The sequence below is a fragment of the Lathamus discolor genome, chromosome 4, assembly GCF_037157495.1.
Source record: "Lathamus discolor isolate bLatDis1 chromosome 4, bLatDis1.hap1, whole genome shotgun sequence".
Taxonomy (NCBI): domain Eukaryota; kingdom Metazoa; phylum Chordata; class Aves; order Psittaciformes; family Psittacidae; genus Lathamus; species Lathamus discolor.
In genome coordinates this window covers 29,715,555-30,292,270 of record NC_088887.1, presented here as the reverse complement: position 1 = coordinate 30,292,270, position 576,716 = coordinate 29,715,555, and the positions used below count along the sequence as shown (strand labels likewise).

The window sequence follows — 576,716 nt, the reverse complement described above, 5'->3', positions numbered from 1 at the left end:
ATTATTATTAAATCACCTAAGAAATACTCTCCCTTATAGACAGTAGGTTTCCTGCATGTTTAAAGCTGTCGAATTGTGGCTGAAGGGCAAAATCACTAAAGCATTGCATGGGTCATTAAAACTTGCAGGGTGTTCAGAAGCTCTTCAGAGGCCTGTGTTCCCTGAAGTGGAGATGCCATCTGCTTTTGTTTGCATTACCAGTACAGCCTTTAATAAGCGTGTCTCTCACCTGCTGCCTCTAAAATGCCATCCAGTCCTTGGGAGCTGTAGTTTTAGGGGAATCAGTCTGCCCATATAGGAACTGTGCTGGTTCACACACCAGCCAACCAAGGCCATGGCTCTGTTAGGGAATAGAATATTTCCCCCTTATTTTAGCAAGAAAAGAACTGAGTAATGTAAGAAAAACCATTTGTGCTTTTAAACCTCAGGATGCTATATTGTAAAAGTGATTTTCAGAGACCGAGGAGGGCATTTTCCTGTGGCGATGGAGAAGAACTTGTCTTTCGTTCCCCCATTTCTTCATCCATTTCCTATTTCTAAATGAAAAAGTTCCAAATCATACCTCACAAGGCACAGGATGAGAGTAGTGCCTATCTGCACTCTATTTTTTGATGGGTGGAAAGAACACGCAGAAAGAACTGAGGGCAGACTGGCTGCCACTGCCAGCTCCCTTCCTTCATGGTTTCAAAAAAGGAAAAGAAAGAAAAGAGCTTTGTGAGGGAGCTTTCATCCAAAACCATGCGCAACTCACGTTAGGGTTTGCACGGTGGTTCAAGAACTGTATGCAGACATGGTTTCTTCAGTGCTACTGGTTTGGTCTGTTTCTTTCCAGAGGGCTTGGTGGAGCCTCCATGTAGGAAGATAAGGGAAAACCCAGCCCTGTTCGTTGTCTCTTCTTGCAAGAGCTGTCTGGCAGAGAATATGGTGATGGAGAAGCACCTCTGGTTGACATGGGCGAGAGGCTGCTTTTCAGCTGTTCTGTGCCTTTCAGACTTCTATGCTGAGAATGGGAACTGAAAAGGTTGCAATGTGCAGAGATACTAAATGAGAGGAAAAGAAATCTTATCTGTATCTGTTGGTGTGCTAGGCTGTGTGTGTGCCTGGTCACAAGCACACTGCAGAATAACAATCTGCAAAGTGCCAACATATTCAAACATCTTATGTGAAACTTGAATAAAACTTACCTGAATTTCAACAGTGTTGAATAGTGCAGTGTAGTCATTTATTTTTCTCTGCTTTACTGTGTTTAGGTAACATGTGTCTTTGCTCACTTTAACCTAGGTGGGTAAGTCTTCCTTTCTATTCAGGCTCATTTCTATTTTCTTGTTTTGGTAACTTAGGTCAGTGCTGTTTGAGGTGTCAGCTCTGAAGCTCTCCTCCTGCTTCCATTGAAACTAGTGGGAATATTGCCAGTGGTGGCAGGGGAAGGAAGATCAAACACTAAGTCTTTTGCTGAAGTGAACTTTGAAAATGCTCACTAATTCAATCATTTCATGCACACTGTTTTCTAGCACAGCCGTAACTCCCTTCCTTCCTTCCTGGAGAAAAAAGAAATGAGAACAATCAGAGTTTCAATTAGATGTATTACAGATAAATTGGTATCTCACAGCAAAATAGTTGTTTGCTGTCTCCCTGCTTTGTGTAGTGAGAAATCTTGGAGAAGAAATATACTAGAGCAGAGGAGCCTGAGGAAATGTGCAAAGCTCACTGCCACGTGTCAGTCAGCAGGGAGATCACTGCAAGCTCTCTCTTCCTTGGGATCTTTTGTATATCACAGCCATCATGTTTTATCAGGCTGCTGGAATTTTTCCAAGCTGCAGGAAAGATGTCCTCCCTTGGATGTTTTCTTGGCAGAAGGGCTCACTTTCAAAACTTACAGCTTTCATTTGGATGCTCCCTGAGGTTAGGTCCCTATCAGGAGGGAACAAGAAGGCAATTTCCTTCAAGGCTGCCTGACATTTGTCTGCAGCAACCCCACTGCCTCCCTCTGGAAGTGTAACAAGCAAGGGGTGGTTGCTTCATGGGCAGCTCCCTCACCAAGCATTGGAGTGGTGCGCAGGAAAGCTGGTTGCACTGCCTCGTCACACAGCTTTGAATCTCCTACAAGCTGGCATTTGAATGTATTTCACATGCTCTGTGCCAGTCCTCATGTGTGATTCTTTTTTACTTATAGAGATGGGCTTGCCTGTCTGCCTGTTGATTTTTCTCTCTCTGCAGTAACTTTTAATGGGTATTTCAGCACAAGTTTCAGAAAGGGGTAAGAGTCTCCAAGGTAACTGAGGGCTATAAGCTTTGTGAAATTTAGCAGTGCAGTGAGGAAGCTATATACAGTGTGCTACTGAGAGAAAAGTGGGCGGAATTAAATCATTATGCATTCTGGACTCATACAGCCTTAGAGGAACTGCAGCACATGACAGCTTTCATCTGGTATGGGTGTGATGAGGGACGTAGAGCAGCTGGAGGGAGCTACTGCAGCGTCAGCAAAGAGTGTGGGGATCAGGGACATCACTCCATGAGAAATCCTGTACCCCTTATACTGTGTGTTTAGTTTTGTGGTGGGTGTCCTAATGTCTGACTACGCTGGCTGGATGTCCTCTCATTGTCTCGTGGATGGGGCATAATAAAAATCCACATTCTTGGCAGTTTGATTTAGATTCTGCCCAGCTTCTCCTTTCAGATGTCAGGGTATAGGGCATGTATGCAGCTTTCTGGCTCCAGGGCTGCTATTCAGACTCAGCAGTCTGATAGTAATACTTACATTTTGTCCCTTTGTCCTCCAGAGGTTTTCAACTGCATTGCAAAGGCAGGTGAAGGCATTCAAAGGCTGGGAACCAAAGATCTTGCTTGCACATGCCAGAGGGATGCTATAAGACGAGCATGTCTAAAGCAAAAGGGAAAAGCAGACTGATCCTCTGATTTCTCCTGCTAAAATCAAGGAAAACTTTGCAGTTTACTTTGATGGAGGCAGTACACAGTCGTTGACCCACCAACACCGAGACTGTGGCTTGGATGGGTGCAGCTGCGAGGCAGACTAGGCCAGGAGGCAGCTGTGCACTGCTTGCTGCCCCACCATCTCACCTTGAGTGCCAGCTACGGCAGTGAGTGGCCTTTGATTTCAGTAAGAGCAGGAGCAATGCAGTTCGATCTAGATGCGCAGATGTGTCAACAAATTCCTTCAAGAAAGAAACCACGTCACCTCCCTCTGAAAAAGCCAAACCCACAGGCATGGCTAGAAGCGAGGAAAGCTGGCTTTGTGCCTAGGGCACCACACAGGGAGCTGAGCTGAGGCCTATTTCCAGGTCCATTTCTGGGTTGCTGTGTTGGCTTGTCCAAATCACTCTTTGTTCCCCATTTGTGAAGCAGGGATAGGAGAAGACAGCTTTACGCTGTGAGAGGATGGGACCTGAGCTCCTGAGTGCTCACCAGGCACTCCAGTGATGAACCCTCTAGGAAGTCAGTGGGCAGGTAACTTCTTACAGTCACTGAGAGCAGTGTTCCCAATGCAGGCGCTGCTGCAAGACATTCCCCACTCTCCTCTGCTTGAGCCCAAAGGGTTTTGTCTAGTGCATCACATCCCTCACTGGTGTGGCACGGTAGTCTAAAGACTTCTATAAATCAAACTGATTTAGTGACTGTATTTTCTGATGCCATCTCAGTTTTCATACTAAAGGAAATAAGTAGTTTTGTGTTAAAAAAGAAAAGAAACAGCCACCCAAGCTCTAGAAATTTCCCTCAAGCAGAACTTGCTTTCATTTCCTCTTCAGGCTCATGGTTCTGTAGCTGCACAGCCTTGTGTAATGCAAGCTGGCCCTCTTCACAAAGAGCAGTTATACCCTCTTGAACGGGGGGTGGAAGGAAATGGTCACCAGTTTTAAAGCTTCATATCTGTCTTTCTGGAAAATGTGAGGTTCCTGCTAGCTGCAGCAGCTGGTGTGATCAATAAGCTAAATAAACAACATTCATCTGGAAAGAGTTAGCAGCCCCATCAAGCAGAGGTGAGTGAAGAGCAGTGCATTTAGTGCTGCTGTGTGAGCTAAAGTGTTCAGCAGAGACTTTAGGAGAACTTTCCTGACCCCATTTATCTGTCTTGATTGAATAGGAGCTCCTGTTGTTCATTTTCACTCATGCAGACTCCAGCTGCTTCAAGCACATAGTCTGCTTCTCCCTCCATTTTGCACGTACAAGCCTGTGAACGCTTGTGTGCAGACACCCTTGAATGCACAGCCATACATGTCCACAAGCATAAACACACTTACTCATGAGCCCACAGACACATGAGGGCACATTTTATCTCTTAGTATACATCCTATGCACCCACGCTCAGTGATTGCTCTTAGTTCTTGCTGGAAGCAGTCAGGTGAGCCTCAGCTGTGGACAACATACTATGGGTGGGATGGCTCTATATGTACCGTATCTTCCCTATTAACTGGCGAAAGGAACATCAAATAATGCCTATAAGAAGCAAGAATTGCATACCCTCATCTGGGATGAAGGTGGCAGGAAGAACCTGTCCTCAAAACCTTACCCAGGCAGAGAATCTGGGTACGAGGTCTGCCAGGTGTTACTAGTGCACAGTGATTTTTCTTTTACAAAGGCTGATAATGCATGTCTGCTCAGAAATGTCACAGTGCAAAAGTCTAATTTCCAGCTCAACCTGTGGCATGCTTGATTGACTCAACAGGCCCACTAGCACCATGTGTCTGCACCAGAAAAACACCTAGCTATCTACTTTACCTGTCCTTGAGTTTTAAATTAGGAAAGGAATGCAGCTCTAGATATGAAAGTGCCTGATTCTGTGTAGTGCTGCAAAAGGCATTTGTATCCCACCCCAATACAAGGAGCAGAGGTGGAGCAGGGGTAATGAGAAGTGACGCAGAGCAGAGGATGGCATGTCTAAGAGGAGGTAGTGCTGGGATCCACCTCTCCTGAGCATTGCAGGGAAGCCAAGTATGAGAGGCGAAGGGTCAGCCCAGCTCAGCCAAAGGGTTTCCCTTCCTTGTCTTGGCTTCCTTCTCCCCCTACTCCTCACCATGCCATCCTTCCTCTTCTTTGCACTCCCTCTGGCAGGTGAATGAGTCATTCAACTGGGTTATGAACTTGGGAAAAGAAAACCCCTTGCTTCTTTGCTGTCTTTTGCTGCAGTTTGAATCTGATGACTGCCTGACCAGCTCAGCTCAGCTGAGTGCCAGGGCTACCTGAAGCATATCAATCAGAGCAGATGGCCTGGGTCATGGAGGGAGTAGGAAAAGGGTAGAGAAGGGCTTGGACCTAGTCCTTTAGGGGGAAGGGAGCTGCTGAGGTTGTTCAGGCTGTGCAGCTCTGCTCAGGTCCTGCCATGTGCTCCCAGGCTGGGATGGTTTTATTGCTAAAAAATGGGAAGATAGAAAAGGGGAATCTTTTTCATCAGATGAAAGCCCTGAGAGGTATCAAAGAGGAACCCAGTCCTTCTGTTTTATTCTTCAAGAAACCAGCTAAAGTTATCCCCAGTGGTAGGAGGATGATGCTAATCTTGGCAAGACTGTCTCAAAGTAAAGCTAATGCACCTCAAATAGCTTTGATGGGGTTTCACTTTTGGCTAGCCCATATGGCCTCATTATATCGAAGTACACAGCACATCTTTTAGCAATGAAGAAACACTCTCATTAGCTTCAGCTGTCTCCTTTCTATGTCTCTTGGAAACATGCTGTTGTGTCCCATGACTGCTACTCCTTGTGACACGCACAAGGCTAATATCTTTAGTGTAAATTAAACAGAACTTTTTCTCTTTCTTTCATTCAATTAATGAGCTAAATTCACTTTTTTCATTCAATTAATGAATTAAAATTAAATCTAGTAACCCAAATTTATATTCTCTGGGAGAAAACAAACCTCTATTTATTGTACAAGAATCAGGGCTATTTCCCAAATGTTAAATAAAGCCTAAAAGGATTATCACAGAGCCTTTGCTGAGAATTACAGACCTCATACTAATGAAAGGTAAAAAAAGCCATCCCAGAGGAGAAAGGGGGAACAAAATGGGAGCAAAAGCCAAATAGTTTCATGGTTTTGCAACAAGCAAAGTAGCAATCTCAGGTCTGCAACACTTCCATTGTATAAGACATCCCTGGGAAGTCAGCAGGACTGGTCTTATAAGTAAAAACTTGCCCATTTGGAATGACAAGTGGCACATGAAGTTTCCCACACAGGCTATACTGGAATAACTGCTTTGGGTGGGGACTCCTACTGAATAGGAGTCTAGAATAGTGAATTCACTCTCGAAACGCACTCATGCTTTCACACCAGTATCCGCTCTGCCTTCACCGTTTTCATTAGTTTCCCTCCCCACGCAGCCAGGCCCAATTTTTGCTGTGTGAGGATTGGGGCTGCTGTTATAGGCTCAAGAGATTTTTACACTTGGTGCAGACAAAGGCATGGTTTCTACCATTATTTTTGGTATTGCTTTTACAACGATGGAGGCTTTTATTTATTTATTTATTTTTTGTCCATGACTGTTCAGTAGTCCTTCCTGAGCTGTTTTTTATTTTCTTCTCTTCTAAACATTGGTTGGAGATACTCCTTTCCTTTCAATTTTGCGATTATTACGTACGTAGATCTGCTTACATTTGCTGTCTGTGCAGTATCATTTTTGCAGATCTTGAAACAAGAGCTGAGGCCCCTCTGTTACCACAGAGTTCCACAATGTGAGGACCCTCTACTACCACTGCGGAGTACCTCCAGCTAGCAGAGGTTTCTTGGGCTCATCAGGTTGCCTCACACCACTTTGGGGTCCAGTGGATGATTGCAGGCTTCCTCATCAGCAGGTTCAGGCCTGGTTTTCAGTACCAGTCAAACTGAGTCTTGAAATGGCATGTGAACCAAGGTCCTGAGCCAAAAGCTTTGCAGAAGGAAATTCAACAATCAAATACAGTATAATTTCAGTGCCAATAAATATGCCACATGTGAATGGATGCAAATGTGAGTCAGGAAAACGGTCCAAACAGATGTCATCATTAGCTTCTGCTATCAGTAGAGGATTCTCTAAGCATTCAGGTGTAACGCAGAGTCCTCGAGAGCAAACCAGTAAGTCAAAAAAACCATACCATATAGTTGGATTGCTTATCTGGGTATACCTGCATTAACTTTGCCACATATTTATGCTAGCTGAACTTTTTTTCCATGTGGAGCAAATAAATTTATAGGAAAATAATAAGCACTTTGCAGACAAGCTCCCCAGAAGGTGGGTAAAGACCGTTTTCAATCTTAGCTAAAAATGAGTCAGAAAAATATTATGAACAGAAGCGTCATTGAGAGTCTGCACATTTGACAAACCTCTCTGCAGCAGGATTTGTTTTGTTTTCAGTTCATGCCCAGCGGCTGAAAATCAAACACGAATGTCAAAGGTTCACCTAGCTCTTCAGTCTGCTTCTTTGTTTTGGTTTGTTTTTCAAACGCTAAAACCCAAATAAATAAAAGAGACAGAGTTGTCAGAAAATGCTCTGTGAGCACACACAACCCTTTCCAGTCATAGATTTTTCTTTCAGACATCTGAAGCTTTTCTTCCTGGTAGGATGTCATTAGCATATAATTAAGGTGCCAGATCTGTGACATTTTCCTGCATGCTTAATGGGGTGAGTTCTTGAGGTTTCTTGGGAGGTTTTTTCCCCCAGACTGAGGTCAAACAGTTAACTAGTCATTCCTTTCCTCCTTCTATTTATACACTGCACAAGGAGCAGGATGTAGTAACGTTCTCTTGTGGCTCACCATAAGGAAAGTATTCCATTTCTCTTTAGAGACAATCCTCAGCAGGCCCCCACAGCAGTACTTCATTTATGGCTTTCTGGGGGAAACCACTCTGTGTGTCCTCCATACGGGCTCAGCAGCAGAGGAAACTGCTGTCTGCTGGTAAAAGCCTTCCTCGCCTTCTCTACTATCACACACCTCCCCTTCCTGTCACACTACATCAGAATTAATTGGAATGTGAAAGTTCTCCTTCAAAGCAAATGCTGTATTTTCTCCCAGAATACATGAGCTGACCCTAAGGACCGTGGTGGTGTGTGATGTTAGTCCAGGCCTGTAAACCAAGAGCTTACCCCTCTGCAGTGGTATATAAATGGGAATGACACTGGCTTTGCAAGGGTACCCGAATATTTTTCACGTTTCTGTTAGAGAGCTAGCAGGAGTTTGTCGGGGCCCTGGCCCTTCTCTAAGTGCCTCTGTGCCCAGGGCGTGTAAACAAAAAAGCCCTGAAGGACTCCATAAAGGCTCGTCGTTCACTGGCTGCCTGGGGGGAGCAGGGGATGCTGCGGAGCAACCCAGATGGAAAAGCAATTACGGCTGCCTTCCCCAGCAAAGGAGCTCAGAGCCTGAGCTCCAGCCCCTCTTCAGTTGGAGACAAAGAGGAGAGAACAGAGACTCTGTGAGTCCAAAATACCTTTTCATGGGTGAGGAGGAAACGTCCCGCGGGTTTTGTTTTTCTTTTCAGGCTGTCAGTGTCCAGTCCTTTTGAAACCTTTGTGCTGGGCTGGCTGGTCTCCACCTCCACTCAGCGCTGCACAGGGGGCTTTTCTCTGGAAGAACTGGGGGGAGGAAGAAGCAGAAAACATCACTGATCTTTAAAGAGAGACAGCTCCCCCCCGGGAACAGCGGGGTGCCTCTTGAGATCGCAGACTTCAGCCTACTCAGCACTTGAAGCTCTTCTGCTCTTTCCCTTCCACAATACTTCTTGAGCTCTGTGTCCCTTCCCCTTTGTCTAAAGCCCGAGGTGCTGCAAACAAGATCAGCACTAAGAGATGACGTCCTTCTGACTGGGGATCTATGGTGGCACCAGGGGCACAGGACAGAGCTTGCTGTGTCCAAAGAAGGAGCAATTTGCTCTTGTTGAATTCTTGCTGAATTTCTTGTGAATAATACTGCCTGCAGGTGCCTTGACCCTGTTCTGGGGAAGGCTTTTCTGAGTTGGAGAAGAGGTCTCTATGTTGTTGTGAGCACTTATGTCGCAGCAGATCAACTTAATTAATGGTCTCACTCTTTCGGTCGAATTCTTCCCTGTGTAGCTTTGAAGGTGTCTCAGGCAAGCCTGTCTGCTTCAGTCTCTGAAGTCCTTCCCACACAGGCTCTGCCCTTTAGCCTTGACCCTTATGGAGTCAGAGAAACCGTTTTGGCTAGATAGACCCCTCTGAAAATCACAGTGTTGTTATTTAGAAGCACAAACACTGTCTTACAAAATTCATGCTGTGCACCTAAGTTTTGTACCATTGGCTTCTTTGTACATAAAACATGGCAAATCCTGTATGGCACGAGAATGCTTTTCAGTGGCAACACAGCTGCTGTGAAAGGCTTAATCATGTCACACTTCTTGTAAGCAGCATGATGATAACATGTCCAGCAGGGGAGGGTCTGTCTGGCCATCATCAGTCACCCCCTCTGGAGGAGAATGTTTTATGAGCAAACACAGCATCTGAGGCAGATGGGCCAACATAGCAAAGAGTGCTCAGTGGCATCTGGCAGGTGATGTGAGCAGGGCATGACTGTGGTTTGCTCATTTAGAAGAAAATGAGCAAGCAGTCCAGGGAGGGAAGGACACAAGACAAGGATACATTTTTGCAGGTGATCTATTTCCCTCCTCAGGAATGACAAGGAAATGGATTGCAATTTCCAAGACAAGGGACAATTATAAACAATTATCTTCCTTGAAATGTCTCTAAAAGTATGAACATTTCAATTCAAACAATGCCAGGAGGGAACAGCATTGCGGTTCTCCTGTGTACACACAGACAATGGCGCTAATGGTTATATTATTTCTGCTTTCTGATACAGAATTGTAGATTTGAGCAGGCAAGGAGACAGCTAATTAAAGCATGGGCTCGAAGACATATAAATCTAACAGGCTGCCACTGCCCCTCCAGAGTGCAGGGAGTTCTTCGCGCCAGAGCACCTCAGAGCTTGCCAGGAGGGAATAGCGATTTCCCAGCTAAGGGCAACTGTCACCCTTTGGTGGGTGACTTGTCAGCATTGGTCCCAAGGTGCATTAGAAGGCATAGCCTGTACAAGGTTGTAACTATACATATAGGCTTAGCTTAAATGTTACTTGCTGCCCAGAAAGAGTCCTTGTACTGAAGGAAACTGGCATGACAGCCAGTGCTCCTTCCCAGCTTTGCACCAGCTGTAGACTCTAGTCTGGCCAATATCCACGTTACTTTAGGATTTTGTTTGGTTAAACTGCAGAGATCTGTCCTAATGATCCTCTATTAGGATCAATGTACCTGGTTTGGGGAGACGGTATCCTGTTCTGATGCAACAGCAAACACTCAAGCCATATCACCTTGTTGCTACACAGCAAGTAGCTTTTGTCCTTAATTACATAGTACTGAGCTTAAACCATCTAGACAGGCTGGAAATTTTACATTGTGTGATGAGAACAGCAGCTCAGGAGATGGGCTGGAGGAGGGGAAATGCAGCCCCTTGAAAAAGAAAAGTATCTTTACTTGAAAAAGCAGTAAATAGGAGTCTGCAGAGGGAGCAGCAATGGGGAAGGAGAGTTGCATCCTCTCTGAGGACTAATACTGGGAGTTTAACACTCTCTGGTCCAGAGCCTGCTTTCCCTAGTTGTGAAGAGCCTGAAGTTAAAAAGCATTAGCTGGTTATGCAGCAGTGCGCATTGCAGTGTCCTTGCCAGCTGTGTTCCTGCTGCACCTCCCAGAGGCAAGGTGTGATGTGCCGGGAGCAGGCATGGGTGGGCTCACACCTGCACCTCTCAGGCTTCACTGCATAGTCACCTTCACCCGCTGAACTTGTTCTGTTTAGCCACAGCCAAAACCCAGGCACCCAAGTCTTTTCCAAAATCTTGGTTTCAGATTTTCTGTCCTCGTAAGTTCAGATGTCCAGCTAATGACCTCTGTGCTGCAGGCTCATCATTCATGTGCTTGGCAGCCCTCATCAGTTCGTAGAAACTGACCGTGATGCTGATGGTTCACATTTTCCTGTGGCAGCAACCTGAAAATTGACATCCAAGTATCAGCCTTGCGACTGGTAAAGTTAAAGATATAATAGAACTGCCTTTCAGATCCATCAATTTAAAATAATTATGGGTTCATTTAGGAAATCATTCAGTTGAGCACTGTGGATTGACTGGAAGAGTCATACTGGCTTCAACTTGTTGACTTGACCTTTCAGTCAGACAACAAAGAGCTTGTGTTGAGGTAGCTAGTCATTGTGCTCATCAGGAAAAATGATATCTCCTTTACAAGTGCGTGTGTGTTTGTCTGTGTTGAGCTCAATGGAAAATGTAAAACAACTGCCTATTTGCAAGTTTGATGAGCACATTCATAAGGAAAATGGTGCACATAAAATATCCAAACTAGCCCCAAACAGCTACCGGTTATTCCAGTTGAAATGACTACAGAAATCCTGGCATCACAATATCCTTCTTGACAAAATTACCTTCTGAAAAGGAGTAAGAAGATTTAGAGCATTTGTGTGTGAATGTGCAAAATGTCAGGTTTTAATCAGCTCTAATTTCCAGCTGATGCAGTTGTAAAGAAAATCTTAAAATGTGGCTCAGAGAAATTGATAAAAAATAATCTGTCAATGAGGCTTGTCTGAATCTGCAAACAGTCCCATAATGAGTCTGAGTCCTGGGCCTAAATCTTGCCTTCTAATGTATGTGGCAGTTAATTCTGGAATCTAACAATGAAAATGCAAATATTGGCACTTTTCACTATTTACCTGCTTCTCATCTTAGTAGAAACATCCAGTATACAGGCTCATTCCAGATACATTCTTATGCTTTCATAGTAAAAAAAAACCTCAGTCTTCCTCTCCCAGGTAGGCTAAACATTCAGATCCCCTCTGCGTGGCTGTTTTCCATATAATATCCAGCAGCATGTTGAATACAAGGCATGATGTGGGAACATTCAATTAATGCGATTAAGTAAGACACACGATCATGTTTCGTGCTATTCATTTCCACAATCCAGCAAAAGCCTGCCCCATTTTTAATTTATCTGGAGCTGCCGCCGAGTTTCCAGTCTGCTGCACCAGAGCCATCCAAAATGTAGGTCAGGCTTGCCAAGTCCACTGCTGCATGAAACAAGCTGTGCTCTTCCCCGAGGGGTGGGTGCGCACAGCCTCACCACCTCTCCTTCTGACAGGGTAAAACCAGCCTCCAGTGGCGATTCCTGATGACCGTGGCTGCTTTGCTTTACTATAAGGCTGAGAGATGAGCTCCTTGATGCCTCAGGTGAGAAAACAAGTGGAAAGTTACATCCTCATGGTGTACTGGCTGGGTTTTGGTTGCATCAGGCCTGTGAGGGTGAGCACCTGTCTCCAAACCCAAGGCTGGTGGTACTGTGCATTGGAGGGGGGTCCTGGTGTCAGTGACTCCAGTGCTCCCAGTCTGGCACTGGGCACAGGTGACTTGTCCATGGTGGGAAAGGGGAGCAGCCATAGTAAGCAATCCTCCCAAGGGCTTGTTTACAGGTTAAAATGATAACACTGCATGGTCTGAAGTGGTTCCTGGGAGCAGCGCAAGTCATCACGGGAGTGAGGGCTCCTCCCCAGCCTCAGTACTGTTAGCAAGTGAAGACCAGGAGCTGTAGAGTAAAAGGCCAAGGGCAGGGAAGCTCCAGCACACCAGGGAGGCAGCTGTGTTTTGAACAGACTTGATGGGAGCAAGCCCAGAGGCTGGGGAAGCAGACAAGAAAGGAGGCTACAATACCCAAAGGCATTACGTATGGGGTGTGAGATTTGCCTTTCGTCACCGTGACAGGCAGCTTGAGCTTCTGTCAAGCTTTGGAGAAGGACAGGGAAATCCATGATTATGCCAAGTGGTCAGGAGATCCTGCGTTAATTCACCAGAACTAATACGTGGTTTGAGGTTTCGGTTGCTCCAGCAAGAGTGACCACACACCCCTTGGACAAGTTGCTCTTCAGATTGCTAGGCTGCATGCAACAAACCAGCTCAGGCAGTTTCACTGGTTCCAGGAATCATTTCCCAGGCTTGAAAAAGGGAGGCTCACTCACAATTTAATCCCTTTTCATGGAGTGAGGCATCTCCTATATCTGATGCAAACTGCAATGACTCCCTTGTGTATGACATCATGTCCAGAGACACCTGTTTCTCAAGATATGGTGTTATTAGGATGGATTTTCCTCACTGGTTGTGTAACACAAATTAAATCAGAGTGACATGATAAGAATGGGTGCCCCAAAACTGACGTCAGCTCTGAGGCTTCAGCCCTATGTCTTCCTAAAAGCTACCCTAATAAGCTGGAGGCTTCAAAATTGCATCCAGTACAGATATAATGTGGAGGAGTTGCAAAACCCAGTAAAACATTTAGCTATAAGGAATCACTGGAAATCTCTCTTGCATGGCTGAGAAACTTTACGAACCACCCTGAAATTCCTTAAGGTACCTTTAGAGGGGGGAAATCTTTCCTCTTCTGACCGTTTCCTTGTCTCTGACTTACAAAAGTATTTGAGAAATGAGGGCAGAAAAAAAAATCCATATGCAATTGTCAAATAACAAATACCTTAACACTAAATAAAGGGCCTCTATTGGTACTGCTAGTGCAGAAGCACACGTTAACTAGAGGCAGTAGCTCAACAGGCACCTGTGATTTCCCACCATGGACCAGCAAAGGGGAAGAGCAAACATTTTGTGAGGCTTCTTTCTGCTGTAGATAAATCCAGCATTAGACACATGTGCAACAGCCCAGTGTGTCCCCCAGACCATCTGCCAACATAGAGTCACTGAATCATAAAATCATAGAACCATAGAATCGTTAGGTTTGGAAAGGACCTTAAGATCATCTAGTTCCAACCCCCCTGCCATGAGCAGGGACACCTCACACTAAACCATCTCACCCAAGGCTCTGTGCAGCCTGGCCTTGAACACTGCCAGGGATGGAGCATTCACAGCTTCCTTGTGCAACCCATTCCAGTGCCTCACCACCCTTACAGTAACGAACTTCCTCCTTATATCCAATCTAAACTTCCCCTGTTTAAGTTTTAACCCGTTATGCCTTGTCCTGTCGCTACAGTCCCTAATGACGAGTCCCTTTCCAGCATCCTTGTAGGCCCCCTTCAGGTACTGGAAGGCTGCTATGAGGTCTCCACGCAGCCTTCTCTTCTCCAGGCTGAACAGCCCCAACTTCCTCAGCCTGTCTTCATACGGGAGGTGCTCCAGTCCCCTGCTCATCCTCGTGGCCCTCCTCTGGACTTGTTCCAGCAGTTCCATGTCCTTTTTATGTTGAGGACACCAGAACTGCACACAATACTCCAGGTGAGGTCTCACGAGAGCAGAGCAGAGGGGCAGGATCACCTCCTTTGACCTGATGGTCACCTCCTTTTGATGCAGCCCAGGATATGGTTGGCTTCCTTTTCTCATGGACTTCCATACATCAATGTCAAACTCCTCCTTAAGACTGCTCCAGGGCTCATACACTTCGCAAGACTATAGGCAGTTTGATAAGGTTTTGTAGGCTATGAATCCCTGCTCTGGAGGCTGCAGCTTTAGGTAGTTCAGAACTGAACATGAGCTGATTAACTGTGTAACAGTCAAGTCCAGTATCAATGAACTTCATATATTGTGTATGCAGTCAAGTACAGCATGGGGGGCATGATCCAATGATCTAAGGCTTGTATTAGATGCTCACAAGCTAACATTCAAATTGAAATCCTAAACCTGGCCCATTGTTGGTGCTTTTTGGTTGGTAGGTTATATTAATTGTAAAGAGGAAGTCTTTTCTAGTCCTAAGCAGCAAGTGTAATTACTATTTCTGGTCACCACAGATGCTTAGACTAGCTGGAAAGCAGGATGTCTGATCTGTGGATTTTTTTAAAGTTGGCTTTGACCCAACCCCAGAAAACATCAGAAATATTAACAGTTTTCCGCAATCTGTGGAATTGCAGGAAAGTTTAATTTCAGAACAACAGCCCCAAAGTCTGCTCGGCAGCTCACAGTCCTATGAGGTGGAATTCAGAACTTCAGGCACTGGGTTTTTTCAGAGAGCTCAGGAGAATCCCAGCTCAGCCTGACCCCCAGAGATACGAATGCCTCCGGCTGTGGTCCAGGTGGTGCTGAAGATGTTAGGATTTTCCTGTTAGTTGTCATGGATTTCCAGGCTGCAACCCCATGAGGACACCAGCTCCAGGGCAACGTGCCATGTATCTAGTTCAGGTTCTTCCCTGTGTCCTGTGCACTGAACTGGGTAATAAACTCACTGAAGCTGCTTCTTTCAGACAAAATGTTCCTTACTGAGTCAGTAACATCAGCCTGTTCCCAATTTGAGCTGGTGCTCTTTGAGCTGGATAACTGTGTGCATCTGCACAGGTTGGGAGAGGCCAATGTGACAGACAGCTGTGGAGATGGTGCAGAAGAGGAAAAGAATGAGCACAGAGGGGAAAGTCCCGAGTTAAACAACCAACTAATGTGACAGAATCCATGCAGTGGTTGACTTGCTACACTTGTCCCATGTAGCCTGATGTGACACTGGAAGAAACACTGAGCTTTCTCTTCTGCTAGTGCTCTTCTGGTCTATTCATCACTTCCAGCTTTTGGTCTGGAGTGCTCAGGTTTGTCGAAAGAGTAACTGTCCATATGCTGTCTCCTTTGCTGCCAAAGGCAGGATTCTGTGCAGCCTTGGAAATGCAGTAGCACTTCTGAGGCAGCAAGGTCAAGGGCCTCTGCTTCTAGACTTCCTTGCTGATGATTAAATGGGGATGAACCACACTGGGAGCAGTTTCCAAGAAAGAGCTGCTATTAATTAAAAATGTATTTTTCATATCATGTGCAGTGATTGTAGAGAAGGTTCAGAAAGTCTGAGACTCCCTGGACTTACTCCAGAAATGGATCAGAGCTGTAATGGTAACTAGGCTCATAACTGAAGGCAAGTTCTTATTTTTAAGCTCATTACAAGTTCTTTCAAAAGTTTCTGGAAAAGAAATTATCTCATCTCTTGGACAATCCAGACCAGGTGAATAAATGAGTGATGAGCCTTCTTTGCATCATTTCTAAGTATTGGAACATTGACTGTAGAGTTCTCCATCGATGGTCTGGACTGTCTAGAGGTTACAAATGCATCCTTAGGAGCTGCTTTTCATTAAATAACATGGCTTGTGGCAAATATCCATTTTTAGAGAATCAAAAAGGATGAAAAATGCCGTGGGTTATTACTGTCCCTGAATACCCTTCATTTATAGGACATCTGAGTCATTTCTGCAGCAGCAAGAGCAATGGTGAGTCTAGCATGAACATCAGAAGCAAAGCACACGCTGTAAACGTGGAAGTCGACCGCTTCTTTGCCAAAAGAGCCTTCTTGGAATTTTGTTGACATCACAACATTTTATACATGCATACATATATGTCCACATCTATATAGAAGTGTGTGCATGCGCATGTGCATGTATGCCTCTGGTGCTGCAATCCTATGCTAATAAATCACTGTGGCCCTATAAAATCCCAATTACTAATGTGTTTAAAATAAAATATGAATGTATATTTATAACGATGTGTAATATTTTATATAACACTCAAGAACAGATGTCCAGGGAGCAGCAAAATTTTAATTAAGGTTTTTCATTGCTTTTCCTAAGAAGTTAAATCAAAGTCCCACTGAAAGACAGGAATAAGGCATTAAAAAAACCCCACACAGTGACAAATGTTTACATCTATTTTATAACTTAGTCTGTAAAGGACATCTGTGGCCCATCTACTGTAAAGAAGCCAAGACTGTCTGGTATGAGGCTTTTTACAATGTATGTTTCTGTAATGATAACTCCACGAGTAGTGTAAAAAAACCTTCAGTGTCCCGAATTTCTCTTAGCGTATGTCACATAATTTATCAGCACTGTGTAAGGAGGTATTTTAGAATAGAGAAAGCTACCTCAGACAGCACCAGCAAGTTGTGTGCTGCTGAAGCCACCAGTGCTGGTGTTCCAGTAAGGGTAATGTTCCAGGGTAATGCCATCTGGAAAGACCAAGCCACTCTTCAGGCAGAGGTGCAACAACGGCCTACAAAGGCAGATCCAAATGAGCTTTAAAGCAGCAAGTGTGGGAGCTGGTCAGAGTGTGGCCATGACACCATGGAGCTTGGACAAGCCACGGCAGCAGGCAGGATTTGCAGTGGTGCTGTTTCTACGTTCTTGTGGAAGCTGGGATAGATGGTTTGAAGCAGACTGCAAAAGCATGGACATAACCGCAGAAATGCTTGATCTCTGGGTTATGGGTTAAAAAGACATTTTTAAGTGTGCTGTCAGCAGCTATAACTGTGATGGTTGAAGTCCTCACCAATTTTATTGAACTTAAACTGTCTTTGGACACAAGCAAGTCTCATGCCTGGTTTACAAAGAGGTACCCAAAGGAAGAAAGGATTCAGGTAGCTTCACAGTGTCTCAATGGATGTCCCTGAGTGCACTGGACACAGGCGAATGCCTTCACCACAGTGCCAGCCTCTCTCACCTGTGAGCTTACCAAGTCAGAGCAGAGGTGGGAGACAGTGGACTCCTCTTACGCATGAAAAAAGAGATTATCCTGAGTTCAAAGGAATTACCAAGATGTTCCTATTGGCTGGAATAAGGGTGCTGGAGTACATGCTCAGGGTCCTTTCTGTATAGAAGGACAATGTCCCTATCACTCTTTCTTGAAAATATGTGATGAGGAGGTTATCTCCAGAGCCCTTGGCATCTTCTTCAAAATGCTGTACTCAAGTGCATGGGAGCTCTCCTGGTTCCATGTGGCTGGGAAGCCTTGTGGGCTGACACTGGAGACAGGGCACAGCAAAAGATGAACAACCAGGCTGTTTCAGTGTCCCTTTCCCTTGGATACTGAAGCAGATCCAGACTGTCTCTGAGCCAGGCTCCCCAGCAGAGTCACCATCCTGGTCAGATGGAGTGGTATACTGCAGGAATCATTTGTTTATTGTCCTAGCATGATGACTACAGCGTGCTATCAGGAAACCATACACTAGGTAATGTAAGTGCCTTGCCGTGCAGGGTCTGTTTCTTCGCAGCCTGTCTCCCCTTGGGCTGAACAGCACTGAGGTGGGTCAGATGCCATTGAGCTGGACTGGGTCTGCAACTCCTCAGCCCTGATGGAAATGCATATATTAGATAACCTGGCAGGCATGTCCATCTAATCTGCCCTGGTGGAAAAAGGATAATATTTTTCACTATGCTGCGTTCACTTGAAGGCTCTTTTTATGTAAGCATGGATTTTGCCTGACTAATTAGAGCCTGTTTCTGAATAGGTTTAGAATTGCTGGTCATTCCAGGCTGCTCATAAAGCAGCCCTGTTAAAATATTCTGCTAGATTCATTTCATTTGGTATCTCAAAGGGAACTTCACAGAAAAAACGCTGTGAAATCAGTAGTAAGATGTTCACTCTTGATTCTAATTACTCTCCATAGTTATATTTAAGCATTATTAGATATGATTAAGTGCATGATCAGTAGACAAACCTGGTTTTATACTTTGCAGTTAATATTCAGAGAAGGCTGCTGTGATGCGTGCCTCACAATGTGAGTAATGTGATGGAAATCAATTAACAGGTAAAAAACCATGCTGGTACATGAAACACACTCTGAAAAGGGCACTCAATTCTTCCTTGGGATCTTACTCATTAAACAACAAAAGGAAACCCACACAGCTGAAGGCTGAACCATTCATTTGGAAGTTTTTAATTTCTTCCCTAAGGGAAGCTAAAACATATTTTTAAATTATATACTCTCTACAGTGAATAAATCCCTCTTTTTTTGGTCTAAACCAGTTGTTTCTCTAGTATATCTTAAATGTTAAATGCTCTGCAGATAGGTGCTTGCTAATGTGAAGGAAGCTAATCTCACAGAACTTGCTGAGAAGGGAAAGGTTGTTACTCCCATTTTACAGGTAGGAACTCTGTTGGACAAAGAAGTTGAAGACTTCACTCAAGTCCATGCTGAAAATCCATAGTGCAGGTGGAAGGAGAACACCACTTCCCAAAGCAGAGATCTAGCAAAGGTGGAACAGAGCACTGATTCCTAAAGTGGAGATTCAGTGGAAATATAAAGTGCAAACTGCATAGTTCAGAAGCGTGAGCCAGGAAAATACCAAGGTGTCTGAGGCACCGTAAGATTATGAAGATGTGCTGTGGGACATGCTCTCTAAGGCTTTGGCTGCCCCTGGCTTGTCTCAAGGTCCTTGGAAAACAGCAAACTGCCACCTTTAAGCACACCAGGGTGCCCTGAGGATATGGACAACATTCACTTCCAGCACAACCAGTGCTGCATCTGCAGTTTCCAGGATGGCCGCACCTCAGCGGCATCCTTGTGAGGCTCAGAGGGGGTATCCATGGTGTGTCCCTTTCCAGTGAGATGAGAAAACATGGGCCCAGAGAATAAAAGAAATGGGACAATACTGTCACCATACTGGAGCCAAGGTTTTGAATGAAGAGTTCCTCCTTTTCATAGTTTGGGCAAAGCAGTCTTTCCTGCAAACTATTTTGTGCAAATGGCTCCCTTTATAAACTCCTCTCCACTACTTTCCCTCCTTCCCAACCTGGCAAGCTAAGTTTCTGAGACCAGAGTGCCTCTAGCTCATCACACTGCAAGCGAGCCTTTTTCTTAACTACTAACAAGTTGACAAACACTTCCTGACATGCTACAGGTGTTGTCCCTTCCAGACCACTTTCCTCTTTTCATGATTTTCTTACTGCTCCTTCTTTCCTTTAGTACATGTTCTGCTCTGAGAGTTGCATGCATTCCTGGTTGGTGCTCTTCACGTACCTGGAAATCAGCTCTATGGCATGTTTCCAACCAGTCTGTCACTTCCAACAGGCAACTAATGCACTGTGCACACATTGTAGTTAATTCAAACATGAACTATGGCATTTTGTCTGGATTTCCCAGACAGTCGGCATCTTGGCAAGTTATCTGTGAAAACTGTTGTCCTTCGGGCAGAGTTATTAGATCTGACAACGTACCAAAAAATGAGTGACATCAGACATCATGAGACTGTGAAAGACACAGCAGCACCACATCCATGTTGGCCAACTGTGTCTGCAAGGAATACGTACGGCCTTGTCTGGTTATCGTCCCAGGCTTTGAAGAAATCGTTGGTGCTGACGTGTTTGATGTTTGTAGGGAGAGAGGCTCCTAATTTCTCTGGCAGAAACAGGCCACGTTCATTCAGTGGGAAAAAAAGTGTCATTTTCCCATGCCTAGAAATGTGAATGCTTGAAGAAAAGTGCATTCAACCGGACCTGCACACAAGCCAGCATCCATTGGCTGTCATTCTGTGGGGGACACAAGACGATCTATGGCAAAATCCCTGCTTTGCGACTCGGATGTTCTATCCACTTATTTCTGTGCCTTTTCCTCCGAGCCTTGTTGCTAGTTCCCCTCACAGTGCAAGCAATGACTCCAAGACATACATTCTGTATTTGCGTGGCTACAATTTTTCTAGTGCATGACACTTAACAAAGCAAAAATAATAATAAGATTAAAAAGATGATGGCAGATGGTCTAATAGGACAAAGCAGAATTTGAGGATTAACCAGACCATAATAAAAGCTGTCATTACAGGTTGTCATCATTGGTGAGTTATTTATTAGCTCTAAACAGTGTTCCCTTCAGATACCAAATGTCAAATGCTTTAATATGTAGAAACTAAGTCTTCCTCTTCCAGCTGCTCCTATTTCATCCTGCCAGCTGTACTGTCTCATCTTCTAAGACCTGCCAAAAAGCCTAACATTAACATACCTTATTATGCACATTATTTTGCCAAAGGAGGCCAGATGAGGCCAAATCATTCTGATAATAAGCCCTGCTGTCATTAAATACTATTATGCATGCTACTGTTGATCCTAAAACCTTTGTGGAATATTAATGAGGGCATCTTTGGCGTTTGTTGCAAGTATTCTGGGGTGAATGAGTTTGTCACTGTCCACAGTCCGAAGGGATTCGTTACTATAATGGTCACTTCTGTAACTCAGGGGAAAAAAAATATAAGGTGACTGGTACGTAAAGTATTTCTTTCTCCTTTAAAAAACATACAGTTAAAGGAATAATGGTTTGGGATTTGAGTCGGATCCTCAGTAGTAAAGAGGGACAAAGAAGGGAATTCCCTGAGGATGATCGATGTTTCATCCCATTTTTGAAAACCTTTTTTAAGGTCAATTTGAAATGAAAATATCATTGTGAAATGGCCAGCTGAAAATGCCATTAGGAAAATAGAAGCTGAAACATGTTATGGTCTCTGAATTTCCCACACACCCCCTTTTTGTTTTTCAGCTGAAACACAGTGTGATGCTCTGACCTGAAGTTGTGAAGAGCTTTGGTTAACCCACATTTTCTGTGATTTTATTGCTTGGAAAAGAATAGTCACCTGCTCTACGTATTCTAATTTTTGAGGGAGAATACTTAACATTTATCTCAGTGTTTTAATGTTCCTTGTACCCAAGGTTTCAGCTATTACTGGAATCTTCTGATTTCTTTACTTAAGTTATTAATACTCTAAGAATTAATTCATTTTTCTGGTCCATTTTCTGCAAGTCTTTTGACAGTTTTTATGCAGCATGATTTCAATGTGGCAGTAACACACAAAACCGGTGGGAAACTGTGCCATAAGCTCTCAGTTGTAATGTGACCATAAATTCAAGCCTTGTATCTGTTACAGGTGGCCCCTTCTCAGATTATCTGAAGGTTAAAACCTCAGTTGCTGTGATTAACTAGTCACAGTCTCAGCCAGCTGCACACCCTTTACCAGGGACCAGCAAAAGCAGAGGCAGAAAGTTATTGTGGTCATTTTTTTACTGTGCCATGGACTGGGAGTATAAAAGAACACCCAAAAGGGAAATATTTTTGGCTCATAATGTTTGGCTGGGAGGAGATTACATGCCTTTTGAAGAGACAGTTTCTGCCCCTAGACATGCAAACTCTTATTGTTTTGAGAATATAGTGTTTGCTTTCTCTCCCCACAAGAAAGTCTACCGAAACCATGTGGGAAATAAAGATAGGGGGTCTGTACACCTGGGTGCTCTGTCTTCCAGGCATCAGTAGGTTTTGGTACTCTGGCCCTGCAGTGACCTGGGAGCTGTGTTGCAGGCAGCAGGCTGCCCTTCCAGGCTGCAAGGAAGGTGGGATCTTTGCAGGGAAGCTTGCTGGGGCACAGCATTCACAGCATGTCCATGTACAGCTTGTCTATTGTGGAGCAGCCCACACATTCTAAAAGGTGGAGCTCTCCGATAGCACTGGGCAGGGACCTTGAAGGAAAGCATGGGTTGGGTGCCAATGGCTATGACCTAACAGACTGGAGTAAATTTCTGTGCCTCGTCCGGTGTGCAACCATTCAAAGTTCAGCTTAAATGCTGAGAACATGGACCCTGAGCAACATACCTATTCCTCTTACCTGCACTCTGTTATTAGGGGGCAGGTTTTGGGGGTATTTGGTTCAGACTTCTCAGCCTTCAGTACTTGAGCCGCCACTACTATGGAAACTAACTTATTTTCCCTGACACTGTTGTCAAGCTGTCACTTTCAGTGATTTGTTTCAGTTCATGCAGCAACTGCCCATCCTGTGCCTGGGGCTGTTTCTAGACTATGGTATTGACCTAATGTGCAGAATTAGACAAGTCAAGGTATACCTCTGCATTTTATCATCTCCTTTACATTTAAATGTAAATGTAAATGAATGGGTGAATGGGACAAAACTTGCGGGGATATACGATCAAGCCACAAAGGGGCTTTTAACAGTCTCAGTGACCATGCAACTCCCTGTTGGTATGATATTGGAGTACCAAATGGCCCTGAAAAACATCTGCTTGCCATTGCTCCGCTTTGGCAATGCTGAAGGTCTTAATCATACATTACTGCAAGTCTTTCCACATGTGTGCTTATATGCTTTGTATGAGTGTGGTTATTCATATATTTTTGTAGCAGAAAAAGTAAGATCTAGTGTTTTTCTTTTCTCACATAAACCCTTTCACAGTTTGGTCTCCATACAGAGCTCAGGGCCCATTTTGACAGGGGGTAGCTCTTTTTAATCAAGTTTTTACTGCATTTATTTCACCATTGCTTGCATCACCTGGGAGAGCTGTGGTGCTTCCCTGAAGCACAGGACCGCAGCAGTTGAAGGTGATGGGAGGGTGGAGGTGTGGTGAGGGAGTTTTATGAGCTGACATGTGGAAGGTCTGTGCTGCTGGGAGAAGGAGCTTTCCAAGCACAATACATGAGGGTGGCAATCAGAAAGGGGTTAGAGACCTCCTCTTCCCCCTCCAAAACCCTGTCTACTCCAAGGACATATGCCTGCACTGCACAGCAGGGTGGGTACAGCCTGTGGATGGGGCAAGCTGCTGGGCCACATGGGGCAGAGCTGGCACTGTAACTATCACCCCCCCCCAGGCATACCCCTAGATGCAGAGCTTAGCCCATGTGAGGCTCATCTGCTTTTTAGCACCTTCACGGCCCCTTGCTGCCACAGATGGGCTTCTCTACTATCCAGAGGAGCTTGGCTGCAGTAGCTCACATGGATACACATAGCTGTACAGCAGAATTGGTGCAGCTCTTGCTTTGGAAGAGCTGTAACCTCACAGGTGTTCTGCGGGGCAAGAAGTGGGGAAACCTCCAACTTGTGGTAGGTTCTGCCAAAGTCAGAGTAGGAGCTTATCATGCAGACCTTGCAAGGCTGAGGCTGCCCATACAGCTAAGGAGCTGTGACTAGGAGAGCAGCCTGCCATCCTGGTGTTCCCTGCCATTGTCCCAGGGTGTTCCAGCTTTTCCCCAGAGCCTCCAAGTTCATCCTATTGGTGCCCTTCTGGGCAGCCCAGAAAATCTGACCTGAGCCACTGTGTCTGCTCACTGCCTTGATAAGGAGATCCCTGGGAGGGATGCAACACCACTTTGCAGCTAGTCACTGACTCTAAGCTTCAAAGCGTGTTAATGACGCAGCATCTCTCTGTTTAGGGGTACTGCTGGTACCTGGGTGCATATATTCAGTAGGGTTCTCCCACACATGTGTAGCTTTGCAGACTATCCAAATGGAGATAAGCACATTTGTCAGAGAAGCATTTCTTCCCCAGCTGCTGGTGGGCCTGGAAAATGCTGAAAAAACAGCCATGGAGAAGAAAGTGGGAAAAGGGAAGTGGGAGGCAGATGCCGGGACTGCAGAGCTAACTCCAGAGGGAACTGTTTTGAAGGAGCTCCTTTATTAATGCAGTAGTGTCAAGGCTTTGGAAATGGACCTTAAAGATCAGAAGAGAAGAGTGTTGGTTGTCCAGGGAGACTGCAGCAGCCGGAGTGAGAAAGCTGCTTTCCTAGGGCTTTGGGGAGAGCACGCTCCCAAAAGGCAGCTACAGAGCACCCATAGGAGAATTCCCATTCCCTTGGAGAATCACTGAAGAAGCCTTAGGAAAATAATACGGCAGTATGTTAAGTGAAAATCCCCTGAAGATCAGTGTTTTGTAAGAGTGAGAATGAGCATCTCCATTTAAAACTGTAAGAGAAAATAATGTCATGCCTCTCCTATTCTTGTCATATCACTGTCTATTCACTAGTTGCTTTTTATTTTTCATTTTGCTTTAGCTGTGTTCTTCTTTCACAGCATTTTAGATTGCGATGTAGGTATTGCAGCTATACTGTGAGATGCTTAGCTTTATATGCACAAAAATGAGCCCTTGCTCATATAATATGCAAAATTTGATGGTTTGGTCTAGGTATTCAGTTTCAGTCAACAACTTCAGCTGAAAAGGTTGAAAATATAATCTTGTTTCCAATCAGCTACGAAGCTTATAGAAAAATTGAAAATGACACACCGTTTTGCTTGACATTTGAAGTTTTGGTTAAAAATACAGCATGTTCATGATCATGTTTAGGAAAATTACATTTTTTTATCACATTTCTTTAATATGTCAGTGTGACTGGCAGGGCATTTCTTTTTCAGTAGTCAATAAAACTGAAAAGAGTAATCAGCAACCTAGAAACTGTTATAAAAGAATCCTTTCTGCTTCTGTTTCTAATAATGACAGTCAGCCAACCTACCAAAAACTTTTCAGCTTCGCATCCTTTGGACTTTGTGATCTTCGATGTATTTTTATGATCTAAACTTCGAACCAAAGTCATCCAGAGGAAACTGGAGAATTCCTCTTCACTTATTTCAAAATTAGCCAGAAAGATCAGATCAAGAGCATCTCTCAGGGATGGCAGCGTTGCACATACACAGACATCAGTATGGTAGAAAGCGGTGTTCTTTCTGTTAATCCAGTCCTTCTGCTCAAAAACAAAATTGGGGTGAGACCACTTTTGGGTTGATTTTGCAGAAGCTAAGTTGATGGCATTAGAATTGTGTAACAAGATGGAAAAAATAAGGCTGAGAATTTCGCTTCAGCTAGCTTGCAGTCTAAAAAACTCCTGCCATAAACCAGGCACCGGCGTTTTTTCAACAGACAAATGGCTATAGATTATAACATACCTTACCAATGCACAGGACATGTGCTGTTCCCCAGCTGTCGTAAAATGTATGCCCCAGCCTTCAGAAAAGGATCTGTGGAAAGCCCATGTTAAAGTAAAACCAACAACTTCTTAAGTAACATTTTCTGTCACCAAAAAGAAATAAACACAGAGCACATGCCTAAATCAGAGTCAGAAGAAAGGGCCAAAGTATTTTTAGGTTGTCTGGGTTCCCAGCCTGAGTAAGGGAATGACTTTAATTAAATTTAGCCAAGCCTCAGCCATTCTTTCTGTGGTTGACTTCAGTTGTACATCTCAGATCTTTGAACAGCTCTTCTCAATTGCACACAGGCAGCTTTGTTTATAGCATGGGGAAGGATCAAATGGTTTCCACTGGGGGAAGGGAGAGCAAAGGAAGGCTTTTTCTTCTTAGTGATCCTTGCCTACAGAGGAAGCTTTATAACTTCACAAGAGAGGGTACAATATGCTCAGCATATGTCAGTCTTTCCTCCCAGTAAGAGAGATGAATCACCTGTTTTCTCTAGAAGGGAAATGTTTAAATCTTCTCTGTTCATTAGGAATAGGGAGCAGCTTTCTTATTATAATGCATACTAGTAATAATCTCAACAAGAATAGTAGCATATGCAGTTGATGCTTCAGACTGTTGTCTGATGCTGGCAGAAGGGATCTTGAGTATAATCCTGGTTTTCATGCATAATGCAAAGTATGGTGTTTGCAGTTCCAGTAATTCAAGGCCCAGGATAGGAAACCTGGTTCATTCTGCATGGGGTTACACTTCCTCCCCAAGGGCACTAAGCGTGTGGCTGGGAGTCCAATGCAGATGCCAGAAGAGGAAGTATGTCACCTCAGAGAAACAATCTGTCTCACAAACACATGAAATGAGGGCCTAGAGAGGAGTAAGACAGGCAACACATCTTCCAGGGAAGTGGGCTTTAAAAAACACCTACAGCAAAACACGAATGGGTGGACTTCAGTCCAACCCTGCTCAAGAAGGCATTTCAATAAAGTGTAATAGCAACAATTCATAGGCTTAAATCCTTGCTAGAAGCCAAGTTTCTGACAGAAACTCCCCAGAATAAGTGTGGTTTGCAAATCAGGCTGCAAAGTTAGGGAAAATATTGCTGCGTAACCTCAAGAAAGACTATGGAGGTTCCACTGTAAATCTGGTATTTGCAATTATTTCTGTGATGACAACTTCCACCAGTCTTAGCCGGGACCTATTTCTGCTGGGGATGCTGCAAACAGGGGGTAAGAAAATGCTCCTCACTACAGAGAATTTGTAAGATTAAAAACCAAACCAGTGAAGGGCGGATGGAGCCCAAGGAAACCATAATATTGCGTCAACCTAAAACAATATGTCTCGTGGATGGTTTGATTCTTTAGGCAATTTGTTGATTCTAGCAAACTGGAAATATTTCAGAACGCAACATACATCACTCTGTGATAGAGTCAGGAATTCCTCTAAGCTCATTTTACTGTTTGCTTTGAACCAACTTCTTTTAAAATTGTCACATAAAGGGGAACATAATTCTTCTCTTGCCTGGCAAGAGCAGAAAGAAGTACTACTTTGAAAAGGCCAAATGGTTTAGACCGTTTTCACAGTCAGCTTTTCTTGGTATCAGTGACATGGGGGCAAATGTCCTACTTGTGCAGTCATGCTTGCACTGAGGTGAAGGAGACACGTTACCCAGTGTGGGTCAGGCACCTCAGAGCAGAGGATTGTCATTCATTTTTGTGTGAACAAGAAATAAAAACTAGCCAAAAAGCACCCCTCTGTGCTAAATATCACAATTTGTTTCTGATTGTGGAGCAGGGCAAGAAGTGGGGAGTTGAGTGCAGAAGAGAAGTTGTTGCTCTAAACTCGGATTGAACTGAAATAGTTTGACAAATGAAAATTAATAAAATATCCTGGGAATTAAAGTATGGAAAGATTTGTCTGGAGAGCAAGTAGTTAGAGCAAACTTTGAAGAAAAAGCCTTGACTTCCCTAAATTTGTGATTTAAAGAGCCTCTTATTGTCTCTAACCCTCTGATCCCTGGAAGTAGTTAGGGTTTGCTGGGGAAGGAGTGCATTTTACCAACCCTATTCTGTATATGCTTTACCTGTGAACAGCCACTCCTGGCAAGGTGAACTAGCAGAAAGCCCATATGTATGGATATCCAGCTGCCCTTCTGCCCCATCCCAGAAACATGAATGTGGTGGGTGTTGGGACAGTCCTGATCACACTGCTTTTATACATTAGAAGTCTATATTTGCCCTGACAGCTTTTCTCTAGCTCATTTAGTGATTGTTTATTCAATGTCAATGTGTTGGTTAGACGTAAAGCCTTCCTTGACTCTCAAAGTATTTTATTGTGCTTAAAAAATAAGGAAGACAGACACCATTGGTTAATGAGCTCTTTAGAATCAAGCTCCAACTGATACGTTTATAACCATCTGTAGCACATAATGTTCATGTCAGCAACTTCTTCTAATATCTACTAATCATTGTAATCCTTTGTAAAATATGCAAGGGAGTATCATGTACCTTATGTATGACCTAGATTATTAAAGTGTTAGGAACCGTGTTTCAAAAGCTCTAAGATCTTAGGAAATCCATTGCCTACACGCAGAAGGAAATAAATCTTTCCCCTGACGAATTCCATCGTGTACCTCTGCCTGTCACTGAAACACTCCCCTTGCTGCCTTGGTCTGAATATTGTAGGTGGTAAATTTCTTGCAACACCTTGAATCCTGTTTAAAGTTCTGCAGCAGTATAGAAATATTCCTCACTGATTTATGCAAAGTAAACATTCAAGCTTGTGTCAGAATAATTCGAAGGATTAATCTCGATTTTAAAAACATTTCTTTTTGAAGTTGAAAAGTTTAATTGTAGCCCCAAGCACAGCAGTTGTGGAAAAGCCTGAGGCCGAAACTGTACTGCCTTTGGATCTTGGATAGCCTATTTTATATGCACGATGTTTCTTTTTCCCAAGCTGGAGAGTAAAGGTTGTGCAAGTCTGTTTTGGAATTAAATAAAACGTTTTGCTTTTACGGCCTGACAGTTTATGGGCATTTCTTTAAATGCATAGGCAGCACTTCAGATTAATACCTTTATTATCAGCCCAGATATTTTACCTTTGAAAAGTAATATGGCTGAAAGAGCTGGAAGAGTCTCTTTCCCTGAGGTCTCTCTGGTTGCTGACTAGACAATATTTAAGGAAGTTGTGGTAGGGACAGAATACCCTCTCCCCTCTGACCTGTATTTACTCCCTCTATAAAACAGACCCTAATGTTCAGGGCCCTTAACAGCGCTAAGCACATAATGACTGTTCTGTTTGCCTACAAAGTTACTGCCTTCTGTACTTCCAATTTGCACTTTACGAAGTGCCGCAGCACAGCAACTCATAAACCCCAGTGTTAGTGAAATTTGGGGTAGGAGTGGGGCAAACTAAGGCACCATGAAGCTATTGCACTTGGGCCATGCCATGGGGTTCATTGCAGGGAAGGTGCTTCATTGCAGAGGCAAGGATACCTGATGGACCCTGGGTGCTAAGGCCAGCAGCATGTGAGGCTGTGGTGGGAAGCCTGGGTATCTGGCTGGTCCTGCCTTCTGTTTTGAGGGGAATCAGACATCATCTGTAGTCAGTGGTTTCTCCACTGTGGTGCCTTCATAGAGAGGACATAGTATTTGGTCATTTGTGCTGCCACCTCTGTGCTGGCTGCTGCTGCAGCCCTCCCCTGTCATGGGAACTGAAGAAGCAACCTCATGGCTGCCTGCCCCCCCCGGAGTGGCGATAAGCTCATTTCTACCCACACAGGGGCACAAAACTCGCACAGTGACTTCAAAGGTACATGCTCAGTGAACCAGAGGCATCATTACGCACAGCGTTGTGTCAATGAAAGACCTAATAACAGCGACAGGCAACTACATAGCTTCCTTGGGGCCATTTGAAATGAAAATGTTGGGTTATGCTAGCTGGATTCATAATCGATTTATTGTTTCATTTAATGAAGCATTTGCATCTCCCCTGCCAGGGCTCTGCAGACTGGTCCAGAGCCACTCCCTATGTCAGGATCCTGCTCCCCAGAGAAGACCCTGCTCGGCTGCCTGCAGGGACACAGCGGCAGGCAGGCTGCCCCAGCACCATGCCATGCACAGCTGGCCTCGCTGGGCAGGCAGAAAAGGGCTGGGGGGTCAAGCAGGATGTGACAATTCTCAGAAATGCCTCCACTGAAGCTATTGCTGTTTTCCATGCACTGAGCTCATGGACAAAAGGCTGCGAGCAGATCACTGCTGTGCCTGTGCCACACTCAAAGGTGGCCTGTGTTTGACCTGCTACGAAAGCAAATCCAGAGCCAACCTGCCAGTCAACTGGCCTTTCCATTTCACAGGAAACACTGAAGTTTACAAATTAGCTTTCATTCCAGATCAACAGTCAACTTTGGGTTTCAAAACTGCCAGAAAATTCAGATTGCTTAAAGATCTTTTTCAAGATTAATTTTGAGGCCATCTATGTAGCACAGTCAACAGGATTTCTATCTGTCATCACCAGGAAGAATCTCAGATGTATTCATTTAATGCTGGTCACAGTTCAACTCTTTTAGACTTCTTAGACCATGTTTCCTCTTCATGCAAAATCCATGGCAAAATACTTTAAAACTCTGCGTTGTACCCAGGTGTGTGATTCTCTGTAAATGAGAGCTCATGCATTTCAATATATAGGTGGTATTTTTGTGTATGGAAAAATCAATTGAATTCCTTACAGAAAGTTTCCAGATTTAACATCTATACTTACTGTATGTGGAGATAATATGCCAGGAACAGAATATTTCTTTAATACATTACAGGAATGTGGTCTTAAGTCCTTACTCAGGCAGTACTGCTGCTGATTGCAGTCTGGCTCTAGGCAAGCAGAGGATATAATACACAGAAAACACATTCGCAAAAATGTGCAAGCAGTTCTCTGGGAATTATCAGGATTTACTACATGCATTTTCTCAAGCTGATAAAGGGCTACATTTTCAAACCTGACTTCAATGGTCAAAATCTTTTGTGTCTACTAATTCACTCTGCATGTACAACACCAACATTTTATAGTGTTGTAGTTTCTCCTGCCTGCTATAAATCTCCTTAGAAGGGATCAAGTTATACATGCTGAGAATACACAAAGCATATTGAAATCTTGGCCCTGCTAAAATGAGTGGGAGTCTTTGGCTTCTGTAAGTCCAAGATTTTACCCACAAAGTTTAAGGAACAAGAGGATTTCTCTAGGCTTAAAAGTGTTTTTCTTCTCCTTACTGGCATTTAGGGTTATACTCCACATTTTTTAAACATGATATTGCATTGCTTCAATAGAAAGAAAAGGCAGTGCTCTAATGTGAAAGAGAACAGAGTGCCTAGCTCACTAATGAACTGTAATTACCCTTTCATTCAATAGAAATTGCACTTACCCTGAGCCTAATGGGTTGCTGATTCTGAGAAGAGGCAAGTTCTGGACAGATTTTGTACATTAGTACATGCAAAGCGATATCAGTATGTACACAGAGAGTCACAAAAGACAACTTTCCAGTACCTATCAACTCATTCATCTGAGCTTTAAAGCAGCAGGACAAAACTAAAATAAAGTCATGTTAATTTAGCTTTCTCACAATTCCTTTCAGCTTCCTTGTTGTGTATCTCGGTCCATTTTCCCATGCAGACGACCAGACTTGAAAATACTTTACGATGTCAGTTGTCACGCTGGGAAGACTCAGTCACTAGATCAGACATCTTTGTCATGTGCGGACAGCTGAAAAACATGCAGGAAGATCACGCAAGATAATTTGTATGTTATGCTCATCCGGAATTCCTGTTACATGGCTAAATAATTGTATTTACTGTAGGAATACATCAACAGAACTGCAATTGAATTGTTACATACTTATGCTGTCTGGATACAAAAGCCTCTGAGTCAAGTTAGCCAGACTTGCAGATTGAATTAGCTGGCTTATCACAGATGAGAGGCTAAAACAAGGTCAGATCTACATTCTCTTGAGCTCAGGAATCCATTGGCTTCTCTGTGATTGTAGAGGCAAGCTCACAATATGCTATTTGGTCTCTGGTTCCCTTTCATAGGCCCCGTTTCCTTGACAGGCCTGAGGGAAATGCAACTTCTTCCCCAGTCACTAGGGAGCTAGCATAGAGCCATGCAGCTCAGTGTGGGATCTTGCGGCTGTGCTCCTGAGGTCTGGTAAGACCCAGCAGAGACTTGTATGTTCACATTGCTTTGGAGATACATAGCCACACATCAGCAGAAAGCATGGCCTCATTTTGGGGAGTACTTAACACAAAAGGAAGCCTTGGCCAGTGAAGACCTGTGCTGTATATGTCAGAGCTGAATCTGGCCTTTCCTGTTTCACATGTCCACATACCTTTAAAGCCCTCATTCTGTCAGTAAATCCCTTGCTGTCAATCCAGATAGGTGAACTGCAGTCACAGTCGTATTCCTTTTGTTGCTAGTCCACCTGTACCTATTGTACCAGACCAAAAAGGTTATTTCTAAGATCATAAAGTTGCCTCAGGGGTAATTTTTCTTAGAGACAGTAGCACTATTGGCTCCTTTCAGAGAGAACTCTATAGTCTTCATAAAAACGTCTGAAAACATTACCAGCAGGGATGATCTGGATGGATTTCGGATAAGGTTTTTATCTACTTCAGACCCTTTGTAAGAGCATCAGCAGAAGGGCTTTGCTGTGCCAGTGAAAATCAGTCCTTTTTCTTCCCTGTGGGAGAGTGCTTTCTGTAGCAGATAAGACACACATCACACATCAACAAAGTGGTGTGCTTTCTATTTTATTCCCTTTGTCCTCAAATTAACTCTCACAGAAAGACTGCAACTACTTTAAAGGGTAACCACTGCAGGACTGTATCTTCCCAAGGCCGTGCGCTCTAAAATGGAAGGAACTATTCATTTGCTTGTGATCAGCCCAGCCTAAATGGGAACTTGATTACTTATTGAGTTCTTAAAATAACTCTCTATTTGCATTCCCTTTGCCTGCAGAGATCATTTGGGCCCATATGCAGCACTGATTGGTTTTAAGTTTCCGTTCTGTTTTCAAGAACAAGAGGTCTCGCATGCCTAAAACGACCTCTTTCCTCTCCCTTCTTTCATTAAACCAACTGACAATTGACATGTTTAACTTTGCCAATTTCTAAAAAAATATCATAAAGTTCACAGCAGGTTTATGTGTGGAACGAAGCTCCTTTCCTCAGAGAGCCAGCTGGACCAAAGCCATGTCAAAAACTTCCTGTAAGGAAGACATAACTAGAAAGGAGAGAGGAATTTTTCAATGACTCCTTCTGCATTAAAAGCAGCTTCACAGCACTGCCGGCTCTGACAGCTTTGTGAGCGGGACTCTGCAGGGTCACAGTGGTAATGGGCTTGAAATTACTTCCATGGAGGCATTTCTATAGGTATACAGAGCTGGATGCAGCTGTTGTGTGGATGGAGAGCAGGGAACACTCAGGAGTTACATGGCTGCTACCACATCACATAATTGAGAACATACATGTGGTAGCAGACGTGGCTAATGGGATGGGACAGTCAGGCCCTCCTATTCAGTAAATCTGCCCCTGCTTGACTTTGTACACACACTTCCTCTCCTGTGAGCGTGCATAGCAATGATCCACTGAAATAAGGACATGCACCTGGATTTCATCCCTGCTCTGAATATTGTCAGAGCAGCAGAATATGTAAGTATTGTACATCTGTGTCCTACCATGAGGCAGTTACGCTGTGTGCAGGTTTGCTCCAGAGACCATCAGAGTCAATGGGAGACTTCCAGCAGTGACTGTTTTTAATCAGCCACAGGGCGAAAAGCAGAGCCGGTGACCTGGGGGTGCTGCCGGCAATGGCTACGTCAGCACAGGAAAACATGCCTCATTGCCTTACTCCATTGGGTAAATCACTGCGGAACAGCGAAAGAGGAGGACACAGCTTTGTGCAGGACATCTAAACAGGGTGCTCTGTGTGGTGGCTGGGTCTGAGAGTACAGCCGTGTCTGAAGCTTAACACTGGTTGCCAGCCTTCTAAGCAAAGAACAAAGCCCTTCCTCTGAATGACTTCCTCAGACTGGTATTTGAATCACTCTGGAAAAGCAGCGCCAGTTAAAATTTGCAGGGGAAAATGAACATAAAATTGTCATGTAATACATCTGCTGACTGGACTTATTCCTCCTTGAGCCTTGAGTTTTCACCACAGGAGTCGGCAGCACAGTGGAACACACAGCCTAGCAAGGCCTGGAGAATCTGTGTGCTGCACGTGCTATAGGAGCTGGCTTGGCAAAAGCAGTAGTACATGGAGACTGATTTTCTTGGCTGCCCTTCCACTGTATTCAGCTCAAGACTTGATTAGGGTTGTTCTACCTTTAGTGTGTTATTGTTTCACAATGCTCCCTGTCACAGCCTATTTTAGACCTCAATGTTTAGGCTCCATGTGTAGCATCTGTGCTCCTCCAGCAGAGAGCACATGCTTGATCTCCTCTGAGTCACTTTCCAAGCCTCATTGCTTGTGAGCAGCAAACGAGGTGGAATCACAGATTTCTTGGCCAGTTTAAATGGGTGGTGTCCTGCTAGGCAGCACAACCCTAGCAACTTTGGGATGAAGCAACATGAAGCAGGACACATGGTGTGCTTTTAGCTGTGGCACATGGGAAGAGCAGAAATGCTTTTCCCCAGGATGGGATTTAGTCACCCACACTGGGTACAAAGAACTCAGAGAAATCCACTGTAAACAACCACTGAGGCTCAAAGATAGTGGGGACATGGGGCTTCAGCCCTTGAATTAGGGTATGTCCTTGTCCCTCCCATGGTAAAAACAGGCAGGGCATGGAGTCAGCCAGCCAGCTTCCCCTCAAGGTAAAGGACTGTAGCAACCAAGGAGACCCAGAGGTGTTGAAGGCTTCGGTGACAGCTGCACAGCTCTTGCTGCCAGATGAAAAGGAGAGAGGGTCCTGCGATGACCAGGATCAGCGTGGTGCTAAAAGCTCTGATTTTAGGAAGGCCAGGGTCACCACAGGACTTAAAGGTCCCAGCTGTTTCAAATTCCATCAGGCTAGAATTTAGCAAACAAATATGACAGAACAAAACAGGCACATTTGCAAAGTATTAAGTGGTAACTTCAGTGCAGGACTTGGCTTCCTTTCACTTGCCGTTACAGCTTTGTTTTATAGGGCTCTGAAGCATGGGTGTGGGTTGCTTTTGTGGGTCCAGTTTCCTTAGTGTTCAAAATGTTAAAAATCTTTCACTCTGCAAGCAGCAGTCCTGTTCCTCCAGTTCAGGATGTGTTCCTTTCTTGTTCTCTGTCGTTGTGTAGCTATACATCTGGCTGAGCAGAGAGTAAATTTCTCCATCAAGACTACACAAAAGCCTGCAGAGATGACACGTGCACCATAGCTATCCTAGAAATGTCAGTGCAAATGCACAGGCACAGTACTGTGGACTGGGGGATTCCTTAAAGGACACAGAAAGATATATTCAGGGGTATAGAAGGCTGAGATGTTTGAACTCTGCATGAAAAAGAGCATGGGAAGAGCTAAAGACTGAGGGAAAAAGTCCGGTTACTATTACTGCTGATCACAGATGTTTGAGAGGAGTCTGGCTTCTGCAGAAGCACACTCAGATTCAGAGCGGAGGTTCATAAGCGAGAAGCAATGTGGGAGGTGCAACAGAGATTTCCCTTGAAGAGCTCTGGCTAGGGCCTGCTGAAGCTAATGCATGGTTATTTGCCCTGGCCTTTAGTGCCAGTTTCAGTTGCTGAGCTGTAGAAGCCACTGTAGTCTGGGTCAACCTCAAGTAGTTGCCTTTCAACTCACTGACGTTTTGTGGTGGTACCATTTCTTCTCCAGATCAGCTTCCAGGACTGTGCTGCTGTTGCTGCTGAAAACGTTATTCTCCCCAAAGCTAACAGCAGGGGTCAGAACGGATTTCTTGACGTCCAAATCAAAATCCTCAGTTAACTCAAGAAAACCGACTACTTTAAAAATCCCCAGTCAATCTCATCTTTTCATACACCAAAAGATGTCAAGCAAAGCTAGTTATTTTTGGTGTGAGCTTGTTCCTTCGTATTAGCTGGAGACAACATTGAGGCAATCTATTGGCTTTGATAGGTAGAAACTAAGTCAAAACTACCAAAAAGTGGTTCTCCCTCCATCTGGGAAAACCTGAATGAGAAATCTGTTTCGGCATCTGAACGGTGCGTCCCCAGCAATTTCTTTTTTCCAATGGGGGAACAATTCCAGTTCAGATTGGAAATTCCTTAGATGAAGAGGAAAGCACTTTACAGGCTTCTTTTGAAACCCACAGTTTGTCTGTATTTCCCACTTCAGCCTGTAACCAATTTACAACTGGAAGAGCTGAAAGCTAAAAGCCCAGTAATTCAGTAAGCAATTAAAAACAACTCAATTCCACGTGCTAAATGACTTGCAAAAGCAGGTTACTGTAGCTGCACTGAGTAGTGCATGTAGATTTTTATGCCCAGGGGAACATCACTGTGGTAATTGCCTTTCCATTTAGAATAAATATGTTTTATTCTTTGCTGCTTAACTTGGTGTTTTTAAATGAACCATCTCCATTAACTGAGAAAAGAGACACTGTTCTTCAGGCTAAAAAAGCCTGAAAGTACTTGTTAAACAGGAATAGAGCATCTGCCACTAACATTTACTGTTTTGTAGCTGACTTTTGGTGTGGTTTTTTTCCAGTTTAAACATATTTCACCTATGTGATTTCAAGACTTTGTGCACACTCCAGTATCTGCCAGTATTAGACTAAATACCTTATTTTTCATTCACCTAGCTCTGTTAAGCTCCTCTTCATTATTTTCCACCTAAATCATCATTCACAATCATGACTAACACTAAGTCATTTTTGTCGCCTGCATATGTTGCCATTTTACACTTTGTGGGGAGTTTTTAGTCATTCATAATATTGGTTTGATTTGAATTAAATCTTTCTGAATGTGCGTGTTTAAGTAGCCTCCTTCACTTCCAATTATTGAAAGAACAGATTGAAAGTAACACCTATACCAGCATCCTTCCCAAAATGGAAACATATATGCACAGGGATGGTGGGGTGGATGTAGGGAGGAAAATAGGAAGGTGAAGACTTGGGTGTCTCTAAAAGGGGAACAGCAGAAAGATGGAAAGAATTCAAAGAGAAGGCAGTAAAATAACACCAGATGCAGCTTGGCTTAGCACTGGGGATACACTAGCTAGAAACTCCTGTGGGGATATTTTTGATCAGAGAGTTGGCTGAAAGGAGCCTGAAAACTATAAGCAAAGAAGTTGGCTTCTGCTGTAGGATTTCTACTGGCTTCAGTGCAATAGAGTTTTGTCCGTCTTTTGCAAACAAATTTCTGTCACAGATCCCCAATTCCACCATCCGTTTCTCCTCCAAATAGAAACAGCCAAAGGGGCCCTGACTGCAGCTGATGGCTTGAATCAGAAGGCTTGATGATATACTGAGCAAATTTTCATCTTGCTGAGGGAAATTTTGTGGGCTCACTGAAGACAGGGTTGGAAGGGACATAAGGAGGTCAATCCCACAGCTTAAATGTAAGATCAGTTGTACTTAACCCCTCCTGACAGATGTTACTTCAGCTTGTTCTCAAAACTTTCCCTGCTGGAGCTTCCCCAGTTTCCCAGAGCAAGCTGGTCCAGAGCTTTGTCCAAAGCTCATCAGAAAGCTTTCCTCACAACTAACCTAAATCTTCCCTTGAGGCCATTAATTCTTCCTCTGTGCCCTGAGCACATGAAAGAGCAGTTTATTCTTTCCTCTGTGCAGCTACTTTTCTATATATAAGATTGCTGGCATCTTTCCCTTCATATTCCTTTTCTTCAGCCTAAACATTTCAATTTCTTTCAACATTTCCTTGCAGGTCTTGTTTCTTAGGCCTGGTTCTCATTGCTTTCCTTTGAAATATTCTCCAGCTCACACCCTTCTTGGAGAACTGTCCCTAAGACTAGATCAAGCAGACAACCAAACATCCCCACAGCTAGACCAAACAGAGCAAGTGGATTACTTTTGTTCATCTTGCGCATGGCATTCCTGTCTGCACCTCTTACCACTGGGTGCCTTCTTCTCAGCAGTTTGCCATTAGTGACCCAAGTTCATCCTGTCATCGCTGAACCACCCAACCTTTTTCTGCAAAACTGCTCCACAGCCAGAGTTCTGTCTTGTATTTGAGCGGATGGTCCCTATGGACACACAGAGCAGCGTGTTTGTCTCTGCTGGGTTGCAGATAATGTTTTTCTAGACTGGGTACCCAGCTGAAAAAGATTAATCTGAATTCCGTGGCAGTCCTCAGGATGGCTTACAGCCCTACACAGCTTCATAGTGTCTGCACAATTGTTAGGTGTCTTATCTAGCTCAGCAGCCATTAATACAATGAGTGAGTAGCGCTGGCTTCAGGATTGATCCTTGGGGAGCCCAGCTCAGTAAGGTCTCCCAGGCTGACAGGAAAGGACTGAGAAATATTATCTCACTATCTGCTCCTTCCTTCCCTTTTTAGAACTGTGGGCAGACGACAAGGCCGCTGGCTGAGCCCTGGCTAGAAGTTAAGCTAACTGACCAGGACGTGGGAAACTAGTGGTCAGGACATGAGAAACCGCCGGACCTGAAAGATAGCAATGACAGAAGCTGACAGAAGTTTCAGATAACACCTTAAGGGGTGGCTGGGTTTTGCAGGTGGTTAAGGAGGTGTTAAGTGAGCAGTGGACAAGAGTCACAGATAACAGGAGGGAAGCACTGGGGAATCTTTTGGGGAGTAGGACCTTACAAGGCCAACAGTGTGTAGTTTACCACATCCAGGAGCTCCATATAAAGAAAATACTGCCCAGGTACCAGTATCAGAAATACCCAGTTTGGTACAGATGTAGCAAAACTGGGACAAATGAAGGAAAAACAGTTAGGGGTGGGTTGTCTATTTGGAAGAAGTTTGGGGTGGAGAAAAGGCGAAACAAAGCACAGCAAAAAAGGAGGATTAATAGATGGGAAAAGGGAGAATAAGAGACATGAATTGTGCAATCAGGATTGCATGCCAGGTAGTCCTGAGCTTGATTACAGCTCATGCAGGGGAATGTACCAAACCTGTTGCCCTGATCATACAGCTTGCCTAGGGCTACAAAGGAGGGCTGATTTCCTTGGCGAATCCGGCAAACATCCAAAGACAGATCAAGTATTCTGGTGTCACCAGGTCCATGACTGTGCAATCACCATCTTTCCAACAGCGTCCTGAAACTTCCGTAGAGCTTTTGGTTTTAAAGTTGATTAATTATTTGAGCCTGTTTACAGCAGCGCTCCGCAAATAGTTGTGTCAGTGCAGTGAAGGCATGGTGTGCTGCTGCTCAGGGGTGGGAATAAGAGGCCAAGGCCAGGAAAGGCACTCATTTAAGGCAGTATTGTCACTAAAGCCTCTATTCCATTAAACCTTGGCCTGAGAACAAAAGAAAATTATTTTACACTATAGGCTTCTCCTAGCTAAGATTCAGACCCTTCTGAGTGAAGAGTTACATGTTCCTGCCTCTCATTTCCTCTCTCTCCTTTTATTCAGATATTTATTTATCATCCTGAAAAAGAAACTTGGGGATTAACTTATTCCTTACAGTGTTCTTTTTTCTTCCAAGGTTTTCTGTATGATTAGGAGAGAATATTTGTCCGCTGTTAATTTGTCCCCATTCTATTCATATTTGCATTCTTTCTTTCTGTGATAGCTCCTTCACTTCACCCTCTGACATTAGTCCAAAATGGGAAACTCTGGGTTCACTGACATCATGAGGAATTTCACTATTGATTTCAGTGAAAATGCAATTTCAAACAGTGACCCGACAGCCTGCAAAAGAGCTACACCCAGGCTCTCTACATGCAGGGGCTGTCACTCTCATCACACATCACTTTCATTTTCCTCTTATCCATCTCTAGATCCAGCTCAGAAATACTCATAAGAATCAGTAACAGACTGGAAAGATGTGAGCCTTGATATTAACTATCTGCTTATATAGTTTCTCTGATGTTGGCTTCAGTTACCCATAACTGGGGGTCATGCTTTGCTGCCAAGTCACTGAGCAACTTCCTCTGTTTAAATAGAATATATAAGCCTTACTCTTTTCCAGAGTTCATGACTCTTTTGTAAAGTGTTTTATGATACAGTTGTTATAGAATCCACCATCACAGTAACAGCTACAGACAAGGCTTCACTGTGGGCCTGGCTTCAAGCCCATTTAATTGAATGGAAGTTTTTCCATTGCTATCAGTGGATACATACATCAAACTGCACACACATCCCACAGCAATAACAATGCTGCAGTGTTTGGAGGGACATGTCTAATCACTGTTTTGCTAGGGAAAAATCAGAGTCCATGAGACTAACCCTGTGCAGAGGATCCACAAAAGGCTTGTGCACCTCTAAGGCCCTTAAAATATATGGTGAATGCATTTTCAGAGAGTTTTTGCAATGCTACTCAGCACAGGAACCACGTTTCATTACTGTGCATAAATTGACACAAAAGGCACAAACTTCTTTATTTTTCCCTTTCATCCATCATTTTCACAGACTGTTCGTGTGAGGTTTAATACTGACTGTTCAGTATTGAGAGGTGGAGCAACACATGGAGCATGGTACATCCTTTCACCATAGTGTTAGGTCAGCTCAGCTCATTAAGTCACAGCCTGCAGTAAGAGCTGGCCAAGGGACTCCAAAGGACTCAGAACTGCAGGCACTTCCGCACTTTGGGGTAGGCATGGAGACCTGTCCCCCAGCAAGTCTGTATCTTAAGAAATACCATATTTTTGCATGGCATTGTTTTGCATAAGTGCACCATTTCCTTTGAGATTATGTTGAGTAACATTTAATTCAACAAGTGAGGTACCTACTGTGTAAAAGCATTTGGAGATGGTGCCATCGGAACCAATGAAGGAAAAGTCTAAATCAACCTATTCTATTACATTTAATGGTGTTGCATTAAAATCACTGTACCTTGTAAGGGATGTTGGAATCCAGAGCAGCTTTTCGATGTCATATTTTGAAGTCTCCCAGATTACCTTTATTATTAGAGGAAAGCATAATCTTGGTCTTAGATGCTTGAGATGATTTAGCTGTTTGGTGAGTGAATGAATCCAAGTATGTTCATAGTGTTCTTGTCCACACAAGTTTAAGCTGAACACCTACGGGCATTCAGATGAAACTCTTACTGCACTGTAGAGACCGTTTTATAGAAACAGTGCTAATATATCCTCTTACAAGAAAACCCCATTTTCCCACTCCTTTAGGTTCAGAGTCATCCTTTGTAGCTTGACTCCAAGGAGTGGCCAATGTCAGATGCTGCAGAACAAGGACTGGGCAATTCTAGAGCATGCTAGATGGGAGGAAAGCTTTTTACCAATATTAGTTTGATGCGGTGGGGGGCAGAGAAAAGGAGCAAGGCTACACTTTCATAGTTCTCCTTAATGTAGATCTGAAATGATGATTTTTCTTTCTCATATGAATGCAGATTTTTCCCTCCTATTGAAAATGATAATGAAAAACGTTGTGGACTGAAGGTCATTAAAAGGACAGAAAAATTTCTCTGGTGACTGCTAGGGGAAACAGGACTGCAGCTAATGTTGAGTAATTAGTGCCCAGCTACCCTGGTCATCTGCTTTCCTCAAACTTCCCTGAGTGCTCCTCATATGGGAGTATCTGGCTTTTCAGTGGTAACCGTTATTGCCTGGGCCTGAGGGAGTTTGGCAAATTAATTCAATTGCTCTATTTTATTTGCTGTGTTTCTGTTTTTAAAGCAAAACAGCCTGCATTTCAAAATCCCTTTGTAATGGATGAAAAAGCAAAGAAAGTCCCTTTAAGTCCTTATTAACATGCCAATTCCATTACAGTGCAATTAGCCAGAACTGTTACTTGTTGAAATCCTGTCAACAAAAATAACTTGCCTTCCCCTTCAGATTACTCCAGCACCTCCATCTTCTTGACAAGGAGTTTGAAAAAGAGACCACTTTCCCCTCACCCCTTCCAGACTGAAGGCAGGGAATGAAACACAGATGTGTTGTTAACTATTAAAACCCAAAGAATGGTGGAAAACAGTGGGAAAAAGGAGAACAAAGCTGTCCTGACCAACTCACAGTTGCTCTTCCAGGCCAGGATGAGAGACCCTTGGGCAGGCCAGACCCTGCTCTTCCTGATATAACACTGCAGGCTGCTGCTGCCTTCTCCAATTTACACCAGCCCAGATAGAAGGAGGCCCACTCCTGGGAAGCTTTATCTGCAATTCATTTAGAAAAGAGGCAGGTCCTCTCCTCTGACCTAATTGAAAACAGGCGGCCTCCTCCTAATTGTGTGCTCTAACTGGTTTGTGTGCATTAACAGAGGAAATTGGAGAGGAACCGCGTTCTGAGTTTTCATTAATTTTCTGCACTTGAAGGTCCATGCACGGGGAACACCAGCTGTTTATATGCGCGCACACACACACACATACACATATATATATCACTCGCATTTTTCTGCTCCTTTATGTAAAAACTTGGTATCAAGTAAAATATAAGCATCAGGATTTCTTTTTCTGCTCTAATTCTAGGTGAGTATGTGGAAGGATGCCTTCTTCCAAAAGCTACTTCATAACTAATTTTGGTTTCTTTTTGTCTTTTTAATATTAAAAATCCTTATAACGCACAAAGATGACTGCGGAGCTCACATTGCTCATAATTTTGCTCCTTTTCCTCAAAAGACCCTTTCTGTGGTTGGTTCTGTCCACCTGCAAGAAAGTGGTCTTTGCTGAAATATTACAAAGCTGAAGCAGGAAGAGGCTGCTTGGGGTACCGCTTTCTGCTAGGCAGGGTGGCCAAGGGCACCTGGAGACCCAGCAAAGAGTTGTGAGAAAGCCCTCTGGACACGGCTGGTGTCTGCTGCAGCACAGTCTTGTGCTCTCAGTGGGGAGCAGAGTGTCTTGCAGAGCCTGGAGAACATCTGGCAAGTTACGGAAATCAGATGCTGGGAGCAGAAAGAGCCTTGTCCCACAAGCCACCACTCCTTGTCTGGAGAAGGCGTCGGGCACCAGTGACTGCCCCCAAACCCAGAGTGAACAGGGAGCTTTTGGTGTCTCACCGCGTCCCAGCAAGTAAATCTTTCAGTGGCGCGTCTGCCTTTGTATCTCTCAGGGACCACCCTGCTCACGTTTTCCGCCCACCACCAAGGGCCTCCTCAGGCAGGGGCTGTGCCAGCCCCGCACCAGCTGCTCCCGAAGAAGACACCCTGATGTTCCTGTTAGTGGTCCACTTAGAAAGACCTTTAAGCTGATGAAGGCATTGTGCTTGTGCTGTGAAAACATCATCACAACTTCTCTGCTTCTTCTCTCATTCTCTTTTTTGAAATATTTGCTATGCCGTTGCTACTCTCCTTCATTCAAACTTGGGACATTTGTACCCACTTGAATACATATGTAAAAAATGGTGCTCTTAATTTTGCTTATAGTTCCTTTAAAACCAACCTCTCTGAATTTAAGCCTGTAAGACACCTTAAACATTGCTCTGTTTGAACTTGAACTCTACAGCGTTGGATAACTGGCTCCATTCAACCCAAATCGATCAGAAATGTTAGGACTGAGATGGTCCTGGTACAGCCAGTCTGGATAGGCTCAGGAGGAGCTGAGACACAGCAGCTCCTGCGCACAGCCCCATGCCAGAGTCCAGGATATGTAGTCCATATGGGGTTTACAATTGTCTCTCCCAGCAGCCTGCCGGCCCCTATGCTGCATTTCTCGTGTTTCCACTGTGGAAGGCACCAGAGCTGGGTGCACCATATGGAGCAAGGCGGTGTTTGTTTATATACCTATGCAATAAAAACTGTGATTTGGAACCCAGCTGTGTCTTTATGATTTCCTCACACTACTAATGAGAAAGACTTCCTTAGCAGTGTGATATTAATTGTTATCAAGGCTGAACGAAAAATAAATTCACAGCTCGTAGATAGGTGTTACATGCACCTGATTTAGAGAGATGACGTGTCCTGTCCTTCAGACTTGAGCTCACAGCTGGATAAAGATACATGCCTTACCAAATTCCTCCTAGTCACTGCTAGTATGGAAAAGAAAGGTTTAAGAAGGAAAGGCTGGACTGACAGGGGAAGTTTTCTGTAGTAACTCTAGCATGAACTTGTATGTGATTATTTCTGTAAGTGTATATCAGGCAGAAAAGTTGTTTTTTTTTCCAAGGTTATTTTTAAATAACTTTGGTCCAGATCTGTTCTGTCTACAACTTGAAGCCTTCAACAAACAGCCAACAGGATGAGGATGAGAAATCCCCTCCTCAGTCAGCAGCTTCAGGAGGTTAGCATCCTACACTGACATATGTGCTCTGAATAGAGAGTTACATTAAAGTAGTACTAAAACAGCAATAAAACTTCTAGACAGCATTTTAAATCTGTGTTTGTATTTTCAGTGTTTCCATATTGAAACCGCCTGGACACGTTCCTGTGTAACCTGCTCTAGGTGGCCCTGCCTTAGCACGGGGGCTGGACTGGATGGGGTCCCTTCTAACCCTGATGATTCAGCAATTCTGTATCTGTACGGGTCTCAGTCCAGGGAACTCTGTCACAGTCAAGTAACTTAGTATTATTTGAAAGTCACCATGGGATTTGGAATCTTGATTGTATATATCTGGTTATGTATTCAATGTACTTAAACAGAAATAGAAAATGCTTTTAATTGCAATCAGGCGAGTGTACATACCAAAGTCACCGCAATATGCTAAGGAGTATGCTAATGTCCTCCAGTGTATGCTGATGCAGTGACACCAAGATGGAGAGAAAGAGATATATTTGAGTGGGAGGAAAGACTCAAAGGAAGACATTCCAAACTTCATTAAGGCAGCAGAAACTTGAGATCCAGCCTCTTGCCCAGTTCTCACTCTGCCCCATGACATAGCAGTTGGGTCCTCGGAGCTGTAGCCCCTCTGAAGCTTTCTCCTGCATCTCTGCTGTAAGTGATGTGTGTGAGGGCTCCCAGCTACATGAAAGCTTTGCTGCAGTGATGGAGGACATCTCACAGTTCCTCTCATAGGCTTTTTTGTAGTGTCTTTCGGATTTTATTCACCAAACAGAGCAGTTTTGCAATACACATACCAAGGTAGAGCCTTTTGGAAAATTGCTGCTTGTCAGGCGGCATTTCTGGAAGCCAGCATAACTGGGGGCCTCCTTTCAAAGTTGGCATGGGCCACTGAAACGGACGATGCTTGAATTATTACTTGTGCCCTCTCCAGGTCTGCTAACGCACGTGAAAATGGGAGCCTGCCTTTACTGTTATGGTTAACTGCAGTTATTGATGGGAATTTTAGAGCTATTATTCAGGTGAAGGTTTGGGGAACCAAAAGGGGCAAGAGATTTAAAGCGAGTCTGCTGAGCGGTGGCCAATCATGCAGACCAAGAACTGAAAGTGGGTGGTCTTGGAAAAGAGCCAGTTCAAACAAGGCCAGGAGATGGTGTCATCCTTGACTCCAACACATCCATATTTTGGCTTTCTAGCAAGGGTTATTTCTTCTCTTCATTCTGCAGTGCAGCACAAACATGTCTCTCATTTTCTACAATCCATGGGATGACGTGTTCCACCCACCAGGTGCAACACTGTTGACCAGACTACTTAGAATCACAGCAAACTACTAGAAATAATAGACCAAGAACAGGCCCCGGAGAAAGCGTCACACATGCTAAGGTGTCCAGTGAGGAGAAAACTTGGCATTAGATGCTTACAAAGGTGTGTAACCGAATCTTGAAACTGACAAAGCAGCTTGATGCCAGAGGGACCTGCGCACACACTGAACTTTGAAACCTACTTTAGAATGTTTGTGGGACTGGTGTAAGGTGGATGTGAGGTTTTGGTATCGTCCCCTTAGCTGCCACCAAAGTCTTAAGCAGACTTAAGCTTGAGATTTTCCTAGAAGTAGGAGTTTGGGTTGAACTTTTTTTGATTTAAAATTTTTATTTGTTATTCTTGTGTTCAGTAGGGGTTGGGTAAGTGCCTATTGGTTTTGTGGCACTTTTGAACTCCTGCCGAAACGTGATTCCGGCTGAGTTGAGTTGTGCCCTGCATCACCATATTGGTATTGCAGGGCACTTCCGAGGCCACAAAGTCCCAGGTGTGCCTTCCACTCCTCAGTTTTTCAGATTTTAAATTACAGAGCCAAGATAGGCAACACTGTGGTCCCCATAAGCATGGTCACTTGCTCTGCCTTGCCTGACTTCCTTGCAAATCAGTTTCCCACCTCTGGAACTGCAGCTATCTAACCAAAGGGGCAAGCATTTGGCTCTAACCTCACCTTTATTCCATAAATGGTTTAATTCTTAACATCTGTCACCTCGAAAGCCTCAGTGTTCCATTCTTGCTCAAGCATGGGGGAAATCTTTATTTGTACCTGTAACTGATGCCACTCCAGTTTCTTGTTACTTTAGTGCTGTCATGTGATGAGGATTTCAGGGAGGACACATAGGTGAATTGCAGTGGTGATTTGGACTCCGTATTGCCATTTGCAGGAAAACATTGTGCAGTATGTTGAATGTTATCTTTATGTTTTTCAGAGGGGTGCAGCTAACAGCTGTACCGGCTACAAATAGGCAGTGCCATCAAAGGCAGAGGATTTGCAATTAAAGTGTAAACACAACCGAAAGAGAAAGATGTTCCTTTTCTTTTTTACTTCTTCAAATTCACCATTAAATGGCAAGACTAGATACAGAGCACTTCAGAAGAGCTTACTGGGTGCTGCTTTGGGCTAAGAAAATAAAAGTGATTTTTCAGTACATCAGCCAAACAAAGCAAATCAGCTCAAAATCCCTCTGGAGTGAGCAAAGTTATGAAAGATTTCGAATTAATTTTTTTTTTTTTCTGTGAGGGAAAAAAAAAATCAAAACCAAAAGAAAGCATTCTTTTCTGCACAAAATAACCTCTTCAACCTCAACAAAATGCTGATTTCTGGACTTGTGGAAGAAAAGCAAACAGAAAAGGAAAGCTAGGGCATTAAGAACTCTCCCTTTTCCAACCATTTCAAGGCCGAAAAGACTCACTGGGATGTGGTAAATTTAGTTCTTTTCCTTCCTCTGCTTGAGGAGAGATGGCTCCCATCTCCCAACCTCCAGGCAGTTTTATGAGTTTCTTCCCCAAATAAATGTATTTCCAGCCCAGGCAGTTTGAAAGCCACTGATAATTCCAGAAAGACCAAAACCACATTTTTCAGCAAAGTTACCATTTGCCAATATATATACACGGCTCTGCCCCAGTCTAGTACAGTCTTCTAAATATCACTCATCCAGTGTGTTAAATGTCTATTTTTAAGTTGCTTTCCCATGCTCTAAACAGTGAAAGCAAGTAAGTACAACCAGACCAGCGTCTGTGAAGTTGATCTAAAATTTCTTTCTTTATCCACTGAAGGCTTTTAGTGGGACTGGAGTGTCCAGGTACAGATAGAGACCTGGCCACCTCAGGAGCTTATCTGAAAGGGACGAAAGGGGATCAAAATGCTCTGAGGCTACAAAGTGTTCAGGCTTCCTTACTGCAATGTGATGTGAAAGGGAAAAACTTTCCCATTTTCTTTATTTGCTTGAGGTTTTCATTACACTTCTATAGTATGGAGAGTGAAAGGAAAGGCATTTAGTAGTCACTCTGCTTTGAACACCAAAATGTTTCCCTGTGGCACTGATTTTCAGACAAAAACGTCTTGAAATCACAGCTGACAGGGTGAAGCAGTCACTGCCCAAGCCTGAGCCCAGCAGGCTGGTGCATCCATCCTGGTGGGGCTGGGGCTGAACAGCACCAAAGGCACTGGGATGGAACCAAACACACCCCGCAACAACCAGGGGGGATGACCTACCCAGAGAGGGTTGTTCCCCTTGGCTGTGCTCACTAGCAGTTCATCAAGGCAATGAATCCTAAATGTTTTGCAATCTTTAAAGCAATCTTTTCCATCCAGCAGTGGGTATTTTCCATGTCTGGCCATTTTTATACTGAGTGAAACTTTCACCTCAGTCAGACTTGTGGCATTGTGCATGTTAATGGAGAAGTACTTCTTTTTGCTAGCTTTAAAGCTGTGGGATCCTTGTCCAACGGCCTTTTGTTCTGTGACTGAGGACAGCACTGTCAAGTAGGTGTGTCTTCACCCAATGTGCCATGCCCTCATGTCATGTACAGTGCCACATGTCAGATAGAAGCAATGAGGGACCAAAGCCAGCTCTGCCATCAGTGGGGAGAATAGAGCCAAGCACATGTGGAGGAACATAGGCCGGATGAGGAAAATCTTCATCTGCCTTGGAGGACCTTTGAGGACCACCTTGGAAGAGCAACACGGAGCCTGGGCTATGTCTGCAAAACAAGGCATTCAGTCCCGTGTGGCACCCAGCAAATGCTAACTAGAGAAAGGACCCAAAATTTATGGGCTCCTAAATGCAAAAACCAGACATAAACAGAATCTCCTTTAGCAGAAGAGAAAGCAAAGGCCAGTCTGTGTGAAAAGATAGTTTAAGCTAACAGCAGCTAAATTGGTCTTTAGATGTTGAGGAGGTATTTATAGAGTTTCTGGAAAGGGATTTGAAAATATGCTATAATTAAGCATTTGAACTGGTATAATGTTATGATAAATGATCATATGGAGGTCCGAAACACCTTAAATAGTCACTCTGTGCTCCTAAAGCAGAAAGTTATTGGCTCTGATCTTGATTTAATGTCCTCAAAAGGGGCTTTAAAAACAAACACAGGACAGAGAAGTCAAGCATCAAGTTTTTATTTCAGAATTCAAAAGCCTAATGAGGTAAGGAAGCTACCAGGAGAACTATAAAAAGAAAGGCAAAAGGTTGAACAGTCTACAAACGTAAATAGGAGGCGGTTGCAGATGTGCATGGTATACAACACAGGGCAACTGCTAAACTTCTTATTTAAATGTTAATCAAATCCTTTCAAAATAGAAGCAAGAGAAAAATCTATCGTTCTTTCTGCTGTACTTCATCAGCTTGCAGTGGGAGATCCCGTGAGCTGTAAAGAGGCTGATGGCTGCGGGGTGCTTGCCTTCTGTTCTGGTAATAAGATTTTGATGAGGAGTATGCTTTTTGCCAAAAAGCTGTGGTCCCTAACACAGATGTAGCTGGACTGGCATAAAGGTACCTTTTACCACCTACTTCAGTCCTTAATAATGGTTATTCAGTAGCTGTAAAATACATTTCAGTCATACTAAAGAGACCATGCCAGTGTCCAGCCATCTAAGGCCTTAGCCATCTTAGCTAAACTGAAAGGGCTTTACTGCCACAGAGAATTGTTACAAAACCCAGCAAAGATCACTGTAAAAATGCAGGATGAGGACAATTTTATGGAAGCTTCTCCCAACTGCATATGGGTCAGATGTGAGAACAGCAGAAATTTCAGAACATGTAATACCCTTGTGGATATCAAAATCCAGAAACTAAAGGCAGCCACACTTTTACTGAAACATCAGTGGAAACCCGGAGTGCATCTTAAAACAGCCTCAAGTTCACATAGATTCTCCCAGACATGGTAGAAGCGATTTCTGCATTACATGACTGTACAAAAGAGTAGTGCTAACAAAAATACACCAGTCAGAAGTATGCTGAGCTATCGCTTGAGCCTTTGGCCTTTTAGGTAACCCTTTGTACTGTAGACATGTGTTATCTTTCAGAATGATGGGGTGAATTTTGGAAGAGCCAAGAATCCAAAATGCAAGTGGCAATGGACAGTTTAACATTTTGGCACATCCTCACTTGACACAATGGCTTGTCAATGCTGAATGAACTATAACAAATTATGTCTCCTAAGAGACTTCATAGACATTCCTTCTTTACCATACAACTACAAATAGCATGTTTTGCCTTAAACTTTTTAGAGGTGGGATAGCTGCAATAATGTTGAATGAAATGGTGACAATGAATGCCATGGTGAAAATGCCAGTGAACTTTCTATGAACAGCCTTTTCTCTCATCTTCTGCTGGCTTTTCTGATGATTCAGGAGACTACTTGTTGAAGTGACTGTCTAATTATGGTTTTTCTCTCTCCATAATGAAGGCTGGAGCTCAGGCAGATTTCTCTGTCCCCGAAATGGTCACTCAGAAAGAGCAAACAAATTGGAATATCTAAACAATTCCAACAGCAATGTATGAGCAATCTGTCTTCCCTCAATACATTCGCCAAACAAATACCCTGACATCATCCTCATTCACCACACAAAATCTATAGCAAGTGCAAACACCCTTTTCCTTCCTTTCAGTTCAGCCTTAATTATGCTGAAACTAACCCAAACTCACCATAGGAGAGATGGTCTGTGTATATTTTTCTCTTCCTGTCCTTCTATAAATAAGCTGAGATTTGCATCATTGTCTATTAAACCAACAGTGTTTTCCTTAATCTCTTTAACAGTCAAACTGGACGGGATGTAGTGTGTGATCATGGGGTGAGACTGTGGTACTGTTTACAGTAAGTCCCTAACTCTACATGCAAAGTGTTGTTGACTTCAGTGAGCTGAACCCTGGCATGAAGTCTTGGGCTGAGTAAATAAGAATAGAAGTGTGGATACTAGGTGCACCTATACCTTAAAAATATCAACAATGCTGTGAGAGTATTATTATACCTGAATTCTCCTGTCTTCTGTGTAAAGTCACTCTTTGGTTTAGCATTACATTCATGGCATTTTTATGCTGACATTCAGATGCATAAACCAAACATGCCAACACACACACAAATGTTAGGAGTATCTGAAGCTCCTCTAAGATTTTGTAAGCATAGGGGAAAAAGCTAAATGGCACAATTATTCTAGCATAGTATTATATACTGTAACATCCTGAATAATTCCAGATGTGTGGTGTCTCGAAGAAGTGAAATCAACCAGTCAAAAGCAATTGGTCCAGTGAAATTATGAATGCGTGTGAAAATAATAAGACATGAGTGCCTTTGTCCGCTTCTGTGACTTTGTAAGAGCTGCTGAAAGTTCTTTGTTTGGGTAGGTTGTTCAATTAGCGTCTTGGCTTTGCTTAAGCAGCCAGGAGACTTTCATATGTGAATTAATTCATCTTTTTGCAAGAAGCTGACATGGCACATTCTCTTTTCCCTTTGATATGTCTATGTATATATACATACATGTACGTATGTATATATGTATCTGTATCAAATAAATATATACATATCAAAACGAATTTTGCTGTAAAATGTCTTCTTGTTGTGATGAGGTTCCAGAGCCTCGCAGGGTCTTAATCCAATCTTCGGTACAGCAATGACAGCATATGCCCTGAGCTGTGTCTAAAAGCAGCTCCGCAGTTCTTCCTCCTGGTACTGAGGGACAAAATTAATGATGATGTGTTTCCTAATGGAATCAGTTCAAAGAGAGTGACATTCAGCTGAAGCCCTCACCTCACCTCAGCTCTCTGATGGGTAGAAAAACTTGGATGTGGCTTTGATATACCTGCTGCTTTGCTGTTTCTTCCCTTTTCTCTCCTCAAGGCGAAGCAGGGTCAATGTCCATTGGAGGGCTGCTCTTCTTTCCACCCCTGAAAAATGCTGCACAAGCGGTAGTTCACCCCAGCCCACCTGACTGTGTGTCATCTCCATGCAGCACCGATCCTCAGGGCACATGAATGCCTCCCTCCCTCCTCTGCCCTCACATCCCCTTGCATGGATGGAGCCTTTATCCCACTCCTTGATCTCTGCAAGGCACACTAGCGCATTCAGTGGTGCAGCCAAACACCAGCAGTTGTTCAGCTCTGCATCATCTCTATAGTGGCACTTTGTCCAGCGCCTGCCCCCAGGCAGAAGCTTACAGCCTTGACACTTGCTTTTTGAAGTAAGTTGCGTTTTTGTAGAGCTGGGCTCATACCCTGAGCCTGAACAGGAGAGTATCTGATGAGAGCTCAAGTCCAGATTCAAAATATATGTCTAGCGAAGGCAAGAGCATATTGCATCTGTGGATGAAAATTCATTCAGACTCCAGGGAAACTCAGGGTTGAGTCTTGCTGCTGGCCCCTCTTTCTCACTGTGAACTGAAGGGAAATCCACACACCCCATGGAGCAGCTCTGGGTCTGGGTCTGGATCTCACAGATGGTTGTATTTATAACACGCTTAGAAGTAACCAAATCCCAGTCTATGATGAACGTGTCGATAACAGGAACATGCTCCACTTTTCCTGAGCAGTCAGATTCATGGCTCTGTGTGTCGTGTAGCAGTTGCACAGGGGAAAATCCAATTTATGTGCTGTACCTTCATTGTCTACAAGGGTAAGACTTCATCAATAATTTTAATCACTCAAATCAACAGAACCATGAGTTTTCCTTTCTAGAGGGAGTAGCTACTTCTTCACATGCAATAAACACTCTCTTCGCAGTATGTCTTACTTAATTAGATAAAGGACACCCTCAGAGTGTCACCAGTGTTGGGAAACTCAGGTTTAACTGCCAAGTTCTTGATTTTATGGATACCTGTAATGTCAGCCATTAAAAATTAGCCACTGAATGAAAGCTTTAACCAAGACTGGCTATGAGCATAGTAAGGAAAGCTATATTAATGAGGCCCATGTTCAGCTTACTGCTGCTTTTGGTGGCTTCCCACCAGGCCTGTTTGATGTCCTTCCCTGCAGTAGGCATGGAGCAACTGAAGGGCAGTGGGCAGACCACTGAAGTCGGCAGGAGCTTTCCTCTGGCCTTCAGTAGAGCAAGACACTTGGGAATTCACCTGGGCTTTCCAAGAGAAAATCACGGAGCTACAGACAGGACCCTGGTTTAAAATGTTGAAGTGTGCTTTGGTAAACAAGGGAACATAAAGCCACATTGCAAGCTCATCAGGCTTGCTCTGTGTACTTTCAGGCTTTCTGAGGATGACACTGACATGATCTCTTTGAGGTCATGCAATAGCCATGGGCATATCCCAACTAACATCTTGCTGTAGGAAAGCTGGGAAAGCGCCCTCAATTCCCTGCTTCACATTGTGAGAGCCGCCTGGCCAAGCTGGCCAGCCCCATACAACATGCAGCGAGGCTCCAAGCTGTATCTTGTGCTGTATCTCAGGCTGCCAAAAGGCACTGGAAAGGGCCCAGCTGCCTTGCAAACCTTCTTCGCTGCAAATGACTGCAGTGCAAGGCCTGTGACGATGCAGCCAGGTGGACAGTATGTTGCTTCTCATTTTTGGAAGACGAGCAAAAGGCTTGACTGACTTCCAGCTAGCACTGCAGCACATAAATTATGTTGGTGTGTGGAGCATTTGGCAGGAGGAATCCCCCATAGCACGAGTACAAACGCACTGGCCTGAAGCCCCAGTATTTATCAGAACCAGAGGAGCCGTTCAGTGCACGCAGGAGTGCCTGCAAAGCCGTCCTTGCTGGAGGAAGCTCAACCTCCAGCCCCAGCAGAGGGGCAGCCCTGAGCGGGGCTGGGGAAAGGTGAATGCTGCCTTATGGTTTCTAGAAAGACTTGTGCAATTTCAGTCGCTTTTAGTCATGGGGGATTACGGTGGACAGGAACAGCATGAGAATGCTGCTTCAACTGCTTAATAAGGAAGGCGATTTTGCTGTGCTTATAAAACTAATCAGGGAGTGTTTTTCTCTAGTTTCTGTAACATTTGTGGGGGAGCTGGGCTCCCAGAAACAAGGATTTTGTGGAATTGTGCTCATATCAGCAGTGCTTGGGATGAAAAGTTAAGAGCCATCTCTCCCAACAAGATTTTCGATATCATACAAAGATATTCAGTATCGTACAAACCACGATAAAATGTGAAATCTTTCTCTTTATGTCCATCCAGGGAGCTCAGTCACTGAGTCAAGACTGGGAGAGCAAGTGACCTGCAAGGCAGCATGAGACGGGCCTCAAGGACTGCAGTGGGGCTCCCATGGGAAGGTGTGTGCATGTGTGTCTTGAGCGAGGCTGCTCAAAGCCGCGCGGGGCTGTGCACTCAGGTCCCTGATTATTGCTGAGTTGGCTTTTGTAGCAAGCAGAGTCAAAGGTGAGGTGACCTGGGAAGTCAGGCTGCATGTGTGCAAGGAGCCTCCCAAAGAAGGTCTGAGTCCTCAGGGAGGCTGAGCAGACTGGATGTAGGGATGGAGGTGGACAGCACATCCCACAGCTCAGGCACATGCTACAGGAGTCCAAAGGCAGAGATTTTTTTGTCTTTGCTTAGTCTCTGATTGCACTGAGCATCCTGCCATGAAGGCTTCAGCAGCTGCTTCTTCACCAACAGCTAGGGAAGCAGCAGGGGCAGCTTGTGGGGTCAATGGTTCGGCTGTGGTGGCCAGGGAAAGGAAGCCCACCTTTCCTTAAGGCAAGGTCTGCTTCCATTGACATACAGGGACTGACCTCTGTGGGCACACTCTGCAGCTGAATATTTTAATGTGTCTGTCACCATCGCCTGTCTTTCTGACCGGATTAAGTTTGTTTCAAGGCATTTTCAAAGCAGTAACCACAGGATATTTTTAACTGTCTTGTGCTTGCAGGAAAAATATAGTCGCTTTTATTTAAATACATCCTGAAATTACTCGATCCAAACTTGTAGGGCATGTAATGCCAACATGTCCTACAATCATCATGACATAGCTATATATGGTGGAACATCCATTTTATATAAAAACCCCTGTGCTAAGCATGAAGTGAATGGCTTTTCCTCACCTGATGCTTAGAGGGGGAACACCATAAAATCAGCTGCGAAAGAGCCTCCTGTCCGCTTTGTGGCCATACCACCCTGTCTAAAATAACATTCTTCCTCTGCATGCAGCCATTTAACATCTCCTTGTCAGGAAGGTGATGCCTTGCACAACCCAGAGACTCTTCTGCAAGGAGGCTTGGGGAAATAAATCTTTTCCAGCATTAACTATTGATAAACAGGGCTGCCTCCAGCCAGGCTCTGGTCATCTGCTGTGGGGCCATCCAAAAGTTTATTGCTCATGGTCTGGCTGCTGCTGGGAATTGTTGCCCCGTTGCGGGGGTAACTGAGAAGGTGATGTGCCATAGGGTCTGATGGCAACTCGCACCATTGGTGGGCAAGGAGTCGAACACCACCCAGCCCTAATCTTCTTCTTGGAGGGGTTTGGCAGGCAAAAAGGGCTGCAAGCTGGAGCAGTAAATTAACTCAGCCTGGCTCACAGGACCTCAGCCAGGTATGCCTCTGTTTCTGGATCCCCTCACAGCAATTCATTCCTTATGGTTGCTTGGGGAAACCCGCTCTCATGAACCAAATGGGAAGAGCAAGCACCTTGCAGACTGAGGGTTGTCCTAGGACCACCTGGCATTTGGGCCATGGTCCTACTTAATGCCAACCACACTGACTCTGCTGAGATGGTTTATATCAGTCTTAGGTCTGGCCCTCACTCTTTAAACAAGCCTCCCAGCGATTTTAACCAGATCATGGCACATAGCACGTGGCACGTTGCAGATTTCTCCATTGAGATTTCTCATTTATCCACTAATGCCAAATTAGGAAGGCTCTTTCCAGTTTTATCATGCCATTGGCACCGAGCTGCTCCACTGCCAAAACTGCAAATTAGTAGGAACTTGGCATCTAAAAGTAGGATGGTGCAGTATTAGAACCCCCATCTTCATTTATGATTAAAAAAACCCCAAAGCTAACAATGAATTATAATGAGCCATTGAAATTGCCATCCTTCCTCTCCCAAGGAAAAAGTCACCATCATGTATAAACAAAAAAAAAGAACCAACACGGACCAATAGTACATGTTCTTGTCAAGTGCAAAATTAACAGAAGGTTCTGTTATGTCTATATTATACCTATCAAACTCAGGAAAACATGAGGATATGAAACAAAAACAATAAACAAGTAGGAGAGCTGAGCCAGAGGCACATACAGACATGATGTACCATGGAGGGATTTTTCAGGCTTTGGTGACAGAAGACATTTGAATTCGAAGACATTTGCCGGGGGCCATCGCTTGCTGGGAAGACTGAGACCATAGTGCCCTTCAGTTCTCTTTCAAGGCAGCCTGGTGTGCTTGTGGCCATGCAAGGCTAACACAAGTTAGTGAAACAAGTGGCACTGAAATGGTTTTTCTAACATATCCTTTGTTGCTGTATTATTGCTGTGGAATCTTTCATGCTAGGGAGGATCTGGACCTACTGCACCATCATTTAGGAAGCCAAGCACATTCATCTGATCACAGGAATTGTTAGTGTCTGAATTCCTTTTTAATGAATGAACTTTGGTTAATAAAGCAAAAAAACAAGGAGGTGGGGAGGAAGAACGGCTCAGTCTTTCATCTGCTGTGAAGGTTATTGTGGGACAGCAGAGGAGCCATGGGTGCTGAGCTGTGTGACATGACAGCCTGCAGAGCCTCTGACAAATGGGGTTTGTCAAGAGCAACTGACAAAAGCAAGAACCAGTGCCTGAATTTTAAGGACTCTGCTTCCCCCCCCCCGCCCCTTGCTTTCAGGAAGGCTGCTGTCAGACAGCTGTTTGATGCAAAGCAGACTGATCTATTACACAGTCCCTGTGCAGATCTGAGGGACACCAACGTATGATCTAGCCCACTCTCTGGCCACCCAATTTCACATGTCACACACAAGGTGCCCAGCAGCCCTTACCCAGCCTCCTGCCTCTCTTCATTGCTGGTGGGTCATCTCCCTTCTCGGAGGGGCCGTGAGGAAAGCTACATGCATTGCATTAACAAACAGGCCCTGCCTGATTTCCCAATGGTACCTGAGGGGAAATTCCCTCTAAACATCTGTAAAACTAATTTAGGCTTTTCCTCCTACTACATAAATGCTCTTTTTTTTCAGGGCCTACAGAAAATAGACACAACTTCTGGATGTGGAGAAGACAGTTTATCACAGTAACCAGAATTAACTCCCTGTTACCCCGTCCTTCTCCATTTGCTGCAGGCTGCAGTATCCTTGGGAGAAGAACCATCTTCATTGTGGCTATTTGCACAGTACTTAGCATAAATTCCTTGCTGGACCTTGGTGAAGTCTTCCAGGCATTCCAGCTACCCACATAATATGTTAAACCAACAAGCAACAAATAGGTCTCTCACAGGACTTCAGCTGGGACAGGCATATATTGTTCATTCCTCTAAAATCCCATCCTCTTTGTTTCCTTCCAAAGATTCAAACAAACAGTATTTTCATTTCAGGCTCTTTAACTCTTTCCCACATCTTGTGAGATCTTTCCAAAGAAAAGTGCTAGGATTTCCAAATCCTGATGATCCTGGAGAGCAGATATGTACACGTGGAAGACACACACCCAGAGCTTCATCTGTGCCTCAGGAGCTTTATAAAATCCTACCTCTGTCTTTGTTTTCCCAGCAGATATTTATTCCCATCCCTGTTTTCACAGCAGATGCAAACAAGCTTGGAAGGGAATCAACACTTGTGGGCTATAGCCAGCTTCAGGGTTGCTTTACACACACAGAACTGCACTGAGTAAGTCCTATCCTTTCAATTCTGTGGTTTCACCTTAAAATAGAATTTATAGCTTTGCCTTGAAAAATGAGTAGCATAAAACTCCATAGCCAGCTGGAGACTGATGGTCATTTCAGGCAAAACACTGGGAATGCAGGATGGGAAGGGGCAGGCTGGACCAGGATGACCGGACCCTCAGTGAACAACCAAAGCCTTCCTGAGAATTCAGAAAGGCTGAGAGGTTAACCTTTATGTGTGACTGTGCTCAGCATCTGCAAAAAACAATGAACATCAGGAGCAGAAAGTCCCAAGCCCATCACTGCAGTGTGCCACAGGGAGAAAACAAGAGGGGACAGGGAGAAAAGCAAGTTTAGTAAAGCTGGAGAGACAAAGAAGGCCTGGACGTGCAATTGGTGAGGAAGGAAGTGAATTGAGGGCTGCAAAGAGAGCTTGGCTGTGCGGCATCTAGGCTGTCTGGAGGGCATTGCACAAAGCCTGTCCATCAATTAGCCTTAGAGTTAGGATAAGGTTTTGGGTTTAGAGGGGCTGACAGAAAAAGATGGGAGATACAATTAGCACATGGATGCAAAGGGAAGCATGGGTTGACAGGAGAGGTTGACTGTGAGATATTTTTCAACTTGGGAAAAGCCCCTGTCTTGAATTTGATTGTCAGTTAGAACTGTATTTGAGAGAAGAAGAAATCAAAGACTTTCAGTTGGAATTAGGATGGAAAAAAGCTGGCTGTGTATATTACAGGGTGGTCAGAGAGCTTGACTATGAGATATTTTTCCTTAAAGCAATATCTAGATGACCTTGTCTGATATTAAGTCATGTTACCATTAGGTTGGCCATTAACATTGTGATTGAAAGAGGGAGTGGGCCTGGACATTCAGCTTTCATGTGAATGGAGAAGTGCTGCCCAAGGGAACAGATGGCTACCAAGAGAGTTTGGTTTCAAGATTTTTTGTTTGGACTATGGGTGACCTGTCTGAAGGTTACAGGTAGGGCTAAGGTTGAGCAATGGAGGTAGCATGGAAATACAATCATTGTGTGTTACAGGAAAGGTGTCTGTGAGAAAGCTCGGCTATGAGATACTTTTTGTATGGGATATCTGGAGGGCCATGTTCAGAGGCTGTCCCTCAAGTAAGATTAGGGGTAGGGATAGGGTTGAGGAAGGAAGGCAGCCTGGAGTTGCAGTTGACTTGGGGATGGAAAGGGACTGCTCAGAGGAAGTGTGGTGCTAAGAGAGCTTGGCCGTGAGTTATTTTTCATTTTGGACAATGTCTATGGCATCTTGTCCAAATGTTGATCATCAGTTAGTGTTAGGTTTGGGTTAAGAAAGGGAGATAGCTGGGGTTATTGTTGTCTTGGGGTAGAGAATGCATCTGTTAAAGGGAAGTGTGGGCTGACAAGACAGGTTGGTAGTGTAGACAAGGTAGGTAGACAAGACAGTGCAAGATAGATTTTATAGGCAATGGCTGGGGCTCCTTGTCCATAAGTCATCAGTTAGCATTAGGGTTAGGGCTGAGAGGGAGAAATCATGGGGATACATTTGACATCAGAATGGAAAGGAAAGTGTGGGTTGCTGAGTGAGCTTGAAAGTGAGATATAGATTGCCTGGTTACCCTCTCCAAAGGTCAGCCATCCATTACTCTTCAGGTGAGGTTAAGATTCATCTTAGGATTCAGTGAGCCCAGAGCTGCTGTTGGAGAAGGACTTAAAGGGGACTGCCAAAGGTAAGGGTGGGCTGAGGGCAAAGCTTGGCTATGAAACAGATTTTCCTGCAGGACCTTGTCTAGCAATATGCCTCTCACCAGGGCTGTAGCTGAGAGAAACCGTGGTGCTGCTTTTGGAAAAGGGCCACCTGAGGAAAGTCTTGGATGCAAGCCAAAGGCAAATAGTTCAGATCCTCCTGTTCAGGTGCTCCTTACTTGCCTGCAGTATGGTCCAGACCCCACATTGAGCAGCTTGTGCAAACCTGGAGCAATTCTGACCCACTTTGGTTCAGCCGATTTTTGTCCATATGCAGAGAATAACAGAAAAGGGTAGTGTAAGCTTGAGGATGTTTTTTCTGCTTAACTTTCTCCAGGTGTCTCAAATATAAATTTGTTCCTGTGTGTTGCACAGAGCCCTTGTCTGGACTGCAGGGCTGGTTTGAAAACAACTATTGTTTCTCTCGGTCATGATTCGAGAGTAAAGTTGTAGGAGTTTTATTATCACAGATTGCCCCAACTGCCAAGTTCTAACCAATTCTAAGATCAGCTCGTTCTGCCTCCCCCATGCTACAGGCCATCCCTGCATCTAGCCCCTTTGCAGGGCTATTCGTCCCTATCCCCTCTGACAGCTCACAGGAGAGTTCAGGCCTGGCCTGTGGGAAATGGTCATAGACTCCCAGCATAGCACTGCTGCTGAGAACAAGCCTGGATGCTCAGGGAACCTTGCAAGAAGGTATTCTCCCAGCTGCAGCTTGAGAGATGACCTCTTCCCTGTCACACTTCCCAGGCCACATGGAGTGCTCTGGTGTGCAACAAAACTGGAAGCTCGAGTCAGGATAGCTGCTGGGAGAAGTGGCTCACCAGATTCATTGATCAGCATGCTACCTACTTAAGCCTTGCTGCTAGCATCCTCTCCATGGGGACAAGTCTCTGAAGCTTAGGGGAGAAAGACAGGATGCAGCTCCCCAAAGACACCACATCTGTTTGCAGCTGCTCTCTGTAGAACTTGGCTATCGCTTGTAGAGGAGCAGCACAGGGGAGTTTTCCAAGTGCTCTTTTTACCCATCCATCTGGCATCTCCACCTTTTGGAAAGAGTTATTCATGTGTAGAGCTTCCAGGCTGCCCTGCAAGCCGGGCTCAAGCATAACATGAAGTCTAAGAGCAGTTCTTACACTGTAAAGTGCTGTAAGGCTGCCAGTATGGTTTTTGTTAGCTGGCTTCACCCCACTCCACTGCTCCTGATAGCCTTAAATTTTACCTAAAATTTACCTTAAAAAGTGCCTGTTCACATTTTTGCATTCTTGGTCTTGGCTTTTTTCCCTCATAGAAAGGGAAAACAATGCCAATCCAATAAAGCACATGCTAGCCTTAAATTCATGTGTATAACATGTTTTGCTGGACTGGGGCTAGTGCAGACTTCTTAGCTCGTCAGTGGCAGCCTTACATCGGTTAGGAGGATGTAGCAGTCCAGCAGGATCTATTTTACAGGCATGGCCTAAATTGCCTTGGGTTTTTACATGGTTTAAATAAAAACCACAAAGCTGCTGTATGGCTCCTGTATTTCAGCTCTTTCAGGGCTGTGTCCTCCTGGGCTGAAATACGTGAGACTGAGGAAACCTGCCAAGACTGAGAAGTAGAAAAAACAGGAGAGAAGAGTCTTTAAAACTCTCAGCACCTACTGCGCATGAAAATTTGTGTCTGTTGCATTGTAGAAAGACTAGCTAAATTTTCACAATGACAGTCAGATACAAATGAGATGCGTCCCCATTTTACACATAAAGAAAAGGAAATCAAGACTGTAAAAGCCCAGGTTTCAAGCCTATGAGGGGCCCAGTACTCCTCTTAGAAACAGTGGGAGCTGCCAGGTTTGTGTCTTTGGAAGCACCGTAGGAAACACCTGGTTGGATACACATCCAGCCCAGACCCCCAGGGGGAATGATGACTCAGAGTAAAACCTCTCATGTAGGCATTCCCGCTGTGTTCCCACCCTGCTGTCCTTGCTAGACTACATCAGCTCATCAAGAACTTGCAGGCTGCTCCTCCTCATCAGGGAAACTGTTTTTCAAGTGGAAATCAGAAATGCTATTTTCCTACAAGCACTAGAATTTAGGATCGCTTGTGTTTCCCTCATGATCTCAAGCGGGAAACAATGACAGGAAAAATTATGCCTGACTCATGCCTCTACTGATTCATGCCTGAGGAGCCTCTGTATTGGGAAGAGCCACGCAGATTGTCAGGGAGAGCTGTTATTCAGCGGGTTGAGGAACATCTGCATTTCTCTTAATGCTGCCTCTTGGCATGTCATGGGCTGTGGTGCAAGTAGGTATCTAACATGGACTCATGGTAGGCAACTTAGAAGCCCTTTGCCATGAACACACACAGCTGCTGTCAGTGAGGAGCACCTTGGATTTTTCCTAGTCAGAGTACCAAAATTAGTACAATTTGTTGTCATAAGTCAGCAAGCAAGGCCCAGTAAGCTAGTACTATCTTTTTATAAGAGCAAGCAGTGATAGAACAAGGGGTAATGGCTTTAAACTGAAAGAGGGTAAAATTAGATTAGGTATAAGGAAGAACTTTACTCTGAGGGTTGTGAGGCACTGGAACAGGCTGCCCAGAGAAGTTGTGGCTGCCTCATCCCTGGCAGTGTTCAGGGCCAGGTTGGACGGGGCTTTGAGCAACCTGGTCAAAGCCCATTGTGGGAGGTGTCCCTGCCCATGGCAGGGGGTTGGAACTGGATGAGCTTCAAGGTCCCTTCCAACCCAAACCATTCTGTCGTTCTGTGATCTTACATGAAGCTTTCAGGCCTATCATGTTTCTGTTCCCAAGAGGACAGGAAAGTGCCAGGAGTATAGGACTCCTCACCCTATCCCAAGTGAAAGCAATCCTGCTCTTGGGGCAGCTCAAGAGCTTGGCAGATACCAGGCCTGCCACCAGCAGATACCAACACATTGCAAGGAGAGATGGTACCAGCCTAGCTGCTCAGGGAGCCTGTGCCCCAGGCTTCTGAGGAAGGAGCTGCAGTCCAAGATTACAGCTCATGCAGGGCCACCGTGATGCTCGTAGTGCAGTCCCATCCTATACTGCATACCTGCCACGCTGAAGCTGAGCTTCGTACTTTCTTCTTGCTCACACAATCCCAGAACAGCATAGCCTGGCCTGTGCATTTGCTCTGCCCTTCACAATCCCTGGTAAACTATGCTCTGAGGACAGAAAATCTTGTAATCTAAACAGGATGAGAAATACAAACAAGACAGGTTGATGTTCCCTCAGGATAGAGGGGCATCAGGGTGATTGATGAAGGGAGGGAGCAGGCATTGATTGTGAAGAAAGGTTTTATGGCAGTTCTTGGTCTAATAGAACTAAAACAGGACAATTTCTTATTCTGAAATCTGTCAGTGCTGCTTTGGGTGACCTTCGGCAAATCAATTCACCTTTGTCTGTGCCTCTGGTAAATGGGAATAATACAGCCTTGCTGTCTGGAGAACCCTTGGTAATTCTGAGATGAAAGATGTTTTATTGGTACCAGTATCATCCTTCATTGTCATTAGCATGATAACAGATCTATCACCTAGCAACAGAGCAGCAACTCTCCCTGCTCTGGTTGCCCATGTATTTTTATTGAATTTTGGTTCTCTAGTGGTCCGCTTTCATTTGGAGACACTTTACAGCTTGTTACTGCTCTTCTTCCCTTCATGTTGCCTGCTAAAGACAAGCACAGCTGCCATGTCCCAAGTCCCCCCCTGTCCACTTGCATTCTCCCTTTTACCTCTTCCCGGGCCCTACCGTACATGTAGGTGCTGAGAGAGTATCACCATCAGCTGACACAACAAGCAGTATTTCCTTATTTTAGCTAAGGCACACCAGCAGAAGTCTTGAACTTTAAAAGTGAAGCACAAACCTTAGGTAACCTTTAAAATACAGTTATTCATCAGCTTTGCAAAAATTACAGGGGGGAAAATGGAAATCAGGAGACTTTCTAAGATTTCGCAGAAGCAACCATTTTCACAGACATTCCACGCGTCAGGAAAAAGACACTCCTACGTAAATAACACCAGCCACTGAAGATCAGGAGGCCTGCCAAGCCGTATGATGGCTTTAGACATGTGATAGGAGCAGTTCTTCCACCCTTAGGTGGTACACAGACTAAACTGAACCACCAAAATCATTAGCACCAGCAACAAATTGGAGAGAGCATCAAAGGGAAAGACAAGGACAGAAAAAGCATTGTACTTCCTTATCTAAAAATAGATGTTCCTAATACTTATTATCTGTGTAAGCCAGTTTTTACAGCATTACTTAAGGGAAGCAGTTAAAAAAAAATCACAAAACAAACACAACCAAAATCTCCAGTGCTTGAGTCTGGATCAGAACTTGAATCCAAGACTGGATCTCTCCATTCATGACTATGGTGAGCCATAAGTTACCTTACCTCCACTGAGGTCAGTGAAGCATCACTAATTTCCTCCAGCTGGGGATTTGGGCTAAAATCCCTTTTAGTTATTTTTCTGCTTTCTCTCTCTCTTTTTTTACAGTGCCCATCTCTCTGATTTGAGGGAGGATGATTCTGTCGCCTAAGACTTGAAGGTTCACCAGCTCTGCTTGTACTACAAGATACTTCAAGGACTGGTATCCCACTGCCCTTTTGGGGTGAGATAGCTGGTAGATTTGGCTTCTCTCCTTGGGAATGACTGCTATAAAACAGCACTGTCCGCAGGTCATCAGTCTTACACTTCACGGGAGGATAATGTGCCAGCAGGATGTTTATTGCCCAGTAAACCCCATGCTGTGTTCCCTTTGGTTGTTGCTGTAAGGCAGAGTGGTTGCTGGCATTCAATGCATATGCAGCTCCTTTCTAAGGAAAGGGACAGGAGGGAGTCTGGATTTCAGATGTTTCTGGGCGCCAGTGCTGTGGGAGAAACCCACCCTTGCTGCCTCAGAAGATGCCTATCAGGAGGAGAACAGATGTTTGCTTATGGAGCTGATACATCCATCATCCTTATGTTTCCTTTTAGAGAAAACTCCATTAGGACCATTGTTTTTTTCCATAGGATTTGTCCTTTTGAATGAGTTTTTTGGTTTTGTTGTTTGTGGGGTTTTTTTAGTTTTTTTTTTCTTTGTGGGGATTTCTTTCTTAAAGGTACTTTGGTCTCATGTGTGAAAAGAAATTACGTTGTCAGGATCCATCTCCCCAACCTCAGCGTCTCTATACATTGCTGCTCATAGCAGCTCTTCTGAGCCCTGGCTGTCTTCTCCCCTTTCTCTGTTCCCAAAGAAGTGAGAAAAAAACCCCAAACTCAAACCAACAACAAAACACCAGCGACAAATAAATGTGGAATACATAAAAACTTATTCCCTCTGCCCCTTCCCATTGCCCTCTGTTTGAGAACAGCAGTTTTGAAAAGCTTCCTTGCTGGAAGATGGGCTATATTTTTACTGCTTATGCAGCAGCACATCGAGGAATAAAGCTGCAGGAGACGGGCCTGTTGAATAGGAGCCTGGGTGCACTTGACGCGACATTGCTAAAGAAGCAGATTTTACCAGAAGTGTGATACACATGGAGGTACTCGGCCGCCTTCCTCAGTCAGCAGAGTCAGGCTGGCTTGCTCCCAGGGCAAATGCAGATCATTCAGACATGCTCCTCCACTGCTGACTCAGAGCAGCAGCCTGCCTCTCTCCATTGACTGGGAAGGAAGCTTCACTGCCTAATTTAATGAGCTCAGTGCAGTGCAGGAGTGCCTCAGTGCAGGAGTTATGAATGCCTCCCGCGGACTGTGCTGGTCAGCATCAGCGCATGCATCTGGGCTACTGGCCTGGTGAGCAACAGAGAAGGCATTGGTTAGATTTGACCTTAGCTCCTTTTCCATGGCTGTCAGAAGCATGGCTTTCCCTCACTGGAAAAAACCACCTCCGTAGCACACATTTATAGCTTCACAGCTACTTGGTCCAAGGAATAGCTTGTACAATAAACGTAGACTAGGGAGAAGTGTGGAGAAGTTGTGCACAGGACTTTTAGAATCTGAATTAAAAAAAAAAAAAAAGAAAAGAAAAAAGAAAAAGCCTTGGTGGTTGCTGGGGATTTGAGAAGGATTGAGATGACAGACCTAATAGCCAGCTGAAAGTAGCTGCTTGCATTTTAAAGAGGGAGGGAGGGATGCAGGCATCACTGCATGACAAAAAGAGCAGTTGTATGAACAGAGGGATTAATTCAGCCAAGCCTCCCACTGGAAATCAGGCCCATGGCTGGGGTCTGTGGAGCCCGTAAAGGCTTTGACTGAAGCTTTCCATGACTGTAGTGGTCTCAGCAACTACATCCTTAACAGGTCCTCTGGCTTCCGTGTTTGTTGAGTGCAACCTGCAGCCCATCCTCCCTGGGGAGACAAGCAATGGCTCCCTCTTCTACTTCCTTGTGTATTTCCATGAAACTTCAAGGAACAGTGTGATTTATGCAACTGCTGCGTCGCTGTGAACTGCAGCTGAGCTTGGCCAACAATGCAGAAATGACCAGGGAACACAGACATACACACTGAGGGGGAAGAAAACAACTAATACCATTACAAGCCTGCCTGATCCCACTTACTTGCATGTAAATCAAGTAATAGACACCCACTTGAGAGTTACATTCAAGTACAATAATATTCATGTATAGTAAAAATGCATGACTGTAACCCCCAGTTTATATTACTAGCTCTTTAAAAATACCGCGTAGTCAGTAGCTCTATAAAACTCTGAAGGACAGCAGTCGCTCCAATGCATCAACTATTTTTCTTTCAAAGGTGAAAAAAGCTGCACACAGCTATATCATGTTTCCAGGTCAGTACCTGGGCTAAGCAGTGCTGTCACCATGGTGTTGCCTGGCACTTGAGACTGAGAATGACAAGAGTAATTGCCAGCAATTTGCCTTTCTTGTCCATAATCACCTAAGCACAAAATACAAACCACAATGGTTTTAGGAAACTGATTTTTCAGTTTTCATTTCACATGCCTGAAAGGATTTGAGGTAAGGATGCTCAGTGTAAAATGCTTGTAAAAATGGTTTCCAAGACACCAGCATCTCTTTAAATAGGCTGAGTCTGATTTTCTATAATTGCTATCTAATCCTAGCCTTCTAACATGGGATGCACAGGTAACTAACTGGTTTTGTAACCTGGCTGTGAGCTAGGGGTTTGGTGTCTTCATTCAAAGAGGATTGCAGGTAACTGAATAAAGATGAGACAGAACTCCCTGAAGAGGACACTGCCCATGCAAGCTGCTCTTTTGGCAACCACAATTTGAGAAGCAGAAAATATTCAAAGAAAAGGATGGGCTGGAAAGCAGATGAGTTCACGGAATACACAGATGCGAGGCTCTCCCAGAATGCATCTGCAAAGACAGAGAAAGTGGAGGACATTTGTTTTACGACATCCTTTCTTTCCCATGATGTTTGACCATCCTTAAATCATTCTCATAAGAAGTTCACTCAAATATCCTACAGAACAGGCAGTGAGTGGGCTCAGGTGGATGCCACATCCTGGATGGATCATTCAGCGCATGCATCAGCGAACACCACAAGGATTTTCATCCTCTGGAGATGTCAGCCTGTGCCATCTCATCACTTATGCATTTGAATCAGGTGTGGTAGGCAGGGAAGTCTCATATTGCGTGAAATCACTCATTTGGGTTACAGGGAGAATTCTCCATCTCTGCCTAAGTCCTGTGCTGCTGCCTCAGCACCTTCCACAGACCTGGAGAGGCTCAGGAGCAACAGCAGTAACACAGAGCAGCAGGTCTGCTGAATCAAATGTCTCTCCCCACTTTATTACAGGCAAGGAGGCTTTCTGCTTCAGCATCCGATTTCCCCTGCCAAGTCACGATGCCCTGTCTGTGAAGGTACAATTAATCACTATGGAGACAGTTGCACTCTCACCAGTTTGGGCTTAGTGTTTCAGCTGAGCAGTAACCAGCAGGTGCTGGGTGGCTCTGGGGAAAGAGCTTTGTTTTTTCCATGCTGGTGTGCAGTGCCTGAAGGTAGAGAGGTGTTTCTATCCCAGCTAGCAGGTAAGTGCACAGGCCAGTCCTTAGGTGGCATTTCCTGAAGCAGAAGAATCCATATGACATGGGTCAGGCCCCTGTCACTGGTGGAGGTGGTGGGCATGGGGGCTCATTCATCAGAGGAACGGTTAGATTCAGATTCTGTTTAATTTGAAGGGTCTCCCATGCTCCCTTTTCATGCTAATGGAGGGTTTTAACTTCATAGAAAACTCTGCACTACATATGTGAGCCTTGCAATGGCTCACTCCGGAAGTCATCTCAAAAGGAGATAAATCGATGGGAGCTGCAGGTAAGCAGGGTCCCAGCATAGGTCTATGGGGCTGTGTGCAGGCAGACCTCAAATTTCCATGTCAGGGCTCCCAGTTGTGCCTGAACCAGAGGCCAGACACCCATAACAGCCCAGGCACACAAAACCTGATGAGTGAAACTGTGCCTTTCAGAAGCTAGGGCATGCCTGGGTGTGCAGCCCCTAGGGAGCAGCATGTCTTCCCTGGTCCTGCCACACAGTCTGAAATGCAAGACCACAACCAAGTGAAAACCTGGGTTGGGGATGGAGAACAGAGCATTTTGCCATCATTTAGAGGTACAGTAAATGTGTTAAGTGCTCGAATCATAGCCCCATGGCATCTGCCAGCCCAGCTCCTCACTCAAAGACTGGAGCAGAAGCTTCTCTCATCACTCTACCTCTCGCTGAGTGGAGGAGCAGTGTGGTGGCCAGATGCCACTCTGCCAAGCCATGCAGAAACATGCCTTGAAGCTGAGGCTGGTATCTCATACCTTAGACACGTGAGTCCCTCTTTGGTGCCTATGCAAAAACAAACTAGGGGACTGCAGCTGTAGGTAGTTTAAAGCCTCCTTCTGGAGAGCAGACCTAAATATGTCAACCTTTCCATTTGGAAAAGAGAGCACAGCTCCGAGGACAAGAAAATTCAGAGCATCCATGGGATTTGCCAGATCAGAGAGAAACTGTGCTAAAGTGCTGGCAGCTCCGTGCTGAATTCACACAGGCAGCCCTGTCCCATCCCTGCCCCCTCACCAAGTCTGTGTGACACTGGACCCGCAGGAGACGGGGAATGACAACCGTGGGTAACAACTGCATGGATTTATTCATCAAACGCACTGAGCATTTCAGCAGCCTTGGAGGAGCTGAATCTACAACCTGACAGGCACTCTGTGAAACAGCAGTGATGAATAACTGCAACCAGAGGCACCCCAGGATAGCAAGGCAAGCATTTTTTAACAAGGTGCTGCTGATGCAAAACCATCAGTGCAGCTCCACATGAAACTCCCAGTGCAGCTGAAGGCTCCTATCCTCACCCAGTGTCAGGGAAAGACAGAGGGGCCACATCCAGATGTATCTGTGGATGAAACATTTAAATTAAATGCTGTGAAAGGCGCTCTTGGGATGTGGCAATACATTGTCCTCTCACTGCACAAGAGAACTGGCACTATTCTGGAGCTCTGCTTCACCCCAGTTCCATTACTGTAGATGTACAGTAAAACCAGCTGATATACACCCTGAATAGTTGCCCCCTTTCCCTTTGCCAGTGGTTTCTTGATGGGGCACTGAAATACCTGTCCACAGTGCCACAGTGCAGTTTTGGCTACAAGGTGTACTGAATACCTCCCAAACGAGATGCTGCGAAGTCTGCCTTCTCCTGCTTGCATCCAGAGGCACCTAAGCCCTTAGGGACAGATGTGTCTACAAGAGACTTAAAGCAGTTCTGCATTACTCTGCCTGAGCTAGGCCTGAGCCAGTCTGCAGGCAGCCCTACCTGGAAAACACCCTCTGTTTCAGCTGCCTGGCTGTCCTTCAGATGTTGCACCAGCCCCCGAACCTGCAGTGGAGATACCCAGCTGAACCGGGTGTTATGGAGCAAGTACTGAAAGGTATCCTGCTTTAGCAGAGAAACCCCAAACACAGCTGCTGGAAAGGATAAGGCATGCATTTACAAGCATCAGTTCCAGCTATTTTCCAGGCTCAAGACATGGAAAGGTTAGAACTAGTTTCAGTTTTGGGAAAAGCACCAGATGCATTCTCATTTCGTCTGAATCCTTGTTCTCAGACTATGGCCATATATCACTGGTGTTGTGGTAGTCCCAGAAGACCATGGGGCTTTGCCTTGTTAAATGTCCCATGAAAATGAAGTTATGCACTCATCAAAACCGGTCTAACAGAGGTCTGCGACAGTAAGAGCCACTGGTGAGACAGGAATTGTCTTTCTTCAATGCTGCACTCAGCGAACCCTCTGTGGTTTTCTCTATTTCTTTGCACTTTCTACTAATTTTTAAAACATTTCCTTTTTGAGGTTGAACTGCTTCATTATGAGGAAGAAGTAGTTAAGACCATAAATAGCCCTACTTCTGCACATGAAATTCTTTTAGCTACACAGCATCACTCAGGACACATTGTTTTGGCAGATTTATATTCCTAAACACTTTCACTGCCCAAGTGTCGATGTCTTTTCACCTGGGGCTTTGCTCCCAGCCACCTAGCCTAGCTGTAGCGTTGCCTCTGGCAGAGTCTGGAGGCTGCAAAAAGTTTAATGGCAGATTAAAACCATTCAGATTTGCTTGTGAGTGGTTCAGGCCGTAAGTGTCAGTGACCTGTCACAGTTCTCACCGCAGGCTGATGGAGCATGGCTCCATTCCTGGCAATTGCAATGACGCTTTTGCACAAGCTTGCCATGTCCTTCTTCTCCAATTCAGGAGAAACAGAGACTCTCCTGCCTCTGAGGCAATAGAGGTGAAAAACTGAGTAGGTTTTGCTACAAAGCCCGAGGCAGACCCATTGCTGAAGCCAGCACATGCAGATTGGTGCTCTTTCACATCTGAAATTTGCCTTCACGTTTGAATGAAGAAACAAGCCTTGATTCCTGCCTGCGAGCAGAGCACTGGAGGCTGCAGTTCTGCAGGACCCTGGACCGGTCACAGGAGCTGCCCTGACTGGGGGGGTGCCAGGCACCACCACCCTACCTCTGTGCTCCTGTCCCCTCTCCAATGCAAGAGCTGAAAACCACCCAGCAAGTAAGTGAACTATTTTTCAGCTGGGTCAGCTCCTGAAGTCGCTCTTTGTGAAGAGCTGGAAAACCAGCCCCAGGGTGGGAGAGGACAGAAACAGGTCAGCAGAGCTGGAGGAGGGCAGTGTGCTTGGGAAGAAAGGGATGGATGGTTCAGCCGCAGCCTTGGTTTTATGAAGTTCCAGCCGTGGGAGAGCTGCTCCTCATGTACTCCTTGTCTTCCCTCTGCCTGCCCTCTGCTTTCATTTGTCCGAGTTAATAATTAGTGTGTTGACTCCCATGGAAAGCAAAACATGTTCATCTTTGCTGAGATGGTTTCTGCCATGCTGTTGCTGCATATAACCATAAGCAGAAGCCATGTCCTCCTGCAGCAACTGCCTGCTGTGTGGCAGGATGGATGCTTGTTCTCTTTCCCATCCCTCCTCTTCAGAGGTGCTTGACAAAACAGCTGTGTGCATTAAAATGTTGGCTGCAATACCAGTTACACCATTGTTTTCATAAATAAAGGCCAATTTTGTAGCTTGCAATTTTGCCATGTGTCTAAGCAACTAAATAAGGTGGCTTGTATTGTCCCTGGCTGTTAAGAAGGTAGGCCTTAAACCCCTAAGTAAAAAGCCTGAAATTTTTATCTATAGCCCTGGAGTTCAAAGTAAAATCTAATTAATCCCTAAACTGTGACAAATCGGTAGCCTCTGCAGGGACCGGAAAGTTAAGCACTGATTTAAGACTTTTTCTGTTGAAATAGCAAACTTCTCCATTCAGAAGCCATGCTGTGAAAATGGGACTTTTTCACCCCTCTAAAATTGTGCTGCACTGTCATCTTACTCAACTGCTCTTTGGAAAGTGATAGTCAATGAACATGAGAGAGAAGCTTTTGCTGGGGAGTTACGGCAAGTACCCCGATTAAAACGTAAGGGCAGAAGATCCTCCCAGTTTTACAGACACCATCTCTGTGGTGGCTCTGCTCACATCACCTTTGAGAGTGGCTTCCCATTTCCCCACTCCCGAAGTGTGATGGTGGCCTTCTGTACAATATGCTCCAAGGCCTGTGGGTGCTGCCTGGGAGGGTTTCCCACCAATGCCACTGCGTGGTGATCCCACACAGCAAGATCACATCAGAAACTTGTCTCATTCTTCAAAACCTTCAACAGTTTCATATCCCACTTCCAGCTCTCACTTAATCATTGAGGGGGGGAGGCTTTGCGAGCTGCCCCCCAAAATCCCTTGCTCCTGCGGTGCCAGGGTCTTCAGGGCCGGCTCACTGGGGAATCGAGCTGCTAGAACAACCCAGCCTCCTCTCAAAAATCTGTCCACTGGCGTTTTCCAAGGACTTGTGGTCTGGTCCAATGTGGGTGGCTCTCACAGGGATGGACGGACCACTTCTGAGCACAAAGGCCACCCGCAGACCCTTTGAAGGCTTTCTGGGGAAGGGTTTGTACTCAGAGAGCTGCTTAAAGACAGAAGTGGCAAGAACTTGTGAACCTGGCAACTGCAAATCTGTATTCCCCTCCTCAAGCCCTGTGCTCAGAGGTGACAGAAACATTTTAGCTGCACTCAGACGCTGTTTTAATAGTGAGAACTGGAAACAGACACCAAACCCCCCTGTAATTTCCAATGGCTAATGTGCCAGCATAGTAGACTGAGCAATCTTAGTTTCAGGCCTGCTCAATAGCCTGGCACAAGGACAGGAGCTTTGCTGCACAAGTGCCCAAGTAATTCTGGGGGTAAACGCCCCACACATACCGGTATGTGTTGGATAGCCCTTGCAACAATACTCAGTTTGACATGGGGTGAAAAAGGTATTTCAGTCATGGATCCCAGATCTGTCCGTCCATCCATCCATCCATCCATCCATCCATCCATCCATCATCTCCTGAACAATGCCTGAACCCTCCTGGCTGCCTTCAACCAAAAGAGTCCCAGAAATCTTAACTTTTCACAGATTCTGATGAGGATTGGTGACCAGGTAGAGGAAACATCAGCTGAGTGGAGTGCACAGAAAACATGGGTCCAAGTCCGCATGAGGGCAAGTCAGAAACAAATTGCTTGGGGGCAAGTAGAGGTGGAAGGAAAAAACCCCATCTAACAGCCATCCCTATGCTGTAAGTACAGGACGGTATATCTGTTTCCTTCCGTGAAACAAAAAGAGGGAAGCTATTTTGAAATAAAGCCTATGGTGGCCTTTTGTTTTGCTTTGTTTTAGATTGAGTCTGTCTTTTCTGGTTTCAAAAGGTACAAGGAATTTGGGGGTTTTTACATTTACAAGAGTGCTATTCATACAAACATTAATGAATACGTTTGTGATCTGTATCTCAAAAATGCAGTAGTCCTGTTTTTAGATATCAACCAAAATTTTAAAACAAGTTTAGCACCTCACCCTTGATCAATAAACCTCTTCTTATTTCTTCTTTCTCGGGCTTTTCAGTGCCCTGGCATAAGCAGGCCAACAGCAGAGATGCTCAAGTGAACACCAAATCCGACTCCAGGCTCTATCCTGATGCTCTTTGTTTCTAACAACAGCTAATTGCCTGTACCTCAACAACAGAAAGCATTGTATTACAGTCTTCTTTTGATACCAAACACTGAAGAGACTCAGACTGATTTTGCCTTTCCTCCTCCTGCCCACATCTGCAAGCCATCTTTGTGAATGACAATTACAGGCAATGCAAACATGCCCCAGGAAACACATGCCAATGTACACAGCTTAGGAATCAGTGCTTAAGCAGCTCTCTTGACGAAAAGCCTCCTGCAAGTAAGACACTCGCTCACTTCTGAGGGAGCACGTTTCTTTCACTCAGAAGCGATGACATGAAGTTGAACCCTCTCCTGATATTTCCCCATGCTATTCCTGCTTGAGACTGCCTCTGATGCAAACAGGTCACACAACCAGGACACAGGCAGCTTGCTGAAAGGCTATAGGAGTCACACCTATTCATAAATCGGCCACACAGCTGGATTTCTGCATGCGAGTGATTTGTAGCTCTCAGTCCACAGAGCTATAACTTTTTAATAGGAAAAACAGGCCCCAGCGATGTACCCATCAGCTTTGTTATGCTCCAGGGAAGCTATTTGGAAGGGGAAACGAGAGCAAATCAACCATTTGTGACCACTGAGTATTTAAAAAACAGGGAAGAAGCAGGCAAAATACAAACTATTGTATGCAGACATAGTGTCCCTGACATTTTTGCTTAATTCTTGATAAGCAAAGCCCTTACGCACTTTGGGGTGTTTCAGACACTAATGTTTAAAGCCCTATTACAAGTGATCAAAAATAAAGGGAAAGTCTTGCACTGGAGGTTTTCCTCCCACCAACTGTGGAGGGGGTGTATCTGTGCCACCCTAAAACTCCCTTACCGCAAGCAGTAGCCCCAGACATAGCAACACTCCAAGAGCTTACCCACCAGCCTCCTGCTCTGCCATTGACATAGTCTGCCCAGCAGAAGGACAGCAAAGGTGTTGTGACCACCGAGTCTTTCTTCCCCCCCCTTCCCTCCTTACATACATTAGCCACATTGCTGGCCTGGGCAGATTTGTGGGGGCTGGCTCTGGGGGGTGGCTGACAAACCATCTTACTGGTGCCCCAGAGACTTAAGGGTCTCCCGCAAACCCGACGCAGCCTTTTTGCACCTCTGTGCTAATGGATTTTGTTGCAAAGATCAAGAGATGTCAAGCACAAAAGTATGAAAGTAGCTGTTACTTACTTTTAGGATTTGCACACCGCAGTACTTGGGGATTTTAATATTTATCAACCCATTTACAGGAGAAGCACAAAGACCAACACCTTCAGCAACAGATGCTGATTTGTGTTGTCTCGCTGAATAAATTTCACACCTGTTCTTCCAGGCAGAAGAGCCTGAACAAAATCACTCCTATCACTATGGAACCTGAATTGCTGTGCAGTGATCAGTTCGCAAAACCCTCTTTCAGTCCTTCACAGCTGCTCCATTGACTCCATTGGGTTCTGCACGTAAAGAGGAGCTCAAAAAGACCCCATAAAGCCACAGTGCTTCCATCTTGCATCCAAAGCTCAACAGTGCTCTTTTCCCCAGCGCACAATCTGAAGCATAAAGCATATTTTCAGATCTATCAAACAGGTTCATTACATGCTTAGTGCCAAGCCTACTGCAAACACCAGAAGACGAACTCAGCTGACTTTGGAAGTCTTTGGATCAGTTCTTCTAGGAAACAGATTTGTACAAAGGTAGGAGGAAGAAGAAATTGTACTTCAAAGAATTGTGGAATCAACAAGAGAAATACTCCATCTGACGCTGCAAGGCTGATCACCAGTTTGCATGGCTGTGCTAAGCATAGCAAAGGTAGGACAAGTCCCCATAACTTGAAGACATTAAATCCAGAGGTGCTGAAAGCTGATCAGCAAATGCTTTTGTTTATATTGGAGTGACTTCGTATGACTGTCTAAAAGCTGGGTTCTCATCTGAACTGACTGACCCTATTCCCTCCCTCGTACCTGGATACAGCTATGAGCTGCTGAAGAGCAATTCATTCCCATCATTTAGGACCTCTGTTTTAAGGTGCAAAGAACTGGAGATACCTATCAGCCTCCACTGGTGACAGATACTACAGATAATGACCAGAGACTACATGTACTAAGCAAGTGAAATCCCACCCTTGAGCCTTTTAGCTCACCCAGGATTTATAGGCCAGTCAGCAGCCAGATTCAAAGGGATGGTTTTTGATGGGTGAAGGTAAAGGTGCTGGTAATCCTCTTCTTACCTCACCATCTCACTGTTTGGTTTTGTACTTTGATTATCCTTGCTACATAGTGACCTGGCAAAAAAAGTCAGCAGTCCATGGCAATCTTGTTCAAAAAGTACATATATTTAATAATGATAACAAATACATTTTTTCCCCCTGGAATTTCCACTACTGTATTTCAGTAAATCCCTTCTATAGTCACTGCAGTTTGACTGTACATACCTACTGTCTAAACTGGATACACGGTTATGTTTTAGCAGTGTAGTACTCATATATTCTCTATAAATATAATAAAAAGATTCAACATTTCTGTTTTCAGTCTGATTCTTACACATATTTACTGGGTTTTCACAAAAAATACATGTCTCTTTTCTGCCTGCCCCAACCTTTTATTGGGTTCCAAATAAACCTGAGTTTGTAATTCAAGTCAGTATCTGCCATCTGTTCAGGTACACAAGTCCAACGCACACAAAAGACAGGATTCCAGTGGTCCCTGCTTGCTAGCTTTGCAGCACAAACATGATCTTAGCATGAAGAAAAAGAAAATGCTTTGATGTTTTTAAATGAAATGAAGAGCTAAAATGGACCCTTGGGATGCACAGTACTCTGGACAAAGAAAACATCACATTTTTCAATCTGAAAAGGAGTAAAATTATTTCAGGGCTGTCTTATCATATTGGGATTGTTATATATATTGTTTTACAGGGAGCTTAAGTACCCCAGAGGTGGGTGTCCTCACTACAATGAAGAGTACAGAACGCATATGGGCTTCCCTGTACTGAACTGATGGGTGCGCTTCGGTGCCGAGGTGAAGTGCCCCCCTGCAGACAGCCCAGAGAAGGGCTCTCTGGGCATTCTGCTCTGCTGGTTTTGCCAGCAAGCATTCCAAATACCGAACATCCCAGTTACCTGTTCCATCACTATTCAGATTCATGTCCAATTTCTTTATTGCAGATTTTGGTGTAAGGCCTGTGCTATGCTGAGAATGGGGAACACACACTCAACTATGGGCTCTGCTGGGGACCTTCTCCCTGACTCTGCTAGCCCTCCTCCCCCAGTCTCTGTGTTTCTCATTAAACTGGAAGGACAGCTTCTCAAACAGGGGTAACTCTCACATATGCACAGACACCAAACTGATGGGGCCACAAAATTGTTTGTAAAAATATTGATGAAAATAGGATTTGGATTCCTACCAATGGTCTCAACGCAAAATCCCCACCTTCCAGCTCCAGAAAGAAAACACCACTGCGGTGTGGGTTTTGAAATGATGCTAGGTGGGTGGGCATCAGTGGGGCATAAGCAGTCTAGAGCTGCCTGCTTGGGAACCAGATTGGAACAAGCTTTGTTGAGATGTTCTGTGCACACAAACACATACACAAGCACAGCACAGACGAAACAAAAGATAGTCTTTGGCTAAACCTTCTAGTTTATAGGAAATGCTTTTAAGACAAAAGCAGAACAAAAAAACTGTTGCCAACCTCTCAGATCCATCATTTACTTAGAAAAACAAGACCAGTATGCAAAGATGGTGTCTTTTAGAAAGTTAATCTTCAACGCTCATAACAATACTGAATTTTTGGTAACCACTGCATTACCAACACTGCAGTATAAAATGGTATTGGTACAGGTTCATGTGTCCTTTATCAGTCTTTTTAGTTTACTGCAGTCTCTCAGAAAAGCTTTCAAGTGTGTCCAATGCTGCCCTGTTGTAACAGGGGCTAATGCAGGCATAGGTGCACCATGGAACTAGTACAGATGCAAAAATTGGAGGTGACAGGATTGTTTAGACACAGCGTGTTGCAATCTGGATTGCTGTTTGAAGCATCCGCTTGCAGACCCATCATATGAAAGGCCTCTAGTGCGGTGAGTTTCCACGTGATGAAACTTAGTTTTAAGTAATCATGTTTCTTCTGAGTGACATCACCAAATCATCATTTTCTTTAGGATAAAAATGATTTCACTATTAGCTGCTTTAGGTAATTAACAATAAAATCTGCTTTGGCTTCCAATACTCCCACTTTTTCTGAATGTTTAGATCACTCGTGTCTTTACTCAAGCTTTACCAACTCTGTCTTCTTGGCAGGGCTTGTTAGCAAGTTGACTTTGGACATAGTACCTTGAGTTTTTCCACTTGTCTAGCCACGTGAACAATGCCTATAGTTGTACCATGTACTGTGTAGCACAGGCAAACGCAACATGGACAGTCTTACCACAGACCCTGGATGGGACTGGCATTCATGGCACCATGCAGATTACCTTCATGAATCAAACTGTTAATGCTTGCTGTTCTTCCAATCAACCTTACTGCAACACCAGCTGCATAGCTCTTTCAAGACATGTTTTACTGTAGAGTCAGATGCCAAATGCTAATATTGCTTACCAGCACAAGCAGAGCCCTTTTCTTCCATGTTTAATATGTAGGACAATGCCTTCCTCACAAGCAGAACTCTGATTTTCCACTCTGAACCACTATGGTGTATTACACAGTGACAGTAACATGCCTGTGGCTTTCCCTTCTTGTTAAAGGTAAAAAAGGTTAGGTCCCAGAGAGCAGCAGCGCAAATCCCAGTACATCAGACTAACACTGGCCACTGACAGCATCTGCTGCATTGAAGGAAATCTGCGTCGGGCTCATCTGCTGCAGCTGAGGCATCCTCGCTTCCAGTGGCTTGTCACTTGCCGACTGCATCGTCTGGTTCCTTTTCCGCAGCATCTGTCCGATCCCCATCATGGGGAACCTGCCTCTGCTTTTAACACAGTTCGGGCTGTTCAAGGGGTTGTTGGAAACCAGCTGAGTAGGGGACACTGTTTCTTCCTTCGCTGGATACGCTTTTTCTTCATACGTGAAAGAGACCTGGGTGGGGTGGACAGGGGATGTACTCCCTGGCTGAAAAAGTGGGGACAGTGTCCTTTCACTTGAGCTTTTATAAGGGAAATTCATTGGTGAGCCTAAAATCCTGTACTGATGAGAGGGGGAAACCTGATCTATTTGGTCCTCTCTGTCAACCGACTCGAAGGAGTGCACAATATTCAGGATGAGAGGGGAGTCCTTTGTCCGGCCCCCGATCCGGGACGGCTCCTGCTGCGGAGACTCCTGCCTCTTGAGGAGCCGAGGAGTTCTGGGGGGCGGCTGCTGGACTTCGAGGTACTCCAGGGAGCTGGAAGTGACACAGCCCGTCTTGGCTGCCAGGGGTTCATGGAAAGGGCTTAACCCACCGCTGGAGTCTGCAAAGCAATCAGAAAAGGAACCAGAAGAGCAGATTGCATTTAACAGCACTGCCTTCTCTGCCTTACGGCAGACAGCGTCCAACACCACCTTTAACAAATTTGAGGAGAGTGTGACAAATGCACTAGCTGAAACAAATGGTCTTAGGGATATACTCAGAACCTAATTCCCTGATTCTCATTTGATACTTACGTTGCTGTTTCATGGATAATTTATCTGTCACTTTCCTCAAAGGCAGGCACAGTGCTTAAACTGAGTAAGACAAGGACATGAAATGGAAAACCACAGATGTCTTCAGCTGTTTGTATTAATTATACCCTCTAAGGACAAGTCTGAGAAATCTCACGTTTCTCCTTTCTTAGCACAATTCTGCATGGTTTTTACTGGGCCTGCACACTGTATTCACTGACATACCTAGAGACACAGGGGACAATACTGAGTTAATCCCTAATGTCTCTCCTTCCATTTTGGAACAAAATCTGGTTTTGGTTTCACACATGTAAATATGGAGTAGCTGCACTGGCCAAATTCAGGCTGCTACAGTTGGAACAGATTTGCTGCATCTACTTTAGCAAGCATCTACCTCCAACAAGGACCAACTATAAATGGAACAATCTTTGCAGGATTCGGCCCAGTAAAACAAAACATCGCATGGAGAAGATCTGCTCCATTTCTACAGGATGCTGGCACTTGCTTATGCCAAGCTAATCTCAAGAACACACATTTTGCTGCCTTTATGGAAAGGTCTCCAAGGAGCCTGCTTTGCTAGGTTCCCCCTAATTGGAAGAATAGTGGACTGGCAGTTAATCACTGTCCACAAGTTCCCTCGGTCTCAAACCATCTAAAAGGGATATAAGATAGTTTAGGTCTGCCAGCCCTCAGGTCACAGCCACAAATCTCACATGTATTTCTTTTGAAAGGGATGGTCTCGGCAGGGATTGAGACCTGAATGAATGCATGGGATGAAATCACCCGCATTGAGAGTTGTCTGGGAAAAGCAGACCAGGTTTAATATGACTTGTTTCTTTCTAAAACTGGTCAAAATTATTTGACCATTCAATTTAAGAAGTATCAAAACACAGTTTCCATAAGCAGAGAAACGCTTTAGCTGATACTCGAATCACGTTCAGGTTTCAGTTCATAAAAGCAGGGAGACACCTAACTCGGCTTACTTCCCCCTGGGCCCTCCTCCCAAAAGGAACAACAGTCTCAACAAAATGAGCACTTTTAAAATGGTTTTTTTACATTTCTCACAAACAAGCATGTCCCATTTCTGACCAGCTCTCAGACTACTGCTACCGTGCAGCAGAGGTGCCCGTACTCCCAAACACCATTTTGATACTTTTTTCAGGTAGAAAGCATCAAATGATAACTTATCAAGTCATGAGAAGAAGCATGAAACTACAATAATCCGCCACTCTTAATAACCCACTGACATCGCAGTAAATGTTTTGTTCATTGCTTTTCCCCGTGCTGCTCTGTAGTGACCTCCCCTCATTTAGTTCTTTCATTTAACAGCTGGCTTCATCGCATTCCTGCTCCCCGGTGTGCACCACCGACACTCCATTTTCCCTGCTGACTCCCCTTTTCCTCCACTCCTCTCTTCCATCTCCTTTTGCGAGCAGCTCTCACCCATACCTCCCAGGCTGCCTCCTACCCTGCGTGATTAATGCTCTGCTCTCCTCTGGCTGCCTCGTCTTCTCCTTTCCCTGCTAATGCTTTCCCCGCTAATGCTTTCCCCCTTCCTTTTGCTGCCTGAAATCTGCTGGGGCTGGCGGTCCCACCTGCATTTCCTCTCAGCTGCCTTTTTACCCTTTCTCCACCACCAGCTGCTGCCTACTGCTTCTCCCAGGGATGCCACCGTTACTGGCACTCTCCTCAGGGGCAGCGACTTCTGCCCCTGCTGCCCCTTAGCTCCCTCTTTGTAAAACACATTCTCCAGTAGGAAGAAGCTTGTCTACCAGCTTTGGTTTGTCAGAGATCTGGGGTGGGTGTTGATGCTTTCGAGGCACTAGTGTGAAGTGGAGATGATTTTGTATAAATACGTATAAATAGGAAAAGAAAGCTTTTTTAAAACACTGTGGGAATTCTATCAAATAAAAAGAGAAGTAAAAGTGAGGATTCATGACTGCTGAACATTGTCATGGTTTCCTTACGATGTTTGACTGTATTATCCAGTCCTCTTTCACATACCACCTCCAAAGCAGACAGCTAATGCAAGCCCAAGACTATTTACTGACAAAAACAACACACAAGACACTCTCACTAATACTGCACATGCCCGCACATGCACATGCGCACAAGAACACACCACTGGTATTTCTCCCACTGACCTTTCTCTGGGCCTCCAGCCTTGGTGACTTTCCGGTCCTTCAGCAGAGCCTTGGTGTTCTGTATCTGTGAGATAAGACAGGAAGAAGGCTGTCTATATGAAACTGGACTTTTCTCAGTTTTCTTTGGGAGCTGACGGTGAAGAATCTCCCCTTTCTTTTCTTGTTCTTTGAGTTTTTTGTCCTTTAGGTTGTAAAACAAACAAGAACAATTTGGTTTACTTAAGGGAAGCTTAAATGACCCCCAGACTTCTAAGCACACCACTTACCAAAGCCGAATTAAAAAATGTACATTTACAAGGAACTTATCCTGGCTACTCAAAAAACCTCAATCTTCCAGTCTCATTTTCCTCTGATCTGTTTGACACGATTTCATGGCTCCCATCTGCTCTGACATTCATGCAGTGTGAAAGTTGGCTTTGGAAAATTAAAGGAAAAGGAAAGCTTTCTCTTCAGAGGCCATTAGTCCTAGAAGACCTCACTGGCTTAAGCAGATACGGGTTTGTGCTCCTCCATACCTGAAACTTGCCTCCCTATTTAAGCACTGAAAATAGGTCTTTCATTTCTCTTTATTGCACTTCCTGTGGCATTTGAAGAGGTGAGCTGAAAAGCTTTAAAGAAGTTGAGTCATTTATCTTCTGTCCAAACAAGATCGGGAGGAAAAAGCCCTTACTTTTACAGCATCTCTGCAACTGCAGAAGACATGCAGGGGAAGAAAATTGCTGACACAACCCTCCATTGAGCTCTAACTCCTCGTGATGGGTAAGGCAACTGAAGGGGGATTACAAGCACCTACATCCTGAAAGACAGGTTTGATCTCCAGCAGTGACAGAGTTAAGACAAAACCTGGGAGTGGGACTCTGAAGAGAAATGGAGTTTTCGAAGCACTGTTTTACAGTGAAGATTCATTGTACCTTCTTTCAGCACGAACTGATAGATTCTACAAGCTGTATAACACTCTTTACCTGCCACTGATTTCAGGGGGAGCCAAAAGTCTCGTTTCACAAAAAAGAATCAGGCATCAAATTTGTGGGTTTGTTGTGTTACACCTCAAAGGCCTCAAGGATCTCCCGTGTTTCTGTAACAAAGCTGCATGATCTGGTTTGAAATGCCAGCCTCAGAGAAGTGGGGCTTCTGGTCCAGTTACTTCAGGATTGTTTCTGCGGTTGTGATTCTCACTTCAGCAACATGTTTTGCTGTGTCTTATTAAAAAGTCAGTGTAAGTACAAGTCTTTTTTTAAACTCACAGGAAAGTTCCTTCACCCAGTTTTGTGCCTGTATTTTGTCTGATAATTATGCACTGCCAAAGGGCTGGCTCTCCTGATGATTTTCTTTTGAAAGTTCATCGACATGAAGTCTATGAAAACCCTCAGATGCAAAGTAATGTGCATATATGAGGCAGGAAAAAGAAAGAAAGAAGCAGAAGACAGCTTGGGTTCTCCTGGAACGTTTAGTGTTCTAAACACATTCTAGTGCTCAGCACATTCTAGTGCTCTGGAAACATATTAAGGCACCTAAAAGGAAAATAACTGGACTGCACTTGTTATGATCATTCCCAGCTCAGACAATTTCAGCTTCCTGCACAGATGGTGTCTGGGCACCGCTGGGCTCATTAATCTTTGATTTCTCAGAAGTTATGGAGTCAGGAGGAAGAGTTTCAGTGAATCACAAACTGGAGGTTTTAGTTTTATTACAGAAGTGGTTAGGTGACTTGGAAGAGCAAGAACCAGAGACCTTTTGTGAGGTCTTCACCTCAGTCTCCCTCTGTGCACACATTTTTTGTCCCCAGCCTTCTCTCCACCCACCCCGATCTCCTCCAGTTTCTTTCCCTTTAGCTAGCTAAAGCTGGCTAACCCTTTCATGGAAACAAACCAACACATTATGGAGCCATCATCACTTTGCTTATGTGATACCTCTTCTTCCACCTGGTGCTCTTCCCCTTGCCTTTAAGCGGCTGTAAACACCTTTGGCACAGAGCACTTCTTCCTTCCTGCCCATGCTGTGCTTGGAACGACTCAACATCTAATCAATCCCAGGCACTATCTTGGCAAGCACAGTCACGTACTGATGATGATGAAGTAATAACAACAACAGCAATAATAACAATAAATCTGTGTGAATAACAAGCTGCAACAATAGAGTCAGTGGGAGCTGTACAGTTAACTTTGAGCTCACCACACTATTTTTCCTCTCAAGGCTCTGAAACTCTGCTGCCAAGTTCAGCAGAGACTGGGCTCTACCAAGTATCTTTTTTTAAAGGTACTTGTGAGGATGAGATCAAGTGGTGACTATATTAAGCCTAAAGGAGCTGATCAAGATTGTTAGCGGCTTTCTGCTATTTTGGATAGGTGAGGAAAGAATTTGCATGTTGGCTGCTGCAGCATCTGTCAGAATGCAGGACAATTCAGTGCTGCAATATTTTTAGCCTAATGGTGCAAGAGTGAAGCTGCAGCTCCTCACCTGCCCAGTGCTCCTGACTTTGCCTTCACACTACTCTTACGTTCTCTATGCAGCAGTCACTCCATACAATTAAAGCACCCATGAAAAGAGAAAATTCACATATCTAGTGTAGGCAATTTATTAGTTTACCCTGGATGAATGCTGCAAATAGTCTTATAAGTACTTTTAAAACTTACCAACATTGTTTCTATTAGATGATGGTTGTGGGAGGGGAAACAACCAAAACCCTAAACTCTCAACATGCCACATACTATATTTTAGAAGGAAAGGAAGTTTTCCTTCAGGGGAGTTGTAAAAGTTCGCTCTTCGCTGTACCATGAACAGCCATGTAATGGCACGCTGTCACACAATGCAGGAGTTGTACCGGTATGTTATACTTGAATAGGTTTGGCATTACATCATCCTCTGCTATTTCCTGTCCTGACCTCGACCCTAAAACCTACTCTTAGTCCCAGCAACGGATCTGAAAGGAGGATAAAGGGTATTTGCCTTGGCCATGTATGAAATGGTGATAGCACAATGATACAAGTTCTCAAAAATCGCCCACTAGCTACCCCGTGGGAGGCAGGTACCCCCAGTGCTGGTCCCCTAGATTTAGTGTGGGGGGTGGCCACCCATCACCTAAGGCATCTCCAGCATAAACAAAGAGATGGGGAGAGAGAGAGACAGACTGCTGCCTTCCTCCCTCCTCCCTGTGCTGCCCGTCCACTCTGAGCACTAAAATGAAATCAGCCTGCAGCACAGCCTGACTCCTTAGCAGCAGCAGCAGTTCCCAGCACCCTCAGCCTTGGCATGCTGATCACACCACCCCAGGTTAGGAAACCTAATGGAGAAAAGGGGCCGGGCATGACTGCTGCCCATGTGCCCGCTGCCTGCCCCTGCAGGAGGTGGTGCTGCTGGCAGGCAGAGGCAGCCCCTGCCCAAGGCTAAGTCCTTATTTCACATCGCTGGAGTGAGGTGGAAGAAATTCAGTCAGCTGGCGAAGCTGAAGCTGACCGGCAAGCTCCCTGCTATTCCCATGGCAACGCACAGCTACACTCTGTGCAGTGTCTGCCCAGGGACCATTTCCCTGCTGGAAATGAGGGGTGATAAGGGGACTCTGAACTCCAGAACATGAATCTGTCTGAGCTTACAAAATCCCTGCCCCTGAGTCCTGATGGCACCCACCGAAGCCAGGGGCATGAGCTAGACACTACCAGGATGTGCTCCCATCCTCAGGAAGGCATTTTAGGAGAGATGCCTACCATAGCTACAAATGGCAGTAACACCAGGGTGTGTATTCACGTGTGCTGCTTCAACTGTCCTGTACAGTAAGCGTAACATAATCCCCTTGTGTAAATACACCTAAAATGATAATAAACATGTTTTATACTCAACTATGTCTATGCAAAGAGAATATACTGTATTATTATCACAGTGTCTGCACTGTGACTGCACCAAGGTAACTTTCAAGAAAGAAATAACACCCCCTCATCCTCTAAATAGCTACACTGGGACAAACTCTTGAGTGAAGGAGGTACACAGTAGCTGCAAGGTAATGCCTGGATGGCAGGCAGACTCATCCATGGCTCTCCATTGCTGCACAGAGCAGTGACACCAGCAGCTTGAGGAAGCTGGCCCAGAGAGCCCATGCATCATCTGCAGTGCTTGCCTTCAGATACTGGCCCATGTTTCCAGCGGAAGCTTTCCCTGCAACAGCTGGAAGTAAGCTGGCAAAGAGTGTTTTGAAATATTATATTCATTGAGTCTACCCACTGCTGATACAGTTAAGTAAGATAGTTTTTGATGCATGTAGGAAAAGAAGAAGGACTTTGCCCTGATATTGCCATCTGGCTTGCAGTTCAACTTGTCTCATAAGCAGCCTTTAAAATAAACAAACCCAGCCATGAGACAAATCTGTCCCTGCAATCACCTCATCAGTCCGGCACGGAAGAGCAGCTTTTGGAAAAGGTAGGCTCTTCAAGAGTACTGCTCTTTGTGTTGGTAGGTAAGACTTGCACAGCTCATATTACCCTTGTAATTTTAGTGCTTGGCAAAGAATCAGCCAGGGAATCAAAATTCAGCCATGAGAAGACTCCTGTTATCTGATATGTATTCTTTTCAAGCAAACTACCTTCTCTATTTGCAGATAAAAAGACTGGAGACCAACAGAGCAAAAGGTAACCTGGTTAAATCTTTTCTCTGGCCAAGGGAAGTCCCTCATGATGTGGTGGGCTAGCAGAAAATATCAACCTGGACAGAGTTTTGTTCTAACAGTTTGATCATTTCTGGTAGTCAAGCCAGCTTGTCGCAGGACACCAGGAAAGCCAGGTGACCTGGGAGGACCACTATGTGTGTCACTCAGCTCTCTGCCCTACGCTACCAAGGTCTTGAGATTCAATGCAACACAGCTATGGTCTTACAACACCAGCAACTTGTACTTGAAGTGAAACTACAGAGCCCTCCAAAGAAGTCTGCATTATTTCTTTGCTAAATAGGGCATTTAAAACTTCCATTTTCCTCATAAAAGTTGAAAAGCTGAAAGTCACCTTTACACTTCCATTCTAGGGAGTTGATATTTGTTCCTTTGAAAAGAAATTGAGGAATTATTTGTCCTGCACAAGCAAGGCCAGAGCCCTTTCTTTTTCTTCTCCAAAGGTGAAGAAACCCATTGCCTTATTTGCAATCGACACGGATCCTCGAACTCAGTCTGTTTTCAAAGTACCTTATCAAGCATTAATAAGCTTTACCTCATAGGAGTCTTTATTTGCCTTGTATTTTTCTATCTGGTACAGTTGGTTCCTGTGACAAATACTGTCCTGGCCTTCAGACTTCTGTGGAGAGAGAAGCATGGAAAAGTATGCAAGATAATTAGAGACAACTAACATTCGGTTACAGCTTAATGGACCACATCAACACTTGGCATTCAACATACAAAGATGGTGAATTTGGTCCATTACATTTTAAATATCATTGTTGGCATCAATGTCAGAACAAGCTTGCTAAAAGAGCTGATAAAAGCAAAAAACTAAGAAGCTGTTGTCAGATCGGAAAGCCATTGGGGGTTATTTCTCTGAGAAGCCAGCCCATTAAGAACAAAACTCCACACAACCCACTCTCCTGGCCATGCAGTCACACAGGAGACTATAGACCCTCAATTAGTTAATACTCCTTGCCAGAGCACAGGCAGCTGGGTGGAGAGGCCAAGGGAAGATAGCGTGCAGCTTGTCTTTGTGCACTCTGCTCCTCATGATGTACAAGGAAGGATGACATGTGGCAGCAGAGTCCTGCCCTAGAGAAAGCTGCTGCGCAAACCCATCGGCAGTGTTTCTAACCCTCAAGCCAGGAAAGTCAGCAGGAGATGATGAGACTTTATATTCATGCTAGTTCTCATGTAAAACTTTCAGCTCAGTTTTCACCTAAAAACTAAATAGAATCTTTATAGCTCTTAAGCTTCCTCTTGATTTCCTGAATCAAATTACATTGTGTTATTGGTGTTTCAAGTGGCAGAGTTGTCTCAGCATATGGACACATTACACCAGAAGTCACAAGTAAAGCTCTGCATTGCAAAATTTGCTCTCTATAGGGTAACAGCCTAACCAGAGGGGAACTCCTGTAGAAACAGGCACTTGTGAGGCATAAAGCCTATCAGCAATTATCTCTGTAACCTGGGGGATTCTTATCTGAAATAGTGTTATTGGGTTTTAAGGAATACTTCCCCTTCGTGGTTAATACTACAAAATCAGGGGGAAAAAAAAACAAGGCTAAGACAAAACCAGAACAACTTGGGTAAAGCCTTGAGATCTAATGGCAGCAAGCAGGGAAACTTTTAGCACTTCTTGTACCCTCCTCATCCATTTGTCCAAAGAATCAGCAGCAAGCAGTACTTACCCTAAGGCTTGCCAAGTAGCGCTCCAGCTTCTTATTAAGTAGAAAGTAGATGGCAAGTGTGTGACTTGCCCTGTTTGAGAGCACAGTGTTGATGACATCGCTGTTCTTGTAGCCGAGCTTCTCAGTCATATGGAGCAATACGCTTTGGCTGAGGTCCTCAAGGTGAATCCTGCACAGAGGGAGAGGCAGAGCATGCCATTCGTACCATCCTCCCACCGGCAGAGCCTTGCTAGCCATGGGGGACAGGGCAGAGTGTGGAGAAGAGGCCTGAAAGGCTCACTAACATGGGAGTGATTAGCTCTCTCCTCTTGAGATAGGCATGAAAAGGGTAGACTATTCAGGAACCACGGACACCATGGGAAGCTGTGACAGCTGAACTAACAGCACTCTCTTCATCATTTCCTACCCTGATGCAAAATGGCACCATGATGCCTGGGATGCCCTGTTAGTCATCCTACATTTGACCAGTAAAGACTATTAAGATCATCCATCTAGTTTTGAAGGAAAAGGGTAAAATCCTATTCAGGTATCTACTGCCGGCTTTCTGAAATGACCCTTTCCTTGTAATCAAACACCACTACGTTCAGCTTCGCCCTTACATGTTTACAATATTCATGCCTGAGAAAAGGGACGTACAGGAAGGGTTATTGCAGCGCCTCTCAAAATGGTAAAACTGCTGCTACACTCACCCCGGTGAAAAGCACAGGATGTGTTTATGTATGTGCTCTTCTATAAAGTCTATAACAGAGTCAGCCAAGGCAAGAAATGGAGTACAGCAGCGCTGTGGAGATGGCAAAGTGTCTTCTCAACCTAAGTTAAAAACAGATTTTCCAAAGAACTCTGCTCCTATTTAGACCTCTAAATGTGCTGGCCAGCTTCCCAGATGTACCCGCCAACTCCCATCAATCTCCAAAGAAATGCTGAGTTTCATTTGGTTTCTAAAGGATATCCTTTGCTCCTAACATCAAACTTAATGTCTGGCTAAGGCAACTTTGGGGAGTTTAGGGTGTGGGATTTTTATAACCTGCCTTCCCCCTTCAAAATGACCATTCTCCACCTTTCCCATCCTGCCCTGTGCACCTGTGATGCAACAGCGCTGACAGCAGCCTGGGTCAGATGCAGAAGACTTACACAAGATGTGAATCACAGTCTGGAAAAGCTCAAATAACTTTTTTCCTTTATTCGGCACGCTTATTAACATTCGTTCTGCAGCTAAAGAATGCTTGGGGTTGGGGGGTTTTAAGTTCAAAAGCAGAACTTATCTTGGCTGTTGCACGCTAAAGCATCTGGACAGCAAAAGAAATTCAAGCAATTTCTACTTCAAGTGCTCAGCAAAATGGGAATTTTTTGCTTGCCTTCAGGGAATTTATTTAATAAAAGCAAGCTTATAAAAAGCCTGAGAGAATATTCTCCTGAAAATGCAGTTTCTGCCGTTCGTCCACCTTATCTCCATGCTCTCCCCTTTCCTACCATGTTTCTGTCTTGGGAACAGGTATTACCCCCAGAATAGTGGAAGAGCACTGCAAGAACATAACACAGCCTCTCACCTGTGTCGATTAAGAAAGGAAGTGATTCTTTGCAAATTCAGGAGTGGACTTTTCAGAACTATTCCAACACATCTTAACTATACCTGCACACTAACAAAAACTTGGTGAAACTCTGTTGAAGCTGACTCTGGCAGTACTTTCTGAGGTAAGCTCAAAAGGAGTTGAGCCACATCTTTAAATATTTCAAGCTTCAAAGGATATTTTCCCTATAAGACTCCAGTACTACAAAGTCTACGTAGGTCATGTTTGGGGTATGAATTAATTAAACTAAAACAATATTTTCCCCCAAAAAATGAATTGAAAAGAAAGAATCTGTATGGCTTTTATCCTTTACAGCTCCACGTAAAATCTGGGTTCAGACAGAAGGAGCATCTTTCTACCTTTCTTTTGATTTCAGACCAAATTACGAGAAAAACAGTGAAATGAGAAAGAAATTAAAACTATTGTGGGATGGGTTTTTTCAATAGCAAAGCATAGCATTCCACACTGATGTTCCCTTTAAAGTGCTTATAATAGGAAAGGACTATCATCATCAGCATATACACATACATGCATGAGCAAACATGCGCTCTCTATAGTTCAGCAAAACATTTTCCTCTGTTCTTCCATTTTATTTGTTTGTCTTTAGAAGGAAATAATTAACGGGTATTCCATAAATAAAGAGCATTGCACAGCTATTCTAATAGAGGCTAGCCTCTTCTGTAACTCATCTAACTGCACCAATGAGCAAACTCTAGAAGGGACACTTCCACCACAACCTGACTAAAGCATGACAACTGCAAGCTAGGAATGACAGCATAGAGTCATGACAATGTACCCACAAATGCAAAAGAATTGCAAAAGCACATTCAAGCCACTATTTCTGTCTTCTTTCCTCTTTTCTGCAGATGAGGAAAACACAGCAAGTGAATCAAATTACCCATACAGCTCTCAGTTTCACTTAACAGATGCCACATTTGATAGACTGATTAGACTCATTATGACAGTGATTTCATTAGCTTAACGACTCGTTCAGTTTACATTTGTTTTCTCTCTCTTTACCATACAATGTTCACATGCACCATATTTCAGTATAGTCCAATGAACCATAGAAACTCAGATTTCCTTTTGTTGGACAGCATACTGCACAAATTAACTCAACTACTCTTAAATTTGGGGCAGTAATGTCGAGATAATGGGTCTGCCTGTTCTCACTCTTATTCCTTATGAAACAATTGTTTGTAGGCACCATATTTATATTCTGCCCACATAGGCCTGGGATTCCAGGCAGCTGGCTTCACATTTGCCCTCCCCATTTCAGTGCATGGCTAAAGTGACGCCTTCAGGCATTCAAGCTGCTCAGCATCTATCCAACCATATTTTGAAAGCAGAAGACCTATTACTATTCTCAGGTCAAAAACCGGCATAGTCACAGTGATTCTCCACAATGCCGTACTTGAAAGTTAAGACACTACCTCCAGAAAGGAAATGCTTGCTGCTAAATTAGGGCACCTCCCTTTCCCGTCCACGCAGAGGGAAGGGAGTTCAGGTAGGAGCCTGGACCATGCGGGCTGTGACCAACACGTCCTCAGTGCTACTCAGGATCTTGGCCTGCAAGCCAGTAACTCCTACAATGAATCTTCTGCAAGTACTGGATTGTGTATGAGACACAGCTGATGGGCTTTGACACAAGAAGAAGATTTTATCTGATCAAATATATACACATATTTCTAAGTGTCACTGGAAAGGAACTCGGATCTCCTGGGCACAAAGTCATCTTATTGCAGAATCAAAAATAAGTCACATTAATCATTATTAAAAAAGGGCCCTTATTTATCTCCAGCGACTGTAATGAGAGCCCAGGCTGGCTGGTCCAGGTGTCAGGTCTAAACTGCAGTTATTTAAAGCCAAGCAAGATTATTTATAACCAAAACAGACCACAGGTATCTTTCTTTTTCTTTTTGCCTAAATGGTTGGTTGACTGGCTGTGAGATTTGTTGGCTATCTGCATTTCATCATGCATTCAGCACTGTACAGGTGTTCAAGATCAACAGCCAAGAGAGCGAGATCATTTAACTCTGATCTTTCTCACTGTGGTTTGCAACCTCACATATTTATCACAAATAGGCACAGCTTCTACTGGAAAAGGAGCTTGGCTGTTACTGACAAACAACGAGAAGATCAAAACTACCTGTCACATGCACCCATTCCAAGCTCTGCATCCAATTAATCATATAATCTACACCCCGCACCACCCTGCAAATAATGTATCGTATGCCAGCTTCTAATTTGAGGTCTTGGTTTTGACTGTTTCAAGCAAAGCATATTCAATGGTCAATCCTAGCAACATGTAGGATGGAGTCACAAAAGCAATCCCAGGAAATGCACTCAGATGTTGTCACACTAATGGAACTGAAACAATGGAGTTGTCCGTGTTTTAATATATATAACGTACATACACCTGGCAGGCTTTCTCCAGTCTTTGACATGGTACCTGTTTGGATATGTGACATTAGGTGGTGCTCTTCCAGGGTAATTCTCATTAAGCCATCGATTTGCAAGTGCCTGCTGGATGTTTGGTCTCTTTGCAGGATCTGGTTCTAGTAGAGATCGTAGAAAGTTTATGGCCGCTGTAAAGAAATCAAGAAAAGCACCCCAATATGTCATCTGCTTTATGACTTAACACAATCACTAGGTTACTACAGGTATGTAGCCTGACCAAGAGTATACTGAAAAGGATCATTTTCCTTAAAGTATGTGCTAATGTTCTTGTGAAAAAAGGAAAAAAATTATAAGGGATCAATAAGTAAAATAAACAACTATGTATAATCACAATGATTTACAGAGTCATAAAGGAGAGGAGAAATAGCACCTTTTGTTTCAGAGCATGTTTGAAGTTTATGAGCAGGATAGCCAAAACTTAAAATTTTGTATGAGTTCAAGAGGGTGATGTCAGGTCAGAGGCAAACTGCTCAATCTGCGCTTAAAGTAGAAGAAGATGGATTTGGGGCGAGTGGAGGGGAGAGGAGGGATGCAGAGCTGGGAGGGAAGACAATGGAGGTTTGGGCTCCCTTTGACATTGTAAGGACAAATTCTTTCCCAGCTTCCATCCAACTTACAGTCACTTGCAGGAGGTTTCAGCTAAATTAAAAGAGTACAGTAAAATTAATGGGCGTCATTCTGTTTTCAGATACTGAACCTTTAATTTTCAGTGACATTCAACCATTCCCCAGGAGTTTCTTGCAAAAGCTCTCCAAAGCACTTTTCTGATATTTTTTAGTCATGTGCTTCTTATATTATTAAAAGCAATGAAATCAAGTGATCTGCTTAAAGACTCACATGAAGCGCCTATGTGAGCTGAAAATAAACCCTCTTTGAACTAGGACTGGTCTTTATTTCTCAAATTATCAAAGCTAGATTCACTTTATCAGCTTTTTTCCACCCTCTCCTGCAGCAGAGTTGCAGTTTCCCTCCTACGCTCTCCTGAGCATGCCGTGTCTACTCGTCTCCTTACTCGTGCAGGTGCCCTGGGCAGTGGCAGCCCAGTACCACTGTGGCACAGGACAGCGTCCTCTGGGATGTGTCTTCTGAATGCAGTACAGCCAATACAACTACTTCGGATCAGCGCGGGCAAACCAAACCCCTTAAAGGCTTGTGTTACAGATAGAACTGGAAGTGCTAATGCCTCAGTGCTAGAAAACTGCAGTATTATGAGCTGGTCTTCCCATTCAGCTTTACAGGTGTTTGGTCTCATTGCCACAGCATGCTCACACAGCACCACACCATTCCCTACTTCGAAGCAGTGAAGCCACAACGTGTCTTCTCCACCAGCAATACAGCAAAACCCTTCTGAATTCCTGTTCCTATGTGCAATTTAGGGAGAATAGTATGCCTGCTGGTGAGGCCACAATGTCCTCACCTGAAAAAGGCATAAACACTAACCTAGGCACAGCACCGCTGCCCTTCACAGGTTCTCTCTGAGAGACTGCTGCCCTCCTCTGTGTTTGCCCGGTTGTCCTCCTGAGCATTTTTATTTCCTCAAGCCCACCCACATCACCTCCCTCTCACAGTACAAGACAGGACAGCTGGGCTGATGCGCCAGGGCAGGGCAGCCCGTGCAGCGATACATACAATTATGCATTTACTGGTTCAGCTAGGCATCAGCTAGATTTTTTCTAAGCTCTCTCTTCGTAAATCGCTGATTTATGTGAGATATTTCACTTAAATCTTTCAAAAAAAATTTGTTATTTTCCTACAACAGCAAAATTGTGGAAGCAGCAGGAAAAGCCTATATCTAAGTTCATAAACCTGGAAGCTGATGCTACAGCTGCTCTCTGCATGCTCCAAGTACACCTCTTGGGTATGGAACCCCCGTTATAGCAAACAACAAACCCCCTGTTCTTCCATTTCATCTCCTCTCTCTCCAGCACTCCCCCCATCTCTGTGTTAGAAACCACACGCATCCCACAGGTTCAGAGGAAAATAAATAACCCCTCCCCAAACCCACACCTTACCTCTTCACCAGCACCACCCTCGCTCCTCAAATCAGCTAATGTCTCCTTAAAAGTCTTAATTCCTTTTCCCCCTTGGTGAAAGGCAGGATGATTAAGTGAAGAGTGTGAGGTACCGTGGAGATCAACAGATCCAGACTGAGAGAAACTAATCCTGGAGAGAAAACTCCCCCCAGGAGGCTCCCTGGCTGGCCAGACCCAGGAAACGTGGAGGAGACGAGTAACAGGGCCATGGCTGATTTGAGCTGTTAGATGGCAAGAGGAGAAGAGAAGCCTTCTCCAGTTAGCTGTGTGGCTGTGGGACAGCAAAATTGGTCTCCCAAGGAGCAAACATGCAGATGCCCAATCAATTTTTGGACCCACCGCATCTGAAGCCATTTTTGTCTGCTGCCTCAAGAAGGCTGGTGAACAAAGGGCGCTGTGAACTGCCCCACCAGGCCCTCACTATGTGAGGCCTCCTTTATGACAAGCTCGAGGACAGCGCTAATCTGATTAGCTGGTGACCTGCACTCAGTGGAATTCTGTTCCCATGGTGTAACTTTGAGCAAACTTTGCCCTTTTGACAAATGAGAGACCAGCATCATGGGAAACTACATTTCTCTCTTCACTTCCTTGAGTGTACTGAGCTCAGGGATGACCAGAAACAGGGCACACTTCAGGTGGGGATTACAGGACCTCTGCCATTTTCATTTTCCTTCTCATGACTGACACCAACTTAAGCGCCTTGTTCACTCTGCGAGGGTGTGCCTGGTTATAATCAGGTATACAGGTACTGCTTACAAAACTGGCTGGAGAAAATGCAGTGAGGTTATTTCACAAGCAATGAGTGAGCTCCACCTAATAAAATCCTTCCTCCAAACTACAGGGATGGATAGACTATAGCTTTTCTCCTTGCCTCCACTTTATTTCCCTGGTCCAGAAGGAAGGCCATGAGCACACACAAGCTGTAAACTGAGGGAAAAAATGAATGTGTGCAAGGTGAATACCAACTTCCTGAGTAACTGAACCTTGCTCACCTAAAATCAATAATCAGATAGCTAGGTTGTTTAAAAAGCTTCATGAAAAATGGTTTCCTAAATGGGAAAATCAAACACTAACTCCAAACTTTCCCTGTTGCTACACACTTGCTTTGGGTGCTCGTGGTTACCCAACATTTTAACTAACACAGATCAAATGCACTCTTGCTTAGTGATAAGACTGGCTACTTTTATGATGGGTCTCTGTGTTCAGTAATTGTCAAATTAAGTATTAAAGACAATGCAGTGAACAAGCAAAACAGACTCCTGCAAAAAATCTCTATATGTGAATTTATAGAAAAAGAAAATCCAATTCAAGAAAAAATCCGTAAGTCTAAGAAGTCAACAAACACAATGATTTGCAGAGCAGAAGAGTAGAGTTTCCACCTACTGACCTGTAGTCTAAACATGGCAAGAACAAATGTCATCTTAAATCACAGTTCGCCATGTCTGTGAAGGCAGAAGGCCACTGACTTAGATCAAGAACCGATGGATACCTTTGTTCACGGTGAGTAAAGGTTAACACGTTTAAATCTATTCCATTAACTGACATCACCTCTGAAAGTTCAAGCTGCTGTAGTTCTCACAGGGTAAACAAAATACTGTTTTCACTGAAGACCATAGTGTCAGTGAGCTACAAATGCTACAGACAGGCGTTTGTGAAAAAAACTGATCTCCATTATAAAACAGTAGGATGAATAAAATATTAAAATGAAACCTGCTAAAAATAATGGGGTTTTTTTGCTACCCTCAGTCTGGTTTTCTACAGACCTTTCATGGGTGATTCAGCCTTTAACACATGAGTTGTCCCAGTGAACTCAGTGAAATCTCCCACTTAAAGACAACTGAAAGAAAACAATGACTGGGGAAACAGTTCATTGGTTCAAAGACACTACACAGCCATCATATAACTGCTCCTTACTGCTAAAAGCATCACTCTGGGCGGTAAGTTCAGTGAGTTTTTTGTGGAACTTGGAAAATGTTTACTATGCCATGCAAGTCCCTCAGTCAAGAATAACTTTGCAGCTGATGCAGGTTTGGCATCTAGATCAGTCCAGCAAGAAGCAGTCAGTATAATCTTCCTTTTAATTTACTCACTGGGCCTCTAGAGCATGTGCTAGAACATTAAAATAGCCGTTTTGTGCAACTGAATCCTAACGGGAAGTCTCTAGAATGGAAATACCAAAAGTCTAATTGCGTCAAATAGACGGCAAGCCTTGCGGCATCCCAGCTCACTTGTAAACCGACCACTTTACAACATGCCAGCAATATGAACTGCTAGCAGGAAAACTGTACTTCATACAGATGCTGAGTGAACAAGGAACAACATACTCTGCTTGATCCATGAATAACCTGTGTGAGAAAATCCTTAATTACCTCCTTCTTCCATATGTAGGAAAATCTCTACCTGGAGAATTCATCTTGTGAGACAACTTCCAAGGGCTTTTGCTTGTACCCCGTAATGACAGTTGTCATCCTTAACGCACTGAGTAAAAATGTATGCTCCATTACCCTTCTTCTATTTGCAATCTTTTAATTTTATTGAATGCTCCTTGTAGACAGGCTGCCAGATAAGGAGAACAGAAGCTCTCCGTGAACAAGAAATTTAGCATACAGAAATAAAATGCAACCACAAAACAGAGTTTGTTCCAAATGCTGACAACGGTCTTGCTATAAGCTGAAAAATTATTCTGTTGCTTAGTGACACGGCTTTGAAGCAGGAATATTTCTAATGTTAATACATCAACAATTTTGCATTTTGTGAGGACACAAAGGTTATCACCGGCCACCGGCCACAAAATAACTTTCTGTGTGCATGTCACCATTCCATAATAAATGTGAGGTCACTTGAGGTAGCTTATCACTTAATCCTAGTCACAATAAAGCCCAGGAATCTGTTATTCCAAAATAACGTGTTCATGCGTCCATGCCCTACGCTAAAACCATCCGAACGTGCAAAACTGACCAACTACACTAGAAACGCAATTTCACAGAATTTCACAGGTTTGTTCTTCTCTCATATTCAGCACAACTCGGCACTTTCCCAGTTTACGTACAGAAGTCAAAGCGAAAGGATTTACAGTACAGCGACTCCCACAGATCTTTTGGAGGCTAACATGGAAAAAAAGAGTATTCTTCACAATTAACATGCCATGTTGGCAGCATGACTCACAATCCAGAATTCAACACAATAGTTCCGGCCAACTGGATCTGAACCGGAACCAGCACACCCCCCTGATTACCTGAAGAGAGCTGGGTGGGAAAAGGGTTCATTTCTTTGTCCACCATTTTCTGGTATAAAGCTCTCAAGCTGAATGGCTCAACAGTAAAAGGTAATGTTCCAGTCAACATTGCGTACATGTTCACCCCACTAAAAGAGAACACAGATTAAAAGAAATCAAATAAACAGGAACAAGGAAAAACTTAAGCTTCGGTTTTAGTGACTATACTTCATCTTTAATGTCTGACAGCTATTAAAAAAGACCAAGAAAGCGCACCCTCTTCTGTTGCACACAACAATTTGGGGAAGAATTCCCAGCAGTTTGCTCATGGAGGTCACACAATGTGTAGGACATAAGCTGGGAGCCACAGAACTGAGCCCAGCTCTTAGGCAACTCCTCAGCTAAATGCCACACCACAATTAAGTCTCTTCTCAGGCTGCATAAACATGCTGCTATTGGAGGCCTTGTCCTGATGGTGCCCTGGGTTAGGAATGATTGCCCACACCAAGGGAGACATGGCAGGTCCTGCTTCAGCGCCCAAAAATTACCTCCATGGCCTCTGATGCAGCCCAAAGATGAGGTGTGAAAAATTACACTTTTCAGAGCAGAGAACTCACTGCTTGTTTATGCCTAGCAAAGTCAGGGTTGAAAAGTGGGTTGGGCATTCTTGGTCTTTTTCCTCTTAAAGGGGCATTAAAGTCAGTTTGAGTGGAATTCCTCCCTTTTGGGAATTTGTCTGCTAAATACACATATGTGAACAGAGAGAAACTAAACCAGTGTGCTATCATGAGCTGTGATCACAGGCACCATTTGTCCAACTATGGGGAAGGATAGGAGTTAACCACATTTTCTTTATTTTTTTAGTTAAAAAAGCAGGACATTATTACTGGAGAAATGTAAACGGTTTACAAGAATGCCTGTGCTCTGTTTGCCTGCATTCCTCAGGGCTGGTACTGTCACCCTTTATGTGGATGGATGGCCCACTGCTGGAGTGAGAAATTCAGTAGCCATACCAACGATTTAGCTGTGGATCTCCTAGGACAGGCCACAAATTAGGCTTCAGCAGGGGAAATTCTAAAGAGCCTTGAAGTGCAATAGGGGACCCATTGGGTCAAATGGAGAGATTAATTTAACCGAGGTTCTGGTCTAATTTATAAACTCTCCGCCAATCTCTCTTAGCAGTAGTAGCACTTATACAGTGCTTCACATTCCCCAAGCATTCCAAACACTTCAACTTGGGAATTGCCATAATTCTGTTATTTCACTGAAATTTACACAAATGTTATTAACCCCACTTGGTGAGTGAAAGTCTACTGCTACTACAGCAAAAGCTAAAACTCGGCTGATTTCAGCTAATTCTTCGCCAGGACTGACAAGGATAGCCAACATCATGTCCATGGCGAACAGGAAGGTAGTAGGAATTGCAGTCTGTAACAGTACTGCAGGCAAATTCATTGATTCCAAAACATCTTTGTAGTTTCTTCTACTTCTGGCACTGGAGACTTCTGTCTGCTCTTTTGCCTCAACACTAACAAGCTCACAAAGGCTCACAAGTTTTCTGGCCATTTCTACTTCCCCTTTAACAACTGTGTTTTCAAAGTGATGACTTGACTTGATTATCACATTTCCTGTCAAGCTTGACTGTGGATAGTACACAGAGCCCACATGAATGCTTGAGGATCCCCTGGGGAAAACAAAAGAAGCTGTAGGCCCCCTCATGCCAGAGCCATGTCTTCTACTGTGTCTGAACATCACTGATCAGCAGTTGTGCTTTACTGCAGTCTCTCTACGCCTTATGTTCTAGCGATCTACATACAGGTACATAAAAGATGTATTTCAGAACAAAGTAACTGTGAAATTTAGTTCAGATGGTCATGCTGATTAAGCAGATTTTCTCGCTCAGAGTAGTCAAATACATGAATAACATTTTTATTTGAGCAATGGGTAATGGTAACAGTAATAAAAATTGCAAACTAGAGAAGTAACTCACATGGACCAAACGTCTATTTTGGGCCCATACTTTTTCCTTGCCAGAAGTTCAGGGGCTGCATATGCTGGGCTCCCACACTGGGTGCTGAATGGATCAGAATAACCCAAGATGCCTGCACAGTTGCTCAATCCAAAGTCTGTGAAAGGCACAGAGATAGAGTTAGTTATGAAAGAGACAGATACAGTAAAACCACTCTAGAACACAAGGCAAAAAGAAGCACATTTTTTTCCAAAAGCTAAGCAATGAACTGCCTAAGGTAAAAGTGTCACCCACATGCAAAAACTTGACATAATTTGTTTCTCTGAGGTGCTAAATAACCAGAGATTTCACAAACAATAAAAAAAAAAAGTCTTAGAATATGCACCATTATCAATTTCATATACAAAGCAACTGCATTTCACTGGGAACATGGATGGCAACAACCAGAGTTAACTGTCCCCGGCACTACGTGATGTGCATGGGACTGAAAACCACCTTGGGCTGTCTTAGATTCCATACTGCTGTGCTGCGTTGCGTTATGTTACGTAGAGGCTGGGTTTAAGCGGGACTTCTTCAAGATTTTCTTTTAAATTTTGCAAGTGAACCATGAGATGTAAGGTGGTGGTGGTGGGGTGTTTCTGGGACTACTGTGGCAATGCACAAATTAACAGGGTTGGAAAGTCAGCATTTCAGCTCTGAAATAGCACAGGGAAGTCTTGGAGCAAGAAGGGGAATATGTTCGTTTGGCTTCTCCCTGCCTGACTTCTGCCTTGCATTACTGTATCTCTGGCCCCTGGGTGTATCTGTCACTCTTTAGCTGGCACTAATAAAAAGGGACTGGCAAAGGCTGGCACCATGTGCTGCTGGAGACAAGAGGGAGCCTCTCTGCACCAAAGGAGGCTGCGGTTTCCCAAGTGCTCTCAGCCAATCCAAGACCAGGCTGACGACAAGAAGGGTGTTCCCAACATCCCCCATTTGCTCCAGTGCTGGTATGGATGCAGGCAGAGCTGGGTTTAGGGAAGGGTCTTAAAAATTAAACAGCTAGTGAAAGAAAGAAAGGCAGGCAATGTGCAGCCAGGGGAGTGCAAGCCCACCCTGTCTAGTGGTAGCTTGGCTTGGGAGAAAGCAATTATGGAACCACAGCTGACATGTAAGGCAAGCAGAGGTTGCAAAGGGTCTTGAAAGTGAAATCAAGCAATCTGACGTGATAAGGGGAAGAAGCAAGACAAGCTTGTATGAAGAAAGATGACATGGGCAAAGCTGACAGGCTGGGAGAACGGCCTTTGCTGCAGGGCAACATATCCAGCAGTAGCAGATCTAGGGAGGTCACAATCCAAGACGTTTGCATTTATTAATAGCTTGCTATTGATGACAGCTGCAACAACAGAAATACTCCTCTTAAGAACACTGATATCTGTTTTGTTTCTCTTTTTTTTTTTAATCCAGGCTTCTTAAGAATTCCCAGAATGCATGTGTGTTTAAAATTAAAACTGTCTTATGCATAGATGAGGCAGTCAGAAGAAGCAGACTGCTGAATCCTCTTCCTACAGGCTTGTGTCTTGCATCCACGTGTCTTGTAAAACAGCAGCTTTCTCGGTGTACTACCCACCTGCCTGGCTGGGCTAAAAGCATCACATTTTGCAGGCTGAATGTAGCTCATGCAATACTCCCTCTCCACAGAGTCATTAATTTGGGTCTCTCTCCCTTACCTGCCTGCTTATTGGCAGAAGACTTAAAGTAATGGCCTGTCCTTTAGCTTTTACCCCACGTTAAATTTGGCTGAAATCAGATAGGAGTTCCACAAGGTATTGGAGGCGCACTATCAGGGCACCCCCATTAACCTTGCTCCTTTACAAAACTAGGCAAAAAAAATTATAATGCCTACAAAAAAATGCAATTATAAAGATGACTGTGTGAGCCGGAGTGCCCGAATGACTGCTCAGTGCTTTCCACTCGACTGGTTGCATCTCTGAGAGCGAGACAAGCACAAGAGACAAGAATCACCACATTTAACATCCAAAGAAGCTCAAAGAGGTTTTGCTGGAGAACACTGTTAAAACAAGGGAGGATCAAGACAATTTCCTTGTCTCTGCTAGAAAACAACTGTCTCTGGACACTGCTTAACTATCTCTGCTAGATACGTATTATCCCTGGGTCTTATACAAATACTTCCAAGGATCCATTTATGTAATTAACTTAACTTACTTATTAGCTATGGACTGAGATGAGTTATGTCAACTGTAAAATTACTTTTAAAACTCCTAGAAACAGTATCTCCACACAGCACTATTCACGGCCTTTACCCTACTGTGTCAGACCCCTTCAAAATTACTTGACTGTAATATAACATTTTACAACTAAAGTACATAAGGGCTATATTCTGTGAGGGTGTAAATCAGCACCCCTTCCTCATTATCATTGGACATATACTCCAGTGGAGGTTTTCATTCTCTTACTTTTTCCAGCTCATTCATTTAATCTAGGCTGGTATACTCTTTTTTTTTCTTTTTCCTAGTGCCTATTGAGATGCAGAATGCACACAGACATGAATACTGGGGACAGGGATTTTATCGCAAAAGAAATGGCAATATTGTTATTAACACTGTGGCAGCACATAGCGATCGCAGTGTGATTTTTATGAAGGATGCACTGCTGATCTTGATAAAGATGGTATTACCACCAGCATTGATAATTTCACTGCCATTCCTGCCTCTGTCTGAGGCTTCCTTTCAATAAACTGAGCTAATTACAGAACCCAGATCAAAGGCCACATTTGGTTTTCCAAAGTAAATATTATGACATGGAAACTCCACCACCCCCACTGTTCGTGCTATCGAAGTATCGCAGTACACTACTCCTCCTTCACGCCTCCGGGAGATCAACATTAAACTATGGATATACACTTATCTCAGAAGTTGTGACAGTTGGAATAGGGAAAGAGCTATTAACGACAGAAGCCTTACAGCACCAAGCTTGTGGATGAGTTTGACCAGAAGCGCTCCACAGAGCTCAGCAGAGCTAGGTATTGGCAGGGTCCTTTTTGTGCCATAGGTCCTTGAGCAGGACACCAAGGACTCTGCATGGCCCATGAGTGACTTTCACAGCATCTTTTATCAGACACCTACCACCGTGGGCTGGTAAGATGAAGAGAAGTGAATTATTTCCACAGTTTCCAATCCTGATGTTCTTAGATTTGAGACTTGACAGACGGCTAAGAATAAATCCACTTAACACAGCAAAAGGAATTTTTCTAATAATGCTATCTAAGAACATACTATAAAACACCTTGTCATGTAGCTAAAAAAGAGTAACAAAAAGAAATTGCCATTAAGTAGCTTGGTGAAGAAAGGGCATCAAGTGATTCAGTTCTCACTGAAATGCACAAACAAGTAGGTACTTTCAATGTTACTTCCTGGTACAGTTTTAATCTTAATTTCACCTTTTCTTTTTCCTTTATGGTGGGTTTTCTTCATTCCACAGTTATTACAAAAGCAACATTATATTAGGTCCTACTAGTGTGCTTCCTGCTGCACAAGACACACAGACCAATCTCCCACCCTAAAGCAGTTAATGTAAGCTGGGTTTGTAGATGAAAGTCTCTACTACCAGGCAAAGAAAGCAGCACATAATTCCTAAAACCACGTTCTTCGCTGCTGAAGAACCTTCCTGCATAGAATATGTGATGACACAACTGATCCACCACATTTCTAGGAAGACAGACTACCTAAAATGTACTAAGTGCTGAATGAACTGAGTATGGGGACAGGCAGGGAGGTGGAAGAGGAGTAAATTATCTGGTCTATTCCACCAGCAACAGACTGGTGCTGGAAAATTCTTCTTGTCCTGGGAAACCCTGGTGGCAAAGGAAAGCTGTGCAGCAGCTCGACCACTACTGCTACCACCTCTAAACGAGGTGTTGGCGAGGAGAGTTGCCCAAGGACCTGAGGCTGGTTTCCACAGCCCCTGCCACAGCTTTCCCCACAAGCGCAGCAGATGGAGCATGAAGAACAGAAGAACTGCTTCTTCAGTGCGGACAACCAGAGATCACCAGCATTGCTAGCACGATACGACACGAGCTGACTATGATACTACGTCTGTTTTGACTTACAGCAGAATTATTACTAATAAAGCAACCTTTCTACTTTGTAACATACGCAGTTGGATGGTGGGATTTCATTGCTTTGCTTTATACATACTGTGTGCAATCTGCTTTGTTCAAAACATCAGGTTGCAGACCTGAGGACAACTTATTTGAACTCTAGCAAGGCTATGGAAGATCGAACTGTCTCTTTTCTCTATTCTTCCCACACCACCCACTGCGAGGAGACCTTTCTATGAAACTGAGGCAACTGCAGGAACAGTTTGGAAGTAATTTTTTGGCATGTGAGTTTTAATTGTACATGTATCATCTGATTAGGTCTGGATGTCAAGTTCACATACTGTTCTGTAATCAAACACCCAATAACAGGAAAGTAACAAAAATTCTTTAAATCTATCAGATGTCTATACAGCTCTGTTGCAAACCATCTGGTCTCACTTATATGCTAAATCAAGATAATGGGTGGTATCCATCATTACTGATGAATGATTCATGGTAACATATCAGTATCCTCTTGACCCATAGCTGAGGTAATGCAGAGTTCTCTTTTGCTGTTATTTTCCCAGAGTCAGTTGATTCGCTACAGACTAATGACTAAAAGTTGGGGTAATATTTCCAAAGACTGAAATCCCTAAGTTCATTTTGACTATTTCAGATTTCATTAACCATCCTCTTCTTGTTTGTTTGGAGATGCATGCGCTTGATACGTTAAGAGTGAGCATCCATATGACCTGAATGTTAAGTGGTTTTCATCACCTTTCAGATCATGAAACCTTTTGAAGAAAGAAAGTCAAGTCAAGTTTTCCAGTCTGCAACCATGGATCCCGCTGTTGGCAGAAGTGTAGGCATGGAGATAAATATAAACAGATGTTTGGGGGTTATTTTATGAAGGAAATATTTTCTTTTCAATGCCCATATTAACATTGATGCGCGTTAAGCAAAGGCAGTGAGACTGCACCCACCGATGACTAATTCAAATGTCTGCACAGCTTGAATGAATCGCGCGCTGTGTACAACTGATACCCAAATACAATCAAGAATCCATCATTGATCTTTTTTATTTTTTAACAGCCCTCTAAACCAATTTCATAGTGGGTGCTGGAAGCAAATTTAACGAATATAAATATAGGACCAAATTCTGCCAGCTGCTAAAAATGTGTGCAACTCCCACTGACTTCGGAGGAAGCATATGCATATGGGGGCAGAATCCAACCCTTAGTAAATATGAAATTATTATCAAGATAATAAAATATATTACTTCTGTGTTGTCAATTCGTTAATTCTTTACAAAGTTCCTGACTTGAATACGAAAGCTGTTCATTAAAAAATGTAGGATTATTCCCATACGCATTTAAAGCTGAATTATTTGGAACATTTTTTTCACAAGATGCTGTCAGGAACAGCTTGATTGCTATCTATACTCTCTCAGCTCCTCTCTGCAGCAACATTAGCAGTTGTCACATAGAGGATTAAAAAACCTCTCCTTATAAAACTACCAATTTAAAAAAAATAAAACTGGTTTCATACCAATAAGCTTGATATTGTTGTCTTCATCGAGCAACAGATTTTCTATCTTCAAGTCTCTGAAAGAAATAAAATGTTTGGAGTCAGTCTCCAAAATAATGAAGAAGCTTCCTATCACTGTTATCAGTGTATTTACAGGATTCATACATAATTATGTGTAGAATGAAAGCAGCACACACAGTTCCCCAATTCAGAGCAGAAAGCCCCATGCATTGCCTCCTCTCCAGAATTACCAGTGCTTTCACAGTTTCAGACCTATTCTTCAGGCACCAAATTACTTTATAAACATTTGTCAGTATATCCTGTAATTAATCAGGTTCTTCAAATTTCTCACATACTTAAAATTTTGCAGAAATCTTAACACATTGGAAACATCTCAAATACATGTTTTTGGACTTGGAGGTCACTTCCTCATTACTCTTCACGACCAAAGACTCTTCACTGGTCACAGCTGAAGAATAAACCTTCTTCTGCAGAGATATTCATTAGGGGCTGTAGCAATAGGACAAGGGGTAATGGGTTCAAACTTAAACAGGGGAAGTTTAGATTGGATATAAGGATATAAGTTCTTTACTGTGAGGGTGGTGAGGCACTGGAATGGGTTGCCCAGGGAGGTTGTGAATGCTCCATCCCTGGCAGTGTTCAAGGCCAGGTTGGACAGAGCCTTGGGTGACATGGTCTAGTGTGAGGTGTCCCTGCCCATGGTAAGGGGGTTGGAACTGGATGATCTTAAGGCCCTTTGCAACCGTACCTATTCTGATTCTATATGATGAGTCAAACATCTATCCTCTGCTATAGTCTACAAGGGAAACCAGAATCAAATTTCTCTGGGGATGAAGTATACAGACTCCTTAGAGAGGTGATCAGCACTGGTACTCCCATCTGCTAGAGGTGAAAACTGGGTCTGAGGGATTGAAACAACATCCAGAAGGCCACCAACAAAGCTGAGAGAAACAGCCACACAGGTTTTCTAAGTGCCATGTTAGTGCTTTCTCCACTGTGCCACCCTGCTTGACCTCACAGAGCCACTGCGCAGATCAGGGCCTGGACCAGTTTCATGAGACAGAGGATAAAATGAAAGTGGTCTCCTTCTACAGGATGATTGACCCTTTTTCCAAAATGTACTTCAGAACATTGTTCACTTTATATGTGAACATTCATCACTTAAGAACACAGTTGCACTTTCCTAATGTTAGATATACATGTTACCCAAGAAAAACACCCCAGAGATCACTCATACACACACAAAAACCCTACCCCAAACTGTACAAATGAAGTACTAAGTAGAATATGAAAAATCATTTAGGTTGCTACACTTCTCCATGACTTCTAGCAGTTGGCCATGTCTTTATCACAAGAATTCTTCCCCCACCCAGACATAAAATATTTCTGACAATGAACGTGCTGGAATATCAATAACTCAGGCTAGAAGCAGTGATGCTTCTCCCAGCGTGCTTTGGAAAAATCTGGATAATAAAGCCATCAGCTATAATTATGGGAAGTCAGTGACATCCATGGTATTTTGCCTTTGTAAGGCAAACAGAGTAATGAAGGATGCCCCTATTACAGATGAAGATATAAAACTTAATAAAATAAGACAAGTAAACCAACCAAACCAAACAGAGTACTTCCACAAGAAAAGATAGGGGAAAGAAAGAAACATAGCTGTGATCAACTCCAAGCCTTTTTTAAAGGTTCCTCTCTGTTCCATCTTATGCCCATGCATTTCAAATAAACCTGAGCCAGACGACTACTTGCAGGTAGGATGCCACTCACTTCATCACAACCACAAGGACTTCTCCAAACAGATGTTTCTACATGCCAGTGAACATTTCTTGCAGATTTTCCTTGCTTCTCATGGGGAAAGAAATAGGGGAAATACTCTGGAAATCTACCACAGGAGAATACTTTGCAAATTTCAGGTATTCAGGGGCAATATCCAGGCTTTCCTAGAGTGTTCACCTGAACATATCCTAAGGAGAGGAATGCCTTCTACACCAGTCCTCCAATTGGAGAGGCAATGTAACTCAAGACAATAAAGCCTCAGAGACAGGAGGAGGGGATCACGTTCCCTCCTCTGGCAATAACCCAGTGTGTTAACTTAAGGAAACCAGGCACATTAAAAGTGACAGCTAATTTTAAATACCATGGCAGAGATGCAACCACATGTGGCCATGTTTTTACCAACACACGTCTGACAAAGAGCCCACTCTCCAGCCCTGCTCCCCCAGCAGTGGTGAGCCCGGTTGGGATCCACGGTGTCCCCCTCCTCATCCACAGGAGACTCCATGAGCCCTGCATCCTCCAAAAGGAGCTTCCCTTGTAAGGCAACCACTGCTGCTGAGAAATGGCTTAACACAAGGAGGCCATGCCCTGCCAGATGGATCCAGACCAATCCACTTCTGCTTCCCTCTACTGCCAAAAAAGGGCTTATTTCTTCACGTCTCACGTCTTTATTGCTTGCAGGTGGAGGTTTTCACAGACAGTGCGATCAGCCTCTAGAAAGATATCAGGGCTGGGAATTTAACAGGAGAGACTGCCAAAACAAACAGTATAGGGAAGAAGGAAAAAACTCCAACCAACCAACAAAAAAACCCAAACATGAAACCCCTAAAAAACAAAACTAAACTGAAAACAACAGAAGCACATGGAGCTCTGGTTCAGGTCATACACTGCAAAACCCAATACAACATCTCAAAGTAAGGAGAAGGACCCTTTGGAAGCTCAGAGTAAACATTAGCTAAGAAGAGGTAAGACTTTAGAAATAAAGGCAAGGGAAGGGAAAGATGGTAACTGTAAGCTGAGGATAAAAGACCCGCAGGCAATTAGAATAATAAATGAGTGACAAGGGCTAAACATCAACACAAGACATTTAAAAGGATTCAAGGTTACGAAACCCTAAAGCTACAGGTAAAAATATTACAGGGCATTTTAAAGCTATCAGAGGGAAAGACTAAAATTTTAAATGTAGCACTACTATAGACTACAATCAGAGCTGGTTAATTGAAGATGTTTACCCATATGTCTGTTCTCATGAGATCTGCTGGTAAGTGGTAACTGATCTAATAGTCCATACGCATCATATTTTGTCAAACCATGTCAATGTGAAAGCACTTTTGAGTGTGACACTGGAGCAAGACAACAGGTTTTCACTCCTTGATACAAACTAACTAGAAGATTCCACTTGAACCAGCTTTAGAAACGTAAAGCGAAAGCATGAGAAACCAAACCAAAACCCCCCAGACTAAGCTATAGCTGGTGCACTGCTGCTGTGCAGATGTGGACGTGGGGACAGGCACTGGACAGGACACCCAGGCAGCCCAAGCCCCTGCAGCACGCAGAGATGGCAGGACAGCAGAAGTGCGAATAGAGCCTGTGTGTCTGGACAAGATCGGAGGCCTCAGCACAGAAGGGTTATTCAGTGAATACTTTAGGTGGCTTTAACAGTGCACCAGATTACCCACTATTTCTTTTTGACAGAAAGTGCAGCAGTACAATCCAATTACATACCTGCTTCAGGCTTACCCTGCAGACAGGACTGATTTCCCTGAACTTCCTGAATACTTTATTATGTCAATTTTGTCCAATTCAAACGTTAATTGTTTTTTACAAAGAGGCTTATCTCGGCTGCGGCTTTGTTTGAATGTTTACATTAATTCGTTGCAATGGAAAAAGTAGTGCACTGCACCCAAAAGTGCGAGGGAACCCTGAATTTCATGCACTATGCTATAAATCCTTTAACAACTCAAAGCAAATCTTATGTGTTTTAGTCAGTGGAGTTTTTTGAACATTTTTAATAGCTGTATACTGCAAGGAAGAATTACTGCAAGGGAGAGTTACCAGCTGCAGAAACACAGTTGCTGGAGACCTTCAGTTTTCCTCCTTGAAGTAAATCTGATCATTTTCCTTACTGTTGCAGCTCCTCAAAAACTAGGACTAAACGGGTTTTTCTTTCCCTTTAAGCAAATTTTCAGCATTCACTGCTGAAGAACTTCAAAATACCCTCAGTGATTAAATGCTACTACAAACACAAATTTTACCTTTTCTTGAGGAGTCAGTTTCACGATGCTGAGAGTGTCTAGCTGTGGTACAAGTTAGGCAAATCTGTGAATAATGAAATCACTCAAGAAAGACCAAGCTGCATGACTGCAATGTGGAGAATCAGCATATATTTATGCCTTGTCAGCTTGTGAAACTAGCAGCATACAGTCTACTTGAAAATAAGCCTTTTTCATCAGATGGCTTGTTTGGGAGTTTGTTCTGCTGTCGATGGAGCTGATCTGTCTCTGGCTTTGCTTGGAGAATCACAGACCACTTTGGAAACCCCAAGTGCACCAAGCAACACAAGCCTGCTCCACTGAGCGAGCCACCCCAGGCTTCAGCTGCAGGCTCAGCGTGCTTTTGAAAGCAGCTTATGGGGTGCCATTGCAGTCACCAGACCGCAAAATCGAAGTTTTTGCATTTTGCACTTCATTTCTTGTCTGGGGGAGGAGGGATGAGCAGGAAGGTTTCACCAGCAAGCAGCTGCAAAGCACCCGTTGTCAGCCGCTGTCTCCTGCATATTATTTTTAATCAGAACCGCACCACAAAAAAAATAAATAAATCACTAAATCACTCCTTAACTACCCAACCTGCAAGCCCACTTCCCAGCTGCATGCAAAAGCCGGGGGGGAGATGGAATGGTTGCAGAGATTTGGGTTCATCATCATGTCAATATACACTTCAAAGGCTTTGTTATCAAAATATTAGTTATTCAGCCTGGTTCTTCTATCAGTCACAATGTCACTGAATTCAATGTGATTGCCTCTATAAAAGAACAATTCGGTCTATTGTCTTCACTAAAATGATGTTTAGTTTGTTTACAGCAGAGTACTCCAAGAGAATGCCCAAAGGTAATTCTGAAATCTAACATAAAATAGAAAGGCAAACCAGCTCTGCACTTCAAAAAGAGACTTTTTTTCTGTAGTGCAGGATCTGTCATAAATATGGCATCAGCAGGCAGACTACTGGCACTTAAAATCGATAGGATGGAAGTTATCAAAGCCCACATGACAAAGTAGTGGGTACCAAAGCAGAACCCTGTAGGACCCGAGCAACTGGATTGCATGGCAGCACCTTCCTCTGTTAGGGAAAGAGATCATGGGGAAACACATTAACTCTGCTCAAAACCTGTGGGGTTTTTTGCGTCTTTCAAAAGAGCTGATCTGCTTTTAATTACAAAATGGCAGTGGAAGGTACAAATATGCTGCCATGAAGGCAGAAAAAGGGGGAATATAGAAAGCTATCTTTGCTACCAATTCATTATTAAATTCTTTTCTTTGACATCCTGACAGTAATTGCACTGAATGGGATTGAATTTTGTTAAAATTACTTTAAAAGGCTTGTTGAGAATTTCCTGTGGGATGCAGTGGCAAGCACCAAGGCTTTCACTTAATTTTCTCTGTTGTCCTTATACTCCCAAAGGGCTTATTGTTCATCCTGCTTTTTGACAGCATGAAGGCCTATGTAAACACCCTCTGAAAAGAGAAAGCTTCACCAGATACTGCCATTTGGGTTTGTTTTCCTCTGTCAGAGGGAAAGATAAATATTCCTACCTGATTCACAGCTGAGCTTGTTGCAAGTATATTTTTAGCAACCAAGCAGCTTTCCTGATACAAGGAATGAAACACAGATGATTACAAGAAATTATATATAGAACAGTTACTTCTTTTCTCAGTGAGCAGCCAAGGAGTTCTGAAGCCTGGAGACCCCTCACTGAAGATGTAGCTCATGCGCTCGGGAACTTGCAGTCTTCATCCATCGTAGCAGATAAAATATTTACAATTTAAAATACATCTATACAGTCAAACATGAGTTGGGGTTTTGTAACCTCTCTAAATAAAATGAGGTTTCTTGAAGGTTTGGTTTGTTGTTCGGGTATTTTTTTATTTTAGGCTGTTAACACATTAGTGCTTCTTAACAGAAGCATTTCCATTGAGTTCTGTGTCCCAGCTCTTCTCCAAATATCAGAGGGCTTTCCTACCATGCCAAGTCTTAACAGCACATCATGAAGCTCAGCAGGTTATGTTCGTCAAATAATGTAAGCCGATTTCATGTAACTTACTTCATCTGGCTTTTTTTTAACCTGAGTTGCAGAACAGGGTAAGTCATCTACATTATTCCCTGAATAATGCAGACAAAGCCAGTAATTTTTTGTAATAAAATAGTCAGTGAACACTTTTCAATGTTCTGCCTCATTTGATGTGAATGATGAAAGCATCTGGAGAGAGACAAACAGCAGACCACTTTCTGGCCTAGGATGCCATGTTTTGTTTCACACTCACTGAATGCAAACACCCACAGATCACCACACAGATGAAAGTGCTGTTATTTTTACCTGCTTTAAAAATAACAACATAAACGACAACAGAACATTGCCATTTCATCCAGGGTGAGAATGAATCAGACTTAAGCACTATTTTTTCTCCTTTTCAGTCTGTTTTTAGAGTTGCCACAGTCAAAAGCCTAGGATGCTGAAGGATAACTCCTGGGGTAACTATTATTTTCTTTCCTTCTTTTGCTCACTGAGAGCTAGGAGAATAAATCTGGATCACGCCACCAGTGATTTTCCTCCATCTCTACACTGCTCTACATACTTTGTTAGCAGAGTAAGTCAGGACATTCAAGGGTTAAACCAGAGAAAATACTTGCAGATATACTGCCTGTGAGCCTGTCAAATTTTATCAGTTTGAGCAGAATTGGACCTGCTCATTATCCAGACAGAAGACTCCCAAAAAGAAGCTCTGTGCCATGCTGTGATTTGAGAAATAGAGTAGATGGAGTACTCTGCCTTTGGGGTAAGGATTAATCCACTGCCATGGGGCTGGACAGACAGATCTCAGCTGCCAGATGCAGCAGAGCATGTCAGTATTTCCAGGGCTGCTTCCTCCCCCCGTTCACAAAGGTCCCTCACGCTTCAGTCTCTGCGAGCTATGCTGTTCACAGAGACAGCAGAGAGAAAGAAGGGTGAGGGCCAAAACGGCTGTGAGCTTGCAGCATCTGTATGGAAACTCAAGTTCCTCAGGCTCACGTTCTCTGTGGATCCCAGAGCCTTGCCTTCTTCCCACCACAGTCATCTGTTGATTCTATCTTGTACCTCGTGAACAAGCTATTTTTGTACAAAAGGTGGGTTTGAATCTTCTCTGAAAAGGAAGGGAATCAAAGCCTAGCCTACAAACCCCCCATAAGCACTGCGGCCACTACGCAGAAGGTATTTTTCAGGGAGAGGAACTGCTGCTGCTGAACTCAATATTGCTGTTAAAAGCTAAACATGTTCATCTGTTCCTGTCAGGTTTTTCTCTGCCCATCTCAGAAACTTTGACCTTTATACTTCCTCTCTCTCTGTACATACCGGATACCAATTGATCCCTTAAAGCAGTAAGTAGGCTTCTTCCTTTTCCATGCCCCGAACCGTGGGGTTAATAATTTAAAGAGGTCAGCAGGTCAGTTGTTAAAAGCGAACCTGCAGAATAGACCTGGCTGCTCAAATATTTATATTACAGTGGTATCAGAAATTTAGCTTGAGATAAGGCCTTGGTACACCTGATGTTGTATACCTATCCCTAACGGATCACAGGGAAGACGCAGATAGATTCAAGACAAAAAAAGCGGTTTTCAGAGCACATGGACTTCCACCAAGCCAGATAGAGCCAACTGTGTTGCACAGTGGTAGGTAGCTTAGCACACAGCTGGGCACAGCTGGAGGAGCTGGCTGTGGGCTGCCTTCAGGCAGTTTGCCAGCCGCCTGCACAGCAGCCCTGTGGAAGGGTATATACAACAGCTCCCGATCTTCCACAGAGTCAGTGGAGCCAAGAAAATTAAGACCCAGACTCTCAAAGTATTCACGTGTCTTAACTCCTATGACATGCCTACATAACCTAAGAGGATGGGAAGTACACAAATTGCTCAGCATCGTATGGGAAGTATGTGGAACTTAACCAGTTGGCCCAAATTTAGAAAGCAGAGACTCTTTCTTCGACAATACCCTACGAAGAGAAGAGGAGACACACTGGGACCAATGGTCCACCCAGCCCACGGTCCTCCTGTTTTCACAGCAGCCAAGAGCTCCTAAGACGAGAAAGGTACAGGGACAGGAAATCACATGTGATGCCTCCACCTTTGAGGTGAACTGAATGGTTGCATAGTCTGCTTTGTACTTCACAGTCTTCAAGCTTGCAAGGTCCTGTCAGGCAATATAACAAATGGAAAGAGAAGCAGAAGCAAGGGACTTCCATGGTCCCATTCAGGCCTCATCCCAGCTGTGTCACTACAAGGCTTTAGGCAAATCAGTTCACCTCACTACACCACTGTATTCAACCACTAAAACAACAGACACAACCACCTCCTCAAAGAAATAGTGAAATGATTCATCAGTCAATGTTGGTATAAAGCCTTGAAGAGGCAAAATAGTGCTTACAGGGAGAGATCTCTACTTCAGCAAAGTCCAGGCTTATTTTTAAGGACATGGAGCCAGCATGGCCCATCATGTGCTTGCCTGAAGCTATATGCTTACTGAAGTGCCTTCTGCGGATACTTTCTAACATCTAAATTATGGGCATCTAAACAATATCATGAAGACTTACCAAAAAAGCTGTCAGGAATATGCTTTTATAAGGAACCCTCCTTACCATAAAATAAAAGCCAAAACACCACTAGGAGGCTCCGAGATTTACCAGAGACAGTTTTTAAGGTTACCTGTGAACTACTCCTGCCCGGTGCAGATGTTCAACCGCCAGGATAAGCTGACGGATGTATTTGCGCGCTTCATGCTCCTCAAGTCTCTTTTTCTCATAGATCTTGTGCATCAGGTTGCCACCAGGACACAGCTCCATGACCAGGTAGTAGCTGTTTTCAGTTTCCAGTATATCCAGCAGCTGAGCAATATTGGGGTGGCGGATCATTTGCTGGATCTGCCCTTCCCGTCGCAGATTCTTGGTGACATAGGTGTCTTTTTTGGCTCTTTTCTTGTCAATTACTTTCACCGCCACCTAACGTAAAAACAGAGGAGAGGAGGTTCTTAGAGGTCACGCAGATGGTTTATTGCTTTAACCTCATATTTAAAAACAAAAGGATGTCAGTCTCAACTGACACACCATGGTTTCAGGCACAACCGCCCACGTCACAGAGAGAAATACCTGTTTTTCCAAACCCACTGACAGTTTCTTTCTTTATTCTCTTGTACAATGACAGACAAAAGTTATTGCAAGGAAATAGGTAACAAAGGACAGGAAACAATTTCATTATCCATACCCAAACTCTTAGCACACTTAATGCTGGGCATTTATTTAACCTGTTTTCCCAGAAAGTCTTCAGGCTGGTGTTTACAAGTTTTAAGTGTCATTTTTGGCACTTCCTGACTTTGGATATATGACTTCAGATGATACGCTTCCATGGCAAGTTTCTTAAACTACAGCCCAGCGTTAGTTTTGCATGATTAAACAGAATAAAAACATACTACGAAAGACAAGATCATTTCGGTACCACCCTCTTGGCACATCCCCCTCCCCCCCGCCTTTAAAATGTACATGAGAGATGATCCCCTTGTGACTTCTCGAGCTAAGCAACTTCGCAAAACTCTGTTTTTCTAATGCAAGTTCTCAGTGGCACACCTGCTCACAGCTGTCCAAGTCAACTGAAGCTTGTCACCAAAGTACGTAATATAACTACAGAGGCTCTGTACCACCGTCCACAACACAGCACATGCTAGTGCCTATCCAAGTGTTTTCCCTTTCATTGCTGGTGCAGAACGCCACACGAGAACAAAAGGTTGGGACCGGCTAGGATATTGCTCTGTTCTACGCCTAAAGGATGTGATTCCTTTCATTGTTTTAATGGATTCACTAAATAGCCGCAATAAAAGTATCTTCCTTTTTCTGCCCCAAATTTATAGACATTTATTTATTTATTGGGATCTCTTATTTAGATTGGGTGCTGCAGACTTCCAGGTCATCTGCACCAGACAAAGACTTAACAGCTTGTGCCAAGCTGATCAACAAAAGGCATCATGAAATCCTCTTCCCAGGCTCCTCATTTCCTCAGAGCTCTACAACAAAGGAAGTCCTTCACTGCATGCACTCAGACCCTGCAGCTCACCCATCATTACCCAAGTGACAGCTGCTTGCTTGTCAGGATGAGGGGGGGGGGGAAAACAGCGCCTGGTATTCCTGCATGACACTGAATTTTACATGATGTGGAACGATCTTGTTTGCATGGAACAGGTCCAACAAAACACACAGAAAATGCCGTATCTGCCCCCAGACTGAGGCACAAAGATGCTGTCTGTCTTGATTTGGCCTTGGAGGATCCCCCACATTACCTTACTACTACAGTGAGAAGGAATAACAAATGTGGGGAAAACCTCAAGAGTTTTATTTATGCTAGTCTTAACACCCAGACAACACAAGAGGCTTTCCTCCATCTCCAGCTTGTATAACATCCCTCCTCACTGCTGATGAAGTAACTACTCACAGCAAACTACATCACGACAGTCCATAGCACTGGGACTGGTGAGCTTTGGCAACAAGAAGACAAACTTATTCATGGCATCACAGAATGGGTGAGGCTGGAAGGGACCACAGGAGGACATCTAGTCCAACCTCCCTGCTTAAGCAGGGTCACCTAAAGCATGTCACTCAGGATTGTGTCCAGACAGCTCTTGAGTTATCTCCTAGGAAGGAGATCCCACAACCTTTCTGGGCACCCTATTCCAGTGCTCCTTCCCCCTCACAGTAAAGAAGTTCTTCCTCACATTCAGGTGGAACTGCCCATGTTTTAGTTTATGCCCACTGCCTCTCATCCTACCACCTGGCACCAATGAAAAGAGTCTGGTCCCATCCTCTTCACACCCTCACTTTGGATACTCATAAACATTGATCAAACCCCCTGAGCCTTCTCTTCTCTAGGCTGAGCAGATCCAGCTCCATCAGCCTTTCCTCATAGCAGAGATGCTTCAGACCCTTAATCATTCTAGTAGCCCTTCGCTGGACTTGCTCCAGGAGCTCCATGTCTCTCTTGCACATATCTGGCCGCCTTCCTAGCTTGAGAAAGTGCCAAGAACACATGAAACACGTGACAGCTCCCAGTCCAACTAGCCTTACCTTTATTTTTCATGCAAGCAAAAGAAAGGTTAAATTAGTGAGCATTTTGGTTTTCCTTTGGAGAACAAAAGCCACAAAAAATATGGTCTGGAAATATGACAACAAAAATAGATCCATACCCTTTGACACAAATGCCTTGAATCAAAGTCAAGTTTTATCAGTAGTGGAACTGAAGAATAAAACTAGAGGAGCTGGGCTCCACAGTCCCTCCCAAGAGCCAGAAGTCAGTATCGCTGAGCATGTTATTAGCTGGATAAATTTCTGCTGCTAACAGATCATTCTGATGAAATACCCTTGATAAAGAAATACGGCTGAACACCACACAGGAGACAGCTGCCTGGGTGAAGCCCAGAGCAGCATCAGGACCATAAACACCTGGAAGCTGCATTCCTGAATATTCATATTAAAGAAAGATCATTTAGTTGTAAGATAAGACAACAGGTAAATCAGAGCTTAACTTCACCATTTTTGAAAGCCTCAGGTGGTTCACCAAGGAAACAGTCTTAAATTAGTATGTTCTTCCATCTAATGAGATGGAACTGAGAAACAAAGGCGTGCATGGACTATTTAGACTGCAAATCACAGAAGTTATTCTGGTGATGTCAAACAAATTCATGGGTTACAGAAACATGAGATGCCAGATTGTTTGCTGGCAGCACAACACTATCTCTGCAAGAACTAAATAAAGATTATATATATATAAATATATTCATAAAAGCACTGATATTTTCCACAGCTGCACGATACAAAACATGGGCTATTAACAGTACGGAGCAGTAATGTGTTATCCGTATCGGTAAGTCATCCTCCCCAATTCATTGACTGAAAAAAAGCACATTAATACATGTGTCCACATCTGCTGCCTAGGCTGAGCACAGCTGTGAAGACAGAGGCAGCCACCTGAACACAGGAGACAGACTGAGCTATGTGACTACTTGATGACTTTTTCACTATCATGAAGAATTAGCTTTCCATGCCTTAAGAACAACTTTTCTCCTTGATTTTGACAGATACTTGGTCAGGCACCCTACCTACACCACCTGACAAGCAAAGCTGCTTTCAGACCCACCCTTCACTCCAAGCTACCTTTCCCCCTTCAAGGCCCTTTGTGTCCGGTCCAAGAGATCCACCAAGGCTGACAGAGCTGACAAAGCTAGAAACAGCAGTTTTGTTTCAGCAACGGTTTTTCACATGGGAAAGAGAAGAGTAAAACTATGGCGGATTTTCATCTCCCGCACACGGCAGGAAACTGTGGTGTGATACTTCTTGCTCCTAGGACAGATGTGCATGGGACCTTGTGTCCTCTCCTAGACCTGTGCTGCAGCACAGGGCACCTAGGAAATATCTTAAGACAGATGGCCTTCCCTCCCCATGTCAGGGACTACTCCAAAAGCCACTGTCTTTTATATCTAAAGATAAAACACTGTAGTAGACCCAAACACAGAAGCAGCCTATTAACTTTTATACAGATGTTCTCCATAATACCTTCTAGCTTTTGTTCCTCTCTGTGCCTCCCAGGTGTTCTTCCTGACTACTCCTTTCACTTATTCTCCTGTCTTCCTAGTAAATGCCCTTTCCTTTGCACTGCAGTTCTTCTTGCTCCTGTGGAATCACTTTGCTTTCCTAAATGAAATGCATCCCATGGTACAAGGGCCGTGGCAAAGGGGTAAGCACTCTCAGGCAGAACTCCTGTGGGGTTTTCTCACTGCTAGTTTGGGTTTCTTGGGTCTTCCTCTGATTTACAGTTTACTGAGGCATACAGAAGAAATCTAGGGATCAAGCTATACTCAATTACTCCAGGGTTGACTTAGCTAAATATCCTTGATTTTGAGTTTATCCAGAGTTAGACCAAGCTAAGTGAGAACTGCATGCGCCCAAATGCATTTAATATATACAACCTCCTGTGTGGTGTAAATGTGTGTGCATACACCTGGAAATTTCACTCATGCAGAAGGAAAGAAGCATTCAGTAGAGAAAATAGTGTAGATGTTAGATAACCATAAAATAAACACATTTGAGCTTTCATAGCCCACTCAAGACACACCAAGTATTCAGTTTTGCTCTCCAAAGTTCCAAGTAGGGACATCATGCCTATCTCCTGATCTGAATCTTGGGTCAATATTGGTGTAGAAATAAAAAAGAAATGCTTAAGCAAGTAATTACTCCGAATATGTAGCAAGAGTGGCACTTGACATTCAACACTGGCTAAAGCTTTGCTGTGTCAATAAACAAACGTTTGGGTTGCTCTGTGCTACGAGATAAAAAGATGAGTAATAGGCCATATTTTTGGTTCCCAAGTCCTAGAATTACACAGTTAGAATGAATTACTTTCCTTGAGTTTATGGTGTGACACATCATATGAGCAATTGCTGCTTCTCTTGATTGTTGCACTAAAATAGTTCAGGTTGGGCTAAAGAGTACTGAAGCGGAGGTGAGGCGGGAGTCTTCTCCACATAAGAGGAGATGGTGACACTGCTCACAGAATGAAGCAGCTAAAACATCATCAGCAAGTACAGGCACGTGTCATCACCCAAACAAAGGCACGTGTTTGACACACACAGGCGGGGGATTTTTGCCAGCTAGTGTTTTAGGAGGGTTTGTGAATCTGCAAGAGAAGGCGGGGGGGTGGAGCTGACTGGCACCAAACTGCACAAAAACATCACAGCGAGGCCCTGAGAAAAAGCAAGAAGAGACAGTTTAAAGGACCAGCCACTGCCTGGAGAAAGCTGAGGGTCAGGGTTTTGGTTGCTAGATCACTGCTACATCCAGAGAAAACACATTTTGCATCCTCTTTGTGAACAGTCAGGCCTCGACATGGGGAACTGCAGCAAAGCATGGAAGGTGGCTCACACAAAACCCGAGCATGCCTCAGCGTAGCATCCCTATGTCCATGAAATAGGCACATTTCAAGTGGGGCAGCTCCCTAGATTTGTGCCCCAACAGCATGCTGAGCCCCTGGAGCTGGCAACAGCTCTGCTGCACAGGCAGGAGGAACCTCCAGGTGGTTCCGCATAGTGGCCACAGGTCAAAGTCATCTTCTCCCCATCTCATTCTGCTGGCTATTTATAACCCTGTCAGTCACACTTGGAAAAATCACTGTTCAAGAAGTAGCAGTGCTTTTGTTAGTGAAGGGAAGATGTTTGCTTACCCAGCAGACATGCTCAGTCTCACTGAGAGATTATGTTTTTTCTTTGGACCAATCCTCCCCAAGCTGCAAGCTTGGATTATTCAAGCCATGGTTTTGCAGTAAAAGCATCTATCCCTCTAACTAACTTCCGCTGATGAATCTCAAGCTTTGACCAGCTAAGACACATCATGATTCACTTGAATAAAAAGGAAGTAACAACTGTATGACCAGCAGTGACTTCAGTCACACAGTACATCAGCACTTGGGGAACCCAGGTCCCAGTTCAGCCTCAGGTTTCTTACTTGCCAGATTGGTTGTCTTTGCACAGGCTGCCTCTTGGCAGAAGGATGCACCTCTGGCGGCAAGCCTTCCTGTTTGACAGAAAATGGGTTTTCTCAATGGTCTGTTTGCCATGTCAAAGTCAAGAGGTCTTGAACAACACTTACATTAAATGCTTGCACTAGAATAGTTTCACAGTAATAGCCCCAGCTTAGCAAATAATGTTATAATATGTTTAACTTTACAGAGAACAGAAGATGGCATGTGGTCTTGCAAAACCAGTATATGGTATTTTGAGGACTTTTAAGGAGTTTTCCCCACTTACCCAACCACTTGAATTGTTTCCCTCTGCAAAATCTCTCCTAAATTTAAATAAGAGGAAGGCAGCTCCTGCAGACCTCTGCCAAAACCAGCTTTAGCTGAATTGAGAGGAAACTGGTTTGAATAAGAATCCAGCAACCACTGTGTGATGTGGCCAGGAGACCAACACAGCAAAAGTGAAGCAACTTCAAGAAACACTTTTCAACTATTGGAGGGACAAACACCTCCCTCCTCCCCTCTTTTTTTTTTTTTTATTGTTGTTGTTTTGTCTTTTTTTTTTTTTTTTTTTTTACTTTTTTTTTTTTTTGGGGGCCAGAGTCCACTTCTGGCAGACCTGTTGGAGCTGATGCCAAGCCAGGCAGCAGTGCTGACTCTCAGCACCATCCTGGGCCACAGGCCACAGATGCCTGGTACACCCTGACCATTCAGATTTAAGTTCAGAGCCACCGGCTACACGGTGCAGCTGGGGGACAGACAATGGGCAGGCCTGAGACTTGGACTTCTGCACCTAAACCCACAAACCTTTGCTATCTAGTTTAAGCTTAGCCAGGAGAATGAGACAAAGAGCCAAATGATGTAGGTATTTTACAGCCATCATTAGTGCAAGCCCATCTCTGGCATGTTTATTATTTTTGAAGTGCCCAAGGCAGCTCATGCAATGAACCAATTTTCTTTTCTTCCTTCCATTCAGTGATAGCTGTCTGGCATCACTTGCTTTGTATTTACCACTGTTCTCACCACAAGAATCTGAGCTTAGTTTTCAAAACCAACTGGTAATTTTGGGTGGCCAATTCAAATTATATTAAACAGACCTAACTTTGAAGTCTGCACAATTGTCAGAAAAGTCCTGAAAGCAATCCCTCCATGGGTATCTGAGTTTGGGCAACTAACCAGCCAGGCATATAACAAACTGCTTTTCATGTCTAAATCCAAGGACTAGCAAATGCCAACTTCATTCACTGGGCAGCGTTTATTCTTACTTCAGCTGCTGCAGCTTAGCAAATTTTAGAGTACAACAAAGGAATATTTTTTTTATTATGGCAGGTTCCGATATCTTCAGAAATAAAGCACTGAAGAAAAGGATCATCCAAACAAATGCATGCCAGGAATCAATTAACTGCGCACCTTGAGAAAGGACCATACATGTTCCCCTCAGGACAGAGAGAAATCACGTCTCCCGTTTAGACTGTTGGACATGGATGAGTCACGACACCATCATAGAAACACAAACTTAACTTTCATCTTGGGTCTGCACACAATGAAACTGTAAGAACAGTAACATGCTTGATGTGAGGCACCTGCCACGTCACCATACCACCCCATTCAGAGAACCCATCTGAAGAGGCTCCACAGATGGCATTTTTGGAAGGACTCCCTTCGGCTACCTTGCTTGGCTTCCCAGCCCACTACCAAATGCTAGCATCCTATTCACCTTTCAAGAACTGCTTTCAAATAAGATCATAGAGCATTTCTGAAAGTATCACAAGAAAGTAACCTCTTGTTACTGCTTATAGCTTAGCTATTTACCCTAAGAAAGCCAGCAACCATTCAAACCCACAGCAATGTGTAAAGACAGACTCTTCCACAAGAATAAAGTCAGTCTTGTTTATCATGGAGAGAAAAGAACAACCATTCAGTGATGGCCAATCTGATACCTTCTGTATTTGTCTTGTATACTTGCTACAAAGGAAAAAGGGTGGACAGAGGTTGAGTTAAATGTGTGCATGCATGTGCACACACATGCGCTGTGAAAAGGCTGTTCGCCAGCTACACAATTAGAGATGCACTGAGTTTTTATGTTAAACAAACAGTATCATCTCTTTGCTTCACACTTGAACAGTGAGTGATGTTTGGTCTTTGGTATCTCGTATCTACTCTTTGTAAGACAGCTGAATATATAGCTTTTGTATTTGCTCTAACATTAATAAAATCAGGAATCAAAAACAGTAGAGAGGAGTCACCTCAATTAAAGTATTCTCTTTCCTTTTGAGTGTCTGACAGTACAAGCCAAGAGTTTTGGGCTTAGCAATACATAAGACCAGCTGCCATAGAGATGAGTCCAGGATAAATGTCTCAGTAGGCAGAAGGCCACTCTCTCCATTGGCAGACGAGACACAGTCAGGAAGGCTTGAAATCAGCCCCCATAGAAATATAAACTCTTCTAAATAAGAAAGTAGCTCTGAGTATGCCCACTCGTACACTTCAGATTCAAGGTAGCTTGAATGAATCAAATTGCCAGGGATAAAAAGAACATCTAACCATTACCTACAACCCAAAGCAATGCAGAAAAGAATGCAGGAGTACTTTAGATAAGCAAATGAACATAAGCCCTCTTGATGCCACAGCCAACTTAAACATAATCCTTAAAAGCATAAGCAGGATGTATTTGTTAATGTAAGAAAAGGTATTAATTACACCTGTCCAAGGCACTGGGGTCTATTATTAGATTACTCCATCCAATTCTGGTGCCAGTAATTACAAAATTATGTTAAAAGTTTGGAGACAGTTCTGAAAAGACCTTCAGGAACAGTCTGGGGTCCAAGAACTGCTCTTGTAGTAACGGACTGAAGCTCAAAATGTTTAACTGGGAGAATGTTAAGCACTGACTTGAGGATTTTCTGCAAGTACCTACACGAGGAAAAGATCTCTGATAACAGAAAGCTCTTTACCAAAATTAAAATGAACTTCCTGAAAGGTAAATTGGGCAAACACAGGCTATATGCACAATCTGGTTTTTTTAGGTACCGTGAAGTAATAGAAACACCTTACAGAAATGATGCAGATCTTAAATTCCTCTCCCCCTTTAAAGGTATGCAAATAGCTCAACAAAACATTGATACTGATACTCCTGACTAGAACACTGGGACTCGTATTCTATAGGAAATCAGGCTGGATGACCACTGTGAGCCCTTTGGGCTTCAGTGCCTGTAAATACATGAAGAGTCTCTGGTCCCTGCAGGGAGTGGTGGGTGACAAGGCATGACACAGGAAGATGGGGGTTGACCTAGGCAAGACACTCTGGAAGGTGCCAGCAGTCACATTGAGGGATGTACATTTTGCCAGCTCTCTCTGACATCTTTGCTGGAGCTCCTCAGTGCAGAAGGCATGAAGCGTCATAAGGAGTCACACAACTATTGATGCTGCTGCAGATAACCCAACTCACCCACAGCTCTGCTGCCAGCTGTATCGGCACAGTCAAATCAGCATTTCCACGGGGAAACACAAGTTTTCATGTGTTGAGGCACTGGTATTTGTAAGGACATACTACAGGGCTGCTCCCACTATGCCAAGAGCAATGGCAGACCACAGGAAGGTTTTAAGACTATCAGGGCTTCCTCACGCTCTGCCTTCCATACAGTAAAGTATTCCCCATAGTTCTGTAGTTCTTCCTCTCCTTTCCTCTTACTTCAGTCAGGAAGGAGGGAAACAGAGCAGGGATAGTTGCTGATTTATGACTAATGCCTTGTCCGATGTGATCCATTTCCATAGAACAGCTTAAGCGGAGGAGAGCTGCTCTCAGCCATATTGCTCTTCAACATGCTTTTTACTTCACATCGTATTTATGGGTAACTTCATACCATACTTCACAGGCAACTACTGATATCCCTTCCAGGACATACTTCTGCTCCATTGCTTCCATAAAGCCAGCTGCCCCCTTCCCCTCATCTGCTTCATTTCCTTATCAAACAGCTGAAAGACATATTCTTACCTGCTAGTGCCTCTTCCCCCTGAAATGGACAGACCTTTAGAGCACAGTGACCAGCAGAAGATGGTTTAGAGGCAAGGGGGGTGCCTCAATTCTGCCCCTACCCAGCCTTGCTGAAAAGAACACCCCCCCTCCCCATGGATCACATTTTTCCTCAGCGCTGTATATCCAAAGCAGCAGGATTTGTACAACTCAAGGATGCCACAGGGTCAGAGCACAGCCAGGGAGCCTGGGAAGCAGGAACCTACATGGCTACATCCATGGGAAGGAATGCATGGCTTGTCTTGAGCTGGCCATGAAGGGGATCTGTCTCGCCTTTGGTGGAAAGAAATAATTCCAGTGACCCTTCAGTGCTCTCTTGATCAGCTAATTAATAGGATAGCCATAACTGCATCCCTTGAGGGAGAGAAGCAGATTTTTACCTCCCTGGCCTCTAAAGATATCTACACAAGTCAAGAGAGATTATGCAGAGACTGATGGAAGTAGTGGTGGCAGAAAGCCAGACACAGAGATACATCAGGATGCACTAAAGAGGTTCCAAAAGAAATCCTTGTGAGCTTGTCAAAACCAGCCTCCAGGCTGGAGACATCTCCTGCAAGGAGAACGAGTGCCTCTGAATGCCTGGGACAGAAGGGTTTGTCCTGCCCCTGACATGTAAAATGCGCATCAAGTATCACTTTCCAAATATTAGCTGTTTTTCAGAAAAGGGCTTTTTGACCCCCATGCATAAGGTAAAGACTGACACGTTGAAGCACTGCCCAGCACTTAATGTGAACTCTTTGAACTCAAGGTATGACCAGCTAACAGGAAAGACATTTTTCAGCACCTGTCACCCACGCGCATGGGGACCCTGACATGCAGTCACTGCAGCAGATGATAAGCCTGTTCAGACCAGCAAGGTCCTTACTTTGCATGAAAAGGAATTGATGGCTACTCACAACTCCTCCTGGAGGAGGCCAGCATGACAAACAGAGGTCCTCTTGACCCAGATGTGGTCCTAATAGGGTCTTCTTGTCAGGACAAGAGGCAGTCACCAGAGCCAAGGCATGGCAAGGCACGGCACAGTTGATGTCCTGGTTGCAAGTGAACCGTATCCCATGCAGCTGTTTCTGATAAACCAGAACTTGCCTTGCTAATGGTGAAAACTTCTGTCACAGTGAGATGGATGAAGATCTCAGGTTACACATGAGGAAGCAAAAGCAGAGGAGTGAGATACCAAATGACATTCCTCCAACACCAAACCTTACAGGAGAAACCTGGCGGCTAATGCCGCTTCCCATTTTCCTGATCATGGCCTTGTAATGTGTACCATATTAAACAGTCCCCATATCTTGTTTTAGAGATCAAATGCATAACTCAGCTTAAAGAAGAAGTGTCCCTGATTTAAAGCACTTCAACACCAATACAGCTTTATGTCTTTAAGGAAGAAAAAAAGCCGAAACAAACAAAACCCCAAGAGCCACTCCTTTTGAGACCCAGGTAATATCCTCCTTTGTAGCTGTCCTGGGTTTACCAGGAGCCGTTTTGCTCCTTCTTAGTAACTGGTGCAAGCTCTGTGTTTTGACTTCCAGCCTGGGCAGAGAGCTGATAACACGGATTGGTTTTAATTGTTGTTAAGTAATGTTTATTCTGGCCAAGGACTTTGTGAGTCTCATGCTCTGCTGGGGATGAGGGGAGGCCCGGAGGAAGCAGAGACAGGACACCTGACCCAAACTAGCCAAAGAGGTATTCTATACCACAGCACGTCATGCCCAGGGAGGTAACTGGGAGTTACCCGGGAGGGCACGCTCTCTCTTTGGGGGGGTCAAACTCATTCAGCGGTGGCATCGTATTCTCTTGTTATTTTCTCTTATCAATATTATCATTGGTGGTAGCAGTAGTGATCTGTGTTATACCTTAGTTACTGGGCTGTTCTTATCTCAACCCGTGGGAGTTACATTCTCTTGATTCTCCTCCTCATTCCTCCGGGAGTGGGGAGGGTCGGGGGGGAGCGGTGGTGAGTGGACGACCTGTGTGGATCGGTTTAAACCATGACAGTAGCGATTTAAAACACAGCAGATAAAGCATTTACAACTGTTTGGAGCCAAGAAAAAGGTGTCTCCAATAAAGTTTTTATATGTAAATAATATGTTCTCTCCCTTAGCTCTATGGACACTTTTCAGAGAAAGTAAAATTATTCTGCAAAAAAAATGTTTCCATGACAATCTTCCACAACAGGCAGAGAGCAAAGGAACTTTATTATATATAACTTAGCTTTTTTTAGTTCTCTTTGTTGCAGTGATTTTTCTCATAGTGCCAGTAGCACTGTTCTTGCACTGCACATGAGAAGAGCCCTGCTGAGCCTAGTGTTAAAGGTGCTGGACCTACAGCTCCGCAGTGCAGTAATGGAGAAAAGCATTGACAGAAAAGGAGATTTTGGTAAGGGCAGCACCAGCTTTCTGTTAATTTTTTGCAGGTGGTCTCACTGCAGGACCATGGTAACTTCTTCCAGACCATTCTCATGAGGATGAGGTTTGATCCCTTTCCCTGCTAGCACCAACACCAAATGCAGATCGACACATGGGTTTTTCAGTGATTCACTGTTTCAGCTTAGAAAGAGGTACCTCTGTTCTAGCATGGGCCCCAGAGTCATGCTTGCGATGGTGGCTTCTCTCTTACTCCAGTAAAGCTTCTGGAAAAACCTACCTGGTTCTCTTCATCAGCACAACCTCCATCAGCCCACCAAAAACACTGGCACCATGAAGTTCTTACTTTCAAGGAGATCAGCCACCAGACAAACCACTGTGGAAGCACAGCAGAAATTGTTTTACAGAGCCAAAGAACAGAGGGGCTTGGGTTTTTTGCTCTTCAACTTACCTAAAAATAATAGCTAAGCCAATCTGGAGCTGAAGTAATGCAAAGTGCTGCTACAGTGCAAGCAGAAGAGTACTTGGGATGGTATGAATATAGGCAGTTTGTTTTGGTTCAGTTGTATCCCATGCTGCTATGTGAGCACCAACACTGCAGTCTTCTGGCTGGTTTCTAGCCAGTCATTGGCTCTGGACAGTTTTAGATGCTTCTCCATACTTTGAAGAGTCATGCAGTCAGCATGTAAACTCTCAGCTCAGTTTTACACTGTTGTTCAAACAACACAACAGCTTGGGTTTTAGGCAGACTGTTACAGTTCAGTCACCAAAAGGTCTGTCACACCATCTCGCAACTGCTTTCCTTCTGGGGTTATACCCTTGTGAAGTGTAAGAGCTGCTCATTAATAACCTCCATTTCCCAATGCAGGCCAACAAATAACTCATGAAAGCAGTGGTAAAGACACCTAATGTGTTACATCTGCTGAAATGCATGAAGCTACGGGAGCATTCTCCAGTTCACTGGTGTAAAAGGAGACATGGCAAACTACAAGATGTAGAAAGGAAGTCATGTGTTAATTACCAAGACATTTATAGGTAACACGTGCCTACAAAAGAAGGCTTTACATATCATTAAATATGTTAAAAATACAAAGCTTACAAGAACAAATACAAGAATCCAGATGTGAGCATGGCATGAGAACTACACCTGGTGTAAATTCAACCTAAACACTCAGCTTCCCTCAATCTTGCATATGCCACAAAAGTGATTACAGTCTGTAAGAAAAGCACCACATTGCTGACATGCACTGTTAGTGATGTCCTTAAAACTGCTGAATGTAAACTTGAAAGCAGATTATCTCAAGAGGATAAGGAACTGCCACATGTGCATCAATTCAGCTCATCGCAGAACAAGTTGCTAGCTACAGCTGAAAATATTTAAGCAATCTTCCTGGAAGACAGACTGCGCTGATGAACAGGGTCTCTTGCCTATTAAAGTCTATTACACCAAGGATGCAACACAGAAAAGGGTTGGAGGGAAGAGCATGGCTTTATAAGAAGGGCCTGATGCAACTGCTTATTCTCCAGATGAACAAACTATTAGCAGGTGAAACAAACTGAGTAGGTAGGTGTACATCAGCAGTTTGGATTTATTCGGCCTTATGCTCAAATCCTTGCATACCCATAACACGTATTGAGGTACGTTACGCTGACACAGCAATCTTCTGGTCCTCACTGATGGTACTGCAGCCATGACACTGTCCATCATTTTCTGAAGTATCATATGTTAGCAAAACCATATGTTTAGTAGCTTCAATGCGAATTTTGCATCTGCACACGCACACAAGCCTCTGTGAAAAGAATAGTGTCAAAGCTGTGAAAGCGAACACTTAGAAGCAAGGAAATGTCAAAATTCAGGCTACAGAAACACCCTCATTTTATTCCCTCAGTGCATATAATTAGAGTGGCACATCATCCAGGTGCAACAGTTGGCAGCTCTTAATAAACGTGAAAAAGCCACTGTGCAGATCTGCAGTAAGCACTTTCCAAAACAAGCTCTTCTGATTGGAAATAAAATGTAAAAATACATGGAGAAACAGGTAAGAAGAGAACTACTAATTAAATACCTAGAGCAAAAGAACAAACACATCTAGAAAACTGATGTACAAGTGTTACTGAGAAAGAACAAAAAATAACAGGTCAAATTTCAAATTAAAATCCTGTGGCTTTACCCTCTGAGACACTGAAAGCAATGAAGGCATTCCAAGTTTCACAGTTCTACCTGCAACCTCCCAACATCTGGGGGAGAAAAAAGGAAAGGGTTGAACTGAGACACCAGCGACCACCTTAGAAACTCAACTTTAGTTTGCAGTGAAACAATTTCCTGGCCCATTTGGTTGGCAAGATGGTTTGAAAGCAAAAATGACCTCACACACACTCATGGCCCCCAAAGCTTGGAAATCAGACAAAGGTAAAGAACTATATCTGAATATGAGGTTTTAAGCCAGTTCTACTACTTGAGCAACCCTAGGTCTTGAGATACATACAAGGTTGACAATGGCAAGTCCCAGCGCAGAAGCCTGCAGTGGGAAGCCCTCACCAGTGTTGGTTTTCCAAATGAAGAGCAGTGGTGTTACTAGGGGAGGCATGGTTACCAAGGGCATTAATGGGGCAAGATCTCACCTGCCAACACCAGAGGCCTTTGGCCACCACGTCTCCATTCCCTGCAGTCTGTGGTGGAAGACACAGGAAAACAGTGGATTTACTCAAGACAAAATTAACACCTGGACATGTGATGTGTATATGGCATTGTAACATCTGCTGTTGTCTACTGGCACTTCTGTCCATATTTCTCTGTGTCCACTTGCCTATATTCTCTTAAATGCTTGCTAAAAGACAGAAATAGTGCAAAACGAGTTGCCCCAGCCTTTGCTTTGGGTAACAGGTCCTGACAAGCTGAGGTGAGAGCTGCCCCCTCCATCCTAGCAGAAATAGAGGATGGAACGGTCTGCAGTGGTAAAAGCTCCTGGAAAAGTGCTTTTAAGAAGGTGAAGTCAAGGTACAAAGTCTGCACACAGAAACATGCCTGCTGTGCCAGTGCGTAATTTTGCATAATGCACACAGCGCAATATCCCACTCGCAGGCAAGAGCCGTGCAGGCACCCTTTGGGAACACCTCCTTCCTTCCAGGAGGGCCCATCGGGCACGAAAAAGGCATTGCCAGCTCTCTGCAGGGTGGCTGCTCTGCACATGTACCCACCCCAGCGCTTCCAGGGTGCCCAAACACACTTGTTTTTCTTCTTTTTCTAACCACTTTTATGCAGAAATGCATTCTGAACATGAACTCTGCTGTGAAAAGGCCACTTTTAATATTAATTGCTTTGCCTTCATAGAAGCAGCTGGTAAATTGTATTTTTAGCCGCTGCTTCCCACTGTTGCAGAAGCCACTTGACTAACTGTAACTATAAACGTACCTTTCCCAAGCTTAACAATAGCGCTAAATAAAACCACAAACAAGTTTTTTGGTGGATGAGAAACCAAATGATTCAACTTGACTCTTTCATCGCAGTGCTAAAGATTACACCTAAAAGTAGTTAAATGTAATATCAATTCAAGTGTGTTTATAACAACTTTGCTCAATGTATTGTTGATATATTGCCACTGCGCAACGCTACAAGGATTTACTTGGACATTTCATCGGGTTCCATAGCGGGTAACTCTATCTATTCAGTCTATGAACAGAGCTTCACACCACCCCCACCTCAGTGATGGCAGTGTGATCTCAGCTGTCTAAAAGTGCAAGAAATTATTATCTTGTGGTATCTGCCTTTGCCCGATTCCTGTTGTTTGGCAATTGACCCTTCTGAGCCCCACGCAGAAGGCTTGAAACAATCCTACAGCATATATACTGTGCACAGGCTCCCAAAGTTAGTTGAATACAGATAACTCAGCGGGGTTTCAGAGCCACAATTTAAAGCTAAATTGGCTTGCTCTTCATAGAGCAACTGTGTTTCCTTAGGATTAACTATACAGACTGCCTGAGCTGATCTGACAAATCAGCCTTCTACCCAAAAATGTCAGATTATAGGCTGCGATATTTATATTCAAAAGCAATGGAAAGAATAATCTGTTCAACATTCTCCTGCGCTCAGCTAAAATACATATAATTGCATCAGGCACTACCAAGCATTTTTCAAGCCCAGAAAATAATAACATGCCTGACATTATGGCCACATAAACCACACAAAGTACTGTAAAAGATCTGATTTAAGGTCCAATGCTAAGGACATTCATTGGGAAGGTTTAGAAACCTCACCTCAGCTCACCCTCTCGTGCTCAGGTGCTCGTAGGAGCTGCTGCTTCCCATCCCACACAGGTCACTCAAAATGCACTGTCCATCAAACTGCCCTCGAAGCAGCTGGTGAAGTAACTCGTGTTTGGCCCACAGCATATAACATTGCATGCTCTCTTGAAAACCTTTATAGCTTCTAGCAATTTCAGGGTGAGGTAATGGCAGATTTTTGGCACCCACCCTGCATTGCCTTGATTCTGTACAATGCATTGTGTCAGTGTGATGGATCCAAGCCTAGCTGGGGACTCATTAATCCACAGATTTCATTGCTAAACACACCATTTTCTGAAACAATAATGCGCATTAACTCCTCTGGAGTTGCTAAAGTCTTTGCAAATCAAAACCTGTTTGGGCCCCCTTTACTGAAGTTAGATATTTCAGCGACCGTAAGGGCCCAGGCTGCCAGACATTAGTCGTAAATCCTCTACTTTACACTATTATGGCAATTTTATTGAAATTTAGGCAATACCCTTGCTCAACTTGCCCTGACTTTACAAGACAAAAATCAGATCTCTTTTTTTCTTTTCTTGTTTGCTCTCAAAAATACATGCAGGCGCTAATCCTGGAATAATAGGCTCATAAAACATCAGCTTAGAAAAATGCAGCAACTACACCGATCCAGCAAGTTGTTCACACGGGAGATGGCTTTGTTTCCACGTTTTGCTCTGCTGAACTCCACTAGCGAGTGTGGAAGCATACACACCTGCAGATCAACTTTTCCTCTGCAAGTGAGCCGGCTGGAAGACTATACATGGCCAATTTCTGGCTCAGCCCATGGAATGAGATACAGCATTAGGCTCTTACAGAGAGTTGCTCCTCCAGCGAGACTCTGGAGAAACATGGTGTCACTGACACAAGAGAAGTTTACGGACAGAGATGGGTAGGGAGAGAAGGAAGCAGGTGATTGCCACATGCAGCTACTGATGCCGTGTCTCAGACAGCTCCGTTAAGTCCAGCCTGGCTTTGGTCACCTGATGTTTGGAGGAGAAGGTCTGCGCCGAGCATCAGTGTCCCCTGGGCTCAGATGCTGGCACTGCTGTACCTAACTCTCCAGCACGTGGTCTGCTATTCACCAAGATTCCTCAGAAGGCACAAATGTAGCTTAAGCAGCTGACCTGGCCCTTCATGTAATACAATGCTCTTATGGAAGTACTTTGCCATGGAGATAAACCACTTCTAACGTAAAATGTCCTCTTCCCACAGAACCTCCTCCCATGACCTCGGTCGGCCCCCACTCTCACACCACCTTGTGCTTTTGCTCCCAGTCCCATTCCTGCCCCTGCCAGCCTCAGCCTCCTCTCCGACAGAGGCTTGCAGTCTGAGGGAAAGGCGTCCGGGTAAGCAGATGTTTTTCTTCTGTTCCTCATATCGCAGGCAGAGCTCAGTCACCCATGGTGGGCTCCATGTAGGCAGAGCTGCTGGCAGCTGTGAAGCAGAGCCAGTTTGGGCACGTTTCAGCTGCCTTTGGCTGGAGGCCATGCGGAAGCTCGGCAGAGGAAGATGCCCAGAAGAGCTGAATGTCCATTAAGCTCTCTGCTTGGGGTGAAATGCTCGTGTGGGATCATGGTGGGATGGAAAGCATTCACCCCTCTGGCTAGAGGGAGGACCCTCACTGAGATAGGACCTCGCCTGAAGCAAATCAGTAATTCCCTGCCTCCTATACATGAACTCAAACCAGCACAAGATCAGGTCAGACAGAGCTCAGAGTCCATCATGCCTGTTCACAAAGATGGACACAGGGGCTCAGCAGGAAGGCAGTGTGATTCTCCTGGAGTTTCTGCTTGTCACCTTGCCACAGTGTGTGTTATTCAAGAGACTGGGAGAAAAAAAAAGCAAGCAGCAGGCCTGGGAGCTGAGACAGAGGGGCGTGTGGTCGGGCTTTATTTTTACCCCTCTTAACAGACTGAGATAAATGTAGCAATCCAAAAACGTGGAGGTGGGAAGGACGTGTGTGTGCATGTGCCTTTTATCAACTGGAGGATCATTGGATGTATCTGTTACCAAGGAGAAGCACACGCTTGGTAACAGCAGAGAGCAAAGATGCATTACTTTTTTTGCATTCCTATATGATAATAATCGCAGACCTTATCGCTTGTCTCATGATGAGATTCAGAGCCCTGTATTAAATTTCACTCCGTGACAAATTTACTGGAATGAAAAAAGAAAATATCCCAAGAGTGAGGGAACGCAAGCTGCCAAGATGCAATCTGAACAGCAGCACGCTTAGAGTGCTGCTGGAGCTGGAGGAAATTACACCGTACTTAGCCCCACTGGTCCAAGAAGCTTTCAGTAACAACAACGAAGTCCTGCTTCGGGTAGCGCCCCGTTAAGGATCTGACAAAACAGAGGCAGAAGTCAGTCAGCTCAAACAAGAGCAGCACAACTCTTAAGGGAGGTTGACCCTAGCCAGCTTGCCTTGCTCTGCTCACTGCTCAGCCAAGCCCCCACTACTCTTTATGAGGTTGTGACATACCCTGATTGATGGGTAAAAGCCTCCACCGAAGGGTTCTGGATAACAAACGAAAAGCAGAGACCCTCCGCGGACTTCTCTTCCCAGCACACTGGGGGAAAAAAACACTCATAGTGCATCTCCTATCTTTTACTGTGCAGTGGTATCAACAACTTCTGATGCCCGAGCTGTACCCCCTCCTGCAGACACATGCAGCAGCATTTCCCATCGCTCTCATGAGCAAGAAGTACCTGCGTACACACGCGACATATCGCGACTGGGCTGCGCACCGCGCCTGGTCCTCAACGATACAAGTCCCACCATTAAAAACACACTTCTGACCGAAAATAAAAGACAAACAAACAAGGAAGAAAAAGAAAAAAAGAACGAAAAAGGGAAGGCCAAGGCAGCCGAAGTGTTCCAAGAGGAAAGCAGAATTACAGCCACGGAAATCTCAGTAACCGAAGGGGAAGCGCCGTCTTCACGCCCGCAGCGTGCGCGGGGAAGTTGAGGGGAGCCCCGACTCCTCCGGGGGGCACAGACCCACACACTCATCCCGCACCACCATCCCTCCACCACCAACCCCCCGGGCTGCGGGCAGCCACACGAGGGGTACCCCGCCCGGCGCGGTACCTTCTCTCCGGTGAGCACATGCAGCCCCTCCCGGACCTTGGCGAAGGAGCCCTCTCCCAGCTTCCTGCCGATCAGGTAGTTGCCGACCCTCTTGGTGTGCTGGAAGTCCCGGAGCCGCTCCCGCGGCGCCGCCGCGCTCAGCCAGGCGGCCAGGAAACTGCCCTCCGCGCCCGCCGCCGCCTTCCGCGCCTCCCCGCCGCCGCCGCTGCCCGCCACCGCGGGCGGCTCGCTCAGGAGCCCGTCGCCCGCCGCCGCCGGCATGCCCGCTGCTGCCGCCGCCGCTGCTGCTGCTGCCGCTGCTGCTGCTGCTGCCGCTGCCGCCGCGCCGCCTGCCCCGCGGGGCGGTCACCGGGCGGGCAAGAAAGTTGCTCTGGGGAAAGCGCCGCTGGCCCGGCGGCGGCGGAGGGGCCGGGGGGCGGAGCGGGACTAGCGGGGGGCCGGGGCTGGGGCGAGCCGGCGGCGCGGTGCCCCGGGCTGCCGCCCCTCATTGGATCCAGCGCCTCCCCTCCTCCTTCTTCTGCTCCTCCTGCCGCCGCTCTGCCCCGCGCCGGCAGCGGTGGCAGGCGGGAGGCTGCCGCGCCGAGCGGGGAGGGAGGGCACCGAAGGAGGGAGGAAGGGAGGGGATGGCTGGCGGAGGGAGGGGGAAAGGGCTCATTCAGTTTGAATTTGCGGTAATTTAATCCGCTCTCACGCGGCGGGAGCAGATGCGATCCAAACCCGGCAACCTGGGTGTTTTCAAACCCGGCGGGCCCCTCCTTTCTCCTCTCCCCTGCGCCCCAAATCGGGCCGGCAATGCATCCCTCTCTGAAATTAAGCCAGGGCTCGCGGCTCCCGGGCAGCGCCGTGACTCGGTCTGCTCGGCGTGGTTCTGTTTAATGCTGCCCGAGAATATCTTTTGTGCTGCCTTTCCCCACCTTCCTTCCCGAGCGCGCCTGACTCCTTCTCACACCCGTGTCGGGAAACGTGCTACCGCGAAGAGATCGTGACCGCCTCTCCCGCTGCTCCGGTGGGATTCTCTCCCCCACCACCCGCTTCTCCAGCTTATCCCTCCCGGCATTCGGATCTCTTCAGCCACCGTCCTCCCCCTCCTGTTTCGCAGTGCGGGTGTCCTGCCAGAGCTTCTCCCTCCCTTACCCCCTGCAATCTGCATCGGCCGGGACCCGGTGCATCGGGAGAGGGGAGGCGACCTGCGCACCCATCCGCCGCAGGGGCATTTTTCCCCATCGATCTTCCCCACCACGGGGAGAGGGAGAAGAAAGGAGCAGATTGCCATTTTCACTGGCCAGCCCCCTTCGCGGAGGCTTCACTGGCAAAAAAGGAGGCGCTCAGGGAGGGAGAGCAGGGGTGGAAGGTGAGACAGAGCCGGGAGGGCCACCCCGCATCTAGTTGCCGATGGTCAGGGTTGCTCTACCCTGCTTCGAGTTTCCAATGACCAGCGATGGTAGCAACCTTAAGCTCATGCGCTGGAAGGTCTAATAGAACAGTTAATTCATTGAAACGCCTCATGGCTCATAAGGATTTTAATCTACAACCTATCTTTGGCGTGGCATCAGCAAGAAAGTAATCAAGGACCCCTATTCATTCATCTTCAAGCTTAAATCTGCATGGTTTTAGTCTGGTCCATGTAGGTGCATCAGGTAGTAGTTGGGGGGGGGGGGGGAGAAGGAGAAATCACGCGTACTTTAACAGATGAGAGCTATGTCAGCAAAACCTCCCCGCACGATGCGGTTGTACCTGATCAGAACCGGCTCGCAGCTTTGCTGCAATCACACTCCCGCCCCATGTGAAGCTGGTTTTCCCACTAGAGGGCTGGCGAGCACAGCTCTCGCCCTGCTCGCGCTGCCACCTCGCTGTAAACTCTTCTTTTACTCCTTAAAAATGTCAGATTAATTTTACACCACGCTGCTGTCCATTAGCCTTCGCTTCTGTCTTGGTGCCACTTCGGCCACTTTGCTGTAGGAAAGCTATATCCCGCTGGTCCTTCTGCTTGAATCGTCTTAACTGCATCACCAGTCAGATTTTGGCTGGCACAGGGGTTGATGAGCCGTGCGCTCCTTCCACACCACTCTTCCTTGACATCCTTGCTTTAGTAAAACTTCCTAATGTAAGCCAGAGCTGAGCAATGTTTCCATGATTTTACCATGCCTGTTGTAATGCATAACAACTTGTAGTCTCCCCAGTGTCAGTCCAGACTTCCCAAGCCCTAGTTAAGCAGGTTACAACATACCCAGGTTTGGCTTTAGGCTGCCCAGGAAGGCTGGCAGTGAGGAGCTTCAGGTGACCTGTGTGGGATGAGGCATTGCTGTTGGAGGTGCTGAGCCCTGCCACCTCCTGAGGCTGGGGCTGGTCAGAGCGCAGTTGGGCAATAAGCCCTGTCCACACAATCCAAATGCTCTTTGTCAGCTCTCTTGGCCCAGCCATGCCAGGAGGCATGCCGCTCTCCTCCCACACTCAGAAGCAGTCCTTATCCAGACCCCTTCTTAGGAGCAGTCCTTATCCAGACCCTTCTCTTTCTTTGCAACGGTATGAAAGCATTTAGTCTGCTGGGAGGAGGAAATGGAGGGACTGGGATGCATAGAGGTGGTGGCTGGTAGCTGTGTGGGACAAAGGCCCTTACTGCAAGGCAGAATGTGAGGAAGGAGAACTGGGGAAGCAGACTCACTCTGTGACTTTCTGGAGCTCAGCTGGCAACCTTCCACTAACTGACTTCAGGTTCCCTGACACTTTTAATGACCCCTCCAAAATCTATTCCCAATGGCTAAACACAGCGTGGTTCCATTGCTAAGAACCCTGGAACTGACTCTATCACCACACTCAATGAAATGTATGTTTTCAGCTGAAATTTCAAACAAAACAGAAATCCAGCACTGTCCCAATAGGCAGAAATTGAAGAAAGGAATGCTCCAAAGGCAATAAATAATATTTTGGTTTAAAAATATACACTCATCCCATGCTCTGGGTACATTTACAAATATCACAGTACACAGCCACCTAAAACAAAAGTCTGCATGTTCTGCGACCTGCCACTAGCCTGATACCATTTTGGTCCCCTGTGGGGAGGTGCAGGGACACAGGACCATGACGCACTGCCTGAACTGATGGCTGCTGTGCTGAAATTGTGCTCCTTGTAGCTGGGGGGCACTTTGACATGACAAACCCTAGTAGCAAAACTGGTTCCACCCCTGCTCTCCCCCATGATGCAATGCTGTGGCAGTGTGTTTGTGCAGTAAACAGGGTTGGTGAAGGGATTCAGGCTGTTTAAAAGCACCAGGAAGTTTAAGACAACTCCTCTACTGTCCTGGCCACCAGAGAAATTGAAGTGGAAGTGCATAGTGAGGCAGTGCAGGTAACCTTGTACCACACCGTGCCATGCCAATGTCATCCCTAGACAAATTACCTTTTTTATCAGACCTTTTTCACTGTCCTGAATCAACTGGGATTGATAAATCTGGCTCCCAGCAAATCTGAGAGAACTTTATTGAAGTTTTCTAAATCGAAGCTGGAAGTGTGAAGCTGCTAGGAGCATTCCTGCATTTGCAGGGAAGGCAACCCAATCCTCATATGGGTCAGAACACTGACAGTGGGGAAGGTGAGATAGTTTAGTGGTGCGCTTGAGTCCATGTCACAGACTTCCCTAGTCAGGTTGATACGTGTGAGGCTTTTAACAATATTGTTGTATGGGGAAAAAGATAAAAATATGTACTGCAGTTACATTACAAGAATAAAATGTTTGTACATATTGCTTTCCAGTTGCAGAGAGGCTATATTCCTATATTTTTTAAAGATATGACTATGCTAAGAGGGTTTGCAACTGTATTTGCTATATCGGTGTTCTTGTAGTAGACCAAATACATACTTCAGACAGATAATGAGAGAATTCCCAAGCGTCTCCTATGCAGGTAACTGGAACAAGGAAGTAGGAAACATGGCTGCCCAAGAAAATCCTGGAAGACCCGCCTGGATGCAGCTTCTGGCTAATCCATACATGCAGCGATGGAGCACAGAGAGCAAAGGAGTAGCCTTGTTTTGACAGCGACAGTGTGCCCTTGGGCCGGAAGAGCTGTAAGGTAAAGAATGCACTTGTTAGCAGCAGGAGACCAGCTCATCATTTAAATGGCAATATGTGCCACACAGCAAGAGATGCTCAGCGTGCACAGGCCTGCATCCGCCACTCCCTGCCCATAGAGCTTGCCTCAGCCACCCTGCGCCAGCCTCAGTGTCTCTAAGTACAGATGCCCAAAAAGGGATGCACATTAGCGTCAGTAAATCCTTTGTGGCATAGGAGAGGTGAGCTGAGACCGTGTGCCTTCATCAGGCCTTCATCATCTGCTTCCCTGCTGGTGCCATCTGGGGAAGGGAGGAACCTCACACACTGCAAAACAAAAAAGGACCCTTGCCCGAAGGAATATGCTTTCAGACAGACAGACAGACAGACAGAGGTATATGCCTTTGTTTAGGCTCCCACTCAGCTATCAGAAACATGTTTGTGGCCACTGTGATGATTAAACAGATGTTAATGGTATGTTTTTCAAATACCTGAAAATCAAGCTTTCAAAACTAAAACTGGCAAGAAATGGCCACTGCAGCAAACATTAGGAGAGCTCTGAAAGAACCCAGTGCATATTTTTTTAATTGACTCAACTTGAGGACTTAATGAGTTGACAGTATCCTTTTAAACAGGGAAGACTGCTGCCCTCTCACGATTTCTATCCTGTCCAGCTGTGCCCATCAGGGTGCAGTCTGGATCGAAGAGGGATCAAAGGCTGCATTCATTTCTGCAAATTTAACTCCAGTGTGCAGCAGAAAGAGCTGCAGTCTTTCTAGGTAATGACATCTTCTGATTAACTGTTGAAATTACTAAAGAATTAAAGGCAGTAGTCTGTCTTCAGGGTGCAAAAGCTGTAATAACAAGCTACTAAAAATAATGTAGAGGTTGACTTAAACCCATGAAAGCAAAGAAAATCAGAGTTACCCTGTCAGTATTGTCTTCTGCCATCTTCAGTGTTTTAAAATATTATAGTCAAATGTAATATCAGCTTGCAGTGTGAGTTTTGTAACCACAAGGAAGACTGAGGCCCCTGGGTGCAATCGCCAGTGTCAAGGTCTACTTGGTCTGACTCCTACAAGGGGTCAAGCACTACAGCTGAGTCCCCAGGCTGCAGTACCACATTCATGGCGGATGTGGCTGGGGACAGAACTGGAAAACACTGGTCCAGCAGCAGAACATGGCACTGCAGAGGAAACATTTGTGAGCCTGAGAGCCCGCTAGAGAAATGTTTTGCCTTACTGTGCTGCTGCCTCTTCTGGCACAGCTGGTGGTGGCAGCTTTCCAAGCACTTCTGGCGGAAGCTGTTGCATGGGATGCTCGAATTTTCCTTATGCCTCACCTGCATATGCAATTCATTTTAATTGCTCTCACTCATCCTGAACAGATCTGAGCTCCTTGAGTGAAGGAACAATTAAATCTCATCTCTTTTCAATGGTATGCTGGAACAGGTTGCCCAGAGAGGTGGTGGATGCACCATCCTTGGAGACATTCAAGGCCAGGCTGGATGTGGTTCTGGGCAACCTGGTCTAGTTGAAGATGTCCCTGCTCATGGCAGGGGGCTTGTAACTAGATGACCTCTGAAGGTCCCCTCCAACCCAAACTATTCTATGATTCAATGATGGTAAATGAAAAAGCAGGTAAACAGGTAATTATGTTGCATGAGATCAACCAGTAAATTCTGTACTGATAAAGTTGAAAGTGGGTAACTTATCATTTACCTGCCACATCACTGGGCCTTTTGAATTCAGTGGCTAACTGCTGACTTCAAGAAACCCTGACTTAGTAGATATCTTGGGTTAAAACCAGAAAAGTTACCCTGTTATTGTTTATGCTCTCTTTTGTGTTTAGTTCTGCTTTAAAATAACCGGGCTTTTCTCAGTTTGGGTTTTTTTGACAACTGTCTAGTTTTGTAATGTTGGGGTTTCAGGTATTACAGGGGTATTAATTTAAACCAGTTGGGTTTTTGTTTTTTGTTTGTTGGTTTTTGGTTTGGGTTTTTGATTTTTTTTTTTGTTTTATTTTTTTTTTAATGAGATTATATTTGTTCTTAAAGAATTTATAAGACATGGGGTTTTTATAGAGTTTAAATCCCTGTCTGAGTTCACACTGGCAAGAACCTAAGTTGCCTGGCACTTCCACAATAACAGATGATGTACCCTATACAGCAAGGGTGCCCTTTCTCCCCCATACTGCCACATGGATAAAAGTGGAAGGAGACAACTCTTCAGTGTGACAGTGATATCCAGTATCAACTGATAATGTTATCACGTGCCTACATGTGGGTACTGCAGATACTATTCAGCTGACAGTGGTATTTCTAAATCCAAGTAGCCTTTTAATCATATAGAAAGTATGTACTTTACGTTTCAATGGTTGTAAGAGGATGTCTACAGTTAAGATTAAAACTTGTATTTGAAAAACACTGAACAAATTTTGTCGTCAAAAATATTCAGAATATATAGATACACATATGAAGAAGTACCTACATAAGCATTGAAACTATTTGATGACTTTTACAGAAATATGTTGGCAATGGCATTCTCTGTCACTGTCTCTCCAAGCACTGAAAGCTTTGCTATTCCTGTACTCCCATCAAAATCTCCAGTTTGCTTTCTGCCCTGCAGCTTTTGTAACACAGTTCCCTGCAGCCAATATATAAATTGAGAGTGTGCGGTGACTTGGTGGTATCACAAACTAAATTGAATTTAATATCAAAGTAAATAGCAGGGGGTTGCTGTGGCTGTAGTGACGTTGTTATTCTTTTTCACATTTCATTAATTAAGCAGCTCAGCTTCTGAATTTAAATTAAGCTACTGTGAAACCCTTCTTGCAGTGCATGGTGTCATAAAATTTAGGACCTTAAGTTTCATTTAGATAAGAGATAACACAAGAGTATTATATAAGTACGTATATGTGAAATACTTTGTGTTTTCAAAAGCTTTTAGATATCAGTGATGTATGATATGTAAATAAAGATGAAATCAGATTTTTGTGAGTCTCTGGAATTAGTGTATCATGCAGAAGAAGGTGTGAGGTATTACGAGTGCTGACAAAGCTTCCCTCCAGTGAACTTCTTGGGTCACTCCATGGTGTCACACTGGCACACTGTTACTGTGCTCTAAGAGTGATTTAAAGACATAGCGAGAATGAAGATGCTTTATATTTGAGTAGGGGCTGATGCTAGTCCAAACAAGCCTGCCAATGTCATGCCAGATTACTTTCAAGCAAGTTAACCTGCCACAATGCAAATTCAGAATCAAGATGCTCTTGAGCTGTAAGATTGTTCCTCCTTACTCTTCTCCTTTTTCTTGGCAGTAAGTCAGAAAATACCCCAGTGCTATGGAGTATAATACAGAACTGTAGTCTTCCCACTCCTGATGCAGGCTGAGTACCATCAGCCTGTGTCTGCTACGTGCTTGCGATCTTTAAATTGAAGAAAGTCAGCTATTTAAATGCTTTCTTGCAAGAAATGTTCCAAGCACCTTGTTTACACCTGTGCTACAATGTGAACAAACCTGTGATTCACTCCTGAACTAAGAATTCTATGTTCTGTTTAAGCCTGAAAGAATTTTTGATGACTGAATGAATTGTTGGAAAGTGGAGTTTTACAGTGGTCAAAGTACACATTATCACAAAACTATTGCAGATGTATACTCTGTATATATGGGCTATGGGAGGGTGACTACTTAGGGACAGGATCCGAAGCGCTAAGGTCAAAACGCTCACTGTCTTTGCCAGCTCTGCTTTAGCCCTGCTGCAGGCTTTTCCTCTGTGCAGGTGTCTGCCCTTATCAGCCAGATGTGCACAGAGGCTAAGTCAGTTGTGTTCCTTCTGGCTCCTAGCTGACAACTTGTGCTCCTTCCTTTAAGGTATGTAAAGACTGCTGCACAGAGTTATACAGCAGGAACAGTCACATGGGGCACAGTCAGAGCATCCAGGTGTTGAACACCCACTTTTGGTTCAGCTTAGACTGGCTTTAGCTTAAGTTACCAAGATGTTATGTACAGTACATCCCAGTTCGGGACCAGGTCTCCTGAGTTCTCAATAGATGTAGACACAACTCCTCTCCACACTGTCAATAAACAGGTTCCCATAGGCTCATAATATACTAGATATGTCACCTGTTAACGTGGGGAACACTTCACATTATAAAAGGACTGATAAATCTTCCTGATTGCACAGTGCGGCAAGGAAAACCAATAAAAAAGTTCAGCCAGCCATCATTATGACTGTTGCACACAAATCCCATCATAAAACTGCTACAAATACAAATCTTGTTAGTTTATTTATTGTTAATTATAATTTGGGAATCCTTATTCATTTAATCAAATGAAAAATATTGAAATAAATGCAGTCTTGTACTAAACTACGAAAATTCATCTTGGTGCTTTGCAACTGACAACATTAATTTTGCAATTGTCTTCCTTTTTAAACGGTTAGGCTTGCTGCATGTTTATTGCAAATCTCATTCTCAAATCATGGCTAACTTGCTGCAGTCATGTCCCTGTAGGCAACTTTCCTAATTATTGAAACCACATCAAAAATTCATAGTTGGGAAATCCAATTATGAAGTGCACAGTGTTTTACAAGTGAATACTTTGGCATACATTCAGTTCCTCGCATAGTCTTGAAACGTTTCTAAAGTGATGTATACTTAATGATATATTAATTTAATTCTAAGATATGAATCCTGTTTGTGTAAACTTACCTAATTGTGACTCAGTATCTGAAATCTCTAACAATTCACAGTTAGCGTAAAAATCTAGATGGGACTATTCTCGCAAAAAGAAAGGCGTGCTCAGTCTCCTGCCAACATGAAAGTAAGTATGAGACCAATTCCCAGTTTCTTTCTTTATGAGATTCATGTTTTAATAGGACAGATCATGCCTGTAAAAAGTTAAAGATCTGGCTTTTGATCCTTGATTCCAGAGCTTTGCAAACATTGAAAGGCTGAAGCAGGTGTGAAGGATGCGTGGTGGAAGCAGAAACAACATCAGGAAGGATGTGATGCTGCTGCACAGGAAGCAGGCGGCCATTCTGAGCATAGGTGAATGGAGGGATGACTTGGAGGAACACATCTAATTTCAAGTGGAAACAGATGATTATGCAGAGTCAGAGTTTTTCAGTTGGAACATAGTATGATCTCTTTGTGATCTAGGGTACTTTCTAACAAGTTTTTGTCATTTCCCTGTGCCCACCATACTTTGCATCTACATCAAAAGCCTCTGAGTTAATTAGTATGTTTCCCACCTACCCTTTAGTCCACAGGTATTTCAATCAACAGGTGTATCAGCTTGATGCCAGGCTTGCACTTTTTTTCTTTGCGTGCCTAAAAGAAGGACTAACTGGACTGAACTTCAAGAGAAAAAATGTGGTTCTTTGTTACCTTGAAATTCTTTTAGTGTTAATAAGGTGTTTCTGTCACATGGGCATCTATTTTAATGGTTCAGTCTTAACTTAATCCTGAGCATATAACATGTACCAGCCTGTTGTCATGGAGGTGGTTGTGACACACTTTCTTTGCAGGATTAAGAATGGCCAGCCTGGGAGAGATCACTTTCTCACTCCAGCATGAAGAACCCTCATAGCACAGTTACCAAAATCTGAGGGGTTTTTTTATTTCAGTAAGTTTATTTATAGTAAAATGCCTGTAAGGCAAAATGATTTTGCTTCATTTCCCTGTACAAGTCTGGACACATATACGTTGTTTAAAAAGCCACATACCAGGCTGGCCACTGTTCATCTTGCACAGACTCCCTCAGGACAAGTTAACCATGAGCCTTCCTGCCAGACCCTCAGGCGAAGATCTGAGAAAGCAGATGGGCCTTACATTGTGCCCCGAAGGTCAGTGGATGTCGGCTCTGCTAGGCCACTGGGAGAAGTAAATTCCTGAGCTGAGGATGTTTCACAAAGAAAGCAGAGCTTACACTCTCCAGATGTTCAGATACAGGGTGTGTCAGCAAAAGCTCTCTGGCTGGCCTCCGCTAAGATAACGCTTAGAGAAGAAAAGGAAATTCCTCGGGCAGCCTCAGTCCAAGCTAGACTGTTTCATTAGTCTAAACCAGTGGTCTTGGATTCACAGCATCAGAATCCATGCAGGAACCAATGCCTGGAAAAAAGAAGTGCGTATTTTGCAGGGAACCTCTCTGTCAATAGTGCAGCTCATACACCATATACTTGTGTAATTATTTCATAAATTACCTGAAAGTTTCCTGCAGTAGGATTTTTTTGTTTGTTTTTTGTGGTGAACCATACTTGGTTTGGTATTCCTTCCAACACGCCCAAGCTTGGGGATGCACTGTGCAAGGCCTTCCTTCCAAAGCTTGTTTCCATTCCACCTGTGTTTTGTAGTCCACAACTGAATCTCTCAATGTTGCATGGTTCCCTTTCTGCACAGCTACACATCACCCTCAAAATCCGGGCTTCTGGCTTGGGCATCTGAGATGGCCATGCTGTGGCAGCAAGCAGCACCTCCTCCAGACGCTGCCCCCAGCTCCCTCCCAGGCACCTTGGCCAAAAGCAGCTTATCTGAACAATGCTCACTGCACACTCACAAAAGGGATGTATGCTCCCATTTATTTTCTGGTTTTCTCCGGGTTATTTTTTATTTCTTGCTTATTTTTCAGTCTTGGAAGCATTATCAACAAGCTCAAGTCCCCTGTGATGTTGGTTTAGACAAAGAACATAAAACAGTAGGAGCTCTGGGACTACTGATGGTTTAGACCGTTTGCCCATGTCTCCAACTTTCCCCCCTTAACAAAAAGATACGCTGGTGAAATAATCTTTTCCACAAGATTTTGTTTCCCCATTCTCTTGCTGGTGTCCTCAGTACAGAGATGGGTTTATTGCCCCCAGGTCCCACTTTGGCTGCTGCTGTGGCCACTAGGCTCTGGTCCCAGTGATGCTGGGGAGGATTTGCTTCACTTAAGGAGAGAGAGGATAGGAGTTGGGCGGTGTTAGCAGAAGGAAAGTTGCACAGACTGTTAAAGTGGCTGGCAAGCTACCAAGCTCAGCAGAAATGAGCAGTTTCTTCAAAAGTGGCCTGCCTGGCAGCCCTAACTGCAGCCGGTTCAGCAGGACACTAATGCTCAGCAGCCAGCACTGTGCAATGCTTCCCTGCTGCAGCTACAGGGTCTAGATAAAGTGCCCAAAATGCCCCGGATCTGGAACCACCACCAGATGCATCCTTTCGAACCCTTCCACAACAGGCAGCTGGCTTCACCACCAGACAGAGGGTGGGCACCCCTGCTACAATCCTGAACTTCTGAACCTCAGGTGTACGGAGACAAAACTCCTGAGCATCAAGTGTACTGAGGTTAACAGTTTTGGAGAGGGCTTTTTTTTTTTGGCTCCAGCTTTGTCTCCACATGAAGATCCTGAAGCACCACCTCTCCAGCACTGCCAGCAAGACTGACTTTTTCACTCCCATCCAACCCCTCAGCCAGCCCGCCTGCAGAGCGCTAAGGAGGCCTTCAAGTAATGCTAGTCTATGAATCTAAAAGTCATTAATCCCTCCTCCAAACATCATGAAGTTGGCTTGAAAATAAGTCTTAGCTGTTTTTGTCTTTCCCTTCTGGTTCATGTTTTGGGTGTTTTTTAGGTTACTGTTGTGCAGATAATTTAGTCTATCTCTGTGATTTCTCAGACATTTCTTTACATAGGTAATCCATGCCCAAATGAACGCTCCTGTTTAACAAAATCAGACTAGTCCTACTGAGAAAGTTTTACAAGGTAAGCCCTAAATATGTATGGAATGACCAAATCTATTTTGGGTGTGAAAAGTGCTGCTTATAAATTTTCTGCAGAGAGATTCCAGTCAACACATCCCTGTAAAACCTTCAGTGGAAAACTGGAAGCCAGCTCCTGCTAGGTCCAAATAAAGCTTTTACATTTTTTCTTACTGGTAAACTTTCTAGAGAAACAATGAAAAAAAAAAAAAACCAAAACCCAAACCAACCAAAAAAGAAAAAAACAAAAACAACCCACACCAGAAACAAAAATAGTTCTGGGTTTGTGTATTTACATGATTATAGAATCACTGAAAGCTGTGTTTGAATATGTCAGGATAACAGGTCGATTATTACAAAACCCAGTAGGTTATTCATTTCTGCACCTGTTTGTATTGCAAACACATACTTTCTCCCTTGAATCAGCACTGATTTATCCATCTGGCTGATGAACACTAAGTATCTTGAAGTATCTGGCAGGGAAGAGGAATTACTCATGAAAACTTTGGCTTTGGTATCACTTTCAGACCCTGCTACTCCCTGACTGCTTTTAAATGTCCAAAAGAGATAATGTGACTCAGGCACTGGATGGGTATTTCTGCCTGTCAAAAATAAGATTTTAGTCCATTTAAAATGTGGCACATAATGCATACACAAAGGAAAAACAAGGAGTAAATTAAAAACCTGCTAAATGATCAGAGTATTCTGCATTCCTGTAACCCCATCTGGGAAATTGCATGTGGTTCTGTTCTCCATAATTTGAGGAATAAGTTGGTAAACTGAAAAAGTTCAGGAAAGAGGTATAAGAGTGAAGAAAGACTGAAATAACACACTTAACAGTGGGAGAATTTGGTCCTTTTAAGCCTAGCAAAGGGAGGGGCCGATTGCTCATAGTCTGCATGTCTAAGTATGAACACAGGGTCACAGACAAAGTTATAATGAGATCCAGTGGCTGGGAGCTGAATCTAGACAAATTCAAGCTATAAAATAAGACACATATTTTTAACAGTGAGGGTAATTAACCCAGCAACCCAGCGAGGCATTATGGCAAAGTCTCCTTCTTTGGAATTCTGTAAATCAAAATCAGATGTTTTTCTAAAAGACACTGTACTTCAAACAGGAAGAAGCCTGATGCCTGATACTGTGTGTCAAACAGGAAAGTGGAGTAGAGCATTGTGGTAGCTCATCTGGCATTACAAACCATAAACTAAAATTATTCCTTTGTAATGAACCACATACCCTGGAGAACTGAGACAAAATTTTGTCATTGGAATTGGAGGTTACAGTGTTGGACAGGGAGAGTGGAAAGGTGAAGCAAAGTATCATTTACAGGGAAAGACATTATTTTTTATTCAATCAACTGATACAGTTTGCTCAGCTTTCACTAGCCTGACTAGAGTTTTTTCCAGCTATATGCATTCATCTAATAAGATGTTTTATCTCCTGACAACCCGGCTTCACTTATCGTGGAAGATGATTGAAGGACTAGTCACAAGCTTGTCATTAGAAATGCAAAGGGAGAGAGAAGCGGACTTAGAATGAAGATGAGACGAAGCTGCAAAACATGGAAAGGTGAAGGACAAATGGGACAAAGTTATGTTTATGTGATGAATCCAGAGACATATTTAAAAACCTAGTGATTAGGCACACAGTCAAAGTGCAGAAATTCTTGGTTTTCTCATTACAAAGGTACTGAGATCCTGAGTGTGCGCAGAACTTGGTATAAAGTATTAGAAAAGTGAAAGGCAGATTAAGCTATTGAGCCATTGCCAATTAGGGAGATCTACCTCATTTATGGAAAACAAGAGAACTAACCTCTGCTGATCTTATGCCTTCTTCTTTTTACTTACATCTATTTTGTATGGCATTGGGAGGGGCTTGCCAAATCAGCTGCTCACCCTCTCAGTCAAGTAGTGGAAATTTCACAAATCCTTAGATGCACTGACTCCTGTAAAACAAACCATCAGAGCATGGAAAGTGTTAGCTGAGTGGGCAGCAAAGAGATAAATGATTCACAAATAGAAAACTATGGATGGCTCCCATACAACATGAGGCACATATTATTCTTCTGAGGCAGACCTTTCCCATACCCACATTATATTGTATGAAATTCCTAACCCCTTCAGAACAGAGAACTGACAGCTTTAAACTGCTGCTCTGGTACAAGCAACTGCTAACAAGCCTGATTTTGCAGGAATGTTCAATTGCAGGACCCAGGGCACTTCCAGGTGCTTTGCTGACCCCTGAAGGAACAGAGATGGAGCAGGAAAAGCAAGTGTGATGAGTGTCTGGTCACAGTTCTCATCTTCAGCTTGCTTCTGACACCAATAACCCTGCAAGCCACTCACATAAATAGCAAAGTGTTTTACCATGCCAGTCAAAGTGGGTTGTGAAAACCAATCAACTGACTGACAGATAGGAAAGGTTATGTAGCAAGAAGATTATAATGAAATCAAGATCCTTCTGGCTTTTTGGGTTTTAAGCAGAAGGTGTCAGAAAAGTTACCACAGGGATAACTGGCTTGTGGCGCCAAGCGTTCATAGCGACATCGCTTTTTGATCCTTCGATGTCGGCTCTTCCTATCATTGTGAAGCAGAATTCACCAAGCATTGGACTGTTCACCCACTAATAGGGAACGTGAGCTGGGATTAGACCGTCGTGAGACAGGTTAGTTTTACCCTACTGATGATGTGCTGTTGCAATAGTAACCCTGCTCAGCACGAGAGGAACCGCAGGTTCAGAGCCCTGGTGCATGCGCTTGGCTGAGGAGCCACTGGCGCAAGGCTACCATCTGCGGGCTTATAACTGAATGCCTCTAAGTCAGAATCCTGCTTAGACACTTGATGTTGTGCTGTTGTGTCACTGGTCACTTGAGATTGACGCAGGAAATGACAGTCTTGTTCAGAATGTGTGGATTAACGCCCCTCCTGAATCTTCGTTAGCGAAGACAGGCCTTCCTCATAGGAGAAGGAAAACTCCTATCTTCAAACCCGGGCTGATGGAGCTCGTCTAGCCTTGTATGGTCTTCCATTGAAGAGAAGGACACTCTTACAAAACCTATGACCTGCAGACCTTGCTGTCACCGTCCCAGCTCACTAGGCCCTGGCAGACAAACCTCAGGTGTAAAAGGTGGGGCCAGTTCGCTCAAGCTGCATCTCACCTAAAAAATCCACTGCGCAGGCTGGAAGGGCTCACTGACACTTGTCTGTATGGATGGGAGAGGGTCGAAACGGCAGGTGACAGGGGGCATGGGAAGCTGCAGATCCCACCTTGCATGCGGGCAGACCAGTGCATGGGTAGCTCGAGATTGCTCAGGAGGTGACAGTCCTGGTCGGACACTCCCTGATTGCCCAAGTACCCTTTTTTCCAACCAGAGTTGCATATCCCACATGCCTTTGTTCATCATGCTTGTAGTAAGCGTGGTTAAAGCCTTTCCCAAATCTCCGCTCACGAAGCCAAGCCGTCGCTAATGAAATACTTCGTTATTAAGTACACTGCAGCATTCTGAATCACTTTACAGTTAGAAGTACTCCTTTAGTCTGTCCCCTAAAATACAGTAATATAGGATAAGAGATAAGACAGGTGAAAAAAAGAGATCTTTATCTTGAAACAAATACAATAAGTACTTTTTAGTGGAGCAAAGGCATACATAAATATACTTAAAGCAAAATATTAAGAATTAGATCATTCTTACAACAGTTTAAAAAGAAACCCCAGTGATATAACAGGGTGATTTTTATATATAAGAATTGCTACTTGAGGAGGGTAAGGGTTTGGACTCTTAATAGCCAAGGTTTAATTGAATCTATTAATCAATAATGACATATATAAATAGGTCATCCTTTGACCAGATAAAAGTCTAGTTTCCCCACAACACAAAAATATGTAAAAAGCCCCTCATAATTACATGAGCTTCATTTTCTTGGTATTTTAAATAAAATGCTAACAAACTCCGGGGTCATTCAAAGCATAATACACATATCTTCACAGTCCATGCCAAATGTATCCCATTTCCAGTTGGTTGATATCCAAATAGTATAATCTAAAAAATATAGAGCAGTTTGAAAAATCTTTCCAAAATGTCAGAAATAATTAATTGTGAAGTATGTCTCAATCACTACATTGGAACAACATATCTACATAAAAATCTTACTTAGAAGTACATGTATTCAACATGAATGTTTCCAACTATACCTGTATACTTATGACAAGATATTTTTCCTAGAATCCACTACAAATTTACCTATATTTTTATAACACATCTCATAATGGTGGATGTAGCTTAAGTATTGGAAAACAGAGAAAACAGAGTAATGAATACATTTGAAAACATCTTTGCAGTGTATGTTTCTCATCACACAAAAATCCCCATGCTTATAAACATTAGGAAAATTAAACACACACATACATGTGTGCAGGACAAGGATCACGCTAATGAAGGCACTGTAGCTGCAGCTAGCCTATCACTAAAGACTTTGCAAATATATTAAAATTAAAAGGCAAAGTTATGAATTTATTCTGGTTTAACTTTAGGATGACATGTTTTACATATTGTGCTTCTATATATATACCCACTTATGTGGTATGTCAACAGAAAACAATGCACTGATCCCAAATAAATAATTCACTTCACCTAATACATAAAGAATGTTCTTCATAGAAATGCCCTTGTCATACTCCAGAGTACAAATGTCACCTCTGGAAGTATAAAGGATATTGAATAAGGCCCGAAAAAAAAGATGCCACAAGCCACAGCCAACTTGGAAATGCCAGACAAAATGCTTTGCTCAAGGACGTATGTGGCAAGTAGTGGAAAGGGAAGGCAGCTGTCTCATGGGACACTCATCAGTGCTTGTCACTACAATGCCAACCAGTGCTTTCCAGCTGTTCTGGTTGGGAATTAAAAAAACCCAAACACAAACAAACAACAAAGAAACAAAAAAACTCAGGCTTCTGCTATGAAAGAAACTTCTCAAAGGCAGGTACAGCCATCAAGTACTTAATTGCCATTGACTGCCAACAGAAAGCAACTACCTTCAGAGGCAGAAGTACTACTTCTGGAAAGCCACCCCAATGACTGTGCTACCACTAGAGGGATGTCCAGAGAGACGTTTACCCAGAAAGGTTTCCTTATAAAAACACACTTAGATTTCACAAGTGTTTGAACTGCCCATCTACCATCCCAAAGATATTTTTATGTGACCTTCTAACTTTTGGTTGTGTATGAGTGCTCATCACACGAATCTCTGTTCATGCTCTTATTTTCCATCCTTAAGAGTTTTCATAGTTTCAGCAAGTGAAGATGACATCATGGTACTTACATTCTATTTCTGTCAATGGTCACTTTACATGATACCCAATACCAAGCAACATTCAATAATTCACTTCAAGCAGTATCAGAGGCAAGAGGCAGGCAAGGAGAAGGTTGGTTGCGAGTGGTCACATCAACTACAGCTGGCACTGATTTCTCCTGCATACTAATACCATCCAAAGAAAGGGTCAGGCAGATTGCTGTTGGTAGTTGGTCGCATAGCAACAGCAGAGCAAGCGCAGAAATCCAAATATTGCCAGAGTAGAGAGCCACCGCAAGCTCTCAGAAGGCAGGAGAGTACAAATACACAATGAGTCTGCAGAGGAACAGGATAACACAGAGAAACACTGCTCTTTTTAGCAGGAAATTAAAAACTAAAATCCTGAAAAAACAAAATGACTTCTCTGCTTCCCTAGGATATGGGAAGTTTTGGGTCTAAACACTGTGTACACCCACAACCATGGGACAAGTCAGGCTGCAACCAGTCAGGAGTCACAAATGAAGACTTGTGGACAGTCACAAGTTGTGTTTCACAGGGCTTAGTACTGAGGCCAGTTCTGCTTAATATCTTTTTCAATCTGGATAAGGGGATTAAATGCACCCTCAGTAAGTTTGCAGACAACACCAAGCTGGGTGGGAGTGTTGATCTGTCGAAGGATAAGAACGCTCTGCAGAGGTATCTGGACAGGCTGGATCTATGGGCCAGGGCCAATGGTATGAGGTTCAACAAGGCAAAGTGCTGGGTCCTGCACTTGGGCCACAACAACCTCATGCAATGCTCCAGGCTTGGGGAAGAGTGGCTGGGAAGCTGCTTGGTGAAAAAAGACCTGTGTGTGCTGACTGATGGAGCTGAACATGAGCAGCTTGTGCCCAGGCAGGCAAGGTGGCCAACAGCATCCTGGCCTGTATCAGCAATAGTGTGGCCAGCAGGGCCAGGGCAGCGATCCTCCCCCTGTACTGGGCACTGGTGAGGCCACACCTCAAATCCTGTGTTCAGTTCTGGGCCCCTCACTGCGAGAGAGACGCTGAGGTGCTGGAGCAGATCCAGAAAAGGGGAACAAAGCTGGTGAAGGGTCTGGAGAACAAAGACTGATGAGTAGCAGCTGAGGGAACTGGGGTTGTTTAGTCTGGAGAAGAGAAGGCTCAGGGGAGACCTTATCACTCTCTACAGCTTCTTGAAAGGAGGGTGGAGAGAGATGGGGGTCTCTTCTCCCAGTAACAAGCAATAGGACAAGAGGAAATGGCATGAAGTTGTGCCAGGGAAGGTTTAGACTGGGTATTAGGAAAAATTTCTTCACCGAAAGGATTGTCAAGCACTGGAACAGGCTGCTCAGGGAAGTAGTTGAGTCACCATTCTTGGAGGTAGATGAGGTGCTTGGGGACATGGCTTAGTGATGGACTTGGCAGTGCTAAGTTTTCAGTAGGACCAGATGATCTTAAAGGCCTTTTCAAATCTAAAGGATTCTAGGAGGGTGATGGAAGGACACTGCAGCTACTCTCTCACTTGCACATCAAGCTGTGGGTGACATTAGCAGGTGGGAGGCACTGGAATATCTGACAAGGTCGCTCCCCTGGATGCCCATCTTGCCTCCCCATACACAGACCTAGGCACAGATACTAGACATCATGTTCTTATCTAGTTCCTGTGGTCTTCTGTGGGATGCAATATTCTGGGTGCTACTGTGGCTTTGGGAAATGCTTTTGCATAAGTTTCTACTGCTTTTTGACAAGAGCTTTGAGAGTGCCCTTGAAATTGAAGCTCGCCATCCCTGTGAACAGCAAGCACAGCTGAAGGACATGCTCCAGAGCTTCTGGCACCCTGCAGGCATTATCATGCTTGAGATGTTAATGTGCTACTGCTCAGGCCTGGGATGGCTGCCTATAGTACCTCCACAAATTATCTAAGAACCACTCTACATTCACAGAATTTCAAGACTGCTTTTCAACTACTTTGGGAGCTTCAGCAACCAACAAACTACCCTCCTAACCAGAACCTTCTGGTTGTCTCAGCAAAGTACATGAGCTGAATTCCCCTCTCAGCCACAGCGACAGGACACCCAGGTGTGCTACATGACACACTAGAAGGAATTTACACTGAGACCAAATGGTCTATGCTTTTCTGCAGAAAACCACAAGGTTTTCAATTGTAGACTTCACTGATGAGCACTCTGTATGAATGAGCACTAACTTCACATGCACACAGATTTTTGTGTGTGTGTGCTTAAGTTAAAACAACCTACATATGTTTTGTAGGAGGCTATGCAATTAGCTGAAAATTTCACCTTAACAGTATATTGCTATTTTGATAGACTTCATTTCAGTTAATGGGTTCAGAACCTGCTTTTCTCTATCCAATGAAATGTAAATATAACTCATGAGATATTAAGCAAACTCAACTACAAACTAATATGCACTGATGTTCCATATCCTCTTGTTTCGCATTGGCCTACTTCAAGTCTTTTATTTGCCTCGTCCCAACTCTCCAGCCTGTCCAGGTCTCGCTGAATGGCAGCACAGTCCTCTGGTGTGTCAGCCACTCCTCCCAGTTTTGTGTCATCAGCAAACTTGCTGAGGGTGCACTCAGTTCCCTCATCCAGGTCATTGATGAAAATATTAAACAGCACCGGTCCCAGCACCGACCCCTGAGGGACTCCACTAGTCACAGACCTCCAGCTAGATTCTGCGCCATTGACCACAACTCTCTGCCTTCTTCCTTTCAACCAGTTCTCGATCCACCTCACTACTTGATCGTCAAGCCCACACTTCTTTAGCTTATCTATGAGGATGCTGTGGGAGACAGTATCAAATGCCTTACTGAAATCAAGAAAAACTACATCTACCGCTCTACCATCATCCCTCCACCTAGTCACTTCCTCATAGAAGGCTATAAGGTTGGTCATACATGACTTCCCCCTCATAAAACCATGTTGGCTGTTCTTAATGACCCCCTCATCCTTGATATGCCTAGTGATGGAGTCAAGAATAAGTTGTTCCATCATCTTTCCAGGGATGGAGGTAAGGCTGACCGGTCTATAATTACCCAGGTCCTCCTTCTTGCCCTTCTTATAGATTGGTGTGACCTTTGCCATCCGCCAATCCTCAGGCACCTCGCCCGTTTCCCATGACTTACCAAAGATGATGGAAAGTGGCCTAGCAATGACGGTGTCAGGATGATGGAGCTAGGCTTTTTTCAGTGATATCCAGTGATAGGACAAGGGGCAATGGGTGTAAACTGGAGCATAGGAAGTTCCACGTTAACATCAGGAAGAACTTCTTTACTGTAAGAGTGACAGAGCACTGGAACAGGTTGCCCAGGGGGGTTGTGGAGTCTCCTACACTGGAGATATTCAAGGCCCCCCTGGACAAGTTCCTGTGTGATGTACTGTAGGTTACCCTGCTCTTGCAGGGGGGTTGGACTAGATGATCTTTTGAAGTCCCTTCCAACCCTTGGGATTCTGTGATTCTGTGATTCTGTAAGCACCAACCACCACTCACTCAAAGTGAATAGTGACTTCTGAGAGGCACCGTCACCCACATCTTACAGAAGGGGTGCTGTGGCCAAGCAGCAACAAAAGGATGCTGTAAGGGCAGCTACAAAAAGAAGTCAGGTCTCCCAAAGTACCTTATGCCCAGATCTCAGTTATATGCAACACAGGCACTTAAAAAACCTCTCTTTGTAGTACTTGAGTATATTTTGGAGAAGCACATGAAACAACCTACCCATCATACATTTTGTTTTCTCTCTTTAAGTAGTGGCAAATTCACAAATGCCGGGTAACATTTATTTTGGCAGGGTCCAATTTGCTAATTATTTATATTTGAAATTACTGTATTTCTACTTTACAAAAACCCCCACAAACCACCAAAACAAATAAACAAAACCCAACAAAAACCAAAACCCCAAACAAACAAAACACAACAAAAACAAAACCCCAAACAATCCCTGGTTTGTAAATGAAGAGTTTTAACTGAGCTAACAGCTCATGGCCAAAGAAGGCAAGGCATTACATATGCATTTAGTAGCAGATACACTCCCATTGCCAAGAACTGCTTGAATCTTATGACCTGTGAGGTCAGACAGTGCAAAATAGCAGCAGAAGGCTTACATCTCACTGCCAAGAACCTACAGCTATCCAGTCAAAGAACTGCTGAGACCGGGTTTCCACACACACACAAATAAATAAATAAATGAAAGCATACAGTCTGGATAACAATTGTGCCTCATTCCAGCTAAAACCCTGTTCTGGACCATTAGTGAGCCAGGACTCCAGCACTTCTACTGCAGCTTCCCCATGGTCAGTTCCAATGCAGCCAGCCAGCCAGCACACCCCTAGTGCTCCTTGCAGTCCTTCCTTCTTTCACAGCTCATAGGCTTTTATCTCCTGCCAGTGGTCAAGTATTTGACATTTGCATACAATCGACAACAGAGGTATTTTCCAGCTGCTTTCCCTTCCAAGACTGTTAATTGCAGTCTTGAGACTTCATAAGCCCCAGCAGCCCTTTGGATTGTTTAAGGGCTTAGCACTTGGATGCAGATCTTCAAAGACTGAGCTGGTGTTTGATATGGCTTAATTTGGTCTTAAGTCACAAAAACAACCACCAGAGCCAGGGGATGAACCATCCTATGTAAGAATCCCTCTGCATGTAGAAAATCATCTGGTTGTTAGCAGCCATGGTGCAACATGCATGCATGTGGGTATGTGTGTATATATATATAATATATATATATACACACATATATAATTATATACATATATAATATCTATAATATATATACACATATATAACATATATATAATGTATATACACACACATATATATTTTTTATATATATGTATATATATAATGATCTTCTCACTATGAGGCACTGGATGAAAACACAAATGAAACAGGTTATCAAGTTGTTCTCACACTTCAGTTTTCTGACTGAAACAGGACTCATAGGATGAGGAAATCTGACTGCAAGCTAGCACTCTCCACTACAATGCTTACTGCTTTCGTAAAGAGCAAAGCAAAAGGTTTGGAAGTGAATCCTGAAAAATATATCAGTGATAAAAAACAGTAGTGGGAAGAAGGCTTTGGGCAATGGCAAGTGAGAGGGACAGAAAGTCGTAAGGGATCACTGACTGTGGCTGTTGGTGCCATGAACTGATATGTCAACGCCCTGGCAGGCCGTGATAAAAGGTTTATTTGAAAAGCAGGGCTAAAGGGAGGTTTGATCCTGACCCCATGAGAGTGCCACAGGCATGGGTCCAGGGATTTTAGAAAGCACTACCCCATGCGCAGCAGGCCAGCCATACCTGTTTAGTTTTTGCTCCAGTTTAGATGGGCTCCATGATCTGCAAAAAACCATGCTAACAGCCTTGGGAAACTGCCTAGACAAATTGCAGCCACTTTCTATCCTCCACCTGCAATTTGTTATATGAAGCTTCAGAGCTCCATCTCTTTGAACGTGGCTACACAGAAGAAATGTATTGTTTTAACAAGACTAGTTTAGAGCAATGTCCCTGATATTTGACAGTTATACTAGGATAAAAACGTTCATGATGGGATGGCTTATGACAAATGGGTATAGGCAGCTAGTTATGCTGGAGAACAGTCTCCATGAAGGACATAAATACCATAATGGGGGAGGAAGGACAAGTAGAAGTACAAAAAGTAAAAGCTATTTCAGTGAAAATCATCTTTAAACAAGGCCTGAACATGTAGCACAGCATTACTTGGCACAGAAAAAAAGTGCTTTTAGATTATTCTCCTAAAAAAAACCCCCAAACCAACAAACACACAGGATTTTTGTTTGATGGTTACCTTCTGAATTCAGGGCCGTATCAGATCCTTATTACTGAATAAGGAAACAGAGGGGTTTTTTTGCGTGGACTAACAAGTTCCTGGACTTTGTACTTGAATCTGTGTCCCTCATGTGCTATGAGATCAAAGTGAGATAAATTATAGTAGCCTCATTCACCCCTTCTTAGTGTGTACATAAGTGCCATCTTCTGGCCACAACAGGGACTGTAAGAGAACTGGCAAAAAAAAAAAAAAAAATGAAAAAAGCTTTTAAAATGCAGGAGTAAAGCCAGTGAATAATTACTTACTCTAGAGACAGGAGTAGCCCACACATTTAATAGGAAGAAATTTCATCTGGAAGGTGAAAGATTCTTCCTAAAGTTCAGAGATGTCACATTTGCAAACATCCCTCTAATGCTCATAGAGTGGGAAAGGACAGACACAGTGTCCCGGAAAGTCCTACTTATCCTGTGTTCCAAGATCAACATGCTGAAACCTGAAAAGCTAAACAGATGCCACAAACAAGGATTGTGCCACCGGTACTTCTCATTAATACTAAGGAAAAGTGTTCAAATACCTCATAGGACACTTGAGTTGAATTTCAGAGAATTTGACAATTGTCATCTCTGTACTGTGCTGGTCGGCTACAACAGCAACACAGAACCCTACTGAAAATGTGTACCTGAATAAAGTGAATCGTAGCAATCTGCCCACACATCTCCCAGGAAGACTGAGACACCTATTGCCATGTTTTATAAACTTTATAAACCAGTATCTAAGAATTGTTATCTCTTGCATAGAATATCTTTCTCCTCCCTCAAATATAATCTGACTAGAAATTTTTACCAGTATATTGCAAAACTAAAAAGGCTTAAAAGTTACATACGCCTTCTTAAATACTTTGTGGTTACACCCCAAAGTAAATCAAGTATCGCTGCCAGTACCCAGAATTTTATTGCACCCCATGACAATTAGCTGACTTAAAATCCCATCTTCTTAAGTAGTGACTGCATCATGACTACATGAACATCTTGACATATATATATCTCATATCATCTTGAGATTTTTGTAAATATATACATAAATCTAACTTTCTCATCAGTGTGAGGAAGAAACAACAAAAAAAGCCAACTTTCAGAAGCTGGAAAGCAAATAATTACAAATCACTGGCAACAGTTCTTGGTGATTTTTTTAGTCCCACTCACTACAGGGGAGGAAAAAAGGACTGAACAAGTTTTTTGAATGCCTGACATGGAAAATATGAGATAAAGCATTTCAGCACTGGTTACTGTAAACACGGACTATACAACATACTACAAAGTGATTATACACAAACAGAAATTACTTTAAAATTCAGAACCCCTTTTGTCCTAGATAATTTGGGAGGGAAAGAGAGAGACTAAAAGGAACAATAAGGAGCTATTTGTTCTTCCTCTGAAAGATGTTGAGACCCAAAGTGAGCTTGATGGGCTTTGTGATAATCACGAAGGACAAAGGCCCCTATGCTTCTGACCGACTGATGCCAGTAGGAGGTTAAGTACAGAGTAAAGGAACTGAGTACAAAGTACAGAGCAAAGGAACAGAAGCTTGCCAAAACTCACGGAAGCCTGTGGGGCCTTTATCTCAGTGAAATTCAGAAGCACAGAACTTAAATATTTAAGGACATCAGGGTTTGATTCTACTTAGAACTAGTTTTGCAAAATAGATATCAGTGTTAGAAGAGGTGAATATTCCCAGGCTTTACTCACAAGAAACAATAAGCTGAGGACAGCATTTTCTGTTTCTGTTTGCTGTCTAATCTGATTTTCTCCTAAATAAATAAGCAAACACAGAAAACAGGCAACATAATTCCTATCCAGTTAACATGAACAGTTTTTTGCTTCTTCTCACCTCACTTACAGAGAGGGTGGGGAAAAAAAACCCTGTTGAAATAAAATTTCATCAAATCCAAAATTAAACACTTTGTTTTGAAATACCTAACAAGAAAGGGGGTAAAGAACTATGAACTATGAAGTCATCAGAGACAGCGGTGAACTGTGTTGCTATTGGCTTACACACATGCTTAGGAATTGACTCACACTCAGAATGGTGGCTGCCTTAGAATTGCAGCTTTTTTTCTTTTTTTCAGATAAATGATTCACTAAAATGGCATTTGTGATTCCTAACTAAAAAAAACCAACCAACCAACCAACCAACCAACAAAAAACCCCAACCAAAAACCTGTTTCCTATTGTGCAGGTTTTCTAAAGCACTGAATAATAAATTTCAATGTGACAATGTGAGCACACTCATTAGTTGTTATAAACCCCATAATGTGCTAGACAGACTATGAACCATCACATATAATATGTATTTCTGTATCTGTTCCCTTGTTCTCTGTCCTAAATTCCTTATGTTCGCATCATCTCAAGCCATAGTTAAACACTGAATTTTTCAAAAGAATTAGTCTTTATTCAATGGCTGTTAGCTGTCAGCAGTCTCTGTGCCTCTAATGGACAGCTGAAACAGCAACACCACAGTATTGCCAGAGAAGGAAGTAATTTCTGACATACTCTGATCTTCAGCCTTACACCTACTACAAAATCTTGTCTAGCCTCATAATCTTCCTAGCCCCCACACCAGACCAGAAGAGGTTGGTGAGATTACTATGGATGAGCAAAGTGGGAGGTCTGTTCTCATGTGTCTACCAGCAAAAGCAAGTGTAGATTATACAGAAAACCTAAATGGTGTTTTGTCTTCTACTAAGTTAATATTCTATCCCATAAGTTTTCAAGTGCAAAGCCACCATTACTTAAGGAGTTGTGCGAGATCTTGCGAAGTGAGCTCCTTACTACTGCCCTGCTGTCTGATTTGGAATCTCTGGGGTACTATTCAAGATCCAACGGAGGCAGAGGGACATCCTATATCTATACTGTTATCCAAGATATTTTTTTTAAAGGCAGAGGCTTCCTCCTGTCTGAAAAATATTAAAATAAATGGTTAAACTAAGCATCAGAAGTAGACAACCCACAAGTACATCAACAGCAGTTTAGTAATATTATGGTAAAGCATAAAAATCTAAATGCTCACAACAAAAATTCACAAACTCCTCCCTACTTCCAAGTCCTCCAACTTCCCTTAGTAAGTAATTTAAAAGTAACCCCCATTGCCAGAAAGAAGTATTTTATACCAGGCTCAAATCTCGGTATTCATTAACAACACAAGAGAAATATCCACAGCTAGAATATCCTATGTGCAAACAGCAAATCCAGCTGCCTGCATCAGAAAGCTGCCTGCAGAATCATCTTGGTTTACTTTCTTCACTTATATCCAAATGCGACTTTGCACCCAGCAGCGCAAAGGAAGAGAGACAACCTCCACGGTGACCAGCTGTTAAACTATACAAGGCCTTCTAGGTTAGAACCCAGGACCTTAAACTATACTTGCATACTTATAGTGGAACTTAAAATTGAAAGTTCTGTTCAAAGCTTCTGCACACTGATTCACTCTACTTAAGCAGGCAGGCAAAACCACTTAGCCTTATAAAGTTTCCAATAGACTTTTAGAGCACAGTTCCACTACAGTCTCCCTGTCAGCAATAACTGAGTTTGCAAACACCAGGAGCAAAAATCAGCATCCAGAAGCACCAATTTAAGTCTCAAGTACAGAATCTCAGCACCAGGCAAACAAGTTTAACCCTTCCCCACAAAGAGTGAGGGTCTTCTCTCAAAGACCTACTGATTTCAGGGATCTGAGTTTAGCATGGCCTGTATTTGATGAACAATAAATAAATCCCTCCCCATGATGTGAGGTAGAACTAGTTTTTTTACTAGTTAAAAAGTTGACCCATAACTTAAATTACAACAGTAAATTACAGTGCAATAGTGTGCAAGTGATAACTAATCCTTACTGAATGAGTCAGAGAAACACTGATAGGCAGACACAGATAATCAAGGAACAGAGAATATGACATTTTTACAGATGATCATTGTCAATCATTGCCAATAATGATGCGCAATGCTAGTAATTTAGAAGACTGAACAAAATTTAGGATTCAAAGACTTAATATTACTGTAAAAAAAAGTTACAGACCTATCATTATATAAAACTCTAAATGCTTAAACTAACTGAAATTCAGTTAAACTTGTATTTCATTATGTATAAAATGACAAGGATTACACAGAATTAAAAAACATTTCAGATTTCAACAAGCTTGAGTAAGACTTGCACATGTATTTCATCAGCTGGTACAAAGACAAAAAGAATCATTACATCAAGTAACCAGAATTTGTTCTCAACAGCAATTTCCATACATTGATGTATCCATTTATTGCCCATCTGTCAGAAACAAAAGTAAGTAAGCTGAACAAACTAAACCCATGCACCAACACAAGTAAAAATTCTTATATGACACCTGGAATAATATTGAACGATATTTTAAAATGCATATTACATGAACAACAAGTATAATAATATATGCTCTATGAACCACATTGGATTGCATGGTCTTTGGGGCAAGGATTATTCTTTATATTGTACAAGTATATATAACGCAATCCTGGCCATCATACACCATATATTTATATAGTGTCTAATACTGTAAAAGCAACTTTAAATAATAAACCTGCTGCCAAGCTCAAGTACCTGTGAACTAAAAATTGACAAAAGTAATGAAGAGCATGTTCTTTTCATTATAAGAAGTTACACAATTATCTCCTCTATAGGCAGTCATAATACAACACAAGTGTCGTGGTTTAAACCGATCCACATAGGTCATCCACTCACACACCCGCCCCCCCCCCCGACTGGAAGTCAAAACACAGAGCTTGCACCAGTTACTAAGAAGGAGCAAAACAGCTCCTGGTAAACCCAGGACAGTATCCACCCCTTATTCCATACCATTCACATCATGCTCAGATCCCACATTTTCAATATACCATCTCTCTTACATATATATATATATATACATCTACACACGCACACAGACAAAGAAATAATTTCTTAGTGCATGGACCAATCCCAATAATGCTGTGGAGTCCATTCGGTCCATGATGTCAGGTTCCATCCCTTGTAACAGTCTTTCAGGGCAGGAAAGGCTGTGTGCAGTGTTGGATCGTTGCCTGCTGATGCTGATTGTTCCTTCAGTGCAGAACTTGTCTGGTTCTATCAGAATTCATTCTCTGTTGGGATGATGGTTGGAGGGAAGTCAGGCCCAGTGGCTGATGACCTGAAGACATCTAACTGATGGGCTATAAAAGTATTACACAGCAGGCAACAGCATACAATTAAGTTCATTGACTGTTTTCCCCTAAAATCAAATCCCCTTGAGGTATACATTGGACTTCCCCATCTTCCCGCATTACCCACCAAGTATATCCGGGTCCCTGAGCAAAAGCAATCCCACGAGTGGGTTTGCCTTTACCTGAAGCAGGAATAACCCAGACTGTCTTCCCCAGCAAATTCTTCATGTGCACCACAGGAACTTTGTCCCCCTCTACAATATGTAAAAATTCTGACTGGGCTGGGCCAGCTCTGTTGGCCGATCCTCTAGTGTTAACCAACCAGGTGGCCTTTGGTAAGTGTGTATCCCAATGCTTGAAAGTTCCCCCACCCATTGGTTTTTAACAGCCCATTGTACCGTTCCATTTTCCCAGAGGCTGGTGCATGGTATGGGATGTGAGATACCCACTCAATGCCATGCTCTTTGGCCCAAGTGTCCATAAGGTTATTCCGGAAATGAGACCCACTGTCTGACTCAGTTCTCTCTGGGGTGCCGTGTCGCCACAAAATCTGTTTCTCAAGGCCCAGGATAGTGTTCCGGGCAGTGGCGTGGGGCACAGCGTATGTTTCCAGCCATCCGGTGGTTGCTTCCACCATAGTAAGCACATGGCGCTTGCCTTGGCGGGTTCGTGGGAGTGTGATATAGTCAATCTGCCAGGCCTCCCCATATTTGTACTTCAGCCATCGTCCTCCATACCAGAGAGGCTTTAACCGTTTGGCTTGTTTAATTGCAGCACGTGTTTCACACTCATGAATAACCTGGGCAAGAGTGTCCATTGTTAAGTCCACCCCTCGGTCACGGGCCCATCTATACGTTGCATCTCTGCCCTGATGGCCTGAAGTGTCATGGGCCCACCGGGCCAAAAATAATTCACCCTTATGTTGCCAATCTAAGTCCATCTGAGCCACTTCAATCTTAGCAGCTTTATCCACTTGTTGGTTGTTCTGGTGTTCCTCAGTGGCCCGACTCTTGGGTACATGTGCATCTCCATGGCGTACCTTCACCACCAGGTTCTGCACCCGGGCAGCGATATCTTGCCACAGTGCAGCAGCCCAGATGGGTTTACCTCTGCGTTGCCAGTTGCTCTGCTTCCATTGCTGCAACCACCCCCACAGGGCATTTGCCACCATCCATGAGTCAGTGTAGAGATAAAGTACTGGCCACTTTCCTCGTTCAGCAGTGTCCAGGGCCAGCTGGATGGCTTTCACCTCAGCAAATTGACTTGATTCACCCTCTCCTTCAGCAGTTTCTGCAGTTTGTCGCCGAGGACTCCATATGGCTGCCTTCCATCTCCGATGCTTTCCCACAATACGGCAGGACCCATCAACAAGGCTTTTCACTTTCTGACAGTTTGTTATATGGTGGGGCCTCTTCAGCACGCATCACCTCCTCCTCTGGTGACATTCCAAAATCTTTGCCTTCTGGCCAGTCCATGATGACTTCTAGAATGCCTGGAGGACTGGGATTTCCTATTTGAGCTTATTGTGTAATTAGTGCAGCCCATTTACTCCATGTAGCATCAGTTGCATGGTGTGTAGAGGAGACCCTGCCTTTGAACATCCAGCCCAGTACAGGCAACCGGGGTGCCAGGAGGAGCTGTGCTTCAGTGCCAATCACTTCCGAAGCAGCTCAAACCCCTTCATAGGCTGCCAGTATCTCTTTCTCAGTTGGGGTATAGCTGGCCTCAGATCCTTTGTACCCCCAACTCCAAAAGCTGAGGGGTCGACCTCGAGTCTCCCCTGGAGCTTTATGCCAGAGGCTCCAGGTAGGACCATTTTCCCCAGCTGCGGTGTACAGTATATTTTTAACATCTGCCCCGGTCCAGACTGGTCTGAGGGCTACTGCATGAACTATCTCTTGTTTAATTTGCTCAAAGGCTTGTTGTTGCTCAGGACCCCATTTAAAATCATTCTTCTTCCGGGTCACATGATACAGAGGGCTTACAATCGAACTGTAATTTGGGATATGCATTCTCCAGAACCCCACAGCACCCAAGAAAGCTTGTGTTTCTTTCTTATTAGTTGGTGGAGATATTGCTGTTATCTTGTTGATCACATCTGTGGGGATCTGTCTACGTCCATCCTGCCACTTTATTCCCAAAAATTGAATCTCTTGTGCAGGTCCCTTGACCTTACTCCGTTTTATGGCAAAACCGGCTTTCAGCAGGATTGGGATTATTTTCCTCCCTTTCTCAAAGACTTCTTCTGCTGTATCGCCCCACACGATAATGTCATCAATGTATTGCAGGTGTTCTGGAGCTTGCCCCTGTTCCAGTGCAGTCTAACTACTGTTAGTCTCCACTCTCTGTTAGACTTTCGCACTGGCCATATGGGGCTATTAAAGGATGAGTGGGTCCTGCTGATCACTCCCTGACTCTCCAGTCTACAAATCAGCTGATGGATAGGAATCAGGGAGTCTCGGTTGGTGCGATATTGCCGCCGGTGCACTGTTGTGGTCGCGATTGGCACTTGTTGTTCTTCGACTTTCAACAGCCCCACAACAGAAGGATCCTCTGAGAGACCAGGCAAGGTGGACAGCTGCTCAATTTCCTCTGTCTCCAAAGCAGCAATACCAAAAGCCCATCGGTACCCTTTGGGTCTCTGAAGTACCCTCTCCTGAGGTAGTCTATGCCGAGGATGCATGGAGCCTCTGGACCAGTCACAATGGGGTGCTTTTGCCATTTCCTCCCAGTTAGGCTGATTTCAGCCTCCAGTACAGTCAACTCTTGGGATCCTCCTGTCACTCCAGAAATATAGATGGGTTCTACCCCTTGACAGCTTGACGGCATCAGGGTACACTGTGCACCGGTATCTACTAAAGCCTTATACTTCTGTGGCACTGATGTGCCAGGCCATTTGACCCACACAGTCCAGTAAATCTGATTATCCCCTACCTCCACCTGGCTGGAGGCAGGGCCCCTCTAATAGTTATCACAACTTTGAACACTTAAGTCATATTGAAAGGGATTATTCTTCGTTATCACAGGAGCTGGAGTAAAGTCAGCTCTTCCACTCCATCTGGGGGCCTGCTCACCAGAGACTGAAGCCGCAGCTCTCATGGGATGATGAGTCTTGGCCCTTGCTCCCCTCTTCAATTAGCCCACCCGTTCCTCCAAAGCTGAAGTAGGTTTTCCATCCCACTTCATCATGTCTTCTCCGTGATCCCGCAGATAAAACTATAGGGTGGCCCGTGGCGTATACCTCCTGTATCTTCTCTCTCGAAGAATAGGACGCCTTTTGTTAATAGCTGAGACGTGTGTTGGTACACGTGAGGAGCTGGATAAATCAGATAGATCGTCCCTCAATTGTTTGAGATCCTGGGACAGTTTTTCCACAGCTGAGATGATGGAAGGGGTGAGGTTGTCTTCGAACTCTTGGAGTTTATGAATCATTTCATCCACTGTCAGTGGTACTATATCATTCCAGGTTACTGTTGCCAATGAATGGGCATATGATGACGGTGCATTCCGGGTTAGTTTTCGCCACATGGGTCATGTACATTTGACTTCATCTGGGTCTATGGGTACATCCCCATTATTTGGCTTGATGTGATAGATCATCTCTATGATGGCTGATTCCCTCAGAGACTGGATGCCTTTGTCTAAAGTAGTCCACTTGGCCGAATGACTCGTAACATCGTCCTTCTATGGAAACCTTTCTTTTACAGCTGCCAAGAGCTGCCTCCAAAGACTGAGGGACTTTTTCTCTCTTGCAATTGCTTTGTCAATTCCCCCTTCTCTAGCAAGTGATCCCAGCTGCTTGGCTTCCCTACCTTCTAGTTCGTGACCATCGGCCCCATTGTCCCAGCATCGGAGCAACCAGGTGATGATGTGCTCCCTGGTTGACGGGTAAAATCTTTTTGCATATTCCGTAGCTCGGTTGAGGTCCAAGGTCGAGAAGTCACCTCTTCTTCTTCTTCGTCGTCATGTGATGATGACTCCTCCTCAGATACTGGACCAGGTGGTGAATACATTGTTTCTTCATCTTGCTTCACCCTTCTTGCCTCCTTTTTGCTTTTTCTCTTGCGTACAGGGGCAACCAATATTGGTACAAATTGGTCCTCTGGTTTAGCTGCACTGATTATCACTGTGGTTTGAGTAGCAACTGTACTTGTTGCTGGGGGTGGTGTAGCTGCTGTGCTTGGAGCTGGAGTAGCTGCGCTGACTGTTGCTTTGCGCTCAGATGCGTTTTTTTCCTTTTGAAGGTGCTGGATAGTGTTGAACAAGGCCCTGTAAGCATAGGCCAAGCCCCAGCACGTTGCCATGATTCGTCCGTCTCTGGTATGGCCAGACTGACCACACACCTCATTTAAGTGTTTTACTAATTCTTCCAGATTTTGCGCTTGTTCGGTGGTGAAATTCCAAAGTACTGGAGGAGCCCACTGACCTAGATACTTGCCCATACTATCCCACACACCCTGCCACTCATGGCTGTCCAGCCTCGGGGAAAATCTCTTGGTCCTCCTATATCATCGTTTAACCCCAGACAAGGCCCAAACCTGACTCTGCTTAACTCTTGAAATCAGACAAAATGGTTGTGGGCAAAACACACTCTGTATGCGTGCCAACATGGTGATCCCCATCACAATCAGCAAACAGGTCTCAACAATATTAAAAGGCCATTCAAGAACTTCAAAACTCTCAAATGATGCTGTAAATGGTCTGAGAGGGGGGCTAGGAGGGTAAAAGAATGTCTCCTTCACAGGTTGACCACCCGAGGAGGAGAAAAAAGATGTGAAATTGCTAAGCACCTTTATTATATACCTCCCAAAGTATAAAGCTGGTGACCACACTGGGAACATAAGACCGATCAGTTTCATGATCAATGATTCTATTGTATTACAAGTCATTATAATAAAGTACAATGAGACAAAAACCTTAGCCCAAGCCCCACACTTGAAAAACACCAACACTGCAAATACCGGCTGTATGTAATGTACAGAGTTCTGAACCTGTGAGATCAAGAGGAACAGCTTTGAGAGCCAATAAATCAGCATTGCGACGAGTGACTATTAATCCCGTCAGATCTGTTGTTATCTCAACCCTTCGAGCCCCACGGTGGGCGCCAAAAAGAACTGTTGTGGTTTAAACCAATCCACACAGCTTGTCCACTCACCACCCCCCACTGACCCTCCCCGCTCCCGGAGGGATGGGGAGGCGAATCAAGAGAATGTAACTCCTACGGGTTGAGATAAGAACAGCCCAGTAACTAAGGTATAACACAAATCACTACTGCTACCACCAATGATAATAATGATAAGAGAAAATAACAAGAGAATACGATGCCACTGCCGAACGAGTCTGACTCCCTCCGAAGAGAGAGTGTGCCCTCCCGGGTAACTCCCAGTACCTCCCTAGGCATGACATGCTGTGGTATGGAATACCTCTTTGGCTGGTTTGGGTCAGGTGTCCTGCCTCTGCTTCCTCCCGGCCTCCCCTCCTCCCCAGCAGAGCATGAGACTCACAAAGTCCTTGGCCAGAATAAACATTACTTAACAACAATTAAAACCAATCGGTGTTATCAGCTCTCTGCCCAGGCTGGAAGTCAAAACACAGAGCTTGCACCAGTTACTAAGAAGGAGCAAAACGGCTCCTGGTAAACCCAGGACAACAAGCAATAGCAAATTTTCTTGAAAACTGATGAGCATTTACCTTGCTGAAGCAGCTCTGCTTTGAATAGCAAAGCCATAGTCTAGTAAAACCCAGACTTAAGTCTAAAGCTGCAGTAATTAACCTACTTCACCCTGTCCCACCCCCAAATCCTAACATTTAGCCCCTTGAGGAATCAGAATTTAATTCTCAATGAACAAAAATTGCCAGGGATAATACTACAGACTCTAAGGAACTGTCTATACTGCAGGGAGAACCAGGTCCGTATCATAGCACAGACACAACCACACCAGACTTTAGCTTGGTAGGTGAATACTAGGCAGTTTTGAAACACACTGGGATACATCCATGTTGTTCTAATTCCCGCCCAACGCCCCCCTACCCCCCCCCCAGTTATGTAAAATCTATTTATGCACAAAGTCTGACTATAAACATGCTATAAAAAACAATTTATTGTTTTTTAGAAAATTAGGATTCATAATACAACAATACCTAATACATAAATAACAATAAGGAAAACTGAAAGCATTTAACAGAAAGTTTTTAGGAGTCTCTAAAACTTGTAGTGACACCCTGTGACAGGCAAATATGTAATTTAGAATACTTAAAAAGTTTTAATAGCAAAAGAACTCCCTGTTTTAATGTGAATTTACATAACTACTGGCAGTCTTTCCTGTCCTTGGAAGCTTTCATTTTTCTGTACTCAGTATAAGCTGCTAACAGGGTGTTGAGGGAGCTGCATTTGTATTACTAAGTATAGACTGAAAGGAATATAATGTCAGGTACTCAGCATTATAGAAATAGTTGTCATCATTCAACACCTAGGATTCAAACCCAAAAATGAATCACCAATGCAGAAAGCCCATTCTCACTCATTCTCTCTCTGTAAGCCAAGAGCCCTCAAACCCACCATTCTTACTTCTCAGAAAGCTCTTTAGTTGATGGAAGAACTGGACAGAGATATTTTGCATTTTTTTTCAACCTCTCACCACATACTCCAGTTATACCTTTGCCTTTCATATTTTTCAGGTGGCAAAACAAGCTGCCTTTTGTAAACTGATGGACAGTGACATGGACACGAGTTACAACATGTAAATTAGTTCCTATGTAAAAACTGCATGGGAAGTAATTTACCATGTTAAAACAGGGGAAGAAAAAAAATAACCACCAAACACAAAGACACTGACACTAGATGAGCAATATTATCTTTTCCCCATCCTCACTCTTTTCTAGCTTGGCAGCTTTCTTTAAAGAAGGTGGGAGGGAAGAAGCTAGAAATACGACTTTTTCCAATTAAAGATCAACCTATAGGAATTCATGGCATCTGGAAAAGCTTTCCATTTGCCACTAGAACCTGTTTAGTTTAAAAAAATCCTCCATCAACCATACATCTGTACATAAACTCCTCATGCATTTTATAATTAGAGTAAGACAAGAGCTCTAATTAATATAAACATTAACTTCCAAAATACTCGCTTTTAAAAAGGACTAATTGCTTGACAGCCACATACTGAGGACAGAGGGAAGAGACTTTCGAGAGTAGTCTGCATTTGATTAACAACCCAAACACTTCCTACAGCTTAATAGTAAAACACAAAATAAAGCCAATTACACTTTTTGTGAGATTTCTGTAACATTCCGAGTCTCTTTCCAATTTATTCCCTTGCTGATGTACTGAATTAGCCTTTAATAATGAAACTGTAAGTTAAACACCTCAATTCACTACGATTTGACACTAACGCATTACTAACACACTTGACAGTGTACTTGACAAATGCTCTTCAATAAGCTGCCAATAGCCAGCTGACGTCCTTGAAACTACAATTTGCAGCATACGCGCCGTGTTCTCTTAAACATTAACTCCCATCCTCAGCGTGCATGCAGTCATTAACGATCTTCTTTACCGGTGCAAAGCATTTCACTGTGAGAACAGCCTTTCAGTTTTGGTTTGTCTTATATTTAAGCAAGCAGAAGTTTCTTTCACCGTGCCGGTACTGGCCATGCTAGGCATCAAAACGCACCCCAGCGCCGGTCCTTCTCTCCATTCGGAGCGGGTTCCCGGGGTGCTGTGCCACCTAGCAAATACCATTCCGCGAGACTGAAAGCAAAAGACCAATTTTTAAGTGCGGACAGGTGCCGCTTTCACCACAGCTCCGCAGCAGCACGGCCCAAGCATTCACCCCGTCTCACACCACCTCCCTCAGGGAACCGGGCCGGGCCACGCCAACACTGCTACCGAAGCTGCAGCCTTGCCTAAAGAAACAAGGCACGAAGCCTCCTGGCTCTGCCCACCCAGCAGCAGAGACGCTGCCATACCGGAGCACCACCAACGGCACCACCGGAGAAACTCCCAGCTGCTTGATGAGCGCCATTTCCCCTCCCCGGGGCGGGGCCAGCGCTGACATGGCGGAGCTCGGGGAGTAACCCCTCCCCGGGTCACGTGGCGTCCTCGCCGCGCCGAGCGCGCTCCCTCCCTCCCTCCCTATTCTCTACTCCCCCTTTCCCTTCTGTCGCCTGTGGGTGGCGCGGGGCCGGGAGGCCTGCGCGATCCCAGGGTGCTGTGCGCGGCGTGGGCTCCGCCATCCCGCTGGGTGAGACGGTTTGTGCCGGGGCCCTGCCAGCGAGACGCCGCACCGAGCGAGCCGCCGAGGGCGTGAGGGGAGAGCGGAGAGCGCGAGCCCCGCCGCCGCCGGACGGCCATGTCCGCGCGCAGCCGCTGAGCGGGACCGAGCTGCCGCTCCTCCTCCTCCCGTCCCCTACCTTCCCTCCCCCGCGCGGGCGCCCGCCCGCATCAGCCGCCGCCGCCAACATGGAGGCCGTGAACGCCTTCAACCAGGAGGTGGGAGCCGGGGAATGGGAGTGAGGGGAAGGAAGTGTGAGCCGGGTGGCCGTTACGGGGTCGGTGGCGGGGGGGTCACGGGTGGTCGCCATCACTCCGCCTTCAACCCCCCGCTCGGCTTCCGGCTCTGGGCCGCGCGGGCCCGGTGCGGCGCCGCCAGAGGCCTGCTCTGGGGAGGGCCCGGGCAAGCGCAGGGCCTGGCTCGGCGCGGGGCCTCCCGCCGGTCTCAGGGGCGGGCGAGGGGAGATCTCGTCTCCTGAGTAAAATGGAGGCGAGCGTGGTGAGGCCCGCCGCGGCGGTTGCAACGGCCAGGAGCGTTCCCTGAGCGACGCCGCAGCTCGCGTTCCCGCGTGGGCCGGGGGCTGAGAGGGAGTATTTGGGCCCCCATTTCTGTCCCCTCGTTTTCTCAGTTCCCTCCTCGCCCTGCTGGAGAGCGTTCGAGCTGGGATCTCTGTTACAAGGCGTTCCCGCTGCGTGCGTGTTGTTAAGGAGGGGGAAGCCGCGTTTCAGCGCGCGAGGCACTTTTATTTCCTCGCAGTGGTTTGGCGAGAGACGTGCCATGTGAACGGGCGGCAGTTAGGGTAGGCTGGAGGTTAAACAGGGAGAGGGAGAGCTGCGAGGGGGGCTATCTTGTTATAGAGACGAAGCGTGGGGATGGGACTAAGAGATCGACCCAAGCGCTAGAGACATGCAAGAAGCTGGAAAGAGTAGGGAGTTCGCTGTCCTTTCCTAGTACACAGAAGGTGTCTTACTCTGATTTTTTGCTGGTTCCTTAGTCAGCTAATCAGAACTGGAAACAAAATGGACTGTGGTTGCTTTTTACGTAGTATATAATAAAGTACTCTGGTCTCTATAAAGTTTTTGACACATGACTTAAAACGATTCTTAGATAAGATGACCATCCTGCCTCAGCTCAATGATTTGACTTTTGCGGATGCTGTATGGGCTATAGAACATGCATGTTCTTGTTGCAGATAATGGAAGTGAAGCTAGAACCTATTCCAGAATATTTAGTATGTTTTGAGGGTTAGGTTGCTGTGTGCATGCTTGCTGAACAGAAACAAGAAAAATGGCAGACTACCCTCATGTGATGAGGTCATGCTGTGTAAAGTTCACTCTCTGCAACTGCTTGTCATACTCACACCCCCCCCCACTAAAAATCTACTCATCTTTAGCGAAATTATAGAAGTACAAAGTGAAAAGTAGGTAGCGTGCACCTCCTGTTAACAGTTTTATTTTTGTTTATGTGCCCATGCTAGGGGCATATTGTGATATTTTGAAGGAGTGGTATGGAAGAGTACAAAGCAAGCTTCCCAAAGATGTTAACAGAACGGCATGCATGTGGCATTTTCAGTTGTCGTGTAAACATAGAAATTTTCTTACCTGTCTAAATATAAACAGAAGTTCTAGCAGATGACTGCTTCCACTTCATTTATTTGAACATGTTGCTACCTGATAAAACTTTATTGTACAGACAGGGCTTAGTGTTTCTCAAAGAATAAACCCCACTCCTTTTGCTGATCTGATGGTGAAAGTATGTGTGACTTTAGAGTGAGAGTAGTGTTTCTTGGTATTCTGTGACTAATCTCCATTTTAGAAATGGGCATGTTTTATTTCATACATCTTCCTCTCAGATGTAGTAAAAGTGTGGTACTTGTGTTTGATGCAGTCATAAATATTGAGTGAAATTCTGATGGCTGGCTGCTGAAAGGATTTCATTTAAACATCATTTATAGAGAAGGAAAATATAAAATGCCTGTTCTACAATCATTTGTATGTGTCACTAGTTCCGTAGGACTACTTAGGCATAAAGCTAGCATGTTAATAAATTCAGGGTTTGTGTAATTACTACATGTTCTCAGAAGGTGTGTTTACGATATTAGCTAAGAATATAAAAGTCCAGTTCTTAAACTGTCCTCTTAACTTTGCAGCATATGTTGCCTGAAGCTGTGAATGCAAAACAATGCATGCTAAAATAAAGTGTAAAGCACCACAAACTTTTTTTTAGGAGGGTAAGATTTGCAGGCAGATATTGTTCCATTTCTGGGCTTTCTCAGTGAAAGCGGACAAAGTGAAAGAGCTGTTTTACAAAAGGCCTCAACGTTATTCACATGATGGTGGGAATAGTGCAGGCCAGTGAGTGTGTGAGAACCCACTTTGTCTGTAAGACTGGCTTATAATGCACAGACATGAGGACTACAGAGGTACCAGTCTCTGTTCCCTGAATAGTTAATTATTTTATTGAGAGTGGAATAGTTTCAACAGTGAAGATGAGGGTATCTACACAATACTCTGTAGGTCAAGAATTCCTGAACTTGCTGGCTAGTTTGCTACAATACTATGGTAGACAGAATTATGGGTTTATAATGGCAACTTTAACTGCAGCCATGACTTTTGTGCTAGACTTCCAATGCATACTAGAGGCGATGTGCTTCTGGCTTTACTGTCTTTTCTCCTGTGGCTCGTTCCCAATCTTTCTGTGAAAGTGAAGGGAGAGATGCCACTTCTTAAGGTGATAAGATCATTTGGAATTTTTGGAGGTGGGTTCAGTAATAACAGCAGTTTCTTGAATGTGTGGAGGTCCCAAGTTCAAATCATGGCTGTAAATTAAGTATCCTCTAAGCTATTAGGTTGGTATCCTCTCCTCAGACAACAGCTTAGGAAAGTACCAGCAACACTTCTATTTATGCAATTTGAGCCATTTTGTTTTGGCTGAAGCTGCTCACCCATTCCAGTAGAAGCCATTAGTAGTTTTGGCTGACTTAGGTTCCAGTTCTACATGGAAGTCAGAAGCCCTTTGAGTTAATAGGCTTCTGGTGGTATGTACGATTATGTTGCAGTGAAGTAACAAGTTTGTGCCTGTCAGCTAACTGTGATAAGTATGTGATCTTAACTGCCCATCTGAATTGTAAGGTAAAACTTAAATATAAAGGTTAGAGCTAGGATGTTGCAGTTGGCAATTGTGGCAGGCTAGGAAGGAACACTTAGAGTCAACTAGTTTGACACTGGCAATGGGTGGTAACTTACATGGGGTTTGGTTGTGTTGTCCATTCCCTTAGTCTGTTCTTTAGACAAAGAATGTGTTAAATTAATAGTACAGTGTAAGTAAATCACAAAATGTAACTTGATAATGGTGCAAAACTTTGTTACATTTTTAAGAAAATGAAAAAACTTTTTTTTCTAACCCCTCAAAAAAAAAAACAAATGAAACAACAACAAACCACAAACAACCCACATACCCAGACTAACAACAGCAAAAAAACCCCAAAACCAAACCCAAAAAAACTCAACCCCAACAACAGCAACCCAATGTCACTCCCAAAAACCCATCAAGAAACCAACCCCTTCTCTCCCCAACCAAAACAACAAAAAAAAAAACAACCCAAACCCACACATCTACCATGGTTTCTAAAGGTTTTAATCCTTGTCATGTTTTAATTTAGGGGATATATGTTTCCTTTAATCTGAAAAACTTGAAGGATACTGGTTAGAAAAGTTTACTGGTTATAAAAAATTAGAAATGGAAATTTCACAGTCTTGCTGCTGGAAGTAAAGTCAATTTCCTATTTTGCAATCTTGTATTTGTATTGAGTAATGCAGTGTATTCACTTAATTGTGTGTCAGGTTAGTAACAGTTAATCTGTATCACTGAAACAATTGATATCCCACTTAAGCATGCCTAGATCACAGACAGGATAGATATTTTGTAGGCTGTTCCTTTCAAGTTAGTGCTACGTCTTTCTTCTTTACTGTTAGTCTGTATTCAGTGAACTGGACAGTGGTGGTTATCATCCGGTGTAGCTATCTTGCGCCAATGGTAAGACTTCATTTTGCATGTTCTCCTACAATCTGTTGCTCCTTGTTCTTCCCCTCCCCATGTCCTATAAATAGAGGCTAGCAGGATATCCTTCACAGTGCTTCTTCAGCAGTTACTGGAACTCACAAACCCCAGTTAGATTCCCTCTGCTGTATGGCAAAGCAGCAAGGACACAACTACTAATATCTGTGGTTGGAGGGAAGATTAATATAGTCTTTCGTGCATTTTGTCCCTTTAAGAAAATGGTGAAAGCTGCTACCTGTTGTTGCTGCCTGATATGATTCCTATACTCCACTAGGTGCAATAAGCTGTATTTTTAAGTCCGTGCTTCCTCCTGCATGTCCTGAGGGTGTGCTTATGCAGCAGTTCAAATGCTATTTGGACGGTGTAGAGGGATATCAGAGAATGCTACTAGTCCCTTTTTTAAACTGTGAGCCCTAGACATAAATTATTACAGAAGTAGTGTGTGGCTCTTCTGGGATGGAAGTTGCTTTGTTGCTTTTTTACTGTATCATGGTAATTGAAGGCTCATTATCGCTGTGATCCAGAAATTGCTTTGTCTGTTGCTTATGGACTGAGCTGTTTCTAGGAGTATTGAAAGCTGTAGTAGAAATTCTTGGTAAGAGAAGAAATGAGATGGAACAGTTTTTCAGGAGACATGCTGGACTTATGAGCACAGCATTGATACTGAGAGGCAAAATAAGTTTCAAAAACATTTGTGTAGGAAACAAAATTCTGTTCCATGTACTTCGATGATGTAATTCTCATATGAGTATCTTTTGTAAAGGTGTTCCTCCTTAGTGATTGAGAATTTGTGAATGGTCTTTCCAGGCCACAGAAATAGCTTATTTGGTGATGTACTATTTAGCTTCATTGCCTGGGGTTCATATGTGGTCAAATTTAAATCTCACTGTATTTTCCAGAGGATGTAGCCTGACAGCCATGAATCTTACGGTCATCTCTTACCTTTGGCAGCCCTTAATACTTGGTGTGCTTCACAGCTGGCGGTCAAGAATTTAAAACTGAGACATAACTTAGCAACAGAAGTTTAGTAGACATTACTATCTTTTTCATTTTCTTAGTAGCTTAAGGAAGAACAGGGACCTGAAGAGGAAAGGAAGCAATGAGTTTTATAGATGAGGGAAAATGTATGTGGTTAACAGATTTTCTTTGGACCTATGTGTATTTTTTAAAACGTATGACCTTTTAAAAATCTGTAAAAAATCTAAAAATAGTAGTGGCGTTTTGTGAACAGAATAGTATGGTATCTGTGCTTGTTAGTTGCATCTTGAATCCTTTTTTACTACAGGCACATGGACAGATACGTAAAGTTATACATCTGTATAATAATAAACTTCTAGTTTGTCTCTATTGAGTGGTTTCTAAATGTGTAAATAAAATACATTCAAAAAAATAATGAATGAATGTACAGAGTACTGGCACTGTCGTGTGTGTGTGGAGCCTGCTGAGAGAAATGTTCTTGGACACTTAAGACTTGGTGAAATTACTGAGGGCATGTTAGGCTACTCTGAAAATTGGAAAAGGGAAGAATGAGAGTATTGTAACAGTGTCCTGAGTACTTGATATCCACTAATCACTAAATACTGTGTTTCTTTCAGTAGATAATGCTTCTATCTGTGTTGCTTCTTTTCTGTGGGTTTTATTAAGTCTATAAAACAGAACCATACACCTTTTTTTGTGAGTAAAGAGACCTTTCTATGGCAAAGAAACTTCAGTAAGAGAATGAAGCCAGGAAACTCTGTTCAAGTCTTAAAGGTATTTTTACCTTCCTGCAATGTTACCTCATGCTTAAAACAGATAAATAAACTTAGATCACCATCAAGCTTGAGACACACCAAAGGATATAAGCCTGATCTTTCTGTGCCAGTGGGATATGTCTCATTGGATGACACTGTCTCACTTCTTCCCTAGCATTTTCAGATATAGAGAGTGTGTAAACTGCCTTTTTTCCTCTGACCATGTCTTATGTTTTTCCCTTGGAACCCGTGTTCCTTCTCTACTGGCATGCACACATCACTGGTTTTGCTTTTCTTGTGATGAATTCAGTGTAGTATTCCTACATTTCAACTTGCTCTTATTCTGAAGACATGCTGTGACCAGACATGCTGTCTTTTTAGGATTCTAAGGTAAGACTGTGAGTAAATTTGGAAAAAGTTATTCTCCCTTTTGCTTCAAAAACCCATATTCTCAGGTTTCTGTGTAAAATAAACCCTCAAAGGTGATTAATTGTAGAATGGCAGAAATTAATAATTTGCTGCTTGAAAGACTGAAAAGTGCAGGCCATCATCCTGTTCCTTCTCCCATTACCCACCTCTCCTAGTACACCTCACCAAGGCTTAGGAACTCTGCAGTTTGAGTTGAAAGGCTTTCTTAGTTCACTCCTGCCACACGTTTCCTGTAGTATTTGGTACTTTACATTGATTTTTAATTTGGGATTGTTACTAGCTTGCTCTTTAAATAGCAGGCAGTATAGTTGGACTCCCTTTTACTATCTGCTGTGGTTTAATGAGTGGCTCATCTTTGTTAATTTAATTGCATTTATTAGCCTGAAAATGAGCAGGTGATTTTTCTGCCTTTGAGGTTCTTGGCTTTATAGATATTTTATCCTGCGCTTCAGTACTGTTGTGAAAAATACACAGAAATACTCCTGAATCAGTATTTTCTGGATTGAGTTTAGTAGGCTCTTTAATAACTCCACTTTTCTTGTAGTACAGGGGTTGATATGGAGCAACAAAGAAATTACTTCTTTTGAAAACATGGTTTTAAAAATGTGCCTCTGTAGCACAAATTTTCAAATACAATCAGGGAAGCTCCTTTCCTACATTTGAAGGAGAAATGTGTGGGGATTCAGAAGTTGAAATTGTATCCTAAGCTAGAGCTTGTGTAAAATGAAAGTGTGGGTTTTCTCATGCTACTTTCAACAGGTGTGGCAATTATAACCTAAATATGAAAGTTTTTCTTACAACTTTTGCCTTAATGATTTTGATAATGAAGATAGGTTGAGAAAGTTGAGGCTGTTCAGCCTGGAGAAGAGAAGGCTGCGTGGAGACCTCATAGCAGCCTTGCGGTATCTGAAGGGGGGCTATAAGGATGCTGGGGAGGGACTCCTCATCAGGGACTGTAGTGACAGGACAATGGGTAATGAGTTAAAACCTCAACAGGGGAAGTTTAGATTTGATATAAGGAGGAAATTCTTTACTGTAAGGGTGGTGAGGCACTGGAATCTGTTGTCCAGGGAAGTTGTGAATGCTCCATCCCTGGTGGTGTTGAAGGCCAGGTTGAACAGAGCCTTGGCTAGTGTGGTTTAGTGTGAGGTGTTCCTGCCCATGGCAGGGGGGTTGGAACTGGATGATCTTAAGGTCCTTTCAACCCTAACTATTCTATGATTCTGTGATAACATTTTGTGTTTAAGCCTTTCTACTAGTTTTTCTATTTTTTTCCTCTTAGTGTATGAAAGAATCCACATAGACAGGAGGAGACAATTCTTAAACTATTGAAATGATCAAAACTGAATGAAGATTCATGTTTTGAATAGTCCTTGGGTTAATTAGTTTCTGTGTAAAAATAAAGTTTCACTTAATTTCTTTTTCCCTGCTGTCTTTTGCTGAATGGTACCCTCCATCCTAGTGAACAGGGCACCCTGGGTGGTTTTCCTTCCCAAATCGATGTATTGGGTGTGGTGGACAGTAGAAATAGAGACAGAGCTAAAGTGCTTTTTTCTTTAGCCAGTGGTGTCACTGTATGGGGAAGGAAGGTAGAGAACAACTAGTAGCTGTGGCTTTTGTTTGTTTTTCTCCAAACATCCAGTTATGGGCCATAAAAGCAGGGAGTCATTTCTAGCAAGTGAAGCTTTGCAGGGCAGACCATTCCAGGCACAGGCTCCTGTTGTGAAGCAGTAAATTGGAAACACTCTGAAGCTGCAAAGTTTTGTTGGCATTGTTACATCCATTAAATTTATTTTTTAAATAAAGTGTAAGTTTTTGTGTCTAGGTTGTTTCTTGAGCTGATCATGGTGCCCTTTGAGGAATTACATGTATTATTTGAAGGACTGCCCTTAGAAAGCACTGGGGTTTTTTTTTCATACACTGTTTGGGAAATTTGTATAAAAGAAAATCCAAGTCTAATTGAATGTATGCAAATGTAAAAGTACATGGGTGCCTTACTGAACAGTTTCCCCTTCTAGCAGTGAACATCCATGAGGAACCAGTAAGGTTGTTAAATTTTAGATTTACCTGTCTTTAAAACATGATTTTGACACATTTAACTACAATAGTGAAAACTAAATAAAAATCAAATTCACAATAGTCATTTGGTATTCTAAAATATTACAAAAATTTAAAAAGGCAACAAAGTTTTGATGTGCTTTTCCAAGAGATAATGGTGGGTGTGTGTGTGAAAAGTGGGCAGAACACATGTATATTTATACACATACACATGTATGTGTGCATACGTATTTGTATCTAAAAATGTTTGTGGCTCAGTTTGATGCATGTTTCAGCTGTAGTTCATCCTGAGCTGGAAATATCTCTGTGTACTGACCTCATTGCTTTTACTGTGTTTTTGTTGCTTTTGCAGAGTGCTGTCTGTAACAGCAAAGGAAGAGTTTACTGTGCTCAATCCTGTTCTTCCAAAGCTCGTTTATTTCTGTGTTATTAGGCAAAGTTTCATCCTCTCATGTTCTTTAATGACTTCTCCAAGCTGCCATATTCTTTATTGCATCCTCTGTGGCTACTTCAGCGCATCCCACTGATTTACTTTTTCCTGCCCCAGCATTTTCTTCTCCTTGGATTTATTTTATTTTTTTCAATTGCCCCTCCCAACCCCCACTCCCTTTGTTTCCCCCTGTTGAAACGTTGTGCTTGGGATACTTTTTAGGACACTTTTATTTTTGCTGCCACTTATTTATTGCTGTCTTCTGCCTTGCTCTCAAAGTTTCGTGGTTCTCTCTAGCTATATTCCTGAAATATGAATGCTGAAATGCTGCTTTCATAGTGACTTATTTGTTCTCGTTATATGGGACTGGCTCCTTTTGCAGGAGGACCAGTTGCTTATTGGTGTGTAAAGGAAAGGATACGGAGTGCCTGTCCTAATGTTTTTTCCTCCTCCATCTCATTTTTTGAGCCTCCTGGTGGTTGGCTTGCGGGTGTTGAGTTTTGGATTTTTTTGTGTCTTTCGTTGCCTCTTAAAACAGATTTTCCTGAGTTTTAATAATAGCACTGACTTTGTTCACCCAGAGTCTTTGCACTTATTCTGAAGAAATATAATTCAAAACTGAAATTAAGCTTTTTTCTTTTTTTTTCTGCCCAAAAAACAACCAATCAAAAAACCCCAACCAGCCAAGTCAGCTCACAGGCACATCTCTCCTTCTATCTGTCAGTTTTTATTTGTCCGTGCTGTGATTTCTCAGCAAGCAGGGATGTTAGCTGAAATACCTTTTACAGCTTGAATGGCTTGAAAAAGCAAACATTCTGGCAATAGAACTTGCCATTTATGGTGCTTTGTAAGGGAAAGTCATGGTCTTAACTTGATGTTGTTGGAAAAGGTGTCTGGCTAGCACTGTCTTGAAGGACAGTTTCTTCTTTTGTATCTCTCACAAGAGGAACTGAATTAATAAAGTACCTTCTTCTCTATTTTATTGGTGCAAGGCTTTCATTTTGTATTGCTGGAAGTCTTGTTATCACTTTACTTGCCTTCAGGTATTTGGCAGAGTGTTTTTATCTTCTGCATTGTTTTTCTCTTTAACAGGGGCAGTAGATAAATCTATGTAATTTGGCCACTTCACAAGTTTCTTGGAATTTTAATAGAAAAATAAGAGATACATTTTTAAATGACATCTTACTTTGCATTACACTGTCAAATGAAGATACTTTTTATTCTCTTGTTTTGCTTTGTGGCAAATAATTGATTACATTTTTGGCTTGTATTCAGAGGCTCTTTTTTATTTATTGTGAAGAGCAAAATCAAATTAGGTAATGCAGAACCATTTTTTTTGTGATTTGTGGGGAATATTTCAAGGTAAAATGATTATGTGTGCATAGGAAATATTGAAGATCTGACTGTTTTTTTGCACTAGATAAATCACAACAGTATAATGATTCTATCTTTACTAAGTAAGCCACAGCTTAAATAATAAGTTTATGGAAAGAATAGAAAATAGTGTTTAATGAGGAAGAGCACCTAACCATGATCTGTGCTACAGAAGGTGGAATTCAAAAGTAATACTGGGATGTCCTAGTTCCTCTTTCTGCTTGGAAGATGGGAAGGAAGATTGGAGAAGAGAGAATGGTCCAGACAAGCCAGTGTTGATTATACTTCAATGTCTAATGACTAGTAGAAGAGAAGTGTGTATAGCATGCCACAAAAACATGGTGTAACATACAGTGTAGCTTTTGCAGCTGATAATTTTGCAATGTGCATTACAACAGCAGCTTATGGAATATATGGGATTCACTGTGGATCCAGAGTAGGCGGAGTGGTCTGTAAAGCGGCGAAATGTGCCTTGGATTTTGGTATTTTCTTGTGTGTGTGCAAGCATGCTTATGAGTGCCAGTTACTTAAAAACAAACCTCCGCAAATCCCTTATTTCCCTGTTTTCTTAAAATGCTCTACAGGAAGCGAAGTATAATACAATTGTCATGCTGTTCAGGTGGTGCTGGGGGCCTGAGGAAAATGTATCCCTCTTCCTTCAGCTTCCTGTGTTCAACCCTGTGTGGATATTTCATCAGCTCTGACAGTTCTGTGTGCAAGTTTCTCTCAGTTTCTGAAATGTGAAGCTGATACTTGTTTCCAGAGTTTATGGTCAATACTGGCAGACAGTGGTGTCTTTTCTGAATACTTAGGTTCAAGAATTTTTGAAAGTGTTTTGTAATAAATTTCCTCACACATGAGGTGTAAGTCATGGTGATGCTATCTGTGAAAATAAAGTTTGGGGTTTTTTTGCTCGGAGTCACACATTCAGATTTGAAGAGATGAACATGCTAACTGTATCCTCTGTGTTTTGAATATAGAATATGCTTTCTGTGAATTCAGACTTTAAAAAAAGCCCCAAAATGAGTATTTAATCTAGCACTGCAGAATCTCTTTTTGTGCTTAATAGTTCTGGTAGAATAGTACTGATCTTAACTTCTGATATGATTAAAACTCTCTAAAATAGTGTACTTGGACTATGGTTATAGAAATGAGATCAGATTTATTCTGTAAGCCAGGTTCACAAAGCCTAGAAAGGCTGCCTTTTGGCCCCTGAAGGGCCAACCAGCATTGTGGCGATACGCAATGTGGAATATTAGTAATCAGTCAGTTCTCGGAGATGTTATCTTTTTGGTTAATACATTTTAAATGCTTGTTTTCTCTGTTTAGCTCTTTTCACTGATGGAAATGAAACCTCCTATTTCCCGAGCAAAAATGATTCTCATCACGAAAGCTGCCATTAAAGCTATTAAGGTAAAGTTCAGTAGAACAAACATGAAACTGTAACAGTAGCAACGTTTAATTATTTTACTTCTAAGTAAAGACATCTCTGGATTTCCCACTCATAGCTTCATGGATGTTTTCTTCTAGTTGGCATTAAGAATGTTATCTAGAAATAAGTGGGTGGTGAATATCATCTCTTGGTTTTGGACTAGTAGCATAATGCTAGCTTGATTTTTTATTCATTTTTCTTTTTCTTTGAATCATTGCTCTTTAATGCGACACCCACTAGGATGCTGTGATTTCTATGTAATCAAATGTTAAATGTTGCAGGATGCAACTGCCCCTTAAGAGCGTATTAAAATGTAGCAGACTTGTGTAGAAAGTAAATGCAGAAAGCTCTCACTAATACTCTAGAAGCAGTGTGTCTTTTGTGTATGCACTGACACGCATCTGACAGAAAGGATGTCTTGTTTTGTCTGTTCCCTTCATGAAATAGTTTCCTCTCTGCTTGATAACATACTTCTTGTTGGAATGTAACTTAAAATACTTGGTAGTCTTTCCTAAAAGGTAATAAGCACAAAGTGCTAAAATACTTCTAAAATGATTTGGCACTGTTGCGTAGATAAATTAATTTGTATTTATTTTCCAGCTGTACAAGCATGTTGTCCAGATTGTGGAGAAGTTTATCAAAAAGGTAAAAAATAAAAAATAATCTACTGATAAAGATATTGTCTGCATCCACTACTAGATATTACTAATAATGCTAGTAAATGACAGAAAGGGCTTCTGTTATTTGGGGTTTGAGGGGGGGAAATTCTGTCTATATAATCTCCTTTAAGTTTTCTGTAGTACATTAAGAAGGGGAGAAAAAAATTTTGAAATTTCCCTTTCCTCCTCTACCCAGCAGCTGGGGAGGAAACTGAAGGTACTGAACTTCCAGTTAATCTTCACTGGCTAAGATAATACATATTTTCAGAAAATACAGTTTTCATGCTTGCCTAGGCATGTAGAGAGCAACAGGCTAGAGTGTAATACTTGCTAAAACCAAAGTATCATGCTGCCTAAATAAGTTCTTCTGAGTGAAGTGGGAAAAACATGCTTTTTCATTCAGAGGTCTTCAGAGAGCTCCAAGGAGAAGGACTTTCATTTAATTCTGGAGAATTGGTGGAAGTAGCTCAATGCATTGAGTGTGAGGTAGCTTGGCAGAAGAGTTGTGGCAGTCTGTACTGTAATGTGACTGCAAACACATCTACTACATGTTATTAAGCTAAAGGTACCTTAAAAGCAGTGATTGAGAAGATAAAGGCTGTTCCAAGCTATCCATGTACATTTGCTCTGTCCCAAATGTGAAAGCATGTTTTTCTCCTTTCTTTCCATTTCTATACACAAAACAAAAATAAAACACTACATAAAACAAATTAATACTTTTTATTTTTCCTCCCCAAGTATACTAAGTATTGATTTCATGTAAGGATCTGAGGTGAATGCCTGTTACCTTGTTAGTGTCACTGCATAATGGAAGGTTATTTTTGTTTTCAGTGCAAACCGGAATATAAAGTCCCTGGATTGTATGTTATTGACTCTATTGTTCGTCAGTCTCGTCACCAGTTTGGAACAGACAAAGATGTTTTTGGGCCAAGATTCTCTAAAAATATTACTGCCACATTCCAGTATTTGTATCTCTGTCCATCTGAAGACAAGGTACAGCTATAGTTTCTCAAGTGTCATGAATTGATGAGTGCTACCTTGGTGTTTCCACTTATGTGGAAATATAAGCTAACGTGGAAAGCTAATTTGGTGATTATCTGTGTCTGTGAATGTTATATGAAATAGTAAAACATGCTGAGAAAGATTATCAAAGGTGATAGTTCAGTGGAAGTTTGAAATAAAAGACTTTATTTCCCTAACTTCATCAGGTTTTTTTTGCCTATGTAGACACTTCAACCAACAGTGCTTTAATGAGTTTCTAGTACCTAAACAAAAAAACTGTATCTATAGATATACAACTGTGGCTGATATTCAAAGAGAATGATACTTAATATGTGACTAAAACTAAGAGTATTGAGTTTATGCATTTTTTGGGCTTCATGCAATTTTCAAATCTTCTGGAGGGATAGAATACCCAGAGCCAAAAAACTTGAAGTTAACTTTTTTCAGAAAAAAATCTTCATTAAAATACCCATTTCTGGTTTTTCTCTAATTGAGCTTATTGTAGAAAACACTTTGTGGAATTCCTTAATTGCTTAGCTTTTGAAAGTATAGGTGGATTTGCAAGGTTGTATATAACTATATAACTGAGTCACAGTAAGGTATTTTATTGTTGAAGCAAGAGGGAATAGAATCAATTCATTCTTAGCAGCTACAGTAAAAGTAAAAAGTACTTGAAACGTATGTGCAAGTCGGATGACTAAGTACACAATAAAGGACAGGTATGTCAATATAACATGTATTCTGTTACCTGCCTGCATGTTCCAGCTGAAGCTGCACCACCAGTTAGATATTATTGCTTAATACTGGGCTGAAGAAGGAAGGAATAATTTCCAGCTTGGTCCCTGAAAGCTTCATCGTTCTTAATGTTAAAAAAAGAAGTGAGCTTAAAATAACAGCTGACAATCAAAAGTTCTAATTTAATCGTTCTGCCGTGAGCAGTTAGAATGTTTTCCACTTGCTTTCCTGATCTTTTGAATAATGGAGATGGATTTTCTGGTGTCAACATAGAACTGTGTGGGTTAGAATTAAAAAATTCAAGCAAACAGTCTTCTGTCTAACTTCAAAGCCTTGTTCTAGTGTTTTATGGCCTAATTGCCCCTCTCTTCGTTAGGGTTTTCCAATTCATGTTCTCTGCCTTGTCCCATTTGTTTGTTTCACCCCTTTATGACCATTTGTGAAGAAATGGTGGGGCTGCTGTATATCAAACCTGGATTTTCTGGTTGGCCAGAACAATTTTAGGAAAATGGCACAAGTTGTGTTTTATTAAAGCAGAAAGTAAAATAAGTTGGCAGGTTTTATCTTTGCCATGTTAAGGGTCTTGCTGACCTATGTTGACAACATGGAGGTTGTTAAATAGGTATGCCTGATTATGTTGAATTCCTGTACTCTTCAAACCTTTCTTCTCAATTTGCGGCACATCAGTTTAGCGTTTGTGAGTTAGGAAACCTGTCTTTAGTGTTGATTCTTGCTTTTGTTTCAACAGAGTAAAATAGTCCGTGTCCTGAACCTTTGGCAGAAAAATGGAGTATTTAAAATTGAAATAATTCAGCCTCTTTTGGATATGGCAGCAGGAACTAGTGCCACAGCACCAATGACAGAAAATGCTACTAATAATGAAGGTATGAATGACATTATAGCTTATTCTTCTTTTAAAAGGGTGAACGATAATAGCTTGTTTGCTTCCACATTAAAGCGCCTACAATTAGTTTCAGCAGTAGCATATTAATAAACTCAACTTTGTGTTCAAAATTATGTGGAACAGCTGAACTCCTTCTAAATAAATGCTGATGCTGTACTTCAGAAGTTATCAGAATGTGAACTCTTTATTTGGAGTATATCTGTAATTTATATCATGTATGCATATGTACATACATACGTGCACGCTTTACTTACAGGTAATTTCAGTATTCCCTCTTAAAAATTGTTTATTTTTTTTTTCTTTTAGTCTCAAATATTGCTCTGTTTATCAGGTTTATAATTCTTATGTAAGAGCATGCTTTTCTTATCCAGATTCTAATTTTGAAAAATGACAAGTTAACAGCTTCATCTTTCTTTGAATTAACTTAGTATCTGAAAGGAACAGCTGCCAGTCTCTTTCAGTGTGTAGTCCTGGAACGTTTTAACTGGTGTTTCAAATCCACATTTTTGAACAGTAAATTTATGCCTGGAAGTAGGCTTTTATACAGGCTGCTGGTTGAAAACCACTGACCTAAAGAATAAAGTAATGACTGCCTTCCCACAGTATTTTCACTGGCCTATTTTATGCCACATAAAAAGCTGGCAGTGAGGTTACTGAATCGTGGATGAGAATATGCATACCACAATTCTCTCTTTTTCTGGAGGGCTTTCTTTTTGAGTTTGCGCTTTATATTTCAGACTTAGCTTTGGTTACCTCCTTACTGCGCTCATGTATGTTGGAGTAGGACTGGCAAAAAATGTAATGGAGTAAGGGAGGTGTAGCGTCAAAAAATAATGATGCACAGTAGCATAAGTGAAAGGTCTCCGGTGGTTTAGCATATCCTATTGCCATGTTTTATAAACATGGCATGGCAGGAGGAAGGGAAAGTCTTAGCTTCTGAGCTGGTGTGCAGACCGGTTACTATACAGTTTAATTCTGATATGACAGGTGAGTGGCACTGTTTTCCATCATAGTCTCATCACTGATAGCTAACAGGTTGGCTGTCTTCTGCATGTATTTTCATGTACAGAATTACCGAATTCAGTGAGATCATTCAGATGCACCAGAGGGGATAATTTGGCCCTGGCTAATGAATAATAATAAATATATTAATGCATTGTATGAAATAGAATCTGTTTAGCTCATAATGATACAAAGTCTGTTTAGCCAGAAAAAGAGGGAGAAATGCAAATTTTGTCCCTCGAGCAAGCACATAGCTTTCTGAACAGGTACAGGAAATAATGTGGAAGTTAATTTATATTTAAAAACAATCACATATCTTTTTGCAGTATTTTTATGTAGCATCTGACTTGTTGGGAAAATATTCAGTATGTTTGTCTGCTTGCTGCGTGTCAACACTGCAGTTATTTGAACTGCAAACAGATGAATAGATTTAAAGAATTGGTATTGTGAGGCAAACATTTGCTTAGTGTCTCAAACAAAAAATTTAATTTTTAAACTCTTTCCTTGTACAATTTTATTAGTAGTCCATTAAAATAATTTGCTACAGAACAGCTACTTGCTCACAGCATGTGGGAGTTGATGGTATTACTGCTAATTTGTACTGACAAAATGTACTTTTTTTTTAAAAGTATTGTAATATAAAGCAAAAAGAATTGGAAAGCTGCATGTGTAGAAGAAGCTAATAGCATGTCTTAGAATGTAATCTCAGTTTTTGTAAAGCTCAGTGAAAATGGGAGTCTTTTCCTGGAAGAATTAGTAAAAATTATTTTTATGTTTTGGCATGTGTCTGTGCCAGAGCAGCCTGTGAACAAACCCGAGCATAGAAAGAGAGTTGCTTGGGAAATAGTTTTTTCTTTTCTAAACCTTTAATTATTACCAGCCATTTAATCAAAAGTTCAGTTACTGCTCAAAAGAGGAAGGTACTAAGCAAAACTCAGTTGCTCTTCAGATCTAATGGTTCGTTTTAAGTATTCATCAAAAAAGATGAGTCCAATACTTTGTAACCAGAACTAATATTTGAAGTGTATTGGTATTCATTGCTTGTAATGTAATCACGAAGTAATAGTTTTTCTCTTAACTTTTCTAAAATTGTGTAATTACAAAAACAGAGTTGTGATCCCATGCTGGACTAGCTTTCAGACAGGGTGTTTTTCTTTGTTTGCTTTCTTACCATGCGCAGATGTGAACAGTGAATTGAGCAGTTAAAAAGGCAAAATGAATAAATATGCAATTGGGGTAGCTGAAGACTTTTGGGGTTAAGTACACTATTGTAGATCGACCCCTGAGGAAGTAGGTATATACACTGAAGAGTAAGGTGAATGTTTTGGAATAATGTAGCTGTTTCTCGATTCCTATGAAACTCTCAGGTTCACCACCCCCTCCAGCAAAGGTTGCTTCAGAGCCCCCTCAAGTTACTGCTAACTCAGTACCTACTGTGCCACAGTTACCCAGTTCTGATGCCTTTGCAGCTGTAGCTCAGTTGTTTCAAACAACGCAAGGACAACAGGTAACCCATTTGTATTTGATTCCCTTCTAACTGGGTTTTATGTTAAATGAGGGAGGGGAGAAAGAATGGAAGTAATAGCCTCGATTTGAAGCAGAACAAAAAGCTTTCTTAAGGTCTTCAGTGGAAGACTTGTAAGAGTTAACCTCAATGTTTGAATGGTTTGACCCTTACATCCAGTAATTAAAAGTATTTGAGGAAAATTCAGTAACGTATTTCTCAATAATTAGTTCTGAATTGATGCGGTTACAAAGTTCCAAGAACAACCAAACTGTATCAAACAAAACATTGAATTTTATTGCTAGTACACTTTGCTAGTACATTTGCAGTGTTGAAAGGCTTGAGTACTGAAATCGTGGGATCTGCTGAGTGTTGCCACTAGAGTGCTTAAAAAGTGACTTCTGGTTTTGCTGGAAGTCCTCCATAGTTCAGTCAGGTTGTTGGTGGTGTTCATCCTGTGTTGTTGTCTGATTTGATGTAAAATTTACATCCTACAACTCTTTCAGTACTATGTATTTAAATAAGAAAGTATACTTAATACTATGTATGTTTTTGTAGCTTCAGCAAATTCTCCAGACTTTTCAACAGCCTCAAAAACCCCAGTCACCTGTCATAGATAACACTGTGATGGCTCAGGTTCAAGCTATTACGGCTCAGCTGAAAACTACAGCAGCACAACAGCCAGAACAAAAAGCTGCTTTCCCACCACCTGAGCAAAAAACATCGTTTGACAAAGTAAGTCTTCATTTGTTCTTAGTGCTTAACTTTCTCAGTTCAGTAGAAGACTGACTGATGAATGCCTCAATGTCTTCCATTTTTTAAGAGAAATGCGATGCAAATTTAGTTTCTTCTGTTTGTGTTTGGAGGTCAGCTGCCTGCTTTTATAGCCTTTGCATTTTCTGTAGCTGAATAGAACTGGTTTTGGACAATTTCTGATTCTGTATTAGATTTTTATTTTCTGGTTCTACCCTTGTCTTTAATTTCAGAGCTGTTAGAGTAAGACTTCAATAATAAGGCTATTTTGGCTGCCAATTGTATAAGATACAGAAAAAATAGTTGGCTCAATGTAATTTCTTTCAGAAGCTGCTAGATCGGTTTGATTATGATGATGAACCAGAAGCAGTGGAGGATTCAAAGAAAGAAGATTCAGCTCCTTCTTCAGTTTCTCAGCCAACTTTGTGAGTTTGTGTCACCATACAATAGCAAATCTTTGTTCTAAGAAATCTTTAGCTTGGAAAACTGATTAAGAGTCCAGGTCACTTCAGTGCTTAACAGTTACAGTCCAAAGTTAAAACGTTGTTAACAATTTTTGGTGGGTTTTGGGTTTGTTTTTTTTCTTTTTGTCTTTGGTGATCTGGTGTAGGTTTGGCATGTTGCATCATTGATTGAGGAATGTGCTCTGTAGAGAAAAGCTCAGGCTTGGTTTCAGCATGAGTTTCATGTTTTTATTGCACAACTGAGTGTGTCAGGGCATTGTTAGTAATCAGCTGAATTGCTTTGCTGTCTGGGAAATAAATGCTATTCCAAACATTGTGAAAGTACTAAAAAATTTGGCTTTGCACCTTTACGTTCTCCAACACTGAATACTCACACAAACTCAAACTCCTGTTTCCTGTTTGATATGCATTATGATAAAGTCTTAAATTACATGATCACATACTAGTTTTTTCCACAGGACCTCTATCTCATTCAGTGCACAGGCTGGATGGTGCTCAATACCTGGGTTAGTCAATATTTCTTTTTTTCCCTGCTTCAGTATGTGGCCCTATGTCTTACTTTCTGTATATGCCATCCAAACCCTGCTTTCAAAAAAAGAATCGCTAACTTTGTCTTAGCTTTCTTGCTGTGTTTATCACCTTGAGCACTTTTATGTTCCACAAGTATTAGTTAATTGAAATGCTTTTTGAGTAAATTTGTAGTATTTTGCCTGTAACACACATGGAACTCTGGAGTACAGAAAGATGAGGTAGGTCAAATGTAAGCACTGCTTGTGTGTGCCCAACTGAAGATCACTGGGCTAGGCTTTTCAAAATGTTCTGTTGCTAACACTTCAAAGCCTCTGTCCTTACAGTTGTGTCAGATGCTTCTGAAGAATGGATTCCAGTACTCTCATTTTGGGCACACAAAATCAGTAATAATTCATATGAAAATCTGACCTGTCAAGAATCATCCAAGAATATGCCTTAAAGTACTACAAAGTTCCATTTCACATCACCATGAAATTCCTTTATCTTCTTGAAATCTGTTTCAGTTTCTAACACAAACTGCATCCTGTCAGCAGGTCCTATTAACTGTGCAGACCTCATTAATTCCCTGAGCACTGTCCATTCTGTGTGTTGAATTGGGAAGTGAATGGCATTACTGTCATCCTTGTGTGATACACATACCCCTTTCTCCTCTGCCCTAAATTCTTCCCAAACTAAAGGTGTTTTTTTTTTCCAGCAAAAGTATGGCAAATTTATTTTCCTTGAGGAAAAGGCTTACTTTTGTTCCCAAAAGAGGAACTGGAAAGGAAGGAAGTTAGCCTAAAGCAGACAACCTTCATGAAGAATTTCCGTAGACAGATCTTTAGCAAGATCATATAAGTACAGTATAAGTATGCTTAAACTTTCATGTAACCTTTCTCTAAGCGATAAAGGACTACTCTTAAGAGTAAAGATAAGGAAGCCACTCTTTTGTTTTCAGTTTTTTGAACCTAAGTGGGATTATAATATTTGTCTCTAAATATGAAGCAAGAATGTGTAAATATATATATAAAAATAAGTAAAATAAAGAAAAAATCTTAATACTGACTTATCTCACCAAAATATTACTGGTTTTAGTGGATTTCCAGCAGAAGGTATGCAACAGCCAGTATTTCCTCAGCTTCCCAATATGGATCCTTTCCAGCAGAGAATGATGGGAATGCAGCAGGATCCAATGCGCCACCAGGTAACTTCAGAGATTTCCCTTGTCCCTCTGTTGTTAGATTTTCTATCTTTTGTGGGTTTCTTTGGTGCAGAATTAAGGAAGTGGTGTTCTTGTTGAACAGCAAATATGGCTTAGCCCTCAAGCTTTCCCAAGAAACAGATATTTGTTCTCTCTTCTAGTCAAGCTTTGAACAGCAGACAATATGAAATAAAGATTTTTATTTTATACACCTGGATGCTCAACCTACTTAATCTTTCTTGGGCTTCTAGTCTTTAATTGTGTCTTTAGAGCAGAGATACAATATTACATTAGCAAACTGGGAAAGTGAATGTGTTTTTGTTTTTGTTTTGTTTTTGTTTTCCCCTAACTGGAAGTTTTTGTGTTTGTTTTTTTTTCTTCCCCAAAGGTTCCACTTCCTCCTAATGGGCAAATGCCAGGTTTCGGTCTCTTGCCTACGCCTCAGTACCCACCCATGGCTCAGCCTGTGATTCCACCAGCGGCACCTGCGCAGCAAAGTTTTCAGTCTCCTTTTCCAGTACAGAGTGAATCACACATGCAAAAACCACATCAACAGGTGAGAACCCTTTTCAGTAAACAAAATGTAATGTTCCAGTATGTCTCTTTCTCAAACATCTTAGTTTGTTCAGGAGGTGAAATTTCATGATAACTGTAGTCAGAGATGGCTATAAGACGTTGCTTATCTGAGGGAAAGTTAGAGAGCATCAGTGCTGTTCATGACAAGCCTGGTACTTTGGAAGTCTGGTAAAACCAGCTTATGTATGCTTTATGCCTCCTTTTGTCAAAGTTTTAGGATTTCATTCTCACTTTCTTTCATTTTCCCTTTCATGTCAGCATCATGCTTCAGGAATATTGTGTTCCATTGAGTTCTAAGAAAGCAATCTCATTCTGGAGAGAAATGATCTGGAAAAGTTAACTTTTATGGGCCTGGTAGATCATTAATGTAGTGGAAATGAACTTGGAGGTCTGTAAAAGTTTTAAAAAATTCAAGTGTATTCAAGCACCTCTCTCTTGTTCCTAAGAGTTTGGAGGATATTGTTGGTTTGGTAACTGGCTGTTTAGAAGAAATCAAAGAGCAAGTTTCTTTATGAGCCTGTAATTAACAAAACAAGCAAACAAAACCCACAACAACAAGAAATTGAATGTACTTGCCTCTTTTGTTCCAATCAAAGGAAATCCTAAAATGAGAAACGGAGGTGGTACCACGCTGTCTTTATGTGGTGACCTGTGATAGTGCAGATTCTAGAATTAAGTTCTTGCTTTACACTTGGAATAAAGGGACAATACTCAAAACTGTTTTTTTTTAATTATTTTTTTTAGTCTTGAATTATTTTGAATTAGTACATCCTAAAATATTGCTTGTTTGGATGTTCCCTCTCAGGGTGGCATCACGAAAACTATTTAGAGTTTAGGCAGGACACAGTATGTTCTATACTGGGAAGCTGTAGAGGATCTGGAGTAGGAAGGAAGAACTGTGTTGAACTTAATGGTTTGTGTTTGGGTTTTTTTTTTAAGTATGTTCTTATATTTGATGTGTTTTGATGACTTACTGCTTCATTCTTCAAATTTATTGTAATTTGCTTTTTTATATGGCTTAAAGTAGTTTTCTATACCATCTTGGAGAAAAGTGTTGTAGTAGACAGAGCAAGATCCACTGACTGCCTTCTAATGAGTATAATCATACTCTGTGGAAAAACAGTAATTGGCAAATTCAAAATGAGAATTTTGTGTTAATTATTATTATTATTATGTTTTGCAGTGGTTGTATGAAGTTCATGTAACACTGGACTGTCTCCCTGTTAGTGACTGCAAAGCAGTGGTGAAGCTTGCGAGGAGGGTTGCACTACATTTTAATGTCACATATGTGAATATGAAATATAATTTTAGTGCTGTTACATAATTGAGTCTAGGCAAAAAATGAAGTTAAAAGCTTGCGCTACTCACCAGTCAACTTCATCTTTTAGGATATGGAAGTGGAGCAGCCACCTACTCAAGAGGGAAAGCGTCATGTTTCTGACAACAGAAAGTCAAGATCCAGGTCTGCATCAAGGTAAATTAGTGAAAGTTCTTCTAGTGAGGGTATATATTATACCAAATACTGGATTTTAGTATAAGAACTTATGTGTGTCATGTCCAAAGACTAGAAAAGCTTTATGAATTCTCTACAAATGCTGAGGAGAGTTAATGCTGATTACCTGGAGCACAGAGAATCTGATGCTGTGCTGCCAAATCTACTGTGGGGGTGGTAACTTCTGAGATGACACTAAATAGGTGAGAGGTGAGCTAACTCCTTGAACTATTAGTGGAGCTTAGAACATAGTCCTGTTACCTGTATTTCGAGTCGGCTTCTTGTGGGGTGCCCTGCTCAGCATACTTCCTTAGAAGTAGTTTCTTGTAAGTGCACAATTGAGCTGTACAGGTTGGATTCTGTGACTAAATGCAAGAAGATATGTTTAGCAAAGTAGTCCATTTCAATTTAATCTAAGGATTAATTACAAGAAATTACTGTCTGTATGTTATTCTCTGTATGGACAGCACTAGTGAAATTTCTTAGTAACGTCAAAACTGTCAAGGCTTTATTTGAATTCCCCTTCAGAAAGAGAGAAAGAAACTAGACCCTTTCAGTTTCTTATCTCTGAGGAGAGTTGTGTATAAGTACAGCTAAGTGTTGTATGTGCTTCAGAAACAGTGCAGTACTGAAATAAGAAACATATTAGTGACTCTTAAGACTTGTGAACTTCTGAAAGTCATCTACCTTCTAAGGAAAATTTGATGTCTGTACAGCTGTCTTCTATTGGTAGAGTTACTTCCATACCTGTTAATACTGAGTAAATTTTAGGGAAGCAGAATATGATAGTTTAGTTTTGTCTGTGCTCTAAAGGCACACTTCTTACGAAGAAATCTGTGATCCGGTATACCATGGGACTTTGCCTGTCACAGAGGCAGTATATCGCATATCTCAGCTGGCCTAACAAATCTGGCTCCAGTATTAAAGCAAAGCTTCTCCTTTGCCAAGTTTCATATGATGTCTTTGAATTACTTTCTTACTCTGTCCTCCAGACCTTGAGTGGTTTAGAACTGGGACACGATGTAAAATACAATTTCAGTGACAGAATTTGTTTACTCTGGTTTTTAGACATTCTTCTCTAAAAGCAGTAAACATATTCCTCATTTAAGCAGATTTAATTTTTTTTTCTGTGTTAGTGTGGACATAATTTTGATAGTCAACTTCAGTACAAAATGAAAAGAAGAATTTGAAAAGTTAACAAACTGCTCAGCTGGAGTGCGTTAATAAAGCTGCTGTAAAAATCTATTCTAGTTTTAAATGCATGTGAATGAACTTGGATTTAGTTTTCTTAGTTGACTGAACACTTGCTTGATGATTTAAATAGATACCTGAAATACTTACCTATCTGTTAATGTCTGTGTCAGAAAAATTGAATGTACATGGCTGTTACTTAATCTAGGTCACCTAAAAGGAGACGTTCAAGATCTGGCTCTCGATCTCGAAGGTCACGCCATCGTCGATCTCGATCTCGGTCCAGGGATAGACGCCGACACTCTCCTAAGTCTCGGTCACAAGAAAGACGTGAACGTGAGCGGGAGAGAGAACGCAGGTCAAAAGGTCTTCCTCAGATCAAGTCAGAAACTGTTAGTGGTAAGTTTATTCTTTCTCTTTATTATTGATGCAACTCTGCAAATTCTTGTAATACCATTTTTTCAGATGCTCAACACCTTCTGGCTCATATATGGACTTTTTTTTTTGTCTGTGGCCACTATTTTCTATAATGAATTTTAGAGTTCTGTGAAGTTGAAGATGCTACAGTAGATACTATGCCTGCATGAAATGAAATACTAGGAAGACAAATGAGTATTTTTAGAAAAACTAATCTAACTGTATCTACCAGACTTTTAAAAAGAATTTGATGTTGATGAGTCCACTTATCTTCAATGTATGGTACCTGCTCAGGATATCCCAGAAGATACCTCTTGGTCTAGTGTGTGTTATTTTTCTTTTTTTTTTTTTTCTGGAGTTTAATGCTACTTGATGTGGGTTCTAAGACTCATCCAGACAGAGTTAAAGTGAATTCTGTTATCATTTATTTTCTGAACTGTTGTAAAGCTGGAAAGAATTAAATACACCACACATCCCTATACTTCCTTTACTCATTCATAGTAGATAGTTTGGCATCTGTGAAGTATCTCAAAGTCACAAATATTTTGGCTGTAAAATGAGGAAAGAAAAAGCTGAAACACCATGTTTTTCTTTTCCATCCTTTAACTAGAGGTTTCTTTCCAAACACTCCTAAAGATTAAAATATACGTATTAATTTTAGCTGGTTTTTATTTGTATAATTGATAATATTAAAATGAATATTTTGACATTCTGACTTGTGGAATGTGTATTTCCAAGTGCTCTTACAATCTATGTTAACTCTTTGATTGTAGTCTGTAGTACTACACTTTGGGTAGGACAACTTGACAAAAGGACAACTCAACAGGATGTTGGAAGTCTTTTGGAGGAGTTTGGCCCAATTGAGTCAATAAATGTAAGTATAGATGGTTCAGTGTAAGCTACACTTGCAACGTAGGCCTTGATTACTGAAAGTCTTTTCAGACTGTTTTAAGACAGCTCTGCTTTTGCTACATTCAAAAGATTCAAGAGCTCTCATTTCCTATATTGTTGTGTTTTCTAATGTGTAAATTCAATTCATTTGGCCGCTTTATATAAAGACAAGATGGCAATTGCTTTAGTTTCTTGCAGTTTAAAAATGCTCTTGGAGGCAATACAGAAGATTATCCCATATTCATTTAAAAAATCATACTCTGGAGAGAACTGAATGAGAAAGGGCTATTGAGGAGATGGGTACAGAATTACCTGCTCTGGTACTGAGTTCCTTGTCTGCTCCATTTTGTTTGATTATAGAAATGTAAACTCTCAGCTGGTGTTCTTTCTTTTGCTTGTTTCTCCTTTGTCATTTTAGTCATAAGCATGGAGAACTTGTTATGCTTTGCTGTACTTAAAGATATTTTTGTATATAAATGATAGCTGTTCTGGTAGCTATAAAATTTCATTTAAACAAACAAAAAGAAGCGACTGTAATTTTTTCCTATTCCCAAATTTTGTAAAATAACATCAAAGTTTTTTTTCAAATGCATTACAAATAACAAGAATTATTACAAAACCGCAGATAAAACTGAATGTGGAGGTGCAGCTGGCAGCTCGTGGTATCTGAAATGAAGCAGGGTATTAGAGTGTCTTGTTTCTTCCAACAAACTAACTAATTGCCAGACCACAGCATTTACATGAACACTGCTGCTTAACAATTTTGAAGGATTAAATAAATATCCAATGGTTGTCCATATTCTCTCACAGAACAGTTTAAAACTTTGCACATAACAAGTTGCTTTTAATTTACTAGAAATTTGTATTTCCAGAAGATACTGGGTATCTTAGTGTTTTAAGCTATTGTTTTCTTTCATACTTCTACAGTCCTTTTTGAAACACCTGCTGATGTTCCAGCTCACTGTAACTGACCACTTGTACGTTCTTCATTACTTTGCTTATGTGCTAGCAAACCTTAGCAAACCTTTTATTTTTATTTTTCCCTTAAAACACAGATGATACCGCCTAGAGGATGTGCCTATATTGTAATGGTTCACAGGCAGGATGCTTACCGTGCCCTACAAAAACTGAGCCGAGGAAACTTCAAAGTCAATCAGAAATCAATAAAGGTACATCTTGGAAAATGTCAAACTTTTCTCAAGTTACTGTAAATATGTAATCCTTTTTCATCTGTTCTATACTATTATGTATTCTGGATATGGTATTCTCTAAATTTATGTGAATGGGCCACTTCTTTTCTTGATAAGTATTCTTCCTGTGCTGTAATGTAACCAGTGGAACTTGTATCAGTTTCCTTGAAAGATTGCCAGTAATTGTCTGTTTAACCAACAAAAATGGTGCCCTTTTAGACACTGCAGTGAACTGTAACTATGTTTTTCTTCTTGCTGGTTATTTGTCTTATAACAGTTTAATTAAGTATGATAATCCTACAAGGACTACTAATAAAATAAGGAAGAAGGCATTCATTGGTGAAGTTCTTCCTTTTGTAGAATATCGTATTAGAGTGTGACACCATCCTCTGAAGGGAAACAGAATTAATGTTAGTGACTAGGGAATGTTTGAAGAAACTGTCTTTATACTCTTTTACAAATCATGTGCAAAAGTCAGGCCAAGAAATAAGAGCTAAGTCTGCTTTAAAACCCCTCTTATTTCAGAGTTATGTAACTAACCCTTTTTTCCTGCTGTTTCAATTAAGAGTATTCTTTTGCTTTTTAACCTCAAATGATTTTGCTGTTTTGTGAGAAATGCATATTAAATCCATTAACATGGAAGAAATTTACTGACTACATGTATTTCCCCCCCCCCCCCCCCCCCAAAGATTGCATGGGCTTTGAATAAAGGAATAAAGCCAGATTACAAGCAGTATTGGGACGTAGAATTGGGTGTTACTTACATACCATGGGACAAAGTGAAACCTGAAGATCTTGAAAGTTTCTGTGAAGGAGGAATGTTGGACAATGAAACTCTTAGTCCAGGTAAATCATTGTTACATCTTTAAATGCTTAAAAAAAAGAGAGATTGTCCTGTTGTGCTGGAGTTGGTGTGGCTGACCTCTGTGACTCTGAGGTGCATATGAAATTCCTGAAGTGGTCGAAAAGTGCAGCATGTGTAACCCATAGATTGGAGAGAGTTTGTAAGCAGTTCAGGACAGTTGTGCAGCTGTGCTAAAGATGCATGTGAATACCAAGTGATCTGTCAGCTGTGCAAGTATTTGCCCTTCATGGTAGTGAATGATGCAGATGTCTTGCGTTTGTTAGTCCTAGAGCCAGTTTGGTCCTGGCCCCTGTCCTGTTGTGTGTCTGTCTGTGTGCCTGTCATGTCTCCCCACAAACCCCAGGTGTATGTCAGGTGCTCCTAGCAAATGAGCCTGCCTTTGGGGTACTTGTGTAGCAACTGAGCTGACAGCAACTTTATAATTTCTAAAAAAAAAAAAAAAAAAAGTGCCTTTAGTTTTCACACTTGTGGCATTTTCAGTTTCTTTAGCAAGTCTTGTATTTATAGAGACCTAACAGAATTCTTGTTATTTTCTACGCAAGCAGTGAAAATCAGGCTTCTATGGTTGTATTAACCATACCACCTGGTATAATCAGTGCCTTCAAATCTGTTACAGGCTTTGAAAGAATACAGAGTTGCTGGTGTGCTGGCTGTTGTGATTTTTCAAGTAATACTAAATGAATGCAGTACTTAAGAATGGAAATTGCCCACAGTTCTTCAGATTGGTGCTCTAGACTACTGTCTTGTTTTTAACCATTGTGTGATGTGCTGGCTGGTTTCTTTAATCATTATTTCAGGGTTTTGTCATTCTGTCCAATTCGCATTAATGAGGTGGTGGTTATTCTAAGTAGCGTCATCTCTTCATGATAAATACACAAAAATAAGTTGAGTGTGTATTTAAAATGAAAGTAATGAAGGACAGACATAACCTCGGTGTCGTCTTGGTGCTATTCTCTTTCCCAGAATGCTTCTTCACTGATTCCTTTTTTCTGCTTAGCTGTCTTTTCCTGAGAAGTCCTGACAAACAACAAGAGCCATATTTTTTCTGTAAAATGAGTTTAATGCTATATTTGATGTTTCTCTTATTTCTTGTTTTGCTGCAGTTCTTTGTTTTATTCCCATTTTCCTTGGTCAAGACTTAAAAAATATTATTTCTTCAGAATTGACTTCTCAAATTAGTAAAGAAGCTGCTGCCTTCTTGCACAAGAGGAGTGGAATAAATCTGTTGAAAGCTTGTCCCAAAGCAGCCTTAGTGGTTTTGTTGCAGATAATGTGTTTCAGAGCCCTGGACATACATAAGTGCTGTCGAGTGCTAAGAATTGTAAAATGACTAATGAAACAAACAAATATACTTGCTATGGTTCAGTGATTTGTTGTACTGTGTTTAAAGTAATGTGTAATTTTTATTGTCAGAAATATGCTAAATGCGTCTTTGTGTTGTGCATCTCAGTGTCTGAATAATTTGGTTACTTAATTGTTTTAAACATCACAAACCATGGCAGTTTCACAAGGCAGTACTTGACTGCTTGTCTGTTTCTGTTGAGCTGATACTTTTTTCTTTTTTTTTTTGTTATTAATAGAGTGGAAGGGTATTACCAAGAAATCTGAAAATGAGGTAGCTCAAAATGGAGGTGCAGAAGCTGCACATAATGAACCTGTGTCACCTATACCTAAAGCTTTACCTGTTCCAATGCCTGTTCCCATGCCTGCACCGATAACAGTACCTCCTCCACAGGTGAGAGTTGCTTCTCATTTGCTCTGGATATCTAAGCAAAAACTTACTTTAAATAATAATTCAGTATGGCAATGTGTACATTAAAGAGAGGGAGGAAATACAATGAATAGTAACTAGCTGATTTTTGTGTGTGTGTGTGTGTGTGTGTGTGTGTGTGTGTGTGTGTGTTTGTCAGGTTGTTGTCCCCAGTTAAAAAAGCTCTTGTTAGCAGACTGGCCATGCTGTCGGTTTGTGAAGTTAACTTTCCTGTGCCGTAAATTCACTGTGACACAGGAAGTCCATTATTTGAGCTTCCTGATGTAAAAAAGCAATACAGTCTCATAGAAGAACATTCCTTTTCTGCTAAGTTGCAGTGGCAATGGAAGACTTGGAAAAAACCTTACCCATTAGGGTTTGGAGCATGTTTTGTGCCCAGCTGGAGCAAAGCGTCTGGTTTGATTTACCTGAAAAGGGATGTAGTTTGCATAGACCAGGATAGTCCAGGCAGCTGAGTCAGCACGTGGTTAGTGGGAACAGTGGACAGTTTGCTCCAAAACCTCATGGGTGCTCTAATGCTAATGTAGGCAGAGCCTATGTGTATCTGCCAGATCTTTATTTGAAGCATTGTAGGACTGCCCTTCTAATATCTGTTCTCAGTCCCAAATGCATTATTGCAGTAGATTCTTTTTATTAATGGGCTAAATTGCGTCCTCTCAATTCTATGAATGCATTTTTCTGTTTTCCTCATTAATTTTCCTCACTGGTTACTTAAATGTGCTATAGACCTTCTAAAATATGCACGTTGCTTTCATGTTTGTTCGTATTATGTATACTCTCTTTGAACAGCATTTGGGAATTACTTCATTGTTATAATGATTCTTTAGTCAAAGCTGATGTTATATGTTCATTCACTTAAAGAACACTTGGAAATTTACCATTAGTTTAAGTAGCGTGTAATAGCTGTTGCTCAGTAACACGTGTAATAATAGAACAGTAGTTATTGACAGACACGTTACAACTTCTATATTAAAAGCTTTCCTTGTAACTGTTAAAATAGTAGTATGCTTATCCTAAATGTCAAGAAGTGTGAAGAAAATTATATCTTGAGAAAATGTGATTTATGAACTACAATAATTGTAGACATTCAGAAGAGATCGATAATTGAAATTAATTAAAGACACACATAATTTAGCCAGTTATGTGATTTGAGGACATATGTGAATTTTCTAATTTCAGAGAGGTTTAATAGCTATTACTGTATTAAAAAGTAGTGATTTTTGTTTATTTTCCTTAAATCCATGCTGAAAAAGCAGAAAGAAGAAACCAGCCAGTTTGAGAATATATTGAGTAACTTAAACAGGGGAAGTTTAGATTGGATATAAAGAAGAAATTCTTTAGGGTGGTGAGGCACTGGAATGGGTTGCCCAGGGAAGTTGTGAATTCTCCATTCTTGGCGGTGTTCAAGGCCAAGTTGGACAGAGCCTTGGGTGGGATGGTTTAGTGTGAGGTGTCCCTGCCCATGGCAGGGGGGTTGGAACTGGATGATCTTAAGGTTCTTTCCAACCCTAACTATTTTATATTCTATAAATTCTGTAAAAACTATTCTATGATTCTGTTCTGATTGCTTGTCTCTGCCTCATCAGCTTCAGTTTTTACCATGACAAAGAAACTTGCATGTTCGCAAATTCAGGCCAGGATCAGAGAAGTGTATTGAATCTTCGTATTTTTTTCCCTATGAACTCTTTCTTGTGCTTGCACTTGACCAATTCGGTTGGTTTACCCGGCCCTAAAATTGCAATAGCGTAATAATTTTTAAACAGTTCTTATAACTTTCAAATGAAGTTCAGCTGTGATGACATTAATGGTGGTAGTAGCAGAAATAATGTGTTTGTAGTATGCAAGTGTGACCTAGTGCCTAAAGGAAAAAGCTCATTATATTCCACTTATTTTGTTTTAAATAACTTTGTGGAATACTGCTGCATTTTAATGAATTACCTGATGTGGTTTTATCCTCTGATGCAAGCAGAACTACTTTCATTTGTATTTGGCTTCGGTGTTTGGGACTCTTAAGAAGTGTGAAGGTTTTGTGAGTGCTGGGTAGCTACTGACGCTGCCCAGCCTGGAATGGGCACATACAGCAATACCAGGTTGATCAATCTGTCTGTGTTCCTGCTCCCCTGCTAGCAATGGAAAACACCCTGTCCAGCCTAGTCCCTCTGACTGGAGAAGCAGGATTGATGTGTGTGGTAATTCACAACAGGCTTTACGCATTGTCCTGGTGTAGGCTGCAGTGATCAAGTATAGGGCTGCCTGACAGATAACCCAAACAGCTTTGATAGCAGGATTCACATTAACTTTTTTTCTCACTTTTTGGCCTTCCTTTTTGTTGGGCTTTCTCCTGTCTTTCTCCATTCCAATCTTCACCCAAGTAAACAACTCTCCCCTAATTATTTTCTGTGATGTGGGTCCCAGTTTTGCTGCATCTGGGATCCAGATTTGATATTTATGATACCATTGCCATTAAGTAATATGTCCTTGTTACGGTATTCCTGGATATGGTTACTTATGCACTGTTGAGAATCAGTTTCAGTTAATAGCACTTGTGATGACTGCTTTTGTTGTGCAGCTGCTGATGACGCTTTGGGCAATTGGTGTTCCACTCTCCTCGCAGAGTTTGGTGTTACTCTACCAAAACTACCATTCTTTTACAGAGAACAGTGGCTCAGGCTTTGCCAGGGTTATACATTGAAGTCCAGGGGGTTTGCTTAGGTCTCCATTTCTGTAAATTTTCCAGTCCAACCCCAAGTCCCTTTTCTTCATTTAATGGATTTTCAGCCAGAAATCGGCATCCAAGTTTTGTATGTACCTCCCAAATTTCCTGATCTATTTTTCAGTCTCACATGCTCATTCTACCTAACTAGATGTAGGAGTTATGCTTTGGTCCAATATTCATCTCATACCCTTCCTAATGAAACTGGCAGACTCTTACTTTCCAGTCTTCCTGCTGGAAAATCCAGGCGTGCTAGTCTTGGAGCACTGATGCTCCAAGTAGCACAGTACACCTTGCTCCTTTAGTTCAGAGGGCCAGTGATTCTCCTGCAAGTCTCAATCTGGGTAGTAGGAAATAGTAGTTGTACTCAGACACAGGCCAGCCCCCAAGACGTGTTCACTGAGATGCACCTCGCAGTCTGCATTACAGTTACTGAGAGATTGGTTATTCCAGTTTCCAGTGTTGCCAGTAAAATACCAGGTTTTCCTGGTATTTATTTCCTCATTAATACAATGCCTCCCCAGTAGCATTTTTGTTACTTTGTTTTATCCAATTCATTAGCTGCTATTCTGAAACTGTTTACCTGTCCTTTGTGTTTGTTATCTGTCAATGTTGATTAACCACTGGTTCCATCTTTTTAAAAGACAGAGAAACTTTATACTTCAAATTCTATTTTGAATTAGACGTTGTGACATTTATGCATAGATTTTTACTACTTGCCTTTTTTCTTCCTGCATAAAGGCAAGGTTTGAGCATGCTGCCTACAATTACATATTAGAGGGTTAACTTTTTATTTAAAAATTAAGTACTGCAGTTAAACTCGGATAATTGGGTATGAATATCCTCTAATATGTATCTAAATCATCCTTCCTTTGATATTCTGTTCTGGTTCCATCATATTTTACTATTCTTTAGGCCTTCTCAAGCCTTGCTTGTACCCAAGCATACACATACTTCATCCAGAGTTGTCTCACCTCTTAACTACTTAAAGACTGACAGCAATTAGCAAGTTTCCTCTGTTTTTTTTAACCTTTATGCTTTCTTGGTACCCATCCTCAGTTCCTTCTGCTCTTTACACGTTCTGAGTGTTCTGTACATGAACATTTGCTTCATGGAACATTGCTACGACCAATGAATCCATTGCTGTTTCTATCTGATTTTTACCTTGTTCTTTGAAGGAATGCCCTGTAAAACAAACAAAAGGAACTACTGGGTTACTGTGGCTTTGGAACTTTTTCTAAAGCTTTTAACTGTGATCACTGGAAACATCTTTAGGGTTTCTCAAAGCTAATGTTCCTCTTGGCTTATATGGTACTCCTGGATAGGTTTACCTGCACAATGTTGGCCTTGCAAGGTCCTAGTCCCCAGAAGGTCCCCAGTGTTCCTTTCTGTTCCTCTCTGAAGTTTGGCTCTTGTTCACATAATATCTCTTTAACTACCTGCAGAATCCAGCTGTCCCTGAGGGGGGAACTTTTGCCAGCTTTGCACATTGTTACCTGTCAGGTCTGGCAATTCTTGTGCCACATCCAGTAGTTTCTTGTATCTTGCTCAGTTAGCTTAACTTCAGGCCTGGGCCTAATCAACGGGTTATTATAAACCAATAAATAACCCATTTAAAGATAAAAAGGGCTGGTCTGCACTAAAGCCTAATGAATTAAAGCCTATTGTGGTAATTGACTTTAAAATTCTAATAGTAGAAGTGTTAATGTGCCTCAACTCACTAACCTAGGCATTGGTAAAGAACCTGGAACAGAACTTTGAAGTGCTGTTGAGTGTTTGGCAGCTTTTGTGTCTTCTTCAGGCTTACAGAGTATTTTGCTTACATTGGTTTGATGCCACTGCTTTCAGTTCTGAGAATAAACCAGTACAGGCTTCTCCTTTAGAAATAAACAATGAGTTATGAAAGGTCTTGATGCGGTAGTTCTGAAATTTTGATGGCCGTGGAGGTGAGTCAGTTATGATCACTTGAGTACCAGCTAAAGTAGGAAGAGTATATTTAGATGAATTAGCAGCATGCATTAATATTGATTTAACACAGTGAATAATTTTTTCTTTAAGTACAAAGGTGAACAAGATCACTGTTGATATTTTAACTTGTGGGAGTTCTTTGACTGCTGATTAGGTCAGTTACGTAAGTCACCTTGTTGCAGAGTAATTTAAGGTAGCTTAAATTTCCTTGATGGATGGAGCACAGAAGGCAGCAGTCCACAGCTGAACAACAAATAATTCATTCAGCTTTGAGGTAACATATTTTTCCCCTTCTTTTTTTCTTAGGTTCCCCCACATCCATCAGGTCCTCCTGTGGTTGGTGCACTCCAACCACCTGCTTTCACAGCACCTTTAGGAATCCCACCTCCTGGATTTGCTCCTGGAGTGCCACCACCGCCACCTCCTCCATTTCTACGACCTGGTTTCAACCCAATGCATTTACCCCCAGGTATATTTATGTATTTTTAGGAATATTAAGTCCTTTTTTAACCATGCAGCAAATAAAAGCATCTGCCATATAAACCGTACAAGTATATTTTGGTAGAGTAATACGCAGTGTTAATATACACTTTTTTTTTATAGGCTTCCTTCCTCCTGGACCACCACCACCTATAACTCCTCCGGTATCTGTTCCTCACACTCCAGCAGTAAACATCCCAAATTGTAAGTTTCAGTCTTGGGCAGGCAGCAGTAGAAGGAAGGTATCGTGTGAGCAGAAAAGCTGACTTTTTAATACATCAATGCATTGTTTCTTAGCTACAGCAACTGGTGTGAATGAAGACACTACAAAAGATTCATCTATAGGAAATCCCATCCCAACAGTGGTTTCTGGATCCAGAGGGACTGCTGAAACTACTGAAAGTTCCAAAATATATGGAACTGTTCCACCTCCTACTAATGCACCTGCTCCAGTCACCCAAGCTATTCCGCATCTTGGTAAGTTTACTTTTGTGTATATTCTTCAGTTTATTGTTCTCCTGAATTTAAAACACAGTTTTGATTTTGCACTGACTTATAGTTCATGGGGAAGTAGAGTTTTCTGAACTTTTGAAATCTCTGCCCTTCTGTTGAGTCTTAAGTCATGTTTAGAGGCTTGATTTTGCACAAAGGAGCAGTAAATTTGCTTTCCTTATTGAAGATCTGTTTTTTGAAGAAACAAAAAGCCTGTAACTTTTAAGTTACAAATTCAAGACAGAACGAAATGCTGTCTACATTGAACAAAATGAGGTTTATACCATATAGAAAATAACTTGCACCAGAACATCCATATGACATATGAACTGTGGTTTAGACTCAACTGTTACATGTATAAAACTTACAAACAGTATTTTTTAATGTATTTTTTAAAATTGTGAAAATGCACTATACTTTTAATGTGTGGAATAAATAATTTTAATAAAATGGGGAAAGTGCTTTTATTCAGCCCTGCAGTATTACAGATTTTGAAACCTTTTTACCAATATGTCACCTCCTTTAAATATTACAAAGTGGTGTTTTGACCAGCAATACCAAGCTAACTTTGGATATCTTGCATAAATTACATTTCATGGTATGATATGAACTTAAAAGAGAGTGTATGCTGTTTAATGATACAGAGGTCTGCTAAGTGCATATATTTACGGCTCAGTGTCAAGCATATACTCAAGAGACTTGTTTCCTACAAATTTTAATGAGATTAGTACATTTGTGGGATTTCGGACCTCTAAATGAGAGCCTAACAAGTGAATGAAAAAGCTGGTTTTGTTTTAGTGTGTTTCTGCCCAAAACTTTGCAGGGTACACTGAGGGGAAAAAAAAGCCAGACCCAAAAGATTTACCTTAGAGCTCTGTTGGGTTATTTGATGGCTAAGTTGTCCAGCCACGACTAGTGATTCTTTGGATCCTTTGTGCTGGAAACTTAAAATAAGGGCATCATTCAGAAAGTGAAGAGCTGCTTCTCTCTGAAAATGAGTCTGCTTTTTAAAATCCATCAAAGCAGATGTGCAAACCCAGCAGCTTAATTGTTTTAGAGTGTCTTGGGACGCTTGGCAAAGAGAGAAGAACTTAAGAAGCTTTATGGTGACACCATGGATTGACAGAATATTGTAGCGGTACAGATTATCAGACTATACATTTGCGACATTCACATCCTAATGATCATATTACACTTTTTGTAATTGTAATATGCTTTACCAGATGTTTGAAGTTTCATGGTACTGTGTCTTGTACGGCACAGCTTGAACTTTTTATGCCAAGCCTTTAGAATGTATTAAGTTACTCTGCAGTCTGCTGTATCACCATACACATAAGAAAATGTGTACGTTTCTTACAAAGTGAAGATTGGAGTGAAGAACAATGCACCCACATGAGTTACTTGGACAGTAGCAATTTTTTTTATTTTTACAACTCCAAGGAAGCTGAATTTGATAAATCTGATCAAGAACTTGCCGATGGTTTTATTAAATTTGTGAGGCAGATGAAGTCACTCTGACCACATGGACAACTTCTCTCAACATTCATCAACAACTCATCAGCAAGGGGATAGAAGAGTTTTTCTGTTTAATCAGATAGCATGTGTGAGCTTCCAGAGTGGTCCTGAAGTAATAGCTTAGAGATCTGTGTGTTTACTTAAGTGATAGTGTCTTATTTCAAGAAGTAGTTATTTATAGTCAAGGGGTTACTTAAAATCCTTCCATCCTGACATTTCAGAGGTAAGGGGGGCTGTTCACAGTCTGATACAAGATAGAAGAAAATAGGAAGAAACAGATTATAATGTTTTACATTATTAAAGGTAAAAGTTTAATATCGGTTGTCTTTGCTTTTAAAACTTTCCAGTAAGTTAACACAATTAAAATGATCTTCTTAGAACCACTTTGATTCACTCATCGATTGAGCTTAGCTCTGTTTGTGAGAGTCCAGATCTAGTCTCTCCTTACCCTGGAAGAAAAACAGGAAGGAGGTGACATTTTCCACTACTGGTGCTAATCTAAATAGCAAAGAAGTGTCCCTTAAAGCCTTACCCTCCCTGTCCTCTGAGTTCAAGAGCTTACAAAGCTGCATCATCATACCTTCTCATTCTGTGTGTCAGATTTCACTCCCAGGGAAATCAAAGCATGGGAAATGGAGTGGGCCAGGGATTTAGCATGTGTGTGGACATGAGATGCAATCTGCATATGCATTGCAGTCCTGGAGCCCAGAAATACTTGGAGGCTTGACAATGTAGCCTTAGTGATGACATGCATTTTGCACAGGTCAGAGGCAGATGAACTCGACAAAGTAAGTGAGTAGGTACAGGATTACCCTCAATTATCCATGGGAAAGCACAGGCAAGTATTCAGACTGAAGGACCTCATGTTCACAAGGGTATGCTTTAGCAATCTGAATAAATGACTGTGGCATGAGTGATTTCTCAAGAGGTTCTCAAACTCTCATGAAACACTCCCATGATGTGGCTCTCCAAGCTAGGATAAGAAGGTGGAAGAAAGATATGCTTGACAGCATCATGAAGTATGTAATGAGGACTCTGCTTGGGGAAATAGGGATGAAGGGGCTTGAGTAGTGTAACATGAAGAATGAAGACATGTTCTTCAGCTATTTGGGGAGGATAGAAGAACTTACTTCAGCAGGCTGAATTCAAGGAGTGAAGATCGCTTTGAAGAGACTGTCATAGAAATCTAAGCCTTGCTTGAGAACACCTCATGTAATCTGTACAAACGCAGGAGCTCTTTTCTGATGTTTGTAACTTAAAAATGAAGCTTATCTATCTGTTCAGTTTTTATGTGGAAGATATGTTACAAAGCAACTCTATAAATTGGTGGTTGTATGATTTCGTATGCTTTCTTAGGAATGTAAGTTACGTTCTGTTCCATTTCTGCTAATTGCATTCATTTCCCCAATGTAATTCTTTCATCACCTCCAACAAAGACATGTTTGTGCTTCAGAGGAGTGATCCTTCATGGACATCTTGTCTGAATTTTTTGTGCTTACTTCTAAAAACCACCCTTGGGTTGTTTTGATTGTAGTTGTATCCTTGATCCTGTTTGCTGCTGTTATAGTTTCTTGTTCTTAATTTGAACAAGACTACCAGACTGTAACTGGTTTTGTGAGTATGTGCTCGTATGTAATTTTCTAAATGATCTGCAAAGCAGATATTTTTAGACTCGTTTTCCATGTGCATATTGCAGAAAGTGGCAGGCTTTTAAATCATTTTTGATTTGCCAACTTGTTAGTGTTGAGCAAATGCTGTAATTTGGACCAGTAATAAACTGCTGATGGAGGTGCTGTGTTTTGAATATGGAGATTCTGTGATCTATTATCTTGATTAAATACACCATGCTGCAGTTTGTAGGTTCTGGTCTACTGCTCTTTTTACCAAAATTCCTACACTGATAATTACATATTATCAATGATTAATTCTACTGTAGCTCTCATCGAACTTGGTATTCATTTCCTGTTAATGCGTGCTGAATTGCCATTCTTTTCTCCCTTGATGCTTTGCTCTTAAGACACTACATGGTCTTTTTGTAATCTGCATTGAATTATAAAAGACAGGCCGCAATATTCTCTGAGCTCACCCAAATATTACTACATTACAGAGTGGATGCTTCCTTCACAGGAAGGATGAGCGTTTTATTAACACAGGATATGAACAGTCATAAACCTAATATGTTTCTAAATTTCTGGTGATAGCCCATTTAAAAAGCATAACAAACACTGCATGTTTGCTAATGGTATATATGACTTGTTTTCATAAACTGACAGTTCAGAGGTAAGGGAACATGAACTCTCAAGCACCATTCATGAAATTCAGTTTTGTCTTGATGACTCCCTTGACCTGGATCGGTTTAGTATTTCGTGTTGTACAAAGCAGGAATTTTAGCAGTTTTAATACCAGTAACCAGCCCATAATGTAGTTTGATTCTTACATCCTTGTTTAAGTATCTTAAATTAACCTCCTCACTTCAGTGATCGACACTGACTATCCTGAAAAATGGTGGTATTTATGGCAAGTTGTTTAAGCTGCAAGTGAATATTTAGGCTTTCAGGTTGAGGCTCTTTCTTTACAGTCTTGTCCTGGTGTAAAGGTTAAACTCCAGAAAAAGACACGAGACTTACACCACTGTCCCTCTTTCAAGAATTTCCTGGTAGTATTTAATGTTCTAGTTTTAATATGCAGCATTCCGCACTGGAGAATCATAGGAAAACTAATATGACGTGCTAAACGCTGCAGAACATCAAACTCGGTGTGTAAACCTTTAGCCTGTCCTGCTGGAATCGTAAGCTTTTGACTTCTTGTTCTCGTATATATTGCCATCAGATTTGCGAAGGAGGTGTATGTGAAGCAGGATTGCGGTGTCAGACTCAGAGAGCAAAACTCCTCCGCTTGCTTTTTTGTAACAGCACAGCTGAGAAGTAATTTGGTGGATTATAAGAGACACTAATCACTTGCTGAGCAGAGTTCCATAAAGAATAAAAGTAATTAAAATAAGAAATCAGCTGTTACACTTTGCAGTTGCATTAGCATTTGCAATCCTGATAGTTATCACAAGGGAACGTGGGATTTTGTCCAGCCAGAAGAGAAGATAGTCAGAAGTGGGATTACAGTAATGCAGAAATCTGGTTGTTTACCTAATCTGTCAAACAGTAAGGATGACTCCTGTGACCTCCCTGGATAGAAGACACTTCAGGACAGCTCTAGCTTCTGGAGCTGTCTTACGAGTAAAGTGGAAATATCAAATTTTCAACACTGTGTGATTGTTCTTGCACATCCGCAACAACATTCATGGCTGGCTATGGGTTTTCCTTGGGCACTTGCATCTGCGCTCTGCAGAGTGAACACTTCACAAGCTCTGAGGACCTTTCACTGCATCACTGGTAAAAGTTACAAATGAAAATGAATTGTGTAAAACCAGACTGCTTTCACATCTGAACAGAGTAACATACTGGGTGTAAGGCCTAAGGATTATATCTCCAGCATTACATACAAGCAATGTCTTGTACTAAAAGCCGTGTGGTAGCCAAGTCATGAGGAGCAATGAGCTGGTGAAAGGGATGGTTGCGTTTCATACCCGTAAGCAAGAAGGCAAGCTTAGCTGCTGCAGCAGGGCTCACAGTTAGGAGCAGATGGATAACATACAGGCTGGGGCAGATAAAATTCCGTCACTTGTCTGCACAGGTATAGGATGGTCATTACATCACTGTTGTTCCTCTGGGAGCTCTGGTACTTCTTCCCAAGTTTGACAAACTATTTAAATTTTCCATCCTGTCTTTCCCTGTATAAGACAACAAAGGGCTTTCAGCTGTCCTAGACAGGCCATGTGCATTCTGTACCTCTGATTTGCATGAGCATCTCCAGTAAAGTTGGATGTGTTTCTGGACAGCTCTTTCAGAGTAAGTTTGTAATCGGTGCCAGATTTGTCAGCACAGCAAGGAAACTCCTGACAGTTCTTTCACCCATGTGGCTTCAGCCGCAGCATTTGAGTGAGCTGAAATAAAAACTGTTCTGCTGCTACCCTGCTGATACAGTCCAGAGTGAAAGAGAATGGGCTTTGGCTGCCATTATGCTGCTGCTTCTGTGCTGCATTTTGTGTAGAAATGAGACTGAGAAGTTAAATTACTTGTGCTGGTTAAATTGGGAAAAGCTTGTCACACTTGCCTCATGTTCATGCTGTTGTAACCCACCTCTACTCTGCTGCCATGGAGCAGGAGCATGTGCTTCTCCTTTGCAGCTTGTTAGATCTCAGTCTTCTCTTAATCTTCTTAATCTTCTGTGGAAGAAATAACTCATCAACAAAAATGATCCCCAAACCTCAGAATTCAGCAAAATAACACTCTTGGCAGATACCATTAGCCATGTGTCTGTCTCATACGAAGTCATGGGCGCAGTTTAAGCTCAGTGACTTACAGCCCTGATGTGGAACAGGAGGTGGTGGGGGGCTGTGCATCTGACAGGGGGAGGGTACACACCGAAAATGGGCTGTTATTGCTGGAATATTTCTTTCAAAGAGTGTAACCTGTCAAGCCGTGTCTTAAGAGGGACTGTTGGAGGGGAAGGTAAGGTGATGGATGCCACAGGTGGAAGAGTATTCACATCTTTGTGACCTGAGTTCTCCTGAACCACAAAATGTAATTTCTTATTAATCAGAGTATAAAGCACACTCAAATAAAACCAGTTTCTGTTAGAGATGTTCTTTAGCATAAGAAGTAGTGAGGTGAAAGATCTGTGTCCTTCAGAGGGCTCAGGCGTATTGGGGATAGAGACACTAAATCAATCAGCCAGCGGAAGAGGGAAGCTGCGACAGCCAAGTGAAAGGTTACTTAGGATGTCTGCTCCCCTGTGCTCGTTCAGCTGCAGTCTAAGTGCAATGTTCACTGGTGCCACTGCCAAGTATGTAATTCTGGTATTAATTCACATTCTAATTCTACCCAGAGCAGAGGTTACAAGATTCTACGTAACTGGCATTCTTAACTTTAATTTTTATTAATATACATAGAAATAAAGCATTAGCCATAGTCTAAACAAATGTATAAAGGAGCGCAAGGTGGATTAGGAGGGATTTGTGTTTGTTCTGCTGACAGCCGTTGATTCCTGTAAGTCTCACTTTGGGAGTTCAAAAACAACACATGCTTTCCCAGATAGGGAGCTTAGTTTCAGGTGAATAACTGCTAGTGAACAGAAAGGGCAGATAGGTGCAGCCTGAAGGCTGCAGGGAGCCTGAGACAACAGTGCTGCCAGTTCCAACAGAAGGAGGCACATGAGATAAGCTGGCACTCGCTTACTGGTACGAACTCCTCTGGAGCTCAGTAATCCTCGCTCGTCTTGGCTCCTTGTGTTGATGCCAACAAGCTCCGGGCTGAGCTTTCTGAAACGGTATTTTTTGTGTTAATTTTTCTTTCTTACGAAGACCGTGGTAAAAGGAGTCCAGGAACAGAAATGGAAAGCAGCTGGTGTTGGGTGTGTGCTGCAAAGGATGCAAAACTGATTGAAAAGAGGGAATAACTCCAGACATTACCTGTTGCGTTTCCTTTTAGCTTACGTTGCAGGGTTTATTCTACTAAATTGAGCTTTGTTGTATCCCGTTTCTGTGGAATGATACCTTGAGCTCTCCGTGGTTTCCCAATTGGACTCCAGCCCTGTTCTGACTTTGCCTCTCCCTCTGTTCCTTTTCCACCACGTGAGGAAGCCTGTTGGTGGCCAGGTCAAATCTCAGGCATTTTAGCAGCTACAATTCCACGGATGTTTGGAGTGGAGGAGGGATGTTTTGAAACTACCTGAAGGGAGTGAGGTGGCTTTAATGAGAAGCCTGACCTGTTAGGAAGGTGTTCCGTTGACAAAGCAAGACCCCGACCTGGAGATCAGGAAGATCTCTGACCTGCGCAGCAGCTTCTTCACAGAAGGAAGCCTTTGAATGAGCTCCTAGTTACTGCCATTGCACTATGAATTACTTGTAGCATGGCACAAGCTGCTGTTTGAAGATGATGTTCTTCTCTTAACAGTATGTAAGCCAGCCCAGGAAGCGTTGCAGGCTGCTCTCTTCCCCCCACGCCACCACTCGATTTTGGTGTTAGCCATTTTACAGGATAATTTCAGAATGCTTGGGTTTGAGATGATGAAAATGCCGTTTCTTTCGTCCTCTCCCCCCAGCCTGTGATTTCACTTGGCATGTCTGTGTTTGTCTGTTTCAGGCACTCAAGGAGTTGCGCCCCCGCCACCGGCCCCCGTTGTTGGGTTGCAGACTCCATCCACTGGCCTCTTGGGCGCCCGGCCGGGTTTGATACCGCTCCAGCGACCGCCCGGAATGCCACCCCCTCCTCTGCAGCGGTTTCCCCTGATGCCACCACGACACATGCCCCACCACATGATGCACAGAGGGCCCCCGCCAGGGCCAGGGGGCTTTGGGATGCCTCCCCCCCACGGAATGAAAACCCCCTTCCCACCACCCGGTCACTTTGTGAGACCGGGGGGGATGCCAGGAAGCGGGGCACCGGGTGGACCTGAGGAGAACAGAGATGGGCGGCAGTACAGGAATGACAGGCAGACGTTCACGCCCAACAGAGACCAGGAGAGGTTCGGAAGGAGGTCCTATGGAAATCGGGTAGAAAACGATCGTGACCGCTACGGTAACCGCAACGACGACCGAGATCACGAGCGGCTTGGTAGTCGTGACAGGCGAGAGTGGGGACGGAGGAGCCCTGAGCGTGACAGACACAGGGACTTGGAGGACAGGAACAGGCGTTCCGGCGGCCATCGAGACAGGGAGAGGGATTCCAGAGACAGGGAGTCTCGCAGAGACAAGGAGGAGACGCGCGGGAAGGAGAAACAGGAGATGACTGACAGGGCAGACAGCGACAAAAACCACGAATCTCATGGCAGCAAAATGGGAGACGCAGACATTGTTTCCAAACTCACTTCGGGAGACTCGGAACCCACGGGTGTAAAACCTGCGGAAGAGTTGACACCAGCGGCTACCTCATCCCTGGAACAGGCAGAAAAGGATCTGGGCTCAGTGTCGGAGGCTCCTCGCTAGGGACTGGAAGTTGTCGTGAGACGACAGTGACATTTGTTGGAGTGTAGAGCTTTAGGGTTGTACAGTCTGCTGTATTATATCTGCTTCTGCTGATCTCACAGCCCCTCGGTAGTTGGTGGGGAACTGTAAGCAATTTGATTGCTTCCCTTCTATTTAAAATAGCCACAGCGTAACACGAAATACTGAAGATATGATTAAAGTATTACCCATTTTTGCTGTAACTTTTTTAAAGTTTTGACTTTAAAAAGTTTACAAATCAGAAGTAGAAGTGCTTTCTATTTTTTTTTTAATTTAAGAAAAGGTAACGGTGAAAGCTCCTCAAAACCATAGGAATGTGTTTTTAATAAACTCTATTTTCGTAACAAACTTAACCGTGTGCTATTCTTCCTACACTGCACTGAAGTGGAAAAGGAGTGTTCAGCATCTTAAAGTTGGAACTGTTAATGCTGTACTGGAGTCTAAATTAGACTGTTCTGTTTATATTTGTTAAAAGAAATACATCTGTGTGTGTAGCTGTTCACAGAAGCAAATTCTTATTTGTAAGAAAGAGTCATCTTGGTTCTTAAGAGTGCTGCGTTTTAATGCTCTCCCTTGACCAGAGCGGGTAGAAGTTGGTGGGTTTAAGGTGAAGAGTTGGCTGTTGAGTGTTTGCAATGCGATCAGGGTTTTTTCATTTGTTTTATTTCCCTCCCCGCTCCCACCTGGTTCTGTGGTCAATGTTGCCCTGATTTGCCTTTTGTTTAAAAAGCAGATGCCTCTGCTATGTGGTTACATGTGGGCATGGTAGGCAGGGAGGCACCGGCCCGGTCAGCAGCTGGTGGACTTGGTCCTCGCTGGTGCTTCTGTGCTAGTGGGGTGAAAGGGAGATCAAAAGGGCACCAAACCCCACTGTAAAATGCTAAACATTGTTCTTCCAAGTGGGGCTGGTGTGCGTGAGGATGTAAAAATGCCACCTCTTCGTTCAGGCGGACGCGGGTTGTTGTCTGTGTGAGCACCGTCTGCCTCCTGTAGCCCCGCACGAGGTAGGTGTGAAACCTCTGCCCGCCTGGTGCTGCTGTACCCGCCGGGCTGATGGACGGATGAGGAGAGCGCTTTCCTGCCGGCATGGGGATTCACCATCGCCTCACGAGATCACCCCGGTCACGCTGTCAGGTTTGGAGAGGGTGAACGCTGGTTCTGGGTGGTCAGAGCCCTCACAGCACCCGGCCATCAGCTGCGCAGGCGGCACTGGCCCTGCGGTTGGAGCTTGGGTAACTCTGGAAGCGTAGTGCAAGAGGTGTATGAATCCTGTGCGTATTTAATTTGGGTTTGGTTTTCTTCCTCCTTGATACTGATAGAGCTGTGTTTGACTTCTAACGTTGGTGTTTTCCCCTAAGTGAAGGGCAGCTGCTTTCGTACATTTTTCAGAGCTGCTTTGCAGCAAAGGGAATTTTTCTGGGGGAGGGAGGCAGGAGGGAAGGAGAGCAAACGTGGAGCCATGGACTGGGGAAAGGACATCTATTTTTATGTTCTTGCAATAGCAGAATAAAGAGAGAAAAAACCTGTTTACACACTTGTACTGAACTCAACTGTCATGTGTTCAAACTCGTGTCCTGAATGTGTTCCGTGCTGGGCCAGCAGAACTATCTGCCTGCAAAGCCAGACATTCACATCTCAGACTTAACACCTGGTAAAAACCACCATAACTCTGTAAGGAGGTAGGAGTGTTTTAACTGAAAGACTTAAGAGTGAAAGAGACAAAGGCTTGTCTGTTCGCAGAAATACCACCTCAGTGTCTCCATTTCCTGTATTAGAAGAGTTTGAAAGCAAAGCCTAAGAAAACCTTGGGTGTACTTTGCAGAACAGTTTCTTACCACCTTCTGAAGCAGCAAGTATATAATAAACCTGCTCACAAGGGAGCATCACCAGTGGAACTACACCTTACGCTTCTACAGCTACCATATTTCTGGCTTTAAAATGAGCCATGCCAGAAGTTAGTACATGAAGATTAATCAGTTCAGTGCCAGCACCCCTTACTGATAGACCACACAGCATTGGCAATTAACAGAAGCCTACACCTGCTGGTTACACCAACTCGCACATAAACCAAGCATTAACTTGTACATCCTCCAATAGCACACTGACTTCAAGGCTAGCAGGCTGTCAGGCACAGCCTGCCAAGAGGAAACAGGTTTGAAAGCAGAGATTGGCACATACCAGGCTTTGAAAGCACCAAAGTTCAGTGCCAGAATGGCCAGGAGAGGAAAGGCAAACTGCAGAGCTGCCACCACCCTTCTGCCACCACAGCTCAGCCTACAGTTCCCAAGTACTCTGTTTTTAACCCTCAGGGAAAGGGGCAGGGGGGGCACTGTAACCATCCTCCAAGCTGTAACAAGGTGAGGGTGGTGTTTATGGGTGTTCCATGTGGGTACAGGTGGGTAAGTTAACAGAACCTGCAGCAAACCTAAGTAAGTTTAATGTGTTTTTACACTACTCTACTACCAAAAGCCATTTCACATGTAACATGCTACACTGGAATCTAGGCATCTAGAACTACAGCCAACTGCACTTACAGGTCTTCCTTAAAATTAGTAGCTTTCTCTAATAAAATACTTCGAACCACATTTAAGAGCTACATATAAGAAAATCACAAAAGCTGGCACCAATGTGCAGTAAATACACTGCTGCAGAGCTTTATGAAATTAAATACAGAATATGTGGCTATGTACACCCTTTTAAAGGGAATACCTGTTCCACACTAGGCACCTGCACTGCTTGGAGAATTGCTGGCTTCACCAACCCCTGCAGGCTTCCACTTCACACAGCCCACCACTACCCAGCACTTCCAGGGGCACGGACAACACACAAGGACACACACTGAAGCCAGATCATCTTATATGCTGCTCGCAGCTTCCCCACCACAGGGGTACACACACTTCGAAAGCAGAAATACTTTCTTGATGTGAAACGCACAGCAGCAGTTGTCCTCAGGTGCATAAAGCCCTGGGTTAACATTGGCTGCCAGCACCTCTCTGGGAGCTGCTGGTGTTCAGCAGGTAACTGGGCCTGCTTTTCCCTGTTAGCAAGTCAGTAGGTATGGCTGTGCTAGTTAGCTCTTTTTTTTTTTTTCCTTTACAGACAGCAAGACCAAGGTGTATTTGCCCAGAAAGTTTATTACACAAGTTTGAAACCTACAGATGCTGCAACTCTGCCAGGATGAAGTCCCAATGCATACACAGTGGCTCCTGCTCTTCAGTGAGTAGCCTTGCCAAAGCTCCTAGGGCTAATCCTCCAAATCACACAGTACAGCGGAGGTTCTGGTGTTCACAACATGCCCACTACCACACACTTCCCATTACGAAGAGCAGGGATTCCAGTGAGTCAAGCTGTACTTAATGGTTACATCAGATGCTTCAGTAGAAAACTACAGAGACATTCCATCAGGGTCACTTTAATTGCAATATACATCATACAAAATTAAGTCAGTCTTCACCAGTTTAAGTGATACTCAGAATGCAAAGTAGTAATGAGATTAAGTGATACATCTTTTGCATGAGAAAGGGCAAGTACAGCATTTGCAATGAAATACAGCCCATTCACCACTAACATCTGAAACATTTCAGGTACAACACTTAGCTCTTGGCTATTCCGATGACACCACAAGCTAAACGAGGTCCAGCATTTCCAGTCAATTTGCTCTCGTTATCTCCCCCTCTACCCAGATCATCACATTTTTCATGGACCTGGAAGAGAATTGAAGATACCTTAGTTCATGTTATTGCAGAACTAATCAACATTTTCCACTACTTGCACTAGTACTAGCAGTGATACGCAGTTTTGCCAGCTATCAGCAGGGTGTTACACAGGAGAAAGGGCCTATTGTAATTACTTATTCCTGAATGCCAAATTGATACTCATGCCAAAAGCCTAAGACTACACTTGCCTAAAAAGACAAGTTGCCTTCAGCTGAATTTGTTTCAGGTGGAAGTCACCAAACCCCTGTATTTCAAAGAGCTAGCAGCAGCCCAAAAGCAAACCTGGACTTGACATTCACCCTCACAACACAAGGCCACATCACATCAAGTACTGCACTACAGAACCATCCTGCCCCTCAGCCCTCACCTGCATGATGCAGAAGTGAGCACAGCAGCAACCTCAGCACACACTGGCATCCGAAGGGAAGCAAGACTGACAACACTGACAAGTAGCCAAGTGCACTCAGCCTCTACCAGCCTCCTTCCCAGGAAGGCCATGGCACAAGTTACACCAGCAGTCACCAGACCAGATTGTCCTGCTGGACCCTTGCCATGACTTTCAGTGACAGCACTCATGCCAGGGCCTCCATCAAGTCAGGCTGCTTTAGTCACAGCTGAAGAGGTGAAATTAAATGGGGAAGAACAACTCTGGAAGGCAGGCAGGAAGTTAAGATCTCACAGCAGTTAAGTGCCACACTAATTAATCCACAGAGGACTTTCAGGCAAGGTTTCGAATAACTCCCTGCCTTGGAAATCTTGCAGTGCAAGTTCTATAACATACACCAGGGAAAGGCCTCCAGCATCAGAAAGTCTCCATTTAATGTCAAGACTGCTCTACAGTTCCCAAAAGCAGTAGGCAAATGAGTACCCAAGCAGTAAGCAAGTAGTAATCCAAGTAGGCACCAAGACACTTACCACCATGGTACGTCCCACGATGCTATGTGGTCCACTAAGAGAAATGATGGAATCTTCTATTGCCACTTCTGCCACTCCTCCTTTAGCGGTCACATTGCCAAGGTCTCCCACGTGCCTACACAAAGATGCAGAGAGACTCACTGAAAACTTCACTGAATTCAAGGCTTTTCTACATGCTGGCCAGGACAATGCAATACCCATAGCTCTTACATTCAAATACTCCACCATCTTACCTTAAACAGCACTATGTCCTCATTTACCATCACCTGCCAATCTTTAACACTCCAAGGCTCAGGTTATACCTAGGACTAAATTTTAATTGTCCCTTGAAAATAAAGGAGTTTATAGCAGACAGTTCATCAACTTTGGGGAAAGGAATGCCATCACTCCTGCACATACAAGGCTTGGTGTAAGCACTGCCACTGCTCTTTAGAAATAAAGCTCTTAAGAGCCCTTAATGTCTATCATAAGTCAGCTATTCCACAAGCAGCTGCAGGCTTTAGGTTTAAACAGGACAGTAAAAGCAGTTGTCAAGTGACAGGTCAAAGTGGAGGCATCAAGCACTAGCAAAGTTCTAATGAAGAGCAGTGATGACTGGCTGAGTTTGCTTCACATTTTCCCCACACACTTGGCATTATGCTCTACCACAGCTTTTTTATCAGCACTGGATCTCCACTGAGAATGCCTTTAAGAATGAAGCCTGAAGCAGTTCAGTTTTCACTGAACTCCTGGACACTCCAGGGTCTTACTTCCTACAGACCTGTGCCAAGCAAAGCATTCACTCAAATGGCAAGTTGGTGATGTTCTGCGAGATTCTTCTACCCAGATGCAGAACACAGAATACCAGCTTGTTTCCAAAACTCCGCAGGCATGCAGGGCAACCAGCTCAGACAGCTGCATGCTGACTGCCAGATTCTTAAGACAGCATAGTGCCAATTTTGTATTGCAACCAAGAACTACAAAATCAGGCCAAGGGCAGTTTTCCCTTTAGTAATTTGCTTGCTTTAAGCTTCTGGGAAGCTTCAGTCCGATTGTTTCAACTCCACACCAGTAAAAAGCACGATCTAGTTCTCACACCATCCTAATGAGCTCCCCAGCCCACAGCTGCCTGAGCAGGCAGGTTACACCAGAAGCAGCATTTGACACCAGAAGCAGCAGAAGCCACAGTGTTCATGCGGTTTTGACCTTTAGCCCCAGGGCAGCGGGCTGCCACTGAAGTCCACGAACACACCATTTTATGCTGTTATCATCCACACAGCTGGCCACCAGCCAGCTTGCTTGGTCTGGCATGCAACTGATCACTCCAGTATGAGCTTACCAGTCACAGGAAGTACAGTTATGGACATAAATATGAGCATGTAAAGACCAACCACAATGCCACACTGGTCCCAGTGCTAGTCCAGACACCCCCTGTGCAAGACCAGCCTTTCACACTTGCTCCCAGCTCCACTCACTACCACATTGGTCTTTAGCAGCCCCCTTCCAGTCTCCAAACCCACTCAGCATACTGTTTAAACCAGACACCAGGTCTCAAACATGCGAGGGTTCCCTGAAGATAAATGGATTATGAAAACTGCCTCTAGGGGAAGAGCCTGGTCTCAGCTCCCACTGAGGTATGAGCATCAGACTCTGCACTGACAGGCTGCACAGCCTCAGGGGTACATACTGCAGGCAGTACAGCCCTAAGCTAACAGGCTAAGAACAGCCCAGCACACCCAATGAGTATCACCATGCCCAGGCACACACAGCTTTGTGTTCATCTTGCAGTTTCCCCTGCAGCCCCAGCACCTTCTACTGTTGAGCCTGATCTGTCACATGACAAGCCTGCATACAAGCTCAGCAACCGAGAGTTTAGTGCCCCCATTTCAGGGCCAGCTTTTGACAACAGAAGCAAATCACCATTGACTAAAGAAGGCTTTAACACAGGAATCCCCTGCACTAACATGCTGAGGAACTTGCACATTGCCTCTTCACCCCAAGCTATGACATAATCAAGAATACATCCCAAAGACTACACTTTACACATACTCTTGGAGACAAGGTATCTAACTAATCAGTGTAGATTTACCAGAGCCTTTGTCAAGTGACACTAGAAGTCCTGCAGGAACTACCAGTTTTCTTCTGGTATTGTCCTAGCATTGTTTATGAAGCGTCTTCCCAAGCACGAAGTAGCACTTAAATGGCTGCTGCAGGGAACAGCCCAGGCACATTAAACTCACCTTTCTGCATCACTTGGTCCACCATGCTGCTTGCCTTCAGGATTGAAGTGAGGACCTGCACTGGTACATCCTGAAACACAACACAGCCACCAAAATCAGCTTTTTTGCAGTATCCAGTTTAAATCTGTTGCTCATACACTACACTAATGTGTATAGCCAGAGGCCATGAAGTCACTAATGATGAAACACCTACTCTCCTGTTAGATGTTGTAAACCTCTAGAGGTGAGTAATCTACTACAGATTTACAAGTTCAATAAAGTAAGATTACTCATTCTAGAACACTCAGGGCTCAACTGAAAGCTTTCTTATTTCTTAACACTAGGTTATCAAAGCATTTAGGTTAGTGCTTGATGTGTGAGATCCTGAACACCAGCCTAAACACGTTCAAAGTATTAAATGGGAAGCAGTTCCTTAGGAAGTGTCCCTATTTCTTAACACAGATTTGCAGTCATGAGGCCCAAGTAGACTTCTACCAGCTGCTGCTGCAACACTAGAAGAAACTCTTTAAACCTGAGCTATCACGTAACAGGTGTGACTCAAAAGCTGGAATACACATCTTACCATTTGTATTGTCACCAAATTCATGGACATGGAAGCCATGGTCTCCATCAGCCAAGCCACTGATTTTTCCAGTGACCTTCACTGGTCCATTACCCTTTAATAGAAAGGATTTGTTATCAACAAACAGCTACAGCATTAAATAGCCTTGTATCAAACAAAGCTTCTAGTCAACGGAAAGCACTAGAGACTTCTCTACAAATTCAGCTACAAGGATACTAACAATTACTTTACATTAACTGATTCTATATGCCAATACAGTATCTCACAGAATGCCTGCATTTATTTAGCCACCTGAAGCATATTATGCAACAATAAGCGAAAGGAATGCCTTTTATCACACTGTTTGCTTTTAAGAATAATCATGTACTCCCACTTGCAAGCACAAGTAACCCTGCAGTCATTCCTCCTTCGCAGATACAGTACCGCCCATGTAAAACCCCAAGTTCTCTACTGAGTATAAACGAACGTTAAACGACAGTGTAAAGGAGCTCAGGCCATTTAGCAATTAGAGCTCCGTTAAGCCCTACTCTTAGCGTGACAAACAAGCTTTGCAGTAGGACCAAAGCCGGCTCCAGCACTTAGCCCAGCGGCACACCCCCGGGCAGGGCGGAAGACAGCCACCCCCCTTGAGCCCTCCGCGCCGCGGCTCGCGTCACGGTGCCCGGCTCGCCCGGCACCGGCAGGGCCCAGCACCCTGCGCACCCAGGGACTCAGCAGCACCGGTCCGTCCCGCCGCTGCAGCGGCGCGGGGCACAGCCGAGGAGAAGCCCGCCCAGCGCGGGTCCGCCGCGGGGAGGGAGATGGGGGCAGGAAGAACCGCGCTGCACCGTGACTCAGCAGTGCGGCCGCGATGAGCCCCCGGGGAGGTGCAGAGCGAGCGGGTCGCGCCCGCCGCCGCCAGCCCTTGCCTGCTGCTGGAAGTGGATGACGCCCTGCACGGGGCCGTCCCCCTTCATCACGCACACGGCCTTCAGCGTCGCCATTTTCCCGAAGCGGGCGGGACACAACGCAACCCCCTCAGCCCCGTGCCCAAGAACTACGGGCCCGCCCCCCCCGCGCGGCCCTTATATAGGACGGTCCGTCAGCGCCTCGGCCAATCGAGGCACGCTCCCTGGCCTCTTTGCGCAATGATTACAACGGGCTCGGCCAATTGAGAGGGAGGAGTCGTGACCGCGCGCAGGTGCGGGCCAATCGGCGGCACGCGCTTCTGAGCCAATGGCGGGTGAGCCCCCCCTCACTCGCCCGCCTCCGCGGCTGGGGGCGTTGTGTAACGGTGCCCGTGGTGGCGGTGGCGGAGCCGGGGCAGTGGGAGCCGCCGCCGAGGGGGCCCTGGCGAGGAGGGCTCTCCCTGGGCTGGGCAGGCTGGGCCCCCCGGGGGAGGAGGGGGGAGGCCCTGCGTTGTGGCTTGCTCCGCGTTTTCTCTCGAGCGCCTGAGGGAATCTGCTGCTGCGTGTCACCGCGGTGGCGCTTGGGCCCTGAGGAGACATTGTGCTTTAAGCAGCCTCACTTAAAAGCTGCTTCTCAAATCGCAAGCTTCAGTCCTCAGTCTTCTGATGTTACGAATCCCAGACATAAACCCTTTATCTTTGGGAATGCCCTGAACTGCTGAGGTGGGAGGAAGCAGCAAACGTTTTTCTTCAGTGTCTGCATGTTTTCCCTTCCCCTGCAGGCCGTTCTCTAGTATTCCTGTGACGAGGTGCGTCACATCATGAGCTCCTGAATCGCTTTGCATTTTAGAGCAGTTGCCCTGCCCGGGAGATGTTTTGGACAGAAACTATCAAAGTTAGGATCCGAAGCTGGCGTTTGTTGCTCAGCTGCTGAGTTTATTCTTAGAGGCACCTTCGCATGCAGGCTACCCACAGCAGCAGGCTGGGGATGTAGTATGCAGCTTGGAGCTATGCTTAACACGGAAAGTGTTTTGATGTAGCCATGGATTGCTCCTTTTCTGAGGGATGTGCAGGGGAGAGATGATGGAGTAGATTCTTTATGTGCTGATAATGCTGGCAAACCTTGGACTCTGGTTAACACCAGACTTGGGGAGCATACAGCTCTGCAGTTCTGTTCTAAGATCTGTGACCTTTGAATGTTTTAAGAATGAAAAAATGTATTTAATGAATTCCCTTTGCAAGCCCACATTGCTTGTTTTCCCGCTCTGTTATTGGTGGAGAAGTTAAATTAGAAGCACAAAATGATTTTACAGTACTTGGGACTTTATGTAACCTGTGTACATGTATGTCTGAGGTACAAACAACGTAAAGCACAGGTGATTTTAAGTAATGTTGTTAAGAATGCCGTAAGGTCAGGGAAGGAGGTACAGGGTTTGTTTCACACCCCAGACTCAGTCATCATACCATAGCTTGTGGGACAGGTCATGACATGACTGAAACGGGAATTTATTCGCTTGAATGGTGTATTTCTCTGCGCGAGAAACAAGGAGTTGGAAAAACACCCCCCATAAATACATGGAAACTGTTTGAAAGACAGATAAATATTTGTAGTTTAATCCCTGAAAGAAGCCAAGGGAGAAGGAAAGCTGGGCAGCTTCCTGTCTAGGAAGCATCTTGGCATTGTGAGTTAAACTCCCTAGAGCTTCATTCCTAATATGCCTGGAGTGAAGAGACTGTAAATTACTTATGAGCAAATACGTCTGTGCTTATGGCACAATATGCAGCAGCACCCTGAGTGCTTGCTAGATCAAGAGGAAAGATTCCAGTGCTCCCAAGGTGAACCTTATTTGATTTAAAATGGCTTGTAAACTTGGAAGGATAGTAGTGACTAATTTTGTTTTCAGTCATCTTTGGCTTCCCATATCGCTGTTTCTACTTGTCAGTGCCCTTTCGTAAAGAGGGACCTCTTGAGTCCTGTGTTACTGTGTTTTCTTTTATTTTTTTGTTTGTTTGTGTCAGGCAGGTTTATTCCTTCCTCCCTGGAAATAAGTTTGAGATCTGCCCTTTTTTCATGCCCCTACATGAATGCTGGACACACGAATGAATTAGAGCCAGATGCATCAGGCTTCTTAATATGTGAAGTGGAATAATACAAAGTAATGATTTTGGAGGTTTATCACATTAGGCTTCAGTGTCAGGTTACTTGTGAAGGTACCCTGAGGTGCCCAATGCCCAAGGTAGGCAGAATGCAGCTAACAAAGCTGATGTGGTATGAAACACCGGGGTGAAGAGGTCAGCTATAGGAGGCTAAAGGAGAGATGTGAATTTCAAGGACTAACATGCAAGAGTTTGCATGGTGCATGGAGAAGGAGATTAGTAATCTTATATGGGTCTTGGCTTCACCCTTTAGAGTGTTTTCTATTATCCTTTTCTTTCACAAGTATGACAGAAATACTAAAGGGTTAGTTTACAGGGGTACTATTTCACAAAAGTCTTGTACAAGAAGCCAGGGAAAGGCTTTTGTTCTGTTTTCTTCCACATACTTCCTTATAACTTATTTATTTTCTTGAATCTCACCAGTAGGGGAAAAAATCCACCCCAAGGAAGCTGAACGGGGTGGTTGGTAGCAATATCTTATTTTGTTATGTGGAGTGCCAGAGTCAAAGCAGAGAGGAAAACAGAAAAAGTGCAAGGTGGGATTACAGACTTCAATAGTAAGAACTACAGCAGAGAACCTGGCAGGTATGAGAAAGAATGGCACCTCCTACAACCCTGGCACCTCTCGTTCGACATCCCCCTTCACCCCATGTCCTGGTTATGCCATCCCAACTTGGAAGAAGCCTAGAGCTTGGGCCCTGCTGCAGTTTTATAGGTAAACTGATGAAGTGGGCTGATCTGGAGCCTAGAGGGTTGAAGCAAGTACAGGAGGGACAAACTTGAGGGTGGGTGGACGCACAGCATTGTCTTCCCTCCCTGTTCTATAGTTGCCTGCAAAGCACACACACCCCTTGTAGCGCAAGAGTGAAGCAGTTTTTAGTATAGATCAAAAGGGTTGCTCTTACTACATAAGGGTAGACACACAGGGGTCACTGAAGAACACAGGTTCAAAACAGTCTTGGCTATTTCCTAATTTGCCAACTTAAAAGGGGCAGATGAAATAATTACAGTGTGATGTAGGTCAACAAAAATCTAATCTGTGTAGACAGAAGCTAATAAACTTTTAAGCAAAATGCGCAGAAGTAACAAAATCCCAAACCCTTATGTACTGAAAAAATATGGCATATATCAAGCATAAAGGCCATGCAGTGCATTAACATGCTTTCTGGTTGAGGTTTTATATGGATTAAAAGAGAGGGAACGTTGAGGGTTGTGGTTCCCATAGCAACCATACCTCTGGCGCCTTGTGTAAATATATAGCATTTCCTACTTGTGGTGACTTATGGAAAAGTACACAGTGAAACTAAGGCTGCAGTGGTAAACATCACTCCAGATTGCCTGAGTTTGTGTGCATAGGTGCTCACTCATCAAGATCACTGTCCGCAGATCTGCATGAATGTAATTTTTATGTTTATTTTCTTACATTAAGAAAAGCAAATGGAAATAATACAAATTTTGAATAATAATCCTTCCTATAGGCCTGTTACAACCTTGGATGCACTTGTGTGGAGGGGAGGCTGCTGGTGAGGTAAGTACTGGTGTGCTCATCACAGCATGCAGGACAGCAAACAGCTGTCTCTCTTTTGCAAGCTTGTGTTCTTAGTGACTGAGAATCCCAGCAGGGCTGGGTCAGCAGTCCTTCCTCCTGCTCCTGGAGCACATCTTTGGCTATTCTTAACCCATTTTTCCAGCTCAGCAGCTGGGTATTCTACATGTACCTCCTTTTAAACTAGCATTGCTCCATCAGCCTCAATGCATACACTCCCGACCTCCAGCAGTTTATTTGTGCACTTGGGTGACAGGCAGAGGGGCACAGCTGCAACCACCAGCAACAGAACATGGCAAACCTGGTGTGCACCTCTCCTGCAGCAGCTCCCCGCAGCCCCCACCTCCTGCTGCTTCTGGGGAAGCTGGGCAGAAGGCTTGGGGCAAGCCCTGGTGCTGCCTGCTGCAGCTGGACTCACCGAAGCAAACATGAAGCCCAGAGGGTTTGGGTTTCTGCTCCCAGGGGAACTCAGGGCTGTCAGCATGGCCAGTGAAGGGCAGACCAAAGTCCCAATGAGTCCTCCACCCTGTTTCTGGTGTTCGAGTAGCTCCTGAGGCTGCGCCAGCAGAGCGCCCTGGCATGAGGCCAGGCTCTTGGCCAGCCCTATGCTAAGCGCAGGAGAAGCGCAGCAGGAGCAGCTCGAGCTCGGCATTGTGGCCAGCACTTATCGGGCATTGGTACTGCTAGGAAGAAAATGGGTGCGCATACGTTTAAAGGTACTCAGTGGTGCAGGGAACAGAGCCGGGGTGACAGAGCAAAGCACACTTTGGGTGACTGGTGATTGAAGTTGTTGTGAAAAAGGGAAAACATTACCTTTGAAACAGGTCAAAGACTGAGGTTTGTGCAAAGCTTATCTGAAAGATTTTTTCAGATTAAAGAATCTGAAAACATTTATGCCTTCAGGAGTGGGTTTGGTTTTGCCCACTGAAGGGCATCTAAATGAATGCAAGCAAAACATTGTGTGTGTTTATAAATATGTATTAGGAAAATATGTTTAAAATATCAACTAGGACAAAACTAAAGTTTAAAGAAAGCCTTTTCATATATATATATGTTCACATGTAAGGATTTAATTCACAACAGAGAAAAAGAAAAGCTTATTCTTAGATTTTTAGTAGATTTTCATTTGCTAAAGTCTTCATAGTTGTAACTAAACTCCTAATATCACGTGATAAGTTGCTTTGCAAATCCCAACCCTACATAAGCATATGCTAGAGGTAACTTCCCATGTGGTTTCATTTGGATATACTTTTCAGCATTCCCTGACACAAAGTGGTCTGCATTCTCTCTTGAATATTTACCACATTTACATTTTAGTAGTACAGCGGGTGTCAGGGCACCACCGGATGAGGTGGTTTGTTGGTTTGTTTTGTTTGGGTTTTTTTGCTTAGCTTAGCTGTGTTGGGTAAGACTGGAGATGGAATCGTTTGCTTCAGTACAAAACCACAGTGAAAATGCTAATTAATGTGCAATTAGAAAATACCTAAATGATGCAGCAGGGTAAATGAGCCCATTTCTGCAGTGGGAAATCCAGAGTGCCAAACAGAATACATGTGGGCAGGTCTTCAGTATAACAAAGTTGTGTTCTTATTTGGATTTTTAAACACATAATTTCTTCTCTGGGGACACTGGGTGGCTGGGGAGTGGACAAGTTGTTTCATGAGCAAGAAGCAGAACTGAGCTTGGGTTTGTACAACTGTCAGTGAAGCGGGGTGCTGTTTTAATGCAAGCAATTAATAAGTGGGAATGCAGCTGCAAAACGTATCGGCCATGTATTGTAATACAATTTCCACAACACCGTGTACTTAATATTTATTATTATTAACAGATTAACACTTGGTATCTGTTAGGAATTTTTTTCCATATGTCAGCAGACATCTCCAGCCTTGCCAAAAGGACAAAGGGCATCACAGGAAAAAGCCTGCAGGCTTTGCACCCATCATGCACGCTGGGAGCCATCATCCCTCTGGATTTGTGTGATCTGGAATGCTGCCTTAAAATGTGGCCAGAGCAGATATATAAGTCCCCAGTCACGACTCAGGCACTGAGACTGTTGGTTTTGGTGAACAGAAGAGAAAGGACCCTTCCACATTCACTTTTAAGCATTGAGAGACCTTTAAAAGCCTGCCTGTAGGTGTCTGCCAGGGCCAGGCTTTGTTGCTGTTCTGGAACAGGCCACAGCACCCACCGAAGCCTGCCTCTGCACTGAACTGTGTCCAGCCCTGCCAGCACGCTCCCAGCTTGTCAGCACCGAGGACTCTGAATGGGCACACAGGCCCGGCGGGACAGTCCCCATGCCTTTCTAGAACTGGAGTAATTTAAACCTCCTAACGATCCCTGGCAGGCAGCCACTGCATCACATGCCTGAGAACAGCTCGCTATACTGTGGAGAAAACGAGGTTACAGCACCCAGCTGCTGGAGAGCCTCACTGCTTCCTGACTTCATGGGTAGTTATTCCCTAATCCACTTCTGTCGCTATGATCCAAGCTAATTTACACACTCTTAATAGTAGGGATTTTCTAGCCAGAATCACTCTGACATAATGCTGTTAAGGAGCAGGTCCATGTGTAATTATGCTGGGAAGTCTGAGGGACAACAGCAACCTTTGCTCAGAGCAGACTGAAGGAGTGTCTTGGCATGGGTGGGTGCAATGCACTGTCGAGTGCCAGACACCTCTTCAGAGCTAGATCCTCACCATGACTGTTCATTGCAGCCTTAGTTGACACCCCTCTTGTGAACAACTGGGCCAGCCATCTTACACAAAGTACTTCTTGTGCCTTTTTTGCAGTGAGTCCCAGCTGCCATCAGTGAGTACCAGTTGTGGCATTGGGATCAGGGCACGCACCAGAGATGTATGTGCAGGAACAAGCCATCCTGCAGAGGTGTAATGATCAACAGCAACCCATTTACTTCAGGATGTGGAAGGCCATTTCCATGTCACTACCTCTGGATGTGCAGTTTTCATGCTCTCTGGGCCCCTCTCTCATTTCAGCAGTGAGTGGCAGCCTTGCCATCTGGTGGTGCCCAGTACCCACCAGCCAGGGTTACCACAGCTCAGAGCTGTCCTGCCACTGGGAGGTGTGCAGAGCCATCTGCTGCCTAGTTTCCCCTGGAGCAGTTGGCTTTTCGTGACATCCTGAGCATCGTGACTGTATTCCGGGGAAACAGTGATTGCAGCAGCTATTCCCAGGTCACTGCAGGGACACTTGTCTTCACCCTGCCATCTGCAGGAGGAACAATCACTGCCACTGTGGTTGGTTTGCTCCACTATGCTCAATTTGTGCATAACCATGCCAGCTACATCACCTATGTGCTCAATGCCCTCATGTTTCTGATCAACATCTCTGTTGTGATCTTATGACTGATGTGTGTGGTGGAGGCAGCACCTCTGCAGAGTTTCCAAGTCACGTATCCCAATTGTCCCTGTCTCTGAGTAGCTGAGGGCCTGTGGGTACCTCTGAGATAGTTTGTTGCCAGCACAGAAGGCATTATTTGAGTGCCCAGGACCTGCTGTACGCCTGGGGATAGTGGGGGAGCCATTAGCCTACCCATTCAGGTCCATCCATGTGTAGAGCATGGCCTCAGCCCACAGAAGCACCCATCACAGAGGGATCATCTCTGTGCTGGTCAGTGAGCCATGCACCTTATGGGAATCTCCGCACATACCATCCTTTCTTTGGTTTGACTGTGGGACCCTCATCTCCTCTCTCTTTTAAGCCACCAGCCTGCTTCTTTACTGAGTTTTCTCATTGCTTTCTCCTAGCAAACCCCTGCACACCAAACTCCTCTGTGCCAGGCAGCCCAGGCTAAGACACCTCACCCCTGGGGGGGCCAGGAAATAAAAATTAAATGTTTTCTGTCTGAAAGAACTCCGCATACTTGATCACCTTTCTCCCTTCTTCCCTTGCTCTGAAAGCAGGAGATGATGTCCTGTAGTGCTCTGCTAGCACCCTGCTGCGAGTCCCCCAAAACAAATGCTTGAACAGATGCACAAACATGTCCTGGCAATGTTTCATGATCCTGCGGCTCTGCCTCCTCTATCTCAGCAGACGTGGGAGAGGAGCAGACAAGAGCAGGATGCATATGACTGTGATTTGCCTGTGGTTAGCTAATTGGGCTTTTGGAGGATGTAGCAGTAGGTGCTAGGCTAATCTCGCTAATACAAGCCATTGCATCTATAGCTTTCTCCTTGCCTCCTGCCAGCCAACACTGAGCATTCCTGTTGCACCTAGCTGTGAGGGTGGTGAGACACTGGCACAGGTTGCCCAGAGGAGCGGTGGATGCCCTGTCCCTGGCAGTATTTTAAGGCCGGGTTGGACAGGTCTTTGAGCGACATGGTCTTCTGGAAGGCATCCCTGCCCATGGCAGGGGGTTGGAGCTAGATGATCTTTAAGGTCCCTTCCAGCCCAAACCACTGCATAATTCTATGGTACATGAACTATGTAGAAGCAACAGTGTGTGATGGTGTAACACACAATTGCAGAAACAAAGTTAGGTTTGCTGTGTACCCCAAATTCACTGTAATACATTTCCCCCATGGCTCTTGGTTGAAGATACTCAGTAAAAGTACTGTAAAAAGGCAGGACAGCTTACTGTACAGGACGGCTACTGGTAAACCCAGGACAATGTATCAGGTGCATGAAGAAAGATCAGATACAAACTCAGCAGCATGTACAACATTTATGGGAGTCACTTCACAGAGTTGAAGCTCTAGATGATGCTTTCTAAAGAGAACAGAGATGAGAAAAGAAAAATGAGCTTTAAGCAAGCTAGTTACAACATAGGTATGGTTTCTGACACTTTTTCAGTATAAGCCTAGGCTCTGATAGGACCAAGTGCAGAAAACAGCTATGTGAATGATTGTAAAGAGTGTGTAGGGGGAGAGTTTAGAGTCAATGTTTGTTCCAGTCAATTCAGGGTGTATTAGCGATGGAAAGTGTGTTAGTGTGTGCGAGCCACTGGATGGCATTAGTGGTCCAGGTTTCGTTTGTCAGACTCTACCTTCTGCAGTACTTCTACTCTGCTAAAATCCTGTAGTAGCTAGAAGTACAGTAACCAGACACATTGGTTATTTTATACATACACACGACTGCTCCTGCCCTCTGTCATGTAAATATTACCATTTTAATCCTTCTTTAGGAAACCCAGAGGTGGCAGAAGACATTCCTGCGGCACCTTATTAACCAGCAGGCTAACTACCAGCTTCCCTGAAATGGCCCTGATCTTCTGCAGCCCAGTTTTGGGCACTTGCTTTTTATCAGTGTTTGGTTCAGGCAGGCCCTGTGCATGTTGATGGTATCAGTCCCTGGAACACTAGCTCTTCAGAGAAAGTCCTCTGCAGAGAACATCTGCACCTATCTGCCAGGCATTCCGATCTAGGGACTGTGAGAAACCGAAGTCCAGCTGAGCCAGGCAAGGTTTTATAAGTCATGCTTGATTTCCTGTTGGTGCATAAATAAGACTGTTTTGATTAAAATAAGACCTAAAAAGAACATTCTGAGAAGATGGTCCTTGCTGCATTAAGCAAGAGCTGTGGTGGTAGGCTCCATATTGCCCTCCTCCAAGTATAACCCTTTAACCAGCCAACACGCTTCATGTCTAATCCTGTTTTATGTGGCTTCATACCATCCAGCAAAAGCAGGACTTGGCTAAGTCCTAATAGTCTTTTGGATATGCTTGATAACATGAAGATTTGTGGGTAAGGGGTCTGAGGAAGCACAGGGAAGAAATTATGTAGGCTTATCAGCTCAACAAAAATACATTTCCCCTTTTAAAATTAGGTTTGTAATTTGAAAACCTTGATTAATCTTTGGCTGTGTGACAATATAAACTGGAAAAAAAACCCACAGTGCCTGGGGAGGATAGCTGGTAGTTTTCTGGGAAAGAGAACCTGTCTCACACGGGTTGGAAGTAACTAGTCTGAAAAGAGATCAGAAAGCCTTCACATTTGTACAAATGATTGCTCTAATTCCTCTGGGGACACAGAGGAGATTTTTATACGGCATCTTACCTCAAACTGTAATAAAACCGAGAGCACTTGCTTGTGGGGTAAAAAAACCTCATCCACTGTGGAACATGGAATCGGTCTATCATGTTCACATGGTCTGTCTGCTGTAGAAGGATTTTAAAATGAATGGCTCAGAGATACTTTGTGAGTTTTCTAATACTGCAAAAATCATGTAATGTCAACAGCTTTGGTAAAAATCACAGGATGTGATCTCTTGCCCTTTGGCAACACACAGGACCTCACCAGGACAGAGAGAAGTGGGAAACATGGCAACCCCATGTAACGGAAGCCCCCCTTGTATGCATGAGATGGAAATACCAACGTAGGCAACACCTGACTCCTTTAACATACCATTTCCTGATTACACAGACCACTGCACAATTCACCCTGCTTCAGAAATGAAAGCAAAATGCAAATGAGCTAATCCCATAACAGGATTTAGTAAAGAAAGGGTGCAGGGGCAGCGCTGGCACCCACTTAGCACTGCTGGGGATTGCTCCATGAGGAGCCTCCGCGTTTTTCGCTTCCCCCTGTCCGCTTGCTCAGCCAAACCCTGGGAGAGCAGTGCTTATTGCTACTCTTGGCACAGAGCCATTGTATTCCCTCCACTTCCAGAACAGACACAGACTGTATTTTGTCCGTGTATGCAGAAGACAAGCACCCATCATGAAGAAGACATTTGCTGGAATTAGAGAGTAGAGTGACTTATTACCTGTGGGTTGAGGAGGAGGACAGCAAAAACACTTGTGTAAATAGAAATAAGGGAACTAATAAACACAAATCAATAGGCACATGCATTCAGCAACACCTAACAGCCTCTGGCAGCATGCGATGGCAAGATGGGTGCATATGCTCTCAACTCAGGAAATTCTGGACTTCTCAGCTGTCCAAGACTGCACCAGCAAATTGCCTACATCAGAGTATCTCAGAGGCTTAGGGTCCGAGCAAAAAACTCAAAACCAGAATTCACAAAAGTCCAAGGGTTGTTTAAAACTGTTCCATCTTGACATCATTCTGGAGAATGCATCTCCAGAGACGCTAACTCAGGATTCTGGTTTTACCTGCTTTCTGTTTCCCCCCTGCCAAGTCTGACAGAACATATTCTGGCTTGTGAGAGTTCTTGCAGGTGTCCTGGGTTCAGCAGTAGCAGTCATTTTTCTCCTTTTTAGTAGCTGGTGCAGCGCTATGTTTTTGACTTTCAGCCTGGGAACAATGCTGATAACACCGATGGTTTTAGTTGTTGCTAAGTAATGATTACTATGACCAAGGACTTTCTCAGTCTCATGGTCTACCAGGGAGGAGGGGAAGCCGGGAGGGAACAGAGATAGGACCCCTGACCCAAACTAGCCAAAGGGGTATTCCATACCACAGCACGTCATGCCCAGTATCTAAACTGGGGGCAGTTACCCAGAAGGGCTAGATCACTGCTCAGTCTGGCTAGATATCAGTCGGTGGGTGGTGAGCGGTTGTATTCTCTCACCTTGTTATTTACCTTATCATTATTATTATTGGTGGTAGCAACAGTGGTTTTGTGTTATACCTCAGTTACTGGACTGTTCTTATCTCAACCCATGGGAGTTACATTCTTTTGATTCTCCTCCCCTTACCTCTCGGAGCAGGGGAAGGAAGACGCAGGAGGAGTGAGCGAGCAGCTGCATGGTTCTGAGTTACTAGCTGGGCTTAAACCACGACAGCAGGGTAGCACTTTTGTCCCTAGCTGCTCAAGAAGACAGAATGTTTGTCTGCACTTGCTGCATAAGAGAAAACCAGAGAGTAAGTCCATTCCTGATTATCTGCACTGAGTAATTGTCAGGTCAATATTTTAGATCATTTCTTCAGCCCCTCCAGGGTATATCTGCTGATGTCTACCAACAGAGCACACTAGCCTCTAGCTATGCACAGGGAATGTGCTGTTTAGCTGTTAAACTCGGAACTGCTGCTTGCTTTTTTTTCATCCAGCAGCACAAGAATAGCCCAAGGTGACAGCGAAGACTTTGGGACCTTCTTCCCTTCCGGGGCCAGAGCCACCCATGCAGGATTTGTGGTGGGCTTTCCTGCCACTGAGACATGACATGAGTCAAAGCCTCTACTCCAGGGTCAGAGCAGCAGTTCTCTCCCAAGTCGCTATAAATGATAATCTCTTCCTTCCTTCTGCTAGCACATGTTCAAAGCTGAGTTATCTATGGAGAGCCAACCCAGTGCTTTCCCACAGTGGCCAAGGGTCACCAGTTTTGATGAGACATGTATGCAAGGAGTTATCTCTTCTGTCACCTCATCTTCCACTTTTCACCACATCTTAACTATATCTCACATCCCTTTCAAGACCATATTCTTCCAAAGGGACCATAGTGCACATGCCTGGGCCTACTTCTCAAAAGCATGTGGCATCTGATCTGTCCAACCACTTAACAACTCCACACCTACACACATGTGGGAGAAGATGGTCTGTAGCAACTCTGACCACTGTTTTTGCTTTCTGTACTGCAATCGCCAAAGGACTAGGACACTGGGAAGGCTTCCCTTTGCTTTCCTCCCCACAAGAAGGATGGCATGGGCAGGCCATGTTCTAACCTGCTGTTAAGTAGAAGTTCACTTCTGTCTGGCTTTAATATTTTAAATTAATTATTCAGAGAATCTGCAGGCACAATCACCTCTTCATAGGAGTAGGTAATTAGGAAAACATTAATATTTGAGGAAGAAAAGCTCCAGGCTAATGATTTAGACAGGAGGGGCAGGGGTATGCTCCCCTGTGCCTTTCATAAGCAGCTGTGTGTCTCTGTATGTCTCCTGGTCATCGTATCATAGAATTGTTTAGGTTGGAAAAGAACTTTAAGATCATTGAGTCCAATCATTAACCCAACATGGCCAAATCCACGACTAAACCATGTTCCCTAGCACCTCATCTACGTATCTTTTAAATATCTCCAGGGATGGTGACTCCACCTCTTCCTTGGGCAGCCTGTTCAATGCTTAACAACCCTTTCAGTGGAGAAATTTTTCCTAATATCCAACCTAAACCTCTCCTAGCACAACTTTAGGTTGATTCCTCTTTCTTTGAGGAGCCCGAAACTGAACACAGGATTCATGGTGCGGCCTCACCAGTGCATGTGATGTCAGCACAGCCCCTGGGTCACATCCTGGTCCCTGTGCCGCGCTGCTCCAAGGGAAGCTTCAAGCTGCGTCCTTTCTCCCCTAGGAGTTAGTGCCTGACTGAGGCACGCAGATGGGCAGTGTCTGACTGCATGGTTGATTGCTGCTTGCTTGCTCCTCACCATGCTCAGCTGCTGCTCCTCTCCTTGTGCTGGGGAGGATGGGTGAGATGCATTATCCTTCCACCACTCAGACTGTAAGGGGAAGTTCAGCCCTGTAGCATGAGCCAACATTCATTTAAGTTTTAAATGCCATGTATTTGTTCTCCAGGTAGTAATAGTGTGATGTATGGTCTCTACTGAGGACTGTGTGAAACTTGTGGGCTGTACATACAACTCTACAAAGGGGCTCAGTTGTATGTTGATCTCTGCTGAGCCCCTACCAAGAGGCAAGTTTCACACAATGAGAGTTGTGGGACCAGCAGTCTTTCAGACTCACCTGAACCAAATACTCCTCGAGTTTTTCTTGTGAATCCAGTCACTGCAGGAGTAATAATTTACTTAGATGTTGTGGTGGAGAGAAGAGGCAAGGAGATCGTGAGGCGCTGTAGTAATGGAGGATACAGAAATGAGAGGCGCTGGAGGGGTAATTTTTCCCTGCTGCGAGCACCAGATGATGCTGCAGAGCAAGCCATCACGAGCTCTGAAGGCTACGTCTGTAGAAGCCCGCTTACTTCCAAGCTGAGTAATACTGTTTTAAAGATAAAAAGATAAAACTACTGTTAAAAGTTCATTCTTGTTACTCATACAGGTATTTCTTAGACATCATCTCTGCCTAACATCAATGTCTCTCCTGAATTACTCAGCCAAGCTCTTCCCTAGGCCTTCCCGTAAGAGGGGATACTAGGCAGCACTGGATGCAAAACTTGCCATGGCTCATCTCCAACCACCAAAGCAGTCAGGGGCACTGCATGCACACGCAAATGGACCAGAAGGATGTCCACACTACTCAGTTCATGGCTGCTCTTGAAGAAATCACATGGGGAAAACAGGCCACCACTAGTCACCAGAATTAACTCCTTCAGATAGCCCCCAGAGAAAAATGTGTTGAATTGAATGGGGGAGAAAGGCATTTTGCATTAAACAGACACTCAGAGGAGCAAAACAGCTTCAAAAGGTAAATCTAAAATTAATGAACCTACTGGATAGAAGACAGCTCGGCTATAAAGAAGATAATAACTTTTAAGATCTGTTATAGATGCTCCCTTCTTACTAGCACCTCAGTATCCCACAAGAAGTATTACCTACTTGTCCTACCACCTTTCTCTTGTGACACTTCACAAGTACTAACTAAACTTGTACTCCAGTTGTCCCGCTGATTAACATAATTCAATTAAACCCAGAACAACTTATCTCAATCTCTTCTTAACATGAAGATTGCTGCTTGCATTTCAGAAGTGAGGAAGGGCTTGTGTGCCTGAAAGCTGCTGTTCCTCAACAATATCAATGGATCTAGTGGAAAAATCCCAAGAACCACCCAACACCAAACCAAACTGAGTGTTCCTGCAAACACCCGGTTTGTGGGCTTAGGCTATGCTTTCAAAGGCAATGGCACTGTGTCTTCTTTTATCCCACACTTCTGAGTTAGTGTGTTTGCAGAAGAAGGTTAGAAGAGAAAAATGCTGTAACAAAGTGTGCCATCCCTGTCCTCTCCTCTACTGACCTCTGTGGGTTCCTTGTGGTCTCTTTCACAAGAGCAAAAGCCAGACCAAAGCCTGCTGGGGTTTTAATGAGGTGGTCGCAAGGGCAAATGTTCCCTGTGGTATTTAGTTAAGGACAGTAAATTATTTTCATCTGTGACCTACATGAGGCCAGGTTTCCAGTAGTAAAAGAATAGTGCAATAACACAGATTTTCCTTAGGTTTGCATGTGTGGATTAACTAGTCCAACAAGAGACAAATATTTTCGATGCATTGATGATAACTTCCTTCTCCAAGTGGTAGAGAAGCCAATGTGGAGAGGGGCTGTGCTGGACTTTGTTCTCAACAACAAGGAGGGGCGGGTGGGGAATGGGAAGCTAAAGGGCAGCCTTGGCAGCAGTGACCATGAAATAGTGGAGTTCAAGATCTTAGGGCAGCAAAGAGGGTGCACAGCAAGCTCATTAGCCTAGGCTTCAGGAGGGCAGACTTTGGCCTCCTGAGGGATCTGCTTGGCAGAGTACCATGGGATAAAGTCCTGGAGGGAAGAGGGCCCAAGGAAATTGGTTGGTATTCCGGGATTATCTGCTCTAAGCTCAGGAGCATCCTGACGAAGAGGAACCCAGAGAATGAAGTATCACCTGCTGCAGGAGGAGATCAGGTTTCAGACTGTCTGAGGAACCTGAAGGAGCACAAGTCCATGGGACGTGATGAGATGCATCTGTGGGTCCTGAGGAAACTGGCAAATGAAGTGGCCAAGACACTATCCATCATGTTTGACAAGTTGTGGCAGTCTGGTTAAGTTCCCACTGACAGGAAAAAGGGAAACATGGCAATTTTTAAAAACAGTAAAAAAGGAAGATCAAGTCAGTCTCATCTCAGTGCCAGGCAAGATCCTGGAGCAGATTCTCATGGAAACTATGCTAAGGCACATGGACAAAAAAGGGGTGATTGGTGACAGCCAACATGGCTTCACTAAGGGCAGATTGTGCCTGACAAATTTGATGGCCTTCTCTGATAGGGTTACAGCGTTGGTAGAGATGGGAAAAACAACTGATGTCATCTGCCTGGACTTGTGACTTCCCCATGTGTCCTTATGACATGAACAGTCATGTCCCTGGGAAAGCTCAGACTTTGCTATTATCCAAAGCACTCTTACGTTACATATGACTTTACTCACAGCCAGCAGTGAACACAGATAACAGCATTTTTCAAAAGAGAGGCTAAGGTGGACAATAATTCATCAAATGCATCTCTTCTTTCATGTAATCCTAGATGTGCGAGGATGCAACCCTACTTGCTGCAGCAGGAAAACTATTCAGACAAATACCAGATGGAAAAAAGCAGGGAATCCATTATCATAATTTTTGAAGCATGCAGTGGACTAAGAGAAATTCTTCAAGAGACTGTAAAGGGAAATAGATGTTATGTACTCATGGAAGCAGACTGTCCCTACTAAAAGGGATGCTAAGCAAGGATAGTTACATTCTATGTATGGAGGTCAGGGTTTTGTAACCAGCCTGTTACTTTTACTTAAAAGCCAGAAAGAAACCTCCATTATTACATTGCTGTTGCTGTTCTCAAAGGCAAAAGAAGGCAACAACTTGTGGGTTGTAGTAAACATCTTTTTTAAGACACGGGCAAAACTGTCAGGAAAATGAGTAGAAGGCACGAAGTTTGCCAGTGCAGAGCAAGTCCTAAGTCAATCCAGTTTTGACAGCCTTGTTAGGACTTTGGTGGTAAGCAATCCTTCTTTCTGTTCACTGTGTGCAGGACATCATATGTTAGTTTACACACATGCAGCAGCACATCCTTGAAAGGATACACCGGTAACAGGCTACAACTATTTTTCAAAGAACAATTTCCCTGATTTTTTAATCCCTGTTTCAATATTTCAAATTGAAGTGTCCTCTGCCATTCCTGTCCTTCAGATACATGAGTGCAGTGCTCAAGAATAAGAACATTCCTTTGTGTAGAACAGAAATAACAACACATGCATTACAAAGAGAAAAATGCCATATTTACAGATAATTAACTTTACAAAATGTCTGGAGAGAGAACTTTGCTTCTGAGCTTTCCTCATCCATACACATTTTTCGATAAGCAAATGCTATTTCATGTTTTCAGTCACAGAATTACCACACTTGCAGTAAGTTATACTATGTCCCTTGTGAATTGCAAAGTTGTTTTTTCTGAATGAGCTACTCCCAGTGTACTCCTGTCAAAAATGCCTATGTTTTATGCAACTCATTCTTTCATAAACTCAGACAGAATCTTCATAGGAAGATGCTTTACTTCTGCCACATTACCGGAAAACAAGGTTGCTGATATTGGGCAAATGGCATTTTGCAAAGGGAGTTTTCTGCTCAGTCCTGCATTCTGCTTCCTATTAAAATTTTTTGGAGGAAACTGAACTTTTTATTCACACAATCACTTCTAGCCAAAAATAACAACTCTTAAATTAGCACTGAGTAGGTGGAGGGGTACAACTAGCGCACCATAACAGTCTGGATATATAAACGAAGAGATAGGATTTGACATGCAGAATAACTAGAACTGTCAGATGATTAATGTATTTCACTCGTTATATGCAGAGGCCCTGGAAAAGTAGTTAATAAAGTGGGATTACTTAAAATGTGCCTAAATTAATTGGCATAAGCCCCAGCTGGGGAGTCAGGTCTGCTGAGATGCTGCCGCATGCATCTGAGCACAGGAGCCATGGTTGGCATGTACAGGGCTGCAGCAGAGCAGCGGGGTGGCAGCACTGGGGAGAGGGCTGGAGGTCCTGAACTGCTGTTTAATGAGCACCTGAGCTTGCACCATGGAAAAGAAGGGCAGTCCCTGGAGGGGTTTCAGCCTCTGCACTGTTTTTACCCCCCTGGTGCTGCCTAGTGAGCATTTGTAGAGTGGAGTGGTGAACAGGAGACAGGAGCTGCTCTGCGTGAGGAGCAACCTCCTCTTCCCTCAGACACCTGGAGCTATCCACAGGGACAGAAATACTCCCCAGCTGTGTCTGATGGTAGATATCACCTCTAGGTCAATACCCTTGACCCTTCCAGTTTTGCCCTTTTCTGGGGCAGCTGCTGAAAACCACACCAGTGTTTAAGCAGGACCATAACAGTACCGTGCACTGTGGTGGCAGGAGGCAACAGCACCTCCCTGGAGCTGGACTCTTGTTCACCACTAGATGTGTCCTGCTACCATTATGCTTTACAAGCTGCTAGAAAATGTCCTGGCCTTTCTTCACTGCTAGCTCTTCCTTTCCATTCTTACGCATGTACCACAGAGGGCCTATAGGACTAGATGGGTGTGAGAGGAGCCTGGGGAGGCTGTACAGTACTCAAATGTATGGTGCTCTGCAGGAGCCATAGGCTGAGAAGTGGAGGATGCATGTGCAGCAGGACCTGCCGAGTGATTGCCTCGTTTGTTGCCTTGTGTTTCTCTCAAACAATACTGACAGCTGTGGGATTTCTCCTTTGGATATGTATGAAAGCCCCCACACCAGAGGGAGACTGGCAGACTGGAGTGTGTCCAATAGAACCTAGAACTAGGAGCAGGGCTCATGGTGTGCAAGACACACAGGCTGCCCAGGAGCTGTGAAACCTCCAGCCTTGAAGATCACAGAATCATAGAATCAGCTAGGTTGGAAAAGACCTTTAAGATCATCGAGTCCAGCTGTCAGTCCAGGACTGTCAAGTCCACCAGTAAACCATGTCACTAACTGCAGACTGATCTCCCCTCAAGATCACCCCTCATGGTTGCTCTCCGTGGCTGCCCCTCACGATCTCCAGTCACAGCCATCCCTCATCTGCCCCCTCATAGTGGTCCCACACGGTATAGCTGCTGCCCCTACCCCTCATCTCCCAGCAAGATCTCTCCTCATGGCCAACCGTCACAGCCCATGGCTGCCCCTGCTCTCACCTCATGATCTCCCCTCACAGCCGCCCCACCTCTCCCTTCATGATCTTCCCTTATGGCTACCCCTGCTCTCCCCTCACCCCTCATGGCCGCCCCTCATATCTGCTCAGGATCTCCCCTTACAACTGCCCCTCCTGTCCTCTCATGATCTCCCCTCATTGCTACCCCTGCTCTTCCCTCATGATCTCCCTCCATGGCCACCCCTTATTTCCCCTCAGGATCTCAGACCTTGGATGAGGCAAGTCCGTGTACAACCTCCCTGGCTGGAATTAGACTTACTTTAACAGGAGATTGGACCAGAGGCTTCCAGAGGTCCCTTCCAACTTTGCTTCCCTGTAATTTACAGTCCCACTGATGTCACTGTTGCTCCATGTAATAAGGATCTTTTGCACTGTATTGCCTTCTTCAGCCCTCTTTAAAAAACCTAAACTCCTCTCCACTATTCTCTCCTTTCCCTCTCACTCATTTCAATGAACCTTTCTCTGAATTGCTTTGCTTACCACGTGGGCTGGTAGCAGCTTGGTAGTCTCACCTGTAAGGCATGGACAATTCAGCATGCTCAGCTGAATCCAGTCCTTCTGGCTTTTCTTTGAGGAATCACATGAAGTGGAAGCGTTTGGCTCCTTGTCCTGATTGTGCTTTGTGAAGATGGCTCATCATCAAAACAGTCTGCTGCTGGATGGTATTGGTCAAACCTGGGATGTGATAACAACCTTCTCAACCATTGCTTGGGCAAAGCAGCCATGCTGCATGGAGGATCTTCCGCTGGTTTTGGTAACATCACCTTGCTTGAGGGTTAGAATTATGTTTCCCAACCTCTCCTCCCCCCCCGCCCATTATGTTTTACCATGCCTTTTCCCTTCCCTGTCACTAAAGTTTTCCAAAATGGCAAATCAGATTGGAGTTACAAATCTCATTAACCATACAACTAAGAGCCAGGCTGTGAGACCTTAAAGACTCACGAGTCATTGGTGGAAAGGACTGTGTGTATCAAGTATGCCCAAACATTGGCCAAGGTGGAGCCAAGCACAGCCTACTAGCCAAGAGCAAAGCCTTTCCCTGGGCTGGGTGGAGCTGCCTGCATCGTGGAAGACGTGGATTCTGGGCTGCAGGTTATACAGAAATTAAAGCAGTGCTGTGCCAGGCACACCAGGTGGGACAGCAGATCACATGACTGACAAAGCGGTACTAGGTTCTCTTGTCTGAGCCAATGACTCACACCCGCTCTGTGGCCAGGCTGCACTTGTGGCCAAAGGTGCTGGTGGTGCATATGAGGCACTCATCAGACATAGAGCCCAAAGTGGAGGAGGTGCACAGAACTGCAGGAGGAGTGGGATGCCATGGTACATAGGATTTGGCTGTTGAATCACAGAATAGTTGATGCTGGAAGGGAGCTCTGGAGGGCATCTGGTCCAATCCTGTGCTCAAGCAGGGCCACCTATAGATGGTTGCCCATATGGCTTTTGGATATATTCAAGGGGGGATACTCCAAAGTCTCTCTGAGCAATTTGTGCCAGTACTTGATCACCTTCACAGAGAAAAAGTGTTGCCTGATATTCAGAGGGAACCTTCTGTGTTTCAGTTTGTGCCCACTGCCTCTGGTCCTGCCACTGGGCACCACTAAAGAGAGCCTGGCTGCATCCTCTTTGCACCCTCCTTTCAGGTGTTTACAGACACTGATAATATCCCCCTGAGCCTGCTCTTCTCCAGGCAGAACAGTCCCAGCTCTCCCAGCCCTTCTTCTTCGGACAGATGATCCAGTTCCTTCATCATCTCCATGGCCCTTTGCTGGACTCTCTTGAGCACTTCCATGTCTCTCTTGTACTTTGGAGCCCAGAACTGGACACAGCACTCCACGTGTGGCATCCCCTGAATAAAGGGGAAGGATCGCTTCCCTTGACCTGCTGGCAATCCATTGTCTAATGCAGCCCAGGATACCATTTGCTGCTTGAAGGGTACAACGTCCTTTCTTGCCAAGCTGCTTTCCAGCTGGGTAGCCCTCAGCATATACCGGTGCATAGGGTTGTTCTTTGCCAGGTGCAGGAGTTTGCACTTCCCTTGCTGAATGAAGTTCTTGTCAGCCAGTTTCTCCAGCTTGTCTAGGTCCCTCTGGATGGCAGCACAGCTCTCTGTTTTGTGTCACTCTTCCCAGTTTCATGTCATCTGCAAACTTGCTAAGGGTACCCTCTGCCCCATCATCCAGATCATTGATGAAGATGTTGAATAGGACTGGACCTGGTATTGACCCCTGGACCACACTGCTAGTTACTGGACTCCAACTAGAATTTGTACCACTGATCACCACCCTCTGGGCCCAGCTATACAGCCAGTTTTCTCTCAAGCCTATACTTCGTCATCTTCTCTATGAGGATCGTATGGGAAACAGTGTCAAAAGCCACACCAAATCACAGTAGACAATACCTCTTGCTGTCTTACCACCTACCAAGCCAATCATTTCATTATAGATTATCAGGTTGATCAAGCACGACTTCCCTTTGTGGTCCTGGTTGTGACTGAAGGGCTGAGATGGCTGAGTGCCAGGGCTGTCCTCCTGGTCTGGGGCATTGTAGGAAGTGCAGCAGCCCTGCATGGGGCTAGGATGCCTCTTGCGTACATGGGGATTTTGATGTGCAGCCCACAATCTGATGTAATGTGCTTGTTTATAAGCTGATGGACCCCTTGAAGATAAGCTTTAAGTTATGCATCTGAATGTGACCTTTAAAACAAACTGCACACCTGTGCAAGAAACAAGGTGTTTCTCGTTGGGTTCATATGGTTATTCTGAGTCACCACTTGCCTAGCTGAACGTTCCTAATCTGGAGCCATAGCACACTGTAAAAGTTTAGTAAGACCTCCTGCCTGGATCAGTGGGGAATTTTACCTGAAAATCAATGTCAGGAAAGGACCTGCATTTTAATCTTGCCGATTAAATGTTTTGACTAAAGTGCTTAGTGTGGTAATGCCATTTAAAAACTGCCATTCATTAATAAATGGCTTGATGAAGAAAACTTATATTTAATATTTGGATTTGATTTGCAAGCAATATAGTGATTAATGAGTAGATAGTTGAAATTTTGTATTTGATTTTGAAATGCAGAACAAACACGTGGTATTTGAAAGTAAATATCCTTTATTCAATACAAATCCAAGCATTAACAGTAACGACTGATTTGGATTTCCCCATCTTGACTTTTAAAGCTGATGGGGAGGTGCTCCCACCTTTTTGTGTTTAAAAATCAAGCTGTGTAGTTTGGCAGCTGTAGTTTTCAGTTAGGATACAGCTCATGTTTATTTATTAATGCATTTTGAAATGTACTTATCCAGATTTGAGCTGAGTCATTACTTAAAAAACAAAACACCGCCACTTTGGCAGCCGCGGCACTGCTTGTGACAAGGTGCTCTCTGGCTTCCCTGCATCCCACCAAGCACAGCCTGTATGGGTGATGCACAGCTAAAGCAATGGCTTAAATTCGCTCAGAATCTTTAGCTGTAGAAGTAGCACAGGAGAAAAGCCCTTGCACCTTGTTTGCATCTCTGAGCCATGAAGATAGATTCTGGTGCTTGGGGGGAGGGTTGGGGTGTGGGGGGGGTGTCTCTGGTAAATGGCAGAGAAGGAAGGGGAGCGTGGTATGTGATTGGAAGCAAGAGTAGACAAGGCCCAAGACCCCCAAGCATGAGAACATGAGGAGGACGTGGACCTGCTTGAACAAGTCGACAGAAGGGTCATGAAGATGATGAGAGGATTGGAGCACTTCTGTGGAGACAAGCTGAGAGACCTGGGCTTGTTCAGCCTGGAGAAAAGGCGGCTCTGGGGAGGCCTTATAGCAATTCGCTTTCCAGTGCCTAAAGGGGGCGTACAAGGAATTTGGTGAGAGGCTTTTTACAAGGGCATGTAGCGACAAGGGGGAATGGCTTTAAGGTGAAAGAGGTGAGATTTAGATTAGATGTAAAGGAAGAAATTCTTTACTGCGAGGGCGGTGAGGCGCTGGCACAGGTTGCCCAGAAAAGCCGCGGCTGCCCCATCCCTGGCAGTGTTCAAAGCCAGGCTGGGCAGGGCTTTGAGCGACCTGGTCTAGTGGAAGGTGTCCGTGCCCCTGGCAGGGGTTTGGAATTAGGTGATCTTAAGGTCCCTTCCAACCCAAACCATTCTGGGATTTGAGAAGTCTGGTGCCGCCAGTGCTGGGCAATGGCTCCTTCCAAACGTCTGGTGGTGAACGTGAAGGAGATGGGAAAGCACATCAGCGCTCCAAGGGACTTCGAGGGGGTCAGAAGCGAGAGGAAGGTGCCTGACCGCACCTTCCACATGAGAGGCACCTTCCTCTCACTGCTCCCGACCCCCTCGAAGTCAAGCCGCCTTCCGCGGCAGTCAGGCAGGCACCCTCCTCACGGCTCCCGGTGCCCTCGCACCGCGGCCGGGGCGGTGACGTGGGGGCGTGCCGGGAGCCGCGGCGGGCCGGCCGGTTCCTCACCTCCCGCCCTCAGAGCCCCTTGAACGTCCAACCCAACCCCGCCCCGCTCACGGCCAATCGCGCTCGCCGCCGCCGCCGCCGCGCGCGCCAACTTCTCCCGTGCCCCCCCCACCCCGGATTGGCCGGGCTGCCGCGCGCGGCGGGCGCTCCGCACGCCCCCATTGGCCGTGTGTGTGTGTGTGTGTGTGTGTGTGTGTGTGTGTGTGTGTGTGTGTGTGTGTGTGTGTGTGTGTGTGTGTGTGTGTGTGTCTGTGTGTCTGTCTGTGTGTCTGTCTGTGTGTCTGTGTGTCTGTGTCTGTCTGTGTGTCTGTGTCTGTCTGTGTGTCTGTGTCTGTGTCTGTCTGTGTGTCTGTGTCTGTGTGTCTGTGTGTCTGTGTCTGTCTGTGTGTCTGTGTCTGTGTGTCTGTGTCTGTCTGTGTGTCTGTGGCTGTGTGTCTGTGTCTGTGTGTCTGTGTCTGTGTGTTGGGGGTGTTCCGGCCCCCGGGGAGCGGCCCCTCCCCTCGCGCCTGGGAGCCGCGTGGGCCATTGTCACACAACATTCCAACTCCGAACGCCCCGCTGCTGGCCGCCGCCGCCGCCCATTGGCTCGCCCAGTCCTGATTGACAAGCTTGGCGGCTAATGGCCGCCGGTTTCCAAGGAGGCCCGCGGCACCGCCCCTCGCAGCGCCGGCAGTAACAATATGGCAGCGGCGCCTATTGGTGGCGGTGCGCTCTGAGCGGCGGCGGCCGCAGGCGCCCGGCGGCGGCGACAGGGAGCAGCTCCCCGGGCGGACGGCGGCTCCCGGTGCCGAGCGCAGCCGCGGCAGGTGAGTGGCCGGCGGATCGCGCCCCAGTCCCCCTCCACGCGGCATCACCTCTCATGTCTGTGCACCTTGGCGGAGCGGTCCGCCCTGGGGCCGTAGCGCGGCGCCGCGGCCCGGCGGCGGGCAGCCCCTCCGCCGCCACCGCCGCCCGCACCGGGGGGCCCGGGCAGGGTGTTGGGGGGGGCGCGGCCGCGCCGCTCCGCTGCAGGCTGGTGTGTGGGCGCCCGGCCCGCTGGGGCCCGCTTTGTTGTTTGCTGTGTGGGCAGCGGGCAGCCCGCAGCCGGCGCTGATCCCCGCGCCGGTGCGGTGGTGGCCCCGCCGGGATGCCCGGGGCTTCGCCGGGGTCTCGTCTCCGGAGCCGTCCGCCGTGCTGTAGCCTGCCTCCCTCCTGCGGCTAAAATATCACCGCCGGCCCCGGGGGGCTGCGCGGGGTGCGTGCGGCCGCTGTGGTCGTCGCTTCCCCCCTATCCCCAGGGGAGACCCCCAGCCACCGGGTCCGTTCTCCGCCGGGTGCTGCTGCTGCTGCGGTGGGGGAGCCGTACGGGCCACGGCGGGGGCCGCAGCCGGAGTGTCATGAGGGACCACGTACTGAATGAGCGTGTAGCGGGTAAGGGGCTGTGCTTCGGGCCGAGGGTCGCTGAAGGCTTGGCACCGCCGGCCCGTGCTGCCCGTGCTGAAGTTGGGGACTCCCGAGCGGTTCACGCAGTCAGCTTGACGGGAACGCTGGCACAAATGCGGTCTTTATATAGAGTTGTAGGAACGGGTGCGTAATTCCAGCGTGTATCTCAATACTACCACGGTTGTTGGGAAGCACTGGGAGAAATTGACTTTACGTTCCTTGTTAGTCCTTCGTTCCCACTTCCCCCCTCCGCAGCAGCCGGGGGACTCTGGGCTAGTGAAAGCTGGCTGGAGCTGGGAAATAGGTAGCACTCATGGCTTGTTAATCGTTTTGCTATGTATGAAATTCTGATTAAAAAATATATTGGAATAAATTAGGGGAGGCTGAAGTCTATGGAGTGATTACTTGGGTGCCAAATCTGTGATTAGATCATCTTTTCCCCTTCCTGTATTATTAAAAAGCTTCTGTCAATTTCAATGACACTTAAATACAGTACTAAAAAATATTGAACAAGGACAAATGAGACATCCTTCCCTTTGGCTGTAAGGGCCAGATCCCACAGAAGGCAACTTCCACCCCTCCTCATTCGGCAGCTGTTGGAGCCCCTCTGCTGAATCCTTGCTTCTGTCCCTATTCAATCTCCAGCTGCCCTTCCCCTGGCAAAAGCTGCCTTCTTCAGGCAGAGTTTTGCTTACCTGGTTGCATGTAATGGTTGTCCTTGCTGTTTCCCAGTGAGCCCACATGGATGGGAGAGCCCCGTGGGATTGTGAAGGTGTGAGTGTCCTTGGAAAGCGTTGTGGTTTTCTCTCAGCTTTTGCCTTAATTGCCCTGGTGTGCCGTGAGCTTTCTGATTTGGGGACCCATGTATGTATGCAGAGGTCCTTGGAAGAGTCTGAAAACATGATCATCACCCCGTGGTAGTTACTGTGTATATTTGGTAGTAGCAATGAACATGCTACACCAGCACTTCCATACTAGTTGAGGTAAAACATGATTTGGGAGTGGGTGAAGAATGGGGCTGTTTCTTCCCTTCTAGACTCTGGAATGGTGGAGGTGGAAGAGGAATGTGACATACCCCTGGGGACTTGACTCACCTCTTCTTTGATTACAGGCAGATTAGTCCTCCTCCCACTTAGACTATGGGAACGCTTGCTGCCCCAGTATCATGCTTCCCATAGAGGAAAAAGCCGTCTCCTTCTTGAACAGCACAGCAACTCAAAAATGACACTGTTTTTTAGTGGGATTCTCCCAACAGGAGTTCAATCTGTAGCCTTGTGTTACTGTTATTCTTGTATTAATGATCCGGTTATGCTTTCCAGTATATAAAAGGCAATATTCTTGTGTACTTAAACACTTGTCATCTTTAATGATAACTGATTCTGAGATCTGGCCCTCAGTAATCTCATGCAATGCTGACTGTAATTTGCCTTAAGGGAAACAAGATAATACTGCTGTTTTAAATGGCCTTTTTGGTGTTTCTGGTTGCTCTTGACTGAAATAAAATTCAGTGAATCCTACCTGCTGTCTGTGCAGTGATTCGTCTGGTCTTGCTTGGAAGAGGAAAGACAGTGGTGGGGTGTTGTTTTGTTTTTTTTTGTGTCAGAGGTGATTATACCATGTAGTCATTCAGTGGCTGGGAACATCAGAAAAACCTTGTGAGGCATCATTTGAAAGGATCACTGTATGTAACAGGAGGAAAAACCGTGTTTGCCTGGTACCAGAGCTCTGTTTCTCAGACGAAGTTCTCGTACTGTAGTGAGGAGCATGGTATAAATAGCAATGCTGGGGTTTAGCCACTGAATTCAAAGTTATGGTTTCCACAGCAACCAGCACTCAGGCTGTCATTTATGTATGTAATATTTCCCTCTTTTTTAAATAAAAATATAAATATATCTGGCTTCTGGTGTTGTGCTGTGTCCAATCCTCCTCCACGAACACCCCACGCTCATTCCTTCTACTCAGGATCATCCCCCCCCGCTTTCCTTCTCCTAATGGCTGTCCTCTTGCTCTATTCCCAGCTCCAGCCTTCCTGCTGCCTTCTCCTGGGCCAACAGCTCAGAGCTCTGTGTACCAGATGCCATCCTGTCCACCATGTTAATTTGTCTAAGTCCTCCTTTTGGTTACCAGTGCTTGCTTTCAGCTGTGCCTGTGGTGTAACAGGCACCATGCAAACACAGAAGGAAACAGCCCTGGTTTGAATCAATGGCATATCCCTCAAATACCCACCTGTTTACCACATACATCTCTCTTATCTGCAGGGTCATTGTCTCAATGGTGTGTCCACATGCTCTCGGAGCTTTTGCTCACTCATTTCTCTTGAGGCTGAAAGGAAATACAGACAGAGAACTGTGCTGTGTGTGGAGGGTTGTGGGGTATGCCCTTCCTATATGAGGATCAGGATGCAGTGCTTGTTTTTAAAAATGTTTGTCACATGGATGTGCAGCGTTGCTAAAGTGTTTTCATTTATAGCCAGGGGCTTGATGTATCTACATGGCTGTGTCCAAGTTACAGTTTCCAGAGCAACTGAAGCTTTGTATCTTGGAAGACTATTAGCTAAAGCAGGGAATATCACATCAAATTTTCCTGTCTTAAATTGTGTAGTTTTAGCTACATGTTAAAATGTCCATGTTAAAAATGCAGCTGTGCTTATCTGAGAAGATGTTTCAAAACCTTAAATGACCAAGCAGATCATCTTTAGATACGTACCTCTGCAATGAGAACAACAATGGGAAATTTCAGCCTCCAAAGTAATTATCCTTAGAGTTACAGTTAAGGCACTTCTGTAGAAATAATGAAATGGAAGTGCCGTCTCATCTGTATCTCTAACCAGAACTAATGACAAAAGCGTGGTCTGGCAAAACTGAGTCAAAAGGCTAATGTCAGCCGAAAGCAAATGTCAAAAAAAGGATTCCCATGGCTGTGGAGTTGATCCTAAAAAGGAAGGGGTCTCAGCATTCCCTGTACCTGGGGGCGATGGGGCAGGCTGTGGTACTGGAGGCTGGTCTGATACTTTTATTTTTGTTTTCCTTCTTTTCCCCTCCCATTTGGCTGCTGCTCCTTATGGTCCCTCTTGCAGTGTTTCGCAGATGCTTTTTCTCTGAGCTGTAACATCAAGGACCTTTGGCATCAAAGCAGGTCACTTTCTCATCTTAGCTCCATTTGAGCCAATGTTACTTTCAAAAATGTTGATGTATCTGCGTTGTAAGGTTTCCCCTTGTGCTGTGAAGAATGTTGTCAATATTGGGCATGTCATTCTCTTATGAATTACTCTACTAGATACTCAGATTGGTTTGAGCAATGATGCTATAAAGTGGTTTGTAGGTTACCTGGGGAATCTCAGCCAGGAGGCTTTAAGTGTTGGCTTGCGTAAAAAGGAATTGCAAAGAGAATGTCTCGGGGGTTTTCCTTTCTATTTTTGTTAGTAACCTTCCAGCTCAATGTTTTTCTTTTTATATTTTTTATATAGATATATATGTATAATGTTCCATTGATGTTGCCGCCTATAATAGCATTATCAGCAGCCTATGGTTTTTGCTTAATAAGATAGAGGAATGATTCTTCTCCTACGAATGGTTTTTAAATGAAATGTAAACCCAAACCTTGTGATCTTTGGTGTGCTGCCCAGATTGTAGAAACAAAATGATTGAAACAGCAGCTGGCAATGGCTTGGAGTGAGTTGAAATACCGTGAACTTCTCCCTTGGTCTCAGAGCAAAGGTAGGGATTTTGTTTGCTCTGTAGTCAGCCCAATCTTTGCGATATGGTACAGATCAAGAAGGGATTTAGCTTGTTCACACAGGAGCAGGCTGTTGCTCACCCACCTCTATGGCAGGCAATGTATGTTGCATGCTGGGTGGTGAGGCAGAGAAAGCTGGTAACAAGCTGGGAGAAGAGCCAGATTCTTTGCTGGAGTAAGATCTGCCTGTTTATTTTCCTGAGTGCTCAGAAAGTGCCGCTATGTGCCATGCTATCAACTTAATTGGCTAAGTCTCTGTAAGTGAAGGTACGTATGTTGGAGTTCAACATTGTGTGAATGTGTCCGTCTTGGCAGCAGGATACCTAGTTTTATTTTTCTCCAGTGCACAGTATAAATACATCTCTTTCTTGACTTTCTCCATTAATTTCAGTGAATAAAGTGAGGGACAAGGCATTTGAAAGTTGCAATGAGATATCTAATCCATTACCATTAAAGCAGACTTACTTTAAGAATTTCTTCCCCCAAAGGAGCAGGCAGTGAGTAAGGGTGGTGAAAAGGTCTTGTGTTCTTAACCAGGTGTCCTGGTGCGTCACCACAGCCCTTCAATCCACCTGGGTGCCTACTGCTTTAGTGTTTGACCACCCATTTCTGTGGTAACCATTGGTGGGGAGCAATCTAAAAAAGGCTGCAGTGTACTGGAGTATTGCTCCCACTTTGTGTATATTCCATCCAGGAGGTCTTCCTTGCAGCTTGGGTAGACCCTTAGCTTTGAAATGCGAGATAGAGGAGGTTAAGATCAAAGAAGAAAGGCAAGCAGCTGTTTTCTATGCATAAGTGATAAGGATAGACAGTCCGGTGCAGAGCACTGGATGTCACACCTAACGTATGGAAGAATAGTTTATGAAGTACTCTGTTTCTATGCCAGACACTGATTTTGTTTTTGAAAAAACCCAACCAAACCAAATCTCCCCATTTTAAAAATTCTGCTTTTTTAAATTAGGGAAAGTACCAACTTTTAGCTTTGTGCTTGTTGGAAACAATAATTTTACCTTATGGTTAGGAAACATTTCTTCTAGTACCAGCAAGTCTCTGTATTTCAAGTTTTGCAGCCCAGGCTGCAATGAAATCACATAAATACTTGGAACACCCTTAGTCACAGTTATCTTGTGCATAAGAGAATTCTCTACTGCTTCACATTATTCAGCACGTCTTTATGTCTAATTGTTTTTCCCCTTCATGTGCTCTGTTCTAAGATTAGTACAGTTTCCCTCATGGATAAATAATTTAAACACCTGGACTGATTAAATGCATGCATCTGAGCTCAGAAGAATCACGATGTTTGAGCTGTATTTGATTCAAGGACTGACTTTTCTGAAGAAGATTCAAAGCAACTGAAAATAGCTTCATCTCAGCAACATCGAGCTTAAGTTGAAACATATTGCCATTACGTCATGGATTCTGGCAGTCTACATTTGCCTTCCCATTAGTGATGTCTCATTGAACAATCAAGGGTTTATTGACAACTCGTTTACTTTTCCTAACTGTGTGACTTACTGGAGGGCAGGACTGTCCTTCCCTTTGCGGGAGGATGGCAAAGATGTTGATGCAAAGTGGGTCTGTGTTACACAGTAACTTGGTTGCTCTGTTGGAAGATGTTCTGTGAAGACAGAGCTGACTGCAGAAGGTTTGAGGCAACTTCCAGTGTTGTCTTTGACCCTGTGTTACTTGCAATGTGCCCCATACCTGGCATGGCATGGGAAGATGCCAGGGTCCTTTGGGCCAAATGTGATGTCCCTGTGAAATAGCAGGTCTTATGGGATGGGTGGCTGCTCCAGAAGGCCTGGGCTTGGCTTGGTGGTGCCAGGAGTAGCTGCTCAGGGATGGCAACAGTCAGTGATGGTGTAAGGATGGCTGTTGGAGAGGTTTAGGAGTCAGGAGCTGTCAAGTTCCCCCTCTGCTGTTGCCGTTCCTGCTGCTCTGGGCTCATATGAGGGCTCATACAAACCCCTTGTGCTGGTGTAGGCAGATGTCAGGGAGAGTGAAGGGCTGCAGCAGTGCTTCTGTCTCTGGAAAAAATCCTCTCTACTAATTTGCTTCCAAAATGTCTTTTCAAAGAGCAACAGCTTTCCTGCTTTCCCCATGTAAAACCATACATGCTCCACAGCTGCCTGTGGAGAGCTGCAATCCAGACCAGTCACCTAAGGAAAGAAGTCTTTTTCCCTGATGTGAAAGCCATCTCATCCTGCATTGTGATCACTCCGCACTCTGCTGTTTCATCTCAGGTGGCTGACAATAACACTCTCAGATGACTGGAGTTTCCTCTCCCTTTGTTGTAACAAATACTCTTAGGAACTACCTTTATAGAGCAACTGCATATCTCTAGGCTAAAGTTAAACACAGCTGGAAAACATCTCTCATCTTTCACTCAAAACATCTTACATCTAGAGATTTAAAACCTCATGCCAGAAAGCTGTGGCCTAATACTTTGTCCATGATTTCCTGCTGTACTAGTGCTGTTCTATAAGAACCTGAATACCTTGGTTGCTTGGATCTTGTCTGTTGTATTTGCAGAAGAAAGTCCGAAGAAATCTAGTGATGTTATGAAAGTTACTCTTTGCATTTTCATTCCCCCTTTTCCACCTCTCTTTTTTTTTTTGTTCTTTTTTTGGGTACAGTAACCTCACTGATTTGTCATCACATTAGCCCTCTATCTGGCTTTCCACCCTCCTTGATAAGCAGTGCTCAGTCAGGCACCAGGCTTTCAGCAAGCCAGGACAATTCCTGCTAGGATCCAGTTACTGCTTGTCTGTTGGACCCATCCATTACCATACCAGCAGGTGGTTTTTGTTGTTTCAGATTATCTCTTCCCCTAGCCCATCGCAGTTAGTTCCCTTTGCTTCTTCTAAAGCAAATCCTGTGCCTGCTTTTATCTCTTGGCATAGTTTGGGGAGAGATGTAGGTTTCCTTATTAACCCTGGGCAGGCTTCCTGACTGCTTCCCATCCAATTTCAGCTCTTGGGCTTGTTTTAAGATCAGGATGGCTTCTCTCTCCCCTTTGCTACCTCCTCCTACAACAACACTGCTTTGATCTCCTGGGCTGTGGAAATCCTGTGAGCTTTGAAAGCTTATTGTCCTGCTGCCAGTCTTCCCTTCATGATCAGTGGCCTCATGAAGGGGCCCGGCTGTCTGTTCTGTGCCTCACTGCTTGGTCCCCTCACTCTCCTCTTTGCCCTCTCTGCCAGCACTTTCCCTGTAACTTGCTGCTGTTAGTCACCTCTTTTTGGCAAAAAGCATCTCCTTCCAGATCCCAGCCAGTGCTCTAGCAGGGCTTGGGTCAGTTGCATCAGCTCCTCAGGTTGCTTATCGAAAAGTATGTCTTAAAACTGCAGCAGTAGTGCTTCCCTAACCGCCTGATAAGTTCCTACAGACTTTCTGTGCTGCTGGGAATGCTTCTGAAAGCCTCAGTTTATGACCATTCTACACTTCTATCTGCAGCTGCACAACTTGCAGCAGGCCTCCATTTGTAACTTTTTCCTTTATCATGGACCTTCCCTAGAGTTTGGCCCATGCAACACAATTACAGAGGTACTTTTAAAACTGTTCTCCACTGGCTGTGTGACAGGTGATCTGGAGAGCCACAGTAGAAATGAAAATGCAGAGAGGGCTGCCTTCAGTTAATTTTTCCACTTACTATCATGTTCTTTTATCATCACACTTTTAGGAGATAGATGACAGTGGGTTTGATCCAGAGGGATTGATATATGCTGCGCCTGAAGACAAAGCTGTTATGGTGACGAAACAGCATGACAGCTAGTGATAGTCTACTTGTTCCAACTTGGGAGCGAAAAAAGATTGAGCATCTTCTCTTAAGAAACTTGGCTTCCCTGCAGTATAAGCCAAGACTGAGGGAGGGAGGAAGAATGCAAAACAGTGTAGGAAGCATGGATAATGGATGATATGAGAAACATTTTGAGTTGAGAGTGTTGCATCCCCACCTTGTAACTAGTTCCGCTTAAGTCACTTCTCTGCTGTCCAGATACAGCTGAAGCAAAAGAGCCCCCAACGGACCTCTGTCACTTACTGCCTCTGGAACCTGAGCTGTTTACTTCCAGATGAACCGAAGGTCTTCAGCTTGGTGCCCTTATGTTATGCATCCCCTATGCCTGTGGGAGCTGGAATAGGTAAGACATGAGCTAGCTGTAGTGATTTCAGAGGCCAGAATCATAGAATCAGCTAGGTTGGAAAAGAACTTGAAGATCATCAAGTACAACCATTACCCAAGGACTGCCAAGTGCACCACTAAATGATGTTACTAAGAGCCTTGTCTACACAGTGTTTGAACACTTCCAGGGACGCTGAGGAAGTGAAAGCCTGTTCCAATGCTTGACTACCCTTTTGGTGAAGAATTTTTTCCTAATATCTAATTTAAACCTCCCCTGGAGCAGCTTGAGGCTCTTACCTCTTTTCCTATCACTTGTTACTTGGGAGAAGAGACCAGCCGATTCCTCGATCCATCCTCTTTCAGGCAGTTGTAGAGACTGATGAGATCCCCCCTGAGCCTTCTCCAGACTAAACACCCCCAGTTCCCTCAGCTGCTCCTCATCACACTTGTTCTCCAGACCCTTCACCAGCTTTGTTCCCCTTCTCTGGACCTGCTCCAGCACCTCAGCATCTCTCTTGTAGTGAGGGGCCCAGAACCGAACACAGAATTTGAGGTGTGGCCTCACCAGTGCCCAGTACAAGGGGACGATCACTGCCCTGGCCCTGCTGGCCACACTATTGCTGATACAGGCCAGGATGCTGTTGGTCTTCTTGGCTGCCTGGGCACAAGCTGGCTCGTGTTCAGTGTCCGTCAAGCAACACCCCCAGGTCCTTCTCCAGCCACTCTCTCCAGGCTGGTAGTGCTGCAGGGGGCAGTTGAGGCCCAAGTGCAGGAAGAAGCCCCAGGAGTAGTTGAGGCTAGGCAGATGTTGCTTTCGTTGTTCAGCCCTTGGGAAGGCCTCTTCAGAGCCTGACTGATGCTGACACCCATTTGTCTCTGGGGCAAGTGGTGCTGGATGCTGTAGGGATGCACTAATTGATTGGGGCCACGCAGGTCCAAGTTACTTAGCATTCAGGAGAGCTGTTTTGGCAAGATTTTCTGCATAAAACTAACAAGAAGAAAGACTGTCAGCATTAAGTGACTTTTGGGTTTTTTTTTTAGCCATTTGTCTTGTTTTGCCTGTAGACATTAATGGACCTGTGTAAAAAAAATTTCAAGACCTGTTAATGGTGGGGTAGTGTTGAAGTATAGTGTGGTTAGATGGAGGGATGGAAGAGAAAACGTCTTTTGAAGACTCAGCATATGATGGTGAGAAAACCTGTTGCACTCCTACAGCAGAGGAGGACACATGTAGCTTCTATTTACTCCGTGCTATCTGTATTGCACGTGTTAAAAATGTACATGTTATGTTTAAGAAAAATTGAATGTAAATCCTGCCACATTTACTTGCTGCTAGTAAAATACACAGAACCATAGAATAGTTAGGGTTGGAAAGGGCCTTAACATCATCTAGTTCCAACCCCCTGTACATTTTCTCAGTTGGTCATCATTGTCCCATGGGAAAGTCACACCAGTTGTATTAACTTAATGGCAGTTCTTTTAATGAAGTCAGTGGGTTTGGGATTTCCCCCCATGACTTGGAAAACTTTGTTTATTCTGTTGCTGTAGGCTGGGGGGTTATAAAATGTGATTGCTTCATGCTGTCAGCTTGAAAAAGGGTAGTTGTGAGGAAGGAAAACTGAGCTGACAGAATTACCTGCCAAAATAATTAAGTGCATAGCTAAATGAATGCAGAAAGACAAGTAAATTGCTTTTGTACAAATAGCCTTTTTTCTTCTTTTTTTTTTTTTTGAGGCTTGTTGAAGTGCAAAGATCCCTCTGTGAAAATAAGGTGAGCAATTAGTATTAATTGATTTGGTTTCTCATATCAATTGGGATGAACTCGCTGAGGGTTAATGTGGAAATGTATGCCATTTCAGGAGAAAGTGTTTACGTTTCATCTCTCGCATGTGTGGCTTTCCCTGAAACTGCTAATGAAAGTTCAATAACTCATGAACAGTATGTTTCATTAAATGTGTGTTCAGCTCAGAACAGTTACCAAGTGTCTTTTGAGGATCCCTTTTCCTTGCTAGCCCTCTCCTTTGCTGGGTCTACAGCCTTGGATTTTACTCTTTGCTTTTTCAAGGATGTGAGCGGAGATAGTAAGACTTTCGTGTCCATTCCTATGTTCCTCTTTGGAGACTATTTTGCATGGAAAGGCTGGTGGTTTTTTGTGTGTTTTGCCTTTGGTAGCAATTACTGCTGCTTGCAGTTGTGGCTTCCAGTTCAGAACAAAGCTGTTTTGTGTGCTTAGCCAGTAATAATTGTTGACAGTTGATAGTGTTGGAGACCTCTCATTGTGGCTGGGATTTGAATTATACCGACTGCTACTGAACCCAAATTGTAGGTTTTTAATTTTAGCTTCAGGGCTCCCATGCTGGAATATTTTCCTTCCTCTGGCCATAAACGAACAAAAAAGTCAGTGTTAGAGGTCTTTCCTAAACCTACCAAGTGAGACACAGAGCTGAAGTGTTGCAAAATCTGCCTAAATTTCTGTTCTTACTCTTGTCTACTCAGACTCTCTTGGAAACACCTAGTTATTGGGGTGGTTAAACTCCTTCACTTCGTGTTTTATGTGATATGTATGTTAGGTAGAGCAAGAGGGGAATTGTGGGGGGACTCTGTGTGCCCAGTTACTGATGCAGCCCATGGACCATAAGCCACTTAAAACCCAGTTCAGACAACTGGAAATCAGCAAGCAAGGGTGGCTCAGTGATGATGAAACCCCAGTGTGGGGGAGCTCATGGTGCCTGCAGCAGCGATATTGAGTTGCTGTGGATGAGGCCTTGGCTGTAAATCTTTCTTGCTTGTGGCTCTGAATGAGGTAGCTGGTGTTGTCTGGTCATTTTCCAATTTATTTTCTTGGTTAAATTTTCATGAGCAGGACGGTATGAAAATGAATGTCATTATTAACAAATGTCCAGGAGTGCTTTATGCTCAGAAGTGATTAGGAGATTAAGTAATGGATTAATTGTAATTATTTCACCAGAAACCTCCTGCCGTGCGTAGACAACAAGGCATGTGTCCTCTCTGAAAGGGTTGTATCTGGGGTTTGCTCACGTGTGGCTGTGAGAGGGATATGTGCGTGTTGTTTTATGCTGGAGAATTATTTGTTGGCAATTCGTGTTTTCATCCTTGTTTCCCCAATGGAATCTGTTTAGCTTTCAACTTTGAATAGGTCTGAAGTTTTTACTTCTGTATGTGGAAATGTTTGTTGGCAAAATGTGATTTCAGGGAAACGTTATTTTTGAATCAGAGGAAGGAGCTTATGAGAATGATAAAACAGTTTCCCTTTCGTCCCCCATGAATGTCTGGAGGTGCCTGCTAGGCATAAGTTGAAGGTAAGCTCAAAACTGGATGAACGATGTAGTTCTTGGTGCAGCCTCCACTTCCTGTAGGGTCTTGTGAATACACTTTCACATGGTGTTTGATCTTTTTCTTCCATGGAATATATCTGTGGAAGGCTACTAAACAGTGCCAGATCCTTCTGTCTTAGGGATCAGTGTAAGGTCAAGGCAGCTGCAACTGCCTCTTCTCACATCCTTGTGAGTGTATTTTGGGGCAGCAGAGACTGGGTCCTCTAATTCAGAGATATACAAATGCTGATTCTCCTCTCATTTGATTTCTAATAGTCTTGCACCAGGTTTTGTGATGGTTGCATGCATTTCTTTCTGGATAATGTGAACTTGAAATTTGGCAGTGTCGTCATCGTATGTATCATCTCTCTTGGGTGTCTGTTATGTGTGAGGCTTGTGATGGGTCAAGGAAAGGCTTGGATGGTATTAACCAGCAGTCATCAGTTTAGTTCATGACCAAATTCATGGCGTAGGTGGTTTTGGTTTGGGGCTTTTTTTTGTGCCTCAGGTCAAGGATGAATTAATTTCTATGTTAAAAGCTCAGGCATAGCCCTGCATTCACAGCTTTGTGAAGACACTCGCTGAAGCATGTGACCGTGGAGGTACTTAGTGGTTCACTAATTACATTACTCACTTCAGCTTGCTTGGGCCATCTGTGGTTAACACACTGCTGGCTACTAAGGCTTGATGGCTGTGGATGTTGCTCACACAGTTCTCTCGTGCCAGTGCTCGGAAGAAGAGCTGGGCTTTAGCTGTCTGTGTGGCCCCTACAAAGAGCCAGCCTTTGATAGGGAGGTGTGGGACAAGCTCCAAGCTTGTAGGAAGAAGCTGGGTATGAAAAAAATTGACAAAATGCTCATGAAGTGTTAAGACTTCAGGCAAAGACTGGTGGTTTACTGAGGAAGCTCAATATTGAGGAAGCTCAGTATCTTTTCTGCAGTTGTTTGTCTACTGGCAGACAGTCACTCTGTCTTGTGTGCAAGTGTGCCTGGCCCCTGCCAGCTCTGGAAGAGTGGAGGGACATAAGGTGAGGGAACAAAATTCAGCAAAGAAACATGAGAAAGCTGCTATGGGAGACCTCTGGTAAAAATGGCCCTGAGCAAGTGCAGTGAGTGGCAGCTGGGGGGTGTGTGTCTTGGAAGCTGTGGATGTATATTATAGAAATAAGGTCTTCTGAAATTACAGAAACATCCCTGGCTGTATCTTGGTTTCTGTCTATGTTAACTTAGAAAACACAGTCTGGTTTTAACAAAGCAGACCTTGTTAAAACAAAAGCTACGAGTGGGAGTGTCCTTACATTAAACCAAGAAGAAAAGCATACCAGTTTGGTGTTCAGATGCAGATGTGAAGAAAACTGCTTGACTTAACTGAGGTATCCCACACATCATCCCTTTCCCTTGCCTTTTCTCCCCATTGCAGGTTGGGATCTGCCCTGATGTCCTCCAGCTATGGCCTTGTTCAAGGGATGAAACAGGCTAGGGGACAGTGAGGAGGCATCTGGAGAATGTGATGAACTGAGGATGGGGGGTTTCTCAATTGTGTTTGGTTGTTGTATTTGTATTTATTTATTTATTTATTTAAACTAAGAGTGCCTAAAGACACTCTTCCCTCCTTTCCCTTCCTGGAAAAGAAGAAAAAACAGCCTTCAGAAGGGACCCCCCAGGGTATGATATATAACCTGTCTGCATTTTGTGGCAGGGGGAGGTCTCCTTCCCTTAGCCTCTACCCCATGTAGGCCCTTATCTATTCCTTGTCTGAGCCCTAGTGATGCCTGGTTTTACCGATGTTTTAAAAAAGAACCAAACTGTTGGTCAAATCCCAAGAAGCCTCCTCAGCCAGATGGATGTGGCTGTGGCTGCTGGTGGTGGGGTCCCAAGATGCTGGAGGGCTTCTCTTGTCTCCCCTGGTTTTGTATGGCGTGTGTGTCAGGACATGTACAGGCTGCTGCTGGAAGGAAAAGCAGGTCCTCTGCAAGTGCTCTTCCTCCTGCTGGACACCTGAATACCAGGTAGGTGAGCTTGCACGCTGGCTTGCACGCTTGCTTACTTGTTGCTGAGCTTCTGTGGCTGTTTCTGGCCCCGGCTCCTCTAGTTCGTTGTCTTGCTTTGTCCTTATGTTGCTGTGGAGCTCAGACATAAGGGCTTGCCAAGGTAATATCGACTCTCTGTCTAGGATTGTTCCATTCAAGTGGAGTAGTCTTACAAGTTGAATGACTTTTTTTTTCCATCAGCGCTTTGCTGTTGACGCCTTTTGTCCTCCAGTGGGAGCCGGAGAGCAAAGGAGCAAAACCTTGTGCTTAAGAACAAACTTTCCGCTAGGTGCAGCTGTAGAAGCAAATGCATACTTTTTGCAGAGTAGCCAAGTAGTCTTGAAATATGGGAGGAGAGGAAGAGAAATTATGCTTCAGGTTGCTCGTTGTGCTGGAAGAATGGGAGAACATCCTTGGGCCTGGGTCTTGCCTGTTTGCTTCATCCTGGAATGTGGCAGGAAAAGGGTGTTGATGGAGCTCTGTACCAGAAACAGAAAAGACCATTTTTCTAGAACAATTTGATCTGTGCCCTGTTGGCATGCTGTAAGGGGCAGCAGCAGCAGTGAAAGCAGTTTTGCTGCCAATGGAGAGAGTCCTCAGGATCCATGCCAGCCAAAATCTTAACTGAGGTCTTTGGGGAGGTGGGGCACCCTAATGGGAATCATCATGTGGCAGAATTGGGAATGGCAGCACATGAAATGCCTTGGGAGATCTGGCTGCTGCAGATTCTCGAGGTCTCTGGAGTCAGTGAACAACTGAGTCTCGGTCCACTGGGAGGTAATTCATTCCTTCTTTTGATGGACAGGAGAGGGAGAAACTCATGTGTGATGCCTCCTGGCAAGAGGGAGTGAGCGGCACATTAATGCGAGCATCTTGGGCTGGGGATCTTGCTCAGCAACTTGCACAGCCCAAGGGTTGTGGTCTGTGACAACCAGCAAAAGCAGCAGCCCCGGGGGGAGCTCTGGAGGCTTCATTTTGATGCTGGGGAGCTGTGGCCAGCAATGTGAAGCAGATGTACCCAAGTGATGCCAAGCAGGATAACAGCACAGGTCCAGGTGGATCATCAGGCAAGGGGGAAGGAGGCCGCTTGAGGAAGCGTAAAGACCTGCTCTAGGGTGAGGTGTCCTGACCCTGCCAACCAGGCAGATAAGAAGGACTGACAGCAAACTGGATCTGCTGGTGCAGGCAGAGCTGGGTGAGGGGTGGGAGGTCAGAGGTCTCTGTGCCGTACAGCCTGTAAGCCAAGAGCAGGCTTCTTTATGTCAGCAGAATCCAACACATCTTCAGGGGCTTTCACTCATGACCTATAGTAGTACATGTTGCTCTCTTAGATCTGCCCAAATCCTTGTTGACAGAAGGAATGTGCGGATTTCTTGCCTCAAGCCTCCTCTGCTCTAGCACACCCTGCATGAATAGACCGAGGGGGACCCATTTATCCAGCCTTCCTCTGGACCACTGATAACCCTTTAGGTGTTGGGGCTGGGAAGCCTCCTGTTGGGTTTCAGTTCCTCTCTTGAATGGGAAAGGCTCATTTGAAGAAGTATTTTTAAGCCTCCAGCTGCCAACACATGGAGTCTCACAGTGTTGCTGCTGAGTGGGGATCTTCTGAAGACGTTTGTATTATGTGACCCTATTTGTACACAGACACGGTTTTCAGCTGCAAGGATGCCATCTGCTAAAGCCTCTGAGAGCACATCATGTGTTGGATCAAGGGGGGAAAATCATGGGAAAGATGAGTATTTAACATGATGTCTGTGATGGACAGCAGTTTCTCTTTAGCGCTGGTGAGTATCCTTCAAAAGAAGCTGGAAATTGCTTAATTTTTTGTACTTTTAAGGGGTTTTCACGAAAGCAAAAGTATCATCAAGCATTTTGAAACTTACCCAGGAGTGCTGGGCTGCCTGAAATCTGCATATGGCTTTTCAAGCACCAGTGTGCTTGGTAGCTGATGTGCTTAGCTAAGCATCTCTCCTCATGTCACTAAATTATTTCTCGGTCTCAGCTGTCGGTTGTACCTGAGTGGTGAAACTACTTCTTTAAAAGAGACTTGTGCCAAAAATTGCTTGGAGCTGAATCTGCAGTAAGAGAAGACTGGTACAGTCTGTAGGAATTAGTGAGAGAAGACTGATTAATCGTATAGTTATGGCAGGTGACAACAGGAGAAGAGTAAGATTGGAAACACAGAACTGCAGAAAGGAAATCAGCAGGTCCTAATATGGCAAATGTGTGTTTCTGAGATGGAGAGAAAAATCTGTGCTCAACTTGTTTGCTTTCAAGGCCTGCTTTGATCTTGGTGAAAAGGAGTAATTTAACCACCATTACCTCAGTGTTAGCTTTAAAGGTGTTGTTGGTGAGGTTTTCAGGTGTTAAGACACCTTTGTTTCTGATGCTCTTGGGAAGACAAGAAGCGTTCACCCAGCTTGGGTTGGCAACTCTGGATTTGTCCTCACTGTGGACATAAAGAACAAGTTGTCCCAGTGTGATGACCCGAGACTCAAGTTTTACAGATTATTTTTTAAATTATTTTTCTAGTATGTCTGTGCTTAATTTTCACTTCATGTTACCTAGACATTTAGGGAAGTGCAGTCTTAACCTAAGTAATATCCAAAGGGGATATTTCACTGTGTTTCTATATGTATGCCACCTTCCCCTTTCCCTCTTCTTTCCTCCTCCTCCTCCATTTGCCATGGGTATGGATCTGCCAGCATCAGAGCAGGGCATGTGTGAATCTGTAGAAGACCTTCTCTCTCCGAGAAGCTCTGGTGTTCTGGGTTGTCCTGTACTGCTCATATTGCATGCTGTGTTCCACGAGGCCTGTTGCCTGTTTTCACTCATGCATGGTAGTCGTCTCCTTCATAAATGTGGGTACTTGAAAGTGTTACACCATCAAAGTGTCTGATGCAAATGTACAGTCTTCTCTCAGCACATCCTTCCTTTCCTTGAGTACCTTAAAGCCTCCTTGAGATGGTGGGAGGAATTGTATGTGAAATGCTTTTTATCTTTCTAGCAGAAGGTGTCTGAACCTGTTTGTACTTCAGGGGCAGGTACTATACCTCCTTCTATCCATGTGAAAGACCTGCTTTTCTTCTTTTATTTGCAGGATGCTTTGGTCTTTCTCTTTGCTTGGTGGTGTCACATGCCACACAAAATAGGAAGATGTCAGAAACAGAGGAGAGACAAGTGTGTGTGTGTTGGTGTTTTCTTCTTCCCTGCAGTTGGTTGTGGCAACTAAATGAATCTCCAATCCATAGCAGTATCTGGCCACTAAATGCTTACCTGATGAATTTTAAGCGGTGTGAAACTGAAGATAATGTGTTGAGAAACATCACTGGCTTCTCACCCTGTGGGTTAAGGGTGGGGGATGCCCCTGTTTCCCCTGGAGCATGGGTGCAGCACCACACATGCTGGGCTTTGGCAGGGCCATGGGGTGCCCCATCCTGCTGCTTGTCAGTTGCACTGGCTGACACATCAACACATACAGGACAGGTTTTATTGAGAGGGGGGATGTTTTTCCTGTAATTAACCACCATGCTGTTGCCAGTCTCATCTTTGCAGGAGGTGCTCTCTTCCCTCCGCATGTACCCTGTCTGCTAATTGCTTTCCTTCCAGGGATTCTTGGTGCATGTTGCTTTCCCTTCCAATGTTTAGATACCCGTGGAAGAAAATTTATACTTTTCCTCTCTTTTTCCAAGTGCTGACAGCTAAATGCTGCTGTAACAGCCTCTTTTCTGAGGCATTAAAGGTGACTGGAAAAGGTAAAGGATTTAGGAAATGCCAGGTTCTATCTGTCTCCCAGATCAAGTGGAGCATATTTCTTGCATATGCTATTGCATATTTCAAGACTGGGATGATAATTGTTGCTGGTTTGACTTGGTGGCATATTGAGATGGAAGATTTGGCTGAGTCTGTAAACTTTAATGCTTCAGTGGGACACAGTGTTCCTAGCTAATGCAGACTCAAAACTGAGGTCACATTGTGCAGTGCCATAGAACAGTTCTGGCTTCTTGTAAGTGAGTAGGGCAGTTGATGTCGCTGGAGTTCCTCCAGTTTGCCGACAAAACTTAATCTAGCCTTAAATCTTGTCTTTCAAGTTAGATGTAGCAGTGTCACTTGTCAATAGATGCTTTCCTTTAAAATTGCTTCTGTAGCACTTGGTGGAAGAAGATAATTTCTACCTCTCTAAGCTTTTGAAGAGATTGAATAAATTTGTCGTATGTTAACCTGCCAATACTTTCTCTGTTTGAAATACTGTTTCTCCCAACTGAGATTAAAACGGTGAATTTCCCAGTCTCATTTAACTTAAAAATGCTCTAAATTCCAGGGGCTGAAAGTGTGCGGCATTGCCAGAGGAGACTGAAGTGCTTGTAGCATTTGTTGCAGAGAAAACATTCCAAAGCAATGGAGAGTCATTTTGTGTAACTTCTTTTTATAGAATAAGATAAAACTTGTAGAAATCCTCAAGAGAATTTAAGCACTGATACCTATCCATCCATCTATACAGCTAACGCTGCAGTGATGTCAAAGTGATTGTCAGAGCCTGGTTTCTTCCCTCAGATTCCTCAAAGGTTTGTTCTGATGTTTGGGTCTGTTTTAATCTCCCTGTCTCGTTATCAGAGTACTGCTGCCACTTACGCTCTCTTTGTACTTGGGTTGTAATACCTGCTTCCACTCCAGATACCTAAGTAAACCTGCTGCTGCTTCTGTTCAAGTAGTCTCCTGAGTTGGGTCTTTTTTTGGAGGTGAATATAATCTGGCGTACTCTCACTATTTATTTGTGTTAATGTGGCGTCAGGCTAGTGATCCAAAGGTCCATTGTGTTCAAGCATTTCATGTAAAATAGCCCCTGTCTCAAGAAGAAAACACTAATAAAGTGTCTAACCGTGAGGGTGTGAGGATGCTGCTGCCCCATGGTTCTGTTTCACTGCTTGCAGTACTAGGTAATAGCCCTGACAGAGGCTGCAAGATCACTGTTATACTGTATAATGAGTGTAAGGGTGTCAGCTGCTTAGACTGGGTACGTCTGTTATCTGCCTTGTTGAGTGAAACTTGTAGTGGTACCTGGAATGTGGCTGCTGCTCCAGGTATTGCAGCCAGCCCCAGCAAGGGCACAGGAGACTACAGGCAGCCTCTTGCCTCATCTGCAGCTGATGTGGGTTTGCATGGCCCCATGGATGTTGGGGGGGTTTGCACACCAGAATCCATGTAGCCCGTGGTCTCAGTGGAGCCTTTTCTACAGAAGGAAATGGATTTTGTTTGTTTGTTTTTTTTTCCCCCTGATGTCTGTTGAAAATGCAACTCGTGGTCTGTTCAGTTCTGGAAAGCTGGCCTTGGAAAGAGGCTAAACTTCCTTAAAATAGCTAATCAAAAATGAATTTAAGCTTGTCTGTGTGAAGAACCAGCCAGCCTAACTGTAATAGGATTGTTCCGTCTCGTTTTAATTGTGCTGATCTAACTTGTGTGAATGCTTTAGTACAGGGTAGCATTCGGGAGCAGACTTCTCTCAAACCTGCAGTCAAACCAACCCATTGTGACTGTTTGAGCCCTTCTGTGATGCCTGGTAGCTTTGAGACCAACCAGCAGTTGTGAGTGATCCAGGTAGCAAAGAACATTTCTGATGCTCATTCTTACTAGTCCTTGCTGCTTGTGCTGTGGATCTGAATGTCTTTGCACTGCGGATGACCCACATTGTGCGTAATGATAGTAGTCTTTTGTAAATATTTTAAGTCAGGAGTTACTCATGCATACCGTATTTATTTTTATTTATTAATTTTACTCAGTGTTAAGAGCAGAAAAGTCAAACACCCAGAAGTTCAGAGGAAACCCTGCTTGAAGACTGCTTAAATAAATAGCATGCAATTGTGTAGTGAGTTTATTTATTGATTTTTTTCCTCCTAGGACCTTCATTCAGGATGTTCTCTTTTAGCAAAGAATGAAAAGATTATTTTTTTAAAACGTCCCTAATGTAACCTCCAAAGAATACGTTAAGCAGCGGCATTGAAAGTATTTTGTGCAGAAGTAGCAGGACATGTCTTTGATGGGTTGTTGGTACCGTGTTTTGCCTTTCTTTTGTGGCCTTAAGGAATTACCATTGCTTTCCCTTCCTTGGCTGTGGGAATCCCCTTTAGAAATGATTTAGATGCTGGGGGAATTTGGGCTGTGCTTCATGTCAAATCTTTGTTTGGCTAGAGAGAAGGTTGTCCTTCTGCCTGTTAAATTCCTGCCCTATGAGCAAAGAGATCGGTACTAACCCCTAAGTCTTAAAGGAAGGAGGGCCCGTGTGAACATCTCACTGATGTGAAAAGCTTTCAGCTTCTTCCATGGGGAGCAGCCTGGCTCTGTGGCCAGGAATGCTGCCAGGAGAGCTTAAAGAGGGCCTCTATTGGTATTTTCACTTATGGGGTTCAGATCAAACTTTTGGTGTAACAGTGTCAGAAACTGGGGAGGAAAAATAAAAATATGGCAACCCCCCCCAAACGTTACTTCTGAACATTTGACTGCAAAAGTAATTGACTTTAAAGGTTTGTTTTAAGCCCTGGCTTCTGAGCCTCTTTCAAATCAGATGTATTGCTGAAACTTGTTTGCAATATTTATAGAGTTTTGCCACTGAATTGACTGTGTGTGAGAGGGAATCCCTTTTTCCCCTGTGAATAAATTGCTATTAGGTCGGTTCTCCTTTTTATGGAAGGTTTGCTTCAGAAGATTTAAAGTATAAATTCTCTATCTGATATTTGACTTGGATGGGTACACTGCTAAAAAAATAATGGAATGGAATAGCCTGGATGATGATTTCTCTTCTGATGTGAAGAAGTTTTATGTTCTTCTTTTCTTTCTAATTGCCTGGTGAGCTTTCTTCTTAATTATCCATGTATCTATCTCATTTTTTTTCCCCTTTGCATCCAGTTCCCTCAGATCCTGGTGCTTGTAGTGGGGTTAGCAACTTTACTCTGCCAGCACTGGCATTGCTTTTAAGAGATCCAACTGTGCCAGCTGCTGACGTGTTTAGTGCGGTTCTGTACGTTTGATGTCTGTGCTGATAACCTCGGGCAGTTCGGGATGCTTCAGCTCTACAGAAATGGAGCTGAAATAAAAGGTTTTCATACTTGAAGACGATTTTCTGCACTGGAGGTAGAGGATTTCCTGTCTTTTTTTGCCGTGGTGTTGGTGTGACCTTTGGTTGCCCGCTGCCACACCACAAGCAGCTATGTTGGCTTTGCTGCCTGTTACCGTGGGAATGGGCAGCAGACCCGCACTGGGTGTCTGAAAGGCATCCAAGGCAGCCCTGGGTAAGGGGTGATAGATGGCATTGCTGCTGCCGTCAGCCACCCCCCTGAAGATCCCATGAAGGGTGGCAGGCAGCACTCCCATGGGGAGCAGTGTGGCCCTTCATGAGTGCTCTTGGAGAGACGTGGTACTTGGCCCAGGAAAGGCAGAAGGGGCAGCATATCTTTCTGTTCACGTGCACAAGCAGATTTTTTTCCAGGGAATAATGAGGACAAGGCAGAGGTAGATTTTACTCTGGAACAGTTTTTGTATCACTTTGCGACAGCTTTATTTCCCGTGGGCAAAGCCAAATGGTAAATACCTTTTAAAGTGCAAAGAAACATTACTTACTGTAGCATAATCTTATCTTTGGCTTGGCTCTTGCCATTTTGAAAGCCTAGGTACAGCGTTTTTCATAGCTTGGGTTTGTGTGTGAAGTCAGCTATATAATTAAAACAAGCATGTTTTCCAGCGAAATGTATTCCCTTAAATAAGTACTGTCTATATGTGGGTAAAAATAAGTAGTGTCTTTGCTGATGTTATTTTTTTCCTTTGAAGCTTCTTTTTGAATATACCTAATTGGCAATTTCCAATATTATTCTTTGTAATTGTTTTGTGATCATTGTCTGCTCTGGTTTGGAAAGACTCATTAGGAAGAAAAGCACTTGACCCCCAGCTGAAGAGTGGTATTTATGGTGTGTTACGTGATGGTGAGAGTGGTTTGCAGAAGGTGTTTTTGCTGCTTTGGGTTCTGTTGCTAACAAAAGTGGTACTGATGAGGAAATTGCTTTTTTTCCTGTCTGCCGTGCTTGAGCAGTTTGTGTGTGTGGTGCTTGGAAATGGGGGCTGTCACGGGTTTTGGCTTTCTGACTTGTAAGGCAGGCGGCTCTGCTGCAGTCCCCTTCCTTCTAGAGGACCTGACCCAAAGCTCGGGGCAGCAATTAGAATGGCAGTGCTATTGCAGCATTCAGACTGAACAGGCAGCTCAGTGGGTTTCAGCAAATGGGTGTTCACGTGGTTGGGATTATCTGGTATTAAATGAGACAACAAACATGCAGACAAAATCTGGGTGTTCTGTGTGTCATTTAGTACTTGCACATCTCAAAAGCTTGCACGGTGCCGTAGCAGGTCGAAGGACTGTATGGCACATCCATGTGTAATACACACATAAAACGTCTGTGTAAGTAGTCCCATTAGGTTGTTAGGTTTGCTCGCTGGGAATGGGAGGTGAGAATGTGTTTTGCAGGAGTGGGGTCTGATTTAAACCAGGCTTCACAAAACAGTTTTGCAAAAAAAGAGCTGTGTTGGCAAGGGTGTGTGGAAACATCTTTATTCCCTGCTGCCTCCTGGAGTACCTGGGCAGGCATATACCCTAGCAGGCTGGCTGGTTTGGTGTCCTTGGCTGAAGAAGAGACTAAGGAAGAAGCTAAGGCAGTCCTTACAGGACTGCTTGGGAGGCATGCCCTGGCCCTGCTGCTGTGGGGATCTGCCTGTGTGGCTAGGGACAGGAGCAGCACTTTCCTATGGCGGCTCTCTGGAGGCAGGGACTGGGGTCTGTGTGCAATGTGGGCGCTTGGGACATATCTGCAACTCTTGGGGCCTTCAAGAGGAGGTACATCTACAAATAATAATAGACCTGCTTTTGGAGGTGCTTTTTGATTTCCTCAGTGTTGCAATGACATTTATATGCAGTACACCATTTGAGGTAAACCTCAGTTGTTCACTTTTCGCACTCCTTATTTTATAGCATCTTCATGCTGGCATCAATTTGAGCTGCATCTTCTATAAAATAACATAGTTCATTCCAGCTGAAAACCAAGACCTTCATTCAGCTTCACTGTGGTCACCAAGCTCACTGGAGCTGCATCATATTGGAGATACAGAGATAAGCTTCTTTGTGTATGGCACTGAAATACCAACTGCAGTCCTGCTGAAGATTTGGGCATCTGCTTAACTCGATGCACATGGTGTGTAAATACAGACCATGCATCAATGTGTAAAGCCAAGCACATGCCTTGGCTATGTGAGACTTAAACCATCAGATGCAATGTGGAATAACCTGAATTGAAATGGAAAAAGTAACTATGTTTTCATTATATCTACAGGATATGTTGCAAGAAACAAACTGTGGGTTTTAAAAGCTGACTGTTCCCCAATAGTTGCATTTCTTTTGGCACTCAGTTATATACCTCTGCATGTGTGTTTGTAGACGTTTTTGAAGCACTGGTCTCTGAACTGTGTTCATGGAGCAGCCACCCATCAGGAACTGACCTGGGGTCCCACAGAGCTAAAGGCATGAATTGCCACAGCCTGCGAGACATGGATCCTTAATTGAGGTTTCTCATCCTTTGTGCGTCAGCGGCAGAAGGGGAATTACCAGTTGGTTGGATTCATGAAGACAGCGGGTACACAGAGATGGGCACACAAGGAAGAGAGACCAGACGGAGCAGTTCTTCTTGTTCCTGCTATCCACATTCTCAATCTTTCCAGAGCCTGCTTTTTCAGCAGCAAACATGCCTGCGCTGTTACTTGGCTTCGTCGTTTTTGTCTTGCCAAGTGAAGAACCGATCCTGAAAGGCTCCTGTGGAGTACTGCAGGGAGCCTCCCCCTCTTCCTTCTGGAAGGAAATGTTGTGCATACTTTTAGCGCAGGTACACTCAGCCCCCACGGACTTCACTGAGACATGAGGGTGCTTGGAATCCAGGGGCAGTCTAGCCCTAATACTTCCCTCTAGTTTGTGCATTGTTGTTTTTGGCTGTGCAGAATCAGAAAGGTCACATACATTAACCTTATCTTCTTTGCTTCATTTCAACATGGCTATTACACTTTCTGCAACCTGGCTGCCTGGCCAAATATGCTCCTGCTTGGGACATGTCTGTTTCCTGGTCTCTTTGAGTAACCGTACAGACCATCTTCCTACCATCATCTCAGCCCAAATATCCCTTTGAAACTAGGCAAACCAGGCTGAATATAGGGGAAAAAGATCCTTTTACTCTTGCAATGGATTCTGATATTAACTGCATCAGTGGGCTATCAAACATGGGAGGAAGCTGCCTTTGATACAGTCATCATAATCCCCATCACCAATTCAGATGCTGTTTTGCCATTGAAACAAAAAATGAAAAACTTTCAAGAATCTTTCCTTTCTGAGCTAGTGCAAAAACGTTTGTGGCTGTAGTATGTGTTACAGTATGTACATCTGGGCTCTGCTGTAAATACAAGGCTGAATTCAGTGGTGGCGTTGATCCTCCCATCTTCCTGCCTGACTCTCAGCCCCTCCAGTGAATTATGCCTTGTGTTCAGTGCAGGGCCATCTGTTTCCCTGTATGTTCTCTTGCTGCAGCCTGATTTGAATGGAAAGGTGAGTCTAATACATATGACGAGGAGGGCTCTTTTGTGTTTCAAACAGATTGTTTTCCAGTGGAGGAGCTAAGCCATAAAAGAAACACTGGGTTCTTAGCTGTCCTGCACGTGTGCTCCTAGTGACAGAGTAGGGTTTTTTTTAGAGCAGAGTTGAGGGGCACCTGAGTTTGGGGATTAATTTGGTACTTCAGACATACACGTGTCTTGTGACCAGGCCTGAGCAGCTCTTCAAAGATGCGGAAATCTGTATTACAACCTAATACAGGTTTCACTGTACTATACAATATGACTGCCAGGTAGCCACCACCCCCACCCGTCATCCTGATTCATGCAGAGGAGAGAGATGTTGCTGCTATCTAGGTTTTTTTTGTGTTATCTCCTCTTACACTATAAATGTGAATTTAATTTCCACATTTAGAGACCTTAATTATGAATAAAATAATTTGTATGAATCTGAGCTGAAAGGTGATGGATTAATGGCTCTCTGGAAACATGAGGCTGCTTTACCAGAAGGGATCCAGCACACGAGTGGCTGTGCCAGCTCTGCACTGCGTGCATCCCTGTGACATGAGGTAGGAGAAAGAGGATTTCCATCCCCTGGCATCCTGGAGAGGCTGGCACAAGGGTGAGGACAAGGAAAATGCTAGCTACTGTGTGATGACATGATCAGGGAGCTAGTCTGCTGGAAGCCACTCTTGGTAGGGTTGATTTTCACCAAGGCTTCCCTGCCATCTGCATACCCTGAGTTGCATGGGTGCAAAAGCACCCTGCAGAACGCAGGGTCTGGCACATAGGGTGCAGATGGAAGGAGGAGTTATCATCTTTGGCAACGGCATTGGCTTTGGCCAGCCCATGACACCTGGAGTAGCATGTATACCCATCTCTTCTCTGCTATGGAAGAGGTCTTCCTCTGCCTCCTCTGCTGTCCTGAGCCCCTCACCAGACTCAACTGCCTCATGCTTGCTTGTGTTGAGCTGAGTAATTTCAGGCTCCACAGGATGGCTGGTTTTAATAGGTCTGATGAAGTAGTAATTTGGTTCCAAATACATATTGTCATATCTTATGAATGGCTGTATTTACTTCCTGTCCAGTGGAGTAGAACACTGTGCAGGTCATTGCTGATTGTCTCTTTTTTGCCTTTTTTTTTTCCTCCCCTTTCATTTCTTCTTTCATTATGGATCACAGAATTCAATGGAACTTTTAGGCTTGGTCCTCAGGTCTCCATTCAGGTAAAACATCCAGCCATCTCAGCAGTCACCTCTGCTTTGGTGCAAGGCTGGTTGCTTGATGCCTGCGGGATCAAACATTTAACAACTGAAACATTTATCAGGTGCTGCTCTTCCTCCAGGAACTGTTCTGTGTTATGGACCACTTTACAGTTCCTTTTTTCTTTTGTTAACCATTCTGCAGAGGCCAGTGGGCCTAAAGTGACTTCTGCCGTCCATCTCCTGGCTCCCCAAGCAGTAATGCCTGTTTGATGCCTGCGTGCACACACACGTTGAACTGGCCTTCTGCTCTTCCCGCCTGGTCCTTTCTATTTTCAGGGACAGCAGGGTATAGAGCTGAGCCCAGGTTTGGTACTCCAGGCACTTCTAGGACCAAAAGGTTTGTTTTCTTTTCCTAGAAGCTTTGCTTGCAAAAGTGAACAGTGAGCAATCCAGCTCCTAGCGGTTTTATTTGGCAGAGTTTCCCACCCTGGGTCGTCTCTAGCTCTTCCTCTGCAGAACCGGTGGAAATGTTATTGTTTAATCCCAGCAACCTTCCTGAAGTCCTGAAGTTTCTGGCTCATCACTTTCCCATGTGCTGTGAGTATTTATCTGCAGTTAGCAATCCTGCTGGGTGATGCCTTGGCTTTGGGTGCAGGGCGGGTGTTGCGCAAGGTCTGTCTGTCTGTCTGGAGGGCAGATTGCCATCAACAAGCTTCAATATTTTGTCATGAAACAATACTTAACTTCCAGGGGTCAGCTGGAGGTGATGGTATTGTGTTGCTTAGAGTGACTGACAAGGCAGTGACAAAGCTTTATGCTGCATAACTCGTTTTAGTATCACCAAGTGTGATAAACAAGAGCTCAGACCCCCAGAGCAGCAGTAAAGGCAAGCTGGGTTAAGGTTTTAAGCCCTTTATAACAAACTATCAAAAAACAGTCTAAACGGAAGTGGTCAAATTACTCACAGGGCCCCCTGGTTTTGTATGACATCCATGATTAATCATTTCTTTTCCAAGTGAATAATTTCATAACGTTTCTTTCACAAGGTTATAAACCAGACACTAAATGAAACAAATGCCAAGTTTTTGCGGAGTGTGGAGGTGAATGTGGTAGTGTAGGTTGATGTACTGCACGCATCCCTGCCTGTAGGCTTCAGCTGGTGCTCAGCGGGTGAAAATTCACCTGTGGTGAAGATGGGGCCAAGCCATAGGGCTTCGCTGTCGGTCTCTCCATTGCCCTGGCCCACCCAGCGGGAGAGGGAACACTGGTCAAGGAGAAGACTGAGCAATGTGGAACCCGATTTCTGTTCCCTTGCCCTGCAGTGTGCCTGGCCAGCTCCATTAGGTGGGTGCTCTGCTCAGGGTCTCTTCTCTGTTTTACGGTTGACCTCTTGATTCCTCTACCTCTCAGCTTTTTTGCATGTGCTGTCCCTGGCAGTCATCTGGTTGCCCAAATCTTTCTCTCCCTCTTTACAAAATAAAGCTTTCACTGCTGTTTAACCCATCTCTGTTACTTGTAAAACACTTGTAGCCCATGCTACTTCCAGTGAAAAGAAGATTGCTGATAGAGGCACAAGCTGAAAGCCTTTGCTGGTTTTGTGTGCATTTACCCCAGTACTTGTTGGGCTAAGCTGTTCTTAGAGTTTTCTTGATGGCTTGAAAGAAAAAAAGCAGGGGAAAAAGGCAGGTTTGCATAAGTGTATTAAACTGATAACACAGTCTGTTCTGAAAACAAGGCAACAAAGACAGGTTCAGCTACTTGAGTATCCACTCTGGCATATGGCTGCTGCTCTGTGAACCTGATCTTAAAGGTCTAATTTACATTAGTTACACTAGTGACTATAGTTACTACTATAACCTACACTGATAGGCTGTATTTTCATAAAACATAAGGTTAGAAAAAGCAGCACTTTGGAGCTTTCGTGTCTGCATGTTCCTTCCAAATCCTGCAATTTTTCCAGTTCCTTCTGGACAATTACTGTGATTGCTCAGTCTCGCTTCTATTTAGATCTGTAGCATTTTAACCACTGGTTTCTATAAGACAAAAATCAAGTTTCTATAACTAATAATGACAGACATTAGTGGTTGGTACATGAGTACAATACCAAGATGAGAAGGGCACGCTTCTCTGCAGTGACATAACACAGTAAGTGTTGCTCCTCTTTTTCAGGGTATGTTTTCAAAAAAGAAAAAAGAGAGTTAAAAATAGAGATAGGGCAGCACTCACAGTCCTTGTGAGGTCCACCTGACATGGTTTGCCAGAAAGATAAAGGTCTTGGAGCTAGGAGGGCCCTCTCCACAAATGCCAAGAAACGCAGCAGCCTCGTGGGTGTGAGAGCTCCAGCCTGTTGAAAGGTGCAACAGAAGTAATTTGACTACCTGATGTGTTGCTTGTCAGCTCCACAACTGGGTGCCATTACGGCATGCCTTCCAGGGTACCTGCTGATGGGGAGCTGGGAAGGAGAGGCTGCGGCGCCCCGCGGATGCAGAAACACAGGCTGGACGATTTCTACCCTCTGATTAATTCTACCTGATTATTTCTAATCATCAGTCTATAGAAAGTCCCTGCACTCCTGGCTGAGAGAGTAATTATATTCCCATTAGGTTTCATAGGACATTGTGGTTTTCCGTAATAAAACCCTATGAGTGTTTCTGAAGGCTGTTCTTGTTCAATGCGGTCCTTTGGGCGTCTGCAAGTACTAGTGTGGAGGATGTTGCCTGTCACCCATGGGCTTTGTTAGATGTTTGGGCTCACAACCCCTGCAAGGCTGGTAGGTGGGCACGGCAGGGTGTCTGTTCTTAGATCTGCTGGGTTGCACCCCTTACACCTCCCAGACGTGGGTGCAATTCCCTGGCAGTGTGAGCATGGAGGTCTGGCACCTTAACTCTTATCTTCTCCTGCTGGCAATTGCACAGGAGCTCGTTCTGAAGCAGGAGGCAATTAATATTGCAGGTCAGGAGGTGTATGAGCTGTGTTGGGGCTGCAGCAAGGCTTCTTTAAGGGGTTTTCATATGTAGCAAAGTGGCACTGATTATTAATGACACTTTTGATAGAGGTGTGGAAAGGTTAGTCTCACTTGCTTCCTATGCTTGCACCTCTACCTGGGATATGTCCGCAGTAGTCTCAATACTCTGTTGACTTTTGGCCATTTCTAAACTAGCTTTAAAAAGTGTCTGGAGCACAAACGGGTCGCTTAGCAACCCGTTTCCACTGCGGGTTGCTGGGGAATGGGTCAGTGATTAACAGTTATGCACAATTGAGGTTAAAGATGCAGCACAGTCTGCAGCGTCACTGCTCTGACGGCCGGGGTATTTCAGCGTTATCATGCTGGGATTTACGGCGGTGGTAGTAAACTTGTGACAGTTGTGGTTCTGACCTCATGAACATGATGATGCAAGGCTTCAAATGTGTTATGAAATTGGACTGAAGTATTTTTTCTTTACTGGTATATTAAAAAAAAAACACAACAAAACCAAACCAAAAACCATTAAATAACCATCAGATGAGTAACATAGACAAGATCTATGTTTCACATGTATTTTTACCCTGAAGGCTCTGGGCCTTCCCCTGGCCATATGATTTCCCAAACAAACAGAAACGGATCACAGGAGAGAGTGGAAAATGCAGAGTCTAGCCATAGAGCAGGAAGGGAGAGGGAAGGTGGGTTTCTGGTTTTGGTCACCTAGCTGAATGTTGATGCACTGTTCCTCCAGGTGAGGAAACAACAAATGTCACATTAGCGTGATGAGTATATATTTTTTGAGTCTTATTTTGACAACATGATCATTTTCCTAAGTTCTTGGTGGTGCTTTGTTTTCTGGATGAAGAGATTCTTGGCAGCTTTTTCTCCTTTTACAGAGTAGAAATAGGAGGTGACTTGGGTGTGATTGCTTTTACCCTAATAAATGTCCCAGTACTTACGATTTCTGCAGGAACATACAGTGAGACTATAAATCATTAAAACAGGGTTCCATCTCTTAGATGTTTTTGTAACTCTGATAGTGAAATCAAGGTTGCTTTTTGCCAACCCATTTACTTTCATTGTCTCATCAATTTCTAAAGGCTCGTGCCTATTTTCTTCTTTGTTTAATTAACCCTTCTTTTCATCCTTATCCCACCCCAGTGGTTATCCCAAACTCGAGAAATAAGAATCCTCTGACAGCACCTCTTCAGCAGTCACAGGAAGCACTGAAGTTCAGGAGCCCTGACTGGAGGCGATTTATACTCCGAATCTTCAATCACTGTCTGAAGCTGACAGTGTCATGGGCAAGTGGGCATCTCTTTCCCTTTGCTTCCCTGACCTTTTTTCTTCCCGTTTCCACTGAATAGGCTTATTCTCTGCCAACTTAAAAAATACATTTATTTTTTTTTTTAAAAGGTCCCTTTCAGGCTACTATTACTCATCATCTTACTCACCTGCCACCACTGGTCAAGGAGAAAAATTATCTTGATGCCCCTTTCCACTTAAACATACTTTCCTTAAACATACTTTACATTGTCAGCTCTTTATTGCTTCGGATTAAGTGGCAACATCCGTACTTGAGACTTTGCAGATGCTTTTAGGTGCCAATTAAGGATTGTTAATATGCAAGACAATGCCACACCACAGAGGTTGCTAGGGTAGGAAATGAGAGCTATCATCTCTTGTTAGAGCTGCAGGATAACTTTAGGTCAGCAAAAATCAGTTACTCGGACTGGCTTTGGGCAAAAAATCCTCATCAGTATTCTGAGAGAGCGTGGGGTGGGATGGGGATGGAAGTAGGCAAAGCTGAGCAGCATTGGGGTTCCTCCCATCCTTGTACTGCAGTGTTGATTTGGGGCATCTTTTGAATCCCTTAGCTCTTGCAGTCACTTCAGTGGCTCCTAACTGCAGAAAGACCCTGCTCAAACTTGATAGCTTGGACTACATTTGTACAAATCAAATTAATATCCAGTTTCAGGCTATCTGCTGCCTGCTTCCACAGGCCAAAGATTTTTCCTTCCTTCCTGGCTTCTTGATTAGTGTTTTAATTTCTGTCTTCTAAGGCTTTTCCTGGTTTTGCTTGTTTGCTTACCACCAGAGACTTATCTTTGCACTGACCTACCCGAGGCAGGTGATTACATGTGTTCGCTGGAGTGCTCGCTCCTGTTTGCGGTGGTACCAATACACTTGGGCAATTCTGCTGCTGGATTGAGTTGGCAGCGAGTGCTGCTCACTGCCCATACCCTGCATGGAAACCAGTTGTGTCCTCACCCTCCTAGGGTGAGATGGGAGTTTTAACCCAACAAACTCCCTCTTTATTGGAAAGAAATGGGATGCTGCCACTGCTGCCTGCCATGTTTCCTGCTTGCTTTCAGGGGTGTGTCATGCTTTATTAAGGCTTTCCATCTTCTCCAGAACAGGCCCAGACTTTTGTGGGCAAGCGCTCTGTGGCTTGCAGCATGGGCTGGCTGGGGTGCTTGTGATGGAAGGTCTGCTGCCCACTTACCTGCAGCTGTATGCTGCTTGCTCGATAGCTGATGTGAGCTTTCTGCTTTATTCCTGGCACTGAAAGGCCTAGGAGTATCAGGGCTGAGGGATGGCAGGGAGCAGGAGCATTTCCTGTGGTGTGTCATGGCTCAGCAGGGAAGGGAGACCGGCTGAACGATGAATTATGTATCTCCTCTTTATTTACTTAAAGGGTGTTTCTCCACCTTGGGAAGTTCAAAAGATTATTCTGTGTGCTGGTTTCTGATAGCAAACAAGCTGGCAGTGTTAGTGGTTATGTTAATGTTGCTTCTGCCTCTCATGGCATTCGTTTTTGAGAAAGAATTGGCGTGGCTTGGCTTGGCTTGGTGTGGGAGCTTTGATTTGAAATGAATACTGGCAGCCATGTTAAAAGATGATTGAAAAATGAATTGATTACACTGAAAAACTTGTGTTTGTTCCTAGTAGCAGCGCTAGGGTTATGCCACAAATAGAGCTAGAGCAGGCTCATTTAAGATGCAGGTGTTTGCCCCTTCTGGCTCTTACCATGCTGCGCTGCACTGCTGTTTGCATGTGTTGTCCTATGATTGCTCTTTGCTGGTGGTGAAGCCAGCTCCCTGCACAATGGCTCCTGCTCGCATGGGGCACCAGCAAGGGTGGCAGCAGGGGTTGCCGTGTTACCCCAGGTGGCCTTTCCCCAGGTTCCTACTGCCTAGTGTGTCCTGTGTGGGTTCTCCAGGCATCCTCAGCACTTGGCCTCCCCTTGGCTTTGACTTGTTGGATTTGCCTTTGCGCCAGTGGTGGTGAAAGCCCTGCCTCCAGGCAAAGACGTACCTACGAAAGAGCTGCACCTGGGTTAATGGCTGCTCCCCTGGAGTCCTGCTTTTTGGACCATTTTTGCCAGTTGCTAGTTGCTTTATGCGCTCATTAAAAGTAGTGGGAATTCATGGGTAAAAGGGAAGATAGAAAATGTAACTCAGAGTAAGCTCTAATGGATTTCTACATGAAAACCTTCTTGACATATTTCTGTATTCAAGATTTATAATCTAATCATTTCTTCACTTGCACAGCAGGGACTGAAAAGTAGTTATTTACATACAGGGAACATTAAACAGCCTCCTTTTTAAACCATATGTGAACATAAAATCCAGCAACCACTGCTGAGTAATGGGTATCCATGAAAGATGAGAATAAAAATAATGCAGAAACAAACATAATGAAAAGGTATTATTGCAAGAAGTAGCTGTGACAGCAGCATATTATATCCCTATACTGAAGCGAAAATGTGACCCTGTGAATCTGTATCTTCTTGCCTCTTGAGTTAGCACTATATGCACTGAACATGTGCAGATGAAGCCATTTGTGTTCCTCTCTAGTTTTAGTGAGTTGGTGGGGGCTTTGCGATGCCTTACTGCTTTGCCACGAGGATCTAGAGGATGGAATGCCATGTTGGTCCAGGCTTCTTTGGACTTGTTGTCATTGCTCCTTTGGGGCAGTTGTGATCCCTCAGAAACCCGATGCCTTTCTTTAATTTCCCAACAGCTAACTTTGGGGCTGGCTTGGTTGCTCTGTGTACTGACCTCCCAGCCAGAGTGATGCCTGCCTGTTGTCTGAGATGCAGTGCCAGGGAGCTGGCTCCTGCAATGGCTATGGTCATGGTCCTGCAGGGATTAGGATTAAGTTGCCCAGGTGCTGAGACACACTCTTGTGACTGTATTGCCTGGACTGCGATGCTGCCTGCAGTGGTGGCATGGGCACGTTGGCATTGCCATAGTTACTGTGGATACTTGGGAACTGCTGTGGCTATTGCCAGGCTGCTGCAGTGTAAGGGTATGTGCTTTGGATATTTTCATTTTGAGATTGGCAAAGGGACTAGGGACTGTTGGTGCTTCTTCCTTCCTCTTTTGAATAAAAGTGTGTGGACGGGCATCTCTGGAGAAATCACCTCTCTTTCTGTATCATATGAAGTAAGCACATGTAGAGGCTTTCCCTAAAATACTGGGTTTATGCATTCTCTACCTTGGTTGCTTAGTTTCTTGAAATACACACTTTGCTTTCCTGTCTTTTAACATTTCTAATACTAATTACAAACAGGAACTTGAAAATCATAGAATCACAGAGTTGTTTGGGTTGGAAGGGACCTTAAAGATCACCCAGTTCTACCCCACGTGTCATGGGCAGGGACACCTTCCACTAGACCAGGTTGCCCTGGTTTTGAACACTTCCAGGGATGGTGCAATCACAGCTTCTCTGGGCAAACTGTTCCAGTGTCTCACCATCCTCATAGTGAAGAATTTTTTCCTAATATCTAAATCTCCCTTCTGTCAGTTCAACACCTTTCCTCCTTGTCACTACAGTCCCTTGTCAAAAAGGCCCTCTCCAGCTTTCTTGTAGGCCCCCTTCGGTACTGGAAGGCTGCTGTAAGGTCTTCCCTGAGCCTTCTCCAGGCTGAACAAGCCCAACTCTCAGCCTTTTTCCAGAGAAGAGGTGCTGCAGCCCTCAAATAGGGAATATGATTCCCTACTTAAGGGTAAGCATCCCCAAATGGGTGCAACTGCATCCTGAAGAAGCCATGGTTATCCCATAGGCATGTTTTGATGGTAGGTCTAGATACTGGCTCTCAACATGCGGGTTAGGTACAGAGAACTGTTAGTTGTGAGAAATAAATCCCCTTCCGATAAATGCACATCTGTCTTCTCATTGCTGGAGTCATCTGGTGGTGGTGAGCCTGAGGAGAGTAACTTTTGTTAGTTTTTAGGATGCAAGGAGAAGCTAATTTCCGTGATGCAGGGGGATAAGACAGTGAGTTTCTGTCACAGAACCAAACCACTGTTTCCTACTACCAAAACACTGTTTCTACTGCATTTTAACAAAATACTGTACTTTGCATTTCTCGTATCTTTTAACCCTCTGCATTCCTGTGCCCTGAAGAGAGCGATGAGAAATGTGGATGGCGGTAGGCTTAAAGAAATGTTTTGTTTTTAAATCCCCACTATTTTTCAGTAGGATTTCAGAAATCTCTACTGTATTTTAATTTGGTTTGTCAAAGTATAATTACCACGAATGAGGTAAGAAACTAATTTAAACACAGCAAGTGTAGTGGAGAATCCAATTTTCAGAAATCAGTGGCAATGTAATTGGAGTCATTAAGTGCTGACTTCGGTAATTAAGAGACGTTTTTTGATGTTTCAGGTTTGTGTTGCTAGTCATCTGTGGAGAGGGTAGAAAAACATTTTGCTTGCTGTGAAACTAGTCACTTCCCTATACCCGTGTAGCTGAAGGCATGAACACTGCCCAGCGGCTCGGGTGAACCTGCAGCATTGGAGATCTACTTGCTTGGGTCGCAAGCTCCTTGTCCCTCCCTGCCCACAATGGGGGACATATGGGAGCATGTTTTGGGGCCATCCTGTGTGCGAGGCTGGCACTGCCTCTGCTGGCCAACCTCATATGCTGGGGCATGGAGGAGCCCCTGGGGTTGTACCCCGTTCCAGGACACCCTCAGGGTGGAAAAATCTGGTTGTAGCTGAGCAGACATGGGCTTCAGCAGCTCCATGTCTGGTCTTGGCCAGGGAGGGCAGTTTGGCTGCACCTGGCTCTTCTCTGGTCCAGAGGAGCTGCTTGGCATAGGAGCCGGACCAGTGCAGGAGCCGCTCTGTCTCAAAACAGGATGTGCCCGTGCTCAGCCAAGTTTTTGGTAGCACAATGAACAGCTACCAAGAGGCATTGCTTCATTGATGGATGATGCTGTGCAATGTCATGTCACAGAATGCAGAGCAAAAGCAAGTCCTTTATGATAATGTTCAGGAAGAGCATTTTTCTAAGCCAGAGACGGATGCCCGGCTCCTTAACCTGTCATCCTTTCAAACTTTGATCTTGGATTGCAGGTCCATCTTGATAAAATAACTGGATCTCTCTGTAGACTTAGAAGTGCTGTTAAAATTATTCATAAAAGAAATCAGTGGTACAAGTGTGTTCTCATCACTTCTTGTTTGCAAAATTATCTGTAAGAAGCTAGGATGTTACGCATTTTTAACTCCTGCAGTTCAACCATGATGCTCAGCACGCTTTTGTTATGATAATGGAGAAACCATAAAACCCCCCTGACATGCTGATAGTTATCATCATATAAACCAAGCCTTACGTTTACTTTCCTATTAAAAATGCTAATTTTCCAGAGCAATGGCATTCACAAGGGGGTTTTTCTTTCATTTTGTTGTTTTCCACCCCCCCAGATATTGCTGTTACTTGGGCCTCCAGCATGGAAGCTGATGTGATAGTTTTCGTGCTTTTGAGCTTTCACACCCACAAACAAATCCATCGGCAGCTGAGATCTCTTGCTCTGTGTTTGAGTTTGTAATTATCTTCTGGCCCAGCAGAAGCCAGCGCTCGGCCAGGAAGTGGCTTAAAATGTGTTTTTTTTAAACCTGAGCCGTGCTGGTTTCTGAGGGCTGTGGAAACCACCAGCAGTTTAAACATTTGTTTTAATCCGAAATCCCTTTTCTGCAGTCGCGGTGTTTTTCACAGTGCCTTGCAAAATTGCGTTGCCCTTAACTTCGCAGGGGTTCTGACCTTTAAAGCCGAACGGGCAGTTTCTCATGCACTTGTTCATGTTTGTGCTTGATGTGGGGCATCCTCTGAAGAGCAGGAGCCACTCTTTGGAGCTGGGCACCTGATAAGGTTGAGCAGCTGGGGATGGGCACCCCGAGGGAGTGCTCAGGGGAGCAGCCTCTGCCACCCAGCCATGTTCAGAGGAAATAATCGTGGTGTCCCTCCCCTGTCCCTTTGCAGCCGTGTGGTTTTCTGGATGACACACTCCAGAATACCTGGCAATGGCTGAGCGTGGTGTGACAAAGTCAGAGAAGCATGTTAAATAGCTAGAACACATTGGAGAAGTCATGCTGAGCTTTACTGGCCAGACTGACGAGACTGACTTTGCTGCTCTTGTGTTTGGTGATGGGGTGTTCCAGGCTGGGATATGAGCTGGGCTTTCTGTAGCTTGCTGTCCCTGTCTCACAGGCACTGGGCACCCAACTAAGCTCCTGCTTGCAGCTGCAGATTAGGGGAGTAATGAGGATACGCTTTGCTTTAGGCATAACTTCTTTCCTGTTACTTTTCCATTCCCTGTTTCCTTTTGTTTTATTTCTTCAGACAGCCTGTGTTACTGCCTAATTGGATTACTAGGTCACTTTCCGACTGACTATGGGCTGTACGGCACTGGGATCAGTCCCTGAGGTTTAAGAGTTTGGGGAGTTAATGTAGGCTGGCAATCTGCAAAGCCACTACAGTTCCATGGAACCTCAGTGGAAAATGGCATTTCCTGCCTACCTCCCCAATGGCCACACAAAGGATCAGATCCATTGCTTTGTTTCACCTGGCTTTTTAGTTTAAGGAAGGAAAAATTAAAAAAGTCTTTGCTTTCAGGTGTGCTGTGTGGTTCATAGCCCTCAAGGAGGCCTGGTCGCCTTCTGGGAAACAAGCACATCTAAACGTAAAACCTTGGACGTGGTTCAGGTGTTTGCATATTAGAGATGAACAGCTCTTACTTAAAAAGTGTGCTCTGTATCTTAAACAAAATACCTCCTTGCCGTTTCCATGGCAAGCTCTCCTTCATAATTGAATAACAGTCATAAATGGTTACATAAAACACAAGCAAAACGTGGCACCGTAGCTGAAGGCTGCACTTGTCAGCTCTGTGTTTGCTCTTTGCGCAGGGGAGCGTGCTGGTACCTGAAGGCGAGGCTTGACCAGGGGCGCAGCCGTTTGGTGCATCAGCCCTGCACCCTGATTGCTAGAGCCCACTTCCCCAGAGAGGCTTCTTGTGGTTGTCCCAGAGCATCCCCACAACTCGTCTCCAGACCCTTCTGCTAAGGAGAAGCCAACTGGAGGAAACGTGAAGGCCAAAATCTGTTCATGGGACTACACAGATTAAAACACAGACCTTCTCTTTCGAGGTACCTCTCTGCAGATAGTACTGTCAAACTCGGTCTTTCTGGAGCTGCTATATTCACCTAGAAGCTGTTAGACCTTTGAAAAACAAGAGATCTTGCCAAGGTGAGTACACGTGTCTGCCCATGTTTTTAAAACTTCCTTTTATTTAATTCTGTGACTGAAGTGTTTTCAAGAAAGAAAAGAATAAAGCTTTGCTATTTCTGGGACAAGAGCTTCTGTGCTGTTCTGCCGCTTAGGATTTTACAGTCAAGTGTGTGGGTGTCTGTTGTGTCCCCATCCGGTGTCCCCCCCCATTTCTGTGCCTCTTTAATTATGAGGGTTTGAGTCTCACTTGCTTAAAATTTGTCACATGGACCCAGCCGCTGTTAAAAACCAAAACCCACAGCAAAGAAAGCAGCCAAACAAAAAGCATCACAAAAACCCCCAACCTTGGAAAACCCCAGGTGTGAGGTACACCTCAAGGTTTTGATGCAAAGCTTGGCAAAGCTGTATTCCCACTGGTGGAGGTCCTTGCAAGGAGGGGGTGTCTCCTCCCAGGCAAGAAGATGCCCATCTCTTGCACCTGGTACATGCATCGCTGACCTGTGCCGGGGGCTGTTCTGCCTGCGCCCTGCTCTCCTGCCTGGTGTAGGTCGCTGTCAGTGAGAATCCCTGACATTGCCAGCGGGTTTCCCAGCTAGAGGCAGAGGTCCCAGGGGTATGGTGGTAGGCTGGGAGGACAGGGCAGAGCAGCCAGGCTTAGCTGTGTGCATGGCATGTAACCAGCCATGTGTGCAGTGCCCTTGCTGCCCTGACCTTGCCTGTCACTGCATGGGATGCTGACCCCCAGATCTTCACCTGTGGGCCCTGAGGATGCAGTGTTCTGAGTTTATCACTTACAGAAGCACTGTACATGCGGGTGGGTGACGCCAAAGTGTTCCCTGTGTCCACACACCTTTCATGTCGGATTGGCAGCACGTCCAGGGGCATTATGTCACCTTGGAAAGACTGCATGTGACAGAGTACTTGTGGCTGTTGTTTTGCTGCTTCCCTCTCCCCATAGCACCGTTGATTTGCAGGCAGTGGCTGCTTCTCTAGCCCTGTGCTGTTGGCACTTCCCGATTGCTGCACATATGGTGTGTGAAACTACACGGCGCTTGTCGGCCCGCGTGGCACTGGTAGCGGCAGTGCCAGCTAGCAGCAGAGTGGCAGACTGAACTCTGCATCTTCCCCTCTCCTCCGGAGGGAGGGGGTGAGAGTTTTTGTTCTTTTGTTCGTCTGAGTTCATCATGTTGGAAATAAACCCACTGCCTGTGTGCGGGGTGGGGGGAGAGGAGGGATACAGGGAGGTGACAACAAAGCTGTCATCTTGCTTTGCTCCATCCAGGGAGCAAGAAGCAGTGGGGCATCCTAATTCCCGCTTCAGCAGTGGGTGCAAATTGCCCCCATGCTGACAAATTGGACCTGAGCATCTTGATGGGAAGCCTGTGACGCTGATGTCTCCATGCAGTGTGTCTTTGCCTTGAGTTGCTGGTGAGCTAACCCTCTGATGGAGGATTTGGGATTCTCCCATGGCTGTCACTGGTCCCTGTACCCATTCAGGTGGATGTGCTTGTTCCTGCTCCTGCACTCTGGTAAGGTGAAGGTGGTTCTTGACAGTCTCCACTTCTTAAGGTGGTTGGTCTCTACATGTGGCACCAGGGGCTGCGTGGGGAGGGAAGTGTGAAGCAAGAGGTTTGCAGCCTTGGAGTTGCTGTGTAATGATCACCCCTCCTTTTTGTGGGGGAAGAAGAGCAGGGAGGTGGGGAAGGAGGACGGATGGTTTTGCCTCCATCCATCTTGTGGCCAATTGTAGTCCTTCTGCAGTGCTGCGTGTCCCTGGGGCACCAACATCCCCCATGGCAGAAGGCGGCCCTGGGGCTGTCTGGGGGCTCTGGAGGATGTCACTGTGTCAGCTCTTAGCTGTGGCATTTTCTGTGCAGCTTCAAAGCATGGAGGCCTTGTTTCTGATGAAAGCCGAAGCCTTGCTGAAAAGGGAGCATCCTCTGAGGATGTGCTCCTGGCTCTGGACATGTCTGAGAGGGACTGCTTCCTCCACCCGCCACCCCCAACCCTTTTCTGATTTTCCCTTGGGTTTTTGCTAACTGTGAAGCCACTAATGTAAAATGAAGGCATGGAAATTTCATATTGTAGCAATTAATCAGCCCTCCCTAATTCTTTCCAGCTGTAAATTGCCAGTGCTAACAGATGCTTGCTGTTGCTGCCGAGCAGCTGATCCTGCCAGGGGCCTATGGTGGGCTATGTTTGGTTGGTTTTGTGTCCTAGGAAGCCGTAGTGCACCCCTATGCAAGTGTAGTGCTCTGATTAGTTTAACAGAAAGTTTCCAGTTATTAGTTAAACACGTTTCTCGTAATTTCTTTTCCCTCCTGTACTTAAGTGAAACTAAAATAGAAAAGGTGCTGCATTGTCACGGGACAGCCAGGGCGAGCTTTGGCTTGGTCCCTGCAGCGCGTGAGAGATGGTCAGTAAATTCCTGTTTCATCTTGGTTAGGCGTAGGATTATTTTTGCTGTGGGCCGTACACACAGATCTCCTTGTCAAGGATTTAGGGAAAAAAAAAAAGAAAAAGACCCGAGGAATTTTCCCTTTAACAATGTCTCGTTGCACTGAAGTGGGATTTCTTGCCCTCTGGCATCCCCAAGTCAGAGACCTCCGAGTAGCAGAGGTCAGGATTTGGGGAGGGAGGGGGGGCATTGGTTCAGGCTGCACCCCGCTGATGTGACTTGTCGAGTGTAATCTGTACAAAGCGGTGCTGTTCCCATCTGCCCTGTGCCTGCTGGATGTAGCTGGCTGGCGCGTTTTGATTAAAACGTTGCAGGGAAGGGAAAATGAGGAAGAAACTAAGCGCATTTCCTATCTTAGGTTTTTAGGAGACACTTAAGGGAGTACACTTGGATGAGTAAGGGCAGAGGCGAATTGCAAAAAGCACTTACTAAACTTGTCTGGGGATTTCAGCCCTGTAGTTTGGAGCATGAAAGCTGGGCTTTTCTTTAGGAAACAGCAATAAAAGCTGACAAGCCTAAAGACCCAGATTAATTTAGAAACCCTGTAGCTGGGGGAGGAGGGGTGGAAACAGAAGTGCAGCGACTCAGACTGACCTTTCCGTCAACTCCACCGCTCTTCCAAAACGACATGTGGCATCCAAGCTGTGGTAGAGCTGCGAGGTCCCCCACGTGGCACGGGGCAGGCTGTACCTCAGGCACAGGGTCTCTCACATGCTCCCTAAATGGCACTGAGCCTCCATGTGCTGGCATGGGCTGAGGCTGGCTGTCAGTCTGGCTGATCGGCGTGGTATGGTGCTGCCGGAGTAGCGGTGCCAGAATCTGTCCTGAAAGTGCTGATGGAGGCACAGCGGCTATTTTGCAATGCGTAGCAGCTCTTTTGTGCAACTCGGAGAATCTGGCTCGCAGTTATACGCGCTGACGCGAAGCGGTGGCTGTTATAAAGGATTTAATTATCCTGATGACCCAAAGTAACGAAAGGAACAGGCCTGTTCACGTCGAGCCGTGATGCTGACCGTGGTTACTTCACTTCCCTCTTCCCTTCTCCTCCCTCGTCTCCAGTGTAAAGCTACAAAGTGAAAGATGATGCCAGTATTCCCCTTTCCCAGGCTGCTATATACAATTGTTTCTATGAGCTTTGTTTATATAGATGTAGGGCAGATTAAGGTGTCTTTCAAAATCGGAATACTTGTCGGGAAGCTGGGTAAGCCTGTGTCTGTATCTCTTCAGAAATATTTCAGGTACCTCCTGGTACCTTCCATCCTCCTTCCCTAATCTGGTGTTTGTGCAGCTATGCATTTTCTGTTCTCCCCACAAGCTTCCCAGTGCTCTAGGGAAATTTTAACTGTTTATACAGTCTAGTAAAGCTACAGGCATGTTCTGTCCCAGTATTTATTAACCCATTCCCTTCAGCGGGAAGCAGAGAAGAGAAGCCAGCTGATCTGTCTGTGGGGCCCCTTGGAGGGAGACGAGGACCTTAATGCGGGTGAATGCTTTTAACCATAGCAAGGTGGGTCCTTTCCATAAACTGCTGCCTGCCATAAGGTGCTGGCCTGCCTGGAATGACAGTGACTGAAGGAGGGGGAGAGGTCTGGGGAGATGTAGTGAGGCTGCCCAGAAGGAAATGATGCTGTGGGAAATAAAAGCTGGGTCTTCTCATTCCCTGTCTGATCGTTGTCAATAGGATGGGTCTCCTGACTATGATGGATTTCACTTGGATTAGAGATTATCTTCCCCTTTAGCCTTTTCTGTACGGGTTGGTCATTGTGTGACCAAACTTTCTCCTGAAGTTGTTTAAAAAAAGCTCTACATTGCGATATATGTATATGTTCATATACAAGTATCACATGTGCATATATATTGTAATTTATAATGATATCTTCTCAGTTTAAGAGGCTATGCGATTACTTTTGTTCCAGCGTTTTTACCAGTGTAGAATGGGACTGTTTACTGACAAACTTGTTGAAGTCTTTCTCATGCTTTTCTGTTGATGATTTAAGTAAATAAAGCTTTCTTTAGGAGCATGCCAGAGAAATCCTGTTCTGAAAAGCTGTTTGGTTTCTTAGCATGTGCAAGTGTGTTTTTCTCGTTATGATCTTAGGTTTCAATGGTATTTAAGCCTCATTTTTCAAAATTGAGTTATTTGGAAGCATTAAACTCTTTAACAGTACCTAAAGTGAACCACACTGTGCATTAAACTGCTGCATGTGTGTACCCACATGCACAGTATGGTCCTTACAGGGCCTGAGCAGGACTTCTGGATCGCTGCAGAAGCTTGGGAGTGCCTTATTCTTGCTTGTGCTTTGCCTCCAAGTGGTGCAGGTGCCTCGGCTGGAGCTCACACAGAACACACTGTGGATATGGAGCATTGCCAGGTATTTGTGACTAGCTAGGGAAATATTAAGCAGTCCCATTTGAAGAGGTTTTTGGGAGGCAGCTGGAAGAGAGTACAAAACCTTGTGTTTGGTGTTATGGTTGATAAGGGTTTAAAGGCAGCTGCAGTTTAAGCTCTGCATAGTTCTGCGAGGTCCTTATCTTTACTTGGCCAAATGCTCCATCGAGTAAAAGTTGATTTGTTTCCTGAGCAGAGGAGCAAAACGAGGGCTGCTGCGTTAGCTCTGAGTGGCATTGGAGCTCTGCATGTTCAGCAGAAGCAGGAAGGACTTGATGCCTGGTTTGGTGTTCTGGCCTGTCCCTTGGACGCCCACAGGTATACCTTCTGCCATGGCTGTGCCACCCCTCTGGGCAGGGACAACCCTTGCAGAGGATCCCGGTATCACACACTTGTATGTGAGGAATCTGCAGCCCAAAGGTAAATGTGTCAGATTGACCTTCATCTGAAAACTGCTCTTTCGTAAAGCCAGGGAGCTGGGGGTGCATTGTGTTGGTACAGAAGAATGAGTTGATGTCTCATACATTGACTGGTTCATGGCTATTTCAGAGAAGAGAGCTGCAACCCCTGCTGACCAGAAGCCTGTGAAATGTGGCCAGGACTGCGACAGAGGTGCCTGCCCCACTGAATGTCCATCCGTCAGCTGTGGCAGAGGTTTCTGCTTCAGTCTTTGTGGTCATTCTGCTCCTAGCTTCACTTCTACCGATTATATCAGTAACCTTTAAGCCTGGTGGCTGTGGAATTTCACTTAGTTCATGGTCTCTGCAGTGCTCAAGTCTCTCTTCAATTTGAACCTTTTTATATCAGAAGTCAAAATGGAGGAAAAAAGTACACTAATTCAGTTTTAATGCCAAGGTTGTGTTGGGAGTACTTGTCTGTTACCAGTGAGGTGCGCTTAAGTTTGGCTAAATATTGGTAGGCACCGTTCATTTGACTGCGAGGCCTAGGTGAGATTATTATATAAGCCTCTCCTCAACAGTTTAAAGCCTAATTAAATATTTTCTGTTCTCGTTTGTGAGATACTATTTTAATTACAGAAGCTTTCTTCTGGTGTGCAAAGCACTCAGCTACTAAGTATGGTGGTTTACTAAGCTTGGTCTGCATGCTCTCTTATAATCTCAGTTGAGTTCAGCAGGTACCGCAGTAAAGTATATACAACCTTTTCCAGTTCGCGTCTTTCAAAGCTCGTGTTTTTCAACATCAGCATGCAGGTTTCCATTCTTCACTGTTCCTGGAGAAAATGGAAAATAGCTTATGCCCCCCTTGTCATTTTTTTACCATCTTTGCCCTGTTAACTTTCAAAGGCATTTCTTGGGCTGAAAGTTTAGAATTCGGATAGAAAAACTGTCATGGTCTTTTATAAAATACATAAGATTATCCGGATGTGTAACAGGTTGATGTGAGCTGAGGCTCCAGTAATGTTGCAAATGAGAAGATATCCATGCGTACAGCTCCCAGAAAACTGATCCATCAATTATTTGTGGATTTTTGAGCATCTGGAGTGATTTATTAATTTTGCAGGAGACTTAATGTGCAATTGAGGGTTTACTGCTTTACTTCTTTCTGCTTCACTGCCTTGTATAAAAGACAAATAATATTGGTACAAGAGAGCTGTATGAAGAAATGCTTATGATTTAGTAGAGATATGCCCTGCATAAGGTGCTGCTTAGATATAGTTAATCCTGCCTTGGGGGCAGCAGGATGCCTTGTACAACCTTTTGAAATGTCTTTCAAGCCTGTGATCTGAGCTCTGTTGGCTCAAAACAACCAGGCGTGTTTTGTGTAGGAGTTCAGCTGAGTCTTGATGGAAGCTGTAACCATATTTCTGTATAGCATGGCATTTCATTTGATTTCTTGTGTTACCCTGGTTAGTCATCTCTCATCTTAATTTTTCCTCCTCTCCTGACTCGCAAACCAGATTCTGCTTGGTGGATGGGGTGTATCGTTACAAGAATTTGCCTTAGCAACCAGATAGATTTCCAAAAATAGCTTATCCTGTTGTTGCAGAGCATCTCTGAACCACAGGATGTTGTACTGCAAGCTCTCTGAGCGGCTGACGGCTGTCGTTTTGTTTCTTATGGTCAGACAAACATAAACCATGCCATGAGTGGACTTGACTTTGTGCACAGAGTGATGCTATGTGAGACATGAGAGAAATTCCTGCAATGTTTACGAGCTGAAGAAAAATGCCTTTGAAACCAAAGTACTTCTTATGTGTATCCATGTGTATGATTTTGTTTACAGCGTGTTATTTGAAGAGTCATCCGCTCAGTAAGCACCTGATCTTGAAAGATGTGTAGTGCCTGGGTTGGCCATGCCAGGGTTGAAATTATCTACTTAAGTGGCTGCCCTTGGACCTTTTGTCTCTGGTACCTGGAGCAGCCTGGCAGCATGCTTCCTTGGCTGAGGAGTGGGATGGCCAGCTAATGAGGTCTTTCTTTTATGGCAGCATGGGTACACAAGTCTCTGCTACTATTTGGGTTTTGTGCTAGTCAACACTGGAAATATTTAAAGATACCTTTGGAGTGTGGCCATTTTCTTTTCCCTGTTTCTCTAGTCTAAGAAATTCCAGTATTTGGGATATCATTGTGTTTCCGTAGCACAGCAGGAGCATAAGAATATATGTGTTCAGCTGCTGATCGTAATCTGCTGTGGCAATGTTTTTTGCAATGATTATCTTTCCATTGCTTTTGGAGGGCATTCCGGAGTCTGGTGTGTTGTTACATTCTCATTTCCTGATTATCAGCTTCAGTTCTCCAAATCCTTCCCTCTAGCCATCTCCTTTTTTGCTATATTTAAAACTATCCCTTGCAGTTCATCTATTTCTTTTAAAATCTTTCCCTAGATGTTTTTCCTCTTCATGCAAACTCAGAATGAGGAATTTTAAATAACTTGAGCTTGCATAGCTTTTAATTGCAGTTGCGTTGAAAATGTAAATGCTCTCCTATAAGACCTGAAGAAATCAGAAATTTCTGCACTATGCTTGGGTTTAAAACTTGAATTTGATTCAGAGAGGGGGTAAAGAAGCCGCTCTGGACATGAATGATGAGTGTTGCCTTGGCAGTGATCAGGGGGCTCAGCTGTAAAGTGGAAGCCCGAGTTCAGATTCCTGCTCTTCCTCCCAAGACACGTCTGATCCTTCCAGGTGAATGACCATGGCATGATGGGTCTTCTTGGATTTCTTTTCTCCTTTGAAAAGAAACTTTCATCCCTCAACTGAAAGACTCTTCATATAAAGAATATTTTTTTGCAGCTCTCGTTTCCTGGTATCGTTTTTGATGCTGGTTTGCCTGGAGGGCTGCAGCAACTTGAACCTGCAGGTGCAGCTCAGTCTGTGAGCAAAATTGATGAGTTTGACAATAGAACTCATTGCAATGTGCATTTTGGGGGTGTGTGTGGGGAGCAATCATGGAATATAGCGTGCTGAAATGCCAAGTATGAGGCTCTTTGTGCAGTCACAGAGCATATTTACTCCACAGATTTCTCCCTGCACTGTCTCCAGGGAGCAGCCGTGTTTTGAAGGGGTGGTTTCTCTTGCCTGGGCTTGCTTGTGTGCCAAGGGAAATAGCTCTCAAAGTAACTTGGCTGTTTAAACAGCTTAGCCCTCATCTTGAAAGAGAAGAACAGGTGTGTTCAATGAAAAAATAAAATCCAGGCAAGATGTGCTAGATACTGGCTTCTATTTAGTGTCACATGAACCAGTATTATACTAAATCCATTTTTTGTCACGCCCATATGCCTCCTTTTGTGGCAGACTTTGCTGAAGAGTCAGCTGATTCTCTGGATGTTTTGCTGAGAGGCCTCTTTGGCTTTATCTGATGAGAATGTTGAACATGAATTTCATGGTGCAAAAGGATGTCAGTGAGAAAAGACATTACGGGCTTGGACCAAAGCCAAATGACATCCATGGAAAATTCTTAGACTTGTGCTGGTGGGCTCTCTATTGTGTCCAGAATGGCTTAATTTGTTTCATGTTGGCCAGTGTAAATAGCTTTTAGATGATACAAAGAATGATGAGCTTATGCTCATTTTTCTTTTCAGTATGATAGGTCTGGGTCAGAAGAGCATCTGCTGTTAGGAGCTGAGGAAGGGAGACAAATGCATAGTACCCGAGGGCTTCGCTTCTGATTTGATCAACCTGTGCTGTGCAGGCTTTTCTTACTCCTCTCTTTGCAAAATACCATATGCTTATTTATCTATCTATCTGTCTATATTCCTTTACAATGCAGTTGTGACCTGTTAAAAAAACCCCAAAACTCAAAAGCCAAAAACCCAACCCAAAACCCAGAAGTGAATTAAAACAGTGGCAGATTATTCAGTTTGAATGAGTGATGACATGCCAGATATAGGTTCTCAGGGGCAAGAAGTTATGTAGATTGTTAGTATAGAAGATGAAGGATTGCTTAGATTAAAGTGGGATGCCAGACAGAAGCATTACACAAAGAGGGTTTTTTCATTATTTGCATTCTCTAGAGTGTTCTATATTCTCTAGCGTATTCTTGCCAACTTCATTTCCAGAAGTTTATATACATTATCTGCTTTTCGTTCCAAACAATCTAACATTTATTACTAGTTTCATGAGTTGTTGTTTCAAGGGGGAAAAATCTGTACAAAGCTGCCTGTAGCTTTGAGTTGTGCTCTGGCACCATACCATATAGAGTATATGCCATCTGCGTCAAAGAGGATGATTGAAAAATAAAAAATGATGCGTATCAGCCAAGTCTGAGTTTTCTTAAAGTCATTTACGGTCATGAAAATCTTTCTGAAGCGTGTTCCTGAGGCTTCTCTGTTTGTTGGTAAGATGGCTTTTAACCCTTAACCCCACACTGGAGCGAGAAAGTGAGGCTCATGTTTTCAAAGTGGTAATGTTCATGTTGCTGCCCTGTAAGCTATTATGGCTACAGGCAGCTCCGGCGCTGCCCTGGGGACCTGTCCATCCCCACCCCTCCTGGAAAGCCCCTGTGCTCAACATGCAGCGATGGAGATGGGATTCAGCCGTGGGAAGAATCGGTACAGTCAGGGCCAGGTTGTCCCTGAGCCATGTGGCTCCATGGGGTCCTGGAGAACTACACCATCACCCCTGACAGCACCACGTGTGTGGGTCCTGGGTGAAGAAGGGCAGAGAAAGCAGCGTTACCCGGGTCACTCCTCTGCAGAAACTGAGGCACGGAGGGGCTCGTGCGTGTTTGTGAGGCAGCCTGAGAGGGTAAAGCTGGGATGTGGGGAGATGGAGGTGGGCGTCTTCTGCACTGGGGAGTTTCTAGGGTCTCTTCCCAGTGTCATTCCCCAAGATGAGGAGACCGTGCCAAAAATGAAATGAAAAGGAAATGTTCTAAGGCCTTACAGAAAGAAATGTCTTGATGAGGAATTACTCTGCTTATAGGTTGTGTGCTTGCAGCCTTACAAATGATGGATGGAAAGACTGTATTGAACTTAATTATAAATAAATAGAGGAACCACTGCAGTGCTGTAACATTGTTTTCCATGCTCACCTTTTTCTTTTTTTGAATTATGCTTGATTGTTCCAATTGATTGCAATTGTGAGAGCTAATTTTAGTGCATAAATTTTTTAATGGAAGACTGCCAAGTGTCTGTGTAATGGAGGATAACAACTGCACAGAATTTGGTACAGGGTATGCTTGTCTTCCTTTCTTTAACCTAGTGTTATTTGTATATTGCATATATATATATATATATGGAAATATATGCCTATATATCTTCAGTTTTCTCGAAGAAGAAAATAGAACTAAATCCTCCTGTGAAAACAGAGGAGCAATTCGCAGACTGTGATGATTTTAAGGACAAGCTGAATTTAATGCTGATGATAAAGTGATCGTTGCCTTAGTTTTAGGACAAATACCAAAACCAACTGAGTTCATTTTTAAGCTTTGCATGATGGAACAGAGGGTAAGCAGTGTTGTTCCAGCCTTAAACATATTGGATTTGTTTCTTAGCTGATGAAGTTAAAAACCAGCATATGGGTATATAGATCTGGGCCCTTAGAAAATGTCATGGCCATTTTCATAGGAGCCTGGTCCAATTTCCATGAAGTTCAATGTCAGGACTTGCAGGGAGAGGAGGTTTAGTTGCCACAGGATAAAAATCAAAGATTTATTTCTGAGTGAGGTGTTAACTTGGGAATCAGTGTTTCTACATGCAGATTTTCATATATCCTGTATTCAAGATATAGTATATTTGGGGCTGTTTTGTAGGGCTTTCCGTCTTCCAGGTGCATTTGGCCAAAAAGGAAGAAGTCTGAAGGGGTAAAAAGGATGTGAAGAGTGCAGATGGACTTCGGGTGTTTAAAGCCTTTTGGGTACTCAAATAACTAGGTGAGTTCACTTGTAAGATAAGGTACTAAAACTCGTTGGAACTCATGTCGTCTTCCTCCCACAGGTTTTTGGTGTCTCCTCTCATTTGTTTTTCACACTGTGATTCCAGTTGTGATTTGTCTTACATGCTTGTTTAAAAACAAGTTACGTTTTCAAGCACCCGTTATACAAACATTTGTCTTGGTTATCCTTCCAGGGTTAGTCACAGATGTAAGTTTTGGCAAAGTTAGGGCTAAGAATGATGATAGGTGGAGAATCCACCTTCTTGAAACATCAGCTCGCTCTTTTGTGTTGTTTTGGGCATTTTTAGTTCACCTTGGTGCCATATGGGTTTTACATAAGGACATAGCTTGTCCTTGCAAAAACATCTTTAAAAAGGATAGAACAGTTTAAATATGCTCAAGAGAATTAATTAAAATGCCTTTCAATCGGAAGGGAATGAGAGTTGGTTTCTTTTTCCCCCCTCAAAACAAAGCTCCAGCGTCGTGAAACATTTTGCATCAATTACAAAAGGAACTTCAGTACATTTTTCTAAAACAAGGGATGTGCCAACTGCATCTGCTAGGTGTGGGAGTGACATTTCAAAATCCCACTGACAGTCGCATTATCAAAGTAAACATCGTCTCTGTCTTACTGGTGCTAGCTGAACAGCTCCCCACTTTCTGGGGGCAAAATTGTCCCTTTGGAAAATGCCGGAGGAAGGCACAAGTACCTTTGGGCCTGAAACAGGACAGACCCTACAATTCTCTACCGTAGTAAAATTTGCTTCCTACAGGAAAGCAAACTTCAGGGCACCTTGTCCTTAACTACACCTCAGCCCATGCCAAGAGGGATTCCCGAATTTTGTTTGCCAGGTCTGTTTGGTAAAGACACCTTGACTTGGTGAGGCTGAAGAGGTAGCCACAGTACTCAGTGCTGCCAGCCTGATGTTGGTGGACCCGGTAGTGCAGTCGGTCTTTCTGCTCTTGCTGCCTGTGGCTGGACACTGGGGCTCAGCCTCCAGCCCACATGCCTGCGTCCAGTTTGTGCATGAGACATGGCTAGCTCCAGCCTCCTCAGGAGGCTGTCAAAATGGCTGTCAAACCCTCCACGTTTAAATGGCATATTTACATAATCCAGCCCTCTTTGCCCTATGAAAGGGGACTGAAGAAAGGGAAAAATATAAAATATTTATTGAACCGTGAGGACTTTCGCTGTTGGTTTATATTTACAAGCTTGTTCAGGTGATAGGATAATAATACGTTATGTGGTAGTGATGTTCCTCATTCTTAAGCAGTCCGAATTATCTATTTACTTACATTATGGTTTTCATTGGTCGATTTCTAGTTGCATTGCAGAAAGTGACCTTTGATGCCGTATCTGCATTAATGGGAATCAGCTGTGATTTTTTGAGAAGTGAAATGTTGTAGCAAAAGTCACACTGTGGTGCCGCAGCAGAGAAGACCTCTGTAGTATGCTGTCAAGTGAGCAGTGCTGTTTCCAGTTCTAGTCTTTGTTTGTATGTTGTTGCAAAAAGATGACAGAATCATCGCGTTGTGTAGGTTAGAAGAGCTTTGTGGTCCCACCTCCCTCTCAAAAAGCATTTACAAGCATTTTTATATGTGTGTGTGTGCGTATGTGTATAAACAGTGATCTAGTGCAGAATCATAGGATAGTTAGGGCTGGAAGGGCCCTTAAGATCATCTAGTTCCAACCCCCCTGCCATGGCAGGATCATGCATGTTGCCATCTTGTTTGATGCTGTTGCACAAGTTCTGAGAGGATTTATTTGCGACATTGGTCTGGAAGGGATGGGCTCACTCCTGTGAAAGCTCTGATCTCGCAGCCCTGTCATAAAGAAAGCAGCAACATGAACTCTAAGAAGGTGTCTCTGGAGAAACTGAAGCAAAGAGTGAGTCTGAAGGAAGAGAAAGGCTGGGCAGGCGCAGAGAAAATAGTATTGGCAATGTGGCAAACAGCACCGTAGAAGGCCGAAGCTATGAACAAGATCGGGAGACAAACGGAGCAGTAATGAAAGGGAGCTAGTGACACCAGAGGCTGATTTGAAGGCAAAGGTGGAAATGCAAGCGGAGGGGAGGTTTCCCTCTTTGATCTATTTGATATGTAGATTCATAGAAACTGGAGGACAGAACAGTGGTGGTGATGGTCACCTGCCTGTGTGGCTCTTTGTCCGGGAATCCTCGAGAATCTCCTTAGGGAGGGGATCTTCCAGAGGAACCTGTGAAAGCAAGTTCATGTATGAGCTTGTTCAGCCAGGAGGCATTTCTGCAAGGGCTGCTTTTGCTCTCGAGAATCACTTGCAGAACAGAAGACAAAGGTGAAGACCCCGATCTAGTCTGTTCTTATGCATAACAGCAGTCACGGCACATCACGTACTCCTCCCCGAAGCCTGTGATGCTTCAGTTCAGGCCGTGGTGTATCTGCTCAGATGTTCAGCTGCTTGCACCACGGCCTTGTCTGATGTAAGCCTGTCGTGACCCTGGATGAGCCCCTCCAGCACTGCGTTACTTCTGTGTTGGAAACGTGCTCAGTTTGGCGTACGCGGTGTGCATGTGGTAATGCCAGCGCTAGCTGGAGGTTCTGCCATTCTAATGTGGTAGCAAGGCAGGGATCTGGCAAAGAAAGGGGTTTATGGCGGTTGCTGTCACTGTCTTGTCGCTCAGCACCTGTGCTGTGGTACTGCCTGGAGACCCTCTCAGAGTGGGGCTGGGCAGGCATGCGGCTGCAGGGGGAATGATGATGGGAATGGTGGTGGCTGTGGAGCCGTGAGGAGGGCAGGCAGTGTGGGGAGAGCTGGGCCATAGGTGAAGCAGACAGTTCAGAGCTGGCACCTTGGGGAGGTGTGGAGGAGGGCATGAGGAAAGCAGACATGGCAGCGGCATGTGGCCAGCAGCCAGGTGAGGCAAGGACTGTATCTGCAGACTGATGTCTGGGTTCGGGTATAAGCTGTGTTTTAAACAGAACCATTCAGCATACACTCAATGGTAACTTTTTGCTCTTTTCCTGTGACTTTTATACACTCCTAAACTTTACAGTGTTTGAATACCACAGTGCAGTTAGCAGTGCTGGATGACCGGGGGGAGCAGGGGAAGGAAGAGGGCATGGGGATCACTGCTCCTTGGAGGAGACAAAGGCTGGGATTGTAGGCTGGTGGGAATGTGCCAGATGGGAGAGGGAGAGAGGGAAAGGAAGAGGATGAGAAACGGATGTTGGAAGTGGTGGGTCAGAGGTGAGGGGCTGCTAAAGGCATATCTCATGTCCAGCTGTGGGGACACAGCAAAGTAGCATGGTTAAAAGAGATCACCGTGTTGCAAGGGTGGAGAAAAGATGCCGCTCAGCAGAATAGGCTGGGATCGTTCCTAGGTACCTTGTAGCCTTTAATTTTTGGTAGGGCAATGTTGTAGTGAAACTCTGGATTGGTTAATGGGAATGGCTCATTGTGGGGTGGGATGCTGTGGCTGCAGGACCAGGTCGGATGTTCCCTGCAGGTACTGAAGCCAAACCAGCAATTTGCCTTAGAGGCTGCTTGGGAAAAACACAGAAGCAACTGTTCTGAGCAGCGTTGGTGGTGTTGAGAGAGCATGGCTGGGGGTGCGGGCAGCCTGTTCCCTGTTTCTCTTGGCTTACTTTTCAGAGAAAAATAAAAACATGAAGTTACTTCCTTGAGCATCTGGGTGGGTTTGGTTTTTTTTAATGTTCCGGAGCTGAGTTGCTGTTGACAGGGACAGTGCTATCGCGCCTCTACATTTGCTGGGCCCTGTGTTCCTGCTGCCTTGCTTGTGTCTCCCAGCACTCCTGAGCCGCATGGCTAAAAAATGACCTGGTGTCATCAGATGCACTGTTGGGCAGCTTGATTTGACTGACATGTGGGTGCAGCCATGCTCGGATGGCAGGAACGAGGCATTGGGAATGTACAGCCCTGGGTTATGCTGTCACTTTCATGGTCTGGGTTTGAACTAATAGTGAGAATGTACCCTGAGTGACATCTCCTGCCCTTCAGTTTTAGTACTACTGTCAATGTTTAGTTGGTGGTGTGTTACACCTTGCGGATCCCATTTGTCTTAATCCTTCCTTTCCTCTCAGTGTACGTTCCAGTTAGTGCTCCTTGAATGGAGCTGCTGCAAGTCAAGTCAAAAACATCTGTAAGTGCCACAGTTACATTAATGCATGTATATAAAGGGCAAGTTTCTCGAGAGCAGTGCCTGTTCCATGGGCTGTTCCTGGGCTGCAGCGTCAGACCTGCTGAGAGCTGCTTATTTAGAAAGCTGGGCTGATGTTCTCACGAAGATAGAGCTGTCTTGCTGGCAAATGCTGCATAGCCGGGGTTTAGACTTGCTTGTAATGACTAAACTATGAGTTGTCAAGAATGTGTTGGAGGTGTAATATGAGGAAAAAATGGGATGAGGTAAGAGACAGGTCTTGGGCAAGAGCACAGAAGAGCTTACCGCTGTGAGAGAGAGAGGGGATATCCCTGGCAGGTGAGTGGCAAAACAGCATTAAAACAGGGTTTCAGTATTAGATGTAGGAGATGTTGATGCAAGAAACGTATACATAGGATAGGCCTGTAGGAACACTTGGAATAAATGAAACAGAAGTGTTACAGGTCTGACTATGCGAGAGGTGAGTGTGTTGTTGAGGCATGGAGACACCTTCATGGTGGCTCAGTTTGCTGACAAAAGCAGTGAGTTGGCATGGATAGTGCTGGGTATGGCAAGGGCCATGGACAGCTGGTGGTGCCCATGAGGGAAGAACGTACGTGCAGACTGGGGGGATCAGAGGCAGAAGAGAGCAGGACAGGATCATTTCTCCCTGCCAGTAGCTTGGTATGCTGGTGTGGCTTTACCCTGCCACCCCAGCCCTGAGTTCTAGGCAAGTCACTGAAATATAGAAGGTGGGTTTTACCATCCGTGCACGTGTCCGTGTTTCTTGTTTTCCCGTCATTTTGTCCTTTGCCTGCTCTGCTCGTGGGAGCTCCCCTTCTGACTGCTCTGCTGTAGATGGGCGCTTTGCCCTTTAGCATGTTAGACTCTTACTGCCATCACTTCTGAAGTGACCCCGATCCTTATGAGAGTGGCACAGGTTCCTTCAGCCCTGTGCTCCTCAGGAGGTGATTGAACTGAGCCCTGGATGGCACAAGTTGTCCTTTTGATAGCATTGCTTTGATGTGGGATGCTAGGGAGACAACATAACCAGCTCTTTCCACTGCAGTTTCAGAGGGGTGGCTATTAAAAGCTGAACTGGGAAGCTTGACAGAGTAGTGCGAGCAACTTGATGGCTGCCTTTTTCCCAGATTTACAGCAAGATAGGAGAAGCATTTGGACATGACCTGTTCTATAGCCTGAGATAATTTCTGCACTGGCAGACACGGAAAGAGATGAAACAGTGGAGAGCTAAGAGCTAAATCTCTTCTGTACAAATGCTAGGAGCATATGTAATAGGATTGTTGAATTGGAGTTACATGTTTTTGAGGATAAGTACTGTATGATGATACCATACTGTTACAGCCATTCTAAAAACAGAAAATAGGACTGGGGATTTACAGTAGTTGTCGGTAATGCTTGGGTTTCACTAGGACCTTTTGGAATAATGAAAGAGAAGAAAAGGCCTTTGCAGATAAGACAAAATGGATCCCTAAGAAAGCTGGAGCTCTTCTTGAGGGGAGTCTTGGGGGGAGAAAACAGGAGTGCTCTGACCTCAATCTAGTCAGGTATCACGAATTTTTCTTACACAAAAGTAAGGAAACTTTGTAGACCTTCTAGCCAAACTTTGGTTAATTTACATGGAAAAAATACATCTCTTTAAAAAACATTTTCATTTTTTCTTCTGTGGACCTTTCAAGAGACACATTAAAAACTGCATCCCAAAATCTATGTTAAGTACGTATTATTGATGCTGTGGTTTTAAGCAAGCTAAACTTAGATGATGTCGGAACTGAGATTGTCTCCCTAATCTTAACTTGTTCACTTTACATGTGAGCATTTTGATGCATTGTTTAATTACAGGACATCTCCTGCATTGCCCGCAGCACCTTTGCTTCCTGGCAGGGCTGGCAGCAGCTGCACAAAATGAGGGGCTGCCTCCAACCCTGGTTCTGTTGCAAGAGGGACTTGATGATGGGCAAGAAGGCAGGCTTCTTGTTGCTGTTACTTTCTAGTTTGGAAAATCTGGAGTCTGCTTCTCCTGGGGACTTGTTGGCTTGAATGGATGAAAGTCTGGGCTCAGTCCGGCTCATGGTCTGTGTGTCAGTCACTTATTCTCTTCAGCCCTCATCCAGGTGAGGGAGAGAGATGCTGCATGTCAGAGGGAGCTGGTTTTGTGGCAGATGTCTGTGGTAGGGCAAGGGCTGGCTTCTGTGGAGCAGGAGAAGGATTTTGGCATGTGTGCTCCTGAGAGCCGCCTGTGTTTGGCGTGAGTGTGCCCAAGGAGCCAGTGTGCACTGAGCATGTGGCGACTGATGCTCTCCGAAGCTGCTGCCGACCTGAATGCTGGACCGAGGCCAGTGCAGCTTCTCCCTGGGGCTTTCCGCACCCCTCTGGAGGTGGTGGGAAATAGGGGAAGTGATGGCCCGGCCCTGGGTATCGATGCAGATTTTAATCGAGCAGAGCGACAGTTCTGCCCATCATTAGGATTCACGCCAGCATGTCTTAAGACTTCCGAGCTGATATCTTTTGTGCATGTGTAGTAATGCAGATAAAATTTCCCACAAAGGTTGCTGAAGTACTGCTGGTCCTGCCTGAACTCCTAATAGACAGTCCCTCTCATGCCAAGTCCTCCTTGCTTCACAATGTGTGTGGGACATCCTATTTTTAGCCGAGTTTCTGCCTGTTTACAGGGAAAGCATTTCTTTATTGAAAACCTGGCTGGGCTGAGGTAAAGCAACAACCAACACAAAATAAACAAGGCTTTTTGGTAAATGGCTGAATAACTTTGTCCTGGGCCAGCAACCAGCGGGAGCCTCTCTTAGCTGGCATAAAGATGGATCAGGACCTGGGTTGAATATTTGAAGCTGCTGCCTAATGACTAATGAGGATTATGCTCCAGTCTCTGATCCAGCCTTGCCTTCTTTTGCCCTGGGTGGCATGGTGGCAGTCAGGCTGCGATGAGAAGCCTGCCAGCTTTATTTCTAGTTCAGCTAAAAGGATTGCTACGGTTTCTTGCTTTTTGTTGTGGTTGCTAATCCTGCAGGCAAGCTGTTTGTTCTTGTGTGTTCTCAGCATTTGTTTTTCATAGAGTCGTATCATCAATGAATGGTTTGGGTCAGAAAGGACTCTAAAGATCATCCAGTTCCAACCCCCCTGCCATGGGGAGGGACACCTTCCACTAGACTAGGCTGATCAAAGCCCCGTCCAACCTGGCCTTGAACACTGCCAGGGATGGGGCAGCCTCAGCTCCCCTGGGCAATCTATTCCAATATCTCACCACCCTTATAGGGACAAACTCCTTCCTCATATCTAACCTAAATCTCCCCTCTTTCAGTTTAAAGCCATTACTCCTTGTCCAGTCACTACATGTCCTTTTAAAAAAAAGATTTGTTGTAGGCCCCTTTAGGTACTGGAAGCTGCCATAAAGTCTCCCCAGAGCCTTCTGTTCTCCAGGCTGAACAAACTCAGTTCCCTTAGCCTGTCTTTATAGGAGAGGTGCTCCAGCCCTCTCATCATCTTCATGGGCCTCCTCTGGACTCACTCCAACAGCTCTATGTCTCTCTTGTGTGGGAGGCCCCAGACCTGAATGCAGCACTGCAGGTGGGGTCTCACAAGGGCAGAGTAAAAGAGGAGAATCATCCCCCTTGACCTGCTGGTCATGCTTCTTTTGATGCAGCCTAGGATTGGCTTTCTGGGCTATAAGCGCACACTGCTGGCTCATATTGAGCTTTTCATCAACCAACACTCCCAAGTCCTTCTCATCAAGGCTGCTCTCAATCCAGTCTCTGCCCAGCCTGTAGTTGTGCTTGGGGTGTAGGACCTTGTACGTAGCCTTGTTGAGCTTCACGGGGCTGGCATTGGCCCACCTTTCCAGCCAGTCCAGGTTCCTCAGGATGGCATCCCTTCCCTCTAGCTTGTTGACCAAACCACACAGCTTGGTGTCATCAGCAAACTGGCCGAGGGAACACTCAATCCCACTCTCCATTGACAAACATGTTAAGCAGCACCAGTCCTAACACTGACCCCTAAGGAGTACTTCTGAGGACAGGAATACACTGTTCTCTACTTGGACATTGAGCTGTTGACCACAGCTCTCTGTGTGTGGCCATCCAGCCAATTCCATATCCACCAAGTGGTCCATCCATCAAATCCATGCCTCCCTAGTTTAGAGACAAGGATGCCGTGTGGCAAGTGTTAAGTGCCTTGCACAAGTCCAGGCAGATGACATCAGTTGCTTTTCCTTTCTCTACCAATGCTGTAACCCCATCAGAGAAAGGTACCAAATTTGTCAGGCATAAGCTGCCCTTAGTGAAGCCATGTTGGCTGTCACCAATAGCCCCCTTTTTTGTCCATGTGCCTTAGCACTGTTTCCATGAGGATCTGCTCCACGATCCTGCCAGGCACTGGGGTGAGACTGACTGGCCTTAGTTCCCTGGGTCTTCCTTTTTTTCCTTTGTAAAAATGGAGAGAAAAGTTCCCTCTTCCTGTCAGTGGGAACTTCACCAGACTGCCACAACTTCTCAAACATGATGGATAGTGTGTTGGCCACTTCATTTGCTAGTTTCCTAAGGACCTGCAGATACATCTCATCAGGTCCCATGGACTTGTGCACCTTCAGGTTCCTTAGATGGTCTCAAACGTGATCTTCTCCTACAGCAGGCAGTTCTTCATTTTCCCAGTCCTTGCCTTTGCCTTCTGCGACTTGGTGTGGCTGGAGCACTCGCCAGTGAAGACCAAGACAAAAAAATCATTGAATAACTCAGCCTTCTCCATGTCCTGGGTGATCAGGTCTCCCCTTTCCTTCTGGACAGGGCCCATATTTTCTGAGCAACCCTCAGCTGTTGCATGGGGCAGTGCAGCACGATTCAGGCCATTTGCTCTTGGCAGCTCCTCGTCTCTTTTTCTCCTGCATTGCTTTTTTGACCATTGCTGGTATATTGTCAACTAGTGAAAGACTATTCACGTTGAATTATGGATGCATTAAACAGTGGCGGGCTTTTAATTGGGCAGCTATTCAGAAAGCAGGTGCTTCCTCTCGGGGTTTAAGTTACCAAATTCATCAGGGCATTTCAACTTCTTGCATTTTAAATTCCCTGATCCTAAAGAAAAAAGTCATTTTCTCAGCTTTTGAGGCTGACATCTGCTTACAAGGATTAAGCGTGTTCCTGTAGCAGGGGGCACAGATTTTGTTTGTGGAAGGGTATATATTGGAGAAGTATTAAACCCTGGTACAGGTTCCTGGACTGGAATGGAAATTGTTTTGCAGGTTTGGAGGGAGGCACGTCGGAGCTTGCTTATTTATTTGGCAGATGTCTGATGATGTTACGTCATCTACAGCACATAGAGCCTGCAAGAGTTCTGAAAGGGCTCAGTGCATTGTGGTGGGTCGAATGGCAACAGGAAGCTCTCTTCCTCCTTTTTTTGTTGTGGGCAAACAACTATTTAAAATAATGAGCCATCAGCAGGCTCTCTCCCTCCCACAAACCCATGTTTTGAGGTGACGTGAAGACAGTTGGTCAGGAAGAAGGGCCATAGAAAATCTCAGTCAGATTGTTCTCAGGGTGTCATTAGTCAACTCATGTTTCCAATCTCTGAACAGCGTGCAGTGGTGATATTTGCTGGGGATGTGTGACCTTTTGCTGCTTTAGTTGGATGGGCATTCTAGAGATTTATTTTTCAAAAGCATTCTGTTCTACTGTCTTAAAACCTGTTTATTGTTTTGCGAGGCCCAGACTAAACCGAATTTGGCCCCCAAGCATAATTCTGCTGACAGCATGCGACTGGGAGCCAAGCTTTTTATGAAATTTAAGATCAATAGAAATGGTACAATTAGCTAAGCCCAAGTCCAGTGGAAAGAGTTGCTTTTAAACAAATAAATGTTCCCTGCAGGACTGGCAGCCCCAGATAATGCAGCCCAGAGTGCCTGGAGCTGACCAACTGCAAACCAAAGGGAAACTGACTTAATTGGGTTTTGTGGCTCTGGCAAGATATAAACAGCAACAAACAGTGAGAAGCAAGTTGAATTTGAATTGTTTTCTCCCTACCTTAATAGGTCGAGGTGATGTTAGTAATAAAAATCTGGCCAGCTCTTTGGCTGCCAGTTTGGCAGAGGGCTGTTGCAGGTAATGAGGGTCATGCAGATTAACACCAGCTGTGTGCATCTGGCTTGATGTTTGAAGTTGACCTGTTAATCTTTCTGTTCCATTCCAGAAGCTACGAGGGACAACAAATGCTTTCCTACCTTCCTACTTACTTCTGTAACGCCCTCATGTGAGTAACAACCATCACAGTTTTTGTAAAGACTTTTATTGTTGTATCTGTTTGCAGTCCCTGCCCACCCTCCTCCTGCTCTGCTTACTTGTCCTTTCCTTTCTCTGTCCTAGGGCAATGCTCAATTCCCTGCAGAAGAGAACGCATGGTCTCTTAGAACTAAAAATGTTTAAGGCTTCTTTGAAGCACACAATGTAATACATAGTGAAATGTTTATCTGAAAAATTGGGTCAGCAGCTGCATGTTTTATCAAAGAAAGTATATTCAGAAATGTTTATGGAAACATGACAGCACTAAATCTGGGTAGTTGGTCACTAATCTTTGCAAAGATACAAAACTGATTACATAAAAAAAATGCCCCTGAGGCACCCTGTTACTTATAGTATATGTATGACCCAGCCTTTGAAAGACTCCTCTCCTGCCCTTATTCTTCTTCACACTTTGCCATGTGGTCACTTCAAATCACTGCCAGCTGGCCTATTTTTCATGTGTGTTTGTTTGTGCTGCTTCTAATTTTTGACCTTTCGAAGAGACAGACAAAATCTGTGGTTTATGCAAATCTTTGAATTTGCAGCCAGCCTAATAGTGGGAAGGAAAAATATAGGGAGTTTAAACAGCAGAAGGGAACAGATTCTGTTCTTTAGAGCCTCGCTATTGACCACAGAACCTAGCATACCTATTAATGAGTTGAAGTCTTGCCTGTTGTGTTTGAGGTTTTCTTACCTCCATGTTGCCTTCTACCCTTATTTCAGACATCAGGTTAGATTCCTTCTGATGTGTTTTCAGCTTGACGAATATGATTTGTTCTGTTTGTTACGGGGTCAATTGTTTTGTTTTGTTTTTCAACTGAGTGGTTTTGTAGTGTGCTACCTTAACAGAGAGGAAAACAGAACAAAAAAATGGATTGTAAAACATGTCAGCGCCGTAGAGAAAGAAAGGTGAAACTGGGAGAGTGATATATCATCAAACTGAATGCACCAGTGTGCGAGTACGTGGCGGAATAGTCAGTTTGCAGAAAATGGCAGTGAATTTGGGTGATATTTCCGGTTTCCCTAGAGTGATAGCACATACAGTTTACAATGGATAATGAAATGTTATGGGTTTTATGTCTAATATGTTAATTTTGACAGTGCAGTAATCCCGAGGTTCCAATCCACCACAAGGCTGACATTTATGTAGTAGAGAATCAGAGACATTTACTGAGAATATAGTTTGAGAGTGCATCTTAAAAAAAAAAGAGAGAAAAATGTGAAAGGTCTCCACTCTCTTCCCTTCTCTCCCATTCCATTGTATCAAATATTGACTAATGTCAATAGGAGCTGTCACTCCTTTCGTAGCAGACCCAAAAGTTAATTCCTCTTTTTTTGTGTGTTTGGGAAGAGGAATATCATCTGTGATGGTTTTGTGCTTGTATATGGCTTGGGTTTTGCAAGAGCAAGTCTTCAACACTTCCAGCTTGGGCCATCATGGCTTGTCACACAACTGTATTGCTAGGGTGGTTCTGAATCAGACCAAGGTACTGATCCAGTATGTAGACTGTGTGTTGCTCACTCAGTTTGCTGTAAGCCAGCCCCCTTTCCTTTCTGTGCTTCACTGCCGAGTGTTAGAGGCATGGCTCTGAGCTTGAGCTATCCTTTTCATCAGGGCCCTGAGTTCCTCCTCCCCTCCTTGCAGTGACGTTGGTGCTTTCCTCATTGCAAGTTCAGGGTGCCAAAATGGCTAGAAAATATAAATGCGGGGCTTTTGGCCAGCTGTGTTTTGTGAGCCAGGGTGCTAAAGGAGGGCTGGTGGCTGATTGGAGGTGGAAACGCATAGGCAGGACATGGCAACCCTGATGTGCAGTAGTTTAAGTGGGGCAAGGAGGAGCAGGGATGGAGGCAACTGTTAGCCCAGGATGCTGTTGGCCAACTCAGTGCCTGTTCGAGTAAAGATGTGTCACCATTCATACCTCTAAGCTTGATGATCAGCTTTTGGCAGGTACTGGAGCTCTGGTTAAAACCAAGGGTGAGTTTAATGTGTCTGAAGTCAGTCCTGTGGCTAAGTCTTTTGCTGAGGAATGACGGGCTGTTTCCAGGGCTGACTGAAAGGCTTTGCTGCATGTTGCTCAATGAGAGGAAAAAGAAGAAGTGGAGGTCATGGAAAACAGCTTCAACAGCATTTCCTATTGTGCAGAGACACTTTTTCCTTAGATCATCAGCGATGTCGCTTGGAAGCTTTGACACAGAGGGGAAAACCTCTCTTGCAGACTGGTGCTTCCTACCACCATCTGCAATCTTACCTTGCCAATGCTTTAGGACAATTTATTCTAGTGCTGAGAAGCCAACCACTTTGCAGTGCTTTTGGACTCTGCTGAAAGTTGATTGAAGAGAGGGACAGTTTAATGAAACATTCTGCAAAGCTCAGACCTCTCCACAATATGCTTTGGACCAGTCCTTCCTGATTCTCCTGGTGTTACTTGGGGTTCTCAAGCACTGAGCCCATTACAAGCCCCTCCTTCTTGTGAGGGGCTGCTACTTGTTCTGTGGCACTCACATCCTCTGCCTGCTTCTAACACGAGTGTCTCTTGTGAGTGCTTTAGCGCATCCTGCTTCTGAACTGTGCATCTGCCTGCAGTGAGTAATTTCTCAAGTGTTGTTACTGCGTAAATGTGCAATGACTAGGAAGTCTGCCCCTCCATTTCCCTGTTCCGGAGCATTGACAGCTGTCGCTCGCTGCTCTTTGGTTTCTGTCTTTCTGCATCATTTGACTGTGTCATTTTTGAGGAGGTTTGAGGAGAAAGGAGGTGTCTTGGAACCTGTTTAAGTCTCTCATGGCCTCAATAAGCCATATAATTGGGATTCTTCATTCTAAACTCCAGTCACAGAGGGACATCCTTGATTATCCTTCCTTCCCTGCTACAGGGTTGTGCTTTTTTTGCTGTGGATTTCAGAGCTTCTTTACTCGTGTCCTGCAAAATGATGTCCCAGGAGATACCTGCCTTAAGGACCAGCCAGACATCCATGCTTACTTAGAGTGGGGTGAAGAGTGAAGAAGATGAGGCAACTCCCTGGAGAAGCTCTGGATCACTTGTGCTGTAAGATTATCTAATGGGAAGAGTGCAGGAGACCTGAGGCCTTCTCTGGTTTTTATTCTGCTTTTGCAGGAGTCTTTCCAGGACTTTCATCTATGACTGATGTAGGAGGCTCCCTTTTCCTGCAGCCAACCATGTCATTAGAATGGGTGGGGGGATTGATGCTCACACTGTCTGTGCTGGCCCAGCTTCAGCTGGCTTGACCTAAGCTGGCCTCCAGATAGCTCAGCTGGTTTTTGCGGAAACCCAAGATGTGGAACATGGTTATTTAAGTTTGAAGATTTCCCTTATCTCCTGAGTGCGGCTGCAGCAGGGGAAGTTATAAAAGCAATTTCTTCAAGTTACAGAGTGCAGCATTCTCAACATACTTAAGCATGCAATCTCTGATTACTGGCTTTGTGCAATTAATGCATCTGATGAAACCGAACTATTTCATTGCTCTACAACATATTTCTATGTTCTCCCTGCCATTGCCCTATTTACTGTCACTTTAATACATAGCCATCGTTGGTCATGCCATGCAGCTATCCCACTATGTATTGATCACAGGGTTTCTTCTGTGTGTGTAGGAATAGAATAGGGGAGAAATAACTTCAATCACATGGACTTAGGCAGAGAAGGGTCTGCCCTGATATACTGATATCTCTTAGAGCTTCTTACAGTTGGAACAGTGACAGCAGGCAGCATTGGAGTACGCCTCCCAAATGTTGTGTTTAATCACAAATCAGGCTTTAATGTTCAAGTAACAGATGAATACTGAAAAGCTTCATAAGAAATAAAAGGAACAGGAAGGACTTTAAAGGAGGGGAAAGTACAGATGTGGAAAATTAATCAGCTGTTCTAGACTATCATGATCTTCAGAGTACATACAAGGCTTTTGCCAGTAAAAGAGACCAGGTCTCTGCCCTTGAGCAGTTAATCTGTGTTTGAGCTGTTTGTCTCAGAGATCACTCAGAGAAATTATGCATCTCTGAGTGTTCAAAACCACATTTGTGCAGGTATAAAGGCAGTGGCAGTAGAAGCTTCAGGCTCAGGTCAGACCTTAATGCAGGTCTTCCAAAGGTGAGCCTGTAACACCATGAATGTGTACCAAGGTATGTATTGTCTCTCAGTATTGCCACTGGTTTGCAAATACTCAGAAATGGGCTCACAGAGCAGGGCCATTGTTTGAGTATCACAAACCATATATTTGCCTGCTTTGTCTGTAATGAGCTGTGGCCTTCTTACAAATAATAATTTAGAACAACATTTAGAGGCACTTTATTTTCTTCTAAATTTACTGGTGTCAAAGATTTCAGACTGCAGTTCAGAGAAGACACTTCCAGTTGCTTCATGCTTTCCTCCTGCTTTTGTTCGGTGTCTCCTTTCCTTGCCTGCTAACCATGAAAAAGAGCCAGCTTTTAAACAGCATTTCCTGGTCATGCTTCTCAGTTTCTTGTTCCCTTAATAAAGGGAGTCTGAACAATTTCCTGTAATTTTAATGCTTTTCAGGGCAAAATGCACTAGCGGCATTTCTCAGTACTGTCCTATCTTAGCACGCCTATGCCACACTTTGCTTTTGGCCTCTAAGCTGTATTCAGAAATCCCTGAATTTGTTCAGTTGTAGGTTGTGAATGAGGTTGTAGATAGAGGTGTGCTCTGCAGACTGCTATGGACTCACAGTATCCTGCTGCCACTGGGTAGTACTATAAAGCCCTGTTGGAAGTCAGTGGTTTTCAGGTTTGCTGATGAAACCACTTCTGCGAGTGCCTCTGCCATTTCGGCGTTTGCTGCCGTATGGTTTAACAGAGACCTGTTTGTTTAAGTGTGTTTTCAGCTCTGTATGACTGAGAAGGCTTGGGGGTGCTGTGGTGGCCCTAAAGCTGTGTACCTGGGTTGGTAGGCTCATATGGCAGGCAGTGTGGAAGGAGGCAGGATCCAGCCATTGCAGTCATGAATATGGTTTGGCTGGATCAAACTATTCCATGAACCGTGAAGAGGCTGCAAGGCTGGTGGACCCAACGCTCATCTCCTCTTGATGTGGAGTTTTGCCTTCTCTGCTAGGCGTGGTCTTGGGCATTTGATTGATAAGAGTTTGGAGAGTGTCCCTGAGCCTGGGGTCAATGCATCAGTCTCTCAGGTGTGAAGGGATGTGTGGGGGTCTCCAGTCCAGCCCCTTGCCCAAAGCAGGGCCAGTTCTGGGATCAGACTAGGGTGCTCAGGGCTTTTCTCCTTGTTCTTGAAAACCTCCAAGGATGGAGCCTGCACAGCCTCACTGGAAAACGTGATCCCACTTCACTTTTCACCTTGAGCATCTTCATGGTGAAGATCTCCATATGTCCTGACAGAACTGCTGGTGATTCACTTTGTGTTACACAATGTACCCAGAGTTGGCATGGGCACCACCGATATGGATGCTTGACAGAGACCGTAGATGGATACAAACTATGCCTTGAAATTAAAGGATTGTTCATTGTGAGGAGCACAGCATAGGCAAAAGTAGATGGAAATATAGATGGAATATGAGAAGCTGTGTTATGGCAGTGAACGAGTGGAGTGTAAGCAGGAAAAGTAGAACGCCAGCATATATTTTCTGGAAAATCTTTCAATTAAATAACTCTATACGTGTTTTTGAAAGGGGAAAAAGGAATCTGGCTAGAGCAAGTTAATGGAAAAGGAGAAGAAGGGAAAGCACTGAGATATAAAACAGACATCCCTATCTCCTTAAGTCTCTGTGAGACCTCCAGGGCATGGGAAGTCCAGTTGTGCCAGCCCTCTCTGCCAGCTGTAGTGTTTATAACCTTGAGTCATCCTGTGAAGGTCAGTGGTGATGGCCCTCTGGGCAGAACCTGAAGTTAAGGTCTCTGCTCGTGTTGGAGGGCTTTGGGTTAGGCTGCGAGTGAGTGGTGTTAAGTTGGGACCCCTGAGAGGGAGGTATTAACTGAGCAGTGTGATTCCCATGCCATGCTCTGGTCTGGGGAGGCTGAAACCAGTCTGGGGCTTCTTTTCATTGAGGTGAATTTTCAGCATCTGCCTATAAAAATGCATAAAAAAAGAGAAGTGAATTTGAGCTTGTTTTCTGGAAGTGAGAACACGTCCAGTCAACCAGCATCTTCTGTTGTTGTGCAGCATGTCTGAAAATAGATGCAGGTCTGACTACTTTCTTAACATGCATCTGTCAGAAAGTAATTAGCAGCAGTTTGTGCTTCTGTACTGTTCCTTTCTGTGAAGGTCTCGGAGTACTTCGTGGGGAGGACCAGCTGATGGGAAACTGGGCCTTTAGCTTGGATCTGCCCAATGGTCCTATTTGCAGTGTGGCTGGTGGTGTGAAGGCAGCATGAGGGCTTGCAGCAGGAGATTTCTGAGCCAGCCTCGTTCCCAAAGCCTGCTTTGGGCTGTGCAGATAGCTGTGCAAGAGCATCCTTGATTACACCGTACACTTGTGTGAAGAGTTCAGAGAAGCAGAGTGCATGCATCACCTCTGTTACTCTTCATTCTCCTGCCCATCCTGTTGGCTGGATTGCTCCCTTCCCTGACTTGTCCTCTCCTATTGCTTGACAGTGAGCTGTTGAGAAAGTGACTTGGCCTTAGATATGCCGATCAGCCCCCTGCACTGCAAAGGTGGAAGTGGCATTGACAAAAGGGATGGTGTGTGGATGTCATTGATGCTGCCTTGGTCTTCTTCAATAAAAAGCTTGGTGAGGGAAGGAGCAAGGACACTTGCGGTAGTCTGTTTGCTCCAGTGAAAGGTGAGAGTTGGATGCACAAGGAAGCACTGTTCAGACAGAAGAATTACTGGAAGAGTGCTTTGTGTTGTGCCAGTGGAGTTAGCAGATGTTATAGTCCATGCTTGAAGCTGCCATGCTCAGTTGGCTAAGTCTGAAAAGGGGCAGTTGCTCAGAGTAATTTCCTCTGGATCTGCTGAGCGTGGAGGGAATTTACTCCCCAGGTCTTACCTCAAACACATGTGGAGCCCCACAGGGACTCACCTGTGCGTGCTAGTGGTCACATTTTCTCCACCCATCAGGCAGGCGAGCGCTGGGGGGAGCAGGCAGCACTGTCCCTGCTAGCAGTGCCGCTCCAGCTTTGGGGCAAGGGTGGCAGAGCCTTGGCCTGCAGTCTCCACGAGCAGTGAGATGCTGGGACAGGTATCTTCTGTCCTCTCACTGCTCATGTAAAAACAGGTCAGGTGCTCTGGCTGACTTAATATGAGAGTGTTTTGAGTCAGTTTTTCACCCTGGGTGATCAGTACCTGGATCAGGTGTTAGTGACAGGGGACCAGGGCATCTGTTGTAATCCTGGCTCTGCTCAAGGACTGTGGAGCAAACCACTCACTCTCCACTTGGCCATGCAGAAGATGGGGATGATACTGCCTCACAGGGATATCATGAAAGTTAATTTGATAATTATTTATAAAGCACATTGGAGTGCTGCTTCAGTTTTACACAGTGTTATGATAACATCTAATTAGTAAATCCTTATGATACTTCATTTTCTTTCTGCTATAAATATTGGCCTAATATAGGGATAGCTCTGCCTGTGCTAGTCATCTCAGTGACTCAGAGGTAATAAGCAAGCTGAATTTAGTTTGTAAATGTTCTCTACACCCCCACCATCCACCTTACCCATAAAAACAACCTCCCCTTTAGCAACCTGCTGCCTGGCCAGTGTCCTTTGGTGGGTCACCACTTGGGGAGAAGTCATTCCTTGAATGGAAATATCAGCCCTTCAGCAACCTACTTGCTTTTCATGGGCTTTCTTATCCTTCCCCAGCCTTGTGGCTCTGGGCCTTTTCTTGCTGGGTTTGGGCAGGCAAGGGATGACAGGAGAGAAAGGAGGAGCTGCCTCGGGAAGATCTCTGCCCTCCCTTTCATTGGGATCTTGACCAAGAGCTGGGATAACAGGATGCAAGATTCGATTTTCTCTTTTCTCTTCCAAGCTCTTTTTAGTTTCTTTCTTCCTTCCTTTCCATGTGTTTTCATCCCTTATCGTGCTGTTGTGTTTCATGTTGTGTGCAACATCTTGCCTCCACTTTGGCCAGTGTTGTTAATGAGATTTCATGCAGCAGCGTGTTGTTTTTTCTACTCAGAATAAGTCATGCTCAGATTGCTTTGCTGTACGTCACACATTGCTGGTTTTGCCTAGCTTTGAGTGGCTTCAGGCTCTTTTGAAGGTGTGAATATCCCATGTGTTTAATACTTCAATGTGGTGAAATCGAAATCTTGTGATACCTATTTTTAGTGTTGAGAAATTTTGACAACTAATGTAAACCTACGTTATCCATCACTTGACAGCATCATCACCAGCGTACAGCTTGTCACTCTCATTTTGAGCTGATTTTTCCGATGAAATTAAAACTGTTGGCAGGGATGCGGTGGAAGCATGTCAGAATGCAGCATGAAAATGACAGCAGCTACTGCCTAGTTTCTTTCAAAGAACCGAGAGGAGGTGTTTAGATAAAAAGTCCTGAATAAAGTGTTCCTGAGCCTTTTCTTCAAAAAAGGAAACAGTCCTACTTTTGTTGAGCTCCGGCTTGTTGCACCACGCGGTACTTGTGGTAAGGACCGAACAGGCTCATGGGTGCTGTTGTGAGGCTTGTGCAATGCTGGATGTTGCAGTGGTACCCGCTTCCCTGCTCAAGGGGGGAGCTGGGCTGGAGGCACTGTGCACAGCCAGGCGGTATTGGGCACTCTATAAAACCATCTTGGCGCTGGGGAGGTGCAGGAGCTTGTGGGGACTCCAGGTACCTGTGTGCACACGTGCTAGTGTGTGTGTCTGGAAGAGCTCACCCACTGAGGGTATTTTCTTGAGGCTAGATGACTAGAAGCTAGCCTCTTCTACAGATATTAATCCTATATGCGCAGAGGTGTGTACTGTGCCCACAGGCACCTGGACTGTCTCAGTAAAGAGACAAGGAGCCCTGCCTTAGCCCGTGAAGTTATGCGTGCTGAGTGTGAGCAAAGTGCCCACATAAGCACTGCAAAGTCCGTGTGAGAACTGCCAGCCACAAGCAGCACAATGAAATGCAAACCTTAAATTTTAACTTGTGTTTGCTCCAGAGGCAGTTCATGTCACTTGTCATTTGTCTTGGTTTCACAGGCAAGGGCGCTGGCTCATCGCCAACATCCACTCCCCATAGATCATTAGAAACCTTTTTCAAGTACCCTTTGCAGTGTCACAGCGGGGGTCAGTTTTCCCATGAGTTGATAAATCTGCTGACCTGTCCAAAGGGGAAAAACCCCAGCCCTGTAGTTCATTACCTTACTTTTGTAGAGGCTGAAAGGGAGCTATTTGTGGCTGAACAATACTTACCTTTCACAGCTCCCTTCCTAAACCCAAATAGAAATGTGAGGCTGAGAAAGTCTTTCTGATAACAGGGAGAATGCATACATTCAATCTAGTGTAATTTTTTTCTGGTGATAACGTTCTTCAGTTGTCAAGGGCTGTTTTGCAGGCTTTCATTGAATAAAGTGAAGGCAGGCAGTGTTAAATGGCAATTTCAGGGGGTAGAAGTGATTCTGATGGCGGTGTGGTGATTTTCCACCAGTTCCCTCTTGTGAGCTTCTACACCATAGAGATCCGGTCTAAATACTGAGACATAAAAAAATAAATGCAGTCTAAGTCAACTTTCCTCCTCAGTTTCTCATTGAATATAAGACAGCTCAAGTCAAACAGTGTCCCCACCTACACAGAGACAACCCTTTGCTTTAGCAATATTCTTGGTCACAGCCCCTCCTGCCAGATGCTGAGGTGCACAGGCACAAGTGTGGGTATTGCTCCCAGGGGAGGGGTACCAGGGTGAAAGCCAGTGCATGGCTTGGACACATCATCCTCAGTGATCTGTAAGGGCTGGCTTGAACTTTGAAGCCCAGGTCATGTTTGTAGGGCTGCAGTTTACAGTGTTATGTGGGAAGCTAGGGACCAGGTTAGGAAGGCTAAGGCCCAGTTAGAATTAAACCTAGCCAGGGATGTTAAGGATAACAGGAAGGGATTCTACAGGTACGTAGCAAACAAAAAACAGACTAGGGACTACATAGGCCCCCTGAGGAAGCTTTCAGGAGAACTGGCTACACAGGATTTGGAGAAGGCTGAGGTTCTGAATGATTTCTTTGCCTCGGTCTTCACTGGCAAAGGCTCTGACTGCACCACCCAGTCCTTAGAAGGCAGACGCAGGGACTGTGAGAATGAAGACCTTGGGCCCACTGTGGGAGAAGATCAGGTTTGAAACCATCTTAAAAATCTGAACGCGCACAAGTCCGTGGGACCTGATGGAATCCATCCGCGGGTCCTGAAGGAGCTGGCGAATGAAGTTGCTAAGCCACTGGCCATCGTACTTGAAAACTCATGGCAGTCAGGTGAAGTTCCTGACAACTGGAAAAAGGGCAATATAACCCCCATTTTCAAGAAGGGGAAAATGGAAGACCCGGGGAATTACAGACCAGTCAGTCTCACCTCTGTGCCTGGCAAAATCTTGGAGCACATTCTCCTGGATGGCATGCTAAGGCACATGAAAAACAACAAGGTGCTTGGTGACAGCCAGCATGGCTTCACTAAGGGGAAATCCTGCCTGACCAATTTGGTGGCCTTCTATGATGGGGCTACAGAATTGATGGATAAGGGTAAAGCAGTTGATGTCATCTACCTGGACTTGTGCAAAGCGTTTGACACTGTCCCACACTACATCCTTCTCTCTAAATTGGAGAGACATCAGTTTGATGGATGGACCACTCGGTGGATAAAGAACTGGCTGGATGGCCGCACACAAAGAGTTGTGGTCAATGGCTCAATGTCCGGCTGGAGACCGGTAACGAGTGGTGTCCCTCAGGGATCGGTGTTGGGACCGGTCTTGTTCAACATCTTTGTCGCTGACATGGACAGTGGGATTGAGTGCGCCCTCAGCAAGTTTGCCGATGACACCAAGCTGTGTGGTTCAGTTGATACACTGGAGGGAAGGGATGCCATCCAGAGGGACCTTGACACGCTTGTGAGGTGGGCTGATGCCAACCTGATGAAGTTCAACCATAACAAGTGCAAAGTCCTACACCTGGGTTGGAGCAATCCCAGGCACAGCTACAGACTGGGCAAAGAAGAGATTCAGAGCAGCCCTGCGGAGAAGGACCTGGGGTTGCTGGTCGATGAGAAAATGAACATGAGCCGGCAGTGTGAGCTCGCAGCTCAGAAAGCCAACCATATCCTAGGCTGCATCAAAAGGAGCGTGGCCAACAGGTCGAAGGAGGTGATCCTGCCCCTCTACTCTGCTCTTGTGGGACCTCACCTGGAGTATTGTGTGCAGTTCTGGTGCCCTCAACATAAAAAGGACATGGAACTGTTGGAACAAGTCCAGAGGAGGGCCACGAGGATGATCAGGGGACTGGAGCACCTCCCGTATGAAGACAGGCTGAGGAAGTTGGGGCTGTTCAGCCTGGAGAAGAGAAGGCTGCGTGGGGACCTCATAGCAGCCTTCCACTATCTGAAGGGGGCCTATAGGGATGCTGGGGAGGGACTCTTCGTCAGGGACTGTAGTGACAGGACAAGGGGTAACGGGTTAAAACTGAAACAGGGGAAGTTTAGATTGGATATAAGGAGGAAATTCTTTCCTGTTAGGGTGGTGAGACACTGGAATGGGTTGCCCAGGGAGGGTGTGAGTGCTCCATCCCTGGGGGTGTTCAAGGCCAGGTTGGATGAAGCCTTGTGTGGGATGGTTTAGTGTGAGGTGTCCCTGCCCATGGCAGGGGGGTTGGAACTAGATGATCTTGAGGTCCTTTCCAACCCTAACTACTCTATGATTCTAAAAAGAGGTATAATGTCACAGTAGCATGCACCAGGGTGCCTGCCTTAGCCACCACATTGATCTGTGGTTATGGGATGTCTGGAGTAGCACTGAAACTGGTGGTGGGCATCAGCACCTTGGTGTTCCCCTGGGGTCATTCCTGGCAGATGATAAGTATCTGGTGGGCCCTGGGTCGTGTCCTGAAACATGACTGACCACAGCAGGAGATAATCGTGGTGCCTGGGACCATTAGAAGCTCCACCACGGCTATAAGGACTTGAAGAAACACCTGAGTGGCTCCAGTTGTCTGGAGGATAGAGTCAGGACGCTTGTTCAAGGGCATCTGTTTGTGCAGGTGGAAAATGAGACAGATACAATCATGAATTTTTGAAACACCTTGGCTTTGTAAAGTAAGCCATAGTCAGAGATACGGTCTGTGTAGCCCTGTGCAAGCGTGGCTGATCCTCTTCATATCTTACCTTGCTGCTGTGCTCAGGGTGAGTCACTGTACTGAAGTGACTCCCATTTTTCTGCCTAAAGTGATAATAATCCATTGTTAAAATGCTATTAACTCATATGTGCTAATTAGCAGGTGTGCCAGGGTGTGAGAAGCCCGGCATGTTAATTAGGGTTGATAAATACACCTTTATGCAGGATACAGACTTGGCTTGTGTCTGATGGGAGCCCCTCTCTCCTCCTTTCACCACTGAGAAGGTGCTGTCCTGCAGTTGGATCATGCCATGCTGGGGGACCTTTCTCCTCAGGGCTCTGTGGTGGGGTCTCCGCATCTCAGCTGGGTGTTTGGGTGAGCCCGTGGACTCCCTGGAGGGTTGCTGGGATTTGTCCTTCTGAGGTTGGAAGAAAAAGGGTCTTTTCCCAGTGGTATTGTCTTTACTCAGCTGAGACGGGGAGAGTAAATGCATGCCCTCAACCTCAGGGTTTAGCTGATGACCACTTCTTCAAGCTCCTGGAGGTTGTCCAGCTTAGTTGTTGGCTGGCCTGGTAGTCTCCAGCCCATTTTGGGCTGGATATGCTAGGTTGTCTCAAAACAGGTTTTGGTAGGTCTTTGCTGATCACTTAGCACAGGAGAGCATTAAGATTTATGTAAGTTGGCTCACGCGCCTTCGGAGGAAGCCCACATCAAAAGGTGTGTATCCAAATGCGTCAGCCGAGCCGGGGTGACAGGGCCAGGGCCTGGAAATGCCTGTTCTCCCGCAGCAGGCAGGCGTGAGCTGACAAGCCATGGCGCTGTGCTGGATGGCTCTCAGAGAGGCTGTTGTCAGCCTTCCCTGAGCGGCCATGGACACCTGCTCTCTGCAGCTCGCCTGACACAGCCAGGCTTACCTGAAGGCCATCGTCCCATTCCTCAGCGAGCTTTGGAGTCCGGCTAATACGTGTCTGGGGAGAAGGCTTCCCTTGCCTCTCCCTCCAGCCCCTCCTCAGGGCTGCAGCCACAACCGTATCAACCAAATCAGATGCTGTACCTACAACAAACCTTAACTATGTGATTGCACCTGTAATTCTTCTGTGCATCTCTCTCCGGCACATCAGTCTTGCTATTTATTACTTGCTGTTTCTTATTCCGGTGCTACAGGTCACAGTGGGAAGGGGAAGTCACTGCGTTTCTTTCATCCATCTGCACTGATTTAAAATCCACCAGTGGCCAGATTAACCTGGGACTTGCTGATTTATGACTTGGTTGTCTGAAGCTTTCTGAAAGCAGCTCTTACAGGGAGCGAGGCACACATAGTTCATGTTTTCCTGTGAGTCCTGGCTATGCCAAGGGTCTGCTATAGGTAGCAGTGAACCAGCAGGAAAAGGTGCCCCAAAGTGCTGTGGCAGAATGCAAATTGACCTGGCACTGGGAGCAAAAGGGTGTGCCTCCTTTAGTCCTCTTAAGCTGAAAAACGCTTCAGACAATCACTTGCAATCTGTTGTAGTAAGCATATATGTTCCTCCTTTAGGACTGGAGCATAATTGCTTTGTATCTAGGGGAGCTTGTGTGCATGTGCGCCTGTGTATGCATACACATCGGTTTCCGTGTAATGGCGAAGTCGTTTTGATGGGAGCGATTAAGGGTGGGAGGCGTCAGAGCTCTGGATGTGGCTTTGCCTGTTGGGCTGTTTGAATGGGCTGAAGATGGTGAGTGCTGGCCGTGCCCGCCTGAGTGAACCTGAAGGCAGGTAGCAGCAGCCTCCGTCGCCTTCTGAGTCACCCATGGCTCGCCAAACCTGCTCGCCTGCTCCGGGTTTGCTAGTTACCAGCCACAAAAACTTCTGGAGGAGGCAGTCCGCTCCCTTGGGCTTTGTCCCGTTTGTTTCTTCTGCCCTGCCCGCAAACAGGAGCTGTTGGTGTTGCTCACTTGGTGTTTAAATTAACCGTAAGGCTAAGGATCAATCGTTACAGTGCTTTCTAGTCCAGACAGTCTGTCTGATCCCATCCCTCCTTCAGCCCTTTTCTGCTGTTGAGATGGAGGACTCCGGTGCTAATCAAGAGTGCCTGTGGTCACGGGGGACCTGGTGCTTTCTAAATGTGGGCAGATACATCAGAAGCATCTGACGCTGCAAGTACTCAGATGTAAAGTTAAATCAAACCTGCTGTTTGAAGTGGGCTAAAACTAACTGCCGTACCAGGAAGCTTGGCTTGCGTGCCTGTTTCTGATAACGGGGTGTGTAAAGATGATTGTGCCGCATCAAATCACTTCTCCAACTATCTCATCTCCTGCTGGCCCAAAATAGTCATCTCTCATCCTCTCTGCCAGGACCCAGAGCACCCACAGCCTCACTGCGGCTATTTATTTACTGCAGTCACACAAAAGTGCATAAAATGATGTGGGAGACCTGGGCTTCTGCTCTACGTACCTTTTGCCATTTTATTTTTTGCTTTTCCTAATGGTTTTGTCCTTTTCCCAATTGGTGGTCATTGCAGGGTTGCAGAGAGCAGAACTGCAAGGATATGTTTACAAATTTATGTTTACAAATATGTGAAGGGTAGGTGTCAGGATGATGGAGCTAGGCTTTTTTCAGTGATATCCAGTGATAGGACAAGGGGCAATGGGTGTAAACTGGAACATAGGAAGTTCCACGTTAACATCAGGAAGAACTTCTTTACTGTAAGAGTGACAGAGCACTGGAACAGGTTGCCCAGGGGGGTTGTGGAGTCTCCTACACTGGAGATATTCAAGGCCCGCCTGGACAAGTTCCTGTGTGATGTACTGTAGGTTACCCTGCTCTTGCAGGGGGGTTGGACTAGATGATCTTTTTAGGTCCCTTCCAACCCTTGGGATTCTGTGATTCTGTGATTCTGTGATACGGTTATTGCCTAATAGTCTGTATTTTTGAAGTATCGCACAGAGTTTTAAATGTTAATTTGTTAACCAATTTGATTTGTGTTTGTAAAAATTATTTACTGTGTTGCCTACTTCATTCCAAGAATAGTTTGATACCTGTTTTTCTTCTCTCATATAAATGGTGCAGAGTCAAGGTGGGGGAAGTCAGAGGATAAACACAGATGGTTTAGGTTTTGTACTGGTATTTGTTATTTATAGCAACCATTAACCAGCCTTTGTCTTGAGGATGCTGCTGCTCAAATCCTAATCCAGAGACAGTTATGTGGAAGTGGTGAATTAAGTAAAACCAGATATATGTGTAATTTTTAAATCCCTCTAGTTCCTGATCATGCAAACGCTTTAGCACCTGTGGACAGCTTAATGGGAGGCAATTGCCTGTGCCTTTTGAATGCACATCCTCTGCAGAAGCATTGTCCAGATATGTACCCAGGGAGAAATCCTCTGGGACACCTGGCAGTCGAGGACAGTGGCAAAAGGCACAGAGGTCAGAAGTTTTTTATTTTATGTCTTGCTAGTGAATTGCTCCCTGAAAATGCAGTGAAATGCCCCAAATGGTGCAGTTTCACAGTACGAAGAAGGGGACCGCACAGCTGGTTCATGTGTAGCTGATGTGCAAGTCGCTTCTGTGGGTTGACTGGATATTTTAGCTCTTGGCTCCTCTCGCAGCACGCCAGGCTGGTGAGTTAAAGTCACCCCGGAGGGGTGTCCTTAGGAATTCACATTTCAGGAGCCAGCGGGGCTGAGTGGCAGCTCGTCTGAAGCCTGCGACGGGAGGAATTAATCAAGAGAGGGAGGGAAGAAGAGAGGGAGGGAGGGAAGGAGGGAGGGATGGCAAAACCCCAAACCTTCAAACACACCCAATTGACCCGTCTCATCTTAGCATGAAACTTAACTAGTTACACCCACTCTGAAGCAGAAGGGGAATGAAACGCTGGCGCTTCCTCCTTTCTGCTACAGGCAGCTGGGGCTTGGGAAATACAACAGGCAAAGATGTTTGTGCTGTTGATGATGAGTGGTAAGCTACTTCACGAACAACATTAACTTTTGCTTGTGCTGTGTGTGCTGGACTGGGGGAATAAGAGCTGGGAAAACATGTTTGAGGGGTGTAGTGTCGTGTTGTCTAAGACACTGTGCATCCCTTAAGGCTTTCTTCTCCTAACTTCTATCTTTCCCCAGCACAGATGGAGGTGCTGCTTTCTCTGGGTTACATTTAATCAAATCGTCCAGTGTTGTTTGCTCTTGCAGAGTTTGCGCTTCTTGCAGGTAGCAGAAGCACACCGGATTCATTGCAGACAGTGAAAGCTCAAACTGATTGAATGGGAGCTGGGGACTTAAATTCCCCAAGGGAGAAAATGTAGTATCGTGTTACTTATTAAAGATGTTTCCCTTCTCCTGCTGTCTGGCTTTATTTTCAGTAATTACAGGTTGCCATGCTCTTTAATTGTTGAAAATGAACCCTGTGGAAGGTTTCAACTTGAATTGAGCTCTGTTAGGTGTTTCTGTGAGGTGGGGAAAGCTGAAATACTGCGACGGGCAATGCTGCCATGCTTTTCAGTAAGGGTGGGAAGGCTGGGTTTGGTGGGATCTTGCACTCATCTGGGATCTGATAACACTGCAGAAGCAGGGGCTAGGGGACCCTTTTCTGTATTGAGTTGCTCATTTTTCTCCTAGCTACTTTTGCGATCGCTTACCAAGTTATTTTATATACTGGTTACTATCTTTAAATCTAAATTGCCTAATTCTTGGGTTGGTGACAGGAAATGTGAGTACAGAGCCCTGGCCCTGCAATTACTGTGACTAAGCATTAGGGCCAATAACCAAGTGGGTAGTGTTGTCTCCTGGCTCTGCTCGTCCTATGCCATTGGGGGGCCAGCTTGCCATCCTCTCTGGGCTTGCCATCCTGACCCGCAATCTTCAGGGCTGCTGTAGGAATGTTGGATGTGGCTTCTGCTTCCTGAGGGGCACGGGCTTGCTTTCCAACAGGCAGGGTTCAGACCTGATTCAGAGCTGTGCTGCAACCCATCAGCCATGAGTAATACTCCTGTGCAGAGGCAAAGTATAATGTGTACCTTTTGGGGGGAATTAAGTCACACTGTAGCTGTTGGAAATGTTAGTGCTTTAATCGTTTCATTTAACATACCAGAAACCCATTGTCAAGGCGGCGATTAATTCCTTTGATGGTGTTTTCATATTGCAGGAATGATTTCAATTTTCACATGTGATTAGTGCAGTGGAACGAAGGAAGCAGGTTTTGTGGGTGTTGGTGGGTTGCTTGTTTTTCCCCAGTCCTTTTGGAGTTAGAAGTGATCTGTGCATTATGAAAAATGTGTGGAAAATTGCTGTGTTAATCACAGCAGATAGAGCTAAGGAATTAAGTGCTGAAGTGTGGCAAGCCTGGTTACGCTTCCTAGGGGAACTGCTCTTTAAAGGGTGCACGTCTGTTTTCAAGAGGGTTCCAAGTTGTTCTGAGGCAGAAACACTTTATTTTTCCAGAATGCCTGTTGGAAAAAAAAAAAATAATCTGTAAAACTGCAAATTTGCATCAGTTAAGTGTTTGTTTGAGCTTTATGCTTTTGCTCTGGGAAATCAGGGGTAGGATTCCTGCTGGTGTTGGTGGCAAGGAGTCATTGATTTTGCACCATCGCAGCAGTAGGAACAAGCCTATTAGGCATCAGTCTTCGGAACAGACTTATTTATCTTTAAATGAAGTTGCATATTGTGGCTTGAGTTGTAGGTAATGGCTGTTTGAAAATGAAACCGAAGGAAAATACAGATAGTTTCCTTCGGGATCAGTGACCTGGAGTGGCCCGGCATGGTGTCCAGTGAATGTCCAAGCATCTTTCCACTAGAAACTAAGGCATGAGTATGGGGCAGGTGAGTAACAAAAATGGGAGCTCCCCGCTTGGGACAACAGATTGGCTTGGGCTTAAAGTGTGGCCTCATCGTGTATGTTGAGGCCCTGTGCCGTATGGCAGCCTTTTATTGCTCCCCTTTCACTTTGGCTCAGATTAGTTAGCTGGTGCTGGTCTTTTGCCATGCTGTGAGGATTAATAGCACAAAAAAAAATATGTAAAGGGTCTTTCAGGGGGAAAAAGAGGTCACTAGGATAAAATACCAGCTCCTAAACAATTTATTAAAAATCAAAATTCCAATGCAAAAGTAATGGGGGTGTCGAATCTTTAACAGAATTTGGCAAGAAAGAGGACAGCTCTCTACTGATATGTCTTTCTCAGTATTATTTTGTTAAACAGGCAACTGTGGTGTGTTGCAGTGAGTTTTATGGCCCAGTAATCCATTGCTGGATGAGGGGAATACATTATTTATAGATTAGAGTGTTTTAACATCCTAGCATGGGGCTGTTTAAGGAGGTCAGAATACAGAGCAGTGGAAATGGGATTAGCCCAGCTGTGCTGTAAACAGTGCAGAAGCAGGGGGGGAAAAAGGGAAGTTATCATGTAGATATTTATGTTTTTATTGTGCCTCACAAGGCATAGGTCACATAAGATTTAGGGGTTTCTAGAACCAGAATGTAGTTTTTCCTTTTATTGGTTGCAACATCCCAAGTTGTAACTGAATTGTAAACAAACACAAGCATCCTTTTTCCTTGGCTCAGCAGGCTTGCTATCTGCTGCTTGTTTGCTTTCTTGGTGGGATGGTGTCAAAGGACTTGAGAAAGGGTGAGTGTTTGTGGTAACAAACAAACCCCGATTCTTTCCAGGGGAAAGCTGTTGGCTTGTTCCTATGTGTGAAGCCTCCCTCCGTGCTCAGCTCCATGCACGTATCCTGGATGTACAGCCCCATCGGCTGATGCTGCGGCTGATGCTAGAGGCTCATGGGCAAACGGGTAGTTAGTTGATTCACTGCAGAGTGCTTTTAGTGTAATTGCTTTTTGAGACTCCCAATTACGCTTTCAATAAGAGTTGGAATGTGATGTTCTCAGGTAGTTTAAAAAGCCTTCATACGGCAAATTGCATGATCCCAGCAGTGGCCAGCGGTGGAACGGGGTGCCCATTAGGCAGTGTGTGCATCTGGGTGCTTGCAGGCTGAGGGGTCCCATGTAGCTGTGGTCCTGTGCAGGGTCTCTGCGCCCACCCTCGGCTCAATGCAGCCCGCAGTGGGCTCACTGCTGCCAGCATCCACAGCAGTTTCCAGTTCTCACTCTCTGCCTTTGGTGGTCTTCCCAGCAGCAAAGAGCAGGTTGGAGGTTAGCTCGTATGAGACCCAGCAGTGGTTTAACTCTTGCATTTTCTAGTATTTGCCTAGATTACAGGGTAATTAAGAGCTCAAACTCACAGTGATGTTAATGGAGTTTAATAAATTGCCAAGCATGACCTGGGCTGCAGGAACTAAGTGTGTACATGCTGTTAGGAGGAGCACAGCAAATGTGCTGTGGTGCAGCTTCTCCAAGAGTGATATAGGATAAATTGCATTACCGTGCGTTACCATAGGTGGACCTGAGTTACAGCTAATGAGCAGTACCTCCGCAAGCTGACTTGGGCCTGGCCACAGATCATCTTGCATATGTACATGCTGCTGTAATGGCTTGAGTATTTGGAGGTGGCGACGTTTTCAGGAATGGTTTGGGTCTATCAGAAGATCAGGTATATGGATTACTTGTGGACATAGGAATGTGTGAAAGCCATGGCAGGTATGCTTCTCTGCAGACTAAGGGAACAGAAGTGGTGCTGCTGGGTGGCCATGATGGTGGGAATGGTTGTGTTTGTTTCTGAAGAAGCAGAAACATTTTTTTTTTTCCCTTGTGAAAGTTGCTCTGCATTTCTATTTTCCCTTCCAATCAATAGTGAACCGGTGGACTTGGTTTCATATGACTAGTGCAAGAAAGCGCCTCACTTATTGGGGGGCTTTTATATTGGATAATAAGCACGTAAACAGCACTTGCATAAAGTTGTCTTTATGAAGAGTTATCGGTGTTATCAGCACTGTTCCCAGGACAAAAAATGAAAACATAGCACTGCACTAGCTACTAAGAAGGAGGAAAATGACTGCTACTGCTGAACCCAGGACGCAGTACTTGGTTTCTTTTTGAAATCTATCACCACTTGCAGTGCTACTGTTGCCCAGATGAATTTTATCTTATGGTGACTGCCACAGAGAGCTGCACAGCTGCTAGGAATGCAGGCAGGGGCCGGTGGACCACAGCACTTCCTGGCAGAGGTGGCTGGTTCTGCTGCATTGGCCTCTTGCTTCACAGAGCCAAAGCTGCCTGTGTGCCTAGGGAATTGTCTCTTTCAGGTAGTGTTGGAGCTATCTGGGTGTTTGTCCTGGGCACTGAGGGTGACCCCTCCAAAGATAAAGCTCTCTGAAGTAGGCAGTGTGGGGCACCCGCAAGTCATAACTGCAGATGGATGAGTCAGGGAAGTTGCCAGACCTTCACTGTAGCACTTTGTTCAAAGCCAGAAAGAAAACAGTGCTTGGAAGCCTATAAAATAGCAGGGGTGGGAGGGAAAAAGGGAAGCGTGTAGGTTTTGCATTAATGCCTGCCTCCGTTGGTTTTGGAGGATGGACGGAGCCCCTGATGTCAGTCTCTCCTTCTATACATTACTTTGCCTTGTGGCTGCTGAAAATATGCTAGCAGCAGTTGGGCTTTTGGTGAGAGGGGGCTTCATAGCTCATGTTAGAAATGGCTGTAGCACTCCGAGAACCTTGTGTTGTGACTTTCCCAGGTGAGCAAACAGCTCTCTGTGGTCCTGCAGCCGAGTCCCTCTAATCCTCAAGTTGGAGGGAAGACAAATAAGCCTTCTTCTGTCTGCTTCCCAGCTGAAAATTGCTTTGTTATTCATTTACATTAACCTGGGTGGGGAAGGTATATACAGAGTGTGCTCCAGGCCCTTAGACATTGGAGACAAAGACTCCCCATTGCGTAAGGCCACCACCAGGAAGGGAGGTGGGAGGCTGCTGGGTGCAGGGAGGTGCAGCTGCCTCCCTGCACCCAGCCAGGAAAGGGGACCAAATCCTGGTTGGGGCAGGAGGGATTTTGATCAAGGTCTGGGATGTGCTGGAGAAGGAGTATTTAATGGTTACTACAAGCCAAAAATTCACTTGAACAGCACTGCTTGATAGGCACATTTCCTGTGTGTTAACTGATATGCCAGGCTGGTAGAAGCAAAAATTATTTTAGCACCCTGCATGGGATTATGCTAAATATTGCCAAACCCGCCAAATCTAGCAGGTTGGAAGGGCATCCACCACATGGTATAAACTTCCCAACCTGAGCACAAGTGATCAATCTGAGTCTAAAAGCAATGCAGCCATATGATTGCTGCTCTCCAGCACCATGCCCATGGCAAGTGTCTGAGGAGATGATTTTTAGGTTATCCCAGTCATGGGAAGGCTGTGTCTCGATGCTGAAGTCTCATCAACAAAGGGATCAGACGCGTCCTTGCCTGTGCCCGGTTTTGCATGAACGCTGGCAAAACCTGGAAGACCCAAAGCAGAGGCTGTGTGTGAGCCTGCTGGCTTCGTCCGCTGCTCCTCGGGCGTGGGAAGACAGCTCACTTCCCTTTGCGAATTGCTTCCCACCTCGCCTGATGAGGGGACCCTCTCGTGAGGCCCCTTTGCAGCCGGAGGGATGCTGCAGCACAACACGGTGTGCTGGAGGAAACCTGCCCATCAGGTGCTGCGGGACTTGGAGCATTAACTGCTCCCAGGTTTCCTGGAGCGGGGGGATTATTAAGTGATCACTGCAGGTTTATGCAACGAATTAAAGTGGTTACTGAAAACCTTTGCCAAGCGTCTGATGACTTTCACTGTAAGTGATGTGTAATACATGCCAAAGGTTGTTTTGGTTAATAATGACTAATGTGCTTTTTTTAACAGTAACAAAGGAGCCTTATTTTTTTTCCTTTGCACAACTGCAACAATGAAAATGCCTTTTTTTTCTTTTTCTTTTTTTTTCTTTCCTTAAGTGGGAGGAAATTTGCATTTTTGTTGACTTTTATGGCATCCGTGAGTGAGTGAGTGAGTGAGGTGCTGCCATAAGAGGTGCCAGCATAGGCAGCAGCAGGCACCAGAAATGCGCACAGCCTTGGTGTAAGACTGGAGGCAGAATACAGAAGTCAATTCAGTTGGAAGTTGCAGGATGAAACTTACGACAAAAAAGCCACCAGGAGTCATTTCCTTGCTGCTTTTATTTTTTTCCTTTTTAAGCAAATTAATCTTAATGCTTTAGTAACATCTGGATGATTGCTTGGTAATCTTTTTCTGGGAAGCACGTTTTGTGTGTGTACTTCATTGTGGAATGATAAATCACTGTAATTTACCAGCATATTTCTTAAAAAAAATGGAGAGTCAGACTCTTTGATATGTTCCTTCAAGCTGTCATTCCTGGAGACATCTAAATGAATGCATGACATTTCAGCTTCTGTTTACTGTTTAAAACAGGTCTTTATGCTTGACGTGGTTACCTGAGCAAGTTTGGAATTTATGTTTGGTTTTTTCTTTTAAAGGGAAATTAAAAGGAATGGTGGGAGATTTTTTGAGGAGGAAGTAGAAGCAGTCGGTTGTTTTGGGCCACCTGGACTTCATAAACCTGTATAAATACCCAGAGATTCACAGACTTTGGGTCCCTTGGCAGTGTCCTAGGAGCCCCTTGCCTTGCCTTGCTGGAGCAGGTGGCAGCGTGTGCTGTCCTCTGGCCAGGATACAGCCAAGTGCCTCTTTGCTGGAATGGGGCCTACAGCCTTTTTGCATCAGGGGGCTGAGGCTGCAGAAGAACAAAGCTGCACATCCACATAGGTACTCAAACAGCTGGAGCCTGTATTTCGAAATAACATTAAGTAATGCAGGGAATAAGCAGAGCACGGCTGTCTGGGAGCATGATAAAACCACAGTACCTACCACAGTCAGCTTGTGATTTATGCTTCTGGGCAAGTGAAAGAAAGAAATCAAGGCTTTCTTTGGGGGAATGTTGCTCTAAGAGTATAAATGTCTGCAGGGCTGGGGGTGCTGGGGTTGCAGCTTTGGGAGAAGGGGCAGGATTGTTTGGAAATAGAGGCTTTGTGGAGAAGGTTGGCCTGCTGCCTTGTTCAGGCTCACAGAGCTTCAAAGCTAACGAAGCAGCCTTGTGTTTCTGAGGACCTTCCAGCTGTCCTTGCTGGGACCTCCTTTTCCAGGGAGAGGTATTTGATAAGGATCAGGGAGAAGGTGGCAGTAAATAGACTGTGGGGAAATGCAAGGATTTGGGATGGGGCTCAAGGAAAGAGGCATAGAAACAGGGGTTGGTCTCTGCATCAGATGTATTGGTCAGTGCTGCAGGGACTGGAGTCTCATTGGGTCTGTGTTGGTTAATCCTCCTTGAAAACTGGAGGCTGAGCCACTTTATACCTGTTAGAAACTTGGTCTCCATTGTTGAATGGTGTGGGCCGGTTTCCCCAATTAGGTGCCGCATGAAATGGGAGCTGGTACTGCCCCGTTGCACGAGTCATAGTATTGCCAGCACCAAATAAACGGCAGTGAAATAACTGCAAGCCTGAGTTTGCAATGATAAGGGAAAAAAGCTACAGCCTCGTATGAGCTCCTGGACCAAGGATCACATATCTTTGTGTGGCTGCAAAGCAGCCCGGAGCTCTGGTTTCAGTCCACGCTGGAGCTTTCAGGTGCAACTGCAGTGTAAGTATAGCAGGGTCCATGATCAGGAGGTGATTGGCATGGATGGTGTCTCAGAAGAAAAACGTTTCCAGAGAACATGCCCCTTCTGTGTATGAAACACAGATAGAACAACTTGCAAACATATAGGAAGCATGCCAGTGGAGCATGCTATTTTTGCATAACTCAGCAACATCAGAGAAATGTGTCTTGTGAAAGTAAACAGTGAAGCGCTCTAACACGTTTGTTTGGGACCGAGTACCAATGTGCAGGGGAAAAAACACTGAAGTCTTTGAAGGAGCCCAGTAAAATCACAGCTCCCAGGCAGCAGTGAGTGGTCAGGCAGGCAAAATTGTAAATAAATCTATAGAGATAAAAAACATAACATCCTGTATACTGAAATGTGCGCAGTTATAGAGATGGCCTGATAATTAAAGGTTGAGGACATTGTAGTATGTGGTTGACATGGAGTAGCAGAGAGCCATGAAGTTACTATCCAGGGATCATAGAATCATAGAATCATAGAGTAGTTAGGGTTGGAAAGGACCTCAAGATCATCTTGTTCCAACCCCCCTGCCATGGGCAGGGACACCTCACACTAAACCATCCCACCCAGGGCTCTGTCCAACATGGCCTTGAACACCGCCAGGGATGGAGCACTCACAACCTCCCTGGGCAACCGATTCCAGTGCCTCACCACCCTAACAGTAAAGAACTTCCTCCTTATATCCAATCTAAACTTCCCCTGTTTCAGTTTTAACCCATTACCCCTTGTCCTGTCACTACAATCCCTAATGAAGAGTCCCTCCCCGGCATCCCTATAGGCCCCCTTCAGATACTGGAAGGCTGCTATGAGGTCCCCACGCAGCCTTCTCTTCTCCAGGCTGAACAGACCCAACTTTCTCAGCCTATCTTCATACGGGAGGTGCTCCAGTCCCCTGATCATCCTCGTGGCCCTCCTCTGGACTTGTTCCAACAGTTCCATGTCCTTTTTATGTTGAGGACACCAGAACTGCACACAACGTATTCCCTGGAGACTAGCTTTCCTTCTGGAAGTGCCAGCAGAGGCTGTTGTTAGCTGAAGGGTTAGAGGGCAGCTGTTTAGCTTCAGTCTTTTGCGGGGACATAGAGCCTTGTGCTCACGAGACAAGCACGTAACACTAACTTAAATGTACTGAGTGAGGTAACGCAAGTAGACCTTCAGGTTCCTGATCTGCATTTCAGGGCTTTGCTGGATTCCCTTCCCCCACCAAAAGCTTTACTTTTAAGTTGGTTTCAGTGTTGATTTTCTGAGGAGATGAAAGCGGGCTGCCTTCAGCAGGGAGTGTAGTCTGGTGGTTGGAGTTGAGATCTGTTCCTGCCACCAGTGGCTTGCCCACACTTCAGGTGCTTCAGTGCCTCTGTAGAGGAAGGTGGCTCCTCACACACACACATTTTGCGGATTCGGGAACATTTACAAAGGTTTTCTGATACTTATTGAACATAGTTTGCACATTTACACCTTACCCCAAGTTGGCTTAGCCTAGAGCTGTTGTTCTTACACAAGAGGAACAAGAAGTCTGAGGAATTTGCCTTTGGAGTCAGATTTGGGTTCAGCTGAGCTCATTTGCAGCACGTAGACCTGCCTGCCAGGCCCGGTAAATACGTGCACCCTGGCACTAGGATGGGGTCCTACCCTGAGCTCCAGGATTTCCCGTGGATCCTGCTTGGCACCAGAGCCTGCTCCATCTTTGCTGTGCTTATCCCAAGCTTGCAGGTTGATCGTCCTGTTTTTGAAATGGTTCCGAAGCCCGTGTTGCCCGAGATGGCACAGTGGGTTTGGGAGAAGCACAGCTGGCCACCCTTAGCTTGCCTGTAATTTAGACAAGATTACAGGCGAGCTGCAGATAGCCAGCTTTTTAAGAGCAATCTCGAACCTGCTCATCAGAGTGTACACCTCACTTCAAACTTACGAGCCCAGCCACCTTCGGAGAGCTATTTCTGTACAGGAATCCCTGTAAAGTTTAATGCACTTTTTGCTTGTTGAACCCCAAAACGAGTCACTTAAGGGAGTGGCATCAGGTTTTCAAAACCTCTATCCACCTGTTGCTTCCACTGCCTTATCTGTAACACTTTGGTCCTAGATTATTCAGAGAAAGAAGTAAAATCCAACAGAGAACAGGTTTTGACAGCGTGTGATACTGATGAGAAGGAATTAAGGATTACAGCATTTTCAGCAGGTGTTTAAAGTTACACTTTTATCAATTTTTCTTTAAAAAGGAAGTACATTTGAATATGGGAAGATAAAAGCTTTTAGAAGGTTTTATTCCTCCCAGAGCTACTGATTCATTCTCTAAATGGCAACAAATTTTCTTGCTTGCTGCGATCTGAAAAAAGGATGTTAGTCACGTCTTACTGTTACTCAGAATTTGGTACAGAAGGGAGAGGCAGCAACTTCATGCCTTCTTGGCAGCGCTTGCTTTTTGCTATCCTCTTTGCACCAGATGGTACCAAAACTTGTTGCTATGAGTTTTCTAGTGAAATTCTCCAGAAGTCTTGGAAATCAGTACTGTGTGGAGGCCTGTCCAGCCTCTCTGCTCACCTGCTTCCCCAGCTCCCCACTCAGAGCGCTCTCAGAAGCTGGGATGGTTGGCTGGATCAAGCCTGCAGGCGCTCAAGGCTGAACCCACCACTCCTAGAGCTCGGTAAGGCTCCCAGCCTGATCCCTTGAGAGGCAGAAGTTTGTGATGCTGGAAAACGAAACTAATTTTTTATTACTAATGCTGGGACAAATTTCATGTTTAGGGTCTCTCTTAGTAAAATTGACAGAGCAATAAGAGGATTATCTGTGTCCGACCTTTCTTTTTAAACCTAATAGGTGGATGTTGGAGGCCAGGGATTCATATTCTGTCGTGCCTGACCTGCAGTTTTTGTCATACTATCTCAAAGTAATGCCGTGGGTCCTACAAGTCTGTTATATCAGACTAATTCTGGTCATCTCTTAAGGAGGTGCACATAGAATCACAGAGAATGGTTTGGGTTGGAAGAGACCTTAGAGATCATTTAGTTCCAGCCCCCTTGCCATGGGCAGGGACATGATTTTAGAGATTTTAGACACTTAATTTTAGAGAGGCTTTTTATGTGCAGCAAAGTGACATTGTGGTTTTGATACTTAGATGAAATTCTGTGGTGTTGAGCACAGTCCCTTCTGTCTAACTAGACGTTTGTTACCACCATGTCACCTGCTTGAGCACCTCACTTATATAAATGGTTTTATTCTGACCTTATTTCAGTGATACAGGAAAGCAATTTCTCCATCTGTAAAAAGAGATTTGAGATGCAGGGAGATTTAAGATACTTGCCTGTGAATCCATGGAATTAAGTTTGAAAATGGAGCCCTAATCTAGTACTTTCGCTATAAAATACAGCCTTTGCTTAAGCTTTGTGATTGAATAAATAAATAAACCTGTCAGAAACCCTGGGTGCTGCGTGCCGAAATTCCTGGCTTGCAATTGAACAGAATCCTTAGAATCTAAAAACTTAGGGAAAAAGGGGCTTCAGCTGTAGAGGCACATGCCCGTCTTTGAAAAACATCTCCCGTGCATCTAATCTGACTGATCTCTGAAACTCTTGCTGGAGAAGTGAAAATAAGTGGCAGTGTTAAGTGTAGAGAAAATAACAGGAATTTGAGCATGCCTGATGTAAGTACTGCAGGTTATTTCATCAGGCTAATCACAGAAAATAGGTCTACCCAATGGGACAGCATTGTATAATGTTGTTGGATTTACTCAGCAGTACAGAATGTGGTCGAAATGCTACCTATAAGCATTAGCTATTTCACCGTGAATCGTGGATTTGAGGACTCGGGCTTTCTGATTGTTTCTGGCTGAATGTGATTATCTCAATAGCTGCACTTGAAAGCTGTTATTTTATTTTCGTTATGACATTGTAATAGTGCTCAAAGGATTAAACGTAAATGTATGTGAAGAGCTTGATCCCTAAGAGCATGAGACATACAGATCACATGTCTGGGCTGGGTTATCATGAGCTCATATAGAAACTGAGTAGGGTTTTTTGACTAAATGACCATTTATGGTTCCAACTTCTCACAGACCCGTGCAGATAGCCATTTTCTTTGTACTGTCAGTAGGGATGAGTATGCATATTGGAGTGTGCTGTTGGAGTTGGGCAGCCAACTCCTGAAGTTGTGAAGATGCTCAGGGGGCTGAGCCAGTGCTGAGTCCCTCTGGAAGTGCCTGGAGGTCCATCTGCTTCCCAGATAAGAGTTTCCCTGCTTGTGGTGAGGTTTCCCTCACCTCCCTCAGCTTGATTGGTTTTGGCCTTACCAAGACTACCAATGGAATTATTTTCCTGTGCAAAGGGGATTCAGCTGCAGCAGCAGAGGTCACCTGTACATTGGTATCACTGTATCTGTCTCTGAAGAATCACAGTAGAACTGACTTTTTGGGGGGTTTATTGCCAAAAATTTTATATGAGTACCAGAGTTTAGGTTTCTTCATGCCCTTAAAACTCCTACCAGCCGAGGAGAGTCTGAAGTGTGCACTGGCATAGCCACAGGGCCATAGGGATCTGGCTGGGGCACCAGCTGTGTATGGAGCGCAGGAGAAAAGGTAGCTAAGGGTGTTGTCTTCCATAATAGCAAATTAAACTGGGCACTGAGTCACTGACTGCCCACAGCCATCCGTACTGGTCCTCTTTTAGGAGCTACCACCCCTGCAGCAGCGATGGTGAAATAGGGCGTTAAGCTGTACAGCTCAGCCTGTTCACCCGCGTTAAAATCACAGCAGTGCACTTGGGTACACCCATGGGGATGGTTTTAGCTGCCGCACCCTAACTAGCCCTCCTGGTGGTATTTGTGATCCCTTGCTAATAGGTGAAAAGATTAAGAGAGTGTAATGAAATCATGAAATGTAAGAGTGAGGAGAAAGGAGAAAATACTGCATCACCTGAATTTTATGCTAGTAAAATTTTAGATTTGTAGTATTTTGAACTTGGATGATGAGATGAAATTCTTTTAGATGTTCCTGATGGGGTTAACACCTTAGTGTTTTTCTCTGCAGCAGAGTAATCGGTAAAGCTGTACCAGGTTTTTCTTCCAAGTCCTGTAGGTTGTTTTAATTAAAAATGCCATAAATTTAAGTGCTGTTTCTATTAAGAGAGCGTTGAAAATATTGTAATTGCAACTCACTGTTAGTCCAACACAAGACCATTTTAATTTAAAATCAACAAATGTTTCAGCTAGGTTTCTATCGCAATTATTAGTTTTTAATTATTTCTGCCATTTTCCCTTATGAAAAATGAAGTTATTACTCTTCTGATTCTAAATCTAATTCTGTTTACCAACTTGGAATGTAGAATTGCTTCTTGGCTTGTTTCATGAAAGGCACTGTAATCTCCTTGGAAAAGCTGGATAGCTATTGCATCAACGTTTCTTCATCTAAATGGATTAGGAAAATGTTGGTGGAATTTTGAGATATTACTTAAAGTTGGTCTAAACATGTTAATGTATTTAAGCCTGATGCTGAAGCATCAGGTTAGTTTGTGTGACATCAATCACAACTTCGTGGTCAATCTAGTCCAGGATGTCATGTTTAGTATCATGTCAGCTAAATTAAAATTTGTAGTTAGCTGTCATGATAATTGTATGCGATTTATCCTGACTTATTTTTCTCTATAGGCAAATTCAAACCCATTCCAGTGCACACACAGCCTGTACTTCTGCGCAGTGGCTTTCAACATCTTTTCGTCAGTACCTCCCTAAAAGCTATGCCAGCAGAGGTGTGTATCCTTTAGAAGTAGTCAGTGGGCAGTGTGCTGTGTTCTGTTGCAGCTGTGGCCACACTCTCCCCATCTCCTGGATTCCCATGGGCTGCTGCAGAGACCATGGCTCAAAACCCATTGGGCAGGCTGCCAGGGCTTTTGAAGAGGTGGGCTTGAGATACCACCCCTCTGCCATGGGCTAGGATGGCTTTAGTGTTTCCAATTGTCACTTGCATCCCTCCAGGTAGTGCAAGAATAGTCCTTGTGAATGATATCCTTTCTGCAGGAATTTATCAACCTGTTACACTTGGCACAGCAAAGGAATCAACCAAATTAACAACAAATTTTGTTTACTAGCATAAAATTACTAACCAATTTTATGTTAGTACTAAGAACTGCGTTCACTGTTATTTAATGCTTGCCTTAAATACAGGCTAAGTTAGAAAATATGTACACTGGGACATCTTACTTAGCTGTTCACATCATGTGGCATTCTTCTGAATATTTCCTTTAAACTCCCTTAATGAATGAATTGGGTAAAATCATGCATGGCAGACAGAAGGTGCTTTTCTGTTTCATTTTGATGAATAGCATCTTAAGCAATGTACACAGAAAGAAAATGTCTAAGTAGCATTCTTATGGGATCAACAATTCATAACTCAATTTAGTCCGAAGTCACTGGCTGACAGGTTAAACTGAGAGCTGTCCTCATGTCTCCATTTATCTTCATCTGAAAGCTCCCTGGAAAAAATGCTAGCCTGGGGATGGCTTCATTGCCGATAGGTGTGCAAGCAATCCTTGCTTTACATTGATCTGCACTTCCAGCTGTTCACTTGAATTATGGGTTAATTCTGTCTGGAATTCTGCATAATTTTTTATTCTTGTTTCTTTTAATAAAATCGCTTGTCAGGGTGATATCTGAAATAATGACCTTGGTGCATCGCTGTGGGATAATACTTAAATTCAGTCACGTGAGCGTTCATATAAAGCATCCCTTGAGTCTGGTGGGAGCCAATTTGCATTACAGCAGTGCTAAGCTTTGCTTAGGTCTCATATTATAGCATTTAAATATCTTCCCTGTGAGTGGACATCAGTTTTCTGTGGGGGAAAAGAAGATGGATTCTGGAAATCTTGCATGAACAATTACTCTTGGCAAGCGGGATGCTGTTCTGTTTTCCCTGCTTGTTAAAAGTTCCAGTAAAAAGGTCTCTTGATGCAGAAATATCCCAGAATATAAGCTTAGTCAGAAGAAACTGGGAGCCAAAGCAGGGCTGTACCTTTTCCCTTTGAAGCACCATCCTGCCTGTGTTTGCATTTTCTGCATTTTTCATGATGTATTGACAGAGAAATGTCAGGATAAGTTTCCGGAAAACAAAGGCATGAATGAATGAAGTCTTTTTCTTTCCTCTTATTCCTGAAACTGGTCATGGGCCATTTTTTCCCCTAAGCCTGTTAGCTTGGGCTTTAAGCAACAAAACAATACAGTAAGACCAAAAGCGCCAGAGCAGGTGTTGCTCACATGTTAAGACAAGTATTGGACTCATTTCCTTTTCAAGACGTGGTTGGAAGTCAGTCTGTAAGGAGGAAGATTAAAATGGAACTATTGAGCATAAACTTACAAAGTTGGCTCCGTGCCCTAAAGTTGCGGATTTACATGCGGCACTGTAAGAAGAGCAGGTTATTAACCTTGCTGAGCTCCTGTGAGCACCTATAAATCCCTGTACAAAACCTTCCTAGAGTTTTCCCAGCCTTTTTGCTCATTAGAAAGATTAAGTCCAATCCCTTTCCCTTCCCCTCCCATTCTGATGTACTAGATCATGTTAGCTGCCTCATGGTCTGGGGTTTTTCTCAATGCTTTGTGCCCCGAGTTGAGCACCAGCTTTTATGAATGGCTCCGAGAGATGCACTTGCATTACTCAGCAGAGGGTCAGTGTGGCTTTCCGCCTGCCCACAACTGAACTGTTCTTGTGAAGAATTTTCCCTGCCAGTGTCTGCACCTCCATGTTACAGTATTGGTTAGAGCGGTCCACGTAGAGCCTTTCTGCATTTCAGTAGATGCTAAAAGATTGTCGCAGCATGTTACGTGTGTGCTGCTACTGGGCCCTGCAAGAGTTGTTTGACTGAAAGCCTGAACCCAGCAGCCTGGGATGCACTTGGCTGTATGTTTGGCCAGAGCTTCCTGCATCTCCTGTGTAAACTAGCACTTATGTTTCTGAGTTTCACCTCTGTGTTCAACCTCCGCTGGGGTACCTTTCCTTATTGGTATGGGAGCTGTCAGCAAATGCCTCCACCTAATTTGCTGGTGAGGCCGGGGGAAGTTTTTTCCCCATGAAAAGTTCTAGGTGCCCATTGTGTAAAATGTTTCGCAAGTGACATTGCGCTGAGAAAAGTACATGGCAGGGCAGACGCTGCAAGCTGGAGTGGAAAGGTGCCCTGCAAAAGTGATTATGCATTGCGTTCCATGGTTTAATTATTTTTTTTGTTTTAAGAGGCAGGGAATATGTCCAGGCATGTTAAAACCTGTGTGAGAAGCGATAATTGAGTGCCTCCCTCCTTTCCCACAGCTGGGCGTAGATAAGACACGCCAAACCTCGTGTCTGGCTTCTTTTTGCAGCCCTCTCCTGCGGCTGCTCTGCGTGGCCTCTGTTTTGAGATGGAGAGGGTTGAGGTGCTTGAGGGGTGTTTGCCTGTTTTCGTCTGCCTGTGGCTACATGCATCGCTGGTACCCATGAGCAGTGCTGGTGCCCATCCCTGTCTCCATGTTGGGGATCTGCACCCCACTCTCACTATGGTGCTTGCCGCTGACCCCTAAACTGCCAGGCCAGCAGTGCACAGGGCGCTTTCCCTGCCCTATCACCTCATCCTGGTGAATGAGGTCTGTGCTCTGTTCCCCCATCGCATGAAATCACTCAGACTTTTCAGAGTAAAGAAGATCTAATGGTAAATGGGGGTGGTGGAAGGCAGCCTCAAACCGCATTTCCAGCTGTGGCTGTAGTAGTTTATTTGTTTCATTGCAAAACCGTGGCAGGCACAGCTGGTTTAAATTACTTCTTCCTTGTGACCTACTGTGCTGATAAGTGGTCAGCCTAAACAATATCCTGCGTATTAATTGGTGCAGTGGGATTTTGGGTGATGTTTGGAGGAGTGCCACTCTTGTTTTTAACATTAAGTTACTCTTCAAATGTTATTACCTTTAAAATGGATTTATTGCCCATAGAGATAATTATTAATCTAATTACTAAACCTGAAATGAGCCCTGAAAGTTGGTGAGTCTGTGTGAAACACTGCGAACAAAGGAGGCCCGTCAGGTTTCTGTACCTTTTATAAATATAAGCCTCCGGAACAAATGAACTAACAGAATTCCCATGAAATGTCGCAGTTAATGGGCTCACTCTTGGCTACGCTGTATAAGGTTACAGAAGTACTGGTAGGTATTGCTAATTGCAACCTCCCAGATGTCACCAGGAGGACGGTATAGTAGATGCTACAGCCTGTGAGATGGGCTGAAAGGAGGAGTGATTTTTCTCAAGCCTGTGCCGTCTTTGTTGGGCTCTCAAAAGTTTAAAGCAATGAACCCGTTTTGCAGAGGAACAAGAGTGTTTGGTTGCTTTTTTGTACCCTTCCTGTACATAGCGGCTGTGGGAATTTCAGGTGTTGCCAAAAGTTATGTACAGGACGTTAACAAGGGTGTTTTCAAAATGCTTCCTGTGAGCTTCCTTTGAAGGACAGCCTTTTTCAAATGGGAAAGTGAGATGTGCTGGGACTGCTACCTGGGAGCCTTTGCTTCCTCCTTATCCTCCTCACTGGAGCTATTGAGCCTTCTGGGCCAGAGCAGGGAGAAAGGGAGGAGGTTGCAAAGGAGCATTCCCCTCAGCCAAACCCTGGTGGGATATCCCCTGAGAGAGGGGCAAGGGGAGCCGGCTTTAGAGGCGCAGGTGCTGCCTGGCTGGTGAGGGGATTGTGGGGCAAGGAAAAAGGTGCTGAAAATAGAATCGTAGAATCAGCTGAGTTGGAAAAGATCTTTAAGATCATCAAGTCCAACCGTTACCCCAGCACTGCCAAGTCCACCACTAAACCATGTCAGTGAGGGCCTCATCTGCACAGTTTGTGAGCATTTCCAGGGCGGTGATTCCAGCACTTCCCTGGACAGCCTGTTCCAGGGCCTGAGCACTCTCTTGGTGAAGATATATTTCCTGATATCCAGTCTAAACCTCTCCTGACACAGCCCAAGGCAGTTTCCTCTTGTCATATCACTTGTTACTTGGGAAAAGAGACCAGCCACCTCCTTGTTCCAACCTCCTGTCAGGTAGTTGTAGAGAGCAATAAGGTCTCCCCTGAGCCTTCTCTTCTCCAGACTAAACACCCCCAGTTCCCTCAGCCCACTGAATTAGTTTTTCACCCATTTCACTCAGGCTTTTGGGCAAGGTGTGGAAGAGAGCTGAAGGTGGGAGGGAGGCTTGCTGGCTCGCTCATGTGGCGGCTTGTTCCGAGTGAGACCGATATGCGTAAGCTTGACAGCTTCTTGAAGAAAAGGATGGCGTCAGCACGGCGGAGGGAGACACTTTTTCTTCCCCTGACAGACCTGAGGTTTCAGCCCACCCTTGGAGCAGCCAGAAGCTTGCAGATGAGAAGCAATTGGCTGCAGTATGGCAGGAAGGAGGGCATTTGTGCTGCCATGTGTTGCAATGATCAGAGGCTGCTGGGAGCAGCCCAGGTTTTACACAGCAGGGACCAATGCAGAAAAGAATGACTTTCCCCTCCCAGGAAGCTGAGAGCAGCAGGGCTAGTGGAGGAACGAAGCAAGGCATTGCATTGCTGAGGGCAGGCACAGAAGTGGGGTGCAGCAAGGCCAGATAGGCTTTAACAGCCTGGCCTCCTTGCAGTGGTACAAAGCCTTCTTGCTGTGGCAGGCGCTTATGCCAGCAAAACAGTGCTTTTGCTGGAAGAGCTTATTCTAAGCTTGTTTTTCTTTGGGGAAAAAAGAAGTGTTATAAGTCATGTCACAGTTTTGCTCCTATAACTGTATTGCAGTGGTCTCTGCAGGCATAATCAGAGGTCATGCTCCATCAAAATTGTGACTGACACAGCTGTGTTGGAAAGTATTTGTAACATAGGTCTGGCCTCAGTTTTGGGCCTGTGCTTATATTCCTGCACTGCGCAGAGTCTTTCCCCCTTTAATGTATAGGGGATAACTTTTGGAGAAGGATTTTGTAGGCGTTGGTTGAAAACTGTAAATGATGAAGTGCAAAATACTAGCTTTCTTTCCTCCTCCTCCTCTTTTCATGTAGGTATGTTGGCTCCAACGAGTGGTGGAAAAAACCAAGTAAACAACTGGAGGAGGGAATTGCATTTGAAATATTTTGATTTCACTTGTGGGTGACTTGAAAGGATGTGCAGCCCATAAATGCTGAGTGATAAGGTGATCTTTTAAGATGGGAAGACTCTCTCTGATGGCAAAACATGCAGAGGTCACCAGAGCATCTGTAAGGCAGACTATGTACTAGTGATGCGAAAACTTCAATGGTAAAGACCTCTGAACCAGCACAAAGAATACTGTCTTCCAAAAAGAGGTGAAAGGCTGGTGCAGCACTGTATACCAAGGAGTCTTTGTTTCGCTTAACTGTAAAGGTGTCATTTGCTACTGTCTTTTGGCCCCTCTTTAAAGGGCTTCCCTTTAAAATTCCACTTCAAAAATGGCAGTAGTCTCTTATTTGTCTTTGAGGTATATCCACTCACTGCAAAAAATAAGTTACTTTTTCTGCCCTAGGTCTGTAGCATCAGTGTGGAGATGTGGTGAGGCTGTGGCTGCTGGTGGAGTGGAAGGCATGGGAGAGTCACCTCTCCTGGTGGCTTTAGCCGGGGGGGGAGGAGGGAGAAAACATGGTTTTCAAGAGGACTGAATTTATTCAAGAGGACTGATATTATTTTTAACACCCATTTGAAGAAAAATTACTTTATCCAGTAACACAGTGGGGGCTGTGTGCATAGACAAAAATGGTGCTGGGAAATCATTGGGAAAGTGTGGTCTTTCCTGCAGCTTGGAGATCACTCCATTTGTCGGACAGATGCCATTCATGGGAACTCAGGAACTGTTTGTTGTGAGCTCAGGTGGGCCGAATAATTCACTTGTATTGTGGGCATAGGTGAATATGGTCAGTGTGTCTACAAATACGCTGTGTGTACATTTACTGCAAGTTTTATTTTCATTTGGGCCGGGAATGATGCCACAGAAAATATCAGTAGCTTTCTCAGCTACTAAAATCATCTACTACTCTTTAAACTTAAAGAGGAAACGGGTTATTTTCTCTTAGGACTATTTTGGGCCACATACCAACATGAAGCGTTGAAATGATGGAATGACATTTACTACTGCTGAAAATATCAAGTGCTGTGGAGATTTACTGTGTCTTCGTTTGACAGTGTGGCTGATATTTCACCAACCCAGCATTTCTGAAGAAGTACAGCTATTGTTTTGTGAGAAGTTTGCATTTCTAATGTGTACTTTAGAATTCCTCAAAAAATCCCACTTAATACTTTAGCACTGTATAATGTTTCATTTCTCAGTAACTGCTACAGGTAAGAAAAATACTCTTCTTATAAATATTAAGGCAGAACATTTTATTAGTGATCTTCTTTTATCAAAAAGGCATTGAACCAGAACTGACAGTAAGCACTTTTTCACCAGCACTCTGGTTGTGCTTCAGTCGGGCAGCATCTGTAGCGCTCTCTCTAACAAATAGCTCTGCCGGGTGACTTTCCAGTAATGTTTCACTTCGGGCTAGGCAATCAATTTTTCTTTTCTGGTGAATGGTTTATTCACTGAAATGTGGTTTGTGAGTTTGGGGCAGTTGAGAAACTCTGAAGCTGGTTATAAGCTGCGGAGGGCCACAGTCAAGTGATACTGCTTCATTGGAGCTCCCAGGTGGGATTAGGCAGACACGTGGCAGGATCGGAGGCTGTGAGTGATCACTATGACTATGGATTTGACTTAAACTTACTCAGTATTTTCAACTTAATTTTCCACATGGACCAATAAAATAGAAAAGAGTGGCTTCCTCATGCTCAGCCCTTCACATGCACATGCACCCGCATGCTGCTTTCTAATCTATACCCAAGAGGATGTCACTCCTCCAAAACAAGGGAGGTCCAGATGAAAGTCCTCTGGCAAGCCTAAAATCCCTATGGTACGCTTCTCTGTGTAAGGCACCTTCATAGGAGGCTTTCTTGACTTACTTATGTTACAGGGATATTCCTGGAATAGTTGTCCTCAGTTTGTCTTGTAAGTAGTTGCTTATGTTTTTCATATAATATTTAAATGTTGGGGCACTAAGAAAAAGAGAGTGCCTGGTGCTGGAAAATTCCCACCTAGGATTTGGAGCACTTCTCCTTGCCCCTTCTCTGATCATACTTTGGAACCGTTTTCAGAAGAAGAAGAAAACCGGTGCTCTCTTTGGCAGTCTGCTCTGTAGGATGTCAGGAGCAAAAAGGTACAAGACCCACAGCTGGTTATCTGGCAGTGCTGGCTTTGCACTAATTGCAGGTAGCTTATGTGTGCCAGCAACAACATTTTACCTTTATTGACCATAGTTTGCAAGCCAGAGGAGAATTTGAACCAACTCCTGTGCCTGCCAAACTATGGAGCATTAGTCCAGCAACATCAATATGTACCTTTTTTCATACTGCTCAGGACCAGCGTGAGTTTCACATCTTTTGAACGGTTGAGCTCTCTCCCTTGATGCAACTGCAGTCCATGAAATCCAGAGCAGTAACTGTCTCCTGAACAAGCCAACTCAGTAGGTACGCTGGGGTTGCTCAGTGCACAAAGGTGCCTCTTTGCTATATGCTTGTGTCCCATCTGACTACAGTTTTGTTATTCTAGAGGCAAAGTTCAATCTGCCTAAGAGAAATCATTGTGCAAAACTTGTATAGCCTTCAATCCTTGTCCTCTGAAACGTGTCTGAGAGCGATCACCCTGGCTTGCTCCTGCAGCTCCCGGGACGATCACCAGTCACACTGGGATGGTGGGGACTTCCCTGCTGTACGTCTGTCTTGTCCTTGGAGATCCCCAGCACATGCTGGGGGCTGGCTGCTTTTAGGAAGGTCTCTGCTGGAGGCAGGTACTAGGGACTGCTGCCAGACCTGAGGACATTTGCAAAGGAGAGAGGGAGCGGGAGGAAGGCACAGTCCACTTTAACCTTGCCTTGCTTGTATTGTCAGAATGAAATTACTATGAATACAACTATTTGAATTTATGATTTTTTTAACCTACCCTTTTCATAAATCGTGTCCTTTTGCAGCCTCTTGTTTTGCCACATGAGACAATCTTGTTTTCACCTCAGAGTGAAACTATGCTTCACTGTGTCTGCCTTGCTTTTCTTGAAGGTAGTCTGACCTGCATTAACCTTTGCCACAGATGATTAGGATTGCGTATGTTATTCCAGATGAGGTCAGTATCTTCTGTGGCAGCATTCACTCCTGTTTCTGCTGGGCAAGTCTTGCTTGGTGCATCTTTTGATTACATTTACTCTTTTGGTCATTTTTATCACATTGGGACCTTGTGGTCCTCTGGGATCAAAGTGAGACGAAAGCTCTTTTTGTATTGTGACTTTTTCTGACTGTGTCATCAGCACAAATCACTGGGAAAGTTCTTTCTTTGCATGTCATCATTGAAAACATTATAAAACCTGGTCCCTTGAGCCAGATAATTCTCCTTTCAGCACAACCTCTTTGCAAAGATTCTTATGCATATCAATTGCTATGCCAATTTTCATCATCTTTAGCTCAACTAGTAGTTCCCTGGAAAGATGTCTCCTGCCTTTCCTTCCCTGGACGGTGGGTTATTTTGTTGGAGAAATCGATCAGAGTAACATGCCACAATCCGTATTGCATTTTATTCAGTTTCCCATTTCTTCCCATATTTTTCCCTGTTCTGTCTCTCAGATGTGCTCTCATGTCTTACTCCTTGCGTGCCGTTGAGGCCAGACAGATGGGTATGTCATTGCTGGGATCACTTGTTCTCCAGTCCCAGGCAGGATCCTGATCTGCAGTTTTTAATATAAAAATTCTTGTCTGTATCCCTGTGGTTGCTTGCACCGCTTCTCTCATAGTTTCGGGATGCAGATTCAAAGCTCCTGCTGACTGGCACATTTTAAACTCTTTGAATTTTGCTCCTCGGATACCTCAGATGTGGTGATTCACATGCCTTGCTCCCCCATGCCCTTACTGAAAATGAAGGCAAAGCATTCGTTTTGTTTTGAGGCCGCATTCAGAGCTGATAGGTTTCAGCTTTCCATCATGAAGCTATCTTAGCCTGACTTTTGGTAGTTTTGGCTTTTCCTCTCAAAAACATTTGCTGATCGGTCCCTTTTCCCACCCTGTGGCAGGGCTCTGTGCTTCCTGCCCGTCTCTTCCCAGGATGGAGGCACACACCCTGAGCCCTAAGGGAGTCTTCCCCCAGCATTACCATCCCTCATGGGTTTTGCCCCCTCTTAATTAAAGGAGCAACACCCAGCGTGTTGGTGTTGTGTGTTCCTCCCGCAGGGAAGAGCTATCAGCAGGAGCTGTGTCAGGAGATGTGATGTACGAGTTGTGACTAAAACCGGTCAACCCAGATAAACTTAACTGCGGTGGTGCGGATACATCTCTGCGACGGCGCTTGAGTGATCAGGTTCTGTCAGGACGTGCAAGATAAAATCTGAATTCTTAATTTACCTTTGACAGTGCCAAGCTGGTACAGACCAGCCGAGTTTTGCATGAGTGCTTTTCTTTTTTCCTGTGTGCTGGAGAAATGGTGAGAGCTTACACTATGGTAATGCCAGGATGAGAAACCTGCTCTGTTGCGGTTGTTATCATCACACTAGGTGAAAACAGCAGCCATTTGGTCATATGCTCACCTGCCTCTCCTCCCAGGCTCTGAATAAACAGTAGTTCTAATTCCCAGTGTCGGGTTTTGTGAAGCAGGGCTGCCTCTTCACTGAGACTCCTTTTTGTTCCTCCTGTCCTCTCCAGCAGCCCTGGTGGGAGTGCTCAATTCGTACTGAAGCTGGTAGTACTATTGGTAGTCTTCTTTTTAAGTCTGGGTGAACTGCAGTCTCAAGCATCTCCACCTTGCCCTATCCTGCCAGAGCAGCCAAGCCATAGCACCTCCAACACGTCAGGCGACAAAGCTCTCTTATTTTCAGGAAGTGTGGGATGTTTAACATGTGCTTTCTGCTGGTTAGATGTGACTTTCCTCCTTGGAGTCACCCAGTGCCTTTTAGAATTGGGGGTATAGCCATTTTGTGTCTTCCCATAGTTGATGAGAGTGCTATATTCACACTTGGCAGAGAGGAAAAGGAGCTGTGGGGAGTATCCCCAGCTTGCCCAGGGTGCACAGGTGCAGGCAGGAATCAAGCTCTGCTCTGCACTCCATCCCTGGCAAACAATTTAAGTGAAGGCTGAATTTTGTAAGGTGCTGATTTGAAAGTATTAGCTCACTGAGAGAGATATTGGTACCAAAACTTCTGCAAGACATGCTGTAAACTTAAAAGGACATCCTTTGCTACAATGCTTTTCCTTATTATGCTTCCCTTGTGGCCTCATTGCGGAAGTTGTTGTAACTTTTATGTCCTTTATACTAATTATGTAGCATAGCTTATAATGCTTTTGTATCTCAGTGACATACCTCATTCTCCGTCAGAGAGAGTGACCAAAATGTGAGTTACTCTGATCGTGCACCCACCTGAGTTTAATTTGCTGCCTGTTTTCCTGTAAACCTCTGGAATCCCTTCCCAGTACTTAAGTCGGGTATCTAAAATTAGATACTTGTCTTCATATCTCAGGCACCATCTTAATGATCTGTGTGAGGTCTTTGGCATTGCTTGAAAATCAGATTACTTACCTCTGTGCTTAAATGAGGATATACACTAAACGCTTCCTCTCCAATTCCCCCTCTCCCAATTATTGGCCTTAATTTTTTTCCACAGCACTCTTAATTCTTCACATCCTGCCTCAGCGGTTCCCTGGTCACTCAAGCCAAGTGTTTTAATTTTTATTGTGGGGACTGTGGTGCTGGGTGGTTCTTCTGTGTGTGCATCGTCTGCCATGTCCTGCTCTGCTTCTCCCTCCTTCCTCTTCCAGCTATCTGTCCTTGGCTGTGCAGTGAATGCTCTGATGGATCCATTTTGGGCTCTGTCTCCTGGTCTGAACATTTTTTTGTTACTACTAAATAAAGGGGGGTTTTAATGCATTTGGCACATCACATCCTCATTGTGTATCAGCAGTTCTCTACTCCTTTGGCACAAGCAGAAAGTCCTTTTCAAGCAAAGTGCAATAGCAATAATGTATAACCTAAAGGTAAACAAACCGCACCTTATTTTTATTTCAGATGAAGTTTGGGCATTCTTTTTATTTTTTAAAAAATAATTCATAAATGCACACTCAGTACTTTCTCATTCTTGTCCTCCATGGAAGCCAAGTGGGCTCCTTCCTCCCTGCAGCTCTCTCGCGGCTTGGGGCTGGCTGCAGCTCCCTGGAGTGGATTATAAACCCCTTCCACTTCCCAGAGTGCTGCGCGGAAGCTGCTGTTCGTCTGCCCCACAGGCTCCGGGGAGTTGCCTTCGTGGCTTCCCATAGATTTGCTTATGTCTGATGATCTGAAATTAGAATCCTTCCCCTGCTTTGCACTTCTCTGCAAACGTGTAAAACCTTGCAGATTTCCCCTAGGGAAGAAAGGGGGATTTTCCCACCATTAAAAATAAAAGGGAAGGGAAGGAGAAATACTTAAACCGCATTCGGATAGTTGTAAATACGATTAAAAAACAAACAAATCTGCAACTGTGTCAATTATTCACATCCCCTTGTATAAATATAGAAACCCTGAAGAGGGGTCTTTCCCTTGGGCTACCTGCTCTTCTCTTCCATGAACTTATTACCAAGGCCCTACAGTGCAGAAGCAGTGCCATGCTTCTGGTGTTGTTTTCCTTCACTGTGATTTGGGGATGGTTGACTGTCAGCTATACAGAGATTTTAGGTCTCATAATGCACCTCCCTCCCTCCCTCTCTTTTTGCCTTTTCTTCCCTTTCTTAGAAATTCTCCTAGGTGTGGTGCTGGAGGAACAAGGCTTCCCACATCTTTCCTTTAAGAGTTCTTCACAAAGGGAATGTGGGTTTATTTTTCTTTCCCCTCCTCTTCATCTGGAACAATCACCCAGCATTGTTCTAACTGTGACAGACACAAAGGTTGCATGTTAGTGAGACGGTTGCAGAGAGGTTTTGCAGTTCCAGCTCTGCTGGCCAATTCTTGCAGATGTGTAAATGGTCTCCCTAAGCTTGTCAGGATGTTCATCGTTGTCAGCTTCTGGTTTCAGGAGTAGCTGTTTTCTTTGACAGTATAAGCTGTGTTTGCTTTAAAATGACTTTTTTCCCACAACTGGAAAGGTTCTAAGACATTTTATATGTCATAGAAAGAAAACACAAAAAGGAAAGTGTTTCTCATTTATTTTCACTAGTTTAAAAGTCAACCAGCTTTTGCAATCCACTAGTGTTGGTCTAAGGGCTCAGTGTTGTACGTAGTTTCATTGACTACATCGAGAACAGGGAAGCTGGGAGCATTTCTGAGTTACATATCTGAACCCATGTGTGCACCCAGGCCTGTCAGACAAAGATCTGGCCACACAGCACAGCAGCCTCTCCCCATCCGTCCATCCATCCATCCGTGCATCCATCCATCCATCCGTGCATCCATCCATCTGTGCATCCATCCACCCATCCATCTCATGTGGGTTGCAGTGTTACACTTTGTGGAGGGCAGCCCACAGCTATGGGATGGTCAGAGCCAGAGTTGCCAGGACACCAGGACCCTGGAGCATTCTAGACCATTTACCTTCTTCTCAGGGTAGGTGTTTTGATAGTTTGATTTTGGCAGCAATTCGTATTAACTAGATAATAAAGGCTAACAAAATGTGGCCTCCAGTTACAAATAAAGGGCCTGACTGTTTCAGGAGACGGGATCGAACACTGGAGTTACAGTGCTGCGGAACTGGGATTGTGGGTGGGGAATACAGCCCAGAGCTGTATTCAGTTCACTGATTAATATTAAACAGTTTTTGTATGAAATGACTACTGATTTATGTCTGTGTATGTATGAAATGACTACTGATTTATGTCTGTGTATATACATCCTGATGGTTTATCATGGAGTTACCAAGGTCTTCTCAAAGATGGATGAAGATTTGCTTAATGACCAACTGATCTCACATCTGCAGTTGCGTTTGGAATCTGACAAAACTGATGCATCATAAAATGAAAAAGTAAAAATAGAATTGAAATAGAGCTGTCATCCTTCTTGACAACTTCATATGCACTGCACAAGGGGTTATACTGGCAACACTAATTTTTCCTTACTGGAAAGGCTATGCTTTGAAGAAGTAGGCTTTAGGAAAACTACATCTTCTATATTTTTCATCCATTACTGTTCATGTCCAGTGTCCGCAAGCAAAAAGAAAACAGGTGTGCTGGTTTTCTTCCTAATCTTTTGGCATGGCAAACTGCTTGCAGCATGTGAAAGTCAAACCTCTCTTTGCTGTACCTGGGATCACAGGTAGCAGATGTGATGAATAACAAGGTGCTCCTTTAATATATTCTGCTTCCCTACTATGCATTTATTTAATCCATTCATGGTGGATTGCTGCAAGCTTCCTCAGTTTGGATTGACTTAAGTTGCTGTGTGATGAGCCCTGTGGGAAATCTTCGGCCTGATTTTTCAAGGTGCTGGTTTGTGGTTGTGAAATAAAGACAGCTGTGCTAATTCCAAACCTTCAAAGAACACAAGGAGCTGCACTGATGTATGTAGACACTGGCGTACATGTGTGCGTACACACATCGTAGATGTATGTATGTGTGCGTGTGCATGCATGTCTGTAGGAGTCTGAATATTGTCTTAAGCGTACAAGTGTGGAAATCTTTATTTGATGTTTCTTTTCTAATGAGGTGAACTGTTCCATGTGTGAACGTTTGCAACTGACCATCTACCCTGAGAACAGTTACTGGTGAGTTACTGGTGGTCTGAACGTGCAGTCAGCTCCTACCTTTGTCAGGCTTCATTGACAGAGCAAACGTCCACGGGAGCAAATGCATCTGCAGGGAAGGGTTTTGTGCTGGGAAGCAAGCCATGGGGCTGTGCTCGTGTTTGCTTCTGCCTTTACTCCTGATGGAGGAGCATGGACACCCCTTTTGCTAAGACCTTGCTGGAGGGAAGTCCTTGTCTGAGACTACTTCAGCACTGCATGTATGAAATGACTACTGATTCATACTATTCTCCAGAATGTCTGCTGTGCAGAGCCTTGGCTGTTGGGGTGAACAGGGATGCACAGGGGCAGGGACCATTCCAGTGTGTGTTGATGGCACACAAATAAATGTATGAAAAACTGATGTTACTCTTGAAAAGCATGACTTGGTTTCATTTCAGAAAGACTGTCCAAGTCATAAAAGTTAACAGGAACGAAGCTTTTCAGGAAAGAATCTGTGGGAAATAATAAATCCTTCTCTTCTGGAGGAGCTGTGTGTGCATGGTACTCATCTGTTCATGGTAAAGGCTTTTGCCAGCCCTTCAGAAGTGCTGGAGTGTAGAGAGGATTTGGATAATGAAGCATTCAGTTGTAAACATCCACTTTGGATCTTCCCACCTTTTTAACAAATGAGTGCAAGAAGAGAACGATTTGTGTTGGAGGAGCACAGGCAGCGTATAGAGCGAGCAGTGTTGTAGTTGGTTTCTCACAGAAGTGACCAGTTTGCTTCAGTCCAGATCAGGTTTGTCCGAGTTACAAACTCCTCAAAAGCTGATCAAGATGGAAAATAAGATAAAGTGCTCAGCTGCATCTGGGTTTTTCTGCTTTTGGACAAGTTTTCTGAGGCAGCAGCAGGCGGATCTGAAGAAGATGGTCACAATTCCTTGTTCTTTGGAAGTGAGGAATGCACGTTGCAGGGTTGCTCATCGTGTGGTGGATGCAGGTGGGAAGCCTCTTGCCTGTAGGACCTTGTTTGTCAGCAAGATTCCTGTCTTGCAAATTATTGGCAGCTGGCATGGTAATGAGTCCATTTCAATATAAATGAGCTTCATTTTATTAATTTCTGCCAGCTCCTGAGCAATTCATGGTCTGCTTTTCAGATCTCAACCAACAGCTCGGGGGAAGAAGGGGAGGTGGGGAGCAGAGAGGGGAACATGAAGGAGGAGAAAGAAAATGAGAATGGTTTTAATTTAGAAAGGAGCTGGTGACTCTCATCTCTTTTGAGAATCCAGCCAAGAGTGAGGATCACAATTTCCCCACCAAGCAGCAATAATAACATGAAGGGCATCAGTAATCTCTTCCAAGGTTTTTGTTCTTTGAGACTTGTGGAAAAGTTTGTAACTCTCAACACTCTGTGTGTGGCGTTGAGTTGATGTTTCACTGCTGGTGTTTGGTTGGGAGAAGGGGGAGTTGGGTGACTTGAGAGCTGACATGGGCAGCTCACCCAGCCCTCTGGTGAGGCCGTGGTTCTTGGTGTCTCACAGGACTGGACCTTCAGCTGGTGTACTTGCAAGGAAGCTTGCTAGCAGTATCAGGACAAAACAGGACTGGGATTTGGTGCCCACACGAGTACACGCATGTGTGTAACTTGAAGACTATTCGTATGACTTGTCTTACGTCTAAATAAGTGCAGACTGGTCTCTTGTATCTGCGCCTTGGTGAATGCAATTAAGCCAAAGATCCTTTCACTGTGCACAAAAACGCATGTAAATGCTCTGCCTTACATGTCTGATTTGCCCTTGAAAAATGTTAATGAAATCCCTGCTTGGATAATCACCCTTTTTGTAAATGAGAGTCTGCGCAGAGAAATCTCCTCTGAGGTCTTCTAGCTTTGGGCCTGTTCCCTCTGTAGTTGGGTCCCTCCTGGCTGCCAGAAGTTAAACCTTGGTTTATTGGAAGGTGCCTTTCTTTCTTGCTGGGCGTCTTTGGATGCAGGCGTGTTTTTGGACCTGAGGTTTTCTAGCCCTACCTGACACAGACTATCCTCAGCAGGGGCATGTTAATGGCTCTGGGAATTTTTATCGTACAAAGTGGTGGGAAGAGGAGTTCTCCACGTTATGTAGTTTGGGTCGATGGTGCTTGACTGGGCTTTTCATTTATTCTGCCATCATCAGATTTCATCACTCAAATTTAAGCACAGCATTTGCATACTGTATTGCACGGTGTTTCTTAGGTAAGTGATGATAACAGGCAGAAGATGTCCTCCTGTATAGCTGTTCCTGCTAACCCTTTGTCTGATTTTTTTTCTTCCCTCTTTCTCCCCAGGTTTTTGGCATATAGGCATAGACTCTGACGTGAGAGTAATGGAATCGCTGAGTGGCAGGTGCTGACAGCTTCTGCAGTCCCAGTAACTGTTCATTTTGGTATCATTTGCAATTCGGCACCTCTAAATGCCACAGCTCTCTTGGGGAAGGTTGCGCTGGATACCAGTACTGCCTTGGAAGGTACATGTGTGTCCATATATTTTTCTTGAGGAGTTTGCTGTGTTGTATAGTGGCTCGAGGGAGGGGATCAGCTGCATGCGGTTAATGGTTACACCCGTTTAGCAATCCAACTTGAATGGCTATCAAGCAGCTACTGATGACATCCTCTCCTCCCTCTCTCCTCCTCTTGTTTGAACTGCCTGCAGGGCCTTTTTGGAGCCCATCCCATACTTTAACTTAAGTGAGAAAGGCTTACAAAAAACCAGTGGCTGGTTAAAAAGTTCTGATTTGAAAACAATTAAATATGCTGCTGGAGTTTCTGAGAAACTCAAAGGCTTACTGTGGAATTTCAGCCTCTCTCTTGCCCTTTTGAGAAAGCACATTTTAATTACAGTGGAATGTGTGTGTTCGCACTTGGTTATTAGTCCTGTACATTTTTCTGTGTGGTTCTTGTGAGTTCAGTAAAAATCTTTGTTGTTGGCTGGCAGATTTTAGCAAAAGTTTATTTCTGTAGGCTCGCTGCTTGCTGTGGATCTGATCATTGTTCTGGTTCCCACAGTCTTCAAGCTCCGCTCCAGGAGAAAAATACAGATTTGTCACCAGGGCCTCCCACTAGAATCTAATTTTAAATCTGCAATCTGTTGTCTTGTGAGGTGCTTCAGATTTGGTTGGAAAGTTAATATAGTTCAGATTTTCTGCTGGAATCTAATGGCCCAACTTTTTGCAGGTTGGAGAATCAGTAACCTAGGTTTTATTGAAATGGGTATGTTGGGTTTGTAGCTATTTTCAGAACTATTCGGGGTAAGGGAAGTTAAAGGAAAATTACTGTTTTCAAATAAAATTATATTCTTTGAGGGGGCTGTTGTCAGTGGTCATCTGGAATGTGATTGTCTTTATGTGTAACCATTTCATGTAAGACTCATCCAGTAAAAACTCAGCAGTTCAGCTAGAGGTCAGCCTGCTTGTCTAGGGTAGCTGGTGTGGGGCAACCGTGTTATTTCCAAAGCTTTCCTGCAGAATTTGCGTGTCTCCCTGCTTATATCCTAATGTTGATGTCAATCTTAAATTTTGGTTTTCAAAAAAACCCCAATCAATTCAAACCCATCTCTTGACGTGCAGGTTGCCTCAAGAGGGACTCTCCTGTCCGCTTGAAGACTTCCACAGTTTTGACATTTTCCTGGCTCTGAATCTGGAAGGAGCAGGTCTTTCAGAACAGAGAGCTCTCTCCCAGAGCAGCCAATAGCTCAGTGGTCAGCCTGATATCATGATGGTCAGGCTGCCTCTTGAGGATGTGGAGGAACAAGTTGCCACCCCTCATTTGCCTGACTTGGGCTGCAGATACGAATCTCAATCTTCTGCGTCTTTGGCAAGAAACTGAGTCACTGAGCTGGTGCCTCTTCCAGGGGACGTGCCTGTCTCCCTGCTTCAGCATTCACATCTCTCCCCTTTGGAGTGGAGGAGCCTTTCATCAAAAGCAGTCTATTCCCATGAAAAGTTTGGGTTTTGATGAATCAACATTTTCTGCTGAAATACTTCCAACCAGTTCTGGTTGCAGCTCGTAGTCTGTGTGCGCTGATCTCTGCTTGCTTCAGAGAGTAATTCAGAACACATTTTTGACACGTTGCAATCAATGGTCGAGAGTGACAGACCTGCTTAAAGCATCAAGACGTGTCACACTTGATTTATGTTGTATGCTGGTGGTACCTTGATGGGTCTTTAATGGTCACCTTCGGATTTGGCGGGTGAGCTTACAAGGGGAGCCTTTGTCTTACTAGTATTTGCGTGCAACACCCATTAACATTACTCATTTTCTTAATTTGATACAGATTTTTTTCATTGAGTGTGATAAATTCAGTTAAGCCATAGACAGGCAGCATCTGGCAGTCGGAGCTGGAGCAGTTTAAGACATTTCTGCCCCAGGGTGTCTGCACTACCCCAGGAAGGGGGAGGTTGGGGCTCCCCTTCCCTGCCCAGTGCCTCTCCTGCTAGCTGAGGATGCCGGCATCTGTTTCATTGTAAATTCACATGTTTCAGGGCTGCTTTTCCACATCAGCCTCAGCTGACCTAACAGCTCAGGGCTGCAAAAAATGAGCGGGGTGCCACTTGCTGTTCCCGTTTTCCTGGCTTTTGCATCACCTTCCAGCTGTGCTGCCCTGTCCTCACCCTGCTGTGTCCCCAGGCAGGCACCCTTGTGCTGCCTCTGGCATGTGCCAGTTAAACTTGCTCTCTCAGCAAAATAAACAAATAAAAGTCATGGTCTTCTTCCCCTCCCCTAAATGTATTTATTTTCTGCCGGTTTAGTAGACTTGGCTGCATGAGCACCTGAATTGGTTCAGGTGAACTGGTGGAAATGCTCAGCCAGGAATGGAAAGGGGAGGCAAAAATTGGGGTGAGAGGGTAGGATGGGGGACCCTTCCAGGGGCAGCCATTGGTCTTGGGCACCCCACAAACAGTCACCCTCAGCTTGACCCAGCAGGGTTGGCTTTCCCCATCCAAGGCAGACTCAGCCTATTGTGTTCTGCGTCTCCAAGTGGGATGGCCTCTGCTGGGGTATGGTGACAAGCCATGGAGGTGGCACTGTCTTGCATTGCTGCAGATGGATCAGCTGCACCATGTCTGCCTGCAGCCCTCATGCACCCACTGAACAGCATTTGTGCAAAACTGCAATGTAATGCTGGGGAAATCAGTGGGATTAGGGTAAAGCCTCTTCTGGGGTGCAAGAGTGAGGTATGGGCTAGTCTATGGGTTAGATAGCCGTCTGTGTGATTTGCAAATGTGTCCTCACCTAAAGTGCCAATCTACAGAATGAAAAAAGGACAGCTCTTTACTTTGAAGTCTGACACTTCTTGCCAGTATCTAGCAGATACTTCTCATTGTGTGAAATCACTCAGTAAACATTCCTGCCACTGTCTGCGGAGAAAAGACTTTCCTCCTCCCATGAGAGTGTTTATTTCTTCACGGGATGCAGCCTGAGCTGCTGCTCCTTTCCTCGCCAAGTCGTTTGCGGTTCTGTTACTTTTTGGCTGAGTGAAATTTTGCCTGGTGTGCGTGGAGACTACGTTGAGGTGGTGGCACGGGGCTGCTTTTCATAGCCACGCTGCTGGCATTTTCATCAGCAAGTGTGCCTGTCTGTGTGATGTGCGCTGGATGCTTCTGCTCTTCAGCGGCTCAGTTTCTGAAGGTAAAGAGCCGCTCTTCAATCATTCAGGGTTTCAAGAGGACTTTTAGAAACTGCTCTTTCTCCTTAAATAGGCACCAAAGCGATGGTTGCAATCTGGAGACTGGGGATAGATGGCTGCACGCTCTGATGGGCTTTGCAATCAGTGGAAAGCCTGTCAAATGAAAGTGTGGTTAGCAAGAATCTCAAAATCAAAGCAGCTAAAAGCATTACCCCAAGAGGGTTTCTTTTGTAAGACGACGGAGGGTGTTGAGGTCTGGTTTTAGACATTAGTGTGGAAGACAAAACGCAGTGTTTGTGCTTTAAAATGTTTTAGAAGCAAAACCTAGCTGACATTTGTTTTTCAGTCTGGTCTGTATCAAAGGTCTGTAGCTTTTAAGGAATAATAAATCCTGTGTAGGGATTTATAATGCTGTTGGGTTTTTTTAGATTAAAACCTGCCCTCTCTTCAGTGCATTTATTTTTCTAAACGATGCATGATAACCGAGTCTCATGACAGTCAATGGGAGTCCAGCCATTAATTCCAGTACACGTAGGGTATTTCCTGGTACAGTTTACTTCATGTGTGATTATATTTATTTTAGATACATGGAGGTGCCTGTTGCTCCAGCACTGAACAGGTTTTTAGTCTCAGACACAACCCTACTTAGCTGGGTAGAAGAGTAGAGAAGCGCAGTCCTCTCACTGTGATTCCAAAGTATCACTGCGTAAGTTCAGTTCTAGCATATGCACCCATGGCAGCCTATGGCAGAACTGCTGTGCCTGTGTTTAGCACAATCAGTACCTCGCTTTCTGTGTAATTTATGTAGGGCTAATTCAGTTCCTTGCAGCACCAACAGTGTGTATTTAAGTAGCAAGGGAAAATACATGATCCCATTCATTCTGCCAGCATCTGGCTCAATACCCATCAGCGCATCCTGTTAAAGAAGAGGAAATTGCCCCAAGAAACGAAAACCCCCAGATTATTTTACTGTCAAGGCAGCTTATTTTTCAACCAAGACTAACAGAAATATGGCAAAGTTTTGTCTTGGAATTTCTGTTCAAGATTTATGGACTATTTATCCAGATATAATTGGCTTGTGTGTAATTCAGGATCTCCTGTTTAGTTTTGAATGGCCATGTACTTTAACATTTACTTTTCTTGTTCTTCTTTTTGCTCTTTGGCCAGAAGGAGCCAATACTACTGATAAAATATTTCTGACATTTGTAGAGTGAGATCACAGACCTCAAAGTGTTTTCCAAAGCTGAATCCAAATCATCACTCCCATCTTCTGGATGGGAAACCTGTTTCACGCAGGATGTGCACAACTGAATAGTGCAGGAGGCGAGGTACGGAGATGGGGGCAGAAACCCAGTCCATGTGTTCCAGCTTAGTTTTCTCCTTGCAAGATCAAAGTGCTTAGATCTAGCTATCTGCTTTCAGAGTGAGTAGGAAGGAAAAGTTATTTTTGTGTAGTCTGAGTCACTCATGCTAATTTATTTTCATAATATGGCTTTTTTGTGTGGGGCTCTCTGTACCTGCTTAATGTTGCCCTGTTGTTTTTTTTTGTTCCAGAAATCAAACCTATCATTAGCTTGCTGCCAAGAGTTGAATTTGTACTTTGCTATTTGGTTCTTCAATTCACAGTTCCTAACAAAAAAAGAGTAAGATTTCAGATAAAGGTGTATATATATCAACTTTTTGGCCTCCTGTTACACACAGATAGACAATAGCTGTTGATTTTTGAGTTTGTAGGGTTTGTTGGAATTGCAAAGCCAGTGCTAAGAATCAAACAAACGTGTGCAGAGCTGAGATTGCCAGTGCACTTTGGTGGTAAACTGGCTGCAGTTTACTCCAAGCTTCAATCCTTTCCTCTTCTACACTCTTCACTTATACCAGCATAGTTATCGTCTGGCTTTTTCCTGCATACTGGTTTAACTGAGTTGTATTTGTAAGTTTGCTGGTACAGTTGCTGGCTTCCTTAACTAATTCTATGGGATCAGTTGCCGCTGTTAAAGTGTGTGCTGTGAGACCATGTGGAAGCTGTGGTGTAGGTTCATTAACAAAACAAGGTGTTTTCAGTGTACTAGGGCGTTTGTTCATCTTTTCGGCTGCATGTTGCTTGCCGCCTTTAACCGTGCCCACTCTCTCCCCTTACAGACTGTGACACCATGGGAAACGCAGAGAGCCAGAGCGTGGAGCACGCCTTCTATGGAGACAAGCACACCAGCCTGGGCCGCAAGCACACTTCCCGCTCTCTGCGCCTCTCCAATAAAGCCTCTCGCCGGACGCGGCATGCTTCTTCCGGAAAAATTATCCACCGTAACTCAGAAGTGAGCACCCGCTCCAGCAGCACCCCCAGCATCCCCCAGTCCTTGGCGGAGAATGGCCTGGAGCCCTTCTCCCAGGAGGCTAACCTAGAGGACTTTGGAAGCCCCATCTGGGTGGACCGCGTGGACATGGGCCTGCGGCCTGTTTCCTACCACACCGACTCCTCTGTAACCCCCAGTGTGGACAGCAGCACTGTGCTCACCGCCGCCTCCGTCCAGAGCATGCCTGACTCGGAGGAGAGCAGGCTCTACGGGGATGAGCCGCCCTTTCTGGCAGAGGGTGATGGGAGGTCACATCGATACTCGTCCAATGGGACAAACTTTATGGAGACAGCCAGCTTCAAGAAGAAGCGCTCCAAATCGGCTGACATCTGGCGTGAAGACAGCCTGGAGTTTTCGCTTTCTGACCTCAGCCAGGAACATTTAACGAGCAACGAGGAAATCCTGGGCTTGGCTGAGGAGAAGGATGCTGAGGCCACCCGGGCACAGGAGGCTGATGGCAGCCCCCAGCCACTAGTTGCCTGCCAGCGTGCCAACTCTATGAGTGACTTGTATTCCCCCAAAACCCCAAGCGCTACTGTCAACGGGGGCCCAAGGAATGCCTTTGGAGGGTACTGCCGGAATTTAGTGTCCGACATCCCGGATATTGGGAGCCATAAGATGGCATCGGTTACTGCTGAGGATGCACCTTCCTACAGTAATTACAATACGCTGCCCTGCAGGAAATCACACTGCCTTTCCGAAGGGGCCACCAACCCTCAAATTAGCCATAGTAACAGCATGCAAGGCAGAAGGGCAAAAACTACTCAGGTAAGGCAGTTTTCTTCTATGCAAAATGAAGTGTGTGGCATTTACTAAGCTGTGTCTGTAGATAAAGATATTCCAGGTTCTTCCAGGCTCTGTTTTCGTTCAACACCCCTTTTCCAAGAAAAGGGCTGTATCCAGGAGAGAGCTGAACTAACCAGAATCCACAGCTGGCTTGATCCCATTACTGCTCCCTTCCTTATCTGAAGCTCTGAGCCTTTTCCACTGCCCACTGCCTATTGGAAAAGATAAATCTGCATTTGCCAGCTAAAGATTTTCCTGAGTGTTTTGCAGTGCTGATGGTGCCTTTTTTCCCAGGGTAGCTGCCAAAGCCAATTGCTCCACTTGGGAGCTGACCTGTGTTGGTTGTGTCTCCCCATTCTGCCCTCCCTGCTCTGTTGCCCTGTGCTGCCTGCACATGTGCAAGCACTTAGCTCTCGTGGCTGGAAGCAAAGCAGCAGCACATCAGTGGTTCCTCTCCCCTCTATCGTAAACACTTGCTAGGTTGAAATTTCACTCTTCTAATTAGCTGATGTTCATATCTGTGCAAAACATCACCCAGAAACAGTGCTGTCCCTTGCAGGAGACTGCCAGCCTAGCAAGCTGCGGTGGCAACCTGCTGTAAACTGAAAAATGATAGGGGATGTAGATGTATGGAGAAGATGCTGCTCCTCCTAGCCAGGGAGGACGTCATATCCTTCATCCTTCATCCTTTTAACAGGCAGCACTGAGCCAAGATCAGCTTTTTTATCTGGTGCCCCTCCCACTATCCAAATACCAGACCTGTGACCTTTGCTTTGATGGCTGCTGTTGGGTCTTTTTTATGTTCTGCCCTGCTTTTCTTGGCTGTGTTCTGCCTGATTGAGTTACACAGCACCGCCTGGTGCTGCAAACAGCAATTCTGCTTACAGCAAAGAGGCAGACTGCTCAGAGAGGTGGAAAAAGGAGCTACAAATCCTGCCCACCTGTACAAGCTGCGTGTGGCATACACATAGTGGGCATATTGCCCTCAGTTTAAATGTATTTGCTGGGCTTGCTGGACCTTCTCAGAGCCGTGGTCCAGCTGCCTAACGCAAGAGGCTGGCTGTGTTTTTTACATGAACTACTTTGTAGCTGTGGGCACCAGCTCAGAAACATGGCAGGGGGACACAGACAAAACAATGTGGCTGCGCAGGTCAGAGCTGTGCACCAGGTTGCATGCTTCACTGGCTCCCCTGATTTTGTTGCATGGTTTATCCTACATATGCCATGCAGCGTACACACACCGCACTGCGTGACCCAGAAAAAACAGCACGTTCTGTCAAAGTCGGAGGCCTGCAGACTCGTGTCCTGCTGCTGGACCGAGCTGTTGGCAGGACACCAGTGCTGAAGATACGAGGCTGGGCAGCGTGAGGCAGGCAGGTTGCAGTGTGCCGCAGGGGAGGTGCAGGGCTGTGGAGGTGCAGAGGGCTGTTGAAGGGCAAGAGGAGCATGTGTCCCCCCTTGTCTGCTGGCACCGACTTGTGAGAGCTGATGGAAAGGGGTTGCTGAGTGACTTTCTGTCCGTGCTTGATCTGTGGAGATATGCCGCTTCTAAATATAAAAATAACATGCTAAAGCAGATGCTGCAGTGTCCCACAACAGCAGCTTTGTACTTCAAAATCAGCCCTTTATTTTCAGGGGTATGTTTATGGTGCGAGCGCAAGAAACCTTTGGTGCTCCATCAGGGCAGTGCAGGATAAAAAGCAAGAGAACAACAACAAGCAAAAAAAGGATGTTATTTAGCAGCCTTGAAAACCTAACAGCTTTCATGGAGATTGCTAGGTGCAACTGCTGCTTCCAGCCCTCTTTCGAGTGTATTTAACAAAAAGAGAAGAGTGTCGCCGGTGAGCAGAGAAGCGTTTGTTTTTCTTCTTTGTGTCTCTCTTGGCATTAGGAAGATTACTCTGAGGCACTTAGTGAAAGTCACAGATTTGCGTAGCATTTTGTGAGGCCTCAGCCATACCCAGGGACATCACTTTGTGAGGCTGGTTTCACTAGATGTATCTCCTGAGCTTGGAGACAGTGGCCATAAGGAGTCTCAGCAGTGTTTATTAGCACATAAATTCAACAAAATTAAAGCTTTGGAAAGGTTAAAATTCCTTCCAAGTCTTTAATCCTAGCATCATACAGGATAAGATATGTGTCAGCAACAAAGTCTTGTTAGCCCAAGCCTACCTTTAGCAAGCTTAGGGAAATGACAATCATTATATGTTTAATAGAGCAAAAAGGAAGACCAAATTTGCACACAAAATAAAAGGACTGGTTCATTGGTGAACCTGATTGGGTGGCTTTGGATGGGGCAAGAGGAGGGAAGCTGCCAACCTGCTCTGTACTAGGTCCCCAGTCTGACGATGTCTCAGCACTTTGCTCATCTTTACTCGACACTCCTGGTGTGAAGTAGAGCGTGATTGTTATCCTACTTGAGATGGTAGAAGCTGAGATGTAGAGCTGATGGCCTTGCTGCTTTAATGTTAATGTGCTCCTTGGCACTGCGTTGGTCTGTGCCAGACAGTACTTGGGCGCAGTTTGGGGAGTTTTGTTTTCTTCTGCCTTTCCCAGTCTTTCAACACTTTCTCAAGGGGCTTCACACTCTTGGTGATTGCCTTGAGCATTGACCCGGAGCCTGCCATATGTGTCCTCATGCTGTAAAACATTTAATGCTATAAAAACAATTTAGTGGACTGACGCAAAACTGTCATGTTTTTTCCAGCCTTTTGAGCTGCCTCCCCCCTCCCAATCCCTCAAAATAATAGTTATGTCTTAGGGCCATAGGGGCACCACACAAAGGTGACCCAGGGCCACATGTAATGTGGTGCTGGACACAGTCATCCCTCTTGGCCTCCAGGCCAGTGACCCTGTGTTATTTAACAGTGCAGATGTTAGGTCCCTTGTTCAAAGTCACCTAATTGAGCCTAACAGACAGGAGTAGATTTCTGCCCAGATCACCATTGCCCAACCTCACAAGAATTCAGGTTTGTATTTATTAGTGAGGTTTTTTTTCAGGTTTTGGAAAGTCATAGCTGAGATATTAACATGTTTTTTAGTCTGACCTACCCCGGTGCTAGTAGTGCTTGAAGGTCCTGATGGTCACTTGTAGATATCTTTTGACTAGTCTAGTTCCTATAGAGGTCCCTGAAAGCAGAACACAATGAACGTAGGTTAAGTGTGAGACCACAGTAATGGGTTTGTGCCCTTGTGTATCATTCCGGTGTCCAGCTACTGTTACATGCATGTTCAACTACATGCATGGGCGTCATATTTTCTGTGTGGGCTAAATTGATTAGAAGTTGTCAGTAGCTGTAATTTTCATGATGTGCTGACCTCTGCTCCTGGAAAAAAAGCATCCTTGAATGGAGCTGTATGTATTTTGTTGTAATGCTTTATCCATGGGTTCTTCACAAGTACATTAAAGAAAAGAAAATGAAAAAAGCCCCCAAATCTCTCCCTTCCAAATTTAAACCTTAAATTGTACTGTGGGAGTCACTTGCCACTAATTGAGAGGGAGAGCTTTTTAGTGCTGGAGAGACAATTATATTCAATATGCACAAACTGTTAATATTCACAGGGTGGGCTTGGGGCACCCACGCAGCACTTCTGGTTTTTGTAGTGTTTTAACATTAAGGGTTCTGCTGTGCTGAAGCGAGACTTCCCGGAGAGCTCTGCTGGGATCATGTTTGGCTTTTGGAGCTGACGTGATGTAGGTGGAAAAAGCTTAATTGGCTGACATTTTACCCATTTTTGCTTAAAGGGAGACAAGCTCCAGTTGGATACAGCCTGTTCTGGCTGTGGGTTGTAAGGTCCCCGGGATCCTACAACCTGCTTGTTGGGATCCAGACTTTATGAAACGGCTCTGTTGTGTCCTGCTTGCAGCTAAACATCTGCCTGTGGGATACTCCTTCCTCCTCCTCCTCCTCTTCCTGGTGGATGTTCAGAGACAAATGTAACCACATGCTCCCCTGCTGTTATGAGCCCTAATTGAAATCTGAGGAGCGGAATTAGGGAATGGAAACCGTGAGATACGTTTTTGTGCCACTTCCAAGCCCATCTTAGCATTTCCTTACTCCATGTTCCCCTTCTGTGGATAATTTCTGACTTCTGTTTTCTTTAGATCATCAAACGGGGGGGTTGTGGCCTCACTTAGGGCATGAATGTCTTCTGACATTATCAACTATGCTACTAGGGCAGTTGCGTGAAGACATCCTGCATGTAGAGAAGATGTTCCTGTCACACAGCAAAACCTACGTGCCTGGCTGTGGTGTTGGCAGCGTGTCTGTTCATGGGTGTCTGCTGCAGATTGGCATAAGCCAGCCCTACCCGATGCTGGCTCCGGCTCAGCAGGTTCCACTCCTCCTCTTTGGTTTCTGTGATAGTTGAGGTGGTGATGGCAGTGGACATCAAAGCCAGAGACCTTCATGGGCTTCCAGTGCTTGTTATTTGCTTTGTGATTGAAGACATTAAGAGTAGTTCCTAGTATGTCTGAAGCTTTCTAAGGGAGCGATGGTGTTTACAAGCAGTATTTAGAACATGGTGTGACTCTTGTGCACATTAAAATCCAAGGAGACACAGTGGCCAAAGCGTTTCTGCTTGGTCAGCCACTCACCTATGAGGTGAGTGTCTTGTTCCTCTCAGAGCTTTATAGTCCAATTTGTGATTTCATCTGGAAAGCTCAATTCCAGTGTTAGTGCTGCAGTGATGCAGTCCAGGTTTTTTACATAACTTTTGAGAAGGAGCTGCTAGAAGATGTCCCTCAACTCTGCAGGGAAAGCAAAGGTATTTTCCTGTGTCCAGTCCAGTGTTTGTTGTGGAACTGAGCAGGGGGAGAGCGAACAAACTTCCTGCCTGATTGACTTGGAAACTGCACCTCAGTCAGCGCCAGCCGCAGACTCTGTCCTTGGCATGTGAAATCCCCTTTTGTCTGATTGTCAATTTTATTACTATTTTTAGGCCTCTGTAGGTAGCTTGAAGGAATTTGGGATCTCAAACCTTAAAAAAAGAATCCTATATGAAAAAAATTTGCATAATATGCAGGAGATGAAACCAAGTGTTTTGGTTTTTTTTTTTTTTTTTTGTGGGAATTAGGTGAGGATGTGCAGAGAAACCAGTCTAAAATTAGAATATCTTTCCAGTAGATACTATTTTTTTACCATCTCAGGGAATTTTATAACAGGTTATAGTGTTTCATTATGCTCTGTAGGATGGCTAAACTCCAGGTTGCTGGTGCTTGTTTTTAAGTTGTGTAAAACTTTTTCATGAATTGTTTTGTGACATAGAGGACATAACCTCAAGTGTAAAAGGACCACACTGAGTCAGTCACATGAAAGCACCATCTGGCCTAATACTTTGTTTCCCAAATATCAAGAGGTCAGAAAAAGAAAGAAAGAAAGTGGGAGAATACAGGGTAAACTTTCCTTTGGGGCATTCTTCCTGATCCCAGAAGAACAGTGATGCGAGGCTTACTGAGCAAGGAATGAATCCAAGATTGTCAGGTTGACCTGTCCCCCATGAATTCTCTTTTCTGAAATAATTTTCTGCTTCTGGCTTCCACTGCATCCTGTTCACTCCCAGTACAACACTTATGACCTTGCAGCCCTGCTGTAGCCCTCCTTGGTTATCATTTTTCCAGGCAGAGTACCTTCAGCAGCTGAAGCTCTGCTCCTATTAAAGTAATTCTGTACATCTCAGTCTGTAGTCTGGAAAACATGTCTATTTTCAGTCTAAGTATGATTCTTAATCAGTTTGACCCAGGCCTTTAATCTTAGATGTCTGACTCCGGATGGAATTGAGGAAAGAGATACAAAGTCGTGTGCCATTATATTATAATTAGTGACACATAGTTTAGTAAGTGCCTGAAACTAAGATGTTCTTGCTTTTCAGCTGCAGTGTGCATCTCACTGATTTGAGCCCCTGTTCACGTAGTCCCGTTGTGCCTTTCAAATGGAGGTTCTTCTCAAGGTCTCAGGTATAGCCTGAGCTACACAATGAATCCAAAAGCTGGAGATCCTCAAGTTGGATGGTTTGGCTCATGTGAGTCAAGGGGCTGAATCCCCTGGTCAGCCAGTCACTTTGTTGAGCTTCCAGGCAAACTATCCTATTAAAACCAAACACTTCTGTTTTCAGCTTCTCGCCACAGGGCACCAAGTTAAAGGAGGGGCGGAAATGGGCTTGAGGGGAAAGGGTAGTCACTCATTTTGGTGGCAGCCCAAGCTTGCATATGTCAATCCACATCTTTGGTCCTGCTGGCTACTCTCAGTAGGTCTGAACGAGACCCATTTGATGGCCAGGCCAAATGAGTTGTTTATAGCCTGGCTATCTGGAAGCAGATTTGGCATGAGCCTGGAGAAAAGCTTGAATAGGGGTTTCAGGCCCAAACTCAGAGGGCTTCCCTGCTCTGTCAAACAGGCTGCCCTTCTCAGATGTTTGAGATTAGATCAGGTATTGCCTATTCAGGATATTTGAAAGTAAATAGCAGTCACCCCCTTCAGAGCACACAACTCTGACCTAGTATTGTCAGGGAAATGAGGAGCATGTAAGAAAGAGTATTTCGGTCTTTGCTGGCAGATGTTTTCATACTCTTTCTAAGATCTTGTTTTTCTTCCTTCGCTCTTGGTCTGAAGCCAATGGAAACTAAAGCAGCAGTCCTGATATCTGATGTATCTCTATTCAGGCATGCTTTTTTAAACAGTAGGACTTTGTCATTTATACGTCTGAAGTGCTTGTACCATTGGCAATGATTTTATTCTCTGTAAAGCCATATAGACTGCATGTTTTTAGTTTCAGGTACATTTCACTTAAAAATCACAGGCAGGTTGCCCCAGCTGCATGTTTGCTGGACTGTGCTTACTTAGATGGATCTAATTTGCAGTAGTGATCCTTTCCATGAAGTGCTCCATTGAAATGTTTCTTTTCAGGGAGCTTCAGCATGTGATCCTGTGACTAGTCATCTTTCCAGATGGCAGACATTTCCCTGCTTCCTTAAATTAGGTGATTGTTCAGGTGAACACCTCCTACATGATATGTTTTAATTTTAAGCTGCTCTTCTAGCAGCTTTCACCCTTCCTCACTTCTACCCCCTCTATTACACTTCTCAAGAAGAACTGCCTCTTCTTGACACTGAGCGAACAAAAAGTAACCTAACCCTGTATTTTACTTCGAGGATTTTGGTTAGGCATATTGCCATTTGTTTAACTCAAGCACAGTTAGGCTGCTTGCATTACTTTATGGTTAGTTCAATCCATCTAGAAATTTTCTTCATCTGGGTGGTCCATTGGGATGAAAGCAAGGTAAGTTTTGGGGGGTCCTCAGTATATCATTTGGGAACAGAGGGATTAAACACTGCAGCACACAGGGACTGAGACTTCCAACTGCTGGGAATGCAAAGCAGGCGCCTACCCCAAATCTGTGCAGGTGCTGGAAGCTGTGTGCAGGGACCACAATCCAAGAAGCTTTACTGGATTACAGGTTGATTCTCATTCATGGTATTATAATCTTTAGCACTCCTTAAAAGTCAGTGCTAAAGCCAGGGAAGAACCTCTGTGCTCAGGTCCCATGGTAGCATTTCGTGCTGTTTCCAGCTAAGCGCCCTGTTGTCCTTTCTGCATCTCTTGCAGGCTTGGATTTCTGTCATGTTATTAAAAAGCAAAATCAAAACATCCTCTTCCCTTTGCCCAATACTTTAGCTCTTAGGGATGCAAAACAAACTTTCTGAATATGAGCAGATCACAGACTGATGCTGCAACTGTCCTGAGTCAGTGAAGAACTGCGCCCAGGACCTTGGAGAGAAGGTTAAAGCTGTCCCGTATATTTTCCTGCAGCTGTATGAGGGACAGTTTAATTTTTAACATTTTCTGTCTCGCAGCTGACAAGTCCTCCAGGGTTGTACTTTCCTGACTGCTGCAGGAGGCCCTGTGGGTTCGTGATTTGCCTTTAAGGCATCTAAGTCCAGTTAAGAAAACCAGGCCCGCTGGGGAAGAATCTACAACATCTGCAGAGAAGATCCTTCTGGAAGAACCCACGTTTAGCTGGAAAATGTCCAGGGAGTGAGTGAACCAAAAATGTTCCCAACCCCTGTATTGCAGCACTAAGCTTAGATGATTGTTTAACGTGAAGGAGCCAAGTATAATACTAAGGTAACAGCCATACATTATCAGAGTTGCCTGCAAAGGAAATGGGGTTGATGGATGCTTGATACATTGGTGTTTGCTACCTGCCTGTCCTGCAGGAGCAGAGCAAAGTGGATGCACATCTCCTTCCCATATTTGAGTATCTTCTGGGTACCTGGCACCTAGTATCTTGTCTGTCTTTCCAAGGAGCCAAATTACACTGTACAGCATTCACCAAGAGAAGTTCATAGAGGAACCTTGGAATCAAAAACCATTGAAATCCACACCTTAAGACTTTCTCAGGGATTATTGCCCAGAAACATGTGACTGTGATTCATCCTTTCACAGTAAGTGTGAAGTTTCCTGCTAGGAGAAATATCTAGAGGTCTGGGCTAGTACCTTTTTTGTTGGGAGTAAATTTGATTTCAGAGAGCCATGGCCAACACCTGCTTGCTTATTAAACCACTCTGAGCAGCTTTAATAATGCATATAAGTTTTGTTTTGTTTAATTTTGATGCTTCCAGACATCAACAGAAGAACTGTTGTGTATGGTGAGTGCAAAGAAGTAGGAACCAAAGCTGCTCGTTCATATCAGTATCCGATCTCTTTGAATTCCCAAAGGTAACAAACCCAGCATCTCAGTCTAGTGTCCATGTACAAATTGCAGTTGGCTTCTAACTGTACCTCACTTAACTTGGGAGCCCTCATAGGAGTTTTAAATAGCACCCAATCAATCCATCAGAAAACTGCAGTTGGCCTGTGCTGATTTGTGGCTGTCAGTTTAGTTCTGCAAAGCCCGCTGTCAATCTGATGCATCCTGGCTAGTTCTCATGCAGTACTGTCCTGTTGTACACAGGTCTGTATGTATCTTCAGAGCCTTCTTTCCTATCAACTCCTAACATCTGGTTGAGGGGCTTTGTTCATTGCTGCGGTGGCAGATCTCCTTCATGTCATTATTATAATCCCTCTGACTTTAGAGGCATTTGGACATGATTTAGTACCTTAGTAACAGTCTTCAAAACTGTATTCCTTCCAGACAGAATGAGCTGTGGAGTTGCTTTTGTGTTTCTCCACTGCAGCTTTAAAGCCATTTCTCCCACTCAGGTTTCACTTTCAATTTATGATTAATCTTTGCTTCTTGGAATGTTTTGAGTCTTTTCAAGACAGAGAAATCTTCTAATGCATCCATTACCGGGTGTTCAAGTTATTCTGGAAAAAGGATTTAATTTTGTTTTGGAGCAAGTTGTGCCTTATCAGACTACGTTGACCACCAAATGATGGTAGAGTCAGGACTGAAAAGAGAGGAAAAACACTTATCAGGCCAATCTTTTTCTACAGAGAAGCTTCAAAGGGACAGCAGGCACATAAAAGCATGCAAACTATCAGGCTGCTTACCCATCTATTTTTAATGTATTCTGTGGTGCTTGCCTAACTAGCAGCCAGACAGGTTATGCACAATTTCAGGCTGTTGCCGAATGTGGACGCCTTACTGCTGTTGCTAAACAGGACGGGGAACACAGGATATGCATTCTCTTGGCTGGAGCCACTTCCGAGAAAAAAGAAACAACCTTTACTAAAGAGTACTTTTAATCTAATGGTTAAATTCATAAGAAGTATTAACCACGTAAGGAACTGGTAACATTAGGGAAGTAAGAGTTTTCCTACTAAATAGGTCCCACATGTCTAAAGTGCTCATGAATCACTGATGTCGGTCAGGCAGGAGAAAGTGATTCATCAAGCCATTTTAATAGTGTCTGTAGCAGGGCTACAGGTTGGTGGGAAGTTTGGTAAGTGCGTCGTTATTGCAAATGATCTGAATGTGTCCAGTCATGAGCCAGAGAGCTAGGAAAAGGTTTGTCCCATCCAGTGGTCTCTTGCTAACAGAGGCCAATGCCAAATGTGTTCAACAGGGGGACAAACATTTTTTCTTCATTTTGGCTAGCTGAAGGTAGAATTTCTTTTCTAAAACAGAAGTGGTTGGTTTGGTTTGGTTTGTTTTTTTTCTTTTTCTGTATATCTTTTAAATTTAGCAAGAATTTTTTAACAAAATAATGTTTACAAATGGCTGTAGTGGACATATAGAAGTATGAGTGTCGCGTGAGAATGTAAAGGCTACAGCGCTGAGTACATTAGCTTGATGTAGCTTGCATTACAGTTTTATTCCCACTGTCTTGCTTTGCATGAAACCCAGTGTTCATGTGAGGACAAAACATACATTTAAGTGGGTTGCAAATACTTTCACTAATATTTTACCCAATTGGTTCATCAGTTAAATTGTTCTCTGAATTTGATGGGGCTGTGATAATTCTGCTTCATTACACTTGAATGCTATTAGGGCTGTTGTAGCTGTCCTGGCACGTGGCCTGCTTACTGGGCCTCAGTGCATTCTTTTTGGTAACAACGGCACTATTCAGCCCATCTCTGGTTTCTCATTGTGTTGTATCTCTCTGTTGTCAGGCATTCAACCTTTCCCTCCTCTTTCCCTCAATTACTGTCTGCTGAACCTCCTTTCATAAACCCTGTGCATTTACAAGTGATACAGTAGCACTGCCAGTATAAGAAATGGTTCTGCTTCTCTGGCATCTTCAGCAGTGGCAGGGATCCCAGAGCCTGGTGAAAGCTCTGCTACTACTTACCACCTCCCCATCAAGGCACACTGTGCAGCAGTCACTACACCCTGTTTAGTTTCCTTCTTCAGCCAGCGGTCTTTATACATCCTGCTTTCCATAGAGTAATCTTAAATGGAAGCGACAAAACCCCTTCTTAGTTCAGTTTGTTGTCTTCCAAGACCTGCTATCTTCGCAAAATGCTAAGAACTGCTATTCCCATGACTTCCCCCATCACTGTCTTGAGGAAATATGCTTTCCTTTCTTTGCTACATGCTTTCTACTTAGTGTGACCAATTTAATGATTTCCACCTCCCTCTTGCTTTGCCCTCTTTGTCCTCTCAGGCCCGAAGCTAGTTAAATACCAGTGGAAAGGCTAAGTGGGGCAGCACAGATTTTAGTTCCAGTCTTGCATTTGGTTCCTGGGATGGTTTCTCTGGGCAAAAATATTCCTCTGTGTGGATACAGCTGTTTGTCAGCCTGAAAGTACAAAACACAAGATCTTGGGTGAAGTGCAAAGAATCACGTGTGGTGTCCTGAATCGTACACATTGCTGAATGAAACTCTGGGAGGTTTTGACCCATAAAATAAACCAGAGGCACTTCGTGATCGCAGTTACAAGTCTGGAGTAATGTGCTGGTGATTTGTTGTAATGCGTGTATAATGTCCCAAACTGTGCTCTGCAGTCTTCAGCTGTCTCCCCAGCTCCCAAGATGTGCCTGGCTCATGCCATCAGCATCATGATGGAGAGCTGCAGGGACACTGGGTAGGAGTCAGAGGGATTGGTAGTGAAGGCTGAGCCATGTCTGTAGTTCACTCTTGGCCTCAAGAGTCTTCACCTGTGAACTCCGTCTGCCGAGGATTGAAATGCCTATGTTGTTAGTAAGCCTTTGTGGTGCATCCCATCATGGACCTGGAATGCTAATAAGTCTTCCTTGAAGGAGAGAGACAGTTGCTGTCGCCCATGGGGCTCTTTGAGAACCTAAGCAGGAAACATGAGTAGTTCTTAAATAGTTCTCATCAAGGTTATGCAATGTTTGCTTTGCTTCTGGGTAGTAGCCTGTGGTGGCCATGTCAGTAGGTACTTTCAAGCTGGACATCAAAGCTAGGGGGCCATGTATCCACATTGATCTCATCAGCAGAGAGCCATGCTGCTCACAGTGTGAGCTGGGATGCCTGGTGTTAAGCATCCTCATTTGAAAATTTGCAGTAGTTCTGTGCCCCTGGTGGTGTATTCATCAAACCCTGCTACGGTCGGTTGCTTGGCTTGGGAGTGCTACCCTTCAGCCTTGGCACATTTCTGTAGAAGCACAATACTAAACCTCTCTACTTTCTGCTGAACTCTTAATTGAATGTGCTTCAGTATGTGGGTTATAGCACTGCAGGACAGCCAGAACAGATGCTGGCTGCTTTGTCAGATCTTTTCATACCCTCCGATGAGAACGAGCTGACATTGCAGCAGGAACGCAGAAGTCAGAGACCTGTGCAATGAATGCTCTTAACCCTACTAACCCTGAGACCAGTCTTCTCATACAGCAGACTTCCGAAAGTGCTAAGCTCACTCAATGCTACATTTCATAATTCATGAGCATGAACAATATTAGCAGGCTGTAGGTTTTGAACCACTCTGACCTCTGTATGCTCAGACCCTCCTCCTACTAAAGGGCTTGAATTGGTTGCTCAAAGTCTTTGATACGAGATATTTAAGACAGGAAAAGGGAGTCTAAGAGCAGAGGGATCAGGGCAGGGCTGCAGCAATATGCTGAAAAGATCTTTTGACCCATCCAGCCTATTGTTGGCTCTATGGTAGAGATTATACAGAAAAGTATATAAGTATATAAAGTATAAAAGTATATAAAAGTATATAACACTGCAGAAAGTGTTACAATTTAAGCTCAAGAGCGTGTATAACAGTCTGAGCTTTCCATCCTTGCATATTTTAATGAACAGTTAACCGTTATGCCCATGTGTCAGTTACATACTATAACCCTCATGTATGGATGGGGAAACTGAGGCAATTATTGCTGTGTATCACCAGGCATGAGGGACCGTGAGAGCCTGCACTGCAGCGCTGTGCTCGAACATCTCTGACTGCACTTCTGTTTTTGAAAAAAACACTCCATCTGCTAAAAAGCACCAAAGAAGTTTTACGCATGCACTGCCTGGCAAAATTACAAATGCTATATCCTTCCAGTTGGTGGTCTGTTTTAGTAGCTCTTTATTATTTTAAACAGACTAATTCTAGTTAAAGCATGAGACATGCTTCCTAAAAGTTGTGTTAGCTAAAAATTTGAAATTCGCTCTGTACTTTTTGTATAGCATGGACAAAATAATTGTGAGATAGATTGAATGTTTATTAAATAATTAATCTAAAATAAAATGCTCGAAAGCTCAAATAATTTTTGTTGCCACCATTATGCAGTGCTTATTGCAGAATGCAGGTTTCATTTATGCCATATGAGTGCCACGCTTTTTCCCTTGAAAAAAGTTACAGAAGAAGAAGGGCCTGGAAGGCAAATGCAAACCCTGATTCTTCTATGGGAATAATTATCCCAGGGAACATGGGGGACCTGATTCAGTTCTTTGGTGTTCCAGTTTTAGGCCGATGTAGCAGTGTTGGCAGAGAGGCAGTGCCTTGGGTGTTTAAGTATCAAGCGGCTGTGCCAGTCCTGGCTCCCTGACGCACAGGGTCTCAGATGGAGTGCTGTCATCAGAAGGTGCACCATCCAGCTTTTCCTGATGGAGTGCAAAAACCCACTTGCAGCAGTGTTTTGTAAACACAGGTTTCTGAGCAGCACCAGTTCCCCTCTCCAGATATCACTCCTTTGCAGTGCTGCAAGAAATGGGAAGAAAATTGGTTCCAAAATACACGTATATTGGAACAGCAGGAAAAATCGTGTGGTTGTGAACACTGCTCTGTGTGGATAGATAACTGCACATACTGGAAGCTCTTCTCGGCTCATTCGCATGCAGTGGGTGTAGAGGAATATTGGCCAGTCCAGAACAGCTTGTCTATCACAGCATGTTGCATTAAATAACCAGACTGACTAGGGTAACTGCGCTCATTGAGCAGAGAAGGAAGCACTTATTCTTCCAGCTGGACTCCAAGTCCCCCCTGAGAGGTCGCGTTTATAAAGAATGGGCCCATCCATTACAAATAAATGCCTTAAAAGTTAGTCGAATTCAGCAACACCCCTCCCCCTAAGGTTTCCTCATCCAGCTAGTGCTCTACAGGAAGAAGGTTTCAAACAGAGCTTGGTGGAGGGTTTCTTGGTTTATGCAGAGCTGCTTGAATGCACACAAAACTGGTGCTTGAACCAACACCTAGAAGCTTGTTTTCTCTCAAAATAAACACTGCATTCTGCCACCTCTTCTCAGAGACTTCTCTTTCTTTAAAAATAACTTGTAAATTGAGCACCAGCTGCTCTTGCAGGAGAGGCGGAGGCTGAAATTCCTGTTGTTTTGGCCATGTTTCTCACCACTTTGCATCTTCTTCCTTGGCTCCCTCTTCTCCTGAGTGTCTAATGTAAGATATTTGTCTCCACTTACAGGGCTTGGCCTTTATTTGTCCTCCTTCAAAGACTGCCACAGATGCCTCTGGGTGCTGAGATGGTAGAGGTTAGCCTCCTGTGAGCACCACCACTGTTGCAGGGGGCAGGCTGAGCCAGTATGCCTTCAAAACCTGAATTCAGTTGTGTTGTTTCCTGTCTTATTCAAGCTGGCCATATTCTTGGCTCTTCTGATCCTTCAACTGCAAGTTGTTTGGGACCAGGAAAGGTCTTATGTTGTGGTATTTTGACAGTCTATCACAGTGGGATTTGGCAGGGGATATCACATGGCAAATGGCTAGGGTTTGTGATGTTGAAGTGACACAAACCAGAAATAATCTCAAATACATTAACTTCTTAGCATAAAAAAAAAAGGGTGTACCTTTTTAGTTATATAATTTTCAAATTATAATCTTTGGGATATCTAAGATTTATCTTCAGCTGGAAGTGTGAGCGTACAATATCAATGTTTTCCTTTCAAAATGCGTAGGTTGATTGCTGTTTTTCTTGACACTACCAATTTTTGCTCCCATATGTTCTCCTTTTGCAAAACCTTTAGCACTGTTAGCTTAATGTAAACAGATGATGCTGTGTCTTATATTCCAAAATGCTAAGGCTGTAGAAGCACCACCTGAAATTGTGCCTGTATGACTGGTATTTGCTAAACTGTGATGGGAGTTCTGCCTACCCCACCTTTAATTCCAGTTGTTTGTCTTCTGAACAAAAAGACATGAGGGATTTCCAGTGCCAGACAAAATGGGGGTGTGGAGAAACATGGTGCCACCTGTGTGTTTTGGGTTCTGACGGTATCTCCAGAAGGACAGGCTTGTCCAGACTCTCAATCTTACACTGTATCTCTCTTGCAACTAGGATGTCAACGCCGGCGAAGGGAGCGAGTTCACCGACAGTGGGATCGAGGGAGCAGCCACCGACACCGACCTTCTTTCTAGACGCTCCAATGCTACCAACTCAAGTTACTCCCCAACGGCCAGTCGGGCTTTCATCGGCAGTGACAGTGGGAGCAGCTCGACAGGTGATGGGCTTCGGCAGGGAGTGTACGAGAACTTCCGCCGGGAGCTGGAGATGAGCACCACCAACAGTGAGAACCTGGAGGAGGCCGGCTCTGCCCTCAGCGACGAGCAGAGCAGCGGCACCCTCAGCTCCCCAGGGCAGTCTGACATCCTCCTGACGGCTGCCCAGGGCACGGTACGCAAAGCCGGTGCTCTGGCAGTGAAAAACTTCCTGGTGCACAAAAAGAACAAGAAAGTGGAGTCAGCCACGCGCAGGAAATGGAAGCACTACTGGGTTTCCCTGAAAGGTACAGAGCGAGTGTGCAGGGGATCATCCAGATGGGTGTCCGCGGTGTCCTGTGGGTTGTGTATTGCTGCAGATGAAGAAACCAGTAGCCTAGACTCTTAACAAAAGCTGCTGTGAACTTATAGAATCATAGAATAGTTTGGGTTGGAAAGGACCTCAAGATCATCTAGTTCCAACCCCCCTGCCATGGGCAGGGACACCTCACACTAAACCATCCCACCCAAGGCTTCGTCCAACCTGGCCTTGAACACTGCCAGGGATGGAGCATTCACAACCTCCCTGGGCAACCCATTCCAGTGCCTCACCACCCTAACAGGAAAGAACTTCCTCCTTATATCCAATCTAAACTTCCCCTGTTTAAGTTTTAACCCATTACCCCTTGTCCTGTCACTACAGTCCCTGACGAAGAGTCCCTCCCCAGCATCCCTATAGGCCCCCTTCAGTATAATTGACATCAAGTATGAGGAAGTTGTCCTGATGTTTTTCAGACAGGGATTTCGTTTGATGGTTTTTGATGTACTCACATTATGGCAACGCGTGTAGTCCAAGACACATGACTGCTGCACTGAAGTGGGGTTTATACCCTGCTTTGAGTCATGGAATAGCCATCTTTGAGTCCTGCTGTCATCACGTAGGGTGGCTTCTCTGAGCACTGGGTGTTTCCTTTCAGAAGCACATTTCAGACTTGCTGAGAAACTAAATACCTGTGTGCAGCTGCAGGCACATGACAGTGGGAGTTTGCTAGTGATGACAGTGGCATACCTTCAAACAGGAGCTCTGTCTTTGTGTGCATTCCTCTTGTAACTCTTGTGTTTAGTGCCATTGGCCTCTCCTCTGAGACCTGCTTCATAAGTATAAACACTCAGTGAGTTGCAACACATTCATGGTGCGGACAGGAAGCCACGGTTTGGTCATTGAGGTTGGCTTGTGACTTGGAAGATGTTGGCTCTGAGTGCATCACCCATTTTGCAGTGGGCTGTCCTCAGCATGTGCCCATTCCTGCTAGGAGCATGCTCCAGCCTTGTCTGGGGTCTGAGTGCTTATAAATGCACATAAATATTAATGGAGCAGTGAAACTCAGGAGCTGGCCTCCTAAAGCGACCTCCAGTTAATCTTCATGTGGTTGCATTGGCAGTAAAATGGGAAGCAACGCTTGCAGGGTGCTGGGATTGGCCACCACTGCCGGCCTCCTCTGTGAACCAGGGAAGGCAGAGAGCCATGTTTCCTGCTGTAGGTGGGATTACCAAGAAGCTCAGAGTATTTAAAGCCCTGTGCTCCCCACAGAGTGCCTTTTTTAGATAACATTTTTTTGTTTCAATTTGCAGCACCGTTTAAAAACCAGCAGCAAGTTGGGTGCCAGCTCTTCCTCGGGGTGGTTAGGGAGACTGGGAAAGTGAAGGAGGAGAGGCAGGGGGCAGAGGCAGCCCTAATCTCCTGAAAGGAAGGCCCTGTGGCAGGAAGGTCTTGCTGTGAGGAGCAGGCAAACAAAGGGCCATCTGGGAGGAAAAAAGGGGAAGGAAGAGCACAGAGGCAATGTTATTTTGAAGTGCTTTGACTCAAGTGGAGTGTTTGCTCCTTGGATTGCTGTGCCTTAATAATGTTAGTGTTTAAGCAAGGCTTTGAAGTTAACAGCTGCTATTGTTTGGCTGCAAATACTTTTCTGAGAGGCTGGGTAACAGGGAATCCCTTTACATCGAGAGGGCTGGTTCCAGAGACTGAGAAACTATCTGCCAGTTTCAGTATAACACAACTCTTTTCTGAGTCCCCCAAACTGCAGACTTGCTATACCTGCCTCCCGCGTCCACCCCGAGAACTGTGAAAGCTATTTTGTAAAAGCAAGCAGGTTGTTTGCTGCCCCCAGTTATAATGGGGTTTTGTTTTTGGCTGCATCACCCTGAGTCAGAGCTGGAGTAAGGAATAAGTGGAATAAGGATTTTGGTTTATGCCTTTTGTTTGTTTGCTGGGTTGTTTTTATACGTCAGTCTTTCAGCGAGCAAAACTCATTCCATTTTCCTTCCAGTTACTCATCTGCATCCAGTAATTAAATCGCTTGATCTTTGCCTTGCAGGGACTGCAGCAGCCACAGGAGGCTGAGGCAGGGCCATAGAAGTTTGCCTGGGGCCTGTCTGCTCCTCAGGGCCGCTCGAGGCTGTCCGGCACTGCCATGGGAGACACGTTGTCGTGGCTGTGTCTTCCTTTGGTCCCCTCAGTGGGACTGAGTGGCCATGGAGGATCCCCTTTTTCGGACTTATAATGATGTTTCTCATCTGGGGCTGTATATTACTATCCATGACTTTCATGCCTGCGGCTGCCTAGAGTGAACAAAATGGCCTGCTGGGGCACAGCTTCAAGTACCATACAGCTCATGGTGCGCCTTCATGGCATGGAAACTACGACCTTGTCCAGCTAAAAACTGGGCTGTTGCTGGTGCTTTCTGCTGTGGGGCTGAAAACTTAAATGGCCTCGGCAAATCCTCCCTCATCCCTGTGACAGTTTTATGGATGATTTATAGTCCCAAGTACCAGTGCTGAAGAGATGCAGGGTGGCTGTTGGTGTTTTAAATGTATTGCTTGCTAATACACAATCATCTCTTTTAGGATGCACATTGTTTTTTTATGAGACTGATGGCAGATCCGGCATTGACCACAACAGCATCCCAAAGCACGCTGTCTGGGTGGAAAACAGCATAGTGCAAGCGGTGCCTGAACACCCCAAGAAGGACTTTGTCTTCTGTCTCAGTAACTCCCTTGGGGACGCTTTCCTCTTTCAGGTTGGTCTGGTTCAGGGGTTTGACAAAGTTGTTCGTTTTTACTGTCTCTGACCAAGGAGGACATCTTAGCTGTGGTTGAAATCAATGGGAAAATCCTGCTGACTCCAGGAGGTGTGGGATTTTCCTCTGACAGCGCTAGAGTAAGGACATGATGTATTCAGTAAATGCCACTCAAGAGACCCACTACCACATGTGAATCACTGTCAGGTCTACTGATTTTATTGACTGACCAGACCCTCTTTGCGTAGGTGGTTAGAACAAAGTAAGAAGTAAGAAATATTCTTACATCCCTGTGAAAACTGGGAGTTTGAAGTGCAAGGGGTAGTTGGGCCTCCAGGTGCTCCCCAGTGGTGCTGGAGAATCCAGTTGCCCATTGTTCATACAGGCCTTAATGAACATTTTTCTGTTGCCAGAGGAGACTGAAAACTGAACATGACTGCATGCTTAGTTTTATTAATCAGAAAATAGAAATGTCTGGATTTCACAGGGTACTTATATCAAAGACCATAAATTAGTTGATGTGTTTCACTGAGAAAGATTTCTGTATTTTAGTATCTGCTGCTTCCCTGAGTGATTTTTAGGTTGCCATTCCACTAGAATGGGACTAGATTCTCGAACCAGTGCAAAACAAAAAAGCCTTACTGACTGGAAGGAAGTGGTGCTGGCTCTCATCTTGAAGAGGCTGAGTATCTATTTGCATACTGAAAAAAAAGAATTATTTTTTTGTGGACTAGCTACTCTGCCACCTCAGTCTGATTTCCCCCCAGCTCATAGTGTAATACTGGACTGCCCTTTTCTACTTCATGCCTTTGCTTGACAGGGTACATGTATTTTGCCACCTGGTGAGCTTCATCCAGGAGGTAAGTGTAGTGCCTGTAGTCTCAGCATGTGCTTGAAAGATTGTGGAGCACCACCTCCTCTTGATACCTACTGATATGAGTTGTAAAATCCTTTCCATGCAGTTTTCTAAGGGAAAGCCTTCATTCTCATAAAATTAATGCCAGTGGATGTTAAATACTGAAAAGGTCACATTCAGTACGTTTCTTTTGTGGCAACATAGGGCCTTATTTGTTAAAAGCTCTGTGTCATTATGCCGTGGGTAGATTTACATATAGATTTTTTGGGAAAAGCAAAAATGAGCCTTTTCAAATGAAAAAAAACATCATTTATATTGTCTTGCAGAAATTTTTTGTTGATGTGTCCCTTCAGCCACAGAACCCATGCATTGCTAGTGAAGCAGAAGAGAAATAAGGGATGAGTTTGGGGAGAAGGGAGGGAGACCAGCTGCAGTGGTGGAAGTTATGTGCAAGTGACTGTGCTGTAGGGCTTGCTCTGCTGCACTCAGAGCAGCTGACTCACATGTATGGCTGCTCAGTTGTGTTACTTAACTGTTCATGTCATACACATCTGTGCACACATAACATAGTGCTGTAGTAGAGGTTTGATGAGAAGAAACCATAGACCTGCAGAAGACTATTCCTCTCCTATAGAGGCTGTGTACTTAGAGAGAAAAACAGGGTTGCATTGTAATGAGTACAGATACTGGATATCTTGTAACAAGCCTTCCCACTGCATTGCACCTAGAGACATCACATACGTCCTACACAATGATTTCTTGCTCAGTCAGTTCTTATCGTGCCTACACGAATCCATTACTTGCACGTCACATGTATTTTCTAGGAGCTCAGAGCAACTTGTGACACCACGTACTTATCTATCAGGTGTTTGCAGCTTGTTTTCGTGGTCCTTTTTGTGGAGAAGTGGAGTGGTTCCCTTGCCTACTCATTTACCAAAAGAGTCTTCAGCCCTAAAATCTATTCCAGATACCGTTTTTCCTCTCCCCAGGAGACCAAAAAGAAAACCAAGTCCAATGGTATACTGATAATATTCTAAACTTGAATAAGATAAAAGCATTACCTCTTGCTGCTATGATTTTACTAGGAATTAACAAAACATACAATTTCATTATAAGTCTAGGGCTATTTTCTGCTGGGGACTAGGTGTCTCCACCTGACTCTAGGCAAAGTGTCTCCCATTCTGCAAATAGTTTCTGTTTTCAGCAGTAATTCCTCAGCAAGGGGGAGGCTCAACATATCTTCAGCAGTGGCTGTAAGACACTGTAAGCCCCTGTCTATGAATGAGAGCTTGTTAATATTATTACCTGGGCAGGGAGCCTGACCGATTAAAGCGATATACTTTGCACAGTGCCAGCTGAAGACAAGAAAACTGGTAGTAAGAGATTGGCCTTTCCACTATAGACCCTGTCTTCCGTTTAGGACTTCTAACCTGAGCTAAGGAAAGCAATGTCATTCTGGGACACGTGTGTTTCACCTGCTTCAGTACCACAGAAGTTTTGGGAGCATAAGCCTAAAGGCCAGCCTGTGTGTACGTGAGTTCCACAGTTGGGGATCTGTGGGAATCTCTCCTTGCCTTCAGTAAGCTATGTCCTTTGCTGTTGTGACCGTCAGGAGAGCAGTGGGGATGACCTTTTTCATCTGTGCTGGCAATTGGAGAAGTCATACTGTGCTTGTCTATTAATAGATCAGGTATCATCAGAAAGTTTAATTAGAACAAGGTGGTTTGGCACTTTGCTACTTTTTCAGTCACAAGCCAAGTATCAGTGTGATTACTGCTAAAGGCTGACACTCAGAAGTCTGCTGCAACCATGAGTTGGCTGTAAATTTTGTTTTACAATCTATTCTAAGAAGGAGTGAAGTCTAGTAAGAAGTCGAATCAGATTTACTTTTCATTTTGAAAGTCTGGAAAAGGAACACTTTGAAATACTTTTCTTTCTGGGTCAAAAGCCTCTTATTAGAACAGTGCTCTTCCAGAAAAATGTGCTGGTGTCCCATGCCCCAGCCTGATACCTTATACAATCACAGAATTGCAGAATCACAGAATGGTTTGGGTTGGAAGGGACTTTAAAGATTATCTAATTCCAACCCCCTTGCCATTGGCAGGGATATTTGTAGCTCAAAGCCTCATCCAGTCTGGCCTTGAACACTTCCAGGGAGGGGAAGTGTTGCCTTTTCCTGAACTGTCCCACGCCTGCATGTGGAGGGCCAGTACTAGAGCCATAAAAATTATGATGAGCTTTCCTTTAATGATAACAGGGTTGTCTTCACACTGCTTTGAAACCCTGAGAAGTGGAAATCTTGTTTGTCTATGCATCATAATAAAGCTACTTATAGGTATCATGGTCACGTTTTATGCCATTAATTTATTACTAAGTGTTGAATGCCAAAAAAGCTCTCCATGTCAAGAGCACAATACGTTCCCTGGCTTAAGGAACTGGGAGTATAGAAAACGTCATTAAATATTGAGTTACAAATTATGGCAGCATTGCAATGTGCAAAGAAGGTAATTCTTGAGACCTTGTTGGGAAGCACTGTGCAGCTGCAAAGCACAGATATAGGTGTAATTCCAAGTGCTGAATGCCTAATGCTGAGTTAAAAATGGCCTGCTTAAGAATGATGGGGGTTTTATTACTTCTCTTGTAAGTGGATTTAAGGCTTCCAATCTTAAGATCAAAGGGAAAGGAAACTCCTTGGAATTGCATTTGTTAATCTCCAGTCAATTTTAAAGAGGATCCTGACATCCTTTCCCTCTCTTTCCCTCTCTTCAGACCTCTAGCCAGACTGAACTGGAGAACTGGATCACGGCAATCCATTCAGCCTGTGCAACCGCAGTGGCAAGGCAGCATCACAAAGAGGACACCGTCAAGCTCCTGAAAACAGAGATTAAAAAGCTGGAGCAGAAGATTGATATGGATGAGAAGATGAAGAAAATGGGTGAAATGCAGCTGTCTTCAGTCACGGACTCCAAGAAGAAGAAGACCATACTGGATCAAGTAATCTCACTTGCTTATGTGAAATAAGCCCCTAGCAAATATTTAAGGCCTTCTCCAGATTAGCGTTGCTTCTGTGTGCATCCCTGTGCCATGTGTGTGTGCTGAGAGCTCTCCAGAGCAGGTGGGATGTGTGTTGACAGCAGAGCTGTGCCAGCTGCTCTGATTGCATTGTTTCTCCAAACGATGTGTGCTAAGGTACAGCATGGCCTGCCTTCTCCTGGCTCCACACAGGGGATTTGGCTAGCCACTGGAAGGTTGAGTGAGGGCTTTAGAGGAGCAAAGAGGCAGCCAGGCCATGGCAGCAGGATGCCTAGGGAAGAGCTCATCATAGACTGACACGTGCTGCTGCTGCTGTTGTCCTAAGCATGGAAGAGGCTGGTTCTTCCGCTGGCAGACGGGATGAGAAAGCCATCCCTTGTTACAGGGGCCTGCCTTGACCTCATGGCTGCAGCCTCAGGACCACTCCTTCTGACTTCAAGTGGGCAACGTAGTTGTGTTTCAGAAGCGGAGAGCCTGGAGCAGATGTCTCTCCTGCTGCCGCAGCGGCACCTTATTTTAGGAAACTAGCATATGGCTCCTGCTTCATTAGTTTGTAGCTCTTTTACCACGGCTGCCAAGCACGCCTGTAATGCAAACCATAGGGAGCGGCTGGGGCCTTAATGCACCAAGCTAAAGAGAGTTTGTACACCCTAGAAGCCCATGAGAAGGGGGGAGGGGAGAGATGCTTGCCTCTGTTGAAAGGGCTCCACTCAAAGGCTGTCACTCACAGTGAGAGGGCAGAGCAGTCTCTGTCTTTATGTAACTGAGTTTTTCTAAATGCTTTGCAACTGTTTCCTGTCGGCAATTTGAATTATTTAAAGAAATCCTTACAGAGGCTGATTATAGTGCTTCCGCTGATAAGATTAATTATCCCCAGTGTACTACACTTTTCCAAGTATGGCGTACTCCACTGATGCTTACAGCAACATTGCTGCTGCAGCTGCTGATTTGGGGTGCTCTGTATGTGGAATTTGGTGGTGGTTGGTCTTCTGCTTTCTCAGATGCCCTTGATTCGTGTAAGAAGCCTTGTGAGATACTGCTTAGAAAAGAATCCTGGAATTCAAAAATGAAAAATAAAATTTGAATCCTATTAATTATCATTGTATCAAAGGAGCACTTGTCCCAGGAGAAGACTTCTGATATGAACATAAAAAAGTTGTTTTCCATCTAATGAAAACTGTTTAATTATTTGTATACTTTTGAGGCTTGGGAGGTTAAGGGAGAACGGGAAAAAAGGGGAATCAAGTTTTTTTTGAGCATTGATGAAAAAGGTGTGTTACTGGGAACAGTAGAATTTGTCAAGGTATTTACCCCCTTATTTTTCCTCCTTTCCCCTTCTCTTCCTGTGCATCTTGCTCCTCAATCTTCACTGTGCACAGATCTTCGTTTGGGAACAAAACCTTGAACAGTTCCAGATGGACCTATTTCGGTACCGCTGTTACTTGGCTAGTCTCCAAGGAGGGGAGCTCCCAAACCCTAAAAGGTTGCTTGCTTTTGCCAGCCGTCCAACGAAAGTTGCAATGGGCCGTCTTGGGATCTTTTCAGTCTCATCCTTTCATGCACTGGTAAGTTTGAACAGAGGCCAGGGGCTGGATTTGCCAACCTGCAAATCGCTGCACGTGTCCAATGCAGAGATCACGACAGCAAACAGTAGTCTGTGCCTGGAGGGTGAACCCTTACCTTAGTGTGCAAAATGTTGTACTTCCTGCAAGGGTGTGTGTCCTGGGCATAGATTAAAAAGCAAATGCTTTTTAATGGCCTTACGGAAGTGGAAGAACTATGTTTCTCCTAAACATGTGATTTTGAATTCCTAAATCTGCACTCTAAACATGCTCTCTATAAACAGATCTTCCTGTTACAAGGGCAGGTTCATCTCTAATGTTCGTGTACATGGGTTTGATCCAAAAGTCCTGTCAAGTCAATGTGAGTCTTTCCGAGCCCCTCAGCATGTGTTGGCTTAGACCTTTTTGAGCATGGCTTGTTTTCTACCATATGGATAAAACTACTTACCAATTAGTCTAATATCCAGTCTCCAGTGATCAACACCTGATGCTCCACAAGGGAAGGGAACCATTCTTCTCTGCTACTTGTGGCATGGCAAATAATGCTTCAAATGGTTGTTTAAACTAAAATAACTACCCAGCTCTGAAAAATACAGGGAAATGTATGGCAAAGTGGTGTTTTTTAAATAAATTTAAATCAAGTTCCTGTAGTTTCAGCTTGGACTCCTGGAACTTCACAGAAATAGCTGAGCTTCACTTCTTGTCTTGTGGATGTCAGCTGTACCCTTCAATTGAATCAAGAGCTGTAATTCAGACAGGGGCGGTTTTATTCTTTCATATATGAAAAGATTAGCTTCATCATCCTGATAATTGCTGGTGGATTTATGTATTTTTTTAAGTGGCGGGCTGTAATTTGCATTTATGCTTATTTTTTTGCATCTAGCAAAGCACTGAGTTTGAAAAACAGTCTGCCTCTTCATGCTGGTGTCTCTTGAGAGCCAAGTGAAAAAAAATATGTTTTGAATATGTTGTGTTGGAAAAGACACGTGCTTTCTTCTTTTTTAAGCAAACACTCGTGTCCTCCTTTGCCCTCAATCACGTGGAGATGGTGCAGTGAGTCTCAGACTTGAGCTGGGTGCTGCATGGTGAAGAGTGGCACCCCTAGCTCTCACGAAGGTGTTTGCCAGTATATTAGTCAGAAGATGTGCAAAGTCTCTCAGCTGCCTCTGCACAAACGTCCCAGGTTCAGCTAAGAAACATCTCTCAAGTCCAGGCTGTGGAAACTGAGACACTTCCAGTAGTGTTTAAGTTCCACTTTTGCTTGATTTCTCCATGGTTCCTAAGGAGAATCACCATTACTCACACAGCACCATTTCTCTGGGTACACAAGCAAGCCTTTTGTTCATCTTGTCTTTATATGGGCTTTTGTGTCTGTTGCACCCAAACAACCAGTTTCTCAGCTCTGTAGCTTAGGGCGTCACTCAGAGATTTGGGTGTTCCCACTGGGGTTGCCAAACGACAATCACATTTTGCTAGTTTCGGCTGTGGGAATCCAGTACAAAGGTGTTCCAGGAAGCATATGGCCAAGTAGGCAGGGTGGGTCGGTCTGTCTGTCTGTCTAGCTTTGCCTTGCGCTCCCGTTCATACCTGCCATCTCCTACCGCTCCCTTTCTCGCAAGAGAGGAGCTCGCTATCCTGAGGCCACCTCCACATGAGAAATCTGCTTAAACTTTGGCCTAAACACTTCACCTCTGACTAATGTTGCACTAATTTTTATGAGAGCTTCCTCACTTGGAAAACACTCCCCAGATATTTGGTCTTAGTAAAGGCAAATATCTTTTCCCTCCAAAGGGGTTGCCACAGGCCATTTTTCAAGTACCCAAGCAGTTAACATCGCTCTAATCAAACGGGTCATTTCAGCTCACTTTTTTCCTTCCTGTGCTTTGCTCACCCCTTCAAATGTTACTATCTTTAAGGAAGTACAGGTTTGAAATACCTTGACCTATTTGCAAGCCTTTATCTTGCCTTGTATCAGTTATGAGTCAGTTCCTGGATGCTCAGAGTGCTTCCACAGGAAAGAGCAAAAAGAAAGCCCAAGCTTTTCAGAAGCAACAGATAAATGTGGAAGTCTCAGGTTTCATGTGGCCAGCTTTGAAAATATGTTAGGAAAGAGAAAGAAAAATAAAACAAAAACCAAGCCCCAAACTCCTTACTGGTGCTGAGGCTTTGCTTTGTGATGCTTCAGAATATCTCAGATTAAATGCCAGAAAATGGGGGGTGGAGGGGTGGTACTGTGTGTTTTAGTTTTTGGTGTTTGAAGTTGGAGGAAGTGAGCTAAATTGCAGTGAGAAGGAAGTAGCCTGGCAGCATCACCATTGTCCCTGTTGTGAGTACACATTGCTGCCATAGTATTTGCCTTTTTTTTTCCAAGCCAGATTTCACTGTTTGTTAGGTTATGTAAGCCATGGTGTGGTAGGATGCTGCAACCTTTGATTCTAAAACCATGTGGCATTGACAGGTGGCGGCTCGCACAGGGGAGTCCGGAGTGAGGAGAAGGACACAGGCCATGTCCAGGTCTGCCAGTAAACGAAGAAGCAGGTTTTCTTCTCTTTGGGGGCTGGATACTACCTCAAAGAAAAAGCAAGGGAGGCCAAGCATTAATCAGGTAAGTGTGTGGAAGTCTGTGATATTGGATTTTTCAAGGCTTATTCAATAGCATGCAGAATGAAGCTTATGCAAAGAGTCACTTGCATCAAGCACTTACATATGCAACTTTAACCTTGTTTGTTTAATCTTCCATGGTGTATAGTCATCTCATTTCACATCCTCTTAAAAAATCAGTGACTGTAGTTACAGATAGGAATACAGCGCCTCCCATCAAAGGTTTGGTGTTCACACCTTCTTTGGCTGAATTGGTTGCATTTCTCCTGTTGCTGCATTTCTGTCGCTTCGTTTTCTCAGGCACTTTCCCTAAACCCAGAAACAACAAAGCAGTAGTGTAAAACAGATACAACTTTGGAAGCAAAGAAAAAAAGTGCATAAGTTTTTGTTTCTTAAAATTATGAGTTTGTAGAATACAAACATACATGTAGCGGAGTTTGAGGAAAACTTCCTAAAGTGACAAAAAGCCTTTCATTTAGTCGGGACAGTCCCTGTTTTGCTTCATACTTTTAAAAGAGCAAAAGCTGAAATGTTTCCACTCAGCTTTGCCCAGATATTTCTCTAGAAAATGTGTTTCAGTGTGGTGGGAAGGTGCTTCCCTGTTATTCTCTCCAAACATCCCTAATTATAGCTTTCAGCTTTTGAGAGCCATACCTCATCTAATTGCAGGAAATGTAGGCTTTTATTTTCTTTCTCTTCTTTCACTTTTTGAGGGGAGAAAGACTGGGACACATGTTGTTCTGTGCCCTGTGATTTTTTTCTTCCTTCTGTTAGAGGAGCAGTGGGTGTTTGTTTTGTTTAGCAGAGGATGAATGCTGCAAAATTGTTCAGCTTGTTTTTAGTGAGACAGTAAAAGTTCGCCTAATATTTACTGGCTGATCAAAAGCTCAGGGTTTTGCAGGGAAGCAACAGATGCCTCTGTGAGCACATTCCTAATTCTTTGCGCTGGTTCTGTGGTATCCCTGTTGCTTTGTACTTTCTTTCCCCAAATCAAGCTCAGTCCCTTGTCCTGACCTAAGATCCTGCCCACACTGTGTCTTCAGACCCGTTTTCTTTTTCCCTGAACTCAATCTTTTTTTTCTTTCAGTGGGGATAAATGCATTCTTCACACTTCCTTCCTCCTCCCCCACCCCTGTCACCCTCACTCAATAAGCATAGGCATCAAAAGGGATTTTGTTCCAGGTTAAGGAAAAGTCATACTGGAGAGAACCAAAGAAGAAGTAGAGTTTTGAGAAAGTAGCAAAATGTAGTGCCTGAACCTATTTTCCCTGCTCATGTGTAGTAGCATGCAAAGTGTTGCCAATTTGAGGCAGTAAACTGTAAACCCCTAATCAGCAGCGTCCTTCTCTCATCCTGCAAAGTTCCTGCTTCATGTTAGGTACAGAATAGTTAACAGCCAAACCCAGCAACTTGATCATAAAGCTGTCCTGATGTGGAGCTATAAAACTTTTTCAGTTTTAATTATAACCTCTGCTGCAGTAACAAACCTCTTGGCCTGTCTGATGCAGTCCTGTGCTGAGTTGGGGTGGATCCTGTAAATATTCCTATCCTGTCGTTCCTCCTGCATGGAGTCCTATTGATTTTGGCTCTGGCTTGTACTGGGTTACCAACTCTTATTTCATTAGAGAAGGGTTATGCTGACTTGCGGTACTTGAATGTTTGCTGAGGACATTTTAGAAGCTGATTTATTACAAAACCAGCCAGAAGTGGAGCCCTTTTTCTGATTTCTCAGCCTTAGCAGAGGTGGAGAAGCGCTCATTTCCCCCACATTATAAGTGGAGAAACTGAGCACAAAAGGAGATAAAGTTTGTCCTGCTCCACCAAGTAAGTCAGTGACAGACCACTAAGCAGAACTGGCCTCCAGTCTTTCAGCATGGTGCCCCATCGCTAGCTTATCCTTCACCCCCCTTTCCCTTTGAACAAGCTGATATTTTTCTTTTCTGTGTTTTGATTTTCATGCTAGATGTTAGATACCATGTTCTTCCCTTAGCGTGTGCTGCAAATGGTGCAGATGTTCAGGTTTCATGTTTTAAAGCACAGTCTCTCTGTTGTTCCTCAGGTGTTTGGTGAAGGAGTTGATTCAGTAAAGAAATCCCTTGAAGGCATCTTTGACGATACAGTTCCAGATGGCAAGGTAAAACACCAGCTCTCCAGCTGTCTCCCTCGCCCCCATTTGCAGCCAGCCTAAATACAGCATTGTCTGTGGGATGCAAGAAGGGATGCAGAGCCACTGGGAGAGGACGCTACAAGCCCTACCTGCTGTAGTGCTTGTAGCCACTCTGGGAAGGTTTGAGCTAGTTGCCCATGCTCAAAAGGGCTCACTGTGTGGCATTGCAGCTGGAGGTGCCAGACCCAGAGGGGTGTTAGCTCTGCAAGCCAGGGAAATGCTGGAGGACCTGGACTCACTGGTTCTGGGAAATGGCTCCTTGTGGTGGCCATATGGGGTTGTCATAATCAAGGGTTGGCACAACTATGAAGTGAAGCTTTTTGTTTTCTTCTCATGCACTTCTGCTTTTGCAGCTACAATTACAACTGTTTTCGCTTTTCCCGAAAAAAAGTCAGCTATAAAACAGCGTTAAGACAGTGCTAAGACGCACATTTTTCATGTAGTGAATATGGGTTTAGCTGCATGAGCCCACTTGCAGCAGAGATTCTGCAGTTCCATCACTTCCTGGGGATTTATAGCTTGGAATGCACCTTGGCTGTGTAAAAGGCAGTAAATTCAGAAGAAATACTAAGATTTGCTATTTTGCCATTTACAGCTACAGGAACTGTAGTATCTACAACAGTTTTGTTGGCTTTGGATTGGTTTACCCAGAAACACAGTGCATTGAAGTTTTAATTTTAAATCTCTTTTTATCACTATTATTTCTTGTATTCCTAGTTCCTAACAGCCATAGGGTGAAATCCCAGGAAAAGCACATTTAACCACTGTAGCTGTGTGGGTGGCATGGGAAGGCACACTTTGTACTGCTCAGGTAAAGCTGCAAAGTTTCTTGCCCAGACAAGCCTCAGTCTAGGCTTATGAATAAAATGTCTTCTCCATAAGAGGGCTTTTTTGATACAGCATATAATGTTCCTTACACTTGTTATTGATGAAAAAAGGAGATTGTATTTGGCTAGTAGAGTCATAATGGATTTTGTCTGTTTAGAGAGAAAAAGAAGTGGCACTGAGCAGTGTCCACCAGCACAATCCCGACTGTGATATTTGGGTTCATGAGTATTTCACGCCATCTTGGTTTTGCCTGCCGAACAACCAGCCTGTTCTGACAGTCATCCGTCCTGGGGACACTACACGAGATGTGCTGGAAATGATTTGCAAGGTAAAGGCTGTGAGCATGCCCTGGAGCCATGTGAAGAGTCTACAATCCTGAGCCCTTTCAGTTGAACCTCACAGTGATCTTATATGCCAGTGCTGAGACTGCACTATGTTGGAAAATCAGTTGTATGTTAGGTGAAAAACATGAGTTACATTGAAATTTTCGTGCTAGCACCACGCAAGAAAAATCCTACAGCTGAACTAATCTTGGCATGGTTCTAGGGAGAGGAAGGCAGACTAGTTTTTGCCTTTCCACTTTGGCTGCTGTGCTTTTACACCCTGACTTTGCTGCCACCCACCCACTTCCCCTCCACTGGAGACCAAGCTGTGTGCAGGACCCTTCTCCTGCTCCCCAACATCATGGCCCTTAGCCCGCTTCCTTTCATTGGCCACCCCAGAGCATGGTAGTGCAGTTGCCCTGTCCTTGCCTGACCACCCCGGTTCCCACACCTCTGCCAAGCTCTCCCATGCCTGCTCCCTCCTCTGCCAGGCAGGCGGGGTGATCTCACCCTTTCCCAGGTGCCAAGTTGTCCTGTTTCCAGGTACTGTTCCTCCTTCCTATCACCATGCTGCTTCCTCCCCCCTTCCCTCCCCCCTCGCCTTCCTACCCCTGGGGTAGGAGTACATGGAGAAAACAGCAGCTCCAGGAGTAGGAGAAGATGCCTGTGTTTGCTGTCTGCACTGCAGAGTCAGACTCACCTTGTGTAGGTGTAGGTGGCAGGAAGGAGGAGAGAGCAAAGCTTTTATCTGCGGTTTGGGGGGTGTGGGTGAAAAACCACCTGGATTTCTTTGCAAGATGAAGTATCAGATATTTGGCCATTAAGAGAGTTATATCTCAGCAGAAAAGTTGAAAGTTTGACAAATTAAATACAAGCTTTCAGTTCTGGCAGCTACATAATATATGTTTTCTGCTAATCGGCTGACTGCAAGCTACTCCCAACTCCTGTCACGTGCTGTTCTGAAAAGTGAGTCCTCTTTTCTACAACAACAACAGCAAAAGGAAAGAAAACATTTATTACTATTAAAAGCTTAACTTTGAGGACTTTCAGAACATGTTGCATGTGCTTCAAAACAGAGGGAAAGTGAGAGAAAGGCATTTGTTTCCAATAATTATACAGCATGCTCGTCTCTCTGCAAGGTGCACCATTAAAGAGTGCTGCAGCTTGCGAAAGCTCTTCATTGTATTCAGGAAAAGATGACATTTTTGGAGAGAGACATAATAGGGAAGCTGGATGACACATAATTAGTAATGATTTATTTTAGGATTTATATTTTCCTTTGGGTAAGAGTGATTAACTCAGTGGGCCAGATCCTTAGCTGGAGTAAATTGGTATAGCTCCACTGGTTTTAGTAGGTGCCTGCTGAGAATCTGGTCTCTCGCTGTGTTTCATTGTTGTGGGTGGTGGTGTATAAGGAAAAGGGGAGGTGGGTGCGTGGTTTTTTTAAAGAACGAGCTATCTGTTTCTTTCCTTTCTGTAAATTTTCGGTCTGGAAAACACTGATGGATGCCTTCTTTCCTGTAGCATTTAATAATCAGTCTCTTTCTTCTGTCTCTTGAATTCAGCTTATTTTTTCCCCTTTAATATCTGATCCACACCATTTCACATCAGTTTGCCATCTGCCATCTGAGAACCAGTCAAGTTCTGGTACAGTAAACATTTCAAGATTACATTTCATATAACCCTCTTCATGTCTGTACATGTGGTTAAATCTATATGTGCTATTAAACTGAGCTTGATTATTCTTTTGGAGAACATTAAGTGCACTCAAGTCATTATAGAAAATGTGTTCTTATACTAACATTGCTACTTGTTATACAGCGAGTTAGATTTTGGAGGCTGTTTTGTGACACTTATGATTCAACATTGGTGGGAGGAGAGTTTAAAGCATATTTTAAAGTGGTTTCTTAAAGATTTTTCCTAAGATTTAACTAATAACATCACTTGGAAGGTAGGAAAGTCAGAACATCACTTGGAAGTAGAAAGATCAGTGTATGTGCATTAAACTGTTTCCTATGGATAATACTTATCAGTGTGAATGTGTGCATATGGTTACTAACATTTACGTAACTCTATGTCTTGAGTAGAAACACACACACTGTATACGAGCTTAGGCAGACCCAGTATGGAGAGAATAACACCAAAAATCAAACATAGAGGACTATGTAGCATTTAGTCTTTTGACTGAACTGGATAAAACGCGAGAAGTGAACAAAGCACCAGCTCACAATTCACATTTTTCAAATAGACCTGCATGAGGGGCGAGAAGCAGATTTCCCCTGGTCTCTGGACCTGTGCTCAAAGTCTCTTGAGAAGTTACTTAAGCCTGATGCTCTACGGGCTTACTTTGATTTTGAGCTGGTGTTTTCCTGCTGAAAAAGTTCAGGCCACACACACAAGTGTGAAGCTGGAGTAATACAGTGGGATGGCTAGCATGTTTCCAGGATGCTGTCATTTCAGTGCCAATGAAGGCCTCCCCCACCAAGCTGAAAGAATATGTTTTTCCCTCACTTCACTAGAAGGGAGATGAAATGGATTAATAGTTTGGGTTGTGTGCTGACCCGCTACACTACGCAGAGCCTGTTGAATCGGATCACACCCCAGGCTATAAATTCTTCTTCAAGAGCTGTCGGGTTCTGCTTTAAATTGGGTTAGCTGCTTAATTTAGTCCAGACATAGACAGAGTTATTAGGAGAGAAATAAATAAACCAAGAAGCTTATTTGGACTGCTAAAAGCTATTTGGGGTGGTCTCAAAAGGATATTAGTATCATTAAAGCTGCCTTGTTTCTGCTCCCACCTTCCCACATCTGGATGTAGCTAGACCAGCAACAGAAAAAGTGGGTTAATGGTATGGCTTTTAGAGCAAACTGGCTATGTTCACTTAAAGAGGGCTTTTTCCTTTCACCTCACTGGAAAATCATACCCCTATTTGAAACAGTTTAACTAATGTAAAATTTTGAGATATTCAAGGCCTTCCTGCAGCTATACGAATGTTAATTAACTAAATAGTGTGGCTCAGCTGCTGCACCACCACAGCTTTAACGATGATGACTCTCATTGCCTGACTTGGATGGGATTGCAATGTAGTGAATGAATGGCATCCGCCTTGGCTGATAATGTTTCCTGGAAGAAATAAGTGCCTTAAAATATATGTGAGCTTTATCCAGTGACCTCTTCAGACAATGCTGTGCTCTGACATAGTTCAAGGCATCAGTACAGCATTGGTCATCCTGTGTTTAGCTTCTCTTGCTCTCTAAAATGGCCAGCAAACACAATTTTCTGGTAAGCAAATCTCCCTGCAAGGACAGGCGTGAACATGGAGGTGTCGACAGTCACCTCCACACCTGATGCAGTCTCATATCAAAGCAGGCAGAAGACCTGTCATTGACCGCTGGGGTGGCAGATTAATCCACCCCTTACAGGAAGGCTGCTCTTGTAAGATGCTATCAGGGTTCAGCCTGCAGAGCAGGTTGCAGGCTGGTGTGAGCACACCCTGCCCCTGCCCCAGGGCAGGGGGTGCCTCTGAACTGGCAGTGATGGGGTGCCCCAGCCCTGCTAGTGGGGTCCCCTGACCCCACTGGGAGCCTGGGGGTGCTAAGCAGGGGTAGCTGAGCAGGGCTCCCAGCCCTGTCTGTGTGGCTAAGACAGCTCCTAGTCTGTGCCCTGTGGCTAGAGGCTCCAGACTGGATATATTAGTGTCCCTCTGCAACAGGTTGTGATTTTCTGCTGGCCTGGGGCAGGCTGGAAAGCATCCCTTTGGGTCTGCTCTGCAAGGGGAGGGTTTTTGGAGTCACTGTTTGAAGTGACACGAATACCTGACTGCGGCTGGGGTCTCTTTCCCAGCTCTGGGCTTCAGTTGACATGTAGATTGTCAGCATAGACCGGGCTGATCCGTGTGGCCATTGGTGCTGCATTTCATGCAGCACACACATGGGAGCTTCAGCACAGGAGATCATGAGAGGATACACCATGATGGCAGGAGGAGGCTGCCAGATTGCCTGGCTCCTTTTTCTGCTAGTATGGTTTTTCCACATACGTATTTTCCCCCACTCGCTTTGCTGTAAATGGATCAAGAATTTCATAGACTTTCAGAGAGACTTATCACAGGCCTCCCTCTAGACACGGGGTGTGGTGCAGTCCATGGATTTATGCCTCCTCTGTATGTTTTTGTTTAATTGGTGTGCAAGGCACTCTTCAGTTTGTGTCTAGGGATAGTAAACTAATGTGACCAGAAACTCATCTAGGATTCCTCTGTATAATTTCTGAATCATTAAAGCCAGCTCTGCTTCCCTTTAATTTCTGGGGTGTTTGTACATGTGCCCATGTGAAAGAGGAAACTACTGAAAACAGTGAACAACGACCAAAGCATACAAAATGCTTATCAAAAGGGAAAAAAAGGGGGAGAAGGCAAGGATCATTCAGCTCTTCTTATTCTGTCTCTTGATGGGTTTCAAATTCTTTATTTAATTAACTAGGTATTTGTCCAGATTACGGAGGTTATTCCATTTCACATACTGCATTTCAAATAAGGGTAATTTGGTCTTTGACTTGGACATATTTGAACGTAGCACTTCATGGAGTGCAGTAATATATCTGTCTCATTTTTTCCTTCTTATCCATAGCTCTTTTTTATTCACGGGCTAATCTAGCCTTTCAAAACTGTTCGCTGTTCTCTGAGTATTTGCTGAAGGGTTTGCTAGGTCAGCGTGTGATCTTTTCTGCAGGTCACTCAGTGTACATTACTCATCATCTATGCTGTGTGATCAGTCAGCTGACTGCCGGTGTATCATCCTCTTGGCTTGAACTGGATAATCAAGGCTTTAAAAAAACACAATAAATAGGCAATAATGACATTCTTGCATGAATTTTCAGATGAGCCACTGTTTTTAAGTGCCACCTAGGAAATTGTGGTAATTTGCTCAGATAAAATGAAAAAGCTAGTGTATAAAAGCATATAATAATAGAATTCCAGAACTGACAGTGAGGAGAATTTACCTCTTGTATTTGTGAATCACTTTGGGGCTTTTAACCAGCTTTAGTCAACAGTTTAGGAAGTTTTGAAAATAACTTCTGAATGACATCCTTTGTGTTTATCATAATTCTAATGTGTTTTGATTACACACTGCATTAACCTCTGCTTAAATCGAGCTTATTAATCGTGCTGAGAAAAGGTCATTAACATCTCCCAGACCAAATGCCACATCCTCAGCTAATTATAACTAATTCATTAAAATGATGTGACCTGTTTCCACTGGGATGTAATCCAGGATGCAGCTCTTGGCTTCTTTTAGCCTTACAAAGTCTGTGTATCCCAAGCTGCTTTGAATTTAGAGGACATACAGATTTTTTTTTTATTATTTTTTTATATATATATATATAAATATACATATATAAATAAACCTTGCTTGAAATTTACCACATCATACTTAGTTAATTATGATGCTAAAAAACCCAAACCCAAAAACTTTCAAGTTACATATTTCTGTTAGCAGAGCATTTATTGTCCTCCTTGCAATTTTGAATGCCCTTTGTATACAAAGGTATGTTCCGAGTCTTCTGCAGTAATAGTGTTTACTTATTTCTGCAATAGCATGGGAGGGAGTGGAACTGCCAGATAAGCAGAACCAAAGAGACTGCTTAGAGTACCAGCATTGCCCTTGACACCCTGGACAGTGGGTGAATGAACACTTATTCCTGGGAAAGAAGATGAAGTTCAGGTTAGGAGATCATGGGCCTTTTGTGAAAGACAGTGTGGGGTATTTTCATTCCTGAGTGTCAGGCTGTTCTCTAAGTATAGATGATGTGAGCCATTGCTTTTCTCTTCTAAAGCCTGTTCTCCATTTCTTGCAGACACACCAGCTGGATTACTCTGCTCACTACCTGCGTCTTAAATTCCTGATTGAAAATCAGATCCAATTTTATGTACCAAAGCCAGAAGAGGATATCTATGAACTGGTAATGCTACCAACTGAGCAAAATGAAATGACACTTGGTAGGACAGTATTAATTAGTGTTTATCTGACATTTGTAATTCACAGGGCTATGCTTTTTAACTTGCAGTTACAGTGCTTTGCAGACCATAGCAAATTGGTCTACAGTAATCTCTCCAAACATTTAATCTTGAGGAGAGAGTTGGTGTTTAGCTTACATTTGTGCATGCACGTGTCTGTCTGGAGGAGAGAGAGGAAGAATGGCCACAGGTAATATGTGAAAGTCACTGTAACATCCATTTAAGCTTAATTTCTCTCAAGGTTGCCTCTTCCTGTTGTTCACATTGTCCCTGGTGGTTTTAAAGACATACCATTGAGGCCCGAGCATTTCTTGTTCAGATCACTTTGCCTGATTTTTGAAGAGGGGGGAAGTGCACAAGAAGTTGGGTTTTTATTGTTGTTTGTTTGGGTGTTGGGTTTGGTTTTTTTGTTGTCGGTTGTTTTTTTTCCTCAATGGGAAGACAAACGTTGAGGTTAAAAAGCTCTGGAGTTAGATGTGAAAAGAGACTTTCCTAATTACTTCAGTTGGATGTTTTTATATCATTCATCTCAAAACCAGACTTCAAAGGAATTTTGAAATGAGAGATTAAAAAAAACCCCCAGCGACCAAACAGAATTAGTGTCATGCTTTAAGTCTATGATTCTACACATGCACACTGTAAAGCTTTTTAAAGTCCTTTTCATGGGTGGCTGTTTTATGTATAAAAAGTAAACATTACCGGTTATGGATACTTTTTGTTCATTTTGCAAAGAAGTTCCGGGATTTGCCATTAACACTGTCAACAAAAAAGAAAAGAGTGAGAAAGCGCTAACTGCTGGAGCACTGAGACTGGGACGTGAAATGTAGTTGGGGGAAACAGAAACTCAGAGGAGACAGATTTTAGCTTTCACTGCATGGGTGGACTTTGGTGACTTACGTTGAGAGGATGTAGGATTGACATAGTCATCAGTTACAGCTTTTCCTGAAAAAATGATATTAAACCAAAACTCCACTGTCAGTGGGACTCTGTACGTGCTTTAAGATTCTAATATAGATAGGTGCTCCAAGGTTATATCTGATGCAGTAACATTAAAACAGCACACATTTATATGTTTGTGTGTGTGTACTTGTTTCATGAGCAAATTTGAGTTACTTTGCTTAAGTATTTAATTAAATGATTCTGGTGCAATATGATAAAACGCCTCTAATTCTGTAGTTTCCTGTTCATAATATTGTCTCATGTCGATGTCACCTTGCTAGAGCTGTCTTCCATCTACTAAAATGCTTTTAGAGACATACATTACTGTAGAAAAGTGATTTCTTAGGAAGATAGTCCTTGCAGAATGTATCAGATATATTTAAATAAGAAATAGAGATTAAATATCCATATTCCATTCCTCTCCAAAATATTAATGGTGACATTTGTGTCCTGACAGTCTTTCAAAAATTCACAAGCTCAGTTTATATGCTAAAAAAGTTATGAAAGGCTCAGGGAAGAGTATTTAATATTAGGTTCTGTACCAGGGAGTTACACTTTTAAGCACCTTTTATTGTAATCAAAGTGTTGGAGTGTTTTGTCTGAAGCCTGACATGCCAGACTTTTCACTTTAGGTAGGATGGCACTTTTAGATGGAAGCAGGAAATTGAAGACCTCCCTGAAAATCTGGCAGTTAGGATGAGACTGGGGTGAAGGCACTGGGGATGCTGGAAAAGGTGTCCCTGGGACAGGGTGCTGGGACAAGACCAAAAATGGTAGAGGAAAAAAGGGCAAGGAAGAGAAAATTTTGAGGGGAAAAGCCCCCAAATCCAACAAACCCCCAATACTACTTACTACTATCCCAAAGCTGCTGTCAGAAACACTATGAGGAACCAGAGTCACACTGGAGGGGCAATGCTGCTGCTGTCAGGAAGAAATCCTGTCCTTGGTCACTCCACAGTGCATAGCAGAACCCCTGAGATAATCGCTCTGGTATCACTATCAAACATCTCCGCGCAGAGCTCAGAGCCCCACAGCAGGTTTGAAGGGAGTTTCCCCCACCTGCCCATGGTGCCCAAGAGGCTGGCAGCTTCATGGTGTTAGCCACCATATCCCAGATATGCTGCCTGCCTTTGGTGTGGGCACAGAGGGTCTATGGGGCACAGAAAGGGCTGTCAGACTGGCTGTCTGGTTTGGGCAGCTCAGCTGCAGTCTGTGTACCCCAGTTATTTGCCTCCCACTCAGCAGAGGTTCTTGCTTGAGAACAGTGCTTTGGGGTGCAGGCAAGAAGTGGCTCCTGTATTCCTGTGAGAGCTTGTCAGCTGTCCTCCTTGCTTCTGGTCCTGCACGCTCAGTTTAGACGACTGCAGGTATCAAACACAAGTTTTGTTCTGAAAATACTGGTATTTTTGCTCCTTTTTTCTTTCTTCTCTTTTTAAAACCCTTGCTAAAATCATGCTGAGATCTTTGTAAATATCATTTGAGCTTTTTTTTCAGGTTCTGGACAATACATTCCTGTATTTGAAAGCCGCATTTTAAAAATATCGCTAGCATGGCATCTTTATTTAATTTTACATTCTATTTTACTATATACAACTATTTAAATGGGTATTGAGCTGTTCTGTAATACTTAATATTTGCAGTTAAACAGATATGTAAGTGTTGATATATGCAGCAGATAAAATTGTATTTTTATAAGGAAACTGCTGATGAGTTACTCTTTTAAAGAAATACTTTAAATACTTCAGTCCAAACACTGATGTCACTTAGTTTCAAAATGTTAGTTATTGTGAATTGCTTTTTTACACATTCATACCAGCATGTAAACAAAATTAGTATTTACATGTGGGCTCATTCACCTATAGGTATGATTTTTTTCCAAGGACAAAAGGACGGTTTGTTACTTCAGTGCTAGCCTGTGATACGGAAAAACCAGCTTCAATCTTGTGATGAGCCAGGGGTTTCCAGTGTGTCAAGGCAGTCTTATGAGGAATAAGTCAGGGCTGACTCCCCAGAATGTTAGTTCAGAGTCTCTAAATATCTAACTTAGTCTAGAAAAGTGGGATTTCGCTGCTGAGGGGTCCTTCACTCCTGAAAGGCAGAGTAAATTACACTTGTGTGTGTAGGCTTCTGGGTTATTACCTAGGTGTAAATTTGTGCTGGTCTCCCAGGAAGGATGTTAATGACCATTTCAAAGACTTTTGGGGCTTTTCTCTGTACAAATAAACATAAATGTGTTACAAGTGAAATTTCATGCTAAGAAAGAGCTGCATATCACATCTGATAGTGTTCTAATAATTAAGAAATGTGTTTAAGAAAGAAAATCCCTCCTTGTGATTTTAATGCTATTGAAAAATTGAATTCCTGCAATGTATTAATCAAAATAATATAAAAGTGTTAGATGATTGTTACCCATAAAATGTGAAAACAGGAATAGGAGGTCTGTTTCTTGTGCTCTCAAAATGGTATTGACCGAGTGAAATAGATGTATCCTTGCTTTTACGATGGTGGTAGTAAAACACTGCTGCCTCCTCTTTAACTGTTCTAACATTAAAGCTTAGTGACACTACTAATACATTGCACACATGTGGAGAAAAACTGTGTGATAAATAATGATCACAGTCCATTTCTGCTGCTTGTAATTAAAAAAAAAATCTGTTCAAAATTACTACATTTGATGTTTCCTCCCACACTAACGTTTTTGTGTTTCGCTTTGTTTTTTTCTATTCAGCTGTACAAAGAAATAGAAATCTGTCAGAAAATTACACAGCACATTCAAATAGAGAAGTCTGATGCATCCTCCGACATTTATGGTGAGTTTCTCCTTGATTTGTTTTTATTTTTCTAGCAAGTCATTTCTACTGTGGGCAGGTTCTTGCTTGCTGTTCACTGATATACCTGTAAAGTCTGTTGAGCACAATAAAAAAAGCACATCTGATGCCTGTGCCACAGAAAGCTTGCCCCCCTGCCCTGAAGCAGGACAGCTTTATTTGTAGTGCACTGACACTCTTCTTCCTGGTACTTGAGCTGTAGGATGTGCATCTCTTTGATGAGAGCTGCAGTGGCAGAAAGGACAACTGTTTTCTTGTTCTTGCAGTTTCTCAAAACACCACCTACAGAGGCTGTGCAACTGAGCACTTGTGGAAAACAGCATCCCTTGCCAGTTGTCACATCCTACATGAATGCCTGCATTGTGCCATTCATGGTGGCCCTGCAGTGGGGTTTGGGAGAGGGCTGCTCTGTGGCTTGCCACTGCTAGCAAGCTAGAAGTTTCCACCTTCCACCAAGCGTGATAGCAGAGGTGCAGCCAGGAGCATTGCTGTGGGTGGGAGGCATCTCAAGGTCTGCAGATGGGCAGCTGTCCCAGGAGAGGTTGCTTGTCCCCTTTCCTCACCTGCCAGGGGCGCACAAGGTCTTGCCCCTATCTTGCCCTGATGTTCCTGAGGCCGGGGGAGCCTGGCCCCAGTGAATGCCCAGCCCTCAAGGATGCCCCATGGACTCCTGGAGCCAGAACCTGACATGCTGTACAAATCTGTGCATAAAGCACAAAGCAGAGGAAGTCCTCCCTGTGTAATTTCAGCAAAATCTCTAATCTTTATCTGTGGATGGACATATTTCTTAGCTTTCAAGTATTTCATGTTATAGACTTCCAGCCTGGTGAGTTTGCCCTTTGGTCTGGCAATTACAATTCTGTAGCATATTTTAAAGTTGTTTGTGCAGCCTACACTGCAGGAAGTCAGTCTGCATCTTTTTACTGTTTATCCAAATATTCTGTTTTAATGACTAGAATAATTCAGAATCCCCAAACTGCTTATTATACAGCTGCAGGCCATTGGAATATTGAGCTCTGCTACAAAGCAGTGGTACTGACTGGTTTGAATATTGCAGGCCTATGAAAGAAATATTAACTAGCACAGTGATGGCCCTAGCTTCAGTAATTATGCTGTGCCTGAAAACACTGTAGGAGGTAGGGGTATGATGGCATTTCCTTCTCTTTCTCTTGTATTTTTTTTTTTAAGTAATAGATAGGAAAGACCATGAAATGCACTGTCATGTCCTGTGAAACAAGATCATCTGTATGAGACATCTGTTCAGTGGCCTTGACCCTGGAGGGAGTAAATGCTAAATGCACCCCAAAAAAGCTGGCTTTCCTCTCATTGATAAAAAAAGGCAAAACTTACTTTGACTCTGAATGGCAGCAGAATTTCTATAGTATCATAGAAATGATACTATGGGTTTATACAGTGCCAAGTGTGTGCTGAAATACACGTGTGTGAAGGAGCAGAGGTAAAGTGTTCATCCTGTCTTGGTGCTAAGGAAGGCTAGGGTTTCTCCTGAGACCCTTTTCCATCCTGTATGTTAGGTTCACTTGAGTTATTAGTTCTTTTAATCTCTTTACAGATTTAGTATTGCCAATATGTACTTTTACAATCCAGAGAGAAAGTGACAGCACATTCACAAGCTATGGTAATACAAAGATCAGAGCTTTAAAATTTCAGCATAGGTTATTTTTAACAGGGTTCCTTAAGGGTTCTTGCTACTGGTTTTGTTTTGAAAAGGACCTAAATCAATAATGTGACCACACAGTCTCCAAGCATCTAAGCACCTGCATAAGTCTTTGCGTGAGCAGGGCTGCCTTTGAGATTGGTTCATTGGTTGGGCAGTGCTTGGGTCTCAGCCCCTCACAAGCACTTCAGCAAGTGCTAGGAAGAAGTCAGGACCTGGTACTGCAGCAGATGTCTCAGGCACTAAGGGATGTTTTGTTCTGATGATTATTTGGGATTTTTTTTGTTCAAGCCTTCTCATACTTCTTGTATTTAAAAACATATCCAAATTCCCAGAACTAGAAAAGTCTTAATTTTGAAAATGGATGAGATTTTGAAAATTATTAGCAGCATTACCTGTTGCTGTTGCTAGTATTCCAGCTATAGCAATAATAAAACTTGTAAGTCACCTTGAATTTTCAAGGTACATTACAAGCAGCTATTAGTTAATCCCAACAATGTAGACTTTGTGCTGTTATCTTCACTTAACAGACAGTATCAAAGATAGGGAGGTGAAATGATTTTACTGAAGGTACAATTAAGACAGGCCAGTTCAGCTCACTAGCCTGACAGAAAGACAACAGATGAGAATCTGCTGGCTTTGCAAGCTGTTTTGGGCCAGCTAAGAGATCTTGGTGCTAGGGACAGGTAGAGCTGCTCCTTCAGGCATTAGCAGGCCTTTGGAGCAGCTTTGCTATCATGCCTGAGTGCACCATGAGTGCAAGTTACCTAAAGAGGATGGAGCAGAGTGTTTCAGGGAAAGCTCATCTGGGAACATTTCCTAGTGTTTCTATTCCCACCAGTATGCCCATGGTAAGAGGCACTCCTGGAGTGTCTGGCCAGTGTGTTGGACCTTGCCAGCATTAGATGTGTCACTGTGATGCTGTTGCTAATTCCTGGGCACATACAGTCTTGCCTTTTTCGTTGGTAGCAGCCTCTTTACAAAGATTGTGTGGGCAGAAATCGGGACACACCAATTTCCAGCTCCTGTATGTACTGGGAGGTTGCTGGCATTTTTGTTAGCAAATGTCTATCGCAGGAGGCTGAGGTAATTTTCTGGAGGCAGATTTGTTCATGTATTGTGCTGGTTCAGTGAGGCCACGTGCACTCATAGGTGCAAACTTTTGTTCTCCTGTCATCAAAACTTTGCAATGAAGCAGAGGCTCTGTCTGGGTCACCACCCATCTCTTCACACCTGTGTTTCGGAGTCCATGCAGTTTGATGATAATCTTTTTGGCAGTGATGCCAGCTTATGCAATTGCTGTCACTTCCACCCACTCCTGCCCTTCCTCTCATGCAGTGCTTGTACACGTGTTTGTGTGGAGCACCTGTGGAATTCAGCCAGATGGAAAGTGAACATTCACACTATACATTTGTATATATAAACTAAATACATATATATACATGCACAGCTGAGTGAAGTATTTCTCATCTGGATGAGTTCCCTGCTCTGCTTTAATGCATAGCAGTGAAAGCACTGGCAATGGCATTGCAGTGGGATAGGCATCCTGCTTCAAATTGTTTATGAGATCCAGCCACTATCACAACTGTGGAAATAAACCAGTTTATCCATGCTTGGGGTATGGTCATATACTCTGTCTGTGGAGGGGTTAAATGTATTTGTGAGATGACCATTTCAAGGCTGCTGTCAGCTGCCCATATCTCATCTCTTAAAGCTGATGACGACATGTGTAATTGCTCCTTACACCCATTCTGCCAGTAATTACTGCTCAGGATTTATGTTTTCTTTTTTTGACTGAAAAGTGAATTAAAGAGCAGCTACACATGCTCTTAGCTCTGACAGACTGGAGGAGGCAGAGGCCTTCTCATGGAGGAGAATGGGAGCCTGGGTCTGCTAAGTTGTGCTAATCTCTCCAGTTAGCCACAGTGAAAACTTGAGATTCAATTCAACCTTATTTTAACTGTATTGTAATTGGCTGCAAAACAGCATTTCAGTTGCAAAAAGGGTCATGGTATTAGTAACAACTTTTGCTGACTCAAACTGTAGTCCCAGGCATGTTCCACTGTGCTTCTGGTTAAGGGTTTTCCAGGTAGGCTTTGTGGTGATGACAACCAATCACTACTACATTTTACAACTGCTCTTGTGTGTAGTCAAGAGCTTTTCTCTCTGCCAAAGTTGGTGTGTTGAGTGAGCTTCACAAATTCCATTTTATTCAGGCTGAGGAGCTCACATAGAGATTCCAAGTAGCTCAGTAAGTCATGAAGGACCATATGCTCCTCGCTTCTCGGCTGCCACATTCTTCCTCCTCCTTTCTTTTTCTTCTTTTTTTTTTTTTCTTTTTTTAAATGATGGATGAAAAAATAACTTCTCCTCTATAAGCATCAACCTGAAGGGAGTCCTAAAGTCAGAACAGGCTCTCAGCACATCTGCACCTCTTGGCTGGTGGCTGAATCCATGTCAAACAAGCATCTCCCCCCAGACGTTTGTAAATGTTTTTCTAGCTGGAAAAAGAGAGAGCAAATGGTTGCCTAGACCCACTTAGGGAGTAATGAAGTTTCAGAAAGGCAAATGTTCTGTTTTAGATAACTCTCAACATAAATAAACAAACCACATTGTATTTCCTTTACCACTGTTATCTTACACCGTGTCAAACACAAATGGCAAGAAAATCACCAAAACCAAATGTAACAGTACCATTCACACCATTTGAATTAAGGCTGCGTCAGTACTTCCATTATAAGGCTATTCTGTGGGTCTCTAACATAGCTACAAAATGTGTGCTGAGCTGAGACTTGGCAAATAACAGGTTGTGCCAGGAACAGCTAAGAAAAGAAAGGGAAAAAGGGAAAGTGTCATTTTTACAAACTTGTCCAGTCCAGTAATTTGCAAAAGTAAAAGTTGTCATTCTGCTTTAGCAGGAGCTGTTATGCCTTGTCTGAGTTCAGGATGTCATGTCAGCCATAGCTCTTCACTTCCTGGCTTTTGTTGGTTTGGGTCAAAAACCACACTCTGTGCAGCTTTTGTCTGCGAACAGCAAAACTTTTTGAAGTGACCTTTTGTGGCAAGAAAAGTTGAAGTCTGTTCCAATGTTTTGCAGCTGTGATATCCTCAACTAAAGCTGTAGATGACTTATATATAAACTAAGAAATTCAGTTCATGTTTTTGTTAAAGCCACTTTCATTTTGTAAGTTTACCTTTGTAAAGGTTCAAGGGAAAGGAGAAGGGAGTAATTCCTAACTGCTCAGGGCGGGGACAGCACAGCTTTACCTGTAGTGTGTGCAGTTGTTAGGACACACTGGAAGTGATTGGCTTTTTCTAACCATTTTGCTGGGTATCTCCTTAGGTTTCTCTCTGTCCTCTGTGGAAGAAGAAGGGATTCGTCGGCTGTATGTGAACAGTGTCAAAGAGACAGGCTTAGCTTTCAAGAAAGGTAAAATACTTTATAAGTGGTTTTGTTACTGTTTGTTTAGTTCTGGTATAGACTATGAGCTTGTTGAGATAGGAGCTTTACAAACACACTAAACCAGGGTGCCAGTCCAAAAGGAACCAGGGTCTTTTGGGAACAACCTTAGGTACCAAATACATGGCTGTTCTGCTCTTTGGATCAGCTGTGCTATATAGTTAACCTCCTAATTTTGAATTGCTATGTATGTAGCAAGGTCAGCATGTCCCTTGCAGCTAGACAGGGGAGAAGGGGCCCTCTCAAGACAGTCACTGGGTACAGTGGAGGTCATCATAGTGTTCTCTCTGACTGGGATTACTGCCTCTAGTTTTGCTTCCAGCCTTTGCAGGAAGCATGACAGCACTTGGACCAGAAACTGGCAGAGATAACTAGGCTGCCGAGCTCGTCCCAAGGCAGAACGGGATATGGTTTAACTGCAGCTTACCCAAGCTGAGGTCAACCCTGACACTGCTGTGCCCTTACTGCTTTTACCATTCATTGCCCTCTCCGATGTGGCAGCACTGCCGCTTGTGCAGTCATGGGATGTGCTGGTCAAGAGAGCTGGACAGCTGAAACCTATCTGGATTTTGAAGTATAACATGGGGAGTGTGAAGTGTGAGAAGACTCTCATCTCTTCATAACCTTTATAACCAATGTACACAGAGTCCTCAGAAACACCTTCAGAGTTTTCTTGGCTAGTGGCTATGTGTCTTGCAGCATTTACTCAACAGTTAGCTGTTGCTGAAAGGAATGGGGGCTGGTATCCCCCAGACTGCTTGAGCCCTTTGTCTTGTGCTGATTTCGGCACTCTGCTGAGCCAGTTCAGCTCACTGTCCTGATAGAAAACTGCCATGGCAGAAATACGTGGCTGGTTTTCCGACCCACTAGCAAATGGAGTTTGGGTTGCAGTGAAATGAGTGGCAGAAGTGGCACAGTGGAGGGACAGACTGCACAGCTAGAAACTGGGAAGAAAGAAGCAGGGGCAGGGGACGGAGAAATGGTTCTGGCTGCAGGGAGCCCGGGTTTTTGCACAGCTGTAGTCTCTAACCCTAACTTAGTAAAACCATGTGGGTGGTTCTGGAGGCTGCTGTGTATTTCTGTTAAGCCTGAAAAGACCATCTTTCTCTTTCCTGGCCCTCCTCACCTACTTCAGCCCCATATGATTCCCTGGCTGACAGAACAGATGTTCTGCAAAAAGCCATGAATGGGCGCTGGGGAGACAGCTTTCTGTCAGCCTGACATAAGGAAATAAAACCCTGTGTGTTTCTGTGGGGAGCAGAGAGAATGAGATGGTAAAGCTAAGGGGGTTTCAGCAGGGTTTCCTTGTTATGCTTTTAGTCAATGTTTGAGCAACAGTTTAAATGAATACATGAACACAGACTGCCTCCTGTAGGGCTGAAATGCTAAAACATGCTTTCAGTGATACGTTACTCTTCATAACTAATATGAAAAGCCACTTCTATCTGAACAGTACTTGGAAGAATATTGTGACAAGATAGCCAGAGTTAGCAAAAAGCAGGAAGGAAAATTCTCTTCCTCCTATTACTTACATGCATGTTTGCTTTTGACTGCATGTCCTATTGTAAGTCTAATCAGATGAGTTATAGTATTTAATGCTCAATTTTTTGTCCAATTAGAAAACTTTGATTTTATTTTCTCCTAATATTTTTCATTATTTGTCTTTTTATTTTTTCTGTTGGTCTGCATTAGCTAGACCATTGTCGGAATTTGAGGGGCTTGATTGAGCAAGATGATAGACACAATGCTTTATCCCAAATGATTCAAAATGAGGATTACAAAGAGTAAATGAAGCCCCAGATACGATGTTTATGGTTGCAGGCATATTAATGTACTACTATTATGACATGGCATCACTAAGTAGAATAAATGAAATAATGTGAAATGCTTGACTTGCCTTGTTTTGTCCTTGTTTCAAATATGATTTTACAGTCCATTTACTTTGTAGTTATTCTATGTAGTTCATATTATTCTCTCTGGAACAGCATGCCACACTACAGTTTATGGGCACAATTACATGCATTTAGAAAGATCTCAATTTACCTAAAGAAGAGTGAGACTATTAAGCCTGCTCTCTTCCACAGTTCTTTCTAGAATCATAGAATGGTTTGGGTTGGAAGGGACCTTAAAGACCATCTAGTTCCAGCCCCTCCTCTATGGGTAGGGACCCCTTCCACTAGACCAGGTTGCTCAAAGCCCTGTCCAACCTAAGGATAGATAATCTGTTTCCTGGAGGATACAGCTGAGCTCTGTTTGTAGCTCAGACCCATAAAGTCAGGCCTTTCATCCAGGCTTTAAAGATGGCAAGACTCATCCTTCGCATGATTGCCCAGCCAGAGGGCTGCATGGCATAAGGACAGGTCACCCACACAGATCAGCTCTTTCAATCCTGTAAATTCCAGCCTTCATCTCTGTAAATGCCAGGACAGTGACTGTGATGCCATTCCTGTTAGTGGGTTGCTGACCACTGCAGAGTATGTTCCCACTGGAGGTGCCACAGGAGGTGCTCCTGGGGGTATGCATGTCAGGGACTACCAGCATCACCGTCAAGTGGAGACAAGAGCTGCAGCAGCAACTCTAGTGATTGTGGCTGTCGGCACCGATGTGCCCTGTCACACTGCTGCTTGCCTATCCCTAAAGCTTATTTGGCATAAACCCTGGCCCAGCTTGCTGTTGTTAGTTGGAGAGCAAGCCCAGCTGCCTGAGGGGAAGGTCAGGTTTCCCGTGGTACCTCAGAGGGCTGCATGTCACCTCTTAGCACAGCGGTGTTGCCCCTGAAGCAAGTGGGAGTCAGCTGTTTCCTCTGCAGATCCCCTTTTCCCTTGAGCACTGGCGCTATAAATAACTCCTGAAATCACATTGCAAAAAATACAACGACTAACTTACCAAGCTCTAAAATACGCCTTTTGAAGATCTGTGTGCTAGGACATGATTCAGGCAGGGCCAGAGAGGAGGCTATCTGCCATCCTACACCATACACCCTGGCTGAGCTACTCCATCCTTTCCCTGTCCTGTGTGCATCATCTTAAGGAGCCTTACTCTGTCCTTCAGTATATATTTATATATTGAAACGAAAACGGGGATATCTTGCTGCTGGCATGTTGTGAGGGATTTCCTGGGCACCAAGCTATTGGTACTAGAGTATCAGCCTGACAACAGATCTCGCAAAAGTCTATCAAATTTCCATATCATTTGTAGTCATTAATGTTTACTTTACTGCTAGACATGACACTGTCTGGTACTTCATAAATGCCTGGCTGAGCTCCTTGGTATCTGCAGGTAAGAGAAACCTTATTGTGCAAGTCTTACCTATTCCTTTCTGTGTTGCAGGCCTGAAAGCTGGCGATGAAATTGTGGAGATTAACAAGAAAGCTGCTGAGGATCTGGACTCAGCTTTGCTGAAAGATGCCCTTGTTCAGACTTCACTGTGTCTTACCGTGCGCACCTACCCTGAGATAGAAGAGGGGCAGAAACTAATGCAGTCACCACCACGTCGCTTGGAAAACCCATCTGACTTGAGTGACAGCACACTGGCATTTGCTGGGAGCAACCAAGGTATTGGGTTCAATGTACCAGGAGGAGGATACACGTTTACAATGTGCTGGTGTAATCCCATTGATCCCTGTGTATAACTTCCGTGGTATAAGTGAGCAGGATTACAGTCTGAATGCACAGGGCAGATAATACATGGAAGCTATGGAAGGTGGAAGGTGTAATCTGCGATAGCAGTGAAGGATGACTGCATACACGGTTAGGCTGTGAAATGTGTGTCATCACCAAATGAATGTCACATCATCTAGTTGTGCCTACAGCAAGTTGTGGAACTAGTTGCTTACTTCTGGACTGCTCAGGAGGTGCCTTTACCTCTGGATTTGCCCACAGGATATATGTATGGCAGGGAAGGAGGAGGGAATAAGCCATCATCCTCTCTGGAATTAGCCAGGAGCACAGGCTACTTTTGTGTTTGCTGACATGCATAAATAACTCACAAGGACAGTACAAAACACCTAAAGGTAGGGACTGACATTACAGCCAAAGGACCTAACTGGTCCCACGGCACACTCTAGTGGCAAGGGGCATTCCTGCCCACTATGCTGCCCTGTTCAGAGAACTGAGCTGGCAGAAAATTAATCCTTAGCAAACAGGAATTGTTTCCCACTAGTTTAGCTTCCTAAACCAGCTGAGGACAAGCACCTGTGCTGGGATAAGAGAAATGGCTGAAGAAGAGCAGGATGCCACCTTGGTGGTTGCTAGTCATTGCCTCTGTAAGATAGGAAAGGTTCTGTACCATGTCTCCTCTTACTTGCCTGCTTACTCAGGTCCTACTTGTCAGCTTCTAAATGCCGCCCTGTACTTGAAAACAGAAGAGGATACTGGACATACCTGCTTGCCTTTTTTTTTCTTTTTTTAATAATTTAAAATGCAAGAAAAAATAATGGAATGGCCAAAAAGAAATAGTTTCTAGATAATCAGAAGTATTCTGAGCTAAGGTAAATTTTGACTGTCAGTCAAAAGTAAATGACATTTGAATATGTCAAAATACTTTATTTTCTCCCCAGAGTAAAGGTTTCAGAAATGTCAAAATAATTGTTTTGGCAACTATGAGATGGTTTTGTTTTGGGCATTTGGAATAAAAAGCTGGAGTAGGTGCAGGGCTGTTAATCCATTTCACTGGTGTTAAAGTCAGCCTTCTCCCAAGCTATGTCTCTCTGCTGCAGTCACTCAGTGTAGGGGCTTCTGGGATGAGACCAGGTGCAAACTGGAGCTAACCCAGGAGCAGCGTGCTCAGCATGATGCTCAGCATGATGCTGAGCTGGAGCAAATGAACCACAGTGAAAGACAGTTTGCTTGGGCTCAGGACCAAGCTGACTCATGTCTGCCTGCAGAGGGTCAGGGAGGTACAGCCTGCCTTTCAACATATCTGGATGCTGCTCTCATTTTGCTTAAAATGTTTACTGAAAGTGATGTAGCAAAATGCCATTGTTCATGTGATGGGAACATGCAGTAAGGAAAGGGAAAGCTGGACTCCTAGCCTGACTTTGGGGAGTGTGATATTCATAATAAGTGGAATAGTGTAAACAAGAAAGCTTAAAACCAGCTTACTGCAAATACCTCTGTGGGGGCTGATAAAGAAACCTCATGTAAGATGTGGGATAAACTCCCAAAGGCAGTTAAAATGAAACATTTTCAGAAGCACTTTTCCGCCTTTTAATTTTCATTGAACTTTTCCTAGTTAGGCTTTTGTGCTGAAAAGTCAAGCTCATCTTGTACATTTTTATAGCTGGCCACAAGATGCCCCCATTTCCTATATAACACCAGCTCTTCCTGGATCCATCCTTTTGTCCTTGCCTGTGCTTGTTTGCTGAAACCCTGAGTGGTGAGTCCTTGTACTCTAACTTCTCACTGAAGTGCATGTCACCCAGTGCCCTGGGTGCAAAGAATTGGGAACTGGGACTTTTGTATTAGGCAACATAGGAATCTCTAAGGCAGAGCAGTCATATTTTGTAACAAAGGGTCTCAACAGCTGGTCTCAACAAGCAGTTTTTCTGCCACTGTCAGTTCTCTGCATCAGCATTTTCAGGGTCTTCAAGGGGTCCTTTTCCTTGCTGAGGGTGAGATAGTGCACAGTTTGCAACGTCTGAAGAGCCTAGCATTTGCCTTTTAACAGTGTCCAATAATAAACCTGTGTGCCCCATGTGAAATAAAGACATAGGATGTGCCTGATGGATATATCATGGCAAAATCAGACCTCCTGCCTCTGCTGCTTTGTAGACACAACTTTCTTTGTGCTGCTCTCAACTCAAGTCATGTCTAGCCTCCTTTGTTAGCTTCTCCAGAGCCGAGTTTTTGTGCTTATCACAGTGGTGTGGAACGGCTGCTTGTTCTTCCATGTGCTGCAGAGAGCACGTGAACTGTGTGGTGGGCCAGAGTGCTTCCTTCTTAAATAAAGAAAGAAAATCCCTAGGACTTAGATCCCCAGGACTGGGACTAAGCTTTGGGGCTACCTTTTCCCTTCAGATTTCTCTCAGTACAGCTTCCCTGTGGTGGGCTGTAGTCGCCTCCTTCACTCTCTCAGGTGACAGGCAGCACAGAAGCTAGAACTCTCTTGACATTTACTTTCCTTCAAACCTTAGCAAATGTTGAGGTGGGAATCGCCTTCATTCCTCCTCAAAGGGGAAGGAATACTTCTTTAGCCAACAGAAGCAACACAATAGCTCATCAGCAGATGTGCAGATGTCTGTGAGCTTCTGAAAGTGCCTGTAGTTGCTATATGAAATATACCTCTGAAGAATGACGTTAAGATGCTATTTAAAGCTAAACAATGCTGATGTTTGGGATGACTTAGCCTGGGGCGGAGTGAAAACAAGGATATGCACTCATATGTGCATTTGGGAGGCAGGTGTTTTGAACTTCCCCATCAATTTCTCTCTGCTTAGGTGTTTTACTGAACAGTGTTTTACTGAACCCTTTTTTCTGGCCCTGTGCTTTTTTCAGGGATTTGTTACCTAAATTGGGATGCACATGGAATTTTGAAAAAAGGTATGTGCTCTTATTTGGGACATTGTGACTATATCTTAGATTTTTGATTTGAGCTCTACAGCTTCTTGTAGAGAGCAGTCAAGTATGAAATACCCACTGACCCATTTATTTGTGTCCTTGTTGATTACTGGCAGTTTGGCTGGCTAGGCAAATCAGCTCAGTGATTCCTGTTGTATGCTTTATTTATAGCACGCAGCGTTTTTCCTTGGTCCTGAAGTAGCATGGCCCTCCTTTCAGCATAATGAAGCATTGCTGGGTCAGAATGCCAGCAGGTATAAATCACCTGTGGGCACATCCATTCTCCATAAATTCAGGGTCTGTTTGACTGATCATGCTGATGCCCTATCATTATCTTCTTCACTAGCAATTCACCATTGGCTGTGAAGGCAGCAAAGGGTAGGTTTTTTGTGCGAGGAACTCATATTCTGTGTTTTCAACAGAAAGATGTTGTGTTACATTTTTCTTAAGGAAGCATTTTTTTATGCCTTATTACTCAGTGGGAGGTTTTCCAGGAGCAAAGAGGGGCTGTGTTTCTGTGGGGCGACCTCCCTGAAGTGACTGCCAGTGCCCCCATTAAGCACAATGTCTCTTACAGCTGTTTCATTATCTGGAAGTACCTGATATATACTGAGGTAGGGGCTAGAGCTGCAAATCAGGTCTGTGGCAGTAGTTACTTCATTGTATTTATTTAAAAGGTTATTCTTGAAATGACCTTGGATTTTATATCTCTAATTGATGTGAAAAAATATCATCTTGGGTATGATACATACTTTCCCTTAGGAATTCATGCTACATCAAGCTCGCAGAGCCGTAAGTTTTGTTTCTTTCATCTATTATTATTTTCCTGGCTTTCAGTCTTCTCTCCTGCTAACACAGTCTGCATAAATCTGGTTGAGGACTAGCTCTCATTCTGTCTAGAGCCTTGCAGCATGTTTTCCTTATTGCCTAGAAGGATCAGTGAGAGCTGTCTCCTGTCCCCATAAGGAGTGTTTATTCTCCCCATTCTGCTCCGCTCAGTCCAGGGAATGAAAGGCTGAAAGCTGGAAACACAGTGTTACATGGCTCAAAAATCATAAAGAAGTTGCTTTGTTATCAGAAGGGAATTTGGGAATGGAAGTACTATCCGTATTTGTTTGTGGTTTCCCCACAATTCACTACCTTTTTTTACTCTGGGGTAGAGTTTCTGAGGTTCAGGCTTTGCATGCTCCTGTAGTTTGTAGACCTCTAGTGCGAGAGCTAACTCTTCAGGGATAACTGCGAGCCATATAAATCACTGTGAAGAATGTATAAAAAATGTATAAACAGAAAGTATGCCCCTATTTTGAATGGCTGTATTAACCTCCCAGATATGAAGCAGTTAGGTATTTTTGAGGAGTCTATTCAGAAAGCAGGAGAACCGGAGGCTGAAGTCTCAAGACTGTGGTATAAAATGGAAACAAACTTTCATTGTACTATAAGAATGGCCACTATTTTTCATTCTATCGTCATCCTGTCACAGGTCCCCTAAGGCTAAGTAATTTGGATTTCAGAAGAAGCTGAGACTTACTGTAACCTTAATTTCTTTAGGGTTATTTTCCTGAGGTAGATGACTAATTTCATGCCTTTTGTAGCATGTTAGAAGATATTGTTATCATTCAGTGCTTGATTTAACAATTCCAGGGGCATATACTCCAGCAGCAATCTAGGGATCTTACATATAATTAGAGACATGCAGAACTGTTGTTCACAAAATCTATTTCTAAGAGCTTTAAAGACAAAGTTCAAGGATGTTGCTTCAATCAGAATTGTGTTCAGAGCTCTCATTAGGTTAGATATAAGGAAGATTAGGTTAGATACAAGGAAGAAATTCTTTACTGTGAGGGTGGTGAGGCGCTGGCACATGTTGCCCAAAGAAGTGGTAAATGTTCCATCCCTGGCAATGTTCAAGTCCAGGCTGGACAGAGCCTTAGGCAACATGGTCTAGTGTGAGGCGAACCTGCCCATGGCAGGGAGGTTGAAACTAGATGATCTTAAGGTCCTTTCCAACCCAAGCCATTCCACGATTCTATAATTCCTGGCTTTTCCAAAGAGTGGCAGATCTGTTATTGAAATAAAGTTGGTGAAATAAGCAAGGGGGCTATTAAGACTCCAGTTTTTGCATTGTGGCTTTAGGTTTCCGACCCTTTGTATGTTAGCTGCTCATCTTCATATTCTTGCTGTGTTGCTGCTCCCCCTGCCGGCTTCACAAACCCAAGCCTGCAGCACAGTACTTGCAGACGGAAAGCCTGTTCTTTCTGATCACAATGTCCCTGGTTTCCAAGGTCCCTGAGCACATGCTTCATTTATACATCTATGAAAACTCATATTTATTCCAAAGGGGCTACTCAAGCATATTACAAGTGTCTGATTAGGCTGTCGACCTGGGCAGGATGAAAAATGACTGCAGGAACAGCTGGTACAGGGAAAGTGTCATTGAATCTGCATTTTTCCCTAGATTTTTCTACATTTGTGCAATTTATTACCTAGCTGAAATAGAAAGAGAAGCAATAGAGTTCTCTCAAAAGGAGAAGAGATTTACAGGGTTTGTTCTGTGCTGCTCTACGAAAGGCAGAGTTTCTCAGTTTGTTCCTTTACTGTTCTTTGATAACTTGCTTGACTGAAACTGTGATAGTTGTAGCTCAGTTCTACAGGTCCTCGGAGAACTTATCAACTCTGTGGGACTTCCCACTGGGACAGAATACCCTCGTGTAAAAGCGATGTTTGCTTCTCTCATGTTTTAGTGTTTCAAAGCTAACCAGAATTCTTCTAAAAAAAGAAAAAATGCATACTTACCTTTTTATTGTGGATTTATAGGCAAAATTTTGTCTCAAATAAAAATTTAATCTGAGAGACAGTTTCTTAGCAGTATCTGTTAAAATTGTCCTGTTTAATGGCAGAGTCTCTTCTGAAAGGTACATCATGGGGTTGCTCCCCAGCAGCATTTAGAAATGACACTTTCTGTTTAAGGAAGTTGCTGCTGAACTGCCCAAGTAAGTGATACTCTTTTCTTTTAAGACTATAGTCAAACATGAGCTCCTGACAGCACTCGACCACTAAAACCTTTGCACACTTCTTGAGGGAGCACAGACACCCCAGTGTCTTGGTTGGGATTCAGCTGGGGTAGTCACCTTCTGCTGGTGCATATTTCTGCTGTGGTTTCAGCTCAGATGGGGGTCACTCCTTATTTTCCACTGAAATTGGTTAAGCAATCGCTATATTTGACTTCCAGTATTGCTGACTTTCACTGGTGAAAGAAGTACAGAAAAGCACGATGCACCTTTTGCAGGGAGTAAGCGGTGGCAGGAGGGCAGGAAAGGACACTGGGCTGAACTCCTCAGTCCTTGACACTTGCTGGCTGGCTGCAGGAGTCACAAAACTCTGCCTCAGTCACACAGCAAGGTGTTGTGTGGTGCGCCAAGATGCGTAAACTAACCTGCTTAGGATGTTGAGGCACCTTGAAGTTACAAACCAAAGCTTTCAACCACTGAAGCCTGTAGTAGCTTCTGGCCCATAGTGTATAACATGCTGGCAGATGGGTGATCTTGCCAGCACTTCCCTGATGCTGTCACTGAGAGGACAGAATTTAGTATTGCCCATTCCACATACCAGGGGATAAGGCATCGAAGCAGGGTTCTCTGATTTGTATGCTGCTTTTTGTGTTAGTAGGATGCACACTTCTGAGCTTTGCACCGCAGCTGACAGGCCTTGGCTAGGAATATTTATTTCCACTGCATTAAAGAAAAAAAAGAATCTGGCACCCAGAAGCAGGCTTTAAAAGCACCACCAGATATTGCTGAAGTCTCGTTAAAATCTTGAGCGACAGCAACTCTGCAAATTGAAAGCAGCAGCTGTGGAAAATTTTAGCCAAGTGTTGGCACAGTGCTTAAGCTTTACGTGATTCTCCAGGCCTTTAAGACCCAGCAGCTTTGCTCTAGTGATATAAGACTTCCTTTTATTTTGTTAGCTCTTGCAATGAGTAGGGGGTCATTTAATGGGCGTTAGTCATAATGTCATGGATATTGCACTGCTGATGCAACTTGGGAGCTTGTGTGACCTCCATCTGTGCTGGTGGCCACATGGATTTGACCCCCTTTTCCTGCTGCTCTTTGGATTTTCCTTTGTCATTCCTTAATGTCAAGCAAAGCCCATGTGTTATCATCTCTAGCAAATGGTAATGGTTGGGCAGCATTCAGGTGCTGCAGAAGGAAATGAGCACATTGTCCTCAGGGCTCCTTGCAGAACTAAATAAAGATTTACAGGACAAAAATAAAATGATGTAATGAACCTGACAGAAATAGGATGGTAACTGGAAGGTATTAAAAGGCAGGAACATGCAGCGTTATTGAACTGATAGCCTGAGTTTAACAATCAGCAGATAAACCTGCTAAAGTCAACACTGGCTTTGGCAGCTTAAGACATTAGAAATACCCTGAGCACATGTGCTGTGACTACTCATTAAGGCGTAAGTGAAAGACTGCTGTCTACTGGGTAAAGCCTTTATACTGCAGGAAACAGATTAAGTGGTGTTTTAATATACAGGAAAAGAAAAAGTGGTAGCTTAAAAGCAAAAGCCAAACCCCCCGAACAAACATTATTTGTCTTGGCCTGGGTGAGAAACAGCTGTAAGATGTATTTCACACGGCTAATAATGGGGAATTAATTGCAGTCAAAAAACACATACTGCCCAAAACAAATTATGACACATAGCACATATTTTTTTTCTCTTACTTTTCATGGGTAGCTTAAGGGTTTTAAGAATTTTTCACACATTAATAGAGAAACCAGAACGATGCTAGTCTGAGTTGTTAAAATCTGGGAAAGGCTCAGAAAACCTAATTCCTTGCAGAAAAAAACACTTTTCCATATAGATTCTGTGTTGCCAAACCACCCCCACAGGTCTGTCTTCCTTAAAGGTAAACCCTATCTTTTCAGAAGAGAAGCATGTCTTCCAAATCTCGGCTATGAACTACCCTTAACGTCCTTTTAATTTCATTCGATGTCCAGTTTAGCTCCATCCCAGTATGCAGAATATGATCTGAATTTATTTCTAGACATTTGAATTCCAATTTTTCCAAATTATTTCTGGACTTAAAGTGGAAATATTGTGCAGTATTTCCACAGCTGTGCAATTTGTATTTGGTAGCTGAAAGCTTGCAAGAACAGCAGCTGGAAGTTGGGTACTGAGGAGCCCAGACCTGGATCTGTGCTCTCAGTCCTGATGCAGAGAAGCTTACCTAGGATGTAACATTGTGCATTAACATGAAACACTTTGAAAGAAGAGCTGTGGCTTTTGGGTTGCAGTGAAGGGACTGAGAAAAGCAGAATTTTTCTTACCCACTTAGGAAACAAATTTCTTAGAGACTGTGATTTCTATATCATGAAATGTATTTCATTACAGTATAAATATAAACAAATACACTAGATGTGTGTAATCAGGGTTTGTTTTTTCAAAATGTCCTAATTTTAAAACAGCTTGCCATTTTATCTGAATTTAAAAGGCCATCCATGCTATTATAGTCCTTTTGGCCAAACCACACAGCGTTTAACTGAAATATATCAGTGTAACAGATGTGTGTTACCATCATTGTGGCCTTTTCACTCACAATATTGCTATCTAGCCAAATGCTCGTTATAGACAAATAGACATACCTAAACCGAAAGGTTTAATTGAAAAATTGCAAGTAACATCAGAGTCACCATGGGACTAACATAGAAATGGTACTTCATCTGATGTACTAAATCACTGTTAATCTTTCTAAAATGTCAGTGTTTCAGCCTAGTGGTGAATAGGAGGGGATGGCTGCTGGACCACTGGGTGCTGACAAGATCTTAGTGTGCTGTTGGGTTGCTTTTATTTGTAGCACTAGCAAACAAAAAAGAGCACTTGTTTTAAAAACAGTATCTATTCCGTTACAGAAAAGGGTCAATTTCCCACCAAAATGTTTAAATGCTATGTGCTACCAATACAGACAAGAATTATGTTCATTGTCTGTTGAGTCTTGGGTTCTGACCTTTGGTTAGGCTTTTCTGCATTACCTGAAGAATAAATGGAATGAAATAAAAGATGTAATCCCTGGTGGGACATTCATTGTCCTATTTGTGTGGCAGGATGCAGGTGGGTTTTTCTGTGAAGACTGGCTAAGGTATAGTAATACTGCTTCTAACAGGTATTTGAGTCAGAGAATTAGATCCCCCCAAAAGTTATTTGTGCACAGAGCTCTCACACTGGGTTTACTTCTTTCTTTTGTCACTTGCAGGTAATTCATAATTTACTTATAATAAGCAAAGGAGTTATTAGCTGTATCAACAACATAGTCTCAAAAAGAGTGCTCAGGTATAGGAGTGCATAGTTGTTGCCACATAATGATGAAAATGAAATTTAGTTTTCAGTTAATGTAATAGACTCCTAAAACTTGCTAAACCAGGGTTCATTTCCTTAAATATCAACATAGAAACTCAGTAGTGGGTGTGTTAGGCCAAAAATGCAAGCAGCTTAAATTCATCACATTCAACTTAACTCAGAGAAAGGGCTGTCCCAAGACTTGCTTGTTGGCACGGCCTGCCTGTTCACATGCTGCAGTTTCCATTTGAAACCGCTGAAGTATAAAGGCAGGCAATTACTGCCAGCCAAGAAATGAATACTAAGTGTAAGAATTTCAGTGTGGTATTTTAGCCTTATCTCTGAATCAGCTTTCATGGTTACTGGCTAAATAGTGTGTGTGGTCATAACCTGTTTATTTTTACACCTGTAAACCTGGTCCCAGCTGTAAACTGCAGTAATCTTTTGAGGTCATTGGGTGCCTCTGGCATAACATCTTGTTAGCATGTACTTGTGTGCAGGATGGGGCCTGGGCCTTCATGAGAACGTCATGTCTTCTGCACCCAGCTTTTTGAATTTCTGGAGATTATGGTTGTGTTTTCACACACATCTCAATTTCAGCAGGACACTCATACTCCGGCGACGCAGACAGCTCTGTTGAGACAGCTCCAGAGGAGGCAGAAGCACAAGACTTAGAGTCATCTGACGAGGCCGATAAGATGAGCAAGGTGAGCAAGTTTCATTTTCACATGGCAAGGAGTGAAAGCACGATACAGTCACAGCTGATGTGCTGCCTTCACAGCTGCGCGTGATCAGAACATCTTTCCTGGGAAAATGTTAATTTTACTTTAAGGTGTTTACAGATAATACTGAGTGTAACAAATTACAGCTCTGATTATGGTACATCACTATCTCTTAAGCAAGACTACTGCCCTTTTTCCAGGGTTGGTTTACTTCTTTGGTATCTTGTGATAATATTTCCACATAGTTTTAAATAGACTGGTTTATTAACTCCTTCACCAGAGCAGGGCAGCTAAACTAATAGATCAGGTGATTTCTTATTCTTTCTTGATCTCCAAACATAGGAGGAATATAAGTTAACAGTACTTCATTAAATCAATAGTATAGCACACATGTTAATTTTTAAATGCAAAGTAATTATAGCCAATCTACCTTAAATTGAAGAAAAACTCTCCAATTACAGCTAAGAGGTTGTGCAAATGGATTGTTAATTGCCATCTATTAAGGGATGGGTTTTGCAGTGGTTGGTAGTTTGCACTTGCTCTGATGCTGAGGAGCTTTACACAGCATTAAGTGTGATGATCAAGTGAGTTTATTTTAAAGACACTGATTGCTTTTAGCTGTTTGTTGCACAGGTGATGGTGGGAGCTTACAGCTATTTTTCTATGGAATTAATGATCTAATGAGAATCAGTTGTCATTCAGTTTGTGCACAGGTGTACAGGTGTGTTTTTTTCTCAGCTCTTGTTTTAACTAAAATGTCTTATAGTGAGTTCTGAGCTGGTCCCTGTGCTATTCCACTTGTCATTGTAACAAAAGGAAGGAAAGGACCTTGGCCTCTTGTTTCCTGATCTCTTATGTCATGCTAGCCTGCAGTTTTGTCTTTGATAGCCAGACAGTGGAAGTTAGATAACAGAAAACATTCCAATGCATGAAATACATGCAGAAAAGGTGATTACTTGTACAGTTTGTCTCCAGATTTTATTGCGGAACATTTCTTGTAAGTACAAAGAATTTCTTCTTCAGTAAGTGGAAGAGTTTGTTGATACTTTGGGATTTTTAACTGTAAATATGTGGGATTTTCATATCTTCTGAAAAGAGTCTCTTCTGCTGAAGCTGTGGAAGAGCACTGAACAAAACACGTAGCTGCTTGGGGGATAAGTGTTGTTGCTGAGTTTTCTGTAGCTTTCTATTTCTGAACTGTGCGACAGGCTGTGAGGTTCCATTTTGCATCTTGCCTCCTGGATCTTCAGAGTTGTAATTGCCTGAAGCAAGGCGTAAGGATTACACGATTAGCTCTGTGGCTCAGCAGATTTAGTTAAACTGAGAAATGTGCATTAGCAGCTCTAATGCTTAATATTCATATATTGGAAGAGTAACTTGTAACTCTAAGCCTTGATTTCCACTAAGAGGAAAATCTTTCTTTCTGTAAATGAAATGTTGATAACAGTATATGTTGTCTTTTAAAATTCAGAAATATTTCTAGTTTTGTTTGTGCGATACAGAGGGGAATGAGGCATTTTATTTCGTATTCTGTTTGTTATGAAACAAACTGCTTTAAATGGTCTTCCATAAAACAAAGGACATGTGTACATGTAGTATATGTAAGGTGCTTAATTTGGCAAACTGGTGAATGCTGCTGTCCCTGTTCACATAGAAGAGCTCTGTACTAAGAGGGCTTTCTCTCTGGCTCCTCTCTCACAAAAGCTACAGAACCCCCCAAATTATTCTGCAATGCTTATATTCCAGTATATTGTAGAGGGGATGAAACAAAAGCTCAGTGAATGGGAGGGTTTTCCTAATCCCTGTGCTTTTCTTTGTGGTTGGGAAAGCTGATGTACGTGGGGAGTCTGTAACACGTGTTTCCATGGGAAGTCACCACCCGGCTGGTAGGGCAAGGAAAAAAGCAAAGGTGTTTTCCTGGCTGTGCGCTGCCACACCTTTCCGTGCTCCTAGGATTATGGTGCAGAAGATTAAACCGATGTCCTCAGTGCTGTTATTTTTGTACATGGGAAGTGAAACACTCTGCCCTTTTACCACCAGGAGGGGCATGTTCCCCTCTTTTGCCATTACTGCCACAGCTTCCAGTCTCACTAAGATGGTGGTGTTCAGGAAAGGCTTTATCTTCTGCCCTTCTTGGCAAAAGCAGGATAGGAGAGGAAATCCATTTTAACTACATTGGAGCCTCCCAGCTAAAAGCAGAGTTCCCCTTCTTTCAGCGCAGATGCAGCATTAGCAGCTGAAGATCCAAAAATAGCGTTTGGGTTGTCTTCTGCCTTGTGATAGCATGATCCTGAGGCAGGGCTTAATCCTGCAAACACCACCGCTCCGTGCTGTGGTGCTGGCGGACTGCTCCTGCCCACAGAGCACTGCAGAAGAGGAAAGCTCTGAGGAAACTTCCCGGCTCTCCAACCAGCAAAGCGATCCTAGGGGAGAGTAAATAATTCATGGGAAAAGGAGAGGAATGCAGCAGTGCAGGTCTCTTTCATCTGCTCCTGTAGCAGGGTAGGCTTTTTGTGAAGGTAAGCTCTGTGAAATCCTACCAGAAGCTGGGGTTGGGTCCCTTCTGACTTACCTGTAGCTTTCCTATGTAAGTGATAGGTGGATGTGTAACACAGGAGATACTCGAACATGTCTTCTTTTCTCCTCCTCCTCCTCCCTCCTAGCTGTCTCTTTCCCTTCCCCCAGCCCAGCATGTGTGCACGTGGGTGTGTGTTTCCTTAGTAGGGGTGCATTTGTTTCTTTATCTGCAGAAGTCTCCAAGCTGTGGATGGTTGTGAAGGATTTGGAGGATACACCAGTAGCTCTGAGGATTCCTCCTTTCTGGAAGTCTTATCTTCTGTATATCCTAAAGACCTGATCACATAGAATTTATTCATCCATCTCTGTTGTCAAAGTAATTATTATATATATGTGTGTGTGTGTGTGTGTAAAAAAACAAGCAAAAATGAGATGTCTGTAAACTATTCTGATAAAACACTAGAAACCCATTTCCAAGGTGAGTTGAGATGTCAGCAGTGCAGTGATGTGGGATAGCTATTGTTCCATGGATTCACTCCTTATCTAATTTCATGATGCTTTCCCTGTGTCAGCCAGCCTTCCCAGGTATGGTAACTCTCTGGTTAAAATCTGTGTGATCACTAGCAAGCAGGTATGTTTTTTGGATGAAACTCTTTTCCTTTAAGCCATGCACCTAGCAGTAGCCTGAGTTGTGTTCCCACTTGCTTCAGCTCTGGGGTGGGCTCCTGACTTTCCTTTCTCTCCTTGTTTCCTGTGGGAGCCAAGATGAGTATAGACCTAGGAAGAAGAATCAGGGAAATATGGCCTCTATGCCACCTCTTCAAGCTTGTTTTCATCTAGCATGTGAATTCAAGTTTCAGGCTGTTTATGACATCTGGATGGTATTCCTCTGTCAGTCTCCAGTTCAACAAAATATTGGGAACATTTCATAGCAGAGTCATTTCTTAAGTGGTTACTTGCCTCTGTGGTGACCTGATTGTTTTGGCCATCTATATATTGTAGAATAAATTGAGATTCAAAGGAGATACCCTGAAAACTGAGTATATGTGTAAGCTCTTAATGTTGCAGGTTACTGAAGGCTAAAATGGGTGTTGTGTTGCATCTCAAGATCAGTCTTTGTGCATATTTTTTTCCTGTAATGGTCCTTTGAATTTAACTGAGGATGTGTTTAAAAACTGTCATCAGTTAAAATACTGCAGGACACTCATTTCTCCCTGTTTCTAATTAAAGACATCTGCTTCTTGCAACGAAAACAAATTACCTTGCAGCACTTGTGGCTGGGGGAGCATTCTGTAATAGGTTATGTGTGTACATGCTTATAATATTTGGAAGTCTTTTTTTATTCAGCGAAAATAGGTCATCTTCTCTCTGCAGCATTATTCAAGACCAGAATTAAGTCTCAAAACCTTCAACGTGTTGCAATAGATGTGAAAGGATTAAAACAGGGATTTGAGGGCTGTGTTCTCCAGTAGCGTATAACTGGCTTTTTTAAGTTCTTTCAGTTCTTCACCTCTGTCCCTTCAGATGTTTAATATTCTACAGCAGTGCCATTTGTAGCCAATCGGCTCATGCTCAGCCACAGGCAACAGACATTTATATTCCCAGGCTGCCTTCACCTCTGCTTTGCTGCATTTCAGCCTCTCTGCTGAAGTTTTGCTCTTAATGAGCCTATGACAAGCGGCGTTGAGTTCTCAGCTTTGACCAGTAGCCGGCTCTTAATTCCAGCTGATGTGGTGAGCTGACGAGGCCGGCAGCAAATGACACATGCGGAAAAGCTTTGCTCAGAGAAATATTGTCACTGCCTTTCCTTATTAAAATGCAGCCATCTTCTGTGTTGTGTGCCAAGTAAGCAGCACAGAGTATCTGTTTGGAGTGGGGAAGCCTTTCAGATCAGCTGAATATGTGGAGAACTGGTATTTTGCTCCTAGATGAGTGACAGCTCTGGCAATACTGCCCTTGCAGCGATGTCGGCTCTTTGGAGAGGTAACCGTAAACTCAAGACTGAAAGCTCTGGGAAAGCCGGTGACTCTCTGTACCGTATGCTGTATTTGGTGAGCAGATCTACTGTGCAACGCGACTAGTCTAAGTAATTAGCAGTTAAATGAATTTTCATGTTTTAAATTTCAGGATATAAATTTGAGGCTGAGCTGTATATACCCTGTGGAGGCTTTTTGTTATTGTGGAATGTCATTAGCAGTCCTGGCAATGCATGAAAGGATGCAATTTGTCTGAGTTTTGTTTGGGAGATCAGTACCGCTTAGAGTTTGTTATCCGTGGCAGAACAGAGGTGCTGCATGCCATTCAAGGGGGCACTCTGCCTGATGCCCAGGCACCCGTATGTCTTTACACAGTAAGTGCAAGAGAAAATGGCACTTGGCTTTCAAAGCTATAGGGCAGGCAGCCAAAACTCCCTGCTGTGGGGAGCACCAACATGCTTGATGAGTTTAAGGACTTGTTCCTCCTGCAATGGGAAGGATGTGAGTTTAGCTTCTCAGCTGAGCCCCCTGCAGAGGAGGGGTTAATGTACTTGCAAAATAAACTTAGCTTTACAGCCCTGTTGTGCCAGCTCTCCATCTCATTTTAAGGTTGCTACTTGGAATTGCTTGCAGAATTGTGCCTAAAGTGTGATGCTGTAATTCTCCTAGAGAAATCCTGGTTCAGTGATGCCATTGTCACAGCTGCCAAACAGATCTGGTACTGGGGAGATAAAAGGATCTGTTTCTGTTCCAGAGCTTTCCTACTCTTTTTGCTTTCTCTAGGAAAACAGGGACATAGAGGCTTTTGTCAATGCTGTGTGAGAGTTTTCATCAAAACAGCAGTATTCTGACTCTCCTTTGCTGTAATATGCACCTGCTTTCTGTCTAGAAATTGATTTTTTTGTTAAGGTAAATATAAGGCAGACAGGATGAGGTTCAGGAATGAAACAAGACAGCTGTCACAGATGGAGTCATGGGCTTAGCTCAAAGGGAGAAGCAACTATATTGATACAAAACTATAAGTTAACAAAGTGCAACAGTAAATGCAACTGGTTTAACAAGATTTGATAGCAAGGTACACTTGATTATTTACTGCATAGAGGTCAGGGTCAGACAAAAGGTCAGGGTCAGACAAAACAGTCAGGGAGAACCTCCCCTTGAGTAATGAGGCTCAGAAAGGACCATATTGCTTTCGAAACTCCTCCGAGACGAGACTAGGTGCAGCTAGATCCAGAGTTAGTCACAGGCTTGGTCAATGGTTTATGTCTAAAGAATTATGTATGTGTAATCAATCGTCTATGCCACTTAACCACAATGTCAAAATTTAGCATGCTGTTAATCACTTACTGAGAATCTGTTGCAGCAAGGAATCGCTCAACCTCAAGGAGTAACCTTGAGAGGTGACCTTAGTCAACGGGAGATCCTGGCTTGCAGCCTGCTGCCATACAGGAAAGCGCAATGGGCCCTGGGCTATCCACTATTTATAGAGTAAGGTGATTGACTTATAGTCATATTTGCATACCAGCAAGACATCTGGGTCACCGTTCCAGACAGCACTTGGCTACTGTGTTGCTATCTATCCCCCCAAGGTCCATAGTAAGCAGGATGCAGCCATCACAACCTCCGTGGTTGTTATGGCTTAAGCCAGGGGTGGACAAGCACACAGCCACAAGAGTTTGTTCAATGAACAAGCAAGATAATGGGTTCGTGGACGCTCTTGTGCTGGAGGCTTTTTGTCTGTCTCAAGAGTGTCAGGTGAGTAAAACTTTGGAAATAACAAAAAGATGTGAAGCCGGGCAGTGGCAAGACAGAGCTTGGTTGCTGCTGGCTGGAGCTGGGCATGGCCGAAGTCAAGGTGTGGTTTATTAAGTGTGCAGAGGTGGAGATAAGGCCTTTAAAAGTCTTATCCTCTTCCTTTTTGGCACATTCCTTCTGGAGCAGACTGCGTGCCTGTATGACAGTTATCCAATTTTCAGCTACTTGTTAGTGTTCAGCTGGTGTTCCATGGTGTAAGTGGATTTTTGCTCTCTTTCTGGGTGACCCATCTTTCCCTGCAGTTGAAGGGAAACTTACTGCACATGCATGCGCAGTATGGTGAGCTGTCTGCAAAGTATCAAACATGAACTGCTTAAAATACCTAGTTTATTTTTGGATGTTGATTCCATGCTGTGTTTTAGATGAATAAAATTAGTTATAATGTATATTGGCTCTTAAAATGCCACTAGATATGTCTTCCTCAAATATTATTTCACAAAATAGGTGCCACAAAGCTAAACATTTCTTAGCTTGCATATCCTGAGTCTCTGCAGGTTCTGATTAACATATATTAATTGTCAGCTCTTTATCCCTTACCAGCAGAGCAGGTAATTTACGCAGGTTGGGTTTTTTTGCCTCTGTGGAAGTCATGCTTTAACCTGCTGAGCTGTGTGGATTTGGAGCTATTGGGATCAAAATCACACCTGTTGAAATCTAATGTAGGCTTAACCTAAAAGTTTGGGTATGGCCTATACTTAAGAGTACAGTGAGTACAGGTGGAATCTTGCTGAGAAATAAAGGAATTACTTTGCGTAATAAATCTGAGCCCTCAGTGGCACATGTCATTACCAGAAGCTGAGCAAGTTGGAAATAGGCTGGTTCAAATCGCTGCTTCTTCCTGCCCTCAACTTACAATAATTTCTTTCTTCCTCATCAGAGTTAAACCTCAGATACTGAAGATTAATATTTTTCCTATAATAAACAGTGTCCAAGAGGCATTTTTGTATAAACAGTCAGTTACAATTAGTTTGTTGCTTACACTGATGTCCTCAGGAAAATTAGCCTTTGCATGATAAGCATCTTTACTAATATGCCTTGCAGTGATACACTCCGATGAGCATTTACAACCGTTAAGATACCTTTAAGGAAAGCAACTGTATTATGGCAGGAAATCTTTTACTTGTCACGAGCATGGTTAATGCTCTTCTTGGGCTTCATGGCACTGTAGGTACTCTGAGAAGGAAAGATGGCTTTGTGTGAATGGACTGTGTGGCTTAAAAAAGGCAGAGATTTTTTCAGCACTGGGTCATCACGGAGCTGTATGGTAGTGCAGGTTCTGGCTGAGGTTGTTGCTACCAGCTGGAGGGTGGGAGTGATCTCTCAAGGGTCAGGGCTCTGCCTCCCAACTGTGAGGTGGTGATGTGTTTTTTGCATTGTTTTGGTTGTTATCTCTCTGCATATTCTCTGTTTGAACAGGCTAATTTTGAATCAGTTATTTTAGTATGAATTGGTAAGCTATGGAGGCAGTGCTGGGAAGTCACTAAATCTGGATTAAGATACCATGGCAGCATTAGACACAGAAGGTTGGAGAGGTGTGATAAAGTGCAGCAGCTCTTTTCCCTCCCGTGCCTCCTCCAGGTCTCTGGGAGGGATGGAGACAAGGGCAGCTGCTGCTTTGGCAACCCTGCAAGCTTGTGGCTGTTGTCACTGACACCAGAGGCTGTACCTTCTCCAAACTTTTAAGCATAACAAAAGACGCTATACTGTGATCAAACACCAGGAAGTGAAGAGGGGATGACTGTCTTTATATAGAGAGAGCTGATAAAACATTAAAGAAACCACCTCGATGTAGCAGCTCTGAAAAACCTGACTTAAGGGGAAGAAATTCACCCTGCAAAGCTTGTTTCCAGACACAGAACAGATACACAGTTAGTTTCCTAAAGAGCTTGTGTTTGAAGCCTTGAGAGGCTTTGGTTCCCCAGATGGCTCTGCTTCCCCAAAAAACAGCTTAAATGGTTTCTGTCTCCCTGTTGTCTCCTTGGTTGTGTTGACACAGGACTTTTGCAAAGTAGATTAGGGAACTGGCAGAGGGCTGGGGTGTATGTTTTATTTACACAGTAATTTTTGGTTCTATTCTTGCACCTTGTTTGTTTTTCAATCTTAAGTGCTGGACAGCTTATTTTAATTAAAGTTCATGCTTATCCGAAACCAGGAATGTTATTGAACAGCACTTCAATTAACTTGAGTTGTGCAGCCCTTCCCACCACCCTCTTCCTGAGTCCCCAGTCACTGAGAGATAGGATAGACAGATATATGAAATGATGTATGTACTTCTGGACTTTGGCACCTGCTAAAAAGCCCCAGCCTGTAACTGCTTAACTGCAAAGGCTTTTCAGCTCCATCGTTCCTATAGGTCTTACTTAAAGTATTACTGCTGGTCTTTCCTCTTCCTTCTTTTTAAAGAGTACAGAGCAGGTCGCTGCTTTCTGTCGCAGTCTGCATGAAATGAACCCTTCTGATTCAAGTGCTCATCCTCAGGAATTTACAGGACCCCAGCTGGCCACCATGAGACAACTCACAGATGCAGATAAACTGCGAAAGGTTATCTGTGAACTTCTCGAGACAGAGCGCACCTATGTCAAAGTAAGGGATCTCAAAGTGTTGTTTTCAGCCTACTAATATTTCTCCTTCTGGAAAATTTTGTTAGTTTCTTCTCTAATACTTCAAATTATGTTTCATGCATGTATCTCTTAATTAACTTTCTATTCTAGGGACAGATAGTAGAATTAAATGTAATTTAAATGTCTGAAAAAGATAGGTTTTCCAAATTCTTAATGCTGTCATTTTGAAATTACTTAGGTAGTGCTCAGAGGAGCAGTGCTCGGTGAGATCCAGTATTGATTTTCTAAATAAAACTGTGTAAAGGTTTCCTTTTACTACCTTAAATTCTGTGAAATCTGATTATTTTGTCTTATGTGTGTAAGGGAAAAAATCATAGACTAGGTAAATGATGATCTTTGCTACTTCAATAAATATTCAAAGGCAGTTTGGTGTACCAACATGGGAGTCTTTTTCTGATTTTTAGGACTTAAATTGTCTAATGGAGAGATATCTGAAGCCTCTACAGAAAGAAACGTTCCTCACACCAGATGAGGTATGTTAATACCTGTTGTTTATCTTTTTGCTAGATAGCTTATGCACACGCCTCTGCTTCACCCACCCCCCAGTTTGACTTGCTTGTCTGAGCAAGGGCTATCGAGACATTTTGAATTCTATTTCTTTTAAGATACTAGATTGAGTAGAATATAAAAGTACTGCTCAGTAATGTACAGTCTGTAGAGTTATTGTTTGGGGTTTTTTTTTACACTCATATCACACTGATCATATAATTGGACTGAGAATTACCGAAGATCTAGAAAATGTGATTTAGCTGAAAAGTGATACATTCAGCATCTTGCTTTTTTGTTTTGTTTGTTGTATTTTTTTTTTCCTTACTAGCTGGACGTTCTCTTTGGGAATCTGACTGAAATGGTAGCATTCCAGGTAGAGTTCCTGAAAACTCTTGAAGATGGAGTAAGGCTGGTTCCAGACCTGGAAAAGCTTGAAAAAGTTGAGCAATTTAAGGTAATCTCCTTGTTTGCATTCCAAGTAGTCCTTTAACAGTCTTCATGTTACTTGTCTGACTGCTGTCACTGTTAATGTAAAAACCTACATCTACTTACTCAAGAATAATTTTTAGTGAATACTGGAGCTGTTTGGAAAACATACTGCTTCAATTGTAGCTTGTGCTACATTTAGCCATATAGAGCACTGGAAATCTGTAACACCATGTGCTTTTAGATGCTTTTCTTGCCCTTCTGCCAGATTTCATGTCTCAGGCCATTAGGAAAAGCTAGAACTGGGAAGTTCCATTAAATATTTGTTCTGACAAGTCTAATGTAGTAGTTCAGAAGCCCCCTAGAACTGTAAATTGAATTCTGTATTTGGGCTTTTGATGTATAGCAGAAATGTATGGCAGATAGTTTCAACTATCAGCAGTTGTGCATCAAATGTAGAAATGTAAACTAAAGATACTTATTTCTACTGCAGCGATGTACTGGATTTATGGCAAGTAGCTAATACAATGTTTTGTCTTTGGGGAATTTTACTCTTTCTTTGAGCACTCACCTTGGTAGAGGACAGGATGACTTGATGCATAATAATAATTCCACTAGGACTGCTCTTCAGCTAATACACAGCCCTGGAAGAACTACTGAAAGAATTTGTCTTTTTGTGCATGTCTGGCTTTGCCATCAGGTGCTTATTTAAAAATAAGCAGCAGTCATGAACGCTGCCCTCGTGCAACTAGAACACAGCCTTTGTTCTGCAGGAAATGTGTCCTTAATGGAGAGCACAGAGACACTTTTTTAGTGGATGAAGCCTCTGTGACCACTGAGTACTCTGAGCTTTGAGAGGGAAGTGCGGAAGATGCCTCCTTATGGAGAGAACTCTGCCTTCTGAGTGCTGCTGCTTCCACCTCTTTCTATAAGAAGTGCATCAGCTTCATTTTGAGTTCTGTCCTGTGGGTGTTGTCTCAAAGCATTGGGCAAAATGGGATTTCAGGGCTTCATTGTTTCAGTTCTGCAGTTTGTTTCCCTCTGCTGACTGCAGGCAAGCTGCGTATGTGTTGTCTCACCCCCTCTGCTCCGGTGTTGTCTTGTTCCGAAGTGGGCAAAAGAGCAAATGCTTGACTGTGGCATAGACATCTTAGAGAAAGATTGTGTTTGGCCCTTAACACAAACATATTTTCAAAAGAATAAGACCTTGGTGTGTTTGTGCAGAGGGTAATAGTCTTGGATGGAGCTTCTTGGTGTCTTTATCCATTACAAAGTCAGATACATCCAGTCCTTTCTGTGGTTTCTGGTCATTACTTAAATCAATAAGGTTTTGAGGTCAAGCATTTAAATGCAGTTCTGGAGCTGTGATCCTAGTTCCCTCTGGAGTCAGTAGTATCTCTAGATTGATCTAACTGGAACTGGGCTAATGATGTTAATCATGTAGCCTGAATCCAGACAGCAAGGCTAGGCCTGTTTCTTGCTAGATAGAGTTAAAACACTCTAAAAATGCAGTGTCCTGTCACCCAGAAGACCTTACAGAAGGGACAATAACTGTCTTTCATGTGCTTTTTTTCCTAATGCCTTTTTTGTTGTTTTGTTTTTTGTTTTTTTAAATCCTAGAAAGTGTTGTTCTCCTTGGGTGGATCCTTCCTTTACTATGCTGACCGGTTCAAGCTGTACAGTGCCTTCTGTGCCAGCCACACGAAAGTCCCCAAAGTACTGGTGAAAGGTAAGAACCACATGCTGAACAGACAGACCTGGGCATACAGAGAGAGAGATGTGGCAGCAACTTGTTGGTTTAGGCTGGTGCAGGTTGTCCTTGTGGACGATGAGAGGTGGCTACTGTACCCCAAACCGTGCAACTTGCAAGGGTGAGTTGCGGTGGAGGAATGGGGTCACACATGTGCCTGGTTGCTTTCCAAGAACTTTCACAGTAAGGAAGAGCATTTGGTCTGAGAGGCTGCAGAGAGCTCTGTGCCGTGGGTGTTCTTGGACCACCATCGATGTAATGGTACCCGGGTGGCTCATAACAACAGGTCATTAGCCTCACATGTAGCTCCACCCCCCCACCCCCAGTTATTTTATTCTCCCCTGACATGTTTAGTTTCTTTCCAGTCATGTGGGGAGTGGAAAGATTTCATAAATGGGCAATGTGGTGTGTGCTAAAGGATCTCTGTGTACTTTGGAACCAGTAGTGGTGACTCTTACAAAGACCTCTAGATCCTCCTACAGTTTGTGCTGTGAATCCTTGCTGTGAATCCCACTGAAGCTCTGGCTGATGTGGTTGAATGCTGATACCCACTAGGAAAGATCAGCCTGGGAGAATGTTTTGTGGGAGCTGTCTAAATATGTCAACTTCACTATGCTCTGTCTCCCCTCTATTCTTCCTCTCACCTTTGTTCCAATTTGGCTGAGAAGTTTCCATGTCCTAGCAGAGCTTGGCTTGCTGAGATGAAGATAAATGAACTGTGGTCTGGCTTATAAATGCTCATGGGCCTCCTTGCCTTGGAGTGATGCTTTTTCCCCTGTGAAAGTTATTCTCTTGGAGTTAGCAGTGCTTCATGCAATTCATTTTTGGCCAAGACATTAAATAAACAAATGGTTCCAGTTGTAGGAGCAATGTCATTAGGGAGGAGCTCCTATTTTTTCAAAGAACATCTGGATGCCTGACAATCAGGAGTTTTGGTGTTTCGTTTAGTTTCTTGGTTGGTTTGGTTTTGTTTGGGTTTTTTGGGTTTTTTTGCTGCGGACATTTTTTTTTTTTTTCCATTTCTACTTATAATTCTTATTTACCATGCTGCAAAGAGTATTTGGCAGCTCTGTGGAATGCATGAATAAATGATTTGTTGCTAGTCACATCTATGCTTTCTTTTGGCATTATTTTGTTGGACCTTAATGTTAACGCTGTAGACTAGGTAGATGAGGTTGGTTTGCTTTGCTTTTTCATTGCTAACTGTATTTACAAATGATAAATGGTTATGTTTGAATTATGGCACAAACAGAACTCGACATTTTATTCCAGTGATAAATCTGGATAAGCCTGGGAGTGTATTTCAGGTGTAATTTGGTGTCCTCAGATGTGCAGGTGGCTTTTGAATTTGAAACTGAAGTTGCTTTATTGAAATCAGGTGACTGTCTGCAAAAAACACACCCAACCTTGGTAGAGAACATGGCCCTAATAAAAGCAATTGCGTGGAAATGTTCCTGCAGTGAATAACTTTAATGTCTGAAAAAAAAAAAAGCCACCTTCTCCGTACTTCTCTCCCTATGTTTAAGTTTATGCTCCAGTGGAGGGAGCAACAGAGAATATGGTACTTTCATAAATTCAGTAGCAGTCAGATAGAAAAGATGATAGCAATCAGATGTCCAGTCTACCTGTGCTCCAAAATATGGTGTACTATCAGGTTTGCTCCCTGCTGCCTTCATACTAGCTCTTGATTTTTGGTGTTCAGTACTGCATTTTAAGGTTTAATGAGATAACACTAACCAAACTCACCAATATTACAAGCATACCTGTCAGGCCAGACTCATGAGTACTGTTTTCTCAAAAATATCCAATTTGAGCCTTTTCTTAAAGGAAACAGATGATTAGAATAATTCATGCTACTCTAAAATAGTTGCAAGGTCAACTCAGTTTTCACTATCCACAGATATACTGTGGATAGTGAAAATAAAAACTATACGTATTGATACAGTAGGTGGGTGCCTGCTGTTAAATCATAAATAGCATATCTGTGGCAAAGTTTCAGTAACAAAACCTGAAGTGCATAAATCCAATACTGTAGACTTGATAAATCTGCACTTCCTTGCAAAATGTTTCTGTATATATGAATTTAAAGCTGGAAAAGTCACTTTATCAGAGCAGCTTTTACAGTTTTTGATTTATCCAATTGCTTCATTTTAATCTTCCAGCCAAGACAGACACTGCTTTCAAGGCATTTCTGGATGCTCAGAATCCTCGACGGCAGCACTCCTCCACACTGGAGTCTTACCTCATCAAACCCATCCAGCGGATACTGAAATACCCTCTTCTGCTGAAGGAGCTCTTTGCTCTGACTGATGTAGACAGTGAAGAACATTATCACCTTGATGGTAGGCAGCTAACCTAAGTTGCTTTTCCCTGTTTAACCTCTGATCTGTAGCCCTCCTCCTCCTCCCTCTTCCTCTCAGAGGCTTAAAAATACTTTTTTTCCTCTTTCTTCTAGTGGCCATAAAAACAATGAACAAAGTTGCCAGCCACATTAATGAAATGCAGAAAATCCACGAAGAATATGGGGCAGTGTTTGACCAACTCATAGCAGAACAAACAGGGGAGAAAAAAGAGGTAACATGATGAAATTTAAGGAGAAGAGGCTGTTATTTTGGTGCCTGTAGCATGAATGTTAAATTGTATCAAGTATTTACCTTTTGTGCTGTGTCATTTAAGTGGATCCTGGTGTAAACGGGTAAATCCAATCCAATTCAAAAACTGGTTTTCCATGTATGATTCAGCAAGTGGGACCAATCTAAAGAAGCAGTGGGTTAATTCACCAACATGAATTAAGCAATGTTGTGCTTGAGTCAAAATCACATCCTAACCTGCAGCTCACTATGCTGATGTCCATGCCTTAGCTCACCTTGTTCCGCATAATTTCATCCCACCAGTCTGAGTGGACTGTCATGCTGAGGCAAGTCTGTACTTAGCTCTTTAGTCACTTTAAAGAAATCAAAATGTGAGGTGCAGTGTGTGAGAAACTGCTGTTTCTCTTTTAGAAAGTGTGTTAGTGGGCTTGGTATGTGAGAGAGCCTTGGGCTTCAGTCTAGATGTGTCATATGGCACGTATGCAAACACGTGAAGATCCAGTGTGGCTCGGTACTGGCTGACTATCTCAGAAACCTGTGGAAGGTATCTTGAAGTTTCAGACTGAGACCTGGACTCTCCATTTACTGGTAAAACAGGTCTGCAGTCCAGCAGCCCAGGGAAGGAGGGTGGTGGGCAGTAAAAAGGGAATGAAGTAAGGTTGAGGGAGACTCAAGAGAGGTAGAAACACTTAATGGGAGCAATGATGTGGGTGAAGGCTGGAGAGAGACATGACTGTATGAAGTAATGGCAATGGGGCTTTGCTAGGAGCCAGGATGAAGTTACACACATAAGAGGCATTGGACTACAAAGCAAAGGAGGTCTGGGATTGAGTAGTGTTGGAGTAGTGTTGACATAATTGAGAAGCATAAGAGCTGGATAGTGGCAGCAAGGAGGATCTGGTCGTGGGTAGAGGGCAGAAACGAGGGTTGGTACTGGCAAGCAGTGGTAGAGACAGCGTGTCAGTACATCTGTTGGGAGAGTAATCTGGTGTTAATCTGGGAAAGGAAGCAGTTAGCACATCTCTTAGTGTTGCTGTTCTAATTGGGGAGCCCTCAGATTGTTGTACTGATGGTGTTTGTGGTGTCCTTTGGTAAAAGTCAGATTTCACTGGCAGGAGGGTTGGGGAATGGGATAACGTAGCCCCTAGACTCGGGATAGACTGGGGATAGTCCTTCATTTGTCAGTCTGGAGACTGTAAGTCAAAGTGAAAGATTTGGTTGCTGCAGTATTAGTAGGTATCTCCCAACAATTGTTATGAACTCCTTTAATTAGTCTGTTTCCAGCAATGTGGTTTCCACAGATGAGCCATAGGGTGAAATCAAGAGCCATAGCAACTGTGAGGAGGAAGTGCTTTGTTTGCTTCACATAATGTGGTCTCTAAATTTTACCCCAAACTCTGTGTGTGGGATGGGGGCTATGCTTAAATGTTCAAAAAAAATGAAAAGGAGCTGGTAGGGAGAAAGATGGACAAGGAGAAAAAAAAATGCAAGGAAAATATCTGGGGTTTGCCCTGAGTTCCCACCAAATTATGAGAGCCAGACTCTGAGTTTGACTTTTCCTAATTTATGCTCACCAGTTAAGGGTTTACATGCATCTGTTGCCCACTGTCACAGCCTGTTTGCACATGCTTGCAGTCATCTGATGAAATATTCCAAAAGTTTGCATGTGGGGCTTTTTATTGTTTGTTTGTGAATAAATTTCAGTCCAACTTTCTTGAACTGAAAATTTAAGTAAGCTTACTTGAACTGATTACACGTTATGTCTTTGTGTTGACAGGTTGCAGACCTTTCAATGGGAGACTTGCTCTTGCATAATACAGTGATATGGCTGAATCCTCCTGCTTCACTGGGGAAATGGAAGAAGGAACCTGAGCTGGCAGCATTTGGTTTGTATCCTAGTAATTTTATTTTCAATGCCTAAAAGACTGTCAGCTGTGAGTTTGTGGATACTTGTTGAAGGTAGTTGAACATTGCTGTCCGCAGCGTTGTCTGGAGCTTAAAACTGTATTTGTCTCTTTGCTGCAATGGTCAAATTTTCTTTGTGTTGATCTAAAACTGGTGAAGAATTCGGAGGTAACTGCTATAATAGTGCAAGAGTTTCTTAAACCTGTATCCAAGGCTATGAACTGAGAACTATATAGAAAGCTATTTGTCTCTGAAAAGATATAGATCAGTAGTCTGGTCAATGCCAAGTAACTCTACTTCATGTCCTGTAGAATGTGATGGTGGCTTGCAGAGGCTTTGCCTTTTTTCTCTGTGCCTTCTGCCAGAAAGAACTTGTCTATCTAAGCTTTAAGAAGTGCTTAAAAGCTAAGCCAGGACTCCCAGTGGGTTGCTTTGGAGTGGTCTCTTTCCCTCCAAGTAGAGGTCTCTCTTGGGTGGTCACACTAGAAACTGAGACTGCTGTTGGCACAGATCTTGAGGTCTCTCCACTGAATGGAAGTATGGTCCCCTGGAAAGGTACGTGATAGCTTATATTGACTAAATCACACATTTCTCTTATTTTCGGAATTATGTCAAGTAATGCAGAGTGTGCTAAGCTTTCTTTATTTGATCCTAAATTCTTTAGAGGCAATGGGCTTTATCCTTGTTGTTTCCAGAAAGTAATGCTGGTTAGGAAGCCAGTGATTTTTTTTTTTTTTTGTTTTATATGAAACACGTAACAAGTGAAGGCTTTCAGCTTTTCTGTGGAAGAACATAATAAAATTGACTGCTTTCTTATAAGCTGGGAAAGCACATGGTCATATCCTGAAGCTGAATGGCCTCATGGAAGCTGCTAGGAATGTGCAGCAACTGTTAATTACTCCAAAAAATCTTTGAATTAGTTTCATAAGGTGCCCAAAATTAAGTGTCCATGCAATTCAGTCTGAAAACAAAGGATGCACTTGAGACCTGAAAGAAGAGATAGCAAGGAAAACTGGAGTCTTGAAAGACAAACTTCAGCTCCATGTGGAGGTTATGTGGGAGGAACTGGGTTACACCTCTGCTTGCCAGTAGTGCTCACTTTTTGATTCAGTATAGATCTCTGTCCCACTTGCAAGTAGTTCAAATCCTGTCCATGCTGACTGGCTGCACGTAGCTGGATGCTCCTCATTTGTCCAAGGTGAACTTAGCTAGGGGGATTAAAGGTTTCTAAATAATTTTTATGGAACTGTTGCTATTTGAATAGTTGTTCTGATAATAATAACTTAAACTCTTTAAGTTTCAAGTGACTTTGAAGTAGCCTGTTCTTGTGTGGTAAAAGCTGTTGAGCTTGGGTTTTTTGGGAAGAGTATACAAGAGGGCTGGTAGGTTTACTCCTGCCTTCCGTCCCTGACTCAGGCAAGGGCTGTCTGAGCAGTTGAAAGGTCTGTGGTGATGGGAATAGAGGAGACCCATTCCCATCCTTACTGACTAGATGGCTTTTGTTTCTAACTTTCTCTAGTGTTCAAAACTGCTGTGGTCCTTGTGTACAAGGATGGTTCCAAACAGAAGAAGAAACTTGTAAGTTGCATGGACTATTTTGGTGATGCTATGTACATTTGTAGTGCTGCAATCAAGATTTGCTTTCCATAAAGCTGTGGTGCTAGACTGTGCTTATATGTGATCCTTGTTCTCAGCCACACAACTGAGGTTCTGGCTAATGCCAAGTGGCCTGCTGTTCATCCTGGGTGCAGCAGTCTGAAAGCATTCATTTAGTTTATCCTTTGCTCTCATGTTGCTTGTGCTATCCATTCCATGCTGTGGAGTGGACTTCCATGAAACAAGGTATCACCTTGAACATCTCTCGTGTTTGACTCTTTGGTCAGTGTATATGAACCAATATGAGAGCTGATGTCTGTCAACTTTCTTAGGGAAACACAATGCCCTCATTTCAGCCCTGACTGTTGCATGCCACTGAGCAAGTGCTGGCTGCTCTCAGCTAAATTAAATGAGCCTACAGTATATAAGTACTAGTGGATCCTACTGGAGTTTGGGTTTAAAAATTAAAGCTAAGCTTGATGGTAGACACATGCTACAATAGGGAACACAGTTTATATTATTACAGAAAACGTTTTGGTTCCCATGTATTGCATAAACTGAAGTGTGATTTGCAATGCTTATACGGTTTGTCAACTGCCCACAAGATAACTTTGGAGTGACTAAAGCAAAACTAAAGCTGAGGAAGTTGGGGCTGTTCAGCCTGGAGAAGAGAAGGCTGAGTGGGGACCTAATAGCAGCCTTCCACTATCTGAAGGGGGCCTACAGGGATGCCGGGGAGGGACTCTTCGTCAGGGACTGTAGTGACAGGACAAGGGGTAATGGGTTAAAACTTAAACAGGGGAAGTTTAAATTGGATATAAGGAGGAAATTCTTTCCTGTTAGGGTGGTGAGGCACTGGAATGGGTTGCCCAGGAAGGTTGTGAGTGCTCCATCCCTGGCGGTGTTCAAGGCCAGGTTGGATGAAGCCTTGGGTGGGATGGTTTAGTGTGAGGTGCCCCTGCCCATGGCAGGGGGGTTGGAACTAGATGATCTTGAGGTCCTTTCCAACCCTAACTATTCTATGATTCTATGATTCTAATGCATGTTCGTGCATGTATGTGCAGTTGGAGGAGAGAATGCGGCATTGGTCTCAAATGACTGTTGAAGTCATTAATAAGACTGACTGGCCTTATGGTTGCTTTTGTCTGGATTTTAGCAAGTTCTTGATGGATAGGCACTTCAGTGACACTGGTTACTAGGATGCTGTAGTGAGAAAACAAGAATTGCAAGAAGTCTCTAGCTGGACATTCTCCTTGCAGGGCACAGGAGAACTTCGTGTCTCTCTCAAGGTGTCTCATTTCCTAATGGTATTTTGAAATTCTTCCAGGGAGGATCACATAGAGCTTCAATTTATGAAGACTGGGATCCATTCCGCTTTCGACACATGATACCTTTAGAAGCACTGCAAGTTCGCGCGTTGGCGAGTGCAGGTAATGTTCCCGCTGTTTGGCAGGGTTCTAAGTGTTTGGCCAGGGGGTGTTCATTGACAGATGTTTGTCCTTAGTACATGTGCATGCAGTTTCTGGGACCTGAAAAAGGAACCCTTAACCTCAACATCCATAACAGTCCCGGGGAGAGAGATGAAGGAGCAAAAGCTCCAGTTGTGTATCTCTGGTTTGTCAGTACTTCCCTGAAGCCTAGGCAGGGTTCTGGAAAAACAGGGCAAAGTTGTTGCTGACTCTGGTTCACTCCGTTCCTCTTCTGGAGACTAGAAGGCAATCCTGCAGCTGTGAGACAACAGAGCTAGTGAATTCTTGGGTTTTGTGGTTGATGGCTTCATGTGAAACTTGTTTAAAATTATGAAATTTTTAATATTACAATTTGCTCCCTTTCTAATGCATAAGAGAAATTGGAAAGAACATGGGGGGTAGCTGTAGAATGTGACATTATTCTATGGAATACCTGAAAAGCTAGATTGTTTTTGTTTGGGTGTTGTATTTTGGGTTTTGGTTCGGGTTTGAGATTTTGGGGGGTTTTCCCCATTTTTTTTTATAGGAATGAGTGCATATAAAATACTACTAGGTTTTGGCAAGTTTAAGTCTGTTGTTTCATCAGTCACTTGCCCACTGCTGCCTTTCAGTCATGACTTAATATTATTAGCAGAATTATTGAATAAATAATCAAGTTTAAATATAAGAAACTTATATGAAGTTCTGCTTGGTTTTCACTTTAGATGCAGAAGCCAATTCTGTATGTGAGATTGTCCATGTTAAATCTGAGTCTGAAGGCAGGCCAGAAAGAACGTTTCACCTTTGCTGTAGGTAAGCGTGTTACTGTATTTTCAATGGCAGCTGCATCTCTGGACCCCAGCTTGTCTGTGTCTTTGTTTTCAGGCAGTCTGTGAAGAGCAAGCTAGGAAAGCGGGGAGAGTGTGTTAAAGCCTTATTTCTAGCAAGAAGAATTTCTTAAAATGGATTAAAATAAAGACATATATTTCATGAGCCTTGCACCATTATAGGAATATCCTTATTACAGTTTTCCTTTTAAAATTTACATCCAGTTGAACGCCAGCAGTGCATCTTTATGCCAGGTAGCTGCTAATGTGTCATGTTAAGCTGGCACCTTTCATGCCACTACATTCTGACTCCTGCTCTTAGGGTGTTGCTCTCTCCTTAAGTAAGCTTTGTCCATCTTCATTGTGGTGGTTGCACTGATGTGTTTTAGAGTTCAAATAAGAATGTGGTACACAAGTAAACCAGAATCCAACAGAGCTGATACCAAGCCAATTCCTACTACTAGCTAGTAGAGAGTTGCAGGACTTTTGTTTGGTGTGTGTTAACAGGAGGCAAACGATTTAATTAGTCACCATAGGTCAGCTTGATGTGTATCGGACAAAGTGAAGTGTGTGATAGGTAATGGAGGGAAATAAAGCCTCGAGGGGGGTAAATGGCTAAATGTTTTGTTAATGAACAGTGTATTTGTTTCCTTGGATGTCCGTTGCAATGACTATTGATTTAGCTTTGCTTTGAAAATTCTGTATTAAATGGAGTCTTCTCTCGAGGAAGTGCATGCCAGTCAGTTTGTGCTGTCTTAAATTACAGAGCTGGCCATTATTTATCTCATTTACAGAGAGCTTTTAGCAGTTCCCAAGAGATAACACTGCCTTTTGTATTCTTGCCTATGTTTCAGTTCACCAGAACACAGGAAGGACTTTCTGAAGGCTGTGCACTCGATTTTACGGGATAAACACAGAAGACAACTTCTTAAAACCGAAAGTTTGCCCTCATCCCAGCAATATGTTCCTTTTGGTGGAAAAAGATTGTGTGCTCTAAAAGGTGCAAGGCCAGCCATGAACAGGGCAGGTACTGTAGGGCTACAGACTTTCAAGATCCCAGTAACCCCAGCACCGTTGTAGGACATGTGGCGGTGTCTGTTACTTGTCTATTAGGATTAATATTCTCTCCTGCATATGTAAAACTGCTTGTTTTCCATGCTTCACCTCCTTGAGAGCCTTACATTGCCTCTATTTACCTTGCTTTGCACTCAAGGCTCTGCTTCAGAGGAGTCCTCCTGGTGAGGAAGGAAGAAATGGGATTCTTGTCAATACCGATTGGCTGTGCACTTTAATCTGGAGACAGGTTTCAGCTGAACAAAGCAGAAGCCTGCTGCATATTTCTTAAAAGCATGTACAGAATTTCAAGCTAACCCTAGCACTTTTAAACTAAAATGCACAAGAAAAATCAGCTCCCCTGAGTGAGTGGCTTTGTTTGAAGAGATAGCATTGTATGTCCTCCATTTTAGCCTTTTCAGCTCTGTTGCTAAAGGGTACGTGCTTCTACTTCTCACATTTTGAGAAGCATGCACTTGATACTATTCTTTTTGTAATGGCCTGTCCTAAACCATGGATTTTCCCTTTCAGTTGACTTCAGGCAAAAACAGTGAATCCCAGGGAAAAGCATGTTTTCATTTTCAGAACACTAGATGATGGAGGGAAGAAACATTTGCTTCCAACTGAAAAGTACATGGCACCACTGCATGTTTTGTTCTGGTCTGGTTTTGGGTTTGGTTTATCTTTTTCTGCTCATTAGATCCAGCAATGTCTAGGTTTTCTGTTCCTCTTCTGTAATGGGCAGGCCAGACCAATAACATTTGCAGCGTGGCTTCTCACTCAGGGTGTTGCTAGCCATCTGCCTTAGAGACCCTTAAAATGTAAGGGAGAAGAATCGAAGGAGGGCCAAAATGCAACTGTTTTAGCACAGTGCTTATTCAGCCAGCCTGTTGGGTTAATCTGCTGCAGATGCCAAACCTTCTTTCAGTTTGGCTCATTGGCACATTTGCATGATGAATTCTGCAGGGATTAAAATCTCCTCTTAAAGTCCAGACCTCTCACTACAGTTAAAATTTACAACTGCTGAGCTATCGTACTTAATGCATGTTTTGAGGTTCAGGAATATTAAAATGTAACCTCACCCTCAAGCTAGAGTTTAATAAATACATACTGGAAGTGCTAAGGTGCTGTTTAGTGGAAGGGGACAAACTATAACGTGGAAGTTCACCTGCTTGCCGTGGAGCTACGTGTGAGTGCACATAAAGCACTGGAATGCCTGCAGGTCCTTCAGCTGCAGGATTCATCCCGTTTTGCCTCACAAGCCTCTTATGAAGATGTTCCAACACAGAAGATGTGAATTTGCTAATTGGGCCAGTTGCAAAAGCTAGTAGACCAGCTGATGCTGAGTAAGGAACTTCTGAAAGTTTTTCTGGTACTGGGGTTATCTGTTTTTTCCCCCCTAGTAGGGAGGGAGGGGGAGGGAAGCAGCAGAGCCTGGACAGGGAACTTACATCCCCATAAATAATGCAGCGATTGCAGCATTTTCAACACTGAGGTAACTACTTGGAAACCTGTAGTTTTGCTTTTACCTGGGACAAAGCAATTTCCGACACTGAAGTGTAAGGGTAGTTGGTTTTCGCAGTGTGCTGACAGCAGGGCACTGCGTGTGAGAAGCTGAGCTGAACAGATGCACTTTGTGCTAGCTGGCTGCCTGCCTACGGCTTAGGAGGAACAGCAGTTGTGGGCCATTAGCCCAACTGTGGATCTGAGTAGCAGAAACTCCCTTTTTCAGCTGGAGAGAGACCTGTGCTGAGGACCTGAGTGAAGTGTGACTTGTTTGCAGAGAGTATGCCGAATGACTAGGTCGTTCGTGGGAGTCTGCCTGCTTTGTGCCTAGTGGTGTTAAATAAAGGGACCTGGAAGACTGTCTTTTAAAGAGAGTTGTACTGTGTGTAAAAAGCCCGTGGGGTTTTATCTTTGTGTGTGCGCAGTGTCAGCCCCAAGCAAGTCTCTTGGGAGGAGGAGGCGGCGGCTGGCCCGAAACAGGTTTACCATTGACTCAGATGCCGTCTACACGAGCAGCCCTGAAAAAGAGCCCCAGCAGTCCACACACAGTGGGGACACTGACCGCTGGGTAGAGGAACAGTTTGACCTTGCTCAGTATGAGGAGCAGGAGGACATCAAGGAAACGGACATCCTCAGCGATGACGATGAGTACTGCGAGGCCATGAGAGGTGCTGTGGCCGACCGAGACCTTCAGGAGCGGCTGCAGGCGGCCTCCATCACGAGCAGCCAGCCGTGCCAAGGGGACCACCCACGTGCAACCATGGACACGCATGCCTCCAGGATGACCCAGCTGAAGAAGCAGGCGGCCTTTTCCGGCATCAACGGCGACGTGGAGGGCCACGGCGAGGAGGTCATCTGGGTCAGGCGTGAAGACTTTGTCCCTAGCAGGAAACTGAACACAGAGCTCTAAACCAGTCCTCTTCCCCGTCTAGATGTGTAGGTCTCCCCATCCCACCCTCATCCCTCCCTCCTGCCCCCGCACACTGCGGAGAGCTGGTCCCGATAGATTGCACACTTGCACACACCATTTCGGCAGCTGAATTGGTCCAAAGCCATGTGGCCACACTTTAGGCAACTGTAAAACACTCAAAACCTGGAACAGAATAAGCTTAAGGTCCTGTCTTATGTTACCAAGGGCTTTCACACTATTTTATTTATTCTAAAATAATCAGGGGCTGAAATCAAGTACGGGGAGAATATAATCACTGGAAAACAAATTACTCTGGATGTCTTAACCTACATGCAGCGAACTAGCTTAAACAGAGCACAACGAACAGAGGGGTTTATAGCCGTAAAATGTCAGTTGTAGGCTCATCTCCTTAATGAGGAAACTGCCTTTTTAATGTGTACAGTTGCAGTACTCGTATTACTTTTCCCTCTTTAAATGTAAGAGACTATACATGTATTTTAGGAGTGTGTGAGGAAAGGTTTGGGATTTATGTTGTGTTAAGTCCTCTTGGTCTGTGGCTGGTCTAATTTAATGTCAATGTTGGAAGCTCTAGTTTTACATACTATTGTAAAGATGCCAAACTCTCTTAAAAGAGATCCAAATTTAACACTTGAAGAAATATTTTTTTGTACTTTACCTGAGATGCAGGGGCACAAAGGGATATGAGTTTTACAGCATTAGCGTAGCTCCACGTCTAGGATGCAAAGCTAGCTTTTTGCAGAGGGATAGGAATGGTGGTTTTATATTAAAATATGAACTGGAAACTCTTATTTAGGTATAACTTTCTTCAGGAAGAGGATTATTGTATATGTTTGAGACTGGAGTTTAGTTAGATAATAAAAAGAATAAAATAAAATTACGTGACTGAACTGTAGTGGACCAAACTGATCCACCTCGGAAGGAGGTTGGAGTGCAACCTTGCTGGAGCCAGTGTGGCAACATCAGAGATCCATTTGGTCCACTCTCTCTGGCAAAGTTTGGGCTTAGGGGACAGGGAATTCATGGCCAAAAAACTGACCTCATCCACTCTGCTACTGTGGGTGAAACTAGTGTATTTTAATTCCTTTATAAAAGCTTTTCCACTGCAATAGATTATGAACAAGTTCTACACAAGTGAACCTCTTTAACATTTTAAACATCTAAAACAGGGTAAAATGTGACTAAAATCTTGTGGTTTTTAAGTAGACTTCCAAATACGAAACACAAAATGGCACTTTTTTTTTTTTTTTTAAGATTTATATAGCTTTTCCCACTTCAGTTTCACCTGTAGGAAAAAAGGAAGATTCTATGAAATTTTCTTTTTCTTTTTTTTTCTTTTTTTGTTGTTTCATTTTTGTTTGTTTGTTTTTGATGGTATCTATTGATGTTTGACACATTAGTAGGTACTTTGAAAACCTTAAATTTTATAATAGCTTTAGGATTATATTTTATAAAATCCACTCTGACTCTATTTTAAAGCATAACAAAAATTATTCCCCCCCAAAATCCATCACTGTCTTTGTGTCCCAGCTAGCATTCTCCCCTTGCCCCCTTCTTTCTGGTTTCTGGTGCACTATACTTGATCTTATGAAAGCTTTCTCTATTAACTTTTTGCTATTTTCTGATTTCTTTTCGTAAAAGCTTTAGGAAGGTTTCTATACCCTTTGTATTATCACATCATTGTTTTATATCATCTACGTGTCAGTTGTGTCCCAGCATATTAGAGAAGCGGAGGTTTTAGGTGTCCTATGCTGTACCCAGTGGAATACAGTCAATGCTGAAATACTGGAAGGCTGGTACTGGGAAGGTACCGTTGTTCTTGTACATAATGTCATGACATGTCTATGTCAAAGGTTCTTATATATTTCTTTTATAAGCTGAAAGAAGGTCTATTTTTATGTTTTTAGTTCTATGAATGGAACGTTGTAAATGCCTGTCAGAAATAAAATACTGGGAAAAAAAATACAAGAGAGTGGTACGTGTATGCTCCAGCACATGTGCCTGTCTCAGTGGAGGCAAGCAAGTAGAGGCCAAATCCTACAGCAGATGAAGCTGTTGGGATCATTCTCCTGGCTTTAAGAACCTCTAGGGAGTCTCCTGAATAGTAAGTTTTCCATCCTTGGCAGAGCGTGCCCTGTATCGTGTGTGGGTATTTCCTTACAATGGGTTCAGCCTGTCTGGGCTCTGCTTTTTTTGGGGGGGGCATGAGCTCAGGGGTAAGTAACAGCTCCTTTGGCCAGCATGTGGTGAGCTTCCATCTGCCCCGCATGAAAGACTAGGACAAGCTTGTTGGCCTCCCCTCGCTCCGATGGAAACTTCAGCTTTACTTAGTTATTAATTTCCCCAGTGGAAGGTGCAAGCATAGGACCTTGCCTGTTAGAGGATAGGAAACAAGACAGACATGCGATCAAATGATAGATGCCAGTATTTGCCCACAGTGTGCCTGTTTGATGTGCACCTTGAGACAAAATGAAGCTTCCCTTTAGTGGCACCACTGACTTGAAAACGGCATGGTCAGCAACACTGTTCCCCGAACCCATGAAGCTGCATCAACCTCTACTGAAACATGAGTGCAAAGCATGCTCAGTAGAGAACAAATGTGAGCAAGTGTGAACTTACATTTTAAATGCCACCATCTCTGTTTAGATGTGTTCATGTGTTTGTCTCCACAGGTTTAGTGTGTTTACTAACACGGCAGGGGGTTTGGAACTACATGGTCTTAAGGTCCTTTCCAACCCAAACCAGTCTGTGATTCTGTGGTAACTATTGCGATGTTTCTAGCAAATCACTTCAGCTTTCAGTTGGTATATGAAGCTGCTTAAAGAGCTTGTCCTACTGCAATAACATCATACCTTGCATTAAAAATTCATATGATGTAGCTCACTTATCACATAGCAAGCCTTACACAGAAGGTGTGGTAGGTGAAAGTGTAATGCAATGGATCAGTTCATGTATTCCCACCTACCAGTTGCTGTAGCTTAGGAAAGAGCTCTCAGCCTAGACTCTGCTGGTATTTTGCCAAAGCGAGAATTGCTATTTTCTTTCTTATGTCTATAATTAGTCGGGCCCATTTCTTTTCATGTGCTGGTCATAAAGAACCTTAAATGCATATTATAAAAAGAGGTAAAGAAAAAAGAAACAAGTAGCAAATTCCAGCAGAATTCTGATTACATTGGAAGAGTTCTCTGGTCTCACCATGGCTGGTTGTTTAGGCAAACCCCCTCCCTTTTGGGTACTGAATTTTAGTCCAGATATAAAGGAGTGTGCCATGGGTTGGTGTTTTGGGCAGCCTGGGCAGGAACTGGCCCATGGGTGAGACTTGACTCGCACCACTTCTCTTTTAGGGGAACCAGAAGTAGTGACGTACCGGGTTATGTGGATTCTGGCAGATTGTCCCCAAAAGGTGAGCTGGTGGACATGAGGGAACGGGTTTATTAGAAAACAAGGGGCTATTGCCAGAGCTGTGAGAAGAGCCTTGGGCAGCCCCTTGGTCTTGCCCGCAGTAGAAGAACAGCAGCAGTCATCTGGTGGGAGCACAGTCAGCCGGTAACACTGAGGTTTGGGAAGTGCTTTTCTTAGCTGGTTTTACCAGTCAGTTGTTGTTTGTTGTCTTCTCGGGCAGCCTTGCTTTCCTTGCACCACTTTCAGGACAGCACAGGAAATACTTTGTTTCTGAGGCTATTGTCTCTGCAAATAACGTGGCAGGAATGTCACCCTGCTCCTTATATGTGGCTATTTTAAATGTAGCCATATAATCGTGGAGACAGCAAACAGTGCTTCCCATAGCTCGTGTTCCCACTCCCGGTGTCTTCAGCAACTTGTTTTCCTTTCCGTTTTATTCTCAGCAGTTGCTGAGGTACTTCTGCTGAACACTAGGCTCTTCATTTTCAGCCCTTTCAATTGCGACACCTGTCATGCATGTTGATTGAAGACTTGTCAGCGTGTCAGTATTACTGAATGAATCCAATCCAGTATTTCGAAGCTTGCTGCGTCTCTGCCTTATTCTGGGGGGAAATTAGGAGAAAGCAAGCCTTTGAAAAATTGCTTCCTCTGTTTCCTTTCAGCAGCATCCTGCTAATAATAAGTAGTGCTTCTGCACTGTATGTGGGCATGAGCTTGAGTCGGGTTTTGCGATAATGAAATCTTATAGCAGCCTTAAGGCCTGCATAAATTGTTCCCATTTTAAACCTGACAAATGAAAGCAGTACACACAAGGAAGGGTACACACGAGGTTATGCAGCAAGCCTATGGTACCTACCAGTAGGAGACTTACAGAAGGCTGTTTAGCCATTAGTCTGGAGGATGTTTGCTTTTTGTTAATGTAAAGAAATAATTAGCCAGAAGTAATAAGGAACCCTTTCTTATGGCAGAGTAATAAAGTGATCAGAAAAATCACACAGACTGCTGGGGCAGCAGGGGTTGGTTTGTCCATGATGTGCAGCTGTGGTATCAAATTTGCTTTCTCCTTTCAATTCTGTGTTTCCAATTAATTTAATCAGAGGGGGAAGGATGTTGATGAGTCAGTGAATAATTGTCACCAATGACATATTTTCCGTGGAGGAAATAAAGACATGGTTTCTGTGGCTGTTCCCCTCCGTGCAATGATGTTACAGCTTATGCTGACTGTAGTTGGCCTCAGGAGAATATGCCTCGGTGCGCCTGCTTGTGCCAGCTCAATCCTTGCAGGGGGTCCAGAACCATGTGGAGAAAGCTTTGAGCAGCCTGGTCTGATTCCAGAGCTGGCCCTGCTTGGAGCAAGGGGTTGGACCAGAGACCTGACTGAGGAGCCTTCCACCTGCGTTATCCTGTGGTGCTGTGACTCCTCCTCTGCACCTTTCCATACCTGATCACGCAGGGTAAGTGTCTGTTGATTTGTTTGGGTTTTTCTTTTCCAATCAGGAGCAAACTGCAAAATGTATCTTGAATATTGTGTCAAAAGACAAAAACATTGCAATGACAACAAATAGACACACTCACAAAAGCTTGGTCTTCCATAGCAAATGGCAGGAACACGGATTTACTGTAGGGGTGGGACAGCTGAAGAGGCTGTAAGTCACCTTCTGATCCTCTCACTCCCAGTGAGAAGTGTTTGGTGCATGTGTAGACACATTTCCTGGGATGCCCCTGGTCTACTAAACACGGTAAGTAGCAGAAGTGCCTGTTTGCCACTGGGTCTTTGCTGCAAAAGCACCACTGACTTCTGCCCAAACTGTTTGGATATACAAAATCATGTTTTCTACTTGCCTGTCTTCTCCCCGTTGAAGAAAAATATTGGAGGAAATATGAGGAAATCTCCTCTTAACACCCTGGTTTGGCACATCAGAGTTAAAGGTAGAACTCCCCTTTCTCACAGAGCCCAATAGGTGTTCAAGGTCAGCGTCCTACTCAGAAGGCAGCTACTCTGAAGGAGGGATCTCTTGGGAAAGCCTGACTGCGAGGGGCAATGGAAGCTAGGGTATGCTTCAGGGCTGGGCTACAGGTGTGCCCAGCATCCTGCCTCAGACAGCACCCACAGATGGCATTAAAGGTGTGGGCTTAGTAGCTTTACAGTGACCTCTGCTCCAAGAGGCTGTCCAGTGCACCCTTGAAGCAAGCCAAGCAAGCTTTTTGCATCCAGACACCCTTTGGTAAGGAGTCTCAAAGGTCTGGTACCCAGGCAGGGATGTGCCACCTTTACTCATTCTGAATTTTGATCCCGCTAGTTTGACTCCTCTAACTTTTTGTGTTGGAGGAAACTCTCTCCACGTCATCCCTGACTTTAGAAACCTCTGTCATGTTCCTCATAGCCAGCTTTTTTTTTTCCAGCCTGAGCCCTTTCAGGTACTCAAAGAGCCATTAATCCATCTCACTGAGTCTACAGGACTTTCTTCCTTCCCCAGAAGGTAATAGAAAGTACGAAGGTACAACAGTGAAAAGAAGTCAAAATTAAACATCTTGAATATGTTGCCAGCAAGTCTGACATGGATTGCTAGAATGGTTAAATTTTGCAGAGCTCCACATCTCTCTAGGGGATGACAATAAACGGCACAGAGAGGAAATGACATGAAAATGAAGTACGGTATTTGCAGCAGTTCCTACAGCAGTGGCACCTCTTGCAGCAAGTTAATGTTTGCTACTTCAGGTAGGATTATTGTCAGCTTGTAACATTACTGGACTAATCCAAAACCTTCAGGAAGTCGGTGAAGTAGTGGAATGGAGAAGAGTCAGGGCATCGGGCAGAAAGCAGCACACAACTAGGAGAGCACACACACGAGCAGTGAAGAGTAGCTCCTGTATGCCAGCTCGCTGTGCACTTCGTCGCACCTGATCTGAAATCCTTCCCGCTGCTTTGGCTTGAAAGCTCTGTGCTACCATGAGCCAACCGTCCCTGTGTGACACAGAATAAGATGGAAGGAAACTTCCTCCTCCAGTTCCTCTTGCAATTCCATGCAGTTTGGAGAGGTCCTTTTTGAGTGCTGTGACAGACTTGCTGGAGAGGTGGATCCTCATGTCACATCTATGCAATTAGCTGGTGACCCACACGCAATCACACATTGTTACAACAGCCAAGTAATCTGCTCCTGGGGAAAAAGTTGTCTGAAATGAAATACGCAACCCGAGGAAATAAGAATTAATTAGAAATAGAGTATTGAAACAAAGAAGAAGGGGGCCTGGAATTAATTAATGTTGCACAAACCAGACCAAAGCCAGAAACTGCGATTCATAAAGCTGCAGAGAAGCGTGAATAGAATATAAAGTATATGGTACACTGTTTATGAAAGGAGAGCAGGCTCCGAATCAACATCTGGAGTGTGATGAGGAAAAAGCCAAGCACTCCGCCATGCCAAGGGCTGGCAGGCAGCTGTCCTCGATGAACCTTTGCACTCACTGCACGTACAGAATTTCTCTGGGTACCACCTTGCACCAGATGCTGTCCTGCTTCCCCAGCCTCCGGAGCTCCCCAGTGTCAGCGCACAGGGCAGCACATGGTCACAAGACTTTTGCCTGTGGCCATGGTATTTGGGAGACTAAGGGAGCCCCGCAGCACAGGCCACAGACACAGGTTGCTCTGGATCACCTGTTGCCAGTGCCTGAGTAGTCTATGGTGCTACGTTTTAAATCTATCACACAGCCGTACTTCCAGCAACTTCCCTTTCAATTCCTAGAGAAAATGCCTATTGCCTTGCACAGCCAGTGCTGGTTGGGTTTCCTCCAGGAAAACTCCGTGAGCCCTGGGGCTCTCCTGCTGCTGCACGGGGACAGCCCTGTGTGGTTTCCCCAGGATTTGGAAGGCTTTGCCCTGCTTAGCCAAGGCAACTCGCAGTTGTGGTGGGCTGAGCCTGGCTGGACACCAGGTGCGCACCAAAGCTGCCCTATTGCTCCCCTCCGCTGAACAGGGGAGAGGAAAAACAATGAAAGGCTTGTGTGGTAAGGTAAGGACAGGGAGAGATCAGCCACCAGTTACGGTCATGGGCAAACCAGACTTGGCTTGAGGAAAATAGTTTAATTTATTATCAGTCAAATCAGAGTAGGATAATGAGAAATAACACCAAATATATATATATATCTCCATAAAACCACATTCCCCCCACCCCTCCATTATTTCCAGGCTCAGCTTCACTCCTCAATTCTCTATCTTTCCCCCAGTGGTGCAGGGAATGGGGGATTGCATTGAGTTCATTACACATTATCTCAGCTACTCCTTCCTCCTCAGGTGAGGAATGCAACTCCCCTGTTAACCTCCATGGGCTGCAGGTGGATATCTGCTCCACCATGGACCTCCATGGGTTGCAGGGGCACAGCCTGCCTCACCATGGTCTGTACCATGGGCTGTAGGGGAATCTCTGCTGTGGTGCCTGGAACACCCCCTCTCCTCCCTCTGCACTGACCCGGGTGTATTCAGGGATGTTTCTCTTACATTCTCACCCCTCTCTCTGGCTGCAATGAGCAGTAACTTTCACCCTTTCTCTAATCTGTTATCCCAGAGGTGCTACCACTGTCACTGATGGGCTCAGCCTTCGCCAGTGACAGTCCATACTGGTGCGCTGGCATTGGCTCTGTCAGACACGCGAAGCTTCTGGCAGCTTCTCACAGCAGCCACCCCTGTAGAACCCCTGCTACCAAACGGCAGAGCAGTACAGCACACCTGGTCCTCCAGGGGGGAGTTTCAGCTCAGATTTCTCTACTGTGCCCAACGTTCTCCAAGTGTTTTGTGATGGACAGCACACGGGCAGCTGACCTGGTACTCGGTGACCGCGCAGGAGCCCAAGACCTGCTTTGCTGGAGTGACCCATGCAGTTTGGTCCCGATGTCCACAGTGTGAGCCTCACCTGTCGCCAGTGCTCAGGGCTGTCTGAGAGGCAGTGAGCTCCAGCATCGCTTCAGGACGTGGCCAGAGCCCCAGCCGACATCAGTGCTCTGGCCCCGGCGCTGCTGGCAACCGGCCGGGCTCCTCACACTGCGTGGGGCGGAGCAGAGGCTGGAGCCGTGTTTCTGCAAGAGCGCACCAGTGCCTTTCCCAGGGCGAACCCCTGGGCTGCCCGCTGAATCTGCCTGTGCAGCGGGGGCCCGCGGAGCCCCAAACCCGACGGGAGCCCAGCCGCTTTTCTACAGGGGAGAACAGGGGCCTGGGGGGAAGGGAAAGAAGGAGGACACCGATACCCACCATCTCCTCCTCGTCTTTCTCCTCCTCCTCGCAGCTCCCGGGCGGGCCAAGGTCCCGTTCCAGGCTGTGGCCAGCGGGGGTCACTCTTCTCCTGCAAACCCCTCCGCTCCCGGCTTCCCTCCCGCCCTGCCGAGCCGCTCGTTTTTACCTGTGGATTTCTGCTTTCGGGAAGCAAACAGAAAATAAAGGAAAGGGCAGGCGTGCTCCGCAGGCAGCCCAGCATCATCCTCTTTGCTCGCATCACACAAGGCACCCCGCGCCCTCGCAGGGATCCCACAGACCTGGTGGAGGGTGCTGGCTGGGTTTTACGTCATTCCATTAGAGAAAGTAATTTCCAGGGATAGGTTCAGATTCGCTTCTTCTCAGCAGAGATTAACCCCCTTTAATTAACTCCTCCAGAGATATTAGAAGGTTTAGTGTCTTCATAGTTGCCCAAGCACTAATGACACTGGGACTGATGCTGCTGGTCCGTGAGGATCTGCCCCCGTGAAGGAGGACAGAGTGTCCCTCAAGCTTGTCTACCGTTTGGTACTAAGTCTTCAAAGAGACCCAAGGATCCCATCAAGGATTTAAAAAGGAGAGTCAGAATGGAGAAACACCCTCTAAAAGGCAAAAATATTGAAGATGGCCAGCTACTCACCTCCATCAGGAAGCCTGTGTCCGTGCTTGCGATGCAAATATTGCGTAAAGAGAAACAGATTTTGTACCTGCAGATTTTGGAAGTGGCATGTATGGCCCATCATCCCCTACTGCTGTTGCAGGATCTGCAGGGCGGTGTGGGAGGTAGCAGCCATTCACCAAGACCGTTTACAGGTTTATGCTGAGAGTCTTCCTGCTATGCCCTGTCTGGGTAGGTCAAGAGGAGAGAGCCTGGCATCACTGAAATTTGCTTTGAGAACTGCAGCACTGTGCTTAAAAGTGGCAAGTGAAGAGCATTAAAGAGTTCTCTGTGATACTAGAGAGTTTTGGGGAAAACCTTACTGTTGGAGAAGGCAGAGCGATGTGGAAACAAGCTTTGATACAAATGCAAGAACCTACTTCATCCTCTCCCATAAGTTCCTAATGCAGCATTAAAAAAAGCCCTTTAGATCTCCAGCAAGAAACTAAAAGGCTCAACTAGAGGAAGAGTATCATCTTTCTTCGAGGTCACTGCAATAGCAGGCTATTAGTTGAATTATATACTGTAATACTCTGGGAAAAAGGAGATAAAGACAGCAAAAAAAGCAACTTAAAAAGATAAGAAAATCCAATCCTCTGCCCCCTCAAAACCTCATGAAGCATGAGAAAATGAGCAGTTGGTAATGAAATGATTTTTAAATGACCCTTCTTTCTCTGCCTCCCATTTAAAAAGTAAAGAAAGAGCTGTTAGAAGTAAAATAAAGCTGAGTGCTGGGATGAAAATTACACGTTTGCACAGCAAATGCATTCTGATTGAAAAAGTAGCTGGGTCTGGGAGGGCTCACCGCAGCGTGGTGCAGACAAGCTGGAGCAGTGGGGCTCGCCTCTGCATTTCCCCAGGGACATGCAAGAACAGACTCCAAGGAGACGCAGGGAAAGGCCCCTAGCAGCGTGCTGTGACTGTCTTTATTTCTGTAGATGGCCCAAGAAAATGTTTCAGGATGTTGAGGCAAAAGCAGGGGTTGGAAGGTCCTAAACACACATGTGGAGACTTAAGATCAGGTGGGGGTGAGGCTGGCGGCAGTGAGGCAGTGTTGTTGGGAGCTAAAGAGAGTAATGAAGAGAGAATCGCTGGGGAAAGGGAAGCGATGTACTGCAGTCCTGTTCAGTTGTGGGATAGTTACTGCAGGGGAGGACTGTTTTATTTAGGATATTTGGGTTGAATAGCTCGAACCCACAGAGTGCTGCCCTGATCTGCAGGTAGGGCTGCGGGGCACAGCAGCACAGACGCCCCCCATACAGTGCCTGTCCCTGATGGCAAGGGGGCTCACCTGCTCCAGAGGCGCTCTCCATTCTTCTGTTTGCTGTACCAGGTTTTCACATCTCACCCTTGCATTAGCTGAGGTCTGCAGTACAGGGCAACGTCTCTGCTTGTTCTGTTGTTGAGAGTCCACAGGGACGCTGCTGCTTTCACCTGGTTGGCTTTATGACTGGGCTCTAAGCAAAAAACATATTGTGCTACCAGCTGGGTGACAGTTCCCTTCCTCTACACCTATATCTGCCTTTTAAAACTGCACATTTTTAAGCGCTACCTCATGGCTCTACACTAACACGTAAGTATAAAATATACGGCAGCAGTAGGCAAAGAATGTGCTTAGCATGAATCAGAGGAATTAGCGTTCTGCAAAACCATTGTCCTGAGCACTTCGTCAGTCCACAAAGATGTCCCATCCCTGGGGAGACTGATACTGTGGCATGAGGAAGAAACTTGTGTAAATAAAAACACTTAGATCCCAAACACGCACAAGTTTAGAGTCATATTGTGACACAGTCAAGTAATTCCCACAGCTGTGTGTAAAAATGTGCAGTAACATTACGCAATGTTGATCTCTGGCTGGTCCTATCACCGTGTCACCTGGAGTGACAAAATGGATCTGTTTGTGGGAAGCATAGTATATAGATTAAGCTTTCTCTTGGATTCTTGCTCTCTGGTCCTGAAACCAATGAAATGAGGAAGAAATGGGAAAGTATCATCCCAGGATTTAACTATCTATCTTGTGTTTACAGCTGGGAAAGGGCTTCTTTCCAGTTTCATAAAGAACAGGAGTTATGTGGGGTTAACAACAATTTCACAAACTTGAGGGCCATATCAATTGACCTGTGATGTCTGGTTTGGATGGAGCATTTTCTTCCTACAGCCCCTCCATCACTGTCCTAGCAGCTAGAGCCAGCCTCACTTGCAGGCTCTTTATAGAACATCCTGGAGACATTGTATGCAGTATGTGTTTCTGAAAACTATGGATGTTAGACATGTGAAGGGACGATGTTGCTTTGCTAATAAAGTTAAATTGTACTGAATTTGAGCCTGAAGGGACTGTTAATACAGCATAGTGTAAGGACAAGACAGAAATGCTGACAAAACAATCCTGAGCATGTTTAAACACTTCTTGAGCTTAGGCGCTAGGTGAAAAAAACCCATGCAACCATTTTCATTGGTAGCTCTCTGTTGCTTTGGTGACAGTGGAAGAGGCCTTCCAGGATCAGCAGTGGTGATTAAGGTGATGAGGAGGTTTTACATTAGTTGCTTTCAGCTGGGGCTCCTGAAGCAAAGTTCAGGCTGCTGCCCTGGGCATGTTCACACTCTCTCAGTTGATGCTATTCCCATCTGGTGCAATGGTGACACCATCAACTGGGACATTCTAGCCTATTGCACTGTGAAAACTGCTGTCACACCATTGTGGCAGGAGCTGGAAAACACTATTAAAAGTCAGCAGGCTCAGTATATCCCTGACACAACTGATTTAAAAAGAAGTAAATCAGAATCAAATGACGCTGGTAGCTCAATTTGCTCAGGCCTGCTCATGGCTGGGGAAAGTTCTTCCCACTATAACTTCTTCACAGAGAGCATAGATTTATCCTCTTCAAGCAAGATGGTGTTCACCTGCCTAGGGCTGTTTTGGAGGTGGGAATGTGCAAGTCTCTTCAATGAAGAGAGAAAACAGGCTTTACTTTTTTCCTCTGAAGAAAAAACACAAGAAGAGATGCATTATAATTTCTGTGAGACTATTTCCAACAAATGCCCCTTTTCTTCAGTGTGGTAGGGAATTCCAGTCTTTTCTTTTGTTTGGTACTTACGGGAATTACTAATTTCTCATAACACAAATTTGTCTTTCCTGATCCTAGTTTTAACTTTACCTTCTTGCAGAGAAACATCAGTGGACACGCAGGAGCTAGCTATGGCTCAGTTTGTGTTACTGATTCAATGTGGCTCAGTCCATGGTGACATGATACGCTCTGAAGTTCTGAGGAAGTTTTGTTATGCCTTCAGATAAAATGGGACCTGGATTGTGTTTGTTTCCTATAAGCTTATTAAAGAGGCATGGATGTACCTACTTGACAGTAAACTCTGCACCCTTTGAATATCTCTCTCTCCTGCTAAGGGAGGTGGTTCCACATCAGTTCTCCTGGTGGCACCATGGCTCTGTGGGTTGCTAATGCAACAGGAACAAAGGAGGAAAAGTCTTTTTATCACAATGGTGACGATGTAGGAACTATTGAATGTTGAGCACAAAGCCCTGCAGCTTTCAGCACATCATACCCCGCTTCCATGCGGCTCGTCGTCTTACATTAGTGGTTTTCATCTGGCTGTTTTAGCTGTGCTGTGCCATTGCACTAGTATTAAGTTAGGATGACGAGTCTTTCGGTTTTCATTTATGAAAGTTTCAAGAGAACTATTGGTGACTGCTGGCTGGGATGTGTGACAACAGATTTCATAGTCAAATGTCAAGCATTCATCTCTGAAAAGCTTGCCTTCAAATGATAAACATGAACAACCTGTAAAAAAAACCCTTTTTCTTTCTTTTCCTTTTCCATTTTAACTCTGGACTTTGATTTAATTTCAAAACATGTAAGAAAAGACCCTACATAGCCCTAATGGACTCCACAAAAAAATCTCTTTTGAGGACTGGTTAATCAATGCTTTTAGTCACTATAAAAATCCTGTTTCACTTGAAAGCCGCTATACTAGGACAGTCAGAAACAGACGGGGAGTAGCGCACTCAGTGCATGTTTGCATTAGTGTTTTAGCTGGCTCTGGGGCGTGCTTTCCAAGCCAACATCCCGATCACCCTAGCTGACCCAGCCTTGGTTCTCATCCCAGGGAGATGCTGGTGCCAGTGACCTGGCACCCTTTTGGATTAGGTGGAAGCGGAGGATCTGCTCTAGGTACACACATGCCATGCACTCTGGCCTCGAATGGGGACATGAGTGTCTGAACCAACGACTTGAGCACGCAGCTACTGAGACCTCCAGGACTTGCTGCGGATGCAGGCACTAACAGAGGCTCAGGAAACACCAGTCACACAGTGCTCTGAAGTGCTTCTTGGGCAATAGAAACCCAAATAGACCTTCAGGTTTGTCATGAGCTCCCTGCATTATGGAGGAGGAGGGATGGGAAGGGTGCCATGCCCCTGAGGCTAGACCATGCCCTCTCTTGACTCTGCTGCACCCCTGGGCCTCAGTGGTGGACCCTCCAGGCTCTGCTCACAGGGGAATGGCTCTTTTTGATGATGGGGCACCATGCCTGCTGCTTCAGTTAGGTGATGTAGCCAGGGTTTATTTGTTATTACCACAGTTCAGCTAGGTAAACCAGGATGGCTTCCCACAAGCATTTACAAGCACATTGAGCAGAGCATTTCCTGAAGGCAGTAATTCTGTTTCCAGAGATCTAAGTTTCTCTGTGTGCCTGTGTGTATAGGCAGCATCTGTCTCACACTGGAAAAGCATCTCATTAACCGAATTAGCAAAATAGCTATCACATCATTTGATCCTGCTGATAGCTTCTGTACTACCTCTGAAGTTCAGAGAGAGGACTGCCTTAGCTGATACAGCAGGTAAGGCCTGTGGGAATGTTGAAACGATCACTCAAAAAACCCTCATGGCCAGTACACTCAGGGGACAGCAGCCACCTAATAAGTGAGAAAGCTGTTAAATTAAAACTATAACAAATCTAAAGATTACAGCACTTAGCCACCAGGAATTCAGCTTTGTAGATTCTGAACACTTCTGTCTCAGTCCAACAAAGCCCCTAAGCACGTACTTAAACACAGTGTTATTGATCTTGCAAGGATCACTTGCCAGCTTAAAGGTAAGCATATCACAGAATCACAGAATCCCAAGGGTTGGAAGGGACCTAAAAAGATCATCTAGTCCAACCCCCCTGCAAGAGCAGGGTAACCTACAGTACAAATATGCATGAGTACATTAGAAATTCAGCTCATGGCTGTGACTCACAAGCTACTCTGAAGCAATGCCTGACCACAACAGAGGGCCAAATCACAGACCAACCAAGACAGATTATTTTCCAGCAGAATAGGAAAAAAGAAGGTTCCTTAAAGAGCGAAGGAAGGAGCTGGATATTTCTTAATCGCTGCAAGCATAAATGGAAGAAAAATTGCTAATCAGGAATCTATTGATAACCACACAATTCACAATCATTCTACCTGCATTGTGTGGAGCTACACTGTTGCTTTTTAGATAGCGTAAGGAGAAAAACCTAACTGCTGGGAATTTGAAAAAGAAATGTAGGCACGCAGTCTGAAGGAGGTTTGGATATGATGAAGTGTAATTTGAGGATTTGCTTTGAATGTTTATTGTAAGCATCTTTTTAATTCTTTCTATTTTTCTTTTTTCTCTTAAAATTAACCTCTTAAATCTGCTACCAAATGTTAGTCCCACAGATAGGACAGGTGTAGCTTGAATGTAGCTAAGGTGACTCTCACACAGCCCTGGGCCCTGACCTGTGAAGTCTTGTGTGTAGGACCCGCAGTACTTCGAAGGCTGATGCTGTTCTGCTACTTTCAGGGTATGTAAGGAAACCAGAGTGGGTAGCCAAGTGATCACTGTGAAATTTCCATCTTGAAGTATATTTGTGCTCAGCTCTAACTCAGGTTACTGCACACAGTAACACCTCACAACCCTCTTTTCCATCAAGAGATCTTTATTCTCACTGCAAGGAAAAGAAGGGCCACGATGGCCATTTCCAGACGGACACTGAAGAAAAGGGAATGTGTGACACACAGATGTTTTCTCTGGCAGACCAGAGATTTAGTTTTGAATCATATATATCTCAGGTTTGATAAACCTCAGCCAGAATCCTTTCCATTACAACCTTTCCATTCAGCAAAAAGACAATGCAGATCTGCATGCTTGTGTACGGCATTGTTAGCACAAAATAAAAAGGGCATCTTTAAAGGAGGATCTTCCTCAGAGGATGAACCTGAGGAGCACCTGACTTTATGTGGCATGTCCAAATGGGGTGCAGGATGTGCTGCACAAGCCCTGTACCTATTGCAAAATAAATTTGAACTTCTGCATGTGGGTTGCTGCTATGGGATGGGCTGCTGTCCTGGTACATGCATCCATGGGTGGTAAAGGAATTGCTGCAGTGGCCTCACCAGTGGTCCTGCTCTCTACCTGCATCTCAGCCCCATTCAAGCTCATGGAGGCCATGCTCTATATCAGGCTGTTTTTTCTGCATCATCTGCTCTGATACTTTCCAGTCCCAGGCTCTCTGTAGAGGAGCCATCCCAGTGCCAGAGGATGCTGAGAGAAACTGCCGCCATACCCTTACCTCCAGGGAGGCAGGACTGCTTCACTGGTTTAAAAACTCATCTCATGATGTAATTCACCTCTTCTGAGGAGAAAGGGGGAGAAAAAGAACATTACCCCAGTGTAAAACTTCCTTGCTCTGTGCTGTGCAGCCCACTGTTAAGGGCTTCAGTGAAACCTGAGGTGTCTTTGTAATGAAATAACTCCCTGAAGAAATTATGTGAAATTTGAACCTCTCATTTTCTATGGCTATAGGAAAAAATGTATGTGTGAGAAGACAGCAACTTTCCTTAAGGCATTTGGAGACATGCATGGATAGCTGATCTCATTTAGAAACTTGGAGCTCCCAAACCCCTTGTGTTCATCAATGACTTTGAAAGTGATTTGGTCTATAATAGCATTAAGAAGTGCTAAGAGAAATCAAGAGCTTATTGTTGGTGCTGCAAGTGCAGAGAGGGAACACATTCCTTTCCTTTTGTCTTATAACTATAAACACACAGAGAAATGATGGTCCCTGACCCAGTGAACAGACCATCATGGTACAAGCACATGATTAGGAAAGGTTCTCTGCCGATGCCGCAGTCCAGACAGACAGGGGGAAACACAAGCACAAGCAGATGCAATAACTTTCTGTGTCATTCAGCAGAGCCGTGGTAAGGTCCGTGTGTCCTGACTCCCACAAAATGGTGATAAAATGATATGTCAAAAAGAAGGATTTTCCTTGGCACAAACCACAATGACATCAAAGACTTTGAACGAGATAAAGATATTAGGTTAATGTCTTTTGTTCCTCAACTGAACGTTTTAGTCAGTGAACAGAATTAATTTTGTTGACATAATGGATTTATTGTTTCAACAAAATGCTTGTCTGTTTTCACTCAGTGGATAAGGGATTTGACAAAACTAATGCTGATATCGAGGGATTCTTATATAGCTGAATTATCAACCTGATAAAATGCCACTAGTGTAAAAGAGAACATGAAGGGGGGAAAAAAGAGTCTATAGCCCAGAGGCATTAGTGCTCATAAGAAGTACATAAAAAATGCATTACTTTTACTCTTTGCGTGGCTTTTTGTGATGAGCAAGGTGCTGCTGATACAGACCATATGCTTCCACACACCCCTGCTTGCAAAGATGAAAGCCCGCTTCCCAAAAACCTGTGAGGCCTGCCTGCAGTCAGGATTTGTGAGTAAGGAAAGCACTCGGTCTGGGCCAGCAGGGAGGGAAAGGCTGTGGGTGGCATCTGCCTAGACTTCAGTAGAGTCTTTGACACCATTTCCCACAGCATTCTTCTGGAGAAACTGGCTGTATACTCTTTGCTGGGTAAAAAGCTGACTGAATGACTGAGCCCAAAGAGTGGTGGCGGATGGAGGTAAATCCAGTTGGCAGATGGTCACAAGTTGTGTTCCCCAGAGCTCAGTACTGGGGCCAGCTCTGTTTGGTATCTTCATCAATGATCAGGACAAGATCAGTTGCTCTGCTGGAGTGTTGAAAGGCACTGCAGAGGGTTCTGGATGGACTGGATTGAAGGGCCGTGGCCAGTGGTGCGAGGTTCAACAAGGCAAAGTGCTGTGTCCTGCACTTGGGCCGCAACAAACTCATGCAATGCTCGAGGCTTGGGGAAGAATGGCCAGAAAGCTGCCTGCTGGAAGAGGACCGGGAAGGGCTGATTGACATCCACCCTTCTGGACATTCCTGGGAGTGAAGCAAGGAGCTGGAGCAGAGAACAATGAACACCGGTGGTACTGAATAGACTACAAAATCCATCTGAGAAGCACAGTGTTTGCAACGCAGAGGGTTTATGTGGAGTCAGGACATGAAACTTGCTTATGCAGAAGTCAGCAAAATTTTCAGTCTGTCTATGCAAGCTAATTTCTATCTGCATCAACAAATGAAAACTGGTTTTGTCCCTTCAGCGCTGGGCTGTAGCCTTTCAGACAGCACTCCCCCTTATGAACTGAGAGCTTTATGTTTAGGAAGAACCATCAAGAAGACAATGAGTTGCATTCACATGCTAAGCAATGTAGGGCATATCCTGTCCCTGACAACCTTGCTCTTCACTGAACTCTGCTGCCTGGGTTCTGTGCTTCTGTCAGGGAGGGGTTGGTGATGTGCAGCATCAAGGACCTCAAAGACAGGGGAACACAAAAGAGATGAAAAGATCAGAAAAAGAGAGAGAGGTAAGAATGAGAGAGACAAAGAAAAAAGGGTGAAGAAAAATGATGAAGAGATAAGAAAGAGGGAAAGCCATTGTCATCTGATTTCTTTGTACAAATCATAGAATCTTTTAGGTTAGAAAAGACCTTTAGGATTGAGTCCAGCTGTTATCCCAGCACTGCCAAAGCCACCACTAAATCATGTCCTTAAGTGCCACATCTACACATCTTTTAAAACCTAAGTTAATGTCTTAAAACAATAAAATGAGGGATTTTTTGCCTTTCTTTATGTTTTAAGCCAGTTAGAACTCATCTTCTTCTAAAGAGATTAGGTAGTGCAGAATAGTTTTCCTGTAGCCCCTGTACCTTTCATGCATGTATAAAATCAGTAGGTGCAGCTGAGGGCACACGTACAGGGCCAGTTGACCTGCTGCCAGTGATTCCTGAGCTAGCACAGAGCGGGCACTGAGGAATAGTATCACTTCCAGAGAGGGTGTTGCATCAAAGCGGTCAAACCCTGTTCAGTAGGTATATTGTCTCAGAAGCAGCACATTCAAAGCAGAAACAGAGTCACCAGTCACCCAAAGGAGGTAAGCAGTATGTAATGAATTTGAGATGTGTAGGGAAGGTATAAGGGAGCTAGAGAAGAAAAGGTCAGAGTGGGTGAGTGACTGGGAAATATCACTAGCCAAAAGGAGCATGCATGTTTGGATGCACAGAAGGATGGGAGATCCAGAAATTATGTGAAACAGGAAAGTTTTTCTTTCTGGAGAAGGACTGGGTTTCTGAGTATGGCAGCAGTGCTCCAGCCCTGCAATAGTCTGGTCAGCTGCCATATAGATGGATGAGGCCGACTACAGACTGCCCTGCATTACCCAGATGTTTGCTGGGAAGACTCTTCTTTCCTTTGCTGTTCAGTTGACATTGCCACAACACATTGCCTTGTTAATTTGAAAATATACAGAAAACACGCTAGAAAACTGCAACAGCAAAGCTCATTTTGCAGCCAGAAATGAGCAGTGGGATCTCCTGTTTCTTCCTCTCTTTTTTTCCTGGCTATTTCTTTCAAAATAAACCATACATGCGTGAATGGTGTTTCCTTTCTTTTCCAGGCAGACGCACTCTTGCTGTCACCCTGGGGAAGGAAGGCGTCAGAAGTAAACAGAGCCCATTTACTAATCTGTTCTTCAGAAGAAGACATGCTCAGCTCTGATGCTGACTTACTGGTGGTAAGTATTGCTGCGGGTACTCAGCCACGCAGTGCCGGGAATTTGATAACAGGCAGTGAAGGGTTTCTGTGAAGAGAAATAATTACGGCAGCTGATAGAATGAATTGAAGGAAATTAAGTCAAAGTAACTGCATGTAGATGAAAGAGCTCTTCCTCTTAACCCACAAAAAGAGCCTGCAAATAGTTCTGGCAGAAACTGTGAATAAAAACAGGAGTATGGAATTTTCTTTTTCCTTAAAAAGAGAGCCCTTTTGGTAAGAGGCCATACAGTGACCTGATGTAGACAATGCTATTCCTCAGCAGAAAGGATTAGAGCAAAGATATCTCAAAGTTGTTCCCATTTTTGTAGATAGGAGAAAAGGGCTTAACCCTTCCTCAAGTTAAAAAAGAAGAATTTTCTGTTCCTGCACATTTTGTCTCTGAAATTTATGCTGAGATGGAGCGGTACAGAGCACTGAAAGTCTCTTCTCAGCACCCTGCATGATTTCTTGAACTGCCCAAAGGGCAGAAAAAACAGGTAGTAAAACTAAAACTAAACATGACAAAACGATTCTGGGGAATTTCATCCTCCTGACCAAGACAAGATTAGCTTGTCTAACTAAAAGCCCTGTGACCATTGGATTTGGAGATTATTTTCTATGCTTCTATATGAAAAAAAAGTGGGGGGCCCGACTTTCATGACCTTCATTTACTTCGTTTACATAAAGCACAACCTTCCTTACCCAAAGCTTGTTTTGGTTTTATGGGGTTTCTATGCTTTGGAATTGGTTGTATTTGTTGTGACAAGCAGCTGAAATGATCCAGTAGTTACCAGTGAGCTGCTGTAGTCCTTCAAAACAATTTCCAGCACTTTCCCCAGAGTCTGCATGGCTTTTAATATACCTGTTTGACTTCCTCTTTTGTGCAGCTTCAGTTGTGCAGAAATGACACAGGAGGGGATGTGCCATACACAGATCACCATGAGCTCATGGGGTGCTTTAGTGAGGGAAACCTGCCCAGCATGGCCCTGGAAGGGATGTTCACTGGCACTGTGAGTCCCTCTTGGGACCAGCTAGCCCTGACTGGGGAAGGTCAGAGGCAGAAACATCACCAAGCTGACTTTGAAGGGAAACATGGTTAGATCCAGGTACTTGAAAAATTGATATTACTGCGAGCCTTGGTGGGAGAGCTGGGCTGATGTAAGCAGGATGGAGGCTAGCCCGAGGTGGGCACCTTCCTGGTTCCCCTGTGTCTCCCAGGGCCTTGGGGGGGATTTCGGGTTGGCCAGGAGTGAAAGGCTTTGCTGTTCCCTGGTTAATTTGGGATTGCACAGTCAACTGAACTTCTGAGACACTGCATTATGTTTATTCGCTTCCTCTCTTTTTCCTCAAATATAAGGTAGTTTTCTTGTCAAAACCTCTTAGTGCCCGTGAGAGAGAGGGAAAATCATGCCTGCTAAGGTGACAGGACAGATTTATTTTCATTCACTGGAGCCAGAAACAGACCAAGTGTGACAAAAGCTACCTGTTCTTTTTCACATTATAACAGATTTGGAGCATGCCTATGGTCAGTTCACTCATCTCAAAGCATCTACAGGGAGGGCACTTCTGCTTGAGGGAGCAATAATTTCAGCCATTTGCATTGGATCAGCAGCTGCACAAGCCTCATACACAGATTCCACAGCACTGAGCAACTACGCCTGAGAAATCAGTCCCTCTTGAAGGTATTGTCAGCAACATATCCCGAGGTTACAAAATAAATCTAGTGACGTATCCAAAGTCACTAACTGTACTTGAGACTTTACACCAGTGACGGTTTGGCTTCGTTAGATATTTTTTACATGTGTTTTCCCTGTCACTCTGTATTATCTTTATTGCACAATTCATTGTCTTTATTGGGTTTTTTTTACATGAAATCAGGAGAGAGAAACTGCAGTAAGAACAACTGAAACTTTGGCAGGAAGGAGAGGCTATCTTTGTATTCTGTATTTGTGCAGTGCCGAGAAAACTGTGGTTCTGCAACAGAAAAGAGGTTTTTAGCCACAGCTGCCACATAAATAAGAGAGAGGTTTTCCTGTGAGCTGCAGAACTGATGGAATCGCTAGCTCCAGGAGCTAAGTTTCCTGTAGGTTTGTGTCTGTAAGCCCTTTTCCTTGTGATAGCTTCTGTTCCCTGCACATACTCTTATCCCAGCCTGAAGGGTAAGGAACAGTGTGGGCAGAGGTTAGGCAGGGACCCCGCTGCACCAATGGGCAGATGAGGACATGCTGGCTCATCATCCATGTAACTGCTGCCAGGTGGAGGCCGACTCATCTCTGCCTGCCTTTCCCACAGTGCTGACAGTGATTTGGGTCTGCCTCCTTTGCCTGACTTTCATTTTCATGAAACTTGTTAATTTTTTTATTGTAAGTAAGTGTTTCTGTCAAATATCACTGCAACTGGCCAAGAACTTGTTATGGGGGGCCTGGGGAAACTCAGGCAGATGGATGGATGGATAGACAGTTCAACTACTCATTTTCTTAGGAAACAGTACAGTGATAATGGACAGATGTCAGTGTTAAGTGGTTGCTGTTAATTTTTGGGTAGTGTGTGAGTAAGAATTCAGATTTTGGGGGAAATAGGATGGTATAAAATAATATGCCATCTGAGATAATATTCTTATACCCATGTGGTGGAATCCTTCAACTTTTTCTCTGTAAACAAGGAATAAAGATACTGCAGGACAGATGCTCAGGAATATGATTTGTCACAGTAAATTCTTTACTCAGGGATGAACAAAAGAAACCTGTAACACATAGCAGAGTGTTAAGTTCTGCCTTAAGAGTTCCAAACTCTGCTCTCAATCATATCCTGAAGAACCGATTAACCTTGCTGAGATGCTGACTACAGGAAGAGTCCAATAAACTTTCTTGCTTGTCAGCCAGAGATAGCAGAGAGGTGAACTGGAAAAGATTTACAAATGTTACTGATTTTGAATATTTTCCAAAACATTTTCTGAAACTCTGCACTGAGGGAAGTCAAAAAGTGTCACTCAAAGCTTCCACGGTTTTCTATAAACTTTGTAAATCCAACACAATGTCACATCCAAACTCTAAAGTGTAGCTGAATCAAACACCAACTACATCAAAGGGAAAAGTTCCAGAATCTCAGATTTTGGAGTAGTCACTGTGTTCTGAGCAGAGATCCCATGAAAGAGGAAATCAATGCAGCCAGACTTTTTTGGCTAGCTATCTTCAGATCAGCAGAAGGAAAGGGAATTTTCCACTATGCTGGAATCATGCAAGAGCCTCAGTTGCCTCTTCTTTTGTTTGAAGAAGAAAACAGTTGTCATATTTTATCAAGATTTCCATTGTTTTTTGTCCAGAAATAGCAAGAGTTGGAAATGTAAAGGTTGCTGCTTTTTGAGATATCTGTAAATGATAATGGTGAGAAATGGCATTTGACAAAGCAGATTATGTGTCTTAAAAAAACGTTTTTTAAAAAGGGGAAATCCCACAATGTTGGGAGTCTGCAAACTGCCTCTTCTCTGTATCATCTCAAAAATGTCCGCTGCTGACCAGGCTTCCTCATGTGTATGCCTACTCTCTAGAAACCATGAATCACTGCTACAAGCTGAGGCCATGAGGATGTTCTTTCAGCCTCTGCTGATCTGTACAGCATGGGAAGGGCCGTCAAAGCCCAGGGGGCTCCTGGGTTCTTGAGCCAGTCAACCCCTGTTGATGCACTTCTCCAGGAAATTGTACCTAGCCTCAGCTGAAATGTGAGGATTCATCAGGCACCATTGATTTTCGTTGTTACTGTCCATACCCCCTGTGCCAAAGGACTGTAAAATTAGAGTTGAAAGAGGGAACAAGAGTGCTGTTAGGAGCTCAGTTCACTGCATTGCTTCCCTCTTGCAACACAGACTTACAGAACAGTTCAAGAGACACCGCTAACACACACTGAAGCAGTTCCTGCTTTAGTTAAGGATAAATACAAAGATTTATCTCAGATCCTAATATGAAATGTATGTTTTCTGTGCTCTTACATCAACATATTTATTGAGGGTCTCTTAAGGGAAAGTTTTAAGAGCTAAGGCTAAAAATTGCCTGATGAGCTCTGATTTAATAAGTGATGATGCATACTTTGATTTATTGTCCTTTTATGTTTTCAGGGCAAAACCTTTCCCCTAACAGTCCGTTCTGGCCGCAATCTATATGTAACAAAAAGAGTCAAGGCCTCTTGAAATGAACTTGGAGAGATACTGCAGCCTACTCATTCAGCTCCACCCTGTTGCTTAAAAAAGCTAGCATGTGTAACATGTCTAAGTCTTAAATTCTCTTAAACTATTTTTTAAGAAACTTTCAGAGTTCTTGAAATCCAAATAGGTTTTCCTTTATTGTCAAGTTTTGACTCATTATGAAGTATTTTTCCATCTATCTGCAGAAACAGTTTTGAAGGGTGTAGGGTCACTGGAATAATGGTTTTCTCTTGTAATAATAAGATCCTGATTGCATATGATGGTCCTTTTTTTTAACCTTAATTAAGCTGTTCTATGCATTTGGCAGCAGTAAGTGATTTGATGGAAGTCATCAAAATTTAAAAAGCATGTCTTTTATGGCTCTCACTAACACTGAATGTACTGAAATTAATTTCTAGCATGATCTTTTACTCGTTTAGAGGCAAAGATCTGCACAGGCAGAGTACAATACAGTTCACTGGATGAACTTCAACCCTGTTCAATCAAAGTTTTGGAAACAGCTTGAACTGCCTTTGCAAATATTGTTTACTGTGAACAGAATGCTCTTGTCTTTTAGAGAGAGTATAAAATCTCCCAGAATTTATCACATACTGGTGGTATTAAGCAACAGGAGGGAAAGTCCAGTTTAGAGAGAGAAGGAGACTACTGAGCTGGAAAAAAGATCCACAAGTCAATAAAAATAAATCAAAATCCTTCCTCACCTTTTGGGGGTCCTAAAGTTTCTGTGCACCAGTGCTTTACCGGTGATCACTGGTGTGTTTAGGAGAAAAATGACATAAGATCTGTGGCTGTTTAACATCTCTGTGTGTTAACGAGTAAAGGCAACCATGTAGGAATAAGCTCAGGGCTTCTGAATCTCAGAGGGAGGATAATGCAGCTGAACAGCTTGGATTATCATGCTGCTGCTTTTGTGTACATCAACGACTATTGTGGTCCAGTGGGAACAGATGTCCAGTTGAAAACACTTGGTGCTGGGGACTTGATATCCGCACTACGTGCATATTGGAAGGGCTGTGTCACATTAATGTGAGCATGGTCCCATGAACTGAATACTATTAGTGGCCAAGTACATTAGATGCAAACCTGGAGTGCATCACAGTCTCACCCTTTATTAGGAAACATGTCCACACATCCAGGCGCAATATATGTACTCTTTCCCTGAGGTTGACTGGGGTGTCTCTCCTCATGTGACTCGTCCTGGATTGCGAATTCATTGACTGAGGCTGGGTCAGCCACTGCACGATTGTTTCACCAGTGTCCTCTGGGGGAGCTAGCCTGTGACTGGTCCTCTCTTAACTATCTAGAACTGAAAAAGTTCTCTGAGTTATGGAAGAAGCTACATTTACATCCCAATGGTAAGCTTGTCACAGGAGACAGGTCCTATAACAACAATTATTTTCTCAGCATAAAGGGAGAAAAGTGCATATAACCAAGTAAGGCATCAGAGCAGCAACCAAGCTCACAGCTGCAAGAGTGGTATCTCAGTGGAATAAGACAAAGGATATAGGAGAACTAGCTGCATCAGCATGGTACCACTAGAATCTGCTATTTGCATCTAAAACCACAAGAAGCTGATGCTAAATTAACTTGCTGTTTCCACAGTTGGCTGTGTTGCGTCATGGCCTCTAATGCACTTTGTGTCTCAGTGCTACTTGTTACCATGCATAAACAAGCAGGAAAAAATGTACAACTGCAGAAAACTGCCTTTTAAATATGTATTACATGGCATTAAATTTCTTTAGAATGTCTTCCATGATCACAATACACTGATTAGGGTTTCTGTTTTCTTTTCTTTTTAGGGAGTTTGCATCTCCCTAATCTAATTTGGTTTCCTTTAAGTTAGGATTTTATGTTTTTGTAGAGCTGTGCAGCATAAAGAAAGAAAGTTCATGAAAATCTACATACACTTCTCTTAATAAAATAAAAGGGCAGAGCAAATAACCATCATTAATGTCTCATGGAGAAAGCAACTTCAGAAACCCATGATCATAATTTCTACTTGGCTGGTTCAACACCATAAGTAACTGTAACCAAGGTATGCCTTGAACAATAGAAAATTTTAGGCTGGGGTTGTGACGAGTGGTAGAATTGCAGGTTCTTGCATACAGAGACTGTGTGCCACTCAGGGTTTGCGGGAAGCAGCAGTTCTTTGCAGGTATGAAGGAGTCTTTTGTATTTTGGCCATGTCCTTTGCCTCAATTTAACCTGCAACAAACAGTTGGCATCATCCTTAACATGTTCTGGCTTCATGCCGCTAATGAACATCTGTATTAAATTTGCTTCCTGACAGGAAAAAAATCCAAACACATCCCTCCTCCAACCCAATTAAAACACAGTGCTGTTTACCTTGAATACCTAACAATCAATGTAAGGGGCTTCAGAAGTCTTGCAAATAGCAGTGCACAGTTTGAATGTATACAATGAAAAGGGTATTTCATAAATGCTACACTAGAGGCATAAACTAAGCATACCATAAGCAGAAATGAGGAGATGCATTACCAGTGCAGCATCTACACACTTTAAACTGTGTAATACAAGTATTGTTATTCCCACTAACAAAGCTTCTATACAGCTCTAACAGAAACATAAGTTTTGAGGAGAATGCTGTATGCAGAGAAGGCAACACAAACCCACCCATAATTCACACACAAATTGGTTGCTTGGAATAGACAAAAGGATAGCAAGAAGTGGGATCCATTTTGCTGAAGCTGTGTTAGGATTTAACCTGCTGTGCTACAAATTGAGATCATGTGCATTGAAAAAAAGCTAGCGTCTCTCCCTTTGCTTTCCTGAGTGAAGTGCAGGCTTTGTGCATGAGGGCACCCACGATTTGAAAGGAAGCTTATTGACAACAGATCAATCCTTCTGATCCGGCTCAGAAAATTAAAGGTAACTGACAAAACATCTCTCATAGACACTTCCTAAAATGGCAGCTATTTCTATGCCCTAGTGATGCTGGTAGAAATTTCACAAATAAGGTGCAAACAAGAAACATAAAAGTAATTACCATAAAGAGGATCATCTCCTTGCTTTCCCTTGGGCTCTTGGCACCTGATAAACAGGTAAGAGCAGCTTATTCCTATCCTAGCCCTAACCAGGTATTAAAGGCTCTGGATCAAGCTATGGGAGGGATGATTGCACAGGCAGGATATTTATTGCCTTTAGAGGAAAGCAGATGGGCTGGTGGAGGAGGGGTGGACAAGGGATGCAGTGAACCAGTGCTAGAGAGATTCATGCTGATGCAGCTGTAGCCCACCCTCAGAGCATGAGGGGTGGGCACCTAGAGCTGCCCATGTAGTGAAGTGGCCACCCAGCCCCTCAAAAGTGGTGCAGATGTGTTCCAGGAAATACACTTATTAAAGCTGGGGTGTAACTTCTGCTGTTTACAACCGCAGATGTTAATACACTATGCTCCCCCCCAATAAATATTTCAAACTCTAAGTCATTACTAGATAGATACGTAGTTAACAGAAATGTGTGTATGGTAGTTGTCTTGTGTGAAATAATGTTTGTACATCAAAAGTGTTTCATCATGTATATCTAAACTTGATTTAACTGCTTTCCAGTGCAGATGGAGTGCAGGAAATCTTTGTGATATGCAGTCCCATCTGAAAACTGTATAGATTTGTAGGTGCTTTTCATATAACTTTTTGTTCTTCTCTGCAAATAGTGCTCAGCAAAAATGTTCAGTATCTGCATCTTTTAGTATCCGGAAGATGTCCCAAAGTTCTTCCAGTTCAGTCCCTTAAAATCTAAACTGTGAAAGTCGCAAAGTGAGATTTAGAAAGTCAGCAGTCATGAAAACGCTAAGGGTGCAAATCCTTTGTATGAGTTCTTAGGCAACTTCCTTCTCTAGTCATGTGTCTAGATGCTGTGTTGCTATTTATCCTTTTAGGAGAAACTTTGAAAGATGAAAAAACCTTCGAGAATCAGATTTAAGTATGTTTTAAGCAGAAATAAATTAATTCATCAGCAATGATAGAACTACAAGGTTAAAATCTACAAAAGCTGGTGTAACTGGGGCATGATAACATTCAGTAGAACGTGAAGAATTATGCTTTAGAATATTCTTGTACACACTTTAAGTATGGGGAAAAGCGGATTTTTGCACAGTAAATTCTCTCAAACCTGGGAATGTTACAGCCTTGCAAAGCTAAAGTAGATTTGCCTGCATCACATAAAAACTCTTAAATTTATCCTTAGCCTAAATCTAAGCTACTCCATGTATAGCTAATGTAGGTTTTATGTAGTTTGCTCTGTAATCAATACAACAAATGGTTCATCAAGAAATCTTCAGTTAAGTGTTGTGCTGGATGGTTCCATTAGGATGTAAGCCATTTTGTGGGATTCTTGAGATGCCAAATTTGGTCAGTATAGTATTGCCATTGACTTTTAATGTATATTCTTAGAAAACAGACATATGGGGTATATATATATGTATGTGTATGTTTGTACATATATTAAAAAAAGTATTTTCAGAAGTCAGTTTCTTTACTGTTTCTTCATGAAGACCTGTAGACCAAATGACATATTATGAGAATTGCCTCCATACTCTCTTCATCTCTCCTGTGGCACTCCTGGAGCTCAGTTCCAAATGGACTTCTGCATAGCTGAGGCCCCAGCAGAGATACCATAGAGATACTCAGTAGAGATACCAGTAGAGATAAATTATCACTTTCTTCTCCAATCTTACAGACAGTAATCCTGTGAATGCACACCAGGAGATCTCCTCTTGTAGAAACACCATCACACTACCGTCTAGTGAATGGTTTGTGATCTTTTCTGGCAGTGTTTCCCACGTAACCAGAAACTCCCCTTTTTTTACTGGGCATTTCAACTTTCCTCCAATTCATGCACGTGCCAACATGGTTGGGGTCAGGCACGCAAACCAGTGCAGATCCTGATGATGCATATGAAGGAATGCCCTTTGTTTTGCTTCTGTGATTTTCAAAGCCCCTTTATAAAGAGAGCAATTCAAGGGGAAGAACCTCCACAATAACCTGGCAAATCTCCTTATGCATGTAATTTCGCAGGGAGGTTGGAGGGTGGGCTGGGGGTAGGGAGAAAGGCCTGATTTCTCTAGGACAGGAACTGAAACTAATACTGATTTCTAATACTAATTACAAATACTGAAACTAATGCTGATTTCTCAACCTCATATGTACTTATCTATTTTTCAGGGTACCTGCACTTTGGGAAGAGTTTTTGGAAAGCCATTAGTTTCATTGTAGCAGTAATAGTTCAGTTACCTGTTCATGCTCAATCAGAAAGCTTCAGTTATTTTAGTAAATCCATGGAAATATGCTTTCTCAACATCATCTGCAGTGCAGTTACATTTTATTAATGCTTTGAGACAGAAGAACTGTACTGCCATATTGAAAGTGAGTTAAATGTTATGTGAGTAATAGGTCTTGTTTTTCTAGAACTGTAATAGAAATAGTGCTTTTTCAGTATTACTGATTAAATATCACAAAGTTGCATAATTATTTTTGTCTCCTCTGGATACTTAAGCATTATGTTAGCTTGGGTGCTGTGGGCAGAAATAAAATAAAATGTGTTACTATTGGTGAATAATCCCTGGAAACACATTAAATGAATTGAATTTCACATTTAGTAAAACTCTTTGCTTTCTCTTTTGAAGAACTAGAGGCCTTTTGAGAGCCTGTATGTGCTAAACTGTGTGGATTCCAGCTAGGGCTCTATCCTGAGAGTGACTATGCTGGGTGGGGAGAACAGGCAGCACAGGCAGCACAAGGCTGCTCAAGGAAACCTGCCCTTGCATGAGAACTGCCCTTCTCCTGCCCATCAGTCCAGATCAGGCCAGCTGTTGGCAGTAAAAATAACCACTTGAACACTACAGATTTTTCTGTATGTCATTATAAACCTCTGCCAGATGCTGTCCCAAGTCTCTCTTTTCACCTTGCAGGACAGAGTTTATGGAGGTGCAGTGAAATTATAGACCAAACATTGCGCTGATTTGTTCTTTATTTTTGATTTGCTCTCTTTAAGAAGAGCCTGTGTGGATAGGTGCTGTGATTACTAATGAAAATGTAAGTTTAATCAGAGTTATGACACAGTGGAGATGACACAGTTTTTCTCTAGTCCAAATGTCTCTCATACTCTTTTGGCTCATTATATTTCCTTATGCTTTCAGAAGAACAAATAATGCCTGTGTCTCAAAGCCCAAAGGCACGGTAAATGTGGGACAGTGTCCAGGGTTACAGTGTCACATGAGCATTGCCCAAACTGATCCTCTTTCCTCCGTGTGTGTCACCCAACAAGCAGCTATCACACTGCTGGGTGCCCCCCTCATCAACCAAGGGAGTTGTACCTATCCGCGTCAGCTGACCTGGAACCTGTAAGCCCTGCATCTGTATCCTAGTGACATGCCTTTATATGAAATCTATTAGTTTGCTCCTGGCTTTGCTACCCAAAGCTAAACTTTTGTCCAGCTCCTTAGCTCCTTCATTTTCCTTCTTTCTTTCTTTATTTCCATTTATTTTTTCTCTTTTATGCTAACAAATCATCACCAGTTGACTTGCAGCAGCCTCCTGAATTCTGTTAGAGTGAAATGACAAACTTTTTCTAAGAAATAACCCCCTTTATCATTCTGATTAAAACTTTCACCTAACTGGAAATCACAGGAGCTGCAGAGGAATATAAAGATCTAATCCTTTTTCATTTAAGCTGTCAGGATGAAAGCTCAACAGAATAATAATAATGATGATGAAAACTTCTGAGGTGCTTGGAGTAGCTTATATTTTTCCTCCATCTTCGCACATTCATAGTTTGGCTTGCTTGTTGGCTCCCGGACCATGCTTACTTTGGGATTTATGTGAAAGCAAATTGTGCTAAATTACGGTGTTGTATTATTAACAGGCCATATGGGAATCAGGCTTGAAAGAGAGAAGCTTAACAAGAACACACGAAAACAATCTTCCAGATCCTTCCTTCCTTCTCCTAATACATAATCCTGAGTGCAGGAAAGAGGTTAAATATTGAAATACCATGGTGGAGGACTGTAAGGGACGGCACGCTTTTGAACTTACCTGAGAGTGTGCCCTGTCCAGTCATCACCTCTGCTGGTCTTGCTCAGCGCTCATTTAAAGCAAGAATATTTTTTAAGTGTTCTCTTCCTTGAAATAAGCAGTGAAAAGCACTTTTCTGTGTTTTCTGCTACCTCTTACTGCAATGGTTTTATTCCAGTTTCACAGGATGTAATGGGAGCCTTTAACAGCAGAAATGGTGGAAGCAAATGTCCTTTTAATTCGCATGAGCCCTCCAAAGTTGAATCTGATGGGTCTCGCTGTGGTGCACCCCTGATCCTCAGCCACATGTGCTGTGCTGGCAGCCACTTGGTCAGACTTGCTGCCAAGGTGTTTGCATGGAAGGGAGGAGATGCTTTGTTCAACCAAATCACGTTTGCTGTTTTACTTCCAACCCTGCAGGAACATCTTACTATATAGTCAGAGATGGCAGTCCTGGGGACACAGAGCTATCACGGCATCAGAGGTGGCTGTTTTATGGTGGATGAATGTAAACAGCTTTTTAAGCTCCTTGGGCCTATTCTACTTTGCAAAAATTCTTCATACACCTGAAATGTTCACTACACAGTTGCAAAGTTTATCCACTCAGCATGAGATAGTGGAGATTTCACAGTAGATGTAATTTGATGTCTACTACAGAAGCTGATTCCTTAATTTTTTTCTTTAAAACAGAATTTAATGGAAAGATAAAGTTTAAGGAATAGTTTTTAAAGAAGTACTCCTCAGTGGCAGACTAGATTATCAGCTGATAATATAAAGTAGCACATTTTTGGTGCCAACATTTTAAACAAAAAGCAGACTGCTGAGCTGGTGGATGGTTTCTGACTCACTGTGGTGCCAAATAAATACTGTCAAGAGCAGTCTTTTCTGACAGTAAAGGGATTATTTTTTCATTTTAGTTTATTCAGCTAGTTCAGGTCAGTGCCTGGTTCACTCACAATGGGGCAGCCAGTTGGTATTGGAAGAAGCAGAAAAGCTTGTTTTCCACTCTAAGTAGTGGGAAGAATCTGGGCCCTAGAATTTACTGGCTACTGGCTTTAAAATCCTCAGAGTGCTGGGACCACAAATCACAAGTTCAGATATGCTTTTTATGTACTTTAGAAAACTGATGCATTACTTTTACTTGCAATTTGCCCAAAGTTGGATAAAAAGAGGCAGTAGATTAAAATACATGAACCCAGACTTTACAATGGTTTTACTGAACTAGTACAAAGAAACAGTTAATTCAAATATGAAGGAACCACTCTCAATGCAGTAAGAAGGCTGTGATATATGTATTCAAATATGTATATTTGAATAACTGCAAATATACAATGTTTTGCCAAATGGGAATGCTAAATTCAAACTGAAATACTAAATATTGACTTTGGCATAAAATTTTGTTTTATTTGCAGATTACAGCACATTTTCCCAGTTATTTCACAGTTTATTCTTGCATTTTTTATGAAAGCAGCTCTTCGGAAGTGCCCAGACCAGCATGAACAGTTCTGAAGATCAGGGATTTGTTCTGCAGTTACAGAATTTATTTAGCTGTAAAGCTGAACACATGAGGACAGGGAGAACTTCGCTGTTGAAATCTGATGAATCACTGCTGGAAACTTCACTGCCTTGGGATGTGGCTTCACATCCAAGAAGGCTAAAAAACCATATCTACTTTCATACTTCCCTTTACAAATACATACACAAGGTGATTCTTTTAATTGATAACTCTCTCTAAGGTTGCTTTTACAAGATCCCTGACCATCACCTGTTGCAGCACTGAACAGCCATGGCTAAGGAGGAAGGTCTATGCACAGACAATTAAGAGGAAACAGAAGACACATATTAATGGTCAGCTTTCACAGTGGAAGAAAGTCATGAGTGGAGTCCTGTGGGGATTTGTGTGGGTGCTCATGCTGTTCAATGTGTTCCTAAATGGTCCAAAACAAGAGAAAATGAGGTGACAATATTCCCTGATCATACCAAGTTGCTCAGAGCAGTGAATGCAAGACTGATTGTGAGCACTGCAGAAGGATGTTATAAGAGTGAATGATGGGATGACGAAGTGGTCAGTGAAATTCATTGTAGGGAAACATGAAGTACTGTCCATGGGAAAAAAACAATCCTAATTTCATGTCTAAAATAATGGCCTTTAAGGTGATTGCTACCTCAAGAATGAGCTTTTAGGTTTCTAACAGTTTGTTGCATGAAAACATCATCACAGTTCTTGTCATTGATCACACTAACACATTGAAAATTAGGGATTATTAGGAAAGGCATAAAGATCAAAACAAAGCAGCATGTCGCCATCACAGAAACCCATGCTGTGCCTGCATCCTTAATGTGTATTCACATCTGGCCCTCTCAGTTTGGAAGGGGTGCATCTGACAGAGAGGCAATAGCAAGAAGGACAACGAGGCTAATCAGACTTTGGAATAATTTCTGTATGAGCAATGATTCTCCAGGTCAAGAAAGAAATGACAACAGCAGGATATGGGAGAAATGCTGAACAGGAAGGGAATGGCTGTTTATAGACTCTTCCAATAAAAGAACTAAGAAGGGTCAAATGAGACAGCCATCCCTGGAGCTCACTGCAGAAGGAGACAGTTATTCACAGAAGGTGCAGTTCAGGTGTGGGACTGTGAGCTGCACAGCGTTATAGCTGGTTACGTTGGCTCAAAGTGTTACTGCACAAACGATTGGGAGCAAAATCTATGGAGGGCTATTAAATACAAGAATACTGAAAAAGACTCTATACTGAAAGTTACACGAGGGGATTTTGGGGAATATTCTGGGGAAGGATACCACTTGCCATGTCATTACACAACTACATCACTTGGCCATTAGCTGCTTTGGAAACAGGGAAGTTGACTACGTGGACCTGTAGTCTGATGGATTATGCCTGTTATGATGTATGCAGAAAAATGTATCTGAAGAGGACCTTTCCAAGACAGACAGAAGAGAAATACTTCCCTAACAAGACACTTTCCTTTCTCCATCTTCTCCTGCAGGAGCACTGCCATGGAACTGCAGTGAAAATCAGTGTTAAACTTTGAAGTTCACAGTCGACTGTTCTTGTGTGTGGAGCAGCTGGTGGCACGAAAAGAAAATGAAATCAACTCACAATGAAAGCAATGAGATATTAAAAGCACTTGGGTGAAAATTGTGAGTTCCGCTGCTGCCCACGTCTCAGCTGCAAGCTGGGAAGTCAGTCTTCCTCATCAGCAGCTCCCACATAAAAGGTATTGCAATTGGTCTTGAACCACAAAGATGTTGCTTTGCAGTTGAGAAATGGCTCCAAACTCCACTCTCCTTGTGTATGATCCAGCCTGTAATAATCCCATGTCACACACCCCTCGCACTGCATTGGCATTCCCTTCTCCTTCTTTGATACTTCCCTTCGACCAGATTGATACTTCTTCATTCAGTTTTCTCTTTACCTTTGTATTATAAATACTGATCTCTCCACCACAGCTATTAATTGCAATTTTGGTCAATATGTTAATTTATGCTGAAAATGCAGAGGAGAAATTATGGCTTGCCTGGATGAGTTCACATTGGGGAAAAGGTGCAGAACCATTTAAAACACCACTTGACACCTTGTTTAGACAGTTTTAAGACCTTCTGTCTGGTCTCATTTCTCATCTTTCTGCCGTCCTATTTATAGGGGAGGACAATAACATCACAAATCTACCTGAGAAAGCTGGTGTTAGGACTAATGTTTCTGCAGGTGTTTGAAGATGATATATAGCTGATAGGTATTAAGAGACAGATGGACCAAGTCCAAAAATCTCAGGTCAAGACTAATTCATGCTGTCAGAATTTTGGAACATGTGAGGGCACCACCCTCCTCCTCCTCCCCCTCTGTGGGACTCTGGGTTTTGCTGCTTTCTTCATTATTCTCTTCCTCTGAAGATTAATCCCCCTCCTCCCTTTCTGCAAACCCTTGACTCCTTCTTGTCTATCTCCTGGCCTCCCCTCACTGTCAGATTTTCTTTGCTCTCCTAAGAAATACCTGCATTTCTAGTGTTTCTCAAGTGGAATGGCTTTTCTTTCCTTTTGCTCTTTCCTGTTGCAGGTGCAGAACCTGCGTTGTACATGGCTTCCCCACCACACTGTGTCCCTGGAGGTCCAGGCAATTTTGGGTGACTTATCATGCTTAGGGAGGACTGCAGGCCTCCCTGTATTTCCAGTATATGGGCAACGCATTTCTTTTTGTTTGACTTCCTGGGTGAGTGGAATGAGTAGGTTTTGATGTGGCAGCACCATGCAGTCTGGAGAAATACACAGTGACTAACTCCTAGCTGATATTTTGAATGGCTTCATTGTTTCCTTTATTGATATTTTAATATATGTGCTTTGTATTCCACCCTGCTGACTAGAGCTGACCATGGCCCCTTATATCCTTGGGCTGATTAAATTGCTGTCTGTACATCTGCTACATAGCTCTTTATTCATTACAAACTCACATTAGCTTCCAAAGTCAGGCCTCTTTGGTAATTGCTGTTTGTTATGAAAGAAACTTTCATTTCCACTCCGTGCTAATTACTATATTTAAGCTGGATCTTTCCATAATTCTGAGAAGCAATTGTCCATCTTTTATGAAAGCAATGGTAATTCTTCCCACCTCCACTGTCATTCTTCCCCTCACAGTAAACTGGGGCACAGTGCAATCTCACAGCAGCCTTTCTTCTTTTAACCATGGCCCATAGTTCTGTTGTGTCTGCTTACTTTCCAGTGCCAGTTGTCTACAAAAAAGCCAAAAAGGAAGAAAATAAAAGGGTAAGAAATGGATTGCACTTCCCCAGGGAGATGTGGAGGTTTTATTTTGCTTTGCCACTCTATTGCTGCTGCTTTGTAACGGATCTGTGGTAAGGAACATCTTGTCTGCAGAACTGTGTTTAAAATTAGACAGGAGAGCAACATACTGCTTTTCACCTTTTGTTTCACAGTTCTGGCACATGTTAACAACAAGCAGTGGAATTATTTGTTTGGCTGATTTGGTCCCTGAGACCACAGCAGGGTTTACCAATCTTTTTGACTCAATTTACGTTAGACAATGGGTGATAATCAACCAGCAAGGACGTTCAGCACACTTTTCCTGCTTTCATGTGGACTCCAGGTCACCACTAGAACAGTCATTAGGCTTGGACTTGTTTTTAACTTCCCAGCGTACACACACCTTTATTCCACCCTGCAGCGGTTCCCAGCAAGACAGCCTCTCCTGGCAGATTTTCTAAGCAGCATTTGGCACGTGATTGTCCATGTAACCTGGGTCTGTGCACTGCCGTGTTTTGCTCTGGAGGAAGGCATTTCTCATAGCATATTGTTGTCTTCTCATGGCTTCAGCCTTTATAGCCTAATAGCAGAACCTGCCGCCACGTGGAGTGCTGATATTCTGTCTTGCTATGACCTTTGCTGGATGCTCACTGCCTTTGGATGGGCTTTGGTTAAAAGCCCTTTGAGGAGAGAAGGTTCTCCAGGAAGACGGGGAGGGGAGTCGCTCTGCTGTCTCCAGTGCTGCTGGTCCTGCAGGTATAGGAAGGATGAAGCTGCAGAAGGAGCCATCTCACCTTTCCCCCTGCCCCAGTGGCCAGCGTGATCTTCATTCACCAAGGACCTTCAGCCTGGTGGTGTCAGGGCAACACGCAGGGACACAGTTTTCAAAGGGGCTGTTCTTTCCTGCCATCCTACTGTCTAGCTGCCGACTTTTATGCAAAGTGAGTGTGAAATGATGACAGGACAGAACTGACATGTACTTGGCACAGTTAGCTATTAGTGCTCAAAATACAAAGCACCGGAAGACAAATCCTGAAATAATGAATAGTTTGTTGCTGGCATCAATTAATAAAAACAGACTTTTATTAAAAGTAATCACAGTGCTGACCAGAACATCAGTGATCATGTACCTAGTTTTTCATCATATTGTGCTAACCTCACATCAATAAAAATACAGCAATTTCACTGAAGAAAACCTAGTAATAGATTCATCATGCAGTGCCATAATGACCCATCAGCCTTCCATGAGGGTATGTGTTAAAAATTGTCACATACATAGACGGGAATTATCCTCAAATTCTTGAGCTACCTTTCACTGAAAGATCATTCAGTCCTGTTATACCCCAGGGCTGAAATCTAGGGACTCCTCAGTACTCAGTGCTCAGTGCTTTGTGAGTGATCCTTTCCAACCCTTGGCCGGGCTTAAAAGCTTTTCTCAAGTCAAGGCTATTTGAAATACAAAGTATAATAAATGATTGTTAAAATGCATATAGCAAATACAACAGCCATACATTATTATGTATGTACATATAGCAAGTACAACAGCCTATACGTTATAGGTGCTGGGGGCAGATGTTCCCAGTGCAGCTCTTTCATGGCCCAGATGGGAATTTCTCTTTCTGTGTACTGAACCTCTGTGCGAAACAAACTAGGGAGTGGGTGATGCTGTCCAAAGCAGCAGAGAGAGGATAAACAGTATGTCGGGAAATTAGGAGGACAGCCAATGTTGTAATCAGGAGACAGCTGGATTCCCAAGAGCTAAGAGCCTATAAGCCAGTTCTCTGAGGAACCAAGCCAGGAGAAGCCAAAACAAATAAACAAAGCAGCATGCCTCTTCTGAGACAGACTTTGTGAGCCTTCCTTTCTTGGAAAGGATGGCTTACAGAAAGCTTTCCTAAAGCAACAGCCTTTACACTCATGGCTTCAGCCCGATGTGCATTTGGGAGCAACAGGGCAACAATGCACCCAGGACTGCAGAGAGCAACACAAAGCAATTTGAGGCCATTTTGTAGGGAGTAGAGAGCAAGGTCATCAGTGAGCAAAGAGAAGGATTCCTGGAGGTAGGTTTACCACCAAGGGCTGGCTTCAGGAAGAGCAATGATGTGGGGTTGACTCATTTTGTCTTTTTCCTACTAGGTCATGGTGCAAGGTTTCACTATATTCATGAGGGACTGGGGTTGCACTCCTGCCCTGAACTGGTACGTGACTATGTTTTAAGAACAGATCAATACAGATAACCATGTTATTAAATCTAAAGAGATATTAATTCCTACAAAACACATTTGACAAGAGTAAGATTGGTTTATTAAAACAGACTATTCATGCAGTGTCACTATTTCTGTAACTTTTATGTTCATTTTTCATACAAGAAAGGAAAACCGAGGCAACTGTTAACTGAGTTTGCCAAGACACTACATATGTTTTGAAAAGCAACCGTGAAAGTCTTAAGATATGACACAGTGTCTCACCTTGAGTGTGTTCAATGCTTGCGCCTACGTTAGCTGTACGTTTGTGCTTCTCTCCAGGAGTGCAACACTTCAGCATTTCAAAGAGACTCTAGAACAGCAATGACAGTTTTCATAGCACTGAAGAACATTTGGTGATATTATCACCTAAACTCAGGTGTTACCATTTCACTTTCATCCAGGACATAATCAGATATCCTATGGCCATGTCTGTCTCCTTTAAAACTTGGGTTATAACTGCAGCACTGCAAACTCAGCAGGGCTCAATTTGTGGAGCTTTCAGCTTATTAAACACTGCAGTCTGCATTGGTTGGAAGCAAACATCCTGTGTGGGTTTGTTTGGGTGTTTGACAAGAGGAAAAATAATAAATATCAGGCTGCATTCATTAGAGCAGATTTATTTTCTCTCTCTGAGCTATGCCTGACCCCAGTGTCTTCATTTGCTGTCTGGATTTAGAAAACCTAGGCAGTGTGGTGTGAGGGTGGCTGAGTGGGAGGAGGTCTCAGTTATTATGAAATCAGTAAACCTAAGGCCAAGTTCCTGGAAACATAAGCCCAAAAACTCATCACTCACTGTAAATATTTTGAACAGCTTTTGCAGATGATTCTGTACAATAATTGCCATCTCAAATATAAATGTGATTAAAGCACTAGGACACATCCTGTTTTCTTACTTAGCTAACACAAGTAATGGCAGTAATGGCCTGCCGGTGGCTTGGGCTTCAGCATGAGCTCCCAGACTGAATCTGTGGTCCCTGCTGAGCCTACACATCCCAAACTAAAGTTCAGGCTTGATTTTCTGCGTTAAATTTGCGGCCAGAGTGAACATAGCCTGGCTTTTCCTACATGCTCTACAACTGCATCTTTGTGGCAGTGGAGCCGTACTCTGAGTCCAGCTTTTTTTGTATAGCATGACACAGAGCAAATATATAGTTGCTAAGGAAAAGGTTTTTTTATTGTTATATTTATTTATCCCACTCCCTGCTCTGAAATACAGAGCTCTTCTTCCACCAGAAGAAACTCATGTGGCAACAGAAAATATGAAATCGTGATTGTCTGATGAGGAATTTGTGACTGAGTGCACATTCTATGGTATTTCAGGGTAATACGAATAAATATTCACCTATGATATTAAATGAGAATTTGTAACAAAAGAAAAAGAAAGAAAAGGCGGGTTTGAGATCTGTAATGATAGCTTTCATGTACAGCTGCTTTTGTGAGGGGGAATAATTTAGCAACACTAGAGCTGGTGTTGACGTTCTAGTTGGTGGTGAAATTATAAAGTAACTGTTTCCTCCAAAGAGCTCCAGAGCTGTTTATGGGAGTTAGAAGCACACTCCTGAGACAGCAGGCTGGAATCCGATGTGTTGCATTATTGTAAATCAGTGTAAATTCACTTCACTGCCCCCAGCTTGCCTTCATCCTATGGAAAATATCATTATAAGAAAAAATTATATGACTTGTCTTTAATTTTTAGGAAAATGAATTCATGCAAAAATGTCCGTATCTTCCCTCCCATCTCACATATAACATTAGATCCTATGTGCTTATTTACCCACAGAAATACTTCAGGTTTTTCGTACTCCTAATGGGAAAATTTTGCAGAAAGAAAATCCCTAAACGTGAAAAAGCCAGAGGCTGGTACAAGCTAAATGGAAGAAGATTAAGATCAAATACAAAAATATGGCATAAAAAGATAAGAGACAACATAGTTTGAGAATAAAATATTTTGATAAGGATTATTTGGGACGCTGCAGAGAAGAGAAGGGATTAGAACTAAAGAAGTGTGATTTTTGTCACACTGAATTCTTCTCCATATTGCCAATTCCTCTTCATCCATCTATATCATGTTTGTTTGTTTAGACTCCTTATAGCTATGCATTGTGCCTGTTACTTAATAAGTACAGCGCTACAGAAGGTGCCATTGCAAAGAATTCTGACCTAGATTGTTTTTCACAAGAAAAAAGAGTTTAAAATGGACGCTCTTTTCCTATAAAGGGCCAAATTCTGGTTTAACAACACAGGTTTCATAAATTTCTTGTAGAAATACAAAACCAAGAAAGACGAGAATTTGCCATTAGAGCCACTGGGACCAGTCTGCTTTTTAAGCTGTTTTTTAGCCATTGCATATTTCATCTTTAATTTCTGGATAGAAGCCAAGACTATTGATTTTGCCTAAGGTTTTTGGTCAAAAGGGACTTTTTTTTTTTTTTTTTTAACTGCTCAGAAAAGTGATTTTAGGGGTAGTACTTTTTAGAAATAATCTGAATGGAATTTGTTAGTCATAGTTGCCAGAAAGAAGTAATCTTACTGTTATGCGGTAGTAAATTGCCACAGGATTTGGGATGTAACATTGCAAGGCATAGGAATTGTTACTTATAAGACATTAATCTGATGGTCCAATTTAAGAGCAAATAGCAATTTTTACAGCTGCAGTATAACATCTTCCAAGAGCCTAGCAATAGCTCTAATACAAGATTAATCTTGGTCTAATTGGTTGCGTATATATAGTACAAATGGGTGTAGCTATTAGAGGTTTTTATCCAATCAACTAGAATAAATTCAAAAACCCTGATGCAAAAATCTTGTTTTATCTATCAGGCATAAATCCAGCGTATAGTTCAGCGGGTGTAGGTGGGCCTTCGAAGTATTCGCTCACATTTTAAGCTAGTCTTTCCCAGAGACACAGTGTCTGAATGGGGTAACTGATCTCCCAGTGGGTTTTTTTACCGGGTTAATTATTTATGCTGGCAAAGCAGTTCATTGGCAAAGCAGTTCATTGCCATAGCCAGAGCTGGTTGCCCTGGAGCTCACCTGCATGCACACACTAGCACAGGGCAGCTCCTGGCTGTGCATCAAGGGATCCTGCGGGTACTGCCCACACTGTTTTGCTGCCTGGCTGTGCAGGGAAAGAGCACTGGAGACTTTTGTCTGGAGGACAGATTTTGGCAGGTCTGGCAGTGGCCATCAGTGGGGTGGTGGGAATGGACAAATCTTCTGTGGCGATTCCAGCAGTGCTGCTGGGCTCCTTGCCCATACCTGGAGGCAGCCTCACTGTGAAGGGATTTTCTCATGGCTTTGCCCTTTATCTCACTCTGTCCCTTCCTTGGTAGGAGAGTCTCAGCTCTGACCTCACAGGCTCAAGCAAACCCCTTCTTTCTTGGTATGCGAAGCTCAGACTGCAGCAGGACACCAGGAACTGCTGTAAGTGACTGTGTGAGCTCTTCTAGGCTCTTGTAGAGCACAGGCAAAAAGTTAACTTAGGCTGTGAGACTGCCTTTCAATCAGCTATCTTTGGGACTGTAAGAAGGTGCTATTCTGTCTTAAATAAAAGTGAAGACTTGCCTGTTCTCAAGGTTGACTTCTTTAAATGATCCAACCTACAACCTTACATTGTCTGACGATGCTGGGTGCGACAGTCAGAATAGAGGAGATAGATATTCCAAATCTGGAGACAGAGTCACCTAATCAGGGAATGGTGAGATGTGAAGCTCTCAATATCAAGCAGTCAGTGTACATACACGGGATATGAAGGCAACATCTGTTTACTGAAGCACAAGTAAAGTGAAGTTTGGGTATGTACCTGCAGTTTTCTTAGAAAGAGAAAAGGGTTTGGGGTAAGAATGGAAATCCAAGGAGCTTCATCTCCCAAGGAGCCAGGGCTTGTAAGCAATCACCAAAAGGAGAACTCCCTGAAAGTCAGTGATTTCTCATTGTGGTTCAAGTGAAAAAGCCAACAACCCAGCACACCTCAGCCTCTCCAGATTCCTCCTTTTCCTTCTCTTCTCTTAGTTTTCAGCTGTTCTGCTCGCCCCAAACGACATATTTTTTATTTTTTTTTTTATTTTTCCTCTAATGCCTTTTGCTGAACAAACAACTTTGTTTTGAATATGGTGATCACTTTGGTTAAAACGCCTTTCAGAAAATTTCCTGTATGTTTGATTAAATACTGTGAATAGTATTGAAATGTAAAGAAAGTTCTTCCTTTTTCTTGCCTCCATTCATCTATTTCATCTAGAGCTTGTTTCATTTAGTCATAGGGGTGTTCCACTGCAAATTCGTAAAGATTTCTTGTACAGCGCCGTAACTACTTTAATAGCGTATTGATCTTTGACTAACATTGCAGCTGGAACACTTTGCCTTGATCTGGAAAAGTTTTGGCATTGTAAGTGTGCTGGTGTTTCTGTTACTCCATGAATGGATCTCCTACAGGATTTGGGAAGGGTCCAACTTGGAAAAACCTGGTCTGTGTGAATATTGTCTACCCTTTCTAAGGGGTATGCCCATGTTACCAATGTAAGCAGCGTTGGAAAGCAACAAACAAGGAGAATTTGAAATAAAGGAGAATATTTTAACCCAGAATCATACTAGGAGAGATGGATTCCTAATCAGGTTGGCAAAAAAGTAAAGGAGAAAACATTGAAATCCCCCTTTATATGATATTTTAATCCTTCCTTCAGTTTTTTAAGGCTTCCTAGTTATATATACCTGCTTCAGATGCCTTTTCTAGAGCGCCACTGACAATTACAACATTTACAAGGGGAAAGCTTTGCCCCCTTTGAACCATGAAAGTGCTTTTGAGGGGATTGAATCCACATATAAGGAGCATGAGTCTAAATTTATTCCCCTAGGCCAGCACTCAACCCCAGCTGTGCTCTCATAGAAGTACCTAAACCTAGATTCCTGAGATGGACTATTTCCTGACCATGTTGCGTCCATGTAAAAGAAAGCAAATAGCTGCTGCCCTTTTATTTTTGCAGGTGATGAGCTCCTGTGTGTGGAAACAGCAGCTTCTTCCTTCCTGTCTCTGGAACATGGAACCCTGGCTAGGGTAGGCAGTGAATAAAAGAAGTTTACAAGCAGCAGTTGCCTCTAGCATCTCTTTCACCCCAGAGTTCAAGGAGATTTATAAGATGTGGCTAGTGAAAGACTGCAACTAGCACACCCTTCATAGCAGCGGACTCCGTGCTCTGCAATTTTATCGCAGGCTCAAGGGGCTTTCTTTGTAAAACAGCTTACATATTTATGTCATCTCTCCTACAGTCAAAAACGCACTGTGGAGACTGAATAGGGAAGGGAAGGGCTCATTAATACTAGATCACTGCCTGGCATCTGCGTGGGCTTAACACATAGGAAGAGGTAGGTTTGAATACGAGTTGCTGCTGCTGCTGCTGCATGTGAGGCCGAAGAGAACTCAGGCATAGCTGTTGGGGGGGGGCAGCCATGTCAGCAGTGCCAGGTTGTTCTTAGAAAGATTTGTGGGAGCACTCTGAAAACATGCCAGCTGCTGACTTGCAGCACAAAATGTGTATCGCATTACAGCAATTGCCATGCAAAAAACAAAACTCTAGAGCTTCTTTTGGCCTGCTTGGGGATGCTTGTTGTATTACTGATTTGTCTCTTCTTTTTCCAGAAATTGTGCCAGGTTGTGTTGATCTGTTTTAGAAGATGCTATTTTGCTCATTCACAGAAATCCATCAGTGCTAAAGCCAAGTAGGCTACTGCAGAGGCAAAAGTGTGTTAGGAAGTCTTTCAGGGTACAAGCCTGGACTCTTTCTAACAAGAATAAAACCAGGCAAATCAAGAAAAAAGAGTGGGGAAGCCTATCAAGAAGACAGAAAACCAGAATCAAGAAATACGTGCTGTTTGTGTAAGGTCTTGACACTGCAGTGTTACCTCTAACGCATGTATGTGCCCATTCTGTGGGTTACAGATCAACTGCTGTGCTAAAGAAGCAAGTCTCCCTTCAGTATCCTGACTGCACACAGCATGTATGCTGAATTTGTGGGTTTGCTTGTCCCCCTTTCTTTCCTTTGCCTTAGGTTACTATGAATGACTGCAAGTTTACTGTTATGCCTCAAAAATGCCTGACTGCTTCTACAATATACACATTATCACCACATGATCTTACTACACCCAAAGATTAAACATTACTAATTGAATTGGAAATAGTCTTTATCTCCTCTGATCATTTTCGCTGCTAAATTCTTAATACAGATTCTAGGCAAGCAGGTTTTTCTCTCACTTCCACCTGGGAAATCCTGCTGCAGTCACTGAGGCATCTGGGGTATAAAGGAAGACAAGCACTGAGCAGCTGTTTTTATCTTCAATGTCACACCCACAAAAGTCTTGTGATTCAGGATGGGCAGCCCTTCACAGCAAGAATGTTAGGAATGCTAAAAATAAAAGCCTGGAGCCATTTCAGAAAATAAAATTAAATGTAATATGGCAATGCTTCAACTGGGTTGGAGCAGAAATGCCACAAATGATTGGTTTTGTCCAGAGGTGTAAAACTCTTAATCAAGTCTGCTTAGGCAACATTTAAAGAAGGTCTGGCATCTGTAGGTTGTAGGCTAACTGCAGGAGATGCTGGAGAATGTTACAGAGGCAACCACCTGCATGGGATAAGCTGGGATTTAAACTGTCTTTCAAATACATCACAGAAATGTATAAAACAATGAGGAAATATATTCATCTCAGGCCTTCATGTTACTGATCATGTCTCTTTCTGCATAAAGAAAAAAAGAGACTTTCTACAAAATGCTTTGTGTTCCTAGTCATGTCACAGCAGAGGGGAAATGGGTTTCAGTGATCACAAGGTAGGTTTCTGAAGTCAGAAGACAGGTTCCTAGTTTGACTCTTTCTAGTTCCCAGGGAGAACCCACAAACCAAATGCTAGCCTGGGGCCAGAAATGTCTTATGGCTGCCTCGGGGTGAATTTGTCATGGTGCAGAATTATTCCCTGACATCTGCCTATGAACTTCACCTAGTCTGTTTTTCAAGCCACCAGGTGGATAGCTTTCCATCCCTTCCTTCAGCACAGAATTGTGTGCTATTAATTCTGATGAAGATTCAGCAACGTAAGAGGCCAGTTGTTTGTATCCAGCTTTTCATGAAGTTTCAGCTGTCTGTAAAGGTGTACAGAAGAAGGCAGCATGGGGAGTTGTGGCCTCTGGTTCTCTTTACCCACTGTGTAACTTCAGAAATACAATTTTTGAGCTGTGCATCCCTGTTCCAAGTCAGGCAAATGTTTTCTGCACTAGCACTTCACAAAACAAACAGAGCTTAAAAGCAGGGAAATTGAAATTTCCACACTGCATGTTAATCCAAGGGGAACATCATCACATTGTCATGGATTTTATGTGAGATTTAAAGCACAAGGAGGAAGAGAAGTGAATGTGTAGAGCTATTTGGATACTAGGCAGAAAGATTTTCTGCAATGCTGTTACATTACTAGCCAAGGATTATTAATTATTTCACTTCTGTCATTGTCCATTTTGCCGTCTAGACAATACTTTGTTGTTAATGGTAAGTGTTCTAGAGAGAAGGTACAGGAGTAAAAGCTACCTCAACTGAAAAGAAATGGCTCTTCAGTAAAGCTGGTTATGAATATATGTGACTCTGCTTGCATTAGACATGTTGAACTGGCTTTTCATGTTCTGCTGCATTAGGTAAAAGTTCTTGGAGAAAAGTGCCAGGTTACGGTATACCTGGGGCTAGCTGTAGAGTAGCACACATCCACTGACACAGTAATAATAACCTTCCAAGAGAGAAAATGCTGAACAACTCGTCTGACATCAACACTCCTCTGTTTTCCCATAAGAGCATCAATAATCAGGGTTCTTTTCAGTGCGCTACTGATGCAGGATGAGAGTTTTGGAGGTGTTGAGCAACAACTTCTTCCCTGTCTTTCCACCTCCCTTCAGCATCAGTGATTACTCTTGGCACTTCACAGCTCTGAAATTTAAAAATGCTGTATGCTAAGGAAGAGGAAGGACATAATGCTTAAACTGTATTTTCCCGGTGTATTTTATTACAAAACAACTTTAGTGGCTGAAAATGAGTCATGACAGGGACTTGGGGGCTGTGCTGCTCTGCTGGGGAGCAGTGGGCTCCCAGGGAAGCTGTGAGAAATGGTGCTAAGTGGCAGCTGGGCTTATCACAGGGTTATCTCTTCACCTCCTCCTGAAACTGAAAGCAGCATTCAGGAAAAAAGCCATGTAAGAAGCATGAGAAATCCCTTCTTGCTCTCTCACAAGGGCATTCATTGGAGAAAGGTGCTACTGAAGAGTCAAGTGTCTTGTTCGAGGCTGACAGACAGACCAACCAAACCCAGTCCTGAAATGTTATGTATTTTCTGCTTAGGTGATGCTATACTTACTTAAGGTCCACATTATTCACCAAGAATATAGAACAATGAGTGCCTGTAGCATACTCACCTGCTCTGCAGACGAAAAAAGGAAGGATCTGGGAACACTGAGCAGGAAAATACACAGGTCATACAGAAAAGCTTGGCACTGACTTTAAGGAAATTAATTTCTTACCATAGTGGGAAAGTGAAAGAGAAAAGGAGAAGGGGAAAAGAAAGGAAAGGAAATGGTAAAATGGTTAAATTATGTATATGCATTTTTGTTTTATAACAAAATAATAGGATCCTGTGACCAACAGTGAAATATGATTAGTCACAGGTATTTCTGATGTTTTCTTGTAGTGAAATGCATGTTTGAATACAGAGAAGAACAAATAATGGGATTCTTGACTTGCCCCTTTCCTGCGTTTTAATTGTAAACAAGCAGATGAGATCCATAAAGCTAAATAAGATTTCCCCACATTTCCTTCTGAAAATGGTTTTAAGCAAGATAAGGCACTAAAATGTAATCCTTCTAAGAATGTTCAAATACTGAATCCTTGACACAGACACGGTCTTACTGTGAATTTATATGGGAGCTTTAATGGTTTTGTAAATTAATCAATAACGTGGGTAAATTATATTTGCTCAGCTAATTATTTTCCATGTCCTGTAAATTAGAACTTCAGTAGGCTCTAAGAAAAATCAGTCCTGCTGCTTGTATGCTTGTATCACATTTGTGTTTACTTACTGATCTGTTATTAAAATGCTTGTTTATTTGTTCTGCTATAGGCTGGTAGCTTTTTCTTTGCTGTTTGAGTGGCAACCATGGGACTCCAAAGCCATGCAACGTTAGTTACATTGTATTTAATATGCCAAATCCATTTTAGCAGAGAAATACTGTGTATTTATAGCTGCTCCTCAAAATCCTTTGTCTCACCCTAGGGGGAACAGGATTTAACCACCCTCATCCTCCAAGAAATCTTTGGGACATTTTTGATGACTGAAATGGACCTTGATTGAGTTCATAGCCTCATGACTTTGAAGGGCACAGCTCCAAAAATGGGTTAAATTAGGTGACATCCAGAGGCTCCTTCTAACTTGAATTATTCCGTGATTCTATGAATCTAGTTATCCAAGAAATTTTTCCCAAGTCCTGTACCCTGACCCCCGTCATTTACAGGTCTGCATGATGGAGTAGTTTGCAGCACGCAAAACAGCAAATTGTGATTCCAGCTATACAGATCCAGACTCTCTCATACTGTAGCAGTCTATACAGTTCTTAGTCAATACAGTAAGAGTAAGCATGGCTTCTCCAAATTATTGCATTGGGAATGCATTCAGAGTCAAGTCATCCTTTATTGCTGTCCAGACACCCTTCACAGAGGCTGCAGAAGAAGAGCTATTACCCTCAGCATGTTTGCACTTGCAGTGCACATCACCTCTGGGAGGAGGGCATGGCCAGCAGAGGCAAGGAGCACAGCAGGGTGCCAGGGCATGGGACTGCAGAGCATGAAGCGCAGAAGCAGTCAGATATGAGACTGGCCTTCAGCTCACATAGCAGTTGGGATCCCTAACTATGGAGCCTGTAGGGCCCCTCTCCTGCCTTGCTCACAAACATGGCAAAAGAGGCTCAAACTGCCAAGGAAGGCTGAGTGATGGCAAGCAGGAGCCAAAACTGCAAATACAAATGTGTGACAGGAGACATACAGAGCAGCCATCATAGTTGCAGTGGGATCAGATACAACTGAGCACCCAAAATACCAGACTCCTGCTAGGCTTCTCATCTCCTAAAATGCTTTTGGAGCTGCACACTGACTGCACTTTTTAGGGCAAGGCTTTCAGTACCTTTGGATTAGGAAAGGTGTGCAGGTTTGATTTCAGAGGTATAAACACAACCAAAACGGTATAATGGAAAGTTGCCTGACCACAAGTCAGGGCTCAAGGGACCAGAAGCAGAAGAAGAGGTTACCTGCATTCACCATTTTAGCATGCTGCAGAGGTTGGACAAGCAGGTGGATATGAAAACCAAAATGAGTATGGAAAGATTTGTAGAGTACTTCTGACTTGCCTCCTAACCAATGTTTTATGCACAAGCACACAGAAACACACTTAGGGAGCATAAAATATTGCATGTGAGTGGGATTTCTATCTTTTCCCTATCTTTGATATGCCAAAAAAGCTGGCATATTTAGCACTGCACTGCTCTATTTTTTTTGCATTTGCTTTTTGGTTTTGAAGATATATAAATGGCAAGAAAAGAAATAGAGGCAACAAAGTTCAAATGACTAGCAGGAGACCAGTATTTCAATATATAGGTAATTATAACCGAAACTGATCTTTTACAGTATAACAAATTATTTCTTGTCTTAAAATATGGCGTACTACTTTGTAATGAAAAATGCTAGTTTGTGCATAATTTTTTATTTTCCATGTTAAGGCATATGCAGAGATCAGGCTGAACATTCCATGCATACGTTTGCAGCTATGTGAATTTGTAAAAAGAATACACTGTTGCATGACTGGGTTTTTTTCTGTGGTTTTTGACTGGTTTCTGTTGCTCTGACTTCACCATATTTCTTCATCTGACACTTTCTGGGATTGTCTGCTGGTCATACCTAGAATGAGCAGTTCACCTGCTCTCCACAATTATTCTGTGGTGGGTTTCAGGTTTTTTTGTTTGTTTGGGTTTTTTAATTCTTTTAATTTTTTTATGAATATGTTGTCCTAAATCACTTCTAAATTGTTTGTACCTGGATAGCTCTAACAGGTCTTTACTTGGAGAGCCAGTATTTTCCATTGAACTAGAACTCCATCACAGGGTAATTGCTGGGTTCACTTTTGCACAGGAGAACAATTTGCTACATCGCTTACATCACTGTTCTGTAGACCTGATTATGCAAACATTTAAGCATGTGGATATCTCCAGAAGCTTACCTGTTCCCACAACACTTTGTAAAGCACCAGAAATGTGTAAAGCTATACATGCGTACAGGTATTAGCAGGATCGAGGTCTCTTATTGTTCCTTTCTACCTCTTAAATGGTCTTTCAGAGCTTTCATTATCCTCTGCAGAACTGTTTCAGGTTCAGAGTTACTTTATCCTTTTGATTTGCTTTGTTCCTTGATCCTATCACTGCAGCACTCTCCTTCAAGCTTCAGAACAAAAGTACTTTTGGGAGGAGAGGCCCTGTGGCAGATAGTGGGGCTCTGCTTTCTTTTTGGCAATTTTCCTTCGAGCTGAGGCAGAATATTCTTGCCTGTTAAGTGCAACAGCCTCAGTTACTGCACCACTACTTACCTAAGTCTCCCTGCCAGGACCAGTCCACTTCCTTAGCACAGGCAAACCTGTAGTTAATGGCTAGAGTTAAGGGTAGGGCTTTCTCTATTTTGTTTTGTTTTGTTTTAATTTTTTAAGTAAATGGCTTCAATGCAAAGCATTTTCCTCAGAAGGTATATTTATCCTAAGTGGCTCTTGCTGCTTTACACACACCCTGTCCTTTCTCTTGCTTTGAAAGTTGTTCCACTTGATTGCTCAGTTTGCTTCTTTGAGTCAGCTGTGGCAGGGGAATTATAAAGGAGATGAAGGCGCAGCCAAGTCCCAGGTAATGTGTGCAGATTAAGCTGATTTAAAGTTGTGCAGATTGACTCTGAAACTTTCTTTGCACAAGGGACAACAACTTTAGGAAAAAGGTGCTGATTTTTTTGCCAGCAGTGTGTGCTGGCTTGGGAAAACCTGCTGAAGTGTGGCTCACCTTGCAAAGGCAACATGGGCAGTGGTGCTCTGCAGATTGCTGGGCTGCTTGTTGGTGGCATTGGTGTGATCGGGACATTTGCTGTCACAGGCATGCCTCAGTGGAGGGTGTCTGCCTTCATTGAGAACAACATCATCGTATTTGAGACCATTTGGGAAGGTCTGTGGATGCACTGCATCAGGCAAGCCAACATCAGGATGCAGTGCAAGGTCTACGACTCCGTGCTGGCCCTCTCTCCGGACCTGCAGGCATCCAGAGGACTGATGTGTGCTGGGTCGGTGCTCTCGTTCCTCGCTTTCGTGGTTGCCATTATTGGGATGAAGTGCATGCGGTGCACACAGAGCAGCTGGCAAGCCAAGGGCCATATTAGTCTGGTGGCTGGGTTCCTCTTCATCCTCTCGGGTGTTGTTGAGCTCATTCCAGTCTGCTGGGTTGCCAGTGCCATCATCAGTGACTTCTATAACCCTGTGGTCAACGTTGCACAGAAAAGGGAGCTTGGAGAGGCCCTCTACCTGGGCTGGGCAACTGCCTTCTGCCTCATTGCTGCTGGAGCCATGTTCTGTTGCTTTTGCTGCTGTTGTGTGAAAACCAGAAGCTACAGGTACTCCACACCAAACCAGTATCCCACTCAGAGCCAGTATTTGCACAGGAAGACCGAAAGCTCATACTCCAAAAGTCAGTATGTTTAGATGCCTCCTGCCTTTTCCTTTTTTGAAGCATTCAGTCTGTCTGGATGGATTTCAGCTTCTGCACAAAAGGCCAGCTAGAAAGCTGCCTTTGCCTTTTGCTTTGTAACTGCTGCTGTTTGGAGCTGCATTACCCCTGGTGGGCTCTGCTGTGACTAGTGCTGCAGCAGGGACAATTTTAATACATGGAAAGGTGAATGTTTAATATTATTTTAGTAGTAACTCAGAATAGCTTTTGTGTTTTGTGCCTTTGCTTTGTGTTGCATTTTATGTGTAAAGCAGTAATAAAAGGCTTAAAGTTCTACTGTGGTGTGAAATTCTGGCCTATTGCAAAAGAAGCAGGGTTAAGCAGCTATTGGTTTTTATTTATACTTTTTTTCCTGCTTGGGAAAGAGGGCATAACAGTGAATAAGGACAAGATGATAATGGTTTTAAAGAACAGCATTCACTAAGGCATTGATTTACTGTAAGTTTAATGGAAGGTGGCATGAAGAATTTATTCTGCAGAAGAAGGTAAGCTGAAACATATGAAAAATATCCCTTATTTCAGAGAATAAACATAGCTTTATGTTCATCCTAAACATCATCTTCTTGGTAGAAGTTAATATTTCTTTCGTAATTCATATAGGTCAAACTCATTCACATCCTTCTTTTTAGTAGCAGTGGTATTCCCTTGCAAACTCATTGCGGCTTACAACATTTTTGCAGTATTGTACAGATCACAAACATCTTGTTGGTTACTTGCTGCAGGACTCTGTGGTATACATTTTTTTAAATAAGGGTCTTTTGTACAATCAGGCCAATAGTTTTACTGAGACCCACTCACACAAGCATAGTTTACAGACATAATGAACGTAAACAGTCATTTTCTCACAGTTCACATCAAAATAAGCTAAACTATTTTTCATAGTAAGATCATGCACCTCTGATAAGCCACAGTGTAAAGAAATCAAGCCTACTGGAAAATAAATAGTTATATATAAATTCTTTTAATAAATTACCCCAACTAATCAATAATAGTAATATTTTAATAGAATTTTGTAACCAATGAATAAGGTGTAACTCCAAACCCAATCAATGGAATTTTGCCTTTGACTGAGCTGAGAAGACAATTCAATTTATGGTGTTTAATGGAGAACAATATTCTGGTTCTAGAGGTTGATTGATTGTTTTAAGTATTTTACAGAAGGTTCGTTTTGTGTTCTGTAGTTCTCTGGAAAATACTTTGGATTATTATATACTTGAAAGTTTGGAAGTAAATCCTTCCGTTCATAAGAAGTGACCATGCTAGGAAAAATCAAAATCTGCTGTAAATCTCTATTCACAGTGATTGTAAGATATAGCAAGACATGCTTAATTAAGCAATCTTATTTTTATTCTTTTTTTTTAAACAAATTATTTCTATATATGTCTATGTTCATGACCTTTTTGTCATACAGCAGTGTATGGCTGTATTTACTTTGTATTCTTTCATTAATGTTTATATGCCAGCCCAGCCTCTTTTTTTGGGGGTAAGAGGGTTGAGGACAAAACCTGCTGTTAGAAGCACTATGTGAATATTGTACTCAGAACTCATAGCTAGAACACCCAGATTGACAATGATGTCTACAATAAAGTCACCTGCATAGTTCATCCCTCTAGAAGGTAAGTACAAGATCTTACTCAGGAAAGTACATGTGTATGTTGTGATGCACTGTAGTTATCTCTGCTATCAAAACATAGAGTGATTCATACAGTATTCATCTGCAGGTCTGAGACTTGCCTCAGTGAAAAGTGCGATAAGCATGACATCTCTGTAAAAGCCCTCTGTACATCGATCACTACTGCTTCATCGGATAGTATTATCTGTTCCTGGTAAAGCACACACTCATCTAGTTGTGCAAACAAAGGAAGATACAAGAAGCCTATAAGAAGACTTCCAAAACTATCCACAGGTCTAACAGGAACACAAGTCTAATGGACTGTGAGTGGGACCCTGAAGTCTTTTAAAATCTCTGTTAGAGATTGTATATATACTGCAGACAGTTGAAATTATTATAACATATACACATTCCCCTTAAGTACCTCTTATGCACACCCAGCCACTTCCTTTATATAGTATCTTGCCCATACACAGTATCTTCAAAAGAACCGAAATGAAATCTGTTTCAAACAGAACTGGCCTCCCTCAGCTTTGTGTATTAAATAAGCCATGAGTAGTCCAAGCGGAGGGTCCCATGTAAGGGCATATATCCAAGCACAAACCAACTGCCTGAAGCAATAAAATTTCAATGTATGCTGTAATTTTCATTCTTACAGACAAGAGAAATTATTTAGGAAATAAGTAGTATTGCCTCCATAAATGAAACCAAGGTTGTCCAGCTTGTTCCCCTTTGCCCTGTACTTTAGGCACTTCTATGAATTTCTGCAATGCATACAAGTGCCCAAAAAATGGATGGGGAACCTTTCCGGGTCCATGTGGTGCCTTCTCTGCTGTGTAAATGAATGTACGACTTGCAGGTCAGAGAAGGGTAATTCTCATTTAACTCAGATGAGTGAAGGGTCAAGATTTCAATCACCACTCCGTGATTGAGCAACTGGGCTTTCATTTATAACGAGCCTCTTCTGAAATTCTCCCACTGCTGCTGCAGCTGCGATGGAGGTCTCGAGGGTAGATCTGCCACCTGCATTACAAGGCAGTGGTCTCATCAGGGCTAGACAGAGAGGTGGTAAATTCATACGTGGCAGCAGAGCTGCAGTTTCAGGAGCTGTTTTGTGCAGGCAAGGCAGAGCCATAACAGAGCCCGAGTGTGCGTGAGCTCTCATTTTACAATTTGATATGAGAATGAATCATCTGACACATGAGGTTATCACACATCTGCAAATCCAGTAAGGTCAGCCGCATATAATGGATTTATCTCTCCTTAAGGTGCAGTCCTGAATAGGTGTTGTACTCCCCTCTGAATATACATGTGCCTATATGTGAGAGTTTATCTGTAGGCTGGTTGCTTTCTGTTCAGCTCTCAAACATGATTAGCAAAGAGTAATAGAAAATGGATCAGGGAGAGGCTGGGAGAGGCCATATCTTGGGCCTCACAGCCAGGAAGGCTCACGACTCACATTGTAAGAACAGCCTTACTGTGTCAGCCTGGAGATGTGTAGAGATCTACTGCTGCCACTGTCACAGGCAGGTGGCTACAGAGCAGCAGGAGGTCAGTGGACAGCTGTGTTTGGAGGTACTGTCCCCACTTCCAGCCTGCTGTAAGCAGGGCATCTTTGTGCTTAACGAAACACCAGGCTTTGAGCCCTTCGCCAAGGGTCACACTCTGACCCCACACAGCAGATACAGTGGGCTTTCTGAGCATGTGGCATGATGCACAGCTCTGCTTTCCTGCTGAGATGGAAGAAGGACAGTGCTGAGTAACTCTAGCCCTGTGAAGGTCCTGGTCAGTACTGACGGAGGCATGTCTACTACCCCAGTCTTGTCTTGCAGAGCAGGGTTGAGCCTCTGAACTGAGCCCCTCCACCATCACCTGCATTTTGGATGCTTCTAGCCCTTGCACTTTGCCTGAGACTCTACCACACATCAAGCCCTAATGAGCAAAGCAAGTTGACCTCTTGCTAACCGTGCTGTCCCCCTCACTCATCCACTGCCCGTGGAGCTGGTAGCCACAATACTTTACTGCAAAGTCTCAACAAGGAACTGACAGCTAAGAGATGCAGGTCATTGGCAGTTCTAAATACGCATTGCTTAAGAAATTAGAAGGCTGATGTCAACTAGTTTACCTGGGTACTCTCAAGAATCCCATCAGCACCATCAGGTCCTTTCACTGGCAGGAAGTGGTTCATGTAGGGCCCAAAAAAACAAATAGAAGAAGACAGCATGAGCAGAATTCACTCTGGAAAAGGTGATATCTATTAACTACTCCATTGCTCTTCTCAATGAATAAATACATCAGAATTAATCCTGAGAGACATTTATGAAATAAAAACTTTCTGAGGTGGCTACTCTGCAGTGTCCTTTGCAATCTACCCTGGTACTTAATTATACTTTTCATTAAAAAAGATTTTTGAGAAGCTTAAACTAAATATCCCCATGCAGGCTATTATTTCTTGTCCCAGAAGCAGCAGGCATAGAAAACGAACTGCCGTTTTCCTTTAAATCAGGCAGCTTTTTCCATATTACAGGACTGTTACCATCTGACCTCTTGAACCTGTCTTGCTTAACTTAATCATCTCTAATTCTTTTCTCACTGGATGCTCATTAAATTTCTCCCCATACTTGTTTACCTCCTCTGTTGGTTTTTGGTTGCTCTCCTTCTTTCTTTAAGTTTGATGCCCAAACCCAAAGAATCCCAGAGGAAGCCTTACCACTGCAGATCACACTGGATATACTTATTGCAGGTTATCATAGCATGGGGTAAATGATTCACAAAACAAAGCAAATACATTCCTTGAATATGTTAAAATGCATTTCAGTGCTATGATTCTAGGCCTCAAGATCTCCAGCTTTCCTGCTCTGTGGGACTTAACCATTGACGGTACATTGACCAGCTGGGTGTCTAATGCAAATTTCCTTGCTGCAGTTCCTCCTTTATTGCTAGATCCCTGAGGGTAATAAGATGATACCCTAGAGAAACCCTTCGCTCCAACAGTAGCAGAAATCAGTGTTTGGAAATAGGAATGTAAGAGTTGTCCGTCCAGTACATCTTTTTGTTTTTTACTCACTCACAGGTTCTGCACCCTTATTACATTATTTTTACTCTTCTCCACCCCTTCGTCTCTGTTAATTTTCTACTGCTGTGTTAGATGCTTTAATAAGGTCCAACTGGATTAGATTTTCTCAACTCATATTTTCTAGAAATGTTACCAAATAAAAACTGAATCTATTCTTGCTAAGTCTGTGCTGCTTTTAATCTAACTTTACATTTATTTCTTTTGTAATAAATTTAAAATCATATCATAATATTAGATTCTGACTAATGAGTTTCTAGTTGTGCACAGGATTTTCCACCTCTACAGTCATTCCCCTAGTTTTGCTGTTCTCCAGACACATGGATTTGACACATACCCTAACAGTCTTTGCTACCAGATTAGGAATTGCTCATGCTGAATTTCCTTCAGTGGAAATTACTCTCTTTCTTCAGGTTGTTCTCATCAAGACTCTGGAGGTTTTTTACCTGCCTTGGATACAGTATTGTAATTCTCTCATGCCTTCCTTATTCTATAGCCTTGTTACTTAAATTTAAAGGAGAGGAGACCTACCTACCTTTTTTAGACTCATACTTGGAACCTACCTTGCCTCTTCCCTTGCCATTTTGTATTATTTGTATGCCTATAGCACCTTTTTAACTATTTTTTGAAAAGCCTAATTCAGATTGACTTTTATGGGGTCTTATTTTTGCCTTACATTTTCGGATCTTTTAGGTGTGTTTTGCTGGTTGGTTACCTTTTTTGTCCTTCTACTACATACCTTCTTTGTTGAGTTGTTTATCTAGTTGAGTAACAACCTCATTCCTACAAGTCTTTCTTTTCCTTCTTTATGGACTCACATTCCAGACACTTCCTAAGGAACTTTTAAGCCTCATACACACTCACAGCCCTAAATTGTTCACTCTAATTAATAAAGAACACTGTGATCAGAATTCTGATCACATTATTTTTTATTATTTTATCTATTTATTATTTATTCACCGAGGGATTTGCTCTCCCTCAGCGCTTCAGGCACTTTCACCTCACTGGCAATGGCCTTCTCCAGAGATACATATCCTCCTATTTTAATGATCCTTCATATATGATTTTCTGCCTCATAGTGTGAGCCCTGTTCCATTGTAGTAAACTGGAATACTGCTCACATTTCTGGTGTCCCCATCATAAGAAGACATGGAACTGCTGGAATAAATCCAGAGGAGGGCCGTGAGGATGATAAGGGGACTTTAGCACCTCCCATATAAAGACAGGCTGAGAAAGTTGGGGCTGTTAAGCTTAGAGGAGAAAAGGCTGCATGGAGACCTCATAGCAGCCTTCCAGTACCTGAAGAGGGCTTACAAGGATGCTGGGGAGGGAGAAGTTTTTAACTACACTTGAATCACTGCAATCGTACACTTATTTTCTAGTTGCCCCAGCAGGAAAAATGAACTCCCTGAACTGAATGTAGTAAGTTATTTTGACATTAAACTTATAACCATCCGCCGAGGTTTCCTTCAGCACAAAAATAGCCAGGCCCAGACCGTAATGCTCGAGATTGTCATTGTTGCAGTTAATCCAAGGCTGGTTCTGTTAGAATTTGGCATAATGAACAAATGGCACAATGAACAAATTCTGCAGATCAGGATCTTCATCAGGGACTGTAGCAATAGGACAATGGATAATGGGTTCAAACTTGAGCAAGGGAGATTTAGGTTGGTTATAATAATAATTTCTTCATTGTGCGAGTGGTCAGGCACTGGAACAGGTTGTCCAAGGAAGCCGCGAATGCTCCATCCCTGGAAGTGTTCAAGGCCAGGTTAGACAGAGCCTTGAGTAACCTGGTCTAGTGTGAGGTGTCCCTGCCCATGACAGGGTGATTGGAACTACAAGACCTTAAGGTCCTTTCCAACCTTTACCACTACAAGACCTTAAGGTCCTTTCCAACCTTTACCATTCTGTGAATCCAACATGAAAGCCTTTCCCTCTGTCCATTTTATACTTGCTTTTAAGTCAGTCTGCACATATCAGATGGTTTTCTAGCTTTTTCCTTTTCCTTCCTTAATTCCAACCCTTAACTCCGAACTCCTTAACTCCCAAAACATGGTTGGTACAAACAGCTATTAGATACTCCTTCTTCTGAAGTATTGTACTCAGTGGTAAACTACGCATTTAAGATCTGGAATGAAAGCAGTTACTGCTTGATAATGGAGAAAGAAGTTACTATATTGACTGGCTACATAGTATGCTGCAATTAGGAAGAGCATTGGATTGTCCCTGGGGAAAACAACGTGTCCACACTGGTGAATCATCCTTTCAGGCTGTAGGCCATCAGTGTGCAGAGACACATCAGTCCCAGGAAGATGCATCAGCATGCAAATTACAGTGACGGTGGTGCATCCGTGGAGCTGCTGTGATTTCACTGGGCTAGAGAGCGTGTTCTGAGAGCAAGTGACAGAAATTAATTGTTTCCTGTGGAATGCTACTTTAGCATCTGTGCCAGCACAAATGCGAAGTGATTTATGACTTCCATGAAGAGGTTCTTCTGTGTGGGTGCAGGAAGCGGTTGGCTGGGCAGGACTTCCCTTTCCTCTGCATCCTCTCCTCTCCCTCTGAAGGTGAACTGAGATAAGCTGGTTGAGGAATTCTGCCAGCTATGCAGACCCAATGGGCAGGAGCTATTCTGATACTTCCTAGGGGTCCCCCAGCTTGGCAGGCAGGAAAAGTCAGTAAGGGTGTCCCAGGGAAGAACTGAGCCCTAGTTGCAGAGCAAGAGGAGCAATGGAACATCCTGGCCAGAAGCACAGAGGTTCGGGAAGACTCTGGATTTGGGTAGATAGAGAAACAGGAGACAGTAGGGTTAAAGGGTAACCCTGCCATGTGCCTAGATGACAGGTTTTGGGGGTGTCTTGGGTGTGCAAAGTTAAGTCTAATGGTGCTGGAGCTCTTGCTGCAACAGGGTTTTTTTTGCAGGAGAAAATTAAGGGTTGCTAGTTAGTTACATTAAGGATGTGGGGTTTGGGAGAGGACAAAAAAGTGAATGAGACAGGACTGGACAGGGAAGAGTCCAAATTTTGACTGAGAAAGATGTGAAAAGGCCCTCTTCTTCAGAGTCCGAAACTTGCCTGTTTATCTACCTGCACTGCTTGGTTACTGGAAGCTAGCCCAAGGGTGCATTATTATGCTGCGCTCCAAAAGCAATCTTTCTTGGGATTCTGAGCCTAAGAGTTTGTTTCTAACAGCATCAGGTAGTTTAATAAAAGCTATTACCTCTTTCTAAAAACCTTGCCTCTCATCTATCTTTAGGCCATCAGTGCCACAGTATACCCTCTTCGCCTCTTCTATTCCATCACAGTAAATCATGTAAATAAAGAAATTCCCCCGTGCTTCATCTAGTAACAGCCTAAATGTATACCTTGCTGCTAACCCTTATGAAAGCAATCAATACTACCTTGGGAATTTGCCACTGTTTTATTTCCAACAGCTTAATGTGAACTGTGCAATCAAATGCACTCCCACAAATATCCTTTGAGGTCCTGTCATTAAACAGCAAAGTAAGATAGCATAATTTCTGGCAGGTTCTATTTCTATCAGGATGACTGCTCCCTGTACGCAAGTGTTGAGGTGACAAATACCTTGTAAAAGCCTGAAGCAGTTTAGATGGATTAAATACTCAAAGGAGTATTTAATATTTTATTACTATAGGGTTTTATTAGACTGAACTCGAGTTCATTCTCGGTGTTCAGGAGACAGGCTTCCTCAGACATGGAATATCATTAAGAGTTTAGCAGTTTTGTCAGGCTGCTAATTTCAAGCATGCTGAGGAAGATGATGGAAAATAAATATTAGTTCTTTTCAATTCAGCTGTCAGTCACGAATTGCCTCAAAGCTAGAGGCAGAGGTCAATGCCCAAGTACAATGTCTGTGTCTGGGGGTAGTCCCTGTCTAAGTTACACTGAGCAGATGTTCTTCTCACTCTGAAATGTGCCATGCTTGAATAGAGGGGGCAGATGTGCCTTCATCTTTTAACATACGTGCAGGCAGAAATATGAAAATTAGCACAAATAAAAGGGCCTTTTTTGGCTTTGGTCCATTTTCTCCTGAACTAAAATAGAATCAAAGCAACCTTTCAATTCACCAGTAGGTACAAAATACAGTAGTCAATCAAAATATGATAGAAAGTATTGGAACCATTAACTTGACTATAATTTCATTGACCAGGCCTTGCAAATAGTTGAAGAGGTTAACCCAGCATGTAATGAACGGAAAGGTGGAAGCCCCAGGCAGGGTGGAACTGGTGCTATTCACATGTGTTTCCAAAACAAATGATCTGCAGAGAATCGCAGCCCTATTTGTTGTAAGCTGAAAACTAATTTTACGTGTAGAGGGTGATCTAGGTCTTATGGCAGCACCTCTGCCCAAGGAGACAGGATGCAGAGTGACTGCAGATCCATAGCCTGCTGGACTCCCCATTGCCAGACTCTGCAGGTGCTTAGGCAGCTCTCAACCTTACTTGATATCTGCAGCCTTCGGAAGCAAAGAGGCTTTACTGTAGCTGTAAGTGATCACTAATTTAAAGCGTGTTTTTAATAAATCTGCATATTTGCCTGTTCAAAAAATGTTACAGAACCTTACATTTAGCTCATTAGCCTGTAGCATAACGAACCTGCCTATTCTTGATGAAAGCTCATAATGAACTGTGTACACTATGGTTATGCATTTGTGCAACTGTAGATTGCAAGAACACAACAAGATTAAAGTCTATTTAGTGTATGTATAGGTGCATGTGTATGCATGAGCACTCTAAAATTCAGTGTACATAGAAGATACACAAAGAGGAACGATATCTGCTTTCTGGGAGTAAATTAAACGTTTGCATTATTGACACATAATTAATTAATCATTGGGGATCATTGACAGGTTCTGTTAATCGTGCGCACTGGAGTTGCTCTACTTCCTCCTCTTCAAAGGGCACTAGCATTTTAAAAACTAAGGAGGGACCAAAAGATACTGCCCCAGGAAAAGATTCAAATGAAGATCCTGATTTTAAGGGAAGAAAAAATGTAAATGTGAACAGAGATGCATGGAGAGATTAGGTGTAAAGGGTACGTGCTTCCTCAGTTGCCTATTTTCCTCTTTGAAGGCAAATTTTGGGGTGGACATGTTTGCATAGGAACTGGAGTTCTTGCCTTGAGGCAGGTAAGCATCCTAATAATGTAATATATGGATGATACACAGAATGAGGGGACTTCTCAAGTCTAGTCACGTGTAAATGGGGTTTTCCTCTTGTTTCTTTTTACCTGACACCAAAGCCATTGTATCTGGTATGGCCACCATGTAAGCATGTATTTAATTTTTTTCTTTAAGGGCTGTCTACTGTTCAGAGTGATTTTGAAGTAACTCAGTTAACCAAGCACTTCTTTCTGAGAGGTGAGGTGAGCCTTAAAATGGAGGTAGACCAGCATGTAAGGGCTTCCTCCAAGCTGATTCAAGAGCAGGACTTTTCTGCAAAAGATAATTCTTCCAGAAATGAGCAAAGCCAGAGACTCATTGGCTTAAGAGGCTGATGAGATTTCCCAGTCCTCATGAGTTTCCAAAGCATTGGTAGGGTTTCTTGACTCTTTTAATAAACCTATCTCCTGTAACTCGTTTTCATTTCTCAAGTTTATGTTTAGGTTTCAAATCTGCCATTTACTGGTTTTCTTTTCCTGCTTCCTTCTTGCCAGGCTTCAATAACAAGAACATCCTGCCACTGGACCATACATGCTTCAGTATAGCCTGGGTGTTCCTCTCTTAGGCCTACACGTACATGGGATGTCACTCACCTTAGGTACTACTTCAGATGAAAGATCAAAAAATCACTCAACCATTTAGCACTGTCTGGAAATATTATTACACAATCAGCATATGATGCATTTTAATAGTATTTCTGTAAGCAGTTTATCTTCTACAAAAACTATGCCCTGACTGTCACAAAGTGTAATTTTATGCATGACCTCAATTGCTGAACCTCCCAGAGTCATGGAAGAAAAAATGACTTCAGACCAATCCTGCTAGATAAGGTAGTCAGATAAATAGATTCAGGGCATTAGGCATGATCTGTTCTCCAGCTGTGTACACCTTCAAGAGCTGGCTGCCTTAAAATGCTGCACAGATTTCTTCTGTTGAAAAAACAACATTCAAATGCTGGTTTTGAGAGGGCTTTTCCATAATAAGTTGATTTTTTTTTTTTCAAGTTAAAATAACAAATCAAAAAACAGTTTTGAGAATTCAGAGATAAAAATACTCTGTAGGATGAACAGAGACTGTGCTCAGGTTAAATAGCACAGGTCTTGTATGCAGTCATCTTATAAAGGAGCAGTCTCCTGCCAGAGGAAGTTTCTTTCAGACAGGTAACCATCTGTGAGTTCTAATTTCATCTCATCTCTACCACCTCCTTCTTCATGGTATCAAGTAAAGTGCCTCCACTTTTCTGCATCATGGGATTCTTTTTTATGTCTACAGAAGAGTGATGCAATATTCATCTCCCTATAAGAACAAATCTGATAATGTATTTAGTTTCTAAAGGTTACATTTTACATCTTAGCTGAAGACAGTTTTATTCTCCAGATTCCTGCTAGAAGACTTGAAGGCAAAAATGACTTGCCCAGATATCTTGGGAGTATTTTCCACATGGGCACTTAACATTATACCATATAACTTGCACAATCTGGCATGCCTTCCTTAGAGAAAGGAAGGAGGAGATTTTGTGGGCTGTGAGGGGTTTAGGTGGGCAATTCATTTTTCATGGGCTTTAGCTTTTGCCTTGAATATGTTCTGTAGTCACCTAAGGCTGCAACTAAATTAATACCATATGTCCTGGGTTGAGCAGCAGCAGTCATTTTTCTTCTTCTTAGGAGCTAGTACAGTGCTGTGTTTTGATCTTTTGGCCTGGGAAGGGAGCTGATAACGCCGATGTTTTCAGTTGCTGCTTGAATGTTTGGTCTGGCCAAGGACTTTCTGAGCCTCATGCTCTGCCAGGGAGGAGTGGAGGCTGGGAGGAAGCAGAGACAGGACACCTGACCCAAACTAGCCAAAGAGGTATTCCATACCACAGCACGTCATGCCCAGGATGTAACTTGGAGGGACCCGGAAGGGGTAGAGGGACTGCAGGGTTGGAGAAGGTATCGGTCGGTGCTCGGCTGGGGGGAGTGGGGCGAGTTATTGGTCAGCTAGTATTGAGGTGTTGTATTCTTTCCTCTTGTTATTTCCTTTAGCACTATTATTATTGGTGGCAGCAGCAGTGATTTGTGTTATACCTTAGTTACTAAACTGTTCTTATCTCAACCCGTGGGAGTTGCATTCTTTTTGATTCTCCTCTCCGTCCCTCCAGGAGCAGGGGAAGGGCAAGAAGTGGGGGGAGTGAATGGACGAGGTTTGTGGTTGGGTTTAAACCACGACACCATCAAAGGCAATTTCTGATATTTCCAAACACATAAAGCCCACAACACTACAACCCACAAGCAATTGAAAAATATGTCTTTCTTCAACAGCACTTCTACAGGTCTTTGTGGCCTTTGGGTGCCAAAGTTTTTTTATTTTACTAACCCGCATTGGTTCAAAGAGCTGGAGTAACCAGAAACACATCCATTTCAACAACACCCAGGAGCTGTCATCATACAGTAATGTCTCAAAGTAGGGAGAAGGAAGTACAAAAGCCATAATGCAGCAGTTATTCCTAACTTGCCCAAGGCAAATCAGTCTTTTGCATGCATTTTTGTCCAGGCTTGTAGAGATCTGTGCAGTCTGAGAGACATGCCTGTGGGAGGGATCTCTGACTTCTTTCAAGCTGCATTGTACACTGAAAGAAAAGCTCATCCTTTTCATATTAGACAATTGCCCCTAACCCTTCCTAATGTTACCTGGAGAAGACTATTAGTATGGAACATAATGAGAACACTATCCTTCTAATAGGGAGAGCCTCATAGAGGATTGTTTCCTAACAGCGACCTTACTTGTGGATTCAAAAGAAGAAGCTGTGAAACTCTGCCAGCCATTTTCTTTGTCATCCTTGGGAATTATGCGGCTGGTAAAGCTTTGATGTTGATTGGAATACTTGACTTTCCTGTACCTGTCTAATATCATGATTATACTTTTGTATTTGATCAAAATGAGGAATCTACATTAAAGAGCTACACCAAGTACCTCCTAGCTTGATTTAAAAAAAATAATCATGTTTCTGCAGGGCTGTAGCACTTAGAAAGTAAGTCCCACTCCATGTTCAAGTTTCGCTTTTGTCATAAGAACAACTGTGATGGCCCGCTTCACATAGTATTGTAACAGATGGAAGTTCAGTCTTTCATTCTAAATTTCAACATAGCTGCAATCTTGCAGTTAAGAAATTATTGTCGCTACAATTAGGTACCTTTAGTTGGATCTCTGACACTTAATTATAGCAGCAGTACAGACACACTATGAGAAGCAGTAAAATCACCTATGACACACCCCTCCTAGTTTCCCATTGGATGGAAACTTGCTAAGCTTGATGGGTAGGCGCTGTAGTCACAGGGGATTTAAAAGCAAATGAATATCAGGTCCTTCTAGCCAGCCAGAAATGGATTTCTACCTGTTTGAACCTCAGGCTGGAGCAAGCTGCTTTTAAAGCACTCTAAGGACCTGCCTTATGAAGAAAATACTGGAGAAAATATTCCCTTTCATACTTCGTATTTCTTCTATGAAAAAGTGATTTTGGAAGACCTCCTAGGCCACCTTGCTTGAAGTGTCTTTTTCAGAAGAAGCATGGCTTACTTTGTGTTACAAATCGCTGGTCTAATACTTGGAGGTATCGGCATGGTTGGGACTTTGGCAGCCACATTTATGCCACAGTGGAGAGTTTCTGCCCACATTGGTGGAAATATTGTGGTGTTCGAGACCATCTGGGAAGGACTGTGGATGGCCTGCGCCAGTCAGCTGGGCATCAGGCTGCAGTGCAAATTCTATGACTCTATCCTGTCTCTTTCCCCACCCTTGGAGGCATTCAGAGCCCTCATGTGCACTGCAGTGGTCCTGTCAATCATTTCCTTTTTGTTGGCCATTGTTGGTGTGAAGTACACTCGCAGGAACAAGGGCATCAGTATCTTTATATTGGCAGCTGGACTTTCCTTCCTGATGACAGGTATCCTTGTTCTGATCCCCGTGTCCTGGAGTGCAGGTAGCATCATTCGCGACTTCTATGATCCAAATGTCCCTACGCCACTGAAACGAGAGCTAGGAGCTGCTCTATATGTGGGGTGGGCGAGCAGTGCACTTCTCATCATTGCGGGAGCAATGTACTCTATCTTCTGGTGCTGGGCTGATGCATCCTTAAAATCCAAGTATCCATCGCTTTCCTGTCACACTTTGCACAAGCCTAATATTTCAGGAGGGCCATCCGCAAGTGTGCATGCCTATGTGTAGTTGCTACATGTGATCTTTCTGCTTAGTATGTCAATATGTACTGGTTGACTTCAGTGTCTAATTAAACTGTGAATCTGTAATGGAGGGGCAATTTTGTTCATTTGCTGTTTACTATTGCCATACGCATCTGCTCTCTGCCATGAATACAGGGCATGTTATTACATGGGCATTATGTTAGAGCACAGTCAGAAGACAAATCTAACCATTTTATGGGAATGAAGAATGGCATGGGAACAGCAGCAGCCAGCAGTCTCTCAGAGAAGACAAACAACATATGGTTGGACTGGAAGGCAGGCAGCTGCTGTGCAGCAGCACCGTTGCCCTGCCCTAAACCCATGATGTGTAAAGACAGCAGTGCATTTTAATCTAAGGTAAAGTCTTCGTAAGGACTGCTTTAGGACAGTAGTGAGCAGAATGGAGTTGGCAGCATGGCTGAAGCAGCTGCTGAATGAATGGAGAAGCTGCCAGCGATCTAACTTCCAATATCAGCACACAAATGATCATGCTTTCCCATGAGAAGCCTCTGTGATTGACTATGGATTTCATTGATGCTTTTGGAGTTGATGTTTCCTTGTTATTTCTTCTGCAGGGCACAGAATCTAGCTCATGAAATAATAAAATTTTTAATTGCTTCACCAGATTTTGCCATGAATGTGTTATCTTCCCGTTGCTTGTGCTGTCTCGTTTTTTATAGCTTCTCCTATAGGTAGCATCTACTCTTCTATAAAATTCAGAATAGACCATCTGTCTTTATGCACTTTAAAGCACTGTGCTAATGTAAAGTATAATTAAACAAGCCAGGCAATGTGATTGTGTAATCCCCACTTGCCCATTGGAGGATCAAGTGCTCCTGCTTATATCTTCCATCACACCCACAAAAGCCAAGCCCTGATATTGTTCTGGCTGCTTCATGTTCGCAAGACTTATTTGAACATGTAGACTGAGCAGCCTGATGCCTGGCTATTCACTGTGCAGAATTCAATAGCGTTTGCAGCCATGCATTTATTTTTCACAGCTGAAGACTCGGAACCTGCTTTTAACAGTGTGCATGTCACAACATTGATAAGCGACCAAAGAAGAGCTAATTCAGAACACTTTTTTTTCCTGGTTCTTTACACAGTAGTAATGGATAGTATCATTTCACTGATAGTTTCATGACATAGACACTCAGTTTGATCCTTTTTTGTGTCTGTGACTGGTATCTGTAAAAAAAGGGGTGTAATGACTTGCTGAGCAGAACCTCTATATGTTCATTTGACTGTTCAATTGGAAGCAGAACATGGAAAGGTGCATTTAGTTAAATAGACCTTTTATTAACTTGACTTCAGATGAGCTTAAATGGAACAGTGCTGTTGATCACAGATATTCATTACATATATTAACTAATGTGCATTTCGATCTAAGACCACCAGCTTTGATCTTTTAATGGGAATTTTCTAGACACCATAAAACAGGTTTAATGTGTTTTGCTCATCACTTGAGCAGCCAAATCAGCACTTACTAATTCCAGGTAAACCTTTAAGAGAACACTTTTAAGTAGGATTTCTAGTACTAAAACATGTATTTTTGAAGTCTGTCACAGCAGCTGTCCTTGGGTCAGACAGCTCATTTCAGTGGAGTCATTCTGTTGACTTTCACAATAATTTATACTTCTCTGAGGACCTCCTCTTACTATTTTATTATGTCTTATATATTTTGTTTAATAAGGAACTATTTGGGAAGGAAGTCAGAATTGCACTTTTTGGATTCATTTAGCTATGACATTTGTGATTAACAAAGCAGACGATGAAGACATTTGCAATGCAAATTTGATACACATTTACATGTAGGTAATGGATTTAAATGCTGACATATTCAGTGTAGTGCAACTTTATGCAGATTTAAGTGCTTAAGAAGTAGTTAAGTACAGCTTTCTATAAAAATAATTAAAGGATCTGGAATGCCTTCACTATCAATGGGTTCATCTAGGAATCAAATTTGAACTGGGTGTGCCCTTTACACTAATAACTTTATTTTCAAAGAGTTGGAAGATAAAGCTGCTTTATTTGAACATTTAACATGAATTTCAAAGAAAGCCTAAGCTTTTTACATCTAACATGAACACCTGATGGCTGCATATTGTTCCATTTCTCTCTTTAGCAGTTGATCAAAAGATGAGTTCAAACAAAATCTCTAAGCCCAGTCAACTTTGTGCTTGCATGTGGGTTTGGATTCTGTCCGTGATTCCAAGTGTAAAGAATCATAGAATCATAGAATGGTTTGGGTTGGAAAAGACCTTCAGATGTTTAGTCTAACCCCCTGGCAATGAGCAGGGACATCATCTAGACCAACGTGCTCAGAACCACACCCAGCCAGGCTTTGAATGTCTCCAGGCATGGCACATCCACCACCTCTTTAATGAAAAACTGCAGCTGAACTTTGAAACTAAACTGCTGTTCATGAGTTTTCTGTGGGTAACAGGAAGAGCTCATCTTGAGGGGAGCGATGGAGGAACTTACACAGATCTCTACTGCCCAAGGCTGCACCTTCAATCCCCAGTATGCTGCTGCAGGAAAGTCCCTGTCCCATTTGGATTATATGCACATAGACCTGTCTCAGGTCACCCCAGCTGTCTAAGGTGACTCTTGGAACTTATTTAGGTGGTTTGACATGACCTGAGTGAGTGAGATGGGTGAGGAGAGGATGCTAAGAAACATGTAATGCAGCAAAGACACTTGAGGAAAAGAAACCTCTACACACACTGTGTGATGGATGACCAAGAGGAAGCAGGGTGTACATAATTGCTACTGACTGTACTTTTCTCTCAGAAGAAAAGGCCTGATGTGGGTGTCATCTGATGTGGGTGGGCCAGGGATTAATAAAACATTGTGTCGGGTCTTCGTGTGCTGAAGCTCCGTTTTTATTGAGGAGTGGAGGCTGTAAACTTGCTTTAGTGATGCTATGTTCACATTCCTTGAGGTACAACTGCCAGGAAATTCACAGAATAAACAACAACTGATTAAATATTGTGGTTAAATATCTAGTTTAATATCTTGATGCTATCATATACTTTAATATTTTGTGCTTGCAGGACAAAATGACTTTGGAAGTAAGTGTGAATGGCTGAGAATTTGCTATGGATGTGAAACAAATGTTCAAACCCTTCTGTCTGTTTTAGGTTTTTTTTTCAACGATTTTATCACTGTTTCTTTTTCATATTAAAGTGAATGAATGCATTTCCCTATTGCTGGGAAAAACAGCTTCAGTATTTTTATAATGTTCTTTTCTGATTCAGTCTTTGTTTTTACATTATGCTTTGGGCTTTGCTAGATAATAAACAAAGTAGGTCTGATTCCTTGGGAAATAAAATACACAAAACTGACTCAGTGCTGACTTCCAAGCTTTGCATATAAGAAGTTTCCTGAAGCAAGTCAATATTTCAAAAGCTGGTCCCAAAATGTATATTCATCTCGGAGATGAAAAGAAAAGATCCCATAGCAAATGATCCACCTCTAAGATGCAGCCAAGGGAATATATTTATGGCAAAAATGATAGCTTAGCAAAACATTTCATTACAACAGAAAGAGGAATCAGGCAGATTTTGAGACAAAAAATGTATTCAGTCATCAGTCTTGATATGCAGACACGAAGGTCTGTGTAAGGGACATTAAGACTAAATCAATTCATGCTAAAAATCAGTTTGGGGACTCATAAAGTCAGAAATGGGAGCTTGATTGTGTCCTTCTGATTGTAACCATCCTTTTGAAAAAGGCACAAGAGGTCTTTTCAGGGGAGTTCTACATTATCTTTGAAAACTGGGCAGAGCTGACCCACCAAATAAACTATTCCTTTCCTTTGTGCGTGGTATGGAAATGCTCTCTGACTTACACAATTTGTTTTCCCAGTTGAGTCTCAGAGTCTGAGACTAACTTGACATTTTTTGATTACTTTAGAAAACAAAGAGCAAAAGAAAACAAGCAATGCCCCGGTAAGGGTAGGATATTTTCAGCTGAAAAGGTCTGTATCAGTGCTTCTTGCGTTCAGTTGCCACTCATAGAACATGTTCCAGCTGTCAGTGAGGACAAACAAAAAGTATTCAAAAGCACAAAGATTTCGCTTTTAGCAACAAGGAACAGAACTGGCTAGCGAAAGGGTTGTGACGGCATTATTAACAAACCATGTACACCCGCAGAGTCGGCATCAGGGTTTGCTCAATTCCAGAGATCAGAATGGACTGAAACCACTGTGTCCTCAGGGACAATATAGCCAACTGCATTATTTCTAAAACAGTTAAAGGAAAAAGAGAAAACACTACATGGAACTCAGCTGTCTGTTCCAGAAGAAAAGCAGGAAACAAAAGGTTACTTGAGATTCTCCTCCAGCCCTTTAAAATGAGTGAGTTAATTTTACCATTAAGCTTTTCATTCTTTTATCTAGTCATTTGCTTGTGCCTCCAAAAAGGCTTTTTGCTTTAATGTGTCGTCACCTCGGTAGTGTGAAATTCTGAGGCATTATAGAGCTTTACTGTGCTTTTACATTCTGTTACCAGTCAGTTCAAGTAGCGAGCCCAGCAGTGTGTGTGTGCTGCTGCAGAGACTCTGTGTCAAAATGATGCTGCTCTTCAAAGAACCTCCTTCATGTGATCCCTGCATACCAGGACAAATCTTGCTGGTAAGATGAATTTTAAGAAGAAGTGTAATTTTAATCAAGGATTCTGTATCTGTGTGTTATCTAGCAATGCTCTCTGCTTGAGTTTTAGTGATTGCTGCAGTGACAAAAGAAGCAAAGCTAGAGAATCTGGATGCAGCTCTCTGCTCTGAAGAGGGAACTGGCAGAATTACCCCAAGATGTTTGAACCAGTTATTGTTCATCCTAACACATGTACATTTCCCTTACCCCAGTAATTTCCAGGCAAACACTAGCTGCGTATCAATCACTAGAGATGAATTTTGCACGCAGGTCCCTTCAGCATTCCTTTATTTTTTTATTTTTTTTTTATTTTAACAGCTCTTCATTTAAACACCACCAGAAAGAGCTCAAAGCAGTGTAACTGACAAACCCGACACCTTTGTGTAAAAAAGCACTGCAAAAATAGAAACCACAAACCCATCAAGTTCTGTTCCCTGCACCAGCATCAGTCAAACTGAATAATACATTAGGCTTGCTAAGTCTCTGCTGCCCACTTCTGCTATGGACCTTAATCTGTGGTCTTTGCCTCAGTTACCGAGAAGTAGTCTCTGATTGCCAAATAACAAAGATGATGAGTACATTAGTGTTTCAGCTTCTGTATGATGGATGGGTAACTGACAGAATGATAAGCAATGTCTATTCATTCAGAGTTTCCACTGTGATGCCAGATGGTGCTGGGAGATAGAAAATAATCTCTAGACCCCAACAAACATTGCCTTGCATACAGTCACATTCATTCTGAATTTAGCAAAAAATGGCGACATAATCTCCACATATTGAATAAAAGTGTATTGTTTACCAAGTACTTTTGGCGAGGCCAAGTTTCACAGGTTAGCCTGAGACCTGGTCTCTGACTGGCACATCGAGGACACCAGGTACAAGCTCTTCTTACACCAACCTGCTGGCTTCTGCAGCCACGCAAGGGGAAATGTGGGGAAGACCAATGCTGGTGCTAGTGCTCCTGCCTGCAGCCTCAGTACTGAGGATACACACAGGCTGCCTTTGCCAGGTTCTGAAGGAAGAGCATACTCCTTCCCTCACCTGAACCTGTCCTTGAGGCCTTGGTTGATCTTGGTTGGCTGCCAGATGGCTACCCCTCCTCATACTCTCCCTCCTCACACTCTTCCCACGCTCCAGCATGGTCTCTCCAGAGGCTGCAAGGGATCCGTGCTAGGATGCCTAGAGCACCTTCTCCTTCTCCTCTACCCTTGCTGCTCCTAGGGCTCTTTCTCACACATTTCCCCTCATCTCTCACTGCCAGGCAGAATTTTGCCCTCTTTTACAATGCCTTTTCCCAGATGCCACAATTGTGTCTGTGAGGCTCAGCCATGCCCTGCGTTAGGTCTGCTGGGGATGAAGCTGCAGCTGGATTATTTGGCAGCACCAGGTCAGAGCCAGCCTTGGGTACTGGCAGCCAGACCCTATGGGGAGTGGAAGAGGTTGCAGAACCTCTTAGTACACTGCCCTGACATTTCCTGTCCATAACAGTCTAACCCAAGCGCCTTGTGTTTGGGCCTGAAGATCTCTTGGTGTCCTCCTGCGCTCTGGCTCAGCCACAGCCAGCCACAATGGGACCATTGAGGGTTGCTGCACCTGGTGGAAGGCTCTGGTGAGATGACCAGCTTACACCGTGGATGCACACATCCACTTTTCACACTCTGTCCCCTCTGCCTGCTAGCAGAGGGACTGTGCGGCTTTCCAGAACTCTGTGCTGCTGCGTTGGGACATGCCTCCTCTCCAACAGAGTTTGCCCCCACTTTCCAAGTCTGCTTTTGTACAAGCCTCCTCAAGCAGGAAAATGCAGTGGTTATCAAAGTAATTATCAAGAAATGGAGTTTGCGAAGTAAGCAGCTCTATTTGTCAAGGGGTGTATACCAGGCAATGAAGGTTAACACAGGCAATAAAAAAGCACTGGAGCTTTGGACAAAGTCTTGGAGCAGAGCAGCAGTGACTTCCTCTCCCTGGGCTCACCTCACCCATTACCTGGCTTGCGTGCCACCCAAAGGGCTGTTTGACACCCTGCAGTTTGGGAACAGTCCCCTGCCAAGAGCTAATTGCATGCTAATCTTTCTTTGAGTGGTGCCTGTCACAAATTATCTTTCAAGAGAGACTGAGCATTCCTATGTAATGCACTGTTTGTAAACCCATGGTTCACCAGGCCTTATGGTGCCAGCATACCATTTCATACCAATACCATTTTACATGGAGAGCCAAAACACTCTTAAAACCTTTCAGGGTGAAGTAAATATATATGGATGCGAGACTTCAGAGATAAATGTTCAAGCTGTTTTAGTAGACTCATGAGTTGGGAGTAACGAGGGTAGCGTTCAAAGTTCATTGAAACCAATGGAAAGCTTCCTGTTATGACCAATAAATTTTTTAACCATCAGACATGTCAGCATCAGTTATTCAGGATCAGCTGCCAGTGGTCCTGGAGATGCTTGTTCAGTTGCTCAGAGTTTCAAACAGGGATGGGTAACACCCTGCAACTACCTGCTGAAATTCAGTGTGGGGAGTTCTTTCTCCTTTGGCATTTCTGGAACAACCCTCCCAACTCCTCACGCATGCACATGTGCTTGCATAGAGTAGTAGAGCCACGATGGCCATGTACACTGAAACTATTTCCCATAATTTAAAAAGTGTTTCCAGGTTACACAATCTGTTATATCATTGGCAGACTGAACGTTGCTAAACATGGAGATTTTCTGAAGATCAGATGGCCATGATCAAGCACAGTTTACTCACTCTGTATTTACTTCCCTAATTAGCAGCTGAAAATCCACCCTCCTTTAAGATACATTTTCGGATTTTTTTAACCAAGTTGTCCTATCAGCAGGGGAGTTAATAAATCCAAGGTTCATCCAGGCTGGCTTACTGTTCACCTTCTGGCATCTTGCACTGCGGGGCAGCTGGACATAGGCAGCTCAAGCTGCCAGACATCCTCTCCAGTGGGAAGGCCATACGGATGCAGGGCTGGGAACAGCCATCCCCCAGCAGAGATGTGCTGCGCCTGCCTCTTCCTCCATAGCAACTTTTTTCTTTTTTTTTTTTTTTTTTGACTGTTTTTAAACATTTCCTCTGAAATCTGTAGTGACTGTTTTATCTTTGAGGCTTTGACCTTGTGTCAAATGAGATTGAAATTGGCTGATAGGTACTGGAGTTACTGTGAGAGCTGGACAGACAGACAGAATAACTGCAGAAGATTAATTTTCATGAGAAGGAGAGCTGAAAATGTTTTCTAAATGAAGTTTGACACTACCATATTTTCCTATGTTATATCTATGTGGTAAAATACGCAGTTCCTCGCACTTCTGTAAGAATCGTCTTCGTCAGTTAATCAAAACCTCCAAACCAGAAGACAACAAAAAATAATGTTTTTCACAGGATCGAGATTAGTAATGGTTATTGGTGTGTTTTTTTCCTTTTCTAAATGATCTAACAAGAATTGATTCTTTTTTAATGCCAGAGTATTGTGGAAATCTTCCCCACAGCATGAGGTAAAACTCTCACATATAGAGTGAGATTTATCTTCCCATCACATTTTAAATAGTATGTCAGTGTATTTATTATTAAACTTTCACTTTACATTGTATGCCTGTGAGTGTATGCAGTGGGTTGCATAAAAAATCATCAGTTGGCATCAGCAGAACACAATAGTGGTATCCACATAGAAGAATGTCATGGTTTTGATTATGCACTTTAAAATGAGACTACTAATGTTCTATGTGAAGTGTATACAGAAATAGAAATAGACAGACTTTTGTTTTATTTGGCATGATCTCTTCAGGAAAAGAAAGAATAAAAAATCGTGCCTTTACGAAAGCCATAAGGCCGATGATTTACATTAGACTTGATGACCTAACAGTACCATCAAAGAAAGAAAATAGAAAGATTGAATTATTAGCTGTGTTAATAACTAAAAATTCAGTTGGGCTAAAGACTTTAATAAAGGGATTCTACAAGAGCTGAAATACTGGGTTTATGCTGCTCTAGAATGTTTACTTTTTTCCTCAGTTCTGTACAAAATTTTTAACAGATCTTTAATGAAAGAAGAAAGTTAGCTGACCTTGGGGAAGGGCAGAAAAGCCAATCTCTTTTAAATGTTCATAACATTCTACATAATACTTTACCTATGAAAAGCTCTTACCCTTCATAACAGACAAATACTAAATTGTACTATGACATAATTGTTTTATTTTTCCAGCTAATTACAAGAACAGGAAATCTGTGGGCAGTTGTATGTACTCAGATTGCTTTTTATTTTTCCAGAAGCCTGCTTAGCACTAGCAATAATGCAATAATGCAATTTCTAGTCACTAGAAGTTTATTGAGGTCTAAATCAATCAATCAATCTTAACAATGACTGAAAACAAAGTTCAACTTTCAGCATTCAACTTGAGTTCTTGTTAAGAAAAGATTAGTTTCCTGATACTTTTCTAGCTATAGGCCACAGCATTTTTATTTAAACATTTAAATATTATTTTTTTATATTTACTATTTACATTAAGGTTTAATACATCTTGTCTCCCCGCTGTCAAATCTTAAATCTTAGTTGGCAAATTCCCAGAGCAAATGCTTATTTAGGAAAACCAAGTATTCTTAGATTATTCTGCATTCTTATTTGTGACAGTCTGGGTGATCAGATTAGTTGCACAGAGCAACTTATTTCTGCACTGCATCTTCCAACAGAATATTGGAGGATGCTTTAGACTTTACTGAAATCAGTACATAAAAATAACAGCAGAGTTTGAAGGCTGGATATGTGATACAGATAGAAGCAATCATTATGAGTGGGTAAGGACAGAGAAAGGCAAAAACCTATTCTGAAAGGATCAGAGGGAAGCTGGAAGGTTTTGAGAGCACAGAAAAACAATACTGGTAGCATTTGGAATACTGCAATAAGAATTACGGTACTTGCACTTGAAATGTCAACACATACATGTTGTTTTCTACCAAATAGCAGCCAGGTTCAGAAGCACTGCAAGAACCTCAATGAGAAGAGTCCGTGTTTGGAAACATGACCATCCAGGCCACGCCAGAAGTAAGACTACTAGAAATCATGCTTAGTCATTGACTTGTGTCTTTCAATCACTCTCAGTGTATTACGTAATTTCTGTGAGACAAAGAAGGTACATGGTTCCAGTTTTGTAGATGCAGGAATTTTAAGGCCCTGCTTACACAACGCACACAAGCACATGCTTGCCTTTGCTAACTTCTTGCGTGCCTGACTAAACTGATGCCCTGGTGATTTTTTAGGTTTCAGCAGCTAGGAAGCACAACAGTGTTAGCACTTCTAGGGCCAAATTCCTCACACGCATCTTGTCAGCTCCATCAGCCCAGTGAAGCCTGAACGTTGTGTACGATGCAAAGGATGAAGCTTAGAAATACCTAAATCTCAGCTAGAATATCAGACCACTTGGCTGTGATCATAACAGGTAACTAGGAAGAATAAACAGGGCAAAAAGCAAAGGTGTGAGAAGAGAACTGTTTTCAACAACGAGATAAGCTAATATGATCTAAGAAAAGTTTTGTTGGTGTCTGGGAAGGTGCTAGGCAAAAGGAAATTGAGTGGCACCAAAGTAGGCTTACAAAAGTAGGAATGATTTAAAATATGCACATGTGCCGGGGATTTAAATACATATAGAGATCAGTGATAGTTTTAAGACTTTGTTCAAAACTCAGTGAAGCAAATGCACTCCAATAATATCTGTGGGTGCTGCACAGAGCTTTCATGTCTCTCGTGGAACTGTATGGGATCTGTCAGTGTGGAAATGTCTTCATCAGCATTTTGTTATTTCACATCTTGACCAGCTGCCAATTCCTGATGGAGCTACATGTGGGTATGTGTGAGGGAACAGCATAACTGCCTAAGCCAGTAGCTTTCTGTCTGTGATTTTGAAAGGCAGAAACAAATCATAAATGATTGCCTTTCTTGTACATCTGTATTAGCCCAAAGAATTATAATAAACTGGGAACGGCGGGTGTACTTTCACAGTCACATTGGTGACTCTCCGGCAGAGGATATACTTGTTAAATAATAAAGTGATAAATCAACACCTTAAGAATATAGATGGAGAGATAAATAGACCTTTCAGGACTCTCACCTTAATTACCTGGTCATTAAGTATAACTGATCATGCAGATATGCCAGCTGGCTTGCAATATTCTGGATGAAGGAACACAACTAATCTCCAGTGTTTGGGACTAGTAGCTCCTTTTAGCCACACTAAGTATTTTTGTTAATATTCCTTCTCCTTCCTTCTTGCCACAGAGCACTTAGGTGAAATCTGCTTTTGATGACTTGTCGCAGTGTAAGCGATCACTTCTGCTTCATGTGTTTCCCAACAGCTTTCTGGCTCTGGCAGAGTCTTAGCCATACTGCCAACCAACAGTAGCTCTGAAGAAGGTATCTCTCCTATTTGTCCTTCAGTAAGTAATTTACCTTTTGGAAGGCTTTGGTTCTCCTTGAATCAGGATATTTATTTGCCAGAACTTAGATCTTTTACACACTTTCAACTTCTGAGGTGGTTAAAGAACTCAACATGGTAGGTTTAGTGGCCTTCTGTGTATCCATTTTATCTTTTATATCTGCCCTGGCAGTCTCTCAAATGGGCGGCACATACTAAATGCCTACCAAGTTTCTCTTTCTGTAAAACATGGTAACAGACACAAAACAGTTCACTCTTCCTCTACTATTATGCTATACACTGAAACTTGACTGACAATAATATTCTTTCAGCATATTCAGAGCTTGCTTTGTATATTTCATAGGATCCTTTTTCTTGCTGTAATTAATTCTCTGCATCTGGCCAAAGACTGCATTTGTTATCTTCCTGAGCATAAAAGGTCTATTAATATGTAAATTAGCAAGTTCTAGCTTTCTTGGAGTAGAACTTTTTAACATTTTAATGGTAAGTTCACAATAATAGTCCCTTTCTATGCTTCAAAAGTATAATTTTTTCTTATATTTCACTACAGACTGACAAAGTAAAAATCAGATTTGGGGAAATTAACATTGGACAGCCTAGTTCTCTGCCAGTGGCTGTGAAGAGTTAGCAACAAAAGCAAAATGTATTGTTAATGAATGAATTTAGGGTGTTAAATCCTGGCCTCTATAAAAAAACAGCAACCTGTGTTGTAGAAATAAGAATGATATAAGAAGACAGAGTCACCTGCCTTGGTTATATAATGTACAGAAATTGACTTTACATATTCATTTTTATCAGTTGTGGGTATCTTGCACACCACCCCCTGCCCAAATTACTGGCAGTAAGTGTATGACCCACAGACTGAAACAGAAAAACACAGACTCCATCCACACCAGGCACTTAGAAGGTGTCTATTGTTAGCAGGGACATAAGTCAACGTAGCTTTATGAAAGTTAGTGGAGTTTAGCATATACCAGCAAAATGCCTGGCTTTTGGAGGAAATGCTTTCATGAGCTGTGAAAGGATACTTTATGGATAAAAGGAGGTCCTCTCTTTGACTGCTTTCAATATAATGGAAATTTTCAGGCTTATTATACAAGAAAAAATTCAGTGCTCAGACCGGATTTCCTGGGAATCTTTATGATTTCTAAAAGCATGTATTTCACTCTACTGCATGGACATCCAAATATGTGTGTGGCTATGGTACACTGTCTTCTCTACTAGCACACGATGAATTAGGAGGTTAGGTATCTACCTGAGTACACTTTGTGATGTTTCTTCTCTGGTGATATTTCTGTAACCATGTAAATCCCACACTGATGGCATATGGTTTGCCCTAATACCACCTGTTTTAGTTATGAACTGGCAACACACATGGAAGCACTGGCCTACTAGCAGAAAGATTAAACTGGTACAAGGATGCGCATGAAACACATCCATTAACTCAGCAAAGGACCAAGGGCAAGGGCAGGGGCTGAAACGATGCTCCCCTTACCAGTGGCAATCAGAGAGGCTGTCAGTGAGATGACTTGCTAGCTAGCTCTGTTGCCACCTGTCTGTGAGGGATGAACAAAGACTGAGAGAAATTTCTGTAAAGGCAAAGTAAGCCAATGTGATTATAATTGCAGAATAAGCATTTTTTTAACATAAATTTAGGGTCGTACACCTACTGCCAGTAATCTGGGGTAGGGGGTGGTGTGCAAGATACCCACAACTGATAAAAATGAATATGTAAAGCCAATTTCTGTACATTATATAACCAAGGCAGGTGACTGTCTTCTTATATCATTCTTACTTCCACAACACAAGTTAAATTACCTGTTTAGGTAACTGTGCTACTTGTGTTCTAGGAAAATCAAAGGGTAGATACTTCTGTGTGCAAAGCAGTTCTCAGAATCATTTTCTCATGTTTTAAAATTTAGACAAACTCGTTCTCATGACTTCAGGATCTTGTGAAGACAGAAGAATTTGGCCCACCAGGAAAGTTATAATTTAGCAAGTTTAATCTAGGCCACAGACATATCCAGCTTTGCTCAGTCTTCATTTACCTTGGAAGATGACTGGTGTAGACTAACATAAACACTGCAGTTATTACAAACACTGTCAAAGGCACAGATTCCAGTCATGGATTAATAAACATTTTTTCTGAGTATTGCAGTATGATTAAATACCTTTCTGTCTGTTTTGTATATTGCACAAAGATGTGTTCAGGACAACCTTTTCCTTAGGTTATTTTCTTCCTCAAAATAAATTCTTCTAATCTTTAACAAATATTTTGTTCCAGCTGTAATTGAAGTCCCACTGACACCGTTGAGAACTGTTTCTCTGAGTCTTCTCTGTCCCTGCATGTTGAAGAATCCATGGTGGCAACACTGCTGGGAGAAATAAAATTGAACACCATAATTCGCAATTCTCCCGCATGTGGAACAGAAGTCTCTAGAAGTAGTATCTTGTCAATGAACAAGGTTTGTGCCCAACAGGTCCTGTTATTCATTTTCTTTAACTCAAGATCTGCAACTAGCAGTGAATGTCATGACCCCAGGCAGCCACACTAAAGCAAATACTGAATAACCTTAGTAGTAGGAATCCATCCTACTATGCTGAAGAAATTTTTAGGGCAAAGTTTGTGCCCTATGGCTCTACACTAAATAGCTCTAGAAAGCAAAAGCACAAGGCTTGTGCTAGACATCTCTCATCCAAAGATTCAGAAAACCTGCGGTATTCTGTACACTTTGATGACTGGAGTCTTGTTGCTAGCATTTTCCCTAGACATCTTTCCCTTTATTTCCCTCTTGCAATCTGATTTCCTCTCCAGAATATCTCTGCCTTTCAGCCCTTCCTCAGATTTTGTTTTCACATGATCAGGGATGGTGTGTCCCCCTACAGCTCCCCAGAGAACACTTGCTTTCTGTCTATTGTCACATAGTCTCTAAAGCCTCAGCACTTAAGCAGGCTCCTTTATGTCTGTGTTGCATGCCTGGCAGTTACCACAGGCTACTGAAAGATGATTCTGATTTTCCTGGACACTGTGATACCAACTTGCCATTTGGCCCCTGCAGCTCTAATAGGATGCACTCTGCTACACTTTGCATGCTCCATAGTATACAGTGGGAAGCTATAGAAATTGATGAAGTGTCCTTTTGCCCTGTTTCCTGGGATGAAAAACAATTCTTTTTTTTTACTCAGTTGCCTTATAAAGAATCATAAGTCAAGTAGGGTAGAGGAAATGTAAACAAATCCATTTATGTATAACATACAGCAGACAACAGTTGCAAATATCTGTAAAGACCAACAAAAGAAAATACATGGTGTGTTGTGGCAACAGAAATAAATCAGTTGTATGGCAAGGTGCTGTCAAAAGCTCTTGTGTGGCCCCTGGTGAGCCAGCTCAGGAAGGTGACTGAGCTGAAAGCTAATGCTGAAGTTAATCCACAGAAAAACTCCAGAAGCGTCAGTTCAGCCAGATCAGCTGTTTGAAGTGGCTCACCCTATGGTTAAATTTAGTGAATGCTAGCACAGGAGAAGGGTGGAGGGCTGGGAGAGACTGAACAGCCCAGATTTCAACATCTGAAGCCACTGAGAACTGCACCTGCATATGCCCATGTCACTGTGAAACACCTCTGTCATTTACCCAAGTTTGTACAGGTAATGTAGTTAAATAAACATCAACACAGACTAAAAATATGTAGCTCATCACTAAATTTTTCACTAGGAGAAGATACAGAAGTCATCTACTCTGGGATGACTACAGGTTTCAGGTGACTGAACCTCAAATACTTTCTTTTGGGTTTTCATTATTAGGGAGGTGGAGAGCAGTATGTCAAAAAAGTGCCCCACTATGAAAGTTCTGACGTTAAATTGATTTAAAGACAAACAAATTTTGGTACCATTAAATATGGTAGTTTATGAAGTCTGTCAATCAAAGCCTGGGACCTGATGCAAACTTGACAACACCAGAATGTATAGAATTATTTACCACTGCCGTGAAATTGTTGAAATAGTCTTAAAATTATATTCTCAAACAAAATGTCTGACTTAGATTTTTCTGTAGGTCTTCTGGATCTCAAAACTCTTAGGTTCTTCTGCATGAACTCTGCATTGAAATCACCAAAGGTGGAATGGTGTTTTAAGTTGCGAAGAACTCCAAAAGCTGGGATTCTTCCATAACCAATTAACTCAAGGGATTTTAAGAACATCAAACAAAGCTAGACTTTCAACCAAATCCTAATAGCTGGCATAGTAAATTCATATATATATATGTATATATATACATATGTATTTTCCACATGAGCACATAGCTATAATAAAAAGACTTCTTCCCTTCCTTACAGGAATTTACAGTTCTTATGAGTTTTACTCCCTGTAGGCCATGTACATAATCTCCAGCATAAACAGTCCATGAATATTTGAAAAAAGGTCCTTTGATTATTTCTTGAGCTTTTTGTTTATTTTCCATTTGATTTAGTTGTTGGTTTTCTGTCTGTCATTACTCCTGTCTAACCAAGAAAACAGGAGCTTTAATATTGGTTAATTCTGAAGTGGCTCTGGAGCTGAACAAGACTTAATGGAAGTGGAGATCTACAGCTGCTCCGGTGCCTGAAGAGAAAAAGAAATAGGAAAAGTTATTTATTTCCCTTGTGGTTGCTTCATGGACCTGCTTAGGCCTGTCAGGAAAATTTTTCTTAATTGTTAATTCAGGTGCCATATCATTAGGCTTAAGCCACCTCAGGAAAGCAGGAAAGAAACAGCTTTGTGTTGCCTGTCTAATGTGCAGCCACCTCTGTCCTTGATGAGTTTGGGGAACATAAATTCTTAGTGAAAGCTATTTTACAGTTATTTCTACTGGAATCTAAAATTTTCAAGTTCTGACATCAAATTGTGAAATATTTGCAAAGCATTACGAAGGTAGAAAGGCAGGTACTAAACCTCAGGAGAAGTGATAGCTGCACTTGATGTTTTTTCATGTTACAGTGCTCGTTAATAACTCTATTTTTACAGCTGAGGGGACAACCCCATTCTAAAGTTCTCACATTTCCTCAGCTTGCAAGTATCTTCCTGTATTCTGCATGTGTATGGCAGAGTAGTCAGTTACTAATTTCTAGCAGAGTTTAATTCTCTGTGAAAATGTTGGCTGAAACCTGTGGCTAGGGACATGTTAACAATGCAATGAAGGTAAAAAATAGTTTTGCCTTCCTTAGTGACCTCCAAAACCCAGCTGCTTTCTGCAAAATAGAAGGCTCTGTTTTCTCTGTGAGCTCTTTCATATGCACAAAGAATGTGAATGGTGATATGAAATAAATGCATTTCAATCAAATCTTTTGCTTAGTTGGAAAACAGAATGTCACCTATGGTTTGACATTAAGCTTGCTTTATTAAAAATGCTTTTCCTTTTCACTTTGCTGACATAAAAATGCATCATATTTGTTATGAAACAGTAATTTGTCACTATAAGGTCTTGAGTGAAGCCTTCAGTTGCACCAAAGTGACATGGGGACCTGACCTCATTAACAAAAGTGATTTACGAAAGATTTTCAAAGGTACAAGTGACACTTGGGACCTAGGTCTCAGACAGATGAGACCTAGGACTACCCAGGTTCTGTGCCCTTTTGGAGCCAAGTCTGCAGATGGGAATGCGCATGCCTCTCTGGGCTACTTGAACTAATTTGGCACCTCTGCTGAAAACAGCAGAACTGGAGTGACTGGGGCACTGAGGATCTCTTGTGTTATAGAGCGGTAATCTGCAGGAGAAAAGCAGCAGCAGCCATGTGTCAGGAGATAACATTTGCACTCTGCTATGAAGCCTGCTGAAGCAGTAATGAAGATCAGAGCCAGCCTGTCACTGTATGTCAGTGGAAGGGAATTTTTCTTCTAAACGAGAATCTAAGAGTTTGAACCATCTCTGATCCCCAGCTTGTTGCTCCTAGGGCAGTGGTGATGTCAGACTGAACTAAACATCTGGCAAAGAAGCATGGCTTGTAGTAGAGATGTTAAACCACAGCTAAGACTGATTTCTAGACCCAGATTGAGGCACAGTGGGACTCAACATGCATTTGCTCCAGGAAAAATGAACTGATGCGTTGCTTTGGTGCATCTGCTTGGATGAGTTCAGCTACCACGTTGTCCTGGCACCTAGGTCATATCAGTTTTGATATGACTAAATAGGCACCTAGGTCATATCAGTTTTGATATGACTAAATAGAAATATGATACCACCAAATGAATAATTGCTTCCCATTGTCTTCAGTCATTTCTGCAGGTAAATATAAAGGCTGAATTTAGCTAGACTGACAAAGTCATAAACAAGAAAATAAAGAAAAATTCTTATTCTAATTGACAGTTCTGCAACCAAATACAGCTGCTGGGAATGAATAGAGAAAAAGACTGCTTAGCCAGAGTTTCATTTTGAGACTGGGTGTCAAGAGAGGGTAATTTGATACATTCTGCCAACCTGACGGTAATTTGTCAAACATGTTCCAGACCTGCACTACTGTCTTAGTTTCAGACGAGATGTCCTCCTTTCCTGATTAAAACGAGCTCCTGGTTTGCGATGCTGAGCTGAGCTAATTGTTTCAACAGCATTCCAAACTGGGTTACAGTTCTGGAGTAGGCATGCATTAACAGTGGTAATTTAATTTGTGTGTCCATTTGTTACACAACTAGAGTCTTTCAGGCATTACTGTTAGTGATATTTTTGCCTCTAATACATATTGAAGGCCACATTCACAAGACACACTTTCATGAATAAAACATGAGACAACCAGTTCCTCTGTCTACTGAAACAAACAAAACAAACATTGCCTTTGGGACACTGTAAGCAAACAGAGATGCATTCAGGCTTGCACAGAGCTGGCTTACCTAAGAAAGGGAGCAGAGCTGCCGGAGACAAGTATTTCGTTTTGCTAGAACTGACAGAATTCTGACGGAAAGTGGTCTTGAACATGAGCTAATCGAAATAAGTGCTAACCAGCTCAGAAGAGGAGTATATAATTAGCATCATAATGAAACTTGCAGACTAGCCTTCTACTTCCTCTCCCTCTGCTTCTTGTGCTCAAGGGGAAAAAATGCCTCCAGTGGTCAATGACATCTATTTTTTTAAACAGGGATTTTCCAAGGTGCTGAAGGGGATTTCTTCTTCACTTCCACCGAGACTTGCAATGATGGATGGGCATCTGTTTCCCAGAAACAAATGTAATGCCTGTTTCCCACAGACCACAACTTACAAAACTCTTGCTCAATTTCTTCCGAGTACTCTGGCTTAAGTTGACTGGGAGTTTTATGGTTTCTGAGTTATACAGGGTTTTTTCACCCCAAAATGTATTCTGACATAGCTCTATGTGAAGTGTTCCACAGAGAGTTTATAATTGTTTGTTTCAGTGGTCTCATTTCCTGCTCTTCAGCCAGCAGATGCCATCCCAAACAGGCTGTGAATTTGTCCCTCTGACACATTAATATTAATCTGATATAATTCCCTTTACTCTCTGCTATCTAGTTTGCTAAGCACCTAATCCAGTAGCTTCTGAATTTAGTGATAGTTTTGCATAAGAAAAGATCTATGACTAGATCTTCTACCTTCACTTGATTCTGATGAAGGTAACCCCTTTGGAGTCTATGTTTTGGATGAAAACTTCAATTTAGAGACAATAAAATAGCCAATGTGTTAATGACTGGCTAAGTTCCCCACTCAAGTGCCTGAAGCAATGAGTCATTAACCCAGCCATGTAATTAGCTAGGACAAGGGACACATTGCATTTAAACTGATTATGGAAAAAAAACCCAACCAACATATGCCAAGTAATAAAAAACTTTCAAGGATCTAGGCAAGGACACAATATGAAATAAAGCAAAATGCAGTACATTTTACCCTGAAGGATACCTAAGTGCTTTGCAAGTGATATACAGGCAGTACTGATAAAATAAATCTACCTTGAGGTGAGATGTGGTATTCACCTATTGAGGATCACATGCTCCACAATTTGGGGAAAGACAGAAATCATTATTTTAACTGTAGAATGCATGGAAAAATATGCATTCTCTAAAGGATCTTCAGAGTAGATGAGGCCTCTGTTTTTTATGTGTATTTGAGAACATCGCAACTAAAGTATGCAATACCTCATATTAAGGGATAGGAATAGTATTATTACAGGCAGGATGGTCAGTGAAGGTGGCCATGCAGCAACACCAAATTAGAAATTAGTTGCTGCTGGTAGGACCAACACCAGCTGCCTGTGCTGCTTCTTGTCTTTGTGTCTAGCTCCACAGCTAGAATTAAGGAGACTTATAACAGTGAAGTATTTCCTCTAGAATACATTTACCTTTGTCAGATTCATTCTGTTTCCAAGGAAAGTACAGAAGGATGTCTCCCCTCAGATGGGAGGCTTAGTTATGCATTTATGGTGAGTCTCAGTCCCTCATTCCCTGTCTATCACAAAGAAACTGCCTCTTATTCTAATTGGCCTTTGTGGATATGTGGATGGACCTGAATTGATCATTTCCTACTCTTCTGTCATTTTTTATTGTAAGTCTCACATTAAAGAATAGCATGAACTTCAGAGGAGCATGTTGTCAGGAAGATTCTTCATTCCTCCCTATTGGAGTTGTCTGTGGATGAGAGCCAGCTTAGACTCTGCAGGATGTCTTAGTCCACTCTGAAACAGTAGGGTAGTTTAACTAAGCCGGGCACATGTCACCCACCAAGCACAAAAATGCCTTTCTTCATGCCAGATGAGCTCATTGGCTGAGCATATGGGCACCTATGATAGCTCCTGGAGCTCCATGGCCCACTGTGCTGCTACATGCATGTGTCTGATGGCAGCTCACACTCTCCTGGTGCTCGGTCAGCTACCAGAGACCAGCTCTTTCCCTGTTTCCTCTGAGCACCCAGGAAAGGGATGTTCTTTCCTACCTGTGCATTATGTGAGTCTTTGATTGAGCTGTGGAAGAGAGGACAATGAATTCTGATGTGAAGAATATCTTTTCCTAGGCTGGGGAATGTGAACAAATTTGTCACTGTCCCACAGCGTTGAGCTTTCAGAAGTCAGGAATGCCACCACAATCTCATTTCTCAGAGCTGTGACTATAATACCAGGAAGATAAAATGTTCCAATGAAGTGCAAATTCTCTATTCCTGTTTCTAAAACTCACTGCATTACAACTTTTCCCAGTGGTAGGATAACTGGCTCAATTTCCCTTGTTGGGATATGCTATAAGCCTTCTGCTTCGTAGTTTTGCCACTCTGAAACAGAATTACTGTCTCGTTAAAGTGTAAGTATTAGCATTTAAGAGACATACAGAAACAAAAAATGGCCTTTATAAAAATAGTCCGATTGATAAGCTGAAGCATTCTTTCCAGTCCTTTCAAAATTAACCAAACTAAAAAGAAGTTTAGTGGGGTCCTGAGTCTTCTACAAGAGGAGAATCATTGTTACCTAAAAGAGTACAAAAGATAAATTTTGGAAAACTTGGCTGAAGGAAATTTTTGTTATCTAAGAAAACATGAATCAGGGTTAGAGTGGCATTTGTGAGTGTCGTGGTTTAAGCCCAGTCGGCAACTCAGAATCACGCAGCTGCTCTCTCACCCCCACCCCCCCTCACTCCCCACCCTGCTCCTGGAGGGATGGGGAGGAGAATCGAAAGAATGTAACTCCCATGGGTTAAGATAAGAACAGTCCAGTAACTGAGGTATAACACAAGACCACTGCTGCTGCCACCAGTGATAATAATGATGAGGGAAATAACAAGGGGAGAGAATACCACCGCTCACCACCCACCGACTGATATCCAGCCAGACCGAGCAGTGATTTAGCCCTTCTGAGTAACTGCCCCCAGTTTATATAGTGGGCATGACGTGCTGTGGTATGGAATACCTCTTTGGTTAGTTTGGGTCAGGTGTCCTGTCTCTGCTTCCTCCTGGCTTCTTGTATGTTTAAGAGTATTTTCTGTGCACTTGTGTTGGATAGCCATCTAAAACCCCAGCTTAAGCACCTTAAGGTTGATGTCTGAGTTTTACCACTGTATCCCTGCATCTGTGTTTTGAACAAGCTTAGGGAAGGGGTAGAGGAAATAGGCCAAAACCTCCACAAAAAGCAAATTTCTGCCACAGGAATGACATTTATTGGCATTGTATCCATTTAAACCTGCTCACATTCAGATCAGCAGTGAATCTGTCACTCATTTCTACATTTCTCCTTAGGATTAAGTCGGGATGTGAAATGGTGTCTTTTAGAAGTACTGACTCCAAATCCTAACCCACATACTATTCACCTTTCTCCACTAATGCACAACTGCTGGCACCTCCTTTTTTGGTCAAGGTCAGAATAAAGCCCCATGTAATCTTTCTGTCAACATGCAAGGCTTTAGACTAAGCACACACTGTTAAAATTGTACCAGACAAAAGGTGCCAATAAATCCTGCTGTTTGGAGCTACAAAGTAGGGCTGGGGTAAAGCATGAAAGTAGCTGTCAAATGTTGTTCTGATACTGTCTATATAATTATTGTAAACCAGCTTTTTATACTCATATTATGAACAAAATGAATGAAGAAGAGTAAAAATAAATGTGGAAGTCATGTCTCTTAAAATCATAGTCTGATTCTCAGAACATTCCTGGAAAGCTTGTGTACTTGTAGTAGATGAAATAACAGAACTCTGCCAAAGAACGAAGATATTTTTTTTTTTAATAGGTAGATAATGACAATTCATACTGGATTAGACTATATAACCCTGCACTGTGTTTGAGCAACAATTAAATCATCAAAGCAACAATTAAAGATACTCTGGTTTCTAAATCCCGAGAATTACAAATAGTTGCAGGCAATGATCCAATGATATCTTTACTGTGGTTGACCACTGTGTAAATTACACTTGCCTGATTGCCACAAGAGAAAAACAAAGGCCCTTGCTTATGGCTATTGGCAAACTCCGATTTGGACATGCCAAAAAAACATATTTAGGAAATATTTCTTAATTAAACACCATGTTCTGGGTTCAGCAGTAGCAGTCATTTTTCTCCTTCTTAGTAGCTGGTGCAGTGCTGTGTTTTTGACTTTCGGCCTGGGAACAGCCCTGATAACACCAATGTTTTTAGTTGTTGCTTAGTAATGTTTAGTCTGACCAAGGACTTCCTGAGTCTCATGCTCTGCCAGGGAGGAGGGGAAGCCAGGAGGAAGCAGAGACAGGACACCTGACCCAAACTAACCAAAGAGGTATTCTGTACCACAGCACATCATGCCCACTATATAAACTGGGGGCAGTTACCCGGAAGGGTTAGATCATGGCTCGGTCTGGCTGGGTATCTATCAGCGGGTGGTGAGGTGTTGTATTCTCTTCCCTTGTTATTTCCCTTATCATTATTGGTGGCAGCAGCAGTGGTTTGTGTTATACCTCAGTTACTGGACTGTTCTTATCTTAACCCATGGGAGTTACATTCTTTTGATTCTCTTCCCCATCCCTCCAGGAGCGAGGCGGGGGGGGGGGGGGGGGGGGGGGCGGAGGAAGGTGAGGAGAGGAAGGTGGGGGAGTGAGAGAGTGGCTGCATGGTTCTGAGTTACGGCTGGGCTTAAACCATGACACACCATCACTTGTCTGATGCACTGATGATCCACACATCAGTCTGTAACCATACCTTGACTTCTCTAAGATGAAATTTCCACACCGTCTTTTCATAAATATTAAGTTCATTTTCTGTGATCTGCGTTGTACTGAAATTACAGTTCTAACAGAAGAGCCTTAGATAAAAGCTTAGTTTAAGGAAAGAGGAGTGCAGTGGGAGAAGTATTTTATTTTCTCTCTAGAATCATCCTGAACATCCGAGCCAGAGTAGATACAGTCTCTGCAAAACTCACATAAATTGTTCAAGCTCTTGAATAATATTGCCTTCCAATTTTTCACTGTGCTTTTCTCCATAGTACAGTGCTCTGGTCAGTGATATCTTAGAGTGAAGTTGGATTTTTGGTGTGTTTCTTAAGGGAAGGCATGTAGTAGGATCACCTTTTGCTAGTGACCCAGTGCTATCCTCCTCCAGACCATTAGTGGGGATGCACTGATTTACAACACTTGTATATGAACCTGAGCTGTTGTGTAGTCTGAAGGTATGTCAGCTGGATCTGGAAACTGGTACTCTTCCTTTAAAAAAACATGTGCGTTTACCAAATATTGCTTAATGTTGGTTTGCTCAGTACTTGTGTTTCTAGGACTAGAAGAAAAGGCAGGCAGTTTAATACGGAAACGCTAAAAATACTGTCTTCACTTCTTGCTTGGAAGAAAAATTGTGTTTCTTCTGCCAGGATAAGAGCCCCTTAATAATCCTTCAATTTTTCACCTCTTGGAGGGATTACTGTAGTTCACTGTATTTCAAAGATGAATGAGAAGACAATGCACATACTTTGGGAATCTAGAGGTCAGCTGTCTCCTCCCTCCATGGTTTTGGCATGTTTCGCCCCTTGTCTGGCCTTTTGTTTCAGTGTGATACCAGTTTGCAGTCTTAATCTCCTAGTGTTGCTGGCATATATGTACCAGCAATTGAAATTCAATGCACGGTAGGCTTGGCAGAAAGAAGGATTAGCACTGGTATGTGCCTCTGGAGGAAACATCCAGCACTGCCCCATCTGCTTTATGCCAAGGCAAGAACTAAGAATTTGCCTTTACAAGAATAGGCTCACCTTGGGATCTATTCATGCCTAGAGCTGGGAGTCACAACTGTTAGACATCAGAACTTCTCAGCTTTGTAAGAACATACCTACCCCTATTCAGGCTTCATAAAAGCAATAATTTAATTTAAAAACAAAAACAAAAAACCAACCAACCAAAAAAAAGTCATCTGGCAGTTTTAATGTTTTAAAGTGGTAGTGCTAAATTTGCTCCCTATAAAATGAGTGTGGGTTAACAGACAAAGTGTGAGGTCCTTTAAGAAAGTAGATTTTTAATACAGGACTCGTGACATCGTCTGCAGATACTTGGGAAAATACAGGTCAGGAAGGCCAGGAGAAAACTTATGGTAGATGAGATGGAGCGTTCTCACTCAACCTGATGGAAGTTCCCAAGAAAGAGAGGTTGACCATCCTTAAGCAATACTGTACGTTTCTAATTTTCCAAATCTTCTAATTTTCTACTGTAGGTTTAACAAACCAAGTATTATGCCCTTTTGCTCCACCAGGAAAATTACCATCAACCTAAATCAAGCACTCTTCAGAAACAAAGAACACTGAAAATTATTTGCTATATGAGAATAAAAATATGAAAAATTAACTGCCTCAATTTAGCCAAAGTAAGCTTTCACCCCAAAGGTGAGAAATTAGAGACTCAGGCTCCCTACTTTATGAATAATTTCATTGTTATTGTTGAGTTAATGTAGGGAGTGCTAGAATATAATAGTTTTGGGTGACAAAGTGGGACAAATGATGAAGGAAATGCTGTCAATTTATATGTAAAAAAACATTAGTAGCAAATTACTGGTTATATTCAATTTGCATGAAGTACACTTGATAAAAATCTTTCCCAAATTAGGCATCTCAAATAAAACCAAAAAGAAAGCAAGATTTTAGAAACGAGAAACCTGTAATCACATTGATGGATTTAAATTTCAGAATAAGTTGAATTTTTTTGTCATATTCTCATCAGAAGAAAAATTCAAACTACTATTCCGAAAGCATACATGGTAATTGAGAGTTTAACAAAATCAGTCTTGCAAGCAATAGCAGACATGCTAAAGATACTCTGAGAAGTGCAATATTTTTGAAAGGTTTGGATGCATAGCAAGCAATTATTGACTTCACTGAATGTACACTAAACAGAATACATCAGCAGTGAAAACTGGGTGAATATATGCTAAGGCAAACACTGTAACTTCTAAAACCAAATGTTCAATACTCATTTTCAAAAGGTCATGGTAATCTACAATGCAGGTACATATTATACTTGAATTGAGGCAAACAGTCCTAACAACTGTCATTGAAATCAATACATTTTCACTGATCCCTGTAAGAGCTGCAGTTCAGAGGCTGGTTGAAAATGTGGGATTCTGTGCAGAGCAGTAACTAGTGCTGTGTGAATTAGCTAAGCTGTTAATTCCAGCCAAAAACTGGTGGCTGGGATTTGTGTGCTAGGGACTGCTGAAACCTGGGAACAAATCCTGTTCTAGCATAGGCACCCTTTAGGTGTGAAATCTTAGCTCCTGAATTCTACCAGACTGCATTCCTGTGGCTTTCCAGAGGCACACAGCAAGATAAGAATAAATTAAATGCTCCTACTGCCTTTTTCTAAAAAGAAAATCTTCTCTAAATTTTCGCTGAAAAACAAAAGCACTTGTTCATTTGAAATATCTGTCATTTATCTCTACTGTTATGAGGAGAATAGAGGTGTGAAAGAAAAGGATGGACAAAACCAGCAGACTAGTTGATCAGAAGATGCTGTAAGCTGCATTAAAAAGGGAATACATGAAGAATCAAATTCTCTATCTGGAGAAGCAGATGGGGTCTAGGCTGGCATAGAAGGAAACATCAGCTGTAACTAGTGGTGTTAGGGCCAGCTTATGTGTTGTTATATTGTTATATTATAGCATATTATGATTTCTTGGAATCCTAAAAAAACACTTAGTCTTTTATAGAACAATGAACACATAATTAGAGAAACCAGGAACATTAGTAATTAGAAAAGCTTGTTTTAAAAAGATCTCAGCAGCACTTCTGTCAAGCAGCTGACAACCTCTGGAAATCACTAAATCGTGCTTCTTTAATGCTGCTCTCTAAAATCCGGCTTTGTTTCCTTCAGCCTTTTGCCTGACTGACAGTGCAGACTCAATTGAACCTGATTAGACCAGAGGATAACATTGGTTTTTTATCTTGGAAGGGGCTTTGAGAAACCTGATGGTCTAGTGTCCCTGCCCATGGCAGGGGGGTTGGAAGTAAGTGAGCATTAAGGTCCCTTCCAACCCAAACCTGTCTATGATTCTATGTAAAAAAAACAAGTTTGTTACAGGTTTTTTGTTTCCTAAAGTACCTCTTGAAATAAGAATATACTTTCTAAGTACCTTGTATGAATTTGTTTCAAAGGCCACCTGAACTGCTTAAAAAGGTATCAGTAGAAAGCAAAGTCATACCACAAAGCAAAGGGAGGACCAGTTTTCTTAAGCTAAAGCAAAATTTCTAGAGTAGAGCTTGGAACAAGCATTCCTCTTCTACCATGAGCCCACACGCAACCTATGTTTGTTTAGTTATACTCTCTATTTGATCAGATACAAAGGGCCAGTTTTTAGGAAGCACATTTGCATATGCTGTACGTTCAAGTGCACTTTAAGCAGCCAGAGAATATTAAACAGGAATGGAAGAAAAATACTTGAACTGAACAGGAACATGTTCTGAATTCTGTCTTGACTTTCTCTGACTGCTATTTCACAGACAAAAGCTGAAACAATATATTTGTTTATAACCCCCACTGAACTCCAAAAAAGCCCTTATCAGCATTCTTTTTAGGGTAATGAAAAGCAGCACAGGTTTGTCTCTTAGGAATTTACTCTCTTTGTTGCTCCATTTAACTTTATAGAGAAGCAATATACAGATTGTCAGCTTGTCTTTAATTCCATCTAGTTCATCTATCAGTTTACTATATAATTGTCTTCAGCACAGACGTAGTAGATTTGACATAAAATCAGACTCTGTGAGACCAGTTACACACTGGAAAATCCATTGTAGTGCTATTAAGTACTTCAGCAGACGTCTTTTGCATTCATAGTTAGAAAAAATAAATCTCAGCAAGAGAAAGTTGGAATGACATCTCAGCAAGAAGCAGTTGACATAGTTGTAGCTGTCTTATAAATTACTTATGTCCCTGTTTTGCCACAGATTTCATTTTTACTTACACAGAACTTATCAAACACAATGCACAAAACCAGGTTTAATGCTAGAACGATTCTCAGTGTGTTCTAGAAAGAACTTCCCCAATTCCACAGAACTGATGAGCCTTCTGGTTTATTCTTTTGTGTTTTACAGCAGTCTAAATGCCACTGCCCATCTCTCTGCATATGCTGAAAATGTAACTAAGAGACAGTTTTAGCCCAAATTGTTTATAGAGTTTCAGATGAAGGACAGTGAATACAACAGAAAGGGAACACAAGGTAGCAGGAAGGGAGCACTTGAGGTAACAGAGATACTTGTGTATAGTATCAAAGTCAAAGCTGTTGTGGCTCAAGGCACAACAGATGCCTAATCGTTGTCTGTACCCTGTGACCTGAAGGAGAGGTTAAAGGATAGTGAATGAGGAGGAAAGGCTATTGAGATGCAATTATCTTTACACTAGTTTTAATTTGCATACTTTAATCTGCGTAGGCTTTCTATCTAAGCAGTCCTGCACCACTACTTTGCAAGGCACATCAACCGCAGGCACGCTCAGACTTACCGATTAGGTAACAACTGAATTAGAGAAAAGGGACAGAGAGATTGTGCAGGAGCACAGGCAGTACCTTCCCTCCACTAACTATCTTCGAGGTATGATTTTTTGTTTTCCCTCTCCTCTGGAAGTACCATGACAGGGAGCCTTTGGAGCCCCTGGGCAGCTGCAGGCACACACTTGTCTGCAAGGACAGAGGAACATTAACAGAGGTCAGACACCAGTGAGTATTAGCGAGGGGGGTCATTGTTGAGGTCAAAACCATTCCAAACAGGTCAGATGGCATGGCCACAACCAGGCACAGCTTTGTGGCAGTCTGCAGGTGAGCTGGGTCCTGCCTGTGAGTTGCTCTGTAAGGCCAAGACACTTTGAGCTTTCTGGATGCACAATGAAAATGTGACATGGGAAAAGATTTCTACCTGCTGAAAACCAATGTGCAGATACAGTTAACAGCTGCCATAGCTGCTACAGGACTCATCACTTCCTCTGTGTTCGCTATTTGAAAGATTCTGTTTTCTGACTCCATTCTTAATAGAAATAAGAGCTATGCAACTGTGCTAAACATATAAACTTAACCTCTTGGTGTCCCTTAAAAAATATTGAATCTATTAGACAGTTTCAACCAAATCCGACACTGGATTTTTTCCTGAATTTTGTAAACCTCAGTGGTTGGGTAGAGAGAAAAGGTCTTATTACTCATTTTTCTTGGGGGAGAAAGGCAGCAGCATAAGATCAATTATAGTATTACACAATGGAGAATCCATATTAAAAGAAGTGGCTTTATGAATATCCAATTGCAAGAAGCTTTTTGATGAGAGCTGGTACTTTAAGTCCTAGGAAATACAGCCACTTCACAGCAGTTCATCTGGAAGCAGGCTTCATTAAGCTGGCTACTCACAGAACTACTTCCTTTCTTCACTGACCTACTGGTGCTCATAAAATGAGAAGCGCTATGGTTTCAAATGTGCTAGGGCAGCAAAGAATGACTTCTGAGCTCTGGAAAGTCATGAGCTGGACATATTAGTCATTCTGCAAAGTTAACATGAACAGGACAGCCGTGACACACTGGATTGTGAAGTTGTGACTTGATCAGAAAAATAGAAAGGGTCCTAAACTTTGTCAAGTCGCTTGTAATAATGCCATGAGGAAGGATAAAGGACATCTTGAAGAATAACTTGAAAAAAGCATAACATTTTTTTCAGGTACAGAAGTTGCAGTTTCAGCAAGACCAGGTGCAGGGTCCCACACCTGGGTAACCCCCAGTACCAGTACAGGCTGCGGGATGGAAGGTATTGAGGCTAGTTCTGTGGACAAAGATTTTGGGGGTACTGGAGGATGAAAAGCTGGACATGCACTGGCAGAGTTCTCTCGTGGTGTGGAAGGCCAACCGTATGCTGGGCTGCATCCAAAGAATCATGTCCAACAGGTCGAGGGAGGTGATTCTGCCCCTCAACTCTGCTCTCATGAGACCCCAGCTGGAGTATTTTGTCTGGCTCAGGAGCCCTTAGCACAGGAAAAGCATGGCCCTGTTGGAGTGAGTCCAGAGGAAGGTCACAGTAATTAGAGGGAGGGAACACCTCTCCTATGGAGGAAGACTAGGAGAGTTGGGTTGCTTAGCCTGGAGAAAAGAAGGCTCCAGGAGACCTTATAGCTTTCCAGTACCTAAATAGGGCTTATAAGAAAGCTGGGGAGAGACTTTTTGCCTAGGTCTGCAGTGACAGGATAAGGGGTAATAGTTTAAAATTGAAAGGTGATAGATTTAGACTAGATATGAGGAAAAAAATTTTTACAATGAGGGTGGTGAAACACTGGAACATTGCTTGGAGAGGTGGAAACATTGAAGTTCAGGGTGGACGGGGCTCTGAGGAACCTCATCTATTTGAAGATGTCCCTGCTCATTACAGAGGGGTTGGACTAGATGACCTTTGAAAGTCCCTTCCAGCCCAAATTATTCTATGATTCTATGACATCTGCCAGAAGATGTGAAGACCTAATAGACAGCAAAGGCATAAAAGGAATGAATGCTTAAGTAAGACAAGGACAGAGAAGAGAAGTGAAATTATCTTTCTGCATCTGTTTATCATGGAGAAGCTCAAGGCATTTTCCACGCTGTGCGTCTTTATAGTGGATGTACTAGAAGCTCTGTCTCAAATAAGTGCATCGGATAACATCAGAAATGAAATGGATGAAAAGAGTAGACACAAATCTCTTGGACCAGGTAGAGTTTCTATGGAACTCATGATGAAACTGTGATACGAAACTGCGATACGAAACTGCTTGCATGAGACCGTCTCCATATCGCAGAACTGCAGGGTGGTTAGTGTGACCCAGTGTGAGAGAGCATCGTGACCAGAAAGCCTGACATCTCCACCAGGCAGCTTGGTCAAGCTAGACTAAGGCAAATCAGTCAAGTATTGGGAAAGCTCAGCAGCATTTTGGCAAAGAGAAGCCAGGCCTTACAAATCTTTTGGATGGAAGCCTCAGTAGGAGACGGTGAGCATGTGCTGCTGAGGCTGGCATGGATTTACAACAGGAATAAGATTCCTTGCCATCGGCTCTTCAAAAAGCCAAGCAGTGGACGGGAGGAGAAGTTTGTATGCCTGGAGATTGCCTGAAAAAATATAGGAAACAAAAGGTAGGATAAGTTCTGGTTTTACTCTAGCAGAAGGTCATCAGTGGAGCTCTTCCTAAATAAGATGGGAAAGAAACTAATAGGCAGATGGAAAAAATCCATGTCAATGTTAGTAGCTAGCTTTATCCTAATGATACATGTGTTTACACCTTCTAGAAATCTGCTATGTCATCTTCTCCCATAACTGCCAAGTTACAGTGGGCACCCTTAAATATCCCCAGAAACAGAAGTCAAAGCAAAGGCTTTTGAGTGTTCTGTCTTTTTTACCAAGGCACAGCACAGTCTCACTCAGAGAAGGATTATACAATAGGAGCTTTGGAAACATAATAAGTAAAGACCTAATGCTCCAGGGTCTAAGGAAGAAGAAATACTGATTTTTAGTGTGTGAAAATCCTCAAGGTTATAACATATTGTAAAGACGACTTTCAAATTACAGAATTCTAGGAAGCACAGGCTTGAAGAAACTTCCAGAGGCTACCTAATTCAGCTTTCTGCTCAACCCTGGATCAGGTCAGGTCACTTTCTTCAACTGTATCTCGAAAGATGGGTATTCTACAGCATCTCTGTTTCAGTACTGTGCCACTTCTGCCAGGGAGGAGGCATATCTAAGTATATAAAAGAAAAGAAAAATGCCTGTATCAAGTTATTTCTACACACTTTTTGGATTGTGGTCCTTGAAAGATCTTAAATTAAAGCATTTTTTGCAATGTTGAAGACTAGAATCAGAATTCTTCTTCAGAAAAAAAAAAAACCTTCAGCTATTTCTACAGAAAAACACTCATGACCATGAAACTCATGAAAAGTTGCAAGACTTTGCAACTGTGCTCCTATCAAACATTATTTTATTCATAGTTAACTGAAGCTACACAAGCCTGGCAGAAGCCTCTGCTGTTCTGAGACAGCCTGAGCTAGAATTTCACCTCTTCAGCTTTACCAGCCAGGTAGATAACAAATGACTGACAGATATTTCATGTCACAAGTATCACAGTGTGGGTACTGTATTAAAATAGTCTCATGAATTTTAAAGAGCCTTTTCCAAGGATCAAGACAGTGGTTTATAGCTTAAAATGTATCAATACAAATTAAATATTTGCATGACAAAGGTGACTTCAATTGAAAACCTTTGGTATAATTTAAATCACATCCATGAAAATAGTGATTGAAGAATGAAATGTCTTACAGCAATTGACTCTTCTAGTTCAACATGATTGGAAGAGAATGTCTGGGGCATCACTCACTGAAGTGATTTTATACTACTTCTGTAGAAAAGCCCAATTGCAAGATTCTTTTAGTAAACAGTAAAATAGCTGAGCCAAAACTGAAATATAATTCTGAAAAATTATAAACTTATACTGTCTTAAAATTAAAATTATTTTGATATGGTACAGATGGATTTTTGCATGTCAGTTAAAAAGGCCTCAAGTACAATGGAAGTTGCCATGTTCCCATGAGGTTTCCAGGAAGTTCAGGAACTCAGCTGGATGAAACTTTTGAATATGCACAAGTTCCCTTCTCTTCAGTCACACTCCCCAAGGAAAAGGAATTTAAACATCCCACATTTCCTGTCTCTTCCAGTGTTCTATTTTCTCTGCACTATTGCATTTATAGTTGATATGGTAACGCCTAGGTTTGTGCATGGACTTTTTCTTCTTAGAACTAATCAAGGTCTGTCAGACCTATTCAAGAACGTGGGCAGGGGCAATGATTCTCTATCACATTCAGAGACTGACCTACAGTTGTTTGCCATAATTCTGCTTTATGACTAGCAAACATCCTCCTGGGAGATAATATATATTCTCCTTTAAATTTGGGGCCAAAGGTCTGCATTTTTAAAGCTGTTTTTCATCAGTATAATCCCACACTGCCATCTGCAAAACCTCTGCAGTGAGTATGCATGGAATTTTGTAACAGCCATGGAGCTAGTGTTGTTAAAATCATTATACGCACAATTGTAGAGTGTATTAGAGGCCTGAAAAGTCCCTGCTCAAGCTCAGTGTGTCTTGAGAATAAAATTGATGGCTATATATTCTTCAGCCAGTCATGAGGAGAATGTTATTTACCCTTTCCTCCTATCTGACAAGCTACTGAATCCACAGGGAGAAGTAGGCTGTGGAGACCTGGCCCACATGCCACCACTACGAAGCAGTGGTTTTACTTGATCTTCCTTCCTCCCTTTTTGCCACAGCATTATCTCCTCATCTCCGGCCTCCAAAAGCTTTAGATTTGAGCTGTGCATAATAGTCCAGAAGAACATGCACCCTGTCACTGGTGACGACAACATAGGAAATACTGCAATACATGGAGTTAGAAAACAAAGCAAAGCATGTTGCTGTATCCCAGGGAATAACCCAGACTGGTCAGGGAAGAAAAGGATGATATGTTACTGTCCAAACTCTTCCTGCAGAATATATGACTGCAAGAGACTATAATTATTTAACATTTTGATTTCAACTTTCCTCAAGCAGTAAAGCCCTTGCTGTCTAACCAGCTGCCGTAGTTCCACAGCAGATTCACTACAACAAAGATAAATTCAGCAAAAGCTGAGAAGTCACATGGTTATCATAAATTTTATTTATCTGTTTGCAAGTCTCTGCATGAATTCAGAAATATGAGTGCATGGTTTATGTGCAGACAGTTAAAACACAAGCACATACATATCCCTATCTTCCAGTCCAGGCAGAGCACAGAGAATCTACACGAGATATTAAAAAGTGAGGAGCAGTCCTCCTTAAAATGTTGATTTCAAATACAGTCATTCAAGCCCTGGAGCACAGGTCTGTCTTGCATGGGAGACAGTAGTCACTCTTTAGAACAGCTGCTTTGGACGTGGGGGAAGATTCAGAGACCCTGACCTGCTGTTGACTCCTGGGTGATGTTAGGCAGCATCCTGATGTTAGGCAGCATCCTGATGTTAGGATATAGCCGCAAAAGGGTTCAAGTCCCTAACTTCAAGGGCAAGAAGAGAGCCTTGGTTTTGATTTTAGAAGTAGGGATGTTAGTACCATGAGGGTAAAGGCACTGACAAATATGAGGTGCTCAAGTGCTGGTGTCACAAGAGTAGGATAAATACTTGAAATTGTCTGCATGCTGGTATTTAAAATAGTATTCAGTTATTAAGCTCTAGCCTGCAAACCTCCTTGAGCAGCTGAATGACACTGTCTGATACTAGATACAAATGAACACAAGCATTCTTTTCATTTAATGAATAAAGGAAATAGTGTCAGCTACCTGAAGTAATGATGCAAATAGGACAGCTTAGAAATGTTGAGAGATTTGATGAGTCAGTCCTATCAGAACAACTCACAACTATACAATCCCAATTAAACACTCATTTAGGAAGTTGTCTTAGAAAACCTTACAGCAAAAGCTGGTTGATATGACCTGTAATCTCTGCATTGGTCTACAGTACAATCCCTGGCTTTGGCTGAGCTCTCTTCAGATGCAGTAGCTGATGGGAGGGACTCATAGGATCACTAAAATCCTATTTTCCAGAGTTGCAGGTCAAATAGTCTGTCTGCCTCCTTCAGACTGGGAAAAGTTACGTTTCCCATTTCTAAGAGAGACATCTAATCACTCAGCTGGGGCAATCCTGGAGTAAACCTCTGTCTTTCTTGGCTTAGATTTTACATTTTTTATAAATAATGGCAATTTTAATTAGATCAAGAAGTGGGCCTTAGGTCTTCTGTCACAAATAGTTCTAGAGCCACAGATGCATCTCTTTGAGAGTATGCGATCTGCCAAACAACACTTGTCATAAGACAGTTTTTCTCAGTTGTTTTACCAGGCAAAATAATATGAACGTGACTCTCTCTTGCCAGGGCTACTGTAACAGTTCTCAGCAACTGAGGAGGACACTGGCTAAACAGCATGTGTCATCGCATCTAGCTCCCTTTAGCTTCTGCTAGGCAATGGAGTGGCCCTGCATTGGCAAAGAAGGTCTTGCTTCTGTTGCGTCAGCAACTGCATCTAATGGTGTGTAGCTGAGTCCCAGAAGGGAACCCCTGAGATCTTATAGGAGATGCCCCTAACCTTTGGACAGTCCAATGCCAACCCACATAGTGCCATTCTCTTTGATCTCCTTCTTAACTATGCTGCGTCTTCCATATAATCCAAGGAAAATGGAAAAGAAAAACAGTGCCTAAAATGTGGAAGCTAATAGAAAGCTTCTTCCTAACCTGAAATTTTATTTCTTATTTTCCCTCTATACCTTTATTTCTTATTTTCTTTTCCCTACAATTTAGTTAGGAAGGCCAGAAATAGTTAAAAAGCAGAAAAATAGTTGTACCTATTGCACCCACAGTTAATAGCAGTATTAAAAAGTCTGATGGACCAGCCTCCTGTTACTAAGCTAATCACCTGTCTCAGTACATGCATTAGTGTTGAATTATGAGTACAGTGTATTTCCAAACAGTATTTCCAGTTAGCCAAATTGCTGCAGCTGCCTCTGTGCACTATCCAAGGAACAGCATTAGGTGAAGCCTGAGTGCAACAGCTTCAAGTCAACGTTATTTACCACAGTGAGACAGGATAAGGCCATAAACACAGTCAATTGCTTCATATCAACTGATGGCTAGCAAGCAGGTAACTGCCGTAACACCCATGGGAGGTACTGCTGTACTTTTGCAATACACAGTGGATTTGGGACTGAAACCTTCCTCGTAACACAGTACTGCAAGCACAGGATTTTTCACAGGATTTTTGATGCTGCTTCAGTTCACTGACTTGTGGGTCACCAGTGGCCCTTCACACTGGTGCCTATGGAAACCAATTGCTGTGCACTGTATGGTAACTGCAACTGTGTAGCAGTAGAAATATTTAATTAATTGCTGCCATGAATTTGTTTTTCATGGTGGATAAATGGTACGTATGTGTGATTGTTCTTTTTATTTAAATTTCTACAAGTTTCTCACATTTCTTTTTAATAAAAAGGGAGTAAAACCTAAAAAAGGTATCTTCACTTCTGCATAGCTGTTAGCTCCCTTCCAGAGCACCCCTATTGCCCATCAGCCTTCCCTTCCTGCTCTCTTGACACTTCGACTGCCCTGATTACTTCTGAGGAGGAATGGGTCAAAGCTGCTACACTTCACTTCAGGATGTGGCAAGGAGGAAACATAAAAGGAGCATGTACTAAAAGCATGTGCCAAAAATATTGGTTGTGAAGATGCCAGGAAAACAAATGCTGCCAGATTTTCTTAAAAGTGAAAAATGTGAAGACATTTTTCAGTGAGCATTTCATAACCCTTTTAATTAGAAGAATTTTCCTGTGATGGAAAGCAAAGGCTTATGGAATGGTTTTTACTGCTTTTTGCCTTTACAGCACCAGAAGATGGGCAACCTGAGAACCATCTGGGGGCACTGGGTGCTATTGTAACAGAGCCGGTCATATCACCAACAGGGATTCTGTTGTCATGAGCATAGTGAAAGAATGACCAACTGAATGGTTTAAGTCACAAAGGAAATTTTATATCCTTTAAACAGCACAAAAAGCTGAAAATCTGACTGGTACCACTTTACCATTTCTTTCTCTAAAATCAGTAGTTTATGAGTTTATAAGGTTATTGCTTTATTTCCTGTAAGCGTCCTTCCATCTCTAAAAGGACACCCATATGCACGCCTTTCCCTGGCTGCCTTGTTGGCCCGAAGGAAGCTTCAGATGTGGCTACATTTCACGATTTGGTGATTTATTACTCATGTGCCCCACACAAACCTCACAGGCTTGTTGAAGACCTGCTACTTTCAAAAGAAGGACATGTTTTTCATTTATGCTAAATGTTGAGGACTGGACTTGACAAATACATCTTTTTGGAGGGAGTGGTTTGTCATTAGGAAAAATTGCATTTCCTCTCATTGCTTAAAGAAAGACCAATATAAATTCATATGCAGATTATGCAGCAGTTCTGGCCAATGTTAGCTTCTGGATTTCCTGACCTAGCTGCCCACTTATTTTAAGTGACATCTAACAATTTTGCAATTTTTCCCACTTTCTTGTTATCTACTTAGATTTTTTGTGTTACCTGTGTCCTTGAAGGCAACTACTAGAGACAAGAAAAAGCACAATGCAGGAAATAAAAATGTTTTTCTTGCTTGATTAATTCTACTTTCTTCTGGCATATGTATAGATGTGCTACAGTTCTGCAATCTTGTTTATGTGAAAAAGTAAATGCCTGCTTATTAATGGGAAAATCTTGCTGATTTCAGACTGAAAACTCTTGGTATCTCCAGGATTACCAATGCCAAACTAGTCCTGCTTGCTAGAAAGAAACCATGAATATCACCATGAAGAACTGGGTGCTGTCATTATCCAAAGACATGACGTGTGATGAGTCTACGGTGTTGGCATTCCCTGTCATTCAAATCCAAACAAATACAGGCACACAAGCTGACAAATTGCTTTGCCTCCCAGGCTGAGCTCAGTGACAAACTACCTGAAACTAAGGAACTGAAAGACCTGTAAGACCCAACTGTTCTGCTGCCGCTGGCGAGCTCGCCATTTCACCGGATTCGTGCAGCTCAACAGTGACATCCGATGGCTGGTCCTAACAACCCCAACTGCTGCTGCTCCCCAGAGGGATAGCGATCTGCAGCTCCAAAATTACTAAACACCACACAGACAGCAAACATAAGCACGAGTGACTTTTTCTGTATGGGTTACTATGGGGTGACTTTTCTGTTCTGGCTGCTATTTGAATAGGCCAGACTCGCTTCTGGGTCTGTAATTTCCCAAGGGTCTAAAGTTATGACATTAGAAATTCAGCCTGTTTTAACAAAGAGGACTTTTACCGCTGAAGGACTGAGACCAAGAAGACATCCTCCTTTCCACATTCCCAGTGTGGTTCTGCCCAGAGGCCAACTGAGTTTGCAGCCATTCAGAAGCATGATAACAAGTTTCCCTCAGCATGGCCCAGATCTCTTGGATGAGGGGTCTCAAACAGAGGTTTGGGGATACAGGACTTACAGAACGGACACATTTGTGAATATTTTGACAGACATGCAGATTGTTTCATTAAGATATTTGCTTTAACTGCCACCTGTAGGAATCTAAACAACAGACAGAAAATTTTAAAGACCAAAGTAAACTGACTAAAGAGTGATCAACATAAAATAGCTTTCAGAAAAAGCAATATCAGAAAAAGCAATATCCTATCATGTTTTTCACCTCTGATCATAGCATATCGACAGCTGAACTTACTTTAAATGCAGTTGGGCACTGCCCAGATTTTTGCTTCTTTTTTATGCAGTTTCTCCCCTTGCTTGGCTAAGGAATGCTGTGCAGATATAGAAGAGTAAAATGATAATGAGGTTATTTTAGAAAGATCACAGCACAGATGCAGCTGTGAAGGAAAAAAAAAAAAGAATTATGGTCTAATTCAGAGTTTTGGGGGAAAAAAGGCTACTTTTTTTTTTATTATTAGTATGTCGCATTTGCAAAAGAATTAGGACAGCAAAAGGATCTGACAACAGATTGTAGATCCTTATCAGCTATCAAGCCAGATTAACTCAGTTTTTCTGGTGGCTAACTGAGTATCTACAATGTCATGTGCTAGGACACAACTTTGACTCAAGAAATAAGGATGCAAGCTAAAGTAAACTCCATAAAATGGAAGTACTAGTTGGAAAAAAACCCATTTGCATCCTAAAGAAGTTGGAGACATTCAAATGTGGTATCTTGGGCTGATTTCAAGAAACACCTTTTCAGCATTTAACCTGATTTACTAAGGTCATATTTTAAACAGATTTATACTAGACATGTTGAGGGCTGCTGAGCACCGAAATGTGTGAGTCTTCAATTTTTATGCATATTGATAACAAGTTAAGGCAACTGTGGAGTTTCAAGCAACAAGGCAGTGCACACATTTTGGGGATTCTGGTGAGAAGTAATGTAGGATGTTACTTGATATCCACTAATGGAATAACTACAGTGGACCTAGATCTCTCTCAGAATTATACTCTGGTAATTGTACTACTCAAGCCAGACTGTAGCTGTCATTTTCTGTGTAAAAGTCTGAGATGCAGTTGCAAATATAATGCCTGACAAATCAGTGCAAGTTTGTTATTTCAGAAAGGCAGTCATATGATTATGACTGAGCAAGCAGCCTTTTTCACCATAATGGATATTACTTATACACCATACCTTGAAAGCAAAAAGTATAGCTGGTCCCATTACTGGCAATCTTAGTGAACCTAGTGGGACAAACACATAAATTTTGCATTTCCCTCTTTTCTGTATCTTTTCAGGTAAGGAAAGCCAGATATTCTGGGGCACGGAGATCCCAGAGCTGTGCTTAATTCTTTGGATTTTTTATCTCTCAAAGTCACCTTCTGTCAAAATACTGGGAATGCAAATATGAAGTACCTTATTCAGAGGCCATGTTTGATGACATGGGTCCCAAGAGGCCACATATTTTGGTTACAGTACCTTCCATACTGCATTTCTTTTATGGATTAATGGAAGACTTTTGTCTTCAGGAACTTCTAGCTGACCAGCTTCAGCAAGATATGGGTGTCCACTTTTCCCTTCCTTCATAAATTTCCACATTTCTTTTTTTAATGTACTTGACAGTATCTGCTATATAACACTGGTATGGCAGATACGATCAGGGAAAAATAAAACATGCATCATGCAAAACAGAGCCCCAGAACCCTGATGGTTTTTTTTCTGATAACAGCTGAAATAAAGGCTCTAAAAGCAACCAGAAAGGCAGTGTTTTGTTTTGTTTTGTTTTTTTCATTTTACCTGAATAAAAAGTATGGAAAAATCTAGAGGAGATTTGCTATACTCAGCGTAAATGATGCTTGAAAAAATCTGAGCTGCTTAAATGACATTCAGGTCTGCCAAAAAGGAATCAATTGTGTTAACCATTTTGAACAAGTAAATTGATTCCTCTGCGGTTTTGCCTTGGACTGGTCAGGAATACGAAGCCTGCCTCCTGCAGCAAGCTCTTCCTATGGGACATGCTCAAGTAGAGGGAATAGCAACAAATTTACCAATCTGAGCTATATCCAGAGCTCATCCCTTGCTAACCTTGGCATTTGGTCAGAGCCTCTGTGTGTACCAGACATCCTGGGTACAAACATTGGGAAACATGGTAAGCAGCAATGGCTCCCTTCTGAGAACACTCAGGACTTTACAGGATCAGGCTGCTCTTGCCCTTGATACATTGATAGCTTACATGAGACCCTTGAATCTTATTACTAAGTACAAGACCAGTGAAATTAATCTTCAGGAGTGCCTTTGTTGCTTTTTTGATAATTTTATTTTAGGTAATACAATCTTTTTAGATCTATTTAGCGCTGGATGCTTTATGTCAGGGAGAATTTTCTGTTCTACTTGAGTAAAAAGGAATTTAGATAGTTTAAAAGGAATACTTAAATCAAAGTAAACACTGAGCCATTAAAATGCTACAATGGTTTAAGAAATTATTTGCTTAAATATATTGAATTTTGTGGTTTACTAAATCAAAAGTTGTTGTAGTCTCCATGGAAAAACAATTTCAATTTGTTGACCTTTATGTGCAAAAATATTAGAAAAGGACCAGAACATTCTCTGCCTGTAATTCAAACTTCTCTCATTTTAAACTTTTACAAATGAAATACATTATTTTGACACCTTTTGTACTTATTGTGGTAATGAGTCCTGCAAATTCCTTATGTGCTCATAAATTCAGGATACAATAGATAAGGACAAATACATTTTAGACTAGGGCTTAGGCTCCTCAGACCTGAAACAAGCAAATATCTGTTCAGGAGAGACTGCGCTTATGCCATGGTCAAAGATATTGTCATCACCAATTTACTTTGGGAGCTTCTGTTGAAGGAAACCACTTTTTCTTTTTTGGTGGATCTTCTTAACAGACCTACCTAATGAAAGCGTTGGCATCCCGCAGGAACTGTAAGCATCTTTTCCCTTGGAACATAAGAGGTTTGGCAAGCTGCCCACACGTGTGTGGAAGGACAGCCCTGTTTTGCGCTGCATAATCTTTTCACCAGCATGACTCCTGCCACAAAGGAATTTGGGCTGATGTCTCATTTTAAATCATTCCATCATCCTGAATGCTGATTAGGGCTATTGTTTTTCATTCTTCTCCCTATTATTTTTATTTTTCTGTCTTAATACGTGTATAACTACATCTGTCATATCAAAGCTGGTCTGGAGGAATTCCTAATGCAGGGTCTGAGGCTATTCCTTAAGAGTTTGAGTCTGAATTATGAAATAATGCTGCCTGCATGTACATATCAGTCTGCTTACGGGTGTAGACTGTATTTAATGGCTTTTTCCATCATAGCCCTAAAACAAGCAGACAGTCTTCCAGACAGAAAGGCACTTAGTTCTGCTTTTCTTCTAATGTACTACATAGAGAGATATCCTTTAAACACAAAGTAAAAATGTGATCCAGATACTACTGTTTCAGGTTGTGATGTTTCTTTCTTCTTCCACAGCACTTGTTTCTGATGACTGATTTTTTTTCTTCTGTTTGCTAAGGAGGCATATAGCATTCAACAGTAAGCATCAGTGGAAGAGTAACTTAAAATTGTATAATGTGCTTGCTGAGAAATTGAATAGTTGCAAAGCCAAGTATTTCTTCAATGCCAAAGCACATTTTCTTCTTACTGCTTTGCTTATGGAGGCATTTTTCTTCCTCAAAGAGCGAGATTTCTCTAACCAGTATTAGTGATTTTGTTTCATTTTAGGCTTAGTAGTCAACATAGGAAAGAGGGAGAGATGCTTATTTCCTGCTTTTAAAGTACTGAAAGATCCTTTTGTGTAGGTGATGGTGGCACTGTGAGGGGCAGGTATGGCTAGCCACAGGTCAGTAGTGGAAATACAGAACTGAGAATTATTACAGTGATTTCATCTCTGACATAACACCTGTCTTTGCCTGCACACGGGTATTTGGTTACTAGCACAGAAGAGCTCTCTTTTTATAAATTACAGTGTGTATTGTGTTTCTCAAATAATGTGAAATAGAAGAGAGAAAATGCTGGGTTCAAAGTTCATTAGTTTGCTTCATATTGTCAACCTAAAATGTTTCATGTTTAAATTCTAATTTAATGCAGGAGCTTTGGGGAGGGATATAGATATTCTAATTTTGAAGTCACATGCTATAACATCTGAAGCAGTAAAAGAAAGATGACAGTAGGAATGCTGCCTTAATTGAAGATTGTGTAGACTGCAGGCGAACGGTGAACTAGAGATTTGAAAGGCTTATAAAGTCATCTCAGCCCTTGAGATTTTCTTGGTTGTAATTCTTTTGGGCTGTTTTCAGCATCTTGTATGTTTAATGTCTCCTCCTGAATCAAACAACCAAGAAATCCCCCAAGATGCCTATGCAAACCTCCAGACATCCAAATAAAGAATCTCTGAAAAAGTATATTGGAAGAGTTAGTCTGTGGCTTTCAGAAGGCTGAAAGAAATAAAATCAGCCAGTCAGTTTAGAACTAGCTATGAGTGAAAAAAGCCATGGCAAACCCAGAAGACTTCTTTCGGGCATGTTAATAAATAACAGTCGTTCAGCAATAATCAAAGTTAATCCCAAGTGTTGAATGCTCTATTTTCACATTTGCCCACAACTTGCACTATAAAAATGACTAAAAGCCATCATTAGCTTGTTTAGTTTGGGACTAAAAAAGCACGTACTGACAGAAGCTACAGGATGGCAGTCTGGGGAAAACATGTTGTTTGGCATTCTGTGACAGAAACACTAGTATTGTTTGTAGCACTAATTGCAAACAGAGGGCTGTACCTGGTAGAAATGGTCAGGTTATTAATAAGGAAGTTGAAATCTGATTCAGAACATAGGCTTTGCTACCTGATAGTCTTAAGGAATTTGGACATCATGCATGAGAATACTTGAGTCAACGCATTGTTATTAATTGCAGCTTTTATATGAGCACATAGAGAATGCATTAAAATCATTAATTTCAGAGAAGCAGCATTTAACATACTTCTCACTTTTATTTTTGTGCTGGAAGAAGCCATGCAGCTCACCAGCAGCAGGTTATCAGAGCTCTTCATGGCAGCATTTCCTTTAAAGCATGCTGTCCTGGTTTGAGCAGCAGCAGTCAGTTTTCTCCTTCTTAGGAGCTAGTACAGTGCTGTGTTTTGATCTTTTGGCCTGGGAACAGTGGTGATAACGCTGATGTTTTCAGTTGCTGCTCGAATGTTTGGTCTGGCCAAGGACTTTCTGAGCCTCATGCTCTGCCGGGGAGGAGGGGAGGCCGGGAGGAAGCAGAGACAGGACACCTGACCCAAACTAGCCAAAGAGGTATTCCATACCACAGCACGTCATGCCCAGGATGTAACTTGGAGTGACCCGGAAGGGTTGGGTCGACAGGGTTGGACGAGGTATTGGTCGGTGCTCGGCTGGGGGGAGTGGGGGTGAGTTATTGGTCGGCTGGTGTTGAGGTGTTGTATTCTTTCCTCTTGTTATTTCCTTTAGCACTATTATTATTGGTGGTAGCAGTAGTGATTTGTGTTGTACCTTAGTTACTAAACTGTTCTTATCTCAACCCGTGGGAGTTGCATTCTTTTTGATTCTCCTCTCCGTCCCTCCAGAAGCAGGGGGAGGGCAAGAAGGGGGGGAGTGAGTAAAAGAGGTTTGTGGTTGGGTTTAAACCACGACACATGCAAAATAGTGGATTAAATTATTTTGAAAAGGGTAGTTAGAGGAGGAAACTGTGCCCATCTTCTGTGATTTGAGGCCCACTTCAGCAAGCGTTTAACCACATGCTTAACTTTAAGTACATGCTTGCATGCATTACTGAGCAGGCACAGATTGCTTTTTGAGTGTGAAATGAGCAGTTGGGCTCTCAGGTGGTGTAAATCGGTGCCTCGCCACTGTCTGCAGTCAAGCTGAGAGCCCACAGCAAGGTAGTTGTCAGTGCAAAACTCCACCAGTAAAACTCTGCCTGTAGCCATTTAACCAGCCTCAGCAGGGCAAGAGTGTTGTCTGATGGGTCTAACTCTTGAAAGTACCTTTTGGTCTCAGGGAGACCTCCTACTCAAAACAATAAATAGTTTTTCCTAAATCAAGACTCATGGTAGTGAGATTTTCATGCTAATGAATGTATCATTAAACTATACACATGAGACCCAGACCTAGCTGCACACATGTGAAAGGAATAATTACATTTGTCTTGAGGCATTCAACGAAATCACCAAATGACATCTGAATGGAAAAAAAAAAACAAACCAAAAAACATGTGCTCACACAAGGCTGCCGAGAAATTTGTCATCAGCTTCATCAACTGGGAATTTCAAACCTTGATTTAAAACTCCAGACTATGAAGAAACAAGCTTTAGGGGCTCATATTTAATGAAACCCTAAATAGATGGTAGTTTAGTTCATTTAAAAAAAGTCAGCAGGAACAAAGCTCTGTCTGTTGCCATCTGGGATCTCACAAGTGGTTTGTTTTTTCTTCCCAGGGTTATTGTTTTCAGGTTGCCTTTTTTCCTTTCTTGCACTAGGAATTAATATTGGAGTTAATTTGAGCTTCATTACCAGTCAGCGATGCAGAGCCCTAGTGGCTCTGCTGCTTCATTGACAAGAAACAAATTGTGCTGGCAGCTGCAGTGCAGACTTTGGCTTGCAAATGGACACCCTGCCTATCAGAGACCACCATCTGGGCAGGGTGGAGGGAGTTAGCACACATGGCTTCTCCACAATGCTTCGCCAAAACAAGGTGCTATCATATTTGCAGTTCTTCACTGCTCCTACTACGGTGGATTTATTAACTAACATGCTTTTCAGCAACAACCGATTTTAGTCAATGGCTTTCCCTTAGGCAAAATGAGCTCTAAGGATGTGCTTGGAGATGCAACTGCTCACTGAAGATGTGGCATGAAGGGCACAAGTATAACAGTAGAGTACTTCTCCAAAGTATTGTGGTGTGTTGACTCTGGCTGGATGCCAGATGCCCACCAATGCCACTCTTATCACTGCACCTCATCAACAGGATAGCAGAAAGAAGATACAACAAATGTCTCATGGGTCAAAATAAGGACAGGGAGAGATCACTCACCAGTTATCATCATGGGCAAAACAGACTTGATATGAGAAAATAAGTTTAATTTATTACCAATCAAATCAGAATAGGATAACGAGAAATAAATCCGAATCTTAAGATGTTCCCCCACCCATCTCTTCTTCCTAGGCTTCACTTCACTCTCTATTTCTCTGCTTCCTCCCCTCCAGTGGCACAGGAGACGGGGAATGAGGGCTGCAGTAAGCTCATCACACACTGCATCTCCCACTCCTTCCTTCTCAGCTTGAGGACTCCTCACACTCTTTGCCTACTCCAGTGTGGGTCCCCTGTGGGGTCATCAGTCTTGCCAGCAAACCTGCTCCAGTGTGGGCTCCTCTCTCCATGGGGCCTAAGGTCTTGCCAGGAGCCTGCTCCAGTGTGGGCTTCCTTTGGGCATCCCGCTGCTCCAGCATGGGGTCCTTCATAGGCTACGGGTGGATATCTGCTCCACCACGGACCTCCACAGACTGCAGGGGCACAGCCTGCCTCACCATGGTCTGCGCTACAGGGTTAGGGTTAGGCTGCAGGGGAATCTCTGCTCCAGTGCCTGGATCACCTCCCCTTCTCCTTCTGCACTGACCTTGGTGTCTGCGGAGCTGTTTCTCTCACATATTCTCACTCCTCTCTCTGGCTGCAATTGCTCCTGCGCAGTAACTTTTTCTCTTCTTAACTATGTTATCCCAGAGGCTTAGCCTTGGCCAGCAGTGGGTCTGTATGGAGCTGGCTAGCACTGGCTCAAATGGACACAGAGGAAGCTTCTGGCAGCTTCTCACAGAAGCCACCCCTGCAGACCACCTGCTACCAAAACCTTGCCACACACACCCAATACAAATTTGCTTGTGACTAGGCCTGTCTAATAGTAAGTAGATCCCAATAAGCATCATCTAGCATTTTATGACTAATTTAACAGGCTCTTCTAGTCTTATCCTGCTGGTTCCTGATATCCCAGGTGAGGTTTCTGTCTCTCCAGCTGTGCACAGGCACTGTTTCTTCTTCATTTTTAACTATTGCTTATTTTGTTTCCCAGTTTGACTTCAGTAGTATTTTCCCGGGCAAACTAACAGCTCCAGTTGGCAACTAGTGTAATGGAAAATCAGCTCAATGAATCGTTTACAGCCCATTTTTCTCATTTCCATACTGTGATACAGGTAACAGCGGAAAAAACAAAGCTGCATATATATTTTTACGCACAGTGTAAGATTAATTTCCTTTCCTTTTCCATGTACAGAACGTTTAGATGGAATATTTTAGAAAGAACCCAGCAGAGTTGATGAATGATGGCCAGAAAAGCAGCATTAGTGCCAGCAATCTTACTGCAGCTGTGAACCTAAACAAGTTGCAAGCCCTTCTCAACTCACAGGTGGCTAAAAATGTTTTACTAACCAGATTTACTAGAAGAACTAAGGAGACTACAACCTTGTTCAGCACCTCAGGGTCTTGCATTAGGGAAGTGTTTGTGTGTCTGGATAAACTCACCTAAGTGTGTTAGTGAGGCACTTTTGAGTATCCATAGAAAATTGATGTTAGCAACGTGGCTTAAGTCACAGTTGTGTTGAATTCAAAGGGAATATTGACTCCTAAAAGGGGAAGGTCTGTTCAGTGTGTTCTTACTAGCTTGAGTACAGCTGTGATTGCTCAAAGAATTTGATTTCAGAAAAGAGCAAAATAAAGACATCTTTAACTTTTCCCCTTTTCAAGGGTATCATGTTCACACCTCTTCATCTCACATTTCTCTAAAGATGGCTGTAAAGGTAGTCTTCGTTTAAGCTCTATTTTTTTTCTCTTGATTTGTATGAAGTATTTCCTTTGGGTGTGTCATGTTTATTGTATTTCCTAGACATTTAAAAGTATTTTTTTAACTAGGTGCAGATATATAGAAAAATATGTTTTGAATAGGTGGCAAGATAGCTCTTCATCCCTGAAATATTCAGGTGTGCTTGTTTTCTAAATGCTCATAAATGACAGAATTCCAGAATTACCAATGTGCTCTGAGGCATGCACAAGAGGTGCTAAGGTGTGCTGTTCATACAAAGAAAGTAGCATCTAATATTAGCCGATGACATTTGCATTGCTGGGGAGACCTAGTAGCCTGCTCCAGTTCCAAATAGCTCCTCCACACTGGTAACAACCGGAAGTTGTCACTCTCACATTGTGCTCAAAGCAAAGATAAGCACTGAGAGACCTACACTGGGGAAAACAAGTATACTTCCTTGATGCTGGTGGGGTTGTGCTGATTTACCAGCAAATTATAGGTATTTTATCTGATAGAAGCATTTATTTCTTCAATCAATGTCCAAAGACTTTGCCAGCAGATATGACCACATAAAATGAAAACCTAGCAGCCACAGCTGATATGAGTAACTGTTAACAGAAGCAACCTATGGTCAAAGCCTCCAAAATGAAGAGAGTTACTGCCATTGTGCTTTTGGACTCCCTACGCAGAGCAGAAAGGGAGATTGAAAGTGAAATGACACCAACAAGTGAATGGGTAAAGAGCCCAAGACACTCTTTTACTCCCAGGTGTAGTTGTGAGGACAGTCACTAAAAGGAGATGTAGTGACATGCCTAAAGAGTCTTTCATATGCCCACCACCTCCTCCTGCTCTATGCCTATTCCTAACTGTATTTTAACTGTTTATATCACATTTTTGCTTTCATTTCTTCACTAACAGCAACTTAACTTTGTAATCATAGAATCATAGGATGGTTAGGGTTGGAAGGGATCGTAAAGATCTGAAAGCCTCTGCTTTTCTGTTCATGGCCTATCGTTTTGGTTTTAATTGTATTCTTCATGAAGCCACATGATGTTTCCATGCTGCTCCTCAATCTATGAACCCAAATCATTTTAGTGCATTTAAACCTTATTCTACTTCATCTTTGAGGATACCATGGATTACAGGATCACAGGCTGGTTGAAGTTGGAAGGGGACTCTGGAGATCATCTTGTACAAACACTCTGCTGATGCTGGGAGCCTAAAGCTGGCTGCCCAGACCATGTCCAGTCAGCTTTTGAACATCTCCAGGGATGAAAAATTCATAGCCTCTCTGCACAACCTGTGCCAGTGTGCAGTCACTCCCACAGTAAAAAAGTGCTTCCTGATGTTTGGATAAAGTCTCCTGTGTTTCAGTTTGTGTCCATTGCCTGTGGTCCTGGGCACTAGTGAAAAGAGCTGTCCTCTTTGCACTGTCCTTTCAGGTACTTATGTACACTGACAAGATCCTTCTGAGCCTTCTCCAAATGGAACAGTCCCAGCTCTCTCAGCCCTTCATCACAAAAGAGATGCTCCAGTCCCTTCATCATCTTTGTGGCCTTTCACTGGACTTTCTCCAGCATGTCCAGGTCTCTCTTGTGCTGGAGAGCCCAGAACTGGACACAACACTCCAGGTGTGGTGGCCTCACCAGCACTGAGCAGAGGGGAAGGATCACCTTCCTCCACCTGCTGGCAATGTGTTGTCTAATGAAGCCCAGGATACTGGTAGCCTTCTTAGTCACAAAGGCATACAGCTGGCTCATGTTTGATTTTGTGGCCATCAGGACCCCCTAGGTCCTTTTCTGAAAGGTTGAAATGCTCCTGAGATATTGAACTTCAGAATCCCCTTTCTGTATTGTCAAACTACAATGCATCATAATTCTTCCCTGTTAAACCTAGGAATCCCTTCTTGCTCTACTTTTGAAATACATAGTATTCTGTAATATATTTTCAGTGTGCAAGATAACTGGTCCTTAGCATGTGGCTTCTCAGAATTCTCTCCACATTTACATGTACAATAGAAATATAGGCTGTTTGCGTGACTGCAACAAGAAATTAATCATCAATATATAAACTCAATTTCAGGTCAATGCTGAACCATTCCAGGAACACACTTTTGCTCTATTATTACAAACAACTCCACAAAATACTGTACAGTCCTTCATGTCTCTTATTACGCTTTTTTTGTTATTTATAGTTAGAAGTGGGTAGAACACATCATGTTCCTCTTTGTCTCAATTGCAGGTCTGATGATAAATACATTTGGTAGTTGATTGCAAGTATGGTATAATCGTAAATCACTTGGTTCAATTGTATAAAATTATGTCTGTGGCAGTGGCATCGACAAGGAAAATATTTACACAGGATATTTCTTCTACGTAGAGTATTAGGTCATTTCAAGATGGAAAAAACTTTTTTTCATAAAAGCTATAATCCATACAAAGAGTTAGAAGCTTGTTTACTACTTGTGTTTTCGTAGAATAATACTGTAGTGTATAGAAAGCAGTAAAAGGAAAACAGTATAACCCTAGTGAGTGCATTTGGACAGCAGTGTAATGGAGAGATGCCAGGAGCTGAATCCTCATTTTCAACATTCATTATTCTAAATAGCTTTACAATATTTCTGAATAGATATCCCACTGTAGGACCTTATAGAACTAACTGGTTCGCATCAGACCAAGAATCTCCCTGCTCCTCCTACTTCTTCTGATGTGACCAGAGTACACACTCAAGGAAAGAATATCATAGCAAGTGTAAATAATACATCCTGCAGTTTGACCTTCCAATTTTCCATAATTTTAATTTCAGGGATATTTTTTTAGCCAGAGGTTGTAACCGCCTCATGTTTGCTCCTCAGAGGATCTGTTGCCTCCTCTGTGCGTTTGTGTAGTCACAACCTGTGAATGAGCTCCACAATCCAGTGTTTTGTGAAAAATGCTTCTTTTTGCTTGTCTTAATATGCCACCTGATGATTTCCTTTCCAAGTGCTAGTTTTTGTATTTACAGAAGCATTTCTCCCTGCTGTTTGTGGTTTCTGATCTCTTTGCTATTGCCTCTTTTCCAAACTGTCTCCCTCCATTCAGCCTCTCCTTCCTCAGAAATCCTTCCCAGCTCCACCTCATTTCTCTTAATCTGGAATTGTCTAGTCCTGTTACATACTCCTGAGGAGATGGGGTTGACAGGACTGGCACACAATATTGGAGGCATCAGGTGAGCTGCTTGTTTTCTCAGTGACACAACGATGTCATCTATTTTCTTTCCTCCAGTTCTCTCACTTTTTACAATAGTTCCTAAAGAACCTTAGTAGTAAATTGAGTTTTTCAGTACATTTAATGCAGTGATTCCAAGATGATTTCCTAGTGCCTTCCGAAGTGATAACTCTGCATACTTTTCTGTGTAGCCACATAGGCATAGGAAAACAGATGTAAAAGAAAGATGTCTGTTAAAGCTGCTTTTACCTTGCATTTTCCTTGTTTTTACTGTCATATACCTTTTCAGCATTTGGTCAATAACATGAAGGGTTGCAATTGTCTGATATATAAATATCTAGTCTTGTGATTGCCATAATGGCACTTAGATGAAAAGAAGACTTGCTCTGGCCTGTCAAGTGTAAAAGTGGCAGACCTCATGAAGCACATAAATAATCTCTACAAAAATGAGAAGGATGAATGTCAACAACGTTGTGATGTATATTGTGGAGATGAATCCTGTGCGTAGGCAGGAAGAGAGGCTCAGGCTTACCAGACCTACACATGGCAGCAGATGGAGAGGCAGAGACTCAGTATTTCACTGAAAACACCGTTCAGGGAAGGGCAGTTGAGATTTATCACTCTCTGAGGAAGACAGGGTCTCTATTGTCCAAAATTGAACCTGGCAGCTGAGAAATAAAATTAAAAAGTTATTGGAGACATTTTAAGCTAAGACTGGAAGAAAGTCAAAACACGTGAATGAGCACATACTACTGGATGGTACCTTCCATAGGGATAAAGTACAAACCCACTATATCCTCAAATAAAAGATAGGGTGGAAACATAAAATATAGCAAAGCAACAGCAAAGCACAACTTAACAAGTAAATCCTTATTTCAGCACATACATAAAAATTGGCAGGCAGAGTAAGACCTCTTTGTACTAGTGCTAGAAATCTGAACCATGCTAAGGATAGGAAAAAAGGATTGTCTGGCTTAAAATTGATGCAATAAGTAAGTTAATATCTCAGAAATGTGGTAGAAGGAACATAATAGACCAGTTACATTTTCAGGAAGTATAATAATAGTTTAAGGAGCAGCTGGAATCAAATAAAGTAAATATTCTGTGCGTACTGGTCTTGGTTGGGATACAGTTAATTTTCATCATAGTGTCTGGTGTAGGGCCATGTTTTGGACTTGTGCTGGAAACAGTGTTGATTACACAAGGATGTTTTAGTTACTGAGCAGTGCTTACACAGAGCCAAGGCCTTTTCTGCCTCTTACAGCACCCTACAAGTGAGTAGGCTGGGGCTGCATTAGGAGATGGGAGGGGACACAGCCAGGACAGCTGACCCCAACTGACCCAAGGGGTATTCCATACTATATGTCACCATGCTCAACATACAGGGAATTGCTTGAAGGAGTCCAGCGCAGAGCCACAAAGATGATTAAGGGAGTGGAGCATCTCCCTTATGAGGAGAGGCTGAGGGAGCTGGGTCTCTTTAGCTTGGAGAAGAGGAGACTGAGGGGTGACCTCATCAATGTTTACAAATATGTAAAGGGTAGGTGTCAGGATGATGGAGCTAGGCTTTTTTCAGTGATATCCAGTGATAGGACAAGGGGCAATGGGTGTAAACTGGAGCATAGGAAGTTCCACATTAACATCAGGAAGAACTTCTTTACTGTAAGAGTGACAGAGCACTGGAACAGGTTGCCCAGGGGGGTTGTGGAGTCTCCTACACTGGAGATATTCAAGGCCCGCCTGGACAAGTTCCTGTGTGATGTACTGTAGGTTACCCTGCTCTTGCAGGGGGGTTGGACTAGATGATCTTTTTAGGTCCCTTCCAACCCTTGGGATTCTGTGATTCTGTGAGAAGAAGCAAGAAGTGGGGAGACATGTTTGGGGTGCTGGTGTTTGTCTTACCAAGTAACTGTTACATGTGGTGGAGCCCTACTTTTCTGGAGATGACTGAGCACCTGCCCGCCACAGGTAACAAAGGCAACCACAATAGTAATAGGAAACTTCATGTCTTCCAGATAGACTCAATACCTGCCACGACCAGGCATGTTGCAGACAGTATTATTATAAACATCGTAAAGGATTGCTTTTTCAATTAATTGGTCAGAAAATCCACAAAGTAAAAGCCATTCTTGATTTAGTGTCAAGCAGAGCATGTGACCTGTTTCAAGGTGCAGCCACTGAAGTTCTTCTTGGTAAAAGAGGCCATAAAGTATCCGAATTTGACCCTTTTGTAGGATGAAAAGCCAAAACAAAAATCCACAGTAAGAACATTAAATTTAAGAACTAGAACTATAATAAAGTAAAGGATTTTATTTTATTTTATTTTGTTAATAGGAACCACTACAAGGTGAAGTATTTTCAGGTAACTGAAAGACCACATCAGGATATTAACATATTCCAGGCTGAGAATAAAATTTTAAAATGGTTTTCAGAGGGAAATTAAAAAAAAGGCCAACAAACAAACAAACCAAATATCCCAAGCAAGAATAATTAACAGTCCAGTGAAAGACTAAAAAAAAAATGTTTTCAGAAGTGGGAGTTGTATCAGGATTTGGGAAGTAGACCAATTCATTCTTGGCATCCAGCTTTACATATTCTAAAGAAGCTTTCAGAGTTTTGTAACCTTCCCATGAGGGCCACTGTGTGAGCATTCTGTGGCACTAAAAGGCTTCAGATATGAGAAAAAGATGCTAAAGGGATTCAGATGTGCAGCTGCTAATCTGCTGGCTGTGCTGGTAACCTGTTCCCTAAAGTAACCTTGAGGACAGTGGAAGAGGCAGTGATACATGTAAAGAAAATTGTTTAAAAAAAATCATGGACAGGAGAAATTCAGGAATTACAAAACGGTAACTCCAGTTTCTGCATGGGTAAATTAGTCAGAACAGCCGTAAAATCCAAGTTAGCACGTGCATAACTAGATAATGGGTATGTACCCCCATGACTTCTGTGGAGAGAAGAAACGGCTTGTGAATCTGTTAGATTCTTTTCAAATGAGAAATGATACTAATACCCAATCATAAAAGACATTTTTTTTCTTTTTTTTTTTTTTAATTGGCTTTCAGAGAAGCTGAATATCTGCCTATCTCTGATTTAATTTGGAACTCTTTCTAAAACAGCTCAGCATTTTAGAACTGCCCCAGAGTACATCAACTTGGCAACAAAAACCTGACACATCACAAGCAAACATATGTCTTCTCTGAAAAACTGCATCTGAATGTCTAGATACAGCCTACATCTCCTAAAGTGCAGCACTGAATTGATGTTAATGTCTATTGGGAAACACAAAGAACAAAAAATACACTTCAGTACTTTCAATTTTTGAAGATACTTTAGTGATAAACTTAGAATTCATCACCAATTTTAAGCTCTTTGTTTCTTGGGTTCTGATTTTTTTTTTCACCAACTACACTTGAACTGTTTTCTATTGTAGACTTTGATTTTATTTTCTTTTTGTGCCTAAAGCTATCTTCTGACCTTCATTTAGACCAAGACGTGGAAAAATCCCCATCGTTGAACTTTCCTGATTCTTTTTTATTTTCCCAAGAAGACTACGGATTGTTACTCATTGTTTTAATTTGCAGTCCCTGTAATTTCAAATCAAACCTAACTAGGCTATTTCATCAAGGAAAAACCAAGAACATTACTCAAAAAGTAAAAGGAATAATGGCAAAACCATCAAATTGTTTCATAAGGGGCTTTAAATGTTTATTCCAATGTATGCTGATTGTGCCTAAGAGCAGCAAAATGTAAATTAAATTAGTACTCAAGCTTATCATTAGGAAACAAGCTTTTTTAAAAAAAACATAAGAAAGTCCCACAAATTGAGCCCAATGTGGGTTAGGCCCACCCGTTACATAAGCCACTAATCCACGCTGAAACCCTTTTAGTAGCATATGGGCTATAATAATTTCCGGTGCTCTTTACTTCTTAAGTATAACAAGCTGATAACTGAGAGGGATTTACATTTGCATTGGTAGTTACTAAAGAGATCAAAACTGGAATTTCCCCATAAGGATCATCAGAGCCCATTAAAAAGTCTGAGATTCATGGTTAATGATATTATTCGGGAAAGAATAGTGTTAGGCACCAGAATAAGCAATCAAAATCATACTCCCTGATGGAAATGCAATGGCAGAGGTATAGTTTCTGCACAGGATGTTCTGGGAGTTCTTGAAAAATACATGCAGGTTGTCTGCATTAACATCTTCCTAAGAAGTGCAGTGGTGTACTTTCTTCTTTTTGTTTTTAAAATGAGACCACATTATGTAAGAGTATTTTTGTAGCATCCAGGAGCAAGTTTAGATTTATTTTCTTTAGAATACAACCTTAGAATACAACTACAAACAATGCTTGATGATAGAGTACCCAATTAATTGCTAGCTTTGTATGCATACAGCATATAATGAAGTTACATGAGTGTAGAAAAACAAAGTGATATTCATCCTCGGTGTAACCCCACTAATTATGGATGTACGCTTCAGTTTCCATCTGTTCCATTATTCAGAGCACCCATTTTCCTTCCATTCATTCTTTTGCATCTCTCAAGCCTTCTTCCATGTCTATGCTAACCCCTTAAAAATACCCTGTCATCAAACTAAACTTGTAAGCCACATGAATGAAGTAACCACTATTCTTCATGAATGCTTAGGATGTACTTTAAATAGTGAGATATTTGCAAGTACAGTTTGAACAAGTCACTTTTTTTCTCAAGCTGTTCAGGGAACTACAGGGATGTCACTGAAGCATACCTCTCTGGAAGAAAGATGTATGTGTACAGTGCATCTTTGCTCTGCGTTGTATAATACTGGTCTGAAAATACAGAATTGGAGTTTTAAACTTGAACGGTAAGCTTTGCAGAGAAGAAGATGATCTTTTTATTTGGCTGCAAAGGGCCATGCCTACCTATAAGGCTGCAGGAACCAGAATGATAGTCATGATTTAAAATCATAGAATCATAGAAGGCATTAACTAAACTCTAGTAGCTGCTTCATTGACTGCAATCCAGACAAAAGAGATGAAAACATTACCCTAGTGATAAAGGGGAGAGGACTTTCAAGTACAAAGCTGATTTTTTGCCCTTTATTGGTATTTAGCTCATTTAAGGATAAGCTGAAAATTCAAAAGCCTTTTTTTAAAACTGAAAATTATTCCTCCCCCCCCAGTATGTTCTACTGTTGTTCACTATACTGAAGAACATGGTGACAAATCAGGAGGAACTATGTGGTTAATACTTTCCTGAATGGAAAGGAAATGTCAAACAGGATTGCTCTGTGCACGTACAGCACAGAGAGGTGGTGGATCAGCCTCTCTGCCTTCCTCCAGCAGAAGGAGCAAGAAACACCCTGGTGATAGCCTTGGCCACATCCTCCCCGGGCCTGCTGGGTTCTTTTAGCATCACCTTGATCAGGGAGCTTTGTCTTTCTCCTTTTCAGAGTATAAACAAGCCCCAGCTTCAGCTGATTTATAATTCTGGCTACAGAGTCTTCTTTATTTATCAGATAGGAATTGCACACAGAAAAAGGTCCTTTTTTGCTTTACATTTCACCTCTAATTTGGAGCACCCAGTATCTGTCCTACCTTCCTTCGTCACCTCAGCACTCCCCTGTGAGAACCACAGGAGTGTCTAAATAAAAATCAGCACAGTACAGTGTGGAAGTTCAGAAAGAAAAAAAAGGTTATGTGCAGTCAGAAAGCACACCCATTTTAAAACTCTGCTTAGTTCAGCCAGGTGTTGTCAGTAACATTCATTTCCTATGAATTCCTCCATGGCTCCTGTCCTTTCTTCCAAGGCAGCACTCATTCTTAAGCAAAGCAAATCAAGCATTAAAGACTCTTCTTGGTGCCATTTCTGAGAGCAGGCAGCATCCTTCTTCAGTCAGAAAGTGTGAAGATTAATGCTTGGACTGAACTAGTTCCTGCGGTGCTGATGGGTAGGATCTCCACAGTCCTTTAACTGATTCTGTCACTGGCATGAGCCAATGTATATTTTATGCAAAAGATGAAGTGTGTGATGGATGGAGAAAAAAAAAAGCTTGGTGTGCAGAAACTAAAATCAATAGTGGTGAAACTCAATGTTTTAGTGTACAGGACATTGCCCAGTAACTAAACTACAGTTTCACAGAATGAGCTCTGTATATTAGGAATATGATCTTTCCTTTCCAGGAGTAAAACCACTTAAATGCAACAATACACTAAAACTGAGCAGAATGAACACTTTGCTGACAGAAAATGAGCCAGTGTCTGCTCTTGAAAGGGCAGGTAGTTGGTACGAGGTTACTGAAGCTGTTATTTGGAAATTTAGGAAGGGCATTCTCCAGTTTTTACACAAATTAAGAGAAGTTTGCCTTGCAGAGACAGCTCTAACAGAGGTGCTGCCAATCTTACTGTGATTTTCTAGGCCTCAGGGGCCACTGAGCAGTTGCATACTCTGTAAAATTCCTATTTTGCTTTTCCCTCCACCTCTGCTGGTCTCTGAAAGAAACAGAAAACTAAACAGAAGGGGAAGTTTTGCTTCCACATGGCCAAGTGATGAACAGATGCTACAGAAATAAAATATCTAAATACAAGGATAAATAGTCGTATACAGTCTTAGGCATGAAAAGTCTTTGATGGAGATAAAAGAAGCGTTATCTTTGCTCTGAAGTGTTTGTGAGAGCGGCCTTTTGAACAGTAAGCTGTGAAACAAATGCCTAGGAAATACTTAATTCTGAAGAAATCTAACAAAAATCAAGCTCTCCGACAAATGTATTCTCCCAGGAGAAGGCCATCCCAAGCAGCCAGTTATTCTCCATTTTTGAAGCTATTTACTGAGCACATGCTCAGTCTTCCCCTCATATATACACTCTTGACATATGAAGAAAAGAAACCAGATAGAGCAAAGCAAATATTCTCTGTTCCCTAAATACACACAGTCAGGGAAGCAAGATTCCTAGCCTTGTGTAACTTACTGGTCAGCTCAGGGCTGTAGAAGTGCATAAGGCTTTTGGGCCTGAAAGATTCACAGGAAGATATGAATGAGTCAAGAACTGTGTTCTTATTTCAGTTATAGAATATTTTACAGTCTTGGTCCAAACAGTTGCTTTATCACCATTTGGGGAATACTGCTGCTTTCTGCAATGTGTCTTAACAAATTAACACTTGCCAAGTTCTTTGAAAAGAGCTCTCCCCCAAGGACTGCCTTGTTTCTTGCTGCTGACATACACCTTATGTCCAATGTCAGGAAAAAAATGGGGAGGAGCATTGTCACATTGCCCTTGTGACTTTTGTTCTTAGCTCCACAGCACCATTTTTGCCATCCAGGAGCACTGCAGGACAAAAGGTTGGATGGCACAGGTCCAGCTCTTTCAGGAGCTCTCTGCCAATGGCAGTGGTACTGTGCTGGTCAGATGGTTAACCTTCTCTCTCTGCAATGTACATTTCCAAACCACTTGGCCTCAGCTACCAACATATTATCTTGGCCTATATAGCCTCTTTTCAAATGGCTTTGGAGTGAATGAATGAAACAATAGGCTGTAAGTGCCTATGGTCTACTGGGAGCCAGACATACAGATAAGGGCTTTTTCTCTTTTATGTGCTTAAACTGCTGCATACACTGGCTTATGATCCTGCCCTAAAAATATATATAGCTATTAAACCAAACTGACTTCATTTGCTATAGACTTCTACACAATTCAAAGAATGACTGGCCTATTAAGAAAAAGGTTTTAATTTCTTCCAGTTAGCTAAAGATTATATATTGATACTATTTAGGTATATTGATGATATCTTCTTTGTTTGGAAGGGTGACTGCATCAGCAAACAGTTAACACAACTTAATCACTCATCCTAAAATTATTCAGTCAGAGGGTACACAGTCATGTATCCCAGCAGATATATATAACGGAGCACTGTACAGCCCTACAAGAAGTCAACAAAACCAGTTTCATTACAAGCTCATTTGGGTTTCAAAGTCACAAGCCTAATATTGCACAGGGCACAGCTGCTATTTTAATACATCAGAAGAACATAATTGAAATGAAAGCAAGTAATTATGACACACAGATAAAAATGTATTTTAATGCATGCAAATCTACTGAAGTTCAATTTCAATGTATGTCATTGACTGAAACAAATTCCTAATACCTATCTGTAACACTATTCCCTTCTGCTCTTTCCTCCTGTCTACTGCTCTTCCCTTCCCTTGTACACTTCAAACAGAGATAACTGTAATGAGTAAAATGCGCCAAATCAGTATGATAACATGGTTCAGCAGGAATAGGATATTTCATTGATTTTTCTGCTTGTACTGTAAGAACCGCTGTGCTCAAGAATTCAGGGGAGCAGAAAACCAAAGGACATATAAGGAAAATTCCTTGTGCTTCAGATACTTAGTTAATTTTCATCATAACAAATTTAAAAGTCCCCTTTTACCCCACTTTCATTTCTCAGCACATCATTTAACATTTTTCAGTCATTTTAAAAATGTCTGGTTTCTTTATTAACAGTAAAGATGTCAAAGTTGCAACAGTGATGCTGTTCATCACCTTATAGCTGAAAAGCTTTACATGTTTTTGAAATTTGTTGTAAGGATGGACTTTGAAAAGGCAACTAATGTAAATCATATTTTGAGAATAAAGACATATGGTACGACAATAGAGAGTGCTGAGACCAGAGATATTTGCCTCCCCAAATTAAAAAAGACTATGCAGTGTTTAAAAAGTGTCATTGACCTGACGCCAGCTAGTCAGGCATAACAGAAAGAGCTAAATCGCCAATATGAACTCAGGAAGTGTTTGGTTTGGATTTTGGCTTTGCTGTTGGTCTTTCAATTTGATGCTGGGCATATGTACTTAATCCCTGTATGCTTTATATCCTGCTATATAAAACTAAAATAATATCACTTTCTGCCATAATAGGTCTTTCTTATCTTGCTTTGTAAGCTTTTTTGGACAGGTAAAGTCTCTTACTATATATCTGTATGGTGCCTAAATGTGGGGCTCTGAATGTGACTGATGCATCTTAGTAATAATAAAAGCACACTTTCTATCAATGCTTCTATGTAGAGGGTGCTCCTGGAAATGAGATCTGAGGATTTAGTCCTGTCATCCTAATTTACGTAATTCTCTGAGGTATTAGCATAACAATCATCAGTGGATGGCTTTAAACAAACGTGGTCAGAGGTATTACAATGAATGTACATCATCTCGAACCTGACTCCCACAAGGACAGATGAACATCATGTATGCACGCTGAAGAGGAATAGGTAAGTTTAATTTGCAACCCTGACTTATTAATGTAAAACACAGCTTAAGGCTGACGAAGATCTACTGGATCAAGAGTGTGTGGCTGTGCCTTGTGCAGCTGTTGTTTCCTCTGAACGTCATTTTGATGATGAACTGAAGTAAAATTAAAGGCTTAACTTAAATTGGTGGGCATGCTTGTGACTGCTTGTGACTAACTTTAGGTGCCTAATTACTAAGCTCATTTCTAGGCTCCTTCTATAGTCAATGCAGAAATAATTCATTGTGAAAGCTGCAATCCTGCCTCAGACTCATATTGTTGCTTTTTTTGTTGTTGTTCTGTTCTGTATCAGTCCAGAAATTCATTCTCAGACAAAAATCTTCATAATGGTAAATCAAATTCTCATTAATTTCAGTATGAAATATGGTGATATTTATTAAAAGACTTAAATACCAGGAAGCTTAATTAGGGTAACTTTTATTTTTAAGTTAAATTAAATTTATAAAAATAAAATTTTATTTTCAAATTAAATTAAAGATGTCACACAATTAAGGTGTGTCATCAGCCTTTCTGGTGTGCTACAGCTATTTTGTGCCAAACACATGATGTTAAATTGCAGGTATTCTCTGCATAGCCAGCTGGTTGTATCAGGAAAGTGGCTGAAGCGCATGTTGATGACCTGCAGCCATCTCTGTTCTCCCTTTTGCTGTGGCCCTTCAGCCACAATCAAGGTTGACAGCTATCAGTTATGAGACTTGAGTTCTTAAGTTTCCATAAATACGTAGTTTCTGATGTGGCTGCTGCTCTCTCATTACTTTTGCTTTCTTGGTAGGACTGTTTTGATACCATCATTCTGTAGAGTACTACGTACAGCCAGGGTGGTTATTCTGGCTTTCAGCAAGGCCATTTTTGTGAGTAACCTGTTCTATGGCACAGGCAAGACTGTTGACATGCGCACCTCTTTGTCTAATAGTCTTACTATATTTTATATTTTTCAAGATTATTATTAATTTCACTAAATGTCAATATAGATCCAGTTCCATTTTGGAAGCACTGTTAGAAGGGCCTAATGCTATTTGAACATAATTCATTATTACAAATGGCCAACGTCTTCCAATTAAAAAAGTGCAGAATAAATTGCAGAATACAACATTTTACTGAGGCTATATAGGAAATGGCAAAGTTTTTTCATTATCTTCATTTCTTGCAATGCCAGCTGTCACTGACCTCTACATAGCCTAAAATAAATACTCTAACATAGTACTTTGAACTTTTTCTCCCTGCAATGGGAATTTCACTTGGCTGACAATGCATGAATTAATCCTTGTCTCTAGTACTTCTATGACATATAGATAGTGAGCACTTTTGGGAAAGAAAAAAATTCTTTTGACATTTGGTTTAAGCCCAGCCAGTAACTCAGCACCACACAGCTGCTCACTCATCCCTTCCTTCCCCTCACCCTCCCCCTCCAGGCAGGATGGGGAGGCGAATCGAAAGAATGTAAACCCCATACGTTCAGAGAAGAACAGTTCAATAACTAAAGTACAATATACTGCTACTACTACTACTGATAAGGGAAATAACAATGGGAGAGAATATAAAACTAAAAGGAAAGGGAAAAAATAATAAACACAAGCAATGCACAATACAATTGCTTGGCACCCACTGACCAATACCCAGCCTAACCAGAGCAGTGATTGGTCCCTTTAGGGTGACACACCCCCCCCCCCCCCATTTATATACTGGGCATGATGTGCTGTGGTATGGAATACTCCTTTGGCTAGTTTGGGTCAGGGGTCCTCTTTCTGCTCCCTCATGGCTTTTCGTGACACTCCCCACTGGCAGAGCATGGGACACTGATGGGTCCTTTGTCAGGGTATGCACTACTTATCAATAACTAAAACATCAGCGTGTTATCGTGTTGTTCTCAGACTCAAGCCAAAACACAGCACTGCACCAGCTACTAGGAAGGAGAAAAATTATAACTGTTACAGCAGAAACCAGGACAGCATTTTAGATTAAAGTAATGCATTCTGTTCTGTTCTACAGGTATTTCGCATAAGGGCAAAATACCTTTATATTCACAGAGTTCAATGGGTGTTCAAAAGTACCTTTTATATCTGTGAAGACAACTACTTTATTGCTATAGCATCCAGATTCAAAAAGAACAGTCTTACTGACATAAGCAAGACTTAGTTTATTTTTCAGTCAGCAGAAAGCTTGGCTTTCTTACATAGCTTGGGATTAAAATAGGCTTATTTATTTAAAAAGTCACAAGCTATTTTTGTTGTCAGGTTGTTCAGATAAAATCACTACATACCCTGTAGTATTTTCACTGGAAAAGGGAAAGGGCTAGTTTTTGAGACAAGACAACAGTTACCACTCTAAACTTCCCTTAAGATGGACCAAGAGAGCGAAGAATGGGGTTTACAAATGACTGAAGGAGGACCTTCTAACTCTGGTGCCAACAAAAGTAGCTCTCAGGGTGCTATGCGTGAATATAATGGGCTTGACACAAGCTAAACTAAAACTCCAGGCATGCTTAGATTCCTTGCATTAAAAAGTCAGGCTGCAAATAATGTTTGACTAGCCATAATGCCATGTCGAAACCAGTATCTGCCTTGGGGGCAAATATGGAGACATTGCGTGGGTGATGCTTCAGAAAACTGATGGCAAAAAAATGTGAATTCTACTGTTCAGTTCTACAGAACTGTCACCTAGCTGTGAAACTGAGAGTAGATGAGGATATCAGAACAGTCACAATTTAAGAAAGGAGATTAAACAGTAATGCTTTCTGTTAAGAAAACAACACACCCTTAGTAGCCAGATGTAAATATTCCTAGCAACCAGCTCTAGAAAAGACAGAATAATCACATATCCTGCAACAGCACAGCTAAAAATAGGAGTCAGGGTGGTCCCACAATATGATGGACAGGGAATGGCAGTCTATTAATACATTTACTTGAACTTTGCATTCAGCCAGGCTGCCATGTAAGTAGGCACTGATGCATAGCTATATAACTCTACAACAGTAAATGTCTAAAAAGGTAATATTGAATAGCTGCTGTCTGTGAGCAATGGGAAACTGTTAAACTCAGAAAACGGGCTTATTACTTAAGTAAACAGAAGGTACTTAATGAACTGGTTTCCCACATCTGTGTCAAACACCATGTGCAGAACAAGTGAGGCAAAAAAGAGAGAACTTCATACTTTCTTCAAGGACTGTGGATGACAAGACTGATTGACCTGGAAAACTAGGGATAGGATTTAAAACAGAGTAGCAGTAAATTTAATTCATCTTTTGGATGTGGTGTTCTCAGTCATATACCTGCATATGGTACAGAAAAAAGCTCCTTGGAAAACCCTGACAGGAACCCTGACCCTTAGATAGCTGCAAGAGTCAGAGAAAACTACATCTTCAGCCAGGGGAGGGAGGTCTGATATGTGATAACTAAAATATACCAGACTACAGCAATGACATCTCACTTAAAATTTTATCTTTTCTCTTATCAGAGGAAAAGCACAAGTATTTAAATCAGTGGTCCATATATGTAGACAAGCACATCATTTTTCATATGAAAAAGAGATTCCAACTGCCCAGCAGTTTTGGAGGTCCATTTCTCTTCTGCTGCTCACCTTAGAGTGGCCCAATGTATTTTTTAATTTTATTTCTCAAATATTTTTTTTTCCCACCAAAAAATTCTTCCAGTTACCTGCAACTTGTTGGTGAAACAGTGACCATTCATATTCTTAAAGTCTGGCCACAGGTATTTCATCATGAGGTCATGGACAGGACATGCAAAATTAGTGCCTTCCCTCCTTCTCCAGAAAGGTAGTATACGTAGACAGATGAGACTAAGTTTTATTCTCACTGCTACAAGATTTGTGCTCTGAAACATGAATGAGCTCTTCAAAGAAATATTTGTGAGTTTTGTTTGTTGTTTTAAAACCTTGGGAAAATGCACGTTTTATTATTTTTTTTTTTCTCCTGGAAATGGCAAAACTGTTTCTTGCTAACTTTTTAAGAAAGGTGAAGGAAAAAAAGCAACTTTAGTCAAGTCTTAAGAATTTAATGTTAGAGTTTTGCCAGTGTCACTGCTACACCATCATTAGTGACAAAATATATCTTCAGCGTTCCTGTTAAATTTATGGAAATCTGTTTGAAAATACGCACAAGTGCTACATAATAAATTACATATTTGAAAAAGGATATGCAAAGACAGGAATCAAAGCAATAATTTTTTATCTTTTCCTTAATTTAATATAAAGAATCATCACACTACAATGACTTTTATACATCTTTTTATCTATAATTATTATAATCAGAAAAGATTGGAGGACATGAATATTTTTCCCTTATTTTGTGCATTCTGTGCTATTGCACACAGTGAAGTTCTTTGTTACATCTGTTAACTGGATTGGTTTTTTGCCTAATTCTTTGTCAGCCGGTCTGCTTCTCCTTTTCGTGTGTTTATAAAGAGGGGAAGCAAGCCTTATGCACCATGAAAAGTACTCTCCACTCTGGGATTGTTCCACTGAGATCAGCTGTCTCCACCACCTACAGCAAATTATGAGATTCTGAGATTTGTTATAAATACACTGCAGTTATTTGTTGTCACTGCTGTTTTTTTCTGGAACTAGAGTATTAAAATTACTTTCTAAAGCTATGTACAACATTCTGACAGTCTACTCCCCAAGGCAGAAAGATGATTTTCATACCTATAATTTTTTCTAGAAAATGTCATAACCCTTCAAACCCTCCTTGACCTGTTTCTGTAGCTGCAGAACATTCTGTGGAATGTGCAACATATCTGTGTGTAGCACATATATATTAATTATGTCAGAGAGCGGGCTTCACATTGGATTAAATTATCCCAGCTCCACTGAACTTGGCACTGGTGCTTTGAGAAGTCTCTGGGCCACACATGGGAAGAGCTGAGATGGGGCATGGGAGAATGCACCAGACAACATCTTTCTCTTTTGGAGCTCTTCTCACACTTGTCCCCTACAGTCCTGCTTTTGGTCTTGCTGGAGACAAGATACAGTGTTCATGAACCTTTAGTCCAACCCCTGGTAGATGTTCCCGTAATTGTTTCCTTAGTGTGACTTCAAAAGCATGTCAAACTCTTGTGTCCACATGTAAAGTCTCTGAATTTGTCTCAGAACACAACTGGGACAGAGAATTACTGTTCCTTGTAGTTCTTTGTAGTAACAGCTAGAGGAATGAAGATTCCTAAAAGTCAAATTTTACACAGGACACTTGTTTGGTAAAGATGGGAATAGACATCATTCCAGCTTTGGTCTTTTAATAGAAATGCTTTCCACAATGTTGTGGAAAGACTGTTTGTTTGTTTTATTCTCTGTCCAACTAAGAACAATAACCATTCAATATCAATTAACGTTGATAATAATATTAAAAGAATCATAGAGAATTAGCCATTTATGAGATGCAAGCAAAGGTTTTGAGCTCAACAAAGAAGAATGTGTATGTTGGTCATCTCTTGTATGGCTCACACTTTTCCTGCTGAAGTAAGAAACAACATTTGTTTTACTTTATTTTTGCTGTTACACAGAGAAAACCTGAAAAATACATTTTTATATAAAAATTTTACATGTATATATTTTAATTTTTATTTTATATAAAATATAAAATATTTTACATTTTATACATGTAAAATAGATTTTGTAGCAGAAATCATTTTCCCCTTTATTAATCCAGCTTCAAATGACTTCTCCCTTGGGATCTGACTTCTAAACATAGGAAAATACTTTTTACTCTAACAGTCATTAAATACTGGCATGGGTTGCCCAGAAGAATCTCTATCAAAACCAGACTGGACACGACCCTGAGCAACGGAGTTTGGGTGTTCCTGCTTGAGCAGGGGGATTGAACCAGATGACTTCAAGAGATGCCTTCCAGCCTCAGCCATTCTGTGATTCAGGCAGAGATACTGGTTTTGAATGTGGAGCCTACATCCTAGAATTTATTGAAAACTTTTATTAATTATACAATTAGAAATAAATGCTTCCGAAAGCCAGATGGAAACACAAACATGGAAACACAGAAGTAAGATCATGTGTTCTTTAGGTATTTTACTTTCAATTGATTATTTTCACTATATTTGTAAATACAATCATTTCTCTGAAGAAAAGTTAAAGCATTTTTCTGAAGAAAAAATTTTCATTAAAACCTCTAAAAATTCCACATGTGGAAAAGATTGATGGTGGTATGTGGTAAAGGATGCAAACAGTCTTAATGATGAGGATCACAGAATCATAGAATAGTTAGGGTTGGAAAGGACTTTCAGATCATCTAGTTCCAACCTGCCATGAGCAGGGGCATCTCACGCTAGACCATATTGCCCAAGGCTTGTCCAGCCTGGCTTTGAACACTGCCAGGGATGGAGCATTTATGTTCTGGGAACACTGGAGAACTTGCAAGTGCTTTCTTGGGGAGGAAATGTCTTTGGAACTGAAGGGTCTCCAACAATTTCATGTCCTGCACTTTGGTTCCTAAGACGGCCATAAGCAGAGGGGTTAGCCATGATCTATCACCCTGACCCAGATTTCCCAAAGCAGATCTTTCTTCTCCAAGAAATTCCATGTGATTTTCAGAAGTGGACACTTGGAGGACATGACAGAATATCTTAACAATGCCATTCCTTTAACCCCTTTTTCTTGATGTTTTCAATCAGTAATTTTCCATAAAGTATTTACACATGAAGATGGTCTAGCAATGTTACCAGAAAACTCGTAAGGCTAATAAAAGGCCCTGTGCTGGAGCTAATGCAACCATAAGCAATATCAGGGTGTACGTGCACATTAATCAGCAACTCTCAGAATAAAACCAGCTCCACTGAAGTTGAAATCTGCTTTAGTGAACAGCAACTGGGGATCCTGATAATAAAAATATCAGAAGAATAAGTGAACACTTTTTTCCTTTGCATGCTTTCTGTAGTATACCTAATCTGAGATGAAAATGAGATTTTTGGAGTCCAGTGTCAGCAATTTAATCCCAAAGCCACAAGCTGAATACCTCATTGATCTTGGTGTAGGATGTTTTCACTCAGGCTACTTTACTGTTCCTTGGATATCGCAGCTAAACTTTAGTATTGCATCTTGAAAATACCCTTCACTGCAACAAGGTATAACACCAGCTCAGTATTTCTAATGACACACTTCCAGTAAAAGAAGTTGGATTTTTGGGTCCCTGGACTATACTGTGTTCAGGATAAGAATCTGACTGATTTCACACCATTATGTCTGGATTTCAAGGTGGTTTGGTGAGTAGCACTGCAGTCTTAAATAACATAGGAAACCTCCATCAATTTGGAAGATTTAATATTGCCTTGCTGTTATTAATACAGCTCTAGGTACACTCAATTTTAAAATGTAGTAGGGTTGTAGCCCAAAAGGATCTGTGCCTTAAGTAGCACAAACTGGCATAGGTCCATGAAAGACAAATGGATCTATACCAAATTACCTTGCTTTAAGATCTATGTGCAATTTTAATACTGTCAGTATGAATAATCACGAAGATTTGCATGTGTATCCACTTATGGGCACAGAATAATTAAGCTTTCTCTGGTGGGGTTTTCTTTAATATTTTGTTTATAGTGGTGAAATACCTTTCTATTCTTTCCTCCTGGGTTAAACACTTCAAGGCACAAGTAAGTGAAAAATAATGTATTTATCATTGTGAGAAAATCAGCATTGTATAGATTACATACGTAGGAAAGAATCAGCAGTTAGTGTTGTGAAGGAAGGCTAAAGTAATCCAAAGGAGTAAAAATAAATATGCTGATTAACTTCTCAGCTTGTGAATGCATTTTTATTCTTTCCTAAAAGACACTGCCCTAAGTATCATCGTCATAGCTATAGAAGCTGCCCTGCATAAGCCGGATTGTTTCAATTAACCTGCACTTCCAGATAATTAAGAACCACAACAAGTCAAAAGGTATCTAGGAAGGCTGGCAGGGGGTTTCTCCATTACAACATCATTGTTTCAGATCATCTCCTCCTGATCCTGTCTTTGATTTACATAGCGAGTTATTTTGTCATGCTAGAGAGAAAAATAGACATGCTTAGAGCCAGTTTGACTCGTCATATATAATGCTTTCTCCAAAGGGGCATTTTAGCAAATGGTGATGCCAACCCTAATTTTTTGACACAACACAGAAAAATGAAGGATTTTGACTGAGACATATTATACTCTTCTGTTGACTACAGTAAAGGCAGAAAAATGTTTCTACTGGGTCAAATAATGGGGTAGTCATCAGCTAGTTGCAGAGGGCATTCATGCAGCAACGCAATAGAGTGGACAGAATATGAATTAGTCAGGACAAAGCAAAAAACCCAGGCAGAAATGGAGAATATGGGGAATATGCTTTCAACTCACAACATAATGCTAATATCAAGGTCTTCAGCATCATTAGCTATATGAGAGGCAGGAGGAAAACATGCAATATGTTGGTTTACAGATGCCGTAGAGCAGCTGAAGTTTGAACACTGCAGAGGAGAGTCACTTCAAAAATATATATACAAGTTGCTTACAGAAATGCATTTTTTGTAGGTTTTGGGTTATTAAAACAGCTGTAAAAGAATATCATACTAAGGCATATGCTTTAGGACAACACAGTTTGTACGTAGGAACTCTAGCCTGACTCTGAAAGAATATTTCTCCTTGACTGCATTTAATGTACATATATTTTATGTATATTCTTATATCATTCCTTTTGTAATTATAGGAAGTATATTTGATGACAAGCTTGCTTCAGGCATCAGAATATTGAAGAACTTAATCCAAGCCCCAAAGTCAATGGAATGGGCAGACCCCCAAGGAGCTGAACACAGCTGGAAATGAAATGTTCAATCTCAATCCCAGCAAGACCAACATGATGTTAACTGCAAGGGGAGGACCATCTAAGAGCAAGCTCCAGGCTCTGCCTGTTCAACTTGTTGTTGAAGTTAGGATAAATATCTGCACTGCACAATCTACCAACATTTGGATACAAGGCACGAGCCAGAGCTCATGCACCTCATTATCAGGCATGTGAATAGAAGGTACTGGACATACTTTGCTGTCCAAGCTTTTACGTACTACTAAGAAATACAGTAAATTATCCCGAGCAAGAACTGTGTTAGTGATGCTAGACAGTAGAATGGCACAGAGGTATCTTTACGTGGGACGGCCTTGGCAACAAAGGATCCACAGTAGCATGTTACCCTGCTTTATCCATTCATCTTGCCTGCAGATGTGTCCTCCTTATTGGGCTCTGCACCGCCAGCACCCTCTGGGGCAGATCGTATAATGTTGAGGGTTGCGAGGCAAGAGCTGTGTTCACCAGCCCTACCAAGGGCTGGCTTGTATGGACCCAAGGCAGTCCAAGGTAGCTGGATGATGGTGATCTTGGTACTTCTTTGTATATATAAAAGTGCATGTACATAAGTACATACTGATGACCCTTGTCTGAAAATGAAGGAGCTCAAAGAAAGAAAGCTTCTTCGAGTCCACCCAAGACTCAGTGATATTGCAGCCAGTGTTGAGATCTGCCCTTGTTGAAAACCCAGCAATGAGCATGGGTTATTTATCAGTACCAATAATGTTGTCAAGAGCTGTAGCACAGGGAGAGGCTCAGGTGGGTCCTTACATTTCACAAGTAGCACGGTGGAGGGTACAAATGGGACGAAAGATCCCTCTTCATCTCCCAAGGAATAAAATCCTTTTCTTTCCTCTCTGACACATGCCAGCCTCTTAGCACCTAATCAGGCACTGTTTAATTCTTTTCATCTTTTAGTATTTGTGGATATATAAAATGGATCATGCAAGTGCCAAGTAAAAGACAAAACATTAACAAAGCAAACACGATTTCTGTGATCCTTCAAATGCAGAGTTTTAAAACCAAAAACTATAGTTCTTTGCAAATTTAATTTTGCCAGGTGCTACATAAATGGTGATGTGATCTATCAAGATGTAAATCATTAATGCTTAAAAAGAAACATGCATTTTTATGATAAATTTATAGCCTTTATTAAGCAATGTAGAATTTTTTCCAAAATCCTGATTCGCATCTGTGGATGAGTGGAGAAAGGTCCACAGATGCCAAAACCACTCTTGGCACTGCTTATTACAATTCTCGCTGCCCTGGGAGCAGGGTCATTTCAGTCTGGGGTGGACTGAGCTGCGCAATACAGGATGAGCTGCAAGAAGAAGCAGGGCACTTCTGAGGGACCTCCAAAGTTTGCACTTACTCCTAGGATCTGCTGCAGCAGGGAGGTACTTACCACCACAGAGCTGCTCCAGCTGGTAGTAAGAGGTGAGGGCAAGCAGAAGCTCTCCCCACACTTCTTGCAATGCTGACTGCATCAGAGTTGGAAAAGATGTATTTCTGGAGAATCAAGGGAATTAATTCCCTTGCTCTTGTCAATCCAAGAAGAACAGGGCAGAAAATAGCAGGTTCATAACATCCTTTCTCCCTCAGGTCCCACTCAATTTCATCAGTACTGGGGTACTACAATAATAAAGTGAAATACTCTCTTTTTGACATTTAAGTCACTTTTTTGAAATAAGTGTGGAAGGAGAAAAATGAGTTAGGACACATTTAAATAATACTGGTTAGAGATTTGGAACAGTCATTAATTCACCCCACCAGCTTACTCATAATTAATAGTAACTCAATGGCAGAAAAGAGAAATATGCACTGGGGAAACAGTGCAGTTTAATAAAAAATGGCATTAATGCTTCTCCCCTCTGCATTATCTGCTAAAAGGTTTTGGTTGATTTTTTTTCTTCTTCCTTTTTTTTTTCTTTTTTTGTCTGTGAAAAGGAAATATGATGAGCTTTTCAGGGCAGAAGCATTGCTCTTGGTCAAATGTTAGAAGCTCACACTGACTTCACTCATGTTAGTGGAAATTTCTAGATTTCTATTACTGTGACTAAGCAGAAATTGACACAAGTCATCTCTTTAATGGAAGATGTGCAGGGTAATCTATGTATATACAGTAAGTTTTCTTTTTCAGAAAGTCTGTAGTGTATCATACCGGAGAAAAAATATAATGGCTCTTTGCCTGGGAGAGGTTTTCAGTGGGTTGCATTTGAGTTGCAGCTTATTTATGTCTTTTAGCCAAATAGTATGGTGGATAAAAGTATCTACTGCTCAGGGAAAAGCAGTTTTGCAGATTAATGTTAGACCAGCTCAATGGAGTGGATCAATGTTAGATTGTTAAGAGATTCATTGTAGCATTTTTAGTGAAAAGAGTTTGGAAAGGGGAGAACTGCATTTATGGCTTTGGGAACATAAATAAAGAGAGCACTTGAACCAAAAAGAGCTTTTTCAAATGCGATGCTTAAACTTGCTGTAATCATGATGCTATTTTCATTGGCAAAAAAAAAATTATATTTCCTGTGTATTGCAATGCTTTAGTAAAAACACTTGTGCCTTAACATTTTAAACTTTAAAAATTAATTTAATCTCCTCCCATGAAATTCGGTGGTGGTTTGGAAACGCGCTGCTAAAGAAAGAAGATAAAGATTATAAAAATAATCTTTGACTTCAACTGAAGCAACATTGAACGCATGTAAGGGAAACCTAGAATAATTCCACTGAAAGAGCTATCTCCTCTCCCCTGCCAATGCCAGCACGGTGCTCCATCACTCACATCCACCAGCTCTGCTCTGCAGACCAGATTTCTTGTCTCATCATGTCGCCTTCCACAGATCTTGGTAGCTGCTCTCCCAGGATAGCTGTTCTTCATGGGCAACAGCACCCTCAGAGCCATAAAGGTTATTTGTATTCCTGTTGACTGCAGGGATGCTTGAGGCTTGCTCCTTGTGTGTTCCCAGTCAGTGAAGTGGATCAGAAGAGGGCCCGTCTCCGGCACTGGCAGAATTTTTCAGGCACACTGTACAGATCCCTGGTGATGACAGCTCTGGGCGAAGGTCTGCTGGAGGGGCAGCACTATGGTCAGGCACAGGAGAAGGGTTGAGAAGGAGACGCAGTGGAAGGCCAAATGCTGACAGAGCAGCCAAACCCAAGCCTGAAACCAAAGGAACTACTGCGGGTGCCAGGGCATAGGAGATGAAGAACTTGACAAATCATTTGGGCTTTCAGTTCCTATCTCCTTTGGAGTGATATTGATTTTGCAAATGATCTTGAAAGAAACTGTTTGAGCAAGTGGAAAGAGAAAAGGACAAAAAAGGGATGTTTTTGTCTCTTCTACTACTCTTCAGCTTTTTACAAAGGTACATTCGGAGTGAAAGATTTTTTTGAAGATCTGTTGCAAGAGCAGAATGCCTATTTGATGAGGTTATTTTTAGACGATGTGGAAGACACAGCCTTCCCAAATTAATGCTAACTGCAGCCTGTGGTCACAACTCAGTAAGAAAGTAGCTTAGACTGTGTACATATTTTAGTTGTGTTGTGTTGCCCTCAGGACTTTGAGAAGTTACACAGCTAAAATTTCTCAGAACTTGATCAAGAAATTGAGAAAATGTTCAGATTTTCTGGAAAATTTCGAATTTTCCTACATATTTGCATATATTTGTCCTTCTCATATTTTGATCACATCCAAATTCAAAACCAGAATCCTGAAATGGATGCAAAATAGGAAGGAGGTGGTTTACATCCCCAGACTCCATTATGAGGCCCTGATCGCAGACAAGGTTTTAGCTATTAGCTTGATAGTATTCATCATCATGGCCTGACTTCGCGAACGAAGATTTGGGAAGGGCTTTACCCACGCTTACTACAAGTGCGCTGATGACTAAAAAGGCCAATGTGGGATAGGCAAATCCGGTTGCAAAAAGCACAACGAAAGGTCTCCTTGGGTGGTACAGGTGGGGCGTGATTCTTTCTACGTTGTCTTTTCTCCTTGAGACTAGTTCTGCGTGTGTTCTCAAAGGAGACAACAGCATGATGTATGGTGTGTCTCCAAGTCTCCCGAGTGGAGGCCAAGGTGGACCACTGATGGTAGCCAATATGGCCAAAGCTAAGGTATTGTTTCAGGGAATCCTTATATCTCTTCTTTGGGGCACTTCTCTTGCGGCAACCGGTGACAAGTTCACCGTAAAACACAATCTTAGGAAGGCGATGATCCTTCATCCTAGAGATGTGCCCTGCCCAGCGCAGCTGCAATGTCAGCAATATGGCCTCGATACTGGTGACCCCTGCCTGTTCAAGGACAGTAACATTTGACACATAGTCAGTCCAATGAATGTTTAGAGTTGTATGGAGGCAGCGCTGATGAAAGCGTTTGAGGAGTTGCAGGTGATGGCGGTAGGTAACCGATGATTCAGACCCATATAAAAGAGTAGACAGTACAATGGCTCTATAGACACTAATCTTTGTACTTCTCTGTCGTGGTTTAAAACCAACCACAAAAGCCCGTTCACTCACCCCGCCCTGACCCTCCCTGCTCCCGGAGGGATGGGGAGGAGAATCAAGAGAATGTAACTCCTACGGGTTGAGATAAGAACAGCCCAGTAACTAAGGTATAACACAGATCACTACTGCTACCACCAATGATAATATTGATAAGAGAAAATAACAAGAGAATACGATGCCACCACCGAACGAGTTCGACCTCCCCAAAGAGAGAGCATGCCTTTCCAGGTAACTCCCAGTTACCTCCCTGGGCATGACGTGCTGTGGTATGGAATACCTCTTTGGCTGGTTTGGGTCAGGTGTCCTGTCTCTGCATCCTCCCGGCCTCCCCTCGTCCCCGGCAGAGCATGAGACTCACAGAGTCCTTGGCCAGAATAAACATTACTTAGCAACAATTAAAAACAGTCGGTGTTATCAGCTCTGTTCCCAGCTGGAAGTCAAAACACAGAGCTTGCACCAGTTACTAAGAAGGAGCAAAACGGCTACTGGTAAACCCAGGACATTCTCTTCAGCTGTTTATTGCACCAGACTCTTTTATGGAGTTTTCCGAAGGCTCTATATGCCTTTGCTATTCTGTTGTCTATCTCTTTGTCAATCGTGGCATCTGAGGAAATAATGCTTCCCAAATAGGTGAACTGCTGAACTGACTTAAGCTCTGACTCACCAATGGTAATGTGGGGATGGTGATAATCTTCTTGTGGTGCAGGCTGGTAGAGAACTACTGTCTTCTTCAAGCTGACTTCCAGCTCCAAAAGCTCAGCCATCTCTGCAAAGCAAGATGTTAAACGCTTCAGAGCTGCTTCTGTGTGGGCAAGAAGAGCGGCATCGTCAGCAAAAAGCAGTTCATGGATGAGATGATTTAAGGTCTTAGTGTGGGCCTTCAGTCGCCTTAGACTGAATCACAGAATCACAGAATCACAGAATCCCAAGGGTTGGAAGGGACCTCAAAAGATCATCTAGTCCAACCCCCCTGCAAGAGCAGGGTAACCTACAGTACATCACACAGGAACTTGTCCAGGCGGGCCTTGAATATCTCCAGTGTAGGAGACTCCACAACCCCCCTGGGCAACCTGTTCCAGTGCTCTGTCACTCTTACAGTAAAGAAGTTCTTCCTGATGTTAACGTGGAACTTCCTATGCTCCAGTTTACACCCATTGCCCCTTGTCCTATCACTGGATATCACTGAAAAAAGCCTAGCTCCATCATCCTGACACCTACCCTTTACATATTTGTAAACATTGATGAGGTCACCCCTCAGTCTCCTCTTCTCCAAGCTAAAGAGACCCAGCTCCCTCAGCCTCTCCTCATAAGGGAGATGTTCCACTCCCTTAATCATCTTTGTGGCTCTGCGCTGGACTCCTTCAAGCAATTCCCTGTCCTTCTTGAACAGAGGGGCCCAGAACTGGACGCAATATTCCAGATGCGGCCTCACCAAGGCTGAGTAGAGGGGGAGGAGAACCTCTCTTGACCTACTAACCACTCCCTTTCTAATGCACCCTAAGATGCCATTTGCCTTCTTGGCCACAAGAGCACATTGCTGGCTCATGGTCATCCTCCTATCCACCAGGACCCCCAGGTCCCTTTCCCCTTCACTACTTTCCAGCAGGTCAACCCCCAACCTGTACTGGTACATGGGGTTGTTCTTCCCCAGATGCAAGACTCTACACTTGCCCTTGTTAAATTTCATCAAGTTTCTCCCCGCCCAACTCTCCAGCCTGTCCAGGTCTCGCTGAATGGCAGCACAGTCCTCTGGTGTGTCAGCCACTCCTCCCAGTTTTGTGTCATCAGCAAACTTGCTGAGGGTGCACTCGGCTCCCATCAGTACAATATCGAATATAAATGCCGTTTTGTTCATTGAGGTCTACTGTAGCCCTTTGGAGCATCATGCTGAAGAAGATTGTGAATAAAGCTGGTGCGAGAATGCAACCTTGTTTCACACCACTGGTTATTGGGAAGGGCTCAGTAGAGTGCATCGCCATATCTGACTTGGCCTTGCTGATCCTCATGTAACAGAATAATCATTTTGAGGAACTTGGGAGGACAACCTAATCGTTCCAAGATCAGCCACAGGCCTTTTCTGCTCACAGTGTCAAAAACTTTGGTGAGGTCAACAAAAGTTACATAGAGCCCCTTATTCTGCTCTCTACACTTTTCTTGAAGTTGTCCGAGAACAAATACCATGTCTGTGGTATTTCTATTAGCTCTGAAACCACACTGACTTTCAGGTAGAAGTTCTTCTGCAGTAGCAGGTACTAGTCTGTTCAATAGTATTCTTGCAAGAATTTTTCCAGCAATGGAGAGCAGAGTTATACGTCAGTAGCTTGAGCAGTCTGACTTTACACCTTTTTTCTTATACAGAGCGATGATGATTGCATCATGAAAATCTGATGGCAATTGACTTTGTTCCCAGCAGCGCACAACTAGCTCGTGAAATTTAGCATGAAGTGATTGGCCTCCGTGCTTCCAGATTTTGGGTGGGATTCTGTCGACCCCATCTACCCTGCCAGTTTTTACCTGCTGTATAGCCTTAAGAGTCTCTTCCATGTTAGTGGCTATATCTAATTCGTTTTTCACCAGATGTTGTAAAATGTGCTGGATTCCTTCGCCTTGGACTACACAGTTAGCACTAAAGAGTGTTTGAAAATGTTCACACCAACGATTCAGGATGGAGATTTTATCTGTAAGAAGCATTTGGCCATCTGCACTAAGTAAGGGGCTTTGAACCTGAAATGTGGGTCCGTACACTGCTTTCAGAGCCTTGCAGCTTAAGAGCATTAGTTAAACTGCAAACTGCATTATGTCTAACTGGAATCTGATGTTGTGAAACAAGAATAAAGACTTTAAATTCCTGTGTAAAGGACCCTGTGTTACCATTTATAATATTAATATGCTGTGTGACAAGAACAGGCTTTGATTGCACACACTACCTTTCATTCTCAAAGTATTCCAACACATCTTAACAATGAATTCATCCAAATATTGGTGATGCAATGAATGAGTAAGCAAATGTGACAGCCAGTATGAGCTGAACAACAGCTCACATGTTAAGGCTCTGGGCATTCAAACTTGCTTAACTGGGAGAAAAAAGATTGGGAAGAGACCCTGGCTTTTTTCCTGCTCTTTCTGAACGAAGTCCAAGAGGAGATTAAGATTTGAGTGTATTGATAACTGGAGACTGGTAAGATGAACTGTACTGAGACTTCTCATGTTAAAATATCAGCCAGAAATAAAGCTTCCTGTAAAGCATGCTATGATTTTGTGGGATATAGCTTACTCAGTGATTTACTATGTTGCAGGCAACAAAGTACCTGTACGGATTAGAGCTTACTGTAAACTTAGAAACCTGGAGGATACTTCCAGGGAAATTTCAGTCAATGTAAATTTTCTTCTGTTCCTTTAAGTTTCAAAATTTCTAATTTTAAAGTCTTTTTTCAGAATTATTTTTAGAAGAGGATTTTTTTTTAAATCTCAAGGTAGGTGGTTCAAGATTCTCCCCCCATCTGTCAGTTTTCCTGTGAAAAAATGTAAAAACACAACCTTCCACTTCTGTGTCTGCTCCGACCAGTACAGTACAGAGGGGTCATATACACAAATAAAACCAGAACTGAGAAAACAAGATCTTCCACAATAGCCAACGGACTATTTGTCACTTTATAGTTTGGCTAGTCTTTGCAGCATTACAGCCAGTTTGGGGTTTTCCATAACCATTGGTAGTTTTTCAAAAGCCATTGCTCCTTACGTGTGAAGCCATGGAATGCAACTTAGGTGATGCTTAGCCACACCCTGAAGCAGAAGCTAGAACCTCTTTCAAGCTTCCTAAGAGTCACTCCTGCCACAAGGGGTTAGCAGACTTCGAGCTGTTTAGGTTTCTACTATTGGTACCAAGTGGTCACAAACCTCTACCACCCTCTCACAGTTATTACTAAGCTCTCGTTTTTTTTCCCATTCTTTTCAGTCCCTGTTCTTAAGGGCTTCAAAGAAGCAGATGGCTAAAACCAATGGTATTTCCAAAAGTCTAAAGCTCTGGCCAACTTCTTATCTCACTGAAATGAACGCTGTGGTGTCTTTGACTTCTGCAGGAACCCATTTATGTTGAGGACAAGTGGTTCTGAAAACATCAGTAGGTGTATTTTCCTGATGAAATATTTTCCTTTTCTTCTTTCAAAATAGTACCATTTCTCAGTCAAGTGGAACTAATATGACTTCCCTTTGGAAAACAGTACTTGCTGTTATATCACTGTTATTTGTCGTGCCAGCATGACTGTGAAAATGAAGTGTACCAGTCCAGTCAGAGCTACTTCTACGGCATGGTTTGTACAGTAGCTAAATGTGTACCTGAAGGGTGGCTGTTATTAGCCATTGCTCAGTGGCTGAGATTTTCTGGAATTAGGAGATGCACGCCTTCTCTCATTCGATTTGTGATTTGAAAGGTAATGACCGATTATAGAACTGTGCAAAAGTTACTGAGCCATTCAGTCCAGTCTAGGGGGGCCTGACAGATTCCTTTTCTGCCTCCTAAGTGAAAGTGTACACGTAGTTATTAACCACACCAGTGATTTAATCTAATTGTAACTTTTAGCTGGTGTGACATGCATGAGACAAGTGAAGGTACATGGTAAGCCTGTCTCTTACTCTCTCTTAGGGCATGTCCCACAGAGCAAGGGATGGGGGCTGTTGGTCACACAGAGATGTGAAAAGGGGGTGTGGGGCTGGAGCAGGGATGCCAACATTGCAGCTGACACATGAATCTGTGGAGCGCTGGTGACCCCAGAGGAGGCACAGGCCAAGCTATGTGCTGGCACTGTGGTAGGGAGCAGGAGACGAGGCATGAAAGCTAACGGGAAAAGTATTTGCGTTACCCTGGGGGCTGGCAGTGAGCTTGTGCCTGCCAGTGAATTGAGCTCTGATCCTTAGGGAAGGGTGCCTCTTAGGTAAACAAACAAAAATAAACACCATGGGCAAAATCCTCCAAGGTGCAAGTCAAACGTGCTGTAAGACATGTAAAGCGGGGCACTAACTAGTACCCTGGCTGAGAATCTCAGTAATGAGAACTCCTGAATAGCCTAAATTGCTCCGTAAACAGTAGAGGCAGGCTTTTCAGGAAACATTTGAGACTGACTGGGAGATATAATGTAGGCGCTTACATTTCCATTGCTCTTCAGCATGTGCTGCGACTGCTCCGAGGAGTTAATTTCTGGAACAATAGTTAGACAGACTGGAGGAGAATACAAAATAAACAGATTTGAATTATTTCAAATTTGGATCTCAGCTATGTAATTTTAGTTCTGTTGCTAGGTGGGAGT

At 43.4% G+C, this 576,716-nt stretch overlaps 6 protein-coding genes and 2 long non-coding RNA genes across 18 annotated transcripts; 6 read left to right on the top strand and 2 right to left on the bottom strand.

Annotated features, from left to right (window-relative positions):
• Positions 1-74,361: 74,361 nt before the first annotated feature.
• On the bottom strand, positions 74,362-131,622 carry HUNK (hormonally up-regulated Neu-associated kinase). Of its 2 annotated transcripts, none has more exons than XM_065676803.1 (10): positions 131,358-131,622; positions 111,746-112,038; positions 103,016-103,071; positions 97,411-97,546; positions 95,442-95,569; positions 90,166-90,301; positions 86,146-86,314; positions 85,005-85,088; positions 79,819-79,999; positions 74,362-77,484 (listed from the first exon to the last, which is right to left on the bottom strand). In XM_065676803.1, the coding sequence occupies exons 1-10, from the start codon at positions 131,616-131,618 to the stop codon at positions 76,838-76,840; spliced, it is 2,091 nt and encodes a 696-aa protein (XP_065532875.1). In that variant the 5' UTR covers positions 131,619-131,622; the 3' UTR covers positions 74,362-76,837. The 2 variants fall into 2 exon arrangements, with proteins under 2 accessions (XP_065532875.1, XP_065532876.1); XM_065676804.1 differs by having other exon boundaries at positions 79,819-79,882.
• Positions 131,623-167,608: 35,986 nt separating this feature from the next.
• On the top strand, positions 167,609-210,934 carry SCAF4 (SR-related CTD associated factor 4). 3 transcript variants are annotated; one of them, XM_065676801.1, is made up of 21 exons: positions 167,609-167,937; positions 179,132-179,215; positions 179,835-179,879; positions 180,725-180,886; positions 182,379-182,514; positions 184,904-185,043; positions 185,599-185,775; positions 186,124-186,218; positions 186,716-186,763; positions 187,863-187,971; positions 188,357-188,524; positions 189,933-190,018; positions 191,436-191,626; positions 192,418-192,518; positions 193,591-193,704; positions 194,415-194,571; positions 196,171-196,325; positions 201,349-201,511; positions 201,646-201,726; positions 201,820-201,999; positions 209,727-210,934. In XM_065676801.1, the coding sequence occupies exons 1-21, from the start codon at positions 167,908-167,910 to the stop codon at positions 210,566-210,568; spliced, it is 3,264 nt and encodes a 1,087-aa protein (XP_065532873.1). In that variant the 5' UTR covers positions 167,609-167,907; the 3' UTR covers positions 210,569-210,934. The 3 variants fall into 3 exon arrangements, with proteins under 3 accessions (XP_065532873.1, XP_065532871.1, XP_065532874.1); XM_065676799.1 differs by having other exon boundaries at positions 186,121-186,218; XM_065676802.1 differs by lacking the exon at positions 186,716-186,763 and having other exon boundaries at positions 186,121-186,218.
• Positions 210,935-213,700: 2,766 nt separating this feature from the next.
• SOD1 (superoxide dismutase 1) lies at positions 213,701-219,043 on the bottom strand. The gene is made up of 5 exons (XM_065676798.1): positions 218,907-219,043; positions 217,999-218,092; positions 217,437-217,506; positions 215,218-215,332; positions 213,701-214,290 (listed from the first exon to the last, which is right to left on the bottom strand). Exons 1-5 carry the CDS (start codon positions 218,979-218,981, stop codon positions 214,180-214,182), a joined length of 465 nt encoding a protein of 154 aa, XP_065532870.1. The 5' UTR covers positions 218,982-219,043; the 3' UTR covers positions 213,701-214,179.
• A 23,420-nt stretch (positions 219,044-242,463) lies between these two features.
• Positions 242,464-437,330, top strand: TIAM1 (TIAM Rac1 associated GEF 1). 6 transcript variants are annotated; one of them, XM_065676794.1, is made up of 29 exons: positions 242,489-242,575; positions 279,402-279,741; positions 301,254-301,313; positions 347,156-347,334; positions 352,632-353,611; positions 368,750-369,197; positions 371,794-371,966; positions 375,592-375,816; positions 377,235-377,420; positions 379,876-380,022; positions 382,078-382,152; positions 383,171-383,341; positions 389,188-389,292; positions 393,015-393,096; positions 398,133-398,219; positions 401,580-401,804; positions 411,751-411,854; positions 420,656-420,760; positions 421,203-421,271; positions 421,616-421,741; positions 423,334-423,442; positions 425,626-425,805; positions 425,919-426,037; positions 427,832-427,940; positions 429,479-429,537; positions 430,883-430,985; positions 431,729-431,816; positions 432,685-432,857; positions 434,815-437,330. In XM_065676794.1, the coding sequence occupies exons 5-29, from the start codon at positions 352,643-352,645 to the stop codon at positions 435,297-435,299; spliced, it is 4,722 nt and encodes a 1,573-aa protein (XP_065532866.1). In that variant the 5' UTR covers positions 242,489-242,575; positions 279,402-279,741; positions 301,254-301,313; positions 347,156-347,334; positions 352,632-352,642; the 3' UTR covers positions 435,300-437,330. The 6 variants fall into 6 exon arrangements, with proteins under 6 accessions (XP_065532867.1, XP_065532866.1, XP_065532865.1 ...); XM_065676793.1 differs by having other exon boundaries at positions 420,581-420,760; XM_065676792.1 differs by having other exon boundaries at positions 411,748-411,854; positions 420,581-420,760.
• A 16,531-nt stretch (positions 437,331-453,861) lies between these two features.
• Positions 453,862-471,814, top strand: LOC136013232 (uncharacterized). 2 transcript variants are annotated; one of them, XR_010612200.1, is made up of 5 exons: positions 453,862-453,934; positions 454,457-454,573; positions 456,101-456,275; positions 468,828-469,058; positions 469,895-471,814. It is a non-coding gene; the product is annotated as an uncharacterized LOC136013232 (long non-coding RNA). The 2 variants fall into 2 exon arrangements; XR_010612199.1 differs by having other exon boundaries at positions 468,828-471,814.
• Positions 471,815-484,280: 12,466 nt separating this feature from the next.
• Positions 484,281-485,833, top strand: LOC136012595 (claudin-8-like). The gene has a single exon (XM_065675689.1). The coding sequence runs from the start codon at positions 484,957-484,959 to the stop codon at positions 485,629-485,631; it is 675 nt and encodes a 224-aa protein (XP_065531761.1). The 5' UTR covers positions 484,281-484,956; the 3' UTR covers positions 485,632-485,833.
• A 13,226-nt stretch (positions 485,834-499,059) lies between these two features.
• On the top strand, positions 499,060-499,728 carry LOC136012594 (claudin-8-like). The gene has a single exon (XM_065675688.1). It carries the CDS (start codon positions 499,072-499,074, stop codon positions 499,726-499,728), a length of 657 nt encoding a protein of 218 aa, XP_065531760.1. The 5' UTR covers positions 499,060-499,071.
• A 4,146-nt stretch (positions 499,729-503,874) lies between these two features.
• Positions 503,875-516,945, top strand: LOC136013231 (uncharacterized). Of its 2 annotated transcripts, XR_010612198.1 has the most exons (4): positions 503,875-504,102; positions 504,257-504,378; positions 509,357-509,437; positions 513,109-516,945. It is a non-coding gene; the product is annotated as an uncharacterized LOC136013231 (long non-coding RNA). The 2 variants fall into 2 exon arrangements; XR_010612197.1 differs by lacking the exons at positions 509,357-509,437; positions 513,109-516,945 and adding an exon at positions 504,461-504,974.
• The last annotated feature ends 59,771 nt before the right edge of the window (positions 516,946-576,716 follow it).

What these genes read in the sequence shown, in the direction of transcription:
- TIAM1 (XM_065676795.1), top strand. Translation starts at nt 352,643, where the DNA reads ATGGGAAACGCAGAGAGCCAGAGCGTGGAGCACGCCTTCTATGGAGAC. An exon ending in AGAAGACCATACTGGATCAA is followed by an intron (nt 375,817 to 377,234) that starts GTAATCTCACTT and finishes CACTGTGCACAG; the next exon opens with ATCTTCGTTTGGGAACAAAA. An exon ending in GCCAGCCATGAACAGGGCAG is followed by an intron (nt 432,858 to 434,814) that starts GTACTGTAGGGC and finishes GTGTGTGCGCAG; the next exon opens with TGTCAGCCCCAAGCAAGTCT.
- LOC136012595 (XM_065675689.1), top strand. Translation starts at nt 484,957, where the DNA reads ATGGGCAGTGGTGCTCTGCAGATTGCTGGGCTGCTTGTTGGTGGCATT.
- SOD1 (XM_065676798.1), bottom strand. Translation starts at nt 218,981, where the DNA reads ATGGCGACGCTGAAGGCCGTGTGCGTGATGAAGGGGGACGGCCCCGTG. An exon ending in TCATCCACTTCCAGCAGCAG is followed by an intron (nt 218,093 to 218,906) that starts GCAAGGGCTGGC and finishes TTTCTATTAAAG; the next exon opens with GGTAATGGACCAGTGAAGGT. An exon ending in ATTTGGTGACAATACAAATG is followed by an intron (nt 217,507 to 217,998) that starts GTAAGATGTGTA and finishes GTTGTGTTTCAG; the next exon opens with GATGTACCAGTGCAGGTCCT.
- LOC136012594 (XM_065675688.1), top strand. Translation starts at nt 499,072, where the DNA reads ATGGCTTACTTTGTGTTACAAATCGCTGGTCTAATACTTGGAGGTATC.
- HUNK (XM_065676803.1), bottom strand. Translation starts at nt 131,618, where the DNA reads ATGCCGGCGGCGGCGGGCGACGGGCTCCTGAGCGAGCCGCCCGCGGTG. An exon ending in TCCCACCCAGCTCTCTTCAG is followed by an intron (nt 90,302 to 95,441) that starts GTAATCAGGGGG and finishes ATTTCTTTACAG; the next exon opens with CGGCCATAAACTTTCTACGA. An exon ending in CAAATAAAGACTCCTATGAG is followed by an intron (nt 80,000 to 85,004) that starts GTAAAGCTTATT and finishes TACAACCTAAAG; the next exon opens with GACAAAAAACTCAAAGAACA.
- SCAF4 (XM_065676799.1), top strand. Translation starts at nt 167,908, where the DNA reads ATGGAGGCCGTGAACGCCTTCAACCAGGAG. An exon ending in AAACAACGCAAGGACAACAG is followed by an intron (nt 185,044 to 185,598) that starts GTAACCCATTTG and finishes ATGTTTTTGTAG; the next exon opens with CTTCAGCAAATTCTCCAGAC. An exon ending in CAAGTCAGAAACTGTTAGTG is followed by an intron (nt 191,627 to 192,417) that starts GTAAGTTTATTC and finishes CTTTGATTGTAG; the next exon opens with TCTGTAGTACTACACTTTGG.